Source organism: Neoarius graeffei, chromosome 25 (genome assembly GCF_027579695.1).
Source record: "Neoarius graeffei isolate fNeoGra1 chromosome 25, fNeoGra1.pri, whole genome shotgun sequence".
NCBI lineage: Eukaryota > Metazoa > Chordata > Actinopteri > Siluriformes > Ariidae > Neoarius > Neoarius graeffei.
Window position 1 is genome coordinate 18821242 of NC_083593.1, and position 576716 is coordinate 19397957.

A 576716-nucleotide genomic window follows, 5' to 3' on the forward strand; every position below is an offset into this window, starting at 1 on the left:
TGCCAATTTTAGTTTTAATCAGCATAAAAATCTAACTCAACAGAAATTTTTTTTCAAATTGTTCCCCAGTGATTAAATCTAGATATTCCAAACTTTAACATATCATGGTGAAGAAAAAACTGTGATTTCCTGGCAACAAAATTGTGGCTAGTGAAAAGGCTGAATAGCTAGTGACTCGGGAAAACCACTAGCCACAGTGGCCGGTGAGCAAAAAAGTTAATGTAAAGCCCTGATGTGGTGATCTCAACTTTGATCTTGATTTGACCTCAGCCTTGCTCTTCACTGACACGATTGTTTCCTTGGCATATTTGCCATGTCTACTAATTCACACAGTCATCTACCACTTTTGACAGGTGAATACCACCTACCACTTTTAGTTCGAAAAAATACCACATTACAAAATAATCAGTGAACTGTCGGATTCACGCTTTTGATCTCACTTCAGTTGTTTTTGGCACAGGGGATACAAATATATGGCATCAAATAGTCATATTTAGTGAAGCCAAGAGCCAATGGAATGACATAATAAATGATGTTGAATCTAAACTGTATTGCTCCATCATGCCATTCCATTGGTTCTCAATATAATTTTAGCCAATCAGCAATGAGCTCACATGCTACAACAAATCACGCCAGTATTTGGAAGAAAAAAATAAATAAGCTCTGGTGATCAGGACTAATGAATTATCCAAAGGAAACAAAAAGGATTCACTATGAAAATCAGTTTAAGGCGACTTGGACATCAGATTATCCATGCATCAAATCCATGCTTCAGCCTGATGGGCACCCTCTTGTCTAGGCTTGGGTGGTCGGACAGGACAAGTAGCAAACAGGTGACCAGGCTCCCTGCAGTAAAAACATAACCCCTCATGACATCTCTTTGAGAATGTGGAGTGCGGGCATGGGAGATCTCCATTGGTGTTGGGGACTGTGGAGGTGGAAAGATGGCTGGAGTGTGCTGAATTGAAGGCCAATTTTGTTGCAGATGACCCAACTTTATAGCCAGATCAATAAGTGAGTTAAGCTTGAGTTGTTCATTGCGACATGCCAGTTCAGTGAGCACTTCGAGGTTTAATCCCTGCCAGAATGTTGCTTTCAGTGCTGGTTCATTCTAGCTATTTCCAGCTACTAGTGTGCAAAATTCTAGGGCATATTCTACTACTCTCCTCTCTCCCTGTCAGATTGTTGACAGTTTCTCCCCAACCTCTACTCCTTCAGGCTGATGGTCAAAGACTTGTTTAAATATTTCCACAAAGTGATCATAGGAGAAAGTGTGCTCACCACCACGTTCCCAGACGGTGCATGCCCATTTCATAGCCTTACCGGTGAGGAGGTTAATAAATTGAGCCAGCTTCTGCTCTTCAGTCGTGCTGGTGAGAGTTGAGAAATACAACGAGCACTGAAGGAGGACACCCTTGGACTCAGAAATCTCCCCAGAATACTTCTCAGGTTGAAGCTGCATTTGTGGAAGAAGCAGGGTGTGTCAGGATGGCCTGTGAGACAACAGTGGTTAGTTGAGATATAAGTATTCTGCTCACTCAACATCTGTTGATGTTCTCCCAACAAACGCCACTGCGCATTGGGAGCTGTTTGCCTTGCCTCCTCTGCTGCATCCATTGAGGCAAAGTATCCTGTTTGGGTGCAGGCACTTACAGATACAGGTGCAGGGGAGAGCAGGTGCATCGCAAACTGTAGTCCTAATCGCAAGGTGGAAGACATGGTCAGGCGAGGGTCGGTCGATTTGCAAACTGGATATCAGAGGGCAGGGGAGTTAGTCATAATCAAGAACTAGACAGGGACACTCTAACGAGTGCAAACCCCGCCTTTTCCCTATTAAAATACATTGGGCGAAAATTTCGAAGTTCTGCCATGACCTTGACCTTTGACCTCCAAAATTTAATGGTTTCCTTCCTGGGTGATTGGCAACACGTACAAAATTTGGTCCAAATCGATCCATTGGTTCTTGAGATATCTTGCAGACACACAGACAGACAGACAGATACACACACACACACAGACTGACGCAGGTGAAAATAATAACCCCTCCGACTACTGTCGGCGGGGTTAATAAACATAAGCAAGAGTCAAAATCACTAAAAGTCAGGCAGAGGAATGATAAGGCTCGGTATGATCAGGGACATAGAATGATACTTCACACAGAGGTGAGTGTTTCCAGAGCTTAAGTAGAGTTGTAATTGGCCTCATGATGCGGAACGGGTGCACTTCTAGAATTCAGGACAGGCGGGGCACTGTGGCATTTTGGAAATGTAGTCTGGAGCAGTCATGTTTGAATGCCGCTCCAAACACTGATTTTCTGCACTGTTACTGACATCAACTTAATTGTATTTTGTAAATATTAAGGAAATTAGAATTTGATACCTGCAGCACACTCAAAAAAAGTTGTGACAGAGGCAAAATAAGACTGTAACTTTATAGGATATTCAAGTAACACCACTTTGGAAGATTCTACAATAAGCAGGTTAATTGGTAACATGATTTGCTATAAAAGGAGCATGCACCAAAGGCTCAGTCTTTGCAAGCAAGGATGGGTCATGGCTCACCCTTTTGTGCCAAAATTTGTGAGAGAATTATTAGTCAATTCAAAAACAACATTTCTCAACACAAGGTTTTAGGTCTTTCAAAATCTATAGTACATACCATAATATTGTGAAAAGATTCAGGGAATTCAGAGGCATCTCAGTGCATAAAGGACAAGGTTGGGAACCACTGTTGAATGTGCATGACCTTCGAGCCCTCAAGCGGCACTGCCTGAGAGACTGTCATGCTAATGTGACAAATATAGCCACATGGGCTCGGGAGTACTTTGGAAAACAATTGTCACGTAACACAGTCTACTGCTGCATCCAGAAATGCAGTCTGAAACTGTATTACGCAAAGAGGAAGCCATTCATCAACTCTATGCAGAAATACCACCAATTTATCTGGGCCCAAACTCATCTCAGATGGACTGAAAGACAGTGGAAATGTGTGCTGTGGTCAGATGAGTCCACATTTCAGCTTGTTTTTGAGAAAACCGGACGTTGAGTTCTCCTTGCCAAAGGGTGAACATGACCATCCAGTTTGCTATCAGAGAAAGGGGCAAAAGCCAGCATCTGTGATGGTATGGGGGGCATCAGTGCCCACAGCATAGGTGAGTTGCATGTGTGTGAAGGTACCATTGACACGGAGGCATATATTGGGATTTTACTGTAGAGAGACATATTCATCAAGGCAACATCTCTTCTTGGGAAGTTCATTCTTATTTCAACAGGACAATGCCAGGCCTCATTCTGCATGGGCTACAGCAGTGTGGCTTTGTAGACATATGGCCCTTTTCCACTACCCTTTTTCAGCTCACTTCAGCCCGACACGGCTCGCGTTTCGACTACCTTAGAGCAGCACGACTCAGCTCGCTTCAGCCCTACTCAGCACCCAAAACTCGCACGGTTTTGAAGTGGGGCTGAAGCGAGCCAAACCGAGCCGAGTGGGGCTAGGGGCATGAGGAGACACTCCCCTGTGCACTGATTGGTGAGGAGGAGTGTCCTCACATGCCCACACACGCCCCGCGAGCACGCTGGGATCTGTAAACACCGTAAACCCGGAAGAAGGAGAATTACGAATTACGAGAATTTCTGAAGCCTTATGCGCCTCGCCTCATCTATACACTCTTGTCAGTATCTGTTGGCATTGTCGGTGACAACAAGCCACAGCACCAAGACCAGCAACACTAACGACTCCATGTCCTCCATGTTTATTGTTTACTATCCGGGTCGTGAGACTACCGCTTAAAAGGTCACTGATGTCACTGTTTGCGCCACCTAACGACGTGACATCCACCCACTTTCGCTAACTCCACCCAATGTGTCCACCCACTTCCAGCCAGCACGGTTCAGCGCGGTTGTAGTCAAAATGCAACTCCAACAGCCCTGCTCAGCTCGACTCAGCCCAACTCGGCACGGCACGGCTCAGCCCAACTCAGCCGTGTTGGTAGTGGAAAAGCAGCAATAGAGTGCATGTGCTTGACTGGCCTGCTGTCAGTGCAGATCTGTCTCCTACTGAGAATGTATGGTGCATCGTTAAGAGGAGAATCAGACAATGGCAACCACTGACTTGAGCAGCTGAAATCTTGTATCAAGCAAGAATAGACAAAAATTCAAATTGCAAATCTGCGACAGTTAGTATCCTCAGTTCCCATACAATTGAAAACTATGATTAAAAGGAAAGGTGATGTCACAAAATGGTGGTAATTCCTCTGTCCCAACTTTTTTTTTTTTTGAGTGTGCTGCAGATATCAAATTCTAAATTCATTTATATTTACAAAATACAATTAAATTGAGGGCGGCACGGTGGTGTAGTGGTTAGCGCTGTCGCCTCACAGCAAGAAGGTCCGGGTTCGAGCCCCGTGGCCAGCGAGGGCCTTTCTGTGTGGAGTTTGCATGTTCTCCCCGTGTCCGCGTGGGTTTCCTCCGGGTGCTCCGGTTTCCCCCACAGTCCAAAGACATGCAGGTTAGGTTAACTGGTGACTCTAAATTGACCGTAGGTGTGAATGTGAGTGTGAATGGTTGTCTGTGTCTATGTGTCAGCCCTGTGATGACCTGGCGACTTGTCCAGGGTGAACCCCGCCTTTCGCCCGTAGTCAGCTGGGATAGGCTCCAGCTTGCCTGCGACCCTGTAGAAGGATAAAGCGGCTAGAGATAATGAGATGAGATGAGACAATTAAATTGGTCAGTAAAACTATTGAAAATCTTTTCTTTGTACTTTTGTCAGTTAAATAAAGGTTCAAATGAATTAACAAATCACAGATTTTTGTTTTTATTGCATTTTGGAAAATATTCCAACTTTTCTGGAACTGGGGTTAGTAGTATTTACAGAATATATTCTGCTGTGTATAACTTCCACAGAGGTGACACATGCATATACATAATGAGCAGGTTCAGGTAATTCCGTATTTATTGATATTTCTTATCTTACCATCTAGGTTGAAAAAAAATTCCTCCAGAAGGAGACAGTTTTGGTCATTGTAACTTTTGTTTATAGTCTCATTCAAATTCTAACCCTTGGTAATCTTTCCCAGAAGGGGATTCTCCAATCAAGTATTGTTTTTAATTTATCCTTTTGTAAAACATGTCAGCTGTAACATCGAGATTTCAAAGTATGCCAGAGCTGGGGCATCTCAACATTAGGGGCTATTGGGGCCCCAACAGATGTTACTGTGACACAGCTAATGACATGATTTAGTATTTCAGTGTAACAAGTAATATATATATTTTTTCTTTGTAATTAACAGTGTTGTGTATTTATTACATATGACAATGGTAGCACTGTCTGATGCATTCCAAATATCTTCTTGTAACTGTTCCATAAAAGTTCATACTTCTTCTAGCAGTCTTCCTTTGGTGATCATGGGGCCGGCCTGTCAGCATTTGTTTAACCAAGTGAGCAGTTGAAAACACTCTGCACATGTTCAGTGCAATAATATTGGCCCCTTGCTGAGAGCAAGCAAAAAATAAATAAATAAAATAATAATAACAATAATAGAATGATGACATAAGTCAAGATATTTAATAAACGTCATTTACGGCATGAGTGTTGCTACGCAGCTAGTCCTTTTTCATCATCACAGTTATGCTAGCCACTAATAGCAAGACAATCTAATGAATCAAGTCAACAATTTAATAAAAGTTAAATTTAATATCTTGAGTTAAGCACACGGTGGTGCAGTGGTTAACAGTGGCGGCTGGTGAAAAAAATTCTTGGTGGGGCTGGTGTGTGCCAGTAGAGTTCCCTGCCTAGTCCAGTATAAGCATTCAAATGAACAGTCAGAAAATGACAAGAATTCCACAATAATAATTTAATTTCATTCTCAAAATCAGCAGTTTCACAGATAAAGTAAATTAACAATTTACAGCTATATTAGGCTCCATTTATGCTTTGGAAAGGAACGGTATCAAATACAATACAAGTTCTTGAGAGAAGTTTACAGCAAGGGTATGATTTCAGCTGAATCTATATATCAACAGTGTGAACAGTGTGTGTGTGTGTGTGTGTGTGTGAGAGAGAGAGAGAGAGAGAGAGAGAGAGTGTGTGTGAGAGAGAGAGAGAGAGTGTGTGAGAGAGAATGAGTGAGTGAGAGAGAGGGAGGAAGGTTTCTAAGGTGAGTGTGGGACTGAGTGAGAGAGAGGTGGTGTGTGTGTGTCTGATTCTAAGGCGAGTGTAAGATTTCTGTGTGAGAGAGTGACTGAAATGAGGGGTGTGTGTGTGTGTTCTGAGCTCGGTGTATTTCTGTGAAACGAGAGAGAGAGGGGGAGTGAAACACAGTGTTGACACTCTTGTTGTGAATACAAACTATGACAAGAAAGATGTGTGATTATTGTCCAATATGAACCAAAAGTCTAATTTTGAACATCAAAGACAGAGAGAGAGACAGAGAGAGAGAGAAAGAGAGAGAGATGCATTTTCTGTAGCAGGGGTGAAATTTCCAGCGCCCCAAAACCATTAAATTCGGCGATGCTGATTGGCCAAATATTTATGATTTTTCCCGAGCAACCATACATGATTGGCTATTTGGCTGCACTTCTGGGGCGCTTTGCCGAGCGCCCAAGAAGAGAAATGATACGAGTCTGTCGGTGGAAATTCACCGTTGAATGAGAGTCAGTTGGTGGAAATGTTGTTTAAATAATTCAGATCGCATGTAGGCACACACTATTAAGTAAAACTGATATTGATAATAAAATTTGTAAAAATATATATCGATATATTTTATATTTTTTTCCCCTCCACATCTGGGAGAGCGGCGCCCGAGCGCCGTCTATGGGCCAGCCGCCACTGGTGGTTAGCACTGTTGTCTCAGAGCAGGAAGATTCTGGGTTTGAACCTTGCAGCCAATGGGGGCATTTCTGTGTGGAGCTTGCATCTTCTCTCCAGCTTCCTTTGGGTCCTCCAGTTTCCTCCCACAGTCCAAAGACACACTGATTAGGTTATCTGGCTATTCTAAATTGCCTGTGAATGGTTCTATGTTCTTTTGTCTTCTTATGTCTCTGTGTTAACCCTGCAATAGATTGGTGATCTGCTCCTGGTATACCCCGCTTCTCTCCCAAATGGCCCTTTTCCACTACCCTTTTTCAGCTCACTTCAGCTTGCTTCAGCTCACTTCAGCCCGACACGGCTCGCGTTTCGACTACCAAAAAACAGCACGACTCCGCTCGCTTCAGCCCTGCTTAGCCCCTAAACCTCGCACGGTTCTGGAGTAGGGCTGAAGCGAGCCAAAGCGAGCCGAGTGAGGTTGGGGGCGTGAGCAGACACTCCCCTGTGCACTGATTGGTGAGGAGGAGTGTCCTCACATGCCCACACACGCCCCGCGAGCACGCTGGGATCTGTAAACACCGCAAACCCGGAAGAAGAATAATTACTTATTACGAGAATTTCTGAAGCCTTATGCGCCTCGCCTCATCTATACGCTCTTGCCAGTATCTGTTGGCGTTGTCGGTGACAACAAGCCACAGCACCAAGACCAGCAACACTAACGACTCCATGTCCTCCATGTTTATTGTTTACTATTCGGGTCGTGAGACTACCGCTTAAAAGCTCACTGATGTCACTGTTTGCGCTGCTTAACGACATCACGTGACGTCCACCCACTTTCACTAACTCCACCCAATGTGTCCACCCACTTCCAGCCAGCACGGTTCAGCGCGGTTGTAGTCGAAATGCAACTCCAACAGCCCCGCTCAGCCCGACTCAGCACGGCACGGCTCAGCCCGACTCAGCCGCGTTTGTAGTGGAAAAGCGGCAAAAGTCAGCTGGAATTAGCTCTAGCCCTGAAGACCCTGATGTATAATGCTGCTTTTCCACTACAAACGCGGCTGAGTCGGGCTGAGCCGTGCCGTGCTGAGTCGGGCTGAGCGGGGCTGTTGGAGTTGCATTTCGACTACAACCGCGTTGAACCGTGCTGGCTGGAAGTGGGTGGACACATTGGGTGGAGTTAGCGAAAGTGGGTGGACGTCACGTGATGTCGTTAAGCAGCGCAAACAGTGACATCAGTGAGCTTTTAAGCGGTAGTCTCACGACCCGGATAGTAAACAATAAACATGGAGGACATGGAGTCGTTAGTGTTGCTGGTCTTGGTGCTGTGGCTTGTTGTCACCGACAACGCCAACAGATACTGGCAAGAGCGTATAGATGAGGCGAGGCGCATAAGGCTTCAGAAATTCTCGTAATAAGTAATTATTCTTCTTCCGGGTTTGCGGTGTTTACAGATCCCAGCGTGCTCGCGGGGCGTGTGTGGGCATGTGAGGACACTCCTCCTCACCAATCAGTGCACAGGGGAGTGTCTGCTCACGCCCCCAACCTCACTCGGCTCGCTTTGGCTCGCTTCAGCCCTACTCCAAAACCGTGCGAGTTTTAGGGGCTAAGCAGGGCTGAAGCGAGCTGAGTCGTGCTGTTTTTTGGTAGTCGAAACGCGAGCCGTGTCGGGCTGAAGTGAGCTGAAGCGAGCTGAAAAAGGGTAGTGGAAAAGGGCCATAAGTGGTATAGATAATGGCTGGATTAATAATAATAATAGGTGCTGTTTTATATCTACTACACTTATAGATGTCAGTATTTATTGATATTTCTTATCTTACCATCTAGGTTGAAAAAAATTCCTCCAGAAGGAGACAGCTTTGGTCATTGTAACTTTTGTTTATAGTCTCATTCAAATTCTAACTCTTGGTAATCTTTCCCAGAAGGGGATTCTCCAATCAGGTATTGTTTTAATTTATCTTTTTGTAAAACATGTCAGCTGTAACATCGAGATTTCAAAGTATGCCAGAGCTGGGGCATCTCAATATTAGGGGCTGGTGGGGCCCCAACAGATGTTACTGTGAAACAGCTAATGACATGATGTCAGTATTATTTAAATGTCCTAACAAGATATTTACAGGTTAGCCTTTACTTTTTGAACAATAACAAACACAAGCTTCTATGTTCTTTTGTTAACCAGCCAAAGGGTCAATATAATACAATAATTGTAGTGGTTGCTAACCATATAGTATATCCTCTTTGTGAACCTGTAAGCAGATTTACTGAACTCATCTGGTTATCAGACTGTTCACAATTTCCAATACTAAAAAAACTTATAATGAAATCTGTGTAATGAAAATTATAGACCCATTACCAAACTTCCCTGTGGGGCTGGATAGTAGTGCAGATACCATGCTCTACCCATACTGTTTATTTAACAAACAGCTCAGAAAAAAAGTGTGGCCTGATTATAACCTGTCTCCTAGCTTTATGCTCCCCCGCAGAATTGCTTTCTTGACATCAGGATGGTAATTAATTTGGCAATTTGGGAAGAGAACCAAACAAAGGAAATGCAGTCCTAGCAGAAGCAAACTGTTTTGCCCTGAAATGAGCGTTAGCTTTTAAGCTGTTGTGCTTTTGTATTTGAAGCGGATACATACTATGTGGCTGTGCATTTTAATTAGAGGATATAAAATGTTTCATAACTGTGTGGATGAGAAACAAACTGTGTGTGTTGGGGGGGGGGGGGATGGAGCACATTAAGCCCTTTCTAGTTGTTCTAGTTGTTGTTTCTAGCATCCTCCTTTTTCACTTATCCATCTCCAAAGTGTAAATGTGTTACATTAATTAAATGCCTCAGTCTCTTTTTTCATGGTCTGATTGCTTCGTCTTAGCACTTCATTTTGAGCAGTCACCTGAAGAGATGAAAGAAATCCTTCAATCTGCCTTCTCGTTTTTCTGTATTCCTGAGATATCCTGACCTGCTTTAAATCCTTCTAGATGAAAGTGCCACAGTAGTGAGCTAAGTGTGCTGATGCTTCTCAAAGCTGCAGGCTAGCTTTAATTTTACACTTCATGCCACAGTATTGAGGCCTCTGCTGCAGTAAAATGCAGATCTGAGGTTGGATGTGGGCTTTATCTTAATAAATAATGATTGGAGTTTGGGGGATGGGATAGAAAGGTTGGTTCTAGATCAGTGAGAGTACGGGGCAAGGGCTTCATTTGGAGACGACTGGAGAATCTGTGAAAGTGTAGGTGATAATGAGCCACCTGGGTGACGTGTGTGTGTGTGAGAGAGAGACAAAATTTATTCATCACCAGTATTATTTAGTCTCAATCTACACAACAAAGTCCATGCAGATATTGTATTGTTTCCTGGATACTGATTTCGTACCAAATCATGATTACAATCACCTGTTGGCATCACCTGTTTCTAATCACATCATTATTTAATAGTTTTACCTCAAACCAGAAGCTTGTGTTTGTTATTGTTCCAAAGGTTATCATTGCCGGGGGTGGTTGTGGGGATAAGCTCCCACTTCCTACAAAATATTCCCATATGGCGTGCGTCTCAAATAGCTTCTGACAACTAAAGTCCAACTCCTGGCCTGCTTGTGTGGCTTGGAAATTAAGCCTAGCGGAACTGCTTTTACTGACAGAAGAAGGGGCGAAGGCGGGTCTCTGGAGCCTCAAAACCAGCTGCTTTCGGGTAGATGGAGCTCATCAGCCTAGGAAGGCAGTCCATCTAGGAGAAGAAAAACTCTAATTCCAAACCTCCACTGCCTTGTAGCCATACCCGGTCCTGGGAAAGGCTTTAGGACTTAGGTACCATAACACCTGGAGCGGAAGGGCCTTGGCGTGCTTGTCACCCACCCCCACCAGGACAGATGTTCAACAGTCAGCTATGGAGTTCTGCTGGTATACCACAATTGGCGGATGAGGGGAGACTCCTAGGGCTTGGTTTGGCCCCCAACGGAGTATACCAAAGTCAGTCCCAGTTTTGGGTCGACTTCAATCACCTGATCACCTTATGTGTAGAAGCGTGGTGATTTGTGTCTCATCCGAGACCACTCCAAGCAACTCAACACATGAGGGACGCAAGCATGGAAGTGGGTCTCCTACTTGCCCACAGCTTGAGGCCAGCACCCTCCTGCTGTGGAATTCACACCCGCTTCAGACTCTCAGAGACCTCATTACTAGCCTTAAATTGCCCCCGTCGCAACACTTTTGGAATGTGTTGCAGGTCTGAAACGCAGGAACGAATGCATGTTAACAAATGAAATGAAGTTGACCAGACAAAACATGAAAAATCTTTGGTTCATACTCTCTGCAATGAAATACAAGTCAAAGTAAATTTAGAAATCACTACTTTTATTTTTTTTATGCATTTTCTATACTATCACAACTTTTTTTCTGATTTGGGGCTGTAAAAAGGGGTGCATAGACTTTTTTTAATATCCCTACTGTATATCTGCAAGATATCATAAGACAGATTGACACTCATAATTCTTCCCTCTCTTCTATTATGAAGAAGGAGCAATGTGGTCAATTAAAATGGCTTATTAAATTTTAACAGAAGACATTTGAGCCTTCTGCCTCTTTAAAGCTGTGTCTGTAACCTCCAGAGAGGGAGGTTCATGGGGATGTGGGCAGATGAGCAACTGCTTAACAACCAGAAGGCTCCAATTTCAGCATTAATTACCATTACACTGAAATGGTGGTGTAACACTATACCATTATAAGTGCAGATTGTGATAATGAAAATCTGAAACAGTCAAGCCAATAATATTATGTAGTTATACCAACATCGCAAATGATGTCATGGAAATGTCTTTTGAAATATGCTACAATTTTTTTTTAATGCAGCTTATTCAGAGGAAACAAATGGATTTGTATCCCTATATTAGTTGTTTTTATTGCTTTAAAAAAAAAAAAAAGAGTCTACACCAGTACTTCCACTGGAGTGTCATAAAGTATGTTCCATGACATTGAAGATGTTGACACACAGAAGTATAATATTAAGATACTAATACATGGAAATAAATTGGAATTTTGTGAGACATGCAACAATCTATTGTGATATTGGATTTGTTGTTATCCCCCGCCCAAATAAAGTTTGGCGGGGATATAGAAATGGGTTTCGTCCTTCTAGCTGTCCGTCTGGTCACTTTTCATTTCCGAGCCATATCTTTAAAACTACTGAAGGTATCTTCATGAAACATTGTATACATATCAAGCAACATGTGAACTGGTGCCTTTTGCTATTGTGTATTTTTGGGGAAAAAAAAGTATTTTTTAAAATTTTTACATAAAAAAATAGATTTTGACTTAGTTTCTAAGAGCAATGTTCATTTCTGGAGCATATATCCAAAACTATTCATGATACAGATTTGAAACTTGGTATACAGTGGTGCTTGAAAGTTTGTGAACCCTTTAGAATTTTCTATATTTCTGCATAAATATGACCTAAAACATCATCAGATTTTCACACAAGTCCTAAAAGTAGATAACGAGAACCCAGTTAAACAAATGAGACAAAAATATTATACTTGGTCATTTATTTATTGAGGAAAATGAGCCAATATTACATATCTGTGAGTGGCAAAAGTATGTGAACCTTTGCTTTCAGTATCTGGCGTGACCCCCTTGTGCAGCAATAACTGCAACTAAATGTTTCCGGTAACTGTTGATCAGTCCTGCACACCGGCTTGGAGGAATTTTAACCCATTCCTCCATACAGAACAGCTTCAACTCTGGGATGTTGGTGGGTTTCCTCACATGAGCTGTTCGCTTCAGGTCCTTCCACAACATTCCGATTGGATTAAGGTCAGGACATTGACTTGGCCTTTTCAAAACATGACCTTTATTCTTCTTTAACCATTATTTGGTAGAACGACTTGTGTGCTTAGGGTTGTTGTCTTGCTGCATGACCCACCTTCTCTTGAGATTCAGTTCATGGACAGATGTCCTGACATTTTCCTTTAGAATTCACTAGTATAATTCAGAATTCATTGTTTCATCAATGCTGGCAAGCCGTTCTGGCCCAGATGCAGCAAAACAGGCCCAAACCATGATACTACCACCACCACGTTTCACAGATGGGATAAGGTTCTTATGCTGGAATGCAGTATTTTCCTTTCTCCAAACATAACGCTTCTCATTTAAACCAAAAAGGTTCTACCCAGATAGCAAAAGGGCGTTGATTCGACGGGGAATCATCGGCATGTTCTTCGACCATACGCCGTCAAATCATCGTGGATCACCGGCGTTGATTCAACACCGCTTTGCTCATACGAGTTTGCATTGAAACGACGTTGAAAAGTGGATGGTGGCCGACAGAGAATAGACCCCCTTTCACCCTTTATTCAACTACGGATTTCGTTTTATTTATAGTTTAATTTTCGGCGATGATTCATCCAACTTTACTTCCTGTTTTATGTACAACAGGAAGGCTACAAATTAAGCAAAACAGGCTAAATTAAACTAGCTAACAATAAAGCATCGGGGCTCTTGCCTAGGATGAACACACACATGCATACTTCAACCATGAAAGTGAAACTTAATTTATATCAATGTGCGTAGGCTACGTCCTGTTTAATGTACAACAGGATATAAAAATGCATGCAACAATGCACCTCTCCTAATGTTTGTCAAGCTATCTAATGAGGCATAACTTTTAACATTTATAAGGAACAGAACACACTTGAACAAGTTCTTAGAAACATTTTATGATTTATTTATAATTTATAATTGTGGCCTATTCCTCCTGCGGCGCAGACACCTGTACATGGAAACAGAAAAACATAACCAAAATTAATTTGATGCAGCATTGATAAAGAAAGTCAGCAGTAGCCCCCTCAAGCTGGGTATAGAGCTACCGGTTATAACCATGGCCTATATACTCGATTGAAATGCTTTGTTTTCACTCCATCAAGACCACTACTTTGACTAGTTTTCGACTAAACAATGCATCTGCATGTTTATTGTATTAGTTGAGGGAATATAAGCAATTTCGTTCGTGGTACCTCAAACAAAGTGGTCACTACAGAAGCGTTGGTAGCCTGGATAATCTTTAAAGTTCATGGCCACGAGGCGCGACCCATGGCTACACAAAAGAACAGGTTAGCTCAAAACGACATGTGACCTAGGCCTACATGCTCGATTTAAACGCAAAGTTTTCACACCAACGCTAAGTTTTCACTCCAACAAGACAACTACTTTGACTCGTTTTTCGATTGAATAATGCATCTGCATTGTTGTTGTTTCAAATGGATACTAGTTGAGGGAAATTTCTCCAACGCGTGATATGACTGAAGTTCATCATAACTTCTTAAACTGCTTGAAATTGTATTCGAAATTCCCTTTATTAATAGTGACTGAATAATGGTACGTACCAGATGTCCAGGGATGAATGAAAATGTAGCGTGGTCCAGTGTTTTTCTCAATGTTGTTTCAATGGTCCAAGCGTAACAGCAGGCCGATCCACAAGAGAGTCGCGATCCAACCGAGTGGTGTGGGAGTTTCACGTGCACCCAGGTATATAACGAAAATGACGTCATCCAGTAAACAGCAGTGGTAACCGCACTGCATTATGGGACAGTGTGGGACATCCAACGGCTCATCCTACCAATGTTGAAAACTGGCCGGCAAAAGTGACGATGGTTCAACATCGTATATTCGACCTTCTCTGACGGTCGACAGATCAACCTTTACCCACAGTGATTCAACAGTGATAAATCGACCTTCTCCGACGGCGGAGAAATCGACGTTTCACGGCGCCGTTTCAGCATTGATTTTCTGACTTACGACGGAAACCGACCATTCTGACCAAGAATCGGCGCCGTTTCAACGTCCCTCTGCTATCTGGATATTTTGGTCTCATCCATCCACAAAACATTTTTCCAATAGCCTTCTGGCTTGTCCACGTGATCTTTAGCAAACTGCAGACGAGCAGCAATGTTCTTTTTGGAGAGCAGTGGCTTTCTCCTTGCAACCCTGCCATGCACACCATTGTTGTTCAGTGTTCTCCTGATGGTGGACTTATGAACATTAACATTAGCCAATGTGAGAGAGACCTTCAGTCGCTTAGAAGTTACCCTGGGGTCCTTTGTGACCTCACCGACTATTACACGCCTTGCTCTTGGAGTGATCTTTGTTGGTCGACCACTCCTGGGGAGGGTAACAATGGGCTTGAATTTCCTCCATTTGTACACAGTCTGTCTGACTGTGGATTGGTGGAGTCCGAACTCTTTAGAGATGGTTTTGTAACCTTTTCCAGCCTGATGAGCATCAACAGTGCTTTTTCTGAGGTCCTCAGAAATCTCCTTTGTTCATGCCATGATGCACTTCCACAAACATGTGTTATGAAGATCAGACTTTGATAGATCCTTGTTCTTTCAATAAAACAGGGTGCCCACTCACACCTGATTTTCAATCAATGGGATGACAACACCTGACTCTAATTTCACCTTCAAATTAACTGCTAATCCTAGAGGTTCACATACTTTTGCCACTCACAGATATGTAATATTGGCTCATTTTCCTCAATAAATAAATGACCAAGTATAATATTTTTATCTCATTTGTTTAACTGGGTTCTCTTTATCTACTTTTAGCATTTGTATGAAAATCCGATGATGTTTTAGGTCATATTTATGCAGAAATATAGAAAATTCTAAAGGGTTCACAAACTTCCAAGCACCACTGTAAGTCTGAAATTGTTTCCATTGAAACATGAAAAATTCAAATTTATCACATTTCTTAGTATGAAAAGGCACATCTCCATCACCTTGTTAACATGTACAGTGGTGCTTGAAAGTTATGTTCCTTATGGTAATTATGACCTTCACAGGTTTCTTAACGTAAAATATCAATCGGAAAGCAAGCAAGCAAACAAACAAAAAACCCACAAAAATGGTTTTGAATAAGAACAGGTTTTTGAATTCATATTGATACAATGGATGACCTTTCACTTCCATCTTCGGTATGTTTGCAAAATAATGATTGAAACAGCAACTCACAATTTCATATGTTGCTTTTCTAGGGAATCACTTCATGTTTGTGAAACATTTCTTGGAGAAATACCTTAGAGTGCATATATCATTTGTTATGTTGCTTGGGATTATATGCTCGGTAAGAAGGCAACAGCCAGATGTAAAAGCAGTTAAAGGGTTTATTAAGGCACACAGGCAGACAAAACGTGAGGCAAAAGGCAAAGTCAAAAAACAGGCAATGGTCAGGTGAAGCACAGACAGGATGTCGAATGCATTACCAAAATGTTAAAGCCAAATACACAAAGTCAAAACCAGAATCAGCACGATGACCCAATGAAAACTTGGTAATGTCTGGCAAGGATACGCTGAGCATTACTTCGTAACAATGGTGTAAACTGTGAGTCCTTAAATATGTGAGCTGGGATTGTGAGCCGGTGTGCATAATCAGAGTTCAGGAGACTGTGAATGGTGAGGTGTGTGCTGGGTGCTGTAGTCTTTGGTGGCCATGTTTGTAGGCAGAGGTGAACTGTGGGAAATGGAGTCTTGAGTGCTCGCAGGCGCAGGTGTGACATATTGCATGTGTAGTGATTAGGTGGAAGTAGCCAATTTACACAAGAAGACAGAGTCATCTATATCACCCGCCCTATATACAGTACCAACGATACCAAGTTTCAAGATATTATTTGTCACATTTTTCAAGTTCTGCTGCAGGAAGCCAACCCTACCTCTTTACACTGACCTCAGCAGCCCATGGCATAAGCTCACCGGACCTTTGGTCCAGGTGAGCTAAAAATGAAAATTTCTTACATTTCTTAGTATCAAAAGGCACATATACATGAGTTAATCAACATATATATCAACTTTCAAGACCATACCACTCATAGTTTTCAAATTCTGCTCCGGGAAAAAAAAAACCTACCCCTAAGACTAACTTGAGAGACAGTGGTGCTTGAAAGTTTGTGAACCCTTTAGAATTTTCTATATTTCTGCATAAATATGACCTAAAACATCATCAGATTTTCACACAAGTCCTAAAAGTAGATAAAGAGAACCCAGTTAAACAAATGAGACAAAAATATTATACTTGGTAATTTATTTATTGAGGAAAATGATCCAATATTACATATCTGTGAGTGCCAAAAGTATGTGAACCTCTAGGATTAGCAGTTAATTTGAAGGTGAAATTAGAGTCAGGTGTTTTCAATCAATGGGATGACAATCAGGTGTGAGTGGGCACCCTGTTTTATTTAAAGAACAGGGATCTATCAAAGTCTGATCTTCATAACACATGTTTGTGGAAGTGTATCATGGCATGAACAAAGGAGATTTCTGAGAACCTCAGAAAAAGCGTTGTTGATGCTCATCAGGCTGGAAAAGGTTACAAAACCATCTCTAAAGAGTTTGGACTCCACCAATCCACAGTCAGACAGATTGTGTACAAATGGAGGAAATTCAAGGCCATTGTTACCCTTCCCAGGAGTGGTCGACCAACAAAGATCACTCCAACAGCAATTGAACTTTTTCACAATATTCTAATTTTTTGAGATGCACTAGTATATATATTTCAGTGGTGCTTGAAAGTTTGTGAACCCTTTAAAATTTTCTATATTTCTGCATAAATATGACCTAAAACATCAGATTTTCACACAAGTCCTAAAACTAGGTAAAGAGAACCCAGTTAAACAAATGAGAAAAAAATATTATACTTGGTCATTTATTTATTGAGGAAAATGATCCAATATTACATATCTGTGAGTGGCAAAAGTATGTGAACCTTTGCTTTCAGTATCTGGTGTGACCCCCTTGTGCAGCAATAACTGCAACTAAACGTTTCCAGTAACTGTTGATCAGTCCTGCACACCGGCTTGGAGGAATTTTAGCTCATTCCTCCGTATAGAACAGCTTCAACTCTGGGATGTGGTTTAACTACAGAAATTCCAACTGAGGCAGCACGGTGGTGTAGTGGTTAGCACTGTTGCCTCACAGCAAGAAAGTTCTGGGTTTGAGCCCAGTGGCCAACAGGGCCTTTCTGCGTGGAGTTTGCATGTTCTCCCCATGTCTATGTGGGTTTCCTCTGGGTGCTCCGGTTTCCCCCACAGTCCAAAGACATGCAGGTTAGGTTAACTGGTGACTCTAAATGGACCGTAGGTGTGAATGTGAGTGTGAATGGTTGTGTGTGTCTATGTGTCAGCCCTGCAATGACCTGGCAACTTGTCCAGGGTGTACCCCGCCTCTCGCCCATAGTCACCTGGGATAGGCTCCAACTTGCCTGCGACCCTGCAAAGGATAAGCAGTTACAGATAATGGATGGATGGGTGGAATTCTAACTGAACCCTACATCAGTCACAAAAAGCCTGAAAACAAGTCACTAAAACAATGAAAGATTCAGGCCCAACGCTCATTTTTCATCTGCCAATATCTAAAGAAAGCAACAACATCCACAGCATGATTTATGTGATCAATAGAATCACCCTTAAAATAAAAACTTTTCACTTAAAAGTAGACTAAATTTAAATGTGAAGGTTAACTAATCTTCTAAGGACTATACGTATACACTCGGAACATCTGTACACCTACTCATTCATGCAATTATTTGATCAGCCAATCATAATGCAGCAATGCAATGTATAAATTCATGCACATATGGCCCAGCAGCTTCAGGTAATGTTCACATCAATCATCAGAATGGGGAAAAAAATGTGATCTCAATGATTTTGACTTGTGGCATGATTGTTGGTGCCAGATGGACTAGTTTGACAATTTCTTTAACTGCTAATCTTCTAGGATTTTCATGCAGAACAGTCTATAGAGTTTACTCAGAATGGTGCAGCAAAGAAAACGCACCCAAATGCCATGTAAAACAAATGCGTGAGGTCAACAGGGAATGTCCACACTGGTTCGAGCTGACAGAAAGGCTACAGTAACTCAAGTAACCACTCTGTACAATTGTGGTGAACAGAAAAGTTCACCACAACAGAATGCACAACATGTTAAACTTTGAGGCAAATGGTCATTCCAATCGAGTTCCAGTGACCCTAACCCATAACTACGTCATCGCTTGTTTACCACAATGCATTATGGGCAATACCTGGGGTCAGCGCCACCATATTCTTTACTTTCGCCTTTGTTAAACAGTGCATTGTTCTGTCTAACCGGTTTTAACCATGTCTAAAGTGAATTGCTGTGTGCCTTATTGTGTCTCCGCAACAAAGAGAACACCTAATTTGAGCTTTTATCAGCTGCCAGTCGAGAAGAAGAGAAGGAAGAAATGGATAAGTTCAATCCGCAACGAAAACCTTCAAACTGAATCAAAATGGACAAGTGTTTGTAGCTTACATTTCTCTGGTGGGAAAAAGACATACTTAAACTGTGACACAACAATATTTCCATGGTCTGCGGAATGGCCTTCAGTCATAGAAGATTATAACAAGCCTGTAACACAAAGAAGCATTCTTCGGCCTTTGCCTCTTAACATGCTGAAGCACTCAGCAGCTGAATGAGCCCTGTCAGACCAATAAAACTCCCAAACCACAAAGGATTCTCTTTCGGGTATATATAATATTCAGTGTACCGTACCTCACTAGCGGCATTTACTGAAGAAAATGCATTTATACTGAACGTGACACAGCAGATCAGTGGGTTTCCAAAGTTGTATTTTTTTTTTTGGTAATGTTTCCTGATATCAAGTTTTATATAACTAATCACTCATTTATCACTCGGACCATTATTCGCCCACAGATCCCCCACGAGAGCGCTGCTGCTCTATGCCAATTCCCGATATTCAGATAGATTTGTTTTCTCGACAAAGTTTAGTTGGTGCAATATACGTCCTCAGAAATAAGACCTTCTGAGATTTGATGTTGTTGCTGTACAGTGTGGTAGACTCGGTCTAGACTCTTACCTTCTCACCAAGCTTGATTTGGATTCTGATTTTCCTGCTGTAAACCCTCGACATGTTATCCACCTCTTTACATCACCAATTTCATTGTCTTCCATGACAGAGCATGGAAAAATCATTCCTCTCACATCGCTCTCACGTAAAATTAATCTGACATCTGTCATATTGCTCAACTACCAACCCTGGCTATCCCCCACAATGTATTGCGGTAAACAAGTGATGTAGTTATGCTTGGGGGCTATTCTGTCAGCCAGGAACAGAAACCTGAGGCTGCAGTAGGCACAGGCTCACTAAAACTGGACAGTTGAAGACTGCAAAGACGTAACCTGTTCTGATGAATCTCGAATTCTGCTGACACAAACAGATTGAAGAGTGATCTACCTTGTATCAACAGTCTCTGCTGGTGGTGGTGGTGGTGTAATGGTATGGGGAATGTTTTCTAGGCACACTTTGGGCCTGTTAATACCAGTCAATCATCGCTTGAATGGCACAGCCTATTTGAGTATTGTTGCTGACCATGTGTGTTCCATCATGGCCACAATTTACCATCTTCTAATGGCCACTTCCAGCATGACAATACACCATGTCACAAAGCAAAAGTCATCTGAAACTGGTCTCATGAGCATGACAGTGAGTTCAGTGTTCTTCAATGGCTTTCCCAGTCACTGGATCTTAATCTACAAGAACAGGGATATGTCGCAGAACAGGAGATTTGTAGCATGAAAGTGCACATGGAAAATCGGCAGGAATTGAGTGATGCAATCATGTCAACATGGACTAGAATCTCAAAGGAATGTTTCCAACATTTTGTGGAATCCATGCCACAAAGAATTGAGGCTGTTTTGAGAGCAAAGGGAGGCCCTACCCAACATTAGTATATTGTTCCTAACAAAGTGCTCAGTGAGTGCATACGGTATGCTGTATTTTTTTTCAACCTTCCAAGGCTCTCTGACAGTGCTAGATTTACTAATCAAGATAATCTCTAATAAGGTAATTCAATTATTACATAATACATGCAACTTTGATTAGAATAATTGTACTTTGTTGTTTTAGATAATTGGAGCCCCCCCCCCCCCCCCCCATTTGAAGAATTTGAAGTCATTGAATGCAACACACACACACACACACACACACACACACACACACACACACACACAAAGATGTCAGAAACAAAATGAATTTTACAATCTTTCTATAAGGGATAACAAGAATATACTTTGGGCAGTGGGTCCTGCAGTCTCAAAGCTCCTGGGTCCTTTGTTTATTCCACTGTGGAATTGTACATGTTCTCCCCGTATTTGTGTGGGGTTCTTCCATGTTCTCTGGTTTCCTTCCACAGTCCAAAAACATATAGGTAGGTAGCAGGCTTGTAGTACTCGAGTCTGACTCATGCCCTAATTTTAAGGACTCGTGATTTGACTTGGACTTGAGCACTGATGACTCGGACTCGTGCATTAACTGCATTCGGACTCATAAACTGGAGACAAGGACTCTGATTTTTTCTTTATTTTTTGTAACATACCATAATAATTTGGAATAAGATATTTATATCGACATTAATTTTTGTACTAATCTCGTGCAAGAGTGTCACACCTGCACGCCTTGGCGCGTTCATCAGATAGACTCTCGGGCGCACGCCGTAAATGACTCAAACCTGCACAGAATTAAGGCGCAATTAGCACGCCTATATAAAAACTGTGAAAACACAGTTTGCGAAGTATTGAGTTGCGTTGCTGAAACATTACTGAGCCTTATTTCCTTGTTTGGTTTCCTGATTCCTGATTTCCTGTTTCTCGTCTTTGATTGTGCCGAGTCTACAATAGCCTGTTTGTGCCTCGCTCAACCTATTGCCTGTTTCACTGTTTTGCCTGTCATTCTGGATTGTTTACGTGTCTTCACTTGTATTAATAAGCACACCTTCTGCACTTACATCCATCTCCCAACCATCTCTGACAGAATACCTCACACTCCCTGACAAAGAGAATGCAGAATGAACATGACCTGTTCATACGTCATGTTCAGGAACAAACTACTGATAATGGCGCTAAAACAGCCACCATTAAATGGTGCGGTTGGAGTCTTCTACTCGGACTCGACTCGGATCAATAGTGGATTCGACTTAAATTTTTTTATGACTCGGACTTGAACACTGGGGACTCAAGACTGGACTCAGACTCAAGGTTTAGTGACTCGACTCCAACACTGGTAGGTAGATTGCAGGGGTGACTGGTATAAATTGCAAAAAACATCAATTTTAAGGTTCGATCCACACCATCCACAACAGAATATTTGCTGTCAACAAGTAGACCAAGTTCAACAGCATCACCAATGGAAAAATACACACAATATTATGCTGGAGAGTAAATCTTTCAAGCAGTAGATTCATGCAGCTGTGTCAGATGAAATTTCTTTCCAAGATTTATTGTGCATCTGCAACATCATCAGCAGTGATTGAGAAGCGGATGTGAAATACAGTCAAGTATGTAATGAAAGTGAACAAGGAGCCATCATTTTTATTCCCAAAAATGCATTTGGAGAACACGCCAAATGTTGATGAACTCTGTGTGTGTGTGAAATACTTTGCCCCAATAATCTTATTATGCCATTTCTGAGATCTTTTGATATTTAACAATTATTCGCCGAAGGCGACATGAATGTCAGTGAATAATAACCGAGACAAAGTCGAGGTTATTATTCCCCGATATTCACTGATCCTGAGGCGGATACTTGTTTTAGTATAAATACACAAGTGATTATTTAAAAAATAAATAAATTGTATTTTCAAAAATAATTTATTTCAAACTTCAAAAGCAGCATGCAAATCTAATAAAGGCACAGCGCAGACTTGTGTCACTTCTCTAGTCCGAGTCACATAAAATACTTTGTTTTGAAATGGATAAAATAAATCACAATTCCACCTTACCTTTGAATACTTTTAGACCAAACTTCATAGCATCTTTAGTGCTTTTAGGAACAGCATTTTCTTTCATTTATAATTCTTCATCACTTACAGTGACGAAGCGATTGGCTGTCATTTTGCCGAGTCACCCAAGGTGATAATCAAGAAATAGTTTGAATTTCTCGACCAATCAGCAAACGCGAGCTCCTGTAATCACCTCTGTATTTATACGAAAATGCATTGCTCAACCATGGTAGTTTTGTTACAAGTTATTGATAGAGTTTATGCCTTCCAACAAATATTACCACCAGCTGCCAATGGTGTATTGGCCACGCTAAACTGTCCCTACGTCTGGTGTGACTGTGTGTGTAAATCTGTGCATGTATGGTGCCCTGCACTGGACTGGGTCTTGATGAGTTCATCCTTATTATGTCTAAATTGACCTATGGCTCATAAATCAATGGAACGCTAAATAATGGACAAATGGTGTTTACAGGGAATGCTTCTAATCATGTTATCTAATCTTGTTTACTAGATTCTGAGTATGTTTGAGCTTAAAGATTTGTTGTGTTGCCTGATAGCAGTTTCAAAAATGGAAATATCCAGAATCATGTCAAATAATCAAAAATGCAATCCAGATAAACCTTTAATCTCATAATGAAGAATGGGTTCCTGACATTTTGAATGTTCAGTAAATGTAATTACAGGCAACTGGATTTGTTACATTGTTGAAAACATTTCACCACTCATCTGCTGGGCTTATACTGAATTGGAGAATAGAGAGTATCCTGACCAGCTGTCTCACTGTCTGGTATTGGAACTGCACCATCTCAGACTGCAAGACCGTACAGCAGATTTTGAGAACACCTGACAAGATCATTAGGGTTTTTCTACCCATTGCTAACACCTCCTAAAACAAGCACTGCATCTGCAAGGCTAGCAGCATTGTTCTGGCAGAAGGTACCAGAGCATCTGCACTGCCACTATCAGGCTCCAAAACAGCTTCTCCCCTCAAGCATTCAGACTACTCAACGCACTACTGCATCACCCATTTGGACTAATCAAACCCCTCCCAACACCCACAATTGTACAAACATCACTGCACACTTGCATTTTATAATGATGCTATGGAACACTTTTTGCTGTTATGAGATACTTTATTACTTGCTGCTACATGGTCAACAGTTTACAGACTGTGTGTACTAGTTCCTCCAAACCAACACCTGTCTAGTTAGTAAGCAATGTCCTGCATAATTATTTTTTCTGTGTATTTATTAGCCCAACTGGCTGACAGGCAGCTTATGCCTTCATGTGTTGTCCGTTATCTGGCGTCCACCCAGTGTTGTCTACATTTCACAAAAATCAATTCTTCTCTCTCAATTCTTCACCGATATTTATTCTTTTTGGCAGGAAGGTAGGTCTGCCTGGGGTGCATATAGCTTCTACCCAAATTTGCATAATTGCAATAAATAATGAAGATATGGGGTAATTAATGGGCAGCACAGTTGCATAGTGGTTAGCACTGTTGCCTCACAGCAAGAAGGTTCTGGGTTTGAGGCCAGGGCCCAATGGGGACCTTTCTGTGTGGAGTTTGCATGTTCTCCCCATGTCTACATGGGTTTCCTTCGGGTGCTCTGGTTTACCCCACAGTCCAAAGACATGCAGGTTAGGCTAATTGGTGGCTCTAAATTGACCGTAGGTGTAAATGTGAGCATGAATGGTTGTATCTGTCTATGTGTTGGCCCTGCGATGATCTGGTGACTTGTCCAGGGTGTACCCCGCGTCTCGCCCATAGTCAGCTGGGATAGGCTCCAGCTTGTCTGCGACCCTGTACAGGATAAGCAGTTACAGGTAATGGATGGATTGATGGATATGGAGTAATTAAGACCTAACGAGCAGATTCCACACAAATCACTTCTCCTTCAATTCTTCACCGATTTTGATTCTTTGCGGCATCAAGGTAGAGGTACCTAGGGTGCATTTAACTTCTACCCAGATTTGCTTATCCATTCATCCAGCCATCCATCTATCCATTATCCATAATTGCTTATCCTGTGCAGGGTCGCGGGCAAGCTGGAGCCTATCCCAGCTGACTATGGGCGAGAGGCGGGGTACACCCTGGGCAAGTTGCCAGGTCATCACAGAGCTGACACACAGAGACAAACAACCATTCACACTCACATTCACACCTACGGTCAATTTAGAGCCACCAATTAGCCTAACCTGCATGTCTTTGGACTGTGGGGGGAAACCGGAGCACCTGGCAGAAACCCATGCAGACATGGGGAGAACATGCAAACTCCACAAAGAAAGGCCCCATTGGGCACTGGGCTCGAACCCAGAACCTTCCTGCTGTGAGGCAACAGTGCTAACCACTACACCACCATGCCACCCAAATGTGCTTAATTACAATTATTAAGGAAGTTATTAAGCCTTAATGAGCAGTTCAATAAAAATCGCTTCTTCTCGGTCAATTCCTTGCCATTTTGGATTCTTTCTGGCAAATAGGTAGGTATTCCTAGGGTGTATATAGCTTCTATATATAGCTTGTATATATCTTGCAACATTTATTGCGCAATTTTAGATCGTTCCTTCTGGACTAGACGGGCCAGAGTGAGCTATGCCATCGTTGTTGCACTTGTCTCAAACTGTAGGGTATTTGCACTTGATGCAGGCTACTGCTTGATACTACATCTACTATGAACCATTTTCATTCACACATGCTTTTACCTTAACAAGTTAGACAGAAAACAACCTAAGCATAGACTACAGCAGTTGAGTCATGGTCTCTAACCTGATGACATTTGACTCAAACACAGAACCTTGAATCCTGGGCTACCATGGTCTTCAATGAAGTTAATCATAGGCAGTGTACTTTTAACACTGTCCTGCAGATTACTGAGCCATTAAGCTGACTTCAGGCTTACATGGGTTTATTCAAAAGCCTGGATGCCTTGAACATGCTAGTTTACTGGGGTCAATAATGTAGAGTTGACACATTTGCCACTTTTCTTCTCTCTCTTCTATGGCTTTGTATTTCCCTAGTGAATTTTCTCAGTATGCTTTTCCTTCTGTCGTACAATGTTGTAATAGACAGCCCATCTGCCTTTTTCACTGGAACATAGAACTGATCCCAGGATCACATAATTTTCTCAGTTATGACATGGCTCATGCATTCTTCTCTTGATAAATGGTTAAACAAGAACAGATTTCTCATTGTCTTTCCAATATCAGTGAGCTCACAGGTGGAGTGTCAGTGGGGCTCGTGTGTGCAATAGCTGTATCTGTGCAGCCTCCATGCAGACCCAGTTAGATCTTATTTTAGATAGCTGCAAATGGAAATCTGTGGATCCTCACCATACTGAGTGAGAATTCTGAAAACAGAAGGGAGAAGCTTTTCTTCCACGCTGTGTTGTTGCTATTCTTTTTTCTTTTTCTTTCCACCCCAGTCCCTTTTTATTCTTCTCTTCTAATCAAAAGCTCTTTAAATGCCTCTTGTTCTTGTGGTAGAGCTGTAAGAGAAGTACATTAAAGCCAGCTTGCTTACAGCATGATTACATCTTGGCCTTTCAAGTAATTAAGGATGCACAATAGTGCAACATTGCCATCTCCTGGTTCTTTAGGTACAATTTTGGCGCATTTAGAGCAGATTGGTGATTGCTGCATGTAATGGATTAATTCACAGTACAAACCAATATCAGTTTTTAGACAGTGGGGTAAAATTCTGAGACCATGTTGAAAATCTGATTTTTGTTTTCATTTAAATTTGGAAATAAACAGAAGGTTTTAGAATTCTGAAATATTTAAAACAACGGAAGTAAATGTTCAAGAGGGCGGCAGGGTGGTGTAGTGGTTAGCACTGTTGCCTCACAGCAAGAAGGTTCTGGGTTTGAGGCCAGTGGCCAACGGGGGCCTTTCTGTGTGGAGTTTGCATGTTCTCTCCGTGTCTGTGTGGGTTTCCTCTGGGTGCTCTGGTTTCCCCCACAGTCCAAAGACATGCAGGTTAGGTTAACTGGTGGCTCTAAATTGACCGTAGGTGTGAATGTGAGTGTGAATGGTTGTTTGTCTCTATGTGGCAGCCCTGCAATGATCTGGTGACTTGTCCAGGGTGTACCCCGCCTCTCACCCATAGTCAGCTGGGATAGGCTCCAGCTTGCCCACGACCCTGCACAGGATAAGTGGTTACAGATAATGGATGGAAGTAAATGTTCAATATGTTGACTGTATAAAATTCAAGATTCTGCACTATTTCTAGGTCCCTATTTAAATATAAGTAAATTTGCGATATTGATCATGTGAACTGCTTTGGACAAAACATTGGGTTTTCCTCAGGTCTAATCTAATGGCTTAATGGTTAGAGAAGCAGCTTTGGGACCAAAAGGTTGCTGGTTCAATTCTTTGGGCCAACAAAACTGTCTGAAGTGCCCTTGATCAAAGGCACCTAACCTCCAACTGCTCTGGCAAGAGTGGTGGCGTACCTTGTGTCTGATTAGCCAAAGAAAAGCTGATGATGTGATCATCAGTTTGGGTGGTGCCTGACCGAAGCAAAAGGAAAAACCTAATCTCTTATATTGAAGCATGTGTTCAAATGAGACTGATTGATTCAGTATAAAATGGATTAGAGGATTTTGCACAAACTTGTGGAGTTCATGCCAGCTCAAGCACACACTGTCATTAAAGCAAAAAGGAGATATACCAAATACTAAGACACATATTAGTATTTTCATTCATGGTCTCAGACTTTTGCCACTCTATGGCACAGCCCAGGGTTAAATTGTTATTTACTAGGTGGAGTCCTACTTCTTTCAAGAGTGCCAATAATTCAAGGACACTATGATTCAATTTCTGTATTATATGTAGTGGAAAATTAAAATATTTTTGACAGATATGTTTCCGTCCGGGCGGCACGGTGGTGTAGTGGTTAGCGCTGTCGGCTCACAGCAAGAAGGTCCGGGTTCGAGCCCCGTGGCTGGCGAGGGTCTTTCTGTGTGGAGTTCGCATGTTCTCCCCGTGTCCGCGTGGGTTTCCTCCGGGTGCTCCGGTTTCCCCCACAGTCCAAAGACATGCAGGTTAGGTTAACTGGTGACTCTAAATTGACCGTAGGTGTGAATGTGAGTGTGAATGGTTGTCTGTGTCTATGTGTCAGCCCTGTGATGACCTGGCGACTTGTCCAGGGTGTACCCCGCCTTTCGCCCGTAGTCAGCTGGGATAGGCTCCAGCTTGCCTGCGACCCTGTAGAACAGGATAAAGCGGCTAGAGATAATGAGATGAGATGAGATGTTTCCGTCCTGAAAAGAAGCTTTGTCTATCAGTTTTGAGATCTGTGTTATCTGTATTTTATCATTGTTATTAACACTATTATGCCATGCTAAGATTGACATTTCCATCAAAATGAAGTACCAGACCTCTTCACATAAACCAGAAGTGGATAAGTTAAGCAGGTCTGGAGCTCCCGACCAATTTATGTAACTCTGTATCACATTACTTGCCAACAACGATACACTTTCTTTAAAAAAAAAAAAGCCATTATACCGGTACTTGTTGATGTCTAGTATCCATTTTATCCTGGATCCAGGGCCTATTCTGGAAACATGGGCAAGTTTTTGAGATGTGTGAGCAAATCTCAGAACCTGGAGGTAATCCATGTGGAAATGGAGAGAATGTGAGAAACTCCACAAAGACAGTAAATGGAGCTCAGAACCAAAGCCAGGACCCTGGAGCTATGAAGCACTGGCACTGATTTTTAGGGCTCCAACCCTAGCATAACAGCCATTAAATCCAGGATGGTCAGGAACAACACATGAAGCATTAAATCCACTGCATCTTTTTAAATGCTACTAATACAACACAATTGGAGGAGATCAGTAACTGCTAATCAGTATATTTTTAGAAACATGCATAATTGGCTAGAGTTGCAAAGAAAAAACAAAGCCATCCTTCTCACCCAGAGAACAGGAGCAGTTTTCCTCACTTAGACTCTCAGGCACAGATGGCCATGGCATCATAAGGATTCAACCTTGCAACCTTACAGTCTCTCAATAATAAACAACTTCATGTTTTCAAAGAGGATGACAGTAAATGCGATACATTCAGTGGAATTTCAAGGACAATTGAAAGGTATCTTTGGTGACCAGTATTAGTTTGTAGTTGACTTTGAAATGCACACTGTGGCCCTCTGACTGACATAAATACACACAAGCAGCTGCACTAAAACTAAGCCTAATGAACACCACTGGGACTGTTACTGTGCGTGTTAATGAAAAAAAATTGTAGGTGATGTTTCAGTACTTTGGATTGTCTGAAAGCTGACTAATTAACAAATTCTAGATGACGAGAGAAACAGAATTTATAGACACTTTATTTTCAGAAAAATTAACATGAGATGGTCAAGTGCAGCAGGCAGCATTGACTGGCATGCTCTAAATTGACCCTGTGTGTGTGTGTAGGCATGGTTCCCAGATCCACCTTGTCCCTGCCCAGGATAAAATGTTTACTGAAGAGAGGAATGAATGAATGAATGAATGAATGACGATATAACTATCCATCCATCCATCCATCCATCCATCCATTATCCATAACCGTTTATCTTGTGCAGGGTCGCGGGCAAGCTGGAGCCTATCCCAGCTGGCTATGGGCAAGAGGTGGGGTACATCCTGGACAAGTCACCAGATCATCAAAGGGCTGACACAAAGAGACAAACAACCATTCACACTGTCATTCACACCTACAGTCAATTTAGAGCCACCAATTAGCCTAACCTGCATGTCTTTGGACTGTGGGGGGGAACCCAAGCACCCAGAGGAAACCCAAGCACCCAGAGGAAACCCACGGAGACACGGAAAACATGCAAACTCCACACAGAAAGGCCCCCGTCGGTCGCTTGGCTCGAAGCAACAGTGCTAACCACTACACCACCATGCCACCCCATGATATAACTAATCACAGCTAATAAGCAGACATGGTCCTATTTAACTAATGTGTGCATTATTGTGTAAATTGTTGGTATTATATTGTGCAAGTTGTTTTTACTTTGGGGTATTGCATGGGATTTTTATGCAGCTCAGTCGTTTTCTTTCATTCTCTTCTGTTTTTTACAACTCACGTTTCAATACTTCGCTAAAATGGGATTCACATTTAAAGTCTATAATCACTGCAATTCTCTACTCTTGGAATAGAATGGAAAACCAAAGTCAAGGACACAAGCATACTCAGAAATGCTCAAAAATTTTGTATCATACAGGCAGTTTTACAGAAAGAGAAAGAAAGAATCTCTAGAGAGAGGTAAATGCAGGGGCAATAGACAATGTGATGATGGTTATCTACAGAACTGTATGCATCTCTAAGCAGTCATTATTTTGTCTGTCATTGCTTTGCAGCAAACTGTTCTTGTGATTACATCCAACACCACTCAAGGTCATAGTGAGTTCCCACGTTGTCCATCTGCACAAATCTATTCATTAAATGGGCTTGTTACAAAAAGAATGGATGAACATTTCCTCACCTTATTTTGGAAGAAAAGTAAAATGTCACTTGGCCGTAAGTGACCTAATACATTTGAAAACTCAGTGATGGGCTCTGAAATGTTTTATGCTTTCTTTGGGTGCATTTAATACCTCCTAAGGTAAGAAAGCTCAGTTTAAGAAAAATCCTTTATATATGTGCTTTTATTTGGTCATATTTGAGAAGACTTCTAAAAAAAATCATTACATTAGGATGGAATTTAATTTGACAAAATATGACAGGACTCAGGTGGCATGGTGGTGTAGTGGTTAGCACTGTCACCTCACAGCAAGAAGGTCCTGGGTTTGAGCCCAGTGGCCAATGGGGCCTTTCTGTGTGGAGTTTGCATGTTCTCCCTGTGTCTGCGTGGGTTTCCTCCGGGTGCTCTGGTTTCCTCCACAGTCCAAAGACATGCAGGTTAGGTTAACTGGTGAGTCTAAAATTGACCGTAGGTGTGAATGTGAGTGTGAATGGTTGTCTGTGTCTATGTGTCAGCCCTGTGATGACACGTGCTGGTTCGAGCCCAGTGGCCAATGGGGGCCTTTCTGTGTGGAGTTTGCATGTTCAAACTCGATACAGAAAGGCCCCTATGTGTCAGTCCTGTGATGACTGGCCTGGCAACTTGTCCAGGGTGTACCCCGCCTTTCGCCCGTAGTCAGCTGGGATAGTCTCCAGCTTGCCTGCGACCCAGAAGGATAAAGTGGCTAGAGATAATGAGATGAGATGAGATAATAATAATAATACAACCCAATAATCAGAAAAAAGTTAGGACAGTATGGAAAATGCAAATTAAAAAAAAGAAAGCAGTTTTTCTTGTGTATGAGAAGTCAGCTATATTAGATATAAGAAAGGTGCTGCAGCCAGTACAATGTGGACTGCTTAGGGATCGTGAGGTTGACATCCAAGGGTGGGGCATTAGCTGAGGATGTGCTCTACGTTCTGCTCAGGTGATCCACAGGGGCAGGCTGCAGATGGGCGCAGATGCCATCAGTGCATGTTGGCAGTGAAGGGGCCTACCCTGGTTCGTATCTGGTTCAAGGTGACCCACTCTTTCCTTGGGAGGTCGCCACCTGGGGGTAGTGCTGTATTCGGGATGACACTGATTTGGGCAGGGTGTGCAGTCTGTTGCCAGGTGCATCTCCATGCTTGTAGGGTGTTGAAATGCGTGTCAAGGAGGGTGGCCGCATAAGAAAGCAGTGATTTTCTAATTGTACTTTGACTTGTATTTTCTTGCAGACCGTATGAACCCAAGATATTTAATGTTTTCTCTGGTCAACTTAATTTCACGGCGGCACGGTGGTGTAGTGGTTAGCGCTGTCGCCTCACAGCAAGAAGGTCCGGGTTCGAGCCCCGTGGCCGGCAAGGACCTTTCTGTGCAGAGTTTGCATGTTGTCCGCGTGGGTTTCCTCCAGGTGCTCCGGTTTCCCCCACAGTCCAAAGACATGCAGGTTAGGTTAACTGGTGACTCTAAAATTGACCGTGAGTGTGAATGGTTGTCTGTGTCTATGTGTCAGCCCTGTGATGACCTGGTGACTTGTCCAGGGTGTACCCCGCCTCTCGCCCATAGTCAGCTGGGATAGGCTCCAGCTTGCCTGCGACCCTGTAGAACAGGATAAAGCGGCTACAGATAATGAGATGGGAACTTAATTTCATTTGTTAATACACATCAATTCCTGCGTTTCAGGCCTACAACACATTCCAAAAAAAGTTGGGCTGGGGCAGTTTAGGGCTAGTAATGAGGTAAATCAAGTAAATAATGACATAATTTGAAACAGGTGATTGTAATCATGATTTGGTACAAAATCAGTATCCAGCAAAGGAGGAGTCTTTGAGGAGCCAAAATGAGCGAGAAAATGATTGAAATTTTTAAAAACATTTAATATGTTCTTCAAAGTAAGATATGAACAAATTTGGATATTTCACCCTCTGTGGTGCATAAGTGATTCAAGGAAACTGGAAAAAAGGGCAAGGGTGCAAGCCAAAGCTAAAGACCTGTGATCTCTGATCCCTCAGATGGCACTGCATTGAGAACCACCATTCATCTATAACTGAAGAAGAAGAAGCCTTTATTTGTCACATGCACACTCTAGCACAATGAAATTCATCCTCTGCATTTAATCCATCTGAAGCAGTGAACACACGTATGCACACACACACAGAGAACAGTGGGCAGCTATGCTACAGTGCTCAGGGAGCAGTTGGAGCGTTAAGTGCTTTGCTCAAGGGCACTTCAGCCCAATGCAGCCCCATGTTAACCTAACCACATGTCTTTGGACTGTGGGGAAAACCAGAGCACCCAGACAGACACAGGGAGAACATGCAGACACCACACGGAAAGGCCCCGTCAGCCACTGGGCTCAAACCCAGAACCTTCTTGCTATGAGGCAATAGTTCTAACCACTACACCACCGTGCCACCCCTGATATAACCACATGGGCTTGGGATTACTTTGGCAAACCTTTGTCAAGAACTTCAATATGGAGTTACATCCACAAATGGCAGTTAAAACTTTACTGTACAGTACATAACGGGAGCCTTATGTTATCTGTGTTCAAAAGTGCCATAGACTTCTCTGGACTCTGAGGCATCTGGGATGGACCATCACACAGTGGAAGCATGTACTGTGGTCAGACATTTCAGTATTCCAGGTCTTTTTTTTGTAAGAAATGGACCTCATGTGCTCAAGACCAAAGACAAAAAAGACCATCCAAACTGTTACCAGCAACAAAAAGCCAGGGTCTGTCATGGCATGGGGTTGTGTCAGTGCCCTTGGCAAAGGTAACTTATACTTCTGTGATGGCAGCATTAATTCAGAAAGGCATATTGAGATTTTGGAGCAACATATGCTGCCTTCAAGACAACATCTTTCTGCACACATTACAAAGGCATGGCTGTGGGAGAAGAAGGCGCTTGTTCTCTCTGTCCTCAACAGAGAATGTGTGGCAAATTTTGAAATAAAAAATAGGACAATGACGACCCCATACTGTTGCACACCTTAAGACCTGTCTGCAGGAAGACTGGGACAAAATAACACTTGAAACGGTTCACCACTGGGTGTCTTCAGTCACTAAATATCTGTTAAGCACTGTGAGAAGAAATGGCAATATTATAAAGTCGGAAATGCTTTATCATGCTTTACCAACCTTTTTTTGAAATGTGTTGCAAGAATGAAAATTGTAATGCGTATTCTGAAAAAAAAAAACTAAATTCCTGAGGTAAAACATCAAATAATGTGCTTTTGTATTGTTTTGAGTGTAATACAAGTCAAACCATTGTTTTCAGTTTTAATTTCAATTTCAACACACTGTCCCAACTGTTTCTGATTTGGGGTTGTCTTGTCAGGAATTTGTACCATTTAATTTGCTAATGAAAGGATTTTTCACCAGCCTCTGAAAGCACACAGTTTTACAGTGTTGTAATGAGTTTTGTAATTACAGAGGGCAACTGAAAATACCATAGTTAAGAACAAAGGACTGTGTAGGCAGTTCAGAGGAAGTCTTAACAGCTGGCAACTTTATCACAGTTATTTGTTTTTTTTTTTTTTGCTTACTTGAACCTGACTTCAGAGCACTATAACTATTACCAAACAGTAGCTCAGTTACCATCCATCCATCATCCATAACCGCTTATCCCATGCAGGGTCGCAGGCAAGCTGGAGCCTATCCCAGCTGACTATGGGCGAGAGGCGGGGTACACCCTGGACAAGTCGCCAGGTGATCGCAGGACTTACACATAGAGACAAACAACCATTCACACTCACATTCGCATCTACGGTCAATTTAGAGCCACCAATTAGCCTAACCTGCATGTCTTTGGACTGTGGGGGAAACCAGAGCACCCGGAGGAAACCCACGCAGACACGGGGAGAACATGCAAACTCCACACAGAAGGCCCCTGTTGGCCACTGGGCTCGAACCCAGAACCTTCTTGCTGTGAGGCAACAGTGTTCCACTGTGCCTCCCAGCAGTAACTAATAATACAATAAAAATTCTAACAATATACTCTAATAAGTTATGTGAACGTATTCTCTCTCTCTCTCTCTCTCTCTCTCAAACGGGATTCTGATATTTCCACTTAATATTTTTTTATCATGGTTGAGGGGCAGAGACGGATGCAAGTTCAGAAACCTTTTTATTTACACAAGATATACAAAGCTACAAAAAAAAAACCCACCAGGCATAAAAACGCAAGCGTCAATATAATAAAGTAAAGACAAATACATGACAAACTAACAGAAGCTGGGGTTTAAATAAGGTGAGTAATAAGTGTCTAAAGTGAAAGCGTGTGTGTGTGTGTGTGTGTGTGTGTGTGGTTAATGCTGTCTTAAGCAGAGTGTGTGGGAATTGTTGGGTCATGCTTGTATGCTTGAGCAAGTCAGTGGATATGGAGGTCCCACTGCATAAACAAAAATGTCATAAATAGCCTTTGCTTGAACAACATAAATGCTCAGAGACAGGAAGGCAAGTTTCTCAACAGAGCCGTGATACAACTCGACTGGTGCTATGTTGCTAACTAGCTATACAGTATATGCCTCGGCTTGGGCTTTTCACAACAATGGACTTGCTGCCTCGTGAATTAAACATCATATCTTGTCTAGGATTGGTGGTGCTCTGTGGGATTCCATTAAATACAGTCAGGCGAGAATCCATCCATTATCCGTAACCGCTTATCCTGTGGAGGGTCGTGGGCAAGCTGGAGCCTATCCCAGCTGAATATGGGCAAGAGGCGGGATACACCTTGGAGAAGTTGCCAGATTATTGCAGGGCTGACACACAGAGACAAACAACCATCCACACCAACAGTCAATTTAGAGCCACCAGTTAATCTAACTTGCATGTCTTTGGACTGTGGGGGAAACCAGAGCACCCGGAGGAAACCCATGCAGATACGGGGAGGACATGCAAACTCCACACAGTAAAGCCCCCGTCAGCCACTGGGCTCAAACCCAGAACCTTCTTGCTGCAAGATGACAGTGCTAACCACTACACCACTGTGCCGCCCATGGGACGACATCTCATCTCATCTCATTATCTCTAGCCGCTTTATCCTGTTCTACAGGGTCACAGGCAAGCTGGAGCCTATCCCAGCTGACTACGGGCGAGAGGTGGGGTACACCCTGGACAAGTCACCAGGTCATCACAGGGCTGACACATAGACACAGACAACCATTCACACTCTCATTCACACCTACAGTCAATTTAGAGTCACCAGTTAACCTAACCTGCATGTCTTTGGACTGTGGGGGAAACCAGGGCACCCGGAGGAAATCCATGCAGATACAGGGAGGACATGCAAACTCCACACAGTAAAGCCCCCGTCAGCCACTGGGCTCAAACCCAGAACCTTCTTGCTGAAAGATGACAGTGCTAACCACTACACCACTGTGCCGCCCGTGGGACGACATGATATCTGTAAATTTTCCATTATGGAAGACTGAGTGGGAATGAAAATTGGTTATCTATTCCATGTTGTTTTTACCTCATACATTACCAGCTTTCATATGTGAAAGGAGCTTAGGTTATACACCATGTCAGAAGCATAAAATGTCACCTCACCTCAGCTTTAGGCATGAAAGAAGTAAGACTGCATGGTGACTCATAGGAGCTGCAGGCAATCAGCAGATAGGAACAAATCAAATGGGACTGAGACAGTAAAATAGTCCAATGTTCAACTATACAAGGAAAGTCATTGAAGACTGATGGAGTTTTAGCTTTTCTTTTGAAATTGATGAACTCGTGTTTGTTCTCTAACTGGCTAGAAGGTAGACAACTGATGATAGTTGGCTAGTGATTTAGCGGAGGTGTACGCCTTTGTATTTATGTGTTCTAAACTCAGCTATATCAGGCAAGAGTGAGTCATCCATGGCATCTGCTGATTTTGGGGTTCTATATTTATTGTTTTTTTGGCTAGTGTGGTAAAACTATCCAACTCATATCTCAATTATTTTGAGACTGGAGAAGAAAATACACAGATTAGATAAAATAAATGGAAAACACAGATCATAAAAATGATCTACCAGAGCTGATAGTTTTGTTGTTTATGCTGCATTCTAAGTAGCCATCGAGAGCAAGTGGGTTATCTTGCATCTAATGGCATCTGGGAAATAATCGCATCATGCTAAGAGATTACAGCAAAGCAAGTAAGAGGTTTGCTATTTCACCTTGTACTTCATAACGAGTGGCTCAATTTTGATCTACTTTAAGGGGAAATCAATGATGCAAATTAATAATTAATTATGACTGATCACCTCCAGCTTGCCCACGACCCTGCACAGGATAAATGGTTACGGATAATGGATGGATGGATGATCACCTTTATCCTATGATGGTACATTCTTATCTTGATAGGAGTAGTTTATTCCCAGCTAAAAAAGCCCCCCATCCACAGGACACAAGGGCTCACTGAACGGTCACCAGATCTCAACCCAATTGAACACCTTTTGGGGATTTTGGACCACCACCATCATTAAAACACTAACTGACAGGATATCTTTTGGAAGAATAGTGTTCCCTCCAGTACAGTTCCAGAATCTTGTAGAATCTATGCCAAGACATTTTGAGCAACCTTCTGGAGGTTGGGTCCAGACACATTTCTCTTTATTTTGTCTCCTGTCTGTAATTTGTCAGTACGCCATTGATGGCATTACTATTCAGGCATACCACTTAATGTGCATTATTTCCCCACTGAACCCACTCAACATTCACTAACCTTATTTAAAATCCTGAATAGACTTGGAAGGGTATGGTTATATAGTCTAAATCTGTTAGATGTTATGTTTGTCAATTTGCCTCACTTCCTTATGCAGCAATACCAGAGGACACACAACTATAATGAGCTCTGATAGTTTCCTTTCCAAAATAGATCAGCCAAACTTGCATAGGCACATGTACTGTACAGATAAACATTAATATTCCATTTTGTCTGTGAAGGTTCTCAGTCATCCAGGTCATCGTAAACCATAGGTGCTAAAGAAGGCAACTGGACTTGCTTGAAATTGTTGAAGACGTTTCACCTCTCATCCGAAAGGCTTCTTCAGTTCTGTCTGACTAGTGGGGAGTTCCAGGTATTTATCCTCTAGTGGACCAAAACCAACCCTAAGGAGAGTTGTTGAGGTCACATGGTCATCCTGTAGGTGTTAGGGTCACTGGAGGCCAGGTGTGAACGGTGTTAGCAGCCTCAAGGATCGTTATGGTGAACTGTGGGTCATTGGCTCTCTCTGCCATCATGTGAGTCATTGAAGTCAGCTGGGTCTTGGTGTGGATGTGTATTCAGTTTTCTTGGAAGTGTGCCAAGGACTGCATTGTACAGTAGGTGGCTGATAAGTGGTGTCTCAGACCACCTCCTCTGTTCAGAGATGGTCGTTCCAGGTTGACAAAGATGGCTTCTTTTACTCCTCTTTCAAAGCACCGGTCTTCTCTGGCTAAAATGCATACATTGCAGTCCTGAAATGAGTGTCCTTTGTTCTTGAGATGAAGATAAACTGCAGAGTCCTGGCCTGATGAACTGGCTCTCCTGTGTTGAGCCATGCACCTGTGAAGCAGTTGTTTTCTTTTCCCAATGTACAGGTCCATGCATTCCTCGTGGCATTGATGGAAAACAGAAATGAATATTCCATTTGTGTTATGTTGCTTGTCTTCTGTTTTTTGTCAAAAATGACCCATTCAAAACATAACTTCATTCATTTTCTGATCTTCAATAACCACTTCATCTTGGTCCAAAGCCTCTCTGGTGAACACTGGATGTGAAGTGAGAAATCATGCTGGATGGGACACCAGTCGATTGCAGGGCACCATGCACAAACACATTCACACACAGCTAGGGACAATTTATCCATATTCTGTTATGTTTTTTGGTGGGTGAGAGGAAATACATGTAGACCCACTGCACCATTTCCTCACTAAACCCACTCAGCCCTGGTTTATTAAAGAGAGAGAGAGAGAGAGAGAGAGAGAGAAGAAAAAGCCTAAATTAACCTACTGGATATGTTTTAGATGCATTCTCTGAATCTATTCTAAGCCAATCTGCCTCACTTCATACACAGCACTATAAGAGGCTGCTTATGACAAGCTGTGATAATCTTTTCCAAATACAGTCCTGTGCAAACATCTTAGGCACCCTTTTTCATCATTCAAGCTTTGTTATAGATTTCTATTTTATGACTTCTACATTATCAAGTCAGTACTTCCAAACATTCGTTTTCCAGCACAAAATTAAATATTACAGAAAATGTTTTTGCATCTGAGCAGCATATTACATAAGAGACCACTTTTCGGATTAAAAAAAAGAAAACAAAATTAAGGATTCTGGGGTTTGGTGCAAAATTAAGAAGCAAGTGTGACAGTCAACATGTCCTGAAGAACTGTGGCTGGTTCTGCAAGATGCTCAGTAAAACCTACAGCTCATTTCCTTTATAAAACTACACTAATTATACCTGAGTCTACTATTTTTTTTAAAGCAAAGGGTCGTCTCACAGCAAACGTTGACTTTGCTTCATTTATTTTGACTTACTGCTGTTTATGTTTTTTTTTAAATGTTGAAACATTTAATTTCATTATTTTTAAGCCATTTTTGGTCTACAGCATTTCTTTACATGTGCCTAAGACTTTTGCACAGTACTGCATATGAAACCAAACCTTCATATACTATCACCTTATGAGTAAATATTATTATTATTATTATTACATTTCAAAAACATAACCATGAAAAAAAAACCTATACACAATCCAGAGATCATTTTAAGGTAACTGAAAGTAAGAACATATTGAATAAATGTATACTGTATAAATATACATACATTTATACATACTGTATAAATAAATGTCATAAATGTAAAAATATAATTTTAACATTATTTGCTAATTTATGCAAATTCTCATACCTATGCACACTGGCCTGCCTTCAGAAAGATCCCCAATCATCTGAAGTAGTTTTTTTTCCCTTCCTATACGGATTCATTATATTCAGGGTTCCCCCTGGGTTCTGAAAAAAAATATATTCTCCACTTTTTTACTTGAAAAATAAAGTCAAAGAAATATTCTTCACTTTTTCTTTACTTAGTCTGCATTTTTTTTCTTAGTTACTGACTTATCAAAGTGGACTTAATACAGGTTTATATGGTACCAACCAAACTGGCACAATTCAAATATTTGTCCAGATACAGGCCTCTCCATTCCGTATAAAATTTGGGCTCCACTCCAGCCTCTTATAAGAAAGATTTGATTTTGGGCAGCCTGTGCACCATCAAGCTAAAATAAACCTCTTTAGTTTGAGCTTATTTCAGGTTATTTTAGCAGGGAATTATTCAAAAGAGATATTAGGACTCCCTTTACCATTTACTTCAACACAAAACTTGATTTGCAATTGAACAGACTCGAGAAGAGTCCTGGAACAACCAACAGTGAAGGAATCCAAATTTGCCATTGATTTATGAACCGAACACAATGACACTGCATTTTACATCATACGTCCGCTGCAGGAACTCAACACGCCATGCAGCCTGAAACATAGCTCCCTTCATAGCTCATACCTATGCACACTGGCCTGCCTTCAGAAAGATCCCCAATCATCTGTGCCAGCTGACAGCACTTTCACTTTGGCATTTATTTATTTATTTTTAATTGCATCAACCCCTGTATTAGGGGCGGCACGGTGGTGTAGTGGTTAGCGCTGTTGCCTCACAGCAAGAAGGTCCTGGGTTCGAGCCCCGGGGCCGGCGAGGGCCTTTCTGTGCGGATTTTGCATGTTCTCCCCGTGTCCGCGTGGGTTTCCTCCGGGTGCTCCGGTTTCCCCCACAGTCCAAAGACATGCAGGTTAGGTTAACTGGTGACTCTAAATTGACCGTAGGTGTGAATGTGAGTGTGAATGGTTGTCTGTGTCTATGTGTCAGCCCTGTGATGACCTGGCGACTTGTCCAGGGTGTACCCCACCTTTCGCCCATAGTCAGCTGGGATAGGCTCCAGCTTGCCTGCGACCCTGTAGAACAGGATAAAGCGGCTAGAGATGATGAGAATGTGCTCGGGGACAGTCGGGGCTCTGAGTGTGTCGCCCCCGTTGCTGTTTTGGCCCTTAAATCAGCTTCAGTGCTTGAAGAAGCCCACCCAAAATCTTCATCAGTTTAGACTGTGCCATTATTCAGTTCACGCAGAGATAATTACACCAGCACACCAGGCCGATTAAGACACGCTGCGATTGGTCAAAAGTTTGGCGCTCATTTGGTCATTATGTATAGTCGATTTTTATTGGTCATGAGCATGTGCTCATTGTTTACACTCTGGCTTCCCAAAGTCTCTTCACCGGGGTTGGATTTGTGGAGAAATTTCTCTAAAAGGTGACTTATGATAAATATGACAAATACATTCGTCACTGTGACGACTGCTAGTAATTTTCTCTTCGTCACTGATGGATTATGTTCGTCAGTGACGAGCCTGACGAGCGCCAGCAGGAACCCTGATATTGCTCATAACTGATGTGTCAAAGTTAGCAATGTTTATTAGTTGTAGATATTTGTGTATGTTTCATATTTCCTATTTTGAACTATTTGCTGAAAAGTATTTTCTTCCCCTGGTTTGTCTGAGTCACCAGATGCCTTTTTAACGAGGGCTGGGAGATGATTTGAGGTTTGTTGGAAAGTTCCCAGCACACAGAGGTGACACGGTGCTGGCTGTGGCCTCTCATTCTCTAATGAGGTAGCTGAAAACGGAAGGACAAAGAACAACTTCTCTCCACAAATCCTGACAGCTGGTGAGGTCGACTTGGGATAAGAGAGCAAAAATCATACACTGGACCTAACCACAAAGAGAGCACAGGCATGTGTATACATGTCAACCTATACGGAATGTCTGTATTTTATACGGATTTGATTCAATAAACGTAGTATACGGGCGTATAAATAAAGTTATATGGATTCTTTAAAAAACTTCAATATTTATTTAGAGCTATAATCAATTCCCACGATGATAAAAGAGCGCATAACATTTACAAACGTACTGTACACCACAGACAGCCAGTAAAGAGTCTTATGAAATCGCGCGTTATCTTGTGGTAGCAAGACTTCGTTCCACTTTTGATCATGCGCACACCGCATTGCGAGAATCCCGCCAACCGTGAAGTCATAGACATATAAACATAGACGCCGCCTTCTGCGTAGAATCATACGTCATCCTCGCCGCCATATTGGATGTGGCAAAGTGGAGATTCTTCAATCGTTTCTGGTATAGCGTCTAGACAGTAGCCGAGAATAAAGATCCCTCATTCATGTGCTGCGTTTAACTGTACCAACAGGTTTATCATCCAAACGAGATCACATGGGATTACCTTTCACAGGTGAGACTGGAAAAATACTTTTCATTGTATTTGGTCATTATAACGTAATTTTACGAACAGATTTTCCTGACTTTGTGGCTAATATGAAGTCTCACGCATAATAGCCGCTCGGTGAAACCTGTCTCCAAACAACGAAGTATTTCCTTCGTAACTACGCTGATAACACTTTGTGTTTTTGTCAAACATTGGAGCTTTGTATTCATTCTGAAGGTTTATTGTTATTAATATTGAATAAAAAGTAACTGGGATATATCATTGTTAATTATCATTCAAATTTTAGGTAAATTATTTTAATTTGCATCTTATACGGATTTTATAAGGGAAATACGGATTTTGGAGGTTGGTTATACAGGTTTGATTGACCAAAGGTTGACATGTATGCATGTGATCATGTCATACTGTAAGTCAAAGCCTTGAGTTTTAGACACTGAGCTCTATTTTACCCCCCCAAAAAATCAGAGGTGGCACATGAGGAAATTCATTTCAATTTCATTTAAAGACAGATTCAGGTGTTGTTTTGGGTCTGCTGCTGCAACTGTCCAGTTGTGGTCATGTGTGGGGTCCAAGACAGTCTGATTTCCTTGCTTAGGTGTTCGTGAAGCATAGCCTAGGACTTTATGATTTTTAGTTTTATCTATCTATCTATCTATCTATCTATCTATCTATCTATCTATCTATCTTACAGTGCTGGACATTACAACCCATCATTATCATAATTATTATATTTATTATGGATTATTCATCATTGTTAACTGGTTTGACTGGTCACTTGAATTGAATGGGTTTAATACAAATCTCAATAACCTGAAAACAAGTAAGACTAAACAATATCAACTCATCCCTAATGTATGCTCTCAGTGGAGGAAGTTCTATGGCTCTAATAATTAGACAAATTATTGTGGTACATTATTATATAATGAGCCTAATATTTGAATAGTTTGATTAGTTTGGTGGAGCTTATTTTAAAGTATAAGTCGCTTAAAAGTTTGAGAACCCCTCGTTTCCTGCAATACCAGCAGGTGGAGACAGAAAACACACACAAATTATAACGATTCATAACTTCATTCGCATTCAAATGCATTTGTGTTTTCACTGTTTTATTATTTAAATAAATCTATGTCTTGGTTTGGTTAAAAAAAAGTGTAGAAATGCTTGCTTAAAGGAAAAGCAAACATGTACAGATGGCCTGAAAACTGAAAAATAATACATCCTAACAATATAGGTGTGTGTGTGAGAGAGAGAGAGAGAGAGAGAGAGAGAGAGAGACATTTATAATAATAATAATAATAATAATAATAATAATAATGGAAAAGATAAGTCTTCAATTGAAGTTTGAAATTAGAGGAAGAAGAGTAGAGGATTGAGGAAGAGAATTCCAGAGTTTGGGGGCAATGGTACTGAAGGACCTGTCTTTGTGGGCGTAGCAAGTCAGCAGTTCCTTAAGGTCATGATTTATCTACAGTAAATATACAGTATATATGCAATAAATAAATATATATGTGCTGTATCTAGACCTGATGATCTGATCTCATTTCACCTTATATTTGTGTGTTAAAGGAAGACTGCATTTCAATTTAATAAAATCAATACAATTTGGTTCTCTCTGAAACTTGGTCATAACGATGTATGTTTATTTCTCTAATATCTCACAAAATATCAGGCCATTCTGTGACTGGGAACACATCTAATTTGAGGGGATTCCAGAGCAAATAATGTGCGTGAGATGGCCCGGTCCGTGCAGTCAAGCAAACGGAGGAAGTGCATGTTCACATACGTAAGTTTACCTTTGATCATCCCACTGTCTCTGTTGATCGCTGATATTTATTAGTTTGGTCCTGCGTTTCCTTTCCTTAGCAACATAACGTCTTTTCTTCTCGCTTTCCGTTACTGTAGTCGGTCTTCCACGTTTCATTCGCACACTCATGTCCTCCATCTTTCTCTCCGGTTTCAAATTTGTATCCCATAATGCCTTGCATGAACAGGGAAAGCCCACCACGTGATGCATGACGTAGTATCTTGAGTTGGGTCATGGTGAAGCAGGAAAAAATGGGGGAGAATTTATGGTCACGTGGCCCTAAATTCATTAATTGTTCTATTTAAAAAAAAACTAATAAAATTCGAAGTCTGCGATTCGAATTCAGTAGCTTTCGGTCCAATAAAGAAAAATAACTGGGTGTCAGGAAAAATTCTTTTTATGACCTACACTTGAAAAATCTGAAAGGCTGTCCACCTTTAAAGGAAGATAAGAGTACTTTTTAGTGTTTACCCTGCTCTAACACACTCACTTCAACTCAGCAAGGGCTGTTAATTAGTTGATGAGTTGAGTCAGGAGCAGCCATCCACCCATTATCCGTAACCGCTTATCCTGTGCAGGGTTGCAGGCAAGCTGGAGCCTATCCCAGCTGACTATGGGTCATTGCAGAGCTGACATAGAAACAAACAACCATTCACACTCACAGTCAGTTTAGAGCCACCAGTTAGCCTAACCTGCATGTCTTTGGACTGTGGGGGAAACCAGCACACCCAGAGGAAACCTACGCAGACACAGGGAGAACATGCAAACTCCACACAGAAAGGCCCTCGCCAGCCACTGGGCTCGAACCCAGAACCTTCTTGCTGTGAGGCAACAGTGCTAACCACTACACCACCATGTTGAGAGCATGAAAACATGCAAGGAAAGAGGTATGGCCTGATCAGGTGGGCTTCTTCTTCTTCTTGGTGTTTTATGGTGGTTGGCAAATAATGTTATGGTGCATTACCACCACCAACTAGTATGGAGTGTGGATCCGGATATCTAATTATATCTTGTCTAAAAAAAATTAAAAATCTCTCCTTCAGTTTCACACTTCTGAGATACTGAAACAAAAATAAATCACATTTCTCTCCAGAGCTTCTTCTTAAAGGATCCCGCAAATCCAAATTTAACTTAAGTTTTTCAAGGTTCAGTCTCAGTTCCGTTCTCATCATGCCATATTTTGGACAGTATATGTTCTATTCACAACTCCCTGTATTATGTTTCTTTATTGTAAATAAAGTGCTATTTAATCCTGTTTGACCAAAACGCAGCCTAGGTATGAGTTTCTTCTCTCCGTGTTCTCCTTGTGTTTCTCATCACACCTACTTTTCTTTGAATTCCATAAAACCATCTTCCTGTTCTCTCTTCTTCAAACTGTTTTTGCCACCGCAAATCCAAATTTAACTTAAGTTTTTCAAGGTTTGGTCTCAGTTCCCTTCTCATCGTTTCATCATTTACTGCATCTTCTTGCGATCCCTGAGGAACACTGGGCTCTCACAGAAGCTCCTCACCAACTTCTACCAGTGCAACATACAAAGTGTTCTGAGCTATGGATGCATAGTGTGGTTCTCCAGCTGCACCTCAGAGGAGAGGAAAGATCTGCAGTGGATCATCAGGACTGCATCTAAAATCATTGCTACCCCTCTCCAATCCCTGAAACAGATCTACTCTGTCAGGCTGAGAAACAGAGCCACAAAGATTAAGATTGACTGCACTCACCCCGGACAATGTCTTTTTGACACCCTTCCCTCTGGCAGGCTTAGGGTCATAAAGTCACAAACAGCAAGACACCAAAATAGCTTCTTCCCCAGGGCTGTAAAAGTTCTGCTGGGGGCCTGATCCAGACTTGGACTCACACTCTGCACCTTACTGTGTTTGACTACATTGTATAATTACATACTGCAATTTATACTGCTGATTATATGCCAATATGCTGCTTTTTAAAAGGTAATGTATATTATTTATTTTTTTATTTTTTTATTGATATGCTGCTGTAGGGCGGCACGGTGGTGTAGTGGTTAGCGCTGTCACCTCACAGCAAGAAGGTCCAAGTTCGAGCCCCGTGGCCGGCGAGGGCCTTTCTGTGTGGAGTTTGCGTGTTCTCCCCATGTCCGCGTGGGTTTCCTCCGGGTGCTCCGGTTTCCCCCACAGTCCAAAGACATGCAGGTTAGGTTAACTGGTGACTCTAAATTGACCGTAGGTGTGAATGTGAGTGTGAATGGTTGTCTGTGTCTATGTGTCAGCCCTGTGATGACCTGGCGACTTGTCCAGGGTGTACCCCGCCTTTCGCCCGTAGTCAGCTGGGATAGGCTCCAGCTTGCCTGCGACCCTGTAGAACAGGATAAAGCGGCTAGAGATAATGAGATGAGATGAGATATGCTGCTGTGATCTGAGCCCTCAAACAGTGTTTCATTGTATAGTAATGTGCAATGACAATAAAGAATCTATCTATCTATCTATCTATCTATCTATCTATCTATCTATCTATCTATCTATCTATCTATCTGTCTATCATGTTCTGTTGTTTCTTCTTGACCACAACATTCATAAGTCAAGTATAGCGCTTTTAACAATAGACATTGTCCCAAAGCAGCTTGACAGAATCTGAATGACCCAAGACATGAGCCAATTTTATCCCTAATCTATCCCCAATGAGCAAGCCCGTGGCGACGGTGGCAAGGAAAAACTCCCCCAGACGACACGAGGAAGAAACCTCGAGAGGAACCAGACCCAAAAGGGAACCCATCCTCACCTGGACAACAGACAACATGACTATAACATTAACAGTTTTAACATGAAGTCAGCTTCGTTGATGTTATAACTCTTCATCGATGGAAACTTGAGTGCAAAACTGTTCACGACAGCTGCAGTCCCAAAGTTAGCAAGCCAACTGTAGTCCTCAGCCACAAAAGCATTACTGTAAGTGTCCAGCGTGTCTTCCAAGTATGACCTCCAACTGTCCACACAGGACCGTCCTCTACAGGAGCGATACGATGAGACTCCAACCAGACACAGGGCATCAAGATGGACCAGGCAGGTCTGAGGAGCAGAAGAGGCCAGCACCTCGATCCCACCTAATACTCCCTGTATTATGTTTCCTTGTTGTAAATAAAGTGCAATTTAATCCTGTATGACCAAAATCATACATGTCAACCCCTCACGGCTCTCACCTGTACTCCCTGGTAAAGAAATCCATAATTTCCATACCAAATCCATAGTAATATTTCATGCATAATAAAAATGTATCAGATCTTACCTAATAATATTAGGTAAGATTATGCACTGGTTTATTTCTGTACATCCATATGTACTGTTAACACTCAATTAAACAACAGTCAGTGTTTTCTTAACCCTATATCAGTTCAACAAAATTTAGTGTCTCTTCTCACACAATCCAATAATTTGGGGTTCACTTGGCACATTGTTCAGCAATGTTCCTGATTGTATGAACATGTTGCACTTCTACCCAACTTTACATGTTCATGGGTTATCTCTAATTTGCAGCATAAGTCACTGTTCATCTTGGTCTGCAGGAGTGCAGTTAGAGTATCTGCATTCATGTTCTTTCTGCAGTCAGAAGAAATTAATTGACGGCTGTCTCTTTTTCTGGTTTGCATTCTTCACATGCATTTGAGATTTCATGTGTTCCCTTACGTCGTAAATTCCAGAGGCAAACACTTTCACGTCTCTGCAACAAATTGTGCAGTTGACATACTCAGCACCCATTTTGGAAACGATAATTATTCCATTGAATGTTTCTGTCCATTCGGGAAGAAAGCGACCTCCAGTTTTAGATGTTTTGAGTTTTTTCTTTGGTGGTGTCGACATCTTGACCTCTTGACCTGTCTATTCTTCTTCTTTCGGTTTTATGGTGGTTGGCAACTAGCTTCAATGGTGCATTACCGCCACCAGCTGGACTGGGGTGTGATACTTGAGTTTAAAAAACAAAACAAAACTAAATTCTTTTAATTAGACATGTGTTCCTTAAGAAACTAAATACATATTTGAAGCAGATTTCACCTGTACTTCTTTGCAGAATGTCCTCCAAGTTTAACACTAATTGTTTCCCTTGCAACTGTAAAATTAATCTTTGTCTTTCTTCTTGGTATTTAGGACATTGCAAAATAACATGCTCTGTAGACTCTGGGCTGCCACAGAAATCACATTTTCCATCTGCATGCTTTTTTATTATCACCAAAGAACTATTTAATCTTGTGTGTCCAAACCTCATTCTCGAAAAAGCATCCTCCTCTTCCTTACTTCTGTTGGTGTTTCTACTCTTTCCCACTTTGTTCTGGATATTATAAAACTGTCTCCCAGTCTGGCCATTGTCCAATAATGTTTGCCATTTTCCCTTAACTATGTTTTTAATCATACTTTTAATTTCTGCCTTGCTGTAAGCGACTTCAGTATCTATCTATGCTGGGATTTCCAGCTGCTTGTTTAGCGCACTTATCTGCCATCTCATTCCCTACAACTCCTATATGAGCTGGTACCCATACAAGAGTTATCTTAACTCCTGTCTTTAACAGATTATTTGCAACTTGTAATATTTCATACAAAATGTCCTGCCTTGATTTTGACTGGGACGTTCTAATGCTAATCAAAGCTGAGCTGGAGTCTGAAGCAATTACTGCCTTCCTTGGCCTGTTAACTTCCACCCATAGCAGGGCTAGCCACACAGCAACCAACTCCACTGTATAAACTGCTAGATCTTCATTGATTCTTTTTCCTACTTTGACTTTTAACTTTGGGATAACAAAAGCAACCCCAACTCTTTTACCAGCCATTTTAGAGGCATCTGTATATAGAATTATATCCTCTCTATACGTCTCCATAAGATAGTTCTGAACCCTTAATTTGTCCATGTTACTCTCTTGCATCTCCTCTAATAACCCCAGGACCTGTCTATTGTTACGCTACATGTGCTGTTATTTCCCGCTCGGTGTGCAGGAAAATCACAATTGCGCATGCTCAGACATTCGGAATGGCTTGTTGGTACTAGCAGAAGTACCGGTTGAGTAATTCTAAATGTACACTACCGTTCAAAAGTTTGGGGTCACTTTGAAATTTCCTTATTTTTGAAAGAAAAGCACTGTTCTTTTCAATGAAGATCACTTTAAACTAATCAGAAATACACTCTATACATTGCTAATGTGGTAAATGACTATTCTAGCTAAATTCTACTAAGGCTACATCCACACGACAACGGCAACGAGATTTTATTAAAAAATATATATCGCGTCCACATGGGCAATGGATCAGTAAAATATCAGGTACATATGGCAACGCAACGCTTGCTGAAAACGATGCAATACACATGCCACACCTCTACGTGCGCTGTAAGACGGAGACACCAGAACAATAGAAGAAGTAGGACGCATGCGCATAAACCCCTTCTTCTACCCAGCGTGAAGCACTCACAGGAACAAGCACACAACAACAAGAAGATGGCTGCGACTACATGAGGAAATCGTGCCTTCTGTGTGTACAAATTAGTTTTATTAGTGTGCATAGTTTTATATAACTTAATTTTCTTATTGTGTGTGAACATTTTGAAAAGCATTTTTATATAATTTATATAACTTTTTATATTGTGTGTGAACATTTTGAAAAACAGTCTTATCCAATAAAAAAAGAAATTCAAGAAATGGTTCAGTTACTTGTTTATTTAAAAGAAAAGTTGTATACAAAAGTGAATGCAATGCAGTGGTTCATACAAAACAGCGAGAGTGCTGCTTGTTCTAGTCATGTGGTTGTGACGTCATCATAAACAAATCCGTTCTACTCATCCAGACGACTTTGCAATGGCGCCGTTGCCAGATTTTTCCACTCTGGAACCCGTTCTCAAAAAATATCGTTTTGGGGCACCCAAAACGCCGGTGCCGTGTGGACGCCAGGCCAAAACGATAAACAATTTTATCAGATTCACCTGGATCCGTTGCCGTGTGGACAGCCTCTAAATGTCTGGTTTTTGGTGCAATATCTACATAGGTGTATAGAGGCCCATTTCCAGCAACTATCACTCCAGTGTTCTAATGGTACAATGTGTTTGCTCATTGCCTCAGAAGGCTAATGGATGATTAGAAAACCCTTGTACAATCATGTTAGCACAGCTGAAAACAGTTTAGCTCTTTAGAGAAGCTATAAAACTGACCTTCCTTTGAGCAGATTGAGTTTCTGGAGCATCACATTTGTGGGGTCGATTAAATGCTCAAAATGCATATATGTCAACCTATACGGAATGTCCGTTTTTTATACGGATTTGATTCAATAAACGTAGTATACGGGCGTATAAATAAAGTTATATGGATTCTTTAAAAAACTTCAATATTTATTTAGAGCTATAATCAATTCCCACGATGATAAAAGAGCGCATAACATTTACAAACATACTGTACACTACAGACAGCCAGTAAAGAGTCTTATGAAATCGCGTGTTATCTTGTGGTAGCGAGACTTCGTTCCACTTTTGATCATGCGCACACCGCATTGCGAGAATCCCGCCAACCGTGAAGTCATAGACATATAAACATAGACGCCGCCTTCTGCGTAGAATCATACGTCATCCTCGCCGCCATATTGGATGTGGCAAAGTGGAGATTCTTCAATCGTTTCTGGTATAGCGTCTAGACAGTAGCCGAGAATAAAGATGCCTCATTCATGTGCTGCGTTTAACTGTACCAACAGGTTTACCGTCCAAACGAGATCACATGGGATTACCTTTCACAGGTGAGACTGGAAAAATACTTTTCATTGTATTTGGTCATTATAACGTAATTTTACGAACAGATTTTCCTGACTTTGTGGCTAATATGAAGTCTCGCGCATAATAGCCGCTCGGTGAAACCTGTCTCCAAACAACGAAGTATTTCTTTCGTAACTACGCTGATAACACTTTGTGTTTTTGTCGAACATTGGAGCTTTGTATTCATTCTGAAGGTTTATTGTTATTAATATTGAATAAAAAGTAACTGGGATATATCATTGTTAATTATCATTCAAATTTTAGGTAAATTATTTTAATTTGCATCTTATACGGATTTTATAAGGGAAATACGGATTTTGGAGGTTGGTTATACAGGTTTGATTGACCAAAGGTTGACATGTATGAAAATGGGCAGAAAAATCTCATCTCATCTCATTATCTCAAGCCACTTTATCCTTCTACAGGGTCGCAGGCAAGCTGGAGCCTATCCCAGCTGACTACGGGCAAAAGGCTGGGTACACCCTGGACAAGTCACCAGGTCATCACAGTGCTGACACATAGACACAGACAACCATTCACACTCAATTTAGAGTCACCAGTTAACCTAACCTGCATGTCTTTGGGGGAAACCGGAGCACCCGGAGGAAACCCACACAGACAACATGCAAACTCCACACAGAAAGGCCCTCACCGGCCCCGGGGCTTGAACCCAGGACCTTCTTGCTGTGAGGCGACAGCGCTAACCACTACACCACCGTGCCACCAGGCAGAAAAATGTCTTGACTATATTTTCTATTCATTTTACAACTTATGGTGGTAAATAAAAGTGTGACTTTTCATGGAAAACACTAAATAGTCTGGGTGACCCCAAACTTTTGAACGGTAGTGTAGAAAATGGCGGCTCCCATGCATTTTCGTATTTCATGACGATTTTTTTTTTTTTTTATGGTAATAAATCAAAAATAATGCCGAAATCCGTAGGGGTTGACATGTATGAAAATGGGCAGAAAAATCTCATCTCATCTCATGCCACTTTATCCTTCTACAGGGTCGCAGGCAAGCTGGAGCCTATCCCAGCTGACTACGGGCGAAAGGCGGGGTACACCCTGGACAAGTCGCCAGGTCATCACAGTGCTGACACATAGATACAGACAACCATTCACACTCACGGTCAATTTAGAGTCACCAGTTAACCTAACCTGCATGTCTTTGGGGGAAACCGGAGCACCCGGAGGAAACCCACACGGACAACATGCAAACTCCACACAGAAAGGCCCTCGCCGGCCCCAGGGCTCGAACCCAGGACCTTCTTGCTGTGAGGCGACAGCGCTAACCACTACACCACCGTGCTGCCAGGCAGAAAAATGTCTTGACTATATTTTCTATTCATTTTACAACTTATGGTGGTAAATAAAAGTGTGACTTTTCATGGAAAACACTAAATTGTCTGGGTGACCCCAAACTTTTGAACGGTAGTGTAGAAAATGGCGGCTCCCATGCATTTTCGTATTTCATGACGATTTTTTTTTTTTTATGGTAATAAATCAAAAATAATGCCGAAATCCGTAGGGGTTGACACGTATGTTTTCAAAATGAAGCAACTTTTGCTTAATTACAGTCTTCATTTCTGTTTTACTGAAGGGCGCTGTGATGCCTATCAGGTGAGGAACCTGAACAGGTCAAATCCAAAACGTGTGGGCGTGTCCTTCATGTTTCTGCTCCTCAGTCAGACCGGCTTATCCAATAGAATTGGTCAGTGGGCGTGTCGTGGCTACTCACGCTTCTCTTGCCTTCAGTCGGACAAAGTTAAAACTCAGTGCGCGCGCCGGTGGCGTGAGAATGTGATGAATGATTCGGGTTGTTTACAAACTTTTATTAATCCGCTTTCTTTCCAGATGTGGATTTTTATTCTAGGAGGCATTCGTTTACGTGTGAATTAACCAGGCGTATTTCCTGTGACTGGTCATAGGCTGTAATATGATGGAACTCTATTTGTGGTTTATTCTCTTGTGCACAGTGGCAGGTCGGTGTTCCGGGCGCCACGCCAGCGGTCACGGATTGTCATATGCGCATAGATCAGAGCTCTCAGAGGACTCGATACTTGTAGCGAACAACAGGATACGCGTGCTTTTCGGCAGATCGGTTTTCATTGATCCCATCAATGATCTGGTGATTGAAGTGCAGCCGGGAGACAGGTGCAGCTTAATAGTGTTGGACAATGATCTGCTGTCCCAAAGACCGGGGCATCTTTCTCCCAAAAAGTTCCCGTGTGAATTCGGACCCAATGATGTGAAATACTCGCATTTGGGCTCCAGGAGCCCTGCTGGGGACCGAGTGCGGCTGCAGCTCAGGTACGATACTCAGACTGAAACCATCATCATACCGTTCATGCTGGAGATCGAGATCCTTTTCACACAGTTGGAGATAGTAGTTAAAAACATGCCACTCACTGTAGATCAACTCAACGGCATTAGCAATTCAATTGACAGAAGAATACTGGAATTTATTTATGATCGAAACTCTGAGCAGTGTGAGGTCACATCATTGGCTTCTTGCAATGCCTTGCCTAGATATGGTGAGCTCCCTGATAAGAATAAATTAGAGAAAATGATGGACTGTGATGCTTTTCTCCGAGCAGATATTCGCTACAAGCATACTTCTATTCACAAGTCACCGAACAGAGACTATATTCCAATGGTCGTCGAGCTGAGAAACAAAGAAAATAATTTACTGAAGCAAGAGTTCTTTCATATCATGGTCCGCATACAAGAAGGACGACGAAACAGTCCTCCAAAACCCAGCTTTATGGCGATGATGATGATGGAAATCGATCAGTTTGTCATGACTGCTTTAACTTCAGACATGTTGGCTGCAGAGGACATGGAATCTGATCCTGATGATCTCATTTTCAACATCACCACCCCCTTCTCTTTCGAGGAAGGCTACATTGTGAGTACTGATGATAGAAATTTACCAATAACCTCTTTTTATCAGAGAGATATAAAGGAGCTGAAGATCGCATACAAGCCCCCATCTATGGACTTGGACACGGAGAGAATAGTTCAAATTGATTTTGAAGTGTTGGACGCCGATGGTGGGGTTTCTGAAACATTTGCTTTTATGATCGTTATAAAGCCCATGAACACCCTTGCACCAGTGGTGACTAAAAACACAGGACAGCTTCTGTATGAGGGTCAGTCCAGGCCTCTGTTCACGCAGAACAATTTAGAAATCAGCGATGAAGACAACCTGGATAGTGTAAGGATAACTGTTGTAGATGGTCTCCGTCATGGTGATCTTACTGTTCTGGGCTCCAGCAGTAAGTATTTCACACCAGCTGATCTGCAAATTGGTATTGTTGTCTATCAGCATGATGGCAGTGACACGTACAGTGATAACATCATTTTTAGAATGACAGATGGCAAGAACGAAGTGGAGTTTTTGTTCCCTATTACGATCGTTCCAACTGATGATGAACCCCCCATTGTAAATGCCAACACAGGATTGGTGGTATTTAAAAACCAAATGATTCCCATTTCACCCCTAATGTTGAGTGCAGCAGATATTGACTCTGAAGATTCCACCATCAAGTTCACCATTGAACCTCCACTTTCAACTATTGGTGAAGTGCTGCTAAGGCAGTCTGAGGCTCCAGAAGATCCATCCTCATGGAAATTTAATAAGGAAAATGGATTGTGTGAGAAAGCTGTGACCGAGTGGCTACAGAAAGATATTACAGATGGGAAACTTTTCTACAGACACACAGGGCCCCACATCACTGAGACTGTCACTGATCAGTTTATCTTTAAAGTTCAGGATGATGCTGATCCTCCAAACCAATCAGATGAAAACACATTCTTCATTAGGATTCTGCCTATTGATGATGTTCCACCTGCACTTTTTCCTGGCACGTCTTTACAAATGACAGTCCATGAGTATCAAATGACTCATTTTAACAAGGATGTCCTTCGTTATACTGATTTGGATTCTGATGACCGGGATCTGAAATACACAATAACCCAGCCACCGACTAACAACGATGCAAGTCATCCAGTCAGTTTTGGTTCAATAGTTTTAACAGAGCAGCCTGATATTGAGGTACGAGAGTTCACTCAAGCCCAAGTGAACCATCATAAGATTTCCTACCGTCCACCAGACGTAGAGCTGGGCATCACCGACCATGTTGCACAGTTCCATTTCAAAGTTGAAGATGCTGCTGGAAACAGTGTAAAAGGAGTTTTCACTACATTTGTGCAACCTGTTAATAACAAACCCCCAGAGATAACCAACACTGGTTTCACAGTCTTTGAGGGAGGTATGCATATACTTAGAATTGCTGACCTTAATACTACTGACCCTGATACAGATAGTGAACAGATTTCCTTTACTTTAAGTCAGAGTCCACAACATGGTCAGGTCCAGCTTAGCTTTGCTGATATGACTAAAGGGAATGCTTTCAGCCTATCAGATATTTCAAAGGGCAGAATTTCTTATGTCCACAATGGGGATGAGACAACCAGTGATGCTTTTAAACTGGATATAAGTGATGGTGTGCATATTGTGCCAATTACAGTAAGAATAGTTGTGAAACCAGTTGATGATGAAACACCAATTCTGACCCTCCCAGTGGGTATTCTTGGCTCTCACCTGTCTGTGTTGGAAAATGATGCTACTGAAATCACGGTCAGCGTAATCCAGGGGAAAGATGAAGACACGGATGACCTCAAGTTGACCTTTATTGTTGAGGATGCCCCTGTATATGGAGAGATCTTGGTGAATGGAATCCCATCCAACATGTTCACCCAAGCTGATCTAATCAATGGTTTGGTGACATATACCCATACAAGTGGTGAGATTGGAATTTCCTCAAAACAGGACCATTTTAACTTAACCCTCACTGACATGTCTGATGAGTGGGCTGTAGGAGGAAATAAAATCACTGGACTATTGGTTCATGTTACCATTCTCCCAGTGGATAACCAGGCCCCTCTGGTAACAGTACTTCCTACGTTTAATGTCACTGAGGGAGGCAAAAACATAATTGGAGGTCACCAAATAACCATTGAGGATGCAGACACACTCATTGAAGATATCTTGTGTACTATCATTATCCAGCCAAGTTCAGGTTATTTGGAGAACATCTCTCCAGCACCAGGTTCTGAGAAGTCCAGGTCTGGGACAGCTATTAGGGCTTTCAGCATTAGAGATGTCCTCGAGTGCCATATCTGCTATGTCCAAAGTATACATAAAGGAGTTGAACCAGTAGAGGATAGATTCACGTTCATGTGCTCCGATGGTGTTAACTTCTCTGAGAGAGAAATTTTCCCAATTGTAATTATCCCAACCAATGATGAGAAGCCAGAAATATTAACGAGCAAGATTGTGGTGATGGAGGGCATGAATGTCATCCTTGACACCTCTATTCTGAATGGAGTTGATGCTGATATTCCTGTTGAAGATCTGACTTTTATCGTTTCAAAACCACCCAAACATGGTTTTATTCTTGATCAGCTGATCAGTGGTTCTCTCCCAGTTACTAAGTTTACTTTGGAGCAACTCAACGAAGCTTCTAGCATTCTTTATGAGCATGATGATTCTGAGACCACAGAAGACACATTTAACATCATTCTAACAGATGGAAAACATAGTGTAGAAGGTACTCTTCTGATTATGGTTATTGCTGTTGATGATGAGACTCCAAGGTTGGCCATTAATGATGGTTTGGAGATTGAAATTGGGGAGACAAAAGAAATAAATAATAAGGTTCTGAAGGCAACTGATGTAGACTCCGAAGATAGCACACTTGCATTTATAATTCGGTATGGTCCGGGTCAGGGATTTCTCCAGAGAAAAACAGAACATTGGTCCTTTGAGAACATTACAGTTGGGATGAATTTCACACAGATGGAACTGGACCAGGGTCATGTTTTCTATATTCACAATGGACAGGAAGGTATTCGTGACCTTATAAAGTTTGATGTAACAGATGGTAGTAATCTACTAATCGACAGATATTTCTACATCACTGTGAGCAACATTGATAGGGTGTTTCCTGAAGTTGTTAGCAAAGGAGTATCTCTAAAAGAAGGAGGACGTGCCATGCTTACCACTGACCTACTCAGTACAAGTGATCTCAACAGCCCGGATGAACACCTCGTCTTCACTGTCACCAGAGCCCCTGTGAGGGGACATCTGGAAAGCACTGATGCTCCTGGAATGCCCATCATGTCCTTCACTCAACTTCAGCTGGCTGGAAGTAAAATCTACTACATCCACGCTTCAGATGATGAAATCAAGATGGACAGTTTTGAGTTTGAGGTCACTGATGGATATAACCCTGTTTTTCGCACCTTTTGTGTATCAATAGTTGATGTTGACAACAAAAAACCTGTCCTGACCATACATGAGCTTCTGGTGTCAGAAGGTCAGTCTAAACTTATCACACCATTTGAGTTGACTGTAGAGGATCAGGATACAGCAGATGAATTCCTGAAGTTCACTGTCACTCAGTTGCCTATCCATGGTAAACTGCTCTTCAACAGCAGTCATCCAGTTACTTCCTTCACAAAGCAAGACCTGAATGAAAACCTCATCAGTTACAAACATGATGGCACAGAGTCTTATAAGGACAGCTTCTCGTTTACCATCACTGATGGAACACACACTGATTTCTATGTATTTCCTGACACAGTATTTGAAACTCACAAGCCTCAAGTCATAAAAATCACCATTTCATTGATAGACAATGGTGTACCACAAATTGTGGTGAACAAAGGTGTTCAAACGTTGAAGGTCTTGCCAACGAGCCACCTAGGTTATCCTATCACCAGCAAAGCGCTAAAGGCAGAAGACAGAGACAGCAGCCCAGAGACCCTGGTTTTTCACATCACCACACAACCAGAACATGGTTACCTGATCAACCTTCAGAAGGGGAATGATTCCATCAATAGATTTACTCAAGGTAAAGTGGCATTTTACAATATATTATCCTGCTTGCATTTGCTTGTCTCACAATATTTTTGTAAAATTAGTTTACAAAAGATGTAATGCCTTATGTAAGCTTTGTTTATATTTGATGTGCTGGCAAACTCAAGCCCTAGGTTTGCCCTTTTGTAATATTTATTAAAACTATAACGTGTATATCATAAATGGAGAATCTTGCCAAGGGAAAAAAAAGCTGGTTTGGCTAGAAGACTTGCAGAGAGTTTTCTACCCAGGGATTCTACAACTATTTTTTTTATTCTATCCTCATTCACTGGATATGAGCAATTGCATGCTCTGATAACCTAGTAATAGAGTAGCCAAACAGCTCATATACCATGAGTAGAGAAAAACAAAATGGCAGAGCGTGTTGCTCAACCAACTGAGAGAATGGTAAATCATCATTTTACATTATGCTTTTCCTAGCAAACCAGGTAAAGTATTTAAAAGAAACAGAAATGGCTAAAGGGGCGGCATGGTGGTGTAGTGGTTAGCGCTGTCACCTCACAGCAAGACAGTTCGGGTTCGAGCCCCGTGGCCGACGAGGGCCTTTCTGTGCGGAGTTTGCATGTTCTCCCCGTGTCCGCGTGGGTTTCCTCTGGGTGCTCCAGTTTCCCCCACAGTCCAAAGACATGCAGGTTAGGTTAACTGGTGACTCTAAATTGACCGTAGGTGTGAGTGTGAATGGTTGTGTGTCTATGTGTCAGCCCTGTGATGACCTGGCGACTTGTCCAGGGTGTACCCCGCCTTTCGCCCGTAGTCAGTTGGGATAGGTTCCAGCTTGCCTGCGACCCTGTAGAACAGGATAAAGCGGCTATAGATAATGAGATGAGATGAGAAATGGCTAAAAGCATATAGTGTGGTATTTTAAAACATTTTTTTATTTTTTTTCCCCTCGATATCACCTGTTCCACACTCCAACCCAGTTGGTGGCCAAAAAAATAGCATGTCTGCAAATTTAACGCATGTAGGCATTAAATTAAAGCGTGTCAGCCCTGACACGCAAAAGCACTCTGGGGAGAACAATGTCTCATCTCATCTCATTATCTCTAGCAGCTTTATCCTGTTCTACAGGGTCACAGGCAAGCTGGAGCCTATCCCAGCTGACTACAGGCAAAAGGCGGGGTACACCCTGGACAAGTCGCCAGGTCATCACAGGGCTGACACATAGACACAGACAACCATTCACACTCTCATTCACACCTACGGTCAATTTATGGCCCTTTTCCACTACCCTTTTTCAGCTCACTTCAGCTCGCTTCAGCTCACTTCAGCCCGACACGGCTCGCGTTTCGACTACCAAAAACCAGCACGACTCAGCTCGCTTCAGCCCTGCTTAGCCCCTAAAACTCGCACCGTTTTGGAGTGGGGCTGAAGCGAGCCAAGCCGTGCCGAGTGAGGTTGGGGGCGTGAGCAGACACTCCCCTGTGCACTGATTGGTGAGGAGGAGTGTCCTCACATGCCCACACACGCCCCGCGAGCACGCTGGGATCTGTAAACACCGCAAACCCGGAAGAAGAAGAATTACGAGAATTATGAAGCCTTATGCGCCTCGCCTCATCTATACGCTCTTGCCAGTATCTGTCCGCGTTGTTGGTGACAACAAGCCGCAGCACCAAGACCAGCAACACTAACGACTCCATGTCCTTCATGTTTATTGTTTACTATTCAGGTCGTGAGACTACCGCTTAAAAGCTTACTGATGTCACTGTTTGCGCTGCTTAACGACATCACGTGACATCCACCCACTTTCGCTAACTCCACCCAATGTGTCCACCCACTTCCAGCCAGCACGGTTCAGCGCGGTTGTAGTCGAAATGCAACTCCAACAGCCCCACTCAGCTCGACTCAGCACGGCACGGCTCAGCCCGACTCAGCCGCGTTTGTAGTGGAAAAGCGGCATTAGAGTCACCAGTTAACCTAACCTGCATGTCTTTGGACTGTGGGGGAAACCGGAGCACCCGGAGGAAACCCACGCGGACACAGGGAGAACATGCAAACTCCACACAGAAAGGCCCTCGCCAGCCACGGGGCTCGAACCCGGACCTTCTTGCTGTGAGGCGACAGCGCTAACCACTACACCACCATGCCGCCCGCAACAGAACTCATTTAAACTTTTGATTAGTGGTGTTGTGGCAGTGGTTCAGGTGATTAAACAGCATGATTTATATAATACATTGTTGTCAGATGATGACTTGATTTATTGGTCATGTGAACCCCATGCTGCAAACCACAGCATCACAGACCTCCACTTGTTGTAGCAACCTTTTCAACCTTGTCAACAGTAAAAAGTGACCATGTCAGTACCACCATAAAATGCTCCTAAAATTCACCAGATGCCACCAAATGGGCTCTTTTTTTTTTTTCCCCCAAAAAAAAAATTTTCTGGAGGAGCCAAGCCCCCCCCAAGTACTCTCTTTCCATGCGCCATGTGCGCGCCATGCGGAAAAGTTAGGGCTTTATTTTAATCCTGGGGAGAACACTGAGACTGGATACCCCAGCTAAAATGATTTCTCTGAACTATAAGTGAAAATCTAAACGTTCTCTTGAACTTTTGAGAGAATATTAAAAACTCCCCTACATGTTCTCCAGACATAATACATTTAGCCAATTAATTTTTAATGCAATACTTGTACATGTGTACTTTGTCTGTCTAAATCCTGAATTTATATAAATCACATTTTATATAATTAATGAGATGATGCAAGTTTAGTGTGTATTCTGTAAACACATAAAGGCAAATGACTTTGTGAAAATGGAACATTAACCTTTAACCATTAACCACACTGAAGTGTCTGTGTATTAGCCCGAGGCTTAAGTACTTGATGGGACAATTGGAGCATTTGCTTAGGTTCATCAATTAAGCATATTTTCCCTTGGAACATTTCCACATGGAGTTTGGAGCTTTGACGAGGAATCTTAATATTAATTCTTTTTAGACTATTCATGAAATAAATGGGCAAAAAAAAGAACTATAAATATTTTAAATGTTTGAAATATGTTGCCCACAAGTAGCCTTTTATCATCTCATCATTTTTAGTCTATTTAAGTTCAGTAAGGAATTTCACATTAAGTTCTTACAGAAAATGATCATTTCATAACATCAATACACACACACACACACACACACACAGTGTTGTAGTCAAGTCACTAAACCTTGAGTCCGAGTCCAGTCTCGAGTCCCCAGTGTTCAAGTCCGAGTCAAATCCAAGTCATTTTAAAGAAAATTTCGAGGCAAGTCCACTATTGAACAAGACTCCAATCACACCATTTGATGGTGGCTATTGCTGCCTTTATGTGAACCCATCTCTGCTACTGTGTTGGACTAACGTTACTGCTTGACTGCCCCATTTTAGTTAACAGGCTATGGATAAAAAGCTTAGGCCCTGTCCACACGGCAATGGATTCAGGTGAATCCGATAAAATTGTTTATCGTTTCAGCCTGGCGTCCACACGGCACCGGCGTTTTGGGTGCCCCAAAACGAAATCTTTTGAGAACGGGTTCCAGAGTGGAAAGCTCTGGCAACGGCGCCGTTGCGAAGTCGTCTGGATGAGTAGAACGGATTTGTTTACGATGACGTCACAACCACGTGCTTCACGCCGGGTAGAAGTGTAACGAACTCGATGTGAGTTGTCAACAAATCCTATAACTTGGTTCATGAAACGCGCTTACAAAATATTTTCACTGTGAATATTTATAGTGTAATGGTGCAAAGTGAGAGAGAGAGAGAGAGAGAGAGAATAGCCCTTAGGGCAGAGTCAATCCCGCCAGCAAAAATAGGGAAAAAAAAGGAGCGATCTCACCTCTTCTTCAGATGTTGGTTTAAGTCCTACAATACATTCCTCAAAAAGGGCGTAGAAGAACAAATTAATCCATCAACGTGTAGTATTCAATTTATTCTGGACCATTAAAGACGCCGCCTTCCGCGTAGAATCATACGTCATCCTCGCCGCCATATTGGATGGGTCAAAGCGGAGAATAAAGATGCCTCATTCATGTGCTGCGTTTAACTGTACCAACAGGTTTGCCGTCCAAACGAGATCACATGGGATTACCTTTCACACGTGAGACTGGAAAAATACTTTTCATTGTATTTGGTCATTATAATGTAATTTTACGAACAGATTTTTCTGACTTTGTGGCTAATATGAAGTCTCGCGCATAATAGTTTATGCGCATGCGTCCTTACTTCTTCTATTGTTCTGGTGTCTCCGAAGGGACCGTTTTACAGCGCCCCTAGAGGTGTGGCATGTGTATTGCATCGTTTTCAGCAAGCGTTGCGTTGCCATATGTACCTGATATTTTACTGATCCGTTGCCCATGTGGACGCGATATTTTTTTAATAACATCTCGTTGCCGTTGTCCTGTGGATGTAGCCTTATTCATCGCTCAGCAAGCCCTGCCCACTATCAACAGGGCAAATAACGAGAGAGGGTTAACACTAGCTAGTTCATCGCTCAACAAGCCCTGCTATCAACAGAGCAATGAACATAGCATGTTACTTCCTTCTCTGGGTGGAGCCTTTCCAAATGACAATTGAAGTTCGCAGTTGTCCCCGTCGTCTCCTCGATAGTTCTTCTACATATGGAAAGTATAGCAGTGGCTTTTTTTTCCCTCCCCCACTGCACTGCATTAGTGACATTAATGTTAGTTTGTTCCTGAACATGACGTATGAACAGGTGAATGTGCATTCTCTTGCACGAAATTGGTACAAAATCAATGTAGATAGAAATATCTTGTGCCAAATTATTATGATGTTACAAAAAATAAAGAAAAAAATCCAAGTCCTCATCTCCAATTTAGGAGTCTGAATGCAGTTAATGCACGAGTCCAAGTCATCAGTGCTCAAGTCCTTAAAATTAGGGCACGAGTCGGACTCGAGTCCGAGTCCTGGACTCGAGTACTACAAGCCCACACACACATTCACTTTCTCTCTCTCTCTCTCTCTCTCTTTTCAAATTGCTAAGCATTTCACTGCTGAAGCTTTTGCACATCTTCTCAATAAGCTTCATGGGGGAGTATCACCCACCTTCTACGTAAATTAGAGCTACTTGTTTTCAGTAAAAACGACTTCTTAAAAGTACATTTTGATGGAGAAATTATTTTTTACATGTGCATTAATTTACCTGTTTACATTTTGTTTTAGAAAGTTTACAAAAACCTTTACCAGAATGTATTTTAAGAAAATCACAATGCAGCCAGATCCAAAAGTCTGAGACCACATTGAAAATGTAAGACTTTTAGTTAAAAGTTTTAGAATTTTGAAAATTCTGTCATAAAATAAGGAAGACCATTCAACATTTAAAGCTAGACGGCCTTTCAAGTTCATAAAATCAGTGAAATTTAGTTCCCTCTGAAATTTGGTCATTGTGATATATGTTTATTTCTGTAATATCTAGAAGAACCACCCCAGGCCATTCTGTGGCTGGGAAGTTATTCAATTTGAGGGGATTCCCTAGCAAATAATGTGCATGAAATCACTCGCTTTGCACAGCCCGAGGAAGTCCGTGTGTGCACGCGCAGGTTTACCTTCTTTTTTGGGTTTTACAGCAGCTGGCATCCAGTGTTGCATTACTGCCATCTACAGGTTTACCTTGAAAGTTACATCATCCTATCTCTAAACGAACAGCTGATCACACCGAGGTGCTTGCTGACCGCCGATATTTATTAGTTTGGTCCTGCGTTTCCTTTCCTTCACAACAGAACATCTTTCCTTCTCACTTTGTTACTGTAGTTGGTCTTTCACATTTCATTCACACACTCCCATCCTCCACTGTTCTCTCCTGTTTCAAATTTGTATCCCAAAATGCCTTGCACCAACGGGGAAAGCCCACCACGTGATGCATGACATAGTATCTTGTATGAAGCAGGAGAAATTACGGAGAATTTAGGGCCACATGGCCTTAAATTCATTAATTTATTCTATTAAAAAAAAAACTGGAAGTCTGTGATTCGAATTCAGTAGCTTTCGGTCCACTAAAGAAAAATAACTGGGTGTCTGGTAAAATTGTTTTTATGACCTACGCTTGAAAAATCCGAAAGGCAGTCTACCTTTAAGATGTTGTACACTTTCTTGGTCCCTATTTACATTGAAGCAAATTTGCGATTATTGACCATGTTAACTCATTCCCGGAAAAATCCAAAGATTTTTCTGGGAATCTTTTCCCTTCCATTGAAGCACGTCTTCAGACAATACGCCATTGGATTTGATCTCAAATGGATCATGTTTGACAGTTTGAGTACACACTGTATATATCCTCTAGTATATCCATACTCTTGATTGGAAGTGTCAATCTGTGCTAAATTTTTAAATTTCAGAATCAAATTTAAGCATTATTCAACTGAAGAATAAATACATTTCTCCAAGCATGAGCATGATAGTGTGAGAGTGTGGCACTAACATGGGAGCATGTCTCGTGGGAAAGAGACTTGGCAAACGGTCACATCGGTGCAAACACTGAAACAGAATGGACTGGACACTTCCTTTTTTAATTTGCAGAGCCGTCTACTCTACTTGGCCTAACATGGCACGGTCACAACCGTAGAGACATGAAAATAAATATTTGATGATGAGGGGCTACAACATCACAAGGAGAGTAGACACATTACTTACAATATGAATTGAAGTTGACTGTGTGCATAGGAAATTATGGCTTTATGATTTTATGAAGCTTCTTACTGTGGTATCAATAATGCATGCTATGGGGTGGGAAATGGAGATGCTGCTAGTATGTATTTCCAGGTATCCCCCCCCCCCCCCCCCAGTATTTTATTAATGCTTATACATTTCACTAGCGTAATTTAAGAGACGGAGTGAACCAGATGTCAAAGAAATGCATGCAAGAATACTATCTTTAAAATTCTTGGGCTTGTCGGTCATTAGAAAAGGGTACATCACCAGTCCAAAGAAGGATCACCTTAACTGTCTTTCCGGTTTAACTGTGCAAAAATGGCTACCTCCCTTTATGGTTTCTTAATGTACCAATTTCATTATCTCTGTGTGAGAACAGGCAGAAGGATTAAATATGAAATGGCTTAGTATGCTAAGCCTCTCATTAATAGCAGAATACATTAAACATTTTGTTGTGCTTGTGGAACATAATGGATTTGTTTTATATGATAATTAACCTCTGAAGATTTCTTTTTGTTTTCTCAGCGGACATTGATGACCTGAAGATCTGCTATGTGCTGAAACATAAGAGCAATGCCACCAGCGATGCCTTTTTTTTCTATGTTGAAGACAGTGGTAAGTTTGCTAACTGACTTGAAATTTGTTTAAGTTTTAATGAAACCTCGAATTAAATCTTTATGCAGAACCTCCACAGGCCCACAACTGTAAACCTAATACATATAAATTTGAGATATAATCATACATATATTGTAAAGGCCTTTTTATTTATTTATCCATCCATCCATATTCTACCGCTTATCCGGATCCAGGTCGCAGGGGTAGCAGCATAAGCAGAGCAGCCCAGACTTCCCTCTCCCTGGCCACCTCCACTCTTCCGGGCGAATACCGAGGCATTCCCAGGCCAGCTGAGAGATGTAACCTCTCCAGCATGTCCTGGGTCTGCCTCGGGGTCTCCTTCCAGTGGGGCATGCCCAGAAAACCTCCCTTGGGAGGCGTCCAGGGGGCATCCTAACAAGGTGTCCGAACCACCTCAGCTGACTCCTTTCGATGTGGAAGAGCAGCGGTTCCACTCTGAGTCTCTCCTGAATGACCAAGCTTCTCACCGTGTCTCTAAGGGAGAGCCCAGCCACCCTGCGGAGAAAACTAATTTCTACCACTTGTATCCGCGATCTCATTCTTTTGGTCACTACCCATAGCTCGTGATCATAGGTGAGAGTGGGAATGTAGATGGACCAGTAAATCAGCTCCCTCTTTACCACAACAGACCAGCTTAGCGTCCGCATCACTGCTGACGCTGCCCCCAATCCATTTATTTACAGTCTGAAGCACAGCTATTTATTTTATTTATTTATTTATGCTATAAGATTTGAGCAAGGCTGTTTCCCTTTAGAACCAAATAGCCATGAACTTTCTTGTACTTGAGCTGACAACAAAAATGGCAGTCCATAATATTGGTTTCTGTACACATAATTGTCTGTTTGTATTATCTGCTTCCTCTCGAAATGAGGAGAAACAAATCAGAAAGCCTAATTGGGCTTTACTGAAAGTGGTTTTTCTTCCCCTCTAGCAAGACCAATATTAACCTTTTGTCTGAGTCACAAAGTCAGACAGAGGCATGGTTTGTTAGAACGACCCTCAGTACAAAAGAGCATTTGATATTTAAGACCAGAGGCAAGATGGCAAATAATTGCAGCTTAGGTGTGGGAGAAAAGACTTTTTTTTTTTCTTCTCCTGCTTAGGGTGATAATTACCCTGCATGTTATAGAGCAGCATTTCTCAACCACTGGGCCCTTTTTTTCCAAGTTGAAGTTAATTTTTACTCGCAGTAGGGTACAGTTGCTGGGTTGCATCCAATGTCATATTCGTCTCATTAAGCTACAGTCACACTACAGCTCGCAATGCTTTGCGATGGGTTATCAATGAAAACGAGGTGTTTTAGCAGCGATGCATGGCGATATACATGTGAGCTAAAAGTTGTGGTCACACAGCACACGAACACTTGACTGTCACGCCTTTGCATACTTGAGTCTGGCACAGCTCGAGTGGCCACGCTCACTCACGGAGCATGTTGTGCGTACTCTTGGGACCCAGTCATTATGGGAAACACCTGATACTGATTTGAGCACAATCAGCATGCGCAGATACAGATGCTGTTTTCACAGAGGCTTTGCGAGGTATTATCACCGTCACATTTTTCTCTAGTCATGTTTATAACTCTGTTTAAATACTCTGCTTTACGATTCTGCTTTGCTTTCGTTTTTGTAAATATCACGCCTGCTAATAAACACTTTTCCTGCCCTTGGATCCGTCTACCGCCGTCTATCTTATAGTGTCCTGATCCCCAGATCTTTAACCCAGCCACATATAAAAAGTTGTACTTCTCCATGCTCTTCCAGGTTTCATCTGATTGTCCGTGTAGAACGATGTCTGCAGCGCCAGGTAGTTTGAGATGTTGGGGAACTCAATGGATGGATAGTTTTCCAACTCGTAGGAAAAATCCTTCTTTGTTAGCGTGTAAGGATCTATCCCATTGAGCGGTTTCATACCCACTTCTTTTGAGTGGACTTTTTGGTTTTAGCTTGTTTGCTGAACACAAACATGGCAATAAGTTCTTGTGTTAATGGACCAGACTCCACTTTTGGATCATTAATCCCTTTTGACTGAGAATGCCCTGCATGCAGGATTTGGCTTCTGGCACGTCCATACGGTTTTAAATAAAATGCCTACAATTAAACAGTTGGTTTTTATTGCATTTATTTAATTCCTGGGCTCCCATCTGTAACAGGGAGTGATGTTGCATCCCATTAATACACTTTACAGTAGATTATTAGATTCTGATAGAATAGATGAGCCAAAATAATTGGGGGTCTTTTTTAATGGGCCCCGATTCGTTACAAGTATGAATAGGTGGGCCTTAAAGTAGAAAAGGTTGAGAATCCCTGTTATAAAATGTCTAAGTGTAAACTGCTGGATAAACATATACTTTGGGTATACCAAACCAGATGGCTCAAGTTCTGTGTATATTCCTATCAAAGTACTCTGTTACTCTACTTTCTTATGCCCACACATCAAGTCAAGTCTATTTGTCTAGAGCTTTTAACAATAGACATTGTCGCTAAGCAGCTTTACAGAAAATTAAAGGCTTTAAACATGAGCTAATTTTATCCTCATATTAATTTATCTCAGCGGCACGGTGGTGTAGTGTTTAGCGCTGTCGCCTCACAGCAAGAAGGTCTGAGTTCAAGCCCCATGGCCGGCGAGGGCCTTTCTGTGCGGAGTTTGCATGTTCTCCCCGTGTCTGCATGGGTTTCCTCCGGGTGCTCCGGTTTCCCCCACAATCCAAAGACATGCAGGTTAGGTTAACTGGTGACTCTAAATTGACCGTAGGTGTGAAATGTGAGTGTGAATGGTTGTCTGTGTCTATGTGTCAGCCCTGTGATGACCTGGCGACTTGTCCAGGGTGTACCCCGCCTTTCGCCCGTAGTCAGCTGGGATAGGTTCCAGCTTTCCTGCGACCCTGTAGAACAGGATAAAGCGGCCAGAGATGATGAGAGGAGATTAATTTATCTCCATATCCTCATGGCTTTTATGTGAGAAGTTTTTTTTTTTTTTTGTGGCATACTTGTGAAATTCTCTCCAATTCTCCTGCAGGTCAAGCACAATTAGCTTTGAAAAACACCATGTTGGAAACAGTTTGCTTAAATGTGGCTGAACAACATCAGTTCTTTAGCTGTTTTCTTTCCTCCACCACTTTGCCATCTCTGGAGAAGTTCGTCCTTTCCCAGTAATCCCACCCTGTGGGGAAAGATTTCATTTCTGTGTCTGTCCCCTTCGAGAGACCTACAGGGAGAGAAATAAGAAGGGTTTAACTTTTCGTATGTACTGAAGCTACATACCACTCGAATGTGACCCCGTAGGTTGTTATGAGGTTCACTGCTTTTGCATTTTTAAAGCTAGTGTCTCTTTGCCAGAGCTGAGGGCATTTCTTTTGGCAGAAGGCCCCTAACTGAAGGGAAACTTCTCATCTTTTTATTTCAAAGCATTGAACCAGTACAAAAGTGCACTACTATCTTCTCCAGAGTTATTCTACTAATGTCACAAGGTGCTTTCTGAGAGATACCATACCATTCAGACACCATACTTTAATCTGGAGGTTCTCTTAGTTGTAGCTCAGACACAATTACTTGTAGTATTTTCCTACATGGAGTTACCCAGCTAATTAGAGGGTTTTAAAGATTTTCTGCTGCTTTACAGCAGTTGTCCTGGGAAATGCGTTCTTGACTCTGAAGCTGATTTTCGCATCCAATTTAACAGCTAAAGTGGATTTGAGTGACATTCAAGTGGTATACTTGTGTGCTCGAGTGTGCAGAGTTACACCGAGCACTTTTTGTTTTTTTAATATAAACTACCCACTGTTAGGATATGGCCTTCCTCTGTGTGTCTTATTTTCTCTTCTTTCCCCTTATCTCTGTCTTTATCTCCGTTTGCTTCAGGCCATTGCCCCTAGACACCTCTGTTCCTGTGCAGGTACACGTTCTCAGACAGACTCTCTGAGAGCCAAAACCCAAGAGGCCCTAGTTTGTTCAGAAAGATCAAGCCAGATAATGCTTTTCCTAATCTTTGGTGTGTCATAACATGTCATGTTTCTCTGTATCTGTTAGGCGAGACATTTCATTAAATCTCATAGGAGTGTAATCATTGACTTTTTAACAAATTCTTAGGCATTTTTCCAAACCTGAAAACCAATTGTTCCAGATATTGTCTCCAGCTGAGGTGTTTAGATGTTAAAATAATTAGACTTATTTAAAGTGAATGTTGTAATGCCCTTAAACCCCACTTTTTTCCTTGTACAAAACAACAATCATTAGGTTGATTGACCATGTGTTTTTGAACCGTAGCTGATCCAAAAGGCCATAAATTGATGGAAAATCAATAAGATCAGCTGATTTTCATGGAATCTGCTGAGACTGATCCGGAAGATCCTGAAGGGGTGCGTGACGTCATGCGTGTAACAATCCAGGTATCAATTTTGTTCCCGTGCGCAGAAGTGGTTAGACCAGTCTCGATATGGAATCACATTTTGGAAAGAATTCTGATCATGATTGGGATTCTTGTATGTCAGATGAAGGGGCAGAAGATTATCAAGGATATTCCAGAGTAAATGGTTATCTTTTCGAGCCCCCAAGACGAGAAACGGATGCCAGTTCACTCCATTCACGACAGTCCCGCTCACCACCGATAGCGCACCACCAGCCAGAGAGAATTGGAAATGCAGATTGGTTTGTGGATTTTTATTCGAAGCTGGCCCCTGCAAAATATAGGGGAAATATTTACATGTACCTCAATAAATGCAGAAATATAATCTTTAAAACGTACACTTATGCAGTGTAATTATTGAAGCAAAATATGAAGTGGGTGACAATGGGGGAATCGACAAACTGTCCAAATGTCAGATCAAATGTCATTTATTTAATAAATGGGTTTCTTTTGCTCCAGTAATTCCCATGTGGTCGTTCTGGTGGTGATGAACACTTGATGAATCAGATTTATTATTAGTAGGTGACACGAAGTTTGCCAGCTTCATTTGCACAAATCTCACCCACTGTCGCTTTAGATTTGTCATTTCTCAGAAATTCGTGAACCGAATATCTCCTCTCTCATCTAGTTATCTGTAGCCGCTTGTATATGAATTTGAACATCCAAACACAACGCAGTGCTTTCCCATCGTTATTTATGTTATTTTTTCTTAAGATTCTAACAACAATATCCAATATCAGCGAGTAAACAAGCATGGAGTCAGATGAACCGAAATGACCCAGATAACCGGGCTTCCACGCATGACATCATGCGAGATTAGCCCTGGGGCAAAGCTGCCTTTTTCCAGGATCCAGAAGCCGCGATTTATCGCTAGTTTTATGCTTGATAATAAAATACATTAGTTATATTATTTTTCTCCATGCTTTATTAATTCAGTTTGGTCATTACTAATGATTATATATTCATTTTAAAGAATTACAGTAAGGCATTATGTTGATTTTAAAATGCATATCACTAATTATTGCTGCTATTATTGTTCGTTTAGTAAGAATGATTCCAGGCCTATGCAAAAAATAACGTAATTAATTATTCAGTGAGACTTTCATTTTTCACATATTTCATATACATCTAAACTGTTAATCTTGATTCTGTTTTTGCCTTTCATATCTTAATAAATATTTGATGTTAATAGGCAAAAGGGGTGCCTGGTTTTAGTTTAGTAGTCATTCTCTAAGGTCTTTGATGCACAGGGAAAAATACCTGCAGAGCTCTCTAGTGCCATTGGGGTTTTAAACATTCATATGTGCCATTTAGTAGCAGTCAACTTCAGGTTAAGTGATTTATGAATAATTTAAGTACCTTTTTTTTTTTGGGGGGGGGGGGGTCTGTGAATGGGTGTTTTTCTTGTGCCCGTAACTCTGAGACAACATTTGTGAACCTTCTTGAATGAGAAGAGGATAATGATGTGATGTGTAGAATTCCATCCATTATCCATAACCACTTATTTTCTGCAGGGTCGTGGGCAAGCTGAAGCCTATCCCAGCTGACTATGGGCAAGAGGTGGGGTACACCCTGGACAAGTCACCAGATCATCACAGGGCTGACACATAGAGACAAACAACCATTCATGCTCACATTCATTCACACCTACGGTCAATTTGGAGCCACCAATTAGCCTAACCTGCATGTCTTTGGACTGTGGGGGGAAACTGGAGCACCCAGAGGAAACCCACGCAGGCACGGGGAGAACATGCAAACTCCACACAGAAAGGCCCCCGTCAGCTACTGGGTTTGAACCCAGAACCTTCTTGCTGTGAGGCAACAGTGCTAACCACTACACCAATGTACCACCCTGATGTGTGAAATTGCAGCTTAATGTTGCATCTAGGTGTGGACTGAAAATTGTGACACTTTAGTATACCGAACCCAAAGAGACCCATGCTGTGCCGATGTGGCATTTGTAGCTAATGTTTTTTCGCTTGTTTTATAGTGATATGATCATTTTACTTCAGCTTCAGACAGTGGCAATTCTAGTTGGATGGCACCCTGGGTGAACCTCCCCTTCAGCACTTAACAAAAATATCAAAAGGAAGTAACACGGACAAATAGAAACAAATTGTAGGATATAAATTTAAAAAAAAGAATCAAATTATGTGCTAGTTAGGGTTTTGCTGTAGGCTATACACATTATCATGATGAAACTGTGTGAAATTACGTCCAGTTTTATTTGTTGATTGTTACATCCTCCTTTACCCGTCACCAACACTGTCAGCTGAGAGTCAAAGTTAAAGTAATTCATCTAGGTGGTGTGCAGACTGGTTTTATATTATTCTTAATGATTTCATACAAACCAGAAAAAAGTATGTCTGTGAAAATATACAGTTGCAGTATGATGAATGAATCAGTGTTGTAGTCGAGTCACTAAACCTCAAGTCCAGTCTTGAGTCCCCGGTGTTCAAGTCCAAGTCATGAAGAAAATTTCAAGTCGAGTTCACTATTGGTCCAAGTCTAGTCCAAGAACAAGACTCCAACCGCACCATTTGACGGTGGCTGTTTCAGTACCATTAACATTAGTTTGTTCCTGAACGTGACGTATGAACAGATGAATGTGCGTTCTCTTTGTCAGGGAGTGCAAAGCATTCTGTCAGAGATGGTTGGGAGACGGATGTAAGTGCAGAAGGTGTGTTTATTAATACAAGTAAAGATGGTAAACAATCCAGAACAGCAGGCAAAATCATAAAACGGTGAAACAGGCAACAGGTCAAGTGAGGCACAAACAGGCTATCGTAGACTCGGCAGAATCAAAGATGAGAAACAGGAAATCAGGGATCAGGAAACCAAACAAGGAAATAAGGCTCGGTAATGTGTCAGCAACGCAACTCAATACTTTGCAAAATAAGTGTGTTTTTACATACTGTAGGTACGCTGATTGCACCTTAATCCTGTGCAGGTTTGAGTCGTTTACGGTGTGCGAGAGTCCGCTTGGCATGTGTGCTGACCGGAACACGCCCGAGAGTCTATCTGATGCATGCGCTAAGGCACGCAGGTGTGACAGTCTTGCACAAAATTAGTACAAAAATTAATGCAGATATAAATATCTTCCGTCAAATTATTATGGCATGTTACAAAAAATAAAGAAAAAATCTGAGTCCTCGTCTCCAGTTTATGAGTCCAAATGCAGTTAATGCACGAGTCCAAGTCAAGTCACGAGTCCTTAAAATTAGGGCCCAAGTCAGACTCCAGTCCGAGTCCTGGGCTTGAGTACTACAAGCCTGGAATGAATTGTGGTTTATTTGGTAGAATGTCAGTATGACTGATTTTTACTCTGCATTAATACAGTACTATGTGCACTATTTTTAATAGATCCCCCCTGCTCCCCCTACCTTGGGCTACCAGTGAGAGGACCTGAGGTCATCAGACAACCTCCCCCTGCCCCCCTTCCTCCCCATCTTGTACTGTATGTAGTGCGAGACCAGGAAGTAGCCTGGCTGCCTAGCTCACAAGTTCGAATCAGGGCATCACTCCGGCTGGTTAATTGATCAACATGGTGACATGATATCATTGATGTGACCTGCAGAAGAGTGACACAAAACTGATTGCACAAATCTCAATTTTTTTTATTGCCCATACCTACATCCACCACTGGATTGGGGTGAAGCTTTAGTCTTTTGTCTGGTTGTTTTACCACCCCAGATCTGCTTTTAATTTTTAAATCTTATCAATCCTGTGTCCTTTAGCAAGGCAATAAACTCTACAGTCCTGGCATTATGTACAGATCTCTTCACTGTCTGTCTTCTCATTCATGTCTGTGTCTCCTATAAGGAAAGGAAAACGATCTCTATTTGGTTCCACAGATAGTCATCGCAGAAGTTGTACTTAGAGGGGATTTTCTTTCCATTTTCTAGAGACTGTCACTAACATTACTTACGAAGCAATTTTGAGTCTCCCTAGAGGTTTAGCTTTATTCTTCGTGTGCAGTCATGTGACAAAATAGTGTGATGTATGCATCTGCTGCCATTTTGGATGATTTACAAATCCAAAATGCTGTCTCATGCGAACAATAACCGTGATGCATCTCTGACTTTCTCGAAATATTATGATTCTCTGGAGTCCTCTGCCAAGTCAACATTCAGAGAAAAAGTTTAAATTTGTGACTCTGACCTGTAGATGTTAAAGCTGTCCGAGTATACAGAGGATTTAGCCTCATTACCACCGATTGAACACCCTGATATTGTGAACTGTCTCGTTCTACAAAAAAAGTGCATAAGTAAAACAAAGTTACTGGAACAGCATCGCTAATCTCACCTGGCAAAGTTGACTGATATTGTTCTCCTTGTGTATCCAAATTTGCTAAGGTTTGTGCTGCTTCTAATCTGGCTTTCTTGGCAGATCTTTCATTTATCCTGTTGCTTCTTGATACTGTGAGATGAGTTTTCATCTTGATCTTATTGTGTCCTAATTTGAATGTTGGTGCCCAATCTGGATTTGTTTTATCATATAGGAGCCCCAGCAAACCTGCAAGGTGAGAAGGGTTCGCGCTAAAGCTCAAAAGTTAAATTTAATCAGCAGAAAACGTAGCTTTAATTAACAACTCTTACTAGATATAAAGTGGTAAAAAACACCTGCCAAATATTGTCGGTCCCCCTTGTGTTGCTAAAACACCTTTGACTTGTCGCGGCAAGGACGCCACAAGACCTCTGAAGGTATGCTGTGGTATCTGGCACCAGTGTCTTAGCCTCCATTGATCTGACTTGTTTGTCCAGCATATCCCACAAATGTGCAATTGGATTGAGATCTGGGGAATTTGGAGGCTATGTCAATGCCTTAAACTCTTTGCCACATTCCTCAAACCATTCCTAAACAATTTTTGCGGTGACATGGTACAGTATCCTGCTGAAAGAGACCACTGCCATCAAGGAATAATGTTGCCATGCAGGACTTGGTCTGCAACAATGTTTTTAGATAGGTGGTACGTGTCAAAGTAACATCCACATGAATGCCAGGACCCAAGGTTTCCCAGCAGAACATTGCCCAGAGTATCACATTATCTCTGCAAGTTTGCCTTCTTCCTATAGTGCATCCTTGTGCCATCTCTTCCCCATATAAGTGGCACACATGCACCCGGGCATCCATATGAGGTAAAAGGAGTCCTGATTCATCAGACCAGGCCACCTTCTTCCATTGCTCCATGGTCCAGTTCTGATGCTGGGGGAAGCCATGGTCTAATGGTTAGAGACGCAGCTTTGGGACCAAAAGGTCGCGAGTGTAGGGTGTTCAAGTTCAAGATTACTTTATTTGTCCCATCAATGGGCAATTTAGTTTACAGCTCAGTCTCCATCAGACAACAATAAATTAAAAATAATTAAGAGAACACAAGACATATACACATACATCCAATATACACACATCCAGTCAAACATCACACCCTACCCTGACAGTGATAGCCAGCATTTAATAAATCAAGTTCTCATTGGTGTACTCTATCCCTACCATCTTATTTAATAATCTAATACTTACAGGGATGAAAGAATTTGAGTACCTATTTGTTTTCGCTCTGACCGAGTAATAGCGCCTCCCAGAGGGCATTAAAGAAAACTGACCACTTAACACATGGTCAGGTTGGCTAATGATACTTCTAGCCTTTTGGACTGCCTGTTTGTTAAACAGAGCGCTCAAACCATTAAGGTGTGTTCCAATAATCCTTGATGAGGTGTTAACAATACTACTAAGACTGTTTTTGTCTTTGACTGATAAAGTGTTAAACCAACATAAAAAAGAAAACGTTAAAAGACTTTCAATAAAAGACTGATAAAAATTACACAAAATGGTTTTAGAGACACTGAAGGAGTTAAGCTTCCTCAGTAGATGAATTCTCTGCTGTCCCTTTTTAACAATTGTCTCTGCGTTTAAATGAAAGTTCAGGTCACTATCAAATATTGTGCCTAAGTATTTGTAAGAATCAACTATTTCAACTTCCCCCCCATGTATGACACTTGCCTTTGGGTGACCAGACGTCCCGGTTTTACCGGGACAGTCCCGATTTGGGGTTGTGTGTCCCGAGTCCCGACAAAAGTCTGTCGGGACACGGATATGTCCCAGTTTTCGCCACTCGCGACTGAGCAGCGTGGGAATCATTAGCGGAGAAATGTCTGCATTTACTATTTTGATGAATTGACAGGAATAGCAAACTTTCCTGGTTACTGCCCCCTGGCCCTGTGGCATGGGTGTTTATTTAGCCACGTTATTCCAGACAACAGAACGTGTTGCCATGCAACAATAAAAAAAAAACATTAACTGGCGCGAATGTTCTTTGTCTAGTAGCTAGCAGCAGTAATGCCGCAGCAATTAAGCCGAAAAGAAAATGTACCTTTTCCAAAGATTTACAGGGCACCTACCCCTTCCTCCGAGAGGTGCAGAACAATGCGCATGAAGCCTACTGCACACACTGTAAGTGTTCCTTCTCCGTAGCCCACGGTGGTAACGCCGATATACAGGATCACATTAAAACGGCTAAACACAAGTTGGGTGGATTGACAGTCGCCTTACCTTTGTTCCTGTGCTTTGTTTTTGTACTGAGTTGGGTAGCCTATGTTGCAAATGATGTGCGCTCCTGTGGGGGCTTTCCTCGGGCTGTCGCCCCTCTCCTCCTTTATTGCTGTTTTGTTTGAGTGTATATTCTCAAATCACTTGTCTCTTTTTTTGTTTCTGTTTAACATACCATTCTGACAGTTTGGCTATATTGCTGTGTTGAACAGCTTGTTGCACCTTCCATTAAAGTGTTCACTTTTGTACACATCTTGCTTTATTCATTCAGTTGTGGGGAATGGTTAGTAAGGTTGATTCTGACCTAGGCTATGTTGAGGTCACATATCTACGTTTTAAGTTCATGCTATAGTGCATACAATTTTAGAGATATAGCCTACATGTGCATATGCATTCTTCTTGGTGTTCTCACAAACAGGTGAAATAAATCAGTTTAAATTTGGCCTATGGACATAGCCTGGGCTATTCTCAGCCATTACAAAATCTGTTGTCTGACTATAATTTAACTGATCTGTATACCACTATGCTACTAGATAACAAAATGCCTGTTTGTTTTATTTCATGTGAGATGTTGATAAATGTGAGCTTCAACAAAATGATAAGAGCACCTCTCTGAGTGTCATGTTTACGTAAAAAAAAAAAGTGTGCGTGCACGAGCATGGTCGCGCACAAAAGTGTCCCGGTTTCAGACTAGGGAAATCTGGTCACCCTATGCTAGTGGACCAGCAGGAATGGTTGAAATGACCTTGAGCAAGACACCTAACCCCCAACTGCTCCCCAGGCTGCTCTGGGTATGTTGTACGCCACTCTGGATGTACGTCTGCTAAATGCCTGTAATGTAATGATGCTCATTTCAGAGGTAAAAAAAAAAAACAGGGTTAGCATGGGCACTCTGACTGGTTTGCTGCTATGCAGCCCCATATGCTGCAAGCAAGTGTGCTGACACCTTTCTATCATAGCTAGCATTAACATTTTCAGCATTGTGTGCTACAATAGCTCTTTTGTGGGATCAGATCAGACGGGCTAGTCTTCACTCCCCATGTGCATGGGTGACCATGACCCTGTCACCGGTTCACAAGTTTCCCTTTCTTGGACCATTTTTGGTAGGTACTAACCACTGCAGACCAGGAACACCCCACAAGACCTGCAGTTTTGGAGATGCTCAGACTCCGTCAGCTAGCCATCGCAATTTGGCCCTTGTCAAAGTCACTCTAATTCTTGTGCTTGCCTATTTTATTCCTGCTTCCAACACCTCAACTTTGAGAAGTGACTGTTTTCTTGCTGTCTAATATATCCCACCCTTTGACAGGTGCCATTGTAATGTAAAGTAAGCTGGCCCTTGCTGTACTTCATCTCATTCCCTCACAACCCATTTGGTTGTTGCCAGCTGTTTAAGCTCTCAGAACATGGCACACAGAGGGCACGAATGTACTGAGTCTCTAACTCCCTATTTAACAATTATAAATAGCGCCATTAGTTTCCTTGCTCTTCTTTATGCCCCAAACCTACACATCAGCTTTATTGGTGGAAATCTTGGAGTTCAGACATTTCAGGTGGCTCATTTAAGTCAGGTTACAAAGTGAGGACCATTAGCAGAGTGTGAGGATGGATGTTGTAGTAGTAGTAGTAGTAGTAGCAGAAATTACAAACTGTACATCACGATGGTGCTGTGCTGCTTGGAGTTTCTCTGCACATAAAACTGAACGAAATTAGGAAAAAATATGAACTAAAATATAAGTAAATATTTAATGTTGAACCAGCATCTTTCATGTTTAATTCACTACCCGAAATGAGTAAGAAGGGGTGAGGGTTGGGGAGACGTTACTGAGAAGGATTGTACATATAAATAAAGATTATAAAAAATATATTATATAAAAGACAAACTTTTATAATGTATCTTTTGGGAATGAAAATGTAATTTTGTGACACTTTTTGATGCCTTTGTTCAGCAATAAAACTAGCTGTGACTGGTCTAGTCAATTCCACCTTAGAAAAGGTTCCCTGATGCCCATGATTCTTATTGCTGGACAATAGGTTTTTGTTCACAGTAAGCCTCTTTATGTTTTTTTTTTTTTAACCCAAGTATACCGTTATGCAAAACGTTAATTCAGATACTATAAAAGTATACAGTTGTACAGTATATGAAGTATATAAGTTTCCAGTAAACATAATGATCTACAGTATATACTAACGGCGGCACAGTGGTGTAGTGGTTAGCGCTGTCGCCTCACAGCAAGAAGGTCCGGGTTCGAGCCCCGTGGCCGGCGAGGGCCTTTCTGTGCAGAGTTTGCATGTTCTCCCCGTGTCCGCGTGGGTTTCCTCCGGGTGCTCCGGTTTCCCTCACAGTCCAAAGACATGCAGGTTAGGTTAACTGGTGACTCTAAGTTAACCGTAGGTGTGAATGTGAGTGTGAATGGTTGTGTGTCTATGTGTCAGCCCTGTGATGACCTGGCGACTTGTCCAGGGTGTACCCCGCCTTTCGCCCGTAGTCAGCTGGGATAGGCTCCAGCTTGCCTGCGACCCTGTAGAACAGGATAAAGCGGCTACAGATAATGAGATGAGATGATATATACTAACATATGTGGCATGGCAGGCGCACTTTATAATTTATTTCCTATATGTTAGTGTGACAAAGTACACTGAGGCCCTGATTTATTAAGTCATTTATTTATTTATTTATTTATTTATTAACTGTTTACTTTTGAAAGAGAAAACTGAAATCCTAGTATAACACTGACTAAAGGCAATCAGACAAAAACCCCACATTTATTTATTTTTTTGGGGTAATTAAAAAAAGAAAGAAAAGTGAAATCTCATAAGAGTATAGACATGAGCGTGCATTAATTTTGGGCAGCACGATGGTGTAGTGGTTAACACTGTTGCCTCACAGCAAGAAAGTTCTGGGTTTGAGCCCAGCAGCCCACAGGGGTTTTTCTGTGTGGAGTTTGTATGTATGTTCTCCCCGTGTCTGCTTGGGTGTCCTGTGGGTGCTCTGGTTTCCTGCACAGTCCAAAGACATACGATTAGGTTAACATGGGGCGACCTTAGGCTGAGGTGCCCTTGAGCGAGGGACCTAACTCCCCATTGCTCCCGGGCACTGTTAGCATGGCTGCCCACTGGTGTGTGTGTGTGTTCACTGCTTCAGATGGGTTAAATGCAGAGAGGAATTTCACAAGTATACGTGTGATGAATAAAGTTCTTCTTCTTCTAATAAAAGCCCTGTTAAAATGCTGTTGGCATCAGATATGCAAAATGGGCACATGTGGTCAATATTTAATAAACCACTTGTCCATGGTAATAAATTGTCACGGTAGGAAACATTTTGAAAATTTTACGGAGGCAGAATATAGATATAATGTGGTACAACATTGTTTTCAGCTGCCAGAAAGAGGATTTTAAAAATAAAATTTAATACATGGTCTAGACATCTCATCTCATTATCTCTAGCCGCTTTATCCTGTTCTACAGGGTCGCAGGCAAGCTCAGAAAAAGTTTGGACGGTATGTTGAAATTGAAAACAATGATTTGTAAATAAGCCCTGCGATGACCTGGCGACTTGTCCAGGGTGTACCCCGCCTCTTGCCCATAGTCAGCTGGGATAGGCTCCAGCTTGCCCGCAACCCTGTACAGGATAAGCGGTTACAGATAATGGATGGATGGATTTCTAAATAATCTTTGATCTGTATTGCACTCACAATAATACAACAGTGCTGTATTTGATGCTTTACCTCATGAATTTTGTTTTTCGTTTTGTTTTAAATGAACACACATTTCAATTTTGATTCTTGCATTTCAAGAAAAGGTTGGGACAGTAAAATGTTGCCATTCCTTCTCACAACACTTAAGTGTTTTAAGCACGTTTCCGTTTCTGGTTGAGAGTACGCCGTGCACATTTTGGCTGCCGCGTCTCACCGTAGCTTTTCATTTTTCTTTTTTTTGTTTTTCTTTTTTTTTGTGTGTATTTTGATGTTTGTTTTTTGTTTGTCATTTAAATTTTTATTGAATTTTTCAGACACACAGAAATAAGTACAGGTTCAAGATACACATGTTTTTTCTTTTGGTGTGTTTTGGTGTTGGCATCCTCTCATACACAAAAAGGAGGGATTGTGAAATCCAAACAAACATGACACATAAGGAATCCATAGGAAAAGAAACAAGTCCACCAAATGAATGATGCAGGGTGCTGCATTTAGGCTCTGGTCTGCTTTGTGTAGCTCCAAAAAAGTTCCCAAGAGCTCCTCCCTTCTTCTTCTTTGCCTTTCAGCCTGCAGAGCATAGTTTCATAGGACGCTGTCTCCACCATTGCAGCCAACCACTCCCTCAGATTAGGAGACATGGCTGTCTTCCAATGTCTTAAAGTCACTCTGGAAGCTGTAGTCAGGCCCACCATGATAACAGAAAATGTTCCTTTTGGTAACTGAGACCTGTCCCCTTCCAGTACACCGACACTTTACCAATATGGATGGCAGGATTAAACCATAATGAAGCGTAAGGCTGTACATAGTGTGAAACCTTATACATTTGATGTACTTTGGCCCATACTTCCCTAGAGTGGACTAATACTGGACTTTTTATGCCACTGTGCTGAGAGAGTATCTCCTTTACACTAAATGGTGAACACAACTCATTCTCAATGTCCATCCAGTCAAACCTGTTATCTGTCAGTTTCCAATATTTGGCCAACTTAGCCATTTCAAAAGATATGGCATATAACCTTGGGTCTGGTAACCCTAAACCCCCTTTTTCCTTAGAAGAACAAAGTTTACTTAGTTTGATCCGAGTTTTTTTGCCTTCCCATAGAAACTGTTTGACCACATCATCATATTTCTTAAAAATAGTGGGTGGTATCGTGATTGGCAACATCATTAATAGGTAATTAAATTGAGGAGCTATTATCATTTTGATAATATTAATTTTCCCCCACAACGTAAGTTTAATCCTCACCCACTTCTCCAGATTTGTTTTGATTTTTTTGTAATAGAGGATTAAAATTTAGCCAAGGCAGCTCTCCCAGACCTTGACTGAGTTTAACACCGAGATACTTGATGCCTTTGGATACCCACTTAAATTTAAATTTTTCCACCATGTGAGGGAGGCATAATGAAGTTAATGGCATTGCCTCAGATTTATTCCAATTAACTGTGTAACCTGACAGTTTAGAGTAGGACTGAATAGTTTCCATCAAGTATGGCAGGGATGTCCCAGGATCCGTCACCACAGCTAGAATATCATCCGCAAATAACAATAGTTTGTGTTCTTGGCCACCACACTCAACTCCCTTAACACCTGTATTTTTTCTAATACTGACAGCAAGAGTTTCTAAAAAAATTATAAACAGTAGGGGGCTCAAGGAACACCCTTGACGGGTCCCTCTAGAGATGCAAAAGAAGGGTGATATTAGTCCATTAGTCATTACTGCTGCCTTTGGTTCTTTATATAATATCTTTACCCACTGAGAAAAACAGGGACCAAACCCAAAATGTGACAAAGCAGAAAAGAGAAAGCCCCATTCTACCTTATCAAAAGCCTTCTCGGCATCTAAAGAGATGGCAGCTATGGGAACATCCTTAGAATGGGCAAGCCACATTAAATGTATTAACTTCCTCATGTTATCTGTGGAGGATCTATTCTTCATGAAGCCTGCTTGATTTTCATGTATAATATTGGGTAAGACTTGTTGAAGACGCAGAGCCAATACTTTGGTCAATATTTTACAATCCACGTTAAGCAAGCTGATTGGTCTAAAATTTGCTGGGTCTGTTGCGTCTCTATCTTTTTTTGGAATCAAAGAAATTAAAGCTTCATTAAATGTTGGTGGTACATGGCCTTTCTCAAAAGCCTCCTGATACACCTTAACCAACACTGGGGCCAAAATGTCTATGTATTCTTTATAATACTCTGCAGGAAATCCATCATTACCTGGAGATTTCCCAGTATTCATCAATGATGCAGCCTTCCTTATTTCTCCTTCTGTTATAGGTGACTCTAACTTCCTCGCTTGATCTATGTCAAGTTTGGGCATGTCAATATTAGAGAAAAACAATTCCTGCTCCCTTTGGTTATCATCGCAAGATACTGTTGATGTATATAGTTTCTCATAATACTGTTGGAATGTTTTGTTTATGTCTGTTGTTGAGGTTACCAGTTTTATCCCCTTGTTTAATTGCTGAAATTAGACTTGAGGAGTCTTTACCTTTCACTTGTCTGGCTAATATCTTACCCGTCTTTTCCCCACCCTCATAGAAATTAGTTTTTAATCTATATAAGGAGTATTCTACTTTTTTATTGTAGATTTCCTGCAGCTGAAACTTAAGTTTACATAGTTCCTGATATTTAGATTCTGAAAATTTCAGTGCCAAATCATTTTCCCTTAATTTAATTTCATCTTCCAATTTTCTAATCTTATTTAGGTTTTCCTTTTTCTTCAAAGCTGAGTGCGCTATCAATTTCCCTCTTATGTAGGCTTTTGAGGCTTCCCAAACTGTTGAAACATTCTCTATACTACCTATGTTTAGCTCAAAGAAAGATTTCAAATCTTCACCTAACAATGTCCTAAAGCCTTGATCTTGTAATAAGGAGGTATTCATTCTCCATCTGGTGCTCTTAACCATATCCGATCCAGCCATCATACACATTTCCACCGCTGCATGGTCTGTAATGGCAATAGATCGTATATTACAACTACTTACACTGTTAATTAAGGGGCTTGCAATTAGAAACATATCGATTCTGGAATGTGATTTATGGCAATGGGAAAAAAAAAGTATATTCCCTCTCCCGAGGATTGGTAAGTCTCCAGACATCTACAAGCGCCATGTCTTCTTTTAACATGTGTATTGCTTCCCTATCTTTAGTCATCAGTGGACCTTTAAACTGACTTTTATCTAATATAGGATCCATGACTTGATTAAAGTCTCTTGCCAGTATTATTTGCCCATCCATTTCTCCTAGAACCTTATTCACCTCATGAAAAAAGTGTGGGTTCCCTTTATTTGGCGCATAAATGTTGCACAATATCACCTGTAAACCCTCTATTATCGCCTGCACACATATCATTCGTCCCTCTGTGTCTTTAACCTCTTTAAGCAACACAAAGTGTATGTTTTTACTGACCAAAATCATTATTCCATTGCGTGAACTTGAAAGTGAACTATAAAAAATATGCCTGACCCAGCCTGTTTTAAATTTTTCTGATTCCCCTTCATTTAGGTGGGTTTCCTGTATGAAAACTATGTCTGCCTTATTAGTCTTCAAATATGACAGCACTTTACGCCTTTTGACTGGATTCCCACTCCCATTAATATTCCAAGACATATACTTAATACATCTCCTTGTCATAATTGTTCAAATGTCCCTCCATAATCATGTCTACAACACTGTGTATGATCGAGATGCCCACACCTACTGGTAGCTTTCTTAGAGGACCTGTACTTTGCAAAACATGTACACACAAACTGGAAAAAGAACATTTTCAAAACAAAACAGGTAAAAAGAAAAAAAAAGAACTAAGAAAAACCAAAATTCAAGCCAGACAACGTCTGACAGTCCTGAAGCTGTCATCTGCAGCCTTGAATGTTCAACGAAAAACCTTATCTGGTCCGTGGGCTACCGCTTGTAGCGCGGATAATGTGTGGGTGGAGCACAGAGGACGGCAGGACAACGTTTGGAGGTAGAGACAGCATATTTATTAATCAACTTTTCAGTTATACGATCGTAAGCGCACACGCACACAGACACACAGTCAGGCTCCAATCCCGGGTCGCGCTCCCTCTGCTCTCTCTCAGCCTCCTTAAATAGGGAGCGGTTTACTGGGAAAACACACACAAAACACAGGTTAATTACCGTCAGGTGTAGCAATTCTGCCACTCACCTTCCCTGGCTCCACCCTCCTGTCACAGACCGGCGCTTGACCACGCCCCCGCTGCCACATACCCCCACCGCCCGACTCAGGCCGGGCGCCCATCCGGCCCGCAGCCGACCCCCCCCCCCCCCCCCCCCTTGACGGGAGAGGAAGTCCGCCACGACCATCTGCGCCCCCGGCCTGTGGACCACCTTGAAGTTGAAGGGTTGGAGTGCCAGATACCAACGGGTGATCCGCGCGTTGGCATCCTTCATGCGGTGGAGCCACTGGAGGGGCGCGTGGTCCGAACAGAGGGTGAAAGAGCGCCCCAGCAGGTAGTAACAGAGGGCGAGGACCGCCCACTTGATCGCCAGGCACTCTTTCTCAATGGTGCTGTAGCGCCCCTCACGCACTGACAGCTTGCGGCTGATGTATAGGACCGGGCGGTCCTCCCCCTCCACCTGCTGGGACAAAACGGCCCCCAGCCCTCTGTCCGATGCATCCGTCTGTAACAAAAAAGGGAGAGAGAAGTCAGGGGAGTGTAAGAGTGGCCCCCCACACAGTGCAGCCTTTACCTCAGAGAAAGCCCGCTGGCACTGCTCCGTCCACTGGACCGGATCTGGCGCCCCCTTTTTAGTGAGGTCAGTCAGCGGGCTGGTGACGTCCGAATAATTAGGTTTAAACCTACAATAGTAGCCAGCCAGCCCCAGGAACTGTCTCACCCCCTTTTTGGTCTTGGGCCTCGGGCAGGCCGCAATCGCTGCCGTCTTATTAATTTGGGGACGCACCTGCCCGTTGCCCAAGTGGAAGCCCAGATACCGTACTTCCACCCACCCAATCGCACACTTCTTCGGGTTGGCAGTGAGTCCCGCCTGCCTCAGCGACCTAAGGACGGCCCTCAGGTGTTGCAGGTGCCGCTGCCAGTCATTACTATAAATGATGTCGTCTAGGTACGCGGCCGCATAGGTGGCGTGCGGCCGGAGGACCCGGTCCATCAGCCGCTGAAACGTAGCGGGCGCCCCAAACAGCCCAAACGGAAGTGTGATGAACTGGTGTAAGCCGAACAGTGTGGAAAAGGCCGTTTTCTCTCGGGATAATGGAGTCAAGGGGATCTGCCAATATCCCTTCGTCAAATCCAGTGTCGAGTAAAAGCGAGCCATGCCTAGTCGAATGAGCAGCTCATCAATACGAGGCATTGAGTACGCGTTGAATTTAGACACCGCGTTGACTTTTCTATAGTCCACACAGAACCGGACCGACCCGTCGGCCTTGGGAACCAAGACCACCGGGCTGCTCCAGTCACTGTGGGACTCCTCGACGATGCCCATTTCGAGCATGGCCTGAAGTTCTTCCTGAACCACCTTTTTTTTTGTGTTCGGGTAATCTATAAGGACGGCTACGCACTACCACCCCCGGGGACGTCTCTATGTGGTGTTCTATGAGGTTAGTGCGACCGGGCAGGGGCGAGAACACATCCGAAAACTCGGCCTGCAACTGGGCGACCTCCGTGAGTTGGGTCGGGGAGAGGTGGTCTCCACAGGGGACCGGAGAGGTACATGATGCCAATGACCCTTTATGGACCTCCGGCCCCAGCTCCGCCTTCTCCGGAACTACCGACACCAACACCACGGGGACCTCCTCGTTCCAGAGTTTTAGCAGATTGAGGTGGTAGATCTGTAGTGCCCCCTCCCTGTCCGTTCGCCTAACCTCATAGTCGACGTCCCCGACTCGCCGTGTGACCTCAAAGGGTCCTTGCCACTTGGCGATTAATTTGGAGCTCGACGTGGGCAACAGGACGAGTACCTTATCTCCCGGAGTGAACTCTCTGAGGCGCGTGCCCTTGTTGTACAGGCGGGCTTGCCGTTCCTGGGCCTGCCGCAAATTCTCCTGAGTTAGGTGGGTGAGTGTCTGGAGTTTTGCGTGCAGATCCATAACGTACTGAATTTCGTTTTTGCTCTGTGAAGGTCCCTCCTCCCAATTTTCCCGCAGTACATCTAAGATGCCGCGTGGCTTATGCCCATATAATAATTCAAACGGGGAGAACCCCGTGGAGGCTTGGGGGACCTCTCGCACTGCAAACAACAAGGGTTCGAGCCACTTATCCCAATTACGTGCGTCCTCACTTACGAATTTTTTAATAATATTCTTGAGGGTGCGATTGAACCGTTCAACTAAACCGTCCGTCTGTGGGTGATAAACGCTGGTGCGGATCGGCTTAATACCCAGTAGCCCATACAGTTTGCTCAGTGTTCGTGACATAAACGAGGTGCCTTGGTCAGTCAGAATCTCTTTCGGGATTCCAGCCCGGGAGATGACGTGGAAGAGGGCCTCTGCAATACTGTGTGCTGAGATATTGCGAAGAGGCACCGCTTCCGGGTATCGCGTTGCATAGTCCACCAGAACCAATATAAAGCAGTACCCTCGTGTTGACTGATCTAATGGCCCGACGAGATCCATCCCAATTCTTTCAAACGGGGTCTCGATTAATGGTAGGGGGCGCAAGGGTGCTTTTGGAATGGCAGCTGGATTTACTAACTGGCATTCGCGGCACGCCGTACACCACTTACGGACGTCGCCGCGAATCCCCGGCCAATAGAATCGGGCCATTATACGGGCGAGTGTCTTATCCTGCTCGAGGTGTCCAGCCATGGGATTAAAGTGAGCCGCCTGGAATACCAATTCCCGGCGGCTCTTTGGAATTAACAACTGGGTGACTCGCTCTTTCGTCTGAGTGTCCTGCGTCACTCGGTATAACCTATCCTTCAAAATGGAAAAATAGGGGAAGGACGGGGTGGCGTTCGGCTGGAGTGTTTGACCATCGATTACTCTCACTTGGTCAAACGTGTGTCGCAGAGTCTCGTCTCGCGATTGTTCCAGTGGGAAATCCGCGAGGGATTCTCCAATAGAAAGAGGAGGGGCCGGCGGCTCCTCACTCTGTCGCGGAGATGACGTAGACGGCTCTGCGACCGCCGCTCCAGCCAAAGCGACACCGGGACCTTCCCCCGTCAACCGGCAGGACCCACTCTTTACTAGGCATGCCATTAAACCCCGAAATCCCGGCCAATCAGTCCCCAAGATCAAAGAGTGGGTAAGGCGAGGATTAACCGCCGCCTTCACTATCGATTTTTCCCCTCTAAAATATATGTGGACCGACACCAATGGGTAGCTGTGAATATCCCTGTGCACACACAACACCTTCACCCCTTGTGCTCCCCCCAATGCCTCGTCTTGCACCAGGCTTTGGCGGATCGAGGTCTGATTGCAGCCTGAATCCACCAACGCCTGATATGTAGCCCCTTGTACACTTACCGGTATGCGATACGCTCCGGCCCGATCGAGGGCGGCCTCTGGCGCATCGGGGATCCGCACCACCACCCCCACCTCCATCGCCGCACATTGTTGCTGCAGGTGACCCGGTTCCCCGCAGCGCCAGCAAACCGGCCCGGGCCTTCCCTCTGCAGCTGTGTTCTGGGGCTCACTCACCTGAGGGGGGGGAGAGACAGACACAGAAGGGAGAAACGGGAGGGCACCATGGGTGCGGCGGGCCGGCTGGGCTGGAGCTGGCCCCCGCCTCCGTGGTGGGGGAATGGGGCGAGGACGGGACATGGGAGGAGGGGGGGGAGACAGAGAGAGAGAAGAGGAGAGAGAAGACGATGTCATCCGTTGTCCTGCTGCCGGAACAGCCGCCAGATGATCCTCCGCCAGTCCTACGGCCTGATCCAGCGACGCCGGGTGGTGGCACTGGACCCACTCCGCGGTTCCGGCTGGTAAGCGGGCGACGAACTGTTCCAGCGCCACCTGGTCGATGATTCCCTTGGCGTTGCGATCTTCGGCCCTCAGCCACCGCCAGCAGGCGTCCCGGAGCTGCTGGCCGAACGCGAACGGGCTGCCGACTTCCTCCATCCGCAGCGCGCGGAAGCGCTGGCACTGCTGCTCCGGCGTGCGCCCCACGCACTGGAGGACGGCCCGGCAAAGGTCAGCGTAGGCCAGCCGGCGGTCGGTGGGGAGCTGTAGTGCGGCCAGCTGCGCCTCTCCCGTCAGGAGGGGGAGGAGGCGCGCCACGCGCTGCTCCATCGGCCACCCTGAGGCTTCGGCGACCTGCTCGAACAAGGTGATGAAAGCCTCGGGGTCGTCCTGCGGGCCCATCTTGGTCAAAGTGAGGGGAGACGGGCCTGCGGCCGGGGCGCTGGTGGATCCCGTCGACGCGAGGAGCCGCCGGAACGCCTCTCGGTCTTCCTGCTGGGCCAGCACCAGGGCTTCGAAGCGGCGCTCCTGCTCCTTTCGGAGCGTGACGAGCGCCTGGTGCTGGCTCTGCTGAGCCGTGGCGAGGGCGTGGACCAAGTCCGCGAACGGGGAGGATTCCATGGAGCTGCAGAACTGGTGCTCCACCTTTCCCGGGTTTCAGCACCACTGTAGCGCGGATAATGTGTGGGTGGAGCACAGAGGACGGCAGGACAACGTTTGGAGGTAGAGACAGCGTATTTATTAATCAACTTTTCAGTTATACGATTGTAAGCACACACGCACACAGACACACAGTCAGCCTCCAATCCTGGGTCGCGCTCCCTCTGCTCTCTCTCAGCCTCCTTAAATAGGGAGCGGTTTACTGGGAAAACACACACAAAACACAGGTTAATTACCGACAGGTGTAGCAATTCTGCCACTCACCTTCCCTGGCTCCACCCTCCTGTCACAGACCGGCGCTTGACCACGCCCCCGCTGCCACACCGCTCCTCCCGCCTGTGTCCCCTCGGTGGCAGCTTTGTCTCATGAAACTCCCCCGACGTGATCTTTACAACACGTATGGGCTCTTGAATACAAACATGCGTCAGCTCTCCTCCCTCGTTAGATGCTCAATCTCCATCCTGGTTGTTGTTGTTGATGAACTTGTCCGCCGCCGTCGCTGTAGTGAAGCTCACGTTTTTCCCCTGCCACTTAAAGCGCAGTGTGGCCGGATAGGCCAGTGTGTACTTCACTTCCATCTCCTGAAGTTTGCGCTTCACTGGTGTGAAGGATTTTTCTCTTCTCCGCCAATTCTTTCGTCATGTCGGGGAATACCGACAGCAGACATCCTTCCCACATGAAGCCCCGTTTTTCTTTTACCACATTTATCACTTTATCTCTCGCTGACTGTCTCAGGAACCTAATGAGCACCGGTCTCGGCGGTCGTTCTGGGTCCGGCACAGGTGTGAGCGTGCGATGTGCTCGCTCCATTTCAAACTCGGCAGCATCAGCCCGAATCCCCAGTCCCCCTTCTAAGATTTTCTGAACACAGCTCAACAATGTCCCATTGGTCCCAAATGTCTCCTTCAAACCCACCAGCCTCACGTTATTCTTTTTGCTATTATTTTCCTTTGCTTGAACGCGCTCCCACATTGCCTCCATTAGCTTACTTTTCTTGTCCTTGTCAGCGAGGGTCTGCTCCGTAGTTTCCTCCAGGCGCGTGATGCGTGTTTCGGCCTCCGACAGTCTCTCTTGCATGGCCTGCACTGTTGTTTTCAGCTCAGTTGTCGTCTCCTTAATAGCCGAGACGTCCGTTGCGACACTTGACAGTGTTGTGCTCATTTTAGCAATTTCTGTGAACAAACTGTCTAAGGAGGCAGGTGGCTCACCTGCTGAGCTTTCCTCATGTTGGGGGCTTTTCCGGGTCGCCATGCGGTCTGCGCTTTTAAAATACTTCGACATTTCGCCTATTTTCTGTTGTTTCATTTCAATAAAGCAACACCAACCATCTGTTCTAGAAGGCGGAGGTAGGTCTTTCTCAAATGCGAGCCTATTTTTTGAAATAATTTACAATTTTACACGTCGGGGAGAGGAGAGTCCCTAGACTGCCGCCATCTTGTTCGCCGTACCCACGTGACTCCTCTGTTTTTTGTTTGATTGTTTTGTCTGCCAGTTGTGGTGTAGTTCCAGACCCAGTTTTGGGCGTTGGTTCCCTTCGAGCCTTGGTGCACCATGGGTGATGCCTGTGCACCTCGCTATGGACTGCAGTGAGTTCATTGCTCTTTTTAACATTGGGGTTGTGCGGTGGTGCTTTTGTGCTTGGTGCGGTGCTCCGAGTGATGTTGCCCAGTGACATCGTAGTGGCTTTGCAGGTGGTTTGGAACATGCCGGCGCTCTGTGTGGTGATGCTTGTGTGCTTGCTTTGTGGATCCATGGCACAGTGTTTCGAGTGATGTTTCCTGGTGGTGTCACGGTGGCTGTGTAGGTGGTTTGGGATTTATCTTCGTGCACCTGGTGGGACTGTGTTAGCTATGCCATTGGAATTTTGGAATTACATTTTGACCCTCTTTTGGTGGCCCTTTTTTCCCCTCCCCCCTCTCTCAATTGTAAAACGACCTTGGGTGTAAGAAAGGTGCTATATAAATTGAACTTTATTTTTATTATTATTATTATTATTATTATTATTAAAAGGTGTTTAGGGACTGAAGGCACCAAGTGACGAAGTGTTTCAGGCATTATTTTGTCTCATTCTTTCTGCAAGCAGGTCTTAAGGTGCGCAACAGTGTGCAGTTGTCGTTGTTATATTTTTCATTTCAAAATTTACCACACATTCTCTGTTGAGGACGGAGGGGACAGGCACCCTCTTCTCCCGCAGCCATGCCTTTGTAATGTGTGCAGAATATAGTTTTGCATTATCTTGTTGAGGGGCGGCATGAGGGTGTAGTGGTTAGTGCTGTCGCCTCACAGCAAGAGGGTCCAGGTTCGATCCCCATGGCCGGCGAGAGCCTTTCTGTGCGGAGTTTGCATGTTCTCTCCGTGTCTGCATGGGTTTCCTCCGGGTGCTCCAGTTTCCCTCACAGTCCAAAGACATGCAGGTTAGGTTAACTGGTGATTTCTAAATTGACTGTAGGTGTGAGTGTGAATGGTTGTCTGTGTCTATGTGTCAGCCCTGTGATGACCTGGCGACTTGTCCAGGGTGTACCCCGCCTTTCGCCCGTAGTCAGCTGGGATAGGCTCCAGCTTGCCTGCGACCCTGTAGAACAGGATAAAGTGGCTAGAGATAATGAGATGAGGTAACATAAGGCTTCTTTTTGCACAGTCAAGTTTTAACTGGCGTTTGTGGATGTAATCTCTAGCTCATGTTGTTATCAGCTATAGATGAATAACAGTTCTTCATGCAGTGCCATCTGAGGGATCGGAGATCACGGGCGTTCAGCTTAGGCTTGCGCTTTTGCCCTTTATCCACTGAAACTCCTCCAGGTTCTTTTAATCATTTAATGCTTTAAATGTTATGCACTGTAGAGGGTCAAATATCCAAATCCCTTCCTATATATATATATATATATATATATATATATATATATATATATATATATATATAATTTTTTATTTTTTTTTTTTTTGAGGAACATTGTTTTTAAACATTTCAATAATTTTCTCATGCGTTTGTTGACAAACTGGAGATCCTCGGCCAATCTTTGCTCCTCAAACACTAGGCCTTTCCTGGATACTGATTTTGTACCAAATCATGATTCAAATCGCATCATTTACTTGCTTTACCTCATTACTAGCCCTAAATTGCCCCGTTCCAACATTTTTTGGAATGTGTTGCAGCCCCGAAATGCAGGAATGGATGTATATTAACAAATGAAATTATGTTGACCAGAAAAAGAAAAAAAAAAAGTAAAATCTTGAGTTAATTCTGTCTGCAATGAAATACAAGTCAAAGTACCCCCCCCCCCTTTTGGGCTTGTAACTGTAAGGTAATACTCAATGTTATTCACTTCACCTGTCAGTTTTTAATCTTATGACTAGTCAGTGTATAGGGCCGTATTCAGAATTGAGTTCATCACACACAGTGAGGATTAAATACCGAAATTACACACATCAGTATTCAGACCTCAGCACTAACTCCACACTTTATTCAGCATTATTCAGATGTTTATGTAGCATGTGTGTGTGATTATGTGCAATTCTGAAGTTGGTGAACGATCAGTTAAAAAGAATTATCGAGTTCATCACCAATGTGTGACAGTTTGAGTGTGGAATGAGGGTGTGAGCCATGTCATTATAATATCATAAATCCAAATGTGCAGTGATTTAATGTGATCATTACAATTAGTACTATTCATGCCACAATATACTGGCAACATAATGGACTTGTAATTAATGTTTATTTTAATGCTTTGCCATCTTTTCATTCATTTATCATTTATTCTTATTTATTTATTTTTATATCCTCTCTTGTTTTTTCTTACATTGTATTACATTTGATAGCAAAAAAATGCTGTTTCTTTTTTCCTTCAATCTGAATTTCCTGTCCCTGCTGATTATTTTTATATATATATATATATATATATATATATATATATATATATATATATATATACACACACACACACACACACACACACACACACACACACGCGCACACACACAGTGTCTTGCAAAAGTATTCATCCCCCTTAGTGTTTGTCCTGTTTTGTTGCATTACATGCTGGAATTAAAATGGATTTTTGGGGTGTTTAGTACCATTTGATTTACACAACATGCCTACCACTTTAAAGGTGGAAATTGTTGTTTTATTGTGACACAAAAAAATAATGAAGATGAAAAATCAGAAATCTGGAGTGTGCACAGGTATTTACCCCCCAAAGCCAATACTTTGTTGAGACACTTTTTGCTGCAATTACAGCTGCAAGTCTCTTGGGGTATGTCTCTATTAGCTTAGCACATCTAGCCATGGGGATTTTTGCCCATTCCTCAAGGCAAAACTACTCCAACTCCTTCAAGTTAGATGGGTTGTGTTGGTGTACAGCAATCTTCAAGTTATGCCACAGATTCACAATTGGATTGAGGTCTGGGCTTTGATTAAGCCATTCCAAGACATTTAAATGTTTCCTTTTAAACCACTCCAGTGTAGCTTTAGCAGTATGTTTAGGGTCATTGTCCTGCTGGAATGTGAACCTTCGTCCCAGTCTCAAACTTCTGGCCGACTCAAACAGGTTTTCCTCCAGAATTGCCCTGTATTTAGTGCTATTCATCTTTCCTTCAGCCCTGATCAGCTTTCCTGTTCCTGCAGATGAAAAATATCCCCACAGCATGATGCTGCCACCACCATGCTTCACTGTAGGAATGGTGTTCTCAGGGTGTTGGGTTTGCGCCACATATGGCATTTCCCATGATGACCAAAAAGTTAAATTTTTGTCTCATTTGACCAGAGAATCTTCTTCCATGTGTTTGGGGAGTCTGCCACATGCTGTTAGACAAACTCCAAACGTGTTTTCTTCAGCAATGGCTTTTTTTTTCTGGCCACTCTTCCATCAAGCCCCACTCTGTGGAGTGTACAGCTTAAAGTGGTCCTATGGACAGATACTCCCATATCCGCTGTGGATCTTTGCAGCTCCTTCAGTGTTATCTTTGGTGTCTTTGTTGCATCTCTGATTAATGCCCTCCTTGCCCGGTCTGTGAGTTTTGGTGGGCAGCCTTCTCTTGTCAGGTTTGTAGTAGTGGCATATTCTTTCCATTTTGCTATAATGGATTTAATGGTGCTTCTTGAGACATTCAAAGTTTGGGACTTTTTTTATCACCCAACCCTGATCTATACTTCTTTCTCTCTGACCTGTTTGGAGGCTCCTTGGTTCTCATGTTGCTTGCTTAGTAGTGTTGCAGAGTCAGGGTCCTTCCAGAACAGGTTGGTTTATACAGACATCATGTGACAGATCATGTGACACTTTGTACACAGGTGGATCTTAATCAACTAATTATGTGACTTATGAAGTGAATTGGTTGGACCAGCTCTTATTTTTAGGGGTTTTATACGAAAGGGGGTGAATACTTATGCACACTACAGATTTCTGTTTTTTCATCTTAATTATTGTTTGTGTCACAATAAAACAACAATTTCACGTTTAAAGTGGTAGGCATGTTGTGTCAATCAAATGGTGCTAACCTTCCAAAAATCCATTTTAATTCTATCTTGTAATGCGTGTGTGTGTGTGCCGAAATGCGAGTGCTTGTGTTTAAAAGATGTTGCCAAGGCTCTGCCGAAAAACCCAGTCTCAGATTCATCTGCTCAAAAAAAAGGCAACTTCAGTGTCCTTTGCATTATCTGAGCGAGACTAATATACAGTGGTGCTTGAAAGTTTGTGAACCCTTTAGAATGTTCTATATTTCTGCATAAATATGACCTAAAACATCATCAGATTTTCACACAAGTCCTAAAAGTAGATAAAGAGAACCAAGTTAAATAAATGAGACAAAAATATTATACTTGGTCATTTATTCATTGAGGAAAATGATCCAATATTACACATCTGTGAGTGGCAAAAGTATGTGAACCTTTGCTTTCAGTATCTGGTGTGACCCCCTTGTGCAGCAATAACTGCAACTAAACGTTTCCGGTAACTGTTGATCAGTCCTGCACACTGGCTTGGAGGAATTTTAGCCCGTTCCTCCGTACAGAACAGCTTCAACTCTGGGATGTTGGTGGGTTTCCTCACATGAACTGCTCGCTTCAGGTCCTTCCACAACATTTCCACTGGATTAAGGTCAGGACTTTGACTTGGCCATTCCAAAACATTAACTTTATTCTTCTTTAACCATTCTTTGGTAGAATTATTTGTGTGCTTAGGGTGGTTGTCTTGCTGCATGACCCACCTTCTCTTGAGATTCAGTTCATGGACAGATGTCCTGACATTTTCCTTTAGAATTCGCTGGTATAATTTAGAATTCATTGTTCCATCAATGACAGCAAGCCATCCTGGCCCAGATGCAGCAAAACAGGCCCAAACCATGATATTACCACCACCGTGTTTCACAGATGGGATAAGGTTCTTATGCTGGAATGCAGTGTTTTCCTTTCTCCAAACATAACACTTCTCATTTAAACCAAAAAGTTCTATTTTGGTCTCATCCGTCCACAAAACATTTTTCTAATAGCCTTCTGGCTTGTCCACGTGATCTTTAGCAAAATGCAGATGAGCAGCAATGTTCTTTTTGGAGAGCAGTGGCTTTCTTCTTGCAACCCTGCCATGCACACCATTGTTGTTCAGTGTTCTCCTGATGGTGGACTCATGAACATTAACATTAGCCAATGTGAGAGAGGCCTTCAGTTGCTTAGAAGTTACCCTGGAGTCCTTTTTGACCTCACTGACTATTACACGCCTTGCTCTTGGAGTGATCTTTGTTGGTTGACCACTCCTGGGGAGGGTAACAATAGTCTTGAATTTCCTCCATTTGTACACAACTTTTCTGACTGTGGATTGGTGGAGTCCAAACTCTTTAGAGATGGTTTTGTAACCTTTTCCAGCCTGATGAGCATCAACAACGCTTTTTCTGAGGTCCTCAGAAATCTCCTTTGTTCCTGCCATGATACACTTCCACAAACATGTGTTGTGAAGATCAGACTTTGATAGATCCCTGTTCTTTAAATAAAACAGGGTGCCCACTCACACCTGATTGTCATCCCATTGATTGAAAACACTGGACTCTAATTTCACCTTCAAATTAACTGCTAATCCTAGAGGTTCACATACTTTTGCCACTCACAGATATGTAATATTGGATCATTTTCCTCAATAAATAAATGACCAAATATGATATTTTTGTCTCATTTGTTTAACTGGGTTCTCTTTATCTACTTTTAGGACTTGTGTGAAAATCTGATGATGTTTTAGGTCATATTTATGCAGAAATATAGAAAATTCTAAAGGGTTCACAAACTTTCAAGCACCACTGTAAAATTTATTTTCGCAGATGTATAACCTATCTCTGAACACACAATTTTCCCTGCATATAAATGGATGAACTTTTGAACTGAAGTTGCAAACTCTGAATCTCCCATATAGTATAAATTCTGTATTCAGTAATGCAGCTGTTTGTTGGCGAGTGCAGTGATACTAGAGATGTTTATACGTATGGAGATGTTTGAAGTCTGGGAGGAGCCCTGTAACAATGTTTTGAACAAGACTTGAGAGTGTAAAAATCCAGCCTGCAGCTAAGCCTAGCAAATCACCATGTACAGGATAGGCATGGCGGCTTATCGTTATATGCAAAATTTAAGGCTTGCATGAAACAGAGGGCCAAAGAGAAACGGAGATGTTTTACATGCATGAGGACTCAGCAGGACAGAAGCTTATCTTGACCCACATATGGCTGCTTGGTACATGACATGAATGGCTGTGTGGGTGACTGTGATCACTTCTAGTCATGCATGAGGGAGAGGGAGAGAGGGAGGGCTTTGAGTAGGTAATGTCGGAATGCTAATTTCATGAGCAGGTCTTTACCACTGTTCACCAGGGTGTAATTACATTGGTTAGAATTTAATATAACCAACGTGTAGGAATCTACGTACAGAAATCTCTCGGAACATTACAATATGATTTGCTTTAGTGTCATTTAGGTTTTGGTCTGGATTTAGGGTGCCACAGTGTGATTTTATAAAATGCTTCTTTGTACATCATGTGCATTTTGAATGTTTGTTTTATTTCTGAAACCTGCATGTGATTTTATAGCTGTATGGTATGACCACTCATCGCTTAAAAAAAAAAAAAAAGATTTTCGTCCATTATGAAAAACACTAGACTTAATGTGCCCTAAGTTTATTTTGCATCTGCAATGTTTAGTGGTATTTCTAATAAAAAAAAGTGTGTGTGTGTGTGTGTGTGTGTGTGTGTGTGTGTGTGTGTGTGTGTGTGTGTGTGTGAGAGAGAGAGTCAACATCCATAATTGCACTTTAGCAATACAGAGGCATACATTAATTGATTTCTACTCCTCTCTAATATATCAATAATATTGTAATATACTGAAAGACGTTCTAATTACAATTTTAATTAATTACTATTGACCATTGGCATGTCAATACTAGTTGCATGAGCAGATATAATTTTGATTAAAAGTAAACCATCCATCCATTTTCTTCCACTCATCCAAAGTCGGGTCACGGTGGCAGCAGGCTAAGCAGGGTATTCCAGGCATCTCTCTCCCCAGCAACACTTTCCAGTTCATCCTGGGGGATTCCAAGGCGCTCCCAGGCCAGATGAGATATATAATCTCTCCAGCGTGTTCTGGGTCTACCCCGAGGTCTCCTCCCAGTTGGACATGCTCAGAAAATCTCCAAAGGAAGGCGCCCAGGAGGCATCCTAATCAGATGCCTGAACCATCTCAGCTGACTCCTTTCGACATGAAGGAGCAGTGGCTCTACTCCGAGATCCCTCTGGATGTCTGAGCTTCTCACCCTATCTCTAAGGGTGAGCCCAGCCACCCTACGGAGAAAGCTTATTTCAGCCGCTTGTATCCACGATCTCATCCTTTCGGTCACTACCCAAAGCTCACGACCATAGGTGAGAGTTGGAATGTAGATTGACCTGGTAAATCAAAAGCTTTGCCTTCCAACTCCGCTCCTCCTTCACCATGACGGACTAATACGACGCCCACATTACTGCTGACGCTGCCCCAATCTGCCTGTCCATCTCACGCTCCATTTTATCATCACTCGTGAACAAGACCCCGAGATACTTGAACTCTTTCACTTGGCAGCAACTCAAGTGATCTTTTTGTTTATAAAAATCATGTTTTAAAAGGAGCAAATTATGCCATACAGGGGGAATGCAATACTGGCTATAAAAAGTACAAATAAAACAATGCATAAGGAACTGGTTTATAATCATATTGTAGTATCCTAAAATGGAATCAGGTCACTTCTTGTGGCCTATATAGTATAGATTCCTACCTTAAACAAAACATTTGTTCAATCGAGTATATAAACCCATGACCCATACATTTTAATCAGATTGTGATGTTTTGTGCAACAAATCTTTCCTGATCATTGCAGTGCCTCTAAGAATTAATAATTTGATGGTACCTACTACAGCAAGCTCAGGTACTAAGAAATGATGTTTGATCTCGATTTTGTAGGCCATATTTACATGAACAATTTTGTGTGCCACAGTTATTAACAATGTGAATAAATAAGGAAACGTGTATGATCTGAGGTGAAATTTGTGTCCCTGTTCAGGAGGGAATACACTGAAAGAGCAGCACTTCTGCGTTGACTGGTCCTGGATCTCTCTACGGAAACAGAATTACGAGGTGGACGAACAGGCCGGGGTGCTAGAGGTTGTGCTCCGACGCAGAGGATACTTGGGGGAAACTTCTTTTGTAGGTGAGTCTGTGGTAGATTTTGTGGGCAAGTCCTCTCAAAAAGTATTGGAACAGCAAGGTCACTGATTTTGTTTTTGTTATACACTGAAGACATTTTGGCTTGAGATTCAAAGATGAATGAGACAATGGATCAGAGTTTGTTTGCACTTCCTGATATTTACATCTAGATATAACATCTTGGAACATGGCACCTTTTGTTTGAACCCACACATTTTGCCAGTGGTCAAAAATATTGGAACATCAGCCTGAAAAGTGTTTCTTGTCGCCCAGTTGTGCCCTGTTAAATTGATTATTTAAGCAATTGATAGCTCTGAATGTCTACTCTGGGTTTCACTTGTGAAGACTGCATTTGTTATTAAAAACTAACATGAAGACCAGTAGCTTTTTCTGGGAGAGAAGCAAGCCATTTTGAAGCTGAGAAAGAGAGAACTTTTGATCAGAGCCATTGCACAAGCAATGGGCATAGCCAATATAATAAATTTAGAATGTTCTGAAAAAAAAAAAAAACGCTGGTGTATCAACAACTAGACATTTAACAGGTTGGCTAAGGAAAACAGCGGTTGATGATGAAAACATTGTAAGAGCTGTGAATAAAAACCCCAAAACAACAGCCAGTGACATCACAAACAACCTCCACAGGGCAGGGGTGAAAGTATCAAAGAAGAAGGTTCAAAGAAGACTTTGAGAGCAGAAATATAGAGGCCATAACACATGATGCAAACCACCAGCAGTAAGAATCAGAAGGCCAGATTGGAATTTGCAGGAAAAAAAAAAAAACAGGGACGAGCCACAAAAGGTCTGGAACCAAGAGTAATCTCTAAAACAGTGATGGAAAGGCCAAAGTGTGGAGAAAGTATCTGCTTATGAGTCAAAATGTACAAACTCCTTGGTCAAGCACGGTGGAGTTGGTGTCTTGGACTTGCATGGCTGCATCTGGGACAGGTTCAGTAATCTTTACTGATGTACAGTGGTGCTTGAAAGTTTGCAAACCCTTTAGAATTTTCTATATTTCTGCATAAATATGACCTAAAACATCATCAGATTTTCACACAAGTCCTAAAAGTAGAGAAAGAGAACCCAGTTAAACAAATGAGACAAAAATATTATACTTGGTCATTTATTTATTGAGGAAAATGATCCAATATTACATATACTGTATGTGAGTGGCAAAAGTATGTGAACCTCTAGGATTAGCAGTTAATTTGAAGGTGAAATGAGTCAGGTATTTTCGATAATGGGATGACAATCAGGTGTGAGTGGGCACCCTGTTTTATTTAAAGAACAGGGATCTATCAAAGTCTGATCTTCATAACACATGTTTGTGGAAATGTATCATGGCACGAACAAATTTCTGAGGACCTTAGAAAAAGCATTGCTGATGCTCATCTGGCTAGAAAAGATTACAAAACCATCTCTAAAGAGTTTGGACTCCACCAATTCACAGTCAGACAGAGTATGTACAAATGGAGGAAATTCAAGACCATTGTTACCCTCCCCAGGAATGGGCGACCAACAAAGATCACTCCAAGAGCAAGGCGTTTAATAGTCGGCAAGGTCACAAAGGACCCCAGGGTAACTTCTAAGCAACTGAAGGCCTCTCTCGCATTGGCTAATGTTAATGTTCATGAATCCACCATCAGGAGAACACTGAACAACAATAATGTTCATGGCAGGGCTGCAAGGAGAAAGCCACTGTTCTCCAAAAAGAACATTGCTGCTCATCTGCAGTTTGCTAAAGATCACGTGGACAAGCCAGAAGGCTATTGGAAAAATGTTTTGTGGACGGATGAGACCAAAACAGACCTTTTTGGTTTAAATGAAAAGTGTTATGTTTGGAGAAAGGAAAACACTGCATTCCAGCATTAGAACCTTATCCCATCTGTGAAACATGGTGGTGGTAGTATCATGGTTTGGGCCTGTTTTGCTGCATCTGGGCCAGGACGGCTTGCCATCATTGATGGAACAATGAATTCTGAATTATACCAGCGAATTCTAAAGGAAAATGTCAGGACATCTGTCCATGAACTGAGTCTCAAGAGAAGGTGGGTCATGCAGTAAGACAATGACCCTAAGCACACAAGTCGTTCTACCAAAGAATGGTTAAAGAAGAATAAAGCTAATGGCCAAGTCAAAGTCTTGACCTTAATCCAATCGAAATGTTGTGGAAGGACCTGAAGCGAGCAGTTCATGTGAGGAAACCCACCAACATCCCAGAGTTGAAGCTGTTCTGTATGGAGGAATGGGCTAAAATTCCTCCAAGCTGGTGTGCAGGACTGATCAACAGTTACCGGAAATGTTTAGTTGCAATTATTGCTGCACAAGGGGGTCACACCAGATACTGAAAGCAAAGGTTCACATACTTTTGCCACTCACAGATATGTAATATTGGATCATTTTCCTCAATAAATAAATTACCAAGTATAATATTTTTGTCTCATTTATTTAACTGGGTTCTCTTTATCTACTTTTAGGACTTGTGTGAAAATCTGATGATGTTTTAAGTCATATTTATGCAGAAATATAGAAAATTCTAAAGGGTTCACAAACTTTCAAGCACCACTGTAGCTCATGATGATTGCAGCAGAATAATTGAGAGCAACTTAATCATGCAGCTAGGCAGTGATACAAAGCACACGGCCAACACAACAAAGGACTTAGTCAGACTTTAATCCAACTGAGCATGCATTTCAACTCCTGAAGAGGAGACTGAAGGGAGAAACCTTCAACAACTGAAAGAAGCTGCAGTACAAGCTTGGAAGAGCATCACAAAAGAATGCAACAGTTTGGTGATGGCAGTGGGTTACTGGCTTGATGCAAGGGATATGCAACCAGATATTAAGTGTTTATTTACTTTTGTTACTTTAAAGGTAGACTGCCTTTCAAATTTTTCAAGTTTAGGTCAAAAAAAGAATTTTCCCTGACATCCAATTATTTTTGTTTAGTGGACTGAAAACAACTACTGAATTCAAATCATAGACTTCCAGTTTTATTCTTTTTTTTTTAAATAGATCAATTAATGAATTTAGGGCCACATGGGGGCGGCACAGTGGTGTAGTGGTTAGCACTGTCGCCTCACAGCAAGAAGGTCCTGGTTCGAGCCCCGTGGCCGGCAAGGGCCTTTCTGTGTGGAGTTTGCATGTTCTCCCTGTGTCCGCGTGGGTTTCCTCCGGGTGCTCCGGTTTCCCCCACAGTCCAAAGACATGCAGGTTAGGTTAACTGGTGACTCTAAATTGACCGTAGGTGTGAATGTGAGTGTGAATGGTTGTCTGTGTCTATTGCCGCTTTTCCACTACAAACGCGGCTGAGCCGTGCCGTGCCGAGTCGAGCTGAGTCGGGCTGAGCGGGGCTGTTGGAGTTGCATTTCGACTACAACCACGCTGAACCGTGCTGGCTGGAAGTGGGTGGACACATTGGGTGGAGTTAGCGAAAGTGGGTGGACGTCACGTGATGTCGTTAAGCAGCGCAAACAGTGACATCAGTGACAGTGGCGAAACAAGTCAGAGCCGGGCCGGGGGCGGGGCAAATGACCGGGCCCTTTATTAAAGCTTATCATAACATCATTTTAGGCTACAAAATGTCCGCAACTGCGGTGTTTACCAATTTCAACACTACCGGGTGCAACTATGTTATTTAGTACATCAAGTCCTTCAAACGAACATGTAACTCAGAAACAAAAAACATTAGGATACTGTACATGGCTCATAATAAAACATCAATAGCCTATACTGCGCACATTATTTGAAGGGCATACGAATGAGCGCTCAGAGGTTGCAACGGTGACAGGAAGAGTCAGAAATAAAAGGAGGGCGGTGCAAACCTCACTGAATGCACTGTGTTTACCAATTTCAACACTACGGGGTGCAACTATGTTATTTTGTACATTAAGTCCTTCAAACGAACATGTAACTCAGAAACAAAAAAACATTAGGCGACATACTGTACATGGCTCATAATAAAACATCAATAGCCTACTGCGCGCATTATTTGAAGGGCATACGACGAGCCTTGCGCTCCGCGAACTCGTCCACGATGCTCTGTATGTCACTGATTCAGTGATCTTTTAAGCGGTAGTCTCACGACCCGAATAGTAAACAATAAACATGGAGGACATGGAGTCGTTAGTGTTGCTGGTCTTGGTGCTGTGGCTTGTTGTCACCGACAACGCCAACAGATACTGGCAAGAGCGTATAGATGAGGCGAGGCGCATAAGGCTTCAGAAATTCTCGTAATTCATAATTATTCTTCTTCCGGGTTTACGGTGTTTACAGATCCCAGCGCGCTCGCGGGGTGTGTGTGGGCATGTGAGGACACTCCTCACCAATCAGTGCACAGGGGAGTGTCTGCTCACGCCCCTAGCCTCACTCGGCACGGTTTGGCTCGCTTCAGCCCCACTCCAAAACGGTGCGAGTTTTAGGGGCTAAGCAGGGCTGAAACGAGCTGAGTCGTGCTGGTTTTTGGTAGTCGAAACGCGAGCCGTGTCGGGCTGAAGTGAGCTGAAGCGAGCTGAAGTGAGCTGAAAAAGGGTAGTGGAAAAGGGCCATATGTGTCAGCCCTGTGATGACCTGGCGACTTGTCCAGGGTGTACCCCGCCTTTCGCCCGTAGTCAGCTGGGATAGGCTCCAGCTTGCCTGCGACCCTGTAGAACAGGATAAAGTGGCTAGAGATAATGAAATGAGATGAGGGCCACATGGCCCTAAATTCTTCGCTATTTTTTCCTGCTTCACCATGATGCAATACAAGAAACCTACATCATGCGTTACATGGTGGGCTTTCCCCGTTCATGCAAGGCATTGTAGGATATAAATTTTGAAACAGGAGAGAAAAATGAAGGATGCGAATGAAATGTGAAAGACTGACTATAGTGACGGAAAGCGAGAAGAAAAGATGTTATGTTGCGAAGGAAAGGAAACGCAGGACCAAACTAATAAATATCGGCAGTCAGCAAGCACCTCGGTGTGATCAGCTGTTCGTTTAGCGACAGAATGATGGAACTGTCAGTGCATGGTCAAGGTAAACCTGTAGATGGCAGTAATGCAACGCTGGATGCCAGCTGCTGTAAAACCCAAAAGATGAAGAAGGCAAACGTACGCATGCGCACATGGACTTCCTTTGTCTGCTTGACTGCACTAAGCGAGTGATTTCATGCACATAATTTGCTCAGGAATCCGCTCAAATTAAATAACTTCCCAGCCACCGAATGGCCTTTTTTTTTTTTTTTTGGAGATATTACAGAAATAAACATATATATCACAATAACCAAATTTCAGAGGGAACTAAATTTCACAGATTTTATGAAATCGAAAGGCCATCTCGCTTTAAGACTTTTGTTTCCTATAATTTTGCTCACTTCAAATGGCGTGTTCTGCCCCCAAAGGTATCATGTTCTAAGCTGTTTAACACCTCTAGATGTAAATGTCAGCAAATGAAAGCTGAAATGCGAATCTACTGTCTTGTATTCATCTTTTGATCTCAAACACAAATGTCTTCAGTGTACAGCGAAAACAACCGAATTGGTTTTGCCATACCAATATATTCAGAGGGGATTATAATTGTTACCCTGCTATTTATTCTCTCCTTTACCTGTTCATTTGGATTGCATAATATGCAGCTGGCAGCCTGAGCCAGAACCTTATATATATATATATATATATATATATATATACACACACACACACACACACACACACGTTTACTTTTTTATTATTATTATTATTATTATTATTAAATGTACTGCCCGGAGTTTTTTCCATCATCCGAAATGAAAAGTGATGCAAATGCTGCAATCACTAGACCCTGGCAAAATCTAATATGGATTTCAGTCATTAGCATTGAATAATCTTTTGCATTGAAGTGAGAACAAATTCATGGTGGGAGCTGTTATTGCTCTGGCTTATCAGTGGTGGTTTTATCCTGTGGATGGGATTGTTTTCTCTTTACTGTGTTAGAGCCTGAGATGAAAGCTTGTTGTGTCTGCAGTCTCTAGAGCAGTCAGAATAATTGTGTGTGTGTGTGTGTGTGTGTGTGTGTGTGTGTATACCTGCTTAGTTTGCTTTACCTGCCACCGATCAGAATCACTGTTACCATAATTCTTATTACTGCAGGTTTTGAGGTTGTGTGTGTTAGACAGAAAGGGAGTGTATGAAAGGAAGATTAAAAAAACCCCCACAAACCCAAGCTGACGAAAAATGGAGGATAAGAAGAGACTGTGATTAAAACAGCAACACAGAGAAAGAGGAAAAAGAAAGTGCTAAACTAATGGGGGTTGAACAAAGGAAATGATGTTTCTCTCTCTCACTTTAGGGAGCTGGAGACTAATTTAGCCCTCTGCATACTGGCTTTAATCGATAAGCTCATATTTAAATAAACAGCCCAGTCAGGCATTCAGCAAAGACATCCTTCACTTTCTGCCAATCAAATACAGATGTTTATCCAACACTCCACCAGGAAGTTACACTCTATATGGCCAGAAGTATGTGGACACCTGATCATCACAGAATAATCTCTGATGTATTCACTCTTTAGGAAGGGTGTGTTAAAACGGACACAATGAATTCAATTCTTACACATCAGTGGATGAGTTTTGGGACAGCGCTCGTTGTGATCATTTTGACACATTCACTGTGTAAATGATGTCAGGAAGGTTAACGTGAAGATGTGTAAACGTGTAATATTTACACACACATGCCGTCCTTGGCTACACGCATTGTGTTAACAACATATATGCCTAAAACCCTACGCAAGAAGTGTTATTTGACAATACACTAGTTATGACTTCAACACCTTTTATTATCATGACGTATTAACAGTAAGATTAACAGAAACAACCATTCACACTCACACCCTACAGTCAATTTAGAGCCACCAGTTAGCCTAACCGCATGTCTTTGGACTGTGGGGGAAACCGGAGCACCCGGAGGAAACCCACGCGGACACGGGGAGAACATGCAAACTCCGCACAGAAAGGCCCTCGTCGGCCACTGGGCTCGAACCCAGAGCCTTCTTGCTGTGAGGCGACAGCGCTAACCACTACACCACCATGCCACCCGGACTTGAACGATATTTTTTTAAATGTATTTGTATTAAAAGGATGACTCTCCTGGGAAATAATTGGATTAAACTAGCCATGGCTATATGAGGTACATCGTAAGTTGTACAGCAAATTAAGAAAAAAAATATTCCTGCTGCATGATGCTGAATAATTAGTTGATCTTATATTTCCAGCCAGGCTCTTTTTAATAATACAAATGAAATGCTATTAAATATGACACATAACTACATAAAATACCTCAAGTTAAATTTCTATCTTGCAAGCTGAGCAGCAATATTTCAAAAAAAAAAAACTCCCCACCGTATTTGTGCCATTGTAAATTGTATTTTGACATTTAAAGTTAGCAAATTTGTCTAAATGTCTAAAGTTAATATAGAGTAAAATAAAAGTTTTGTGAAAAACAAAAACAGTATTAAAACTAACAGTGCAGATGATGTCGTTTTGCATGTAAATATGTTAAATGATTTTAAGTACAACTTGGCACAATCATTTTGCTCGCTGTCACTGGTGCAAATCCTCTTTCTGTCAACATGGTGGTTTCAGTGTTACAAATCCCATGATGCTCTCACACACTCCGGCCAAAGTCAGTGGACATTTAGCATGCACAAAACATGCACTTGCCAACCAAAACCAATTAACTACAACATACACTACCGTTCAAAAGTTTGGGGTCACTTTGAAATGTCCTTATTTTTGAAAGAAAAGCACTGTTCTTTTCAATGAAGATCACTTTAAACTAATCAGAAATCCACTCTATACATTGCTAATGTGGTAAATGACTATTCTAGCTGCAAATGTCTGGTTTTTGGTGCAATATCTCCATAGGTGTATAGAGGCCCATTTCCAGCAACTCTCACTCCAGTGTTCTAATGGTACAATGTGTTTGCTCATTGCCTCAGAAGGCTAATGGATGATTAGAAAACCCTTGTACAATCATGTTAGCACAGCTGAAAACAGTTGAGCTCTTTAGAGAAGCTATAAAACTGACCTTCCTTTGAGCAGATTGAGTTTCTGGAGCATCACATTTGTGGGGTCGATTAAATGCTCAAAATGGCCAGAAAAATGTCTTGACTATATTTTCTATTCATTTTACAACTTATGGTGGTAAATAAAAGCATGACTTTTCATGGAAAACACTAAATTGTCTGGGTGACCCCAAACTTTTGAACGGTAGTGTAAACCAGCCTTTACATGCTTAAAAAGCACAATGAATATAGACATTAAAAACAAGTAGCAAGTTAATGTTATTCAAGCTGACGATAGAGAGCTAATGTTAATGTAACAGTACCTTGAGTAACCCCATGAGTTCAAATTCCCCACTAAAATCCCTCACCCGAGGTACTGTCATTCCTCTGAATTCCAGGGGGTTGTAATCAGGGGTCTTCAATCTTCTCAAAGGGCCGGTGTATTATACTGTGAGGAGTCAGTAAGTACTGATTAGCTTCTAAACAGCTGGTATGAGGGTAAGTCCAAGCCAAAAAGACCCAATATATAGAAAATTGGGTTGCAGCAATATTTTTATTTTAATGGTAGAAGTAACTGATGAAAATATATCCATCCATCCATCCATTATCTGTAGCGGCTTATCCTGTCCTACAGGGTCGCAGGCAAGCTGGAGCCTATCCCAGCTGACTATGGGCGAGAGGCGGGGTACACCTTACACCCTGTGATGCTAGGTCATCACAGGGCTATGAAAATATACCTCATCTCATTATCTCTAGCCTCTTTATCCTGTTCTACAGGGTCGCAGGCAAGCTGGAGCCTATCCCAGCTGACTACGGGCGAGAGGCGGGGTACACCCTGGACAAGTCGCCAGGTCATCACAGGGCTGACACATAGACACAGACAACCATTCACACTCACATTCACACCGACGGTCAATTTAGAGTCACCAGTTAACCTAACCTGCATGTCTTTGGACTGTGGGGGAAACCGGAGCACCCGGAGGAAACCCACGCGGACACGGGGAGAACATGCAAACTTCGCACAGAAAGGCCATCGCCGGCCACGGGGCTCAAACCCGGACCTTCTTGCTGTGAGGCGACAGCGCTAACCACTACACCACTGTGCCACCATGAAAATATATGTTAATCTAAATTAGTTTTAAAAAAAATTCAGCTTTCTAGACCCAGAGGTTTTTTTTTTTTTTTTAATTTATGCCATTTTGAAAAATTACTGAAATTAGACTAGAAATGTACCCCCTAAATCCTCGCCAGGGATTTTTGGGGTTTTAAATGCATTTTTCTCAGCTTCTAGGCTACACAGAGGTTTGAAATTTGGTAAATTAACTCTCTACATATTGCTAATCTGGAAGGAAAACATAGAGCCTTCTAGCTTGAAAATCCTGGCCATAGGTACTTCCTAAAAATGCTAAAAAATTTAAGAAAAATGCACTCGCGAGTGGGGTTTCGAGCCCTAAAAATACTAGAAAACAAATGTATTCATCTCCCGTCACTACCTGGTCTTATTATAAACCAGATTGCTTGGTAACATATATAATGGGAGCTCTCTAGATAGAAATATTTACAGAAATATGTCAGATTCAATTACATACCCCACAAAAAGTATCATATCTTTATGACCCTGAATGGAAATGAAGCACAGGTAGCACAGGTCTGCAACTTGGTAAATAGTTTCATTAATTCAATCACTACAAACATGTGAAGTGTCATCTTGCTGTTATTTGTGCATCATTCTCTTTTTTTCAATCTCAAATCATCCATTTTTAATGCCCTTGAATTTGTTGTTTGTGTATTTAGATGAGTCATTTTTAATATAGATTCTAATTAGTGAACAATCAAGGATTTAGTATTTTCTGTATGAGGAAGTCTCAGATGTTATTAAAGGTTATTATCAGTGAATTCTGCAAATGCTTTCACAATTTTTGTTTTACTTTGAGGGCTAAGCTTATACTGTCGTGCCCTTCTATTTGTGCCTGGTGCAGGGACCAAACTCATTTTGTCCAATATTACTCAGGAACTAGCCGTTAGTTCTATTTAGAGTTCCAGCACCAAAAGTTTGTTACAAGTACTATCTATACTCTAGACTACAAGTTTGGATCTTTGAACAGGAGCAATGTTAAAGATCACTCAGATCTGAAAATGAAAAGGAAATATCATCAAATAAAAAGTGATATAAATTATATACATGCAGAGGTGGTCAAAGTATAGATCCCACTGGTTAAATGTTACTCCGATACAAGTGAAAGTTGTGCCGTCAATTTTTTTACTTAAGTTAAAGTACTGAAGTACTTGCTTTTAAAAATACTTAAGTATTAAAAGTACATTTTCTGTCAACGCATTGTTGTATCATTGCCACAACGCCTACAAAACCTAATCCCGTTACCAAAGACAGAAATGTGAGTTCACAAAATGAACGCATGCTGTGCCATCATGGTGGTTGAATGTTAAGCTAGCTAGTCAGTGAAACCCCACCTGACATGCTAGCAAGCTGTTTTCAAACTCAAAATCATATTGGGGAGCTAACGCTACTAGAAAAGAAAGATTTCTACATTGTTTATTTGGCAAGATTACGCTAAAACATATTTCTGAAAGGACTTCGGATAAGTTAACCTTATTCATGTTAGCGTAGCTCTGTTTTTACATGCTAACAGTGTCCACGTTAACTAGCTATGTGTAAACGTTAGCCGTGGACAAATCCATAGAAAGTCATTTGACTAACCAGACTGCAGAGCTATTGCAACGTTATTGCTAGCTCTAAAAGCACAGACAACTTCATTACAAGCTTTCTCTTGGAATAAAGCGTTCACATCCCTCAGTATGCTCCCGCAGGTCGGATGGCGAGTTTTTGTAGGCTGTGATGTGATTTTAATTTTAGGCAAACAAAGAAAACATTTAAAACGAAATTAATCTTTAATCTTTTCAGAAAACTGGAACATGGGTTCATGGGCCATGGGTGCGTGCATTCTCCTGAAGAACCGCCTCCTTCCATTCTGCCATCAACTGATTGTGTTAAATAATGCTGATGAGAAATCACTGAACTTGATTTTATACAGTCTATGGATGTGACGTGACCCTAGTGATTACTGATGGGCTGTCTCAGTGTCACCTGCAAAAAAAAAAAAAAATCAATCATGTTTTAGGGGAAAAAAAACAAAACAGCCACTTCATAGTAATGAGTAACGAGGACCTTGATAGAAATGTAGTGGAGTGAAAAGTATATTTGTCTTTCAAATGTAGTGAAGTTAGTCAGAAGTTAAAAAAAAAATACTCAAAGTACAGATATTCAAAAAGTGTACTTAAGTACAGTACTCAAGTAAATGTACTTTGTTACTGTCCACCTCTGTATACATGTATTTTAAAATACTGGTGTATACATGATCTATGGAAAATTTTAAATACTCCCATATGGAAAAGAAATAGAAGAAACTTTATAAAAAAATAACTTTCCATCACCTTCAGTTTATGTTTCATGTATTGTGCATCATATAAGGAATATGATTTACTCCTGAAAGTGGCCACTTTTGCATTACTGTCATATATTGTTCTGATAAATACGCAAATCATAGAAGTTTCATTTTGTTCAAATTTACTAAGGATCTTATATCTGGTTTCACTGTTGTATGCTTTACATACAAGTTTTAGACAAAGGACATATAAATTTTATAAGATTTATCTACATCTTTTCTGTATGGGCTGATATCTCTGTCAGAAATGCAACTGTAAACAGACAATACACCCAATATCAGTCATGACAAACATATGAATAGGAGAGTGCTGCATCTGTGATCTTAAATTACTCTTTCATGGTCAAGTATATAGTTATTTGTGAACTGTAGAGTACATGTAACAGCAAAAACAACAAATTCGAGGGCATTAAAAATGGATGATTTGAGATTGAAAAAAGAGAATGATGCACAAATAACAAGATGACACTTCACATGTTTGTAGTGGTTGAATTAACGAAACTATTTACCAAGTTGCAGACCTGTGCTACCTGTGCTTCATTTCCATTCAGGGTCTTAAAGATGATACTTTTTGTGGGGTATGTAATTGAATCGGACATCTCTCATCTCATTATCTCTAGCCGCTTTATCCTGTTCTACAGGGTCGCAGGCAAGCTGGAGCCTATCCCAGCTGACTACAGGCGAAAGGCGGGGTACACCCTGGACAAGTCGCCAGGTCATCACAGGGCTGACACATAGACGCAGACAACCATCCACACTCACATTCACACCTACGGCCAATTTAGAGTCACCAGTTAACCTAACCTGCATGTCTTTGGACTGTGGGGGAAACCGGAGCACCCGGAGGAAACTCACACGGACACGGGGAGAACATGCAAACTCCACACAGAAAGGCCCTCGCCGTCCACGGGGCTCGAACCCGGCCCTTCTTGCTGTGAGGCGACAGCGCTAACCACTACACCACCGTGCCGCCTGAATCTGACATATTTCTGTAAATATTTCTATCTAGAGAGCTCCCATTATATAAGTGACCAGGCAATCTGGTTTATAATAAGACCAGGTAGTGACAGGAGATGAATACATTTGTTTTCTAGTATTTTTAGGGCCCGAAACCCCACTCGCGAGTGCATTTTTCTTAATTTTTAGCATTTTTAGGAAGTACCTATGGCCAGGATTTTCTAGATAGAAGGCTCTATGTTTTCCTTCCATATTAGCAACATGTAGAGTTAATTTACCAAATTTCAAACCTCTGTGTAGCCTAGAAGCTGAGAAAAATGCATTTAAAACCCCAAAAATCCCTGGCGAGGATTTAGGGGGTACATTTCTAGTCTAATTTCAGTAATTTTCAAAATGGCCTAGTTCATTAAATACACAGAATAGGGCCCTGAAATTTTTTATCAGTTCATATTTCACCAGCATCTATTACCATAAGCTCTCACAAAGAAAATGAATCTGGTGCTGCCTCTGGAGTGAATTTCTTTGTGGAGTATATTTTGATAGTATGGTAGTATTTATTGTGCCATTTTTAAATTTTGTTTGAAAACTTTCAGTCCAAGTTGCAAATGAGCAAATTCCTTTGATGCATTCCGATAGGATTTTGATAGTATTTCTAGTGCTGTGCAGTATTTATTTAATTGAGTTGATTTATTTAAGACAGTGTAGTATTTATTTAATTGAGTTGTTATTATTTTGGTTAAATCTTATTAAAATTTAATTTATATATGATCTTATAGTTCTCTGTATTTTTACATGAGCTTACAGAAGGAAAACACATTTGATGCAATCCAATCATACTTTCATTCACTGTGACTATTTTAAGAAATTATGAACATTCTTCTAAAGCATCACTTGTGTTATTTTCTGTGGGTCTCTGTATGTATACAATATTCCAAGCATGAGATTTTTCAGCTAAAAATCTGATTTAAGATTTCCCTTTCATTGTTATTATATTAAAATTCAAGACAAGTATTATTTCAGATTTTTCACTCTGAGCTCTCTCAGGCCTGATACATGAATCCCATAACCTATAGTAATTGATAGAACAATATCAACAATTCAAAAACTCTTTAACTGTATAAATTTCAAATGGTTTGCAATTAATTGGGATCCACTGTTTTTATCGTTTCAACCGCGCATCATACCCTCATCCAATTGAAAATGTCGTTCACGCACTTCTCCCCATGAGAATTTTGAAAAGTTGGCAAGTATGGAGGTATGTGTAGTACAGATCAGTCGACACATTGTCTCGAATATTGTGAACTAATTCACAGGTCATGTTCATTTTAAAACTAGACAGCCTTTTGATTTCATAAAATCAGTGAAATTTAGTTCCCTTTGAAATTTGGTCATTGTGATGCATGTTTATTTCCCTAGCAAATAATGTGCATGAAATCGCTCGCTTCGTGCAGTCAAGCAGACACAGGGAGTCCGGTGTGCGCATGCACAGGTTTACCAGCTACTTTTACTACTTCTTTTTTTGGGCTTTACGGCAGCTGGCATCCAGTGTTGCATTACTGCCACCTACAGGTTTACCTTGACCGTGCACTGACGGTTCCATCATTCTGTCGCTAAACGAACAGCTGATCACACTGAGGTGCTCGCTGACCTCCAATATTTATTTATTAGTTTGGCCCTGCGTTTCCTTTCCTTCACAACATAACGTCTTTTCTTTTCACTTTCCTTTACTGTAGTCTGTCTTTCACGTTTCATTCGTGTCCTCCATTTTTCTCTCCTGTTTCAAATTTGTATCCCACAATGCCTTGCACGAACAGGGAAAGCCCACCATATGATACATGACGTAGTATCTTGTATTGCGTCATGGTGAAGTAGGAAAAAATAGCGGAGAATTTAGGGGCACGTGACCTTAAATTAATTAATTGTTCTATTTTTTAAAAAAATTATAATAAAATTGGAAGTTTGTGATTCGAATTCAGTAGCTTTCAGTCCACTAAAGAAAAAATAATTGGGTGTCGGGGAAAATTCTTTTTATGACCTGAACTTGACAAATCTGAAATGCAGTCTACCTTTAAAACTACGCATAACTATATGTAGTAATAAAAAAAAGCATAATTCTTCCAGCATAGAGTAACTTTATTTAATATTAACACAATGTGTAAACTAGAGTGCTGCACATAATTTGTGTAACTTTTTCTACACATTCCTTCGACGAGTGTTTGTGCTGTTGTATTGTTTTGAGTGCAGTACAGGTTAAAGATTATTCAGCAGACATGACAAACGATACTTCTCAGTAATACAACTTTTGGCTTAAACCATGAAAGCTCATCAGAAGAAGGTGATGAAGACAGGATGCCAGTTTTACCAGAAGCACCTTTAACCCTTTGATGCAAAACATATGCACACCCCTTCTAATGTACAACATGGGTCAAAAATGACCTGCATTCATTTTCCAGGTTATTTCATGCTGACTGAGTTTTTCTTTGCTCTATCTTTTGAAATCAATTTATTTTATGATTGAATATTCCAAGTATTCTTTAAATATCTTGTTTTTAATTACCACAAATCATTAATTTAATTTTTTCTTTCCTACTTTATGAACAAAAATACTTTTTATATTACTACACATGGGTCATCCAAGTGTGATTTAAAATTAAATGTCTTAATACTATAATAATAATTTGTTTCAAGTAATTACTTTAGCAGTGAATGGGGCCAGTTATTTATTTATTAACTATGTAGTTAGCTAAGCCAACTACAATAAAATTAGCTAACTAAAGTAGAATATGCCAACAGCTAGGTACAGTGGTGCTTGAAAGTTTGTGAACCCTTTAGAATTCTCTATATTTCTTCATAAATATGACCTAAAACATCATCAGATTTTCACACAAGTCCTAAAAGTAGATAAAGAGAACCCAGTTAAACAAATGAGACAAAAATATTATACTTGGCCATTTATTTATTGAGGAAAATGATCCAATATTACATATCTGTGACTGGCAAAAGTATGTGAACCTCTAGGATTAGCAGTTAATTTGAAGGTGAAATTAGAGTCAGATGTTTTCAATCAATGGAATGACAATCAGGTATGAGTGGGCACCCTGTTTTATTTAAAGAACAGGGATCTATCAAAGTCTGATCTTCACAACACATGTTTGTGGAAGTGTATCATGGCACGAACAAAGGAGATTTCTGAGGACCTCAGAAAAAGCGTTGTTGATGCTCATCAGGCTGGAAAAGGTTACAAAACCATCTCTAAAGAGTTTGGACTCCACCAATCCACAGTCAGATAGATTGTGTACAAATGGAGGAAATTTAAGACCATTGTTACCCTCCCCAGGAGTGGTTGACCAACAAAGATCACTCCAAGAGCAAGGTGTGTAATAGTCGGCAAGGTCACAAAGAACCCCAGGGTAACTTCTAAGCAACTGAAGGCCTCTCTCACATTGGGTAATGTTCACGTTCATGAGTCCACCATCAGGAGAACACTGAACAACAATGGTGTGCATTGCAGGGTTGCAAGGAGAAAGCCACTGCTCTCCAAAAAGAACATTGCTGCTCATCTGCAGTTTGCTAAAGATCATGTGGACAAGCCAGAAGGCTATTGGAAAAATGTTTTGTGGATGGATGAGACCAAAATAGAACTTTTTGGTTTAAATGAGAAGCGTTATGGTTGAAGAAAGGAAAACACTGCATTCTAGCATAAGAACCTTATCCCATCTGTGAAACATAGTGGTGGTAGTATCATGGTTTGAGCCTGTTTTGCTGCATCTGGGCCAGGACAGCTTGCCATCATTGATGGAACAATGAATTCTGAATTATACCAGTGAATTCTAAAGGAAAATGTCATGACATCTGTCCATGAAGTGAATCTCAAGAGAAGGTGGATCATGCAGCAAGACAACAACCCTAAGCACACAAGTCGTTCTACCAAAGAATGGTTAAAGAAGAATAAAGTTAATGTTTTGGAATGGCCAAGTCAAAGTCCTGACCTTAATCCAATGGAAATGCTGTGGGAGGACCTGAAGTGAGCAGTTCATGTGAGGAAACCCACCAACATCCCACAGTTGAAGCTGTTCTGTACAGAGGAATGGACTAAAATTCTTCCAAGCCAGTGTGCAGGACTGATCAACAGTTACCGCAAATGTTTAGTTGCAGTTAATGCTGCACAAGGGGGTCACAACAGATACTGAAAGCAAAGGTTCACATACTTTTGCCACTCACAGATATGTAATATTGGATCATTTTCCTCAATAAATAAATGACCAAGTATAATATTTTTGTCTCATTTGTTTAACTGGGTTCTCTTTATCAACTTTAAGGACTTGTGTGAAAATCTGATGATGTTTTAGGTCATATTTATGCAGAAATATAGAAAATTCTAAGGGGTTCACAAACTTTCAAGCACCACTGTAGCTAATAGTGGGGCAAAAAAGTATTTAGTCAGCCACCAATTGTGCAAGTTCTCACACTTAAAAAGATGAGAGGCCTGTAATTTTCATCATAGGTACACTTCAACTATGAGAGACAGAATGGGGGGAAAGAATCCAGGAAATCACATTGTAGGATTTTTAATGAATTAATTGGTAAATTCTTCAGTAAAATAAGTATTTGGTCACCTACAAACAAGCAAGATTTCTGTCTCTCACAGACCTGTAACTTCTTCTTTAAGAGGCTCCTCTGTCCTCCACTCGTTACCTGTATTAATAGCACCTGTTTGAACTTATCAGTATAAAAGACACCTGTCCACAACCTCAAACAGTCACACTCCAAACTCCACTATGGCCAAGACCAAAGAGCTGTCAAAGGACACCAGAAGCAAAATTGTAGACCTGCACCAGGCTGGGAAGACTGAATCTGCAATAGGTAAGCTGCTTGGTGTGAAGAAATCAACTGTGGGAGCAATTATTAGAAAATGGAAGACATACAAGACCACTGATAATCTCCCTCGATCTGGGGCTCCACGCAAGATCTCACCCCGTGGGGTCAAAATGATCACAAGAACGGTGAGCAAAAATCCCAGAACCACACGGGGGGACCTAGTGAATGACCTGCAGAGAGCTGGGACCAAAGTAACAAAGGCTACCATCAGTAACACACTACGCTGCCAGGGACTCAAATCCTGCAGTGCCAGACGTGTCCCCCTGCTTAAGCCAGTACATGTCCAGGCCCATCTGAAGTTTGCTAGAGAGCATTTGGATGATCCAGAAGAGGATTGGGAGAATGTCATATGGTCAGATGAAACCAAAATGGAACTTTTTTGGTAAAAACTTAACTTGTCGTGTTTGGAGGAGAAAGAATGTGTTAGGACTAGGACTGTTTTGGCCTCTAGTGGCCGCTGTTATTTCCTTTTCATGTCGTGTTTATTTTGGCCTCTAGAGGCCGCCACTGTTCCTGTGTCTTGTGTTTGTGTTAATTGCCTAATTATCTTCACCTGTGTCCTTAATTAGTTTGTCTATTTATACCCCTGAGTTCAGTCCTCTTGTCACGGAGTCTTTGTGCTGTTATGTTTATCTCCAGTTTCCTTTGTACTGTGTTTTTTGATCTTCTTAGCTTTTGTATTTTTGCACTTTGCTTTTCTTTTGGATTATACTCTTTGGTTTTTTTTTGTCTTTTGTTTTGCCCTGTATATAGTGTATATAGTTTAAATAAACCTTTTGATTCTTTTTCTACTTCCGCCTCACGCCTCTGCATTTGAGTCATCCCCCTGGTGGCCTAGTGGGGGTTTGCTGGATTATCACACCAACGAACCAGGTTCGAATCCCAGCAAAACCCTAACAGAAAGACTCCGTCATGACCGACTCAGCAGAGGCTGCTTCAACTGTCTACCCGGCCAACCTTCAGGGAATTATGGCAGCTTTGACACGCTTCGGAGCGACCATGGACGCTCATGGACGTACGCTCACCAGCCAACGTGAGGCCCTCGCTCGCCACGAGGAGCTGCTTCAGCAAATTGGGAAAACCCTGGCACAGCTGACATCTCTGCCTGCATCTCCTGCTCCTGATCCAGTTCCTGCTCCTGATCCAGCTCCCACTCCTGCTCCAGTGCCTCCTGCAATGCTGCCTTCTTCACCTCGCGAACCCAGCCTTCCTGCACCACAGAGGTATGACGGCAAGCACAGTGAGTGCCGAGAGTTCCTTACCCAGTGTCAACTCACCTTTGAGCTTCAGCCTACCACCTACACTACGGATCGCCGCAAGATTGCCTTTGTGATCACCTTATTAGCTGGTAAGGCGCGAGCCTGGGCTACTGCTATCTGGCAAAGACAGGGACCTGAGTGCTTTGATTTCCAGCTGTTTTCTGAAGAGATGCTTCGGGTCTTCGATCAGGCAGACATCAGTACCGACGCAGCCCGAAAGCTCATGTCCATCCGGCAAGGAGGAAGCGTCGCAGATTACGCCATCTCGTTCCGAACACTCGCAGCAGTAAGTGGATGGAACGAGACTGCCCTGGTGTCAGCCTTCCACCATGGTCTGTCTGACCCCATCAAGGACGGTCTGGCCTCTATTGGATGCCCAAGTGACCTCGAAACCCTCATCTCACATGCTATTCGTCTGGACAACAGGATGAGAGAACGCCACCAAGCCTTGAGCCCCCCCAGCCTCCCTACCTCTACCTGGAGACCGTCTACCTCCTTCAGTGACTGTCCAGAACCCATGCAAGTGGGTCGTACTCGCCTCTCCGCATCTGAGAGGGAGCGCAGAAGGAGGGACAAGTGCTGCATCTACTGTGGCAAGCCTGGTCACTTCCGAGCATCATGTCCCGAACTCTTGGGAAAAGGACCGCCCCGTCCAGCCGAGGGAGGGTTGTGACGGGGCCTACCCTCTCTCCCGGACTCCCTGGCCAAGGAATCTACATCCCGGTCTCCATCTCCTGGGGTGAGTCTGTCCACTCTTGTCAAGCTTTGATAGACTCAGGGGCGGCTGGGAACTTTATGGATATTCACTTCGCCCAAAGCATCAATATTCCGACTGCACCTCTTGAAGTCCCACTGTCTGTGTCTGCCCTCGATGGCCAAGCGTTAGGTGATGGAAGAGTCACCCAAGTTACTTCTCCAGTTTTCCTCCAGTCTCAAGGTCACAAGGAAGAAATATCCCTGCACCTGATTCATTCACCTGAGTTCCCAGTTATTCTAGGCCTTCCTTGGCTTACTCGCCACAACCCTCGCATAGACTGGGTAACAAGCCAGGTTGTGGAATGGGGCCCTGCATGCCATGCCTCTTGTCTGCTCTCTAGCTCTCCTGTGTCTCCTGCCGAGCCCCCTGATCTCACCGAGTTATCTCAAGTTCCCACAGAGTACTGGGATCTCAAGGAGGTATTCAGCAAGAGCAGGGCCGCCGTTCTTCCTCCGCACCGGGCCTACGACTGTGCCATCGACTTGCTCCCTGGGACTACCCCTCCTCGTGGCAGACTGTTTTCACTCTCTCAGCCAGAACGCAAGGCCATGGAGGAATACCTCAAAGATGCCCTGGTCTCTGGGTTTATTCGACCCTCCACTTCACCTGCTGGAGCCGGCTTCTTCTTTGTCGGCAAGAAGGATGGGGGGCTCCGACCATGTATTGATTACAGGGGCCTGAATAAGATCACTGTGCGCAACCGATATCCCCTTCCGCTGATGTCCACAGCTTTCGACCTGCTCCAAGGCGCCACCGTCTTCACCAAGTTGGACCTACGGAACGCATACCACCTCATCCGTATCCGACAGGGAGACGAGTGGAAGACTGCCTTTAACACCCCGTCTGGGCACTACGAATACCAGGTGATGCCCTTTGGACTCACCAACGCACCAGCTGTTTTTCAGGCCCTAATCAACGACGTCTTAAGGGACATGATTAACCTATACGTTTTTGTCTACCTCGACGACATCCTTATCTTTTCCAAGACCGTGCAGGAGCACCGCCACCATGTCCGCCAGGTTCTCCAGAGGCTGCTACAGAACAATCTGTTCGCCAAGGCCCAGAAATGCGAATTTCATGTTCCCGAGGTCTCCTTTCTGGGATTTATTGTACGGACAGGCCAACTCCAAATGGACCCTGCCAAGACCCTGGCCGTCCGGGATTGGCCTACTCCCAAGTCCGTTAAGGAGGTTCAGCGGTTCTTAGGATTCGCTAACTTCTACCGCAAGTTCATCAGGAACTTCAGTTCTGTGGCAGCACCCATGTCAGACCTCACCAAAGGGACAGGTGGATCTTATGGCTGGTCTCCTCAGGCAGAAAAAGCGTTCAAAGACCTCAAGGACCGCTTCTGCACGGCACCCATTCTGGTTCTCCCGGACACCTCCCAACCATTCATCGTGGAGGTGGACGCCTCGGACAGTGGCGTCGGCGCGGTGCTCTCTCAACGTTCGGAAGGAAAGCTGCACCCCTGCGCTTACTTCTCCCACCGCCTGAGTCCTGCTGAGTCCCGGTACGATGTGGGGGATCGAGAACTGCTAGCGGTCAAACTGGCCCTTGAGGAGTGGAGGCACTGGCTGGAGGGAGCACAACATCCATTCCTGGTTTGGACTGACCACAAGAACCTGGAGTACCTCCAGCAAGCCAAGAGACTGAACCCTCGACAGGCTAGGTGGGCCCTGTTTTTCAGTCGGTTTGACTTCACCCTCTCATACCGCCCCGGCTCCAAGAACACCAAACCTGACGCACTGTCCAGACTGTTCTCTGCCACTAACAGGGAGAATGAAGTCGGGCCTATTATCCCTGTGTCCCGGATTGTGGCCCCTGTCCGCTGGGGTATTGAGGAGGCTGTCCGACGAGCCCAACGCCAGGACCCCGGTCCTGGGACGGGGCCACCAGGCCTCTTGTACGTCCCACATCAAGCCCGGGCCAAGGTTCTCCAGTGGGGTCACTCTTCCCCTCTCACCGCCCACCCGGGAGCTCGGAGGACCCTGGACTTCCTGAAAAGACGCTTCTGGTGGCCTAACATGGAGAAGGAAGTAAGGTCATTTGTCCTGTCCTGTGAGGTTTGCACCAGAACCAAGAACCCACGACAGCGTCCCCAGGGTCTCCTGCATCCTCTGACCATTCCCCGGCGTCCCTGGTCCCACGTGGCAGTCGACTTTATCACGGGTCTCCCTGAGTCACAAGGTAACACGGTCATTTTGGTCTTAGTTGACAGATTCTCCAAGGCCTGCCGCTTCATACCACTGTGCAAACTCCCCTCTGCTCTTGAAACTGCGAAACTTTTGTTTAATCATGTCTTCCGAGTCTTTGGTCTTCCACAGGACATCGTCTCAGACCGAGGGCCCCAGTTCTCCTCCCGAGTGTGGCACGGGTTCTGCAAGGTCATCGGAGCCACTGCCAGCCTCTCCTCTGGGTTTCACCCACAGTCCAATGGTCAGACGGAGAGGCTCAACCAGGACCTGGAAACCACCCTGCGAGGCCTGGCTATGGATAACCCGACATCGTGGAGCACCTGGCTGCCATGGGCGGAGTACGCCCACAACACCCTGCAGTCATCGGCCACCAAGCTGTCGCCATTCCAGTGCCAATTCGGGTTCCAGCCACCTCTGTTCCCGGACCAGGAGGAGGACGCGGGGGTGCCCTCGGTCAACCAATATGTGAGACGGTGTCGCAAGACCTGGAGCAAGGTCAGGAAGACCCTCATACAGACCTCCAGAACCAACCAGACTCAGGCCAACCGCCATAGAAGACCTGCACACGCTTTCCGCCCTGGGCAGTGTGTTTGGCTGTCCACTAAGGACCTTCCACTGCGGGTGGAGAACCGCAAGCTTGCTCCTCGCTACATTGGCCCCTTCAAGGTGGTGCGCAGGGTGAACCCTGTCTCCTACCGGCTCCAGTTGCCCCGGACTCTGAGGATCAACCCCACTTTCCATGTTTCCCTGTTACGGCCCGTACTGACGTCTACGTATGCCCCTGCCCCTAGGAACCCCCCACCCCCCCGCATCTTCCAGGGGCAGACTGTGTTCACTGTGAATCGCCTGCTTGACTCCCGCCGGGTCCGCGGCGGGTTGCAATATCTGGTGGACTGGGAGGGCTATGGTCCTGAGGAGCGCTGCTGGGTTCCTGCTCGGGATGTCCTTGATAAAGAACTATGTCGGGACTTCCATTCGGCCCATCCGGATCGCCCTGGGAACGTCAGGAGACGCTCCTAGAGGGGGGGGTCCTGTTAGGACTAGGACTGTTTTGGCCTCTAGTGGCCGCTGTTATTTCCTTTTCATGTCGTGTTTATTTTGGCCTCTAGAGGCCGCCACTGTTCCTGTGTCTTGTGTTTGTGTTAATTGCCTAATTATCTTCACCTGTGTCCTTAATTAGTTTGTCTATTTATACCCCTGAGTTCAGTCCTCTTGTCACGGAGTCTTTGTGCTGTTATGTTTATCTCCAGTTTCCTTTGTACTGTGTTTTTTGATCTTCTTAGCTTTTGTATTTTTGCACTTTGCTTTTCTTTTGGATTATACTCTTTGGTTTTTTTTTGTCTTTTGTTTTGCCCTGTATATAGTGTATATAGTTTAAATAAACCTTTTGATTCTTTTTCTACTTCCGCCTCACGCCTCTGCATTTGAGTCATCCCCCTGGTGGCCTAGTGGGGGTTTGCTGGATTATCACACCAACGAACCAGGTTCGAATCCCAGCAAAACCCTAACAGAATGCTGAGTTGCATCCAAAGAACACCATACCTACTGTGAAGCATGGGGGTGGAAGCATCATGCTTTGGGGCTGTTTTTCTGCAAAGGGACCAGGACGACTGATCCGTGTAAAGGAAAGAATGAATGGGGCCATGTATCGTGAGATTTTGAGTGAAAACCTCCTTCCATCAGCAAGGGCATTGAAGATGAAACGTGGCTGGGTCTTTCAGCATGACAATGATCCCAAACACACCGCCTGGGCAACAAAGGAGTGGCTTCATAAGAAGCATTTCAAGGTCCTGGAGTGGCCTAGCCAGTCTCCAGATCTCAACCCCATAGAAAATCTTTGGAGGGAGTTGAAAGTCTGTGTTGCCCAGCGACAGCCCCAAAACATCACTGCTCTAGAGGAGATCTGCATGGAGGAATGGGCCAAAATACCAGCAACAGTGTGTGAAAACCTTGTGAAGACTTACAGAAAACGTTTGACCTCTGTCATTGCCAACAAAGGGTATATAACAAAGTATTGAGATGAACTTTTGTTATTGACCAAATACTTATTTTCCACCATAATTTGCAAATAAATTCTTTAAAAATCCTACAATGTGATTTCCTGGATTCTTTCTCCCCATTTTGTCTCTCAAAGTTGAAGTATACCTATGATGAAAATTGCAGGCCTCTCTCATCTTTTTAAGTGGGAGAACTTGCACAATTGGTGACTGACTAAATACTTTTTTGCCCCACTGTAGTAATTACTTGTAACTTTCTGACAAGTAATCTACTCAATCTCAAGGTAACCTAAACATAATCAATTTTTTTCTAAGGTAATGTTAGAACAATTGAAAAACATTACTTACATGCATTAGATGGGCAAAGGGCGCTGTGCTGAGCTGTGAAATGTCTGACACAAGCACAATTCACAGTTCCCACCAAACGCTGGAGTAAATGCATGCGGGTCGTTTCTGACCCATGTGTGTAAACTTGATGTAGAATTACAAAAGCTGTGCTTGTTCATAACTTAAGAAAGGAAAAATAAAAATGATGATTTGTGCTAAACAAAAACAAGATATTTACTGCATATTTGGAAAAGTAAATGACAAAATGAATTTATTTGAAAAGTATATCATAGAAACACTCAGCCATGCATGAAATAACCTGGAAAATGAATGCAGGTCGTTTTTGACCCATGTTGTGCATTAGAAGGGTAGTGATACAAAAAGGGTTTTTATTCAAAAAGTAAGAAAGGAAAAAATAAAATAAGGATGTATGATGATCAAAAACAAGTTAATTGAGGAATACCTTGAATACTGAATGATGGAATTAATTTATTGCAAAGATATAGAAGATAAAAACTCAGCCGGGTCACTTTTGACCCATGTTTTGCATCAAAGGGTTAATGGCACCTTGAATGGCATTATGGCTTCCTTTTACTGTAGCTAAGGGGTCCAAACCTGTTCCAGCATGACTAGGCCCTGTGCACAAAGGTTTATAAAGACATGCTTTGCCAAGGTTGCTGTGGAAGAACTGGCCTGCACAGAGTTCTGACCTCAAACCCACTCATACAAATGATGATGATCCCCCATCAGATATAGCTGTCTGTCTGTCAACACCTTAGTTTCCGGAGCATAACTCAAAAACTATTAGGATTTTTTTTTTCCACGAAACCTGACATTTATGTTAAGTGCCTTGAAGAGTTGTGCCTTTTGACATTTTGGGATTTCTGTGATTATTTTTTCTGCACTTCAATGGCAACCAGTTCAGCTTAGGAAAATTTGGAGTGGGGTTTCATGTGGGGGCCGGGGGGATACGTCGTCATCTGATGACTCTTATTTTTTGTTTTTTTGCTCCTCTCAAGCATTACAAATTCAGATTCAGTTCTGCTGACACCATAGCACAGCAGATCTGGGATTTTGTTACTCGATTTTACACCGAATGGGGGAGAAACCCCATTGAGAATCAGGCAGAATCATTTTGTTGATGCAAGAGCTCAGATGAGAATGACCATATTGAGTAATTAATTTTTTTTTTATTCTTTTTTTTTTTTTAAATGGGTTGTCTGTGCAGATGAGCTGATTTCGATTTTGGAATTGATCCAGACAGAGTCAAGGTCACAGCAAGGTTGGCTGTCTGAAATACTTTTTCATCATTTGCTTGCTTACTGTTTGAAGTGCATTTTAAAGGTATCTCAGGCATACAAATTAGCTCCAAGAAGGACTAAACTTGTTGTTGGTGCCTTCTTCATCTGGTTACTTAAAGGAAATATGTCTTTGAGAAAGTTGCTACGTGAATCGATATCTTTGCCAAGCGTGTCCGCCTTCAAATTGTTAAAAGCTACTGAAAAACGAATCGGTAGACGAAGGTTCACTTGTGCAGCTCTTCACGCTGTTCTGCTTTCCCCAGCACATATGCCTATTCCCTTCCACTCCTCTCCTGCGGTGTTCCTCTTCTCTGCCTCTTCACTTCTTCTCCACATATTACACTCTTGGTGCACAGAAAAGCCCTCCTGTTGTTCAAAAGAGAGCATTGAAAGTGAAGCTATTCTTTTTTCTTTATATTTGCTTCTCTATCTCACAGCTTCCCTCTGAAGATTCTTTCCATTATGTTTCATCTATTGTTAAGGATGCACAGAGGACGGAGTAGAGGTTGAATATGAAACGAGTCTTATACTGCCTGGAGACAAAATTCAGAACATGGTGCTTATTTATCAAACCACTCAGAAAAAGAATCTTGGAGCAAACTTTTATTTATTTATTTATTTATTTATTTATTTATTTCCTACAGGAATATAATCATATGGTGAGAATGAACTGATCCTAAACCAGCTGTTTTAGTCTCCACTAACACTCTTCTTATCCACGGTATAGAGATCTTGCAGTCACGTGACCGGAAAGTACACAACCGCCATCTTGTCAGTCAAAAACACCGCTGAATACTGCTGCACTCGTGTACAGAATGGATCAATTTCAACCGACGGACTACACGGCTCATTTTTCTAATGAACAGATAACTAGATATATGTCTAAAATAAACGATCTACAGATTAGTGACTCTTATGGCTTACCGGATGGAGTTTTCACGACCGGATTTTGAACTGCCAGCGGAATACCCAGACGTGTATAATTACCTCATTAACTTTCCCTCGCTGTTCAGTGGTGAAGCACTGCGTGCTTATAAATCTCTGGACAGTTATCTCTACAGAAATTCAGGATTTGTCAGCGACTCAGATGTGGCATCTTGTAAACAAGAATCCTCATTGGATGGGTAAGTCACTTAAGGTTTTTTTTTTTTTTTTGTAAGTCACTTAAGTATTGAGTATAGCACTGACCAGCCGATTATAGAATAGAATAAGGTAATTCCAGCTGTAATTCCAAATCGTCCGTCTTGTTTATATGGATCTGGCGTTGGAGAGGTAGAGGCTTGGCAGTGGAGATTTGAGTGGCTGTTTTCTGAGCTTAGTCAACAGGCTGGCTCTGCAGCCTCGCTTTTGCTTCCTCTCCCGACGCCGCCTCCTTCGCTTTGCTTCCGATAACAATCCACGGAGACCCCGCTGGTCTCACTTTCTCGTCCGGAATGTTGTGCATGCGATGGAAATCGCTACAAACCGTCATTTTCTGCTGGAAACCAATGTCCAGTAAGTCCATACGGTTGTAGTGGATCTTGAAGTCCGGTACAGACGAACAACACGCAAAAATACACACAAAAAACATAAAAAACGTGCACAGGTAGGGAGAGCTTGTAGCCGCAGCCATTGTAGTAGAATTGTATATAGTAGGGTTTTCCAGAAGAAAAGGTAGAAGTAAAAGCAGAAGTAGAAGGCGGAATATGGCCTTTGACCTACAAGATGGCGTCTGTCACAATCTGGATCGGCTGTGACGTCACATGCAAGTGCTCCATTGGCGAATCAGACTGTTTATCTTCAGCATTATTTCTAGTTAAAATCTTCTCTCTCTCTCTCTCTCTCTCTCTCTCTCTCTCTCTCTCTCTCTCTTCTCTTTCTAATGGTGTTCTTAAATAATATTTTCAGTGTTTTATATGACCTCTCCTAAAATGGCTTCTCCTTTCAAATTTGCTCGTATTAGACTGGACCTATAAGATTTTAGTTTTAAAAATGACCTATATTAAAGTTAAAGCTAGACTGCCTTTCAGATTTTTCAAGTTTAGGTCATAAAAAGAATTTTCCCCGACACCCAGTTATTTTTCTTTAGTGGACCGAAAGCTACTGAATTCGAATCACAGACTTGTTTTTTTTTTTTCATAGAACAATTAATGAATTTTGAGCCACGTGGCCCTAAATTCGACGCTATTTTTTTCTTGCTTCACCATGGCCCAATTCAAGACACGGCATTCATCACGTGGTGGGTTTTCCCTGTTTGTGTAAGCCATTGTGGGATAGAAATTTGAAACAGGAGAGGAAAATGGAGGACGCGAATGAAACGTGAAAGACTGACTACAGTAACGGAAAGAGAAAAGAAAAGATGTTATGTTGCGAAGGAAAGGAAAAGCAGGACCAAACTAATAAATAAATATTGGAGGTCAGCGAGCAACTCGGTGTGATCAGCTGTTCATTTAGCGACAGAATGATGCAACTGTCAGTGCATGGTCAAGGTAAACCTGTAGATGGCAGTAATGCAACACTGGATGCCAGCTGCCGTAAAACCCAAAAGACGACAAAGGTAAACCTGCGCATGCGCACACCGGACTTCGTCTGTCTGCTTGACTGCACAAAGTGAGCGATTTCATGCACATTATTTGCTAAGGAATTCCCTCAAATTAAATAACTTCCCAGCCACAGAATGGCCTGGCTTTTAGATATTACAGAAATAAACATATCACAATGACCAAATTTCAGAGGGAACTAAATTTCACTGATTTTATGAAATCGAAAGGCCGTCTGGTTTTAAATATAAAGTGGCATGCACTCTAATTTTTAACATTACACTGTCTGACACATTGCACCTAGAGGATTTCTGGGCCATAGGCCTGAATTAAGCTTGTATCCTGAAGAAATTTAATTCCACCCAGCTGTTTGGGAGGCTCTGACAGAAGGGACCCTGCCAGGCCTTGTGCTTGAAGTGATTCTGATCAAACACTTTATGGCAGATTCACCACAGATTGCCCCAATGGGAGGAGCATTCAAGACTTATTCATCACTCCTTGACAAGTCGCAGTTACTATATTGTACATGTTTTATATTCTGTCATTACCAAACCTTCAACTTTCAGCACGTCTTATTGCAGCCAGAATGACTACATATTCTAGAATGACAGCCATCCTTTATTAGGCATCATTTCAGGGTTAGTGGTTAAGGTTTTATGATTGGGACTAGAAAGAAAGTTGTGCGTTTTGTCACGGCTTGGCTCAAACCATGACAAAGAGGAGGACACAGGGGTAAAGTTCAAATAATAATTAATTTATTATAATAACAAAATACAAGAAAAATCAACAAAGTGAAATGCGTGAACAATGAGCTTGTGCGTGTTACATACAAAAAAAAAGAAACACAAAAGGAAAGAAAACAAAAGAAGCTCCCACAGGAAACGGGGAAAAAGTGGTTTTAAGGACGTGGCGACACTGGGCCCAGGTGTCGCCAATTCCCGGGATGGTCTGCAGCCACGCCTACAAGGAACACATACACACACAAAGCAAAACAAACACAGACAAGGCCAGCAGACCATCACAGTTTAAATCTAAGAACTACCAGGTTCCTTATGCAGTGCTCTCCATGATTATTGGCCCCCCCCCCCCCTTACAAAGATTAGTAAAAAGGGTTAGAAAAAATCCACCTTTTGGTGAAGTTGCTTCATCTCTCACTGAATAAATGAGAAACGTCCAACCTTTAATTGAAATAAATCCGTTCAGAGGAAAAACAAATCCCTCATCAAGAAATAATTAATTATTTTCAATGAAAACACATCACTATTATTCACACCGCTGGAAATTATAGTAATCACAATGTAACTGAGGCACATTTCCCATTTAACTTGTACATTGTTGAGTTGATTGGAGTGTGTAGGAACTTTCAAGCTGTAATTCATGATTTCCTGATTAACTGGGTGCAAATATGAGATGACACAGAGGCTAAATTCTCTTAGTCATCCGTCAACATGGAAAAGAGAACCTAAAAACCAAATGAAGAAGTGTATTGACCTTCATAAGTCAGGGAATGGTTACAGGAAAAATAGCTACTCACCTGAAAATGCTCATTTCTACTGTTAGGGCAATAATAAAAAAAGCAAAATGGACACCAACTGGAACTATTATAAACTTGCCTGAAAGAGGATCCAAGTTTATTTTGCCCCAGCATACAGTGTGGTTTCCAAAACCACACCTTCAGACGCCACCAACAGATTATTTGGAAGGTATGCCAGAAAAAAGCCTTTTTTGTCCGTTAACCACAAATTTAAGCACCTGAAGTTTGCAAATCGCTACTACAACTTTGGCTGGAACCATTTTCTATGGTCTGATGTCACAAAAATTGAGCTTTTTGGCAATAAACACTCAGGAATCATGCTTCTGCCATGGCTAGCTCAGTCCCCTGAGCTGAAGATGAGAGAGCACAAGAGAGGGACTCGGACCCTGGATGATCTGGAGAGATTGTGTAAAGAGGAATGGTCTCAGATGCCCTGCTCTGTATCTCCAACCTTATAAAATGTTATAGGAGAAGACTCCGTGCTGTTTTACTGGCAAAGGGAGGTTGTGCAAAGTATTAAGTGTAGGGGTGCCAGTAATAGTAGTGCATGTGTTTTTTGTTGAAAACAATTATTTCTTGATGAGGGATTTGTTTTATCTGTATAAATTTATTTCAAGTAAATGCTTGATTTTTCTAATTATTTTCAGTGCGAGATGAAGCTTCTTCACAAAAAGGTGGATTACCCCCCCCCCCCCCCCCCCCCAAAAAAAAATCTTTACAAAGGGTGCCAGTAAACATTGGGTCACTGTATCTCAGCCAATCCAGCTACAGTGGCTGATCCTATGCTTCAATCTTAAATTTTGTGAAACAGCAATTTCTAAGGAATGGAGATGAAATATAACCTTTATTGATGGTCTTCCATTTTCCCCAAGTCACCATTTAAACATGTTTATAACATCAGAGCTTTGTATAACATGGACAAAAACTCAAGGCGCATTGATATAACCTTACAATAGAGGCTTGTAGAAAGCATGTCAAAATGAAAAGAAAGACCATTGTGGCATTTTAGTCACTTCATCTCTTTTTGAAGGAAAAACAAACTACTGTTGATGGATTTGCATATAAGAATGGTCATCACAGGGCTGACACATAGACAACCACTCACATTCACACCTACGGTCAATTTAGAGTCACCAGTTAACCTAACCTGCATGTCTTTGGACTGTGGGGGAAACCGGAGCACCCGGAGGAAACCCACGCGGACACTGGGAGAACATGCAAACTCCACACAGAAAGGCCCTCACTGGCCACGGGGCTCGAACCCGGACCTTCTTGCTGTGAGGCGACAGCACTAACCACTACACCACCGTGCCGCCCAACAGCTATTATTATTATTATTATTATTATTATTATTATACTACACACATTCGATGGAACAATTATACATTTTACAAAAAGTTAAGAAGGGGGGGGGGGTGTAACTTACCAATATTGAATGCTGATTCTGATCGAAAATAATTCAATGTTCTGTCAATCCAATATACAAAATCAAAGTTCTAACAATAAAAATGGTACAAGTCCAAAAAGTCTGAATAACAACCCAACTTGTATACAAGCTATATACAGTTTTGCAGTTCAAGTTCAAAGTTACTTTTGGTCGAAGTTAATTGTTACATTGCAGTTGTTCAAAACAAAAGGGCTTTGCTGAGTGAAGTCCATGAGTGACGTCCTCTTGTAAAAGTCTCCGTCACGTTTCCTCACCTCCAGATAGAACTTTGACAATATTTCCACTATTGCTCTCTTTTCCAGTTTTTCGATGTCCGTTGGTATGTTTTTCTCTTGTAAATATACATGAAGAATATCCAGTGAAGTTGCATCTTTCTCTTTCAAAATTCTCTCTAAATCTTCCGCTTTTATTGAAGCAAACCTCTCGGCCATGTTTTTGTACAAACTGTCAGTCATTTGCTACCGTGGAAGTTTTACATCTCCGACGTGTCTCTTTTCCAGTTTTTCAGTGTCCGTTGGTATGTTTTTCTTTTGTAAACATGCATGAAGAATATCCAGTGAAAATTTTGGTAGCCTTTTGGGTGTCCAGCACATCTTTCTCTTTAAATCTTCTGCTTTTAATGAAGCGAACCTCGCAGCCATGTTTGTATACAAACTCGTAGTCACTCGCTAGCGTGAAAGTTTTACATCTCTGACATGTCTCTTTTCCAGGTTTTTTTAATGTCTGTTGGTATGTTTTTCTCTTGTAAATATGCGTGAAGAATACCTAATGAAGTTTTGGTAGCCTTTCAAGTGTTCAGTGCATCTTCGGTTTCAGTTTTTTAGTTAATTTTTTTAGTGCTTAATTACATCATAGCTAATCCGATCGGTAGCACTGGATTAGCCTCGTCTTCTCTCTTTCCCGGCCAACAAAGAAATGACTGTGTGTATGCACAGCAGAAAAGTTTTTTGTCATTGGATCTTTGCATGAGCTCTGATGTGTGGCGTTGTGTTGTCTTGACAACGTGCAATATAATAACAATATTGCATGCTCATTCTCCATTGGGGAGAGCGGCGTAATACATGGAGGATAAGCGATATGATAATATTACATGCTATCAGTAAACCCACTAGAAGGGAATAGAGTACATGTTTTTATTCCATGGAAAAAGTGGCTTGTATGTATAATACTCTGTGACCCTGAAACATTTGTCTTATGATTTTACAAGAGAAAATGAGCTAGAAAATGGGTAGATTGTTTCACCTGAAAGTTGCTAAGATGTACAAACACTAATGGGCTTCATGACAGGAATCAAAGATCAATTAGGTGTCTGTCTGTAAAGCCAGGTTTCATAGAGGACTTGTGATTTGACAGTTATTGCTTTTCGTGGCACAAATCAGCACTATTTTGATTTGAAATACAATGAAAATGACCACATTTATTTGAAGGAAGGCAATGACGTATTTAGCATTTTGTAACTTAAAGGAGTGGAATACAATATAGGTGCATATAGTTGATGGTATTTCAAAGTAATGTGCTCATTTCATTCTTTAAATGCATTGTTTTCAAGGAATGTGCATTACATTTGACTTTTTTTTATTTTTGCAATGATTGTCTTTCAGTGTGACATGAATTCTGTTCCATACTGTAACATTTAATTTTGAAGAATCACAAGAAGCGATGTGACCGCTATTGTCATGAAAATTTAACTTGGAGAAGGAGCAGTGCTCTTGTCTACATTAAGGGCGTTTTTTCCACAAGGAAGTATGACCTCACCATTAACCTTATATTTAGTAAGATGTTTATGGCTTGGGTCCTCCTAATGGAAGAAAAATCATTGCCATCTTTTCCTCTGCACAAGCTTCATAAAGCTAAAATATGGGGCAAACCTTCCCTCACGTTCTCCATTTCTCTCCTTTCTTTTGAAGGAATTGGTACTTTGGATGGCAGTGCTGAGAAGGAGAAGGACTTTGGGGGGACATTTCAGAAGCAGGTGCAGTTTAACCCAGGCCAGAGTACAGCTACATGGAGGATCAAGATCCTTTCAGATGGGAAGTATGAGCAGTCTGAGACCTTCAACATCATTCTGTTGGAGCCAGTTATGGGAGTACTGGAGTCACCAGCAGTGGCTACAGTGAAGATCGTGGATCCAGAAGATGGTAAGAAACAGAGAGGGGAATTTAATGAACAGCTTGAGACCTTGGAATTTTTGATTTTAAGATATTAAGGCTTAACATTTTGATGCTCAATAAGGTCAATGTTTTCAACTTTTTTATATTAAAGGTAGACTGCCTTTCAGATTTTTCAAGTGTAGGTTATAAAAATAATTTTCCCTGATGCCCAATTATTTTTGTTTAGTGGACTGAAAGCTACTGAATTTGAATCACAGACTTCCAATTTTATTCGATTTAAAAAAAAAGTAGAACAATTAATGAATTTAGGGCTGTGTGGCCCTAAATTCTCTGCTACTTTTTCCTGCTTTACCATGATGCGATGCAAGATACTACATCATGCATCGCGTGGTGGGCTTTCCCTGTTCGCGCAAGGCATTGTGGGATACAAATTTGAAACAGGAGAGAACAATGGAGGACGCGAATGAAATGTGAAAGACCGACTACAGTAATGGAAAGTGAGAAGAAAAGACGTTATTTTGCGAAGGAAACTCAGGACCAAGCTAATAAATATCGGTGGTCAGCGAGCACCTCAGTGTGATCAGCTGTCCGTTTAGTGACAATGATGTAACTGTCAGTGCATGGTCAAGGTAAACCTGTAGATGGCAGTAATGCAACACTGGATGCCAGCTGCCATAAACCCCAAAAGAAGAAGCAGCCTAAGGTAAGCGTGCACATATGCACACTGGACTTCGTTTGTCTGTATGACTGCGTGAAGTGAGCGGTTTCATGCACAGTAGTTGCTAGGGAATCCCTTCAACTTAAATAACTTCCCAGCCACAGAATGGCCTGTTTTTGAGATATTGCAGAAATAAACATATCACAATGACCAAATTTCAGAGGGAACTAAATTTCACCAATTTTATGAAATCAAATAGCCGTATAGGTTTGCAGTATTTTGACTGAAAACATCTCCTGTATTGTACTGTGCAAAAGTCTTAAGCACCTGGGCGATTTTCCGTCGCTTGGTCGTGCAACTTTTTGACACAAGCGAAAAATTGCTTCGTGTGCGGATATTTGCGACCGCAAATATTTATTTATTTATTTATTTATTTGCTTGCGACAGATTGCAGGTATCAAACAAGCTTGATATTCTGCGACAAAAAATCTCCAGTTGCTGACTTGTTGCAGAGATATCACCATGTGTGCGTGTCTTTGCAATAAAGAAGCGATCATCTCCAAAGGCTAAGCCAATCCCTGCTTGCGAATTAGTCACGTGATTTCCACGTGACTTGCATCCCCCTCCCCAAATCGCCCACTGGTCGCAGATAACGTGCACACGCAGCTACCTGAGAGGGGAAACTTGCGTCCAAAAATCACAATACGCTTGCGACAAGAAGTTGCCCGTGTGCGCTGGGCTTTGGGCACCCTTTTGTTTAACGCAAACTTTTTGTTATAGATTTCTATTTTATGATTTCTACATTATCGAATCATTTCCTTATAAAACTGCACTAATTGTACCTGAGACTGTGTGGGTTGTATTGTGTGTGGGTGGCTTTTTTTGTTTTTTTTTTTTTAAATATAGCAAAGGGTCGTCTCACATCAAATGTTGACTTTGTTTCATTTATTATGGCTTACTGCTGTTTATAGTTTTAAAAAAATGTTCAAACATTTCATTATTTTTAAGCCATTTTTTTTTCTGCAGCTTTCCATTACATGTGCCTAAGACATTTGCACAGTACTGTCTATTGACTGGCATGTAATAACTCATTTTGCAAAGAATCCGAGAACCTTAGAACCTTATAATTGCAATGGCTCAGATTCTTTTCCTCCATGGAATATTTTTTTAAATGACTTAATTAAATAGCTACGGATTATTAATTTTTAGCAAGACAAGTAAGAGGAAAAGCAAATTTAGGGAGAAATAAACCATAGACGCTCAGTGCAAGGGCACTCAACATACGAAATGCGAGACTCATATGTCATGTTTATATGCTGTATAAATAAATGTGGGTGACAAATTAAAGTACAGAGTGTTTTAGTAAGACATGAGGCCACCACATGCCACCAAATCAGCTTAAATGTCCCCGGGCGTAGATTCTACAAGTCACAGGATCTGTACTGAAGGGATGAACACTATTCTTGAGAAAAAGGCTTCCAGTTCTACAAGTTTCTTAGGCTGTCTTGCATGCACTGCTCTTTTAAGATCTAGCCACAGATTTTCAATGATGTTTAGGTCAAGGGACTGTGAGGGCCCGGGCAAAACCTTCAGCTTGTGCCTCTTGAGGTATTCCATTGTAGATTTTGAGGTGTGTTTTGGATCATCGTCTTATTGTAGGACCCATCCTCTTTTTAACTTCAACTTTCAACATTAAAAAAAAAAAAAACCTCTTAGCATTCCACTCCATTTTAACCAAAATGTCAGCATGGATTTCAGTCTTCTCTCCACAGCACAAATACAATAGATGGTGTTTTTCCAAGTAGTCCACAAACTAGAGCGGTGGCTACAATTATCGACATTCCATAATTATCGACATCTTTTCAGATTTACCAATAAAAAACAATTTTGCAAAGGTGAGTTTCAGTTACAACAGTTATTATCGGTTAATTAATCAACCAGAAGACCCTCCTTGCTCTTTGATCTTGTTGTCTAATGACACAGCTTGTTACCTGAGATGGAATATTTTTAGCACGATCAGCAATTTGAGGAAAACCCGGACATTATCATCGCAGGTAAGCATGGTGGAAAGATCATGGACATGTTTTTACTTATCAAATTCACCGATATTTCATGATCTCCTTGTCGAAACCTACTTTGTTTCTTACACTTTCATTTGACAGTCGCCATTTTGTATCTAAATGCGCGTTTGAGAAGCCACGTGAGGTGTCGATAATAGTGATCACTTTCACCGGTGTCCACCATTATCGACACCCTGTGGAATTAAGTGACATTTACAACTGTTATGGATCGATCTTTGTGTAACATTGCTGAAGTTGGTGAAGTACTTTTAAAAAAATAAAATTGCTGTGATTTATAATACTTTTTTTCTGATTCATAACAGAATGAAATGTTTGTAGAGTATTTGGAATCCGATTGCAATAAATGGAATTAGACCAGAATTAAATTCCTAGCATATAAAAAATTACGTTTGAAATATTCAGATTTTTCTATTGTATTCAGAAAATATTTTTTGCCGTTTATTGTAAATATCTACCATCTATTACAATATCAGTAGACATTTTATATTTTTAGATGTAAAAATATAAAGTTTTGGGTCGAAGAATGACATGTGACCTTTGACCTGGATTTTCATGTGGTTACATTGTCAATTGCCTGTTGACATTTTATTGGTAAACTACAAAAATGGAAATTAATACAAACAATAATGAATGATTAACAAAATGTGATGTACGAACATACTTAGAAAGTGGAACAAAGATTTTCTGACGCAGGTTAAACATTATCAGTTCATTTCTTTACAAACATTAGAATTACTTCCTCGTTTACATAAGCATCAATATATTTATATAAAAGATATACTAAGAATTTTTAAAATAAAACCTGTTTTGTTAACTTAATACCACATACTGGTGGCACGGTGGTGTAGTGGTTAGCGCTGTCGCCTCACAGCAAGAAGGTCCGGGTTCGAGCCCCGTGGCCGGCGAGGGCCTTTCTGTGCGGAGTTTGCATGTTCTCCCCGTGTCCGCGTGGGTTTCCTCCGGGTGCTCCGGTTTCCCCCACAGTCCAAAGACATGCAGGTTAGGTTAACTGGTGACTCTAAATTGAGCGTAGGTGTGAATGTGAGTGTGAATGGTTGTCTGTGTCTATGTGTCAGCCCTGTGATGACCTGGCGACTTGTCCAGGGTGTACCCCGCCTTTCGCCCATAGTCAGCTGGGATAGGCTCCAGCTTGCCTGCGACCCTGTAGAACAGGATGAAGCGGCTAGAGATAATGAGATGAGATACCACATACTGATTTTTTTTTTTTTATATAAATAGTCATCTGGATGTCGATAATTGTGGAACGGTGTCACGTGATCTGATACGCTAAGTAATCAGGAATCAACTTATTTTTTTTCCAGTGGATGTTTGAGTAATTATTCATGCAGAATTTAAGTATTGAAAGTGTTTTCTACTTTTGCAATGGCCAAAAGATCGTTAAGATGTCGATAATTAATTGTAGCCGTCACTCTAGTACTAATCTAAGTACCGGTACAATCTAAAGTACTTTATCATTCCTCCTGGCTGTTATTAACTACTTATTAACTGAGCGTAAGATCTTTACAGGAAAATATCAGACCGAGGTCTTGACAAGTCTGATATTTTCCCGTAAAGATCGAGCAAACGAGGTTAATAAGGATTTTATTTTATGGCTTTTTTATTTCAATATTCAAATAGACAGGCGTGACACTACTTTGTCAGGTCGTAATTGTAGCGTAGTTGAATCACGCATGCAGAATAAAGGGCTAGCGGTTTCAGAGCTGAATTTCTGTTAGCAGTTAGTGGTTTCGGAATGCTCTTTGTTGCTCGTTTCTTGAATAAGTCGGTGACTCTTGTTTGTACTGTATCTTGTGTTTCGGCCATTTTTTAATTTCGTTTTGATTTCCAATTTTTTGTTTTTTGCAACATTAAAAGCCGGCACCTTGGAAAGCAAGTCTGTAATCACCCATGGGCATTATGGGAAAATTCTGCCTGCCAAGGAACCAATCAGAGCGCACAATTTTACTGGAATTAGCTTGTACCAAATAATAAGAACATCTATTTTTCTCTCGCAACTAAGCAGACTCATTTTGAAGCATCTGTTAACCACCCGGCAAAAAGGCATAACAGAACATCGAGTCTATTTGCACTTGAGAGTAAATAAGAATATGGCATACGTAGGTAAGAAACCGCCCATTCAAACTCCCGAGTGGGTTGGTTGGTGCCAAGAGTACAGCCTGCATACACAGTAGGCGAAGAAGTCAACTGCCTCCTTGACACAGGCTCACAGGTAACAACCATACCCCAGTCATTCTACAGACAACATCTTTCAGAGCAAGAAATTAAGCCGCTGTTTGACCTCTTAGAAGTAGAGGGAGCAGCGGGGCAGTCTGTCCCCTATTTGGGCTATGTAGAGTTGGCTGTAACTTTCCCAGAAGAGTTTGTTGGGACATCAGTTGATATAAACACACTTGCCCTGGTCGTACCTGACTTTGAAACCAACACAGAGCCCCTTGTGCTTGTAGGCACTAATACCCTTGATGTGCTCTATGACATCTGTTCCAGAGCCGGAATGACACATCAGCCCATCTCTCACGGCTACAGGGCAGTGCTCTATTGTTACATACGACAAAAAGGGTTACATAGGCATTGAGTTTCTCCTAGAACAACACTGACTAAAGATTTTAGAAGAGTCCTTCTGGAAAAACACTTGCTGCATTGAGTACAAACACTATATATACTTCACAGAGGTACAGTGCCTTGCAAAAGTATTCATCCCCCTTGGTGTTTGTCCTGTTTTGTCGCATTCCAAGCTGGAATTAAAATGGATTTTTTGGGGGTTAGCACCATTTGGTTTACACAACATGCCTACCACTTTAAAGGTGCAAAAATTTTATTTATTTTTATTGTGACATAAACAATAATTAAGATGAAAAAAAAACAGAAATCTGGAGTGTGCATAGGTATTCACACACACACCCCACCCCACCCCCAAGTCAATACTTTGTAGAGCCACCTTTTGCTGCAAAGACAGCTGCAAGTCTCTTGAGGTGTGCCTCTATTAGCTTAGCACATCTAGCCACTGGGATTTTTGCCCATTCCTCAAGGCAAAACTGCTCCAACTCCTTCAAGTTAGATGGGTTGTGTGGGTGTACAGCAATCTTCAAGTTGTGCCACAGATTCTCAATTGGATTGAGGTCTGGGTTTTGATTAGGCCATTCCAAGACATTTAAATGTTTCCCTTTAAACCACTCCAGTGTAGCTTTAGCAGTATATTTAGGGTTATTGCCCTGCTGGAACGTGAACCTTCATCCCGGTCTCAAATCTCTGGCTGACTCAAACAGGTTTTCCTCCAGAATTGCCCTGTATTTAGTGCCATCCGTCTTTCCTTCAGTCCTGACCAGCTTTCCTGTTCCTGCAGATGAAAAATATCCCCACAGCATGATGCTGCCGCCACCATGCTCCACTGTAGGGATGGTGTTCTCAGGGTTTGTGCCACACATAGCATTTCCCATGATGGCCTAAAAGATCAATTTTATTCTCATTTGACCAGAGAATCTTCTTCCATGTGTTTGGGGAGTCTGCCACATGCTGTTGGGCAAACTCCAAATGTGTTTTCTTCTTTCTTTCTTTTTTCTGACCACTCATCCATAAATCCCTGCTCTGTGGAGTGTACAGCTTAAAGTGGTCCTATGGACAGATCCTCCCATCTCTGCTGTGGATCTTTGCAGCTTCTTCACTGTTATCTTTGGTGTCTTTGTTGCATCTCTGATTAATGCCCTCTTTGCCCAGTCTGTGAGTTTTGGTGGGTGGCCTTCTCTTGTCAGGTTTGTCGTGGTGCCATATTCTTTCCATTTTGCTGTAATGGATTTAATGGTGCTGCTGGGATATTCAAAGTTTGTTTTTTGTTTTTTTTTCATTAACCCCCCCCCCCCCCCCCCCCCAAAAAAAAAGTGGGGGGAGGGGGTATATAGGAATCACCCTGTCTATCCGTCTGTTTGTCCGTCCGTCCATCTGTCCATGTGTCTTGTAAGCACAACTCCTAAACGGTTTGATAGATTTTGAAGAAACTTTACACAGTTGCAGTATACCACCTGAAGATGTGCATGCAGAAAAATAATCCTGAACCAAGGTCTTAAAGCTACTCAAAAGTAAATCAAAAATCCCTGTCAGAAATACAAAGGATGGAAAAAAGATGCTAAATTCTCACCATCTGTTCCACTGTCATTAGAGAAGTCAGCTACCGGATATTGGAAAGTGAATTTCTTGAATATCAATTCACTCATTCCTCATGTTTGTTCTCTGTTGAAAGATGAAATTGTCCAACAGAGCCATATCACCAGTTTAGCAGAGACCTGGCTAATTTTTTCTGACATCCATCTGGAAATACAAAACTTTTTAACAGCTTGCATCTTGATCATATGGGTTGCCAAAGAAAACGAAGAAATGGTGGATTGCTTCTGTATATTTATCAGGACATGTATTTAGTGAAGCAAATGAATGTGAGAGACGTGCCGATTGATTATCAGATGATTATTGTGTCCCCAGCTGAGGATAGAGCAGTGCGTTTTGTGGTTCTCACACTATACAATCATCCGAAAACCCGTGTTCAGGATTTTCTTCATGGAATGGAGAGACTTTTATCCCAGATTCCAGATAGCGTTAAAGCTGTAGTTATGGGAGACTTCAGCGTAGACGTTTTCACTCAAAACAATAATACAAAGAAACTCTTGGATCTGTGCAAATATTGCAGATTTCGCCAGTTGCGCAAGTTTCCCACACACAGAAAAGGAGGTCTTAGTAACCACTTCTACACAAAATTTCATTTAGAAGATGTCAATCTGTCAACAATACCTGTGTACTACAGTGATCACCAACTTTTGTCTGCAGCCATACCATTCAAGGTTTTGCAGTAAATTGCATTTTTAAAATAGTGAGTGCATATTAGAAATATTCTTGACCACATCAGTTGATTTATTGATTTGTCCATCCATCCGTTATCCATAATCGCTTATCCTGTACAGGGTCGCAGGCAAGCTGGAGCCTATCCCAGCTGACTATGGGTGAGAGGTGGGGTACACCCTGGACAAGTTGCCAGGTCATCGCAGGGCTGACAAAGACAAACAACCACTCACACTCACATTCACACCTACGGTCAATTTAGAGTCACCAGTTAACCTAACCTGCATGTCTTTGGACTGTGGGGGAAACCGGAGCACCCGGAGGAAACCCACACAGACACGGGGAGAACATGCAAACGCCACACAGAAAGGCCCCCGTTGGCCATGGGGCTCAAACCCAGAACCTTCTTGCTGTGAGGCGACAGCGCTAACCACTACACCACCGTGCCGCCTGACTTATAAATTCTTATCCATAAAATACACAACAAATGTGAGAGTTTCTTATTGAATGGTTTTCAAAAAATTAAGAATATTAATATGTATTATTTTCAAAAATCTTTCATCAACCAATTTCGGTTTCCAAAATGGAGATGATGGAGCACAGGATTTATAAATCAATTTGAAATGGTCTTATTCAGTCTTCAAGAAGACACACTGTGTTTGCTCGGTTTCTTAATGTGATTTTCTGGACTTTGCTGTTGCACTCCATGAAATTGTACCAAATGGATTTGGACCCCATGTATTATTGAGATGAATGACTAATAGGATTTTGAATCATGGTGTTGCAGGGATATCGTTTTTTTTTTAAATTCACACACAGTTCCAGTTGAAAAATTGTGTTGCAAGCAGGAGATATTCTATAGTAAGTTTACTCACAGTTCTAGTTATAACCCAACCCTGATCCATACTTCTCCACAACTTTGACCTGTTTGAAATGCTCCTTGGTTCTCATCTTGCTTGCTTAGTAATGTTGCAGAGTCAGGCCCTGTGTCTGAAATCGCTCACTCGTTCACTACTCCCTATATAGGAAATTACTATATAGAGGACTATATAGTGAGCTCATTGGTAAAATTAAAAAATGCTTTCAGACACTAGTCCGTCACGCTGGTATTTACATCATTACTGTCGCACAGTTAAAATGTGCCAGATCAGTCAGCTGGTGAGTTTTCAAAATAATAAATACATGCATTTATTTTTGTAATAAATACATATTATACGGAGCATATTTCCCACATTAATAAATACAAAGTACCTGCATCTTTCAGTTTTTTTTTAAATCATAGCTGAATGCTTTCTTCTTTGCCGCTGCCTTTTATTAAATCAAATTTGAGACTTTTTAATTAGATTTTTCAGCGCGACCGCAATGCATGATGGGATTTATTGCTTTAGTTAGTGACCATCAGTTGTACACTACTTTTCGTGATGCATTGTGGGATACTTTGAGTGCACTATATAGGGTGTAAATAATCCTCACTAAGGTTTCGGACAGCACTACAAAATGGCGTCCCCGCTATACCGTATATAGTGCCCTATGGACCCTTTTCACGTGACGTCACGACAAACGCGGCCGCCATTTTGGACATATACTACCAGTAGTTTACCACAGCCAACATTGAGGAACGGCAGCAAAGAAAGTGTTTATTTTCAGCAAGACTTCCATCATGCCACTATATTGTTGTGCACCTGGATGTAGTAACCATCAACAAACAAGGCAAGGGTTATCATTTTATCGGATCCCAGTAGATGCTGACCGACGGAGAAGATGGATAGCGGCATACCAACGCTTGTGTAGTGACCACTTTGTTGGAGGTAAGACGAATAAAATTAGCCAGAAAAGGCATTACATTGCTGTTAACATTCCATTCTAGTTTACTGTAATTATGATCTGGCAGCTATTTACACCGGATCCAGTGTAAATAGCTGCCGGAGCCAACGTCCGAGGTTCCGGAGCGCGCTAGCTCGCGGCCGGCCAGAGCGCGCTAGCTCGCAGCCGGCCGGAGCGCACTCCGGCAAGCTCGGACATTGGCTCCGGCAGCTGTTTACACTGGATCCGGTGTAAATAGCTGCCAGATCATAATTACAGTAAACTAGTAAATACAGTTTTCTGCATCTCGCTCCTTTTTCTTTTATGTTTGTCACCTTCCTCACATTCAAACCGATTCGAGCCGAAGTCCACTACATGTCCAAAATGGCGGTCATGTTTACGAAGGTCACGTGACTGAAAAGGGTCTATATTAGTAGGGAGTGATTTTCGGACACAGGGAGGGTCCTTCCAGAACAGGTTGAGTTTATCCAGGCATCATGTGACAGATCATGTGACACTTTGATCGCGCACAGGTGGATCTTAATCAGCTGATTATGTGACTTATGAAGTGAATTGGTTGGACCAGCTCTTATTTAGGGGTTTCATACGAAAGGGGGTGAATACCTATGCACACTCCAGATTTCTGTTTTTTTCATCTTAATTACTGTTTGTGTCACAATAAAACAACAATTTTCACCTTTAAAGTGGTAGGCATGTTGCATAAATCAAATGGTACTAACCCTCCAAAAATCCATTTTAATTCCAGCTTGAAATGCGACAAAACAGGACAAAACACCAAGGGGGATGAATACTTTTGCAAGATACTGTATGTTGACTTAACTTTCATTGTTTGCTCGACTGCCGTGGGAGTCTCTCATTCTCACTTTCATAAGCAAACTTGGATTTGTAGGCTATGAATAACTAAAGGCTTATCTTTTATTTCAGTGTGTGTGTGTGTGTGTGTGTGTGTGTGTGTGTGTTTGCGCCTGTGTTTTCCTTTATTGGCTTTGTGGAATCTCTTGGTAATTATAATTTAGATCTCTCACACTGAATGTAGTTGATGCGTTGTTAGAGTGAACTTGTTTCTCCATTTAAAAAAAAAAAAAGGAGAAAAAAAACCTCCACAGCTTCCCCTGTGAGCTAATTACCAGTTTTATGGCTGGGTTTGTTGTTGCTGAGGCCACATTCCCTTGAGAAGCTTAACGTGTTGGAGAGACGTGGCTCTTTCTAATGTCAGGAATGTTGAAGAAGGGAGACACTTCACTAGCCTCCATGCTCCAGGCCTGCTGTTTTGCTCCAGTCTCTCTGCTTGGGATTAATTACCCTTTTAAGTGTTTGGGGTTTTTTTTTGTGGAAGCCTGCAGTGTGGGTCTGTATTCATCTTACCAGATGAACTCCTATCCACATTAATATTGTAACACAGTGCTGAGTTTTTCCATCGATGTATCTGACCCACTTGCCCCGAGTTCTGGCATGGGTATGAAGATTTTTAGTCATGCAGTACAGATGTTTTAACCCTTGTCTCAAGGGTTCATCTGCTCTATAATTATGCCATAAGTCTTCATGATTGTAATGCAGGTTCAGTTGCCTCTACTATATCCAGCGGCCGATGTGAGTCAGAACACACGTCTGAGGTTAAAAGGTTTTTGGTGTAAAATTCATGCTATATTAATACACAGTCCATTTCTTGAAGCTGTGGACCAAAGAAGGGGGGATTGGCTGTTGAAATTGAGGTTGCTTTAGAGTTTGTATGAAGAACAAAAAAGGCTTCCGTTTGTATGAGCAGTGGTGCTAATTAAATTTTTTTCTGTTCAGAATTGAAAACCAAGCCACAAATGGAAAAGAAATACAGATACAGTCCTCCTTTGCAAAAGACTACATGGAGTAGGGCAGTAGCAGTCAGTGTTGTAGTCAAGTCACTAAATCTCGAGGCCGAGTCCAGTCCCCAGTTTTGAAGTCCAGTTCATTAAAGAAAATTTTGAATCGAGTCCGAGAACAAGATTCCAGCTGCACCATTTGATGGTGGCTGTTGCTGCCTTTATGTGAACCCGTCTCTGCTACTGTGTTGGACTAACGTTCCTGCTCGACTGCCCCATTTTAGTTAACAGGCTACAGATAAAAAGCTTGTTCATCGCTCAGCAAGCCCCGCCCACTATCAACAGGGCAAATAACATGAGAGAGGGTTAACACTAGCTAGTTCATCAGTCAGCAAGTCCCACTATCAACAGAGCAATGAACATAGCGTGTCACTTACTTCTCTGGGTGGAGTCTTGCCAAATGATGATTGAAGTTCGAGGTTGTCCCCGTCATCTCCTCAATAGTTCTTCTACATATGGAGCACATCTTGTGCAGTGGGAAAAAATGCACTGCTAAGTCTGTATAAGCAAAGCGGACAATCCTAGGGGCGTTCTCTCCATACATTTTAGCACCATTAATGTTAGTTTGTTCCTGAACATGACATATGAACAGGTGAATGTGCATTCTCTTGCACGAAATTTGTATAAAAATTAATGTAGATATAAACATGCCAAATTAATATAGCATGTTACAAAAATAAAGAAAAAAAAAATCCAAGTCCTCGTCCCCAACTTACGAGTCTGAATGCAGTTAATGCACGAGTCCAAGTCTGAGTCATCAGTGCACAAGTCCAAGTCAAGTCACGAGTCCTTAAAATTAGGGCACGAGTCGGGTTCGAGTACTACAAGTCTGGTAGTAGTAATGCCTAAATCATATGTCTATTTTCAACAATTTTGGCATAAGCATCCATAGTAACAGGAAAATCAAAAAATACAACCCCAAATCAGAAAAAGTTGGGACAGTATGTTGAAACTGAAATTAAAACTGAAAACAGTGATTCAGAAATAATCTTTGCTTCGCGTGCAATACAGGTCAATGCAAGAGCAATTTTTTTTATTTCTTGAATTTTATTTTGTCGGGCGGCACGGTGGTGTAGTGGTTAGCGCTGTTGCCTCACAGCAAGAAGGTCCGGGTTCGAGCCCCGGGGCCGGCGAGGGCCTTTCTGTGCGGAGTTTGCATGTTCTCCCCGTGTCCGCGTGGGTTTCCTCCGGGTGCTCCGGTTTCCCCCACAGTCCAAAGACATGCAGGTTAGGTTAACTGGTGACTCTAAATTGACCGTAGGTGTGAATGTGAGTGTGGATGGTTGTCTGTGTCTATGTGTCAGCCCTGTGATGACCTGGAGACTTGTCCAGGGTGTACCCCGCCTTTCGCCCGTAGTCAGCTGGGATAGGCTCCAGCTTGCCTGCGACCCTGTAGAACAGGATAAAGCAGCTAGAGATAATGAGATGAGATTTTATTTTGTCTCATTTTCCAAAATACTCATTTCAAATTTGATTCTTACAAGACCTTTTTAAAAAAATGGGACGTAAAAGCATTTACCACTTTTATAATGTTGCCATTCCTAATAACACTTAAGATGTTTATGACCTGAAGACACCAAGTGATGAAGCGTTTTGTGTGTTGCTTTTCCCATTCTTCCTTCAAACAGGTCTTAAAGTGTACAGCAATACAGGGTTATTGTCGTATTTTTCATTTCAAAATTCGGCACATGTTCGCTATTTGGGACAGAGGAGGCAGACACCCTCTTCTTCCACAGCCATGCCTTTGTAATGTGTGCAGAATGTGGTTTTGCATTGTTGTGTTGAAATCTCCCTGGAAATGTTGTCATCTTGAAGGCAGGCTATGTTGCTCCAAAATCTCAATGTACTTTTCTGCATTAACGACACCATCACAGAAGTGTAAGTTAACTTTGCCAAGGGCACTGACACAACCCCATACCATAGGAGACCCTGGCTTTCAGACTTAGTGCTGGTAACAGTCTGGATGTTCTTTTTCCTCTTTGGTCCAAAAAAAGACCTGGAATACTGATTTGTCTGACCACAGTACATGCTTCCACTGTATGATGGACCATCTCAGATGCTTCTGAGCCCAGAGAAGTCGACAACATTTCTGGACACCGTTAACCTAAGGCTTCCTTTTTGAACAGTACAGTATTAACTGGCGTTTGTGGATGTAACTCATTGATGTACAACATATTGTAGTGCTTGACAAAAGGTTTGTGAAAGTAATGCTGAACCCATGTGGTCATCAGCTATAATGACTGTTCTTGATGCAGTGCTGTCTGAGGGATCGGACATCATGAGTGTTCAGCTTAGGCTTGTGCCCTTACCCTTTACACACCAAAATTCCTCCAGATTCCTTGAGTTGTTTAATGATATTATGCACAGTAGAGGGTGAAATATCCAAATCCTTTCCTATCTTTCTTTGAGGAACATTGGTTTTAAACATTTCAATAATTTTTGCATGCATTTAACAACAAACTGGAGACCCTCAGCCCATCTTTCTCCTCAAAGACTAGGCCTTTCATGGATACTGATTTTGTATCATGATTTCAGTCACCTATTTAAAATCACCTCATTACGAGCCCTAAATTGTTCCCATCCTAACTTTATTGGAATGTATTGCAGGCCTGAAACACAGGAATGGATGTATATTAACAAATGAAATGATGTTGGCTAGACAAAACATGAATTATTCTATCCACATTCACTGGATATGAGCAGTCGCTCGCTCTGATTAGCTACTTTACTACTAGGCTATCAGTTCATATACTGTGAGTAGAGAAAAACAGAATGGCAGAACGTGTTACTGAACCAATGGAGGAAGAAATAAAAACTCAAAAACAAAACCGCAAAAAATACCAAAAAAAACCCCCAACAAAATATTAAGTTTAAGTTAAAGTCCTTCCCACGCCATATGGCGCATCGGGCAGCGCCGATCTCCGTTTCCACAGCCCTCGGCCTCTCGCCTATTACATAGCTAGGGTTACAGCGGGGGGCTAGTCCTCTGGTAACCACGATATAATGGAATGAAATATAGAATGAAAGTATTTGATGGTAAGAACGTACAGTATCTTTTTTCTTTTTTTTTCCGAGAATTATCGCATTTTTCACAAATTGCTACTGTCATTTCGCCGGTTTGTTTACATTCTAAGCAGAAATGATTTTGTTGGGTGTTTTGTACAAAGTTTTTATTTATCAAATTTGCAAAAAATAAAAATGCTCTGTTTCTCAAAATCCAGTGAATGTGGATAGAATAAAACTGTTATTCCATTCAATCTCATCATACATGGCTTATAGCCAACTCGGTGTTATGTGCCTCATCGGATATCAGCTCATGTACGACTTGATTTCATGGAATAACTGTTAAATATCTTGGGTTCATACTGTCCACAATGAAATAAGTCAAAGTAAATTTAGAACTCACTGCTTTCTTTTTCTTTTTATTTGCCCTTTCTATACCACCCCAAATTTTTCTGATTTGGGAGTGTAATTAGCAAAATGTATCTTGGTATCTGCGAAATTAACTCTTTCTCACACTAAGGGTGTGTGTGTGTGTGTGTGTGTGTGTGTAAAAAAGCATGATACAGTTAATAATCCCTGCGATGTTCAAGACAATTTAATAATGCATTTCAAAACAGCTTGTTTGTCTAAATGAATATGTAATATTGGCAGTTTACACCTAACTGTTTAAAATGCAGGGAGGTTTGTATGCAAATAAATTAATTTAGCACCCACAGTGTGATTTTACCAAATATGAAACTCACTTCAAGGACGTGACCGAAGTGCAGTCTTTTACATTTACAGGATGTTAGCTCATGCTTTTTATCCAGAGAAGTGCATTGAAGTCTCTGGTGAAAAGCATGTCCACATTATTACAGTTAAACAATGACCTAACAATACCATAAAGCCATACAAACAGTGTCTTGCAAAAGTATTCATCCCCCTTGGTGTTTGTCCTGTTTTGTCGCATTACAAGCTGGAATTAAAATGGATTTTTGGAGGGTTAGCGCCATTTGATTTACACAGCATGCCTACCACTTTAAAGGTGAACATTGCTGTTTTATTGTGACACAAACAGTAATTAAGATGAAAAAACAGAAATCTGGAGTGTGCATAGGTATTCACCCCCTTTCGTATGAAACCCCTAAATAAGAGCTGGTCCAACCAATTCATTTCATAAGTCACATCATTAGTTGATTAAGATCCACCTGTGTGCAATCAAAGTGTCACATGATCTGTCACATGATGTCTGTATAAATCAACCTGTTCTGGAAGGACCCTGACTCTGCAACACTACTAAGCAAGCAACATGAAAACCAAGGAGCACTCCAAACAGGTCAGAGACAAAGTTGTGGAGAAGTATAGCTCAGGGTTGGGTTATAAAAAATATATATCTCAAACTTTGAATATCCCAGAGAACACCATTAAATCCATTATAGCAAAATGGAAAGAATATGTCATCGCTGCAAACCTGACAAGAGAAGGCCGCCCACCAAAACTCATAGACCAGGGAAGGAGAGCATTAGTCAGAGATGCAACAAAGACACCAAAGATAACACTGAAGGAGCTGCAAAGATCCACAGTGGAGATGGGAGTATCTGTCCATAGGACCTTTTAAAGCCATACACTCCACAGAGCAGGGCTTTATGGAAGATTGGCCATGCTTAAAAATAAAAAAAATAAGAAAACACATTTGGAGTTTGCCCAACAGCATGTGGCAGACTCCCCAAATACATGGGAGAAGATTCTCTGGCCAAATGAGACTAAAACTGATCTTTTCGGCCATCATGGGAAATGCCATGTGTGGTGCAAACCCAACACCCTGAGAACACCATTCCTACAGTGAAGCATGGTGGTGGCAGCATCATGCTGTGGGGATATTTTTCATCTGCAGGAACAGGAAAGCTGGTCAGGACTGAAGGAAAGATGGATGGCACTAAATACAGGGCAATTCTGGAGGAAAACCTGTTTGAGTCGGCGAGAGGTTTGAGACTGGGACGAAGGTTCACATTCCAGCAGGACAATGACCCTAAACATACTGCTAAAGCTACACTGGAGTGGTTTAAAGAGAAACATTTAAATGTCTTGGAATGGCCTAGTCAAAGCTCAGACCTCAATCCAGTTGAGAATCTGTAGCATAACTTGAAGATTGCTGTACACCAACGCAACCCATCTAACTTGAAGGAGTTGGAGCAGTTTTACCTTGAAGAATGGGCAAAAAATCCCAGTGACTTGATGCGCTAAGCTAATAGAGACATACAGTGGCATGCAAAAGTTTGGGCACCCTTACTGAAAATGTCTGTTACTGTGAATAGTTAAGTGAGCAGAAGATGAACTGATCACCAAAAGGCATAAAGGTAAAGTTGACACATTTCTTTTCAGCGTTTTCTGCAAGATTTGTGTATTATTTTTGTTTTGTACAATTGGAGAGCGGAAAAAAGAAAAGGAACACCATGCGAAAGTTTGGGCACCCAAATACATTTGAGTTCTCAGGTAACTTTTATCAAGGTTCCAGACCTTAATTAGTTTATTGAGCTGTGGCTTGTTCAAGTTCTTTGTTAGGAAAGGTCAGATGATGCAGATTTCAAAGCTGTATAAATTCTCTGACTCCTCAAACTTGTTCCTAAAATCAACAGCCATGGGCTCCTCTAAGCAATTCCCTCGCATTCTGAATAATAAAATAATTGACGCTCACAAAGCAGGAGAAGGCTACAAGAATGTAGCAAAGTGTTTTCAGGTAGCTGTTTCCTCAGATTGTAATGTTATTAAGAAATGGCAGTTAACAGAAACAGTGGAGATCAAGGTGAGGTCTGGAAGATGAAGAAAACTTTCTGAAAGAACTGCTCATTGGATTGCTAGAAAGGCAAATAAAAACCCATGTTTGAGTGCAAAAGACCTTCAGAAAGATTTAGCAGACCCTGGAGTGGTGGTGCACTGTTCTACTTTGCAGCGACACCTGAACAAATATGACCTTCATGGAAGAGTCATCAGAAGAAAACCGTTCCTGCGTCCTAGCCACAAAATTCAGTGTCTGAAATTTGCAAATGAACATCTAAATAAGCCTGATGCATTTTGGAAACTAGTCCTGTGGACTGATGAAATCAAAATAGAACTTTTTGGCCACAATGTGCAAAGGTATGTTTGGAGAGAAAAAAGGGTGCCAAATTCCAGGAAAAGAACACCTCTCCAACTCTGAAGCATGGGTGTGGATCGATCATGCTTTGGGGTTGTGTTGCAGCCAGTGGCACAGGGCACATTCTACTGGTCGAGGGAAGCATGGATTCGAATAAATACCAGCAAATTCTGGAAGTAAACATCACACCATCTGTAAAAAAGTTGAAGTTAAAAAGAGGATGGGTCCTACAATAAGACGATGATCCAAAGCATACCTTAAAATCTACAATGGAATACCTCAAAAGGCACAAGCTGAAGGTTTTGCCCGGGCCCTCACAGTCCCCTGACCTAAACATCATTGAAAATCTGTGGCTAGATCTTAAAAGAGCAGTGCATGCAAGACAGCCCAAGAAACTTGTAGAACTGGAAGCCTTTTGCAAGGACGAATGCGCAAAAATCCCCCAGGTAAGAACTGAAAGATTATTAGCTGGCTACAAAATGTGTTTACAGGCTGTGATACTTGCCAAAGGGGGTGTTACTAGATACTAACCATGCAGGGTGTCCAAACTTTTGCTTCGGGCCCTTTTCCTTTTTTGTCATTTTAGAAAATGTAAAAGATGAAAATTAAAAAATAGTCTTTGCTTAAAGTATAAAGGGAATGAGTCATCTTTAACTGTATGCCTTTTGGAGATCATTTCATCTTCAACTTGCTTAACTGTTCACAGTAACAGCAATTTTGACCAGGGGTGCCCAAACTTTTGCATACTACTATACCCCAAGAGACTTGCAGCTGTAATTGCAGCAAAAGGTGGCTCTACAAAGTATTGACTTTGGGGGGTGAATACCTGTGCACACTCCAGATTTCTATGTTTTCATCTTAATTATTGTTTGTCACAATAAAACAACAATTTTCACCTTTAAAGTGGTAAGCATGTTGTGTAAATCAAATGGTGCTAACCCCCCAAAAAATCCACTTTAATTCCAGCTTGTAATGCGACAAAACAGGACAAACACAAAGGGGATGAATACTTTCGCATAACACTGTACGTATGGTATGTACCCCGTCTGCATTGTGTGCCCTGTTACACATGAGTTATTGTGAGAGGGAAAGTCGACCAGCTTTTGCTCCATCAAGTGTTTGGTGAAGAGATGAGTCTTTTTAGTTTTCATTTGAAGACAGCGAGTGACTCAGTTGTTCAGACTGTCAGGGTCAGTGCATTCCACTTGGGTGCCAGTACAGAGATGAGTTTTGATTGGCGAATTCCTTTCTGACATTTGAGAACAGAACAAAACAAACCATCCCATGCATGTCACTGCTTTTAATTAGTGCTATACTTGCCACATAATTCCAGTATGTACATAAGAGGTAACTTGCAATTTCACTCTTCTAGGACATGCAAATTTTCTAAGCGTGCATGAACCAAATATTTTCATTTGTTTCTATTCCCAATGTTGCATGTGGCATCACTTATCCGGTTATTCTTTGTAAATGATTACAACATACCCACTAACTAAACACATGCATTTATCAGAGTGTCTCAGTACTGTAAGTGACAGTTTATACTCTTTTTATTTGAGATCTTAGTAAATCAGGAGCTTTATGTTTATTTGTATTAAGGATATTCAGATTCTGAGTACTTTATTGTCCATTAAACTTAGATAAAATGGAAAATTGTCTTTGGCACTGGCATGGAAGACAAAAAGACAAATACATCATATAAAACAATAGACATTAAGAAGAATACATTGCAATAAAATACTGTAAAATAAGCAAATGGCTCTAGTCTAAGAAGCTATATATATATATATATATATATATATATATATATATATATATATATATATAAAAAAAATCTGTGTCAGGTTTCCGAGCTGAATATGTTTACTTGCTAGAGCGGCGGCTACAATTATCAACAGTCCATAATTATCGACGCCTTTTCAGATTTACCAATAAAAAAACAATCTTACAAAGGTGAGTTTCAGTTACAATAGTTATTATTGGTTAATTAATCAACCGGAAGACACCCCCCCCCCCCGTCTGATGACACAGCTCGTTACCTGAGACGGAATTTTTTTTAGCATGATCAGCAATTCAAGTAAAACCCTGACATTATGATCACAGGTAAGCATGGTGGAAAGAGCATGGACATGTTTTTACTTATCGAATTCACCGATATTTCATGATCTCCTTGTCGAAACCTACTTTGTTTCTTACTCTTTCATTTGACAGTCGCCATTTTGTATCTCAACACATGTTTGAGAAGTCACGTGAGGTGTCGATAATAGTGATCACTTTCACCAGTGTCAACCATTATCGACACCCTGTGGAATTAAGTGACATTTACAACTGTTATGGATTGATCTTTGTGTAACATTTGTTGAAGTCAATGAAGTACTTAAAAAAAAAAAAGTGCTGTGATTTATTATAATGTTTTTTTTCTGATTCATAACAGAATAGAATGCTTATAGAGTATTTGGAATCTGATTGCAATAAATAGAATTAGACCAGAATTAAATTCCTAGCAAATAAAAAAAGCTTGAAATATTCAGATTTTTCTTTTCCATTCAGAATTTTTTTTTGTTTGTTTGTTTTTGCAGTTTATTGTAAATATCTACCACGTATTACAATATCAGTAGACATTTTATATTTTGGTTCAAGGAATGACATGCAAACTTTGACCTGGATTTTCATGTGGTTACAATGTCAATTACCTGTTGACATTTATTGGTAAACTACAAAACGAGAAATTAATAACAATGACGAATGATTAACAAAATGTGATCTATGGAAATACTTCGAAAGTAGGTAGAAAGTGGAACAAAAAGATTTTCTGACAGGTTAAACATAGCCCTGTGATGACCTGGCGACTTGTCCAGGGTGTACCCCGCCTTTCGCCCGTAGTCAGCTGAGATAGGCTCCAGCTTGCCTGCGACCCTGTAGAACAGGATAAAGCGGCTAGAGATAATGAGATGAGATGAGGTTAAACATTCAGTTCATTTGTTTACAAACAGAATTACTTCCTCATTTACGTAAGCATCGATATATTTAGTACAAAATATCTTTTGTATGAATATAAGTCTATGTAAAACAACTTTTAAATAAAAACTATGTTTTGTTAACTTAATACCACATACAGATATTTATTTATTTTTAAATAAATAATCATCTTGATGTCAATAATTGTGAAATGGTGTCGATAATTGTGGACAAAGGTGCCAATACTTGTGGAACGGTGTCATGTGATCTGATGCACTAAATAATCGTTAAGGTGTCGATAATTGTAGCCGCCGCTCTACATCTAGTTTGAAGAATTTGAAAAATTGTTCTCATTCATGATGTCACTGTGATCGTTTGAAAAAGGGAATTGGAAATGAACAGCAAGACTAAAATAAGCACAGTTAGTATTGCTGTGGCCTTGTAACTGCTGGAGGGAATATCTCATCGTTGCAGTGAGTCTTTGTGGCTCGGGCTTTAGCTTTTCAGAGAAAGTTGTGACAGTTCAGATGTAGTTTTTCTTCTCTCTCTCACACTGGAGAATTAATGTCTAGGGAACTTGTGATCTCGAAAACAGGATCTCTGGCTCATTAAGACCTGGCGGTATTGTGCCACTACTTTTTGAAACTAACAAGCCTGATCTCCAGTCTATACTTAGTGTTTCCCCCTGTATTTCTCTGTACCTCCACCTCTGGCCTCTGTCTGCTGTGAAGAAAGGCCAGATATTGTGTGATGAACAGTCTTGGAGATGTGAGTGACAGATTAGGATTAATGAATACAAGTGTGAAGATCTAGGACAAGAGCAGAGTTTGAGATTTTGTTGTGGGTGGGGTTTTTTTTTATTATTTTTAATTTTTTTTATTGGTCCCACTGTGGATGATAGAAAATAGTTGCATATCACTTTGCTAATTTTACAGCATTGTCAAAAACATCCTTCTTTTGACTGGTTGACCTTCCCTCCCTCAATAAGTTTGATGCACTATAAAAATCTATTTCAATGTTCACTTGTTCCTGGCATTTGAAAATAGAAACGCTCGAGTGCACACCTATTCAGCGAGACAATTTCATCCACTGTGGCCAATAATAATTGTGGAATGCACAAAGCCTTTGAAGAATTGTGTTTTCCTAAAGGCCTCTAAAATCTCTCTTTTTTCTTTTTCTTTCTTTCTTTTTTTTAATGGAACAGACTGGGCTTTGCAGCAATGAATTTTGTGTTGAATGCAAATTGCTTAACTCACAAACTGAGGCATTTCCTCAACCCAAGCTCAGTAATAATGTTTTGAATAATCAGTCCATCTTCAGTGGTTCTTTAAATTTGCTTCTTCTTAGCTGCAAATATTTACCGTTGCTGACATTTTAGTATGCCAGTAGAAGAATAACACTTTTTTTTTTCTTTTCCCCCTGTTTTTGGCAGAGTCTACAGTCTTTATTCCCCAGGCAAGACTTGTTGTCGAGGAAGACATTGGAGAGCTGCTGGTCCCATTACACAGAAGAGGAGATGTCAGTGAGGAGCTGATGGTGCTCTGCTACACGCTGCAAGGTATGTTCAACCATCTGTGCCACTGTAGCAAGTATAGATTGATGCAGGAGATGAGAAGTCACAGTAATATCCAATATTTAGTACTGAGATCAATGTGTAGTTTTCTTTTCTTTTGGGGCATTTTATGACTTCTGACTTAAAAAAATAAAATAAAATAAAACTGCTGTGGACACACTGATGGTAGTTGGAGGCTAACTGCTGATTTAGTAATGCAAGGAATAAAACGTGACAGGTGGGATGTGCTGTTCTAGAAAAACAATCCGTCACAATGTGGCATGGCACTAACCCAAGGTTTTATTTCTCTTATACCGCAGCAATTTGACAATTAAAATTTTACAATTTTTAATGAACCAACACTTCATTCTTTTTAACTGGTTGTACTTGGACTTAACCCTCTGGGGTCGAGAGGTTTGCCGGCGAAGCTCGGCAGGTTTAGAATGAGTAGGTCATGTATTTAGATAAATATTTTCGAGTTATCATTATACAAGCATGATAAAAATATTGACTTTCCTATGTGCCCACTGCCAAATAATTATTATATTTTTTAAATTACCTAAATTATATGAAACATAAAACTTAACACCTTAGTCAGTCACACTGGAGTCGGAGCGCTGAGTGTGCACTTACGCATTCATAAAAGACTATTCACATGGCAATGGCATGATAATCACTTTCACGCTTTCATTTTCAATTGGTTTCTCTTTCGTGGTGGGAATGCCCACCATAAACAGGAGAAAATCTGTCCGCCATAGTTTAGGCTATTTGGAGGTAAAACTTGTTGCGAGATGGCATGCACATTTTATGCGCTTCGGATGATTTCAGGTCAGCGATTCAATTCATGATTCAGGACAGCGATTCAATGCAATATTGAGAACTTTTCCAGAGTTAAAAGTATTTTCCTCAGAAATAGTTAATTTTGCTCAATTTTGAGATTGGAGAGTAAAAGTTGGAGTGGGAGCAAAATTACAGAAGAATTGTGTAATAGAGTTGGTTGCGGCTCTGAACTGAGTAAAATAGTACAAGAGTTAATTTCAAGACACACTGAATAGAGTAAAACTTAAATTATATACACACCAAACAAATGAAGCTGTTGTAAAAAGCAGTTTTAGAACTGGTGTTGGAATGTGTGAAAAAACATGACCTTACGCAGTGGGACAAATAATTTTGTTCACTTGACCTGATGGGATTAAGAGGTGGGAGGGAGGGGTTTTCACTCTTCTCATTGAATGGAATGGAAATTTGTACCCTTCTCATTGAATACCCCCTACTACCAACCCTTTATCCCAAAACAATAGGATATAATTTTTTTTTTTTTTGTCCAAATCAATGGAGAAGATTTAAGTTTTTGTGCTTGATGCATTCCTAAGACTGAACAGAATCACCTCAAGTGACCAAAACTGTTCGTCACAATGGGTAAGGTCATGTTTTTTCACACATTCCAACACAGTTCTAAAACCGTTTTTTACAACATCTTCATTTATCTGTTTTTTTTAAAGTACAATCATAACATGCATACTACATAGATATTATTGTAGCAGAACTTGTGCTGAATGCAAAAAAATCGTAGGACTTTGAAAATACTGCTTAGATTTGTTGAAATTGACAACAAAATCAGAGCATGCCAAAATCATTAGAGTGCCAGAAAATACCCTCAGACCCCAGAGGGTTAATAACCGTTAACAACAGGTCACAGCGGTGATACTGGAGACTTCTTAGAAATGATAAATATTGAGAGTAAGTTTCACCATATCGTGTTATGTTGGTTAGATAGCAACACTTTTTTTTTTTTTAACCCTTTGATGCAAAACATATGCACACCCCTTCTAATGCACAGCATGGGTCAAAAATGACCCGCATTCATTTTCCAGGTTATTTCATGCTGACTGAGTTTTTCTTTGCTCTATCTTTTGAAATCAATTTATTTTATGATTGAATATTCCAAGTATTCTTTAAATATCTTGTTTTTAATTACCACAAATCAATAATTTAATTTTTTCTTTCCTACTTTATGAACAAAAATACTTTTTATATTACTACACATGGGTCATTCAAGTGTGATTTAAAATTAAATGTCTTAATACTATAATAATAATTTGTTTCAAGTAATTACTTTAGCAGTGAATGGGGCCAGTTATTTATTTATTAACTATGTAGTTAGCTAAGCCAACTACAATAAAATTAGCTAACTAAAGTAGAATATGTCAACAGCTAGGTAGCTAAGGGATTAAACAGGAAGATGTTAATACCTGCAGGGCATTGCTGCCTGTCGCACCTCCTCCGGTGCCCATGGGTCAGGTGCAGGGTCATCAGCCAGAAACGACCATTCACCAACGTTTCGCTCCTTTAATTCTGGTACGTCTCCTGGTGGCGGAGCAGTGACAGGGACGTCTCCCTGTCACCCCCTGCAGCTGATGGGTGTTGTCCCCTGCGGCTGTTGTCTGGGGTTAGATGTTCTTCCCCCAAGTTTTGTCCTTCCTCCTGAGCCAGAGCCAAAAGCTCCCTTTTTCAGCCTCCTCTGCCAGGTCCTTTGTTGCCTTCCTGAGTCTTCCTCCGGTGAGTCCCACATCCCTCAGGAGGCATGTGGTTGACAATCCCATGAAACCTCGGCATCCGACCTCCACTGGGTAGATGATAGTCTTCCAGCCAGCCTCCCGGCACTCAGCAGCCAGCTCTGAGTACTTGGCCTTCTTACGTTCGAAGGCAGCCTCAATCCCCTCCTCCATCGGTACTGTGAGCTCGATGAGGATCACCGCTCTTGCCTTGGCTGACCACATGACTATGTCTGGCCGGAGAGATGTGATGGTGATCTCCGTGGGGAACTGAAGCTTCCTGTCATGGTTGACCCTCATGCTCCATTCCTGGTCAGGGGAGAAGGGCCTTGATGTTTCTCTTGGCCTGATGCTTCTGCTGACCCCTCCTTCTGCAACAAAGATGGTGGGGTCCTCTGCAGATGGTGGTGTTTTCTTTCCCTGTCAGCACTCCTCCAGCACTTCAGCTAGCTTCCTCAGGACTTGGTCATGGTGCCATCTGTAGCGGCCCTGTGAGAGCGCAATCTTACATCCTGTCAAGATGTGCTGGAGGCTTACGTTGGGAGCATTGCAGAGCGCACAACATTCCTCACTCCCGAACCACTGGTGGAGGTTCTGAGGGCAGGGAAGCGTGTCGTAGGTTGAGCGGATGAGGAAGCTGAGTCTTGCCTGTGGGATCTTCCACACGTCTGACCAACTGACGTTTCTGTTTGTAATTCCCTCCCAGGTAGTCCAGTTTCCTTGCCGACCCTGCGACATGGCTTTGATCTTGTAGCGGTCTTCCTCCATCCTTGTCACCTCCGCCACCACCATCTCCTTCCTTTCCTTGCGGTTGGCCTTGGACCAGAAGCGCGGTGCATCTCCCCATCCTAGGCCTGCTCTTCCTACCTGGACTCTGCCCGTGATGTTGCAGCCGGCTGATAGCTTGGTCGACCTCGGTCTGGGCATTCCACTTGCAGCCAGTCAGAACCTTGGCGTTAGTGTTCCTTACTGACTTGTCTGTGGACTCCCTAAGCTCGAGGACCAACCTGGCCTTCTCTGGCATGTAGCCCAGCTGTAGTGACTTCAGTGGTAGCTGCAGCATGTTTTTTCCAAAGAGGCCGGCTTCAGATAGGCACCGTGGAAGCCCCAACCACTTTCGGATGAATGAGTTGGCTTTCCCATCCATCTTACTCACGGTCGATGAGGGGATCTCACTCATTTTCAGGGGCCACATTACCCTCTGGTAGAGTGTGAATTGGTAGCACCAGACCTTGTACTTCCCAGGGAGTTGACTTTGATCGATCCTTGCCAGGCCATTACAGAGCTGTTTCATGACTGTTTTCCCCATCTGCTTGTTGGACAGCTCTGCGGTGTACTGCCTCCCCAGGCTTTTGATGGACTGCTCTGCAAGGAGTGGTATCTTCTCCCCTCCGACAACAAAGGTGATGCTGTCGTTCCTGACTCCTTTCCTGAGTGACAGACTGCGAGACTTGGAGGGCTTGATCTTCATTCTTGCCCATGACATCAGCTCATCCATCCTCTTCAGCAGTCTTGATGTGCATGCTGCTGTCTGAAGGAGGGTGGTGACGTCATCCATGTAGCTCCTTAGTGGGGGAAGCCTCTGGCCAGTTGGGAGTTTGATCCCTCCTACCATTTTGTCTTGCACCGATGAGAATAATCTCAAACGCTGCTACAAACAGTATCGGAGAAATGGCACATCCCATCGCAATTCCGACTTCAAGCCGCTGCCACCCAGTAATAAAGTCCTGCACGGAGAAGCACATCTGCAGGTTGTTAAAATCCTGTGCTACGATGTTCTTGACGCAGGTGGGCATGTGGAAGAAGTCCATGGCGTAGTTGATCAGCTGGTGCGGGACTGATCCATACGCATTGGCAAGGTCAAGCCAGATGACATGCAGGTCGGTCTTCTCCCGCTTAGCCTTCTGGATCTGGTCCCAGATCATTGTGGAGTGCTCTACGCATCTGGGGAATCCTGGCACTCCTGCTTTCTGGCAGTTGGTGTCGATGTAGCCATTTTCAAGCAGGTAGTTGGTCATCCTTCTGGCTAATACTGAGAAGAAGATCTTTCCTTCTACGTTCAGTAGAGCGATGTTACGGAACTGGCCAATGTCTTTGGAGTTTGTTTCTTTGGGAATGAAAACTGCTACCGCTCTTTGCCACTCAGATGGAATGAGTTGCTTTTTCCAGGCAGTTCTCATTAAGTACCATAGCAGCTCTAGTACCTTGGGGCAGTTCTTATAGAGCTTGTAGGAGACTCCATTGGGGCCTGGTACAGAAGAGGACCTTGCCTTCTCCACAACTTGCCTGACCTCACTGAGCTTGGGAGGCATGGTGTTAAACTCAACTGTCGGCTGTGCAGGCTGAGGTATGTATCCTGGTGTTCCCAAAGGGATGTTCCTTTGCGGATCACTGTACTGTCCTCTGACCTGCTGTTCCAACTACTCCCTGGTGGTTTCGAGCTTGCCAGTCTTCTTTTCCTCCAGCAGCTGTCTGGCATGCTTAAAGGGATCCTTGAAGAAGCTGGCTCGCTCTTTTTGCTTCCGCCTGTTGCGTTTTCGAATGCGTTCAGCTCTGCGAAGCCCAGCTAGTCTTTTCCTGACCTCCTCCCACAGGGCTTTCAGCCCCTCTTTCTCTGCGTGGGTTGCCTTCCTCCAATTCTTACGGAGTTGCCGACGCCTTTGCAACAGCTGGAGGATTTCCTTTTCTCTCCTTCCCATCACTCTTAGGGTGGTCCTCTGTCTGGGGACAAACTCGCCAAACGTGGCCTTACAGGTTTGGTTTATGATGTCCCCAATCAGATTAAGCTTAGCCTCCACCCCTCCATGCAGTGATTCCTCTAGGGTCTTGATCAGGTCTGCGTCCAGTGCACGCCATGCCTCTGTTTTGCTTGACTTTGGCCACTTGATCTTACTTCTTCTGGCTGGTTTCTTGGTCTCTGCATTTGGCTCTATTCTGTCTGAGGTGGTGAGGACTGGGTCTTCATGCTCACGTGAGGGCTCGTTCTCCACCAGTGGACCTTCTTCCTCTGTCGCTCTCATGCCTCCAGCAACGTTGGGTCCATTGGCTCTGTGGTTTTTGCCCTGGCTTTTGGTCCCTCTTGTCTCACCTGCTGTCGCAGTGCAAGGTTGCTGCTGGCCATTCTGGCCACACTTTGCTTTCCCCTGGTGGATTCGAACACCTCTGAACGTGGTCACTTTCTCCCATCCACATGCACACTTTCGGAGGATCTTCTCATTTCCTGGAGTTCTGGTGTTCTCGTAGTCCGTTTCCATTGCTGTCGTCACCGTGTAGTCCGTCCTGTTGGGCCCATCTTTCATCCCGCCTCTCAGAGGGCCCACGGGTTGTTGCTTCTTGTGGTTCTTCGTAGTTAGGGTTGGGTGTCTCTCTAATGAGAGACCCGTGAGTTGGGTAACTAGCCGCCCACGCCCAGTGCGGTCTTTCCCTGCTGTCATCCAGTCTCTCCTGGACGTCCTCCAGTCTTCCCTGGACTCCAACTGCCCTATTCACAGTAGTCACTGGGTTTACCAGAACTTCAGGATTAAACAGGAAGATGTTGTTAAATTAAATGTCTTAATATTATAATAATAATTTGTTTCAAGTAATTACTTTAGCAGTGAATGGGGCCATTTATTTATTTATTAACTATGTAGTTAGCTAAGCCAACTACAATAAAATTAGCTAACTAAAGTAGAATATGTCAACAGCTAGGTAGCTAATAGTAATTACTTGTAACTTTCTGACAAGTAATCTGCTCACTCTCAAGGTAACCTAAACATAATTTTTTTCTAAGGTAATGTTAGAACAATTGAAAAACATTACTTCCATGTATTAGATGGGCAAAGGGTGCTGTGCTGAGCTGTGAAATGTCTGACACAAGCACAATTCACAGTTCCCACCAAACACTGTAGTAAATGCATGCGGGTCGTTTCTGACCCATGTGTGTAAATAATAATAAATAATAATAATAATTTCAATTTATATAGCGCCTTTCACAAACCCAAGGATGCTTTACAACAGAGTTACCACCAAAAAAAAAAAAACTAGGAAGAATAGTGTGAGGTAAAGAGAAGTTTTCAAGTTAGCTTTGAAGGAAGAGAGAGTGGAACAGTCATGAAGTGATTGTGGTAACGAGTTCCAAAGTTTAGGAGCAGCAACACTAAATGATCTGCCACCCATAGATGCCAGTTTAAAACGTGGAACAGTCAGAAGTCCACAGACAGAAGATCTGAGGGAGTGGGAGGGACAGTACAAATGAATTAGCTCACAGAGATAGGAAGGAGCGAAACCATGAAGAGCTTTATAGGTTAAAAGCAAGATTTTGTATTTAATCCGAGAGATAACTGGCAACCAATGCAGTTGCTGTAAAACAGGAGTGATGTGAGCACTGCACTTGGCGAGTGTGAGGACTCTTGCTGCTGAGTTTTGGATGTACTGCAGGCGATTGAGCAATGTGGCAGGGAGACCATAAAAGAGAGAATTGCAACAGTCAAGACGAGAAAAAATAAATGCATTGACCAACATATTGGCATCAGTTTCCAAGAGAAAAGGGCGGAGACGTGCAATATTGCGGAGGTGAAAGAAAGCATTCTTAGTAATTAGTTTAAGATGGGGTTCAAACGTAAGGGTGGAGTCAAAGGTAACTCCAAGGTTTTTTATAACTTGGGAAGGATGAATAGACACACCATCAACATCAATAGTAAAACTGGAGAAATTCTGAACCTGTCTTTCTTGGTACCTACTAATAGAACCTCCGTTTTGCCAGCATTAAGTTTAAGGCCGTTCTTATGCAGCCATTGCTTAAGGTCAGTGATGCAAGTCCTTCGCAGCTGAACAGAGGCTATGGAAGGGGTGATAGTGATGTAGATTTGAATATCATCAGCATAACAATGAAAGTTAAGGCCATGGTTACGAATAATCTGGCCTATAGGAGAAACATATATAATATAAAAAGAAGGGGACCAAGGACAGAACCCTGAGGCACACCTTGAGCAACAGTAGCAGTGGATGATTTATGAACACCAATAGAAATAAACTGTTGCCTGTTTGCTAGATAAGACTGAAACCAGGATAAAACTAAGCCAGTAATACCAAAAGAAGATAATCTGGAAATGAGTCTCTCATGATGTACGGTGTCAAAGGCAGCTGTGAGGTCCAAGAGAACAAGGACACTGAGATGACCAGCATCGGTTGAGAGCAGGAGGTCATTAACAACTCCTTAAGAGAGCAGATTCAGTGCTATGCATATTGCGAAAGCCTGACTGAAAGGGTTCATAGAGATCATTATGAGCAAGGAAAGTATGAAGCTGAGAGGCTACAACTCTCTCCATTACTTTAGCTTGGAAAGGGAGATTTGAAATGGGTCTGTAATTGGACAGTGAAGGAGAATCTAGACCAGGTTTCTTTAGTATTGGTGTAACTGAAGCAATTTTGAGGGAGATGGGAACAGTGCTAAAGCAAAACACTGATTAATCAAATGAGCAATATAAGGGGAGATAGCAGATACACAAGATTTAAAGGATATGGGACATGGATTTTTACCTGGGCATAATTATGTATAAAGGACATAAGAAATGCCATCTAAATCACTGCAGGGCGTCAAAAATGTGAAAATCATCACATTATTCAAGTTTTTCTATACATCAGCGTAAAACAAGGATTCGTTAATGAGCTAGGTGGTCACGTGACCCGTGACGTCACAAAAACTTTCCAAGGAGCCAGCGCTTGGGAATCTAATGTAAACAGGTTACCGAAATGGACACCATCGACAGTGATATTCCCGAAGTTTCACAGAGATGTGAAGTTAGACCCTATCAATTCGAACCGATAGCTGGAAATTCACATGAACATGGATCTTGTCTTTACTCTGACGGGTCAGATGATTCTGAGAGTGAGAGTTCATTCAGCCGTCATGAAACTGAAAGCGGTCGGCTCGATAACACTTCCTGGTAAGTTAAAAACAATTCTGCTCAATAATGATCTGTTGAAAGAAGTATTATTTTTGTATCATACATTGAAAGTTCATCATAGATCTAGCTAAAGTCCGTTGCAAGCTAGTTTTTTTTGCTGATATTTTTCAAGATTGATTGAGATACAATGCTTCCAGAGTCCGAGATGAAAACATTCAAAATGGCGAAACGAGTCAGAATTATGATAATCAATAACTGATACACCCAAAATTATAATACTAATCCTTACCTCGGCTTTCAGTCGCTTAGCGCAGAGGTCTTCAACAGGGGGGTCGCGAAATCGCACCGGATCACTCATATCAACAAAAATATTCCTGCCCTGTCCCCTGTTCGAATGAGACGTCGCCGCCGTGGGGGGCGCGCGATCGGCCCGAGGTTATCTAGAGTCACCAAAGCGGCCGGGGCGGGGGGAGCCCCAAGGACCCCCCCGCACCCGCGGATGGGTTTTGGGTCTGATAAATGCACGCATCCCTGGCACCCCCTCAGGGATGCAAACAGCGCGCCTTTCGGCGGATGCCGCCTTTTTCACGGCTGAATCGCGCAGATCCGATTTTTTAAAAAAAAATAGCGATGTTGGTTCATGGAGCATGAGGCATGAAGTGTAAGGATGAGAGAGAGGCGGTTTGGGTTGGGAAACTGAAAGTGTTGGTAAATACTGGCAATTTTATAATTGAAAAAATCCAAAAAAAGCCTGACACTGAGCAGGGGAACTGGGAGTGGTTGAGGAAGGAGGCTGAAGAAGTTTATTTATTGTATTAAACAGAGTTTTAAAACTTGATGTAGAATTACAAAAGCTGTGCTTGTTCATAACTTAAGAAAGGAAAAATAAAAATTATGATTTGTGCTAAACAAAAACAAGATATTTACTGCATATTTGGCAAAGTAAATGACAAAATGAATTTATTTCAAAAGTATATCATAGAAACACTCAGCCATACATGAAATAACCTGGAAAATGAATGCAGGTCGTTTTTGACCCATGTTGTGCATTAGAAGGGTAGTGATACAAAAAGGGTTTTTATTCAAAAAATAAGAAAGGAAAAAATAAATTAAGGATGTATGATGATCAAAAACAAGTTAATTGAGGAATACCTTGAATACTGAATGATGGAATTAATTTATTGCAAAGATATAGAAGATAAAAACTCAGCCGGGTCACTTTTGACCCATGTTTTGCAGCAAAGGGTTAAATCCCTTTATTATCAGCCTTAGGTTATGTGGAGCATCTGCCATACAGCTGCCAGCTCCCTGTGTTGTTCTTACAGAAAGAATAACAATATTATGATGAATGCATTAATATAAACCTGTAATTTAAATTATAGCTGAAATACTGCCAGAACTACTGTTATAGAAATGTAATCAACACCTTCTGACTAAGTAGATTTTGAGGTGTGGGATAAATTGACCTTCTTTATTTATTTATTTATTTATTTATTGTTAAAGATGAACAAATCATAACTTCTCTGAGTTTGGAGTTACTGTTCCTGAGTTCTCAAAGACTTTTCTTGTGTTGTGCATAAAAGAACAATGTTTTCATCTGACTGTGACAGAGCTCAACCCCTTCTGACCCAGCAGAATAGAGAAATCAGCGAATGCTCTACTCCAAGATCCTCCAAGATTAGTCATCTTTCATTAATGCTACTTTAATATTTAAAGGCACCTTTAAAGATGAATTATAAAAAAAAATGGCATTGTGTATTTTTCAGAACACGTACAGCTAGGCTCGACAGCACGCCGCTGCGCTGATTAACCTCCCGTATGTTTGTATGGGAGAACAGCATGTTTTCGTTTGGCCTTTAAAGACATTTAAAAGTGTTTACATAAAACTAGTGTCGAGTCAAGAATAAATAACATCTCATCTCATTATCTCTAGCCGCTTTATCCTTCTACAGGGTCGCAGGCAAGCTGGAGCCTATCCCAGCTGACTACGGGCGAAAGGCGGGGTACACCCTGGACAAGTCGCCAGGTCATCACAGGGCTGACACATAGACACAGACAACCATTCACATTCACATTCACACCTACGGTCAATTTAGAGCCACCAGTTAACCTAACCTTCATGTCTTTGGACTGTGGGGGAAACCGGAGCACCCGGAGGAAACCCACGCGGACACGGGGAGAACATGCAAACTCCACACAGAAAGGCCCTCGCCGGCCCCGGGGCTCGAACCCAGGACCTTCTTGCTGTGAGGCGACAGCGCTAACCACTACACCACCGTGCCGCCCCGAATAAATAACATTTATAGAATATATTAATTTTGTGCGGCATTGTGATGAGCTTTTACTTTAAGTGTTTTTTAAAGTTGTGTAATGCAATACACCAAATTCACAGGTGCCGCCATCTTAGGTTTTTTAGTGATATTCGTCACCAGTCTGTGTGTTTTGTTGTTGCTTCCAGCTCACTCACTGTTGGTTCAATCAGCTTGAAACTCATGATTCCCACCGAGTGGTCGAATCTCTCATGTTGACTTACTTTTCCAAGAAAATCGGCTGAACACTTTGCTGTCTGGTGCCCGCGAAAGATCAGATCACTGAGGAAAATTGTGTATCCTTCCTAAAAAATCAATGATTTTCTTAATTTTTTTTCATAGAGAAAAAATGAGGTGGTGTTTAAATATCAGTAATACTGTTTTTGAAGATAAATAACAAAAGTTTGACCCTCTTTTATACAGCGCATTCGAGCACCACTGTCATTAGTCATGCTTGGTGTCCACAGTTTAAAGTGAACATACCCGCTCAATTCTGGCTTTTATGTTTAAACACAAAGGATGGACCGATTTCATTGATGGATTACTTTTAAGCCTTCTAGGCGCATAATTGTGATCTACAAGAAGCCTTTCTCTGTAATTCTTACCCTGATACTCAACATTCGAAATCTCTATTTTTGGCTTTTTGGTCAATTCATTTCTAATTGAGGGTTGGTGGTTTATTTTTTGTTTTTCCCCCTCATGAATGGAAAATTAAACCAATGGAAAATGATTACTGGTTTGTGACTGGGGCAACAGGCAGAAATGGAAATTTTATACAACACTGGATTTTCAAATGTTCACAACTTTTTTTTTTTTTAAAGACATAAAATTAAACAAGTTTTCAATTCAGATCTTCACACACTTTAATTTGATACATTACACAACACTATGACAACTACTTAAAAAATGGCCCGTCATTGCAAATACAACCATTTTTTTTCTTCTTTCTCTATTTTATTTATTGATGCTTTACTCAGTCTTTTGTAACTCTTTCTGTGCTGTGTCCGGCATTCTCTACAGGCTCGGCTACAGGTACAGTCCCCAGCACTGTTCTTTCTTTCTCGGACTACATCTCCCGACAGGAGGTACAGGGCAGTATTCTGCGTTTTGAAAAAGGACAGATGGAGAACGTTTGCCGTGTGGTTATCATCGACGACTCGCTGTATGAGCCTGAGGAAAGCTTTAACGTCTCCCTCAGTGTGGTGTTCGGTGGCCGTCTCGGCTCCGAATACCCCAGCACATGCATCAGCATCCTGCCAGACCTGGACGATGGTAAGAGACTGCACACAAATGCAGAATATTTCTCGGCGATATCGCAGGGAATAGTATTTTATCAGCAGCTGAAGGCAAAAATGGTAAATAAACAAAAATATGATTATGCCATACTTGACAGTAAGAAGGGTCAACAAATGAACTAGATCAACCAAAGATAATTAAGTTAAATAAATAGGCACTTCAGTACCACTTACCGTAAGTATCTAATTCTCAATATATTCGAACAAAACTGAATTCTTAATACACAGAGAACACTTGACATCAGTGTTGAGAAGAACACTCTCTGAAAAGAAAGCATTAGAATAATATGTTTTTTGGGTTTTCTTTTTAAATAGTGGATGGTCTATATAATCTCACATTTCTGATCAATCAAGTGTATGGACATCATCTACTTTTTGGACAACACCTACATTTTGTTTTAACGTACAGTTTGCCAGGTGCATATGAGTCTTAGCTCTGGAAGCTTTGTTTTCCTTTACATACCTGCAAGAATGCATAATGACAAGGTTGTTCAAACCTGCTTGCTTCTTTAGTCTAAGGGGAATCATTGTTTTCCCGTGATAAACATGGGATATTTGTGCTTTCGGCTCTTTTGTGTTCCAGGTTTTTGTGCTCCTGTTCCAATAGAATAATAGCAGCTCATGGATTAAAGCAGGTCTGAGCTATTTCGAGGAGAAAAATGAAGTTCCCCGAATGATATATGTTCACCCTATGTATCTAGAGACAGTACTGTGTGCATGCACACAACTATCCAATTATAGCCTGCATCCACAATATAGCCTGAACATGGATTACCCAAAGAACTTCAGTGTGCTTTAGCTTTAGGCCAAATAGGTGCAGTTTAGATAGATAGATAGATAGATAGATAGATAGATAGATAGATAGATAGATAGATAGATAGATAGATAGATAGATACATACAAACAAACAAAAGTTTGGGCACCCTGGTCAAAATTGCTGTTACTGTGAACAGTTAAGCAAGTTGAAGATGAAATGATCTCCAAAAGGCATAAAGTTAAAGATGACTCATTCCCTTTTATATTTTAAGCAAAAAATATTTTTTATTTTCATCTTTTACATTTTCAAAATGACAAAAAAGGAAAAGGGCCCGAAACAAAAGTTTAGGCACCCTGCATGTATAGTACCTAGTAACACCCCCTTTGGCAAGTATCACAGCTTGTAAACACTTTTTGTAGCCAGCTAATAATCTTTCGGTTCATACCTGGGGGATTTTCACACATTCGTCCTTGCAAAAGGCTTCCAGTTCTACAAGTTTCTTAGGCTGTCTTGCATGCACTGCTCTTTTGAGATCTATCCACAGATTTTCAATGATGTTTAGGTTAGGGGACTGTGAGGGCCACGGCAAAACCTTCAGCTTGTGCCTCTTGAGGTATTCCATTGTAGATTTTGAGGTGTGTTTTGGATCATCATCTTATTGTAGGACCCATCCTCTTTTTAACTTCAACTTTTTTACAGATGATGTGATGTTTGCTTCCAGAATTTGCTGGTATTTATTCGAATCCATGCTTCCCTTGACCAGTGAAATGTGCCCTGTGCCACTGGCTGCAACACAACCCCAAAGCATGATCGATCCACACCCATGCTTCAGAGTTGGAGAGGTGTTCTTTTCCTGGAATTTGGCACCCATTTTTCTCCAAACATACCTTTGCACATTGTGGCCAAAAAGTTCTACTTTTTTTCATCAGTCTACAGGACTTGTTTCCAAAATGCATCAGGCTTATTTAGATGTTCATTTGCAAACTTCAGACACTGAATTTTGTGGCTAGGATGCAGGAACAGTTTTCTTCTGATGACTTTTCCATGAAGGTCATGTTTGTTCAGGTGTTGCTGCATAGTAGAACAGTGCATCACCACTCCAGGGTCTGCTAAATCTTTCTGAAGGTCTTTTGCAGTCAAACAGGGTTTTTATTTGCCTTTCTAGCAATCCAACGAGCAGTTTTTTCAGAAAGTTTTCTTCATCTTCCAGACCTCACCTTGATCTCCACTGTTTCTGTTAACTGCCATTTCTTAATAACATTACAATCTGAGGAAACAGCTACCTGAAAACACTTTACTACATTCTTGTAGCCTTCTCCTGCTTTGTGGGCATCAATTATTTTATTATTCAGAATGTGAGAGAGTTGCTTAGAGGAGCCCATGGCTGTTGATTTTAGGGACAAGTTTGAGGAGTCAGAGAATTTATACAGCTTTGAAATTTGCATCATCTGACCTTTCCTAACAAAGAACTTGAACAAGCCACAGCTCAATAAGTTAATTAAGGTCTGGAAGCTTGGTAAAAGTTATCTGAGAACTCAAATGTATTGGGGTGCCCAAACTTTCGCATGGTGTTCCTTTTCTTTTTTCACTCTTCAATTGTACAAAATAAAAATAATTCACAAATCTTGCAGAAAACGCTGAAAAGAAATGTCATCTTTACCTTTATGCCTTTTGGTGATCAGTTCATCTTCTGCTCACTTAACTATTCACAGTAACAGACATTTTCAGTAAGGGTGCCCAAACTTTTGCATGCCACTCTGTGTGTGTGTGTGTGTGTGTGTGTGTGTATATATATATATATATATATATATATATATATATATATATATACACACACACACATATACATATATATATATATATATATGTGTGTGTGTGTGTGTGTGTATGTGTGTGTATGTGTATATATATATATATATACATATATATATATATATATATGTATGTGTGTGTGTATATACAACCCCGATTCCAAAAAAGTTGGGACAAAGTACAAATTGTAAATAAAAACGGAATACAATAATTTACAAATCTCAAAAACTGATATTGTATTCACAATAGAACATAGACAACATATCAAATGTCGAAAGTGAGACATTTTGAAATTTCATGCTAAATATTGGCTCATTTGAAATTTCATGACAGCAACACATCTCACAAAAGTTGGGACAGGGGCAATAAGAGGCTGGAAAAGTTAAAGGTACAAAAAAGGAACAGCTGGAGGACCAAATTGCAACTCATTAGGTCAATTGGCAATAGGTCATTAACATGACTGGGTATAAAAAGAGCATCTTGGAGTGGCAGCGGCTCTCAGAAGTAAAGATGGGAAGAGGATCACCAATCCCCCTAATTCTGCGCCGACAAATAGTGGAGCAATATCAGAAAGGAGTTCGACAGTGTAAAATTGCAAAGGGTTTGAACATATCATCATCTACAGTGCATAATATCATCAAAAGATTCAGAGAATCTGGAAGAATCTCTGTGCGTAAGGGTCAAGGCCGGAAAACCATACTTGGTGCCCGTGATCTTCGGGCCCTTAGACGGCACTGCATCACATACAGGCATGCTTCTGTATTGGAAATCACAAAATGGGCTCAGGAATATTTCCAGAGAACATTATCTGTGAACACAATTCACCGTGCCATCCGCCGTTGCCAGCTAAAACTCTATAGTTCAAAGAAGAAGCCGTATCTAAACATGATCCAGAAGCGCAGACGTCTTCTCTGGGCCAAGGCTCATTTAAAATGGATTGTGGCAAAGTGGAAAACTGTTCTGTGGTCAGACGAATCAATTTGAAGTTCCGTATGGAAATCAGGGACTCCATGTCATTCGCACTAAAGAGGAGAAGGACGACCCAAGTTGTTATCAGCGCTCAGTTCAGAAGCCTGCATCTCTGATGGTATGGGGTTGCATTAGTGCGTGTGGCATGGGCAGCTTACACGTCTGGAAAGACACCAATGCTGAAAGGTATATCCAGATTCTAGAGCAACATGTGCTCCCATCCAGACGACGTCTCTTTCAGGGAAGACCTTGCATTTTCCAACATGACAATGCCAAACCACATACTGCATCAATTACAGCATCATGGCTGCGTAGAAGAAGGGTCTGGGTACTGAACTGGCCAGCCTGCAGTCCAGATCTTTCACCCATAGAAAACATTTGGCGCATCATAAAACGGAAGATACGACAAAAAAGACCCAAGACAGTTGAGCAACTAGAATCCTACATTAGACAAGAATGGGTTAACATTCCTATCCCTAAACTTGAGCAACTTGTCTCCTCAGTCCCCAGACGTTTACAGACTGTTGTAAAGAGAAAAGGGGGTGTCTCACAGTGGTAAACATGGCCTTGTCCCAACTTTTTTGAGATGTGTTGCTGTCATGAAATTTAAAATCACCTAATTTTTCTCTTTAAATGATACATTTTCTCAGTTTAAACATTTGATATGTCATCTATGTTCTATTCTGAATAAAATGTGGAATTTTGAAACTTCCACATCATTGCATTCCGTTTTTATTTACAATTTGTACTTTGTCCCAACTTTTTTGGAATCGGGGTTGTATATAAATACTATAATACAGAAAGATACACACAGCATTTTTATGGGCTCAGTAGTATTCTCTGAAGTGTTACCTCTCCTAAGTTGATCTAATATATGGGCCTTGGGGTGTGAAAGGAGGGTTTGAGGTGCGAGTGATGGAGGTTGGTGTGTCCAGGTCACCATACTCTCAGGACCTCTCGGGCCTTGCTGGCATGGTTATTTTTGTGTGCATTAGACAGTAGGAGTGTGATGGGAATAAAGAGTTCAATCTTGTTATCTTGACCTGCTGCTCTTGCCAAACTCAATTTCATGCCAATCTACTTCTACATCTGCTACTGATGTGTGTATTTGTGTGCACATGTACTTGTATACAGTGGGGTCCAAAAGTCTGAGACAACACTGAAAATCTGGGATTTTCTTTTTTTTTTATTTAATTTAAACTGGGATATAAACAAAAGGTTTGAGAATTTTGAAATGTTTAAAACAAAGAAAGCAATGTTCAATATCTTGAATATATAATGTTGGCTGGATTTTTTTTTCGTGATCTATCCGATATACAGTATTTCATTCGGCTAGCACAATATTGAACGAGTTGAAGATGAGTAGCTGAATGGAATATATCTGATAGACCATGAAAAAAGCCATTATTATTATTATTATTATTATTATTATTAATACAGATTTGATGGAACAATTATACATTTTACAAAAAGTTAAGAACAGGGGGGTAACTTGCCAATAAACCAATATTGAATGCTGATTCTGATCGAATGTAATTCAATGTTGTCAATCCAATGTACATGTTCAAAGTCAAAGTTCTAACAATAAAAATGGTACAAGTCCAAAAAGCCTGAACAACAACCCAACTTGTATACAAGCTACATACAGGTAGACAGTTCAAGTTCAAAGTTACTTTTGGTCGTAGTTAATTGTTGCATTGCAGTTGTTCAAAACAAAAGGGCTTTGCTGAGTGAAGTCCACTTGTAAAAGTCTGTCACTTTTCCTCACCTCCAAGTAGAACTTTATATTTCCGCTATTGCTCTCTTTTCCAGTTTTTCGATGTCCGTTGGTATGTTTTTTTCTCTTGTAAATATGTGTGAAGAATATCCAGTGAAATGTTGGTAGCCTTTCAGGTGTTCAGCGCATCTTTCACTTTAAATCTTCCACTTTGAATGAAGCAAACCTCGCCACCATTTTTGCTTCCAAACTGTTAGTTCCAAGCGAGTGCAGAATTTTTACGTCTCCGACGTGTGTGTCTTCCAGTTTTTCCATATATTTAATGCGGAAAATTAAATATGTGAAGAATATTTGGTAGCCTTTTGGGTGTTCAGTGCGTCTTTCTCTTTAAATCTTCGGCTTTTAATGAAGCAAACCTTGCGGTCATGTTTGTGAACAAACTGTCACATTCACTCACTAGGGCGGAAGTTTTTTGTCTCCGACGTGTCTCTTTTCCAGTTTTTTGATGTCTGTTGGTATGTTTTTCTCTTGTAAATATGCATGAAGTATAATGAAGTTTTGGTAGCCTTGCAGGTGTTCAGCTCGTCTTTAGTTCCAGTTTACTTATTTAGTGCTTAAACCGAGCACTGAATTAATCCCGTCTTCTCTCTCTCCCAGAGGGCAAAGCAATGATTGAGTGCATGCGCAACAGAAAAATTTTGTCATTGGAGCTTCGCATGTGATGTCATGTTGTCTTGACGACGTGCAATATTATAACAATATTGCATGCTCATTCTCCATTGGGGTGAGTGGCGTAACACATGGAGGATAAGCGATATGATAACAATATTGCATACCATCAGTAAACCCACTAGAAGGGAATAGAATACATTTTTATTTGTAGGTACAGTCCGTCTAAGAACTACAACAGTCCCTTTAAGGACTACAACTCCCATCACCAGCTTCCGCGTTGACCTGCGTCATGCAGGGGCGGGATCACCAATGTCACATCCTCCATGAAAGCATAAGAAACCCGGAAACTCCTAGCTCCTCCTCTTTTGGCACCGTGATTTCAACATGGACACAAGGAGGACTTCTCTCTCTCTCTCTTTCCGTCTGGACTCCAAGCCGTCCGGATACAAAGAGGATTTGCTCCGCCAAGCACCCAAGATAAGACGTCTTTTCTTCTCTTTCTTGCAAGATCCACGACTTAACGCGATTTCTTTGTTTACCTTTGGCCACGGTAGACTCTAAGATCACGCGATTTTTAAACTCCAATAGAATTACAACCGGTTTTGTTTGTCTATCAGTAACGTTACCAAACTGCTGCTCAAAGCAGTTTTAATTTAAAGTTAGGAGCGATCAAATTCCTCCTAATTAAAGCGCTGTGCACATTATTCTGATCAGAGACTCTCTTTTCATCACGAGCGACCACGCGTCGGACCAAGAGATCCTCTTGTTTCTACAGAAGCAACTCACGTGCTCCACAACGGTGAAACTCCAAAAATCTCGGAACATGTCTCCATAATCTTGCTATAAACAAGGTACTGGAGTAGATTGGCATTTGGGCAAAACCTAGTCTTAGGAATTAGCTTTTATGAAGAAGTGTGAATTTAAACTCAGCAACGGTTTAAATGTGTACACTGTAAACACGCAGCGTATTGAATTGATTGTTCCATTTTGTTTTAATCTCTCAATTGTTAAATAGGTTTTGCATGCTCTCTCTTTCTTTCTAATACTTTAATTTCATTATTTACACACATCTTGACCTCATCAAGATTTCAGCGGATTCAGTACTGTTATAAGCTAGTGAAATTAGCCTACGGCTAATTCTTTTGTCCCATTAGCATCCAGAGATAACTGTATTGTCTCCAAAGGACTGTTAGGCCTTACCACGTGGTCAACCACACCTCAGATAGCATCCCACGCTAGCCTTTCTTTTGCTAGGCCATAGGCCTTACCATGTGGTCACCAGGCTTTACACAAACACATGCTAGCTAGCATCCCTTTGTCTTAGCTAGCGACACAAGGCTAATCTGTGTCTCCACACGTGGCCAACACATCTTAGCTAGCAACCAGAGCTAAATCCTTTGTTCTCAAACCCCACGTGGTGACACACCCTCCTTAGCTAGCCACACAAAGCTAATTCTTTTGTCTTAGCAACCAAAGCTAATTCCCTTGTTACTTAGAAACACGTGGTCACCAGGCCTCTTACACACACACACACACACACACACACACACACACACACACACGTTAGCTAGCCTTCCTTTGCCTTAGCTAGCACACAAAGCTAATCTTTTGTCTTCACCACAACACACACACACACACACACCTCACTGTTTGTATATATTTCAACTGCAATTATTCAATTTTATCTTTGTTATAATAAATTCATTTATTATTGAAACTGTGTGTTTATTTGTGTTCCATATTCCTTGAAGTCACACAATCTCAAAGAATTCAAAGGTGCATATAAGTTATGTAATATGGTAAGTGATCATAATAATTTGGAATATACCATAATTTAGCTGTTTGGTAATTTATTATTAAGCACCAAAATTAATGGTATTAATTAATGAGACTGATCCAATGAGACTGATTCCATGAGTGATTTAATGATAATATGAGACTGATTCAATGAAAACGATTCAATGGTATGATTCAAATTAGAGTGATTCAATTTTAATTATTAACCTTCAGATTTAATGAGATTGATCACTCAATTAAACTAATTGCGCCTATATATTCCATGGCAAAAGTGGCCCGTATGTATAATAACATTCAGAATTTCACACTATTTCTAGGTCCCTGTTTAAATATAACCAAATTTGTGATAGTGACCCTGTTAACTGCTTTGTACAAAGGGGCAAATTTTCCTCATGTCTAATCTCTTCTATTGAAGCACGTGTTCAAACAGCACTGATGGATTTGATCTAAAATGGATCAAATATATTTGTTCTCTTACATTTTTTTTCTCCATTTTCTTCTCTTGTTCCTGTATAGCTCTATAATTAAGTTATTCTACAAAATCGAGTCATACATGAGCTGATAGTCGACCAGGCGCGTAGTGCTGAGTTGGCTATAAGCTATGTACGACGAGATTGAGTGAAATAACTGTTTTATTCTATCCATATTCACTGGATTTTAAGAAACAACATTTTTATTTTTTGCAAATTTGATCAATAAAACTTTATACAAAACGTCCAACAAAATCATTTCCGCTTAGAATGTCAACAAACCGGCGAAATGACAGTAGCAATTTGTGAAAAATGCTATAATAATAATTCTTGAAAAATTAAAAAAGAGGTTCTTACCATCAAATACTTTTATCCCATATTTTGTTGCTTTTTGTATTTTTCTGGAGTTTTGTTTTTGAGTAGAGTTTTTATTTCATTCTCGGTTGGCTCAGCAACATGCTTCGCCATTTTGTTTTTCTTTACTCACGGTGTATGAGCTGATAGCCTAGTAGTAGAATAGCCAGTCAGAGCAAGCGATTGCTCATATCCAGTGAATGTGGATAGAATAATACTGTATATATAGTAGAGAGAGCTGCAAGGCTTTTCTTGATTGACTCTAACACAGATACACCTACCTCCTGGAAGGGTTCTTAATTTGACCAACTGTTGTGAAGGGATTTTTTTTTCTTTCCTCCACTCCAGTTGTTTTCTCGGATCCTTCAGGTCTTTTGTTGTTCCAGAGATCACCAGGGCATTCTTTCTTATTAAGAATGTATAATTTTGTTGATTTGACTACATCTAATGTTTTTGCCCTTTTATAAGTTTGCTTTTCTCTCAGCCTAATGATGGCTTGTTTCACTGGCAGTGATCGTTCTAGACCTCTTACCGTAGTTGTTTACTTGTAAGGGAAATTATGAATAAAATAGCACATACCTGGCCAAGGAACAGCTGAGTAATTGTCTCAGACCAATTACTTTTGGTCCCTTAAAAGGAGGTCCAAATATTTATAGACCTGGCTGTATATGAAGCGCATACTAATCTAATGCAATTTTTTTTTTCTGGAAAGTCCCTGGAAAACGGTCTGAAACAATGTGCGCGCACACACACACACACACACACACACACACACACACACACACACACACACACACAACCAAAAAAAAAAAACACCCAATGGGCATTGTTACTGCAGTTGTTATTGATGGAGGTCAGGTGAATGGCCAGATCAGTTAGAGTTGACAGGAAGGCTATGGTAACTCAAATAACCACACTTTACACCTGTGGACGTCAGGGGGGAATCTTGGAACATGTCAAACTTTGTGGTGAATCTTCAACTGTTCAGTTTCTGTGTGCTTATATTTGGGTTGGGCGACTGGAACAAACCACTGACTACAGCCAAAAATAGTGTACATATTATTTCTATGATGATGTTAATGAACTTTACTGAAAGAAAGAAAGAAAGAAAGAAAGAAAGAAAGAAAGAAAGAACAACTTTATTCATCACACACTTGTTAAATTTCCTGTCTGCATTTAACCCATCTGAAGCAGTGAACACACACATGCGCGCGCACACATGTGAGCAATGAGCACACACAGATACCCAGAGCAGTGGGCAGCCATGCTAACAGCGCCCGGGGAGCAGTTGGGAGTTAGGTGCCTCACTCAAGGGTGCCTCAGCCCAAGGCCGTCCCATATTAACCTAACTGCATGTCTTCGGACTGTGGGGGAAACCGGAGCACCCGGAGGAAACATGCAAACTCCACACAGAAAGGCCTTCACTGGCCGCTGGGTTCGAACCCAGAACCTTCTTGCTGTGAGGCGACAGTGCTAACCACTACACCACCATGCCACCCAAATCGCATAAATTACATGCCCCAGTTGGCACATGTGGGTTAAAATATATATATATATATATATATATATATATATATATATATATATATATATATAAAATGTGTGTGTGTGTGTTACATTCCTAGGAGCTAAAAAAAAAATGGCAGCATGTCTGTCTGCATGGTTGGTGAATTCTGGTTACTTCATTTCAGGTCATAATTGGTCTCTCAAGATGCACGCAGGATTATTTTTGTTTGTACTTTCCTGGATTATTTTCTAACAATATTAGTTGGTACTATTTCCCAAAATATAAATGTATTCAGCCACATCCATAAGTATTTGGAAAGTGGCAGTTTTTGTAATTTTGCCTCCGTACGATTTTTTTGAAATGAAGCCATCAAGATCTGATTGAAATGTAGACTTTCAGATTTGATTCCAAGGGTTTAATAAAAGTGCTGCATTTACCATTTAGGAATTGCGGTCTTTTTTTCAAATACAGCATTCCTCCATTTTTACAGGCTCAAAACTAATTGGACACTTGGCTAATGAGCTGTTTCCTGGCCAGTTATGGTCTGTTTCCTCATTATTTCATAACAAATTAAGGAGATAAAAGGTCTAGAGCTGATTCCGTGAGTTGAATTTGCATTTGGTAGCTGTTCATGTGTGTCAACCACTGAGCTCGATATAAAATCTGGAGAGCTCATCGGCTCGTCAGAGTGAAGCCATCTGGCTGCCATCTTATAGCTCGCATCGCATGTATTTGGCTTATGTGTTAAACTGTTGTATCCGATCAAATTTGCCCCAAGAAAAGTATCTCCTGACTTATTTTCCTTTCATTACCTCCTCTTATTTTCTCAACTTTACCCCATCCCTTACATATCTTTATAGCGCGCCCCTCCACAGTTATTTTTTGTTTGTTTGTTTTGTTTTTTTAAATCCGTTATATAGAAACGGGTTCTGTCTGTCCGTCCGCCCATCTGGTCATGTTTTCATTTCCGGGCCATAAAACTACTGAAGATATCTTAATGAAACTTTGTATACATATGGTGCCTTTTGCTATTTTGGATTTTTTGAAAAAAAAAAAAAAAAAAGGATTTTTCAAATTTTTACATAAAAAATAAATTTTTACGTAGTTTCTAAGAACAATGTTCGTTTCCGAAGCATATATCCAAAACTATTCATGATACGGATTTGAAACTTGGTATACATGCTAACAAGGTGATGTAGATGTGCCTTTTCATGCTAAGAAATTTTGAGAAATTTAAATTTTTCATGTTTCCATGGAAACAATTTCAGACTTAGTCTCTCAGGTTAGTCTTAACAACAAAACAGGACCCAAACAAAGGGGTATGAATACTTTTTGCAAGACACTGTATGTTCCTGTTAATTCGGCCAATTACGCGTGAGCCTGTGAAAATGGAAGGGCTAAGTAAAAAATGACCTAATTCATAACTAGTTATAGCATTATTTATTAAACACCTTGATTTAAAGCTGAAAGTCTACACTTCAGTAATTTCTTGATGGCTTCATTTCAAATCCATCGTGGCACATGCAGTTATTTATCTTTATACCTATCTGTCTGACTAAACCCAGGGAAAAATGAAATGTCATACATCACTTGTGCATGGGACAGGATTTATTTATGTATGCGTAGCCACGTGTGCTCTTCATAACTTCACAGTAAATATAACTCCATAGGTTTAACAGTTCTCAATTCTTGTATAGAGAATATATGTGTCGAAGCACTCTGCATGCCAACAGCGGAATATTTTTAGAAAGCAGAATTTGACCCGTCTTATATTCTGTGTGAAGGCACGCATTAATATACTATATGGATACACAGAGAATAAAGACAACATGATAAAATTGGTTGACAAAACTTACATCTATGAAGAATGAGATGCACTGCAGCATCATATATTTATTATAATGTACTTTAAAATATTTAAATACATTAGGGAAAATATACATACTATATTAACATCTTGGAAAATGTATTGTATAGTTGTCAGATTCTCGTCTCCTCTCCCTCAGCTTTTCTCTTGCTTGTGTCTCTTTCTTCTTTCTCCTTCTTCCTTCTCTTTGTAAACGCTAATGGGGTCCCCCCCCCAAAAAAAAAAAACAAGGACAGTCCAAAACCCGTAACTTGAAGTTGTTTATCCATTACCACTGAAGCACTCCTAAGATTAAAAGCTGGTGTTGCGTTTCTGCAGAATCAGGCAGTGGTTCTTTGTGCAGCGATACATTCACTGCTGCCAAATTGAGACTGCTTTTTTTCTGGCTTTCTTTTCTTATCCATCTCTTAGTGTGCGTTCGAAGACCACACACTAAGACAATGCAGAAGGTGTGCCTGAGGCGTCGTTAAGTGAGGACAAGAATGTTTGTTTATTTCCTGAGGTCCGATGGAGTCGCTATTAGTCACTCTGCACTAGCAGCAACAGAAACACAGCTGCAGGAAGAAATGCTTTTGGTGCTGTTTCCTGAACTGAGAAACATACACGTTTTACGTAAACGTGTCTGTCTGGGTGGCACAGTGGTGTAGTGGTTAGCACTGTCGCCTCACAGCAAGAAGGTTCTGGGTTCGAGCCTAGTGGCTGATGGGGGGCCTTTCTGTGCGGAGTTTGCATGTTGTCCGCGTGGGTTTCCTCCGGGTGCTCTGGTTTCCCCCACAGTCCAAAGACATGCAGGTTAGGCTCATTGGTGGCTCTAAATTGACTGTGAGTGTGCATTTGAATGGTTGTTTGTCCCTGCGATGATCTGGTGACTTGTCCAGGGTGTACCCCGCTTCTCGCCCATAGTCGGCTGGGATAGGCTCCAGCTTGCCCTGCACCGGATAAGCAGTTACTGTATGGTTAATGGATGGATGTATCTGTCCTCCATAAGTCTGTTGAATGTCTTTGGAGAGTTTTTGACACTTTTATGCCAAAGCACAAGGAGAAACACTGTCATTGCACTGGAGGCTGAATTATTGGTTGTGTCTTGAGTACTTCGATACAGTCTCTCAGAATCAAGGTATTTCATCAAGTGTGAAGTATTTAAATGAACTTTCAAAGGAATGTGATCTTGTACATTAAACTGAGAGCTTTGATATGTAGCCTTAGCATTTTCAAGGCTGTAACATTTCGGAGGTTTTTTGAAGTGCCTTTGTTCAGAATCACTAGCTGAGTCACAGTCCTTCGCCCTTTGTTGAAAATGGTAAAGGTTGTTCTAAGAGTAGAAATTACTACCTAGATAAATAATGTTATTCATTTCTTAATTTTTCTTGTTTTTTTTTTTTTGGGGGGGGGTCATCTTTTAAAGAAATATTGTCAAGCTCAAACCTGACATTTTTTTTCAGCAGTAGAATTTATTTCTACTCTATTCAGTAGAGCAATGGCTTTTTTCTTTTTTTTTCCTCTCAGAAGTGCACCTCATGCTGGTGTTGTAGTCGAGTCACTAAACCTAGAGTCCGAGTCCAGTCTTGAGTCCCCAGTGTTCAAGTCCAAGTCAAGCCCGAGTCTCATCTCATCTCATTATCTCTAGCCACTTTATCCTGTTCTACAGGGTTGCAGGCAAGCTGGAGCCTATCCCAGCTGACTACGGGCGAAAGGCGGGGTACAACCTGGACAAGTCGCCAGGTCATCACAGGGCTGACACATAGACACAGACAACCATTCACACCTACGGTCAATTTAGAGTCACCAGTTAACCTAACTTGCATGTCTTTGGACTGTGGGGGAAACCGGAGCACCCGGAGGAAACCCACGCGGACACAGGGAGAACATGCAAACTCCGCACAGAAAGGCCCTCGCCGGCCACGGGGCTCGAACCCGGAACTTATTGCTGTGAGGCGGCAGCGCTAACCACTACACCACCGTGCCGCCCCAAGCCCGAGTCATTAAAGAAAATTTTAAGTCGAGTCCGAGTCGAATCCTCTATTGATCCGAGTCAAGTCCAAGAACAAGACTCCAAGTGCACCATTTGATGGTGGCTGTTGCTGCCTTTATGTGACACCGTCTCTGCTACTGTGTTGGACTAACGTTACTGCTTGACTGCCTCGTTTTAGTTAACGGGCTACAGATAAAATGTTTGTTCATCGCTCAGCAAGCCCCGCCCACTATCAACAGGGCAAATAACATGAGAGAGGGTTAACACAAGCTAGTTCATCGGTCAGCAAGCAAGTCCCGCTATCAACAGAGCAATGAACATACTGTAGCATGTCACTTCCTTCTCTGGGTGGAGTCTTGCCAAATGACGATTGAAGTTCGAGGTTGTCCCCATCGTCTCCTTGATAGTTCTTCTACATATGGAACACATAGCAGTGCATTTTTTTCCCACTGCACGAGAAGTCTGTATAAGCAAAGCGGACAATCCTAGAGGTTTCTCTCCAGGCATTTTAGCGCCATTAACGTTAGTTTGTTCCTGAACATGATGTATGAACAGGTGAATGTGCATTCTCTTGCATGAAATTAGTACAAAAATTAATGTAGATATAATTATCTTATGCCAAATTATTATGGCATGTTACAAAAAATAAAGAAAAAAATCAGAGTCCTCATCTCCAATTTACGAGTCTGAATGCAGTTAATACATGAATCCAAGTCCGAGTCATCAGTGCTCAAGTCCAAGTCAAGTCACGAGTCCTTAAAATTAGGGCACGAGTCGGACTCGAGTCCAAGTCCTGGACTCGAGTACTACAAGCCTGCCTCATGCTTTATAATATCTTATGTCAGTGCTTGGATATTATAAAGCATGGCAAGCTTGTTTCTGGGAGGGTCTCACTTGGGTTATTCTAAGTAAGCTTTTTTGCACTGTATGAACATATTGTATTTGTCTTACTGGGAAGCAGCTCAGTTGTAGGCAGATAGTGCACGTTTGTACACCTTCTGCCCACTTTATAAACGTTTATAATGATTTGGTATAAAATATATTTATTAAAATGCTGAATTCAGACTTTTCAGAATTAATTCTAACCCGACACTAATTTATTATTAATTCTAATGCTACAAGTTTAGATGTTTCATTGCAACTACCTTGGGTCAGTGGAAGTCATTAAGCTAGCTCTGTATCTGTTTGTGATGGCAAAGCTGTCTGGGTAGATCTTGGTAATATTTGCCTGAGCTTTTCTGAGATCTCAGCCTCTTACTGTACCTACAAACATTAAACAGGTGAGAATTTAAATGGGGGGGGGAACCCAGCATAATATGACTTGGGCTATGTTCACATTACAAGTATCATTGTTGAGTTCTGTATTGTTTTTTTTTTTCTTCTCAGATTGGATTTGCCCGTCTTGATGGTTAACATTCATAATTACATGTGACCCTAATCTAACTGTAATGTGAACACATCTGTCCTCCGAAATGGCGTACACTGATACATTTTTGCATGAGTCATCTATGTCACCAACAACAAAAGTCATATTTGCGAGACAGTGCATGCTAATGGGCAGTATGGTGGTGTAGTGTTTAGCATGTCGCCTCACAGCAAGAAGGTTCTGGGTTTGAGCCCAGTAGCTGACAGGGGCCTTTCTGTGTGGAGTTTGCATGTTCTCCCTGTGCCTGCGTGGGTTTCCTCCGGGTGCTCCGGTTTCCCCCACAGTCCAAAGGCATGCAGGTTAGGCTAACTGGTGGCTCTAAATTGACTGTAGGTGTGAATGTGAGTGTGAATGGTTGTCTGTGTCAGCCCTGCGGTGATCTGGCAACTTGTCCAGGGTGTACCCTGCCTCTCGCCCATAGTCAGCTGGGAGAGGCTCCAGCTTGCCCGCAACCCTGCACAGGACAAGAGGTTACAGATAATGGATGGATGGAATGCATGCTAATGTATGCATCACATTTTGCTCTGGAGAATAGCAAACAGTTCATCAGGTGTACATGATCAGTTTGAGAAGGTGAAAAAAGCCTAGCTTTTGCTGTTTTCGCAGCTGTTGTAGCTCTCCTCCATTGTTGTTTTGCTGCACTGCTGGTGCTGGCTGATGAAGCACACAGGCTAAAAGCATCTGAACGTTTTCATTCATGTGTGAGCCACAAATCTGATGCATATCCAATTTAGGACCACATATGAAAGTTACTCAAATTTGATTTCAAAAGATTAGATTGGGACTATGGTGCCATAGTCCATTCACTTCAGCCTGGTAATGTGAATGTAGCCTTTTATAAGATGTTCTGCCATGGTGAGCCACCAGAACAGCTTCAATCTGCCTTAGTATCCATTCCCCGAGTCCCTAAAACTGTCTTCAGGAATGGACATGAATCTGCTAAAAGATATTTCTTTAGTTGGCGCTTTGATGCGGGTGGTGGAGATCTGGAGCCATAGTCCATCGTATGATTTTCACCATTTCTTACCTGTAATATTTTCAGAAATATGTACAGAAGAAGGTTGTCATTGATAGTGAAAATGGTAGCCCTACAAATTACCATTCTGATGGAAGAGGAAACATAGCAAGAGTTGATGGGGAATACTGGCTTTTCTAGTTAATACTGGCTTTTAAAATTCGTTGTGTGTGTGTGTGTGTGTGTGTGTGTGTGTGTGTGTGTGTGTGTGTGTGTGTGTGTGTGTGTGTGTGTGTGTGTTCAGCTGTCTTTCACTGTTTAAGTGGATTTAAAAACCATGAAATGCATCATGCCACAGAATTAGGGACATGTACAGTGTCTTGCAAAAGTATTTATCCCCCTTGGTTTTTGTCCTGTTTTGTCGTATTACAAGCTGGAATTAAAATTGATTTTTTTTTTTTTGGGGGGGGGGGGGGGGGTAGCACCATTTGATTTACAGAACATGCCTACAGATTTAAAGGTAAAAAAAAAAATTATTTTGACATGAACAATAATTAAGATGAAAAAACAGACATCTGGAGTGTGCATAGGTATTCACCCCCCCAAAGTCAATACTTTGTAGAGCCACCTTTTGCTGCAATTACAGCTGCAAGTCTCTTGGGGTATGTCTCTATTAGCTTAGCTTAGCAGATCCAGCTGCTGGGATTTTTGCCCATTCCTCAAGGCAAAACTGCTCCAACTCCTTCAAGTTAGATGGGTTGCGTTGGTGTACAGCAATCTTCAAGTTATGCCACAGATTCTCAACTGAATTGAGGTCTTGGAATGGCCTAATCAAAGCCAAGACATTTAAATGTTTCCCTTTAAACCACTCCAGTGTAGCTTTAACAGTATGTTTAGGGTCATTGTCTTGCTGGAATGTGAACCTTCATCCCAGTCTCAAACCTCTGGCTGACTCAAACAGGTTTTCCTCCAGAATTGTCCTGTATTTAGTGCTATCCATCTTTCCTTCAGTCCTGACCAGCTTTCCTGTCCCTGCAGATGAAAAATATCCCCACAGTATGATGCTGCCACCACCATGCTTCACTGTAGGAATGGTGTTCTCAGGGTGTTTGGTTTGTGCCATTTCCCTTGATGGCCAAAAAGATCAGTTTTAGTCTCATTTGACCATGGAATCTTCTTCCATGTGTTTGGGGAGTCTGCCACATGCTGTTGGGCAAACTCCAAACGTGTTTTCTTAAGCAATTACTTTTTTTTTTTTCTGGCCACTCTTCCATAAAGCCCCACTCTGTGGAGTGTACAGCTTAAAATGGCCCTATGGACAGATACTCCCATCTCCGCTGTGGATCTTTGCAACTCCTTCAGTGTTATCTTTGGTGTCTTTGTTGCATCTCTGATTAATGCCCTCCTTGCCCGGTCTGTGAGTTTTGGTGGGCGGCCTTCTCTTGTCAGGTTTGTAGTGGTGCCATATTCTTTCCATTTTGCTATAATAGATTTAATGGTCATCTCATCTCATTATCTCTAGCCGCTTTATCCTTCTACAGGGTCGCAGGCAAGCTGGAGCCTATGACTATGGGTGAAAGGCGGGGTACACCCTGGACAAGTCGCCAGGTCATCACAGGGCTGACACATAGACACAGACAACCATTCACACTCACATTCACACCTACGGTCAATTTAGAGTCACCAGTTAACCTAACCTGCATGTCTTTGGACTGTGGGGGAAACCGGAGCACCCGGAGGAAACCCACGCGGACACGGGGAGAACATGCAAACTCCGCACAGAAAGGCCCTCGCCGGCCACGGGGCTCGAACCCGGACCTTCTTGCTGTGAGGCGACAGCGCTAACCACTACACCACCGTGCCGCCTGGATTTAATGGTGCTCCCTGGGATATTCAAAGTTTTGGATATTTTTTTATAACCCAACCCTGATCTATACTTCTTCACAACTTTGTCTCTGACCTGTTTGGAGGCTCCTTGGTTTTCATGTTGTTTGCTTAGTAGTGTTGCAGAGTCAAGGTCCTTCCAGAACAGGTTGATTTATACAGACATCATGTGAAAGATCATGTGACACTTTGATTGCACACAGGTGGATCTTAATCAACTAATTATGTGACTTATGAAGTGAATTGGTTGGACCAGCTCTTATTTAGGGGTTTCATTCGAAAGGGGGTGAATACCTATGCACACTCCAGATTTCTGGGGGGGGGGGTTTGTTTTTTTTTTTCATCTTAATTATTGTTTGTGTCACAATAAAATAATAGTTTTACCTTTAAAGTCATAGGCATGTTGTGTAAATCAAATGGTGCTAACCCTCCAAAAATCCATTTTAATTCTAGCTTGTAATGCAACAAAACAGGACAAACACCAAGGGGGATGAATACTTTTGCAAGACACTATATATGTTGCACCTGTTCCTGCATGAATTTGGTGTTTTTTTTTTTACATCTTATCAACCATTTACCTTTCTTTAATTAAAGTGAAATTGACTGACTGCAAAAATGAATTCTTTTGCACTAATTTGATGACTGATGCCACCAAAATATATTTCTTTCTTCCAGCTCCCATGTTCTACTTCAGTGATGCAGAATACCATGTAGATGAGAGCCAAGGTCACATTGATGTGCGAGTGTGGAGGACAGGAACAGACCTCTCCACAGCAGCGACAGTCACTGTCAGATCCCGTAAAATGGATCCAGTGTCAGCTGAAGGTACAGCTCTGCACCACGTTTACAAGTAGTTGGAATGAAAGTGTTCCCAATGCCTGGTGTTTCTGAATGTGAACCTAAATTCATGAGTTTATTCCCTTTCTAGTGCTTATTGAAAACCATAAAGGCTTTTGTGTGTGTTTTTCTATAACTATTTTGACTCACAGCTGCTGGTGATATTGAATGAGAGGACTACAAATATTTTACTACTAAGTCGTTATTACTAGTGAGCAATATGCCATGGGGTTCATTCTTGGCATAAAACTATTATGCTTGCACACAGGAATACAGACCTACTCATTGAAAGGTACATAGGCAGCACTATCCGAGTCAAGTCTTTAATCATGCCATGTCTCTTCCAAATATAAAAATATGGAATAAAGCTGCTCTCACTATTATCCAACTCTGTCATTCAAATTGAGGAACAAAACCAAACGGGTGGGCTTCCCAAAAGCCTCTTAACGCTAAGAACATCTTAACTAGGAGAGAGAGTGAGCATTACAATGAACACTCTATCATTTAATGATGATCTTTGTGCTACAATGCTTTTGGGAAACCCACCCCCAGTTCTGCCATTGGTCCATTTGTGAGTAACTTGTATTTTGAGTGGACAATAAGTCAGTTTACTCCTAGTTTCTCCTTCAAAGGTATTTATGAAGATAGTAATCTAACTACTTTTCATCCTCACACAGGCAGTACAGATGATGATGTGTTTGATGTGTTATGGCTCTCTCAACAAAGTGAGCTTGGAATAAATGAGCCCTAATGGCCACCAAATCTAAATCCATATGTTACTCTTGGTTCCACAAAAGGGGGGGGGGAATCCGGTTCAAGTCATTTATTAAAAGTCCAGTTTATTTTTATAGCGCTTTTAGTAATAGGCATTGTCACAAAGCAGCTTTACAGAATTTTAATGACTTGAAAAATGAGCTACTTTTATCCCTAATGAGCAAGCCTGTGGCGACAGTGGCAAGGAAAAACTCCCTCAGACAACTTGAGGAAGAAACCTTGAGAGGACCCAGACTCAAACAGGAACCCATCCTCATTTGGGTGATAACAGACAATGTGATTTATAACATTTTTAACAGTTTTAACATGAAGTCTGTTTCGTTGATGTTATAAACTGTTCATTGATGGAAACTTGAGTGCAAAACTGTTCATGACAACTGCAGTCCTAAAGTTAGCAAGTCAACTGTAGTCCTCAGCCATAAAAGCATTACTGTAAGTGTCCAGAGCATTCTCCAAGCGCGACTTTCAACTGTCCATATGGGGCCATCCTCCACAGAAGCGATGTGATGAGACTCCAGCCAGACGTACAGTAGGGCATCAGGATGGATCAGGCAGGTCCGAGGAGCAGAAGAGGTCAGCTTCTCGATCTCAGGATTATATGTAGCTCAGAGAGGGACAGACGGGGTGGGAGAGAAAACACAGGTTGTTAGGTCACCTGAGGAGTAGGAACAGTATACATTTTGTGCTGAGCGCAAGCAGGGACTCTGGCAAAACTAACTATGACAGCATAACTAAAAGGGGAGAGCCAGAAGGTAACACAGGCATGAGGGAGCCCCGGGACATAAAGCAGCCACCCACTACACGGTCAACAAACTGGAGTGAGCAAGTGAGTGAGGGACTGACAGCATCCATACATCCCAGTTTACCAAAACCTCTCTATGCCTGAGGACCCTCCAGATCTACTCCTTTACCTCGTAAACACTATTAACAAAAGGCTTGACTAAACAAATATGTTTTCAGCTGAGACTGCATCTGAGTCCCGAACACTACTTGGAAGGCTGTTCCATAACTGTGGGGCTTTGTAAGAAAAGGCTCTGCCCCCTGATGTAGCCTTCACTATACAAGGTACCAGTAGATAGCCTGCACCTTTTTTGATCTAAGTAGACTTGGCGGGTCATAGAGGACCAGAAGTTCGCTCAGGTACTGTGGCGCGAGACCATTCAGTGCCTTAAAGGTCAATAGTAGAATTTTATAATCAATACGAAATTTGATTGGGAGCCAGTGCAGTGTGGATAAGACAGGGGTGATGTGGTCATATTTTATAGTTCTAGTAAGGACTCTTACTGCTGCATTTTGAACTAACTGGAGCTTGTTTATGCACTTATTGGAACATCCAGACAGAAAGGCATTACAATAATCAAATAAGTTACAAAAAGCAAATAAGACAGTGTGGACAGCTAAGATGCGACACCCCCCCCCCCCCCCCCCCCCCCCGAAAGAACACAAATGCTTAGTTCTTGGCTTGACTTTGTTCAAATCAAAATGCATAAATAGTTCATTCATTATTAAACAGCAAGCAGAACTATAGGCTTTTAGTCTAAAGCTACAGATCTACATTTTAAACTACATGTATACTTTTTTTCTTTATGATGACAGCGAGTGCATTCTGGTTAATCCTGTTTTACATATCAAGGAACCTGCTTCATTATTTATGCAACAATTTAGCATGAATTCAATATACACAAGTCTCCGTCCCAACTGTAGTATGGTACCATGGGGAAAGTCATGGCTTAATGGTTAGCGAAACAGCTTTGGGACTAAAAGGTCACCGGTTTGAGTCCCTGGACCAGCAGGAATGGCTGAAGTGCCCTTGAGTACCCTGCTCCCCAGGCTCCTCTGGGTAGGCTGTGCATTGCTCTGGATAAGAGCGTCTGCTAAATGCCATTAATGTAATGTAATGGAAGTGAAGAATTTGAATTTGTGGCTTTAGACAATTTATCAGCACATGACTGAAACTCATGTATGGGTTAAATAGTCAGTCACTGACTAAAGAATTACGTGAACATTTTTTTTTCATTAGTTATTCTGCAAGAAATGAAAATGTTATCCATATAAAATTTCTTTGAGGAAAAAGATGATAAATAGCGTATAGTTATGCGTACAACCTGAAAAACCTGGAAGAAAAACTTGCATTTCGTCATTTAGCAGATGCTATTTTGTCTCCTAAAGGATGTAAATCCAAAGCGTCTAGTGAATCTACAAGGAATTGCAGCAAAGAGACAAATTGTTTGTGATTGAATGGCCTAGGTGGTGATGAAAAGACCAAACGATAATACAACCCCGATTCCAAAAAAGTTGGGACAAAGTACAAATTGTAAATAAAAACGGAATGCAATAATTTACAAATCTCAAAAGCTGATATTGTATTCACAATAGACCATAGACAACATATCAAATGTCAAAAGTGAGACATTTTGAAATTTCATGCCAAATATTGGCTCATTTGAAATTTCATGACAGCAACACATCTCAAAAAAGTTGGGACAGGGGCAATAAGAGGCTGGAAAAGTTAAAGGTACAAAAAAGGAACAGCTGGAGGACCAAATTGCAACTCATTAGGTCAATTGGCAATAGGTCATTAACATGATTGGGTATAAAAAGAGCATCTTGGAGTGGCAGCGGCTCTCAGAAGTAAAGATGGGAATAGGATCACCAATCCCCCTAATTCTGCGCCGACAAATAGTGGAGCAATATCAGAAAGGAGTTCGACAGTGTAAAATTGCAAAGAATTTGAACATATCATCATCTACAGTGCATAATATCATAAAAAGATTCAGAGAATCTGGAAGAATCTCTGTGCGTAAGGGTCAAGGCCGGAAAACCATACTGGGTGCCCGTGATCTTCGGGCCCTTAGACGGCACTGCATCACATACAGGCATGCTTCTGTATTGGAAATCACAAAATGGGCTCAGGAATATTTCCAGAGAACATTATCTGTGAACACAATTCACCGTGCCATCTGCCGTTGCCAGCTAAAACTCTATAGTTCAAAGAAGAAGCCGTATCTAAACATGATCCAGAAGCGCAGACGTCTTCTCTGGGCCAAGGCTCATTTAAAATGGATTGTGGCAAAGTGGAAAACTGTTCTGTGGTCAGATGAATCAAAATTTGAAGTTCTTTATGGAAATCAGGGACGCCGTGTCATTCGAACTAAAGAGGAGAAGGACGACCCAAGTTGTTATCAGCGCTCAGTTCAGAAGCCTGCATCTCTGATGGTATGGGGTTGCATTAGTGCGTGTGGCATGGGCAGCTTACACATCTGGAAAGACACCATCAATGCTGAAAGGTATATCCAGGTTCTAGAGCAACATATGCTCCCATCCAGACGACGTCTCTTTCAGGGAAGACCTTGCATTTTCCAACATGACAATGCCAAACCACACACTGCATCAATTACAGCATCATGGCTGCGTAGAAGAAGGGTCCGGGTACTGAACTGGCCAGCCTGCAGTCCAGATCTTTCACCCATAGAAAACATTTGGCGCATCATAAAACGGAAGATACGACAAAAAAGACCTAAGACAGTTGAGCAACTAGAATCCTACATTAGACAAGAATGGGTTAACATTCCTATCCCTAAACTTGAGCAACTTGTCTCCTCAGTCCCCAGACATTTACAGACTGTTGTAAAGAGAAAAGGGGATGTCTCACAGTGGTAAACATGGCCTTGTCCCAACTTTTTTGAGATGTGTTGTTGTCATGAAATTTAAAATCACCTAGTTTTTCTCTTTAAATGCTACATTTTCTCAGTTTAAGCATTTGATATGCCATCTATGTTCTATTCTGAATAAAATATGGAATTTTGAAACTTCCACATCATTGCATTCCATTTTTATTTACAATTTGTACTTTGTCCCAACTTTTTTGGAATCGGGGTTGTATAAAAGTTCATAAAGAGTAATGCAAGGTTCAGTAAATGAATTCAAAAGACGTACAATAGCAAAAAGAAGTGCAAGGCCAACTAGAGAAACACTCGTTTTAGTAGTATTAGTAGTAAGAGGAAATGAAAGTACCAATATGTAATAGAAGAAAAATAAATGCAAGGTAAGTACAGAGAAAATAAAGGTGGCATCAAAAATACCGTCTGAATACAAAGGTCTTTAGGCTTCTATGGAAATGATTAAGACAGCATTGTGTAGAGTAGATAGACATCCTTGTATTTTTTTCCCCCCCTTTGGTGAAGATTTTTTTTTTTATTCCTATACTTTTTGGACAGCTTAGAAGTGCTGAGCACTTTTCACAGCACCTTTTGGAAAATTGAACATGACTCATTCTGAAAGGAGATTATAGTGCATCAGAGAGCTAAGGATAACGTGTTAATTTGACCAATGAAGTGTTTTATATAATCTTCTGTCTCTCATTTCACGTTTTGTCTCCTAGCTGGAGTGGACTACATGGGCATCAGTAAGAATTTGGACTTTGCCCCAGGGGTGAACATGCAAACCATCCGGGTCACAATTCTGGATGATCTCGGGCAGCCACTGCTTGAAGGCAGTGAGAAATTCGAGCTTGTCCTGCACATGCCCTCAAATGCAGTTCTGGGAGAGCCAGCAAAAGCCACCGTCTTCATTAACGATTCCATCTCAGACCGTTAGTGTACTATTCCATGAATCCACTGTAGACACCATTGTATCTGACCAATTTCTACTCAGTCATACATAAACTTTTTATAACATATAACATTTGGTTTATAGGTTGCATTGCTTATCAATCTCTAATATAACAGGGCCAAAGATGCAGTTTAAACATCCTCTTCTGACTGGAGAAGAGAGCAATAGATATCTCACTGCTGTGGTCCAGCGCAGTGGAGATATCACACACCGATCCACTGTGCGCTGTTACACACGCCAGGGATCTGCTCAGGTGGCCAGTGACTTTGAAGAGAGACCCAACACTGACGCGTCGGTCATCACCTTCTTACCAGGTAAAGTGTGTTGATGGGACGAAGCAGCATGTGTGAGGAGATGGACTTGGACGACCTGGTCAGTTGTTTTTATTTCCTGTTACACATGACCGAATATAACAACTGGAAGTAATACTTTTACTGTGCTGGTTGTGCTGTATTACACTTGTCTGAATCCATGATGAAAAAGTGATTTAAATTAAAAAATATATATTATTGAAAAAAAAACATACAAAATATAACACTTTGTTTAGTTAGTTCATTAAAATAGAAATTATTTTTACTTTTTTAGAAATACATTGTATGGAAATATCCCGTCATAATATTTGCTTAATAACACCCCCCCCCCCCCCCCCCCCCCCCCCCCCCGGCATATAATGTGTGTGTGTGTGTGTGTGGGGGGGGGGTTATAGCTATCGCTCTGTCTGTCCGTCTGTAAACATTTTAGTTTCCGGACCAGAATTCAAGGATTTTTTTTACTTTTTCCGTATTTCCATGGCAACCAATTCAACTTAGGAAAATTTGGATTGGGGTTTCATGTGGGGGCCAGGGGAGATACGTTATCTCCTGATGACTCTTGTTTTTGAAATGGTGATTGCTATTTTATTCAAATGCGCTGCTATCACAGAGGCTCTTGCTTCCTCATAATAAACAACGACAGATATTGATCTAGTGTGTACAGTACTCAATCAAACCCCACTCTGCACCACAGTCCCATCGACCCACTATCCCTCAGGCTACAGGGAATACAATGAATCCATCGAGACTTTTTTTTCTCTGTCTTGGCACCAGGTGGTGGAGTGAACTTGCCCTTGGTGTCCAAACAGCTGAATCACTGTCTGTCTTCAAACAAACACTGAAGAGCTTCCTCTTCACTTAACATTTAAAGCAAGACAGCCTTTCAGATTTTTCAGGTGTAGGTCATAAAAATTATTTTCCCTGACACCCAGTTATTTTTGTTTAGTGGACCGGAAGCTACTGAATTCGAATCACAGACTCCCACCAATTTTATGAGGTTTTTTTTTTTTTTTAAATAGAACAATTAATGAATTTAGGCCATGTGGTCCTAAATTCTCCGCTATTTTTTTTCTTGCTTCACCATGATGCAATTCAAGATACTACGTCATGCATCAGGTGGTGGGCTTTCCCCGTTCACTCAAGGCATTGTGGGATACAAATTTGAAACCAGAGAGAACAATGGCGGACATGAGTGTGCGAATGAAACGTGAAAGACCGACTACAGTAATGGAAAGCGAGAAGAAAAGACTTTATATTGCAAAGGAAAGGAAACGCAGGACCAAGCCAATAAATATCGGCTGTCAGCGAGCACCTCGGTGTGATCAGCTGTTCGTTTAGCGACAGAATGATGGAACTGTCAGCATACGGTCAAAGGTAAACCTGTAGATGGCAGTAATGCAACACTGTGGATGCCAGCTGCTGTAGAACCCAAAAGATGAAGATGATGAAGGTAAGCGTGCTCTTGCGCACACTGACTTCCTCGGTCTGCTTGACTGCACGAAGCGAGTGATTTCATGCACATTATTTACCAGGGAATCCCCTCAAATTAAATAACTTCCCAGCCACAGAATGGCCTGATTTTTTTTATAAAGATATAACAAGAATAAACATGTATCACAATGACCAAATTTCAGAGGGAACTAAATTTCACCGATTTGATGAAATCGAAAGGCCACCCTACTTTTAAATGAGCACTAATTTAAAAATGTTTGGTAGAAAAACAATTTGTACTGTTTCTATTGCTGTACAAACTTGTTTTAACTCCTCTTTCACAGGCCTTCACTTGGTAGTATTCTTAGGTCTTGCATGAGCATATAGTTCCAGTCGAAGGTTTAGACACAGCTTCTAATTAATTTTTTTTCTTCATTTTTATTAATTAAGACACTTCTTGTCTTAATGATGGCCTATCCTTTCTCTTTACTTAGTTGAGCGGTTTTTGACATACTATGGATTACTACAGTTGTGGAATAGGGCTTTTTACTGTATTTTTTTATTGTTTACTGTTTGATCTCAAACTCATTAAGAAAGCAAGAAATTGCACTAATTAACTTTTGATGACAGCTGTTAATTGAAAAGGGCTCCAGGTGACTACCTCATGAAGCTGGTTAAGATAATGCCAATAGTGTGCAAAGCATCATCAAGGTAAATGGTGGCTACATTTTATAATATATATAATTTTTTTTTTTACCATATAATTCCATGTATGTTCCAAATGTTATTTCATAGCTTTGATGTCTTCAGTATCGTTCTACAATGTACAGTGTAGAAAAGCCTATGTATGAGTAGGTGTGTCCAAAATTTTGAACGGACACTATGTTTTTCCTGGACGCTGTAAAGCACTTTTGTAAACTATTTGGAAGGGAGTCTGGGTCCGTTTTTTCAAAACATGGTTATCTTTTAACCAATGGTTAAATCACTATTTAACATTATGTTAAATATAACCTACCGTTAAACTGTTGTTCAGAACTCCATTAAAGTCAACCAAGTGGTTAAAGTTAACACACCTCCCAGCCTCTGTTATATTTTAACCAAGTGGTTATGTAAACATCAAAATGGTGTTCATCTTGCAGGCGAATGCTGCTGGCGTGTTTCCGATTGTTAATGCACACCGTCCAAAACAATTCAGACAAGGACCAAATGAGTTACTTCGATATGATGACACAGAACTTCGACATCGGTACCGATTTTAATTGGCGGCACGGTGGTGTAGTGGTTAGCACTGTCGCCTCACAGCAAGAAGGTTCTGGGTTCGAGCCCAGCAGCCAGCGGGGGCCTTTCTGTGTGGAGTTTGCATGTTCTCCCCGTGTCCGCGTGGGTTTCCTCCGGGTGCTCCGGTTTCCCCCACAGTCCAAAGACATGCAGTTAGGTTAACATGGGGTGGCCTTGGGCTGAAGTGCCCTTGAGCAAGGTACCTGACCCCTGACTGCTCCCTGGGCACTGTAGTATGGCTGTCCACTGCTCTGGGTGTGCGCGCATGTGTGTTACTGCTTCAGACGGATTAAATGCAGAGGATGAATCTCACTGTGCTTGAAGTGTGCATGTGACAAATAAAGGTTTCTTTCTTTTCTAAAAGATTTGGTAGAGAATCTCTCCATTATATATTTGATTTGTTGCAAGAAGATTTGGAATGCCCAACGCACAGAAGCCATGCATTGTCCGTTGAGGAGCAGATGCTCATTGCCCTTAAATTTTAAGCAGCAGTTTTTTCCAAGTCATCGGCGATGACTGTGAACATAGAGAAAGGAACTGTTAGTAGAGTGGTCAATGAAGTAACAAATGCCCTTGTGTCCAAGTCCAATCAGTACATTACATGGCATGGTCTTGTGACGACATACAGGTGTGGCAAATTAAGGAAGGGTTTTACACGGTGTGACGTCATAACCAACTGGTTAGGGCTAAACCAATTGGTTTGCTAATGGTATTAGCTTCAAAAAACAATTTTTTAATGGCTGGTTAACTACCAGCAGGTTAAAATTTTAACGGATGGTTACAGGTTAACCTGCTGTTAAAATAACTATGTTTTGAACAACCGGACCCAGGCCAATACAATCTGTCTCCCAGCCAACTGATACCATGGATTGACAAATCCAAGATTAGGGGGTTCAATTTGGAACACCTCTGGCAAAGTAGAAGTCAATCTGTTTGTGAATACAAAGACAGCTTGATGTCCAGTGTGGTTCACGGACAGGGCAGAGACAGAGGAGATGGACCTTGCTGCCTTGGCGCATAATTGGCCAAATCAAAAGCTGTACGTTTTTATCCCCCTCTGGCCAAAAAGCCCGAACGGGGATTATGTCATGGCGATGTCCATCTATCCGTCCGCCCATCCTGGGAAGGGTACTCACCTTCTGAAAGCAACTCCTCTCACAATTTTTGGAAGAATTTCATGAAACTTGGCAGGATTATTTGTTGTATGTCAGTAATACGCTTATTGTAATTTCGTTCAATTGGGTCACATTTTACCAGTTACAGCCCTTGATGAACAAAATTATACTTTGACAATTTCATGAGAGTGTGTTTTCCTTCTGAAATCAACTCCTCTCTCAACTTTTTGGAGGAATTTCACCAAACTTGACAAAAGGCAGTGTTATGTGTCAGTAGTACGCATATTGTTATTTTGTTCAATTCGGTCGCATTTTGCCAGAGTTGTGGCCATTGATTAACAAAATTATACTTTGACAATTTCATGAAGGTGTGCTTGCCTTCTGACATCAAGTCCTCTCACAATTTTTTGGATGAATTTCTCGAAGCTTGACAAAAGGCCTTGTTATATGACAGTAATACGCATATTGCAATTTAATTTTATTTGTGAAAATTTTACCAGCGTTTTGACCCTTGATTAAATAACTTGTACTTCGACAGTTTCATAAGGGTGTACATTCTTCTGAAATCAACTCCTCTCACAATTTGTGGAGGAATTTCACCAAACTTGGCAAAAGGCTTTGTTATGACAGTTATACGCAGACTGAAATTTCGTTTACTTTGGGCAAATTTTACCAGAGTTCTGCCCTTGATTATTAACAAACTTGTACTTTGGCAATTTCATCAAGGTGTGCTTGCTTTCTGAAATCAACTTCCCTCACAATTTTTATTATCCCCCACTGGCCTAAAGGCCCGAAGGGGGATTACATCGTGGCGATGTCCGTCCGTCTGTCCCAGGAAGGGTACTCACCTTCTGAAATCAACTCCTCTCACAATTTTTGGAGGAATTTCATGAAAATTGACAGCACTTTGTTATATGTCAGTAATACACATATTGCAATTTCGTTCAATTCAGTCGCATTTTACCAGAGTTATGGCATAGTTGCCAACGGGGGATATTGTGCTCTCCGAGCCCTCTTGTTACTGTGAGACGCTGTAACTTTATTATGGATGACACTGCACATTGCATTCAACAGACAATGCAACCAGTGATGCATAGTGTATGCAGTGAGTGCCTTTCTGTGTGTCCTACATGACCGCTGTCCATCAGACCAGACCTACTGTCCCAAATGATCAGGTCACTGTGGCACAGCAGACCACACACCTTGAAATTAGGGGTATGGCCCCTGAGAGTAGCCCATGCTTACTGCCATTTTCAGAAAATGTCACACACATTATACAAACCGGTTGTATGAAGGCAAATGGAAAGTTTTCTCACAGTGGTGTGACACAATAAACATAAACCTGTTATCTTGCAGTGTATGTTTTTGGAATGGTAAGCACTATGTATTAGTGTTGTCTGTTATCTGGTGAGGTGCATCATCAGGGCATATTATGAACCCTTGTGACTTTGATACACAGCCTCTGCTGGCTCTAAAGGAAACCACCCTGACATTCCTGAATGAAAGTATGTAAAATGAAATGGATGTTATGTATGTAGCCTGGGTTCTATGATTAAGAAAAGGGCTGATTCGTCCACCCAGAGGAAGACCTTTTTTTTCCCAACTCAGATTGACAAGAATAAGCTTGCCGGAGGATAAGCTTGGCATAGCGGGAACCTTTGAGATCACAGTTACATACTGTATAACCTTCCAAACTTTGTTTTAGGAAGGTAATTTGGAAAAACTGGTGTTTATTTTTCATACTGAAATTACAAAAAATTAAAGCTGTAACTTTGTAAAAGCCTGCTGTCATATGTACATACATACTGAACATTGTATTAGGAATAACTGTATATTTCCTCATTCAAGCAGTTATCTAATCACCCAGTCATGTGGCAGCAGTGCAGTGTATAAAATTATGCAGTTATGGGCTAGAAGCTTCACGTAATGTTCTCATCAACCATTAGAATTGAGGGATGTTATCTCGGTGATTTTGACCGTGGCATGATTGTTGGTGCCAGATCGGCTCCATCCATTATCTGTAACCGCTTATCCTATGCAGGGTTGTGCAAGCTGGAGCCTATCCCAGCTGACTATGGGTAAGAGGTGGGGTACACCCTGGATAAGTGGCCAAATCATCACAGGACTGACACATAGGTGGGGTTTACATTAGACCGTATCAGCGGATCATCAGATTAACGTTTTTAAAAACGATTAGCGTGCACACAGCAACGCCAATACACGATTCGCGTGCACACAGCAACGCCAATACACGGATACGCTAATCACATGACTAATTCGGCACGTAAGTTGAAATGTGTCAGTGCGGCTCATCGCTTCCTCCTCAGCGGCTGCGCTCCAAATCACTCCGCCCTGAACAGTGAGTGCCCTCTGGAGGGTGCGCACTCCAGCCCTGCGCAGCTCACAGAGCGCGCGAGTGAAGCGCACGAGCAGTGATTCGGGACTGAGCCGCTGTGCGCAAGTCACTTACCACTTGCAAGTGGAAGGATGGCAAGCCTAAAGACCATCATAACTACACAATGGGCAGTATTTGCAGTATTTTCATACTTTTATACTCTTTAATGAAAGGTGATACAAGGCGGAAGTCCGCGCCGTTTTTCAGCAGTCGCGTCACATGACCAACGCCAGCGAATCAGGAAGGTGGATGTCACAGTGACGTTGTCCAATGACGACGCCAGCTAGAGCTCAGCACAGCGTATCTGCGTATTCTCAATGTTTGCACAGCACCGGACCAGACACGATCTGGATTGAATACGTGGACCCTGGCGGATTCCCGTTTCCCAGCGTTTCCAGGCGTTTTAATGTAAACGGACAGTGCATCCGCGAAGAAAACGAGACAGATACGGTCTAATGTAAACTTGGCCATAGAGACAAACAACCATTCACATTCACACCTACAGTCAATTTAGAGCCACCAATTAGCCTAATCTGCATGTCTTTGGACTGTGGGGGAAACCGGAGCACCCGGAGGAAACCCACACAGACACGGGGAGAACATGCAAACTCCACACAGAAAGGTCCCTGTCGGCCACTGGGCTCAAACCCAGAACCTTCTTGCTGTGAGGCGACAGTGCTAACCACTATACCACCGTGCTTCTCTGCTAGATTGGTTGATTTGAGTATTTCCAGAGCTGCTGATTTCCTGGGATTTTCACGCATAACAATCTCTAGAATTTACTCAGAATGCTGCAGTAAAGAAAATGCATCCAGTCAGTGGAAGTTCTGCTGATGGAAACACGTTGTTGAGAGTTCAATGGAAAATGGCCAGACTGGTTCACGCTGACAGAAAGGCTACAGTAACTCTGATAAGCACTCTGTACAATTGTGGTGAGCAGAAAAGCATCTCAGGATTCACAACGTGTCGATGCTTGAGGCAGATATGTTACAACAGCAGAAGATTGTATCGGGTTTCACTTCTGGATAAAAATGGATAGTTGAATACTGGCAAAACTTAACCTGGTTTGAAGAATCTTCATTTCAGCTGAGGTACACAGATGGTAGGGTCAGAATTTGGTGGCAACAGCATGAATCCATGGACCCAACCTGCTTTTTGTCAACAGTCCAGGCTGGTGGTGGTGGTGGTGTAATGATGTGAGGAAGTTTTTTTTTTCTCTCTTTTTTTTTTCTTTTTACTTTGGGGTCATTTAATATGGCTCAATCATTGCTTGAATGCCACAGCCTATTTGAGTATTGTTGCTGACCACGTGCATGCCTTGCCCATCTTCTAATGACTATTTCCAGCATGACAATGCACCATGTCATAAAGCAAAAGTTGTCACAAACTGGTGTCATGAACATGACAATGACTTCAGTGGCTTTCCCAGTCACTGGATCTGAATCCAAACCTTTGGGATGTTGTAGAACAAGAGATTCACAGCATGAAAATGCACCTGAAAAATCTGCAAGAAATCATTTCAAGAATCTCAAAGGAATGTTTCTGAGATCTTGTGAAATCCATGCCACAAAGAATTGGGGCTGTTTTGAAAGCAAAACAGAGGGGAGGGGGGCCCTACCCTACCCAGTATTAGTATGGTGTTCCTAATAAAGTGTTCCGTGATTGTATGTATGTTTCACTTAGCCAAAAAGCAGATAATTAGAAGACATTTTCAGCAGATGTTAAAATTAAGTATATCTTTAATTTGAGATTAAATATACAATTAGAGATCAAGAAAAGAGACCTTCATAGATGTATTTCATGGCCTTCTAGTGTATTTTGATGTCGGCTATATACATATGAAAGGGGTTGAGCCCTCTGATCTTGCTGTCTCTAGGTGATGTGGAGAAGCCATGCGTATTAACTTTGGTGGACGACTCCGTGTATGAAGAGGAGGAGGAGATGAGGCTTGTGCTCGGGATTGCTACGAGTGACTCCCCGTATGGAGCATCCATAGGCACAAAGAATGAAACACTTGTCAAGATTAAAGATAGTGCTGACAGTAAGAGCGAAAGAAAACGCTTCTATTTTTATTATTTCTATTTTGTATTCTATGAAAGACAATTGGCATGGGTCTTGCAAATTATTTCACTTACCTGGAAGGAGCATTATTTTCCACCTTTAATGCATCAAACCATAATGATCATGACATTTATAAATGACACAAGTAAAACACTACAAATGTAAAAAAAAAAAAAAAAAGTATTAAAATCATATCACATGGATGTCTTTTTATGGTAAAATGTGTTGTTATGAACACTTACAAGAAGAAGTAAAAGGAGAAAAAGAAGAAAAGTAGAGGATTACAATAATATATAACAAGCTATATAGTTAGATAATTAACTAGCAGGGTAAAGGAATGAAATTGCATTAGCGATCAGGTATTTATCCAGTTTATTAGTGTCATATTGTCCTGTTTCCTCAACATTTCATCTACACTTGCATGCACAATTATTAGGCAAATTGTATTACTCAGGATTCATTTCATTGTTGAATAAATACAATGCTCTAAATCAATTCCAAATGTTATTGAACCTCAAACCTTAATGCTTGGTTCACACATTGGCGTTTCAGCCTTGTGTATGTATGGCATATCAGGATAGATGGCAGTAAGAAAGGAATCTCACAGCATCGACAGCTTATGTAGCTAATACTCTTAAGATGCGTAACACGATCTCCTTGTACACCAGGGTGTGGCATATTTTTTAAGTCCACACTTAAAAATCCTTAGTACATACATTGATATGCCACATGTACACCGTAAAACTGAAAGCTATTCAGCAGTCATGCCGTGGGAATGTTGCTTGAACACTTATTACACCGTGCGAACACTTTAGTTGACGTGTCTGATGAAGGTGGCTCCAGGGTTGGCTGGGTGGATGCGGCTGATGTCTTCCCTTGCCCTTCTTGGGTCCTGACTTCTTCGCTGGCACGATGCTTTCTTGACTGTGACGAATGACCGCAAACGCAGCGTGGGGCCCCCTTTTATACCCACCTGTGAACGCCACAGGTACACAGCAGCAATGTCACGTGTAAGAACGAAACGCCATGCTAACAAAAGCAATGAAATGGTTACACCGCAGCAACACATCATGCGCCATGCAGACGCCTCAGTACGCCATAACTTTGCGTCCCTTGAACCCCATACAAACCCCAGATGCGCCACAGAAACATCACATATACACCATGTACGTCACAGGACTTTAATTTTGGACAAAATACACCTCATTTCTTGGCATTTCACCCACACGCTGCTTACATGGCAAGATACGAGACAGTGTGGTAGTAGCCTAAGGTTTAACAAAGGAAAAGTGAGTTTTCTCAGGGGACTATACAACAGTGTACAATTATTAGGCAAATATTATAGTGCATAATTATCAGGCAACTAAATCATTAAAATAATTTTTCCCAAAACACTTGTTTATTCTCAATTTTTAGAGTAAGTCTAACAAATAAGCTACACAAAATGACAATTATGTGACATTTTTGGCCTTTCAAAAATATTCAGTGACCAACATAACCACCCTTCTTTTCAATAACTGCCATGAGCCTTCCATCCATGGAGTCTGTCAGTTTCTTGATCTGTTCATGATCAACTTTTGCTGAAGCAGCAACCACAGCCTCACAAATGCTGTTTTAAAGACGTGTCTTCCTTCACTGTCTTCCTTCACTGTAAATGTCACATTTGAGAAGGGCCCACAAGTTCTCAAGAGGATTTAAGTTGGATGAGGAAAGGGGCCATGTCATTATTCTGTCATTTTTGAGGCCTTTGCTGGCTCGCCAAACAATGGAGTGCTTGGATGCTTTTGATGGCGCACTGTCCTGCATAAAGATCATAGCCTTCTTGAATGCTGCAGACTTCTTTCTGTACCACTGCTTGAATAAAGGATCTTCCAGAAACTGGCAGTAGGTTTGGGAGTTGATTTTTAGTCCATCTTCAACCCCAAAAGGTCCAACTAGCTCATCCTGAATGATAGCAGCCCATACCAGTACTCCTCCTCCACCTTGCTGACACCTTACTCGAAGGTGCCCCGTGTCCATTAGTGATCCAGCCCTGGGCCCATCTATCTGGTCTATCAAGTGTCACTCTCATTTCATCTGTCCATAAAACCTTTGAAAAATCTGTCTTCAGGCACTTCTTGGCCCAATCTTGACATTTCAACTTATGAGTCTTATTAAGTGGTGGTTGTTTTTCCAGCCTTCATTATCTTGGCCATGTCTCTCAGCACTTTACACCTTGTACTTCTGGGCACTCCTGATAGGTCGCAGTTCTGGAATATGGTTGCGCTGGAGGCTAATGGGTTCCTGGTAGCTTCATGTTTAATTCTTCTCAAGCTTTTTGCAGTCAATTTGTGCCTTTTCTTCTCTGTCCATTTTTTGTGACCCTTTTGACTATTCACAACGCAACATTTCTGTTATCCATTTTGCCAGCATCCGAAGGAATCACCTGGTTCTCAAACTCGTGGAGAAATCCCGTATCCCGGGCAGCCTGGTGCCAAACTTCAGCGAAGTTAATACTCAACCGTGCCTTAACTGCAAGCACTTTGCTGTATGTGCTGTAGAGCTTGAGAACAGCACCCCCCTCATCCCCAGTTGGGTCATGGATCAGTAGCACAAGGAATGGGAGGGTGCTAATTCCACCTTGCACAATTGCACACCTGAGCCCTCCACTAAACTTGCTGGGCACTCCCTCCCACACCCCGCTTGGGTCAGGCTGAACTGTCTTCACACTGGTTGGGGGAAAAGTCAGGCCTTCCTCCACACCATTGCCACGGCAGCTTCTGAGAACTACTCCTGTGGGCCCCCCCCCCCAAACTGTGAGCCACCTACTCAAATGCTGTCTGGTCTTCGGTGCCCCCAACGGAATCCTGGGGCTAAAGACTCTTGGTGGTCCCACTGTCAACTGGCTCTCTCGCCCCGACCTCCCACTGTGACTCTTGGTTGGTTCATATGAACAACAATGACAAACAAAACATTTGATTGTCTGGTGGTCATGCCTTAATAGTTTAGCTATTTCAAGTGTATTGCATACATCCAAAAGGTATTTTACAATTTTTGACTTTCCAGTATCAGTTAAATCTTTTTTTTTTAAAGCCCATTTTACCTGAGGTAATGAAGTTGGTTAATAATCATGCACACCTTATATGAACTCTTAATCACTTCAGGTCACACTTTTCCTCATTACACAAATACATACCACCTGAAAATGATTAAATCCAGTAAGTATTCAAGTGTATATGGTTTGGAGTTGAAAATGTGTGTAGAAATAGTGACAAAGTCAGAATATTCACTGGCCTAATAATTGTGCACGCAGTGTAGTGGTCAATAAAATGTAAATTCCCCAAGGTGAAATGTCAGGTTTAACTCAACAAGAGTGTTTAAAAACAGCACTGCACATGTAATAGATAATAAAAATAATTGTTGACATATATATATAGTCTCGTCTGTAGATTTAAGTTATAGTTCTTAAAAAAATGAGATGTTTGTTATATTAGTTTATTGATATAAGCAATGAATTGTTAAGTAAAATGTCACTCTTCTTCTCAGAGCCAATTATCAAGTTTGCTGAGACAAAGTTGAGTGTGAACGAGCCACAAGAGTCAGGGAAGATGAGCGTTGTGCGGATCCCCGTGCGTCGAATGGGAGATTCCTCCAAAGTGTCCGTGGTGAGAGTACACACTAAAGATGGTTCAGCTGTGTCGGGAGAAGACTATCACCCCATCTCTCAGGGTGAGGAATCTCTCCGTACTCTGCATTTCTCTCTTTTCAGTCTGTGTTTGGACAATATCTGGGTCTGGATAAGTAGCTGCATTAAAATGGCTGATGAATTCCTTGTGCTTAAAGCTTTAGGATGTTGTTTCTAGTTAGGGTTGCTGAATAGGTTTATTTATACCAAATCACTATTTTATACAAATAATGTCAGATTGTGGTTAAATAACATCTAAATGAAATTTTATGCATCAGCCCAACGTTAATTGTTTCTAGACAATTGTCAACCCTTGTAGAGTTCCAAGGATGTATTCCAAGTAGAGCTTGGAGTACAGAAGTAAGCAGGGGTTAAATTGGGATTGGTTATGTGGGGGGGCTCTGCCTCGTACCCGCCCCTGCCCCCGCCGCCCTGCCCCAATATACTTTTTGGAAAATAACCCTCTAATTTGATAACCATATCATATTGCACAGAGATATACACCTTATCTGTGTGTTGTAGGCCTATGTGTGTCTTGTAGTGCCCCCCTACACATTATGGCAGTTTGAATGTAGATTGGTTGGCCAATGTAACAGATTGTACAGGTTGTTGTACATTGGTTTGAAGGAAATGATTAGTGGGGGGTCTGGGGGTCCTCCCCCAGAAGTTTTTTATTATCATACATGTTATTTGCTGAATTCTGGTGCATTTTAATAAGTTGTTAGCTGACTTTACAGAGGTAGGTTGAGCAATATCATGTTAAATCTTGTCACATGCCTACAGGTGAAAAATGTGAAGGAGAAATGTTCAGTGAGAAAATTTGAAGGCTTGCACAATCTTAAACCAAAACAGTTGATTTATTTTGGAGGATAAATGTTAAATATGCCAAAACACTGTCAGTCAAATTGTCAATCAAATATATTCATGCAGTGAATGCAACCAAATACAAACAACACTATAACATTGGAAGCATTTATTATTATTGTTATTATTATGTATTCAATTATTTATTTGGCATGTGGTGCTTTTTGTATTGTCTAGAACATACATAAGATGAGCATATTATAGCAGCAAAATAGAAGCACAATCATTTGAATGCAGCAAAAGTTTTGCTGCATTCAAATGATTGTGCTTCTATTTTGCTGCTATAATATGCTCATCTTATGTATGTTTAGGCTCAACTTTTGGTCAATCTCAGTAGCTAACTTTAACTGACATCTCCCCCTTCCCCCTGGCTAATTTCTGTCGATAACTGGGGACTATGGAAATTGAACTCGCCAAATGCACAGACAGTTCGTTCAAGCACCTCTGATGGATTAGGATCGTATGCAGGTAAAAGGGGAGACGGTGTACGGAGAAAATTATAAACAAGTCACAACGCTGAAACACAAGCCCAAAAACCCGCAAACCACGACTTCTGATTTTTTTTTAAAGCGAGCTCACAAAAAAAGAAACCCCAAAGTCGCTTATAAAAAGCGGAATTGGCAACCCACGCAGTGTTCCAGAAACCAGAATCTCTGATCGCAAGTTCTGTTCTAAATAGCTTTGACAGGTCGTCTTGTTATCAGGAAAACTATGATCTATCTCATAAAAGTCATGGGTTTATTGATTAATAAAACGATATTTAATTATTCAGAACTGAAAATCGTGAAAAGGGTTTGTTGCTTTTGATGTGTGCGTGATCATATGCCATCCGCTCCGAGCTTATGTGCCGGGGCTCAGCCCCGGACAGCCCCGGCCCAATTTAACCCCTGGAAGTAAGCATGTTTGTAAGTCATTCTGGTTAAAAACAGATGGCATACATGTACAGGAGAAGTTTAGTGAGAATCTCCATGTTTCTTTACCATAAATGTCAACCTTTAGTTACCCATGCCCTTACAAAATCTGTACTTTTCCCTTACATACACCCATAAGCCCTTATACACAAGAAAAAAATCGAATATACTGTATAATCCAAAGCACCGATTGTTTTATTCCACATTATACACTCCTATTCAGTGTTTCCCACAGAAATTTTGGAGACTATGGGGGCAGCCCGTTGGGGGCGTGGCGTGCGTGGCGCGTGTGTCCAGTTGAATTGCAGGGGTGCGCGGGGGGTTGTTTAGCGCATGGCGCGCGTGTCCGGTTGAATTGCAGGGGTGCGCGGGGGTTGTTTAGCCTACTAATACTACTAAACTAAGACTAACAAAGAACAAATTCGTTGGTATTGGTTATGCACCTTGTATTTTATTTTAGCATGTTGCTACAGAGGGCAGTACGGAAGCCGAGAGAGGCCCTTCATATAATCCTTTTTTTTATTCACCTTGTTATCCCGAGATAACGACATAATTAATTCAGGATCTCGAGAAAACAACACAACTAATTCGAGATCTCGAGAAAAAAACATTATTCCAAGATCTCGAGAAAACAAAACCGTTATTTCGAGATCTTGAGAAAACAAAACAATTATTCCGTGATCTCGAGAAAACAAAACAACAATTATTTCATGATCTCGAGTAAACAGCTGAGAAATGGTTCATTCAGGTACGCCAAGAGACTTGTGATATGCTGACTTTGGGGCTATTTCTCATTCTGTATAGACGCAACTTTGGTCATTAGAATGTCTGGAATAATCGATCACCTAATAAGGCAATATTTTGATCAGGGGTTGACACAGGGAGAGATTGCATTAAGTCTTTTAATAAGGGATCATTTCAAAATTATTAATAATTAAATATGTCTGCCAATTTCTAAGTCTTCGTTGTCTGACCCACAGGGGGGCACAGCTCTACTAGAAATCTCAGCTGTTTTCTCGAGATCATGAAATAATTGTTTTTGTTTTTTCGAGATCATGGAATAATTGTTTTGTTTTCTTGAGATCTCGAATTAGTTGTGGTGTTTTCTCGACATCCTGAATTAATTATGTCGTTATCTCAGGATAACAAGGTGAATAAAAAAAGTTTATATGAAGAGCCTCTTGCGGCTTCCATAGGGCAGTCCTACAAGAAGAACATATTACAGATAGTAACCAAACCAAACCAAAAATCCTACAATACTTCACACCCTGAACTCCTACAAAAAGTCCTACAAAACAAGGACTTCTAGCTCTGCTGTATGTCAAAAGTGACCCTGACAAATGCCTGCCCTATTTACAAAGACCACACCCTGCACTTGTGCATTTGATTTTTCTTGGCTTTGAGAAAGAGTTCGAGTGCCCTTTCATAATTTATATCTTCTGGTTGTGGCCCGTTAATGGAAATCCTCAAGCAGGCGGCCAGGTGCTCTCCTTGCAGTCTGTTCCGAAGGTCTGTTTTGACCTAAAATGGCAAACAACTTGTTACTACAATGAGTCATGTGATTGTAGAGCTCACTCTGAAATATTTAATTAAGTGAAAGTGAGATTGAATTTAGGTGGGATTTGAGCATAAAAACAATGGGTAAATGTAAATTGAAATTCACATCACTGGTTTGCCTGCAGATGTCCTTACCCTGTTCATTGTGGAAAAGTCTCTTTCACAATTCACGCTCGACACTAGCACAACAAGGGCAATCGCTGCTAAGTGGCTGAGTAATGGGTATATCTGCCCCCATTCATCGCACTCACTTGCTAGGAGTGTTACCGGTATACCAATTTGACATCCTGACAAAGACAGCAAGCAGTTGATGTTAGGCCTACCTCAGGTGGTGTTTACATTAGACCGTATCAGCGGATCATCAGATTAACGTTTTTAAAACGATTCGCGTGCACACAGCAACGCCAATACACGATTCGCGTGCACACAGCAACGCCAATACACGGATACGCTAATCACATGACTAATTAGACGGCACGTAAGTTGAAATGTGTCAGTGCGGCTCAGCGCTTCCTCCTCAGCGGCTGCACTCCAAATCACTCCGCCCTGAACAGCGAGTACCCTCTGGAGGGTGCGCACTCCGGCCCTGCGCAGCTCACAGAGCACGCGAGTGAATCGCACGAGCAGTGATTTGGGACTGAGCTGCTGTGTGTGTGATCCCAGTGCATATCGGGCATGCGCAAGTCACTCACCACTTGCAAGTGGAAGGATGGCAAGCCTAAAGACAATCATAACTACACAATGGGCAGTATTTGCATCTTACCATGAACAACATTAAGAATGACAAAGCAAAGCATTATATTCATACTTTTATACTCTTTAATGAAAAACAAAAAGGTGATACAAGGCGGAAACAATAGCAAGAAGTGAAGTCCGCGCCGTTTTTCAGCAGTCGCGTCACATGACCAACGTGGCATGAACAACGCCAGCGAATCAGGAAGGTGGATGTCACAGTGACGTTGTCCAATGACGACGTCAGCTAGAGCTCAGCACTGCGTTTCCTCGTATCTCAATGTTTACACAGCACCGGATCAGATACGAACTGGGTTGAATACGTGGGCCCTGGCGGATTCAAGTTGTTCTGCCTGTGGAGTCGTTTCCCGGCGTTTTAATGTGAACGGACAGTGCATCCGCGACGAAAACGAGACGGATACGGTCTAATGTAAACACCACCTCAGTCACTACCTCTTCATCCTGAGGTGAATTTCGATCCCTCTTTTTGAAATAATTCAAAATGCTCATGATCTGAATTAACAAAACAAATTTAGCATCAGTTTAATAAGGATTGGAGATTTTCTGTTACAGCTGTAGCGTCTACAATAAGGCTGACATCGTCACCTGACATTCAACGCGTTGCATTAAGGCAGACCTGGGCATTTCCCGGCCCCCGGGCCGCATCCGGCCCTTTGGTTCATTCTGACCGGCCCGCGTAAGGTTAATTAGAAATTACAAAATAAATGTATTTTCTAATTTTACCTCATGCATTGACTGAATGTGCATTGCTTTTATTTTGAAGTTGTGTTCAACAAAAACGCAATGCGCGCGACATGAACATGACATGAAATCCCACGAAACCTAATCCGCGATAACTACTTCCGTAATTTGTCCAGACCAACCACAAACTTTTACGTCATCCTTCAAACGGTCCAGCCAATCATGTAGTGTGACGTCACCAGCAGGCACCGAAGCCCGAGCTGATCTGTAGATCTGATTCCTACACCGAATGGACTGATGATCATCTGTCGACTGTGCTTCGCATCTCCACCTCAGACATTCAACCTGACTCTGATGCACTCATTAAAGACCAACAGAGACTAGATTTCTCTCACTGAACAAATAAAAAACTGAAAAACACAAAATGAGGTGATTAGACTACAAATGTGGGCATCATTATTATAATATAATGTATCTTGCTTGATTTGGAGTAGAAAGACAATATTGTGATGTCTTTATTGTGTTTTGGGGTGAATGTGACTGAAAAAAAATTGGTACAAACGTTCACATTTTGTTAACCATTGTTTTGGGAAATTTGATTGAATAAATGACATTTTTTGTAAGGCAACCTCGTTTTTTCCATACTCTTAGCAGCTTGTAAAAACGATGTTATTTACTGCTTTATATAAAGAAATACAATTAATATTATGCAGAATTTAGTTCAGCCTTTTGGTCCGGCCCTCTACAAAATTTTCTGTTTCTCATGTGGCCCCATGGAAAAAATAATTGCCCACCCCTGCATTAAGGCCTAAGTTAGTGGAGAAACACTCATCAGTAAATTTGAAAACGATCAAATTCGAGTCAAGAAGTTAATTTAATTAAGTAGGTAGCTAACATTACATTCCCTTAATTATGTGGCCTAATAGCTTCACCTTTAGAAGGTAGCCTATTAGAAAAGGCTAAAAATAATTGAACGTCTTCCGTCTCACCAGTAACAAATCGCGTTAAGGCTACTAGCACTAATTCTCAAAAGTGGCATCGAAGTTCGCTCTCTGTTAGAATAGACTACTTTTCCCTTTTAACATGTACATGCAGACCTAGATTAGTTTATCACTGCTGTCACTTCACGTCTCCATCACTTGGATAGACTGCGCACATGCAACGTCAAGCGGGAAGCACTTCACCGGTGAATTTGGAAACGACCTGATCCTGGTAGGATGATGAAGTTAATTTGACGAATTAGATAACTACGTAGGGCTAACTAATATTGCCTCAAAATAGCCTACTGTTGCCTTACAGAAAAGGTAGGTTTGCCAGTACGAAATGGACAAAGTAATTTTACTGAAACAGTACACTTGACGTCATCCATCAGTGCGCTCTCCATACACCTATAAAGCACAATAGCGTAGCCTAAATGTCACCTTCTCAATCGTGTCAAAGGCTACATAAAGTTGTATAAACTTACCTTAACATGTAGATGCAGACAGGATGTAGCTTATCAGAGTTGTCTCCTCATGCTGTCTCAGATAGGCAACGCACGCAATGTCAGGCCGGGTGTGTCAGTGTCGCCGGGCGGGCGCGGACTGAGACTATGGCAGCCCAAATTAGACTATGGCGGGCCGCCATAGTCTCGTCAATGTATGGGAAACAATGCTATTGCAATAGACATATTTATCACACTCTATCAAGTTAAAGGGAACAAATAAGCATGTACTGAATAAAAAGAAATTTTAGATCCCAGAGAAATCAACTGAATTAAAAAGGACTATATGTACAGTCAAGTAATAAATTATACATGTAATGAATTATATATAAATCATGTCAAACAGTAAATGACGGTTGGTAAAAGTTCCATTGGAGAAAAAGTGTTGACACCACAAGCAGTGTTAGATCCAACTAAAGATGACTGAACCACATCAAATATATTATGCAAACAAAGGTAAGTGAAAATATTAATAAATTATGACATTAAATTGAAAATCTTCCCAGTAATTTATAACAAGAATTTAAATCTTATTCCTTTTTGGAGTGTTTTTTGTTGTACAAAGATGTTACAGATTTGGCACTACACTGTAAAAAAAAGAATAGTTGAGAATACTTGAAATTTCAAGGCAACCGTCTGCATTAAGAATTTTATGTTTTGCCAACGATGTGCCCATGATAATCCAAACTATGATAACACTGTTATCTTTATTAAGAATTCTTAATTAAGTCAATTTTTAATTCCTCATTCTGCCAACATAGATTTCTCTTTTTGCTGAACAGTGGCATTCACAGTTAGCCTGGGAAATCCCATGCTGCTTTGCACAATCGTTCCGATCTGAAAAGACAGCATGGAAACTATGGTCTAAAGCAGGGGTCACCAAACTTTTTTCTCTGGGGGCCACATTGTTGTTCCTGACTGTGATGGGGGCCGGGGTCGGGTCAGCTATATCACATAGAATTGTATGACCCAGACAAATATGACCACCAGCAGGCCTCATTGTGTAGTAGAGATTACTAGCCTGGCATGGCCATCCCCACTACTATATCCACACTACTATACCAACACTTGATTCCTGGCACATATTTGTTTATCTTTACTAGTGGTTTGCAAAAGTAGTAATCAAGTCTTCACACTTTGTTTTAATTTGAAATACCACAGATATTCCATTTATTTATTTTCTAATAAAAATAATATCAAAGCTGTCAAGGTAAGAAACATCTGCCTATTTGAGGTGATTGACACTGGCAAAGGTGAGTGGAAAATTATAAATTGTAGGTAGGCCTGTTGATATTATTAATAATATAAATAATAATTGTATGCAGCACTTAATAAAGGTCAAATAAATAGGCCTATAAAATAAATACATTTTAAAAAACAGTGAAATTATAATAATATGAGCAATAGATCAATAGATCACAGCAGTTGTGCTGTGTCCTGCACGTCATTGCTCTCATCCATGGCCAAAGCAAAAAACTCGAATTCTGACGCTTTCTCATTCAGCTGGTCATACACGTTGTCCCCCAAATCTTCGGTTCACCTGGTCATAGTAGGTGCGGAGAGACTCACCGCATTGAGCGCATCCTTCTTGTCGGGACACATCTCCTCAGCCACAGCAAGCATGCATACTTTAACAAAGTCCCCATCAGTAAACGGCTTTCCATGGGTAGCTAGTAGGTGAGCTACCTTATAGCTAGCTCGGACAGCAGCCTGGTTGATCTGGGTTTGGTGAAGGAATACATTCTGTTGTGCAGCCAGTCCGCATTTCATCCTCCGAATCCTGTCTTCTCTTGTTTGCCCTCGCAAACTAGCATACTCTTTGTGGCGGGTTTCATAGTGACGACGCAGATTATATTCTTTGAAAACCGGCACACTTTCTTTACATACAAGATAAACTGCACGGTCCTTACACTGAACGAAAAAATAATCGGTGGTCCACTGTTCTGTAAAAACTCTGCACTCTCTGTCAGCTTTTCGCTTACCGCTAGCCATTTTGCTGTCCTGAACACTGACAGTTCTCTGCGCATGCGCTGCCTGTCACTGCTTGATCGCGAGCATATGACAAATTCGGAAAATATGAATAGTTCATTTTATAACTAAATATCAATTTTAATTGATAAAATCAACAAAATACAAGATGCAGACATGTTATTATTTGCCAAAAAGCAATTTTAAAAAAATAGGCCATGACCACTTTTGGGGATTGCCTCATAGGGCCGGTTCAAGTGATGGGGGGGCAGAGGGGCTGGGGGGGCCGGTCAAAGGGGGGTGGCGGGCCGGATCTGGCCCGCGGGCCGTAGTTTGGTGACCCCTGGTCTAAAGGCTCGCCTGAGTTAGGGAGCCAATCAGAGAGTGGGGAGGGGTGGAAAGACAGTGACGCGTCATACTCGACAAACGAAAGCTTGTAGTTTATTTGGGACTGTTTATGGATCACATTTAACATGGTGGCGAGCGATACGAACCAAACTTTCGATCAAGCTTTAGACACTGTTCTGAATTGTTTAGAGCGAAAGTTTGTTTTAAAACGACAGTAATCGTTCGGTGCCATTGTTTTCCTATTTTTGTTTTGCCTTCTCTTTCCTTCTCTTCTTCGTCTTCTTCGTCGCTCTAACTACGTCACCGGGTACAACTGCCATGATTGGCCATACGCTAAATGATAGACATTCGCAACGTCCAATAAACGGCCGTTGACAATCGTAAACCACACCTCCCCTACGAGAAATTCAGTAGGCGGATTCCAGACCATATTTCACTTGTGATATGGTCTGGTGTTAACCAGACTAATTCACAGTAGTACAAAAAGGCAATTGAGGTTATCACAATTTATCATTAAACTATACATGCCTTTTTTCATTGTTCTACACAATTACAAAACTTCAATAGTGTACAATAAACTTCACACTTTTTTAAAAACTTTATTTCAATAAGCACTTTTAAACAAAATCAAGTATTTGTATAATTGCAGCGCATGCCCCCTGAGTTCAATCTATTTTCTGTCTTTTTAAGCATGAATAGGCTACATGGGGTTTCATTTCTTTAATCAAAACATGGCCCTTCAGTACTTGAACTTGGTTTCACAGGCCAAGCTACAGTGCAATAATAAGTGCACTTGTAATTGGGGCGTCTTGTCATTCTAATCTAGCTGCTCTGAAACACAAGCTACATCCATGTCAAAACATTCATGTTTAAGGGGGGGACATGGCCCTTCTAAGGGCCTCTGCATGCTCTTGCGACAAGGCTTTCGCAGATAGCTTTTCGCAGACAGTTGTAATTTATCGTTGAGCAGGGAGTAATAGGCGTGCGCGATGTTATTCACCGCCACAACGCAAGGGGGCGCGAAGTCGCAAAATCACTAGGAGTAGTTGGTGGGTGTGGTTAGTGGAGTGTTTATCCTCCGGTTACTTATAATGACTAGAACTGGAGTCGTATAGATGTACGTACTTCCTCACTTCCTCGATCAACCGCTCTTCGTGCTGCTCCATCTTCGCTCGTGTTTTTAAAAATGGCGGTTGTGAAAACAAAAACCGGGAAAGTAGGGAAGCGGAAGTGCATGTACAGCGGATGTAGAGTGGACCAATCAGAGCCCTCTTGTCTGCGACGCTGTCTGTGCAGACGCTGTCTGTGCAGACGCTGTCTGTGCAGACGCTGTCTGTGCAGACGCTGTCTGTGCAGACGCTGTCTGTGCAGACGCTGTCTGCGGTGGTCACAATTTTTGGGAGGTGCGCGCAGAGCGTCTGTGAAGTGGGGGGGGCTTCGCAGACGCCATCTGCGAGGACTGGGTTGTCAGCATAAATTGGCCTTAACTGTTAAGATGCAGATTGACTTAGAACATGACCCTGCACAGCCTAAATACACACTGGCTGGTTCAGAACATGGGCCTGCACAACTTCAACCGGAGAGAGAACCACATTGCCCAGCCCTTGCATTTGGGAGAGGAAACCCCGTGTCTTGGTCATTAAGAGCATGTGCTGAATAAACACCTGTGGCAATTATGTATTTTCAATTCAGATTATTCACTATTGTATATTTACACATCACTGAGGTGCACCCTATCAGCTTGATGTGGATTTTTCTGTTCGTTAATAATTATTCATATTTTCTTGTCCATTCAATTGTGAATATGGAATTACTTGAACAAAGCGTAATTCTATTTTTTACAGTGTAGCTACCGGTATAATATCACTGCTTGAGTAGCAGTTGTAGCTCCTCATCACAGTTCATTTTAATTTGCAGATATGCAGTTAATGTGTCTGCAGCCATATTTTTTCTGTACTCTGTATGAATTTTCCTAACCAGTGAAAAAGCCCTCTCACTATCTGCATTGCTATGTGGGAGGCACAGCAAAGCAGTAAAAAGTTGTTTCAGCATTGGAAACCTGGCAACACCCAGAGCAGTTTTTACATCAAAGACCTTTCCCCAATATACATCTATTATTTTCCTGGTCAATGAAAGAAAATCAGAGCACGGCAAACATGTAGATGGTGTTAAATTGCTTCCATCCCCTACTACACATTTTAGGCTACATCCACACGACAACGGCAACGAGATGTTATTTAAAAAAATATCGCGTCCACATGGGCAACGATCAGTAAAATATCAGGTCCATATGGCAACGCAACGCTTGCTGAAAACGATGCAATACACATGCCACACCTCTAGGGGCGCTGTAAGACGGTCCCTTCGGAGACACCAGAACAATAGAAGAAGTAAGGACGCATGCGCATAAACTATTATGCGCGAGACTTCATGTTAGCCACAAATTCAGAAAAATCTGTTCGTAAAATTACATTATAATGACCAAATACAATGAAAAGTATTTTTCCAGTCTCACCCGTGAAAGGTAATCCCATGTGATCTCGTTTGGACGGCAAACCTGTTGGTACAGTTCAACGCAGCACATGAATGAGGCATCTTTATTCTCCGCTTTGACCCATCCAATATGGCGGCGAGGATGACGTATGATTCTACGCGGAAGGCGGCGTCTTTAATGGTCCGGAATAAATTGAATGCTACACGTTGATGGATTAATTTGTTCTTCTACGCCCTTTTTGAGGAATGCATTGTAGGACTTAAACCAACATCTGAAGAGGTGAGATCGCTCCTTTTTTTCCCTATTTTTGCTGGTGGGATTGACTCTGCCCTAAGGGCTATTCTCTCTCTCTCTCTCTCTCTCTCTCTCTCTCTCTCTCACTTTGCACCATTACATAATAAATATTCACAGTGAAAATATTTTGTAAGCGCGTTTCATGAACCAAGTTATAGGATTTGTTGACAACTCGCATCGAGTTCGTTACACTTCTACCCGGCGTGAAGCACTGACAGTCATGTAGTTGTGACGTCATCATAAACAAATCCGTTCTACTCATCCAGACGACTTCGCAACGGCAACGTTGCCAGATCTTTCCACTCTGGAACCCGTTCTCAAAAGATTGCGTTTTGGAGCACCCAAAACACCGGTGCTGTGTGGACGCCAGGCCTAAACGATAAACAATTGTATCGGATTCACCTGAATCCGTTGCCGTGTGGACAGGGCCTTAGAGACAGGTTACCAACGGTCATTACCACCATTACTCTTCATTCAATACTTTTCCAGTTTACTGATGACTGATGGTAGTAACGAGTGTTGGTCATCTGTGTCTACATATAATGTCTATCAGCAATTAAAATGTTTAGGGAAGCGAAACCAGAAATCGTCGGGTAACTACAGTTGCCGTTGTATAAACGGCGAATCCCAGTATCGCCTCCCTAAATTATCATCATAATGGAGGAAGCTTTCCTACATGCAAACAGTAAAAACTTAAATAAATAAAACAAATGCTTACCTGTGCAGTCTTTGAATCAAGAAACTTTTTTTTTTTGCTAGCTGCAAAAAATGGTCTGGCACTGTCAGGGGGATGTTGTGTTCCATGAAAAATTGGCAGAACATAACTTCTGCAGCCGTCACAGAAGTCTGGGCAGTCCGAGACGATGTACTTAAATGACCGAGAAAACCACGTGCAGCTATAAAACCAAATAAATCGAAAATAGTTCTGTTTCATTGGGCATGCGTGTTTTGAAAAAATAAATGGTGGATGCTAAGAAAATTTTCTCAGAGTAACGGAAAAAATCTCTGATACAAAACGTAATTTTCCCGTATGAAAATCAGTGTACGCCGTATTAGCCAAAAAATTGTATTTTCCCGTACAAAATACGGGGAAACCGTATAACTTGACATGTATGCTTTACATTTCTGCACACTCTGAGGAAGCTGACATTTGTGTGTGTTCATATGCAGATGTTGAATTTAAGGAAGGTGAAACAGAACACTTTGTGGAGGTGGAGGTCCTGTTTGATGGGGCCAGAGAAATGAGAGAAGCCTTCACTGTCCACCTCAAACCTGATGAGAACATGGTGGCTGAGATCCAGGTATAGCGATCGTCCTCTTTAATGTTACACTCTGGAGTATCTGTATTAGACATCTCTATGTATAAAATGTTTCAACTCTCAGTACAAGCTTATATGATTGTTGCTGCTTGTGTAATGTTTGTAGACAACCTTGCTTTTTTATTTATTGTGACTTGTTGAATTACCGTACACACTTTCAAAGCTGAGATGTTTGAAGAGGAAGGAGAAGGTGCTGTTTGTAATGCAATGGCCTGCCTACTCACCAGACCTTTAACAGGGGCAGATCCAGGAAAATGGGAAAGGGAGTGTCAATCCAGTAAGGCTGGGGGGGGCTAGGGGTGGAAATTCTACGGTTTTTAAATGCCTGGAGATGCATTTTGAGCTGTCAGGGACATGCTGTAAATGAAATCTCTTCAAGAAAATTACCATATCAAAAATGTTTTAAAAGTAGGAACTTTCAAAACCATTTTATTAGTCACTGAAAATGATATTGTCAGAGTTGCAGGTATATGCGTAGAACATAATTACAACTGATATATGGTAATATTTATGAATGTTGCTTTGCATTACCACATGACACACTACAGTGTAGTACACTGACCACCAAACACCTTGTATCAATAAATTTACTATTTTAGCAACTGCAATCTGAGCTCCTGCTCAGGACATTCAATGTACATCTAAGGGTGTATTCAGACCAGGATAGTTCGATAGTTCACTTGCTTTGGTCCGAACCAAATGTTTTTTTTATTTTTTCATTTTGGTGCGGTTCGCTTTCACACTCTACATTTTAGTAAGCGGACCAAAATCTGTCAACAAAGCCACACGCCCTGAGGTCGTTCAGCTATTGGTCAGAGACGACACGCGCACAAAGCGTTAAGTTCAAAAGTAGTCATGGAGGCTTTCCGTGCTGTTATTCTTTTTAATGTCATCAAAACTATATGTTTTTTCCAGTTTTTGCTGTTTTCACAATTGTGCGATTACTATGCTGTTGTACAAGTAATTTATCAACGACGACGACAAAGGGCAAGGCGGCTACGGAGGATAGCGCTGATGAGCGCACATCATGTTGTGACAGTTCTGGCTCTTCGCGCAATAGATGAATTTCTTTTTTGCGTCGCTAGTACTGCAACTTTTTGAAAGAATGTCCCTGATTTTAATGTAGGTCTGATGGAGTTTCTTCACTTTTAGCCGACATTGTTCTGGGGAGCGCGTGAACCCCTTCTCCTTCATTTTCTCACTGAATACAGCAAACACGTCGGCATTTTTGTGTGTTCTCTCCAAAAGCTCAGATATGTGGACATCTGCCCATATATCCACAAGGGTGCGCGTTTCTTCCTCGGCCCACGTTTGCCCGCTACTCATTTTTTGTACTCGCCTACCACTGGTGACTGAACGACCCTTGACAACCGAAACAGTGTTTGCACTTTGCGGTGGAGTGTCAAGACTCTGTTTCCCATAATGCTCGACAAACGACGGAAGCTCCCGAGGTACAAAAAAGCAAAACTGTCAGATTAGGTCCGGTCTGTTTTCACACCTCCAAAAGATCCGCAACAGGGTTCCTTTGGTCCAGACCAGAGTTCGACCTTGCAGCTCGGTCTCGGTCCGCTTGTTTGGTCCGGACCAGAGTTCGGTGGTTTGTATTCAGACCAACCCAAAAGGTCTGGACCAAGGGAAATTTGGTTCGTTTGGTCGTTTGATCTGGACCAAACAACGTAGGTGTGAATATGCCCTAAGACAGTGAATATACCCAGGTAAACTGAGGTAAGACAGAACTTGGTACCAAGATAACTATAAACAAAGACTGCAAGAGTTGCATGTCTCTAATACAAAGTCAGTAACTGCAATCTGAGCTCCTGAGTCTAATGGACTGAGAACTATATACGGTAATGATTGTGTGAGTTGCATATGAACAAGTCCTATAAATAAGCCTTAGTTCCCAAGACTCAGGGGATTTTAAGCAGATTTTCTTCAGAGCTGTTGCAAAAATCAACATCTCTCACAGACCAATCTAGCTGCTGTCGTAAAAATCAAAGTGAGACTCATCCCAAAATGGCACGTGTACTATGTACATACACCGGGTATAGTGAGTACAGGGATACCCTATTAATGAATACGAGCAGTAGCCGGACAGCCGACACGTGTGTGCATCTTTATCATTTTGGCTTGTGAACATGCGTGTCAACAATACCATAAACATAAAAGGATGGCGCACACCCTTTACATGGAGTCTACAGTGCAGTCCGGGAATACAGGATGTTATTATGTCGATGCACGAAGTTCCCGCGCCCTGTTAAAATCCAACAGGACTTACCCAGCTTGCTTTTCACTGCATTCGTGTCACAAGCAGGGAAAAAACTTAAGCAAGGACCTACTGTTACATATAAATTTATACCATAAACTTTTCAGCTCAGTCCCACATAACGATTTCTTTCTTTCTCTTTTTTAAACTTTATTAATTAAATAAAAATGGCGGGCATATCTCGGTATCTGCAATACTAAACCTTTTTTTTTTTTGGACAGGGGTGTGTGCTGGGTGCCTCCCCCCCAAAAAAAAAATCTGCGCCAATTTAACCCTAGTCAGGCTACTCTGGAAGAAAGGATCAAAGGGTTTGAAAGAGAAATGTGGCTAGGAACTCAACAAACCTCTAGGAAGTGTTGCAATAGGCCTGGCAGAACAACATCAGGGAAAAATCACCTGTGGCACAGCAGATAATGTATCTGTTGAGAGAGAATTTTCTGAAAGTACAGTTTAATTGTTGTCTAGTTGATGTCACAAATATGTCCATCCAATATTGTTTTCTTCAAAATTAATCTGGTTAGTCTTTAATATGTTATTGCAAACTGACACAGAATGATTCAAAAGCATTTTGAAAAGCGAGCAGTCCTCAAATTTCAGTGGGCAGTGTGTTCTTACTGATTTATAAAAATAAATAGCACTGGATATTTTTTTAAGCCATAAATTTAACATCTTATTTTGTTGTAGGCTCTGTATCTCATCACACAGTTCCATATCAAAAATTATTGTTGCTTTTTTAATGATGTATACGAGGTACGATCAAAAAGTTCCTGTTGCGAACAAACCGAGCATGGCACGGCCATGTGCATGCACCAGAAGTGAACAGTAACGCTCGTGAGTCAGTATGCTGCATGGTGTTGTGCTGTCAACATGGAGACCTGTGTTACATGCATTTATGTGACAACACGCATGGGCACACAAGACCAAACATTGAATTCTGTGTCAAATTCAGGACATTGGCAACAAAGACCCTTGAAATACTTCAGCAAGCCTATGGCAATGAAGCAATGAGCCGGGCAAGGTGATTTTGAGTGACGTTCACACTTCAAGAGAGGGAGAGGTCAGGGTGATCTGATGATCCTGATGCACAATGCTCCCAATTTCCTGGACGTTTTTGAGGGCTGTGCTTGCGAAGTATTTCCAGGGTCTCCATTTCTGATTTCCTGAGTTTGACACAGAATGTGATGCTTGCACTGTGCTCAAGTTTGAGGGCCATAGTGAAATTGCAAACACACACGTACATGTCACAAAAATGCAGGTCCCGGTGTTGACGGTGCAACGTCACATGGAAACTGACTCACACATCAGGCAGGCTCACTCCTGCTGCAAGCACATGACAGTGCCTCTCTCCATTCATTCACAACAGGAACAGTTTCGGAACATTTTGATCGCACCTCATATATTCTCTGGTACCTGTGAAATAAGGTTAAACCTAGGTATTTGTTTATTTATTTAGATGTCTTTAGAATGATGACTAACGGAGGATCAGACTACAATGTTTTCTTGATTCTTTCTTTTATTGGCAGATGTCCAAGGCCATAGTGTATATTGAAGAGACCAACAGTATGGCCGACGTCACATTCCCCTCACCGCCGCATGTTGTGTCTCTGCTGCACTATGATGATGTCAAAAGGACTATACACAATGCTCACCCACCAGCCGGCTATCCAGTGGTCTGTGTGACGGTATGTCTGTCAGTGGTATCAATAACAGCCTATAATATGTGAAAATATGCTCATTATTGCTGTAGTGTTTAGCTCATAATTAAAATAATATGAATTGTTTCCAGAATACGCCTGAATCCAAAGCTAGGCGTAGTTTAAGCACAATCTGTTTTAATATAATATGAAAAAATCGTGAGGGTGCAGTGTGTTTTTATTAAAAAATGTCAAAGACCAACAATCAAGGTTATGAAAAATTATGCTGTGTTCTTGAAAGTAGACAGCCTTTCGAGTTCATAAAACCGGTGAAATTTAGTTCCCTCTGAAATTTGGTCATTGTGACATGTTTATTTTTGTAATATCTTTAAAAAAAAAAAACAGGCCATTCTATGGCTGGGAAGTTGTTTAATTTGAGGGGACTCCCTAGCAAATAATGAGCATGAAATCACTCACTTCACGCAGTCAAGCAGACAGAGGAAGTCCGGTGTGCGCATGTGCACGCTTACCTTAGCCATCGTCATCATCATCTTTTGGATTCTACAGCAGCAGGCATCCAGTGTTGCATTACAGTCATCTACAGGTTTACCTTGACCGTGCACTGACAGTTCCATCATTCTGTCGCTAAATGAACAGCTAATCACACCGAGGTGCTCGCTGACCGCCGATATTTATTAGTTTGGTCCTGCGTTTCCTTTCCTTCACAGCATAACGTCTTTTCTTCTTGCTTTCCATTACTGTACTCGGTCTTTTACATTTCATTCGCGTCCTCCATTGTTCTCTCCTGTTTCAAATTTGTATCCCACAATGCCTTGCGCGAACAGGGAAAGCCCACCAAGTGATGCGTGACGTACTGTAATATCTTGAATTGCGTCATAGTGAAGCAGGAAAAAAAGAGCAGAGAATTTAGGGCCATGTGGCCCTAAATTCATTAATTTGTTCTACACTACCGTTCAAAAGTTTGGGGTCACTTTGAAATGTCCTTATTTTTGAAAGAAAAGCACTGTTCTTTTCAATGAAGATCACTTTAAACTAATCAGAAATCCACTCTATACATTGCTAATGTGGTAAATGACTATTCTAGCTGCAAATGTCTGGTTTTTGGTGCAATATCTCCATAGGTGTATAGAGGCCCATTTCCAGCAACTCTCACTCCAGTGTTCTAATGGTACAATGTGTTTGCTCATTGCCTCAGAAGGCTAATGGATGATTAGAAAACCCTTGTACAATCATGTTAGCACAGCTGAAAACAGTTGAGCTCTTTAGAGAAGCTATAAAACTGACCTTCCTTTGAGCAGATTGAGTTTCTGGAGCATCACATTTGTGGGGTCGATTAAATGCTCAAAATGGCCAGAAAAATGTCTTGACTATATTTTCTATTCATTTTACAACTTATGGTGGTAAATAAAAGTGTGACTTTTTTCATGGAAAACACAGAATTGTCTGGGTGACCCCAAACTTTTGAACGGTAGTGTATTTATTTAAAAAATTTAATAAAAATAAAAAACCCTAATAAAATTGGAAGTCTGTGATTCGAATTAAGTAGCTTTCGGTCCACTAAACAAAAATAGTTGCGTGTCATGGAAAATTCTTTTTACGACCTAAACTTGAAAAATCTGAAAGGCTGTCTATCTTTAAACGTGCTGTATTATATCCCTTTTCCACAAGTTGGAACAGTGAGGTCTTAATGAGAATGTCTATGACATGCTTGGGGCAAAATAGCACAAGTATAAAACAGCACAGCACTCTTCTCATCCTGTCTAAACAGCCCTGTTCAGAACAGCTGGATTGAGTGCCTTTTCCTTTAACCGTTCCCCACTTCTCTCTTCCACCAACCGATCAGGTAGCACTATCCTCATTCAGTATATCGAATGATATTGAATTAATTGAAATATTCATTCACAAAGGCAGTTCTCATGCCATGAATGGAGATACTCAGATTTGGGGTTGGCATAATTCTAATAAGCTCCCATTGTGACATAGAAAGCCAACTCTGAACAGCTTCTTAAAGCACGTTTTCTGAAATAGGCAGCCCAGAAGAAACTGGGTTATCTTATTTCGGAGTTTGTGGTTTGGTAGGCACTCCAGATACCCAAACATAGGTGCACAAGCACTGAGAAAGTGAGATTTTCATAATATGCTCCCTTTAACTACAAAGGAAGAAGTAAATTCTTCCCCTTCTTAACAAAAGTTGAGAAACTGTAAAAGGGCTTGTAGCACTCTCATGGCTCTTGGGAAATGAGAAAATGGGAGATAGGCTTGACAATTCAAGGTGCATTTTATTTTCAATTTAAACTTCACTTTTCAACAACTTTATTTCGTTCTCACACTTTAGGTGCACACATACATGCACATACACTTGGTGCTGGGTTGCTCAGCTCCCTCTCTCTCTAGTTACCAGCTTCTCTCTGCAAGAACATAAGACAAACACATAATTAAACTGTCAGCAATCGGACATAAGTGAAACTCATCACGTGTTACCTGCAGATTCTACAGCCCCAAATTAGAAAAAGTTAGGATGGTATGTCTCATCTCATCTCATTATCTCTAGCTGCTTTATCCTGTTCTACAGGGTCGCAGGCAAGCTGGAGCCTATCCCAGCTGACTACGGGCGAAAGGCGGGGTACACCCTGGACAAGTCGCCAGGTCATCACAGGGCTGACACATAGACACAGACAACCATTCACACTCACATTCACACCTACACCTACAATTTAGAGTCACCAGTTAACCTAACCTGCATGTCTTTGGACTGTGGGGGAAACCGGAGCACCCGGAGGAAACCCATGCGGACACGGGGAGAACATGCAAACTCCACACAGAAAGGCCCTCGCCGGCGACAGGGCTCGAACCCGGACCTTCTTGCTGTGAGGCGACAGCGCTAACCACTACACCACCGCGCCGCCCAGGATGGTATGTTGAAATTAAAACTGAAAGCAATGATTATTTACAAATCTTTGACCTGTATTGCACTCAAAACAATACAACAGCACTTTTTTTAAACCTCAAGAATTGTATTGTTTTTCCAAAATAAACACTCATTTCAATTTTGATTCTCGCAACACATTTTTTAAAAAAAGTTGGGACAGTAAAACATTTACCACTTTATAATGTTGCCATTCCTTCTCACAGCATTAAAAAAATGTTTAGAAACTGAAGACACCCAATTGATGAAGCATTTCAAATGTTATTTTGTCCCATTCTTCCTGCAAACAGGTCTTACGGTGTGCAACAGTACAGGGCCATCATTATCGTCATATTTTTCACTTCAAAATTCACCATACATTCTCTATTGGGGACAGAGGAGATGGGCACCCTCTTCTTCCATAGCCATGCCTTTGTAATATGTGCAGAATGTGGTTTTGCATTGTCTTGTTGAAATATCCTTGGCAAAGATATCATCTTGAAGGCAGCAAATGCTGCTCCAAAATTTCAATTCTCTTTTCTACATTAATACTGCCATAATAGAAGTGTAAGTTATGGTTGCTAAATGCACTGACAAAACACCATACTATGACAGACCCTGGCTTTTGGATTAGTTGCTGGTAACAGTCTGGATGCTCCTTTGCATCTTTGGTCTGGAGCACACGAAAGTCCTGGAATACCAATTCGTCGAACCACAGTACACATTTCCACTGTGTGATGGTCCATCCCAGATGCCTCCGAGTCAACAGCGCTTCTGGACACAATTAACATAACACTTCCTTTTTGCACAGTAAAGTTTTAACTGCCATTTATGGAAGGAACTCTGTATTGTAGTGCTTGACAAAGGTTTGCCAAAGTAATCATGAACCCATGTGGTTATATCAGCTATAGATGAGTAGCCTGGGCCCGCCCATCCTAAGCGTGACGCAACACGAGGGCCTGTTCCGAGCTTAGTCTGGCCAGGCAGGCTATCTACAGCATTTCCAAGCTCCCGAAAAATCGGGAACCAATCAACTTTGAGCATCTCCAACGGCCCTGGGTAGAGGCGTGTTCAAGGCAGTGACGTAGTAGAACTGCGACCAGAAGCCATAGATTGTTTACAGAATCTATGCCGGAAGCGCTTCATTCACATCACGAACATGGAGCAGCGGCAAGCCTTTAACACAGCGGTAGATGCTGTATTGAAAGCATTCAACGGGAAGTTCTCATTGAAAACGGAGCAAAGAGCAGCCCTGGAGGTATTTACTGAAAGGAAGGACGTTTTCGCCTTGCTCCCGACCGGCTTCGGTAAGAGTTTAATCTACCAGTTAGCCCTGTCGCGTCGCATACGTCAGAGGAAAGAATGATGTGATTGGTTTAAGCTTCGTCACAGCCTTTTCTGGCTTCGACCAGTAGCAAACTGAGGCATTTCAGGGAGGCGGGTCAACCACGGGCTCTGGGAAACGGTTTGGCTTAATAGCTTGGCCAGACCAAATGCTCGGAGAGCTTTGAAGTCGCGTTAGCCAGGCTAATTGTTAGGACTAGGACTGTTTTGGCCTCTAGAGGCTGCTGTTATTTCCTTTTCATGTCGTGTTTATTTTGGCCTCTAGAGGCCGCCACTGTTCCTGTGTCTTGTGTTTGTGTTAATTGCCTAATTATCTTCACCTGTGTCCTTAATTAGTTTGTCTATTTATACCCCTGAGTTCAGTCCTCTTGTCACGGAGTCTTTGTGCTGTTATGTTTATCTCCAGTTTCCTTTGTACTGTGTTTTTTGATCTTCTTAGCTTTTGTATTTTTGCACTTTGCTTTTCTTTTGGATTATACTCTTTGGTTTTTTTTTTGTCTTTTGTTTTGCCCTGTATATAGTGTATATAGTTTAAATAAACCTTTTGATTCTTTTTCTACTTCCGCCTCACGCCTCTGCATTTGAGTCATCCCCCTGGTGACCTAGTGGGGGTTTGCTGGATTATCACACCAACGAACCAGGTTCGAATCCCAGCAAAACCCTAACAGAAAGACTCCGTCATGACCGACTCAGCAGAGGCTGCTTCAACTGTCTACCCGGCCAACCTTCAGGGAATTATGGCAGCTTTGACACGCTTCGGAGCAACCATGGACGCTCATGGACGTACGCTCACCAGCCAACGTGAGGCCCTCGCTCGCCACGAGGAACTGCTTCAGCAAATTGGGAAAACCCTGGCACAGCTGACATCTCTGCCTGCATCTCCTGCTCCTGATCCAGTTCCTGCTCCTGATCCAGCTCCCACTCCTGCTCCAGTGCCTCCTGCAATGCTGCCTTCTTCACCTCGCGAACCCAGCCTTCCTGCACCACAGAGGTATGACGGCAAGCACAGTGAGTGCCGAGAGTTCCTTACCCAGTGTCAACTCACCTTTGAGCTTCAGCCTACCACCTACACTACGGATCGCCGCAAGATTGCCTTTGTGATCACCTTATTAGCTGGTAAGGCGCGAGCCTGGGCTACTGCTATCTGGCAAAGACAGGGACCTGAGTGCTTTGATTTCCAGCTGTTTTCTGAAGAGATGCTTCGGGTCTTCGATCAGGTAGACATCAGTACCGACGCAGCCCGAAAGCTCATGTCCATCCGGCAAGGAGGAAGCGTCGCAGATTACGCCATCTCGTTCCGAACACTCGCAGCAGTAAGTGGATGGAACGAGACTGCCCTGGTGTCAGCCTTCCACCATGGTCTGTCTGACCCCATCAAGGACGGTCTGGCCTCTATTGGATGCCCAAGTGACCTCGAAACCCTCATCTCACATGCTATTCGTCTGGACAACAGGATGAGAGAACGCCACCAAGCCTTGAGCCCCCCCAGCCTCCCTACCTCTACCTGGAGACCATCTACCTCCTTCAGTGACTGTCCAGAACCCATGCAAGTGGGTCGTACTCGCCTCTCCGCATCTGAGAGGGAGCGCAGAAGGAGGGACAAGTGCTGCATCTACTGTGGCAAACCTGGTCACTTCCGAGCATCATGTCCCGAACTCTTGGGAAAAGGACCGCCCCGTCCAGCCGAGGGAGGGTTGTGACGGGGCCTACCCTCTCTCCCGGACTCCCTGGCCAAGGAATCTACATCCCGGTCTCCATCTCCTGGGGTGAGTCTGTCCACTCTTGTCAAGCTTTGATAGACTCAGGGGCGGCTGGGAACTTTATGGATATTCACTTCGCCCAAAGCATCAATATTCCGACTGCACCTCTTGAAGTCCCACTGTCTGTGTCTGCCCTCGATGGCCAAGCGTTAGGTGATGGAAGAGTCACCCAAGTTACTTCTCCAGTTTTCCTCCAGTCTCAAGGTCACAAGGAAGAAATATCCCTGCACCTGATTCCTTCACCTGAGTTCCCAGTTATTCTAGGCCTTCCTTGGCTTACTCGCCACAACCCTCGCATAGACTGGGTAACAAGCCAGGTTGTGGAATGGGGCCCTGCATGCCATGCCTCTTGTCTGCTCTCTAGCTCTCCTGTGTCTCCTGCCGAGCCCCCTGATCTCACCGAGTTATCTCAAGTTCCCACAGAGTACTGGGATCTCAAGGAGGTATTCAGCAAGAGCAGGGCCGCCGTTCTTCCTCCGCACCGGGCCTACGACTGTGCCATCGACTTGCTCCCTGGGACTACCCCTCCTCGTGGCAGACTGTTTTCACTCTCTCAGCCAGAACGCAAGGCCATGGAGGAATACCTCAAAGATGCCCTGGTCTCTGGGTTTATTCGACCCTCCACTTCACCTGCTGGAGCCGGCTTCTTCTTTGTCGGCAAGAAGGATGGGGGGCTCCGACCATGTATTGATTACAGGGGCCTGAATAAGATCACTGTGCGCAACCGATATCCCCTTCCGCTGATGTCCACAGCTTTCGACCTGCTCCAAGGCGCCACCGTCTTCACCAAGTTGGACCTACGGAACGCATACCACCTCATCCGTATCCGACAGGGAGACGAGTGGAAGACTGCCTTTAACACCCCGTCTGGGCACTACGAATACCAGGTGATGCCCTTCGGACTCACCAACGCACCAGCTGTTTTTCAGGCCCTAATCAACGACGTCTTAAGGGACATGATTAACCTATACGTTTTTGTCTACCTCGATGACATCCTTATCTTTTCCAAGACCGTGCAGGAGCACCGCCACCATGTCCGCCAGGTTCTCCAGAGGCTGCTACAGAACAATCTGTTCGCCAAGGCCCAGAAATGCGAATTTCATGTTCCCGAGGTCTCCTTTCTGGGATTTATTGTACGGACAGGCCAACTCCAAATGGACCCTGCCAAGACCCTGGCCGTCCGGGATTGGCCTACTCCCAAGTCCGTTAAGGAGGTTCAGCGGTTCTTAGGATTCGCTAACTTCTACCGCAAGTTCATCAGGAACTTCAGTTCTGTGGCAGCACCCATGTCAGACCTCACCAAAGGGACAGGTGGATCTTATGGCTGGTCTCCTCAGGCAGAAAAGGCGTTCAAAGACCTCAAGGACCGCTTCTGCACGGCACCCATTCTGGTTCTCCCGGACACCTCCCAACCATTCATCGTGGAGGTGGACGCCTCGGACAGTGGTGTCGGCGCGGTGCTCTCTCAACGTTCGGAAGGAAAGCTGCACCCCTGCGCTTACTTCTCCCACCGCCTGAGTCCTGCTGAGTCCCGGTACGATGTGGGGGATCGAGAACTGCTAGCGGTCAAACTGGCCCTTGAGGAGTGGAGGCACTGGCTGGAGGGAGCACAACATCCATTCCTGGTTTGGACTGACCACAAGAACCTGGAGTACCTCCAGCAAGCCAAGAGACTGAACCCTCGACAGGCTAGGTGGGCCCTGTTTTTCAGTCGATTTGACTTCACCCTCTCATACCGCCCCGGCTCCAAGAACACCAAACCTGACGCACTGTCCAGACTGTTCTCTGCCACTAACAGGGAGAATGAAGTCGGGCCTATTATCCCTGTGTCCCGGATTGTGGCCCCTGTCCGCTGGGGTATTGAGGAGGCTGTCCGACGAGCCCAACGCCAGGACCCCGGTCCTGGGACGGGGCCACCAGGCCTCTTGTACGTCCCACATCAAGCCCGGGCCAAGGTTCTCCAGTGGGGTCACTCTTCCCCTCTCACCGCCCACCCGGGAGCTCGGAGGACCCTGGACTTCCTGAAAAGACGCTTCTGGTGGCCTAACATGGAGCAGGAAGTAAGGTCATTTGTCCTGTCCTGTGAGGTTTGCACCAGAACCAAGAACCCACGACAGCGTCCCCAGGGTCTCCTGCATCCTCTGACCATTCCCCGGCGTCCCTGGTCCCACGTGGCAGTCGACTTTATCACGGGTCTCCCTGAGTCACAAGGTAACACGGTCATTTTGGTCTTAGTTGACAGATTCTCCAAGGCCTGCCGCTTCATACCACTGTGCAAACTCCCCTCTGCTCTTGAAACTGCGAAACTTTTGTTTAATCATGTCTTCCGAGTCTTTGGTCTTCCACAGGACATCGTCTCAGACCGAGGGCCCCAGTTCTCCTCCCGAGTGTGGCACGGGTTCTGCAAGGTCATCGGAGCCACTGCCAGCCTCTCCTCTGGGTTTCACCCACAGTCCAATGGTCAGACGGAGAGGCTCAACCAGGACCTGGAAACCACCCTGCGAGGCCTGGCTATGGATAACCCGACATCGTGGAGCACCTGGCTGCCATGGGCGGAGTACGCCCACAACACCCTGCAGTCATCGGCCACCAAGCTGTCGCCATTCCAGTGCCAATTCGGGTTCCAGCCACCTCTGTTCCCGGACCAGGAGGAGGACGCGGGGGTGCCCTCGGTCAACCAATATGTGAGACGGTGTCGCAAGACCTGGAGCAAGGTCAGGAAGACCCTCATACAGACCTCCAGAACCAACCAGACTCAGGCCAACCGCCATAGAAGACCTGCACACGCTTTCCGCCCTGGGCAGCGTGTTTGGCTGTCCACTAAGGACCTTCCACTGCGGGTGGAGAACCGCAAGCTTGCTCCTCGCTACATTGGCCCCTTCAAGGTGGTGCGCAGGGTGAACCCTGTCTCCTACCGGCTCCAGTTGCCCCGGACTCTGAGGATCAACCCCACTTTCCATGTTTCCCTGTTACGGCCCGTACTGACGTCTACGTATGCCCCTGCCCCTAGGAACCCCCCACCCCCCCGCATCTTCCAGGGGCAGACTGTGTTCACTGTGAATCGCCTGCTTGACTCCCGCCGGGTCCGCGGCGGGTTGCAATATCTGGTGGACTGGGAGGGCTATGGTCCTGAGGAGCGCTGCTGGGTTCCTGCTCGGGATGTCCTTGATAAAGAACTATGTCGGGACTTCCATTCGGCCCATCCGGATCGCCCTGGGAACGTCAGGAGACGCTCCTAGAGGGGGGGGTCCTGTTAGGACTAGGACTGTTTTGGCCTCTAGAGGCTGCTGTTATTTCCTTTTCATGTCGTGTTTATTTTGGCCTCTAGAGGCCGCCACTGTTCCTGTGTCTTGTGTTTGTGTTAATTGCCTAATTATCTTCACCTGTGTCCTTAATTAGTTTGTCTATTTATACCCCTGAGTTCAGTCCTCTTGTCACGGAGTCTTTGTGCTGTTATGTTTATCTCCAGTTTCCTTTGTACTGTGTTTTTTGATCTTCTTAGCTTTTGTATTTTTGCACTTTGCTTTTCTTTTGGATTATACTCTTTGGTTTTTTTTTTGTCTTTTGTTTTGCCCTGTATATAGTGTATATAGTTTAAATAAACCTTTTGATTCTTTTTCTACTTCCGCCTCACGCCTCTGCATTTGAGTCATCCCCCTGGTGACCTAGTGGGGGTTTGCTGGATTATCACACCAACGAACCAGGTTCGAATCCCAGCAAAACCCTAACACTAATAGATGAGTGACGGTTCTTGATGCAGTGCCGTCTGAGGAATCACAGGTGGTCAGCTTAGGCTTTCACCTTTGCCCTTTTGCACCAAAAGTTCTCCAGGTTTCTTGAATCGTTTATTGATGTTATGCACAATATAGGGTGAAATATATCCAAATCCCTTCCTATCTTTCTTTGAGGAACATGGTTTTTAAACTTTCAATGATTTTTGCCTGCATTTGTTGACAAACTGGAAATCCTCAGCCTACGTTTGCTCCTCAATGACTAGGCCTTTCCTGGATATGGATTTTGTCCCTAGTCATGATTATGATCACCTGTTGACATCGCCTGCTTCCAGGCTTGTAGTACTCGAGTCTAGGACTCGAGTCCGACTCGTGCCCTAATTTTAAGGACTTATGACTTGACTTGGGCTCTGACTCATGCATTAACTGCATTTGGACTCGTAAATTGGAGATGACTCAGATTTTTTTTCTTTATTTTTTGTAACATGCCATAATAATTTGGCATAAGATATTTATATCGACTTTAATTTTGTATTAATTTCGTGCAACAGTGTCACACCTGTGTGCCTTGGTGCATGGATCACATAGACTCTCAAGTGTGCTCTGGACAACGCACACGCCAAGCTGACTCTCGCAGGTGTCGTAAATGACTCACACCTGCACAGGATTAAGGCACAATCAGCGCTCCTATATAAAGACTGTGAAAACACACTTACTTTGCGAAGTATTGAGTTGTATTGCTGACATATTACCGAGCCGTATTTCCTTATTTGGTTTCGTGATCCTTGATTTCCTTTTTCTCATCTTTGATTCTGCCGAGTCTACGATAGCCTGTTTGTGCCTCGCTCGACCTATTGCCTGTTTCACTGTTTTACAATTTTCCCTGCCGTTCTGGATTGTTTACCTGTCTTCACTTGTATTAATAAACACACCTTCTGCACTTACATCCGTCTCCCAACCATCTCTGACAGAATACTTTGCACTCCCTGACAAAGAGAACGCACATTCACCTGTTCATATGTCATGTTCAGGAACAAACTAATGTTAATGGTGCTAAAACAGCCACCGTCAAATGGTGCGGTTGGACTCTTGTTCTCGGGCTCGACTCGGATCAATAGTGGACTCAACTCAGACGTGACTCAATTTTTTTTAATGACTTGACTTGGACTTGAACACTGGGGACTCAAGACTGGACTCAGACTCGAGGTTTAGTGACTCGACTACAACACTGCCCGTTTCAAATCACATCGTTTGTTAATTGTTTTACCTCATTACTCATTCTAAATTGCCCCCATCCCAGCTTTTTTTTTTTTTTTTGGAATGTGTTGCAGGCCTGAAATGCAGGAATGGATGCATGTTAACAAATTAAATAAAGTTGACTTGAGAAAACATGAAATATCTTGGGTTCATACTGTCTGCAATGAAATACAAGTCAAAGTAAATTTAGAAATTACTGCTTTCTTTTTTTGTTTGCATTTTCCATACATTCCCAACATTTTTCTGATTTGGGATTGTACCCAATTCCTTGCCGCCCACAGCCAATGTTCAATCATGCCCCCAGTGCCAAATACCCCCACTGCCTGACTCAGGTTGGGGAGCCGTCCTGCCTCCAGCTGACTCCCTCCTGATTGGAGAGGTAATCCACCACCATCTGCACCCCTGACTTGTGGACCATCTCACACTTAAAGAGCTGAAGAAGATACTAGATACCAATGATACCAGAAGCTAGATACCAATGAATGATCTGTGTGTTGGCATTGTTCATGCAATGGAACCATTGCAGTGGGGCATGGTCAGAACAGAGAGTGAAGGGGCACCCCAGCAGGTAGTATCAGAGAGTGAGGACCGCCCAACACTCCTTTTCTACCGTACTTCCTCCCACCCAGTTGCACACTTCTTTGGGTTTGCTTTGATTCCCATGCATCTCAACAATCTCAGGACAGTCCTCAGATGTTGTAAATGCCACTGCCCATCACTGTAAATAATGCTATCTATATAGGTAGCAACATATGCACTGTGTGGGTAGAGGATTCTGTTCATGAGCCAGTGAAACATCACTGGGGCTCCAAACAACCCAAATGGATGTATGACAAACAAGTGTAACCCAAATGGAGTGGAAAAGGCCAATTTTTCATCAGGACATTGGAGTCAAGGGTATTTGCCAATATCCCTTAGTCAAATCCAGCATTGAATAAAAGTGAGCTGTGCCTAAATGATCAAGCAATTAATCAATGTGAGGTATCACAGCTGAGCAACACTATTATACAGCCAGGATTCCCATTCTTTTGCCTGTAGCAAATTATCCTGAGTGAGGTGACCACATACTGAGAGTTTTGCTCTCGAGTGAAGAATGTACACTGCATGCAGCAGTGTTGTGTAGAGGCACTGCTTTCAGGGATCACATTGCATAATCCACTAAGACTAACATGGAAATACCCTTGTGCAGATTAATCTAATGGCCTGAATGAGATCCAGATGAATTCTTTTGAAGGGGATCTCTATCAAAAGTAAAGGGTGCTTTTGGGGTGGCTGGTGGATTCACCAGCTGACATTCATGACATGTTGTGCACCACCTGCAAATATCACCATGAGTGCCTGGCCAGTAGAAACAGGCCATGAGTCAGTTCAGTGTTTTATCCTGACCTAAATGCACCTCTATGGGATTTGATGAGTCACATGGAATAAAAGTTCCCTTTGGCTCATTTCCACTCCTGTTTGAGTGTCCCACATCACTTGATATAACCTGTCTTTAATAGATAAAAATGTGGGTTGAAGAGTGCAGTGTTAGACTGGAGGTTTTGACCATTAATTAACCTCACTTGGTCAAAAGTGTGCCTTAGGGTTTTGTATCACAAGTGCTCCAATGGCAAATCCCAAAAGGAAATCCCTGAGGTGAGTGGAGAGGCGGAGCCCTCCCCACCCTCTGCATCCCCCCTGACACGGAGCTGATGCAGTCAAGCCTGGGACTGCCTCCCCAGATAATGCCACTAGAATCCCTCCCAAATTTTCACTTAAGCAGGACCCACCCACAAATAAATGCTTTGCTAATGCTTTCAACCCCTGTGAATTTGTCCCCAGAATTAGTGGAAGGGTAAGGCGATTAGTCCTCGCCACCTCTCAACTATGCTTTTCACATTAGACTGTGCTTTTTGGATAGTGATGGGCACCAGTGGATATTCATGAACATCCCCATGTACACCTCACCTTCACCAATTGTGCATTTCTCAGTGCCCTGCATTGAATCAGGCTTTGATGAATTGTGGTTTGATTACAACCAGAGTCCAGCAAGGCCTATGCACTGCCTTGAATACTCACTATCACATTCCTGCTTAATCAGGGGAGGCCTGAGGCACAGAAGGAATGTGGATCAGAATCCCCACTTCCTTAAGGGTTTGCTGATCCTGGCTTTCCCATTGCACCTGGAGACCTGCCTGTGCTTTGTCCTGGTCCTGAAAAAGCATGGACAGTTCCACCTGTGGACCGTATCTGTGAGTGGCAGCATTGACATAGAGGCACAAGGGGATGAGGGAAAACAGGGGAGGCACCTGGGTTTGGGGAGCAGACTTTGGGGGAATTGGCCCCTTCTTCTGTGGTGCAGATATAGGGGAGATGCAGGGAGAGGGCGAAAGAAGGGGCAGGATCACTTTGTCCTGGAAATGTCACCAGATGGTCTTCTACCACCTCCTCCAGTGATGCCACACAGTGGCACGGAACCCAGGCCTCTACTCCTTTCAGAAGCTGAATGATGAACCGGACAAACAGAGTGTTTTAATGATATGTACTGTAGATGACATGATCCACAAATTCAATGCAATTTTATTCTTAAATTGTTGCACTATTTGCAAAAGCAGTCTTTTAAAGAGCAGTGAACCCCTCCCTATTTTTACTTCTGAGAGATTCGGCCTCTCTGGGATGCTCTTTTTATACCCAATCATGTTACCGACCTTTTGCCAATTGACTTACTTACGTTTGTTTGTTTGTTTGTTTGTTTGTTTGTTTGTTTGTTTGTTTGTTTGTTTTACTTACTTACACAACTTTTCCAGTCTTTTGTTGCCCCGTCCCAACTTTTTTGAAACATGTTGCTGGCACTAAATTCAAAATAAGCATATATGTTTCAAAAAACAAGAAGATTTCTTAGTTTCAACATTTCGCATGTTGTCTTTGTGCTATTTTCAATGAAATATAAGGTTTACATGATTAGCAAATCAATGCGTTCTGTTTTTATGTTTTGCACAGTGTCCCAACTTTTGTTGGAATTGGGGTTGCACATTGTAGTGAATTAGTATTTACAGCACCCTAAAAATTTCTTTGTGTGTGCACGTGCTGTATTACCATCTGCTTGGTGTATCTTCTGTCTAAACGTCTGTGAAGATTTTTACCAAGAGTTTGTCATTTTGAATATGGCTGGCAAGCAGAGCATTTTTTAACATAGTTACTGGGAGACCAAATGGTCTCCCAGTGGCCAGATTTGGTCTCCTATTCAATGCCAAACCAGCTTCACTGGGAGACCAAATTTTAAGCCAAGTTATGTCTTATCATTTGGTTCAATCAGTTGCAATTAATTAACCAAGTACCATGTAAGTATACATTTAACAAGGAAAACGACGATCTATGTTATAAGATATACACACAAGATCATGTTGGTTAAGAAAAACAAAACTAAAATTTGGTTACTGAGATGGCTGATGTCAGAATCCGATGTCATTACTGTGTAACTTTTGCCGCTTTTCCACTACAAACGCGGCTGAGTCGGGCTGAGCCGTGCCGTGCTGAGTCGGGCTGAGCGGGGCTGTTGGAGTTGCATTTCGACTATAACCGCGCTGAACCGTGCTGGCTGGAAGTGGGTGGACACATTGGGTGGAGTTAGCGAAAGTGGATGGACGTCACGTGATGTCGTTAAGCAGCGCAAACAGTGACATCAGTGATCTTTTAAGCGGTAGTCTCACGACCCGAATAGTAAACAATAAACATGGACATGGAGTCGTTAGTGTTGCTGGTCTTGGTTCTGTGGCTTGTTGTCACCGACAACGCCAACAGATACTGGCAAGAGCGTATAGATGAGGCGAGGCGCATAAGGCTTCAGAAATTCTAGTAATTCTTCTTCTTCTGGGTTTACGGTGTTTACAGATCCCAGCGTGCTCGCGGGGCGTGTGTGGGCATGTGAGGACACTCCTCCTCACCAATCAGTGCACAGGGGAGTGTCTGCTCACGCCCCCAGCCTCACTCGGCTCGCTTTGGCTCGCTTCAGCCCCACTCCAAAACGGTGCGAGTTTTAGGGGCTAAGCAGGGCTGAAGCGAGCTGAGTCGTGCTGTTTTTTGGTAGTCGAAACGCGAGCCGTGTCGGGCTGAAGTGACCTGAAGCGAGCTGAAGTGAGCTGAAAAAGGGTAGTGGAAAAGGGCCATTTGAGTGTCTTTGACATAACATTTGTGCTTGGTAATTGCTCTTGATAGCTGTGTAGTCACTGTAGTGTGTTTGCCTGTATGGTGATTGGTGAACCATTTTGCATCACAGAATATGCCGGAGCAGTGCAGCCGCATGGACTCTGGGGCCTGTGATTGTATTGCCCAGACCAGTTGGTCTCCTAGTGGAAAATCCTTAAAAAATGCTCTGCTGGCAAGTCAAGAGAAGGACTTTTGTTATGTTGAAATGTTTCAACTGTATTGTAATTCAAATGTAATGCAACTAAATAACTAACTCAGACATAACTAATTAACACTATATTAATTTTTCATTGCAAATCCAATTTAATCAAAGGTTTAATATTGAGTGAGGACACAGTGTGTTTTTGATTAGAACTGGTTAAGCCCTTTGGATATGAGGCAAACCATCTTCAAAACTCCCAGGACTTCGTATTCATTCAGAGGAAGCATAATTTGCTGGTTAATGCTGGCTTTATTCCTATTTTGATTGGGGGAAAGCCAGGGTTTTTTTTTTTCTCCCTCCACATGCATTCGCTCAGTGTTGCTTTTTTGTGGTCATAAATGCCCTGTGCTGACGTAGGTGGAGAGGGTGCAAAAAGAGGTGTGACATTCAAAATCTGTCAGTGTATAACCGCCTCTTAGCACAGACATGAGATAAAATGGTATTTTCTTAAGTAAAAGCACACCTTGATCATCCCTGTTAATTTCTTACAAGACTGTTTTGTGCATATTCACTCTTTAAATCACCCCAACGCAAATATGCAACTTCTCTCAAATACTAAACTAAATACAACGGAGTGATTTATTTTATCTGTAACAATCAACTCAATTGTCGCTAATAAAGGCCAATTCACAAAGAACATTTTTATATCATTTGGTTATACTACTATTTTAACAAGCATTTTAAATCCACCTGCTCTGAGATACATTGTAAAACTCACACCCATCTGTCCTGCTGCATTTGTGTTACATGGAAAAGCAGTGGCGGCTCCTGAATTTTTTTTCAGGGGGGGCAATTTTCCCCCGTTATGTCTACACGGACCATAAATGTCCACAGGACTGAAGTAAATTGACCTAGGTAGCAAGTCAATAGTCAACCAAACCCAGAAAAACACCACGGTGACTGGAGCCCTCAGTTTCGTCTTTGCTTCGTAGAGCTAACTCGAACACTCCACAAAATTTCACGCATTGGGTGAGCCGGTTTAATATGTGCCTGTTCTTGCTCACCTCATCGTTGTGGCGGTGAACTGCTAGCCTGTAGCCCTCATCCAACTGTGTAGCGATGTTCAATCTCCCAAAAGCCGAAAATTTCAGGCAGCTGCCCATGTGAATCTTTGATGACTCATGTTTTTTTATTTTCTCCGACAAATGATGCATGTCCGAAACTCCAGTGACCGTCCAAGCAGTGTTGTCCGTGGAGCCACCTCCAGGGTGGAAAAGTAAGCAGGGGGAGCAGAAAACCGCTGAGGCGTCCTCGCAGCCAGCTCGCCAGGATTTGCGCTGGGACCATGTTGAAGTAAAACCTCGAGTATATGATTCCCCCCCCTGTCGAAATTTGTTTTATGTTTAGATTTGGTCGAGGGGGGTCCAGCTTGTTTTGTTGCCAATTTAGCTCGATTTGATCGCTGACTAAATGGAACTTCTTTTAAGGACCGCACTGAATTGCTTTCCGCATCCATAGACATATAAACATAGACGCCGCATTGAGCTGGTGGCCCCGTTGCTGGGATATGTCAGAGTGTCTGCCATATTTGATGTGGCAAATCTTCCCCGTAAGCCAATGCAAGTAAATGGACTGAACTTCATAAAGCCCCTTTCCACAATAATATTTAACTCGATGCCTTTTGTTCACCCATTAAGACACACACGTATATATCTGGGAAACAAACAGGCATCAAAACAACATATATAACTTTTAATGTGATGGTTATAAATAGTGTGCGAAATACCCTGTACACTGCAAACTAGCGACAGATACGCGATAGATAGCTCAGGTAAGCTAATCAGTCAGCATACCGTAGCAAGCTACCAAAACCTGAGGCCACAATAACCAACCTACGAGACTGAATATGATAAATGATGGAAATAGTGGAAAAACTGGAAATAGTGAATGAAAATAAAAATTTACTGTTTTATTTATTGAGTCACCACACAGACCTACTCTCGTTGAATAAAGTGAGCTGAATGACCGCCAAACTGAGTTCGGCCAGGTTCTAACGTCATACCAAAACAAAATACATCACTGATTCCTTCACATTCAGAAAGGTTAAAAACATTCATCATACGTTCAAAAACGTTCATCATAGTGTGGCACTGTATTTATCTAATTCTCACTGCTTATAACTCTACACCTACCCGGTGGAGATGAGCTGGGAAACTGAAGACTGAAGGAACAGTATTGAAAAGTATTTTTCCAGTCTCACCTGTGAAAGGTAATCCCATGTGATCTCGTTCGGACGGTAAACCTGTTGGTACAGTTAAACGCAGCACATGAATGAGGCATCTTTATTCTCGGCTAATCTCCACTTTGCCACATCCAATATGGCGGCGAGGATGACGTATGATTCTACGCAGAATGCGGCGTCTATGTTTATATGTCTATGTCCGCATCCATCTCACCTCAGAAACTGAGCGGATCGAACGCAACTTTGCCGCGCTTCGCAGTGACTTAAGCACGTTAGGGCAAGCCCCCCCGGAACCCATAGAGATTGCACTGAAGTGTCAGTCAGGAGAAAAAAAATATATTAACATGGGACTCTATCAGTGAACTCTTGGGCGATTTTCAGCATGACTGAAATCGCCCCAAAAGGGGTGGTACTCTAGAAGCAAGACCACCCTGATTGGACAATGATACCCAGAGACAGATTAAAACGGCCTCGAGCAGCGCTGGTGAAAGTTTGTTTTAAAAAAAAAGAAAAAAAAAGTTTTTTTCATTTTGGCAGTGCGTCGCCCAATCGCCCTTATGCACCAGCCGCCCTTGTGGAAAAGTGAAACTAAACCACATAGCTCTCCATCTAAATCCATTAAAAATAATACTACGTCAACAACAGATGCTGTTAGGATACCAATAGCACTCTCAAATTCACACTTGACACAAGTTTATAATGCTTCCCCTGCTCTACTTTTTCTATCTCTAATGACCTTCCTTTGAAATATTGCCCTTTGCAATTCCCTGAAAATATCAAAATACCCAAGAATTGTACACTCTACATAACTGCTCTTGCGAAGCATATCTATAAATCTCTGCCATAGTCGTGTTAATTAATTCCTCTTCAGTCACTTTATGCTGTTCAGGGTTATGGGGGGGATAAGGTGCCTATCCAGATAACACTATGTGTAAAGTGGGAAAATTCACCCCAGATGGGATGCTATTCCTTTTTAGAGCACCTGCATGCATACACACACTCATACACTCATTCACACATAGGGACAATTTAGCATAGCCAATCCACCTACATGCATGTTTTGGGACAGAGGGAGAAAAATGGAGAACCTGGAGGAAGCCCACATGAACATGGGGTGGGGGGGTGGCATGCAAAATTCTATGCAGAGAGTAACCCAAGCTCAGGATTAAAACCTGGAGCTGTGAGGCAGTAATACTATCCACTGTGCCACAATGTTGTCTGATACACACACACACACACACACACACACACACACACACAGAGAGAGAGAGAGAGAGAGAGAGAGACACACACAGACAGACAGACAGACAGACAGACAGACAGACAGACAGACAGAGTGTCTTGCAAATGTGTTCATCCCCCTGGGTTGTTTGTCCTGTTTTGTCGCATTACAAGCTGGAATTAAAATAGATTTTTGGGGGGTTAGCACCATTTGATTTACACAATATGCCTACCACTTTAAAGGTGAAAATTGTTGTTTTATTGTGATGCAAACAATAATTAAGATGAAAAAACAGAAATCTGGAGTGTGCATAGGTATTCACCCCCCCAAGTCAATGAGCCACCTTTTGCTGCAATTACAGCTACAAGTCTCTTGGGATATGTCTCTATTAGCTTAGCACATCTAGCCACTGGGATTTTTGCCCATTCCTCAAGGCAAAACTGCTCCAACTCCTTCAAGTTAGATGGGTTGCGTTGGTGTACAGCAATCTTCAAGTTATGCCACAGATTCTCAATTAGATTGAGGTCTGGGCTTTGACTAGGCCATTCCAAGACATTTAAATGTTTCCCTTTAAACCAGTCCAGTGTAGCTTTAACAGTATGTTTAGGGTCATTGTCCTGCTGGAATGTGAACCTTTGTCCCAGTCTCAAACCTCTGGCCGGCTCAAACCTGTTTTCCTCCAGAAAACCTGTATTTTCTGTTTTCCTCCAGAAAACCCTGTATTTAGTGCCATTCATCCTTCCTTCAGTCCTGACCAGCTTTCCTGTCTCTACAGATGAAAAATATCCCCACAGCATGATGCTGCCACCACCGTGCTTCACTGTAGGAATGGTGTTTTCAGGGTGTTGGGTTTGCGCCACACATGGCATTTACCATGATGGCCAAAAAGATCAATTTTAGTCTCACTGGACCAGAGAATCATCTTCCATGTGTTTGGGGAGTCTGCCACATGCTGTTGGGCAAACTCCAAACATGTTTTCTTAAGCAATGACTTTTTTTTTTTTCTGGCCACTCTTCCATAAAGCCCCACTCTGTGGCGTGTACAGCTTAAAGTGATCCTATGGACAGATTCTCCCATCTCTGCTGTGGATTTTTGCAGCTCCTTCAGTGTTATCTTTGGGGTCTTTGTTGCATCTCTGATTAATGCCCTCGTTGCCCGGTCTGTGAGTTTTGGTGGGCGGCCTTCTCTTGTCAGGTTTGGAGTGGTGACATATTCTTTCCATTTTGCTATAATGGATTTAATGGTGTTCCGTGGGATATTCAAAAGTTTGGGATATTTTTTTTAAAACCCAACCCTGATCTATACTTCTCCACAACTTTGTCTCTGACCTGTTTGGAGGCTCCTTGGTTGTCATGTTGCAGGGTCAGGGTCCTTCCAGAACAGGTTGATTTATACAGACATCATGTGACAGATCATGTGACACTTTGATTGCACGCAGGTGGATCTTAATCAACTAATTATGTGACTTATGAAGTGAATTGGTTGGACCAGCTCTTATTTAGGGGTTTTGTATGAAAGTGGGTGAATACCTATACACACTCCAGATTTCTGTTTTTTCATCTTAATTATTGTTTGTGTCACAATAAAACAAAAAATTTGCAACTGTAAAGTTGTAGGCATGTTGTGTAAATCTCATAGTGCTAAGCCCCCCCAAAATCCATTTTAATTCCAGCTTGTAATGCGATAAAACAGGACAAACACCAAGGGGGATGAATACTTTTGCAAGGCACTGTATATAGTGATTTGTTAAACAGAGAAAACCCTTTCGATAACAGGTGTACATACAGTACATGTTATGACTCGTTCCAGTGATGAAGACAAAGTAAGAATTTGACAGGATATAAAGAGTTATAGCTCATATACAGTTTTTAATGACTCGTATGTAGATTATTCATGTACACAAAAGCATGAGTCGTGTATTCTTAGTGTTTAATGTTATATTGGGAAACTTTTTATCTTGTTGAAAAATGTGTTTTGACTCGTGCATGTCTTGTGTAGGAGTGTGGGACACTCTGTGTAGGCGTGTGGGACACACCGTCATTCTTTCTGTCTATGTTCATCATTGACCTTCTGCACTTTTGCTCATAATGCCTTTTGATCTCTGTATTAACTCGGTAAACTAGATGGCCAAAGATTTGTGGACACATGACAATCACAGCTATATGATGGTCTTTCCCAAACTGTTGCCACAAAGTTGGAAGCACACAATTGTGTGCTGGAACATTAAAATTTCCCTTCACTGGAACTAAGGTTGCTCAAACATGTTCCAGTATGGACCAGTGTGGCAGCAGGGGGCGTGGTTAAACACCAGTTTGTGAATGGAGAGCGAGGCCGGGGAAGGTGTGTGGCAAAATGATCATGTGTTTAATTGATTGTGTGTGTGTGTGTGTGTGTGTGTGTGTGTGTGCGCCTTGCAGTGACGGCCAAGGCCTGATAAGGGCCCTCAGCCGTCAATGGAAGGCATACACGCACAAAATCAATTAGACACAGGCATGATAATTTTGCCACTCACCTTCCCCAGCTTCACTCGCCATTCACAAACTGGCGCTTGATCATGACCTTGCTGCCACAACCACAAATCGAGGTCCATAAAAACCTGTCCTGTGTCCGAAATCGCTCACTTGTTCACTACTCTCTACTCCCTATATAGGGAATTACTATATAGAGGACTATATAGTGAGCTCATTGGTAAAATGAAAAAACGCTTTTGGACACTAGTCCGTTGCGCTGGTATTTACGTCATTACTGTCACACAATTAAATCGCGCCAGATCAGGTGGCTGGTGGGTTTTCAAAATAATAAATACATGCATGTATTTTTGTGATAAGTACATATTATACTGAGCGTATTTCCCACATTAATAAATACAAAGTACCTGCATCTTTCATTTCTTCTTTGCCGCTGCCTTTTATTAAATCAAATTTGAGACTTTTAATGTGATTTCTTTCAATGCGACCACAATGCAATTGCTTTGGTTAGTGACCATCGGTTGTACACTACTTTTCGTGATGCATTGTGGGATACTTTGAGTGCACCATATAGGGTGTAAATAATCCTCACTAAGGTTTACAGCACTACAAAATGGCATCCTCACTATATAGTGAGTAGGGAGTGATTTCGGACACAGGGATGGTTTGCCAAGGTTGGAGGAGAGGCCTCCTCAGTGCCTGACCTCACTAAATCTAGTGGGAACATGTTCTCGAAGAGTGGAAGTTATTTTAATAGCAAAGAGGGACTAAATCTAGAATGGGATGTTCAGCAAGCTCATATGAATGTGATGGTCATGTCTCCACAAACCTTTCGCCATATAGTGTAACTGTATATTCGTAACTTGGTGCAACTCAACATTTGTATTCTTTTTCATCTTCTCCAGGCATGTAACCCCAATCACCCTGAATATGAGAAAACAGGCTCAATATGTGCAAGTGAGCACATCAATGACACGCTAACACACTATCGTTGGCTTGTCAGTGCCCCCACTGGGCCAAATGGTGTCACCAGCCCTATGAGGGAAGTGGATATCGACACCTTTTTCACCTCCTCCAAGATAATCACGCTGGACTCCATCTACTTCCAAGCTGGCTCATGGGTTCAATGCGCCGCCCGTGCCGTTAACTGCAATGGGGACAAAGGCCTGGAGCTCAGCAGCCCCATCATCTCCATCAGCATGGAAGAGGGTCAGGCAACTCGTACACTTCATGATCATTTCAATACCGTGTTAGTGGAATTAGAGGTGGCGCTATATCCAGCTTCACATTTTCAAAGTAGTTATGTTTGCATATTTCACAGGAAATATATCCACTGCCATCCATAATTATTGGCACCCTTCTTAAAAATAAGCAAAATTATTGCATAAACTAAATTTTGCACACAATAATTAACAAATTTCACTTAAACAAGAGGTGAAACTATCTTTAAAACAGAGTTGTTGACCTGGACAAATCAATTAATGTATAATATAAAAATACACTCACCATTCACTTTATTGGAACACCTGTACACCTGCTCATTTGTGCAATTATCCATTCAGTCAGTCATGTGGCGGCAGCAGCACAATGCATCAAATCATGCAGATACAGGTCAAGCACTTCAGTTAAAATTCATAAAATGTGTCATCTCTGTGACTTTAACCATGGTACCAGATGGGCTGGTTTTTGTATTTCAGAAAGCTGCTGTCCTGGGATTTTCACACAAAACATTCTCTCGAGTTTACACAGAAGGATGCGAAAAACAAAAAACGCTGAGTTTTGGCAATTGTGCGGGTGGAAATACCTCGTTGGTCAGAGGAAAATGGCCAGATTGGCTCGAGCTGTCAGGAAGGATCACACTTTACAAGTGCAGCGGACAGAAAAGCATCTCTGCATGCACAAAACATGGAACCTTGAGGTGGATGGACTACAACAGCACATCAGGTTTCACTCCTGTCAGCCAAGAAGAATCAGGGGCTATCATGGGTGCAGACTCATCAAAACTAGATGATTGATTTTATTTATGCATTGATATTAAAGTGTATGTAATGCCTTTTTGTAATGCTTGAAAATCAGTATACATCATTAGTAGCAACCAAAATGAATAAAGCAGGGGGGAAAATAATAGAAATTATTTGTTATTTTATTATCAAGCACAAAACTATAGATAAATCGTGGCTTCCGGATCCTGGAAGAAGGCAGCTTTGCCCCAGGGCTAATCTCACATGACATCACGTGTGGAACCCCGGTTATCTAGGTCATTTCTGTTCATCTGATTTCGTGCTTGTTTACTCACCGAGATTGGATATTGTTGTAGGAATCTTACAAAAATAACGATGGGAAAGCACTGCGTTGTGTTTGGATGTTCAAATTTCTATACAACAGGACATTCGGTTCATGAATTTCCAAGAAAAAACACAAATCTAAAGTGACAGTGGGTGAAGTTTGTGCAAACGAAGCGGGCAGATTCCATGTTGCCTATTAATAATAAATCTGATTCAAGTGTTCATTACTACCAGAACGACCACATGGGGATTATTGGAGCAAAAAGAAACCCATTTATTTAATAAATAACATTTGATCTGACATTTGGACAGTTCGTTGAGTCCCCTATTATCTCTCTCTCTCTCTCTCTCACACACACACACACACACACACACACACACAGAGTGCACCAGACGCAGGATTATGAGCAACATTTACATGCTCGCAACATCCACATGCTCGCAACATCCACTCTGATCATATCTGATGCACTTTAACAGGAAGAAAAATGCGCACACGGAATCATCATTAATTAATAACTGAAACAATGTTAAATGCTCTCAGATTGCAATATTGTAAGACTCGATTTGTTTTTAGTTTTGTTCAGGAAAACCTGATGAAAGGTAACCACCACGTTCTGCACATCTCTCTCTCCATCTCATGCACTCTACAGAGGAAGACTGTCATGAACTGAGTGAGCTGGCAGTTTCTCGTCTTGGGAGCTCGAAAAGATAATCATTTACTCCGGAATATCCTTGATAATCTTCTGCCCCTTCATCCGGCATATAAGAATCCCAACCACTATCAGAATTCTCTCCAAAACATGATGCCATATTGAGACTGGTCTAACCACTGCTGCGCACATGAACGAAATTGATACCTGGATTTTTACACGTGACATCATGCACCTCTTCAGGATCTTCCGGTTCAGTCTGGTCAGATTCCGTGAAAATCGGCTAATCTTATTGATTTTCCATTAATTTATGGCCTTTTGGTCAGCTATGGTTCGAAAACACATGGTCAAGCAACATAATGATTGTTGTTTTGTACAAGGAAAAAAGTGGGGTTTAGAGGCATTGCATTCACTTTAAGGTGGGTGGTGAGTGTACAGACACAGTTAAAAATGTCATCAAGCACAAATGGGACCACAAAATAAAAATAAATGTCACATATTTGACACCGTTGGAAATTAGTCAATATTTGGACCCATGAGCAGAAATGTCATGACCATATATTTTTGTAGGGGTAGGACAACATTAATAATCACATAGCCCTTAAATTAAGTTGAAAGACTCGCACTTGACTCAACAACCTCCAGCAAACAGTCTAGCAATTTTTTAAACAGTTTTAGACATGCCTTTGTTCAACTCTCTTCACAATAGCAGGGTTGTTTGCCAGGTTTCAGCAAAACTGCCATCCATCTATATCTGAAAAACCACACAAAAGTCCTGAAACTACCCCAAAAATATGGCACTGGAAAAGAGAGACATTTTTCTTCTTTATTTTTTCCAGTCTTTGTGTGGGGAAACAAATTTTTCACACATACTTCTGATGTATGGATATTATCTGCTTGTTCCCTCTCCCAATCACTGCAATTTATCTTCCAGTAGAAATGGTTCTGGCTGCCTCATGATTGTGCAACATCTAGAAAGCGGAGCGAATCAATGGAACAACAGCTTGTATCTGCTAAATAGCAACATGGTTTTCAAATCGTTGCTCACTCAAAAGAGGTTATTAGTATTTCCATGAAGTTGAAAAGGTATGAAGTTGTGAATGAGGACTTGAAGATTAACATTGTTGAATGGCTGATGTACAGTTGAACTGTATATGGATGGACGAGCCACCCCTGCCCATGAGGAAGATGGTGAAGGAGGCAAAAATGTTATTCAGTTACACAGTTTAGTTCATTCTTGTGGTTGTCAAGTTTCAAAGTCAAGTTTATTTTTATAGCACTTTTAACAATAGACATTGTCGCAACACTGCAAAAAATTGAAAACTGAATTTAAAGAGAAAATTACTTAATACTAGTGAAATTACACTACCGTTCAAAAGTTTGAGGTCACTTTGAAATGTCCTTATTTTTGAAAGAAAAGCACTGTTCTTTTCAATGAAGATCACTTTAAACTAATCAGAAATCCACTCTATACATTGCTAATGTGGTAAATGACTATTCTAGCTGCAAATGTCTGGTTTTTGGTGCAATATCTACATAGGTGTATAGAGATCTTGCAGTCACGTGACCGGAAAGTACACAACCGCCATCTTGTCGGTCAAAAACACCGCTGAATACTGCTGCACTCGTGTACAGAATGGATCAATTTCAACCGACGGACTACATGGCTCATTTTTCTAATGAACAGATAACTAGATATATGTCTAAAATAAACGATCTACAGATTTGTGACCCTTATGGCTTACTGGACGGAGTTTTCATGACCGGATTTTGAACTGCCAGCGGAATACCCGGATGTGTATAATTACCTCGTTAACCTTCCCTCGCTGTTCAGTGGTGAAGCACTGCGTGCTTATAAATCTCTGGACAGTTATCTCTACAGAAATTCAGGATTTGTCAGCGACTCAGATGTGGCATCTTGTAAACAAGAATCCTCATTGGATGGGTAAGTCACTTAAGTATTGAGTATAGCACTGACCAGCCGATTATAGAATAGAATAAGGTAATTCCAAATCGTCCGTGTTGTTTACATGGATCTGGCGTTGGAGAGGTAGAGGCTTGGCAGTGGAGATTTGAGTGGCTGTTTTCTGAGCTTAGTCAACAGGCCGGCTCTGCCTGCAGCCTCGCTTTTGCTTCCGCTCCCGGCGCCGCCTCCTTCGCTTTGCTTCCGATAACAATCCACGGAGACCCCGCTGGTCTCGCTATCTTGTCCGGAATGTTTTTTTTTTCTCGTCCGGAATGTTGTGCATGCGATGGAAATCGCTACAAACCGTCATTTTCTGCTGGAAACCAATGTCCAGTAAGTCCATACGGTTGTAGTGGATATTGAAGTCCGGTACAGACGAACAACATGCAAAAATACACACAAAAAACATAAAAAACTTGCACAGGTAGGGAGAGCTTGTAGCCGCAGCCATTGTAGTAGAATTGTATATAGTAGGGTTTTCCAGAAGAAAAGGTAGAAGTAAAAGCAGAAGTAGAACCAGAAGTAGAAGTAGAAGGCGGAATATGGCGTTTGACCGACAAGATGGCGTCTGTCACAATCTGGATCGGCTGTGACGTCACATGCAAGTGCTCCATAGAGGCCCATTTCCAGCAACTATCACTCCAGTGCTCTAATGGTACAATGTGTTTGCTCATTGCCTCAGAAGGCTAATGGATGATTAGAAAACCCTTGTACAATCATGTTAGCACAGCTGAAAACAGTTGAGCTCTTTAGAGAAGCTATAAAACTGACCTTCCTTTGAGCAGATTGAGTTTCTGGAGCATCACATTTGTGGGGTCGATTAAATGCGCAAAATGGCCAGAAAAATGTCTTGACTGTATTTTCTATTCATTTTACAACTTATGGTGGGAAATAAAAGTGTGACTTTTCATGGAAAACACAAAATTGTCTGGGTGACCCCAAACTTTTGAACGGTAGTGTATCTTGCTGCATTGGCAGATATTTTTACTTGATAAGACATCTTAGAATAAGTTGGTTGCAATCTAGAACTAAGTTTAATAATCTCGGAATTGGTGTCTTGTATTCTTCTAATAGGAAATGTTAGATAGTTTCAACTATTTTCAAGATATTTTCACTTGCTAAGATAGCATTTTTTGCAGTGAAAGCAGCTTTACAGAATTTTAGTGACTTTAAACATGAGCTAATTTTATCCCTAATCTATCCCTAATGAGCAAGCCTGTGGCGACAGTGGCAAGGAAAAACTCCCTCAGACGCCATGAGGAAGAAACCTCAAGAGGAACCAGACTCAAAAGGGAACCCATCCTCATTTGGGTGATAACAGACACCATGATTATAACGTTTTTAACCGTTTTAACATGAAGTCTGTTTTGCTAAAGTTACAAACTGTTCATTGATGGAAACTTGAGTGCAAAACTGTTCATGACAACTGCAGTCCTAAAGTTAGCAAGTCAACTGTAGTCCTTAGCGAGCATCTTCCAAGTGCGACTGTCCGTATGGGACCGTCCTCCACAGGAACAATGTGATGAGACTCCAGCCAGACATAGGGCATCAGGATGGATCAGGCAGGTCTGAGGAGCAGAAGAGGTCAGCATCTCGATCTCAGGATTGACATGTAACTCAGAGGGACAGACAGAGTGGAGTGGGGTGGGGTGGGGGGGAAGAGAGCAAAAGAGAGAAAACACAGGTTGTTAACTATGTTCCCAATGTCACCTGATGAGTAAGACAGTATACATTTTTGCGCTGAGTGCAAGCAGGGACTCCAGCAAAACTAACTATGACCGCATAGTTAGTTTTGCTGGAGTCCCTGCTTGCACTCAACTATATAATAAATCAACTATTAAATACCAATCCCATATCAAGAAGTTGTTGGGACACATTGCAAGAAAGATGCACTTGCTGAGATCATCTCACAAAACGCAGCACCTAAACTTCAGGAGGTCTCCAGGCTGGTGGTTCAGGGGATATTGTGCGGATTGGTAGCATTTACGAATTCTGTTGGGTACCAGGATATTTCAGCCCAAAACCTAATTGCCTCTATCAAGAGGTTAGGACTGAACCCATGAACCCTACTGAAAATTTCTGGTCTGAACTACAAGAATGAAATTTACATGCACAAACCGAAGAATATCTAGGAGCATAAACTGTCGAATGTACCTGCTTTGATGTACAAAACGTGACATGATTAAAGGAGTCCTAGTTATACCAATTAGACCGGAAGTTGGCCCGGTGGTTAGCATGTCCACCTCTTGACCAGGAGATCATGAGTTCTACTTGTGGTCGGATCATACCAAAGACCATCATAAAAATGGTACCTACTGCCATCTGGCAAGGCATGCTGTGATACAGATGTGGGTAGGGAGTCAAACTCTTGTGGTTACCAGAGGACCAGCCCCCCCACTGTAACTCTAGCTATATAATAGGCGAGAAGCCGAGGGCTACTGAAACGGAGATCGGCACCACATCTATGCACCTCAAAGGGTGGTTAGTACTGGGACAGGAGACTGCCTGGGAAGACCAGATCTTGGCGTGGGAGGAACTTTGACTTGAGTTATACCAATTTATTTATATATAAAATGTGCAAAAGTCTTAGGCACATGTAAAGAAATGCTTTAGACCAAAAATGGCTTCAAAATAATGAAATAAAATGTTTCAACATTTAAAAAAATACTATAAACAGTAATCAGTAAGCTGTAATAAATGAAACAAAGTCAATACTTGGTGTGAGGCGACCCTTCGCATTAAAAAAAAAATAGTAGTCTCAGGTATAATGAGTGCAGTTTGATAAGGAAATGAGCTGTAGGTTTTTACTGAGCATCTTACAGAACCAGCCACAGTTTTTCTGGACACTTTGACTGCCACACACTCTTCTTAATTTTGCAGCAAAACCCAGTAGCCTTCATTATGTTTTCTTTTTTAATCTGAAAAGTGGTCTCCTATGTAATATGCTGGGAAAACGAACGTTTGGAACTCTAAAATGTTTTTTGTACTGGCTTGATAATGTAGAAGTCATAAAATAGAAATCTATAACAAAGTTTGTATGGAAAAAAAGAAAAATGTATATAGGAACATACAGTATATTGTTGCTACTTTGAGAAATGTAAATCTGTACCAAGCAAGGGGTGTAAAGGGGTAAAAGGCTGTATATTATTTGTCTGTATATAACATTTACGTGAATGCCTTGATTATCTTGATTGGTGTTCTGATAATCAAGAAGACATGTTAAAGTGCCATTCCACCATTGGATGTATTCTTTGGCATAAAATACAATATATTTTATGACAACATGACTAGACAGAGAAATCTTTTCGCTTCAAAATGATATATCAAACATAATTTTTTGACAACGACAAGTATATTAATTTTGCGACCAAAGTCACCTACCCTTTTAATTTCCGCGCGGTAGTGAAACGTGATGTCATCGGCAGGTTCCCCTTCTTGTGTACCATGTATCGGTCTATTTTTAGACCAGGAAACCCCCAAAGTGAGAGAGTCATTTCTCCTCGTATATGGGGGCCAAAAAAACTGCGAAAATTTTTGAGTTAATCTTTCAGTTAGCTAGATTTATTGGTATTAGCTAGATTTATTGGTATTATTTTTATCGCGTTCTATCCGCCATTGCTGATAATATGTGCCATGTCACACGTCACGTGGTACACAAGAAGGGGAACCTGCCGATGACATCACGCGCGGAAATTAAAAGGGTAGGTGACTTTGGTCGCAAAATTAATATACTTGTCGTTGTCAAAAAATTATGTTTGATGTATCATTTTGAAGCTAAAAGATTTCTCTATCTAGTGATACCATTTATATATGTTGTCAAAATATATTGTATTTTATGCCAAAGAATACATCCAATGGTGGAATGGCACTTTAAGATGCTTTGAGCCTGAAAAAAAAAATTGGTCGATCAGTAGAATCATTAGCATTTTGTCAGTCTATTGACATATCAGTACTATTTTAAAGATTAATAGACCATATAATGTGTAGTCTTGTTTTGTAATCTGACTTCTTAAAGAAGACATTATCTCGAGAGAGACTGTTCTCCTGTTTTTTTTTTTTATTTAATGTGTTAAAAAAAAAAAAGATTAGCCCCATACCCAAACTTACTCTAAGATTTTCATGCACTGCACACTGTAGCGAATTTGATAGACTCTCAAATAATATTGCTGGGTTTCAGTCATGTGACTTTTCTTAGCGGTTTTACCGGAAGTGAAATAGCTGGTGGTCTAAACAGCTGCCATAGTGCAAACAACTAGTGATAATTTATCAGAGTACGCTCGTAATCTAGAAGCCGCTGATCACTTTAGATCTATTCAGAAGATTGCTATGTGCAATGGAATCGACCCCTACAGTCTGGGAAAGAAGGATTTGGCATACGATCTCAAAAACTACCCTTCAGTCGAGTTCCCCGACATGTCGAACTATCTGGTGTTGCAGACGTCCTTCTACACCGCAAAACAGATGAAAGTGTGGAAGAGTATGGAGGCTTACGACTTTTTTGCACGTGGCTGAGTAATGGACCTCGGTATCAAGTAGCTGCCGAATGAATCCTGTATTGTTTTTGCCCGTGTAAGTATGTTTTTTAAGCTTTTCATTCACGTCTTTACAACGAAGCGCTGCAAGTTGAAGTGTAAACAAACAACAGTTCACTTGATTCTCACTTGTGCTGGCTCCTATCTCTCAGATAAATCATTCACAAAGCTCATCAGAAACCCCTTTAAAGACCTGGATCTTAGTTAAACAAGACGGAGAAGTGATCACGGCGCATTGTAACTGTATGGCTGGGGAAGAATTTTGCCGCTACCTTCATGCATATGGACTTTTGTGAGGTGTGAAGAGAAAACAAAGAAACAGCTGGGGACCTTAACGCTTCGTGACTAAAAAAAAAAAAGTACCGTAAAATTACGGCACATAGCAAGAAAAGTACTTGGAAACACTAAGGACATAGCTGAGAGGGAGACACAAACCTTTCACGGAGTGATCACTGCAAACTCGAGCGTGCTTCAACTCGGCTCCCTTCGATTTCAGTGAGAGGTTCAAAAGCCACCTTTCTCGACGTCTTTTTGTGAAATCCTGTGTTCGTTCACCCTTTTTTTTTTATTAGTTCATGGGGAACCCTGAAGAAACTTTTCAGTTTCCCGGTTTGATCGATTTGAACAACGCAAGTGGTAAAGCATTTTTCATGCGAGCAGTGCACCTTCTTTGTACAAACACTTTGTCAACTGAGCTTTGGTAGACCACCAGCTAAAGTTTTGAATAACTAATGAGGTGGATGTGACATCACGTGAAACCCAGCAATACAATTACAGCAAACCAAGGAATGGGGATCTTGAAATTACAGCATCGTGATGCTTTGAGTTCAACTGATTACTTCACAGCTGTAGGCTCCACAGAAGACTTCAGTATGACTTGACTATGCAAATCACTTTGTTTGATATTCCTCAGCAGGAATGTGTCACCCTCGTAAAGTGGGCACAGTAGGCACTGAGCCTTTCTCTGCCAAGCTCCACTACACCAGCGCTGAGGACCCAGAACATGCCAACCTCATCAAACTTAGTGTCACCATGCCCCACACAGATGGTGAGCAGTTGTCTTGCTGATACTCTTGAAGAAAGCTTTGTTTACCAAGCTGCACATCAGTTTGTTCTTTTTACATATCCCAAAGGAATAGCCAGGTGTTAATATTGGATTTACATTTCATTGCTTGGGAAGGTAAACATACCATAATTCTCAGTAAATCCCTTTACTTGTTGTTTTAATGGTTATTCGGAGACATCAGAGAAATTCAGAGGCTGCATGATCATAATTAAGAAACATCAACACAACATCTGTTACTTTTTTGCACATTTCAAGGCTGTAATGTAGGCCACAGGAGAAATTGCACCTATAAATAGCGGGTATAATTCTACTTTATTATACCTTTCTACTTTACAGCTGTTTAGCACTTTATAATGCCATGGCAACCAGCAATGCTTGCAGTTTGTATGTAAGTTCTGCATAAAAGTGACTATAAATCTACCTGGGGAGAGATTTTAAGAGACTGTTAGATTATTATTCTCTGGCAGCATTTTTACATCCTTTTATGAAACAGCTGACCTACAGTGTCTTGAAAAGTATTCATCCCCCTTGGTGTTTTTCCTGTTTTGTTGCATTACAAGCTGGAATTAAAATGTATTTTGGAGTGTTAGCACTATTTGATTTACACAACATGCCTACAACTTTACAGGTGTAAATTATTGTTTTATTGTGACACAAACAATAATTAAGATGAATAAGCAGAAATCTGGAGTGTGCACAGGTATTCATCCCCTTTTATATGAAACCCCTAAATAATGGCCCTTTTCCACTACCCTTTTTCAGCTCACTTCAGCTCGCTTCAGCTCACTTCAGCCCGACACGGCTCGCGTTTCGACTACCAAAAACCAGCACGACTCAGCTCGTTTCAGCCCTGCTTAGCCCCTAAAACTCGCACCGTTTTGGAGTGGGGCTGAAGCGAGCCAAACCGTGCCGAGTGAGGCTGGGGGCGTGAGCAGACACTCCCCTGTGCACTGATTGGTGAGGAGGCGTGTCCTCACATGCCCACACACGCCCCGCGAGCGCGCTGGGATCTGTAAACACCGCAAACCCGGAAGAAGAATAATTACGAATTACGAGAATTTCTGAAGCCTTATGCGCCTCGCCTCATCTATACGCTCTTGCCAGTATCTGTTGGCGTTGTCGGTGACAACAAGCCACAGCACCAAGACCAGCAACACTAACGACTCCATGTCCTCCATGTTTATTGTTTACTATCCGGGTCGTGAGACTACCGCTTAAAAGATCACTGAATCAGTGACATACAGAGCATCGTGGACGAGTTCGCGGAGCGCAAGGCTATGAAGGATTTGAAGTATGCCCTTCAAATAATGCGCGCAGTAGGCTATTGATGTTTTATTATGAGCCATGTACAGTATGTCGCCTAATGTTTTTTTGTTTCTGAGTTACATGTTCGTTTGAAGGACTTAATGTACAAAATAACATAGTTGCACCCCGTAGTGTTGAAATTGGTAAACACAGTGCATTCAGTGAGGTTTGCACCGCCCTCCTTTTATTTCTGACTCTTCCTGTCACCGTTGCAACCTCTGAGCGCTCATTCGTATGCCCTTCAAATAATGTGCGCAGTATAGGCTATTGATGTTTTATTATGAGCCATGTACAGTATCCTAATGTTTTTTGTTTCTGAGTTACATGTTCGTTTGAAGGACTTGATGTACTAAATAACATAGTTGCACCCGGTAGTGTTGAAATTGGTAAACACCGCAGTTGCGGATATTTTGTAGCCTAAAATGATGTTATGATAAGCTTTAATAAAGGGCCCGGTCATTTGCCCCGCCCCCGGCCCGGCTCTGACTTGTTCCGCCACTGTCACTGATGTCACTGTTTGCGCTGCTTAACAACATCACGTGACGTCCACCCACTTTCGCTAACTCCACCCAATGTGTCCACCCACTTCCAGCCAGCACGGTTCAGCGCGGTTGTAGTCGAAATGCAACTCCAACAGCCCCGCTCAGCCCGACTCAGCTCGACTCGGCACGGCACGGCTCAGCCGCGTTTGTAGTGGAAAAGCGGCATAAAACTCGCACGGTTTTGGAGTGGGGCTGAAGCGAGCCAAACCGTGCCGAGTGAGGCTAGGGGCGTGAGCAGACACTCCCCTGTGCACTGATTGGTGAGGAGGAGTGTCCTCACATGCCCACACATGCCCCGCGAGCGCGCTGGGATCTGTAAACACCGCAAACCCGGAAGAAGAAGAATTACGAGAATTTCTGAAGCCTTATGCGCCTCGCCTCATCTATACGCTCTTGCCAGTATCTGTTGGCGTTGTCGGTGACAACAAGCCACAGCACCAAGACCAGCAACACTAACGACTCCATGTCCTCCATGTTTATTGTTTACTATCCGGGTCGTGAGACTACCGCTTAAAAGATCACTGAATCAGTGACATACAGAGCATCGTGGACGAGTTCGCGGAGCGCAAGGCTCGTCGTATGCCCTTCAAATAATGCGCGCAGTAGGCTATTGATGTTTTATTATGAGCCATGTACAGTATGTCACCTGTTTTTTTGTTTCTGAGTTACATGTTCGTTTGAAGGACTTAATGTACAAAATAACATAGTTGCACCCCGTAGTGTTGAAATTGGTAAACACAGTGCATTCAGTGAGGTTTGCACCGCCCTCCTTTTATTTCTGACTCTTCCTGTCACCGTTGCAACCTCTGAGCGCTCATTCGTATGCCCTTCAAATAATTTGCGCAGTATAGGCTATTGATGTTTTATTATGAGCCATGTACAGTATCCTAATGTTTTTTGTTTCTGAGTTACATGTTCGTTTGAAGGACTTGATGTACTAAATAACATAGTTGCACCCGGTAGTGTTGAAATTGGTAAACACCGCAGTTACGGACATTTTGTAGCCTAAAATGATGTTATGATAAGCTTTAATAAAGGGCCCGGTCATTTGCCCCGCCCCCGGCCCGGCTCTGACTTGTTCCGCCACTGTCACTGATGTCACTGTTTGCGCTGCTTAACGACATCACGTGACGTCCACCCACTTTCGCTAACTCCACCCAATGTGTCCACCCACTTCCAGCCAGCACGGTTCAGCGCGGTTGTAGTCGAAATGCAACTCCAACAGCCCCGCTCAGCCCGACTCAGCTCGACTCAGCTCGACTCAGCACGGCACGGCTCAGCCGTGTTTGTAGTGGAAAAGCGGCATAAGAGCTCGTCCAACCGATTCACTTCATAAGTCACATCATTAGTTGATTAAGATCCACCTGTGTGCAATCAAAGTGTCACATGATGTCTGTATAAATCAACCTGTTCTGGAAGGACCCTGACTCTGCAACACTACTAAGCAAGCAATGTGAAAACCAAGGAGCCTCCAAACAGGTCAGAGACAAACCTGTGGAGAAGTATAGATCAGGGTTGGGTTATAAAAAATATCCCAAACTTTGAATATCCCAGAGAGCACCATTAAATCCATTGTATCAAAATGGAAAGAATATGGCACCACTACAAACCTGACAAGAGAAGGCCACCCACCAAAACTCACTGACCAGGCAAGGAGGGCATTAATCAGAGATGCAACAAAAACACCAAAGATAACACTGAAGGAGCTGCAAAAATCCACAGCGGAGATGGGAGTATCTGTCCATAGGACTGCTTTAAGCTGTACATGCCACAGATTGGGGTTTTATGGAAGAGTGGCCAGAAAAAAGTCATTGCTTAAGAAAACACGTTTGGAGTTTGCCCAACAGCATGTGGCAGACTCCCCAAACACATGGAAGGAGATTCTCTGGTCAAATGAGACTAAAATTGATCTTTTTGGCCATCATGAGAAATGCCACGTGTGGCACAAACCCAACACCCTGAGAACATCATTCTTACAGTGAAGCATGGTGGTGGCAGCATCATGCTGTGGGGATGTTTTTCATCTGCAGGGACAGGAAAGCTGGTCAGGACTGAAGGAAAGATGGATGGCACTAAATACAGGACAATTCTGGAGGAAAACCTGTTTGAGTCAGCCAGAGGTTTGAGACTGGGACGAAGGTTCATATTCCAGCAGGACAACGATCCTAAACATACTGCTAAAGCTACACTGGAGTGGTTTAAAGGGAAACATTTAAAGGTCTTGGCTTTGATTAGGCCATTCCAAGACCTCAATTCAGTTGAGAATCTGTGACATAACTTGAAGATTGCTGTACACCAATGCAACCCATCTAATTTGAAGGAGTTGGAGCAGTTTTGCCTTGAGGAATGGGCAAAAATCCCAGTGGCTAGATGTGCTAAGCTAATAGAGACATTCCCCAAGAGACTTGCAGCTGTAATTGCAACAAAAGGTGGTTCTACAAAATATTGACTTTGGGGGGTGAATACCTATGCACACTCCAGATTTCTGTTTTTTTTCCCATCTTAATTATTGTTTGTGTCACAATAAAACAACAATTTGCACCTTTAAAGTTGTAGGCATGTTGTGTAATTCAAATGGTGCTAACCTTACAAAAATTCATTTTAATTCCAGCTTGTAATGCAGCAAAACAGGACAAACACCAAGGGGGATGAATACTTTTGCGAGACAGTGTATATGGATCATACAGCAAAAATTACCCTAAAGCTTTGTTTTCCATCCTGGGGATCTAATGCACTGCATTTTATGTGATTTCCCTGTTCTAACATTCCTGATTTGACTCATCAGGAAATAATCAAGCCCACATGGGCCAAATAAAGTGCGTTGAGTAACTCTGACATGGCCTTCAATGATTGAGGAGTGAGAACAAGAAGATTTTATGTTGTAAGACACTGGATTCATTATTGAATGTAGGAATGTTGTCTCTTTATTAAGAAATTTCCATGCAACATGAGGGCCATAGCAGGGGTCCAAACATGGCTGGGTAATCAAAAATAAATTCATACTCTGAAGTAATGAAACAAGGGACTAAGAAAACTAGGGAACTGCTAACACATGTCTAGGAAAAGTAAAGAACAATGTGCCAGACATGAGACCGGCACAAATTTATAATCTCAAAAATAACCGTGAACACTTGGCGTGAAGAGTGAATACACTCTGGGAGGGACACCATTCCTGAGACACACACGCACAGGGGACCTTGTGAACTATGAACCCTGGAACTGGGAAGGAGGTTTAGAATGAGGTTAAAAATACCAGTTAGTGAAACTTAACTAATGATGAAAGAGGTGAAATTACTGATCATGGGGTGTGTATAAATAGAGATGGAGCAGGAGAGACGTAGAAAGCAAAAGGGAATATAAATGGAAAAAAAAGATTTTAAAAATAGGATAAACAGTGGGTGGTGTGGTGGTGCCACGGTTAGGACTGTCATCTCACAGCAAGCAGGTTTTAGGTTCAAACCTCATGGCTGACTTGCAAACTCCTTTGTGCGGAGTTGCATGTTCTCCTGTGCCTGCATGGGTTTCCTCCGGGTGCTCCAGTTTCTTCGCACGGTCCAAAGACATGCAGATTAGGTCAACTGGCTACTCTAAATTGCCCATAGGTGTGAATTTGAGTGTGAATGGTTGTTTGTCTCTGTGTTAACCACTGATGACCTGCCCAGGGTGTACCCCACCCCTCAGGCTCCAGCTTCCTCTGCAACCCTGAGGGTTAAGCAGTATAAATGATGGAGATATATATAAAATTAGTGGCGAACCATTACTATTAGAGCTGGGACTTCAGCTCAGCCAAAACTTAGCCAGACACACCAAAAAAGCAACAGGGCAAAGGATTTTGCAAGGGATTAGCGGCAGGCTGCCAGGTCGCTCCATTGTGTGTAGTTGTTGATGTTGATTTTAAAAGTCTCATCTCATTATCTCTAGCCGCTTTATCCTGTTTTACAGGGTCGCAGGCAAGCTGGAGCCTATCCCAGCTGACTACGGGCGAAAGGCGGGGTACACCCTGGACAAGTCGCCAGGCCATCACAGGGCTGACACATAGACACAGACAACCATTCACACTCACATTCACACCTACGGTCAATTTAGAGTCACCAGTTAGCCTAACCTGCATGTCTTTGGACTGTGGGGGAAACCGGAGCACCCGGAGGAAACCCACACGGACACGGGGAGAACATGCAAACTCCGCACAGAAAGGCCCTCGCCGGCCACGGGGCTCGAACCCGGACCTTCTTGCTGTGAGGCGACAGCGCTAACCACTACACCACTGTGCCACCCTGATTTTAAAAGTAACTGAGTAAATTACACAGGGAAATGAAGAATATATAAATCGAAGTGAAAAATACTGTGGCAAGCGAGTGTGCATGGAAAAAAAAGAATCTGGAGACAGAAATCTTACTGTAGTTTCTCAGTTGTTAGTCTGTGCTATTTGCTCTCGATAGCACTGGCTTGATTGCTTTATTAACATTCGTTAACACTACTGATGAACGCTACACCGGCTGGAATGTTACTTCACTGCTGCGCTGACTGCGCTGACTCGTGGTTAAGCTCGTGTTGGCCTTTGAGGAGGCCTAGGGCAATAAAATTTTAGTCCCTCCCACTATAAATCAAAATCTGATTGGTTAATACATCTGTCACTTCCTACATAAACATACACTACAATGTCCTTCTGTCCCGGCAATGAAGTCCTAACCAATGAGTGAGCCAGCTCTAAACTCTTCTCAGCCTACAGACAACAAACAAAAAAACTCACTTGATCACTCTATTTTAATGCTTTCAGGACAGTAACCCTTTAATTTCTGAAGCAAATTTGCTAGAAAATGAGGCCAAGTTAGAAGATGATAATTTATAATTAAATTATGAACGCAAAAGAATGAAAGAAATTAAATATAACATTTGAAATTCTGATGTGTTTGGGCCTTCCCTGAAGGCCTAGAAGGCCCTGGCGGATCCCCTCTGAGACACACACAGAGTCCACTTTATTAGGAAAACCTGCACATTCATGCAGTTATCTAATCAGCCAATTATGTGGAAGCAGTGCAATACAAAAAAAAAATCATGCAGATACAGGTCAAGAATTTAAGTTAATCTTCACATCTAACATCAGAATGAAAAAAACAAAACAAAAACAAATCTCTGACTTTGACTGTGGTATGGTTGTTGGTACCAGCTAGGTTGGTTTGAAGATTTCATAAATTGCTGATCTCCTGGGATTTTTCCCCACACAACAGTCTCTGGAGTTTAAACAGAATGGTGTGGAAAACAAAAAACATCCAGGGCCTGCAGGCTGAAACACCTTGTTGATGAGCAAGATCAGAGGATACTGACCAGAATGGTCTGAGCTGACAGGAGGTCAATAGTAACTCAAATGATCATTCTTTACAACGGTAGTGAGCAGAAAAGCATCTCAGAAGGCACAGCATATCAAACTTTGAGTTGAATGGGCTACAACGACAAAAGGCTACACTGGGTTTCACTCCTGTCAGCCAGTAACAAGAATCTGACGCGATCATGGACACAGGCTCACTGTACATAGGCTGAAACTGGGCATTTGAAAACTGGAAAAAGACCAGGCAATTTCTTTCTAATCTTCAGCTGTCTACTTTCAATGAGAGCATCAGATTCCTGTTCTTGACTGACAGGAGTGGAACACAATGTGGTGTTCTGCTCTTGTAGTGCATCCAGCTCACAGTTCGATGTTTTGTGCATGCTGAGATGCTTTTCTGCTCACCACAGTTGTAAAGAGTGATTGAGTTACTCCTTCCTGCCTGGCAACTCGAACCAATCTGGCCATTTTCTTCTGATCTCTTAGGCTACATCCACACGACAACGGCAACGAGATTTTTTTTTTTTTAAATATCGCGTCCACATGAGCAACGGATCAGTAAAATTTCAGGTTCATATGGCAACGCAACGCTTGCTGAAAACGATACAATACACATGCCACACCACTACGTGCGCTGTAAGACGGTCCCATCGGAGACACCAGAACAATAGAAGAAGTAGACACATGCGCATAAACCCCTTCTTCTGTAGCATCAGCCACATAAAGTTTTGATTATTAATCAGTAGCGTAAAACGAAAGAGACGGAAAGAGGAATGAATGGGAGTAGATGGAAGCCGGTACGCCAACATTCTGATATCCTCCAATGGTCCGGAATAAACTGAATGCTACACGTTGATGGATTACTTTGTTCTTCTACGCCCTTTTTGAGGAATGTATTGTTGGACTTAAACCAACATCTGAAGAGGTGAGATCGCTCCTTTTTTTTTTTCCTATGTTTGCTGGCGGGATTGTTTTTGTTTTTGGAAAGCGCATGGGCGGTGCGCGGTTTGGTACTGCTTCCGCAGTGTTTGGACTAAAGACTCTGCCCTAAGGGCTATTCTCTCTCTCTCTCTCACTTTGCACCATTACACAATAAATATTCACAGTGAAAATATTTTGTAAGCGCGTTTCATGAACCAAGTTATAGGATTTGTTGACAACTCGCATCAAGTTCGTTACACTTCTACCTGGCGTGAAGCACTGACAGTCATGTGGTTGTGACGTCATCATAAACAAATCCGTTCTACTCATCCAGACGACTTCGCAACGGCGCCGTTGCCAGATTTTTTCACTCTAGAACCCGTTCTCAAAAGATTTCATTTTGGGGCACCCAAAACGCCAGTGCTGTGTGGACGCCAGGCCGAAACGATAAACAATTTTATCAGATTCACCTGAATCCGTTGCCGTGTGGACAGGGCCTTATGCCGCTTTTCCACTACAAACGCAGCTGAGTCGGGCTGAGCCGTGCCATGCTGAGTCGAGCTGAGCAGGGCTGTTGGAGTTGCATTTCGACTACAACCGCGCTGAACCGTGCTGGCTGGAAGTGGGTGGACACATTGGGTGGAGTTAGCGAAAGTGGGTGGACGTCACGTGATGTCGTTAAGCAGCGCAAACAGTGACATCAGTGAGCTTTTAAGCGGTAGTCTCACGACCCGAATAGTAAACAATAAACATGGAGGACATGGAGTCGTTAGTGTTGCTGGTCTTGGTGCTGTGGCTTGTTGTCACCGATAACGCCAACAGACACTGGCAAGAGCGTATAGATGAGGCGAGGCGCATAAGGCTTCAGAAATTCTCATAATTCTTCTTCTTCCAGGTTTACGGTGTTTACAGATCCCAGCGTGCTCGCGGGGCGTGTGTGGGCGTGTGAGGACACTCCTCCTCACCAATCAGTGCACAGGGGAGTGTCTGCTCACGCCCCCAGCCTCACTCGGCTCGGTTTGGCTCGCTTCAGCCCCACTCCAAAACGATGCGAGTTTTAGGGGCTAAGCAGGGCTGAAGCGAGCTGAGTCGTGCTGTTCTTTGGTAGTCGAAACGCGAGCCGTGTCGGGCTGAAGTGAGCTGAAGCGAGCTGAAGTGAGCTGAAAAAGGGTAGTGGAAAAGGGCCATTAGTTTCCACCCACAGAACTGTCACTCGTTTTTCTGAACCATTCTATGTAAACTCTAGAAATGCACAAATCCCAGGAGATCAGCAGTTTGTAAACTACTCAACCATCCAATGGTACCAACATCCATGCGACGGTCAAAGTCCCAGAGATCACGCTTCCTTCATTCTGATATTTGATGTGAACATTAACTGAAACTCTTGATCTAAATCTGCATGATTTTATGCATTGTGATGCTGCTAAATGATTGATTGGCTGATTAGATAACTGCAGGAATGTGAAGGTGTGCAGGTGTTCCTAACAAAGTGGGCGGCGAATGTCTAATATTGTACATGGTGTATTTATTGGATAGGATGAAAATAAAGTTGACCGAGTTACATGTGTTACATTAATTTTGGGTATGTTCACTCGGCATTAGGCATGCTCCCTGTGATCTCTACTCGTGCTCTGTCCAACTTTGAGTTGACCCTGAGTCCAGATGGCAGCCGTGTAGGGAATCACCGCTGCTCCAACCTCCTGGACTTTGACGAGGTTCCAACACGGCACGGTTTCCTGACAAAGGCTACTAAGAGTGTGGAACAAGTAGGAGAGAGTGCTCCCTACCAATACAGCTCTACCATGAGGGGCTTGAAGACACTACACTTCTACAGGAACCTCAACCTGGAGGCCTGTCTGTGGGAGTTTGTGAGTTATTATGACATGTCTGAGCTGCTCACAGACTGCGGCGGGAGCATTGGGACTAACGGGCAGGTCAGCACTTTTTAGACTACTTTTATGCCCAATCTGTCTCAATTAAAATCATTCTGTAGTTGCTCTCAAGCAGCAGTGGTTTTCTGTGGAGTGTGATTGAAGAAAAAAGGAACAATGACTGGTAATCAATATACATATCCATTTCAATATACATAAATAAGACAGCGCCATTATTCCTACAGACCACAGTTCTTCTAGTACTTGAAACTGGCTTTGATGAGTGACTATATTGTACATTTAAACTGTAAAAAAAAAAAACTCATGATTTATAATCTGTTTATATGGAGCTGCTGGATGCAGAACCAAGCAAGCAATTTTTATCTGCTGTTTTTGTTTCACAAATCCATTTACATGCAGCTCTTAAACAGCACTTCCATTATCTTACATTTTCAGCTGATAAATGGCTGGTATAACTTACTACTTGATGCTGAGCTCAGTTAATAAAATCTTGCCTTGCTGGCAAGACTGGAAAAAGGGTGAAACTTTTTATAAATCAACCATTTATTTGCAAATTGCTGGAAAAAATCGTATAGGTGTAATAGTCACTGGGATGGGCAAATCATAAATTCATTACTAGGCAAGTGAAGGCTTCAGTGTGCTTGCCCAGTCCCATGTTACATCATTTAACTCAAATTTATGACAAGCTAATTATGTGCATTAATACAGTGTTTCTCAACCACTGGGCTGCGATGCACCATCTAGTGGGCTGTGAATTTTTACCTCATCCATGACTGAGTAAGCGGGGTGAGGTATTGTAATCAGTGCAGTTTGTGTGTCTGTCTGTTAACAATCTAGCGTCTAGACAGTTGTACCAGTTGGCTTCAAATTTTCAGGGTAGGTGGCCAATGGTCCGTAGATTACCTGATTATATTTTGGGGGTAATCAGGTCAAGGTCACCGGAAAGGTCAACCTTTCGGTCAACATAACTTTTCCATTATAACCCAAAAACGGTTGCCGATAAACAAATGTTTACTATTATGAGCATATAGGAACTCCCATATGGCCTTTCAGCCCATTTGGCACCATGATCTTTGACTGACTTTGAAATGTCAAACTCAAGGTCATGGATTTTCATAGAACTATAACCTGACAGCTGATGATTGAGAAATATTTCCCATTATCAACATATAGGTATAAAATAAGTGCTGCTGGGTGAGATTTGTTTTGCCTGGCAACACTTGTTTTCAAGTTTGAAGCCAAATACTAAAAAGTTCAGGATGTTGTAGTGTCCCAAATCTGGTAGCTGGTTTGCCGTACACTTTTCAAGTGGAATAAAAATATTTGTGGGTAAATTAAGAAGAACAAGCCTTTTATTTTTGTCACATTCCTCCTCTGTATTTAACCCATGCATGCACGCACACACAGAGAGAGAGCGCACAGTGGGCAGAATAAATAAATATGTTTGTGGGTAAATTATATGGATTTGTGACGCCTGCTGGAAGAGAAAAGCAGGGAGGATTGCAAATCGAGTGGCTGTGGTTTGTTTACACCCAGTACTAAAACTTGTAGCGTCCTAACAACCATCTGAAAGACATGTACAAAGCCCAATAATTCCTCCTTACATGGGCAAAAACAATACAGGATTTATCTTGGAGTGTCCTGATCCCCAGATCTTCAACTCAGCCCCATATAAAAAGTTATATGCCTCTATGCTCTTCCAGATTTTCATCTGTTTGGCCGTGTAGAACAGTAGTTTGAGATGTCAGGGAACTCAACAGATGGATCATTTTCCAACTCATAATGAATGAATGAATTACTTTATTTAAACACGATAAGTTGATCAGCAGAGCTGGTGTGTACAGATGCAAATGATTACAAATACAAGAGACTAAAAATATACACAATCTTTAAAAAAAAAAAACTTTAAAATCATTAATCCCTTCTGACTGAGAATGCCCTGCATGCAGGGTTTGGCTTCTGGCATATCCATACAGTTTTAAATACAATACCTACCATACAATTAAAAACAAACAGTTGGTTTTTATTGTATTTATTTAATTCCTGGGCTCCCATCTGTAACAGGGAGTGATGTTGCATCCCATTAATACACTTTACAATAGATTATTAGATTCTAATAGAATAGATGAGCCAAAATAATTGGGGATCTTTTTTAATGGGCCCCGACTCGTTACAAGTATGAATATGTAGGCCTTAAAGTAGAAAAGGTTGAGAACCCCTGCATTAATACACACTTTGAATCCCTGTGAGAGGTGATTTTATGCAGATGATATCTCTGGTGATGAAGCATATTGTATTTTCACCCTCAACAAAAAGACAAAGTCTTTGGCGAGTATGAACTCTAGTGTTTTGTTGCTTGTTATTTGTCGTGTTATTTGAGTTTGATTAGCATCTTCATTTTCACTCAAACAAGTGCTTAAATGCCTGAGTTAGCATAAGTGTTATGCTGTAAGAGTTGTACTGTGTTGCACTATGCTTATTTTCTCCCCACTGTTTTCACATCCCTTTATATTTCTGATACAAGAAAGATTGTCAGCAAATTAATCAAACTAATTATTTTTGCTGCACTCCTACCACACAGTATCCTTGGTCTGTGTGCATCATCCAGCAGAATTCTAAAGAGTAACGCATGCCACAGCATCCAGGTGCTTTGTGCCACCAAATAATATCTAAACCAGTTGGAGTGTCCTTGCATTTAAACAATCAAATGAAAAGTTTTCTTTTGCAAAATAGAATAATGGGGAGTAGAGGGTTTTTTCTTTCTTTTGTTGGACAAGTAACGTTAACAAAAAAAAAAAGTCAACTGCAGGCTTGTAGTACTCGAGTCCAGGATTCGTGCCCTAATTTTAAGGACTCGTGACTTGACTTGGACTTGAGCGTTGATGACTCTGACTTGTGCATTAACTGCATTCGGATTCATAAATTGGAGACGAGGACTCTGATTTTTTCTTTATTTTTTTGTAACATGCCATAATAATTTGGCCTAAGATATTTATATCTACATTAATTTTTGTACTAATTTTGTGCAAGAGTGTCACTCCTGCACGCCTTGGCGCGTGCATCAGATAGACTCTTGGGCGTGCTCCGGACAGCATGCGCGCCAAGTGGACTCTCGTGCACGCGCCATAAACGACTCGCACCTGCACAGGATTAAGGTGCAATCAGGGTACCTGTATTAAAAACTGTGAAAACACACTTACTTTGCGAAGTATTGAGTTGCATTGCTGACACATTACCGAGCTTTATTTCCTTGTTTGGTTTCCTGATCCCTGATTTCCTGTTTCTCATCTTTGATCTGCCGAGTCTACGATAGCCTGTTTGTGCCTCGCTCGACCTATTGTCTGTTCCACCATTTTACGATTTTGCTTGCTGTTCTGGATTGTTTATATAAACAATAACTTTTACACTTCTACAGTTACATCCGTCTCCCAACCATCTCTGATGTTTATCTGATGCGTGCGCCAAGGTGCGCAGGTGTGACACTCCTGCACAAAATTAGCATAAAAATGAATGTAGATATAAATATCTTATGCCAAATTGTTATGGCATGTTACAAAAAATAAAGAAAAAAAATCACAGTCCTCGTCTCTAATTTACAAGTCCGAATGCAGTTAATGCACAAGTCCGAGTCATCAGTGCTCAAGTCCAAGTCAAGTTACGAGTCCTTAAAATTAGGGCACGAGTCAGACTCGAGTCTGAGTCCTGGACTTGATTACTACAAGCCTGCCATTTTATTATTATTAATAATAATAATAATAATAATAATAATAACATTTGCACTTTGTTACTGTACTATCTCCCCAACAGAGTGAACCAGTATCAGGATGAATTTATTGATAGAGGCTTCAAAGCACTTTTGTACGTCACTAAGGTGTCTGTCAAATGCTGTAAATGTAAATTCATGTTTATTGCATCTTGTGTGCCATCTTTCAGTCACTGAAAAATGCTATATAATCCATATATACCTAGTTTCTAAGAATATTGTGCCATATTGCTGGATTTTAGTGCACTGTGCCATGTTCATGTTCCCTTGCAATGGGAAGTGCAGACGTGTTTCATGGAGATTTTACTTCCTTTCTTGAATAATTCTATGCTTCCAGGTGTTTGGGCCATCCTCATTAGCATCAGGCCAACTTTCACTGCATGGTCCTTTGATTATAATTGACTATGTAAATGAGGAAAAAAAATCTTTCTTCCAATCAAGCCTAGATTATGTCTTGAGGCAGAAATCTTTTTTTTTTTTTGATGACAGGGAGGCCGTGAAAGAATTTTTTTTTTTTTTTACCCCCCCGTTGGTAAGCCACCGAAGTTGGTAGATGGCAAAATGCTGATTACTAGAGCACTCTACTGGCGGATCAGAGTAGCTGTTAAGTGGTTATGAATTGATATCAGAATTTTGTCTTAGTGTTATAAAAGTCACTATAGAGGCTTTGCACTGTCACATGACCCCATAGCAACTGTAACTAGGGTGCTATGACAGGGGGCATGCTTTTAGTGCTCCATTCAGCCGAGTTGGTTGTTATTGATCGTGTGCGTTTTTGGATGTGCAGATCATTTTGAACGAAACAAAGACAACAGATTTTTTAATTTCCCAAAAGTAATTCATTATCAGGGGGGAAAAACTAGAGAGATTTCTAGAAGTAGAAGGGAAAAATGGGGGGACGATGACATTCAGCAGGATTCGGTGTCGAAAGGAAAGGTCAAAAACCCTATGGTCTGCTTACTGTACTTCATTTCCACCTAGGTAAGAATTTAAACATATTTCACAACTGCAGCTCAGTGCTCATTTCTATACAGTGAAGTGAAGTGAACATGAGCATCAACACAGCGGCTCTGCAGAGCCTAAACTTCACCGGGACTTAAACTGCATTTACAGTCAGGGATCCTTCGGAGAACGTTGTGCATGCACTTGGGACCCAGTCATTATCAGACGCGCAGCTTGTGAACAGGCAAGGCAGGCCCAAGACACCGAGAGTCGGGGTCTGAGGGCTTATTTATTTTGTTTTTTATTGTTCTTTACCATTTGTATTTTCACATTTGGAATTTAAAAAACCTTGGTTTCATACATTTTTCGTTGGTGTCAGATTATTTATAACATATTGGTGATGAACACTGGTCAGAAGGGCCCCCTGGAAATTTTTGCTTGGGGCCACAACAGACTCTAGAATCGCCTCTGGTCATTATGGGAAACAGCTGATGCTGATTTGAGTGCAATCAGCACACTGTTTTCACTGAGACTTTAAGTATTCTGTCAGATATGCGGCGGTAGACGGCTCTAAGTGCAGGAAGAATGTTTATTAGCAGGTGTGATATTTACAAAAACAAAACCGAAAGCAGAGTCATAAACATGGCTAGACACAAACGTAACCACGAGAATGACAATACTTCGCAAAGCCTCTGTGTCCTTATACGCACGTGCTGATTCCACTTAAATCATCATCAGGTGTTTCCCATAATAACTGGCTCCCAAGCGCACGCACAGTGTGCGCCGAAGGATCCCCGACTGTAAATGCAGTTTAAGTCCCGGTGATGTTTAGGCTCTGCAGAGTTGCTGTGTTGATGCTCATGTTCACGTCACTGTATAAGAATGAGCACCACGCTGCAGTTGTGAAATATACATTTTATTCTTACCTTTGTGGAAATAAAGTGAGCATTCCATAGGGTATTTGATCTTTCCTTTCAACACCGGCTCCTGAAGAATGTTTTTCCCCCATTTTTTCATTCTACGTTTAGAAATCTCTCTAGTTTTCCCCCCGATGATAAATTACTTTCGGTAAATTAAAAAATCTCATGTCTTTGTTTCGTTCAAAACGAATTGCACATCCAAAAACACAGCAAAACCTTCCCATACTGATCAAAAACAATTCGGCTGAATGAAGCACTATAGCATGCCCCCTGTCATGGCGCCCTACTGTTGCTATGGGGTCATGTGACCATGCAACGCCTCTATAGTGACCACAGACATTTATTTATGTTTATTTATGCAGTATATAAATCTCCTAATCTTGGCTAAATAATACAAGTTTGAAATTAATCTATTCTGTACACACATTCCTGGATGATGACTGTCTTCACTGTAAAATTTATGATCCAGTTTACCAAATATCATGAAGTGTGTCTTTTCTTTATGCTATAGTGTTAATTTTGGATTCCTGCTGTTTCTGTTTGGTAGGTGCTAAATCTGGTGCAGTCCTATGTGACTCTGCGCGTCCCTCTCCATGTTTCCTATGTATTTCACTCACCTGTGGCCACAAGCGGCTGGCAGCACTTTGACCTCCAGTCCGAGCTGCGGCTTACTTTTGTTTACGACACTGCCATCTTGTGGAAGGACGGCATCAGCAGCCCTCCTCAAGCTGAACTGCAAGGTAAGTCTCGATGCATGTATATACACTGCCAGGCCTAAAGAAAGTCACACGCTCTAATATTTCTTTGGGTCACCTTTGATTACAGTGTGCATCCGCGATGGCATGGTTTCAACAACCTTATGCAATGTCACAACATTTATTTCTGTCTAGAGTTGCATTATTTTTTTCACTCAGATCTTGTTGACACCAAGAGAGTCGAACCGCTCTTTAAAGGAGAACTGAAGTCATTTTTAAACTTGCTTTTCTTAATTAACATGTTATTCAATTACGTTTTCGGTTTTAGTAACCTTATATCGTGACTCGTATTGGCAACGAATTGCAATTAAATATTACACTTTGGGGGTGCTGTGGCTCAGTCGACTAATGCCGCTTTTCCACTACAAACGCGGCTGAGTTGGGCTGAGCCGTGCCGTGCTGAGTTGGGCTGAGTCGAGCTGAGCGGGGCTGTTGGAGTTGCATTTCGACTACAACCGCGCTGAACTGTGCTGGCTGGAAGTGGGTGGACACATTGGGTGGAGTTAGCGAAAGTGGGTGGACGTCACGTGATGTCGTTAGGCGGCGCAAACAGTGACATCAGTGATCTTTTAAGCAGTAGTCTCACGACCCGGATAGTAAACAATAAACATGGAGGACATGGAGTCGTTAGTGTTGCTGGTCTTGGTGCTGTGGCTTGTTGTCACCGACAACGCGGACAGATACTGGCAAGAGCGTATAGATGAGGCGAGGCGCATAAGGCTTCAGAAATTCTCGTAATTCTTCTTCTTCCGGGTTTACGGTGTTTACAGATCCCAGCGTGCTCGCGGGGCGTGTGTGGGCATGTGAGGACACTCCTCCTCACCAATCAGTGCACAGGGGAGTGTCTGCTCACGCCCCTAGCCCCACTCGGCTTGGTTTGGCTCGCTTCAGCCCCACTCCAAAACCGTGCGAGTTTTGGGTGCTAAGCAGGGCTGAAGCGAGCTGAGTCGCGCTGCTCTGAGGTAGTCGAAACGCGAGCCGTGTCGGGCTGAAGTGAGCTGAAGTGAGCTGAAAAAGGGTAGTGGAAAAGGGCCATAAGGCGCCATACCATAAATCCGGGGACCCGGGTTCAATTCCGACCCGAGGTCATTTCCCGATCCCTCCCCATCTCTCTCTCCAGCTCATTTCCTGTCTCTACACTGTCCTATCCAATAAAGGTGAAAAAAGCCCCAAAAAATCTAATCTCATCTCATTATCTCTAGCCGCTTTATCCTTCTATAGGGTCGCAGGCAAGCTGGAGCCTATCCCAGCTGACTACGGGCGAGAGGCGGGGTACACCCTGGACAAGTCGCCAGGTCATCACAGGGCTCCAAAAAAATCTTTAAAAATATATATATATATTACACTTATCGGCCTATTCGGTTTTTAGGCGTGTTGAATTTAATTCGTTTGGTCCGTGGCAGGCGTCACTTATCCACGTGATCTTCACGAGACTTGTGCAAGACTTCGAAACGTGAAGCGTCAGTCAGGTGTCAGTGCCGCCATTTTGAAAACTGTTTTCCAAATGAAATATTGCACAAAAGCGAGTTTAAATGACGATTACTGCCTACTTTTTTCAAACTTTCCTGATTGCTATCAGAACAAACAAAACTTCCGGCTTGATTACATCAGCATTCGAAAGAGGGCGCGCGCGTCTTTTGATGACGTTGGCAGATGTCGGTCACTTTGATTTCTGCTGTACGTTTTACTTCCGTCGTACGATGTCTCGCACAGGTCTCAACGAATCTCGTTTACGGCCATTGCTTTGACATATGGACTGACATATTACAGAGCATATTAAAAAACACTCATAACTTGCTATAGCAGTGACAAAATAGCGATCAAAGATTAATTCCTATATTTAATAAAATGAGAGAAATAGAATTTTGATAATAAAAAATTTGCCTTCAGTTCTCCTTTAAGTCTTCTACAGCACATGCCAAAGACTTTCAAAGTAGTGTGTAAATACTCTCACTATAGCCGTGAATTCTACAATCAATTTTTTTTTCGACTTCACCAAGCATTTAAGTGATCTCCAGTCACAGTCAGGATTTTTTTCTGACCACATTTCCACTGTGAAGTTGATGGTTCACCATTATCCTTCCAGGTTTTAATAATGCATTGGACAGTTATTAACCCAATTCTAGTAATTTCAGCAATCTCTTCAATTGTTTTCTTTGCTTGATGAAGGTCAATAATTTGATCCTTTGGAAATACAGGAATAACTTTCCCATGACCACGGGATACGTCTTCCAACATGGTTGTTGACACATTAATCACTGCAGTAATTATCCAATCAAAGGCTCTTAAGTATTTGCTTATTTAAAGCCAAACAGCGACTTTGTTTTTGGCCAGGTAGTGTATAATATCAAATATATAAAGGACATTTTTGGCTGGGAGTCATGCTTTATAGGTTGTGTTCAGTCACATGACTTTTGCTTGCGAGTTTACTTCGGGTGAATGAAGTGGTGGTCACACAAACCAATTTGGCTGCTGTTATGCAACGAGCTAGTGAAACAGTCTCCGACTGTTTTTGCAGTTTAGAGGCCAAGGCATGGTCAAGATACCTTCAGAAAGTTGCTCTTTGCAATGGGATAGATCCTTACACATTAACAAAGAAGAATTTTTCCTATGAGTTGGAAAATTTCCATCTGTTGCGTTCCCTGACATCTTGAATTACCTGGTGCTGCAGATATCGTTCTACACTGGGTGGCTAGGTTAAAGATCTGGGAATCAAGACACTACAAGATAAATCCTGTATTGTTTATGCCTGGGTAAGTTGGCATTTTTGGGCTCTTTGTACGCGTCTTGGCAACATTTGCTAGGATGCTACAAGTTTTAGTATCGGGTGTAAACGAATCACAGCCACTTGATTCTCAATCCTCCCTGTTCTTCTCTCCAGGTAAATAATTCACAAAGATCCACAGAAACACCTTTAAACACATGGGTACAATGTCTTGCAAAAGTATTCATCCCCCTTTGTGTTTGTCCTGTTTTGTCGCATTACAAGCTGGAATTAAAATGGATTTTGGGGGGTTAGCACCATTTGATTTACACAACATGCCTACCACTTTAAAGGTGCATATTTTTAATTGTAACACAAACAATAATTAAGATGAAAAATCAGAAATCTGGAGTGTGCATAGGTATTCACCCCTCCCAAAGTCAATACTTTGTAGAGCCACCTTTTGCTGCAATTACAACTGCAAGTCTCTTGGGGAATGTCTCTATTAGCTTAGTACATCCAGCCACTGGGATTTTTGCCCATTCCTCAAGGCAAAACTGCTCCAACTCCTTCAAGTTAGATGGGTTACGTTGGTATACAGCAATCTTCAAGTTATGCCACAGATTCTCGATTGGATTGAGGTCTGGGCTTTGATTAGGCCATTCCAAGACATTTAAATGTTGCATTGTCCTGCTGGAATGTGAACCTTCATCCCATATCTGTGAAGATACTCAGTCGTCCAGGTACATAGTAATCTGTGGTTGGTAGAAGAGAGCAACTGGACTTGCTTGAAAAGTCTTGAAGACGTTTCGCCTCTCGTCCGAAAGGCATCATCAGTTCTGTCTGTCTAATAGGGAGTATCAAGTATTTATCCTCTCATGGATCATAATAGAATCCAAATCAGAATGCTGATACTTGATATACTTGAAATACTTGATACTCCCTATTAGACAGACAGAACTGATGATGCCTTTCAGACGAGAGGCGAAACGTCTTCAAGACTTTTCAAGCAAGTCCAGTTGCTCTCTTCTACCAACCACAGATTACTATGTACCTGGACGACTGAGTATCTTCACAGATATGTTTCTACACACTTTGGGATGAGTTCCCTTCGACTAGTGCGGGAGTATGAGAGGACTTCCAGAAAACTGGCAGACATCTTAGCCAGAGAGGATCGTTCAATTTTGTCAGCCTGGAACGACCATCACTGAACAGAGGTGGGTGTCTATGACATCTATCAGCCACCTTCAATGCAGCCATCAGCATTCTGATTTGGATTCTATTATGATCCATGAGAGGATAAATACTTGATACTCCCTATTAGACAGACAGAACTGATGATGCCTTTCGGACGAGAGGCGAAACGTCTTCAAGACTTTTCAAGCAAGTCCAGTTGCTCTCTTCTACCAACCACAAACCTTCATCCCAGTTTCAAATCTCTGGCTGACTCAAACAGGTTTTCCTCCAGAATTGCCCTGTATTTAGTCCCATCCATCTTTCCTTCAATCCTGACCAGCTTTCCTGTACCTGCCTCCTGATCATGCCACCACCATATTTCACTGTAGGAATGGTGTTCTCAGGGTGTTGGGTTTGCGCCACACATGGCATTTCTCATGATGGCCAAAAAGTTAAATTTTAGTCTCATCTGACCAGAGAATCTTCTTCCATGTGTTTGGGCAGTCTGCCACATGATGTTGGCCACTCTTCCATAAAGCCCTGCTCTGTGGCTTAAAGTGGTCCTATGGACAGATCCTCCCATCTCCGCTGTGGATCTTTGCAGCTCCTTCAGTGTTATCCTTGGTGTCTTTGTTGAATCTCTGATTAATGCCCTCCTTGCCTGGTCTGTGAGTTTTGGTGGGTGGCCTTCTCTTGTCAGGTTTGTAGTGGTGCCATATTCTTTCCATTTTGCTATAATGGATTTAATGGTGGGATATTCAAAAGTTTGGGATATTTTTTTATAACCCAACCCTGATCTATACTTCTCCACAACTTTGTCTCTGACCTGTTTGGAGGCTCCTTGGTTTTCATGTTGCTTGCTTAGTAGTGTTGCAGAGTCAGGGTCCTTCCAGAACAGGTTGATTTATACAGACATCATGTGACAGATCATGTGACACTTTGATTGCACGCAGGTGGATCTTAATCAACTAATGATGTGACTTATGAAGTGAATTGGTTGGACCAGCTCTTATTTAGGGGTTTCATACAAAAGGGGGTGAATACCTATGCACCCTCCAGATTTCTGGAGGGTTTTTTTTCATCTTAATTATTGTTTGTGTCACAATAAAACAATAATTTTCACCTTTAAAGCTGTAGACATGTTGTATAAATCAAATGGTGCTAACCCTCCAAAAATCCATATTAATTCCAGCTTGTAATGCAACAAAACAGGGCAAACACCAAGGGGGATGAATACTTTTGCAAGACACTGTATGGGTGAAACAGGACTGAGAAGTTATCACAGCTCACTGTAACTGCATGGCCGGGGAAGCAGTTTCGTGCTGTTAACTCTTGAGCTCTGCTTGTGTGTTTATGTGGATTGTCTGGATTATCTTATCTCTCTAGTTCAGTGTAGGAGCCCAGTGTACATCATTGTCCTTGTAAAGATTGCAAGGACATCCTGATAAATAAAGTGAAAACATGTGTGTTAGTTTACAATATGGCAACCATGATCAAACAGTAAACAAAAACACAGCTGAGGACTTGAGCGTCTCCTGAACTTAAGAACATCACAAAATAAAGGAAAATAATTTGCAAATCCAAACAAAATACAGTTAGGTCCATAAATATTTGGACAGAGGCAACATTTTTCTATTTTTGGTTCTGTACATTACCACAATGAATTTTGAACAAAACAATTCAGATGCAGTTGAAGTTCAGACTTTCAGCTTTAATTCAGTGGGTTGAACAAAATGATTGCATAAAAATGTGAGGAACTAAAGCATTTTTTAAACACAATCCCTTCATTTCAGGGGCTCAAAAGTAATTGGACAAATTAAATAATTGTAAATAAAATGTTCATTTCTAATACTTGGTTGAAAACCCTTTGTTGGCAATGACTGCCTGAAGTCTTGAACTCATGGACATCACCAGACACTCTGGTTCCTCCTTTTTAATGCTCTGCCAGGCCTTTACTGCACCGGTTTTCAGTTGCTGTTTGTTTGTGGGCCTTTCTGTCTGAAGTTTAGTCTTTAACAAGTGAAATGCATGCTCAATTGGGTTGAGATCAGGTGACTGACTTGGCCATTCAAGAATATTCCACTTCTTTGCTTTAATAAACTCCTGGGTTGCTTTGGCTTTATGTTTTGGGTCATTGTCCATCTGTATTATGAAACGCCAACCAATCAGTTTGGCTGGATTTGAGCACACAGTATGTCTCTGAATACCTCAGAATTCATCCGGCTGCTTCTGTCCTGTGTCACATCATCAATAAACACTAGTGACCCAGTGCCACTGGCAGCCACGCATGCCCAAGCCATCACACTGCCTCCGCCGTGTTTTACAGATGATGTGGTATGCTTTGGATCATGAGCTGTACCACGCCTTCGCCATACTTTTTTCTTTCCATCATTCTGGTAGAGGTTGATCTTGGTTTCATCTGTCCAAAGAATATTCTTCCAGAACTGTGCTGGCTTTTTTAGATGTATTTTAGCAAAGTCCAATATAGACTTTTTATTCTTGAGGCTTATGAGTGGCTCGCACCGTGCAGTGAACCCTCTGTATTTACTTTCATGCAGTCTTCTCTTGATGGTAGATTTGGATATTGATACGCCTACCTCCTGGAGAGTGTTGTTCGCTTGGTTGGCTGTTGTGAAGGGGTTTCTCTTCACCATGGAAATTATTCTGCGATCATCCACCACTGTTGTCTTCTGTGGGCGTCCAGGTCTTTTTGCATTGATGAGTTCACCAGTGCTTTCTTTCTTTCTCAGGATGTACCAAACTGTAGATTTTGCCACTCCTAATATTGTAGCAATTTCTCAGATGGGTTTTTTCTGTTTTCGCAGCTTAAGGATGGCTTGTTTCACCTGCATGGAGAGCTCCTTTGACCACATGTTTTCTTCACAGCAAAATCTTCCAAATGCAAGCACCACACCTCAAATCAACTCCAGGCCTTTTATCTGCTTAATTGAGAATGACATAACGAAGGAATTTCCCACACCTGCCTATGAAATAGCCTTTGAGTCAATTGTCCAATTACTTTTGGTCCCTTTAAAAACAGGGTGGCGCATGTTAAGGAGCTGAAACTCCTAAACCCTTCATCCAATTTTATTTTGGATACCCTCAAATGAAAGCTGAAAGTCTGGACTTTATGTCCATGTCCATTATATAACTATAACGAATATGTTTCAGTAAACAGGTAAAAAAACAAAATTTGTGTCAGTGTCCAAATATATATGGACCTTACTGTAAATTGGAGGAATTTACAAATTTTCATGAAGTGATCACTGCAAACTCGAGTGTTGTTCGACTCTGCTTCGTTCAATCACAGTGAAAGGTTTAAGAGTTGCCTTTCTTGTCGCCTTTTGGTAAAATCCTTTGCTCTTTCACCCTTTATCACTTCACAGGGAACCTGGAAGAAACTTTTATCAGTTTTACGGTTTGATCGATTCGAACAGCGCAAAATAATGATAGTAACGCTTTGTGACCAGTCAGCTGAGCTGACCACCACTTCACGTCTTGCATATCTAATGAGGCGGATGTGACGTTGGACGCAATTCAGTATTTATCTCATTATTGACATTATTTAAAGCATATGAACGACTTCTAAATGGAAATATTACAGATATGATGGCAGTGGTGGCTCAGTGGCCAGGTTTCTGTGCTACAGACCAAAAGGTTGATGGATCAAATCCCAAGTCCATCAAAGAGCCACAGTTGGGTCTTGGAGCAAACAGTTAGCCATTCAGATGTATGCTGAGACTGTGTTAGCAAATGTGTTTCAGTTGTTTAAAGAATTTAAGTGAATCTGGACTAAATCATGTTACATAGATTTGGTGCTGACCTGCTCATGATGTGTTTATGTAGGAGCTTTTTACCCAGCCAGCATGAGGATTAACGATCTGGGCCGTCTGGTAGTCAACTTCCACACCAAAGCTCACTTTCGGGGGTTGTTTGTGGCCTCGCATCATGGTGAGATTTTTTTTTTTAGAAGAATTAATAATTTAATAAACTGTTACTTCTTGCAATTAAGTATATTTTACATATGAGAAAAAGTAACACATAGAGAAATTAACCAGGTTGAAAAATATACTATATCATTATTTGAGACTGTCTCAAAGTCATGATTACATTTATTTATTCTTTTACGAAGTGGAACAACACTAAAATATTTACTTGAAGCTTGGTGATCGGTCAGAATATCTCAGATAAACGGAGAAAATTATTTCCATTGTTAATGAATGAACAGAACAGGAGGTTCGTTGTTGTTATCAGCAAGTCTAAAGCCCTTTTTACACAGAAATTCTGTAATATTGGCATAAAGAAGGCACCTCAATATTCTGGCTTTCATGATTTTACACTGAAACAAATACTGGTGCGGCTTCGTGCCGGCTTTGTGTTTTGACATAATGAGCCAGTGTTCCGCAACCAGAGGTGTCACAACAGAGCATCAGCATCAACATCTGTTGTGACAGATGTCACAACAGAGCATCAGCATCAAGCATGATGTATCTACGTGTCAGAAATATGAATACCCCAGTCATCTTGGCATTGTGTTTAAACAGTGGTGAGTGAACCGAGCGAGGTGCTTTTGGTCCATTACCCGAGCTGGCTTTTCGGGGGGAAAAAGGTATGCTACAGAAAACCGTGCTCTCAAACAGATAGGAAAGAGACAGAGAGAACAAAGAAGACAGGAGTTGAGAGACTCATGCAAGCAACATGTTTGTGAATCATGTTTGTAACTACCAAACTAATGTCTCTGTTAATGGACAAATGCTTGAAAGTATTACCGCAACTCATCTCCTTGGAACTGAAATCCATCAAAATTTGAAGTGGAACGGTGATCTCAGCTCAAAGATCTCTAGTTGCTATGGGACGTTAGCTGTTCTTTCGAAAAATTAAAAACTTCTCTCCATTTCACGTAAGGAAACAGTGAGCCGAATCTCTTATTTTGTCTAAAATAGATTTGAATGATTCAATATCGTATCCCATGCCTGATGAACTTGTTGAGCGTTTACAGCTGACTGCTGCAAGCTTCATAACGAAGCATGATGTTTTACAGACATCTGATATTCTTAAACTAGGCTGGCTCCCCATTGTGGAGCATAGAGAGTTTAATTTGTGCAAGTTAGTACACAAATAGTATGTTAGTAGTTGTAGTTATTGGCCTTCTTATCTTAAAGGTACAACCCCGATTCCAAAAAAGTTGGGACAAAGTACAAATTGTAAATAAAAATGGAATGCAATGATGTGGAAGTTTCAAAATTCCATATTTTATTCAGAATAGAACATAGATGACATATCAAATGTTTAAACTGAGAAAATGTATCATTTAAAGAGAAAAATTAGGTGATTTTAAATTTCATGACAACACATCTCAAAAAACTTGGGACAAGGCCATGTTTACCACTGTGAGACACCCCCTTTTCTCTTTACAACAGTCTGTAAACGTCTGGGGACTGAGGAGACAAGTTGCTCAAGTTTAGGGATAGGAATGTTAACCCATTCTTGTCTAATGTAGGATTCTAGTTGCTCAACTGTCTTAGGTCTTTTTTGTCGTATCTTCCGTTTTATGATGCGCCAAATGTTTTCTATGGGTGAAAGATCTGGACTGCAGGCTGGCCAGTTCAGTACCCGGACCCTTCTTCTACGCAGCCATGATGCTGTAATTGATGCAGTATGTGGTTTGGCATTGTCATGTTGGAAAATGCAAGGTCTTCCCTGAAAGAGACGTCGTCTGGATGGGAGCATATGTTGCTCTAGAACCTGGATATACCTTTCAGCATTGATGGTGTCTTTCCAGATGTGTAAGCTGCTCATGCCACACGCACTAATGCAACCCCATACCATCAGAGATGCAGGCTTCTGAACTGAGCGCTGATAACAACTTGGGTCGTCATTCTCCTCTTTAGTCCGAATGACACGGCGTCCCTGATTTCCATAAAGAACTTCAAATTTTGATTCGTCTGACCACAGAACAGTTTTCCACTTTGCCACAGTCCATTTTAAATGAGCCTTGGCCCAGAGAAGACGTCTGCGCTTCTGGATCATGTTTAGATACGGCTTCTTCTTTGAACTATAGAGTTTTAGCTGGCAACGGCGGGTGGCACGGTGAATTGCGTTCACAGATAATGTTCTCTGGAAATATTCCTGAGCCCATTTTGGGATTTCCAATACAGAAGCATGCCTGTATGTGATGCAGTGCTGTCTAAGGGCCCGAAGATCACGGGCACCCAGTATGGTTTTCCGGCCTTGACCCTTACGCACAGAGATTCTTCCAGATTCTCTGAATCTTTTGATGATATGCACTGTAGATGATGATATGTTGAAACTCTTTGCAATTTTACACTGTCGAACTCCTTTCTGATATTGCTCCACTATTTGTCGGCGCAGAATTAGGGGGATTGGTGATCCTCTTCCCATCTTTACTTCTGAGAGCCGCTGCCACTCCAAGATGCTCTTTTTATACCCAGTCATGTTAATGACCTATTGCCAATTGAGCTAATGAGTTGCAATTTGGTCCTCCAGCTGTTCCTTTTTTGTACCTTTAACTTTTCCAGCCTCTTATTGCCCCTGTCCCAACTTTTTTGAGATGTGTTGCTGTCATGAAATTTCAAATGAGCCAATATTTGGCATGAAATTTCAAAATGTCTCACTTTTGACATGTGATATGTTGTCTATGTTCTATTGTAAATACAATATCAGTTTTTGAGATTTGTAAATTATTGCATTGCGTTTTTATTTACAATTTGTACTTTGTCCCAACTTTTTTGGAATCGGGGTTGTAGACCGTCTTTCAGATTTTTCAAGTGTAGGTCATAAAAAGAATTTTCCCGACACCCAGTTATTTTTGTTTAGTGGACTGAAAGCTACTGAATTCGAATCACAGACTTCCAATTTTATGATTTTTTTTTTTTTAACAGAACAATTAATGAATTTAGGGCCACCTGGCCCAAAATTCTCCGCTATTTTTTTCTTGCTTCACCATGACACAATACAAGATCCTACGTCATGCATCACGTGGTGGGCTTTCCCTGTTCACGCAAGGCATTGTGGGATACAAATTTGAAACAGGAGAGAAAAATGGAGGATGCAAATGAAACTGGAAAGACCAACTACAGTAACAGAAAGCGAGAAGAAAAGGTGTTATGTTGCAAAGGAAAGGAAACGCAGGACCAAACTAAAAAATATTGGCATTCAGCAAGCACCTCAGTGTGATCAGCTGTTCGTTTAGCGACAGAATGATGTAACTTTCCGTGCACGGTCAAGGTAAACCTGTAGATGGCAGGAATGCAAGACTGGATGCCAACTGCCGTAAAACCCAAAAGAAGAAGAAGCCGAAGGTAAGCGTGTGCATGCGCACACCGGACTTCCTCTGTCTGCTCGACTGCATGAAGCGAGTGATTTCATGCTCATTATTTGCTAGGGAATCCCCTCAAATTAAATAACTTCCCAGCCACAGAATGGCCTGGTTTTTAAAGATATTACAGAAATAAACATAATCACAATGACCAAATTTCAGAGGGAACTAAACTTCACAGATTTTATGAAATCGAAAGGCCATGTAGTTTTAAGTTAAAATAACACACACCAGCATGGTCTCTCTGCTAAACTAGGCACCTTAAGCTTAGGTGCACATTGATATCAGGTACTTTTCAAGATAGTGCATCTAAGATATTTAGTTCTCTTCCTAAAGACCTGAGTAACTGTACCAATTTAAATGAACAACGTAACTTCAGGAAAAAGGTGGGGGTTTTTTTTGTTTTGTTTTTTTACTTGCGCACATAACAGATGTTAGTTTTGCGCTGTATTTATATACTCCATCCATTATCTGTAGCCACTTTATCCTGTTCTACAGGGTTGCAGGCAAGCTGGAGCCTATCCCAGCTGACTACGGGCGAAAGGCGGGGTACACCCTGGACAAGTCGCCAGATCATCGCAGGGCTGACACAGAGACACGGACAACCATTCACACTCACATTCACACCTACGGTCAATTTAGAGCCACCAGTTAGCCTAACCTGCATGTCTTTGGACTGTGGGGGAAACCGGAGCACCCGGAGGAAACCCACGGGGAGAACATGCAAACTCCACACAGAAAGGCCCTCGTCGGTCACTGGGCTTGAACCCGGAACCTTCTTGCTGTGAGGCGACAGTGCTAACCACTACACCACTGTACACAATGAATATCATTAATTAGATTTCTTTTAGATTGTATACATCTATTTTATTTTATTTATTTTATTTTTATTTTTTTCTCAGGATTTTAAAAAATTATATCCTTAGTCTGTTTAAGTGTGTTTTGATCTTAGTTTTTAGCATTGTAAAAACCAGATTTTGTTTTGGATAATTCTAATAAACCATTATTATTATTATTATTATTATTATTATTATTATTGGAACTATATTGAGGAGAAAGTGAAGAGAAGTAGGCAGTGATTTGAGGCAGAAAGGCATGTGAACCTTAGGCCCCGGTCACACCGCCCGAACTTTGCTGGAGCGTTCCTTGAACGGTAGGGAGGGGGGGCCGAATTTCGACAACGCTCGTCACCGCGCACAAAATGGGAAAAAAAATCGAAAACATGGGCGTTGGCTTAGCGGTGCACCGCTGAAGCCGGCGTTGCTTTAGCGTTGGTTTAGCGGTAGCGAGCGTTGGTATAGCGGCGTTCTGCGCATGTGGGCTTTGGCTCGGCGGGGGTATAAAGTTGGTTTAGCACCAATCATAGCAAGTCTCTCAGCATCCATGGTGATACAGTTTTACTGTAACTTTGAGCAAATTCGATATAGATGAGGTCTGAACTCAACGGCAGCTCGATTCCAAATGAGCTCCTGGTCCATTTCTCCCCATATTCACGGGCGCAGATAGAGGGGGGGACGGGTGGGATTCGTCCCACCCAGATTTAAATTCACTTCGTTCGGTCCCCCCCACTTATAGGGAGGAAAAAACGTCTATGCTGTCTTTCTTTGCATAAGGCAAACCTCACGGAAAAATCAAAAGACTAATTACCATTCGGTTTATTGAGGTGCACAGCAGTGTATACATAGTTGCAACAACTCACATAAAACAAAACAAAGACTGATATTCGGTTGGTTGAGCTGCGCAGACTGCACAGGTTGCGAGCTCGAGCTTGGTTGCTATGGTAACCCACAACAAGCTTGACAGGCATATCGGGGTTGGGGTTGGTTTGCTGGCAGCTTTGTCCCCCCCAGTTCAAAAAACGTATCTGCGCCCCTGCCCGTATTTATAGCCAAATTCTGGTCCCACTCCGACACCTCTATACCAACGCCAAACCAAAGTTCATCGCCGCCATGGATAGCTGCTTCAACGCCCGACACCGTTCCAGTAACCCCGTGTCCGCTCGTAAAACACTTACAACCGCTCCACCGAAGTTTGTGCAACGTTTAATCGCCGCCCGGGCAACGCTGGCGAAGCAGCGGTGGTCCAGCGTTCAAAATTTCTGCGTTGGCCTAGCGGACCCAAGCGTCCACGAACTTGCGTCTAGCGGTGCCAAACTTTGACTGGGCGTTGGTGGAGCGGGGGTGAACTTTGCCGGGGCGGAAAATTGCCCCCTCCTCACTGCTCGCAATATTTTGTGCAGCTCAAAACTTTCGGAGCGGTAGGAGGGCCCCTCGAGAAACATCAGCGGTGGCCGAGCATATACGGCGTTGCTTTAACGGAGGCCAACTTTTGTTAAACGGTGGTGAACGGTTACGAGCGGTGATGAATTTTTTTCACCGCTCCAGGAACGCTCCAGCAAAGTTCGGGCGGTGTGACCGGGGCCTTAGATGGTGGAGATGGAGACATTTTAATGTCTGCTGGTCTCTGAAAGAAGAATGTCAGTGTCAAAAGCATTACACCCTGTCCCGCCGTACCAGCTGTCCCTTTTACACAGATGTTGATTTTGGCTTTGTTACTACTGATCATTATGACTGAGAGGCGGAACAACATAGACCCCCGTTCCGCATTTGGACGTTTTGTATGGAACACAAGGTGGAATAGGGGCGGCATGGTGGCGTAGTGGTTAATACTGTCACTTCACAGCAAGAAGGTTCTGGGTTCGAGCCCAGTGGCTGACAGGAGCCTCTCTGTGTGGAGTTTGCATGTTCTCTCCGTGTCTGCGTGGGTTTCCTCTGGGTGCTCCGGTTTCCCCCACAGTCCAAAGACATGCAGGTTAGGCTAATTAGAGGCTAATTAGCCCAAGCTCCAGCTTGCCCGCAACCCTGCACAGGATACGCGGTTACAGATAACGGATGGCTGGATGGACAAGGTGGAATAAAGGCGTACGATTTCCGCCTTGAACAGGCTGTGTAAAAGGGGCCCAAGAGTGTCTGTGAATAAGAGTCTTCGTCTCGTCATAAGTACTTGTAGCTACTTGCATCTTTTGTGCCCCACTTCAAAGCTTTTCTTTGCCTAAGGCTATGGTTTTATCTTTGTCTCTTTCATCCAGCGTCTCCTTTGACCTCAGTGGTCATAAGTGCAGCCCATCCAGGGTTAACCTTTAACCTTTCCTTGGTCAGAACGGAACCCACCTACAACCAGCCCATGCAACAGTGGGAATTCACTTCAGACTTGGCTGTGAGTGTTGGAGCAAACTGGATAAAACCTAAGAACTCGTAATATGCAAAGCTTCATCACTGCTTAACTTGATAATTCAACAAGCTTCCATTTCACTTTGTAAGATCCACTTTAAAGGATGTTTTAATGGCTTTCAAGCATATCATGATTTGTTCCTACAAGCAAGGCGTCTTTAAACATAGTCATTAGAAATGGATTGAATATGGGTCATCCATATGATAATATAATCATATAATATAATAATCTCTATTTTCCTGGCTGTATCTTGGTTATGTATCGTACAGGTACGTGATTATTCTGGCACCTACACAGTGAAGCTAATCCCCTGCACCACGACCTTAAACGTCGAGTACTCCGTTTCTGCAGTGTGTGACCCCAGAGAGCCAGTCACTTTTGACCTGGACATCAGATTCCAGCAGGTAAAAAAAAAAAGGAAATGCATTGTCCAAATGTTTGTGGACACCTGACCACCACATACATATATGTGCTTGTTGACCTTTCCATTCCAGATTCAGTCCCCCTTAGCTGTTCTAATAACCCCCACTCTCTTCTGGGAAGGCATTTTAGAACACGGCTGTGGGGATTTATCCATTCAGCCACAAGAGTGTTAGTGAGGTCAGTGAAGTGCAGTCAGCATTTCAGTTCATGCCAAAGCTGTTCAGTGGTGTTGAGGTCAGGGCTATGAGGTCAGTTCTTCTACTCCAACCTTGTTTTCATGGATCTCACTTTGTGTACAGTGGCATTGACCTGCTCTGGGTTAGTGTTGTAGTCAATTCACTAAACCTCGAGTCCGAGTCCAGTCTTGAGTCCCTAGTGTTCAAGTCCGAGCCATTTAAAGAAAATTTCAAGTCGAGTTGCTGCCTTTATATGAACCCGTCTCTCCTACTGTGTTGGACTAACGTTACTGCTTGACTGCCCCATTTTAGTTAACAGGCTACAGATAAAAAGCTTGTTCATCTCTCAGCAAGCCCCGCCCACTATCAACAGGGCAAATAACATGAGAGAGGGTTAACACTAGCTAGTTCATCGGTCAGCAAGCAAGTCCTGCTATCAACAGAGCAATGAACATAGTGTGTCACTTCCTTCTCTGGGTGGAGTCTTGCCAAATGACGATTGAAGTTTGAGGCTGTCCCTGTCGTCTCCTCGATAGTTCTTCTACATATGGAACACATAGCAGTGTATTTTTTTCCCACTACACGAGAAGTCTGTATAAGCAAAGTGGACAATTCTACGGACTTCTCTCCAGGCATTTTAGCGCCATTAACGTTAGTTTGTTCCTGAACAGGTGAATGTGCATTCTCTTGCACGAAGTGAGTATAAAAATTAACGTGGATATAAATATCTTATGCCAAATTATTACAAATGTTACAAAAAAAAAAATCAGAGTCCTCATCTCCAATTTATGAGTCCGAATGCAGTTAATGCACGAGTCCAAGTTCAAGTCCAAGTCATCAGTGCTCAAGTCCAAGTCAAGTCACAAGTCCTTAATATGAGGGCACGAGTTGGACTCGAGTACTACAAGCCTGGTTTTAGCAAATATGACAAAGTTATTTTTATACAGGTTACCAACTGCAGCTTTAACAAAACATTATTGTTGAAATGTATTTTGCTTTCCTTAACTGATAAACCTCTTTTTGGACATACTGCATATTTATGTAAAGTATAATTTTGTCATGGTTGTTATTATTACCCTTTGCTATCTGTAGGTTAGTGATCCTGTTGCTGTCGAATTCAATCTGAATACACGGATGTTCCTGCTGTCAGAGAGATCTGTGTGGCTCTCTGATGGATCTATGGGCTTTGGACAGGAGAGCGATGCAGCTTTTTCAGAGGGTATGTCCACAGGAACACACACACCACGCACAAAACATACCTATTTTTAGGAAGTTTCCAAATGCTTATTCATGGGTAATTAACACGTACAGTGCAGCTGATTATACAGTCCCTTCCGAAAGTATTGGAGCAGCAAGGCCAATTCATTCACTTTTGCTCCACACTGAAGTCATTTGAGTTGGGGATCAAATGATGGGTGAGATAATAGATTCTGAAGTCATTTGAGTTGGGGATCAAATGATGGGTGAGATAATAGATTCAGATTTCACATTGCGTTTCCTGATATTTATATTTGGATGTGTTAAACAACTTAGAACATGGCACCTTTTTTGTGAAATCAAACAAAAGCAAAATATAGCGGCCATACCACATGATGCAATCCACTCATCAGCAGAGGTGGACAAAGTATCCAACTTCATTACTGTAAGTCAAAGTACAGATCGCACTGGTCAAATGTTACTCCGATACAAGTGAAAGTTGTACAGTCAAATTTTTACTTAGGTTAAAGTACTGAAGTACTTGCTTTTAAAAATACTTAAGTATTAAAAGTACATTTTCTGTCAATGCATCGTTGTATTATTGCTACAACGCCTACAAAACCTAATGCCGTTACCAAAGACAGAAATGCGAATTCACAAAATGAATGCACGCTGTGCCATCATGGTGGTTTAACGTTAAGCTAGCTAGTCAGTGAAACCCCACCTGACATGCCAGCAAACCCTTTTCAAACTCGAAATCATATTGGGTAGCTAACGCTACTAGAAAAGAAAGATTTCTACATTCTGTTTATTTGGCAAGATTATGGTAAAACATAGTGTTTCTGACAGGACTTTCAGATAAGTTAACATTAGTCATGTTAGCGTGACTCCATTTTTACATGCTAACTAACAGTGTCCAAGTTAACTAGCTATGTGTTAATGTTAGCCATGGAGAAGTCTATGGCAACTTGGCGGGCAAATCCATAGAAAGTCATTTGACTAACCAGACTGCATAGCTACGTTTGCAATGTTATCGCTAGCTCTAAAAGCACAGACAACTTCGTTGCAAGCTTTCTCTTGGAATAAAACATTTACATACCTCAATATGCTCCCACAGGTTGAATGGCAAGTTTTTGTAGGCCGTGATGTGGTTCGTTTTCAGCAAACAAAGCAAACATTTAAAACTAACCAAATCTTTAATCCTTTCAGAAAACTGAAACATGGGTTCTAGGTATAGCCGTGGGTGCATGCATTCCCCCGAAGAACTGCCTCCTTTCATTCTACCATCAACTGATTGTGTTCAAATAATGCTGTTGAGAAATAAATGAACTTGATTTTATACAGTCTGCATATATGCATATATATTCTGCATATATGCAATATGTATATATATTATGCATATATATTATATATGCAGTCTGCATACATGCATATATATATATATATATATATATATATATATATCATCTCATCTCATCATCTCTAGCCGCTTTATCCTTCTACAGGGTCGCAGGCAAGCTGGAGCCTATCCCAGCTGACTACGGGCGAAAGGCGGGGTACACCCTGGACAAGTCGCCAGGTCATCACAGGGCTTGCATATATATATATATATATATATATATATATATATATATATATATATATATATATTATGCATATATGCAATATGCATACTATTAATTTAATGTGAAGATAATCAACAGATTTGGGGGGGGGGTTAATAAAGATTTTGTATATTTTTAGTTTTTTGTATTTGTAATTATTTGTATCTCTACATGCACGACCCCGCCAGCTTTGCTGATCAACTTATTGTGTTTAAATAAAGTTATTCATTCATTCATTCATTCATTCCTTATGAGTTGGAAAATGATCCATCCGTTGAGTTCCCCAACATCTCAAACTACCTGGTGCTGCAGACATTGTTCTACACGGACAAATGGATGAAAACCTGGAAGAGCATGGAGGTGTACAACTTTTTATATGTGGCTGGGTTAAAGATCTGGGGATCAGGACACTCCAATATAAATCCTGTATTGTTTTTGCCCGGGTAAGGAGGAATTTCTGGGCTTTTTGTACACATCTTTGCGATGGTTGCTAGGACGCTACAAGTTTTAGTATCGGATGTAAACAAACCACAGCTGCTTAATTAGCAATCCTCCCTGCTCTTCTCTTCCAGCAAGCAGCATGCAGGCATCACAGATTCACCCACAAATTTGTTTATTTATTCTGTGTTTCTCTCTCTCTCTCTCTCTCTCTCTCTCTCTCTCTGTTCATGTGCGGGTTAAATGTGAAGGAGGAACATGACAAAGTAAAGGCTTGTTCTTCTTAATTTACCCACAAATGTATTTATTCCACTTGAGAAGTGTATGGCAAACCAGCTACCAGATTTGGGACACTACAACATCCTGAACTATTTAATATTTGGCTTCAAACTTGGAAAAAAAATTGCGGCCCACTAGATGGTGCTTCACGGCCCACTAATGGTTGAGAAACACTGTTCTAAGCTATTTAACATATCTAGATGTAAATATGAGGAAATGAAAGCTGAAATTCTGATCCATCATCTCATAATAACCCAAACGTCAAAATGCACACACATAATTTCATTTATAGAAACTGACCCAAGTTTCCATTTTCAGGTGATACAATCTACGGGCGAGTGATGGTGGATCTGGTGCAGAACCTGGGGGACTCGTTTCACTGTCATATTGAGAAGGTTTTTTTGTGTACTGGAGCAGATGGATATGTGCCAAAGTACAACCCCACCAAGTTTGAGTTTGGCTGCTTGGCAGATTCTCCTTCCCTGTTATACAGATTCAAAATAATTGTATGTATATAAAGTAGCGATCTACTATTTTATTTATTTATTTAATTTCATTTCATTTCAGTATATTGCCATATATTATTACTTGTCATACTTCTTGGTGGTGATTTTTAAAAAGTTCAATATTTTATAAATATTTAATTCTTAGTGATGAATATACAGTACCTATACCTTCAGGTGTGCATATCACAGAGTATAAATAGAGGATATTACACGGTGGCATGAAGATATGAAGTTTATATTTGAGTGGTGAACATATTCCCAAGTGAGCAACACGAACGAGTGAAATATTTTTCAACACAGTAAGATAAACGGCATATCTTTGCACCGTCAGGCAATATTCTTTTTATTATATGAACACATCCATAAAAAATACACGAGTTAATCAAGAGTTTTAATTTTGAACCTTAACTGTTCCCCAGGCTGATCTGGGTATGTTGTATGTCGTTCTGGATAAGAACGTCTGCTAAATGCCATTAATTTAATGTAATACAATTTTGACAACTCGCATCCAGTCAGTGGGAAAACACAGAGTGATGTCATCAGAGTGAAATATCAGGGAAATATGTAGCTCAGATCCGTGATATAGTCCATATGAAAAATGTGAGTTTTTCAACACGAGAAGATAAACTTTATATCTTCATCAATGGATAATTTTCTTTTTATTATATACAGTAGACACATTCACAAACAAACTATGCAAGTTAATCAAATCAATTCATCAATTTCCTTACGAGTGAGAATATTGGAAAATGTTACTCAATGTCCTGGATGTAGTTTGTATGAAAAATATGAGTGGCGCATTTCCCAGTAAAACACTTGTGTTCATATAATAATTAAATAATATTGGCTGGCGTTGAGTGGTATATCAGATATATTCCACTCAGCTAGCATGATCTTGAACAAGTTGAAGATGAGTAGCTGAATGGAATATATCTGATATACCACGAAAAAAAAACAGCCAATATTATTATTATACATACACAGTCGATGGAACAATTATAGAATTTACAAAAATTACAGGGCGGTAATTTACCAATACTGAATGCTGATTCTGATCGAATGTAATTCAATGTTCTGTCAATTCAATGTACTGTACAAAGTCAAAGTTCTAACAATAAAAATGGTACAAGTCCAAAAAGTCTGAACAACAACCCAACTTATATACAAGCTATATACAGGTAGACAGTTCAGGTTCAAAGTTACTTTTGGTCGTAGTTAATTGTTACATTGCAGTTGTTCAGAACAAAAGGGCTTTGCTGAGTGAAGTCCACAAGTGAAGTTGTCTTGTAAAAGTCTCCGTCACTTTTCCTCACCTCCAAGTAGAACTTTGACAATATTTCCGCTATTGCTGTTTCTTCCAGTTTTTCAATGTCCGTTGGTATGTTTTTCTCTTGTAAATATGCATGAAGAATATCCAGTGAAGTTTTTGTAGCCTTTCGGGTGTTCAGCGCGTCTTTCTCTTTCAAAATTCTCTCTAAATCTTCCGCTTTTAACGACGCAAACCTCGCGGCCATGTTTGTGTATAAATGGTCACAGTCATTCGCTAGTGCGGAAGTTTTATGTCTCCGACGTGTCTCTTTTCCAGTTTTTCGATGTCTGTTGGTCTGTTTTTCTCTTGTAAATACGCGTGAAGAATATATAATGAAGTTTTGGGTGTTCAGCACGTCTTTAGTTTCAGTTTTCAGTTTATTTATTTAGTGCTTAAACCTAGCACTGGATTAACCCCATCCCCTCTCCTTTCCTGGCCGACAAAGAAATAATTGTGCGCATGCGCAGCAGAAAAGTTTTGTGCTCTGATGTGTGACATCGTGTTGTCTTGACAACATGCAATATTGTAACAATATTGCACGCTCGTTCTCTATTGGTGAGAGTGGCGTAATACATGGAGGATAAACGATAATATTGCATGCCATCAATAAACCTGCTAGAAGGGAGTAGAATACATGTTTTTATTCCATGGAAAAAGTGGCCCGTCTGTATATGGCATATTGTCAGGGCTAATATAATAGACAATGGTTTATTGTTATAATGTAAAATGAAGTCTGTAGCTTAGTATGTGCCCTGCAAAATAAAGTAAAACATCACGGGGCTCCCAAATAGGGCAACAGAAGAACATCCACCATTTCTTCAGGAGATCGTGAATTTGAATCTTGATGGTTTCACAGCCATCTGTGTCTGGAATTGCCAAGGATGCAAAATTTTCCATGCCCTCTGGGTAGGAGAGATGGCATACTCTCGCTCTCTCTCCCCTGTCAGTTACAGCAACGTTAGCCAGTTGTGGGTCTCAGTAAGCTCATGTATGCGGAAGAGGGTAGATAGCGCTTTCATCGAAAACTTGCACCTGGCTGGCTTCACGTGCCTTTGAGGAAGCACGTTAGCCTTTACCCTCAATGGTCCGTAGCTGTCGTGTGAGACCTGGCTAGTGCTTAGGAATTGGCATGTGTCCAGATTAGAGATAAAATGGGGAAAAAATAAAAATTGATATCAGACAATGGTTTAGGATTTCTGTGACTCATCATCTTTGTTTACAGGACAAAGCGCAGCCGGAGACTCAGGTGCTGAGTTTTGGTGATATGAACTTCAACGCTGTGCTGGCGGTAGACGACCCGTCAGCCCTTTCTCTAGTGAAGCAGCCTGGATCAGATGGGTTCAGACTGGATTCAGCTCCCTTATTCCAGGTCTCTGCTCAGATCACTAAATGTTTAGTGCAAGACAATGAAATGCTTACAGAATCATTATACTACAGCAACAATAATCAAAAATGTGCTTGGAGTTGACTTGTACTGTAAAATAAGAAGTGCATACAGTGGTGCTTGAAAGTTTGTGAACACTTTTGAATTTTCTATATTTCTGCATATGACCTAAAACAGGGGTCTTCAACGTTTTTCAGGCCAAGGACCCCCAAACTGATGGAGAGATGGAGCAGGGACCCCCTATTATATATATATATTGTATAAAATTGTGTTTTATATCAAACTGGGCCTAGTGCCATGTATAAACATAGCTACCCTGTTACTGTGCATTCAATTCTAAGCTATTCAAATAATACACAGGTTCATATATTCATGTTTTTATTTTAAAAATGTGCAAGGTACAGGGTGGCCGTGCCACTGCCATTTATAAACATACATCTTGCATACAACTCTGAGCTATTAAAATCATTCACAGATTCATGTAGAAGGGACAGTGAATCCTCAAGCCATCTTTGGATGGCATACATACTCCTATATTAGTGAGATGTCTGACCCTGATGAGTAGCACACAACTTATCTAACCTCAGCTGCTACATCAGCAGCAGATGCAGCCTCGCCACTTGCATTTTCATCAGTGGTTTCTGAGGTGGAGAGTATCTCTCTTAAGCTTGTGGAGTTTTTTTGGTCAAGCTACAAAACAATCCATTTTCGCTCATAACAATGTCCATACACTTGGCATAATAATATACTGGCCTCAGTACTGGCTGTTGTGGATAGGAGCTGCAGTGTTTTAGACCAGGAATATCTTGCAAAAAAGATTTCAAAAGGGTTTGTTGGGGAACTAAATGTCGTCGTTTTTTAATTTTATTTAATCTATTTTTTTTTACAAACGTATCTTCTTTTCAATAATATTGCAGCTTGCATCTTGTGTCTGGGATCTTAGTCAGCTGGGGACTGAATAGGTTCGGCCAATCACGGGAAACCTGACAGAGCCAGCCTGTAACATGCGGCCTCGTGATTGGCACAGCAGCAATAGGGGCTGGTCCTCCTCTTTGTGTACAAGAGGCTTGGAGGGACAGGTCTAGGCTAGTCTGGTGCTGTGAGTGAACCTGTGCACAGCCTGAGAGAGCTCCTGTGTGTCCTGAATGTGTGCATTGCTGACTGAAAGATAACATCTTCTGCCTCCATTTATCTGTTCACTACAGTATTTTGGATTCATGTTAATGTGTATTTAAAGACATTTAAATTTGTGGGGAAAAAAATTGGTTTGACGGGCGGCACGGTGGCGTAGTGGTTAGCGCTGTCGCCTCACAGCAAGAAGGTCATCCCAAAGACAGAATACATCCGGACAACAGATGCAACACCATATATGAGATTCCATGTCAATTATGCAATAAAACTTACATTGGGGAGACAGGAAGGAGTTTCAACACAAGAAAAAATGAACATAAGAAAGAGTGCGAAAAGGAGACAGCTATAAGACAAACCCGAACAATAAAAGAAAAGGCACAACAGGAAAATTATAAGTCAGCCATAACAGATCATTGCAAAAGGGAAAATCATATTATGGACTGGGGGAATGCCAGAGTCATCCGCACAGAAGATAATAAACATCAGCGCTGGATCAGGGAGGCCATAGAGATCCGTAAGCGAAGCCCGAGGACCATCAACCAAGATGAGGGAGCATACATGCTCTCCCATACCTGGAGTGCCATCTTGCAGGGGACGAACTGACAGTAGAAGGCGTGACCGACCTGTCAATCCAGACAGGAAGGCCATGCCTTCGGAAACATCAGCTGATAAAAGATGCGTCACCAATAACATCCGGTGACACTCTGAGGAAGACGACAGTCGTACGTCGAAACATGTCAGGTAAACAAACCCAAAAACTAGATGTCTGATAAAAAAGAAACAAAAAACTAACTATATTTAATATAAGACATAATGAACATAATCGAAAGAAGAAGGTCCGGGTTCGAGCCCCGTGGCCGGCGAGGGCCTTTCTGTGCGGAGTTTGCATGTTCTCCCCGTGTCCGCATGGGTTTCCTCTGGGTGCTCCGGTTTCCCCCACAGTCCAAAGACATGCAGGTTAACTGGTGACTCTAAATTGACCGTAGGTGTGAATGTGAGTGTGAATGGTTGTCTGTGTATGTGTCAGCCCTGTGATGACCTGGTGACTTGTCCAGGGTGTACCCCACCTTTCGCCCGTAGTCAGCTGGGATAGGCTCCAGCTTGCCTGCAACCCTGTAGAACAGGATAAAGCGGCTAGAGATAATGAGATGAGATGAAAAATTGGTTTGAAAAAAATGTTTAAAAATATAAAAATTTGTGTAATCAACCACAAATTTCGTGACCCCCCGCAGTACCTCCGCGGACCCCCCTGTTGAAGACCTCTGACCTAAAACAACATCAGATTTTCACACAAGTCCTCAAAGTAGATAAAGAGAACCCAGTTAAACAAATGAGACAAAAATATTATACTTGGTCATTTATTTATTGAGGAAAACGATCCAATATTACATATCTGTGAGTGGCAAAAGTACGTGAACCTTTGCTTTCAGTATCTGGTGTGACCCCCTTGTGCAGCAATAACTGCAACTAAACGTTTCCGGTAACTGTTGATCAGTCCTGCACACCGGCTTGGAGGAATTTTAGCCCATTCCTCCATACAGAACAGCTTCAACTCTGGGATGTTGGTGGGTTTCCTCACATCAACTGCTCGCTTCAGGTCCTTCCACAACATTTCAATTGGATTAAGGTCAGGACTTTGACTTGGCCATTCCAAAACATTAACTTTATTCTTCTTTAACCATTCTTTGGTAGAACGACTTGTGTGCTGCATGACTTGAGATTGAGTTCATGGACAGATGTCCTGACATTTTCCTTTAGAATTCACTGGTATAATTCAGAATTCATTGTTCCATCAATGATGGCAAGCCATCCTGGCCCAGATGAAGCAAAACAGGCCCAAACCATGATACTACCACCACCATGTTTCACAGATGGAATAAGGTTATTATGCTGGAATGCAGTGTTTTCCTTTCTCCAAACATAACACTTTTCATTTAAACCAAAAAGTTCTATTTTGGTCTCATCCGTCCACAAAACATTTTTTCAATAGCCTTCTGGCTTCTCCACGTGATCTTTAGCAAACTGCAGACAAGCAACAATCTTCTTTTTGGAGAGCAGTGGCTTTCTCCTTGCAACCCTGCCATGCACACCATTGTTGTTCGATGTTCTCCTGATGGTGGACTCATAAACATTGGCTAATGTGAGAGAGGCCTTCAGTTGCTTAGAAGTTACCCTGGGGTCCTTTGTGACCTCACCGACTATTACACGCCTTGCTCTTGGAGTGATCTTTGTTGGTCGACCACTCTTGGGGAGGGTAACAGTGGTCTTGAATTTCCTCCATTTGTACACAATCTGTCTGACTGTGGATTGGTGGAGTCCAAACTCTTTAGAGATGGTTTTGTAACCTTTTCCAGCCTGATGAGCATCAACAACGCTTTTTCTGAGGTCCTCAGAAATCTCCTTTGTTCGTACCATCATACACTTCCACAAACATGTGTTGTGAAGATCAGACTTTGATAGATCCCTGTTCTTTAAATAAAACAGGGTGCCCACTCACACCTGATTGCCATCCCATTGATTGAAAACACCTGAATCTAATTTCACCTTCAAATTAACTGCTAATCCTAGAGGTTCACATACTTTTGCCACTTACAGATATGTAATATTGGATTATTTTCCTCAATAAATAAATGGCCAAGTATAATATTTTTGTCTCATTTGTTTAACTGGGTTTTATTTATCTACTTTTAGGACTTGTGTGAAAATCTGATGATGATTAGGTCATATTTATGCAAAAATATAGAAAATTCTAAAGGGTTCACAAACTTTCAAGCACCACTGTACATGATGATGATGATGATGATAATATCACATTGATTCCAGCTTTAATCTCCTCATTGCTGTGGCAGGTGGCGGCAGGCCGTGAATGGTACATCCATACCATTTACACTGTACGCTCCAGAGACAATGCAAACCGTGGCATCAGAAAAAGAAGCGTGGAGTACCATTCCTTCATGGCACACAACACTCGTGCCAGGCGCTCAAACCAGGATGTGCCTGTTATTGCTGAAATGATCAGTGCTGAGCACAATCTAGGCACCAACATCATGCACATCACTCTGGAGCGCCAGCAGGAAGTGCAGGCTGGTGAGGTTCCTGCTGAAGGTCTGGTACAGCATGATATGGCCAAACCGGGCACTGAGGAAGAGGCAGCAATGGCAGCGGGAGTTTCATTTGGGCTGCTGCTCTTCAGCCTTACTGTGGCTGTGCTTTTTCTAATGCTGCGATTACAGAGGAGGCCAGAAAAGGAGGTGAGAAAGTGCTCCGAGAAGGAGGGACTAACAGTCTCTGGCAGCATGCAGCTAGTTATATTGAGGAGTGGTTTTGAAGGCAGCGACGGCTCCGAGGTGTGACGGTTTCCTGATTATCATGTGCCATCTTGGACGAATCACAGTGCTCTATATTTCAAGTTTAACAAGTGCCTCAGAAAGATTTGGTCCTGTAGAAGGCCTGGCAAATCCAGCTGCATTCTAAACATCTGGCTGAGTGATTTCAATTAAATTGTGCTCTTCGAGTATGAGAGCCAAGAACTGTGCTGCACTGTTTTAGAACAGGCCACAACTGCGTGGTGTGGTCATTGTTATTGTGGTTTTGAAGATGTATATCCTGATTTGAAAGGACCAAGGATTACAGTGTAGTTTGCTTTTATATCACAATTGTTAAATATTGGCAAATTATATTCAGTTTCGTGGATATGTAACAGGGTTACTTATTTAGAACAACACAAAATGGACACACTAAGGATAAGGAAGGTAGGAACTGCTATCGAATTGATGATCAGAACAAGATTGAAAAGGATATAGAGGGGGATAAAAAGTAACGGGATCAAATCAGATCACCAAAATCATATGGTCATTTAAGTGAAATTTCCAGCTACAGTTTCAACGATCAATAATCGGTAACAGAATACACCTTTAAAATGTGGTTATGTTATCCTAGTAGAGAGTTCTATTATATTTTATTAATTCACTGTCGAGGCAGATAAACTGCTGATTGTGCACAAATATCAAATGGTCACAAACACTGAATGCCTGCTCCGAGTTGTTTACATAGCTTGGTGTAATGAGCCATACACACACGTGTTTACATGAAGTGTACCGCATTTTACGTCTTGTCTTTTTTTTTTTTTTACATCACTGTTCATTATCATTACTTGTTATGTATTATAAGCAGATACAACTGAATCTGGCATGATAGTATCTATTTGTATGTATTAAATATCTGATTAATTGTCAAGTGTTTATCCAGGTTTATTTATTTCCTGCTGTGTATTCCTAAATACAACTGGGTCAAATGTAATGAAAGGTTCCTAGTAAAATAAACGATGTAATCATAACATCTCCTTTACATTATGATGCAGAACAAGTAATTAATGATTTGGTTAGAGATTTGGTTGCTGTGTCAACATTTTATAAATATGGAAGCTGTTTAGTGAATTGTGCTGTGCCCACTGAGCTCAAAATAAAATCTGGAGAGGTCATAGCTTATTCCCCGCTGTAGAGATGAGTGAAGTCATCTGGCCACCATCTTAACACTCGCATCGCGTGTATTTGGCTTGTGTTAAACTGTTGTATCCGATCAAATTTGCCCCAAGAAAAGTATCTCCTGACTTTTTTCCCTTTCATTACCTCCTCTTATTTTCTCAACTTTACCCCCATCCCTTACATATCTTTATAGTGCTCCCGTTCACTGTTGTTCTTTTTCCCTTTTCCAGTTCAGTCTCTGATCTTTTTTTTTTTGAACGGCTCTTTTACTACTATCATTATTTAAATGGAGATTATTTCACTTTTTCTCTTATACAGTGCATCTTTCTCTTTCATATAGTTCTTGTTCCTATCTATCTATCTATCTATCTATCTATCTATCTATCTATCTATCTATCTATCTATCTATCTATTATACCAACACAAAGGCTGTACAGTACTTCCTTTCTATTTAGGACAGTTATTGAAACAATTATTTTCTCATGTTATTTGGCATTTTCACTTCATTCTCACGGTCATGTCTTAATGGTATTTATTGGTCGCGAGCTGCATGAATATTGTGACAGTGAATTATTCAAAGTCCTTCCCACACCATGTGGTGCATTGGGTGGCGCCGATCTCCGTTTCTGTAGCCCTCGGCCTCTCACCTATTACATAGCTCGGGTTACAGTGGGGGGCTAGTCCTCTGGTAACTGCAAGAGTTTGACTTCCCACTTGCATCTGCATTGCAGCATGCCTTGCCAGACAGCAGTAGGTACCATTTTTATGATGGTCTTTGGTATGACCCAACCGTGAGCAGAACTCATGATCTCCCGATCGAGAGGCCACCATGCTAACCACTAGGCCAACTTGCAGTGACAGGGAATTATGTGAACAATAAATACTGTTAAGACATGAGTGTGAGAATGAAGTGAAAATGCCAAATAACATGAGAAAATAATCGTGTTTCAACAACTGTCCTAAACAGAAAGGAAGTATTGTACAGCCTTTGTGTTGGTATAATAAATAAATAAATGGATAGTCAGCTGGGATAGGCTCCAGCTTGCCTGCGATCCTGCACAGGATAAGCGGTTACAGATGATGGATGGATGGATGGATGGACTTATAAGGCCATGCAGTTCCTCCATCAAACACTAGGTGGCAACACGTACACAGCTTTCAGACCTGGAGGAGACGTAAACCCAGTCAGCTTTCCCTCCAAAGACTTGAGAAACAGTTAATTTTTCTCTGTAAATTCTTTTAGATGTTGTTTGTCAACATCAAAAGTCAAAGTTTTCCAAGCTGATAGATGGCTACAAGGATAACATTTGGTGTAACAAGCCAGTGCTAGGAAACTAATATTTAAAGGTTCTGACTGCAGAGTTGAATTCTGGGCAAAATGTTCTATTTCTATTGCTGTTGGAGTTCTGAGATGTTTCACTGCTGCATACACTGTGTATCCTGTGTGTCATTGTTTTGCCGAGATGACAAGCGTCCCGCATTTTACGATTCTGGAAATTGCTCAAGCAAGTGAGCAACAATATCATATGACCACCATAGGACGTGTTTAACCTACTTTTAACCAAAACAAATCGGTATGGGCAAACATGGTGGACTCTGCTCTCCTGCCCTAAAAGCCAGCGGAAAATAAAAGGAAAGCCTGGCTAGTGAGTGCACCTGCAAGATAGAGCAAGGTTGGGCTACTATCACACTGTCTCGTATCTTGCCATGTAAGCGGCATGAGGGTCAAACACCAAGAAATGAGGCATATTTTGTCAAAAAGTAAAGTCCTGTGACATACACGGCGTATGTCTGGCGTTCCTGTGGCGTATCTGGGGTTTGTATGGGGTTCAAGGGACGTAAAGTTATGGCGTACTGAGGCGTATGCGTGCCGTATGATGTGTTGCTGCGGCGTAACCGTTTCGTTGGCCTGGCGTTTTGTTCTTATGTGTGACATTGCTGCTGCCAAACCCAAACCTACGACAGCTACTTGCACTTCAGGTTCCTCCAGGTCCATGACTGTGAAATGAATGAGAACAAGCAGAGAATGTTGGTCTTTTATAGGTACACATCATGTGACCTGTCACGGAACACCACAAATACCAAAAAACGCCGTGTAGACGTTGTAGGTACTCTTGCAATGCCACAAATACTTTGACAACGCAACACCTACGCAGTGGCAATGACACAGCAGTGAAAGGTACGCCAAAGAAACAAAAAATACGCCATTCATACGCAGCTGATACGGATAAGAAAAGAACACTGTGGGTAAACAGTGGCAATTCTTTGTAGGCCACATGTCAACTAAAGCATTTGCATGATGTAATAGGTGTTCGAGCAGCATTCCAGCTGTGTCACTGCTGCATAGCTTTTGTTTTTATGGCGTACACGTAAATGTATGTGTGATGTATCAAAGCTGCTACATATGTGCTACGGATTTTTAAGTGCGGACTTAAAAATACGCTGTACCCTGGCGTACAAGGAGATTGTGTTACGCATCCTAGAGTATTAGCTACATAAGCTGGCGATGCTGTGACGTTCCTTTCTTACTGCCACGTATCCTGATACGCCATACATACGCAAGGCTGAAACACCAACATGTGAACCAAGCATTAAATGATGTCATTTTTCTGGACAGAAATCTAAATCATTCTAGCTAGTGCTTAGCTACCGGTATGTTAGCCTGAGAATACGTGGACTCGATTCCACGGTAGAGAGTATGGAGTTATACACCTAATGTTTTGAACTTACAGAGAAAGAAATAACACAAAAGCAGTAACAGAGAAAAGATATATCCATATTTTGTTTCACAGATCTATTTGGACAGTGTCGACCACAAATTATATCCCTGCGACTCAAAACTCTCTGAGGTCGATGCAGAGTCACGATGTTTTCCGCACATCGCCATCTCGGTGTGATGCAGTTCCACAGTTATGCTAATTAGTTCAAGCTCCTCACATTCGGCTGTTTAGAGGTAGGATATTCAGTCCCAAAACGGAGAAAAGCGATCCTCAGCACATCAAAATGATCGCATCGCATCTCATCCATATGATATTGTTCTTGCGAGATGTAGGAAAATGCCATGCACAATTAAAAAAAAAAAAGAAATTTGAAAATTTCTGATGACTTTGCAGTCGGCGGCACGGTGGTGTAGTGGTTAGCGCTGTCGCCTCACAGCAAGAAGGTCCTGGGTTCGAGCCCCGGGGCCGGCGAGGGCCTTTCTGTGCGGAGTTTGCATGTTCTCCCTGTGTCCGCGTGGGTTTCCTCCGGGTGCTCCGGTTTCCCCCACAGTCCAAAGACATGCAGGTTAGGTTAACTGGTGACTCTAAATTGACCGTAGGTGTGAATGTGAGTGTGAATGGTTGTCTGTGTCTATGTGTCAGCCCTGTGATGACCTGGCGACTTGTCCAGGGTGTACCCCGCCTTTCGCCCGTAGTCAGCTGGGATAGGCTCCAGCTTGCCTGCGACCCTGTAGAAGGATAAAGCGGCTAGAGATAATGAGATGAGATGAGACTTTGCAGTCAGCACCTTGAATCAGTTTGTTTTTGTTTTTTGCTCAGAAAGCCATTGTTACTCCTTGCGTGCTGAGTATTTTGTTGTGCTTCCTTTAATACTTTGTGCAGAAAGTGTTCATCTAGTATAAATACCAGTAATGCTTGCTTTACTTTAACATTTCTAATTGATTTATTTTTTTTTTAAGAAACTTGAATATTGTTTGGTTTGGGCTAAAAATAAGTGTGGCCGAATGTGAATTTAATACAGAAAGTAATTGTTTTCTCCCAGCAATCTTCCAAAACAACAAGACTGATGAAAAGATAAAGATCTCCATCTCTGCTTATAAGAAGAGGCAGGACCTGAGCTCATTTTAGAGACACGTTTTCCTTGTTTGGTTGGGAGCTCAGTTAATTTCTTCAAATAACAGCGTTTACAGGACAGCCACATGATTAGGAACACTTGTACACCTGCTCATTCATTCATATGATTTTTTTTTAACCACTTCTTATTATGAATGCAGAAGTGCAAGCAGTAAAGTTTGGAAACTTCTGAAGCTGCATTTCAAAATGTTCAGTCTCATCATAGTAATGAAGTAGAACAAAACCAGCTTCCCACCACAAGTTCTGAAATGCTAGTACTTCTGTTTTTGTATTTGTAACACAATAACGTGAAAAAAGGTCTGTTATCCGTTGAACCAATCATGTGGTGGCAGCACAGTGCATAAAAGCATACAGACCAAGACCAAGATCTCAGTGAATTTGACGATAGCAGGGTTGTTGATGTGAGGATTTTTAGAAGAGGCATCTCCAGACAGGCTCACTGAAGGGCCAAGCCTCATTAAAGACTTTCATATCAAAACTGCTCCAAGATGTCTAATAAAAGTATATCAAGACTTTCATTATTTATACCCTCCTCCTTCGGAGGGGAGGTGATACTGTTTTTTTTAAAACTTCTGTCCATCCATCTGTCTGTATCTCCGTCAATCCGAAACACCCTTTTTCTCATCAACCACAAATCATAGCCACTTGGTACAAAACTTCAGCTTGGGGTTCTATACTGTGTATACCGTTTTCAGGTCTGTCGCACATCGACTTCCTGTTTACCAACTGAATGTATTTACAAAATTTTCCTAACATTTTTCTCAGCAACTACAAATCACAACTGCTTGATATTTGGTACCGAGCTTCAGCTTGGGGTTCTATACTATGTATACCATTTTCAGGTCTGTCGCACATCAACTTCCTGTTTACTGACTGAATGTATTTACGAAACATATAATGTGAATTTACAAAATTTTCCTAACATTTTTCTCAGCAACTACAAATCACAACTGCTTGATATTTGGTACCGAGCTTCAGCTTGGGGTTCTATACCATGTATAGAACCCCAAGCTGTACATGGTCTCTCTGAGTCCAGTCTCGGATCTGCTTGACCTGCAGCGGTGTACCATTCATGTGTTCCATCAGCAGCACCACCTCTCCCTCTCTTGGTGTGGCCATGGGTGTGCTTGGTAGCGGAAGTCTGCTCAGCGCATCTGCATTCCCATGTTTTGAGCCCACCTTGTACTCCAAGGTGTATTCATAGGCTGTGAGTGTCAATGCCCATCTTTGCATTCTGGCAGCCGCCAGTTGTGGTATGCCCTTATGCTCACCCAAAAGACCCAGTAGAGGCTTGTGGTCTGTGACTATGGTGCAGTGTTTTCCAAATAGATACTGGTGGAATTTCTTTAGGCCGAACATGATTGCTAGAGCCTCCTTTTCCAGCTGAGAATACCCCCGTTCTGCTGATGACAGAGACTGTGACATGTATCCTATAGGTCTGTCAGTGCCGTCGGGAAGCTGGTGGGATAACACCACTCCCACACCATACAGGGATGCATCACAGGACAGATAGATGGGTTTCATGTCATCAAAATGCACCAACAGTTGCTCTGACTGGAGGCACTTTTTCGCCACCTCGAATGCCTGACTTTGTCGTTTTTCCCATTTCCATGGTGTTCCTTTTCTTAAGAGTTCATGTAGAGGCTCTAGTATGGTGGACACGTTAGGTAAGAACTGATGATAATAATAATTAAGCATACCCAAGAAGGACTTCAGCTGTGTTGGGTTTTCCGGTCTAGGGGCATTTGCAATAGCTTCAACTTTGTCAGCCACTGGTTGAATCCCTTTGTGATTAATTCTGTAACCCAGATACACTACTTCTGGTGCCATGAAAATACATTTCTCTCTTTTGAGACGAAGTACCGCTGCAGTCAGTCTAGCCAGTACTGTCCCTAAGTTCTGCAGGTGGCTAGCATCATTGTCCCTAGTCACCAGGATGTCATCTACTCTCACTACTACCTGAGGAAGTCCTTGTAGTAAGTTATCCATGGTGCGCTGAAAAATGCCTGGGGCTGATGACACCCCATAGGGGAGCCTGGTGTACTGGTACAGTCCACGATGTGTATTTATTGTTGTGAATGTTTTGAAATTTTCATCCAATGGGAGCTGCTGGTAAGCCTGAGGCATGTCCAGTTTTGTGAACCTCTGCCCACCTCCCAGCACTGCCAGTAAGTCTTCAGTCTTTGGAATTAGGTAGTTGTCTAACTTTGACACCGGATTCACTGTGACTTTGTAGTCTCCGCATATTCTTATAGTTTTGTCTGGTTTGACTATGGGGACTATTGGGGCTGCCCACTCCGAAAAGCTAACAGGCTCTATGATGCCTTCATTCTGTAGCCTGGTAAGCTCTGTTTCAACTCTCTCCTTTAGTGCATATGGCAAGGGCCTAGCTTTAAAGTAACGAGGCTTGGCCTCTGATACCCCTTTTCCACCAAATCAGTTCCAGGGCTGGTTCGGGGCTGGTGCTGGTTCACAACTCGTTCAACATTGCGAGCCAGCTGAGAACCAGTTTGCTTTTCCATAGCTCGCGGTGCTAAGGGAAGCCACGTCATTACATCACTGTATACGTCAGTTACGTCGCTGTATACGTCAGTTACGTCGCTACGTTTGCATAAACCTTGGCGCGAATATAGAAGTAAAAACAACACGGAAGAAGCAGCAGCAGCAGCAACAATAATAATAATAATGGATTACTTCGCGTTTGTACAGCTGCTGCTTCTCATGGCTTAAAAATGGAGATCTTTCGCGGTCTTGTTATTGTTGTTGGTCTTAACAACTCTGCCCCCCCCCGCTGACGTAAGCGGTTCTTTCCTCTGGCCCAACAAAGAGTTGGTGCTAGCCTGGAACCAGTTTTTCTGGCCCCAGAGCCAGTTCTTTGTCAGTGGAAACAGAAAACCCAGTTCCAAACTAAGCACTGGCCCCGAACCAGCCCTGGAACTGCTTTGGTGGAAAAGGGGCACATGGATTTTAGCTGTAGCCCCAACTAAAGTGCCTAGCTTAAACACCTCCTGGTGTTGTAAGAGTAGAGCATTTAACTCTTGCTGATGACCTACTTGGAGTTTGAAAATGGCTGTCCAGTCTAGTCTAATTGCCTTGAGCCAATCTCTTCCCATCAAGTTAGGGCCCACCCCTTTTACCACCAGCAATGGTAACTGATGCATCTGTCCCTTGTAGTTGACCTGTACATACATCTTGCCTAACACATTTACTCTGTCCCTGGTGTAAGTGTGTAGTTTTATTTTAGCAGGATCAAGTTTTCCACCCCCCATCTGCCTGTATGTTTTCTCATTCAATATTGTCAACCCTGCACCTGTGTCAATTTCCAATGTGATGTTGTGTCCATTCACTGACAGTTGTTCTCTGTATGGCTCCACTCTATGGCTCTCTATCTCTCAGGTTGTACAGCATGTGAGTGTATTCCTCCTCCTCTTTGTTTTCCTCTAGCATGTGTGCCTCGCCTCGTGTGTTTTCCCCTGTTCTGTCTGGGCTGCCTAGCACTGTGGCATTTTCTGGCCAAATGTCCTTTCTTGCGACAATTATGACAAACTGCATCTACAAAACGGCACTCAGCAGGTTCGTGGGTTCCGCCACATCTAAAACATGTGACATACGGCTTCTGGTTCGAGGCCACTGGCTGCAGTTTGTGAACAGTCCCCTCTACTCCCTTCTGCTGCAACTCCACTACATCTTTTTCCGTGGTTTCCATGGCCATCGCTAATTCCATTGCCCTCGCTAAAGTCATTTTATCATCCAGTTCCGATAGCAACTGGCGTTGGATATGATCGTTGTTAATGCCACACACCAGCCTATCCCTCAGCATGTCATCCAGGGATGTCCCGAATGCACAGTGTTCAGAAAGTCTCCTCAGTTCAGCTACAAATGCTGCAACTGACTGGCCTTGCTGTATCACTTTTGAATGAAACTTAAATCGTTCAACTATATTGTTGCGTTTTGGTGCAAAGTGAGAACTCAAAAGTGTCTGTAAGTCTGTTAGGGAGCTGTCTCCTGGCTTACCCAGTAGACACAAATCTCGTAGTATGGCATAGCTTTTTCCTCCACATGCACTCAGGAAGATAGCACGCTTTTGTCCCGTGTCTGTAATTTTATTTGCGGTGAAGTAGAAATCCAGCCGTTCGACATACTGCTGCCAGTCATCTGCCTCTGGGTCAAACTCTCCAATTTTGCCGTAGGTCGCCATCGTACTCCTAAACTGTAGTTAACCTCGTCGCCAATGTAGTAAAGTGTCAAGTAAAGAAAGCTTGCAGTGGACTAAATCTAACTCGGAGCATTTATTGCATGTAACGTCTGTCATATGGTCACTCATCTCACTCCCAGCATCCTGTGCTCTCCAATATATATATGTGACCCACAGGACCCCTTAGTGGTTCTAACTGCCTGAATGAAAACAACATTCATGTTACAACAGTTTTTTTTTTTGTTTGTTTGTTTGTTTGTTTGTTTGTTTTTTTAATAGAACTATTAATGAAGTTAGGGCCCTAAATTCTCCGCTATTTTTTTCCTGCTTCACCATGACCCAATACAAGATACTACATCATACATTCCGTGTTTGCACAAGGCATTGTGGGATACAAATTTGAAACAGGAGAGGAAAATGGAGGACGTGAATGAAATGTGAAAGACCGACTGCAGTAACAGAAAGCGAGAAGAAAAGACGTTATGTTGCAAAGGAAAGGAAACGCAGGACCAAACTAATAAATATCGGCGGTCAGCGAGCACCTCGGTGTGATCAGCTGTTCGTTTAGCGACAGAATGATGTAACTGTCAGTGCATGGTCAAGGTAAACCTGTAGATGGGAGTAATGCAATACTGGATGCCAGCTGCCGTAAACCCCAAAAGAAGAAGAAGCAGGTAAACCTGCGCATGCGCACACGGACTTCCTCTGTCTGCTTGACTGTGTGAAGGGAGCGATTTCATGCACATTATTTGTTAGGGAATCCCCTCAAATTAACTAACTTCCCAGCCACAGAATGGCCTGTGTTTTTTAAAGATATTAAATGTATATCACAATGACTTTGGTAATTGTGTCTTTGGTACTTTCCCTTTTTGCTTTAATGACAGCGTGCACTCGAGCTGGCATGGACACTGCAAGTTTGTGCAAAACCTTATGATCCATTTTAGAACAAATCAATCAGAATGTCACATGCTTCAGTAGAAGAGATTCCAGTCAAGTCAAGTTTATTTGTACAGTACTTTTAACAATAGACATTGTCGCAAAGCAGCTTTACGGAAAATTAAAGACTTTAAACATGAGCTAATTTTATCCCTAATCTATCCCCAATGAGCAAGCCTGTGGTGACGGTGGCAAGGAAAAACTCCTTCAGATGACATGAGGAAGAAACCTCAAGAGGAACCAGACTGAAAAGGGAACCCATCCTCATTTGGGTGATAACAAATAACGTGATTATGAATAACTGGCTTCTATAACAGTGTCCTACATAGTCACAAAGTATAACTGTGAAACCAGGAAATTCATTATAGTTTTTGCATGAAGTCTGTTTTTTTGAAGTTATAAACTCTTCATTGATGGAAACTTGAGTGCAAAACTGTTCCTGACAACTGCAGTCCTAAAGTTAGCAAGTCAACTGTAGTCCTCAGCCATAAAAGCATTACTGTAAGTGTCCAGAGCGTCTGCCAAGTGCGACTTTCGACTGTCCGTATGGGGCCGTCCTCCACAGGAGCAATGTGATGAGACTCCAGCCAGACGTAGGGCATCAGGATGGATCAAATGAGTCTGAGGAGCAGAAGAGGGTAGCATCACTGGTGTCTCAGGATCAACATGTAACTCAGAGGGGGGACAGACAGAGGGAAGAGACACGGGGGGTTGGGACAACACAGATTGTTAGGTATGCCCAATGTCACCTAAAGGGTAAGAACAGGATACATTTTGCACTGAGTGAGATTAGTCACTCAGTGACTAATGACTAATACGTTTTGCACTCAGTGAGATTAGATAACATTTGCTTTTGGTGTTTTAAATATTTAAAAATATTCTCAAAACACATTCTGTTTATTTCCAATATTGCATGAAAAAAAAGTCCCAGATGTTCAGTGTAGTCTCAGGCTTTTGAGCCCCACTGTATCTTCGTCTCGATAATTAAGTCCGATTGCTCATGGCAGTTAATTAGCCGATGTAATTTATTTCCTATTTTGACTACTTGGTACGGGTTATACTGAATAATATTTCCCATCAGCCCAAGTATGTCTTCAAGTATGCAAATTGTGGTGGAAAAACATAAGACTTGAGGCTGTTAGGAAAAAGCAGACAGAAATATAAATGTATTAATACCCTTGCAAAAGGGCTTCTCCGGAATAAAAACCCACACAGCGTTTCACCCAGAGAAGTGCCCTCTGAGTTCATATACCCTGTTTTATTTAGATTAGATTAGATTAGATTAGATTAGATTAGATTAGATTAGATTAGATTAGAACTTTATTGATCCCTTTGGGCAGGTTCCCTCAGGGAAATTAAAATTCCAGCAGCATCATTACAGGATAAACAGAGAATAGAAAATAGAGAAAAACTTCTAGATAAATTAAATTAAGTATTTACATATACAAGTATAAAAAAGAACAAGATATTGGGGGGGGGAGAAAAAAAAGCCAGCAGGAGACGTATTGCACATTTATATTGCACATTGTCCAGTATTGCTTATTGTCAGGCTAGGCTACTGCTACATGAATTTGCATATCAGATGTTCCCCTGTTTAGCTCCTCTCACGGTCAGGGGCATCTCCTCTGCTGTCTTTATCTCTGCTACATACGCAAGCTTACGATAACCTTGTAAAATAGAACAGTGTAACACAAAACAACATTCTTCATCTTATATAGACATGAGACAGTATCTGAAGCTTACTTTTCTAAAGATCATGAAAGTAATAAGAATTGGCTAAAATTATATTTTCTGCTACACAAATACAAAACAATTTCAAATGTGTGAGTTGAAATGTGCCCCAGACTGACTGCCAGTGTGAGGAGTTGGAAAGGCAGCCATAAAGTTGGACAAATGTGTATTCATTTAAATTAACAATCATGTCCATGTACATCAATAGTATATAACTGATTGAAAGTCAGTAACTATAATAAGAGGAGCAGTAAATAAATTAAAGAAATTATTTCCTTCTGCTTTTCCTTATCCAGACTGACCTCAACAACACATCCTTATGCTAATTCACTAGGTCAAGGACTAAGAGTACCATCAGTCTAAAAACTATTTCTCCTAGGCCTGCCATATGATATATCCATCCATCCATTATCTGTAGCCTCTTATCCTGTTCTACAGGGTCGCAGGCAAGCTGGAGCCTATCCCAGTTGACTACGGGTGAAAGGCGGGGTACACCCTGGACAAGTCGCCAGGTCATCGCAGGGCTGACACATAGACACAGACAACCATTCACACTCACATTCACACCTACGGTCAATTTAGAGTCACCAGTTAACCTAATCTGCATGTCTTTGGACTGTGGGGGAAACCGGAACACCTGGAGGAAACTCACATGGACACGGGGAGAACGTGCAAACTCCGCACAGAAAGGCCCTCACCGGCCACGGGGCTCGAACCCAGGACCTTCTTGCTGTGAGGCGACCGTGCTAACCACTACACCACCGTGCCGCCCCATCTGGTATAATAATAATAATAATAATGAAGTCAGTTTATTTGTATATTAGTTTATTTATTTGACACACATTGTCGCAAAGCAGCTTTACAGAAAATTATAGACTTTAAACATCTCATTATCTCTAGCCGCTTTATCCTGCTCTACAGGGTCACAGGCAAGCTGGAGCCTATCCCAGCTGACTACAGGCAAAAGGCGGGGTACACCCTGGACAAGTCACCAGGTCATCACAGGGCTCAGACACAGACAACCATTCACACCTACGGTCAATTTAGAGTCGCCAGTTAACCTAACCTGCCTGTCTTTGGACTGTGGGGGAAACCGGAGCACCCGGAGGAAACCCACGCGGACACGGGGAGAACATGCAAACTCTACACAGAAAGGCCCTCGCCGGCCCCGGGGCTCGAACCCGGACCTTCTTGCTGTGAGGCGACAGCGCTAACCACTACACCACCGTGCCGCCCGACTTTAAACATATGAGTGAAATTTATCCCAAATACATTTATTTATCTTCACATAATAAGAGCATAAAGAAGTGGACAATGATGTTGGGTGGCACAGTGGTGTAACCGTTACCACTGTCTCCTCACAGCAACAAGGTTCTGAGTTCGAGCCCAGCAGCTGACGGTGGGCTTTCTGTGTGGAGTTTGCATGTGTCTGTGTGGGTTTCCCCGGCAGTCCAAAGACGTGTGGTTAGGTTAACATGGAGTGGCCTTGGGCTGAAGTGATCTTGAGCAGGGCACCTAACCCGCAACTGCTCCCCGGGCGCTGTAGCCTATCTGCTCACTGCTCTGGGTATGTATGCGTGCTCATTGCTCACTTGGTTAAATGCAGAGGAGAAATTTCACTGTGCTTGAGTGTACGTGTAACAAATAAAGGCTTCTTGGCTTAAAATTACAGGATGCAAAGACTATGCCATAAAGTTATTACCACTTCTAAGGAACTGTTATATTTACATTTAACGATGCGTTTTAAAAATGACTTCATCTCTGTATGAGTGCCCTTCGGGTTTTTTTTTTAATATAGTTTTATTGAACAATAATAATAATAATAATAATAATAATAATAATAATAATAATAATCTGGGTGCGATTTGCTGGTGGGGATCATCCCCCCCTCTGGTTTTTATCTCTGCTGAAAAAAAAATCCTCGGGGACAACCTCGTCAATAAAACAAACAAACCAAAAAAAAAGTTGACATGACAGGCATGTTGTGACACAGTTTTCTCTGGTCTACATTGCACTCACTTTCAAAATGACCCGAAGTGGCAGCTTTGATGTTCACGAACATCCCCAGCAAATAGATACATTGTAGCAGGGGCGTGGGCAGAAATCTGTAATACTGTTGACTTCTATGAAATAGAGTGGACCCCATTGTAAGCGGGGGGTCTGGGGGTCCTCCCCCAGAAAAAATTGTATTTCTTAGATGAAATTTCCTGCATTCTAACCAATTTTAGGGTGAATATATTAGCAAATCCCATCTGATTCACAACCCTCTGATTAATGGCAAGATTAAGAATTGTGTCAAGTTTTAGCTCAGAGCAGGTCAGATCTTTTGTTTTGAAATACAGGACGATTCCGTATTGTAAGGGACAGTTGACAACCCTACCCTTTCACCCCCCTATTTTGCTTACTTTAAAAAAAAAAACAAAAAACAAACCTACATTATAGACAACGGGTCTTTATTCGCTATTGTTTTGTAACGGCATTATCATCATTGTCCACATCTGTTTCTTCTGATTTCGATCTTTTTGGCTTATTAAAGAAAGAGGACAGCGATGTCTGTTTAGACATTTTCTGTTTAAGTTAGCGCAGCTAAACTAGCATTCTAGGTCAGCGATGACTTCCGTTTTTTGGCATAGCAACGGATGTTTGCTTCTTGCCGCTTATCAAAAACGCGGGCATTAGCCAATCAAAATGATTATAGAGAAAAAAAAACACTGACAAAAATATAATTTCTGTAAATAGTTGTAACATTATACTTAATTCAAAGTGTTTTGTTTCGTGTTACATTATTGTTATCCTGCTGTTCATTGAATTTCACGTTAAAAACACCTCCTCTATGGTGGGCGAGCCAGCTGTCAATCAAGTTGGACACCTCCGATAGGATGGGCCAGCCGTCAATCATAGTGGCACCGGCCCACTGTTGCCCTTATGTGCCTACGCCACTGCATTGTAGATAATAACAATATCCAGTGTGAACGTGGATTTAGCGCCATGAACACATCCTTACTGATGAGCGCAACAGAATGACTGTATCCACACTGACAGCCTTCTTTTCCTCGCTGTCAATGGGCCAGACGTGCGTTCCTTCCCTGCTGAGAAATTCGCAGAAATGTGGATTAAAGAAGGGCGAAACGCGGCGGATAGCGCACCGACGGGAAAGCAGAAAAGGCCACATGAACTGCGCCATCAGAGCAAACTGTTCATTTAGTATTCATGTATTTTAGTGATTTTCGAGTCACTGTCCATTTAATCCGGAGGGAGAGAAACATCACAGCAACACGACAAGCAATGCGAACTTTGTTGTGTGTTCGTGTATTTAGTCAGAGAGATAGGAAGATGAATTTACTATCTCTGGTTTAGTGTTCGTTTTCATTTAGTGTTTGTGGCAGCGGGGGCGTGGTCAAGCATCGGTCTGTGACAGAAGGACGGCAGGACAGAACTGATTTCACACAACTCGCTTTTATTCAGCTTTTCAGCTTCTATCTGCAGTCGCGCACACATATCAGTCGTCTAGTTGTGGAGAGAGCTCCCGCTGCTCTCGCTCTGTCTCCTTAAATAGGGCGCGGTCACTGGGAAAACACACAAACACATGAATTAACGACAGGTGTAGTGATTCTGCCACTTACCTTCCCTGACTCCGCCCTCTTGTCACAGACCGATGCTTAACCACGCCCCCGCTGCCACAGTGTTATTCATTTGATATCATCGGATGTTATTGAGCTGTTAGCCTATTGTTACCTTAGTTTTGTGACGTTTCATGATTAAAAAAAACATCCCCCCTTCTGGTTTTTTGACAAATCGCACCCTAATAATAATAATAATAATAATTTCCAACCTGACTATATTGTTTTAGTTTGTCCTTTTCTGTGCACTACGTACGTCCTTTTCTGTGCACCACGTTGGTCCTTTTCTGTGCACTACGTCATCAGTTCGTGTGTACTGCCCTCGTGCGTGTGTGTATGCTCCGTTATCCTGTCGCACTCTACAGGAAGCTGCTTGTTTTGTGATGACATGGCTGCCGCTGCAGATAAAAAGGGGGAATTACAGAAGGAATTGATTTGTGCTATTTGTCTGGATTATTTTGACGATCCGGTTATTTTAAAATGCGGTCACAACTTTTGCCGGATGTGTATTTTAATGCACTGGGAGGAGAACGGAGGAGACGATATCGGGTACCAGTGTCCAGAGTGTCGGATGGTGGGTTTGTTTTCATGTCTTTTGCTCTGTAGCGGAAGTTCAGTTTGTTTTTACGCTAATTCTCCAAGTGGCTAAGTTCACTACGCTAACTGTAATGATAAACGAGCTTAAACTGTAACTTCAACCGTGTACTTTCCGAACAGTTCACCTCATTAACTGTCGTTTTTAGAGCTTTGTTACCCCTAAAGCTGTATTTCTGCCACATAAACAACAACAACAACAAATCGATAAATAGCTAGTACTTTAGCTAACAAACTGGCTAATTAAAGCACCTCACAGCTGTTGCTAACTGTATTAGGAATGTGATATTTTCACACAATAATAACTTGACCTAAAAGCATTTAGTATGTGATTCAGCACCTAAATATCTCGAATCTCACGAGAAAACAACCCAATTCAGTGTTATTTTAGCAACTTTTTTTTAAAAAAAATAAACATTGGCATAGAGCAGCTTTACAGCAACGGTTTCTCCTGAAGAAGCCAAAGATGGCAGCTGGTGAGGGAAAAAACTCCCTGAAACAACGTGAGGAAGAAATTTTGAGAAGATTCTACATGAAACCCATCCTCTTCTGGGTTAATCATAAATCAGTTTATTTTTTTATTTCTCTCCAACTGAATACAATAAAGACAAGCAGCAGTGAGTGTTCTGGAAGGGATGAGCATCAGCAAGTCTTCATGATTACAGCAGGTCAGAAGATTCACTTGGGTATAATAAGCTGGTTTTGGGAAGGACAAATCTATTTCGTTTCTATGCGAGGCCACTTACAGGAGCAGATAGTGAGTCATGAGGACAGGAGCTCCAAGAAGAAATAGGGATTAGAGCTGCATCAGGCCAGTCCAGAGGGCGAGAGGAGATGTGTCAGGATCAGGCATCGCTGTTTTGTCAAGCAAAAAAAGCATTCGCCTGTCAAATCCTGGAGATCGTGAGTTCTACTTGCGGTCGGGTCGTACCAAAGACCATCAAAAAAATGGCACTGCCATCTGGCAAGGCATGCTGTGATACAGATGTGAGTGGGGTCCTCAAACTCTCGTGGTTACCAGGGGGTTAGTCTTCCCACTGTAACCCTAGCTATATAATAGACGAGAGGCCAAGGGCTAACAAATCGGAGATCAGCGCCACACCCATGCGCCTTAAAGGGGAACTGAAGGCAAATTTTTTATTATCAAAATTCTATTTCTCTCATTTTATAAAATATAGGAATGCATTTGCAGTGTCACTGCTATAACAAGTTATGAGCGTTTGAAATATGCTATGTAATATCAGTCCACATGTCAAAGCAATGGCCGTAAACAAGATTCGCTGAGACCTGTGCGAGACTTCGTAGGACGGAAGTAAAACGTACAGCGGAAATCAAAGTGACCAACATCTGCCAATGTTGTCAAAAGACGCGCGCGCCCTCCTTCGAATGCTGATGTAATCAAGCCGGAAGTTTTCCCTGTGTCCGAAATCACTCCCTACTCACTATATAGGGCACTATATAGTAGGGACGCCATTTTGTAGTGCTGTCCGAAACCTAAAGGCCTCTGCATGCTCTTGCGACAAGGCTTTCGCAGATAGCTTTTCGCAGACAGTTGTAATTTATCGTTGAGCGGGGAGTAATAGGCGTGCGCGATGTTATTCACTGCCACAACGCAAGGGGGCGCAAAGTCACGAAATCGCTAGGAGTAGTTGGTGGGTGTGGTTAGTGGAGTGTTTATCCTCCGGTTACTTATAATGACTAGAACTGGAGTCGTATAGATGTACGTACTTCCTCGATCAACCGCTCTTCGTGCTGCTCCATCTTCGCTCGTGTTTTTAAAAATGCCGATCGTGAAAACAAAACAAACCGGGACAGTAGGGAAGCGGAAGTGCATGTACAGCGGATGTAGAGTGGACCAATCAGAGCCCTCTTGTCTGCGACGCTGTCTGCGAGGCTTCTGCGGTGGTCACAATCTTTGGGAGGTGCGCGCAGAGCGTCTGCAAAGGTGGGGGGGCTACGCAGACACTGTCTGCGACGCTATCTGCGAGGACTGGGTTGTCAGCATAAATTGGCCTTTAGTTAGGATTATGTGGGAAATGCGCTCAGTATAATATGTATTCATCACAAAAATACATGTATGTGTTTTTATTATTTTGAAAACCCACCAGCTGCCTGATCTGGCACGTTTTAATTGTGCGACAGCAGGGGGTTTTCTAGAAAAATTTAGTATGAGGGTGCTCACCATGGCGAGGGAGCGAAGCGACCGGGGGGGGGGATGGTGCCGGTTGTCCCCTCCGCCGTGCGAAGCCTTTGAAAAATTGAGGCTACAATGGGACATTCTGTGGCTATCTGACAGGGAAATTGTTAACATTGAAAAAGAAAAGTAATCATCTTCTGTCCTGGACAGTCTTTGGCTTTCTTCCGTTTCGTGCTGTGGGATGACATCTTTAAATGCCCAAGTGTCAACAAAAACAACTCGCGAACTACTTCTGTCAAAAACTCCCACGCCGGTGGGTGAAAGGTCATTCAGTCTCGAGAAATCTCGCTCTACAAGTCAGCTGACCTTGTATGTAACCCATGTCAAATCTCGCGAGAGCAGCCATGGCAAGTAAACAACGTGGCGCCTCAGTCTGGAAAACGCCAATTTGGATTGTTTTTGCACCGTCTGGCGGTGTATCTACTACTGTTGGAATATTTTTGGAGTAATTATAACGTATTTGATGATCAGACACATTGTCACGTGGTGTTGCTGGGATGTTTTCACGGAGAAAAGATTGTTTTGAGAAAGATTGCATGTTGTGCAGTAGCATATAAGTGCATGGCCTAAGTGTGACTTGGGGTTCAATCAGCATTTCGGTAAGAGGGCACAGCGCCCCTGTTCCCCGGTTTAGATGAAAGCCTGGACAGTAATGACGTAAATACCAGCACGATGGATGCGTCCTTATCCTGTCGTCTTTCCAACTCTTCTTTACTCCACGTTGGTTTGAAGTCGTATGGAATAATCTCCAGGTCACGTATGCGAAGGAGGCGGATGGATGTGCAGAAGTATACGGTTTAATAAAGTGCAGAATATATAAAACGTACATACGCAGGCAAACAATCCAAAACGGCAGGCTAGATCAAAAACGAGAATGCAGGCAAAAGGGTCGGTCGAGGTGCAAACAGTATATCAAAGGCTAAGCGAGGACAAGAACGAGAAACAGGAAATCAAGACAACGGGTAGAAAGGCTCGGTAATGCGTACATGTGTATCGTAATACTTCGTGATGCAAATGCATCAGCACAGTCCCTTAAATAGGCAAACACAGTTCCTTAATTGAGCTTAGGTGCACCTTATTCACGGCGTGCCTTCAGGTGCACGTGCCACAGCGTGCAGGACTGACACTCCATCACTGATGAAGCTGGCAAATCTCAAAATTAACCTAAATTGGAATGATACGGTAATCTGGCCGCTGTGTAAACAGTTTTCAAAATGGCGGCGCTGACAGTTCACCTTTGAAGTCTCGCGCAAGTCTCGTGAAGATCGCGTGGATAAGCGATGCCTGCCGTGGACCAGACAAACTACATTCGACATGGCTAAAAACCGAAAAGGCTGATAAGTGTAATATAATATACAAATACGAGTCACGATATAGGGTTAATAAAACCGAAAACGTAATTGAACAACACGTTAATTAAGAAATAAAGCAAGTTTAAAAATGATTTCAGTTCCCCTTTAAGGAACTGGGTAGTACTGGGACAGGAGAGTGCCTGGGAAGACCAGATCAGATCCTGATGCAGAAGGGACTAACCCCCCCCCCCCCCCCCCCCCCAAAAAAAAAAAAAACCTAACCATGCAACAGCCAAATATGGCTGGGAGCCAAGAGAGCAAAATCGGCTGTGGCTTCTGGGTAGGAGGGAAGGTATGCTCTCCCGCTCTCTCTCCCCTGTCAATCAGAGTGAGACTAGCCAATCATGGGCATCTCTGAGGTCATGAATGCAGAAGCGGACGGATAGGTGTAATTTTAAAAAGTATGCTAGATTTGACATCTTTCTGTCCGTAAATATCAAAATGCCTCAAGCAGAAGATATTAGAATTGTCCAGTCATGTATATAAAAAGCTATTAATGCTTGTTTCACAGGTGTTTGGCAAAATGAGCTTCACAAAGAATTATTTGGTGAAGAACCTGGTGGATAAACTGAGCGAGTTTGAGTGTCTGAAGACGTGCAGGCCTTCTGCACCGGCCAAACCAGCCAAAACGGATGGTAAATGTGAGCGACACCATGAGGAGCTAAAACTCTACTGCCACACAGACCGAAAGCCCATCTGTGTGGTGTGCAGAGAGTCGAGAGATCACAGGTAAGGAGCACGAAGATCTGGTTCTGGAAGGCCAGAGTGCAGCAGAATGTAATCATTTTCCTAATCGTATACCTGCTGAGCGTAGTAATGAGCTAAGGATACAGACGTGAAATTTATCTTTCCCTCCGCCGACTTTGTTGTAGCAGGTTATGTTTCACCTCCGTTTGTTTGCCTGTTCTCAGCACTTTGTTTACCTGACTTTTGCACTCGTCGTACGTCGCTCTGGATAAGAGTGTCTGCTAAGTGTCCTGTAAGGGTGTTCAACGTTTGAATATGTTAGAGAATAAAATGCGTTGCTTTTTGCTGTACTCAGTCTGGGAATCACCATCTGCTGTACATATTAGTTCATTCAGTGTTTATCACACAGATGTTACTTCAGCGCTGCTCCAAGCTAATTTGATTATTGCTCCAGGATATTTTTTCCCATTAAAATGAGGAGTGTTTTGTTTTTCCTAAAAATTCAAAGAAAAATTTTCATCGTTTCCAATTTGGCTGCAACATGAACGGAGGGAGGGAGGGAGAGAGAAAGGGAGAACAGTGATACTAGAAGCAGTGCAGTGTCTGGGATTCTGCGACGGCTCGCGATTTTCTTTACACAAGGTACGGCTTGTGCGCATCAAGTAAACGGGGAGTGGAGCCTGGTTAATATAATAAATTATCATACATACAGGCCACTTTTTCAAAGGAATAAAAACACATACTCTATTCCCTCGTGGCCGGTTTCATTCATTCGGGTTGAGGTTTGATAGCATGCAATATTGTTAGCGTATCACTTATCCTATGTCTATTACGTCACCCTACCCAATGGAGAATGAGCGTTGAATATGGTTTACGATACTGCATGGTCGTCAAGACATGACGTCACGCTTCAGAGATGTAGAACTTCCACGCTAGCGAGCGACTGTGACAGTTTGTAAACAAACATGGCCGCCAGGTTTGCTTTGTTAAAGTGCATATCCTGGACCAATTTTTTTTTTTTTTTTAATATGAAAGTATGTCCCGTTACACACTCATCCAGAAGGGTAATTTTGCACAAGGCCATCTGTCTACAGCAGAAAAAAATAAAATAACAAAACGCATCTGGAAAAATCCCAAGCGAGTCTGGAGCCAGATTCGTGACGTTACCTGCGGAAGCGCCAGCAGGCTGCGAGAGCTTTGCACGGTTTCAGTGCACAGCCTGTGTAGACCAAGCGCTCCCATTTCTCTCTCATTGTCCGGTCTTTTGGGAAACGATGAGTGCTAATCCCATCAAGATTGGTGTTGCTACACCCTCCTACGATACATCTGTTAACCATTTTAATAATTACGCGATAACGTTGAAGAAATTTGCAGAAAACCACCAGGTCGTTTCTTCATAAACAAACCAGCGCTGACGTAGGATTCAGAAGGAGGCGTCCCGCACGCGACGTCACGAAAATCAACGTTTGCTGGGAAATCCAAATGCCAAGTTTTTTTCAGAGGCGGACCAATTCGCCTCAAATGGCTAGATTTCAACTGAATTTTTCTGGTATTGCGCAAGGTAAAAAAAAAAATTGCACAAAATGTGACAGATATTTGACCAAAGTTTCATATAAAATAGGAGAATTACATTGATCTTGCGCCTGAATTTACCCGTGATATGCACTTTAAATACGAAAGCTTTTGGGAGAATTTTGAAAGAGAAAGGCCCAATCCCAATTCTAATTTCTACCCCTCCCCCTTCCCCTCCGCCTTCCCCTTGGCCCTTCCCCTTGAAACTGAGCTACAAGGGATAGGGCTTGAAATTCAACCCTTACGTACTGGGATAGCCCTTCAACGATCGCATACGTCATCGCGTACCTCCGTCAGCGTTTACGTTAGCAAAACGCGACCAAATGCGTCATTGGCTGCGACCAGCTGCTACAGTCAGAGCCAGAAATCTCTGCTGGCAGGGTGTGATTTGTTAACTAACACCACTGAATGGGATATCTTTGGTGCTTCGTGCACCACATCCGACAGAATGAGGTGTCAGAACACTCATGTAAACAATAAAAGCGAGAATAACAGAACAAAACGTACGCAGTAAAGCAACCGAAAACAATACTCACTCCCAAAGCTTTTTAGCAGCAGCTTGGATTTCAGAAATCGCTGCTCATTCTCAGCTCGAAAGCGAATCAAGCGGCGTGTTTCCTCTGGATAACAACTTAAAACACGTAAATAATGGAGAAAATACATTTATGACAATCTTTCGCCGCGGGAACCGCCATCTTTATGAAATCCGCATGAAATCTCGCTGAAATCCGCATGGCATTGTGGGAAATCACTCAAACCCCTTCGTTCGGAGTCAGCTCCAGGAAAATCTCCGTTTGGAGGGGTACAGAAGCCCTCCCCCTTCCCCTACCCCTCCGCGTTAACTGGGATTGGGATACCCCTACCCCTTCACGTGAACGCGCAAAATGGAGGGGAAGGGCCAAGGGGTTGGGCCAAGGGGTGAAATGGGATTCGGCCAATGAGATGTTCAATACCCGAAAAGAACGTGTATAATAATCATATTGGCTGGCTTTTTTCATGGTGTATCAGATATCAGCTACTCATCTTCCATTCATTCAATATCATGCTAGCTGAATGGAATATATCTGATAGACCATGAAAAGAAGCCAGCCAGCATTATTTAAATATGGAAATATCTCCTCTACTGAAGGTCAGATTATTATTATTATTATTATTTTTTTTTTTTGTGTAAATTTTACTATTATAAATGATAACATTAATTACCTCTGCCAACTTTGTTGGAGGAGGTTATGTTTTCACCTCCGTTTGTTATTTTATCTGTTCCCACCGTAACTGAAAAAGTAGTGACGGGATTTTGAGGGATGGTGGGCCATGAGCCACATGATTATATTTTGATGCAAATCTGAATACGTGGCTTGGCGGAGTTATGCGCTGTACCGAATGCCCTTCTAGTTAATAATTGGAGCCAGAGTACACCGCTACAATCGGACTACAGTTCCCCCGTTATTATGCTCTATGAAATAAAGCTCTTGTAGTAAAGCAAGGCATTCTCAAGCAGCAGAATGTGACCGATCGATCAAGCTAGTTTCCATCTACCGTATTTTCTGGACTATAAGCCGCTACTTTTTTCCTAGGTTTTGAACCATGCGGCTTATACAAAGGTGCGGCTATTCTGTGGATTTTTCTTCCACCGCTAGGGGCGCTCTAACCGGAAGTAGAATCAAAAATAAGAGAGACGAAAAATCAATGCAAAGAAGAATTAGCAGATCTTTAGCAGATAGAACACGCACGACAAATTACTAACTGGTAATTATTTTCAAATCCAGCGAAGATGATTAAAGTGACTTGTGGTTTCAAACACAGGAGAAATGAAGGTAAATAAATACCGGTTATTTTCTCTTGGTTCTGTTCCGTTTTAATCAGCAAAGTTGCTGCCGTGTTAAAAGGCACTGTTCGGAAAGAATCTGTTCAGGTACATACATGTACATTTACAGTACAAAATCGTTCTGTACATGCAGTAAATATCTAATTTTTCAACATAGATATCTGCGGCTTATAGCCCGGTGCGGCTTGTATATCTTTTTTTTAATTTTTTTTTTAAAAATAGAGCGGATGCGGCTTATATACAGGTGCGCTCTATAGTCCAGAGAATACGGTACATGTAAAATGCTATTCCGATAAAATTCCCACAGCTTTGGGTCATACACAATGCCTACTAATGTATTTAATGGCTTTCAGGCTCCATGATGTTGCTCCTGTTCCAGAGGTTGTTGAGGACATGAAGGTGAGCTGTAACACTCACCAGACATCGTGTGTCAGTTTTTAATACACTAATAAGAAGTAGTGATCATGGGCTGTGTCTGAAATCACTCGCTCATTCACTACTCACTATCTAGGGAATTGCTGTATAGTGAGCTCATTGGTAAAATGAAAAAACGCTTTCGGACACTACTCCGCCGCGCCATTATTTACGTCATTACTGTCGCACAATTAAATCGCGCCAGATCAGTCAGCTGGTGGGCTTTCAAAATAATAAATACATGCATGTATTTTTGTGATAAATCCATATTATAGCTACTGAGCGCATTTCCCACATTAATCAATACAAAGTACCTGCATCTTTCAGTTCTTTTAAATCAAGGCTGAATACTTTCTTCTTTGCTGCTGCCTTTTGATTAATTCCTCGCTCTGCACTCTTGTATTTTATGTCCTCTTCTGTTTTAGCTTTTTTTCTATTCTCTATTTTTAATTTTACTTGAATGTCCGTTTATAATGCGTTTCTTCCTCCGTCCATTCACCCCAACACACTTTTTTTTTTTTTTTCTTTCAGTGCGACTGCAGTGCGTGATGGTTTATATTGCTTGGTTAGTGACCATCGGTTGTGCACTACTCTTCACAGTGTATTGTGGGAGACAATGAGCCCACTATATAGGGTGTAATAATTCTCACTATACATTGACAGCACTACAAAATGGTGAACTCACTATACAGTGAGTGATTTCGGACACAGGGATGGTCGTACTTCTGAGTGGTCTATAATACCGGGACATTTCCGTGAGGATCTGGTAATGTTGCTGAACTTCCTTTCTTTAATACTCAGGGAGGCCTAAAGCTGAGGCTCATCAAACTGAACTGGCAGAAGTCCATGTGTGCCCGAGTCAAAGCCACAGATGAGCAAGCCAAAGCAGACGTCAAAGTATGATAAGTTTGATCTTTCTTTTCGTTGACTTCAATGGGCATGTGAATAAGCAATATGTACTGTGCAACCAAAATGAAATAACTCCATTATGGTACAATTTAAGTGTATCGTTTTTACAAGGTTTGCAAATGCATGTACACTTCTTTTTTTTTTTTAATCAGGAAATTGTAGATTTCCAATATATGTTGATTTTATACAAGTTATCAAACAGCAGACTGTTGTAATATTTTATTGCAGATCAGCCACTACTTGCGTTTCAAGGCCTCTGCATGCTCTTGCGACAAGGCTTTTGCAGATAGCTTTTCGCAGACAGTTGTAATTTATCGTTGAGCGGGGAGTAATAGGCGTGCGCGATGTTATTCACCGCCACAACGCAAGGGGGCGCGAAGTCGCGAAATCGCTAGGAGTAGTTGGTGGGTGTGGTTAGTGGTGTGTTTATCCTCCGGTTACTTATAATGACTAGAACTGGAGTCGTATAGATGTACGTACTTCCTCGATCAACCGCTCTTCGTGCTGCTCCATCTTCGCTCGTGTTTTTAAAAATGGCGGTCGTGAAAACAAAACAAACCGGGAAAGTAGGGAAGCGGAAGTGCGTGTACAGCGGATGTAGAGTGGACCAATCAGAGCCCTCTTGTCTGCGATGCTGTCTGCGAGGCTTCTGCGGTGGTCACAATTTTTGGGAGGTGCGCGCAGAGCGTCTGCGAAGGTGGGGGGGGCTACGCAGACGCTATCTGCGATGCCGTCTGCGAGGACTGGGTTGTCAGCATAAATTGGCCTTAACTCCCCAAGCGCTCTGGACAGTTTGGGGAACTTTTTGCAAGCAGTTGTTTTTACAGCTATGCAGATTGGGGTCTTGCTTGCATTAATTTTGATTATTTGGAAGAACATACAGCAGAAGCAACTGTTTTTACACAGAACAGTATTCAGCAGCATGTTGGCTCCTGAGTCCGCGCTAAATGGCTGCGTAAAATTTAATCCAGCTCAACTTTTTTTCACCACCTCCTGAGTTAGGGTCCCATTACATGCCATCCCACAATCCCTTGGACTCTTCCTAATGCTTGCTGTCTTACCAAATACGGTAACTGGACTGAAAGAGTCTTGGGAGGGAGGTGACCAGGAACCCAATGGCCATGAGCTTCAATGCAATTCATTTCAGTTTTTTTTTTTTTTTTATCCCCCCGCTGGCCGAAAGGCCTCAAGAGGGATTATGTCGTGGCGATTTCCGTCCATCCTGGGAAAGGGTGCTCACCTTCTGAAATCAACTCCTCTCTCAATTTTTGGAGGAATTTCATGAAACTTGGTCGGATTCTTTGTTATGACGGTAATACGCGTATTGCGATTTTAATTTTTTTTTGTGTGTGTGAAAATTTTACCAGAGTTTTGACCCTTGATTAAATAACTTTGACAATTTCATGAGGGTGTACGTTCTTCTGAAATCAACTGCTCTCACAATTTGTGGAGGAATTTCACCAAACTTTGCAAAAGGCTTTGTTATATGACAGTTATATACACATTGAAATTTCGTTTAGTTTGGGCAAATTTTCCCAGAGTTCTGCCCTTGATTATTAACAAACTTGTACTTTGGCAATTTCATCAAGGTGTGCTTGCTTTCTGAAATCAACTTCCCTTGCGATTTTTATCCCCCACTGGCTGAAAGGCCCGAAGGGGAATTATGTCGCGGCGATGTCTGTCCGTCCGGGGAAGGGTACTCACCTTCTGAAATCAACTCCTTTCACAATTTTTGGAGGAATTCCACGAAAGTTGACAGGATTCTTTATGTCGGTAATACACATATTGCAATTTTGTTCAATTCAGTTGCGTTTTACCAGAATTATGGCAGAGTTGCCAGCGGGGGATATTGTGCTCTCAGAGCACTCTTGGTTGTATAGTACTTTTAACAGTGGACATTGTCTCAAGCTTCAGAAGGCCTCTGGAGAGAACCAGAAGAACAGCAGAAATCCTCAGTCAGGCCTTTATGATAGCGTGGCTAGACTAAAGCCACCCCTGAGTAAATGGTATATGGGAGGCATGTAATGGATTCTGAGAGCATGAAGAAAAAGATTCTGTGGTCTGATGAGAAAAAAATTAGAAATGTATGGCCTTGCGAAAGCCAGGTCCTGCTCATCAGTTGGCTAATGCTATCCTGACAGTGAAGCGTGGTGGTGGCGGCAGCATCACGCCATATGGGCTGCTTCTCAGCAGCAGGGATAGACAGCCAAAGCAGTTAATTTTAATCCTTGCTTTCCGAACCCACTGGATATCATCCTGCACTACATTAAAGAGATAATTTGGATGTCAGACTTACTGTCGCACCATAATCCAAGCCAAATCAGCAGATGCACTCTGTTCCCATGCTCACAGCTAAAGAAGCAGGCTCTGAAGGAAAAGATCGAGGACGATGTTGGAGCACTGGTGCAGTTCCTGCTGGATGAGAAGGACAGACTGTTGGAGAGGCTGGAGGCCGAGGAGGCAGCTACTATAGCACTGATCGATGAGAATCTTAAGCTGGTGGAAAGTGAGGCAGCTAAAGTGGACAAGGCCATTGCTGAAATTCAGAACCAGCTCAGCGAGGTCGCAAACTTCGAGGTATGTCTCACTTCCCTTGGTTTTATATGTACACACGCATGATGTAGGTTTTTTTTTAATCCCTTATGTTCAGTTATCTTATGGATATCTCTTTCAGAGTATCAGCAAAGCATATTCAAGGTATGTTGAATTATATTTAGAATTTAATTTATTTATTATAAACAGTCTTGCCCAGGAATGTACTGGGTGCGTAAATGCTGTTGTCTTGATTTTAGCCCAAGTCACGTTTACCTGACGGTACAAGCGGTGAACTGTCCACCTGATTTCACCGAGTTCACTGGACCCTTTCAGCTCATCTTATGGAAGAAGATGATGCATGTGCTGCATACGAGTAAGTAAAGAGCGCTGGCCGCAAGTGAGTGCCTGCATCCCAGTATTGGTTTAATAAATTACTTCAGAACCACACACACACACGCGCCTATTCAGATTTATTATAAAAACTGTCCAGCAAAGGCACTTTACGCTGTGTGCTTTTCGCGGTAGATCATAAAAATGCACACACTGCCAGAGATACAGAACAACCTGCAACTAGATAGAACTCGACGCCAATAGCATCGATGGGGAGGCCTCTGCCCGGTAGACTACACGCCTTATTAAGTTGTGATTTGGGGATGGACATTTGACCTCACAGTAATCTTGACCTGGTGAAATTCCTTTCATTCGCCTTGGAGATATTGTGTTCACAAGGTTTTCGGACAGACACTTGACCTCACAATGACCTTGACCTTAGACCTTTTGATCTCAAAATCTGATCAGTTCATGTTTGTCCCAAAGCGCACAAATGGTGAAAGTTTGGTGAAATTCCTTTCATTAGCCTTTGAGAGATCGCGTTCACAAGGTTTCGGGACGGATGGACAACCCGAAAACATAACGCCTCCTGCACCTTAAGGTGGCGGAGGCATAAAAAGATTAAACTGGTCACTGGCGATTTTCGATTTCATTCAGAAATGTTCACTGTACTAGATTTAGCCTCTCAGGCCTGTAACTGTAAAATAACGTAGCTTATGAGGTTGAGCGTTACATGCTCCGATAGAACGGACAAAAATGCACCCCTTCGTTGAGGCATCCGTTTGTTCTTGTTTTTTTTTCTTCCCCCACGTCAGACGTGCCGAGGTGGGAAATTACATTATTACAACTTGCAAATTACCACTTAGACAGCACCACGAACGCAGCACTACTCTCATCTCTCTACTCCTGAGGGGAAAAAAAAAAAAAACAGCTCGTATGTTCTTTCTCCAAGCCCTGCATCTGTGTAGGAGAATAATCAGGGACGGGTGGAATAATACTGTAGTGGGTTTGAGGTAAAATGTAAAGTCAAACACGTTCTGTCTGAGAAACATGCGGTCTTCTGGAACATGCTGTATAACGGATAAAACCCCAGAGTGAACGAAATAATATTTCAGTTTATATCACAGCATGGATGAATTCTCGAATCAGAATGCGTGTAGTGTGGTGTTTGTGTGGGTTTTTTTTTTATTTTAAATATTTATTAAATATTCCCCCTTGACAGTTCTCCCAATCACACAGCACTAACCAACGAGTTAAGGTGAAAGCTACCCCCACACATAAGAGCTCATAGGTGGTGTTTACATTAGACCGTATCAGCGGATCATCAGATTAACGTTTTTAAAACGATTCGCGTGCACACAGCAACGCCAATACAAGGATACGCTCGGCTCCGCAGGCATCCTGCGCTCCAAATCACTCCGCCCTGAACAGCGAGTGCCCTCTGGAGGGTGCGCACTCCGGCCCTGCGCAGCTCACAGAGCGCGCGAGTGAAGCGCACGAGCAGTGATTCGAGACAAATAGCAGGAAGTGAAAGTCCGCGCCGTTTTTCAGCAGTCGCGTCACATGACCAACGTGGCATGACCAACGCCAGCAAATCAGGAAGGTGGATGTCACAGTGACGTTGTCCAATGACGACGTCAGCTAGAGCTCAGCACAGCGTATCCTCGTTCCTCAATGTTTACACAGCACTGGATCAGATACGTAATGGATTGAATACGTGGGCCCTGGCGGATTCAAGTTGTTCCGCCTGTGGAGTCGTTTCCCGGCGTTTTAATGTGAACGGACAGTGCATCCGCGACGAAAACGAGACGGATACGGTCTAATGTAAACACCACCATAGACACTGATGGTTGTCTCCTGTCGCTGTAATTGACTGGGGAGAGTGAGTATGCTGCCACTCCACCCTCCCTGAGAGCGTAGGCCAGTTTTGCTGGCTTGAGCTTCTGGCCATGGATGGCTGTGGCATCACTGGGACTTGAACAAGTGATGGGATATCGGTCTATATAATAATAACAATGATCATTATTTATATACAATATACATATAGGTTTATAGTCATTTGCCAGTTCTAATGCATGTCATTCCTATACTAACAGCCAGGCTTGTAGTACCCAAGTCCGACTCGTGACTCGACTTGAGCACTGATGACCCGGACTCGTGCATTAACTGCATTCGGACTCATAAATTGGAGACGAGGACTCTGATTTTTTCTTTTTTTTTTTTTTTGTAACATGCCATAATAATTTGGCATAAGATATTTAGAGCTACATTAATTTTCATACTAATTTCGTGCAAGAGTGTCACACCTGCAGATAGACTCTCGGGCGCGCTCCGGACTCTCTCGCGCGCCATAAACGACTCGCACCTGCACAGGATTAAGGTGCAATCAGTGCGCCGATATAAAAACTGCGAAAACACACTTATTTTGCGAAGTATTGAGTTGTGTTGCTGACACATTACCGAGCCTTGTTTGATTTCCTGTTTCTCGTCTTTGATTCTGCCGAGTCTACGATAGCCTGTTTGTGCCTCGCTTGACCTGTTGCCTGTTTCACTGTTTTATGATTTTGCCCGCCGTTCTGGATTGTTTACCGTCTTCACTCGTATTAATAAACACACCTTCTGCACTTCCATCCATCTCCCAACCATCTCTGAAAGAATACTTCGCACTCCCTGATAAAGGAGAAGCACATTCACCTGTTCATACGTCACGTTCAGGAAGAAACTAATGGTGCTAAACCGCCACCGTCAAATAGTGCGGTTGGAGTCTTGGACTCCGACTTGACTCGGATCAATAGTGGACTCGACTTGAAATTTTCTTTAATGACTTGACTTGGACTTGAACACTAGGGACTTGAGACTGGACTCTGACTCGAGGTTTAGTGACTCGACTGCACTGCTAACAGCCCAGTATACTTTTATAGCAGAGGCTCCATCATAATCTAGCGGTTAGAATGTTAAGCATCGACACACTGGCTTTTGCTTTTTCTATTCCCCTTATGTAACTTGCAGTATTTCTATTGTTGTTCTCTTAGGCACTGTTTTTAGGCATTTATTTCTTGCACAGTTCTTATGTACTTTTTCCCCCCTCCCCTCCAGCTTGTATTGTTGTATTTTAACTTGTACTGTATTGTTATGGAGCGACTTCTGGTACAAGGATTTCCCTCAGGATTAATAAAGTTTTTTTTATCTTAATTGTATTTTTTTTTTTCTTTTAAAGAGCTGTTTAAGGGGCGTCGTGGCTCAGGTGGATGGGGCGCCGTGCCATGGGTCCGGGGACCCGGGTTCGGCTCCGGCCCGGGGTCATTTCCCGGTCCCTCCCCATCTCTCTCTCCCGCTCATTTCCTGTCTCTGCACTGTCCTAGCCAATAAAGGTGCAAAAAGCCCAAAAAAATATCTTTAAAAAAAAAAAAAGAGCTGTTTAACATCACAAACAAAACATACAACATATAATTGATATGGTGAAGTTTTCTTTTTGGAAAAGTTGATGTAAGTCTTTTGGAAGAAATCTGTTTCAGTGCTTTGTAAGACTTAAGTTTCCTAGTGGGGAAGAATCCTCAGGAGAGACATGATTGCACTTTACAGTTTTTCAGTCACATGACCAGGTGCATTTTGGCCTTATAAACAAAAAGAAAAGGGAGGCTGGTGAGGAACTGTAACATAATCAGTAACCGTACCTAACTTGTCTTACAGACAATTCATACCATTTAATTATAAACGGTTACCAAGTGTGACGTTTTGCTTATTCCTAAATTACAAACTGAGTAACTCACATTGAGCCTTGCTGATATTTGAACAGTATCGCACAAGAGGGAGTGCTGTTGTATTGAATATCTGTGATTTGGTCGTATCTACTCAGCCTATAGCCTCATGCCGTAGCTAATTACAGCCGCACTGGAGTGAGTGACATTATGGACACAATAGGGACAAATTTTTCCATTTAGTTTTGCTCCGTGAGATCCGAAAGAAGCCACACTCACTTTATAGCACGTCAGGTACCTGGCTCGTTAGCTCTCACTGATTTTGTACATTCCTGTCAAAGTGCCTTGACGTCCTTTCTTCCTTTTCATCTGATGAGCATTCATATTTTTAGGAAAAAGTTCTATTCCTGAAAATGAAAATTATCATTTGCCATATCCACTGATGTTGCCAACACTACCATGGTAACTGGGTAGAAATAGGACTGTGTGTTTTACATGACAAGCGGAGTGATGCACAGAGTAAAACAGCCCAGTGCTGCCGTTATTGGAAAATATAAACACTCTTGGAGCGCTGCTCATCCAGTCAAATTAGCCAAGGCCTCAAAAGTAGCCAGTCGACGGCAGCAGCAAAACGCAGTCTGTTTTTCACTGAGTAACAAAAAATGTTTGTTACGTATCTGTACAAAACTGAGCAGTGTGCGATGTGAAACTAAGTTTTATTCAACTAAATAATGGCCAAACACTAAACGTCCGTAGGAACCCGAGGCAGCCATTATGCTGCCGTGTGCTGTAACTAAGCTGTAATCTGATTGGCTGACAAGGTGTTGACAATGTTTCATGTGCTGCGATTGAGCCGCGCTACCACATGGGTAGAAACGGCCACTAAGAAGTTAGATAGCTGGTTTTCAAAAAGGCCTCGAACCACGGGCAAGCCTGTAATTTTAGCCATCACTATGATTACCGAGTGAAATACGTCTGTGTACGGCTCCATGGATAAATGCTGGTCGGCTAAATATTACATTATAAATAATCGATCGCTATCCCGTTATTGTATACGGCCTGTTTTTTGGGTCAAACTCGGCACGCTTGGCGCATTGACATTGTTTACATTTTGACTTGCGACGGAATGCAGCGCATCGTCATAGGGGAGTCACATATCGAGACTTGACATCTGTCATGCAGTTAATGTTAACAGTAATCGTTAAAATTATAAATATATACACGAGTTTATACGCATTTGTTTTTGTACAGTTGCTGTTGCAAGAACTGTCACTCGTTGTCAGGTGAATATAGATTCATGAGCTCTAAATAATGTTATTTACCAGCTGGGAGGTTCGTATCGTGAAATACCGTGACCGAGGTCTTGAAAGAATTTTTTTTTCTTTACCAAATTCTAACAGAAAACGAGAGCGCCCGAAAGGGGAAACCGAGCCGAGCCGCAATTTTGAATCCTCATTCATGGCTGTAATGCAAATGGCTTCCTCCTCGGTATACAAGTGCACTTCCATGGCAGGGGAAAAACTACATTTTGCCGCCTATGTAGTCCCCTATTTATACAAAACTGAGTCATTCAGGATTCAGCCATGTTTTTGCTCGGCGTTAGCAAATTACAGGTTTTTAGCTTTCTCCTGAAATGTTTTCATTTATTTCTTCTTCCTCAGGGTAGTAAAACTCGCTTTCGCTGTGAACACTGTCGTTATTGCTATCCATGCTGTAAAATTAATGCTATTCTCCTGAGAAATGCGAAAATAAATGTTGACAAAAATTGCTACTATGTTTGTTGTTGTGAACGAGCAAGTCGCCAGGGGTCCGTAACCGGGGTCCGTACTGTAGGATACAGACCCGCTCGCCAGCCAATCAGAACGCAGGATTTGATGGAAACCACACCGCGAAAAAAAGGAGAGATCACATGCTTTATTTATATCCCTAATTTGAATTCATCTGAAGTGAACAGACTTGTGCAAAAGGCAGCAGAGTGGTTCCTTTCAAACAAAAGGAGGATAAAGGGGAAGATCGAACATGTAAACAACCTGAATCAAGTTCAGTACCTGATATCACTACAGACACGCTTATAGAAGCTTTAGGATTCGATCAATACTCCGACTGTTCAGAAATTGAATAATGAATCGAAAATAATGTTTTGTATAGTCAAATTTCTATATATTTGATGTTTACAAAATCAAGTTATTGTAAAGGCCTCTGCATGCTCTTGCGACAAGGCTTTCGCAGATAGCTTTTCGCAGACAGTTGTAATTTATCGTTGAGCGGGGAGTAATAGGCGTGCGCGATGTTATTCACCGCCACAACGCAAGGGGGCGCGAAGTCGCGAAATCGCTAGGAGTAGTCGGTGGGTGTGGTTAGTGGAGTGTTTATCCTCTGGTTACTTATAATGACTAGAACTGGAGTCGTATAGATGTCTGTACTTCCTCACTTCCTCGATCAACTGCTCTTTGTGCTGCTCCATCTTCGCTCGTGTTTTTAAAAATGGCAGTCGTGAAAACAAACCAAACCGGGAAAGTAGGGAAGCGGAAGTGCGTGTACAGCGGATGTAGAGTGGACCAATCAGAGCCCTCTTGTCTGCGACGCTGTCTTCTGCGGTGGTCACAATTTTTGGGAGGTGCGCGCAGAGCGTCTGCGAAGGTGGGGGGGGCTACGCAGACGCCATCTGCGACGCCATCTGCGAGGCCATCTGCGAGGACTGGGTTGTCAGCATAAATTGGCCTTAACTGTTACTTGATTTTGTAAACATCAAAAATATCTAAAAGTTTTGTATTGTCGAATTTCTCTTCGATTCATTACTATCTGGCAGTTCTATTAAAATGTTTAGCATTGATTCCCGTCACTTCAGACTCCATTTTGCTGTTTACAATAAATTTGAAATTCCTCCCCAAATCCAGCCTTGAAACTGTCTCAGATAAACCCAGTTTTCTCGCCCTGTGGTTCACGGTGAAGGGCTTCAGCCTTTTCAATTCCGCCTCGTACCCTTTGATTCCGCTCAACTTTAAGACCGCTGAATTGTGCACTGGAACTAACCATTGTATAAATGAAAATGATCCACTTCACACTATGTTGTATAACAGCATGGCTCTACATAATAAATAATCAAAAATACTCCGATCATCCCCCAAAAAATTTGAATTATAATATCAAGTCTCGCACCGTTGTTGGCTGGCTTCCCCCTGTTTAAAGAGGTCTGTTCTGTCATATAAATAGAAAGGTGAGTTAATGTACATCATCCATCCTCTGCCCTTCAGTGCCGCAGAACCTGACGCTGGATCTGGACACAGCGCACCCGTCTCTAGCCATCAGCGACTTCGACACAAAGGTGGAGGAAGGCCGGGCACGCTCGCACGAACCTGACCTGCCACGCCGCTTCACGCGCTTCTTTGGCGTGTTGGCTACTGCTCAGTACTCCAACGGCCAGCACTACTGGGAGGTAGACGTGAGGGACAAAGGAGTGTGGTATCTGGGTGTGACGACAGCACGCAGCAACCGAAAGGGCTTCGTTAGCCTGTCTCCGTCAGCTGGTTATTGGAGCCTGAGCCTCCACGACCGCCTCTACGCCAACGAAGAGGACGCACGCGTGCCTGTGGCCGATTACTGGAGCTCTCCACGTGTCGGTGTCTTCCTTGACTACGAGCGTGGCCACGTGGCTTTTTACGACGCCGTCACCATGAAGCGTGTCTACAGCTTTGCAGCGTACTTTGACGAGCCCGTCTCGCCCTTCTTCAGCCCTGGCAAGAACGACCCAGGCAGCCGCCTGCAGATCTGCCACTATTACTAAGGAGAGACGGTTGGCGCATTTTGAAAAGGAGAAGTCCACTGCAGGGGAAGCTGCCAGCAGACATCCCCTTACTACTGATAAGGCCGTGAGGGGGGAAAATGAGCTTGGCGCTTTGTTTTGTGAGAATGAAGCTCCTGTAATAGAAAACTTTCACTGAGAGGAAAACAAAGAAAACAGCATCCATTGTATCTGCAATCAGAAGTTCTCGTTCCTAGGCGTTCTTCTATCAGGAGGTCAGACTCGGGGCTTCATCACGATCCGTTCATGTGAATTAGGGCAAGTAAAACTTCACTACAAGCGTGTTGTTCTTCCCGTTGGATTACGATGTAGCCCGGTTGACATTCAGGTCACGATGCGCTGCAGGTTTTAAGCAAATATTAACTTGAGCTGCTTTTAACATCTCATCTCACCTCTGTGTGCTGTTCATTTGTTTACGGAGTTAAGTGTTCAAATCTACCTTGTTTAATCCGAAATAAAAATGAATGACACTGTAAATTTTTTTTTTTTTAAGATACATTTTTACTGTGCATGTGCTGTACAAACCCGAGCAGCTCATCAAGCAAAATGGCCACTTCGAAGCAGATATATAATATGGAAATCCTTATTTCTGTCCCAGCTGAGAGTTGGGTTTGTTTTTTCCTGCAGTAGGGTCTTATTAGTCGCTTCATGTCTGAATATTTCAACCCCATCAGGCCTATATTTAAAAAAAAAAAAAAGAGTAGATGAAAAAGATCCTGTTAACCAGGTTTCACATCCAGGTCAGCTTCAGCTAGGTTTATTATTACATTAGTACAAATCTTATCTTCCTGTTTTCCATTCTTAATCATTACAATACGAAATGATCCACAAAATGTGGCTATTCGAATAGGTGGTTTAAAATGCCCAGCCTTAGTTTTACTACAGAAGTGTTGGATTATTTATTCATTCTCGCATTAAAAGACTTGAAACAGCAGTCTGATCCGTTTTTTTTTTTTGTACGTTTTCTAATTTTTCTTTTGAATCTTTTTTGTGAATGTATTTCAGGCTCAGCAGCCTAGCAAGTGTAAATAAGTGTTTATTAATAGCTATTACATTTTAAAAACTGTTTTTGTCTAACTGCTTGTTCGTCTGGATGTTTCCCTTCTGTTACGTATATGTAATAAATGTGTAATTATCCATTTTTTTCCAACCTTGACGTTAACATGTTTTGGTTTGTTACTGTAGCACTTGTTGCAGATCACAGTATTTCTTTTCTGTAACGTAACACGAGAGTACAGGGAAATGAGGAGGTTCTCTCTCTCTCGTGTGTGTTTAAGTGGTGCGGGTTTTTTTTTTTAACTGTACAAAAATATCCACAGATCCCCTCAGTTATTTTATAAACATAATCCAATTATTTAAATATTAGGCTTTATTAAAAATTAATATTTTAGCTATTTATTGAAGCTGTAGAATAATTAAATTGGCAGTAGCTTTACATGGATGCTTGTTTATAAATAACAGACTATTTTTTTTTTTGTGTAAGTGAGCTTTGGATTAATAAGTTTACTTCACAGACCAGTGAAACAAGCAAATAATTATCAATAAATCATGATTTTGATAAGGTGGGTTGTGATTTTCACCACTGTAACAAAATAAACAGCATCATTCACGGACCATAGTCTTCTCAGACTAAAGCTTGATTGGTTTAAAAGTTTTTGTCGAATAAATGTGTGCGAGAGCTGTTCTGAGCCACAGAGAGACAAGTAGCTTTATATTTACAATTATACACGAGTAAAGAAAGACATTGAAAATTTCATGTGCTATACAAGATATTTTATTACTGAATGAGTTGTAATTCACGATGAGTTCTGGAAGGAGTTAGTGATGATTCAGTGTGTGCGGCGTCTCAGAGATGAGGTTCAGCTAGTTTGCTCTCTTTTATAGCGAACACAGAATTATGGAAGACGGAAACGGACTCGATCCCGATGCTCAGAAACTAGTTACGATGTCCCGAATGCTAGAACTTGCGCTATAGTTTAGTTAGAACACTAAGCATATCAGATATTTTTAAGAATGCACAGAAGCCATTCCCATAATGCACTGCAGGCATACATCAGCTTTAGCACTGAGAAATAACGTGTGAAAACGAGCAGCGTCTGTCTGGGTGCTGGGTCAAACCCAACCAAGTATGACGTGATTGATTGATGTGTTTTAACGTTCCAAGATTTTTAAAAACCTATGAATGAACCTAAGGAATCGAATACCTTGTGTTTAGGATGCACACAAGTTTGGGGACCAAGTAGCTACTTGTAGCCTGACTAACATAGAAAGCACACAAACGTGAAGAGCGCCACGTCCCCACTACTGAACCACTGCTCCGAGACGTCTTTCTTTATGACATGTGACGTAAATACTCGGATTCATTTAGTTACTAGATGGCAACAGGACTTTTTTTTTTTAAATGTCCAACATGCACAACTTTCCTGAAACAGATAAATAAACCTGGTCATAAAGTAACACCTACACACAAAAAGCTCTCACGTGACATTACCTTCAACTCACACACACTTGATATGACTGACTGATAAAAATAATGACCTTCCATTATTCAAAACAGCACCTTATACCTCAAGACAAATGGATGAGGCTGTCAAAAGTGAACAGAAAAAAATATTAGTGAAGCTTTGGCTGGTGAGAATTATGCACAGCTCCTCTAAAAACACCAAAGTCTGTACAACACTTCAAATAAATAAAAACAATTAAATACTGGTTAAAAAAAATAATAATAATAACAGACTTTCCACTGCCACAATGATGCACCGGCTGTATAAACGGAAACGATTATTTACAGATTATTGTGTACTCGATGTGCAAACACATTGCAATGCATTGTTTAACAAAACATTTCTCCGAACCCTGATTTTCTCCCTCAGGTTCTTTAAAAAAAAAAAAAACTCTAAAGAAGCATGATGAAATGAAATAGAAAAATAAATCGGGTTCATTTGACCACTGCACGTAGTCGCTTATGGAGCTATTTCGAGCACTATATGTCTGTCCAGCTGAAGCAGAACACCAGCTCGGTGACGTTATTCAGGGGACGATGCGAAGCCAAAAATGTGGGACATTTACATATTACATCTATATTCTCATATATATATTTATATATATATATATTTATTTACAGACACTTGTTTACGCGCATAGATACAAATCCACGACAGGTGTTTGTTTGCACTCGACAAACAGTATGAATGTGTTTTCAGGGAGACATGACGAAAACTCAGAGGTTTCAGTTCCGATGTCATTTCCGACCAAAGAAACTAGCAAATCCTCTGGAAGGTTAAGACACTGGGTTTAAAAACGGCTCACCTGTGCCGTCTGTGAATCCTGGATTCATGACATTACACGTGGATCGTAACCACATCAGATCATTCTTTGTAATTCGGTAATCGTGTTAACGATTATAGACCTCAGTGCACCAGGATAATTAATTCCTTAATGACATGTAACTTAAGCGTCCTTATTTATCACAAGTGTCTTAATTGCTGTATTTGGGAAAAAATCCCTCAAAAAATAGAATTCATGAATTTGAATTGCAGAATTTTCTATGCATGTGTTTATGTACAAATTCTGGTATTAGGTTGATTACATGTTACCATGGAATTAATTAGCGCATTTGTAGTTTTAGGAGTCATTATAAAGTTTACAAAAAAATTACAACACCAGCTTTGTGAATGCAGGCTTCAGAAAAAGTGCTGTACACAAATTCTTCTCAACTTCACCAATATCTTATCAACCTAGACGTGACTTACTGTACAATGTGTGCTTATTACGTATATCCCTCTCCCACATCCACTCGAAACAATCGTAAGGTCTAGTTCATCGTTATAAATAATAAAAAAAAAACGAGTAATTTTTGGAAAGAAAAATGCTCTGGTGCTTTCCGCTCACCCTCTATAGTTTGGTTCAGGGGTTTGACCTCAGCTGAATGTGCAAAACAGTAAGAGAGAGAGAGAGAAAGCAGGAGAGCTGGAGCACTACTGCAGGTAGCGATACACTTTAAAGCAGTGGTTCCCCGAATCAGCAACAACCACGTGACCTTCAGACGTGAGCGCCAAACCCTGCGGCCCATACAGCGGGTCTGCGCTCGTGTTGATGTAGGACAGGAAGGAGCCTGAGCTGTCAAACACCTGAGAAAAGAAAGAAAGTGCACCTTGAGGTTGGAGTGAGGAACATCACAACTGCCTGTACAGTACTTTCATCACCATTTTTGCGAAAACATTTAGGGGAAAAAAAAAATTTTGCCCTGCAAAAGTATTCATCCCCCTTGGTCTATGTCCTGTTTTGTCGCATTACAAGCTAAAATGGATTTTTGGAGGGTTAGCACCATTTGATTTACACAACATGCCGACCACTTTAAAGGTGAAAATTGTTGTTTTATTGTGACACAAGCTAATTCTTATTTAGCTTGGTTGGACCAGCTAAATAAGAGCTGGTCCAACCAATTCACTTCATAAATCACATTATTAGTTGATTAAGATCCACCTGCGTGCAATCAAAGTGTCACATGATCTGTCACATGATGTCTGTATAAATCAACCTGTTCTGGAAGGACCCTGACTCTGCAACACTACTAAGCAAGCAACATGAAAACCAAGGAGCCTCCAAACAGGTCAGAGACAAAGTTGTGGAGAAGTATAGATCAGGGTTGGGGTATTAAAAATATCCCAAACTTTTGAATATTCCACGGAGCACCATTATAGCAAAATGGAAAGAATATGGCACCACTACAAACCTGACAAGAGAAGGCCGCCCACCAAAACTCACAGACCGGGCAAGGAGGGCATTAATCAGAGGTGCAACAAAGACACCAAAGATAACACTGAAGGAGCTGCAGAGATCCACAGTGGAGATGGGAGTATCTGTCCATAGGACCTTTTTAAGCCGTACACTCCACAGAGCGGGGCTTTATGGAAGAGTGGCCAGAAAAGAGTCATTGCTTAAGAAAACACATTTGGAGTTTGCCCAACAGCATGTGGCAGACTCCCCAAACACATGGAAGAAGATTCTCTGGTCAAATGAGACTAAAATTGATCTTTTTGGCCATCATGGGAAATGCCATGTGTGGCGCAAACCCAACACCCTGAGAACACCATTCCTACAGTGAAGCATGGTGGTGGCAGCATCATACTATGGGGATATTTTTCATCTGCAGGGACAGGAAAGCTGGTCAGGATTGAAGGAAAGATGGATGACACTAAATACAGGGTAATTCTGGAGGAAAACCTGTTTGAATCAGCCAGAGGTTTGAGACTGGGATGAAGGTTCACATTCCAGCAGGACAATGACCCTAAACATATTGCTAAAGCTACACTGGAGTGGTTTAAAGGGAAACATTTAAAGGTCTTGGAATGGCCTAGTCAAAACCCAGACCTCAGAATCTGTGGCATAACTTGAAGATTGCTGTACACCAATGCAACCCATCTAACTTGAAGGAGTTGGAGCAGTTTTGCCTTGAGGAATGGGCAAAAATCCCAGTGGCTAGATGTGCTAAGCTAATAGAGACATACCCCAAGAGACTTGCAGCTATAATTGCAGCAAAAGGTGGCCCTATAAAGTATTGACTTTGGGGGGGTGAATACCTATGCACACTCCAGATTTCTGATTTTTCATCTTAATTATTGTTTGTGTCACAATAAAACAACAATTTTCACCTTTAAAGCGGTAGGCATGTTGTGTAAATCAAATGGTACTAAACACCCCAAAAATCCATTTTAATTCCAGCTTGTAATGCGACAAAACAGGACAGACACCAAGGGGGATGAATACTTTTGCAAGACACTGTATATCTCCATACATTATGGCTGGGAAACCACAACAGCTTGTGCCAATTACAGAACAAAGATTGTACCTAATCTGCATGTCTTTGAACTGTGGGGGGAAACCAGAGCGCCCAGAGGAAAACCACATGGACACGGGGAGAACATACAAACTCCACACAGAAAGGCTCCCGTCGACCGTGAGGTTGGTATTTTTGGACTCATTCCAAAAATACCAAATAAACCTCACCTTCCAGAAAAGTTCACTACGTCAAGTCAATTTATCTGTACAGCGCTTTTAACAACAGACGTTGTCACAAAGCAGCTTTAGATGAAAAAAATAAAGATTTTAAACATTCAAACTTATAAATGTATCCTTAATGAGCAAGTTGGGTGCGACAATGGCTAGAAAAAACTCCCTCAGGTGACATGAGGAACAAGCCAGATTCAAAACGGAACCCATCTTCATTTGGATAATAACGGATAGCGTGATTATAGCTTGACTTCTGTAAGTGAGTGTGTCCTTGATGGTCAAAAAGTGCAATTGTGTAACCAGGAAATTCGTTACAGTTTTCGCATGAAGTAGTCTATTTTGTTGATGGAGACTTGGGTGCAAAACTGTTCATGACAACTGAAGTCCTAAAGTTATCATGGCAACCGTACAGTAGTTCTCAGCCACCACGGCAAAACTAAGTGTCCCGAGCCAGCTTCTATTGCCGCTTTTCCACTACAAACACGGCTGAGTCGGGCTGAGTCGAGCTGAGCGGGGCTGTTGGAGTTGCATTTCGACTACAACCGCGCTGAACCGTGCTGGCTGGAAGTGGGTGGACACATTGGGTGGAGTTAGCGAAAGTGGGTGGACGTCACGTGATGTCGTTAAGCAGCGCAAACAGTGACATCAGTGAGCTTTTAAGCGGTAGTCTCACGACCCGAATAGTAAACAATAAACATGGAGGACATGGAGTCGTTAGTGTTGCTGGTCTTGGTGCTGTGGCTTGTTGTCACCGACAACGCCAACAGATACTGGCAAGAGCGTATAGATGAGGCGAGGCGCATAAGGCTTCAGAAATTCTCGTAATTCGTAATTATTATTCTTCCGGGTTTACGGTGTTTACAGATCCCAGCGTGCTCGCGGGGCGTGTGTGGGCATGTGAGGACACTCCTCCTCACCAATCAGTGCACAGGGGAGTGTCTGCTCACGCCCCCAGCCTCACTCGGCTCGCTTTGACTCGCTTCAGCCCCACTCCAAAACCGTGCGAGTTTTAGGGGCTAAGCAGGGCTGAAGCGAGCTGAGTCGTGCTGTTTTTTGGTAGTCGAAACGCGAGCCGTGTCGGGCTGAAGTGAGCTGAAGCGAGCTGAAGTGAGCTGAAAAAGGGTAGTGGAAAAGGGCCAAAAGTGTCTTTCGACTGTCCATGTAGAGCCGTCCTGCACAGGAGTGAAGCAATAACACAACTATACTTAAAAAAAAAAATCCATTTATGAGCTTCGGGTGGCACGGTGGTGTAGTGGTTAGCGCTGTCGCCTCACAGCAAGAAGGTCCGGGTTCGAGCCCCGTGGCCGACGAGGGCTTTTCTGTGCGGAGTTTGCATGTTCTCCCCGTGTCCGCGTGGGTTTCCTCCGGGTGCTCCGGTTTCCCCCACAGTCCAAAGACATGCAGGTTAGGCTAACTGGTGACTCTAAAGTGCTGTTTACACATACCCGGGTATTTTTAAAAACGCATATTTTCTAAACTCCGTTTTCCAAAATAACTTTGTGCACACAGCTGCATTTTTTAAAAAAATTACGTTTATATTGATCCGCATAAATATGCTGTCAAGAGCTGTTAAACTACGCCAGAGTGTGCAGGCAACTTTTTTGACGACATCGACAGAAGCCCGCATGTGAGTACACTCACCCTGTACGTACGGACGTACCAACTCTGCGAGTGACAGGAGTGAGGATCGCGACATTCTGAAATTTTCCTGCCATTCCTCCGGGACGACAACGCCATTCTCGAAATTCTCCCACCAGATAGCAGTCCATCCAGGTCGAACCCAAAATTGCCGACGCTGGCAGTGGTACGGTCGGGCTCTTTTGGTCACCAGAAGCTCCGCAATTGCTGCCCTCCGAGCCCTAATGCGTCTCTGCTGGTCAATGAGCTTTATGAGCTTTATTCTCAAAAGCAAACAGGCGAATATAGCTCTTAATAACAGAAATGCTGCTACTCTGAGTGTTTCCATGCTTGTCATATGTACAATGGTCGCTCTTTTGTGGCGCGAAGATTGCCTAAAACTCCGTTTTGGTCTCTTTACACACAAACGCAAAACAGAGTTTTCAAAAAATCTCCACTTTTGCCGGGGTTTTTAGAAAGAATCGTTTTCAGAGGAAAAAACTCCGTTTGTGTATAAACAAAAGGCACAAACGAAGGCAAAGGTCTGCGTTTTTAAAAATACCCGGGTATGTGTAAACGGCACCTAAATTGACCGTAGGTGTGAATGTGAGTGTGAGTGGTTGTCTGTGTCTATGTGTCAGCCCTGTGATGACCTGGCGACTTGTCCAGGGTGTACCCCGCCTTTCGCCCGTAGTCAGCTGGGATAGGCTCCAGCTTGCCTGCGACCCTGTAGAACAGGATAAAGCGGCTAGAGATAATGAGATGAGATGAGATTTATATATATGAATTTGCATAAAAATAAAGAAAATCTGCATTTAAATGTCACTACGCCAGAATTATGGCTGTGTGTCGCTTACACCACCAGGAAGCCCAGGTTTGTCAGTGTGGCCAACTTACAGAATTAAGAATAACACAATGGGCTTGATTACACTGTCAAACTGGAGACAATGAGACACTATTACATGTGTTGAAAATACACTGTTTGGGGTTTGAATCTATGCTTTTAGCCTTGAACTAACTTCCATTCCATACTTGTTTATTCAGCGCTCCATTTTTAGACACCACATTTTGAAGCCAGTATACAGTGTGTGAGTGCTGAATGTTATTACCTGTATCCTGCTGTTACCCCAGTCTGCTACAATGATGTTCCCATTTGCATCAACAGCCACTCCTGTTGGGGCATTAAACTGCCCATTTCCTTCACCGTGTGAGCCAAATTTAAAGAGGAACTCACCATCTGCACTGAACACCTGAGCGAAGAGCAGAAATCTAACTACCACTTCAAAGCACATTCACCAATTGCTGGGTTTCAGTCATGTGACTTTTCTTAGCGGGTTTTACCGGAAGTGAAATAGCTGGTGGTCTCGAGCTGCCGTAGTCCAAACAACTAGTGATAATTTATCAGAGTACGCTCGTAATCTAGAAGCCACTGCTCGCTATAGACCCTTTTCACGTGACGTCACGACAAACGCGGCCGCCATTTTGGACATGTACTACCAGTAGTTTACCACAGCCAACATTGAGGAACGGCAGCAAAGAAAGTTTTTACTTTCAGCAAGACTTCCATCATGCCACTATATTGTTGTGCATCTGGATGTAGTAACCATCAACAAACAAGGCAAGGGTTATCATTTTATCGGATCCCGACCGATGGAGAAGATGGATAGCGGCCATTAACAGGAAAGATTGGCAGCCCTCGGCATACCAACGCTTGTGTAGTGACCACTTTGTTGGAGGTAAGACAAATAAAATTAGCCAGAAAAGGCATTACATTGCTGTTAACATTCTGTGGCGGCGAGTGTGTAACCAAATAGGTTAAAATAACCCATTGTAACCTCTTTGTTCTTCTGTAGTAGCTATTAGCTGACGACATTAGCTAACGTTGTGTTCCTTTGCTGTTGGTAGACTGTAGGACAGATCAGAGGCAGTGTTGCCAGATATTGCTGACGTTTTCCAGCCCAAAATATGTTCAAAACCCGCCAAAATGCACTTAAAACCGCCCAATCTGGCAACACTGATCAGAGGTAATGTCCTACAAACAGGGCTTAATTTGAGGGGGAGCAAGCCGGAGCGCGCTCCGGAACCTCAGACGTTGGCTCCGGCAGCTATTTACACTGGATCCGGTGTAAATAGCTGCCGGATCATAATTACAGTAAACTAGTAAATACAGTAAAGGAAAAACTTGAGACTGAAAGGTTTTAACAGTCATCCAAATGACTGAACGTAAACACTGCTACAGTAACATACTAGCTACTATGTTGTTGACATTAGCAAGTGCTAACAGCTAGCTGCTAGTACACTGCTACAACACAGACACCGACCCTAATAATACAGTTCTTGGTCATTGCCTGGTAACAGCAAATTTATAACGGGCCATGTCTCAACAGACTAAGAAGTTATTTCAATGACATTTAATAACATTTTGTTTATCCTGAGGACCGAAAGTAAATGAAAATGTGAACAAACCTTAGCTGTAATAAGATGGCGACCACCGGCTCCAGGGACGACCCGCTGATGTAGGCATGTTACCCAGCCTGACACAAAATATTTGTAGGCATCCAAACTCTTCTACGCTTTCAGATCAATACCTGTGTATGGCGATGGGTTTTTAACGACATAGGTATACAGATCATGTGGGCCGAAGTCAGGTAAAGACGAGGGCTTCGTGTACTTCCGTACGTCAGTGAACAATCCTGGTGGAAGCAGGTAAACGTCGTTCTCTAAGCCTGCTAACCTCAATTTTTGCAAATACCTCTCCCTCTGCTCGCCCTGTAAATGCCCTACGTCGCTGGATAGTGAAGGTGTTTTCTGCATCTCGCTCCTTTTTCTTTTATGTTTTTCGTTTGTCGCCTTCCTCGCATTCAAACTGATTCGAGCCGAAGTCCACTTCATGTCCAAAATGGTGGTCGCGTTTACGAAGGTCACCTGACTTTGAAAAGGGTCTTTAGATCTATTCAGAAGATTGCTATATGCAATGGAATCGACCCGTACAGTCTGGGAAAGAAGGATTTGTCATACAATCTTGAAAACTACCCTTCAGTCGAGTTCCACAACATCTCGAACTATCTGGTGTTGCAGACGTCCTTCTACACTGCAAAACAGATGAAAGCGTGGAAGAGTATGGAGGCTTACGACTTTTTTGTATGTGTATAGGTAAAGGACCTCGGTATCAAGTCGCTGCTGAATGAATCCTGTATTGTTTTTGCCCGTGTATGTTTGTTTAAGCTTTTTGTTCGCGTCTTTACAACGAAGTGCTGCAAGTTGAAGTGTAAACAAACAGTTGGTTTGATTCTCACTTGTGTCCGCTCTTATCTCTCAGGTAAATCATTCACAAAGATCATCAGAAACCCCTTTAAAGACCTGGATCTTAGTTAAACAAGACGGAGAAGTGATCACGGCGCATTGTAACTGTACGGCTGGGGAAGAATTTTGTCGCGACCTTCATGCATATGGACCTCGTGAGGAGTAAACAAAGAAACAGCTGGGGACTTTAGCGCTTCGTGACTAAAAAAAGTACCATAAAATAACGACACATAGCAAGAACAGTACTTGGAAAACGCTAACGCCATAGCCGAGAGGGAGATACAAACCTTTCATCAAGTGATCACTGAAAACTCGAGCATGCTTCGAGTCAGCTCCCTTCGATTTCAGTGAGAGGTTCAAAAGCCACCTTTCTCGACGTCTTTTTGTGAAATCCTGTGTTCGTTCACTCTTTTTTATTAGTTCATGGAGAACCCTGAAGAAATGTATCAGTTTCACGGTTTGATCGATTCAAACACCACAAGCGTAAGGCATTTTTCATGCGAGCAACGCACCTTCTTCGTACAAACGCTTTGTCAACTGAGCTTCGGTAGACCACCAGCTAAAGTTTTGAATAACTAATGAAGCGGATATGACGTCACGTGAAACCCAGCAATCCACCCAGGAGCTCATTAACAAGCATGCTGGTGGTGAGAGTGTGCATGTTCATACTTATGAATGAACACATTAATAAAAAAATAAAGTAAAATTACACTCATAAGCATAGCCTTACCTTAACCGAGTGGTTATGGAAGTCTGTTACGATGATTTCGTTTTTGTTGTTGACGGCCACAAAGTGTGGACCTGAAAAGACACATGGGGTAAGATAAGACACGAGACATGAGGTCATGTGATCTGACAGGAACAGTGTCCACCAAGTGATCGAGAATAAGACATTTCCTAAATCAGAAGCGTTCATCAGTGCAAGCACAACCATTATGATCATTTCAGTTGCTAACGAAATTATTCCACATTGTAGGGTACCAGTCAAAAGTTTGGACACACCGACTCATTCATAAGGATTTCTGTATCTTGAATCTTTTCTATATCAAACAGTAAATAATAAAAATGCAGTAAACAGCCCTGTTCCACAACTGTAATAATCCAAATTGCCAATAACCGCTCAAGTACGTAAAGAGAAACGACGTCCATCATTACTTTAAGACATGAAGTGTCTTAATTAATAAAAACAAAACGTTTAATTAGAAGGCATGTCTAAACTTTCGAATGGTACTGTACATACTAAATAACATACAAGAACGCACTACATTTGCCTTGATTTGGATATTTATGATTTAATTCAAATTAAAGCCAAATACAAAAACATGATGAGTATATTCTGATCATAATTTCAATTCAGATTTCAGTAGTTGGAGATGAATGTTAGACACAACACAACACTTTACACTGTGCTCCATACTTACTGAACCCAGGGCCAGATTTACTAAGCTTTTGCTCCTGTGCAAAGTTTGAACCACTTTTTTCTAAAAGGAATAAGGGACAAAACACAAAGGGTCAGAAAAAAAAAGACACAAAAAAAAAACAAGCAAGCAGAAGGGCGTCTGCCAAAACACGAGCGAACAAAGTGAGCAAAGTCCATAAAGCAGCTGAATGTTCGCAAACTAAAGGGAGCAGCGTGATACGTCCACATGCGCTTTTAGTTCGGGTTAGAAAACTGAATAATAAGTGATGACACAAAGAAGCACAATGAAAAGGGGATAGTGGAGTAAACTAAAAGTGGGAGCAAACACTTTAGCTTTACACATCCTCTCCATTAAATGGTTTGGCAGTCGAAGCAATTCGAAGACGGTCTGACTGCACTTAGTAATATTTCTGAATAACAGAGAGGAGGGCAGGACACAGGCACTTCTACATTCCTTTACACACTGGAACTGAAGCCTGGGTAAATCTGGCCATTAAAATGTTTCCTATATACGGCATTAAATCAATTAAACTCATTCTGCAACATTGTCCTAAAATGCCCTGGTGCCTTGTTACTTTTTGACATAAAGCATTGTGTATTTGTTTAGACACACCCTTAAACTTTCCCACATTTTGTAACGTTATAACCTGGAACTGAAATGTACTTTTTTGGGGCGGGATTTACACAATTTGTCTAATATTTGAAGGTTTTATTATTACCATTATTAGGGGCGGCACGGTGGTGTAGTGGTTAGCACTGTCGCCTCACAGCAAGAAGGTTCTGGGATGGAGCCGAGTGGCCGATAGGGGCCTTTCTGTGTGGAGTTTGCATGTTCTCCCCGTGTCTGCATGGGTTTCCTCCAGGTGCTCCGGTTTCCCCGACAATCCAAAGATATGCAGGTTAGGTTAACTGGTGGCTCTAAATTGACCGTGAGTATCAATGGTTGTTTGTCTCTATCACTACGTTCAGACTGCAACCTGAAACGACCCATATCCGATTTGTTGTGAAATCCGATTTTTTTGTGAGGCCGTTCACATTACCAATTATATAAGACTTGTATGCGATCTCCAATATGAACGGAAAACGACCCAAAAGTGTCCCGCATGCGCAAATTGACACGTAATAAGCACATCTACGTAATACGTAAAAAAAAAAAGCGCACTCTTCAAGTTTGCAAGTAAAGCATGGAGATGAGGCGAGACCTGGCGATGTGGTTTTTGTGGCGGCGGCGGAACTCACACAATAATCTGATTAATGTGAGCAGCAGACTAATGAGACCGAAGGTGTCAAATTACTGGAAATTTCCAGAACAATCTTATAATCTTGTAATACAGGATGATTTAACATCCAGGTCCCTACCAAATCCACCATTCGCTTGATCAATTCTATAAAAGTCTATTTAAATTCTGAAAACTGTACAAATGTTGTTGTTTTCCACCAAAGAGGCGGGATTAGCCAACGCAGAATAGTGACGTTTGTCTCTTGCTGATGACGTGTAGGTCGCATGAATGCGACCTGTCCGGTCAGACTGCAGTCGCATGTGAAAATAATGGATATGCATCGGAATTAGGACCACATATCCAAGCGGCCTGGGTCGCATGTGAAAAAATCGGATCTGTGTCGTTCAGATTGTCAATAACAAATCGGATACAGGTCGCATATGGGCAAAAAAATCGGGTATGGGTCGTTTCAGGGTGCAGTCTGAACGTAGTCTAAGTGTTAGCCCTGTGATGACCTGGTGACTTGCCCAGGGTGTACCCCGCCTCTCGCCCATAGTCAGCTGGGATAGGCTCCAGCTTGCCCGCAACCCTACACAGGATAAGCGGTTATGGATAATGGATGGATGGATGGATGGATTATTATTATTGCTGCTCTTGTTGAAACAAAAGGTCAGCTCAAATACAAAAGCACACAATTACTGGCCACTCAAAAACATTCAGGTTCTTGGTTTTGAACAACTCCAGTGTTGATTTGGTGGTATGCTTAGGCTTGCTGTCTTGTTGGAAAGTGAATCTCCACCACAGGCTCATGTATTTTGCAGACTGGAATTGCCCTGTATAATTATGAAAAGCACCCTATAACATGGTGCTGCCACCACCATGCTTCACTGTCGGGATGATGTTCTGTCGATCCTCAGTTACATGTCAATCCTGAGACCGAGATGCTGACCTCTTGTGCTCATCGGACCTGCCTGATCCATCCTGATGCCCTACGTCTGGCTGAAGTCTCATCACATCGCTCCTGTGGAAGACGGCCCCATACGGACAGTCGAAAGTCGCACTTGGAAGATGCTCTGGATACTTACAGTAATGCTTTTATGGCTGAGGACTGCAGTTGTCATGAACAGTTTTGCACTCAAGTTTCCATCAATGAAGAGTTTATAACTTCAACAAAACAGATTTCATGTTAAAACTATAACGAATTTCCTGGTTGCACAGTTATACTTTGTAACTATACAGGACACTGTTGTAGAAGCCAGTTATTTATAATCACATTGTCTGTTATCACCCAAATGAGGATGGGTTCCCTTTTCAGTCTGGTTCCTCTTGAGGTTTCTTCCTCATGTCGTCTGAAGGAGTTTTTGCTTACCACCGTCGCCACAGGTTTGCTCATTGGGGATAGATTAGGGATAAAATTAGCTCATGTTTAAAGTCTTTAATTTTCCGTAAAGCTGCTTTGCAGTAGTGTCTCTTGTTAAAAGCGCTATAAAAATAAACTTGACTTCTCAGGGTGATGAGTAGCGTTAGATTTCCACCAAATGTAGCACTTTTTTAACCAAGGTCAATTTTTTTTTTTAAGTCCAGACAGGATTTCATAAGGCTGTTTTCACTGACTTTCTTTTCAAACTTCTTTGAAAAAAGTCCAGCTTTGTGGCTCATCCAGGCTATGCTTGTCCTTTGAATAGCTTCTTCTATCAGCGCTTTGGATCTCTCCAGTTACCCTCGGCCTCTTGATTTTTTTCTGGTTGCTTTTAACTGCCTCTTTACCTGGTCATTGATTTTTGGTGGACAGCCTCCTGTAGGCACAATCATAGTCGTGCCATATTCTATAAAACCTTTAATAACGGTTTTATTAATGATGCTCAGCAGGATGTTCAAATGTTTGGGATATTTCTTTTTATAACCGAATCACCCTATATATGTTTTTTTTTCTGAACTTCTCCCAGACCTATTTCGATAGCTCATTGGTCTTTTTGCTGTATTTAACAAACTCTGGGGCCTTCCAGGGACAGATATATTTATATCGAGATGTGACGCTTTAGCTGCACACAGGACGACTCCATTCAATGATTTATGTGACTCCTGATAGCAACTGATTGCACCAGAAGTAATTTGGGGATTTGACAGCAAATTAAATTTATATATATATATATATATATATATATATATATATATATATATATATATATATATATATTATGCTGTCAAAAATGTCGCGTTATTAACGCGTTAACTTGACTCAATTTTAACGGTGTAAGATTGTGTGTGTTCTCGTGCATAGCTGTCCTGAGCTTTATGACCCTTTCACACCCTGGTAAACGTGCATAATCGCGAGAACATACTCTTTTATTTTCTCTGTACCTTCTAGTTTCGCTGAAACCACATTCCTGGTTCCTCCTGTTCTAGGGGGTGTATGGTCTGCTCTTTCATGTATAATAAAAACGACTCCTTATCTGGCGAGTTGACCTTGTGCCCCCGAGCCCCTTACTTATCTTGTCACGCAAGCTTCTGATGTATATAAACCCTGCTCTTTCTGTGTATCGTTGAGCAGTGCTTGAATAAACCAGATTGATTTAACTCGTGTGGTTTGTTTTAACCCTGCTCCAGAGCGCTCTTACGTCAACGCATCTGAACTGAGACAGACACAGGTTCTAACAATTTGGTGACCCCGACGTGATACTCTCAATCAGGTAAGACATGTTTGATTGACTACCTGGTTGGCAGTAGTTTCGTAGTGTCCTACGGAGGACAGTTTTCCCTGGTTCGAGTCCAGGAAGAGCGCGCTATACAAATTTGTACTATATTTGTTGTCTGTTCCTCTTCAGATCCGTTTGTTGTCATTGTACGATGGGAAGCTCGTTCCCTAAGCCTGCGCCAGGGGAAACCCCGGCCGAATGGATGACTAGGTGCGGTTTCGCTTATTATGTTTCTCCTTGGCTCAATAATTTGGCAGGTTGGACCGAGGCCAACCCTCAAATTCCTTCATATCCTCGCCGAGGTACTTTCGATCCTGGTTATCTTGCATCGGCCCATCGCATGATTTATGAGGGATTAGGGGACCCCGGATGGGATCGCCCGTATATGCGGGAAGGATATGCCAAATGGTATGATATGAAGAAGATTTGGGATAATTTTAAACAGGCTTATACTCCCCGTTCAGTCCTGAAATCCATCCCGAAGCCTCGGGCTGCACCCGTCACCAAGGAAACGGAGGAGGCGGCGCTAGGAAAATCCAAATCTCATTCTGCTCCTCCAGCCTCGTTAGATAGTAAACCTCCACCTTATAGTAAGGCTGGAAAAATTACTGGTAAATCGCCGTCAGCTGCAAAAACGATTCCTAAAATTTATCCGTCCCTGGCTGCTGTGTCTGCGTGCCCCCCCCCCACGGTTGACAGAGGGCAGCGTCCCGGAGGGATAAAGGGTGCGCCTGCATCAGCCAAGAACGGCAAAGACGAAGAAAGTAGTGACGATACCGATGATGACACTGATGATGACGATTGGGATAATCCCGACGATGTGGGACCAGACGCCGGCTCGCGTCCTTATCCGCCACAAAACGCTGCTTGTGTATGGGTTGCAAAGCGCAGTGGTATTGATATAACTCCTCCGTCCCCGTCGGCTCTTAAGGACATCATCTCACTTCTTCCGTCACCCGACAAGCCGCTGCTCTTCGTTGATCAGTTAATTAATGTTTCTCGTAACTGTCAGCTAACGGGAGCCGACTACCGGTTTATTCTGCAAAATAAATTAGGAGGCGCATATGATGAGACAGCCCTGTTAGAAAACGTACAGGTCCTCCGCCCCGTCAATGATCAAGCTGAAAATATTAAGGAAGAGTATGAAGGGGATGACGGTCGCCCGCGTCGGCGCACCGTGACTACCTTCTTTTGGAAGGACACGCCGAACGCACTGCAGCAGCTTCGTGAGCAATTGACGCGATACCTGCTCGCCTTAAAACAAGCAAATAGAGACCTGTCACAGGTCACTAATTGCAAACAGGAGCGTTCTGAGCTGACGTCGGCTTTCTGGAAGCGCTTTGGGGAAGTTTGGCAACATTTGGGAGGTCTTGAACTTGATTTGGCAAACCCGAACCCAATGTTCTTGTCCACCTTTCTGTCTAATTGTCGCCCCGAAATACAGAGCGTTTTAAAACATCACTGGAGTGACCGGAATAATCTGGTCCTCCGTCAGGCCGGGGAGCGGGTGCGCACGTTGGAGAGCGATGGTCTTTTAGACTGTAAAACGAATAAAGCATGTTTATCCGTCGTGCCGGGCGGACGAGTGGAGGGACGACAGGAGAGGGGTCGCCGAACGGGACCGCGCGGCGGGGGAGGGAGGAGAAATGGAAAGTGCCACTATTGTGGAAAAGAGGGGCACTGGATAAGAGAATGTCATGCGAAACAGCGAGATGAGCAGGAACGCGAGAAACCCGTCATGCGCGCCGGTTCAAGCCCCACAGGGCAGAGAGATCCTGCCCGCCCATAGGGCTGCCCTCAGAGCGATGAAACCCCGACCGTTGCTATGTTAAATCTTTTATTCAGCTCCCCTCTTAACGAAGATCTTCCCACTATTGTTTTATGCCTGGCAGGGACTGAATATCCTTTTTTACTCGACACCGGGGCTACCATGTCCTCAGTGGGGAGGGAATATGCGGGTCCTTTATCTACACGGTCTGTAAGCTCTGTGGGAATAGAAGGGGTTCCTTTCCATTCCAGTTGCACGCCCCCCCTTTCTGTTACTTGTGCCCTTGATCCTTTACTGAAGTTTTCTCACTCCTTTGTTTGCATGCCTGATTGCCCTTTTAACCTGCTTGGACGGGACCTCATGAGCCTCCTAGGGCTCTCTATTTCTTTTAGTGGCTCACACATGGTTGTTGACATACCAGACGACACTTCGTCGGCTGCTCTTGCCCTCACCTCCCTTTCTCTTCCCCATAACCTTCTCAATGCTGCTTGTGCCGTTACCCACCTCACACCCTCTCTTTCTGACCTTCCAGCTTCTCTTTGGGCGGAACATAAGGACGAGGTGGGCTTTGTTAACTGTACCCCTTACGAGGCGGTCATTAAACACTCTTCGCCAGTATATGTAAAACAGTACCCCCTTTCCCCAGCTAAACTGTCTGGCATTGATGATGTTCTGTGTTCTCTCCTAGAGCAAGGTGTGGTTGTTCCCTGTGTCAGCCCTTATAACACCCCAGTGAATCCGGTGCAGAAGCCCAACGGCACGTGGCGTTTCACCCAGGACTTGCGTAAGATTAATGAGTTAATTATCCCAGTCGCCCCATTAGTTCCAGACGTTCCCTCTCTTATGGCCTCGATTCCGTGTGAACATGCGTTTTTCTCTGTGATTGACCTCTGTTCTGCCTTTTTCAGCGTCCCTGTGGGCCACGACACGCAGCCCCTGTTCGCTTTTACGCACAGGGGAAAGCAGTACACATGGACCAGGTTACCCCAAGGATATGTCGATTCCCCCGCGGTTTTTACAGCCGTAGTGAGGGACGCCTTGGCCGGTTTGTGCCTCCCCTCGGGCTCCTCCGTGCTCCAATACGCGGATGATCTTCTGGTAACGGCGGAGGACGAGGACCTTTGCGCTAAAGCCACACTCGCTCTCCTCTCTCTTCTGGCGCAAGAAGGTTTCAAGGTCTCACGAACTAAGCTTCAGTTCTGCCTCCCCACTGTTCGATATCTGGGTCACGATCTCTCCCAGGGCTCCCGCAGGCTCAGCCCCGAGCGTGTGCAGGTCATCCTAGACACTCAGGTGCCTGCCACCAAACACGCCCTCATGGCTTTTCTGGGACTTATCAATTACTGCCGCCAGTGGATTCCTGACTGTTCCACCTATGACAAGTGTCTGCGCTCTGCAATTCTGCACTCGGACCCTTTGACTCAGCCCCTGGTGTGGTCTGATGAGATGCTGACGGCCTTCAGGGCCTTGAAACAGGCTTTATGCTCGGCCCCTGCTCTCGGACTTCCGAATTACCGTTTGCCGTTTCATTTATATGTGTGCAACCAGCAGGGAACTGCGTCTGGGGTTTTGGCGCAGGAGCACGGGGGGGGTATGCGGCCTTGTGCGTTCCTCTCTAAAACTCTTGATTCTGTGGCACAGGGTCTCCCTGCTTGCCTCAGGGCGGTGGCTGCATGTGCTGTCATGGTCACGGACGCTGAACGGCTGGTTTTGTCTCACCCGCTCGTTCTCCACACCTCACATGATGTAGTGCACGTTTTAAAGAACCTCAGTACCCAGCATTTATCTGCGCAGCGTCGCTCTGGATACGAGTCTATTCTTTTGGCCACCGAAAACCTTACTGTTAAGCCCTCCTCCTCCTTTGATTCTCTCGCGCACGCGCTTCAGCGCCTCCTCAATTCACAGGATGATTTTCTTCCTTCTGAAACACACGACTGCATTTCTAGCATTCTTTTCGAGACAAGTATCCGCCCCGACTTACGTTCCACCCCCTTACTTTCAGGTGATTCGCTGTTCGTGGATGGCTCGTGTTCACGCCCCTCTGACGGCGTCTTTGTGTGTGGTTATTCTGTGTGCCGCCTTCCTGATGAAACTGTTGAAGCTTTTTCTCTTCCTTTCTCCTCGGCTCAGGCTGCCGAACTATACGCTCTAACCCGTGCATGTGTTATTGCTCAGGACACCGACGTCACTATCTACACTGACTCACGTTACGCTTTCGGCGTTGCTCACGACTTTGGTCGGATTTGGGCTTCGCGTGGGTTCACCACTGCAGACGGTAAGCCCATTTCTCATTCTTCGCTTGTTACTGATCTTATTACAGCGTGTCTTCTCCCGCGCTCTTTAGCCATTGTTAAGACTCGTGCTCATTGTATTGGGGACTCTTTTGAGATCAGGGGAAACTCTCTCGCCGATCGCATTGCCAAAACCGCGGCTGCCTCCGGTGTTTTTTCCGCCTTCGCTTACTCTCTCCCTGGTCTCATCCAGCCGTATGATTAGTGCCGTTCTTCCGGACATTGACTTGATCTCCCTCCAGGCCTCCGCTTCGGCCTCAGACAACCATTTCTGGGACTCATGCGGCGCGCAGCCGTCTGACGGCGTTCGGATCGATGCTCAGGGCCGCCTTTGTTTGCCTAGACATTGCACTCCTTTCCTCGTCCGCGAGTTTCATGGTCCCACTCACCGCGGACGAAGGGGGGTAGTGGAGGATTTATCCAAAATATTTTGCATCGACAAAATACACACCGATGTACATCACATTCTAGACAGATGTTTAACGTGCGCACAGAATAATCCATCTAAACCAGGCGCGGTACATCAGCACCTTCCCATACCTGACACGCCGTTCCAGGAATGGCAGATTGACTTTACTCACATGCCAAAACAGGGCCCCTTTAAGTATCTCTTGGTCATGGTCGACAAATTTTCACGATGGGTGGAGGCTTTCCCTTGCGGGAAAGAAGACGCTCGCACGGCGGTAAACAAATTGACGCAAGAAATCATTCCGCGTTATGGTCTCCCGGTAGGGATAGACTCTGACAAAGGTACGCCGTTCACCTCTAAGGTGACACAGGAACTGTGTAAAGACTTAAAGATCCATTGGCGATTCCACATCCCGTACCATCCACAATCCTCCGGCATTGTGGAGCGCGCAAATAGAACAATCAAGGGTAAGCTGCGCAAGGCAATGCAAGAAACCGGCACTAAAAACTGGGTACAAATTTTACCCTTAGTCCTCGCTGACATGCGAATGACCGCTCAAGTGGCCCTCGACAACCTGTCTCCGTATGAGCTCGTGATGGGCCGGCCTTTTCCTACACCCTGGCGCAGAGGTATGCAGGCTATAGGAACGAGTGATCTTGATGTACATCTCAGTGAGTACGCCGTGGGTCTCATGCGGGTGTTGGATGAGTACTGGACGAGACTAAATTCCAAAAAGCCTCCCATTCCTGAGGCACCCACTCACCCCTTTGAGGTAGGGGATAAAGTGTTGGTAAAGAAATTTGCGAAATTAGGCGCTCCTTTGGAGGAACCGCCCTACAGTGAACCCACGGATGTGCTCGCTGTAACTCGAACGGCTGTACTAACTGACCTTTTTCCACAGTGGATTCATGCCAGTCGAATAAAGAAGGCTCCAATGTAATAGAAATCTATATTGTTGATGCTTAACAGGTTTTTGTGTTTCAGAAAGTTGCTGTGACAATAGCTGACGGCCTTTTCAGGGATCCCCTTTCCAGCATCCGGAGTGATCCGGTTTCGGCTGATCTACAAAGAGGGGATGGTCGGTGCGTCCCGCAGACTTCTGAACTGAGGAATCTGGAAGACACGTGAGCCTGGGCTACCTTCAACTATCTACATCCTGTGGACACAGAAAGAACAAAGTCAGTGACCAGTATGACTTTCCTTCTGGTATTGGTCTTAGCGCTTGGAGCAGGGAATCCCGCTCAAGCCAGCCACGAGGACAACGTTTTTTGGCGATTTGCCAATTGGACTGCTAAACAACATACTAATCAGTCTTGTTATGTCTGTCAATACGTTAGAGTCTAAACTGTAGTTATACTCTGTAAACAAAGTATAAAAGAGGGGATTGTAAGATTGTGTGTGTTCTCGTGCATAGCTGTCCTGAGCTTTATGACCCTTTCACACCCTGGTAAACGTGCATAATCGCGAGAACATACTCTTTTATTTTCTCTGTACCTTCTAGTTTCGCTGAAACCACATTCCTGGTTCCTCCTGTTCTAGGGGGTGTATGGTCTGCTCTTTCATGTATAATAAAAACGACTCCTTATCTGGCGAGTTGACCTTGTGCCCCCGAGCCCCTTACTTATCTTGTCACGCAAGCTTCTGATGTATATAAACCCTGCTCTTTCTGTGTATCGTTGAGCAGTGCTTGAATAAACCAGATTGATTTAACTCGTGTGGTTTGTTTTAACCCTGCTCCAGAGCGCTCTTACGTCAACGCATCTGAACTGAGACAGACACAGGTTCTAACAAACGGCGATAATTTTTTTATCGCGAGATTAACGCTCTGTGACATGCCGCCACACCCCGCACAGCCAGAGTCCTCTGCCCTCCCCCGAAGAGCCACGGTGCTCGGCTTAGGTTTCGTTTTCCCATCGGCGGCTCCAGCCCCACTTTGCAGTGGCTGTGACAAGACGTGTTATGCTCTGCAATAAAAAAAAAAAAAACATTGGTACAACCAGTGTTCGAACTATGCCGATATTTTCGGGGGGTCCCTTTATTCCCTTGGGGGGGTGCTTGCGCTTGTCTTAGAGCGCGGCTCTCCATCGCGCGCTCACTTCGGATATGCAAATGCTTCCCGTTACACACGATTGCTGTCAATAAACATAATTTTGACAATATTTTAGAGACCCCCCAACATTTCCCAAATCATGTTTTCAAGGGATCTCATGTCTGTTTCAGGGGATCTCGGATCCCCCGAGTACCCCCGTAGTTCGAACGGTGAGCAAGCCCATTCACTTTTTTATGCTGATAAGAGAATTACAATGGTTTTTCATGTGACAAAAATGTGCGATTAAATTGCGATTAATCGTGAGTTAACTATGACAGTCGCGACATTAATCGCGATTAAATATTTTAATCACTTGACAGCACTAATATATATACTGTATATAGACACACCGGTATATATAAATTTTTTTTTTTAAACCAAACTGTTTTGCCCCATTTCAACACAGTGGGATATTTTGTGTACATTCATGACATATAATTGATTTAATGTCCAAGTTGAACAATACAAAATGTGTTCAAAAGGGGTTTTTTTTTCTTGAAGCAAATTATACGATAATAATATGTGAGGATTTATGAGCACAACAATGCCAAACTTGTGTTTAAAAAAAAAATAAAAAATCTCTACCATTTTCTGACAAACACTGATGCATACTAGAGAATATTTATTAAATTATTGCAAATGTTTTATTTATTTCCTGCATGTATGTATGTTTGTTTTTTATAACTGAAGGATTTTCGTTCTTATAGAAATCTGGTTTGATTATATACACCCACTGGCCACTTTATTAGGAACACCCATTCACCTGCTGGTTTATGCAGTTCTCCAATCAGTTGATCCCTTGACAGCAGCACAGTGCATAACATCATGCAGATACAAATCAAGAGCTTCGGTTAATGTTCACGTCAAACATCAGAATGGGAAAAATTGTGATCTCAAAGTGTGACTTTCACTGTGGCCAGATGGACTGGTTTGAGTATTTCAGAAACGGCTGATCTCCTGGGGTTCACACACACAACAGTCTCTTACACAGAACGGTGCAAAAAACACTGAATGAGCGACAGTTCTGTGGGTAGAAACGTCTGACTGATCAGAGTTCAGAGGAAAATGGCCAGATTGGTTCGAGCTGCTAGGAAGGATATAGCAATTCTTAGTAACTCTTTACAACCGCCGTGAGCTGAAAAGCATCTCAGCATGCAACAGCAGAAGACCACATTGGGTTCCAGTCCTGCAGCCAAGAATAGGAATCTTAGAATCAAGAACAAGTTCCTATTGGCGGCACGGTGGTGTAGTGGTTAGCACTGTCGCCTCACAGCAAGAAGGTTCCGGGTTCGAACCCAGCGGCCGGCGAGGGCCTTTCTGTGTGGAGTTTGCATGTTCTCCCCATGTCTGCATGGGTTTCCTCCGGGTGCTCCGGTTTCCCCCACAGTCCAAAGACATGCAGTTAGGTTGACGTGGGGCGGCCTTGGGCTGAGGTGCCCTTGAGCAAGGTACCTGACCCCTGACTGCTCCCCGATCGCTCTGGTGTGGCTGCCCACTGCTCTGGCTGTGTGTGCTCACTGCTTCAGATGGGTTAAATGCAGAGGATGAATTTCACTGTGCTTGAAGTGTGCATGTGACGAATAAAAAAAGGTTTCTTCTTTCTTTTTAAAGTGGCCGGTGAGTGTATACCGAATATACTTATTTGTTCTATGTGGAATTTCCAGCTAGGTTTTAAAGAACATTTGCAATATGCGTAATGCTGGTGTTCAAAGCCAAACCACTAATTGAAAACAGTGAATTAGGTTGGTTATTAGAAAACAGTCATCACGGCACACATCATTAAAAAGCTGGTGAAAAACACCTAATGCCATATTTCACCATGCTGAGAACTGCAACCACAAACCTTGTGTTAGACTCTAAAAATGCACAGAACCTGCTCTCTGTAAAGATCTGGAGCTGCTCCTGAATGTTTTATATCAGTACCTGCAAACTGTCTGTCCAACGAGCCCCTTGCCCCAAACCTGGTGACCAGCTTCCCGTTGGACTGGAAGATGAAGACGCAGCATGCCTTGTTATCGACAGCGATGATGTGACCGTTACGATCCACCGCGATGCCTTTCGGCCCCATCAGTCTCCCAGCACCGATTTTATTCTGAGCAGAAAAGCAGGAGGAGGAAAGTCATGCAATGAGATGAAATTATACAGGAAACTGTCCTTCTCAGCCATGGTCACTGTCTTTCTGGCAACTGTTTCAGTCAGGAAGGAGGTCTGATATGGTGTGTGCTCCCGTTCTGCATATAATAAAAGATCTGTAATTAGTTGCAGCAAGGACATTTTAGCATTCAAGAGGAACAGAGCCTGTACTTGAGGTTGGAGAGGATCAGACAAATCCAGCTCTTCCCACAACCAGCTGGACTGAGTAAACCTTTTAGCTCTGTAAAATAACCCACACACAGGGTTCAGTGTCCTATTTTTGCTATCATTGTTTACTCCCTGGCTATGTTTAGACGTGTGATATGTTTAGTCATTTGTGGATTTTTTTTATTTTTATTTTTTAAATGACAGGTTAGGTAAGACATGTATTTTAATTTTTAGTTTATTTTTAAGCACACAGCTCACACCCAGACTTATTCCTCTCCATTGTAAATCACATGTATAGATTGTTCCTTGTTGATTTAAAAAAAAAGGAAATAAACCAACAATACCCCTGCCTACTGTTTGGGCGTTGGCTACTCCATTTATGCACCGTGTCACGTTTATGCCTTTCGAGGTCTGGATAAGCTTAAATAACTATTTAAAATCAAATCTGTTTCAATCCAACTGGACTACAGCTCAAATCAGCTGGAAATCTGACCTGGTCGTTTCAGCAGTTCTGACAGCAGTGACCGCTTTAATTCAATTCACAGATTGTTTCATATAAATAAATATTGTTTATATTAATGCACTAAATTATCGTTTGTACAGTAGCAGCTCACACAACTTGTACAGTGGATGCTTGAGAGAATCTAAGGATAATAATAAGCTTGTTATTTAACAAAGAAAAATGTATAACAGTTGATACTGTGAAGCTTTCTTTAAGGAGGTGTTTATTTAATATTTATCGAAAGAATTTCAAGTGTAAGCCATTTGTAATATTGGAAATATTGATTATTTTCCTAAAACAGTGTACCCCCAAACGTTTTATTCTTTACACAATATTAAAGTGTGTTAAAAAAAAAAAAAGTGGGCATACAGTACATAAACTCCTGCAAATGATGAGTCTTAAAGCTAGACTGCCTTTCAGATTTTTCAAGTTTAGGTCATAAAAAGAATTTTCCCTGACACCCAATTATTTTTGTTAAGTAGACTGAAAGCTGGGCGGCACGGTGGTGTAGTGGTTAGCGCTGTCGCCTCACAGCAAGAAGGTCCTGGGTTCGAGCCCCGGGGCCGGCGAGGGCCTTTCTGTGTGGAGTTTGCATGTTCTCCCTGTGTCCGCGTGGGTTTCCTCCGGGTGCTCCGGTTTCCCCCACAGTCCAAAGACATGCAGGTTAGGTTAACTGGTGACTCTAAATTGACCGTAGGTGTGAATGAGAGTGTGAATGGTTGTCTGTGTCTATGTGTCAGCCCTGTGATGACCTGGCGACTTGTCCAGGGTGTACCCCGCCTTTCGCCCGTAGTCAGCTGGGATAGGCTCCAGCTTGCCTGCGACCCTGTAGAAGGATAAAGCGGCTAGAGATAATGAGATGAGACTGAAAGCTACTGAATTCGAATCACAGACTTCCAATTTTATTTAGATATTTTTTTAAATAGAACAATTAATGAATTTAAGGCCACGTGGACCTAAATTCTCCGCTATTTTTTCCTGCTTCACCATGACCTAATACAAGATACTACAACCCTGATTCCAAAAAAGTTGGGACAAAGTACAAATTGTAAATAAAAATGGAATGCAATAATTTACAAATCTCAAAAACTGATATTGTATTCACAATATAACATAGACAACATATCAAATGTCGAAAGTGAGACATTTTGAAATTTCATGCCAAATATTGGCTCCTTTGAAATTTCATGACAGCAACACATCTCAAAAAAGTTGGGACGGGGCAATAAGAGGCTGGAAAAGTTAAAGGTACAAAAAAGGAACAGCTGGAGGACCAAATTGCAACTCATTAGGTCAATTGGCAATAGGTCATTAACATGACTGGGTATAAAAAGAGCATCTTGGAGTGGCAGCAGCTCTCAGAAGTAAAGATGGGAAGAGGATCACCAATCCCCCTAATTCTGCGCCGACAAATAGTGGAGCAATATCAGAAAGGAGTTCGACAGTGTAAAATTGCAAAGAGTTTGAACATATCATCATCTACAGTGCATAATATCATCAAAAGATTCAGAGAATCTGGAAGAATCTCTGTGCGCAAGGGTCAAGGCCGGAAAACCATACTGGGTGCCCATGATCTTCGGGCCCTTAGACGGCACTGCATCACATACAGGCATGCTTCTGTATTGGAAATCACAAAATGGGCTCAGGAATATTTCCAGAGAACATTATCTGTGAACACAATTCACCGTGCCATCCGCCGTTGCCAGCTAAAACTCTATAGTTCAAAGAAGAAGCCGTATCTAAACATGATCCAGAAGCGCAGACGTCTTCTCTGGGCCAAGGCTCATTTAAAATGGACTGTGGCAAAGTGGAAAACTGTTCTGTGGTCAGACGAATCAAAATTTGAAGTTCTTTATGGAAACCAGGGACGCCGTGTCATTCGGACTAAAGAGGAGAAGGACGACCCAAGTTGTTATCAGCGCTCAGTTCAGAAGCCTGCATCTCTGATGGTATGGGGTTGCATTAGTGCGTGTGGCATGGGCAGCTTACACATCTGGAAAGACGCCATCAATGCTGAAAGGTATATCCAGGTTCTAGAGCAACATATGCTCCCATCCAGACGACGTCTCTTTCAGGGAAGACCTTGCATTTTCCAACATGACAATGCCAAACCACATACTGCATCAATTACAGCATCATGGCTGCGTAGAAGAAGGGTCCGGGTACTGAACTGGCCAGACTGCAGTCCAGATCTTTCACCCATAGAAAACATTTGGCGCATCGTAAAACGGAAGATACAACAAAAAAGACCTAAGACAGTTGAGCAACTAGAATCCTACATTAGACAAGAATGGGTTAACATTCCTATCCCTAAACTTGAGCAACTTGTCTCCTCAGTCCCCAGACGTTTACAGACTGTTGTAAAGAGAAAAGGGGATGTCTCACAGTGGGAAACATGGCCTTGTCCCAACTTTTTTGAGATGTGTTGTTGTCATGAAATTTAAAATCACCTAATTTTTCTCTTTAAATGATACATTTTCTCAGTTTAAACATTTGATATGTCATCTATGTTCTATTCTGAATAAAATATGGAATTTTGAAACTTCCACATCATTGCATTCCATTTTTATTTACAATTTGTTCTTTGTCCCAACTTTTTTTGGAATCGGGGTTGTACGTCATGCATCATGTGGTGGGCTTTCCCCATTCACGCAAGGCATTGTGGGATACAAATTTGAAACAGGAGAGGAAAATTGAGGACGCGAATGAAGCGTGAAAGACTGACTACAGTAACGGAACGCGAGAATAAAAGACGTTATGTTGCGAAGGAAAGGAAACGCAGGACCAAACTAATAAATATCGGCGGTCAGTGAGCACCTCGGTGTGATCAGCTGTTCGTTTAGCGACAGAATGATGGAACTGTCAGTGAACAGTCAAGGTAAACCTGTAGATGGCAGTAATGCAACACTGGATGCCGGCTGCTGTAGAACCCAAAAGAAGGAGGAGGTAAACCTGCGCATGTGCACACAGATTTCCTCTGTCTGCTTGACTGCGCGAAGCAAGCAATTTCATGCATATTATCTGCTCGGGAATCCCTTCAAATTAAATAACTTCCCAGCCACCGAATGGCCTGTTTTTTTGTTTTTTTTGAGATATTGCAGAAATAAACATACATCACAATGACCAAATTTCAGAGGGAACTAAATCTCACTGATTTTATTGGTGAAATCGGAAGGCCGTATAGCTTTAATCAGTATACATTTAAAAAACGAGCACGGTTTCTCAGACTCCCTCTCAATGGCCGAGTCTGGGGGAGGTGGAACTACCAATTCTGGTTACAAGGCATTAATATTCTTTTTTTTTAATGACAATTTCGTAAAGTAGAGATGTACCAAACAGGTAACTCTACTGTACATCAGCATGAGCCTTGCAAGGTTCAGGATGATTTTAACCAGTAGATGGCGTTTTGAGCCATTTTCAGCCTATAAAATGTTGATTTTTTAAAAATGGTAATTTTGTTAACATTAACACAGGCATTGATGTGTTTCGTTACAGTACAGTCATATCACTTAGTTCCTACCTTAAACTTCCCTTCTGAGGAGAAGATGCTTATCCATCGATTATCATAATCAGCTACTATGATGTCCCCATTCATGTCGACTGTCACTCCTGTGGGTCGCTGCAGCTGCCCTGGTGAGCGACCTCGCACTCCGAACCTCAGCTTAAACTGTCCATCATTAGTAAACACCTACACACAGGAAACATGGTGAAATTAAGACCAGATGACCAACTTGTTTTCAAAATACACAGTGTGTAAAGCACCGGGCTTTCCTTGACATCTCTTTGCGCTCTGTGTATTATGTTGATATTTAGGGCCCGAGCACCATTCGGTGCAAAGACCCTATTGTTTTTCAAAGGATTATTATTATTATTATTATTATTATTTTTCTGTCACGCTTGGCCTTTTTTGAGGCATTTCCCATGCACGAAAACTCATGAAATTTGATACACACATCAGTCATTTTAACCGCTTCTCAGCCACAGACGTATGGCCCAGGGACTTCATAGCGCCCCCTAATTGAAACAAAACCCTTTAGAACTTCTCATCTCATCTCATTATCTCTAGCCACTTTATCCTGTTCTACAGCTGGAGCCTATCCCAGCTGACTACGGGCGAAAGGCGGGGTACACCCTGGACAAGTCGCCAGGTCATCACAGGGCTGACACACAGACAACCATTCACACTCACATTCACACCTACGGTCAATTTAGAGTCACCAGTTAACCTAACCTGCATGTCTTTGGACTGTGGGGGAAACCGGAGCACCCGGAGGAAACCCACGCAGACACGGGGAGAACATGCAAACTCCGCACAGAAAGGCCCTCACCAGCCACGGGGCTCGAACCCAGGACCTTCTTGCTGTGAGGCGACAGCGCTAACCACTACACCACCGTGCCACCCCCTTTAGAACTTATGGCTAGAATCTTACTCAGAACCCATAGATCAGTACAAAAATGACATGAATCATGATAGTTGTCCTAGCAACCTCATAAGATCTTAAGAAGGGATTGGGCAACATGCACATCACCCTTGAGCATTTGATGAATATATGACGTGACCGTTTTGTTGGGTGGCGGAATGTCCTGGGTTGCAGAGCCACACACGCGAGGGCCCGTCAAGGCCGCTAGCGGCTTTAATTAGAATTGAATTTAGAATAGATTAAAAAATTATTTAAAAATACCTAATCATTGAACTTTTCTTTGCTTCATGTACTAACAAAATGAAGATCATTTGCAGAAAGAAACTGCACGTCATTGAAACTCAAACTAAAATGAAATACAATAGACATGAATTATTTTTTGTTTTTGTTCTTGAGTGACTTATTAGAGTTACTTCAGGTCTAGTGTGGAAAATTTCAAGTAGCAGAACCCACTCCAAAGATGTGGCAGATGTTTATAAAACATTATCAATCCATTCCTCTCTAAAAATAAAATACATTTAAAAAAGCCACTATGAATGAATATTTTCACCCTTTGATTTCTTCTTTTCATTTGTTTTTATTTTCATTTAAACTGATTGGTGTTCATGTGGCACCTTTTGTTTCAGATTTACAAAGACAATTTTGTTATTTTCATGTAAAAAGTTACTTTTTCAGAAACTCTATCCTACAGCAATTGCGATTTTTAAAACTGAGTTAATGTTTATTAAAGAAAGCACAAGCTTTAATGTGAAAAATGTTTTTAGTATTTACTTTTGTTCCAGTTATTGACCCAAACAAAATATACAGTACCAGTTAAAAGTTTGGACACCCCTACTCATTCAGAGGGTTTTCTGTATTTTGACCATTTTTCACATTATAGAATGATACTGAAGACATCAAAACTATGAAATGGCATATGGAACATATATGGAATATTGTGGTAAACAAAAACAAAAAAAAGTGTTAAAAAACAAAAATATATGTTTCGTATTTTAGATTCTTCAAAGTAGCCAGGGTTTACCTTGATGACGCTGTGCACACTATCGGCATTATCTTAACCAGCTTCATAAGGGGGCGGCACGGTGGTGTAGTGGTTAGCGCTGTCGCCTCACAGCAAGAAGGTCCGGGTTCGAGCCCCGTGGCCGGCGAGGGCCTTTCTGTGCGGAGTTTGCATGTTCTCCCCGTGGGTTTCCTCCGGGTGCTCCGGTTTCCCCCACAGTCCAAAGACATGCAGGTTAGGTTAACTGGTGACTCTAAATTGACTGTAGGCGTGAATGTGAATGGTTGTCTGTGTCTATGTGTCAGCCCTGTGATGACCTGGCGACTTGTCCAGGGTGTACCCCGCCTTTCACCCGTAGTCAGCTGGGATAGGCTCCAGCTTGCCTGCGACCCTGTAGAACAGGATAAAGCGGCTAGAGATAATGAGATGAGATGAGCTTCATAAGGTAGCCACTTGGAATGCTTTTGTGCCTCGTCAAAAGTTAATTAGTACAATTTCTTGACTTCTTGATCAAACAGTAAATAGTAAATAATAAAAATACAGTAAAGAGCCCTATTCCACAGCTGTAATAATTCATATTATGTCAAGAACCGAACAACTAAGTAAAGAGAAACGACATCCATCATTACTTTAAGACATGAAGTGTCTTAATTCATAAAAATAAAGAAAAACTACTGAATTAGAAGGTGCGTCCAAACTTTTGACTGGTACTGAAGGTTAGCTAATAAACTGGACTCACTTGGATACACTGGTTGTTGCTGTCTGCCACTACAACTTTGCCACTGCAGGTGGAGATGCCTTGAAGATTAGTGAACTCACCCTTCTCTCTGCCTCTGGTGCCTGTTCCACAAAGTAAAAGTTTCCACATCATTTAAAAGTACAACAAGATCCAAACATCTCAGTCCACTGCTGACCAATGATGCATCGTTTTTTTCACTAACAGAAGATGAAGTAAAGGCAATGTATACAAATGTACTTATTACTATATGGCATAAAGACAGACTGAAACAAGTGTTGCCAGGCAAAATAAACCTCGTCCGGCAGCAATTATTTTATATGTTGATAATGGTAATATTTCTTAATTGTCAGCTGTCAGGTTATAGTCGTATGAAAATCCATGACCTTGAGTTTGACATTTCAAAGTCATAGGTCATGGCAGCAACTGAAAGCCCATATGGGACTTCTTATGTGTTGATAATGGTAAACATCCGGTTATCATGAACCATTTTAAAAAGTTATAGCCCTTTGAAAACCCATGACCTTGAGTTCGACCTTTCAGGGTCCCTCAAGGTCAAAGATCATGGTGCCAAATGAAAGCCCATATGGCACTTCCTATAAGTTGATAGGGGTAAATATCTGTCTACCATCAACCGTTTTCAAGTTACAGCCCTCTGAAAATCCGTGAGTTTGACCTTTCAAGGTCACTCAAGGTCAAAGATCATGGTGCCAAATGAAAGGCCATATGGGAGTTCCTATATGATCATAATAGTAAACATCTGTCTATCGGCAACCGTTTTTGAGTTATAATGAAAAATGTTATTTTGACCAATGACCTTGACCCCCCCTACTTTTAACCCCCAACCACTACGGAGACTGTCCAAGCGACCCCATCATGCAGCATATGGTTGGAAGCAGAATTGGAAGATGCACATTTTGGTTTGAAGTCAAAAGGATGAATTTGAAGAAAGTTATTGCCAAAAAAAGATTTTTGACCCGATTACCCCCAAAATTTAGTCAGGTAATCGACGGACCACTGCCCACCTACCCTGAAAATCTGAAGTCAACCGTCTAGATGCTAGATTGTTAACAGACAGACACACAAACCGCACTGATTACAATACCTCGCCCCACTTACTCCGTCGCGGATGAGGTAATAAAATGAAGCAATCTCCTATAGACTATCCACTGGATCTCCGTGGTCTTACCTACTCTGTAGATAAGCTCATCCTCAATAGGATTCTCCTTCTTCTTAGTTGTGCTGTACATGCTGGAGGGTCTTCGCACAGCTTTCTGCCTGATGTGTCCTCCACTTCCGCTGGGCGACTTCACCCTCCGCTTCACGTCTTCAGGAGACTGAGGCATGTCGCTGGGCTTCACGGCACGCAGTCTGAATGGACTCCCTCTCACAGGTTGGCCATAGAGCATCAGTGAGAAAGAATACTCTCCCTCACTCCTCAGCGTGTAGCCCACTTCGTATGTTCCGTTTTTATTGTCCACTACCTCCACCTCGACTGCTTTGCTTCCTTCCGGCCCCGTGATCTCTGCTTTTAGAAGTGCATTTCCACTTCGCACCAGTTCTCCGTCCTTGTCCTTGGTGGTGACGGTGATGGTGCTGTGCTGGCCGATAACAGCGTGCCTCAAGCCCTCTCCGGTGGCCACGCTGGTGTGTCCGACAGCACTAGTGGTGATTAGGACGCCCAGGTTCTGGATGGAGCGCCGCAGGCCCTCTGTCTCCAGGCGGCACTGCAGGTGTCCGTTCTCATGCGGCCGTTCAGGGAAGGTGTGACACGCTAGAGCACCTGCACGCTCCCCCATCTGCTTCTGCACAAGCAGCACCTCGGCAGCACCCCCATGGCTCAGCGCCTGTTCTGTGAAGCTGCAGCTGCTCTCGATATGTTCTTTTGCCTGCTGCAGGGACGACAACTGGGACTGCAGCACCTATTACACACATCCAAGAGGCAAGAGGGGGGGATATGATCCATTTCTCAGTCTGGAACAGTCCAGAAGGCGGCAATTTCATATTCATTCAAGTTTTTTTTTTTTATTTACATTTTTAAAATGGTATTATCTAATTGATACAAACACAAACAAATATTGCCATTTGTTTTATGCAGAACATGTTCCTCCAGCCCATTCCCACATCTGATCTTAACCATACATCCTCTGAATAAACAGACAGTGATGAAGTTATGTTAGAAGTTACTAAAAATATATATATATATATATAAATATTATATATATATATATATATATATATATATATATATATATATATATATATATATATATATATTAGCTCAGCTTCATTATAAAAGTTATATCCAGTACCGGTCAAAAGTTTGGACACACCTATTCATCCATAGGTTTTTCTGTATTTTGACCATTTTCTACATTTGTAGAACAATACTGAAGACATCAAAACTATGAAATAATGTATGGAATTATGTGGTAAACAAAAAAAGTATTAAAAATGTTTCATATTTTAGATTCTTCAAAGTAGCCACTGTTTACCTTGATGACGCTTTGTACACTATCAACGTTATCTTAACCAGCTTCATGAGGTAGTCACCTGGAATGCTTTTGTGCCTCATCAAAAGTTAAGTAGCATGATTTCTTGTCTTCTTAATGCATGAGATCAAACAGTAAATAATAAAAATACAGTAAATAGTCCTATTCCATAACCGTAGTAATCCATATTGTGTCAAGTGCCACTCAAGTAAGTGAATAGAAATGACAGTCCATGATTATTTTAAGACATGAAGTGTCTTTTAATTAATAAAAATAAAGAAAAACCATTGAATTACAAGGCGTGTCCAAACTCTATCTGGAAAAAGTTGCATGAGTACACTGAAGTGTTTGCCATCACCAAAAATTATTCAGTATTTTTCCTCTGACCTTGCACATCTACCAACCTCATTTCCAGAAAAGTTGGAATATTTTTGGGACATATTTGGGATCTAAAAATCTGTGATTTGTTCATTCATGTGAACCTTTATTTAACGGACAAGAATACAAAGAAAAGATTTTCAATAGTTTTACTGACCAACTTAATTGTATTTTGTAAATAAAAACAAAGTGAGAATATGAAGCCTGTAATACATTCCAAAAAAAAAAAAAAGTTGGGACAGACGCAAAATAAGACTGAAAAGTTTATAGGATATTCAAGTAACACCATTTTGGAAGATTCCACAATAAGCAGGTTAATTGGGTATAAAAGGAGCAGCACCAAAGGCTCAGTGTTTGCAAGCAAGGATGGGTCGTGACTCACTCCTTTGTGCCAAAATTCCTGAGAGAATGGCTAGTCAATTCAAAAAGGACATTTCTCAACACAAAATTTTAGGCATTTCAAAATCTACAGTACATCATATTGTGAATAGATTCAGGGAATTCGGAAACATCTCGGTGCATAAAAGGCAAGGTCGGAAACTACTGCTGAACGTGTATGACCTTCAAGCCCTCAGGCGGCACTGCCTGAGAAACCGTCATACTAATGTGACAAGTATAGCAACATGGGCTTGGGAGTACTTTGGAAAACCGTTGTCACTTAACACAGCCCACTACTGCATCCAGAAATGCAAACTGAAACTGTATTACACAAAGAGGAAGCCATTCATCAATTCTAGGCAGAAATGCCGTCGCTTTCTTTGAGCCCGAACTCATTTCTGATGGACTGAAAGACTGGAAACATGCGCTGTAGTAAGATAAGTCCACATTTCAGCTTGTTTTCAAGAAAACTGGACATTGGGTTCTCCGTGCCAAAGGTGAACATGACCATCCAGTTTATCATCAGAGAAAGGTGCAAAAGCCAGCATCTGTGATAGTATGTGGGTGCATCAATACCCATGGCATGTGAAGGTACCATTGATATATTGGGGCATACATTGGGATTTTAGAGAGACATTCATCAAGGTAACGTCTGTTCTTGGGAAGTCCATGCTTATTTCAGCAGGACAATGCCAGGCCTCATTCTGCACAGGCTACAACAGTGTGGCTTCATAGACACGGAGTGTGCGCGCTTGACTGGCCTGCTGCCAGTCCAGATCTGTCTCCTATTGAGACTGTATGGCACATCATGAAGAGGAGAACCAGACGACGACCACTGACTGCTGAGCAGAATGGAAAAAAAAGTCATGTATCAGGCAAGAATGGACAAAAATTCCAACTGCAACTCTGCAACAGTTAGTGTCCTCAGTTTAAAAAGTGTTATTAAAAGGAAACGTGATGTAATACAATGATAATAACGCCTCTGTCCCAACTTTTTTGAGTGTGTTGTAGGCATCAAATTCTAACTTTGTATATTTACAAAATACAATTAAGTTGGTCAGTAAAACTATTGAAAATCTTTTATTTGTACTTTTGAAAGTTAAATAAAGGTTCACGTGAATTAACAAATCATAGACTTTTATTTTTATTGCATTTTGGAAAATATCCTAATTATTCTGGAAATGGGGTTAGTAGCCTATGTGTGGCCGGTTTTGTTTATCAGGGGAAAAAGCACAAAACCACAGCATCAAATGCATATTGCAACATTGCATTATTTTAACACTCAAATAAAAACATATTACATGCTATGAAAGATAAATGAAGGTGCAGGTTCATTTGCAATCCTTACACATGAACCAGAAAAAAAAATCTAATTAAAAGTCCACATTTCCTCTTCCCCACAGGTCACTACCCGAGCACGGATTCATTAGTAGCCAGTAACCATGAGGCAAATTACATTATGCTGACAAGACGAAATACATGACAAATCTATACATACCTGTATATAACATTATACATTAAGAGACTTAAATAATTAAACACTGTCAGCTCTACTTGGTCAATAAAATTAACTGCTTGCATGATGTGATGTAATAAAAAACTTGTGCACCAAATTCTAGTGCTTTTTTTTTAAATTAAAGATGTATGCTGTACATTCTGCCACAGAAAAAGAACAGTTCAAAGAAATGACTGAAAGCCCAAATATTGCCATGACATTCATATCCAAGATGGCATTCATGTCACTGTATGTAAACTTCTGACCACAACCGTACACACAGGTGCACTTAGGACATACAGTTACTGACTGTAGCCGTCTGCTGCTGTGCAAAATTTGTCAGCCCTACTTTTCCCTGTCCATCACTGGAAAAGGACGATCGCACAACCAATGCTGACCAGATATTATACAGACAATAGCTCATTTTCAGCAGTGGCATTGACATGTTGGTTGGTGTCCTGCTTGTACAAGTATGTCAGATGCAGCAGCATTGCTGGGCGTTTTAAATAGTGTGCACTTTTATTCAATGACATCTCAGGGGTTTTCAAAGTGTGGGAGAGTCAGCCCCCCCTAAGAAAGCAAATAAACAACAGCCCCCCCCCCCCCCCCTTAAAATTTTTATTATTGCTATACTTAATGTTCCATTCGTATTTAAAAAAAAATGGTTGTTGTACACATTTTTATTTTTTATTTTAAACATATGAGCTTTTTTAAAACCTCTTTTTTTACACATTTTAAACATCTGTGCTTTTTTAAAACCTCTTTTTTTACACATTTTAAACATCTGTGCTTTTTAAAACATCTTTTTTACACATTTTAAAACATCTGTGCTTTTTAAAACCTCTTTTTTACACATTTTAAACATCTGTGCTTTTTAAAACCTCTTTTTAACACATTTTAAACATCTGTGCTTTTTTAAAACCTCTTTTTTACACATTTTAAACATCTGTGCTTTTTTAAACCCTCTTTTTTACACATTTTAAACATCTGTGCTTTTTTAAAACCTCTTTTTTACACATTTTAAAACATCTGTGCTTTTTAAAACCTCTTTTTTTTACACATTTTAAACATCTGTGCTTTTTAAAACCTCTTTTTTACACATTTTAAAACATCTGTGCTTTTTTAAAACATCTCATAGCATCGTTAACTAACACCTCTTGGCAGACAACACACTGTGGCAGTGGAGCATCTTCAGATCCAGTCCATGAAAATCCAAACTTTAAATAATCGTGGTCATACTTCCTTCTTTTTTTGCTTGGCCCAGACTCTGTCTCCTCATTCACTGTAGCTTTAGGTACTAAAAATCGATCCATTTTGTCTCTGGCAAAGGCTAGCTGAAGTTCGCTAAATGCCCACAATAGTAACTTATTCTGGTTTATTTTTCCTCACGTTGCGCCCCCCCCCCCGAAGAACTCTGGCGCCCCCTATGGAAGGCGCACCCCACACTTTGAAAAGCCCTGGACCATCTTGTTCGGCTTCATTAGTATGCAAAACAGAAGAAAGCCATAGATTCTGGTTATTTAAAAAAAAATCGAGATGTTTACAGAGGAAAAACTCCATTCCTTACCTTCTGCTTGGAGCTGTAGATGTTCTCTAGGTCGGTGATGAGGGCAGTCTTACGTTGGTGCAGAACCCGCTCTAGCTCCTCAAACGTACAGCTGATCTCGTTCACTGCTTCAGTCTTTCGCTCCATCAGCTGCCTGGAGATCTCATTCACCAGTTCAATTGCAACTGTGAGCTGAGGCAACCTAAAGAGATTTAGGACATTATGTTTAGCATAGCAGTAGCAGACAAACTTTATTAAGACATTATTATTATTATTATTATTATTATTATGAGGAAACCTAAGAGCTGTCATTTAAATCTGACAAACTATCGAAAACTTTGAGCATGACACTATTAAATCCTTTCTGTTTAAATACTGTACTTGTGAAGATTTGTATATGCTTTTAATACCACACAGATCTCTACTGGTTGCAAGTCCTTGATTTGATCATGAGAGCGTGTGCTACCTGTTGCGAATGGCATCCAGCTGATTCTTCAGTGCTGCTTTGTGCTGTTCCAGAACGTCCCTCAGCGGAACAGTGATATGTTCTCGGTGTTCCCCCTCTGTGCAGTCTAAACACATGGCAGTTTCACACGACTCACAGTAAAACTCCATCACCTGCAGAGGAAATCAATGAACATCCATGCTGCATACTGTCATAGCAAAGCAATCCAAAACCAAGGAAACTAAGCCTAGCATGGTTTATCATCAGAAGTTGATATTTCAGCAAAACATGTGTTTCAGATCTACAACAGAGCCATACTGGCTGAAGAAAACAGGAGGTTCGTCTCAGCTGTGGTAAGAGGTTCTCGGTTTCTCTACTAACATGCTTTTTTGGTGTTCAAGTCTTCCTCTCTCCTAATATTTCACCCTATCAGGTAAACTGGTCCTATGGCTCTGGCCATCAACTGTTTAAAAAAAAAAAGGGGGATGGCGTCTTACTGTTCATTCTATATAATTGAAGCCAAAATATCTCTCCATGTTGTCAAATTTGCAGCCAACGTCTGCGCAGTAGGCACTTCATCACATGAACTCGAAATTCGTGAACAGATGGAGGTGACTAATGTGGAATGAGGAGGCAGTGAACTCACCTGGGTGAGATAAAAACTCATTATTTGGGATGTATGGCTAATCTGAGTGCACTGTAAACTGACTACTTATAAAATTCATCCTAATGTTATTGACTGTGTGTGTATTCACTGACAAAAAATGGCTTTTGTGTAAATTGTGATCACCGGTTGGCTAGATGTAGGCTATACAGCTAGGCTATACAGGCAAGTTTGTGAACCCTTTAGAATTTTCTGCATAAATATGACCTAACAACAACATCAGATTTTCACACAAGTCCTAAAAGTAGATAAAGAGAACCCAGTTAAACAAATGAGACAAAAATATTATACTTGGTCATTTATTTATTGAGGAAAACGATCCAATATTACATATCTGTGAGTGGCAAAAGTATGTGAACCTTTGCTTTCAGTATCTGGTGTGACCCCCTTGTGCAGCAATAACTGCAACTAAACGTTTCCGGTAACTGTTGATCAGTCCTGCACACCGGCTTGGAGGAATTTTAGCCCATTCCTCCGTACAGAACAGCTTCAACTCTGGGATGTTGGTGGGTTTCCTCACATGAACTGCTCGCTTCAGGTCCTTCCACAACAACATTTCGATTGGATTAAGGTCAGGACTTTGACTTGACCATTCCAAAACATTCACTTTATTCTTCTTTAACCATTCTTTGGTAGAACGACTTGTGTGCTTAGGGTCGTTGTCTTGCTGCATGACCCACCTTCTCTTGAGATTGAGTTCATGGACAGATGTCCTGGCATTTTCCTTTAGAATTCGCTGGTATAATTCAGAATTCATTGTTCCATCAATGATGACAAGCCGTCCTGGCCCAGATGCAGCAAAATGGGCCAAAACCATGATACCACCACCACCATGTTTCACGGATGGGATAAAGTTCTTATGCTGGAATGCAGTATTTTCCTTTCTCCAAACATAATGCTTCTCATTTAAACCAAAAAGTTCTATTTTGGTCTCATCCGTCCACAAAACATTTTTCCAATAGCCTTCTGGCTTGTCCACGTGATCTTTAACAAACTGCAGACAAGCAGCAATGTTCTTTTTGGAGAGCAGTGGCTTTCTCCTTGCAACCCTGCCATGCACACCATTGTTGTTCAGTGTTCTCCTGATGGTGGACTCATGAACATTAGCCAATGTGAGAGAGGCCTTCAGTTGCTTAGAAGTTACCCTGGGGTCCTTTGTGACCTCGCCAACTATTACATGCCTTGCTCTCGGAGTAATGTTTGTTGGTCGACCACTCCTGGGGAGGGTAACAATGGTCTTGAATTTCCTCCATTTGTACACAATCTGTCTGACTGTGGATTGGTGGAGTCCAAACTCTTTTGAGATGGTTTTGTAACCTTTTCCAGCCTGATGAGCATCAACAACACTTTTTCTGAGGTCCTCAGAAATCTCCTTTGTTCGTGCCATGATACACTTCCACAAACATATGTTGTGAAGATCAGACTTTGATAGATCCCTGTTCTTTAAATAAAACAGGGTGCCCACTCACACCTGATTGTCATCCCATTGATTGAAAACACCTGACTCTAATTTCACCTTCAAATTAACTGCTAATCCTAGAGGTTCACATACTTTTGCCACTCACAGATATGTAATATTGGATCATTTCCCTCAATAAATAAATGACCAAGTATAATATTTTTGTCTCATTTGTTTAACTGGGTTCTCTTTATCTACTTTTAGGACTTGTGTGAAAATCTGATGATGTTTTAGGTCATATTTATGCAGAAATATAGAAAATTCTAAAGGGTTCACAAACTTTCAAGCACCACTGTATGTATATATATAAAATGATCATAAATCGTGTGGTGAATTTAACTGGTCTCTTCCAGGAAGGCTGCCAAGTGTATCCACGTCTGCCTACTTTATAGTACAATAACATTTTGAAAACTAATTTATGGGGGAAAATAAAAATGTACAGATACCAGAATAGGGAAAACTAACTTGTCACCTTAGACACTGCAGTTTAGATGAGAGAAACACTGTTTTGTCAGTGACACTCATGGGAATGGGCGGAGCTAAAATTGTCCTGCAGCAGGGATTTTGGACCTGAGATGGCGTCGCTTTTTAGAGATGATATGCTGTCCATGTTTTCTACAGTCAGTGCCTTTGGCATTTACTAATCTAATGTTGGGGTACTCGTTTATTAATCAGCCCTAGAATCTCCCAAATACCTACTGAAATAAATCAACCTTGTTGTATGAACTTTCCATGGCATCCACCAGAAATACTTTTAAGCAAATGCATAATCTTCCATATAGATTGGTAGCCAGCAGTGTCATTTGTTATGTAAGCTTGCTAAGTATTAGTCTAGCTATATCCTATAATAAGTGTTAAGTGGGGAAAAAAATAAAATAAAATGCCCCCACATACACCACTGCCAAACTTTCAGTTTTCTGGAGGTGCCTAAATTTCTTTCATATCGGTTCTTGCTTGGTAAGAAGCTTACCTTGCCCTCGTGATTTGGGCAGGAAAGAGGCTTCCCAGCAGCTGCTGCACTCACAGACTCCAGCACGTTGCAGGCCTCAGGACGGGAACATTCTGGATCCCTCTGCAGTACCTCCATCAGATTGGTGATAAAGAAGTTATTCTGCAGCGCTGCTACTCCTTTTTCAGGCAGGATGGAGGTCTGTCGGCACACCGGACACGACAGGGTCAGTGACTGGGGTGGGATGTAGTTCTGTAAGCACCTGTGGGGAAGAAAAGGACAGAAGACTTTCATGTGTGACATATACATTACAGCACAGTGAAATTATTCTCTTCTATGCATATCCCAGCTGGTTAGTAAACAATGCAGGGTCAGCCATGATCTAGAGCCCCAGGAGCAGATAGGGTTAAGGGCCTTGCTTAACAAGGGCCCAACAGAGACAGCTTGGCAATGCTGGGGCTTGAACCCCTGACATTCTGATCAATAACCCACAGTGTTAATCATTGTTTGTTTCCACCACTGCCTCAACAGACGAAGAGTGATATCAGTTGGAAAATAGATAAATGTGTGAACGATGTAAAAGAAAAGACAGGAGTCAGTAAGTAAGGAAGGATGTGTGAGACGGAAGATGTGGGCAAAGGTTAAACGAGGGACTATTTTTCCATAGCTCTGAATTTTTTGGTTTGTCAAATCCTAGAGGCACAGGCGCTAAACACTGATCAAGGACACACCACTAGAGAGTATACTGACTTTCTGTCAAAGCAAGGAGAAAGGAGAAGCCATTTAGCAATCGTGAGGGAATCCCAAGAACTAGTCATGAATGTAACTGGAATTACTTTATTTTAGAAGAACAGGAAATGATTTCAAATACACCTGTGGAATGTCTGTCCACAGGCATGACTCAAAATACAACCTACAGACAATGGAATAAAGAACAAACATGATTATATAAAGGCTGACTGACTCCAATTAGGTGCCGTGCAGCAAAATCAACGTTTATTCCAGTTGGATTAGACAAATCTATACCACAGTACATGTCCAAAAGTATGTGAACACCTGATCATCATACCTACTCCCACTATGTGCTTGTTGAACATTCTATTCCAAAGTAACACTATTATGGGAAGGCTTTCCAATAGATCAGAGTCTAGCTGTGGGGATTTGCCCATTCAGTCACAAAAGCATTAGTGAGGTCAGGTACTGATGTCACTGAGGAGGGTTGGTGCACAGTCAGGGTTCCAAGTCATCCCTAAGGTGTTCAGTGGGGTTGATATAAGGACTCTGTGCAGGCTACTCGAGTTCTTCTACTCCAGCATTGGCAAACCATGGACCTTGCTTTGTGCACAGGGGCATTGTCATGCTGGAACAGGTTTAGGCCCCTTAGTTCCAGTGAAGGGAAAATATTAATGCTACAGCATACAAAGACATTCTAGATGATTCTGTGCTTCCAACTTCATGGCAACAGTTTGGGGAAGAACCACATATGGGTCTGATGAGCAGGTGTTTGCATACTTTTGGCCATGTAGTGTACAACCCCGATTCCCAAAAAGTTGGGACAAAGTACAAATTGTAAATAAAAACGGAATGCAATGATGTGGAAGTTTCAAAATTCCATATTTTATTCAGAATAGAACATAGATGACATATCAAATGTTTAAACTGAGAAAATGTATCATTTAAAGAGAAAAATTAGGTGATTTTAAATTTCATGACAACAACACATCTCAAAAAAGTTGGGACAAGGCCATGTTTACCACTGTGAGACATGCCCTTTTCTCTTTACAACAGTCTGTAAACATCTGGGGACTGAGGAGACAAGTAGCTCAAGTTTAGGAATAGGAATGTTAACCCATTCTTGTCTAATGTAGGATACTAGTTGCTCAACTGTCTTAGGTCTTTTTTGTCGTATCTTCCATTTTATGATGTGCCAAATGTTTTCTATGGGTGAAAGATCTGGACTGCACGCTGGCCAGTTCAGTACCCGGACCCTTCTTCTACACAGCCATGATGCTGTAATTGATGCAGTATGTGGTTTGGCATTGTCATGTTGGAAAATGCAAGGTCTTCCCTGAAAGAGACGTCATCTGGATGGGAGCATATGTTGCTCTAGAACCTGGATATACCTTTCAGCATTGATGGTGTCTTTCCAGATGTGTAAGCTGCCCATGCCACATGCACTAATGCAACCCCATACCATCAGAGATGCAGGCTTCTGAACTGAGCGCTGATAACAACTTGGGTCGTCCTTCTCCTCTTTAGTCCGAATGACACGGCGTCCCTGATTTCCATAAAGAACTTCAAATTTTGATTCGTCTGACCACAGAACAGTTTTCCACTTTGCCACAGTCCATTTTAAATGAGCCTTGGCCCAGAGAAGACGTCTGCGCTTCTGGATCATGTTTAGATACAGCTTCTTCTTTGAACTATAGAGTTTTAGCTGGCAACGGTGGATGGCACGGTGAATTGTGTTCACAGATAATGTTCTCTGGAAATATTCCTGAGCCCATTTTGTGATTTCCAATACAGAAGCATGCCTGTATGTGATGCAGTGCCGTCTAAGGGCCCGAAGATCACGGGCACCCAGTATGGTTTTCCGGCCTTGACCCTTACGCACAGAGATTCTTCCAGATTCTCTGAATCTTTTGATGATATTATGCACTGTAGATGATGATATGTTGAAACTCTTTGCAATTTTACACTGTCGAACTCCTTTCTGATATTGCTCCACTATTTGTCGGCGCAGAATTAGGGGGATTGGTGATCCTCTTCCCATCTTTACTTCTGAGAGCCGCTGCCACTCCAAGATGCTCTTTTTATACCCAGTCATGTTAATGACCTATTGCCAATTGACCTAATGAGTTGCAATTTGGTCCTCCAGCTGTTCCTTTTTTGTACCTTTAACTTTTCCAGCCTCTTATTGCCCCTGTCCCAACTTTTTTGAGATGTGTTGCTGTCATGAAATTTCAAATGAGCCAATATTTGGCATGAAATTTCAAAAAGTCTCACTTTCGACATTTGATATGTTGTCTATGTTCTATTGTGAATACAATGTCAGTTTTTGAGATTTGTAAATTATTGCATTCCGTTTTTATTTACAATTTGTAATTTGTCCCAACTTTTTTGGAATCGGGGTTGTATATGGAGTGGATATATTTCTCAACTGCAAACGGTAGTTGCCTAATTTTTAGGGAAGATGTTCTTGTTCTGAAACAATAGTTCCCTCGCTCATTCATTCGGTCACATTAGATAGAAAGCTTGCTTGAAAGTTCCACAGGGCATCTGGTTTCGACCAGTTATGAACTTCAGTGATGTAGCTGAGGAACTGGAGAGCACTGGTAGCACTTTCCTTCCACTGCCTTGTAATGCAACATGAACAGCAGTTCGAAAAAATGCAGTTGGCTGGCTTTACATCTCTCAGAGAAAGCAATTGGCAGCTTTCATATGATAGGGGGAAAGCTGGTAGACGGGAATTGGCAGGTGATTAAATTAGGGACAAACGGGGGAGGAATAAATAAAATAAAAACAAACAGGACTAGCGGTGGCCTTGGCTGCGCTCAAAGAAATATGAATTTACCAAAACTTTGCACAATTTCAATAAAATAGTTATACGTTTTGCTTACTTTGGAAAAAGCAAAAAGCATTATAAGTAATACTGTTAAAATAGGTCAGCAGCATCATTTTCCCTTTTGGAAACTTGCTCAGTAATCAAGCTTCAAGTGTTACTTAATTTTAAATAGAAAACACTGCCGTAGGCTGCATCAGGAAATACTGAGCTATTGTGGTATCTACACCAGAGGTGGACGGTAAAGAAGTACATTTACTTGAGTACTTTACTTAAGTACGCTTTTTGAGTATCTGTACTTCTCATCTCATTATCTCTAGCCGCTTTATCCTGTTCTACAGGGTCGCAGGCAAGCTGGAGCCTATCCCAGCTGACTACGGGTGAAAGGCAGGGTACACCCTGGATAAGTCGCCAGGTCATCACAGGGCTGACACATAGACACAGACAACCATTCACACTCACATTCACACCTACGGTCAATTTAGAGTCACCAGTTAACCTAACCTGCATGTCTTTGGACTGTGGGGGAAACCGGAGCACCCGGAGGAAACCCACGCAGACACGGGGAGAACATGCAAACTCTACACAGAAAGGCCCTCGCCGGCCACGGGGATCAAACCCGGACCTTCTTGCTGTGAGGCGACATCGCTAACCACTACACCACCATGCCGCCCCTATCTGTACTTTACTTGAGTATTATTATTTTTGGAAACTTATGACTAACTTCACTACATTTGAAAGGCAAATATTGTACTTTTCACTCCACTACATTTCTATCAAGGTCCTCGTTACTATGAAGCAGCTTTGAAAGTGGATGTTTTTTCTTTTCATTTCTAAAACGTGATAGTTTTTTCGCAGGTGACACTGAGAGCTGATCAGTAATCACTAGGGTCACGTCATGTCCATAGACTGGATAAAATCAGGTTCAATTATTTCTCTGCAGCATTATTTAACAAGATCAGTTGATGGCAGAATGAAAGGAAGCAGTTCTTCTGGGCTACACACACTCATGGCCCAACCCATATTTCAGTTTTCTGAAATAATTAAAGATTAATTTTGTTTTAAATGTTTGCTTCGTTTGCCAAAAACGAACCACATCACGGCCTACAAAAACTCGCCATCCAACCAGCTGAAGCATATTGAGGTATATAAACGTTTTATTCCAAGAGAAAGTTTGTAATGAAGTTGTCTGTGCTTTTAGAGCTAGCGATAGCATTGCAATAGCTATGCAGTCTGATTAGTCAAAGGACTTTCTGTGGATTTTCCTGCCAAGTTGCCATAGTCTTGTCCACGGCTAACGTTTACACATAGCTAGTTAACTTGGACACTGTTAGTTAGCATGTAAAATCAGAGTTACGCTAACATGAATATCATTAACTTATCTGAAATCCTTTCAGAAATATGTTTTAGCGTAATCTCGCCAAATAAACAGAATATAGAAATCTTTCTTTTCTAGTAGCGTTAGCTACCCAATATAATTTCGAGTTTGAAAAGAGCATGTCAGGTGGAGTTTCACTGACTAGCTAGCTTAACGTTAAACCACCATGATGGCACAGCATGCGTTCATTTTGTGAATTCACATTTCTGTCTTTGGTAACGGCATTAGGTTTTGTAAGCGTTGTGGCAATAATACAACAATGCATTGACAGAAAATGCACTTTTAATACTTAAGTATTTTTAAAAGCAAGTACTTCAACTTAAGTAAAAATTTGACTGGACAACTTTCACTTGTATCGGAGTAACATTTGACCAGTGGGATCTGTACTTAAGTAATGAAGTTGGGTACTTTGTCCACCTCTGATCTACACCATGTATTTATGTACAGTATTTACAAAGTTCAGCCACAGGGGACTGGTATAATCAAATACTGGTAACATCAAAATATCCTTTTACAGACTGGTACAGAATTGTGTGGAGTGTGTGTGAAATTGTACCGTTCACAGAAGGTGTGTAAGCAGGGCAGCACTTTGGGGTTGTGAAAGTGATCGAGGCAGATGCTGCAGACCAGGAACTGCTTGTCTATTTGCCGCACCACTGGACTTGTGCTGCCAGTCTCACGCTTAGCCATGGTGACAGACATTCACAGACACAGCTGGGGGCCAGGACACACCTTAACCTGTTATATACACACACAGGCATGGTTATTCATCCATAAAAGCCACTATAATTACAGTATTAAATGATCTATGAGCCTTGAAGGCAGTCTTCTTATTTGAATAGTGTCAATAGCCACTCTAACGGCTCTAAATCAGAGTTTGGAGCCTTTATTTTCAGATTCTATATTCAGCAAGACCCAAAAAAACCCAAAACACTTGATTAAAACAATTAAATCAGTGGTGTTGACAACATCTGAAGTAACAATAACCCCAATGCACTTCGTTCCTAATTTCTTCAATAATACATCACTTGTCCCTTGCTCTGTTCCCTAGACCATATATTAGAGCTCTAATTATTCACCTTCCTTCAATCACACATTACTTTTCTTTTTGGCGTCAGTTTATCTTTCAACAAACACAAAATAACACCATGCACTAAATGGAGAGAATGAGAATCAGCAGAACGCAGAGCTCTTGACAAAGATGGAACAAAAACACACTCAATACACACATCTTTACAAGGTTACACTCATGTGCTGAAATACAGTGACCATAGTCATACTGAACAATGTTACCTAAATCATGTACTGTACTCCATTTAGAGATTTTGGCAACACTTTCAAAAGGTTACATAGGAGCTACACATGTCAAAAACCTACATAAACTTTAAATGTTCAAGTCTTATTCTAAAAAAGACTGATGATAATTTTGAATTCAAGATATACTTTACATTCAAGATAGTGTTATGTTGCTACTTGACTTTCAGTGGCACACAGTTTAACCTTTCGTGGACATACTGTAAATACCGGTTATAAGAACATGTACTAGACTCTGGAAAAGTTACAGTTAATATACTCTTAAGAAACCAAAAAGTTAGATCAGTGACCTTTTGGAAGAAATGTTATATGCTCTATGTAAACTTCAACAGGTTTATTCTTTATAGCATCAGGAGGATCTGGACATTTCTATCCACAGAGGCCACACAAGTGCTTATTCAGTACGTTGGCATCTCGAGACTGGACTAGTGTACAGTGGTGCTTGAAAGTTTGTGAACCCCTCAGAAGTTTCTATATTTCTGCATAAATATGACCTAAATCATCATCAGATTTTCACACAAGTCCTAAAAGTAAAGAGAACCCAGTTAAACAAATGAGACAAAAATATTATACTTGGTCGTTTATTTACTGAGGAAAATAACCATGATGGGAATGAAGGGACTGATCTGGTGCTCCAGGACTGCTTCAGTTCTACAAACTGGGATGTGTTTAAGACTGCTGCTTTGAGAGAAGACTGTTCTGTGGATTTAGAGGAATATGCATCTGTGGTCACCAGCTACATCAGCACGTGCATTAATGACATTGTCCCCACCAAGCGCTGCAAAATATATCCAAACCAAAAACCTTGGATTAACAGTGAAGTACGCTCCATGCTACATGCACGCTCCACCGCTTTTGCCTCTGGTGATGCAGATGGATATAAAAAGGCCAGATATGGCCTATGCAGATCCATCAGGGAAGCCAAGAGGCAGTACAGACTGAAGCTGGAAGGATATTACAACACCTCAGACTCCAGATGCATGTGGCAGGGCCTGCAACATATCACCAATTTCCAGCAGAAAAACAGCAGGGTCACAGCCAACCACAACACATCACCAGATGAGCTGAACGAGTTCTATGCTCGCTTCAACACCCTCAACACCAACCAACGCAGAGGGATTCTACCAGCAGAGGCAGCACAGAGCTCTTCACCCACTGTGACCATAACCGAGGTGAGCAAGGTCTTCAGGAGGACTGACCCCCAAAAGGCAGCCGGCCCTGTCAACATCCCCGGCCATGCTTTGAGGGCTTGCTCCACAGTTAGCAGAGGGCTTCACAGACATTTTCAACCTGTCCCTCTCCATGTCGTCTGTGCCCACATGTTTCAAGGCCACCACCATAGTGCCCTTCCCAAAGAAAAATAACATAACATGCCTGAATGACTATCGCCCAATTGCACTCACTTCAGTTGTAATGAAGTGTTTTGAGAGGATAGTCATGTCACACATCAAAAAGGACATCCCAGACACAATAGACCCCCTTCGATTTGCATATTGTCAGAACCGTTCAACTGACGATGCAGTCAATGCAGCCATCCACACAGCCCTGTCACACCTGGAACACAAGGACACCCATGTTCGAATGCTGTTTGTGGACTACAGTTCAGCCTTCAACACTGTCATCCCCAGCAGACTGACTGAGGCTACATCCACACGACAACGGCAATGAGATGTTATTTAAAAAAATATCGCGTCCAAATGGGCAACGATCAGTAAAATATCAGGTCCATATGGCAACGCAACGCTTGCTGAAAACGATGCAATACACATGCCACACCTCTAGGGGCGCTGTAAGACGGTCCCTTCAGAGACACCAGAACAATAGAAGAAGTAAGGACGCATGCGAATGAACTATTATGCGCGAGACTTCATATTAGCCACAAAGTCAGAAAAATCTGTTCGTAAAATTACATTATAATGACCAAATACAATGAAAAGTATTTTTCCAGTTTCACCTGTGGATTAATTTGTTCTTCTACGCCCTTTTTGAGGAATGTATTGTAGGACTTAAACCAACATCTGAAGAGGTGAGATCGCTCCTTTTTTTTCCCTATTTTTGCTGGCGGGATTGACTCTGCCCTAAGGGCTATTCTCTCTCTCTCTCTCTCTCTCTCTCTCACTTTGCACCATTACACAATAAATATTCACAGTGAAAATATTTTGTAAGCGCGTTTCATGAACCAAGTTATAGGATTTATTGACAACTCGCATCGAGTTCGTTACACTTCTACCCGGCGTAAAGCACTGACAGTCATGTGGTTGTGACGTCATCGTAAACAAATCCGTTCTACTCATCCAGATGACTTCGCAATGGTAACATTGCCAGATCTTTCCACTCTGGAACCCGTTCTCAAAAGATTGTGTTTTGGGGCACCCAAAACGCCGGTGCCGTGTGGACGCCAGGCCGAAATGATAAACAATTGTATCGGATTCACCTGAATCCGTTGCCGCGTGGACAGGGCCTGAGAAGCTCTCCATCCTTGGACTGACATCCTCCCTCTGCTGCTGGGTCCTGGACTTTCTCACAAACAGACCCCAGGCTGTCAGAGTCGGTACCAGAACATCCAGCACCAAGATAGTGAGCACAGGGACCCCCCCCCAAGGCTGTGTGCTCAGTCCACTCCTGTACACCCTCTTCACCTACGACTGCACCCCCTCCCAGAGTAACACTTCCATCATCAAGTTCGCTGACGACACCACTGTCATTGGGCTGATCACCGGCGGAGATGAGAGGGCCTATAGGGAGGAGGTGGCTCGGCTGGTCTCCTGGTGCTGGGAAAATAACCTCTCCTTGAATGCTGAGAAGACCAAGGAGATGATTATTGACCCGAGGAAGAGGAGGAGAGACCAGCACGCCTCACTGCACATCGACGGGACACAAGTGGAGAGAGTGAAAACATTTAAATTCCTCGGAACGCACATCAGTGAGGATCTCACCTGGACACACAACACACAGCAGACCATCAAGAAGGCTCAACAGAGACTCTTCTTCCTGAGGAAATTTGGACTGCCAACAAACTTCTACAGGTGCACAGTGGAGAGTGTCCTGACAAATTCCATCACTGTGTGGTACGGGAACTGCACAATTCAGGACAGAAAGGCTCTCCAGCGTGTCATTAAAATGGCACAGTTCATCTGTGGAGCTGTCACCCCCCCCTCACTACAGGACATTTACAACACCTGGGTCACAAAAAGGGCACAGAGCATCATCAGGGACCAAACACACCCACAACACAGATTATTCACACTCCTACCATCTGGCAGATGCTACAGGAGTGTGAAAGCAAGGACTAGTAGACTGAGGCTAAGTTTACATTAGACCGTATCTGTCTCGTTTTCTTCGCGGATGCACTGTCCGTTTACATTAAAACGCCTGGAAACGCCGGGAAACGGGAATCCGTCAGCGTCCACGTATTCAATCTAGATCGTGTCTGGTCCGGTGCTGTGTAAACATTGAGGATACGCGGATACGCTGTGCTGAGCTCTAGCTGGCATCGTCATTGGACAACGTCACTGTGACATCCACCTTCCTGATTCTCTGGCGTTGGTCATGTGACGCGACTGCTGAAAAACGGCGCGGACTTCCGCCTTGTATCACCTTTCATTAAAGAGTATAAAAGTATGAAAATACTGCAAATACTGATGCAAATACTGATCATTGTGTAGTTATGATTGTCTTTAGGCTTGCCATCCTTCCACTTGCAAGTGGTAAGTGATGTGCGCTGGGATCACACACACAGCGGCTCAGTCCCGAATCACTGCTTGTGCACTTCACTCGCGCGCTCTGTGAGCTGCGCAGGGCCGGAGTGCGCACCCTCCAGAGGGCACTTGCTGTTCAGGGCGGAGTGATTTGGAGCGCAAGATGCCTGCGGAGCCGAGCGTATCCGTGTATTGGTGTTGCTGTGTGCACGCGAATCGTGTATTGGTGTTGCTGTGTGCACACTAATCGTTTTAAAAACGTTAATCTGATGATCCGCTGATACGGTCTAATGTAAACCCCACCTGAGAAACAGTTTTTACCCCCAGGCCATCAGGCTTTTGAACCACAGATTATAATCACCATCTACCTCTATATTTGCAATTTTGCACAAGACATTGCACATTATATCTACCTCCATGTTTGCATATTGTTTGATTTTTTTAATTGCTTATTTTCATTTATTTTCATTCTACCTTTATATTTTGCATTCCATATGCACTTTATATTTTATATTTTGTATTTTATATACATTTCTTTTTATATTAGTAAGCATAGTTTTGGTCGGGTAGTTGCAAAATAAGAATTTCATTATCCAATAATAAACCGCTGTGTCTGCTATTGTGTATATGACAAATAAACATCTTGAATCTTGAAAATGACCCAATATTACATATCTGTGAGTGGTAAAAGTATGTGAACCTCTAGGATTAGCAGTTAATTTGAAGGTGAAATTAGAGTCAGGACCCCAGGGTAACTTCTAAGCAACTGAAGGCCTCTCTCACATTGGCTAATGTTAATGTTCATGAGTCCACCATCAGGAGAACACTGAACAACAATGGTGTGCATGGCAGGGTTGCAAAGAGAAAGCCACTGCTCTCCAAAAAGAACATTGCTGATCATCTGCAGTTTGCCAAAGATCACGTGGACAAGCCAGAAGGCTATTGGAAAAATGTTTTGTGGACAGATGAGACCAAAATAGAACTTTTTGGTTTAAATGAGAAGCATTATGTTTGGAGAAAGGAAAACACTGCATTCCAGCACAAGAACCTTATCCCATCTGTGAAACATGGTGGTGGTAGTATCATGGATTTCGCCTGTTTTGCTGCATCTGGGCCAGGACGGCTTACCATCATTGATGGAACAATGAATTCTGAATTATACCAGCGAATTCTAAAGGAAAATGCCAGGACATCTGTCCATGAACTGAATCTCAAGAGAAGGTGGGTCATGCAAGCAAGACAACGACCCTAAGCACACAAGTCGTTCTACCAAAGAATGGTTAAAGAAGAATAAAGTGAATGTTTTGGAATGGCCAAGTCAAAGTCCTGACCTTAATCCAATCGAAATGTTGTGGAAGGACCTGAAGCGAGCAGTTCATGTGAGGACACCAACATCCCAGAGTTGAAGCTGTTCTGTATGGAAGAATGGGCTAAAATTCCTCCAAGCTGGTGTACAGGACTGATCAACAGTTACCGGAAATGTTTAGTTGCAGTTATTGCTGCACAAGGGGGTCACACCAGATACTGAAAGCAAAGGTTCACATACTTTTGCCACTCACAGATATGTAATATTGGCTCATTTTCCTCAATAAATAAATGAGCAAGTATAATATTTTTGTTTCATTTGTTTAACTGGGTTCTTTTTATCTACTTTTAGGACTTGTGTGAAAATCTGATGATGTTTTAGGTCATATTTATGCAGAAATATAGAAAATTCTAAAGGGTTCACAAACTTTCAAGCACCATTGTAACTTACTCATGGTAGGTCTGCCCCTGTATGGCATTCAACCCTTGCAATTGATCAGAATATAGCTGCAAGGCTTTTCATTTTCTCCACACTACCACATTGCTGCATTCCCTTCACTGGCATTCTGTAGCTACCTGCATTAGATTTACAAAACACTCTTGCTTTTCTACAAAGCCAAAAAAAAAAAAAGACTAGCATCTATTTTCCACCTACGTTAAGGCACAATTAACACACCCCATCTAGCATGGCTCAAATGGACCCACCATCTCCCAAAGTGCATGGAAGGCATGCATCAAGACTCTTCTCTATATTGGCATCCAACTAGTGAACTGAACTTCCTCCGACTGTCCGAGCAACTGAGTCACTGCACTGCCTGTCTTCAAGCAAAGACTAAAGGCTTGCCCTCTTCGCCAAGCACTTGAACAGAGGTGATTCTAGAGTCTGTTGTGACCCCAAGCAAAAATTTCCAGGGGGCCCTTCTGACCAGCGTTCATCACCAATATGTTATAAATAATCTGTCACCAACAAAAAATGTATGAAACCAAAGTTTTTTTAAATTCCAAATGTGAAAATACAATGGTAAAGAACAATAAAAACAATAAAAAACAAAATAAATAAGCCCTTGGGCCTCGACTCTCGGGGGGCCCCTGGGCCAGGGGGCCCCAAGCAGTTGCCTGCCTTGCCTGTTCACAAGCTGCGCATCTGCACTTGAATTAGCACTTCTTTTTAAAAATATCCCAACTTCTTTTCTTTAATGCTGGACTATCCTCCCCTTAACAAGGTTTAAGCGTAATGACATTCAAAAATCGCGGATACAAGCGGCCGAAATGAGTTTCCTTCGCAGGGTGGCTGGGCGCTCCCTTAGAGATAGGGTGAGAAGCACAGTCACTCGGGAGGAGCTCGGAGTAGAGCCGCTGCTGCTCCACATCGAGAGGAATCAGCTGAGGTGGCTCGGGCATCTTTTTCGGATGCCTCCTGGACGCCTCCCTGGGGAGGTGTTCCAGGCATGTCCCCCCGGGAGGAGGCCCCGGGGAAGACCCAGGACACGCTGGAGGGACTATGTCTCTCGGCTGGCCTGGGAACGCCTCGGTGTTCTTCCCGAGGAGCTGGCCGAGGTGTCTGGGGAAAGGGAAGTTTGGGCTTCCCTGCTTAGACTGCTGCCTCCGCGACCCGGTCCCGGATAAAGCGGAAGAAGACGAGACGAGACATTCAAATATCTGACCTAGTGTACTAGCATAAGGATATATTATATATAATTATTATTTTTTTTTAGAGAGAGAGCACAAAGCGCATCTGTAAGTTGTTTTGGATAAAGGCATCCCCTAAATGGATAAGATTATCCTTTTCACAAAAGGCTCCAAGTAGAACTCAATTAATCAAATCTAAAGCTAGTAACCATCCAAGGAACACATGAGAAACCCCTGCTTTCCTCCTTTAGACTGTGTGCAGAAACACCTCCAGCAGGTGAGATATGTTCCCTGCTCGTAGATGGCAAGGAACGAAAGCATCAAAAGATAAAAGAATATACACCCTTTTAAGAAAAAAAAAAAGCTCTGTCTGGTACCCTACAGGCTGGTGGCAGGGGGTTTACTGGGGACCCTTGCAAATCGGTAGAACTGGACAACTGAGGGTATTTTCACTTTAGAAAAGCTTTCAATTAGGGTCTGTGCATCCTAGGACCACTAACTGTCCATATAATCTTTAAAGAATCGTGCCAAAAAAGTGAAGGACCCACTCTGACAGCAGCGTCATAACCCCATAAGACCTGTTACAAGCTTAGCATTTCTATCTAAATCCAGATGTGCAGGTCGAATGTAAGCATTAGCATGAGCTGCTGTTTGGGCCATTACAATATTTCTCAGTGGGTCATGGGCAGATTTATTACTTATATACTTACATAGTCTTTCAATCATACTCATAAACCTCTGTCAGCACATCTGTCACAGTGTCCAAAACGTGCAACAGGAATTACGCCCTTATATTTTTACACACAAATAGTAATGTAAGATGTACAGTGCCTTGAAAAAGTATTCATACCCCTTGAACTTTTTCACATTTTTCCACCTTACAACCACGAACTTAAAAGTTTTTTATTGAGATTTTATGTGATAGACCAACACAGACTAGCACATAATTGTGAAGTGAAACGAAAAATGATAAATGGTCTTCAAAGTTTTAAACAAATAAAAATCTGAAAAATGTGGTGTGCATTAGTATTCAGCCCCCCTGCGTCAATACTTTGTAGAGCCACCTTTTGCTGCAATTACAGCTGCAAGTCTTTTGTGGTATGTCTCTACCAGCTTTGCACATCTAGACACTGAAATTTTTGCCCATTCTTCTTTGCAAAATAGCTCAAGCTCAGCCAGATTGGATGGAGAGCGTCTGTGAACAGCAATTTTCAAGTCTTGCCACAGATGCTCAATGGGATTTAGGTCTGGACTTTGACTGAGCCATTCTAACACATGAATATTCTTTGATCTAAACCATTCCATTGTAGCTCTGGCTGTATGTTTAGGGTCATTGTCTTGCTGGAAGGTGAATCTCCTTCCCAGTCTCAAGTCTTTTGCAGCCTCCAACAGGTTTTCTTCCAGGATTGCCCTGTATTTAGCGCCATCCATCTTCCCATCAACTCTGACCAGCTTCCCTGTCCCTGCTGAAGAAAAGCATCCCCATAGCATGATGCTGCCACCACCATGTTTCACAGTGGGGATGGTGTGTGCAGGGTGATGAGCAGTGTTAGTTTTCCGCCACACATAGTGCTTTGCATTTAGGCCAAAAAGTTCAACTTTGGTCTCATCTGACCAAAGCACCTTCTTCCACATGTTTGCTGTGTCCCCTACATAGCTTCTTATGCCTGTCTTTCAACAATGGCTTTCTTCTTGCCACTCTTCCAAAAAGGCCAGATTTGTGGAGTGCACGACTTATAGTTGTCCTGTGCACAGATTCTCCCACCTGAGCTGTGGATTTCTGCAGCTCCTCCAGAGTGATTATGGGCCTCTTGGCTGCTTCTCTGACCAGTGCTCTCCTTGCTCGCTCTGTCAGTTTAGGTGGACGGCCATGTCTTGGAAGGTTTGCAGTTGTGTCATACTTTTTCCATTTTTGAATGATGGATTGAACAGTGCTTCTTGAGATGTTCAGAGCTTGGGATATTTTTTTTATAACCTAACCCTGCTTTAAACTTCTCCAGAACTTTATCCCTGACCTGTCTGGTGAGTTCTTTGGTCTTGAGTTCTTTGGTCTTCATGATGCTGTTTGTTCTTCAGTGTTCTCTAACAAACCACTGAGGCCTTCACAGAACAAGTGTATTTATGTTGAGAGTAAATTACACACAGTAGGACTCTATTAACTAATTAGATGACTTCTGAAGGCAATTGATTGCACTGGATTGTATTTAGAGATATCAGAGTATAGGGGGCTGAATACTAATGCACACCACATTTTTCAGATTTTTATTTGTTTAAAATTTTGAAGACCATTTATCATTTTCGTTTTGCTTCACAATTATGTGCTACTCTGTGTTGGTCTATCACATAAAATCTCAATAAAAAACTTAAGTTCATGTTGTAAGGTGGAAAAATGTGAAAAAGTTCAAGGGGTTTGAATACTTTTTCAAGGCACTGTAGATTGCCTCAAGAACAGGACAGACATGTGATTAAGGGTCTCAAATGATACAGCTGATATCCCCATTACACCCCCTCTTCTTCTCCATCATTCTGTTTTGATGGGATGATGTAGTGAGGCTAAAATAAGACTGGGATCTCACTCGAGAGGACTTATACAGGATCAGACACTCCAGTAGATGGCTGGGATTCACAAGATACCAAGTCGAGAGAGAGAGAGAGAGAGAGAGAGAGAGAGAGAGAGAGAGAGAGGCCATGTATACTTTGATGACTTTTCTAGAATAGGCACTAGGAAAAAGAAATGAGAGAACTGAAAGTTAAGTCTAAATACACTTATTTCATGGTTTTTATACAACTACTTACAACTCCAACATTTAAGGGTTTTGTATTTACGGAACTAAAACGCATGCTATTAGCATCATTCTCAAGAACAGGATGTTAATTGCTTTCTGAAACAGAACTGCTTTCTTGTTGGGGACAGAATTAGGACTGGCTTGGTGCATAAGGAGGATCGGTTAGTCTGAAACCAAAGAGAACCCACTCTTTGCTGAAATAAAATAAAACCATTGTGTGAAGAGTAAAGGCATTGTTCTGGTCATGCTGGCTGCGACACAGTACTTTTGGCATGAAATGAAACTACCGTCAATGTTTATGAACCAAAAACAGCAACAATCACCACCGGACTCATTATTCTGGCATGTAATGTCACATGCAAGCACAGAGCATTGAATTTGTTTGAGATTAAGGACGCCCGGATAATCTGCCCATAAAGCCCACTTAAAGCCAAATCATAACTCATGTGTGAGCTGACTTGACATTTTCAAGTCAAACAGGATATTCAAGCAGGAAATAATGTTCGGCTGGACTTTTTTCCCCATCCAGATTTACTAGGCGAAGAAAAGTAGGTGTACTAAAACAAACATGGAGTCAAGCACTGATGTGATGAGATCACATACTCAAAACAAGGTAAAGTTCATGTCCCTGAAAAACATGCATGTCCAAACACACAGGATTATTTACACTAGAGAAACCTAATCCTGGATGGTCCAGTGGATGAATTGTTGTTAGCATCTGACATGCCTCAGAACATACACAGACTCCCAAGAGCCTCGGAAAGTGCGTTAGAGTCAGAGAGGACATTTTGAAGGAGGGTCTCAATGACCATGAAGAAAATGTTTTCAAAATACTTGCCATTAGTATCTACAGTTGCAATGAAGAGTGAGACTGGGTATAAAGCAGCAGCTGGCTCAATGAAAGACCTGCAACGATTGTATTCTTCAGAGCCTCAGTCCTGCACTCTGCCCATAATTGCGCGTACACACACACACTTACTTCCACAGAAGAGTTATAGAAATCTCAGGCAGGCTTCATTCCTGTTTCCTGTGTTCCAGCTGAGCGCAGTAACAGAACAACAAAATGAGATCCTGTATCACTGTCCCTGCCTACGCCCCCTAAGTTCAACTCTAAACTCTTTACCCTCCCTCTGCTTCTCTCCTTCATTTCATCCCTCCCTCCCTTTCTCAGTCTCTCCAACCCACGCCTGAGTGCACACAGGCTTTCTCCAGCCACCTCGCACTGACTGAATCACAGCTCTGACGTGAGGCTGGATTTTAAGCCACGACCCACACAGGCTATTCCATTGGCTGACACCAAACACACACTGGGCGCTCTTCCCATGGACTCTTCCCTTATTGGTTGGTCAGCAGAAGCCTGCTGAAGGCATGGATTGCCTCACAGGCTAACAATGCCTGACAAACTGGGTGGGGTGAGACAGCATAAGGGGAAAAGGATAGAGATAGGCCATAAAAAAAAGTCTGATCGGACAAACATTTCATAACAAGCAGAGCAGTTTATTAGCTGATAAACAAGAAACGTATACTGTAAAGTCCAGTGCAGCATTTAAACTGGAAAGATAAGGGAAGCGAGAAAGAAATGGCACGGTGAACAGGTCACTGTGCCAGGAAAATAAACATTGCTCCATGACATCATTGTAAAGCATCTCAGGGCAAACCACTGAGGCTAAATATGTCCCGCTGCACTGAAGTTCAAGGAAGTGCACTAAGTTTTCGTCCTTTCTGCAGAGTTCCTGCACCATCATCCTCAGCTTCTCCAATTGCTCTGAGCTGATTATGGGACAAATAATGGCATCTTCATGGTTTTTAACAATACATTCCCATAACATTTATGAACTTCATGGTAATGTATTATAATAATAATAATAATAATAATAATAAACCTGAAAAGATTATACCACCAGATACACACACACACACACACACACACACACACACACACACACACAATACCAAACTACCAAGTCATACCTTCTACAATGTCCAGTAACAGGTGAAATTATTAAATGCACTTAAAAAAAAAAGAATTTAGGAATTCTGTCTTGTTTGAGCTCAAACGGCCATGACTGCACTGGTGATAAAACTTACATAACCAAAGTCACTACCAGAAATTATTGGGTGGTGCCGGATCTGGGGACAAAACAGTGATACAGTATGAAAACCTAGGGATTATAGAGTACAATAAATGCAGTATCGTGCAAAAGTATTCATCCCCCTTGGTGTTTGTCCTGTTTTGCCGCATTCCAAGCTGGAATTAAAATAGATTTTTGGGGGGTTAGCACCATTTGATTTACACAACATGCCTACCACTTTAAAGGTGCAAATTGTTGTTTTATTGTGACACAAACAATAATTAAGATGAAAAAACAGAAATCTGGAGTGTTCATAGGTATTCACTCCCCAAAAATCAATACTTTGTAGAGCCACCTTTTGCTGCAATTACAGCTGCAAGTCTCTTGGGGTATGTCTCTATTAGCTTAGCACATCTAGCCACTGGGATTTTTGCCCATTCCTCAAGGCAAAACTGCTCCAACTCCTTCAAGTTAGATGGGTTGCGTTGGTGTACAGCAATCTTCAAGTTATGCCACAGATTCTCAATTGGATTGAGGTCTGGGCTTTGATTAGGCCATTCCAAGACATTTAAATGTTTCCCTTTAAACTACTCCAGTGTAGCTTTAGCAGTATGTTTAGGGTCATTGTCCTGCTGGAACGTGAACCTTCATCCCAGTCTCAAACCTCTGGCCAACTCAAACAGGTTTTCCTCCAGAATTGCCCTGTATCTCATGCCATCCATCTTTCCTTCAGTCCTGACCAGCGTTCCTGTCCCTGCAGATGAAAAATATCCCCACAGCATGATGCTGCCACCACCATGCTCCACTGTAGGAATGGTGTTCTCAGGGTGTTGGGTTTGTGCCACACATGGCATTTCACATGATGGCCAAAAAGATAAATTTTAGTCTCATTTGACCAGAGAATCTTCTTCCATGTGTTTGGGGAGTCTGCCACATACTGTTGGGCAAACTCCAAACGCGTTTAAGTAATAACTTTTTTCTGGCCACTTTTCCATAAAGCCCTGCTCTGTGGAGTGTACGGCTTAAAGTGGTCCTATGGACAGATACTCCCATCTCCACTGTGGATTTCTGCAGCTCCCTCAGTGTTATCTTTGGTGTCTTTGTTGCAGCTCTGATTAATGCCCTCCTTGCCCAGTCAGCGAGTTTTGGTGGGCAGCCTTCTCTTGTCAGGTTTGTAGTGGTGACCTATTCTATCCATTTTGCTATAATAGATTTAATGGCAGGGGCGGCACGGTGGTGTAGTGGTTAGCACTGTCGCCTCACAGCAAGAAGGTCCAGATTCGAGCCCCGTGGCCGGCGAGGGCCTTTCTGTGCAGAGTTTGCATGTTCTCCCTGTGTCCGCGTGGGTTTCCTCCGGGTGCTCCGGTTTCCCCCACAGTCCAAAGACATGCAGGTTAGGTTAACTGGTGACTCTAAATTGACCGTAGGTGTGAATGTGAGTGTGAATGGTTGTCTGTGTCTATGTGTCAGCCCTGTGATGACCTGGCGACTTGTCCAGGGTGTACCCCGCCTTTCGCCCGTAGTCAGCTGGGATAGGCTCCAGCTTGCCTGTGACCCTGTACAGGATAAAGCGGCTAGAGATAATGAGATGAATGAGATGAGATTTAATGGTGCTCCTTGGGATATTCAAAATTTGGGATATTTTTTTATAATCCAACCCTGATCTATACTTCTCCACAACTTTGTCTCTGACCTGTTTGGAGGCTCCTTGGTTTTCATGTTGCTTGCTTAGTAGTGTTGCAGAGTCAGGATCCTTCCAGAACAGGTTGATTTATACAGACATCATGTGACAGGTCATGTGACACTGATTGCACACAGGTGGATCTTAATCAACTAATTATGTGACTTATGAAGTGAATTGGTTGGACCAGCTCTTATTTAGGGGTTTCATATGAAAGGGGGTGAATACCTCTGCACACTCCAGATTTCTGTTTTTTATCTTCATTATTGTTTGTGTCACAATAAAACAAAAAATTTGCAACTTTAAAGTTGTAGGCATGTTGTGTAAATCAAATGGTGCTAAGCCCCCCAAAATCCATTTTAATTCCAGCTTGTAATGCGATAAAACAGGACAAACACCAAGGGGGATGAATACTTTTGCAAGACGCTGTATATCGACTCAGATTCATGTAAAAAATAAATAAATTAATTAATTAAAAAATAAAACCGTGCACACACACAAGGGAAAATGTGTGAACAATCTCTGCTTCAGCTGCGAGATCTCTGTTGTTGCATGTAATCCTTAGACTAAAAGTCACAACTCCGTTAATACATCAACCTCAAGCAAGGACACACCATCAGACAACTACAGGTCATTTTATCATGGACAGAATGCATAAACAGCCTCGGCATGGGCTTTTGTAATGATCACAGATGATGAGGATTTGGTCTATTTGGAAACTTGACAGTTCTTGCGAAGACTAAAAAAAGATTTTGCAGTCAGTGCCATGTCACATAAGATCCAAGTCCATTCCTCTTTGCACAGGGCAGAGCCTGTAGGCTTATGATTTTATGTAAACCTGTCAAGAAGACGTGAAGTGCAAAGGAAAAGTGACTCAACATGAGTGTCTCAGGACAGAAAAAGTGGAGAGAAAGCAGGCTGACCTTGGTGGAATGTTAACCTAAAACATCTGTGATTGTTTTCATGATTCATATTCCTTACTCGTTACAGGTCACTAAAAGGATGTTGGGTGTTTTATAGCTTTGCACCAGGTGGGCAAATAAGTGAAACATTGTTTACATTTAGTTAGTGTACAATGAGATGTTTATGAGATGTTTCTGTAAGGAACAGGTACAGAATACCTTCCGAGATGTAGGAATTTGTTTACAGGAATTTGACTAATACCTCTTTAGCATTTCTTCACACCAGACCAGTGAAGATTGCACATGCCATTTGGCAAATGCACACGTGATGCACAGGCTTTAGCTGTGTACACACATGTCTTCCAAATATGCTAACCACACATAAGATGACTTTAAAAAGACTCTGAGAAGACAGAAGTCCGATATCCTCTCATATCTAAAGACAAGCGTGTTGTTAGTCGCAGAGTTTTCGGTCACAAACTGGGATTTTGCAAATCCTTGGGATCTTGCAGGGTCATTATTTGCAAGACTGCAACTCGATTACTTTTCAGAGATGTTCCTGTAACCTGCTTTGCTACTGCATCCTGTTTGGTACTGACGAGAGCCCACCTACTGGTAGACCCACTGTCTACATCACTACTTGCATGAGCCAAGACTAAGAACGTCTGATTAATATGAAACGTGGTCAATTTTATTGAAATGGCAAGACGAGACAAAGACCAAGTTAAGAGCTATCCTGGCCACCTTACAGCAAGCGATTGAAGGGACAGGAGCATGCTGCAAGTCTGTCAAAGCCCTCTTGATTTTATTCAGACACTGGAAATTTTTCCGTGACAGTAAAATCGATTGAAAACTCAGTGCAAGAACAGCATTAGTTGCATAGTATATGACTATGCTTTTGCTTTTTCTCCCCCTCTGCTGTGGGAATACTCCTGGATGATATGAGCCAGAAATAATCTGATTCTTTAAATAACTGTGTGTACATGTGTGTACTGTATGTACAGCACCATGGACAATAAATGAACCCACGGCATGGCCCTTGGCTCACTTGTGATCATGTGCACCCTGAACTCAATGGCAGCTTGCACGTCCATGAAAAAAATATATATATATTTTTCCACCTCATAAAAATAATCCATGTGAGCTGGCTGGCTTTACCAGTGGGCATGTTGAGTCACCATGCAGATGGCAGGCCAGATGATGGTGGTGTTCTGGGACAAAGTCACTCATATGCAGCAAAGCTGCCAGGTTAGAACATGAATTATGCATGGCGGTCCTCATTCTACAATTCAGGAGTGGGTGATTAGGAAATGTGTTTTATGCACATGTTAGTAGACATGGAGGAGGAGAAGAGGAGAGTGCCCATGGGGGCAGACAGTCTGAGCTCAAGAAGAAAGAGGAGATATGACATCCAGCTTCGGCAGAAAGTGCAGCATTATATTATTCGCTAAAAACAGAAGAGGAGGAGGTGGCAGGAGGCAGGACGAGAATGAAATATGAAAAATGAAAAGCAGAAATGCAGTGTGAGCTTTGCAAGTAGCACAGACTGCCATATAGTACTGGGATATTAATGAATTAATGAAGTATGTGGGTGGGGTGGAAAATTATTTGGGCTTTGGAAATAAATTAGCTGTGGAAAATAATCGTGCTCCATCAGCCAAGTATACATCGAAGCCGTATGCTGTACTTGGAGCGCTCATGACCTTTCTTCTGCTCTTATCTGCTGAAGCACATCAATCATTGAGCAATAACTGGCAGTGAAGTCTGCAAATCTGCAAAAACCCCTTGGAAAGGCCAACGTTTGCAGTGTGAATTTTGTAACACGCGAGACAAAATGACATAAGTGCACAGCAACAGAATGAATGAACAAGCCACTCGTATCTTAAGGGACCACAAAGACTGGCCTCTGATTAAAAAAAGCCCTTAGAAATGTCATTTAGCTAAGGTGCTGCATCATCATATTCTTGCAGGGTTATATTTAGTACACTTGAATTGATACCATGTGACGAAGCAAAATAGACACTACTGACTACATACGGTACATAGTGCACAACATGGTCACTTTGAAAAACACCTTGTTCGGCTGTGGGAATGTGAAAGCGACAGTAGAGACAGGTGGGGAAAAAAATTAACCAAGTAATGCCAATTAAAATCCCTCAATAATGAATGCAGAACTGACATCTAATACAATTCTGTACATCTGTCTGTCGCCATCCACATAGTCAAGGGTCGGCGATCCAGGAAGCTATCAACTAGCTTCCCTGAAATCTCTTAGGTGATTATAGCACACCCGAGGGACCCATCTGGTAACAGGTACATATACACACACATGGGCAATTTAGAGTAGACAATCAACATAATCCACGTCTTTGGACTGTGTGGGAAACCCATGCAGACTCCACACAGAAAGGCCCTCGTCAGCCACTGGGCTCAAACCCAGAACCTTCTTGCTGTGCGGAGACAGTGCTAACCACTACACCGCCGTGCCGCCCTATCTGTACATCTCATCTCATTATCTCTAGCCGCTTTATCCTGTTCTACAGGCAAGCTGGAGCCTATCCCAGCCGACTACGGGCGAGAGGCGGGGTACACCCTGGACAAGTCACCAGGTCATCACAGGGCTGACACATAGACACAGACAACCATTCACACTCACATTCACACCTACGGTCAATTTAGAGTCACCAGTTAACCTAACCTGCATGTCTTTGGACTGTGGGGGAAACCGGAGCACCCGGAGGAAACCCACGGGGAGAACATTCAAACTCCGCACAGAAAGGCCCTCACTGGCCACTGGGCTCGAACCCGGACCTTCTTACTATGAGGTGACAGTGCTAACCACTACACCACCGTGCCGCCCCCATCTGTACATACATGTGCTAAATAGACGAGAGTACACTCATGTGTAATTTCCACACATTTGTTATATGCACATTCAGGCAGCTGAAATTTTCATAACTACTCCACCCAACTAATTTTGGCTGTGGAATTTCTTCACCATCAGTACAAGTGAGGTTCAGCTGCAGTAATGTAGAAAAAAAAAGTAAGAAAAATATCGTGCATTTTTACAATTTAAACAAATAGGCCTTCTGCGACAAATTAGTATGTCATATACTACACAGTTTACAAGCCACTGTAGTCATTCCCACGCAGTCTTATACTGATCTGATATTTAACAGTTATTCCACCAAATCGAGTCGTATATGAGCTGATAGCCAACGAGACGCATAGCGCTGACTTGACTATAAGCCGTGTACGAGGAGATTGAGTGGAATAACTTTTATTCTATCCACATTCACTGGATTTTGAGAGAGCATTTTTTTTTTTTGCAAATTTGATAAATAAAATCTTTATACAAAACATCCGACAAAATCATTTCCGCTTAGAATGTAAACAAACCGGCGAAATTACAGTAGCAATTTGTGAAAAATGCTATAATAATAATTGTTGAAAAAAAAACCCCATATACTACTTACCATCAAATACTTTCATTCCATTTTTTGTTGCTTTTTTTTTTTGCACGTTTTGGGGTTTTGTTCTTGAGTAGAGTTTTTATTTCATCCACAGTTGATTCAGCAACACGCACCAGCATTTTGTTTTTCTCTACTCACGGTATATGAGCTGATAGCCTAGTAGTACAGTCGCCAATCAGAGCGCGCGATTGCTCATATCCAGTGAATGTGGACAGAATAATTATTGTCATCGCACAAAACTAGCACGCAATACTGAATGGCTCAGTATTATACATGCACAGGATTGAGTGTATATAATATAACGCAGTGCCATCGTCTGTATCTGTACCTGTTAATGCTACAGATATTCATATATCTATTTAGATTCAGTTTTAAACAAGATGTTTTATTGAGACCACAGCAGAGATATGATGCCCTGTGCACAGTGAATGGGCTATATGGAGTGGCAGGTCTATAAATGCAAGCATATTTCTCTTTTTTTTTAATGGTTTTATTTGGAGCTTAGTGTTTAGGTCCAGTGACTGGAGCAACCCACTGATAATAGCAACAGCAGCACCAACAGAAAATACTGCATCTCCTATTTGTATAATGGTAATCAGAATCAGAAACACTTTTAATTGCCAGGTATGTGGACACACACGAGGAATTTGACTCCAGTTTCACTTAGCTCTCATAGTACAAAAACAGATAAAAAGCTTATACACAAAACAAACAACAAACAAACAACCAAAAAAAAAAGGTGCAATAGGTGCATTGTGCAAACTAATCCAGGTAAGTCAAGTATGAAATAGATAAATAAATATAAAGTATACAGTGTGCACAGAATGACGGTATGAGTGTGCAGATATTTTACAAGTGATATTACTGATATATGAATCTGGATTTTAGCTGTTCATCACAGAAAGGATTTTCCCTTTTGGTGCAATATGGTGCATAGTGCAAAGATGAAATAGTAAATATAAATAAGTATAAATATAAGTAACAGTGAGCACAGAATGACAGTATGAGTGTGCAGATATTTTGCAAGTGATATTACTGATATATGAATCTGGATTTTAGCTGTTCATCACAGAGACAGCCTGAGGGAAGAAACTATTTTTGTGTCTGGTTGTTTTTGCATACAGTGATCTATATCGCCTCCCTGAGGGGAGAAGTTTAAACAGATTGTGACCAGGGTGTGATGGGTCCGCAGAGATGTTACCTGCCCGTTTCCTGACTCTGGACAGGTACAGATCTTGGATGGAGGGCAGGTTGACACCAATAATTTTCTCTGCTGACCTTATTGTCCGTTGCAGTCTGTTCTTCTCCTGTTTGGTGACCGATCCAAACCAAACAGTGATGGAAGAGCAAAGAACAGACTGAATGATGGCAGAGTAGAATTGTGTCAGCAGCTCCTTAGGCAGGTTGAGCTTCCTGAGCTGGTGCAGAAAGTACAACCTCTGCTGAGTCTTTTTGATGATAGTGACTGTGTTGGTCTCCCACTTCAAGTCCCGAGAAATTGTGGAACCCAGAAACCTGAAGCTTTCAACAGCAGTCACAATGTTGTTGGTGATGGTGATGGGCAGCAGAGTGGGGGGGGGCTCCTCCTAAAGTCCAGTCATCTCCACAGTTTTGAGCGTGTTCGGCTCCAGATTGTTCTGACTGCACCAACAGACCAGCCGTTCAACCTCCCGTCTGTATGCAGACTCGTCACCGTCTCGGATGAGGCTGATGACCATTGTATCGTCCACAAATTTCAGGAGTTTAACAAACGGGTCTCTTGAGCTGCAGTCATTGGTATAAAGGGAGAAGAGCAGTGGGGAGAGCACACACCCTTGGGGGGCGCCAGTGCTGATAGTCCGAGTGCTGGATATGATGCTCCCCATCCTCACCTGCTGCTTCTTGTCAGTCAGGAAGTTTGTAATCCACTGACAGGTGGAGGAGGGCACAGTGAGCTGGGTGAGCTTGGTGTGGAGGATGTCTGGAACAATGGTGTTGAATGCCGAACTGAAGTCCACGAACAGGATCCTGGTGTACGTCCCTACAGTGTCAAGGTGTTGCAGGATGTAGTGTAGACCCATATTTATTGCATCATCCACTGACCTGTTTGCCCGGTAGGCAAACTGCAGGGGGTCCAGCAGGGGGTCTGTGATGTCCTTCAGGTGTGACAACACCAGTCTCTCGAAGGACTTCATGACTACAGATGTGAGGGCAACAGGCCTGTAGTCATTCAGTCCTGTGATATTGGTTTTCTTAGGAACCGGGATTATTGTGGAGCGTTTGAAGCATGAGGGGACTTCACACAGCTCCAGGGATCTATTAAAGATCTGGGTGAAGATGGGAGCCAGCTGGTCAGCACAGACCGTCAGACAAGAGGGTGACACAATGAACATGAACATGATTTGTCCCTCCAGCAGGGTTGCCAGGGTCATGGTTTTTACACTACATTGGACTTATTTTGAATCAAAGTAGCTGGTAGAAAAACTATTTCTAAAAATATAAGCAATTGCAAACAAAGGGGAAGTCTTGGTACTGATACTGTATCTACAACGTATAGAACAATTTCTCTTAAGATATATTGCAAAGATTGGGAGAGGAGAGGGATTTACAGAGGGGATAATGTCCACATACTGCAGATACTACAAATTAGGAGTGTGTGCGTGCACCACTGTGAACTTGCTTCCCATGCAAACACTGAGGAAAAAATGTATCTCCCTTATCCAAAGCCTGAACCTTTGGGGCTAATTTGAGGTGTTTTTGTGCATGAGCTTTATACTTGTGTCATTTACGCTCCACTTGAAGGTAAAGCTTTTTTTCATTTCATCCAGTGGAGATCCCTGTCCCAATACAAACATCTAGTCTCATCATGGGGCTTAAAAAAAAAAAAAAAAAAAGATAAACTGTGAACTACTGCTCACTTACGTATCCCCCCCGCTCTCGCTTATATCAGAATGCAAGCAATTGAACGAATAGGACACTTATTATGAATGTGGACTTCAACAAATAATTAACCCTGAAACAAGTAAGTAAAAAGCAGTGTCTCTCCCCAGGGATTTCAAATAGCATCCTGGTAAACTGTCATTTTGAAATAGCATTTTGCTTCTTGAAATAACGTCAAAATCCATGCTATATGTTTTGTAAATACATTCAGTCGGTAAACAGGAAGTCGATGTGTGACAGACCTGAAAACGGTAAACACGGTATAGAACCCCAAACTGAAGTTAGGTACCAAGTAGCTATAATTTGTGGTTGCTGAGAAAAATGTTACGAAATTTTTTTTAAATCCACGCTATGTGGTTCGTAAATACATTCAGTCGGTAAACAGGAAGTCGATGTGCGACAGACCTGAAAATGGTATACATGGTATAGAACCCCAAGCTGAAGTTTGGTACCAAATATCAAGCAAGTGTGATTTGTAGTTGCTGAGAAAAATGCAACGAATTTTTTTTAAATCCATGCTATATATTTCGTAAATACATTCAGTTGGTAAACAGGAAGTCGATGTGCGACAGACCTGAAAACGGTATACACAGTATAGAACCCCAAGCTGAAGTTTGGTACCAAGTGACTATGATTTGTGGTTGATGAGAAAAAGGGTGTTTCAGATGGATAGAAATACAGAGATACAGTGGTGCTTGAAAGTTTGTGAACCCTTTAGAATTTTCTATATTTCTGCATAAATATGACCTAAAACATCATCAGATTTTCACACAAGTCAGAAAAGTAGATAAAGAGAACCCAGTTAAACAAATGAGACACAAATATTATACTTGGTCATTTATTTATTGAGGAAAATGATCCAATATTGCATATCTGTGAATGGCAAAAGTATGTGAACCTTTGCTTTCAGTATCTGGTGTGACCCCCTTGTGCAGCAATAACTGCAACTAAACATTTCCGGTAACTGTTGATCAGTCCTGCACACCAGCTTGGAGGAATTTTAGCCCATTCCTCCGTACAGAACAGCTTCAACTCTGGGATGTTGGTGGGTTTCCTCACATGAACTGCTCGTTTCAGGTCCTTCCACAACATTTTGATTGGATTAAGGTCAGGACTTTGACTTGGCCATTCCAAAACATTAACTTTATTCTTCTTTAACCATTCTTTGGTAGAACAACTTGTGTGCTTAGGGTCATTGTCTTGCTGCATGACCCACCTTCTCTTGAGATTCAGGTCATGGACAGATGTCCTGACATTTTCCTTTAGAATTTGCTGGTATAATTCAGAATTCATTGTTCCATCAATGATGGCAAGCTGTCCTGGCCCAGATGCAGCAAAACAGGCCCAAACCATGATACTACCACCACCATGTTTCACAGATGGGATAAGGTTCTTATGCTGGAATGCAATGTTTTCCTTTCTCCAAACATAACGCTTCTCATTTAAACCAAAAAGTTCTATTCAGGTCTCATCCATCCATGAAACATTTTTTCCAATAGCCTTCTCGCTTGTCCACATCATCTTTAGCAAACTGCAGACAAGCAGCAATGTTCTTTTTGGAGAGCAGTGGCTTTCTCCTTGCAACCCTGCCATGCACACCACTGTTGTTCAGTGTTCTCCTGATGGTGAACTCATGAACATTAACATTAGCCAATGTGAGAGAGGCCTTCAGTTGCTTAGAAGTTACCCTGGGGTCCTTTGTGACCTCACTGACGATTATATGCCTTGCTCTTGGAGTGATCTTTGTTGGTTGACCACTCCTGGGGAGGATAACAATGGTCTTGAATTTCCTCCATTTGTACACCATCTGTCTGACTATGGATTGGTGGAGTTCAAACTCTTGAGAGACGGTTTTGTAACCTTTTCCAGCCTGATGAGCATCAACAACGCTTTTTCTGAGGTCCTCAAAAATATCCTTTGTTCGTGCCAAGATACACTTCTACAAACACGCGTTGTGAAGATCAGACTTTGATAGATCCCTGTTCTTTAAATAAAACAGGGTGCCCACTCACACCTGATTGTCATCCCATTGATTGAAAACACCTGACTCTAATTTCACCTTCAAATTAACTGCTAATCCTAGAGGTTCACATACTTTTGCGACTCACAGATATGTAATATTGGATCATTTTCCTCAATAAATAAATGACCAAGTATAATATTTTTGTCTCATTTGTTTAACTGGGTTCTCTTTATCTACTTTTAGGACTTGTGTGAAAATCTAATGATGTTTTAGGTCATATTTATGCAGAAATATAGAAAATTCTAAAGGTTTCACAAACTTTCAAGCACCACTGTATGGACGGATGGACAGAGGTAAACCTCTCCTTCGGTGCAAAGGTATAATAAAAACACTTGCTATTCATATCTATTTTTGTATATTCAAGCATAAAATCCACGTGCCAATATATTGTAAATGTCAACACTTAGTGCATTTGACACAAGACCATCAGTTCTCACTGTTAATAACCTCCTCAACCACATCTTCATAAATATGATCCATAAAGTATTTATTGTAGGAAACGATATCAGGAGCTAATGAATCTGAAGGGACCTCACAGAATACAGTTGCTGAAAAACCTGACTGGATATTTAACTTGCTTTGGTAGTCTGATTTGCATCCTACTGCTTCATGTGTACGTCCAGGGTTAAAATTTTACTGCAGGCAGCAGCAAGAGGGCACCAGAGACAATTTGGTTTCACTTTTTAACTGCCACCTTGTATAGAGTTTCAGGTCAGTAACAGATATCTTCCTGAATGTAATGTGCACACTAAACAGGGTAGTGCATGAGCATATCGTTACATAGTGCTGCATGAATTTAAATTTTGAAAACAGCATTTTGCAGGAAAAAATAACTAGTTGTGAAGTAAAATCGTGTACTAGAATAAAACAATACACGGTTACCATGTGCTTAAATGCCAAATATCAGGCATTTCAATATTTACACAATGGCAGTTTGGTAAAGGGTGGAGGCTTCACCATGAACATCGACACCCTGCAGGATAAACCTGTGAAAATCCAGTTCAAATGATTAGAATAGAAATTCAATAAGTAAATTAACAGCTCATGCTCCAGGGTTCATACAAGGTTCAAGGCAGCTGGAGAGAATTTAAATGTCATTTGGGTTTTCAAATAGACTCGACAGGCTTGAATTGTGTGGATTTGACCATCAGCAACTGACACACACACACACACACACACACACACACACACACACACACACACACACACACACACACAGGTGAAAACGTGAAGAAATAAGCCATGCCATTTAAATATTCAGTCTCCTATGGGGTGCCAAGTGTCACTGGGCCCATTTCGTGGACGAAATGCATTTCATCCATCACGAAATGCATTTCGTCATCACAAAATGCATTTCTTCGGACGAAATGCATTTCGTCCATCACGAAATGCATTTCGTCCGACAAAATGCATTTCATCCATCATGAAATGCATTTTGTCCGACGAAATGCATTTCATCCATCATGAAATGCATTTCGTCCAACGAAATGCATTTTGTGATGGACGAAATGCATTTTGTCGGACGAAATGCATTTTGTCGGACAAAATGCATTTTGTCGGACGAAATGCATTTTGTGACGACGAAATGCATTCTGTGATGGACGAAATGCATTTCGTCCACGAAATGGGCCCGGTGACACTTGGCACCCCATAGTCTCCAGGCTTTCGTAATGGACTACTCATGTCAATAAATCAGTGGTCAGGAGTTTGTGAGCTCTGCACACACACACACACACACTCGATGACTCAGAATAATGCAGCCCCTGCTCATTAGGCATCATATTAAAGCCATTTATCTCCTAATGTTCTCCTCATGACAATATCACAATGCCTAATCATCAAAATCCTCAGCTCCAGTTATTATAGGGCATTGAATTGATTGTACTGGGTCAAAGGCCATTACACATGAAATGGGATTTATTTAAAAACTTTTAAACTGCTTTTGCTGTCCATGTGCTTTAACATTTCCTACTGCCTTATCACTTGACTTTCTGAGCCACAGCTACACACATTAACAGCTAGAACTAATCACCTCAGCAACCACATCCTGATAAACTCCTCTATATACACGCTAAGTGCTATACGGTTCGGAATCTGACATTTACACACACACACACACACACACACACCCTATATGTCTCTTCTCCTAAGTGTTGGCACCAGAACTCCTTATAGGACACACATTCAGAGGCTGCACTACACAACAGTTCATATGCACAGATTTATCAAACGTGTTGAGCAAGTTTTTCTGCAAATAGAGTTAGTATGTGCCAGTTTCCTATCATTCAGAGGAACTGGACAGTACACACCTCTTTAGCACTGGAACACCAGTTACTTAAATTCAAGAAAGACGGATTATGAGTCAGTCAACTCTGTTAAGTGAGAGTTTTAGGAAAGTCACAAACCTCAGAAGACTGGATGATCTGTTTCAAGTCAACGGACGATTTAGGATCATTACTGAAGGTGCATTTTATTCTCAAAAATTAAATGACCAACAATACTCTTTCAGAGGGCAAATCAGGAAATCAGCTGGGGGTTTTTTTGTGTGCGTGTTTTTGCTCTTAGCAAAATAAATATATAAATAAATAAATGAATTTCATGGCTGTCAAACCACTGATCTGATCCTATTCTTGAACAGAAGCCATGACAAGAGACAGACACTTCCCTCTGCCCTATGCTGTGTTAGACAGCGCTGAATCTCTCTCACACACACACAAATCATACACACACATCAGACAGAAACAGAGCGCAATACAAAATACAACAACCCTCATCCATGGAAATTGAAGCAAATGCACAACCAGTGATGAAACTATTTTGCAGAGGAGTGATGAATGGCAGGTTTTTTGGGCTCAGAGAAAATACTGCCTAAATAAACGATGACATGGCATCATCCACAGACAGCGTTTCAAAACACACCCTCCATACATGATCGAAAAGCAGGAGCCAGAAGAGTGTAGTACATTTTCCAAGAGGAACGCTGCATCATACACGCACCCTACTGTTCTACCTCCTCTCCCTCTGTTGTCTTACATAAGTAGATTTTGGGCTTTTGTGTTACGCCTGTGCGTGAGTGAAACATACTGACTGTAAGCTTAGAAGCTACATGCTTGTGTAAATCATTCATCTCGATCCAATACAAGCAAAATAAAGGACTAGGTTGACTCCTCTTCCTCGAGAGACAAGCGACGAAATTGATAACTGCATAGTGGTACAATATATGAGAAATCAGGGGAGCTCCCCAAGTGCAGGACTCACGTGAGCGTTTGCAGAAAGACAGCAAGGAAGGAGGGGGGGGAAGAAAAGGGATCAGTGCAGCATCAGCACAGACTTCCAAACATGAATGGAGTTCCGTCCATCCTTACACATCCACATTTCAGGAAGCATTCAAAAAGCCCAACAAAAATAGTAAGAAAAAAAGCAGAGCGTAAAAGAGCTGCAAGCACAGGAAGAGAAGCAAGCAGAAGGGTGTGAGCCAGCGTGAGCATGTACGAGCAAGCAAAGAGAGAAAGGGAGGGAGGGAGGAAGCATGAGTGGTGTTGGGAGCATACTGGCTCTGAGAAAGCGAGGAGGGGTGTGGAAAGCAGACGCAAGGTGCAGAGAAACCATAATGGCAAAGAGAGATACTAAAAGACTAGTGGGGGGGGGGCTCATCACCTAGTAGCAAACATTACTGCACTATAAAGAGTGCTCTTTCAGTGTGCTACTGAAACACGAACAAGCAAGCCAAATCTTTACAAATAAGAGATAAAGAAAAGCCAGGTATGAGAGATTAGAACTTCTACTGAGGTCCAAGAGAGTCACGCTTGCGTCCCTTGATGAATCAATCAATGACTCTCCTTGTATAATGAAGGCTGGTGGCATTGAAGATCATGTGAGCCACAATGTGAAAGACTCTTTTGTTTACAGCAGGCCTTGAAGGGGGTGGCTCGCTCATTAGCATGCATACTCGGACTCTAACGGATGGATTTGGGGTAGATGGAAAAAAAATGTCTGGATCGCAGGAAGATAAGGAGGTCTGACTGTGTGAGAATTGTAAGAGATAGTCAAGACAAGCTAAACATAAAATCGCCTGTATCTAGCATGGAAAGATTTGAGCAGTGCTGCATGGATGAGTATCTGGGAATAAGCAGAGAGGAACCAAACGGTACGAGGGCAGAGTGCAAGGCTTTGCTAACGAAGAGAAGAGAAGAGAAGAGAAGAGAAGAGAAGAGAAGAGAAGAGAAGAGAAGAGAAGAGAAGAGAAGAGAAGAGAAGAGAAGAGAAGATGGTGTGGAGATAGAAGAAAGTGGGCGGAGCAGAGACTCATGCCTGGATTTGATTGCATGAGCAAAGTATGTTGCCATAGAGACTGCATCCAGTGCAGCAGAGCTGGGTGTCTCATGTCCCTCCTCTTTCACCCCTCCCTCCCAGTTTCTCTCATTTACCTCCACTGTCTCTCTGCAGTCATGAGCGATCTCATGCTAGAACTTAAGAGCACAGATCTGCTACACTCCTGGAATGTTATACAGTAAGTGCCACATGGAGAAGGAATCTCTTCACACAAAAGCAACCCAACGTTACCTCCTGGAGACCTTTCTAGGACTCAAAACGCCACGGAACAGACGAGCCATGGATGGTTTTAATATACACATCATCATCACTATATCATGCTATTTTTGTTAATTCTATGACCGTTCCAGTCTATGAGGCATGCACATTGATGGGCAAGATGGGGTCCATCAAGAGTCCTGAAAGAAATGAAGTCAATAACTACATTCTGGTGGCTTTCATAGTTTCATAGAGTAATGTACAAGTTCTCAAACACCAAGTAACAGCATCATCACCAGGGTTTACTCAAAACAAAAGTCAGGTCAATGGTACTGCGTTCCAAATTTACATTTGCTACTCCATTAATCAACACTAACAATCCATGAACTTCAATAATGCGAACAAAGTCATGGATTAATGCTTGTTTAAACATTAGTTAATGCAGGAATATTTAGTTAATGTTTGTTTAATCTGCAGTGGTGCTTGAAAGTTTGTGAACCTTTTAGAATTTTCTATATTTCTGCATAAATATGACCCAAAACATCATCAGATTCACAAAAGTAGATAAAAAGAACCCAGTTAAACAAATGAGAAAAATATTATACTTGCTCATTTATTTATTGAGGAAAATGATCCAGTATTACACGTCTGTGAGTGGTAAAAGTATGTGAACCTTTGCTTTCAGTATCTGGTGTGACCCCCTTGTGCAGCAATAACTGCAACTAAACGTTTGCCCTAACTGTTGATCAGTCCTGCACACAGAATTGGAGGAATTTTAGCCCATTCCTCCGTACAGAACAGCTTCAACTCTGGGACGTTGGTGGGTTTCCTCACATGAACTGCTCGCTTCAGGTCCTTCCACAACATTTCGATTGGATTAAGGTCAGGACTTTGACTTGGCCATTCCAAAACATTAACTTTATTCTTCTTTAACCATTCTTTGGTAGAATGACTTGTGTGCTAAGGGTCGTTGTCTTGCTGCATGACCCACCTTTGCTTGAGATTCAGTTCATGGACAGATGTCCTGACATTTTCCTTTAGAATTCGCTGGTATAATTCAGAATTCATTGTTCCATCAATGAGGACAAGCCGTCCTGGCTCAGATGCAGAAAAATGGTCCAAAACCATGATATTACCACCACCATGTTTCACAGATGGGATAAGGTTCTTATGCTGGAATGCAGTGTCTTCCTTTCTCCAAACGTATTGCTTCTCATTTAAACCAAAAAGTTCTATTTTGGGCTCATCCATCCACAAAACATTTTTCCAATAGCCTTCTCGCTTGTCCACGTGATCTTTAGCAAACTGCAGACGAGCAGCAATATTCTTTTTGGAGAGCAGCGGCTTTCTCCTTGCAACCCTGCCATGCACACCATTGTTGTTCAGTGTTCTGATAGTGGACTCATGAACATTAGCCAATGTGAGAGAGGCCTTCAGTTGCTTAGAAGTTAACCTGGGGGTCCTTTGTGACCTCACCAACTATTACATGCCTTGCTCTTGGAGTGATCTTTGTTGGTCGACCACTCCTGGGGAGGGTGACAATGGTCTTGAATTTCCTCCATTTGTACAGAATCTGTCTGACTGTGGATTGGTGGAGTCCAAACTCTTTAGAGATGGTTTTGTAACCTTTTCCAGCCTGATGAGCATCATCAAGGCTTTTTCTGAGGTCCTCAGAAATCTCCTTTATTCGTGCCATGATACACTTCCACAAACGTGTTGTGAAGATCAGACTTTGATAGATCCCTGTTCTTTAAATAAAACAGGGTGCCCACTCACACCTGATTGCCATCCCATTGATTGAAAACACCTGACTCTAATTTCACCTTCAAATTAACTGCTAATCCTAGAGGTTCACATACTTTTGCCACTCACAGATATGTAATATTGGATCATTTTCCTCAATAAATAAATGACCAAGTATAATATTTTTGTCTCATTTGTTTAACTGGGTTCTCTTTATCTACTTTTAGGACTTGTGTGAAAATCTGATTATGTTTTAGGTCATATTTAAGCAGAAATATAGAAAATTCTAAAGGGTTCACAAACTTTCAAGCACCACTGTATATCTGAAAATAAGTGGACATAAATTAGCACATATTCAATTACAGCACGTTACTAAATGTTGAGAATACTGGATGTAAATACTGGCAACCACAACCTAGCTACATGGTTTAATTAATTATTTAAGAATTATTTTGCCAGTGAATTATAACAGTCAGTCATTCATACTGTTCACTGATGACTGATTTTTACTTCTGGCTGGAATAAACACTGGATAGTGCACATGATTAATTTATTTGGTTTACTATTTTGAAAAACACGTGTTAATGACCTTGTTTAATATTGCCAAAGCTCAAAATAAATACAGTAAATTCCACCACGGTTTATGGCTCGTTTATATTAACTAATGTAGCCGACAAGTAACAAATAAAACGCGACAAAGCATGCTTTTATCAGAAAATATTTGTAGAGGGTCATTACCACAGCAAAAGTTTATTTGTTGTTAATGTTATTTTCCCATACCAGCATGTCAACAAGGTGTTTTATTCGCCTCCTACCACAGCAATTTGTCAACAATATAAAAGGTTTTATTTATTAAAGAAAGATTGGTGCATATGTTTTTATCCTTTGCGTTTACATCCACCTGCTGTTTTATGCAGTTATCTCATCAGCCCGGGGCGGCACGGTGGTGTAGTGGTTAGCGCTGTCGCCTCACAGCAAGAAGGTCCTGGGTTCGAGCCCCGGGGCTGGCGAGGGCCTTTCTGTGTGGAGTTTGCATGTTCTCCCCGTGTCCGCGTGGGTTTCCTCCAGGTGCTCCGGTTTCCCCCACAGTCCAAAGACATGCAGGTTAGGTTAACTGGTGGCTCTAAATTGACCGTAGGTGTGAATGTGAGTGTGAATGGTTGTCTGTGTCTATGTGTCAGCCCTGTGATGGCCTGGTGACTTGTCCAGGGTGTACCCCGCCTTTCGCCCGTAGTCAGCTGGGATAGGCTCCAGCTTGCCTGCGACCCTGTAGAACAGGATAAAGCGGCTAGAGATAATGAGATGAGATGAGATCTCATCAGCCGATCCCTTGACAGCAGCACAATGCATCAAACCATACAGATACAAATCAAGAGCTTCAGTTAATGTTCACTTCAAACATCAGAATGGTGAGACTTTCACTGTGGCATAGGTGTTGGTTTGAGCCAGATGGACTGGTTTGAGTATTTCAGAAACGGCTGATCTCCTGGGGTTCACACACAACAGTCTCTAGAGTTTACACAGAATGGTGCGAAAAACAAAAAACACTGAATGAGTGAGCGACAGTTCTGTAGGTGGAAACAAACACCTTGTTGATAAGAGAGGTCAGAGGAAAATGGCCAGATTGGTTCGAGCTGCCAGGAAGGCTACAGCAACTCATAATCACTCTTTACAATAGTGGTGAGCAGAAAAGCATCTCAGCATGCAACAGCAGAAGACCACATTGGGTTCCACTCCTGCCAGCCAAGAACAGGAAGCTTATAATCAAGAACAAGTTCCTTTTAAAGTGGCCAGCGAGTGTACATTTAAATGTTGTGGGATGTTCATGAAGAAAGGGAAAAAAAAGTTCCTGTTATCACTTAAAAAGCACTATAAACAGTTTTTCACCAGTCTCTCTTTTTCTTTTGCAGACAAACCAGACATCCCTTCATCTTGAAGCGTTTCCTGTGAGAAAACCTAACAACATTACCTCTGACTGTTAAAGGGCTGACACCGGCACTAAACAAAAAGACATTAATCATGGTACCGTAAATGCAAATGCTTTTAGGAAAAGTTTTCACAGAGCCACTATCTGAAGGAAGTTTCCTACCAAACATGATGTCCTCCATCCAAGACTGCATGAACTTAAGCTCTTGCTTGCACTTCATTCTCTATCGGTTCGAGATTCATTTCAGCTTTGTCTAACTCATTTTGCCTAGCTATAAATCATACTGTGAAAGGAAGATAATTATGGAAAATGATCTGCAGAAATCCTCACCCCTTAATCATTTTGTCGGGCTCCATTGAAAATTCAGACATTGTTTCTTTAGAGCTAAATGGTAATTCAAATTTAATTAGGTTAGTGCTATTAGTCCACATCTTGAGACATGTATAAAGCTAAATGAACAGATCATTATTCTCTCATTCGTCTTCAGTAATTGTCTTATCCTGATCAGGGTCTCCGTGGATCCAAGGCCTTTGCTAGGAACACAGGGTGCAATGCAGGAATACAACCTGGAAGTGATGCAGAGCACATCTCACACACACGTACACACAGCAGTGCACCTACCAGGAAGTGGATTTGGATAGTGAGAAGAACCAGAGAACATGGATAGAAAATAACCGGAGCCGAGGATCAAACACTGGACCTTGGAGCTATGGCAATACTATTCACCAACTATCTACCATCCACATTATTTTAAATGGAAATACCTCCAAAAGATTTTTTTAAGCCACAACTTACCGAAGCATTATGCCTCTGTCAAGGTTCATGTCTTGAATATAAAATTTGGTAAGCTCTTCCAGTGACCTGTGCACAAAAGATACACAAAAGAGAATTGGCCATGTGATAGAAATCTCTGTTTGGCATGCTTGAAACTGGTACAGGCTGGTCTGATTGCTACTTATTCTTGAAACTGGAACAGACAAGCTGTTCTGATTGCTAGTTGTTTTGCTAAAGTTGAATCCTTGAGATTTATCTTCACTCACACATTCTGCTTAATGAAGGTGGTGTTGACCAGTAATGTCTTCTTTTTATAAGACTACGATCCTGACGGGTGATGTAATGGTACATAACGTCTCTCTTCTTTCATAAAGTAGCATAGTCTAAACCAGTGATGTAATGCTTCATCACCCATTTATGTTAAACACAGATAACTTGGGTTCATCAATTAAAATCAATGATATACCTACAAACACACACTTGAATGTGAAGTTATATACAACCCCGATTCCCAAAAAGTTGGGACAAAGTACAAATTGTAAATAAAAACGGAATGCAATGATGTGGAAGTTTCAAAATTCCATATTTTATTCAGAATAGAACATACAGTGGTGCTTGAAAGTTTGTGAACCCTTTAGAATTTTCTATATTTCTGCATAAATATGACCTAAAACATCATCAGATTTTCACACAAGTCCTAAAAGTAGATAAAGAGAACCCAGTTAAACAAATGAGACAAACATTTTATACTTGGTCATTTATTTATTGAGGAAAATGATCCAATATTGCATATCTGTGAGTGGCAAAAGTATGTGAACCTTTGCTTTCAGTATCTGGTGTGACCCCCTTGTGCAGCAATAACTGCAACTAAACGTTTCCGGTAACTGTTGATCAGTCCTGCACACCGGCTTGGAGGAATTTTAGCCCGTTCGTCCGTACAGAACAGCTTCAACTCTGGGATGTTGGTGGGTTTCCTCACATGAACTGCTCACTTCAGGTCCTTCCACAACATTTTGATTGGATTAAAGTCAGGACTTTGACTTGGCCATTCCAAAACATTAACTTTATTCTTCTTTAACCATTCTTTGGTAGAACGACTTGTATGCTTAGGGTCATTGTCTTGCTGCATGACCCACCTTCTCTTGAGATTCAGTTCATGGACAGATGTCCTGACATTTTCCTGTAGAATTCGCTGGCATAATTCAGACTTCATTGTTCCATCAGTGATGGCAAGCCGTCCTGGCCCAGATGCAGCAAAACAGGCCCAAACCATGATACTACCACCACCATGTTTCACAGATGGGATAAGGTTCTTATGCTGGAATGCAGTGTTTTCCTTTCTCCAAACATAACACTTCTCATTTAAACCAAAAAGTTCTATTTTGGTCTCATCCGTCCACAAACATTTTTCCAATAGACTTCTGGCTTGTCCACATGATCTTTAGCAAACTGCAGATTAGCAGCAATGTTCTTTTTGGAGAGCAGTGGCTTTCTACTTGCAACCCTGCCGTGCACACCATTGTTGTTCAGTGTCCTCCTGATGGTGGACTCATGAACATTAACATGTGAGAGAGGCCTTCAGTTGCTTAGAAGTTACCCTGGGGTCCTTTGTGACCTCGCCGACTATTACACGCCTTGCTCTTGGAGTGATCTTTGTTGGTTGACCACTCCTTGGGAGGGTAACAATGGCCTTGAATTTCCTCCATTTGTACACAATCTGTCTGACTGTGGATTGGTGGAGTCCAAACTCTTTAGAGATGGTTTTGTAAACTTTTCCAGCCTGATGAGCATCAACAACGCTTTTTCTGAGGTCCTCAGGAATCTCCTTTGTTCGTGCCATGATACACTTCCACAAACATGTGTTGTGAAGATCAGACTTTGATAGATCCCTGTTCTTTAAATAAAACAGGGTGCCCACTCACACCTGATTGTCATCCCATTGACTGAAAACACCTGACTCTAATTTCACCTTCAAATTGACTGACAATCCTAGAGGTTCACATACTTTTGCCACTCACAGATATGCAATATTGGATCATTTTCCTCAATAAATAAATGACTAAATATAATATTTTTGTCTCATTTGTTTAACTGGGTTCTCTTTATCTACTTTTAGGCCTTGTGTGAAAATCTGATGATGTTTTAGGTCATATTTATGCAGAAATATAGAAAATTCCAAAGGGTTCACAAACTTTCAAGCACCACTGTAGATGACATATCAAATGTTTAAACTGAGAAAATGTATCATTTAAAGAGAAAAATTAGGTGATTTTAAATTTCATGACAACAACACATCTCAAAAAAGTTGGGACAAGGCCATGTTTACCACTGTGAGACATCCCCTTTTCTCTTTACAACAGTCTGTAAACGTCTGGGGACTGAGGAGACAAGTTGCTCAAGTTTAGGGATAGGAATGTTAACCCATTCTTGTCTAATGTAGGATTCTAGTTGCTCAACTATCTTAGGTCTTTTTTGTCGTATCTTCCGTTTTATGATGCGCCAAATGTGTTCTATGGGTGAAAGATCTGGACTGCAGGCTGGCCAGTTCAGTACCCGGACCCTTCTTCTACGCAGCTATGATGCTGTAATTGATGCAGTATGTGGTTTGGCATTATCATGTTGGAAAATGCAAGGTCTTCCCTGAAAGAGACGTCATCTGGATGGGAGCATATGTTGCTCTAGAACCTGGATATACCTTTCAGCATTGATGGTGTCTTTCCAGATGTGTAAGCTGCCCATGCCACATGCACTAATGCAACCCCATACCATCAGAGATGCAGGCTTCTGAACTGAGCGCTGATAACAACTCGGGTCGTCCTTCTCCTCTTTAGTCCAAATGACACGGCGTCCCTGATTTCCATAAAGAACTTCAAATTTTGATTCGTCTGACCACAGAACAGTTTTCCACTTTGCTACAGTCCATTTTAAATGAGCCTTGGCCCAGAGAAGACGTCTGCGCTTCTGGATCATGTTTAGATACGGCTTCTTCTTTGAACTATAGAGTTTTAGCTGGCAACGGTGGATGGCACGGTGAATTGTGTTCACAGATAATGTTCTCTGGAAATATTCCTGAGCCCATTTTGTGATTTCCAATACAGAAGCATGCCTGTATGTGATGCAGTGCCGTCTAAGGGCCCGAAGATCACGGGCACCCAGTATGGTTTTCTGGCCTTGACTCTTACGCACGGATTCTTCCAGATTCTCTGAATCTTTTGATGATATTATGCACTGTAGATGATGATATGCTTAAAGTCTTTGCAATTTTACACTGTCGAACTCCTTTCTGATATTGCTCCACTATTTGTTTGCGCAGAATTAGGGGGATTGGTGATCCTCTTCCCATCTTTACTTCTGAGAGCCGCTGCCACTCCAAGATTCTCTTTTTATACCCAGTCATGTTAATGACCTATTGCCAATTGACCTAATGAGTTGCAATTTGGTCCTCCAGCTGTTCCTTTTTTGTACCTTTAACTTTTCCAGCCTCTTATTGCCCCTGTCCCAACTTTTTTGAGATGTGTTGCTGTCATGAAATTTCAAATGAGCCAATATTTGGCATGAAATTTCAAAATATCTCACTTTCAACATTTGATATGTTATCTATGTTCTATTGTGAATACAATATCAGTTTTTGAGATTTGTAAATTATTGCATTCTGTTTTTATTGACAATTTGTACTTTGTCCCAACTTTTTTGGAATCGGGGTTGTATTTAAAAAAAAATAATAATAATAAAATAAAAATCACACATACACTCGTATTTGTCCTACAATAAACTGAGAAACATCTCTGAGCAGCTGTCTGTCAGTTACTATTTGCTTGATCCTGGATATCCATGAGGCAGAACCTCTTAGGTGGCAGAGGTCTACATTCCTAGATCATACTTTGTCAGTTCAACCTCTTTCGCTACAGAGAGATCAAAACCTAACACCATGATAAACAGCAATACCAAGACAAGCCAAGTAACCTGGTTCATTGTTGCTTTTCTTTCACAAAAACTGGGTCAGTGTACTACAATAATTTTTATTATACAAACCCGATTCCAAGGAAGTTGGGACGTGAGGGAACATATAAATAAAAATAGAATGCAATATCTGCACATCCTTTTCAACCTATATTTGACTGAATGCAATACAAAAGATAAGATATTTAATGTTCAAACGGAAAAACTTTTTTTTTTGTGAACATTCGCTCATTCTGAATTTGATGCCTGCAACACATTCCGAAAAAATTGGGCCTGCGATGGTCTGACACAAAGCGGAAAAGCATACTATGGCCTGATGAGTCCTCATTTCAAATAGCTTTTTTTTTTTTAAGAAATCATGGATATTGTGCTGGTAACAATCTGGATGGTCCTTTTCCTCTTTAGCCTGAAGAACACAAAGTTCAAAAGCCAGCACTTGTGATGGTCTGGGGGCATGTTCATGCTCATGGCATGGGAAACTTGCACAGGTTTACCTTCTTTTGGGTTTTATGGCAGCTGGCATCCAGTGTTGCATTACTGCCATCTACAGGTTTACCTTGACCACGCACTGACAGTTATATCATTCTGTCGCTAAACGAACAGCTGAACACACCGAATCACTTGCTGACCGTCGATTTTTATTAGCTTGGTCCTGTGTTTTCTTTCTTTTCTTCTCGCTTTCTGTTACTGTAGTCGGTCTTTCACATTTCATTCGCGTCCTCCATTTTCCTCTCCTGTTTCAAATTTGTATCCCACAATGCCTTGTGCAAACAGGGAAAGCCCATCATGTGATGCATGATGTAGTATCTTGAATTGGGTCATGGTGAAGCAAGAATAAAATAGCAGATAATTTAGGGCTATGTGGCACTAAATTCATTAATTGTTCTATTTAAAAAAAAAAACAACTAATAAAATTGGAAGTCTGCAATTTGAATTCAGTAGCTTCCGGTCCACTAAACAGAAATAATTGGGTGTCAGGGAAAATTCTTTTTATGACCTTAACTTGAAAAATCTGAAAGGCAATCTACCTTTAATACTGAAAGGTGCATACAGGTTCTGGGGCAACATATGCTGCCCTCCAAAACATCTTTTTCAGAGCTGTCCCCCCCCCAGCAAGATAATGCCAAGCCACATTCTGCATGTGTTACAACAGTGTGGCTTTGTAGTAAAAGAGTGCAGGCGCTAAACTGGCCCGCCTGCCTCCCATTGAAAATGTGCGGTGCGTTATGAAGTGCAAAATGGGACAATGTCAACACTGGACTATTGAGCAACTCAAGTTGAATATCAAGTAAGAATGAGAAAGAATTTCATGTATGGAACTTCTAAAATGAGTGTCTGCAGTTCCCATATTCTGAGTGTTGTTAAAAGAAAAGGTGATATGCAGCAGTGAAAAACTTGCCCATGTACCATGTTTTTGGAATGTGTTGACATTAAATTTAGAATGAGTGAATATTTACAAAAAACAAACATCTCAGTTTGAACATTTAATATCTTGCATTTGCGTTTTATTCAATTGAATATAGGTTGAAAAAGATTTGCAAACTGTTGTATTCTGTTTCTATTCACATTTTACACAGCATCTTAATGTTTTTTGAAATTGGGGTTGTAGTATTTGCTGTAAACAAGTTTCACTGTTAAACGTGCTGCTCTGTAAAGTGAAAATAACTCATTAACAAGCATAAAGTCTGTAATGGGTAGCATATTAAAAAAAAAAAAAAAAAAAGGTGCACCAGGCTGAGAATATCATTGTATTAAAATAAATAAAAACAACCCATGACTACATTTCCCCAAAAAAATATAAGGAAGTGTTTTGTTTCTTTTTAAATTTGCCTAGTTTTTCAAGTGAAGGTCATGTTGGGTAATTAGCCAGTTTAACAAATCTGGTTAAAACAAAACAAACAAACAAAGTCTATTTAAAGATGTGTAAAACCTTACTAGTCAAGTGTGATTTCCTGAAACATTGAATATCATGCTTTGATTAAGTTGTCGGAAAATTATGGCCATAACAAAAGAGACATACACCTAATTAATTCCATTTGCAGTCAGATAGCGGTTGTCAAAATGTCTGATGCTCCTGTACCAGTCTCTTTATGAATGATATTTTCTTATTTCATACATTTGATGATTTACAAACTTCAAAATTTCATAACTTTTAACTAACTGAGAAATGCATTAAGTTTTCAAAATGTTCGTAAAAGAAAACGTCAAAATTTCACCATGTGCTGAGCCATAATTCAACTGTTAAATGCAATAGGAATAACAATCAAATATCACGCTGAAACTAGGATTCCAGTTAGATGTTCATTAGTTGTTCAGTCAGGTTAAGTTTGGCTAAAGTAGTCAAATTTTTCCTAGAAGAAAACTGCCTTTGTGAGACCGTGCATAAATAGTAAATGAAGTGACCCTGTGATCTGCCTTTGAAAAAGGAATACAATGGATATAAAAAGTCTACACACCCCTGCTGAAATTGCAGGGTTAAAAATGAAGCCAAGATAAGTCATGCCACATTTTCCCCACCTTTATTATGATCTAACAACCAACAAAATTCAAGTAAAAGACCAATAGAAATGTTTTCGGATTCTTTTAAAATTACAATAACCTTGTTGCACAAGTGCGCAAACCCTAATACGGCCTGTGACTATTCAAAGAATTAACCATTCTCATGGTCAAAAGTAAATTTCATACAATTGTCAACAATGACATGATTCTCATGAGCCACAAATAAAGAGCAGTTGTTTCTGTAGGATTTTCTTGAGAACATCTTTGTTTCATCTGACTGCTGAAGCCATGGCTTCAGCAAACAAAACATAGCGTCGTGGCTCAGGTGGATAAGGTGCCATACCATAAATCCAGGGACCTGGGTTCAATTCCAACCTGAGGTCATTTCCCGATCCCTCCCCGTCTCTCTCCCGCTCATTTCCTGTCTCGACACTGTCCTATCCAATAAAGGTGGAAAAAGCCCCCCCAAAAAAATCTTTAAAAAAATACATTGATCGAGAGAGAACTACAAAATAATTTCCAAAACCCTTCTTTTCAGCTGGGACCAGAATGCTAGTCAAGAAGGAAGGAAATCATGGATAGCTCCAAACAATAATCTGTTCTGGCACAAAACCTACACCTCCATTAATCCTGTTCCACTAATGGGGAATGGGTTCCGTTCTGGGCCATGCACCAAATTATGAACCCATCAGAATGTGTCAACCAGAAATAAACTGGTTCAGAATCTGAGAACTGTAATGACCTCCGTGGGCGTCGTTAGTTTGGAAAGGAAACAAAGCACAGCAATGGAGAATGCAAAGGAAGGAGTACAAATCTTCAAAAATAGTTACAGTGAAAACAAACATCTGCAATAAAAGAACAAAAGCTTGCAGATAATCAATGCGATCCACCATCTTGCTTCTACTGTTTATTCCCGTTGCGTATTGTGCAAAGCCGGCCGTTCATGACGCATCCTCGATTACAACAGTTCTGCTCAAAACTGGTGAAAACACGGGCTGCATCACTCGCTGGCACCAAGGTTCAAAGAAGGTTTGACGAAGTATGCACAGGAGAAGGAGATCTGCTCACACAATTTGATCAATACGGAACTTTTTTTGCAAGGAAAAGTGAAATTAAACTGCCAAATTTAGATGTGCAACAACACTGGTAGACACTTAGTCAAAAAGACAGAGTACTGCATTACAAGCTAAAGATGATTTAACCAAATATTAGTTAATGGAAATGCACACTTGTGCAAATCAGGTTATTCTAAAGTTCCCCCCTTTCCCTGATTTTTTATTTTTACATCACAAAAACCTATCATTTTAACTGGATGTATAGACCTTATACAGTGTCTTGTGAAAGTATTCATCCCCCTTTGTGTTTGTCCTGTTTTGTCGCATTAACAAGCTGGAACAAAAGTGGATTTTGGGGGGGTTAGCACCATTTGATTTACACAACATGCCTACCACTTTAAAGGTGAAAAAAACTTTTATTGTGGCACAAACAATAATTAAGATGAAAACACAAAAGTCTGGAGTGTGCATAGGTATTCACTGCCCAAAGTCAATACTTTGTAGAGCCAGCTTTTACTGCAATTACAGCTGCAAGTCTCTTGGGGTATGTCTGTATTAGCTAAGCACATCCAGCCACTGGGATTTTTGCCCATTCCTCAAGGCAAAACTGCTCCAACTCCTTCAAGTTAGATGGGTTGCGTTGGTGTACAACAATCTTCAAGTTATGCTACAGATTTGCAATTGGACTGAGGTCTGAGCTTTGATTAAGCCATTCCAAGACATTTAAAATGTTTCCCTTTAAACCACTCCAGTGTAGCTTTAGCAGGATGTTTAGGCTCATTGTCCTGCTGGACCGTGAACCTTCATCCCAGTCTCAAACAGGTTTTCCTCCAGATTTGCCCTTTATTTAGTGCCATCCAGGTTTCCTTCAGTCCTGACCAGCTTTCCTGTCCCTGCAGATGAAAAATATCCCCACCACCATGCTTCACTGTAGGAATGGTGTTCTCAGGGCGTTGGGTTTGAGCCAGACATGGCATTTCCCATGATGGGCAAAAAGATCAATTTTAGTCTCATTTGACCATGGAATCATCTTTCATGTGTTTGGGAAGTCTGCTACATGTTGTCGGGCAAACTCCAAATGTGTTTTCTTAAGCAATGGCTTTTTTCTGGCCACTCGTCCATCAAGCCCCGCTCTGTGGAGTGTATAGTTAAAGTGATCCTATGGACCAATACTCCCATCTCTGCAGCTACTTCAGTGTTGCCTTCTGATTAATGCCCTCCTTGCCCAGTCTGTGAGTTTTGGTGGGCGGCCTTCTCTTGTCAGGTTTGGAGTGGTGCCATATTCTTTCCATTTTGCTATAATGGATTTAATGGTGCTCCATAGGATATTCAAAGTTTGGAATATTTTTTTATAACCCAACCCTGATTTATACTTCTCCACAACTTTCTCTCGGACCTGTTTGGAGGCTCCTTGGTTTTCATGTTGCAGAGTCAGGGTCCTTCCAGAACAGGTTGATTTATACAGACATCATGTGACAGATCATGTGACACACAGGTGGATCTGAACCAATTATGTGACTTATGAAGTGAAGTGGTTGGACCAGCTCTTATTTAGGGGTTTTATATGAAAGGAGGTGAATACCTATGCACGCTCCAGGTTTCTGTTTTCATCTTATTGTAATCACAATAAAATAATTTGCAGCTTTAAAGTGGTAGGCATGTTGTGTAAATCAAATTGTGCCAACACCCCAAAAATCCATTTTAATTCCATCTTGTAATGCAACAAAACAGGGCAAACACCAAAGAGCATGAATACTTTTGCAAGACATTGTATATCAACTGTACATCAATCCAAATGTTAGAATTCACTTACATGAAGCAACATTTGGACCAAGGATGAGCAATTCCCTTCAGTGAAAGAAAAAGTGGAAAGCAGCCTAGGAGTGCAAGATTATCTCCAAGTTACGTTTTAATTTAGACGCAGTCATTTAAAGCCGAGGTAGTGCTATTTAAAGCGGAGTACTTTTTGAAATACTTGGATTATTTCTCCTGACATTCTAATAGCTTTCTGGCCTCCAAGCTCTGTGGCACCCCAGCCTCTTTAAATGAAGGAAACAAATGCTGCAGCGTACCAACACAAACTAAACAGCAGCATCTCAGCTTGTTAAGTGGGTCAGTCATGGTTCAGTCAGTCAGTGCGTTTACATGCACAGAGAAAATTGAATTTCTGCCATTGCTCGACTGAAATCGAAGTTCTAAATGCCATGGAAACATCTTAGCTCAGCTGAAATTGAACTGAACTTGATTTCTCGTAATTGAGCTACACGACCTAGATTATGCGATTTTTGCCGAGCTACTTGGTGCATGTAAACCCTATCGAGCTACGTATTCGAGCTACTTACTTCAGCACTGCCCCTTCCGGAAGTGACGAGTCCACAAGTGGGAAACACGACAGCCTCGGTTGGCATGACAACAGTAGTAGCGAGCAGCAGAAGAGGTCAGGAGGAACAAACGAAGAAGAGAAAATGGCAAGCAGAAACGTGCACTTCTGGAGCAATGAGGAGACAGAGTTCATGCTCATTCAGCTTAAGGAGTTGAATATATTAAAATTCGTGGACGGGAGAAAAATGCGCAATGGAGAACACGGAACTGATAACTTTGTTTACACTCTTGAATAGCTCTTCTTCATGACGACAACCGGAAGTGTACCAGTGTGGTACACTGTGTGGCTCGGGTGCACAATGTACCTCACACAATAGCTTGATTTCCTTGTGTGCATGTAGGATTGGATTTCTCTGGCACCCCTGCTGGGACCCTTTGCTCAATTACCGACAGCAGCTTGATTCGGATGTGCATGTAAACGTACTGATTCATAGCACTCCTTCCATAGACTAATAGGCAGGTGCTGTAGTCTTGATAGTGTACGTACGTGTGTTTTTTGTGGCTTTGGAGGTACTGCATTGTTTGGATTTTGAGTTTCAAAAGCACAAACTGAAGCTTATCTTTTCAAAAAAATTGCAGATTTTAAATGTTTATTAAATTTTAACAGCAGCAAAATTTAAGTATTCCATCACCATTACAAGAATAAAAGAACAGCTTTAAACCATTTCTTTGGCAATATTTTTCAAATAAATCTCATTTTATCTTAAGCATATATTTTAATAGGTAGACATGAGTGATTTAGTAAACCCTGTCAACCCGTTACAGTTGTGAAGTTGACCTCTTTCTCTAGGACTGAAGTTATTAGCTGTGCATTTAGTTATTTCCTCCAACACCCTTCTACTCACTTTCTCACGCTCAACACATCTACCTCAACTTTGCAGAAGAATTACAATCTATCCATTTCAGGATAAATTTAAATAAAAAAAAAAAAATCTAAAACGTAAAAAAAATAAATAATTCACTCACCTTGAGTTATAGCAGGGAATACACTGAGAATTTATCTATCTTAAGCAAAGAGGCTCTTGTAGTTCTTCCCTAAAAAGTCCTCCAAGTCACCTTTTCGAGTTATTCCTCTGTCTCAAGTTTCTTCCTCTCTGATGTAGCTCAAGTTACTCATGTCTGCCTCCTCCCCCTGACACATGCACACACATGGTGATCTAGTTCACTTTCTCAAAGTCCAAGCATTGTGATCAGTTGAACTTTGAAATGTCTTTTCACTAAAAGCTGGACAACACCAAAGAGACATACATTTAACTGCACATAACAGCCATGAACTTGCTTTTCAAGACAATAGTCATCAAATCAAAATGGCTTTTACACACAGTACTTGAACAGTTTCCAAACAAACAAATCTCCCTATGGCGAAGTGTTAAACATGAGCTCCATCTCCAGCTCCTAAACCTCTTCAGTGGAAGTGCACTAGTTTGTGGCTGCGTCATGAAAAAACAGGCACTGAACTCTAACGAAAGAAAAGACTGTGTGCGGCCACTTTTTTCTAAGCGGGTATTATTTCACTGTACTTCTAGCCAAATGAGATCATGCTGTAAACATCTCCATCACCAAGGCAACAGGAACAAGTGCACCTTGTTTCAATCTCAAAAAAGAAAAACTAGAAAAAAAAGGAAGCCTGTTATATATTAAGCTCTATTGAGAGACACAGCAAGGACCAGACAGCAGGCCAGCAATCACTTCCTGTGTGGAATTAAAAAAATAAAAAATAAAAAGGGAAAAAAAACCCCCACACCTATTAAGCTGTACAAAGACCCGAGTACGAGACAGCCACTGTATTTTGAGGACAAAACCCAAGATGTTGAGTTGAGAGGTCATCATCTCATGTACAACAATATTTAAGGGGGGGGGGGGGGGGGACAAAAACACCACCACTTAATACCTACCCGTACACAACATTCCAAAAAGTGATGTGTACGTAGGATGTTGCGTAAAATATATACTTTCAAATATGAAGGTGGAATGCCACACTTTATTATATAAAAACGTACACAAGCAGATCACACAAGCAAACGTAAGTGTTTATGAACTCAGCAGGAACCTTAAAGTACATTAAATCCACATGACATGGGGGAGAGAGGGGAAAAAGTTTAGATTAAGAAAAACAATGGAATACAAATAAATAATCCACCACTTTTGAGGACACGATTCATTTAAAGACAGTGATCACACTCCAAAACAAGTCCATATTTGTCTTGGGTTACAGTGTTCATTGTGCAATGCATGCAAGCACACAACACTAATGAGTCTATTTAAAAAAAAAAAAAAAAAAAAAAAAAAAAAAAGGGGAGGGGGGCAGGGAGGAGGAACAGAGTACAAAAAATTCAAGTATCCCCTCTGCATGAACCTCCTACTGAAGCAGGCCTTCCTCTCTCCCCAAATCGCTGGAAGAAGGACATCAGTGCAGACGGCTCTTTCCTGGTTTCTTTTCCATGGCGCCTTGGGAAGAAAGCACCGAAACGAAAGCTGGGTATGGATTCAGGTTTTTCGCCTACCGATGCAGACCTTAACAGAGTTCCTTGCTTTAATGGAGAACTTCCAACACCCACATGACTAATCACAGAGGTAGACACACTGTGCTCATAGAACCGGCACATGGGTGCCAGAAGAGGGCCCTTTGAGGGCGTATCAGGCAGTGCCCACAGTCCATCGTCTAATTCTTCATCTTGAGCGGAACTGAAGGAATACCTGCGGTGCCGCATGTATGAGGGCGAAACATGAGGACTGAGAACAGTCCAAGGTGATCCAAAACTATCCTGAAGAGCAAAATCCACTGGTTGTATTCCTCTGGGATGAGGAGAGGAGATGCCTGGAACATCTATAGCATCTGAAGCAGGGTACCCAACCTGACAGGGCGTCTTCTGGCAACCCTCCAGTGTTTGATGGGCCTTTTCATTCTTCTGTCCACCATTTAGTCTTAAGAATACACTCCTGCGACGGCTTGTTCTGCTGATCTTTGGAGTTGCTTTGTCTTCTATGCATGGTGTTCTTTTTGGGCCGGCTGATGAGCAGTGTACATTCATACCACAGCATCTTTCTGCGTTGAAGCATTTCTCCTCTGGGCTGTCCTGGCTCATCAGACAGCTCTTGTTCTGCTCCTCAGTGTGTGAAATCTCATTTTGATCTGTTTGGGGAGGAATTTCAAAGGTTACCTGGAAGCTCTGGTCCTGCTCTTGACATAAAAGGCTTGTATCGTTTTTGTCTATACAAGCAGAACTATCCAGAGCTATGCCAATGTGAGAGCTCTCTGCTAGTGGGTGTTTTTCACCCAGCGTCTCTGCTGGACTTCTGCTGGATGAGGGTTGTCTTCTGCGTGAAGAACGAGTGCTAAGGAAGCTGGTGAGGACGGTTTCTAGGGCTTCATGTTCAGAGCTTGGCCTAGAGCAGGTGGCGACTGTACGCCGCTTGACTACTCGGCTCAGTGTCCCTCTCTCCCTCTGCTGCATTCGGCGCCTCTCTGCTGCCTCTCGTTCTGCATTTTCCTGTTCAAAACACCCAAGTCTTAATTCAAGTTGTAACTATTTTAACACGTGTAGTGTAAAACTTATTCCTGACGTGCAATACAAAACTATAAAATGCACCCCATTCTTTGTTATAGATTTTTATTTTATGACCTTGACATCGAGTCAGTACAAAAACTTTTGACTTCCTAACACTGGTTTTCCAGCACAAACCTAAATACTACAGAAAAATTTTGTATATCAGTAAGGAAAAACAGCCCATTACACATGAAAGCACTTTCAGACAATAAACATAATAAAGGCTGCTGGGGTTCGCCGCAAAAATAAGTGAGTCAGTCTCCAGAAGAATTGTGAATAATCACAGCAAATACTGACCTTCATTCATTTCTGCTCTTTATAGTATTTAAGAGGGCAGAAACATTTAAATTTCATATTTTTTTAAAATTAATCTTCTCTACAGCATTTCTTCGCACGTGCCCAAGACTTTTACACAGTACTGCACTTCATAGAACACTTAATGAGACTAAAACACAGCAAGACTAGACCAGATGAATTGTCCACCAATATTATTCCATACATGGGTTAAAAACAATCCCTAAATTCCTTATATTTTAATTTTTTTTAATATAAAATGACATTTAAGATAGGCAGACACCCCCTAATTTCATCATTCTATCCATTCATTTCTTCCTTTACAAAATTCTATTCTTACTTTCCAAAACCGAATTTCCCATTTGTTTTTTTGTCTAGAACATTTGAGATTGAACCCTTCCCTGATAAAATGCATAAATAGCTTCACATCTTAACATTTGCAACAGCCATGCAATATGTAGGACAGGTTAAGTTTCGTGACCTGCTAGTAACCCTTTTTTTTTTTTTTAAATAAATAAACGTGAAGCTGCAGACAAATACCAATATTGCTAAGCAAACTTTTATACAGCCCTGTGATAACCTGGCGACTTGTCCAGGGTGTGTCCTGCCTCTCGCCCATAGTCAGCTGGGATAGGCTCCAGCTTGCCTGCGACCCTGTAGGACAGGATGGGCGGCTACGGATAGTGGATGGATGAACTTTTATCCAAAAGTACAAAGGTCAAACTATGCTATTCATATTTACAGAATAAACAAGTAGGACAATGCATTTGGTCAACTGTATTAACTTTGCCCAGATACGGCGAGCTTTAAAAAAGTAGACAATCTAATTTTTTTTAAAAAGCAAGCTAGTTAAGTGCATTAAAAACAGGCACAAATGAGGTGCCGTGCTGTGTTAGCAGGAGCATGACATGACAGCTTTATAGTGCACATAATTTTGCTCAATTTCCTGAGTGTTTCCACAAGTCTGTTCCTGAGTCAATCAAGTGAATTAATCCTATTAGTAAAATCCAGTGTGTGGTGGGATTCAGAATGTATAGTGCATTTATAGTTACAGCATCGAGGTGCACCACATTCCATGCTTAATTTCAGAGAGCTAACAAAATTGTTTCTCCTTTGTCTGGGTTTTGAATGAGAAAAGAAACCCTCTGGTGACTGCTCGCCTATTTGTCTGCTCCTCTGCCAAGCAACTATGAATAATAAATAAAACAAACCTACTCTTGTCCAAGATGCCCAGACTACACACAGTAGTGCTTGAACATTTGTGAATCCTTTAGAACTACGTTTGTACCAAAAACATCAGATTTTTTTTCCAGTCCTAAAACTAGACAGAGAACCTAATTAAACAAATGAGAAAGATATTATACTTGGTCATTTATTAATTGAGGAAAATGATCCAAATGTTACACATCAATGAATGGCAAAAGCATGTGAACCTCTAGGATTAGCAGTTGATTTGAAAGTGAAATTAGAGTCTGGTATTTTATACTCAATGGGGTGACGATCCGGTGCGAGTGGATGCTGCATTAGATTTCAAAAACAGATCCATCAATGTCGGAGCTTCAAAACATGTTTGTGGAAACATCACTGCACAAAACAAAGGAGATTTCTGAGAACCTCAAAGTGTTTTGATGCTCATTAGGCTGGAAAAGGTTACAAAATCTGAGTTTGGACTCCACCAACACACAGTGAGACAGGTGGAGGAGAAATTGACCATTACCCTCCCCAGGAGTGGACAACTAACCAAGATCACGGTATGTAATAGTCTGCAAGGTCACAAAGGAACCCCAGGGTAACTACGCAACTAAAGAACTCCCTCAGTGGCCAATATTAACTTCATGAGTCCACTGATCATTAACGGTGTGCATGGCAGCATTGCAAGGTGAAAGCCAGTGCTCTTCAAAAAGACTATTTAGCAAACTGTGGTCAGCAAAGATCATGTGGACAAACCAGAAGGATACTGCAAAAATATTCTGTGGACGGATGAGACCAAAATAGAACATTGGTTTTCATGAGAAGCATTATATTTAAAGAAAGGAAAAAACACACTGCATCCCAGCATAAAAACCTGATCCCATCTGTGAAACATGGAGTTGGTAGTACCATGGTATGGGCCCATTTTGCTGCACCTGGGCCAGGACAGATTACCACCATTGATGGAACAATTAATTCTGAATTATTCCAGAGAATTTGAAAGGAAAAATGTCAGGACATCTGTCTGCGAGATGACAGACTTTCAAGAGAAAGTGGGTCAAGCAGCAAGACAATGACCCTAATCACAGAAGTCGTTCTACCAATGAACAGTGAAAGAATAATAAAATGTAGATAATGAATAAATAAAAACAAATGAATGTTTTTTTTTGGAATGGCCAAGTCAAATTACTGACATTAACCCAATAGAAATGTGTGAGCAGTTCATGTGAAGAAACCCATCAACATCGGAGATTTGAAACTGTTCTGTACAGAGGAACGGGCTAAAATTCCTCCAAACCGATGTGCAGGACTGATCTATAGTTACAGGAAAAAGTTTAGGTGCAGTTATTACTGCACAGGAGGGTCAGACCAGATACTGAATGCAAAGGTTCACATACTTTTGTTGCTCACTGATGCACAATCCTGGATCATTTTGCTTAATAAATAAATGACCAAGTATAATATTTGTGATTTGCTTAATTAGGTTCTCTATCTACTTTTAGGACTTGCACAAATCCGATCATGTTCGAAATCATATTTATGCAGAAATATACAACATTCTAAAAGGGTTCAAAAACTCAAGCACCACTGTACTTGTCCACCCATGCCTTCTTTTTCACCAACTGTGAACCAAGAATCGCAATTCTGGCTGTGTTAATTAGATCAACTTACAGAGTTGTAAGTGTTCCAAGACTTACCAGTACAGCTCTCTCAAACTTCTCGCAAAACGAGTGGAAGATTGAGCAGCATTCCTCCAGCTTAAAGGTAGCAGGGTCTTCACAGAAATACTCAGCCACGGTGTGACTGACTGAATCCAGCTCCCTTAGAGAGGCCTCCATGTCTGCTAACTGACTTGTGGCCATCTAGATGAAAGAAGAAAGCCGATCACCACGTCGATCTAAGATTTTAGATCGCACTACAAAAAGTGACCACTGTACAGACTCACTTGAAGAAACTCCTCCATTTGATGTTGCAGATCAGGCTGCTTGCTGGCAAAGGCCTTTGCTTCTTTAGTTTTATCTATTTCTGTCTTAAAGTCTGTTTCTACTTCCTGTTTTTGAATTCTAAGAAGGGGGAAAGGGGGGGGGAAAAAAAAAAAATCATGCAAAGCCTGTTGAGCATTCCAGCTTATTTTAAATGTATAAATTACTCCTCCCATCACAGTTACCTTGATGCGTCCCTGATGTGTTGAAGCTGTTCTGTAAAACTTAATAAGGCACAGTCAATCTGCTGAGCTTGCTGAGGTAGAGAGAGGATTCAGGATAAGTAGTAAAACATACAAACACACTAAAATTAAGAAGCATGTCCATTTCAGTGTAGCTAGCAGAGCGCACCATACCATAGCCACGTAGTGCATAAGGTTCATGCCAGGTTTGTTCGCTTTGGTGTCCACAAGCTTCAGGAGAGAAGTCATTCTGAAAGCTATCGCACGACCAGCATAGCCATCCTGAACAAATCCAGACAGAAACAGTGTCACGTTAAAGAAAAATTCGTCACCACCTTTCGTAGCATCCAAAATGTATAGAATTGTAAAATGTAATTTGTTTTGCAAACATGGGTCTAGTTTCACTTTGATTAATGGTTTCCTGCATTACCCACAATGCTGTCTGACTACCAGCTGATAGCTGCATTAGTAGGATTTAGCTCTTGCTTCATCTCCACTTAATGAGACCGAAGTCAGCAGCATTTTAGTATCTCCCTCTGTACAACTCTTTCAAATCCTCATCAGGGTAGAGATTTCATCTATGCCACATCTCTTCACAGGGCTGCCAGTTTATCATCCTACAGCCTCACACAAGCTGTACATTCCAACATTATCAGTTAGTGCTCAACACAGATGACCTTACAGATGTGAGGAGATTAGTTACAAGGAGGCATGCAGGTTACGCAGACAGATGATGACCTGGGCTTTTCACTCACAGTTCATCAAGAATGGAACATAAAGCATAAAACCACCAGACCTCAGCAACCTTTCAGATAAAACGGCTTGCGGATCAGAAAAGTCGCTTCTGCAAGCAAAAGTGAGGAAACTGCATCCAACACTAGTGTGGTCATCTCAGAATGCACCACTCATCTCGTATGAACAGTATAGACCAGTGGTGATGGTCACCATGTTTACATGCTCAAAATATTCTGGTTTGTGCCCTCATTCTGAAAAAGACAATATTCCTTACAAGTTGTTTACATGGCAAATGAAAAGGAATATCCCACCAACATTCCATATTTACATGCAACCGCTTCTCTACCCCAGCCTTGCAAACTTCTCTAGTTGGTGTATAAAATGTGCTGTATATGTCCAAAGAAATGCACCTAATACCCAAATAATAGACATACCCCACATCTTTACTCAGAATAACATTTTCTGATCAAGATGCACTCTGAATTTATGACCCGTATCAAATTCCGAATATCGTCATATTTGGAACAGTAGCTTGCATGTACAATGCACCAAGTGTGAGGGTGTGGGGAATGTTTTCCTGGCACAAATTACAGCCCATGATATAGCCACTGAAATATCCCTGAAAGGCATAACCTACCTAAACACAATTCCTAACCAAGATTATTCCCTTTAGAACCCAGGCCTGGGCTATAGGTACAAGTTATCAGATTGGTGTGAGCACCAACCACAAACTGCAGGGGACCGATTTACAGTTAGTTATCGCTATAGTTGTAGGTATAAGTGTTGTGGGACCAGGCCTTTATTTTGCAATGTGTAACATGACAGATCCAGCATCTTGCTGCTCAGATGAATTCATGCTGTTCTAAAGACCAAAATAGACTCAACATTCATCGATGTAGCAACTGAGTGCAACTGAAATGTAAAGCAAGCTTAAAAAAAAAAAAGCCTACAGCGTTCATGTAGTTTCCAGCTTTGAGCACCAGTCTGATTATAGAATGTAGATCGTCACACGCCAGCAGCTCTGGGGGGGGTGGGGGGGGAGGGTGTTAAAAAAAAAAAGTGTCAGGCATCAATAAGCTGATAAGAAAAATAATCAATAAATCATGTAATATCAATGAAAAATATATGGTGAGTAATGAAAAACTCTTGCACCATGCACTTAAAAAAAAACTCAGAATTTCAAAGTTGTAAAGCAGGATGAGAGGAAAAATGAACAAAACAACAAAAAACGGATGATGCACAATACCATTAGCTGCCGCAGTCATGATGGAAATGGATTTTTTCATCTCCTCTATAAAGGGTATGAACTCCTCTCTGAGGAGCAGGCTTTTCAGTCTTTCTTCATATCTGCAAACACAGAATCCATCAACAATTCAAGCTGAGCCACATCTCTGGACGGCTGCCGTGAAGGCCATTTAAACCCTAATAACTGCAGGAAGGAAACCAGGTCAGCGAACCAGATTCTGACTAACAATTTCCAAAAACACAACAATTAATTACTTTAACAATAATTGTTAGTCCTTTAGAACCATTAAACTCACGCAGGAACTTTAACCAGCATCAGGGAGAAGCGATCTGCCTCTGCAAGTTGAGATGCATCACCATGGAACGACAACAGCTTCTTTACCTGCAAAATTGAGTTCAATTCTTAGCAACGATGGTGCCAGGGAAATTCCCAGAGCATCCCTTTTGAATGTATCGCAATTCAACTGTACAAGTTAAGAAAAGGGAAAAAAAAAAAACGTGTTCCACTTTTTGTAGGTCAAATCTACCCAAAAAGTAATAATAGCAGTGACAATTTTCCCTGAACACATAACCTTGGGGGGGGGGGATTCTCCATTCTGTCCAGCATTAATCTCTGCCTCTGCAATTGTCTGATCATTCCATGAGGGGAAGAGAATACTGCTCATTTCATGCTACAAAGTTCTACAAGCTGGCCAGTGTACCTCCACATCATCAGGCAGCAGCTTGCTCAGTTCTCTCAGACTGCCAGGAGCAAATCGCATGTTTCCCTCCATGATGTCTTCAACAATGTCCTGAATTGGCCTGCAGAGTGAGCCAAAGCACAAACATCTCTATGAATGGAAATACTCTTCTGTAGGTCTGAATAGACAGGAGGTGCTCGAGTGTCAAATGCCATAACCACATATCCACCTCCACGCTGTGAACTTACTGATTCATCATTTTCCTCATCTCGAACAGAAACAGTGGAAGAAAAACTGGCAGTGTGTCATTTTGGAATAAATGCCTACACATGAGAGGCAGTTACATCATGCAGTTTCATAATGAATTTGCCGCTCATGAGAAAATACTTATTTCATATTCTTAAGAGCATTTGCGGCTATGCCACCATGATAATTATGATCATAAAAGGTCCATATTTATAATATAAAATGTTCATACAGCAAAGTTAATATTTCAGCTCAAGATTACATGATGTTCCAGTATAATTTGGACACCTGGATATTAAAAAAAATAATTTGATGGCATTAGTTGCTCTTAGTGCCCAGCAACTTTCAGAACTATTAACACAAAAAAGTGAAGAAAACTTTGAGAAGCATGAAAAAAAAAGGAAATATCAGATGGTGTATTTATTAGTTTATTAACCCTGTCTGTTAAGACCATTTAATTTTATTCAGTTGTCTTAATAACTAACTCATTAAGTCAATTATACATCAAACTATAGTCGCTCACATGAGAAATGTTTGCGCATGCACAACTGGATTTCCATTTTCTTATTAGCATTTGAAGTTAAATAAAGTCCAAATTGTGCTGCTGTAGCAGTGGTGTAGACTGGGATGACTCTTCAGAACATATTCACTACTTCAGTATTCAAAGTAATTATTCCAAATTATATACACTTTTTTTTACACATGGACAAATACCACCACTTTAATATAAATACATTTACTTCTTGTAACTTGAGTGCAAAATAATAGTATCTACAGGGGGGTGGGGGTGGAAATTACTCATTCACCCATCTGAAGAAATGCTTGAGGGCTTATGTGATGCATGACTGAATTGTACTCATTCAGTAAATTATATTTAAGCAAGCATAATCATCTTCCATCTGAAACCTCACCTTTTAAACTGCTTCAGTAGAATCCCAATATTCATACTTTTCTTTGAGTTAAGGATTGAGACCTGTCAAAGAGAACGCAAACAAATAACTAATCAAAAATCAATAAAAGACGAGACAACTCTCATTTGAGTATCCATAAAGGCTTGTACAAAAACAGGAAATTTAACACCACTTTCAGCAGGTGAATACAATAAAATAGGAACAGAGCAAAAACCTCTCATTGTATCATGGCATTACTGCACTTCCCATTGTTATAAATACTAAATCCTGAGCCACTTCTGCCTTACAGTAAGAACTGTTCCCTATACAGTGAAACAACTAACCGTTTTGTCAACCATTTCAAGGGTAATCCCTGAACTGTGCATACTGTAAGAAATATCGTGTGTGTCACTCGCACGCACACTTTCCATCACTTATGAATAAGTTCACCTGAAAGGAGCAACATCTACTTTTCCAGCACAAAACCATGGGCTTGGACATTATGGATGCCAGAGCATGCTCAGATGCTGTTACTATAGTTTGATTATTTTCCAATCACTTCAGGTCCTGAAGTGTTTTATTCCACTTATACGAGAGCAATCTGCCAAAGCCATTTTTTAAAAAGTTTATTAAATAACATAGCACAGGTTGTATCCGTTTACAGTTACATTTTATGCCATGGAGCATCTGTGAAACAAGTCTGTTCTTGTCATCACTTCCTCTAAATGGTTATTTCCTCATGAGCCTGAGCCCTCATTTTTCCTCTTGCTTGACCAAGGAAAGCAATTTGCCTTGTTACAGAGAAACTGCTAAGCTCAAAGTCCTCCATCCTGAAGACTCTCCCCGGTCATAAAACTTAAATGAACACCTTTATCAATATGAATTTAGTCAGAGTTAATTACACCAGCAGCATCTGATGTACGGTAGCAAGTCCCTGTGAAGTGGTTGTTACTACAGAAATAACATTAGATCAAGCACATTAACATAAAACTTCTGATTAAGCAGAACAGTAAAACCAGCAGTGTGATTGTATAGAACCTTCAAGTTCTACAAACTTGTGAGCAACAAGAGGATTAACTCATTGAGGGGGGGGGGGGGGAATCCCCCATCAAAATAATTAAACCAAAACTCCAAAAATATGCATTAGTTGGGTTAAAACAGACCAAAATGCTCAAGTTCATTCCAATTAACCTCAATCCAATTAATCATATGATAATCAGTTCTATGACATATTGCAATATTTAACATGCATGGTCTTTGTGATTAGGGCTGCTTAAAAACACAATTAGCACATACTGATATGCTTTGCAATGCAAACTTGTGAAACTATAATACATTACAGTTAAAGAACACCATGTGTTCATTTAAACTAGTAGTACTATTTATTATTTTAAACAAGCTTATTAGTACTCGAGTCCGACTCGTGCCCTAATTTTAAGGCCTTGTGACTCGACTTGAGCACTGACTACTGACTTGGGCATTAACTACATTCAGACTCGTAAATTGGAAATGAAGACTCGGATTTTTCTTTTATTTTTGTAACATGCCAATAGTTTGGCATAAGCTATTTAAATCTACATTAATTTTTATACTAATTTTGTGCAACAGAATGCACATTCGCCTGTTCATACGTCATGTTCAGGAACAAACTAACATTAAAACACCTGGAAAGAAGCCCCTAGGATTGTCCACTTGGCTTATACAGACTTCTCATGCAGTTGGGGGGGACCAAATGCACCACTATGTGTTCTATAAGTAGAAGAACTATTGAGGAGATGACGGGGACAACCTTGAACTTCAAATTGTCATTTGGCAAGACTCCACCCAGAGAAGGAAGACACACACCATCAACAAAGCAATGAACATAGCAGGGTTTGCTTGCTGACCGATGAACTAACTGGTGTTAACCCTCATGTCATTTGCCCTGTTGATAGCAGGGCTTGTGTTGGACTCGACTCAGAATTTTCTTTAATGACTTGGACTTGACTCAGACTTGAACACTGGGGACTCGAGGCTGGACTCAGACTCGAGGTTTAGTGACTCGACTACAACACTGATTTTAAATCACAAGGTTTTGATCGCTCAAACTTCCCACAGGAGAAAAAAAAAAAAAAAAAACCAACCTGAACACAGAACACAATAAACGCATGCTCTGCTGCCTTCTAAATTCTGATTGATCAGAAGGTGTTTAGGGGATTAATTTTCTAGAACAGCAGCTCTGATAGTATATCCACCTGCCATTTAAAAATTAACTTTTCAGGACAGATGGGTTTTGTGGGCTCTTGGTAACATGACAGTCTTGTTAAAAGAAAGGCAGGCTGATGAGGGAAGGGCTATTACTTCAAGTATTGACTTGTTTTACTGATCTTAATTATACCAGCTTTAATAAAACAACCAGTTACTGGTAAAGCAAAATAAATGGTAATTGTTAGAAAATCATTTTGATACAAGAATAAAAAAATAAAAAAAAAAGGCAAGTTACAGGGGACTAAATTGATCATTTTCCTACAACAGCACCCAATTCGCATATCACACATCAGTATCTGTTACACTAATGCTTCAAAGGCCAATATTGTGCTAATCAATAAACAATGTATTGCACAGACCTAATGTGGAAGCAGTCATACAGAAACAAAGCTTGCATTAACGCAACTGTTGTGCTTATGTTCCCGTTGAGAAGCTAGCAAGGAAGTACACCGAGAAAGCTCCATCTTTCAGCTGCAGAAACGATCATGACTGCGTCCTCTGTAGGGGTTGAAATAGCCACCATTTCGAAAGAATTTAATTATAATTTTAAGCCAAACCCGATATTTTATTTTTGCATCACTAAGACAAGCGCCAGTAACTTTAATTGAAAAAAAAAAAAATAATTACTAACTTCATTTCCAGAAAAGTTGGGACATTTTCCAAAATGCAATAAAAACAAAAATCTGATTTGTTAATTCTCAAACCGTTATTTAACCAACAAGGAATTGACTATTGTATTTTGTAAATATGAATGAAGTTAGAATTTGATGCCTGCAACACACTCAAAAGTTGGGACAGAAACAAAATAAGACTGAGTTTTATAGAATATTCAAGCAATACCATTTTGGAAGACTCCACAATAAGCAGGTTAATTGGTAACATGATTGGGCATAAAAGGAGCAGCACCAAAGGCTCAATCTTTGCAAGCAAGGATGGGTTGTGGCTCACTCCTTTGTGCCAAAATTTCTGAAAGGATTGTTCAATTCAAAGAGAACATCTCAATGCAAGATTTTAGGCCTTTCAAAATCTACAGTAGATCATATTGCGAAAAGCTTCAAGGAAATTTAGAGACATCTCAGTGCGTAAAGGGCAAGGTCGGAAACCACTGTTGAATGTGTGATCTTCAAGCCCTCAGGTGGCACTGCTTGAGAAACTGTCATGCTAATGACAAACAGCCACGTGGGCTTGGGAGTACTTTGGAAAACTGTTCTCACTTAACACAGTCTGCCACTGCATCCAGAAATGCAACCTGATCTGTATTACACAAGGAGGAAGCCATTCATCAATTCTATGCAGAAACACTACAGACTTCTCTAGGCCTGAACTTGTCGCCGATGGACTGAAAGACAGTGGAAACGTGCTGTGGTTAGAGGAGTCCACGTTTCAGCTTGTTTTCAGAAAAACTGGACTTGGAGTTCTCCATGCCAAAGTTGAACATGACCATCCAGTTTATCATCAGAGAAAGGTGCAAAAGCCAGCATCTGTGACTGTATGGGAGGCATCAGTGCCCATGGCATGAGGGAGTTGTGCATGTGTGAAGGTACCATTGATATGTTGAGTCAAATATATAGGGATTTTAGAAAGACCTATTCATAAGGGTGACATCTGTTCCCGGGACATCCATGCTTATCTCAGCCGGACAATGCCAGGCCTCATTCTACACGGGCTACAACAGCATGGCTTTGCAGACAGAGCGAGTGTGCTTGACTGGCCTGCTGCCAGTCCAGATCTGTCTCCTATTGAGAATACGTGGCGCATCACAAAGAGGCGAAATCAGTCAACGGCGACCATGGACCATTGAGCAGCTGAAGTCTTGCATCAAGCAAGAATGGACCCAAAAAAAAAAAAAATCCATTTGCAAAATTGCAACAATTAGTATTCTCAGATCTCATATGATTAAAGTGATATTAAAAGGAAAGGTGATGCAACGCAAAGGTCCCAACTTTGTGTTGCAGGCATCAAATTCTAACTTCATTTATATTTACAGAATACATTAAAGTTGGTCAGTAAAACTATTAGGTCTTTTCTTTGTACTTTTGTCTGTTAAAAGGTTCATATGAATTCACAAAATCACAGAATTTTGTTTTTATTGCATTTTGGAAAATATCCCAACTCTTACGGAAACGTGGTTAGGATAAGCAAAGAGAACGTCACCATGATCCCATTCATTAACTTCATTTTGCAGTTTGTTTAACTTGATCGAAACATGAAACCATCAAAGAGCTGACTTGCCAGAGGCAAGAGGATTCAGGACTTTTGGCTTGCTTTCCAGGTGAATGGACTGGCTTTCACAGTTTGTGCTGCTCCCTTCAAAAATAACTTTTGATGTCTCCTTTAAAATGAATGCTTTTCATCACATCCCTGAGATTTAAAATTAGACACTGGATGCAAGCCAAGATCCCTACAATCATGATGCATCTTCCACAGAATACTGAAAGTCTCGGAACCTCGAGTTGTGCAAGATCTGATAAAAATAGAGTAAATGCAAGACTCCGTGTCCATAAAAACAAGAAGTGCGCTCTTCAATTTCACCCATCACCTGGGATGTAGCATTTCCTTCAATATTCACTGAAAACGAGAAATGTACCGCATCTGGTCAAAACAGCACCACAATACCCTTAGACCTGTCTGACCGCAGCAATCTCCAGCCGACATCCTTCCACCTGCATGAGAAAACTAGACCACCACAAACTACTCACAATCTCTGACTCGGGACAAGTGGACTGCAGGCCCCACACACTCTTCTTAACAGTGCCATGCCTGAGCGGCATCTGCTGACGTTCACTGTGGCTAAACAGTTCCTCAATGCGCTTGGTGTCCAGGGGAATGTCCTCTAGCTTCGTGTGTGACGTCCAGACGTTGAGCTTCCCGACCACGCTATGTGTTGGAATGGTGTCCCAGTTGAAGTTGCGCATCTTAGAGCGCCGGTGAACACTGCGAGAGAACGGTCCACTTCCTGCGATGGAGGGAGGAGGAGGAGGAGGTGGTGGTGGAGGAGGAGGAGGAGGAGGGTGAGAAGGTCCAATGGGCATGGCAACACCAGTCATTACAAATTGCAGGATGGATGCCAAGAGTGGTCAATTGGGCTCCAAATGAGTGGATGATTCACAGGATCCAGGATAGCGGATTCTATAGTAAAGAACATTTAAAGAAGGATCAGCCAGTTTACATTAGAACAAAATATCCTGCCTTCAAGACTATAGTGGAACATATCAAATGAAACCGAGATGACAGGATGAAATAAAATGCAGTGTTTCAGTGGGTTTGGTTTCCTCACTTATTAATCAAGCCAGTTTAATATTCAAAATATAGGTTATATTAGAGGCACTAACAAAAACAAACAAAAACCCTGATAAAACTGGCTGGATAGAGCAAATTTTGAAAGTGGCAAGATATAACAAAAGCAAAAAACATTTGAGATATATATCTTACACACTAAAACAAACAAACAAGCACTACTGCTTTAATAACTCAGGCCTTTTTAACTATCCCCAAACATTACACTATGGGTTTCTAGAATTTTCCACAGCTTACAAATATAAAAGGGTAAAAAAACAAACAAACTCATACAGATATAGAAAGAACTGAAGTATAAGGTAAATTAACTTACTACTATATTACTATATAGGAGGTTTAAAGGTTCAAAAGTCAATGAAATAAACAGTTCAGATAAAGTTTGATATTAATTTCTTTTTCATGCTCTAACTGGAAGCTAAAGTCCATTAGCATCCACCAAACAAGCAGAATCAAACACTATCTGAAGACTGAACAGAGCAGAACAGAACAGGCCAAACACACACATAACTAAAAATTGCACAATAAACTCAATTAATAATAATAAAAAAAAAATCATATATACCACAACAGGAACACTCCAACTCAATATAAGAACCGAAAATAAACGTTTTAAATGACAAGAATGGCAGCAGAAACACAGCGAGCAAACACACCACCAGCTCGCACATAAAAGAGCACTTTATTAATTCGCGAAGGCACGCCCCCTTTGAGCCGGTAGTCACTCACCTGTGCCGAAAGCTCCGCCCACTATCTGTGTGAAAGCGAGAGTTATACACTCACAGCTTCTTCACTCTGCCCAGGGTGTGTGTGTGTGTGTGTGTGAGAGAGAGTGAAAGATATATTTCCGAACATTAGGCCTGCATGAATTTATAAGTGTTATGCAAAATATAAATGCACTTCGTTTTGCATTATACGGCTACTAACACACACTTTATATTGCACCTACTGTACATGTGTATACAGTATATACAACCCCGATTCCAAAAAAGTTGGGACAAAATACAAATTGTAAATAAAAACGGAATGCAATAATGTACAAATCTCAAAAACTGATATTGTATTCACAATAGAACATAGACAACATATCAAATGTCGAAAGTGAGACATTTTGAAATGTCATGCCAAATATTGGCTCATTTGAAATTTCATGACAGCAACACATCTCAAAAAAGTTGGGACAGGGGCAATAAGAGGCTGGAAAAGTTAAAGGTACAAAAAAGGAACAGCTGGAGGACCAAATTGCAACTCATTAGGTCAATTGGCAATAGGTCATTAACATGACTGGGTATAAAAAGAGCATCTTGGAGTGGCAGCGGCTCTCAGAAGTAAAGATGGGAAGAGGATCACCAATCCCCCTAATTCTGCACCGACAAATAGTGGAGCAATATCAGAAAGGAGTTCGACAGTGTAAAATTGCAAAGAGTTTGAACACATCATCATCTACAGTGCATAATATCATCAAAAGATTCAGAGAATCTGGAAGAATCTCTGTGCATAAGGGTCAAGGCTGGAAAACCATACTGGGTGCCCGTGATCTTCGGGCCCTTAGACGGCACTGCATCACATACAGGCGTGCTTCTGTATTGGAAATCACAAAATGGGCTCAGGAATATTTCCAGAGAACATTATCTGTGAACACAATTCACCGTGCCATCCGCCATTGCCAGCTAAAACTTTATAGTTCAAAGAAGAAGCCGTATCTAAACATGATCCAGAAGCGCAGGTGTCTTCTCTGGGCCAAGGCTCATTTAAAATGGACTGTGGCAAAGTGGAAAACTGTTCTGTGGTCAGACGAATCAAAATTTCAAGTTCTTTATGGAAATCAGAGACGCCATGTCATTCGGACTAAAGAGGAGAAGGACGACCCAAGTTGTTATCAGCGCTCAGTTCAGAAGCCTGCATCTCTGATGGTATGGGGTTGCATTAGTGCGTGTGGCATGGGCAGCTTACACATCTGGAAAGACACCATCAATGCTGAAAGGTATATCCAGGTTCTAGAGCAACATATGCTCCCATCCAGACGACGTCTCTTTCAGAGAAGACCTTGCATTTTCCAACATGACGATGCCAAACCACATACTGCATCAATTACAGCATCATGGCTGCGTAGAAGAAGGGTCCGGGTACAGAACTGGCCAGCCTGCAGTCCAGATCTTTCACCCATAGAACACATTTGGCACATCGTAAAATGGAAGATACGACAAAAAAGACCCAAGATACTTGAGCAACTAGAATCCTACATTAGACAAGAATGGGTTAACATTCCTATCCCTAAACTTGAGCAACTTGTCTCCTCAGTCCCCAGACGTTTACAGACTGTTGTAAAGAGAAAAGGGGATGTCTCACAGTGGTAAACATGGCCTTGTCCCAACTTTTTTGAGATGTGGTGGTGTCATGAAATTTAAAATCACTTAATTTTTCTCTTTAAATGATACATTTTCTCAATTTAAACATTTGATGTGTCATCTATGTTCTATTCTGAATAAAATATGGAATTTTGAAACTTCCACATCATTGCATTCCGTTTTTATTTACAATTTGTACTTTGTCCCAACTTTTTTGGAATTGGGGTTGTACTCCCTCCATTATGTTATTTCATTCATTCTTCAGTCACTTCTTGATCATGGCTGTGGGGCATCCAGAATCTATCCTGGGACCAATTGGGGGCAAGGTAGGAACGCACGCTGGCTGGGGCACAAGTCCACATCATTGTCGTCAGACCCAGGGCTGTTTACAGTAGCCAAGCCACTTACTGGCAAGTTGTTTGGGAGATTGAGATAAGATGCACAGAAACTCCACAGACAGCAGCCCAAGCATTGTGCAACCAGGCTGCCCAGGTTACAGCTATACATTTTTACCTGTTACCTAACGTCTCGTTATCTCTAGCCGCTTTATCCTTCTACAGGGTTGCAGGCAAGCTGGAGCCTATCCCAGCTGACTACGGGAGAAAGGCGGGGTACACCCTGGACAAGTTGCCAGGTCATCACAGGGCTGACACATAGACACAGACAACCATTCACACTCACACCTACGGTCAATTTAGAGTCACCAGTTAACCTAACCTGCATGTCTTTGGACTGTGGGGGAAACCGGAGCACCCGGAGGAAACCCACGCGGACACGGGGAGAACATGCAAACTCCACACAGAAAGGCCCTCGCTGGCCACGGGGCTCGAACCCAGGACCTTCTTGCTGTGAGGCGACAGCGCTAACCACTACACCACCGTGCCGCCGTTACCTAACGTATGTTTGTTTATTTTGTCGTCTTAAGAATAAGCTCAGCTTAAAGTGGAAATTTGTCCTCAGTATGTCTTCCATACAAATGAAAACATTTTAAGCTGGACGGTATTTGTTTTGGAAAATGCTTTATCAATCAATCAGTGTGGCACGGGGTCTTTATTAACTTCATTAAAACCAAATCACAGACTACTGCAACTGGAAACTTTGTTTTTTGCAACCATGATATTCACGCTACAAAATCCTCAGCACACACTGTACTGTGTATATGATGTGTGATTACTGAAAACTCTCAGAAAACAGTGCAATAAATTTGCTTTTTAGACTTAACTTTGAAGGTCATGCAAGGGAAAAAAATACACAAGGCAGGGTTTTTTTTTTTTTGCAAACATTTCATATTTTATCTTGTGGGCTTTAGTATAATCATGTTCATATTCCAGAGGGTTTGGTCAGAGTTAGGAATAAAAGGCAAACATCATTCATACGTTAGTGTATCACAGAGCAGCCTAAAATATCAATTTCACACAATAATGTACTTTGAATAAATCTCTCAGGATGAGAAGAGGCTCTCATTTTCGTAACAAACCCTTCCGATAGCATTAACCATAAATAAAAAGGACATCCTATCATTTCCTTTAAAAAAAAAAAAAATTAGAGCAGAACATAATTTGGATTTGGTCTGGTTCATAATTTTAGTGCTACTTTTCAATGACTGTCCTTCATGGGTTATTTTCTTGCTATACCTCGATCCTGACACTTGTCGAAGGACGAAGAAATAAAGATGCACAAAACAAACACTTCTGCCACATACACAAAAACATTGCACTCCTTATACCAGCAAAAGAAAAGGGAAGAAAGTGTAGGCAAGGAGGGAACAGGAAGTTTAGAAAACAATAACACGTGACTGATTAACATGATTGATACAGAATCTCTTACATTAGATTATCACTGGTATGCGGCGCTTCTCGCACATAGACGTATCACGATAAACAGAAACGTATAACCGAGGTTATTGGAAAAGCCATGCAAAATATCCAACGAGGCACAAACTATCAAAATACAATATATTTTTAGAAACATCTTTAGTATTGCTTCTCTGGAGGCTCAACCTCACAAAGTAGTATTCAAAAGTTTGGCCATGATTCCCCTTCCCCAGGATTTACTTCATATGTATAATCTGTCACTGGTTTTAACAAACAAAGATTTCAAATGACTGGACCAGACACGGGCTGACGAACCGTGTGAAAATTCAGTTTCACCATTCAGGCGTCAATAAATAAATGAATCCCTCGGCGTGTGTGTTATTTTACAGTGTCACATTCTAGGAGGCATATAATTAACAATTGGTGACAAAACACAATTTCGTGGGTTCTTCTTGGCCAGAAACTGATGCATCATAGATAAGACAAGTGGGGAAATATGTGGATTTCAAACACAACGTTCCCTCCATTTTTAGGCGAGATAAAACTTAAAATCATAATTTAAACAAAAACCAACAATGAATGACCACTGAAAACTTGGACACTATAGTTATGTAAAGATTAACATTAATAATAAACCACTGGCAGCTCTAATCAAAACTAAAAACATAAAAGAAATCTTCAATACTACACTATACTATTTCCTGGATTAAACATTGATTTAACTTAAAGCAACAGATATACAAACAGGAAAAAAAAAAAAACATACATAAATTTGTACATAAATCACAATATTTAAATCACAACTGTCTTGTATAATACACCTACAGACTGGCAAGTGTCCTGGTAGTTTATTTTTGACATGCTGAGACTGAACAATGCTGCAAATAGTCTAAACACACCTGAACACCCTTTTTTAAACTTTAATTTGACAAAGTAATATTTTAACAAAACGGAATTACTATTTACTGTATTTTAGAGCAGGGTAGTGTTTCTTAATCCTGCTCGAGAAGGACTGGAGTTTTCCCTGCTCGAGTTCACCCAATTAAACCTAGTTCAGACTTGTTAGTCCTGATGAGTCAAATCACGTATCTTCGGAGTGAGAAAAGACCAAACGTGGAAGGGAGTGCTACTCCAAGACCAGAATTGAAAAACCTTGAAGTAAGGGAATGAATGAGAACCGTATGAGCCAATATCACAGATATCAGTGCATCACTGCGTCTGCTTACAGCCTCTAGTTTTCACTGCTGATGAAATTAAAGACACTCAACTCTTTGCCTTTGACGAGACCTGAAAATAACCCTTGCGACATTGAAACTCGTATAGTATAAATGTCAGCATTCCCGTATCACAGTATACAGTCGTGCTGGTTTACCGTTATACGCCCGTTTTACAGTATACAACACTCCTAACGTGTCCAATTTGGATCAACAGGAGTTCGTATGAATTGTTGGAGAGCAAATCAGCAGCGATTACAAACATCCGCAGATTCCTTTTCAACCGACTGACAGGAAGAGCACATTCATGTACATTCCTTGAAATAAAAAAAAAAAAAAAAAAAAAATACGTGTGGCCCTTACTATTAGACATGCGGTGTCTAATTTAAAATAAAATAAAAACAATTATAAATGACTCATTTTCAACGACAGACACACAGCTCAATCAGGAATCCAATCACATAAAAGCACAAGTGGTTCTGTAACAACTGGATCAATTTTGACAAGTTTTTCCCCTCCGCATCATGGAATCGTACTGATCTTTGCCCTGTCCCAAACTTCCCAGGACATTCACAAAAACTAGACATCATTTACAACTTAGAGTAACTCATTCTTAAAAAAAATAATAATAAAATAATAAATGACCAAGTGTGTTTATCTACAAGTCCACATCCAGAAGCCAAATGTTGCATGTGGAGAAGGGGGGAGGGGAAGAAAGTAGGAGGGGGAGGGAGTCTGTTTTAGCAGAGAGAAAAGCTGAAAGTCGACTCGACTTCTGATTGACAATATTCCCTGGAGGATTTGGTCAGACGTTACTAAGCTTTTGTTCAAACAAAAACTAACAGGCTTTAGGGTGAAGTAGACACAAGTAGTGCGTATTCTCGGGGGTCAAACACAATTTCAGCAAAGAGACAGTCAGGCGGAGGAAGAAGAGGAGGAAAGGATGGAGGGGGGGGAAAGGCAGTTTGGTCCCCGGACTCCTACAACAGCTACAGGATGGTAAGCCTTTCACTACCCTGCTGCCGTACTGGCTAGCTGTGTCCGTCTGTCTCTACTCTATTGCCCGCTCTGTCTGGAGAACCTGCAGAAGGACCGAGGGCGTGATGAGCGCTTTCACTGCTCCTCTAACCAGGAAGGCTTGTCGGCTCCAGGAGGTTTAAGCTTTATGTTGAACTGCTTGAGGGTTTGTTCCAACTGCTGCTGGTTGCCAGCAAAGTAGGCAGAGATTGCATTGTGGAAAAGGAGAAGCTGTTTGTGCATCACTTTCACCTGCGAGAGGAAGAGGACAAAACACACAAAAAGAAGGGGGGAAAAAAAAAACACAAAGAAAAGCAGAAATAAGGTGAATATTAAAGTAGGGTTCTAATGTCTGAGTACCAAGTACTAAAAGCATTGCAGGACAAGGATCCTGTTAAATGGCAGCAGTGTCGTGCCATGCCCCCCCCCAGTTTATGTATGTATTTATTTTTTTTTAATTAATTTATTTTTTGGGGTGGAGGGGACACGACTGCCCCCCCAATATAACAGTAGGGGAAACACTGCAGCATGAGCATCCCACTAAACAAATCTCTATACTAGCCTAGGTTGTCTGAACTCTCCAAAGCTTCAGAAATACTGGCCATTTTTTTTTGTTTTTTTTTCCCCCCTTCATATTTTTTTATGATTATAAAAAAAGAAATGCGGCTTCAGGAATGCCACGTCATCTGCCACGCTGTTCACAAAGCAACATGTGATCTTGCGAGATTGCTATAGCAACCACAAACATGACTGCACCCACGTACAGCTCCGGATATCGAATCGAATTTTTAATATCAAAATTATGCCGCCTGTCGAAATTTGTTATGCATCTAGGGTAATCGGGATGAAACTGGGTATTGTTAGTGAACAGTCAGCGAATCTTGATTCATTAAATTTTAAGTGATTTTTGAATTGCAGATTGAAACGGGGGTTGGGGGGGGAGGCACGGTGGTGTAGTGGTTAGCGCTGTCGCCTCACAGCAAGAAGGTCCGGGTTCGAGCCCCGTGGCCGGCGAGGGCCTTTCTGTGCGGAGTTTGCATGTTCTCCCCATGTCCGCGTGGGTTTCCTCCAGGTACTCCGGTTTCCCCCACAGTCCAAAGACATGCAGGTTAGGTTAACTGGTGACTCTAAGCCCATGTTTACATTAGACCGTATCAGCGGATCATCAGATTAATGTTTTTAAAACGATTAGTGTGCACACAGCAACACCAATACACGATTCGCCTGCACACAGCAACGCCAATACACGGATACGCTCTGCTCTGCAGGCATCCTGCGCTCCAAATCACTCCGCCCTGAACAGCGAGTGCCCTCTGGAGGGTGCGCACTCCGGCCCTGCGCAGCTCACACAGCGCGCGAGTGAAGTGCACGAGCCACGATTCGGGACTGAGCCGCTGTGTGTGTGACCCCAGCGCACATCACTTACCACTTGCAAGTGGAAGGATGGCAAGCCTAAAGACAATCATAACTACACAATGGGCAGTATTTGCATCAGTATTTGCAGTATTTTCATACTTTTATACTCTTTAATGAAAGGTGATACAAGGCGGAAGTCTGCGCCGTTTTTCAGCAGTCGCGTCACATGACCAACGCCAGCGAATCAGGAAGGTGGATGTCACAGTGACGTTGTCCAATGACGACGCCAGCTAGAGCTCAGCACAGCGTATCCGCGTATTCTCAATGTTTACACAGCACCGGAGCTGACACGATCTGGATTGAATACGTGGACCCTGGCGGATTCCCGTTTCCCGGCGTTTCCAGGCGGTTTAATGTAAACGGACAGTGCATCCGCGAAGAAAACGAGACAGATACGGTCTAATGTAAACTTGGCCTAAATTGACCGTAGGTGTGAATGGTTGTCTGTGTCTATGTGTCAGCCCTGTGATGACCTGGCGACTTGTCCAGGGTGTACCCCGCCTTTCGCCCGTAGTCAGCTGGGATAGGCTCCAGCTTGCCTGCGACCCTGTAGAAGGATAAAGCGGCTAGAGATAATGAGATGAAACTGAAACGGATCGATAGATTGGGGATCGATTAATCGTCACACCTCTTAATTTCGCTGATTTTATTTGAAGGCTTTTTAAGGAACCCCATTATGTGAAACTATCGCAAAGTATTTAGCTGTTTGGAAAATCCTTGGAGAAAACTGAAACGCAAGTGAATATTCAGTACACGCATGGGCACGCGCGCACACACCATTTGCTTCATAAATTTCCACCTCATGTAGAAAACTTAGTTTGATACTGTTCCTGGAAAACCAGTTATTACATCAGTAAAATATTATGGAAACACAACACTACATTTTTTTTTTCTTCTCCCCCCTTCATAATTGCTGAAAAGTACAGTTCTTGGTAACAGACTGGTGTTCTGATCTCAGTAAGTAGCATGCAGTTCAGTATTTGGAGAATATTATGAGCAGTTTTAAACACCTTGTTTTCCTCCAGGAACTTGAGCTTGATGGAAACGTCACTGCGCAGTCGCTCATATTTGTCCTTGTGGATCTGATACTGCTGCTGCGCTGCATCAATACGTGATATGGTCACAGCGTCCCGTGGTCCCATGTTCAGTTCTTCCAGATCAGCTCTGTAAGCGTCAAACTCCAACCTGCATTTTTTTTTGGGGGGGGGGGTGGGTGGGGGGAGTTATACACAAAAGGAAAGCAGAGGAGAGAAAAAGAATTGCAGTCACCGACGTATTATTCATTAAAGAATGACCGTTATTGTAATCCAGAGTAGGGGTGTTATGGCTTGAAATTTTCACGGTGTTGCACGGTACGATAACGGTGCAGCCCGTTGAGACGACGATGACCGTTCCATGTTAGTATCTAGGCCCTGAGCAGACGCCTCCATTTGAGCCTATCATTTGCATATTGTTTCCAAGTGTTTGGTTCGATGCCTCTCCATTTCATGTTTCTCTTTGCTGTATCTTTGAATCTAAGCCACGGCCTTCTGTGGTTTCTCCTTCCTTCACACAACTGAGAATACAGCATTTGCCTAGGTAGGCGTTCACGTTCCGTTCTCTCCACACGGCCTAACTGTCTGAGATTCATCAGCATTAGTAGATCTGCCGTAGACGGGAGGCCTGCCCTCTGAAGGATTTCCTTGTTGGAAATCTTATGCTGCCAGGATGTATTCATTACCTGCTTCAGGGCCCGTTTACACGAGGACGCTGTCGGGTAAAAACGACTAAATATTTTATCGGAAGTGCCTTTCGTCTACACGGGGACGGCGTTTCCGAGGCTGAAAAACGGAAAAAATTGAAAATGCCTTCCAGAGTGGATAAGTTAAAAACAGCCCCCGTTGCATATCCGTCTAAACTACCCAATACGCCAAACTCTGCTCGGATCTGCTCACGTCGGGTACGCGTTTACATCATATACTGTACATGCCAGCCCGGGAAGTAAGAAAGTAAGTAAAAAAGTAAGAGCATGTCTGATTACATCGATCCAACGGACCTTCAAGCTGCTCTGGCAGCTTTAATAAACGTCCAGGAGTCCTTCGAACATCTATACCGAATCTGCACATATACCGTTAATGAACAGAGGCGGGTATAGCATGCTCTTACTTTTTTACTTACTTTTTTACTTACCATAGCCAGAGTAGTCAAAGTTTTCGCGGCGCAGATGTGCAGATCAGACAAGACGGAAGACGTTGTGCATGCGTGCAGACATAGCGGAGGTCTTTCACAGCACCGCCTAGCCGCCTGGCATGCACATCCAATTGAATTCCGCACATTTATGCGTCACCGTATAGACGCAGATTTCCTCCTTGAAAACGGTCGTGTAGACGCGGAAAAAAGTGAGAACGAAAACGGACTTTTGCGTTTTTGTTTCAGACCGTCCCCGTGTAAAGTGGGCCTCAGATAAGCATGGAGTTTCTTCACTTCCGTCCTGTAGATCTTTCTGCACCGTACAGGAGGGAAGAGAGTACCACAGCCCTGTAGATTTTACATTTTGCCCGGATACTGACGGAACTGTTTTTCCACAGTCTCTCCTGAAGTTTCCCAGAGGCTGTACTGGCCCTTCCCATTCTAAATGTCAGCTCCTGGTCCAATCTGGCATTTACGGTGTGATAAGCGAGTCTAAAAAATCCTCGTTTCAAATCAACCACTTAGAAAAACACAAGTGCATTGTGTGTGTGTGTGTGTGGGGGGGGGGGGGATTATTACGAAATCTTTGTACAAACACGTCTTTGCACATCCTTGTGGGCATAACAGAAAAACAAAAACAAATCCCTAAATTATTCTTTAGAAATTCTTCTTTAGAAAAAGATACTTGCAAGAACAATCACACCATTCTATTCCTCATCTTGACAGCCCTCATCTTGTCTTCATAAGCTGAAAGAGAGCGGTTGTGAGGAAAGGTGCCACAAAGCTTCAAAAAAAAAAAAGCCGCAGCACTGTGTTTAGCCAAAAACAGTCAGGTCAACAATGCCATGTTCTTCAGTGTGCCTGATAACTGTTGTAGTCACGAGATAGTCTGGTAACAAATTTACAAAGCCATAGCAGTTTAATTACTTGCACTGATTTACCAAAAAAAAGGGTTTCACAGATTCACCTTCTACATTTATTTATACTTTAGCCCAGCAGTACTGTATAGGGCTGCGTACCGGTACTGTACCATGAAAATCGATTCGGTACAGGTCCAAAATACCGGATCATGAAGTACCGGTACTGTACCGATATAAATTTACACCAAGTATCTGCTTATTTTGTGACTGAAGATGCGTAAATCCTACCACAAAGACGAAAGTTTAGCACTGGAAAAGACGTAAAATGCCGCGCTGAAACTTGAAATCAGAGCCATCTTTGATTTGAGATCCTCTCGCCACAGTCTCACGAGACACTGCGAGAGCTTGGCTGATCCAGCGTTCTGATTGGTCAAAAAGACTCAAAATCAGGTCAGCCATTTTTCCTTTGCTGGCATTGGCAGTCTTTGCTGCTTTGTGTAATTTTGCCGCGCAAGTTAAAGACCGCGGACTGCGCGGAGTCTATAGTACTCTAGTGTAGTCACTTCTCGCTGTGAGACAACTTATGACTTTTTGTCCCAAGTTAACCAAGTGTGAGACTGAGAGGGTGACTGAGAAGTGAGGTAGGAAACTTAGTTATGTTCGGTTTTCTTTGAATAAAGATACTGACAAGTTGTCAACAGTTGATTAATGTTTCTGTCATTATTGAAGAAGTTCAGAAGAATTTGTCAAATTGTTCAGGTACGGACCTGTACCTAAACCTCTGTACCGGTACCTGATGTTACTTTTAGGTACGTAGCCCTAGTACTGTACCTTGCGTTCTCATACATCTTGATGGTCATGAGTGTGTCCTCCATGGTCTTGTTGATGAGTGTGTTAATGCTGGATACGAAAAAGTTGATGGCGCCCAGCAGGGTCTCTCCATTCTTACACAACAACTTTTGAGTTTCTGCATTATAGCCAAATTCATCCTAGAAGCAGAAAAAAAAAAGCCATCAAACACCGATTTCCCCAAATAACCTCCATAACAACATATGTTAATATATTATGTGGACACGAGTGTGTTACTGGGAAATGCACCACTCGTGTTTTTTTTTTTTTTATACGAGCTACATCTGGGACCTGGAGAACCAAAACTATGACAAACTGTGAGGAAATCAAGGAGTTGTTTTGATAAATGTGTACATTTTGTTAGTAAATGTGTCTATATAATGAAAAGAAATCACACATTGGCTTGAAGATATGAAGTTTAAAAAAAAAAAAAAATAAGTTTTTCTTCATGCAAAATACATCATTGACCTGAGTGACACATTTAAATAATATTGGCTGGCTTTTTTCATGGTCTATCAGATATATTTCATTCAGCTAGCATGATATTGAACTTGCCTTCGACTTGTGCAGTATCATGCTCGCTGAATGGAATATATCTGATAGACCACGAAAAAAAAAAGTCAGCCAATATTATTATTAATCATACACACTTCATATCAGCATTCTCAAAAGCCAGTGCTAGCTTACCCGCGAATCAGTGCTGTTACCTTCCAGCCAGTGTAGCGTTAACGAACGCCAATGCTAGTACAGTCAAGCCAAATATTATTTTCCCTGTGGAATTTACTTCGTTACTTTTAAAATCAACATCGACAACTATACAACTGTGTGACCTGGCAGCCAAAATTCTCTCAAAATTTTCCGTTTTTAACGAAGCAAACCTCGCAGCCATGTTTGTTTACAGTCACGGTCACTCACTAGTACGGAAGTTTTACATCTCCGACATGTCTCGCTTCCAGTTCTTTTTTTTTTTTTTTTTTTATGTCCGTTGGTATGTTTTTTTCCCCCTCTTGTAAATATGCATGAAGAATACCTAATGAAGTTTTGGTAGCCTTTGGGGTGTTCAGCGCGTCTTTAATTTCCAGCTTATTTATGTCGTGCTTAATTATAGCAGTAGTACTGGATTAGCCTCGTCTTCTCTCTTTCCCGGCTGACAAAGAAATGATTGTGTCAGGGATCCCAGCAGTAATTGAAAAAAATAGAGGAATGTAAGAAACTATCAGCAGGGGTCAAGGGCGCTGCAAGCCCCCTGAAGCTGTTGAGATTTTAACATTTAAAGATGCTATAGAACACATTTTTTACATAGATTTAACATAGAAAAGCAACAGAATTTAACAATAATGTGTATCTATTTGATGCCATATTTTGTAATCAATGACATAAGTGGCAAAAAAAATTTGTTATTTATAAAAATTAGATGAAAATGTAGCTTTGAAGAATATACTTCTAACCCGGACACTGTTCCGCTATCTCTTTTATGGACGATATCTTTTTTCCAAGACATATTCAGGGCTGTGAAATTGTAAATAAGAAATCCGAGGAAAAGGGGGGAGGGGGGGGGGTCTGGGGGGCACAGACCCCCAGCATAAGCCGGACACCAAGCCATTTTAGGTGTTATATGGTGTATTCTGAGCATTTCCTGCAAGTAAAAAATTGATCTCAACAAGTAAATATTTGTCTTGGTCTTCATTTTGATATATAAAATACCGATCAACAGTTTTCTCTTTTAAAATGAAAGATCCATGTAAAATACCTTGAAATATCTAATAAGTGCCGATGTATTTTATCTCTTAATCAAAATAAAAGTAAAAAAAAATGTGTAAATAATTTAAAGAAATGTTAATAAAAGAAAACTTTGATAGGCCTTTCAAAATGACTTTGTGAAAAATCATGCTCAATATTTCAGTGAGAGATACCTGTTGTCTTCCAAATTACACTTAATTCTTGCATTATGTCCTGGCTTTTTCCAAGAATCTGTCACAATGTCTCTTGTCTACAGAGCAAAAGTTTAAAAAAAAAAAAACCCCTAATGTTTCTATTATTTACATCTTTTCTTTTACTTCTGGCTCCTTCTATTCCTCTTTGCATCACTCCCAGCTATTTCTTTCAATTCATCTTTCAGTAAGGCTATTAGTTATTAGTTCTATAGTGTTTGCATTCCTCTATTAAAGCTATTTACAAAATGTTCATAGTCTGTCAAACAGCATCTAATGAAAGTCTTTTAATTTTCTTTTCTTTAACACCATCTCTTTCAGTTTTGCAAACTTGTTCTTTTTCATCTTTTCCTTCAGTCTGTCTGTGTGTTCTTTTCTAGCCCTCTTTGCATCTCTCTCAAACACCTCCTTAGCTTTCCTTTTTGATGGCATCTTAACTATGTCTGATCTTGCAGCCCAAAATATGTTCAAAACCCACCAAAATGCACTTGAAACCGCCCAATCTGGCAACACTGCTCCTGAGTCGCAGTCAAGACGTGTTCCATGCTCAGCTGGCATAAAACTCCGCGAGTCCGGCTGAGCCGCCGGTCTCGTGCAAGGCGATTAAAACCTATGATTAAAACCGACTAGACCCCCCCAATGATTTTAATGCAAAAATAGACGTTTTGTGAAGATGATATTTTTCGCGACAGAATCCGCGGAAATTTCACAGCCCTGCATATTGAATTAAGTTCAACGCATTAGAAACAAAAGCACGAACGGAGTTAAAACACATTTTCTAGCAAATGGGTGCAGCCATATTGTTTTCTCGTTCTATCGCGTACAGTCTCGCGGTATTTACATCAATTTAACTTCCGAGTGTTCCCGAATGTCAACGAGAACAAACGAAGCTGACAAAAACATCGCTAAACAAGCAAACCAAATCAGAACGTATTCTGCTGGTCATTTTACTTAAACATATTTTTAACGGATATACAAGAGATTTAAAAAAAAAAAAAAAAAACCACCCACCACCACTTTGGCTAGAAAAATGGCGGAATTCCGCTAAATAGCGGACGTCTGGGATCCCTGTTGTGTGCATGCGCAGCAGAAAAGTTGTCTCGTTGGATATTTGCATGAGCTCTGACGTGTGACGTCGTGCTGTCTTGACAACGTGCAATATTGTAACAATATTGCACGCTCATTCTCCATTGGGGAGAGCGGCGTAATACATGGACGATATAAACGATAGAACATTGCATGCTATCAATAAACACACTAGAAGGGAATAGAATACATACATGTTATTTACCAGCTGGGAGGTCCGTATCGTGAAATACCGTGACCGAAGTCTTGAAAGTACTGAGCGTGGCCCTCTGGGCCGAGGTCACGGTATTTCACCATACGGACCGACCTTAAGCTGGTAAATATTTGTTTTTTTTCTTTACCAAATTCTAACAGAAAATGAAAGCACCCGAAAGGGAAAACTGAGGTGAGCCGCCATTTTGAATCCTCATTCACGGCTATAATGCAAATTGCTTCCTCCTCGGTATACAAGTGCACTTCCATGGCAGGGGAAAAACAAAAAAACCCTACATTTTGCCGCCTATGTAGTCCCCTATTTATACAAATAGGAGTCATTCAGGATTCAGCAATGTTTTTGCCTGGCGTTAGCAAGTTAGAGGTTTTTAGTAGGGCTGTCGAAGTTAATGCATTATTAGTGCGTTAACGCAATTTAATTTGATCGCGATTAAAAAAAATGACTGCGTTATCGCAGGGTATTTAAACAACAGTGAATTGGGCTCATCTTGGTAAGGAACAATGCAGATTTTCGCGGGTGACTAGCATGCAAAATAAAGCTAGTTATAACATTAACTTTGGTAAAACGTAGCTCTACAACTTGTCAAATAAACCCGCAACATGGTCAGTTAAATTGTAGTCTGCATATGCGATGCGAGTTCCGTTTACTTTCACTTTACTGGGTGAAATGTGTTGATATCTGATGGGCTACGATCGGGAATGCGCACATTCCCTTATCTCCACCTGTAGATTGTAGGTAGCCTAGCGATTTCCAAATAGCCTGCTGCTTCACTTGAATGAACTTGCAGGAGTCAAACTACCTCCTCTTTGCTCTTCGAAGTGTAGCTTGCAGCCATTACAGTTGAGAAAAAAAATATATATATGTGACCGCTCACCGAATCCAGGGACACATGTCGGCCGAAACGAATCCGAGATAATCGCAAAAGAAGCATTTTTTTTTCGAAATTTGTGATTTTTGTTTTTTCCATCATGTGCAAGTTGAGATCTTGAAGAATGCAATCAGTATTTCAGATAATAGATTGTTTTGTTGGAAAAGCATACATTTTTTGTTGCAAATTGTCTCGTTTTTGTCAGGACTGTAGCCTGCTGGGGGGTGTGGGTAAATTACCATATGGGCCATTCACATGAAGATTTAAAGTCATTTGTTTTTTTTTCCGCGAATCAGCTGTATGATCCGAGTTGAGCGCATGGCTACTTAACCTGCATACAGGCGTGTGATTTCACTATGGAATGAGTTACTCAACAGAGCGCAGAGGAGCAAACACCGTGAAGCAAACAGACACTCGGTATTTACATCGGAGATCACCATTTCTAGCAAAAAAAAAAAAACCCACAACCTCGTTTTCCAGATTGAATGGAATACTTGAATGATCGGATGATACACGGACCGTTCTAGGATTACATTCCATCGGAGGCATTGGTGTGTGCAAGGCGCCGTTTCTCTTTCTGATGGGGTAAGTTTATTAATCTAAGGCTGTGTGGTTATTTTTGCATGTAACGGAGAGTGTTGTGGTTTGGTTAAGCCTAGGTCACAACCGGACATACGATTTTTTGGCCGTGTGATTTTTGGCGTTTCCCAAATCGCTGCGGTTTTTTTTTTTTGTTCACGGAGAAAGACGCGCGTTGGCTGCAAGTTTGTCTTGCAACCTGAAAAAAACATAAGCGCCCGTAGAGTTTGTTTGACATGACAAAGAACCTCTGCGGCTCGAAAATCATCACATCGCACGCGTGCTCTCGTGCTTTTCACACGCGCGCTCTCGTGCGTTTCATGCGCGCTCTCTGTGCGTTTCTTGCATTTTTTTGCATGTAGACCGGCCGTACGAGCACGGTACAGCCGGTTGTGACCGAGGCTTTACATGAAACTAGTGTTGTGTTAGTTGTGTCATCATCGTGCTATCTTTCTTTCTTACAGTGTGAGTAATTTTTCAACCACAAAGCGTTAAAGTATACTTTAGGACTTATTTTTGTACTTCATAATTGTTTTGGGGCGGCACGGTGGTGTAGTGGTTAGCGCTGTCGCCTCACAGCAAGAAGGTCCTGGGTTCGAGCCCCGGGGCCGGCGAGGGCCTTTCTGTGCGGAGTTTGCATGTTCTCCCCGTGTCCGCGTGGGTTTCCTCCGGGTGCTCCGGTTTCCCCCACAGTCCAAAGACATGCAGGTTAGGTTAACTGGTGACTCTAAATTGACCGTAGGTGTGAATGTGAGTGTGAATGGTTGTCTGTGTCTATGTGTCAGCCCTGTGATGAGCTGGCGACTTGTCCAGGGTGTACCCCGCCTTTCGCCCGTAGTCAGCTGGGATAGGCTCCAGCTTGCCTGCGACCCTGTAGAAGGATAAAGCGGCTAGAGATAATGAGATGAGATAATTGTTTTGGGCATACTTTGCATGGAAGGAAAATTGACGTGGTGATCTTTGTTTACATGAAAGTAGTATCGTGCTAGCTCGTAGGGGGTAGGGCTTTCCTTAATGTCATGCAAATGAGCACCATTATGTGCCCGCCCTACACCCAGAGTAGCTGAGATGGAAAACTTTGAGGGCGATTTTCTCCCTTTTCTGTTTTAAGAAGTATACACTTTCAAAAGGCCACACATTCTTCAAATATTGTCAGATCTCCACATGGAAGGCATCACTGGAAAGCTTAGAAACTGTACTTTCTGAATCTGTCAATAACTCAAAATGCCCCCGGGCCGACATGTGTCCCTGGATTCTGTGATCTGCCACATATATAGTCTTATTTCTCCAAATCGTATTTTGCACATAGCCTACAGTATGCCCAACAGATGTCTGACAGGCTACACTGGAAAGAATATGCTGCATGCACAGATCTAATATCAAAACCCGAATGCCAAGTATTTGTGCATTAGGCCTATATATTGTCTATCATAGAGAAGATGAGCCTTATAATTGACATGGAGCATCAGAGCATATATTCAAATGTTTGCTCTGATGTAGAAATGTATTTGAGTACAATTTAAACAAATGTTTAAAGATTTTTTGTGCGATTAACTACATAATTTTATGAGATTAATTGCGATTAAAAATTTTAATCGTTTGACAGCCCTAGTTTTTAGCTTTCTCTTGAAATGTTTTATTTTATTTCTTCTTCCTCAGGGTAGTAAAACTCACTTTCACTGTGAACACTGTCGTTATCACTATCCATGATGTAAAATTAATGCTATTATACTGAGAAATGCTGGCAAAAATTTATAAGATTTTTGATAATCTTATAAATAAATCTTATAAAAAAAAAGATAAATGTTGACAAAAAAAATGCTACCATGTTGTTGTTTGTTGTGAACGAGCGAGTCGCCAGAGGTCCGTAACCAGGGTCTGTATCGTAGGACACGGACCCGCTGGCCAGCCAATCAGAGCGCAGGATTTGATGGAAACCGCACCGCGAAAAAAAAAATGTTTTTGTTCCATGGAAAAGTGGCCCGTATGTATCATATTTAAATAATATTGGCTGGCTTTTTTTCATGGTACATCAGATATATTCCATTCAGCTAGTATGATATTCAACAAGTCGAAGACAAGTTCATTATCATGCTAGCTGAATGGGAATACATCTGATATACCATGAAAAAAAATTATTATTATACACGGGCGGCACGGTGGTGTAGTGGTTAGCGCTGTCGCCTCACAGCAAGAAGGTCCGGGTTCGAGCCTCGTGGCCAGCGAGGGCCTTTCTGTGTGGAGTTTGCATGTTCTCCCCGTGTCCGCGTGGGTTTCCTCCGGGTGCTCCGGTTTCCCCCACAGTCCAAAGACATGCAGGTTAGGTTAACTGGTGACTCTAAATTGACCGTAGGTGTGAATGTGAGTTTGAATGGTTGTCTGTGTCTATGTGTCAGCCCTGTGATGACCTGGCGACTTGTCCAGGGTGTACCCCGCCTTTCGCCCATAGTCAGCTGGGATAGGCTCCAGCTTGCCTGCGACCCTGTAGAACAGGATAAAGCGGCTAGAGATAATGAGATGAGCTTATTATACACATTCACTGGTGCCACTGGTGAACAAAGCAATGCTTCTGTGCATGCGCAGCAAAAAACTCGCTGAATATTTGCATCAGCTCTGATGTCATGTTGTCTTGACAACCATGTAATATCGTAAACCATATTCAACGCTCATTCTCCATTGGGTAGAGTGGCGTAATACTCGCAAGATAAGCGATATGCTAATAATATTGCATGCTATCGAACCAAATAAATGAAACCCGCTAAAAAGGAATAGAATACATATTTTTATTCCATGAAAAGAGTGTCCTGTATGTATAAATCACCAGGATTTCACTCCGATGACGTCACTCCCAGTGTTTTCCCGCTGACTAGACGCGCGCTGTCAAAATGGCGAACTAGTTCAAATTAAAATTGATTCATTTCATGGATGCAAACGGCGCGCCTTTTGGCGGATGCCGCCTTTTTCACGGCTGCCTGGGGGACTTGTGTGAATCGTGCAGATCCAATGAGTATTTTTTACTTTTTTTTTTTTTTTGGGGGGGGGGTTGGAGTGTCTGATTATAATTTCATCAAAGTAAATTCTGTATTAAAATTACTAAATAAGCAAATGCTGTTACAGTCCATGAAACAGGAAGTATGAGAAGAAAACAGTAAATCAGAAAGCTGCGCACGTAAAGCCAATTGGCTGCGCGCCATTATCTGCTGCACGCACAAGGATTTCCATCAGTAACTTACTTAACTTGTGTAACTTGCGTTGGACTGATGGAAATCCTTGCGCGTGCAGTGAAGTGCAGCCAGCAGCAGATAATGGCGCGCAGCCAACTGGCTTTACGTGCACAGCTTTCTGATTTACTGTTTTCTTCTCATACTTCCTATGTTTCATGGACTGTAACGGCATTTGCTTATTTAGTAATTTTAATACAGAATTTACTTTGATGAAATTATAATCAGACACTCCAACGCCCCCTCCCCCAAAAAAAAAAAAAAACCTCATTGGATCTGCACGATTCACACAAGTCCCCCAGACAGCCGTGAAAAAGGCGGCATCCGCCAAAAGGCACGCCGTTTGCATCCATGTCATTTGCATATTTTTCGTGGATGCGTCCATATAATGTAAAAGAACATCACACAGAGGTGCAAAGATATGAAGTTTATCTTCGTGTTGAAAAATATATCATTCGTGTCGCTCACTCGTGAATATGTTCACCACTCGAAGATAAACTTCATATCTTTGCACAACCGTGCAATATCCTCGGTCATCCCTTTTTCACTATCTATACAGAGAACAGAATCATCAGGAAAAACTGATACTGTAATTCTAAATCAGAACTCCGTTCTAAAGTGACTGATCAAACAGCACTCCAAAACACCACACATTACTGCATGTCTAAACAAGTGATGAGTCAGTAGTGCTCTAGCCTGCTAGTAGTGAGTGCAGCTCACCCGCAGCTCCGGAGATTTTTGGCTGAGGTCAGCGAACGTGTCTCCGAGTGCGTGCTGTGTCTGCACCATGCTGTAGAAGTGATTGGTGAGTGCGCGGGCCAGGCGCAGCACGTTCTCATACTTGCGCTTGGTGTCTCGCAGAACCTCAATCTGAGCCTCCAGTTCCAGATCGACAGTGCGACAGCCACGGCCAAATCGCTCCGAAAGCATCTGTTTAGTGCACTAGAAAGGGACAGAAATGAGGATCAAGAGTCAATTGCACGTCTCAAGTAAAAGCAGACAAAATAAGAAAGATACTGGAATATTCCAGATACTAAAACCTTGATTTCTGCAAAACAGCCTTTACTTCAGAGAGACTCGGCTGCTCTGGGATGCTCCTTTTATACCCAATTTGACCGGTTGCCAGTTCACCTAACTACAACCCCGAGTCCAAAAAAGTTGGGACAAAGTACAAATTGTAAATAAAAACGGAATGCAATGATGTGGAAGTTTCAAAATTCCATATTTTATTCAGAATAGAACATAGATGACATATCAAATGTTTAAACTGAGAAAATGTATCATTTAAAAGAGAAAAATTAGGTGATTTTAAATTTCATGACAACAACACATCTCAAAAAAGTTGGGACAAGGCCATGTTTACCACTGTGAGACATCCCCTTTTCTCTTTACAACAGTCTGTAAACGTCTGGGGACTGAGGAGACAAGTTGCTCAAGTTTAGGGATAGGAATGTTAACCCATTCTTGTCTAATCTAGGATTCTAGCTGCTCAACTGTCTTAGGTCTTTGTCGTATCTTCCGTTTTATGATGCGCCAAATGTTTTCTATGGGTGAAAGATCTGGACTGCAGGCTGGCCAGTTCAGTACCCGGACCCTTCTTCTACGCAGCCATGATGCTGTAATTGATGCAGTATGTGGTTTGGCATTGTCATGTTGGAAAATGCAAGGTCTTCCCTGAAAGAGACGTCGTCTGGATGGGAGCATATGTTGCTCTAGAACCCGGATATACCTTTCAGCATTGATGGTGTCTTTCCAGATGTGTAAGCTGCCCATGCCACACGCACTAATGCAACCCCATACCCTCAGAGATGCAGGCTTCTGAACTGAGCGCTGATAACAACTTGGGTCATCCTTCTCCTCTTTAGTCCGAATGACACGGCGTCTCTGATTTCCATAAAGAACTTCAAATTTTGATTCGTCTGACCACAGAGCAGTTTTCCACTTTGCCACAGTCCATTTTAAATGAGCCTTGGCCCAGAGAAGACGTCTGCGCTTCTGGATCATGTTTAGATACGGCTTCTTCTTTGAACTATAGAGTTTTAGCTGGCAACGGCGGATGGCACGGTGAATCGTGTTCACAGATAAATGTTCTCTGGAAATATTCCTGAGCCCATTTTGTGATTTCCAATACAGAAGCATGCCTGTATGTGATGCAGTGCCGTCTAAGGGCCCGAAGATCACGGGCACCCATTATGGTTTTCTGGCCTTGACCCTTACGCACAGAGATTCTTCCAGATTCTCTGAATCTTTTGATGATATTATGCACTGTAAATGATGATGATGATGATATGTTCAAACTCTTTGCAATTTTACACTGTCGAACTCCTTTCTGATATTGCTCCACTATTTGTCGGCGCAGAATTAGGGGGATTGGTGATCCTCTTCCCATCTTTACTTCTGAGAGCCGCTGCCACTCCAAGATGCTCTTTTTATACCCAGTCATGTTAATGACCTATTGCCAATTGAGCTAATGAGTTGCAATTTGGTCCTCCAGCTGTTCCTTTTTTGTACTTTTAACTTTTCCAGCCTCTTATTGCCCCTGTCCCAACTTTTTTGAGATGTGTTCCTGTCATGAAATTTCAAATGAGCCAATATTTGGCATGAAATTTCAAAATGTCTCACTTTCGACATTTGATATGTTGTCTATGTTCTATTGTGAATACAATATCAGTTTTTGAGATTCGTAAATTATTGCAATCTGTTTTTATTTACAATTTGTACTTTGTCCCAACTTTTTTGGAATCGGGGTTGTACTTGTGAAATGTTCAGATAGACAGATAGGGTCGTATTACACTGCAATCCCACGATAAACTCCTTGGGGGACGTCCAAGTAGTTTGTTATACTGAAAAGTTCGTAATACTGAAATGGACCCACTTGTCACACCACTCACTCTTACGTTAAACACGACCAACTGTGTTTAATTTATACTGGCACTTAATTCACTTGCATATTTACAAAAAAGTCAGTCATTCTTTTCTGTGTCATAAAAATAATACGAATATTGTACATTTTTCACTTGGTAAAAGTACGTGTGGCAGCAAGGATGTGAATGGTCAGGAGTCAGATTGAACCAGCAGGTATCGTGAGGAGTTGCACCCGTGTCCAATTACTGGCTGTCTATCAGGCTTGTAGTACTCGAGTCCGACTCGTGCCCTAATTTTAAGGACTTGTGACTTGACTTGGACCTGAGCACTGATGACTCGGACTCCTGCATTAATTGCATTAGGACTTATAAATTGGAGACGAGGGAGGACTTGGATTTTTTCCTTTATTTTTTGTAACATGACCTAATAATTTGGCATAAAAGTTAATTTTTGTACTAATTTCATGCAAGTGTGTCACACCTGCGGGCCTTGGCATGTGCATGAGGTAGACTCGCACGTGTGCCGTAAACGACTTGTACCTGCACAGGATTATGGCGCAATCAGCGTGCCTATATACAAACTGTGAAAAAACACTTTGCGAAGTATTGAGTTGCTTTGCTGACATTACTGAGCCTTATTTCCTTGTTTGGTTTCCTGATCCCTGATTTCCTGTTTCTCGTCTTTGATTCTGCCGAGTCTACGATAGACTGTTTATGCCTCGCTCGACCTATTGTGTGTTTCACTGTTTTACGATTTTGCCTGCCATTCTGGATTGTTTACCATCTTCACTTGTATTTATATATTAAAACAAAACAAAAAAAAACCCTTCTGCACTTACATCCGTCTCCCAACCATCTCTGACAGAATACTTTGCATTCCCTGACAAACAGAATGCACATTCACCTGTTCATACGTCATGTTCAGGAACAAACCAATGTTAATGGTGCTAAAACAGCCTCCATCAAATGGTGCGGTTGGAGTCTTGTTCTTGGACTCAACTCAATTTTTTTTTAATGACTTGGACTTGAGGTTTAGTGACTCGACTACAGCACTGCTGTCCATTAATGTGCCTGTGTTTTTCAGACAGCCAGTATATATATATATATATATATATATATATATATATATATATATATATATATATATAAATAAAAAAAAGAGAGAGAATGAAGATGTGCTCCCCAACATGTGGTGCGCGCACAAAACCAAAAGTCACTGAAAAGTGAAAGATAACTAATAAAATGTACCTTGACCTGTCACACCTGCCTCCCAGTTCCTCATTGCCCCAGCATACAAGCTGTTACAGTATGATCCTCATGTCCCATCAGGTTTTACTAGCCAAATAAACTTGTAATCCTGGACTGTTTTAATTTAGGCACATTCTCATCACAAATTCCTCCTTCGGAGTCACTATTGCAGTCAATTAAGGCCCTGTCCACATGGCAACGGGTTCAGGTGAATCTGATAAAACTGTTTATCGTTTCGGCCTGGCGTCCACACAGCACCGGCGTTTTGGGTGCCCCAAAATGAAATCTTTTGAGAACGGGTTCCAGAGTGAAAAAATCTGGCAACGGAGCCGTTGCGAAGTCGTCTGGATGGGTAGAACGGATTTGTTTATGATGACGTCACAACCACGTGCTTCATGCCGGGTAGAAGTGTAACAAACTCGATGCGAGTTGTCAACAAATCCTATAACTTGGTTCATGAAACGCGCTTACAAAATATTTTCAGTGAATATTTATTGTGTAATGGTGCAAAGTGAGAGAGAGAGAGAGAGAGAGAGAGAGAGAGAGAGAGAGAGAGAGAGAGAATAGCCCTTAGGGCAGAGTCAATCCCGCCAGCAAAAATAGGGGAAAAAAAAAAAAAAAAAAGGAGCGATCTCACCTCTTCAGATGTTTATTCCGGACCATTAAAGAATTCTGGAGGATATCAGAATGTTGGCGTACCAGCTTCCATCTACCCCCGTTCATTCCTCTTTCCGCATCTCCATTAAATCACGTTCTCGTTGTTTGAAAGGGACTATATCCATAAGATAGGGAGTGAGAAAGTGTGTGCGTGTGACAGGGATAGTCACTGTGCGCATACGCAGTTATGCGCATGCGTCTACTTCTATTGTTCTGGTGTCTCCGATGGGACCGTCTTTGTTTTCAGCAAGCGTTGCGTTGCCATATGAACCTGATATTTTACTGATCCGTTGCCCATGTGGACGCGATATTTAAAAAAAAAAAAATCTCGTTGCCGTTGTCGTGTGGATGTAGCCTTACTGAGTTAAAGGATCACAAACGAAGGTGATTTCTTTGTTATGGAAATGACCGAGGTTACTGGTGTATTGTTGTCAATGGCCACCCACTGACTCACTGGGTTTTCTAAATTTTCACCATTCAGTTCATTCACATGTTGAAAATCACTGATGTCATTTATGTCGCACCACAGGGCTGAGCAGAGGGTATAAAAACGCCACCAGTATGCTTTAACTAGGTGGCAAGTTTAGCAGTATCAGCAGTCAGGTCATCTTTATAGCGATCCTTTGATCACCTTTCGACAATTGTTAGTGATCGACACTTAAGCGAGGTTCGTTAAGCTTTTATGATGTTAACATGGATTGTTAACTTGACTTCGGACTTGATTACTCCGTCGGTCTCTGGTGGGAAGAGCAGCACAAGGCTAGTTCATAGGAGTTCATTATTGCGCGGTTGCAGTGGATTTTCCATTTCATCGTGTACTGCACTGTCATCAGTGTCGAGTTTCACAATAACTATGTGTAACCAGATACATACATAATACCAGTCAAAAGTTCGGACACACGAAATTCAATGGTTTTTTTCCCTTTATTTTTATTAATTAAAAAAAAGTTAATTATGCGTTGAAGTAATGTCATACTCAAACTATGAGTTCTCAAATAATCATCTCATCCCCTTCAGACACAAAGAAAAATGCTATTGTACACGTTATGTCCGAAGGGGTAAGTTAAAGCAAGACAGCCTTTCACATTTTTCAAGTTTTTTTTTCATAAAAAGAATTTTCCCCGACACCCAATTATTTTTGTTTAATGGACCGAAAGCTACCGAATTCGAATCACAGACTTCCAATTTTATTCTTTTTTAAAAATAGAACAATTAATGAATTTAAGGCCACGTGGCCCTAAATTCTCCACCACTTCTTCCTGCTTCACCTTGACGCAATATAAGATACTACGTCATGCATCACGAGGTGGGCTTTCCCCGTTCGCACAAGGCACTGTGGGATACAAATTTGAAACAGTAGAGAAAAATGGAGGATGCGAATGAAACGCAAAAAAGACCGACTACAGTAACGGAAAGCGAGAAGAAAAAGACGTTATACCGCGAAGGAAACCCAAACTAATAAATATTGGTGCTCAGCGAGCACCTCGGTGTGATCAGCCGTTCGTTTAGCGACAGAACGATGGAACTGTCAGCGCGCGGTCAAGGCAAATCTGTAGATGGCAGTAACACAACTGGATTGCCAGCTGCCGTAAAACCCAAAAGATGAAGATAAACCTGCGCATGCACACACATGGACTTCCTCCGTCTGCTTGACTGCGCAAAGCAAGCGATTTCATGCACAGTATTTGCTAGGGAATCTGCTCAAATTAAATAACTTCCCAGCCACAGATTGGCCTGGATTTTTTTTTTAAAAGATATTACAGAAATAAAAACATACATCACAATGACCAAATTTCAGAGGGAACTAAATTTCACTGATTTTATGAAATCGAAAGGCCGTCTAGCTCTGACTACAATTTCTCGGTACGTTTTCCACCATCGCACTTATTGAGCAACGGTTATGAACTCGTCAGATGTCGGAAGAGTTCATTCCCTTTATCTAGCAACAAACTTGGTGAGGACAGCTGAGAAGATCATCGGAGTCTCTCTTCCCTCTATCATTGACATTTACACCACACGCTGCATCCGGAAAGCCACCAGCACCGTGGCTGACCCCACACACAGTCTTCACCCTACTGCCATCTGGAAAAAGGTACCGAAGCATTCGGGCCTTCACAGCCAGACTAATGCTGCATTCATGTGCTATGGGAAGATGATATTTTCCAATTGGGAAGTGGTATTTACCAGTGTGTTGTGTTCACATGCTTTTGTTGTTGTTGACAAATTAAAGATGGTGGACCAGATTCAAGTTAGCAATAGTTAGTTAGCTATCGTTAGCAATAGCATCTGCTCTGGATAGGTAAAAACAAACCATAACAACACTTTTTAAAGGAAACGGATTTCTAACGTATTATATTACACTTGTTAATGACGCAACATTGCATAGACACAAAAAACTACCCACTAGTACTAGTAAAAAAAACTTTAGTAGCGTACAATGCTTAACATTCAAGTGTCTTGTACCGCTCGCCGCCATGTTGAAAAGGTTAAAGTTCATCTCATCTCGGCAACTCGTGTATCAAAATTTTCTACGAGTTGCCCAGTGGAAAATACCACAAGAGGGGGCGTTCATGTGTGCTTTCCATGTCGGCGTTTGGTATTTACCATAATTCCCATAGCACATGAACGCAGCATAACAGTTTCTTCCCACATGCTGTCAGACTCCTCAACTCTGAGGGACTGGACTGATTCTCCTCATGGACTGCTGATCACGCCACTCACACTGCAGTATCTGCACAGTGGACAATATTGCACTATTGCTTACAGTGGTTACAATGTCTCACACACGGTTTACATTTATTTATTCCATTTTCATACACTACAATTCCTCATGCCATCAGACTCCTCAACTCACGGACTGCTGAACACACCACTCACACTGCAATCTTTGCACAGTGGACAATAATGCACCATTACCTTACAACGTTTACAATGTCTCTCGTGCACACAAAGTTGACATTTATTTATTTCCCTTCATACACTACCTCAATTACTGGGTTTCAGTCACGAGACTTTTCTTAGCAGTTTTACTGGAAGTGAAATAGCTGGTGGTCTAAAACTGCTGCTGTAGTGCAAACAACTAGCGATAACTTAGAGTACGCTCGTAATCTAGAAGCCACTGCTCGCTTTAGATCTATTCAGAAGATTGCTATGTGCAATGGAATCGACCCCTACAGTCTGGGAAAGAAGGATGTGTCATACGATCTCGAAAACTACCCTTCAGTCGAGTTCCCCGACATCTGGTGTTGCAGACGTCCTTCTACACTGCAAAACAGATGAAAGCGTGGAAGAGTATAGAGGCTTATGACTTTTTTGTATGTGGCTGGGTAAAGGACCTTGGTATCAAGTCGCTGCTGAATGAATCCTGTATTGTTTTTGCCCGTGTATGTTTGTTTAAGGTTTTTGTTCGCGTCTTTACAACGAAGTGCTGCAAGTTGAAGTGTAAACAAACAGTCGGCTTGATTCTCACTTGTGTCGGCTCTTATCTCTCAGGTAAATCATTCACAAAGATCATCAGAAACCCTCTGAAAAAAAAAAGTGCCGTTAAATAATGACACATAAGAAAAGTACTTGGAAAAACACCAACACCATAGCCGAGAGGGAGATACAAACCTTTCACCAAGTGATCACTGCAAACTCGAACACGCTTCGACTCGGCTCCTTTCGATTTCAGTGAGAGGTTTAAAAGCCACCTTTCTCTACGTCTTTTTGTGAAATCCTGTGTTCGTTCACTCTTTTTTTTTTTTTTAGTTCATGGAGAACCCTGAAGAAACTTATCAGTTTCACGGTTTGATCGATTCGAACACCCTAAAACGCAAGCGTAAGGCATTTTTCATGCGAACAGTGCACCTTCTCCGTACAAACACTGTCAACTGAGCTTTGGTAGACCACCAGCTGAAGTTTTGAAGAACTAATGAGGTCTAATGATGTGACGTCGCGTGAAACCCAGCACACTCAACTCTGCACCTTATGTTGCTTGTGTGTACATTTTACACTACCGTTCAAAAGTTTGGGGTCACTTTGAAATGTCCTTATTTTTGAAAGAAAAGCACTGTTCTTTTCAATGAAGATCACTTTAAACTAATCAGAAATCCACTCTATACATTGCTAATGTGGTAAATGACTATTCTAGCTGCAAATGTCTGGTTTTTGGTGCAATATCTCCATAGGTGTATAGAGGCCCATTTCCAGCAACTCTCACTCCAGTGTTCTAATGGTACAATGTGTTTGCTCATTGCCTCAGAAGGCTAATGGATGATTAGAAAACCCTTGTACAATCATGTTAGCACAGCTGAAAACAGTTGAGCTCTTTAGAGAAGCTATAAAACTGACCTTCCTTTGAGCAGATTGAGTTTCTGGAGCATCACATTTGTGGGGTCGATTAAATGCTCAAAATGGCCAGAAAAATGTCTTGACTGTATTTTCTATTCATTTTACAACTTATGGTGGGAAATAAAAGTGTGACTTTTCATGGAAAACACTAAATTGTCTGGGTGACCCCAAACTTTTGAACAGTAGTGTATATTGTTTGTCCATTGTGTCATTTAATGTCTGCAGTGTTGCACTCTTGCACTTTGTCATTAGATGTAGGCTTGTAGTCCTGCGAGGTTTAATGTAGCACCGTGGTCCTGGAGAAGCGTAGTTTCATTTTAACTCTATATGGTTGAAATGACAAATTTATTTAAAAAAATAAATAAAAATTAAAAGGGGGGGGGGGGGGAGAGACCTTGACCTTCCACGCACAGCACCGGTGTCATTCAAAAGGAGTCAGACTGCGGTCATGTGGCACAAAAGGCACATCTCACTTTAAACACACTTTTACAAATACTAACATGACACGTCTCCCAGAACTATTAAACATGGCACGAATTAAAAAAAATAATAATAATAAATTTTAAAAAAATTAAAAAAAAAAAATTACCTTGTAATATCTTAAACATATGATGTAATTCTAAGTACGGATCGAACCGATGTTTTGTAACAACCTGTATAAATGACATTGCACAGTAATGGCCATCCATCAGGGATCCCAGCAGTAATTGAAAAAAATAGAGGAATGTAAGAAACTATCAGCAGGGGTCAAGGGCGCTGCAAGCCCCCTGAAGCTGTTGAGATTTTAACATTTAAAGATGCTATAGAACACATTTTTTACATAGATTTAACATAGAAAAGCAACAGAATTTAACAATAATGTGTATCTATTTGATGCCATATTTTGTAATCAATGACATAAGTGGCAAAAAAAAAAAAAAAAATTTATAAAAATGAGATGAAAATGTGGCTTTGAAGAACATACTTCTAACCCCGGACACTGTTCCGCTATCTCTTTTATGGACGATATCTTTTTTTTCCACGACATATTCAGGGCTGTGAAATTGTAAATAAGAAATCTGAGGAAAAGGGGGGGGGGGGGGGGGGGTCTGGGGGCACAGCCCCCCAGCATAAGCCCGGGGTCTGGGGCCCACAGGGCCCCAAACACCAAGCCATTTTAGGTGTTATATGGTGTATTCTGAGCATTTCCTGCAAGTAAAAAATTGATCTCAACAAGTAAATATTTGACTAGTCTTGGTCTTCATTTTGCCATATAAAATACCGATCAACAGTTTTCTCTTTTAAAATGAAAGATCCATGTAAAATACCTTGAAATATCTAATAAGTGCCTATGTATTTTATCTCTTAATCAAAATAAAAGTAAAAAAAAAAATGTGTAAATAATTTAAAGAAATGTTGATAAAAGAAAACTTTGATAGGCCTTTCAAAATGACTTTGTGAAAAATCATGCTCAGTATTTAAGTGAGAGATACCTGTTGTCTTCCAAATTACACTTAATTCTTGTATTATGTCCTGGCTTTTTCCAAGAATCTGTCACAATGTCTCTTGTCTACAGAGCAAAAGTTTAAAAAAAAAACACTAATGTTTCTTATCTAATATATTATTTACATCTTTTCTTTTACTTCTGGCTCCTTCTATTCCTCTTTGCATCACTCCCAGCTATTTCTTTCAATTCATCTTTCAGTAAGGCTGTTAGTTATTAGTTCTATAGTGTTTGCATTCCTCTATTAAAGCTATTTACAAAATGTTCATAGTCTGTCAAACAGCATCTAATGAAAGTCTTTTAATTTTCTTTTCTTTAACACCATCTCTTTCAGTTTTGCAAACTTGTTCTTTTTCATCTTTTCCTTCAGTCTGTCTGTGTGTTCTTTTCTAGCCCTCTTTGCATCTCTCTCAAACACCTCCTTAGCTTTCCTTTTTGATGGCATCTTAACTATGTCTGATCTTGCACCCTGTAAGTACAAAATTCACGTATGCGGTGCCAGGTCACGCAATAGCTATTTTTAGCTCTGTCATTCGCAGTCAAGACGTGTTCCACGCTCAGCTGGCATAAAACTCCGCGAGTCCAGCTGTATTGAGCTGCCGGTCTCGTGCAAGGCGATTAAAACCGACTAGACCCCCCCCAATGATTTTAATGCAAAAATAGACGTTTTGTGAAGATGATATTTTTCGCGACAGAATCTGCGGAAATTTCACAGCCCTGCATATTGAATTAAGTTCAACGCATTAGAAACAAAAGCACGAACGGAGTTAAAACACATTTTCTAGCAAATGGGTGCAGCCATATTGTTTTCTCGTTCTATCGCGTACAGTCTCGCGGTATTTACATCAATTTAACTTCCGAGTGTTCCCGAATGTCAACGAGAACAAACAAAGCTGACAAAAACATCGCTAAACAAGCAAACCAAATCAGAACATATTCTGCTGGTCATTTTACTTAAACATTTTTAATGGATATACAAGAGATTTAAAAAAAAAACACCACCACTTTGGCTAGAAAAATAGCGGAATTCCGCTAAATAGCGGACGTCTGGGATCCCTGATCCATAAACATCTAATCATGGTACACAGTCAGACAGCATTCGACCACACAAATAACAGCAACATGATTAATTTTATCGTTGATATGGTTTTGATTAGCATTAGAATAAACAGCCCCCTAAAAAGCTTAATTATCTTTACTATAGTTGAACAAAGACACCAGAAATCTGATTTCTAATTTAAATTGCAATAGCTTTAATAAACAAGCAGTTTTACTTTTAAGCCCTTTGTTGCAATACACATTCGTATACATGTTTCTTGACACTTTCATAAGTGTCTGCTATAACTCTGCCCACATCTAACCTACTCACACCCAGTACTTCTATGGGAACGGCAAAAATGAAAAGATAAACTGGGCTGATTACCAGAATTGTTTGGGCAACAATCACTTCTAGAGAAATTTATCACAGGCGTGAGTAATTGTTGTTCTTCCCCAGCATACTGCCAAATCCCATTCAAGTTTAAAGTCTATAAAAATGAAACAAACCTGTGATAAAACACTTGAGAACTAGTAGTCGTCCCCCACCCCCACATGCGCTTAAAGTGCATATCACAGGTAAATTCAGGAGCAAGATCCATGTAATTCTCCTATTTTATATTAAACTTTGGTCAAATATCTGTCACATTTTGCACAATTTTTTTTTTACCTTGCGCAATACCAGAAAAATTCAGTTGAAATCAACCCATTTGAGGCGAATTGGTCCGCCTCTAAAAAAAAACTTGGCATTTGGATTCCCCGGCAAACATTGATTTTTGTCACGTCGCGTGCGGGACGCCTCCCTCTGAATCCTACGCCAGCGCTGGTTTGTTTATAAGGAAACGACCTGGTGGTTTTCTGCAAATTTCTTCAACGTTATCGCGTAATTATTAAAATGGTTAACAGATGTATCGTAGGAGGGTGTAGCAACACCAATCTTGATGGGATTAGCACTCATCGTTTCCCAAAAGACCGGACAATGAGAGAGAAATGGGAGCGCTTGGTCTACACAGGCTGTGCACTGAAACCGTGCAAAGCTCGCGCAGCCTGCTCACGCTTCCGCAGGTAACGTCACGAATCTGGCTCCAGACTCGCTTGGGATTTTTCCAGACGCGTTTTGGTATTTTATTTTTTTCTGCTGTAGACAGATGGCCTTGTGCAAAATTACCCTTCTGGATGAGTGTGTAAAGGGACATACTTTCATATATTTAAAAAATTTTTTTTAAATAAATAAATTATATATATATATATATATATATATATATATATATATATATATATATATATATATATATATATAAAAACTAAATTGGTCCAGAACATGCACTTTAAAGCTAGACCGCCTTTCCGATTTTTCAAGTGTAGGTCATAAAAAGAATTTGACACCCAATTATATTTCTTTAGTGAACTGAAAGCTAGTGAATTCGAAATCACAGACTTCCAATTGTATTAGGTTTTTTTTTAAATAGAACAATTAATGAATTTAAGGCCATGTGGCCCTAAATTCTCCGCTATTTTTTCCTGCTTCACCGTGAGACAACTCAAGATACTATGTCATGCATCACGTGGTGGGCTTTCCCTGTTCGTACAAGGCATTGTGGGACACAAACTTGAAACAGGAGAGGAAAATGGAGAACGTGAATGAAACATGAAAGACCGACTACAGTAACGCAAAGCGAGAAGAAAGACGTTATACTGCGGGGGAAACCCAAACTAATAAATATCGGCGCTCAGCGAGCACCTCGGTGTGATCAGCTGTTCGTTTAGCGACAGAATGATGGAACTGTCAGTGCACGCTCAAGGCAAACCTATAGATGGCAGTAATGCAACACTGGATGCCGGCTGCTGTAGAACCCAAAAAGGCAGCAGCGACGACGATGACTAAAGCAAACCTGCGCGTGCGCACACGGACTTCCTGTCTGCTTGACTGTGCAAAGCGAGCGATTTCATGCACGCTGTTTGCGAAGGAGTCCCCTCAAATTAAATAACTTCCTAGCCACAGAATGGCCTGGTGTTGTTTTTTTTTTTTTCCAAGATATTACAGAAATAAATATACATCACAATGCCCAAATTTCAGAGGGAGCAAAATTTCACTGGTTTTACGGTATGAAATCAAAAGACGCAAGTAAGAGGCTGTCCGCTTTGTGTGCATGAACTAGTCGCAGAGTGATCCATCAGTCAGCTTATCCCAGAAATTACACCACACGATAGATAAACTTTGCAAAGTCACCAAAATAAAGTTTATTCTTACCTGCTCCTAGTATTGGTCGTTTCCTTTTTTTTTTTTTACGAATATCCAGTCCTGAAGTCAGGTACAAAGAGATTAACAAACCATTAACTTTATCGTTTTGAGGTTTTGTTTTCTATGAAATGCTTGTTTTCTCAAATGATGAGTCCACGTACAGTTTAAAAAAAAAAAAAAAAAAACTATATTACTCTCACTCTGAAATGAACTTGTAAGAGCCTCATGTTTCAGGCTTTCGCACTGCAATGGAATGTGCCACCGTCATTGAAAAGGGAAAGTTTTGGCAGGCGTCGCTAAACCAAAAATCACAGATTCAGTTACGGTACTTTCCGGAACTGTACCACTTCCAGTCTCTAACTCATCACCATGACAAAGGATTGAGACCAAGCCAAAATAAACAAACATGATTATGGATAAGGAAATCAAAAATCACACTGTAGGAGTGAGAACGAGATGATTATTTAGTCATAAGTTAGTGCCCCCTGCAGGTCACAATCCTTTTTATTGCCACTCTGATGCACTTTGTTCACCTTGTACTGAACAGTGGGTCAGACGACATACAGTACCAGTCAAAAGTTTGGACACCCCTTTTAATCCAATGGTTTCTTTATTTTTATTAATTTAAATGCATGTCTTAAAGTAATAATCTCTTTACTTAGTTGAGCGGTTCATGAAATAATGTTGTGAAGTAGAGCTATTGACTGTATTTGTTTCCTTCTTATTCGGTCATCCAGGAGGCCGGTGACTTGATTTGATATCTTCTGTCAGACCGGCCGGTCGAGCATGGCTGCCTGAAGGTGATCCCCGGTAGGTCGGGGTCTCTGAGGGTTGTCTGAGGCTGACCAAACTCGCGTTGCATTTCAGGGGTCCCAGAGTAGAACTCTGACAGCAGGTGGCCACTCGGAGCTAGATGCCTCTTCCTTATCATGCGCAAGAGTCGGGGTAGGTTTCTGTACAGTCCGTCATTTGACCGATGATCGCACCATGAGACATTTAGAATTCTACACAGCATAGACGTGCCATCGAGGGACATTTCCTGGGTTTTAGTCAACGACCGGGATTCCGAGCTGTGCAGCAGTATAGATTCCACTGATGCTTCGAAGATTTTAATCTTGGTTTCTCTGGACAGTTGGGCAGCCTGGATTTTTTTTTTTATTATTTACCGTTGGCTTTGCGCACTGGAGTCTACATATATGTCAACCTATACGGAATGTCCGTATTTTATACGGATTTGATTCAATAAACGTAGTATACGGGCGTACAAATAAAGTTATACGGATTCTTTAAAAAAACTTCAATATTTATTTAGAGCTATAATCAATTCCCACGATGATAAAAGAGCACATAACATTTACAAACGTACTGTACACCACAGAAAGCACAGACAGCCAGTAAAGAGTCTTATGAAATCACGCTTTATCTTGTGGTAGCGAGACTTCGTTCCACTTCTGATCATGCGCACACCACATTGCGAGAATCCCGCCAACCGGGAAGTAACATTTTGTTTGAAAAGCGTCTTTCCACCTGAGCGACTTTCACTAGCGACTGAAAAGATTCTGAATGGGCACTCCGGCAAGATCAACACAGACACTTGCTGTGACATGCAGCCTAGTGAGGTATTGGTGCAGACTGCTAAAAAAGCTGTCATGGAGTACAATTCAGAACATTAGAGTGACACTTTGGCTACGTTCACACTGCAGGCTGAAGTGACTCAAATCCAATCTTTTCGCCCATATGTGACCTGTATCCGATCTTTTATTGACAATATGAATGACACAGATCCGATTTTTTTCAAATCCGACCCAGGCCGTTTGGATATGTGGTCCTAATTCCGATTCCTATCCGCTCTTTTCATATGCGACTTCAGTCTGAACCGCCAGGTCGCATTCATCCGACTTACACGTCATCAACAAGCCACAAACGTCACTATTCTGCGCTGAAGTAGGCGGCGGGTCTCTCAAAAAAAGTTACAACAACATGGCGCATAATCACAGGCGCAGATAGAGGGTGGGATTCGTCCCACCCAGATTTAAATTCACTTCGTTCGGTCCCCCCCACTTTGCATAAGGCAAACCTCACGGAAAAATCAAAAGACTAATTACCATTCGGTTTATTGAGGTGCACGGCAGTGTATACATAGTTGCAACAACTCACATAAAACAAAACAAAGACTGATATTCGGTTGGTTGAGCTGCGCAGACTGCACAGGTTGCGAGCTCGAGCTTGGTTGCTATGGTAACCCACAACAAGTTTGACAGGCATATCGGGGTTGGGGTTGGTTTGCTGGCAGCTTTGTCCCCTCCAGTTCAAAAAACGTATCTGCACCCCTGCGCATGACATCAATGCGAGGGACGCTTCGGGCTGTGAAGGTTCTGAATCTTCTCAATGGAAGGACGCAGAGGTTAGGGAGCTGATTTCCATTTGGGGGCGATACAGCTATTCAAGCTAGATTGGATGGGTCATACCGCAACCGGGCGGTAGGGTTGGGCGGTATTACGGTAAGAAGGTATCCCGAGGTATCCAAAAGTACCAACGGTATCGGTCTCATTACCGTCATTTTAAAAAAATATATAATATCTAAATAAATATGGAGTACATGAGGTCATAATATAAAATAATAAATTGAAGATCATCCCGAATAACTGTGATCGTATTTTCACTAATTCTATCAATTTCCTAAAGAAGTTCTCATCGCATGCAGGGTTGTTTATGTCGTTACCATGGCAACCCTGCGTGACATTTGGAGTCTGACAGAAAGCTTCGCAAGAGACTGAGACCCGGGGTGTCATGGCTCAGATGGCTAAGGCACCGTACCATAAATCCGGGAACCCGGGTTCGATTCCGACCCGAGGTTATTTCCCGATCCCGTCTCTCTCTCCCCCGCTCATTTCCTGTCTCTCTATACTGTCCTATCTTAAAAAAAAAAAAAAAAAAAAAAAAGACTGAGACCGCGGTTGAAAGATGGCAAGTCAAGATAACGAGTTAGTGGCAAAAAAAAAAAAAAAAAATACAACATCAGCAGTGTGGCAGTATTTTGGTTTCAAACCAAACGAAAAATCTAATATGTCCCCTAAGGCACACCATAGCCTGGGGTACTCCACTTCCACGAGATCTCTCCAATGAGTTGTGTTTTGAGTAGGTTACATGAGTAACAACAAGGTAAAATAATATAACGTATGACATTTGGGATGTGGGTAATAAACGTTTGAAATGTCATCTACTGAAGAAACGGAAGAAAACATTGTAGCGTAAACTGTTAGGTTTCTGGTGGGAATTAGCAATGCGCTTGCTATCTTTGTTGGGTGTGTTAAACCGTATGGATTTAAGTGGAATAATTGTAAGGAGTTATGTGATCAAGACAACGTTTTAAGCAAGGTAAGGCCATTTGATTATTAATTTCCCCGCCATGGCATGACGTGGGCCCATATGATTTTGCCTTGTGCAGCTATCACGCATTTGAATTAGGTTCGCCTCATTTGCGCTGAAGAATATGGTTTATCGCGCAGTCTAAACGGACTTGGGTGTTGGTTGATTCTTTCATTTTTTTATTTCCCATGCTTGAAAGGGTATGATCCTGCTCATCGTGTACTTTTTTTTTGATGGAGTAGGTGAAATAGTGCTGCAAATGGCGTTTCAACGCAGACATGTGTAAACGACAGTTGAATGCTATTTTCAAGATGAAGGAAGAGTTGCGTGATGCTTTGAAATATCTCTTAATCCATTCAGCAATGCACAAAATTCGCTTTGCTGCTTAATCCATACCACAATGCACACAATTCGCTATGCTGCTTTTAAATAGTACATTTGAGGCATAGGCGCACGTTACACAGTAGGCCGAAACAAAATATTTTTTTCTCGGTAATACCGTATACCCCGGGAAAACACAGACAGTTTAAAGGTATCAAAATTTGGATACCGCCCAACCCTACCGGGCGGTTTTACTTCCGTAAAAACACTGGCCATGCTCACTGCGTGTGACGTCGTCGTATCCTGCAATGCGCATGCGGAACACTTTTAGGTCGCTTTTCGTTCATACTGAGGATCACATACAAGCCGCATATATTTGTTAATGTGAACGACCTCACAAAAAAATCGGATTTCACAAAAAAATCGGAATTGAGCATTAAGCCTTGCAGTGTGAACGTAGCATTAGAAGAGTGTTTGTAGTTTGTATGTACGAACAGAAGTGTTCCTAATAAAGTGGGCGGCTAAGGTGAAGTGTCATGCCGACTGAGGCTGTTGTGTTTCCCGCTTGTGGTCTCGTCATTCGTCACTTCCAGAAGGGGCAGTGCTGAAGCAAGTAGCTGGACTACGTAGCTCGATAGGGTATACATGCACTAAGTAGCTCGGCAAAAATCGCATAATCTAGGTCGTGTAGCTCGATTGCGAGAAATCAAGTTCGGTTCGATTTCAGCCGAGCTAAGGTGTTTACATGCCATTTAGAGCTTCGATTTCAGACGAGCTACGGCAGAAATTCCATTTTCTCTATGTGCATGTAAACGCACTGACTGTTTCTGAGAGTGTGTTCCCTGGTCTAACCAAAGTAGCACTGCACACCTTGACTATGTTTGGATCGACTTACAGCTGTGAGTCAGCTTTTTCCACTATGAACACTGTCAAAACCAAGTACCGTTCTAGGCTCAACAATGAACACCTACATATCTGCATGAGAATGGCACTAACTCCATTCCAACCAAGATTTAAATTACTGGCAGGTCAGCCACATACCCGTTTTTCTCATTAAGAAAAGTAAAAGAAGAAGAATTAAAAGAGAAAAGTTCAAAGAAAAATGTTCGGTTTGCATTTCCCCCCCAAAAAGCCACTTGTTTTCTGAAAATGTGGACTTTTTTTTCTTGAAAAGTAGGCCCTCGTTTTTTTAGGCTGGGACCTCCTTATTTTAAGAACAAAGAGGAGAAAATGTGAAGTCAATGCTCTGTTTGCACTTTTTAGTTAATGTTTTCTGAGTTGACTTTTTTACTTGAAGTGTCGGCCTTCAATTCTTCAGGTTGGGACCTCCTTAATTTAAGAGAAAAAGGAGTTATTCCACTCTGTTTGCACTTTATTTTATTCTGAGGTTTCTGTTTTCTTTACTCTGAAATGAAGGCCTTTAATTTATTTTCCTGGGACGACTTTTATTTATGGTAAAAGAGATTAGTTGTGCACTCAGTTCATTTCCTGCATTGGAAATTGACAAATACTGTTGAAACCATATGAAAATGTGGACATAGGGGAAGGCTATAAGACACAAGCTGGACTTCGGTTCGGACCTTCTACTTGGACAAAATTTAATAACTGGACCTCAGTGACTTTTAATTGAATACCCCTGGCTTAGATCAATGTTTCTCAACCACAAAGCGCCATCTAGTGGGCTGCAATTCCCCCCCCCCATCCCCCATGTTGAAGCTCATTTTTACTCGTAGTAGGGTACAATTCCTGGGTCGCATCCGATGCCACAGCTGCCTCATTCAGCTACGGTCACACTACAGCTCATGATGCTTTGCGATGGGTTATTGATGAAAACGAGGCGTTTTGGCAGCAACACATGGCGATATACAAGTTGTGGTCACACAGCACGCGAACACTTGACGGTCACGCCTTCGTGCACTTTAGTTTGGCGCAGCCCGAGCTGCTGCGCTCGCTCACAGAGATCATTGTGCACACTCTTGGGACTCTGTCATTATGGGAAACACCCGATACTGGTTTGAGCGCAATCAGCACACATGGATACGGAAGCTATTTTTCACAGAGGCTTTGCGAAGTATGATCACGTTTGTTTCTAGCAGTGTTTATAACGCTGTTTAAAATACTCTGCTTTATGATTCTGCTTTCTGCTTCGCTTTTGTAAAATATCACGCCTGCTAATAAACACTTCCTGCACTTAGATCGGTCCATCTTGGAGTGTCCTGATCCCCAGATCTTTAATCCAGCCACATATAAAAAGTTGTACGCCTCCATGCTCTTCCAGCTTTTCATCGGTGTATCCGTGTAGAACGATGTCTGCAGCACCAGGTAGGTTGAGATGTCGGGGAACTCAACGGATGGACTCGTAAGAAAAATCCTTTTGTTAATGTGTAAGGATCTAATCCCACGGAGTGGTTTCTATATCCACTTCTTTTGAGTGGACTTCTTGGTTGTAATAACTTGCTTGTTTGCTGAACACAAACATGGCAATAAAGTTCTTGTGTTAATGGACCAGACTCCACTTTTGGATCATTAATCCTTTTTGACTGAGAACGCCCTGCATGCATGGTTTGGCTTCTGGTCCATCCATTAGAGATGAAAGTGGAGCAAAGAAAAAAAATCCTGAACTTTTGAAAGTCAAACCAAGATTGGGGGGGGCAACGTCCCCCGGAACTATTTTAATAACACGCAAAACCCTGCATTCTAGTACTTATTTTCACTAAAACAAGTTATAACTTTTAAGCATTTTTCTTTCATGTACATTAATGATTAACATGTCAAAAATATCAAATTTAATTCCCCTAGTTAATGAGTAATTTTCAGGAGTGCATTTAGAAAACGCGGTGATTTTCCTGCTACACGGTTCATTACTTTGAAAAAAATCAGACAGTTGAAGGTAAACTCAGCAAAATCCCAAAACAGTCCTGTTAAAAAGTAAAGGTCTGTTAGAGTTTCTAAAGCTTTCAGGTTTCGATGTTGGGGACGTTGAGCCTCATTTATCAATCTTTTAGTAGAGTTGTGCATTTGCATAAGCTAAAGTGAACTAAAAATTTCCAATTCAGATTTATGCGAGTTGAAGCCAATTGTTTACATTAGTTCGTATTGTCTGTAAATTTAAACACATCAATGAATACCAAATTTCTCATATAAATCGGGGCGTAGCTAGGATTTTTCAGGGTGCGTGCGCACATTGACTGGCAGCCTGAGTACATTATGCAAAAAAAATAAAAAATATCACCATTGCTAGTTTTAGGCAGCTTAGAAACCGGTTCTTCCATTATTGCTGTTTCTTCCACGTTTTCTTGATGTCGTGTTCTAGAAACAGCACTAAAACTTAGCTTCGAAGCCACAAAATGCAACTTTGATGGAAAAAAATATATAATAAATTGCTTTCCTCTCTTCACATCGAAAGAAAGAGGAAAGTTTCGCTTGTTTTGACATGGCGAATTATTAACACAAGAGGAAACACTCGTAATTCACAACTAAAGACTGCAGCTACACTGGCAGCTTGACCACGCTTTCTAGTGCGATCGTGTTGCGCTTGCGCAGAACGGTGTCAGTCTTGCGCGCCTTAGCTCGTGCACCTGAAGGCGCGCGCGCACCTAACAAGCTCCGGCACACACGCCGTTAACAAAGAACACCTGTCTTTAATCAATGAACTATGTTTGGGCTGTTTAAGGACCGCTCCCATGCAAGGACGATGCGAAGTATTACGCCGCGTCTAGGAATGCGAAAAATCCGAAAAATAAATCTCTCCATTCGGAAAACTGGAGATTTTCAAGAGTTTTGTCAAATATCCGGATTTCCGGGTAAATCCGGAAGACTTTCATCTATAATCCATACAGTTTTAAATACAATACCTACAATTAAAAAAAACAGTTTGCTTTTATTGCATTTATTTAACTCCTGGGCTCCTATCTGTAACGGAGTGATGCTGTGTTCCATTAATACACTTTACAATAGATTATTAGTTTCGAACAGAATAGATGAGCCAAAATAATTGAGGATCTTTTTTAATGGTCCCCGACTTGTAACAAGTATGAATAGGTGGGCCTTAAAGTAGAAAAGGTTGAGAACTCCTGGCTTAGGCCATGTACACACGTAGCCGGGTATTTTTAAAACCGAACATTTTCCCCCCTCCATTTATAAAAATTAGTGCTGTCAAAAATGTCACGTTATTAACGCGTTAACTTGACTCAATTTTAACGGCGATAATTTTTTTTATCGCGAGATTAACGCTCTGTGACATGATGCCACGCCCCGCACAGCCAGAGTCCTCTGCCCTCCCCCGAAGAGCCACGGTGCTCGGCTTAGGTTTCGTTTTCCCATCGGCAGCTCCAGCCCCACTTTGCAGTGGCTGTGACAAGACGTGTTATGCTCTGCAATTAAAAAAAAAAAAAACATTGGTACAACCAGTGTTCGAACTATGCCGATATTTTCGGGGGGTCCCTTTTTTCCCTTGGGGGGGGGGGGGGGGGGGGGGGGGGTGCTTGCGCTTGTCTCAGAGCGCGGATCTCCATTGCGCGCTCACTTCGGATATGCAAATGCTTCCCGTTACACACGATTGCTATGTCAATAAACATCATTTTGCCAATATTTTAGAGACCCCCCAACATTTCCCAAATCATGTTTTCAAGGGATCTCATGTCTGTTTCAGGGGATCTCGGATCCCCCGAGTACCCCCGTAGTTCGAACGGTGAGCAAGCCCATTCACTTTTTTATGCTGATAAGAGAATTACAATGTTTTTTCATGTGACAAAAATATGCGATTAAATTGTGATTAATCGCGAGTTAACTATGACAGTCGCGACATTAATCGCGATTAAATATTTTAATCGCTTGACAGCACTAATAAAAAATGTTTTATCCACACCACCTCGTCTTCGAAAAAAAATCCCTTCCACACATAACCGAACATCTGCGTTTTCAAATCACATTCATAAGCATTCCAAACCTGTAGATGGCATTATTTCCCCAAATCCAACCCCCTAATCAAATCAGAATAGCCCTCTGTTGGCGTCACTTCCGCCTAAACATAAAACATGACGCCAAGCTCGTTCATCTGGACAGACTCGGAGACAGAATTGCTTCTAAACACAATTTTGGAGTATAAACTTAATCTGGCTTCTGCAGTAAACAAAGGTCGCACGTTTGACGTCAGGGCAGATTTGTTGTCATTTTTTTGGCGCAGATTGTGACGTTCTAAAACGCAAAACTCCGGTTATCTCTGTCTACACGAAAAGGCATACATGGAGTTTTCAAAAATCTTCACTTTGCCTGGAGTTTTTTTAAATATTCGTTTTTGATGTGTTTATGTGGATGACAGGCCAAAACGTAGAAAAATATCTTCGATTTAGCAGATACCCGGCTACGTGTGGACGGGGTCTTAGAGAATGTGAGAAATTAGAGGGTCTTTGGATTAACACACTTCTAAGAAGCATTCATTATTATTGACCGTCTTAAGAAACGTCTTACTGTATACCTTATAAGTGTTCAGGCCCCATTTCTTCATCATGTCAAACTTCTCCACAGCGACCCCTCTCGTGGCTTCCTCTGCCATCGCAGATGAACTGTTGCTGTGGTGCATGCTGGATCCTGTTATACAAAGAAGCAAAGCAATGATCAAGCTGAATCTCTAGTTGTGCCTTACAACTTACCTCTAAGTACAGATCAGTCTCACAAACCTTTCACCCGATCTTAAACCCGACAAAAAGGCAGAAGATTAAGTGGTCCTACTGAAATGTGGTCATTTAAAAGCGCTGATAAGTGTGCTACAGAATGTCGGTAGGTAGATGAAAGAAGAGAAGGGAAGGAGTGAGTGAGTGAGTGAGTGAGTGAGTGCGTATGACAGTGTGATGGCTTGCCAGAGATCACAATGATGGAAAAGTCCCGGGGTACCTGGGATACCGGGGAAGTCGTCTGATTGGCTGGCTATCCGGATGGCAGCAGAGTGGCTTGGGCCAACGCTGACACCCCTGCACTTCATTCGCAGGTCTGGAGCGGGCCGGGGCGAGGGGGTAGGTAGGGGATATGGATGGGCATTTAGGGGTCATAACAGGGCAGCAAGGAAGTGAGGTCATGGTTTGGGTGATGAAAGGGGAGGATTCGGTTACATTTATACATATGTAACATGGTTCCATGAAGGATGTGAAGGGCATGGGAGGGCGATGGACGTGTGAGAGGATAATAGAAAAGAAAAAAAAAGACAGAACAGGAAGGATAAAAAAAAAAAAAAAATCAGATCATGAAGAGAAGAAAAAGATGTACGGCTATGAAAACATGAATGCAGGTTTAAGTTAAACAGGTAAACCTGAAGATTTCTCTGATCACGCAGTAATACTTCAACACTTCTCTCAGAGTTTAATGATGTTGTAGGCACTAATACACACACAGCTGTCACTATCTAGATATGTTCCTTGGAGTTCCTCATATGATACTGAAAATAGTATTACTGTACATTATTGTGTCTTAAAGTAACATTTATACATTTACTGAAAACTCGGCCTCGGCAATACAACTGCCACGTTAAAGCGCTGATGACACGAACATGACTCTATGCAATTTCTTAAATAAACTATACAACATGGCAAACATGTTAGATTTCTGTTATAATTACGTGAAAAGAAGCTGTTGTTGCGCGAATATCCAACTTTTAATTGCACAGCGCAAGAAAACTGGGTCCGTGGCTCGCGGCCCTGTTGTGACGTCAGCGGAAGAACACGCTGCGGTTCACTGGCTGTTCTACTCTGGTTCTACTCAATGGAAATGGCGCATGAAAACGCCGGTGAACTCTCTAGTGCTAGCTCTTCCTCTTCTGGGAGTCTAAAATTGTGTTGATCTCTTCCGAATAGAATCTATGATAGCCTACCCTCTTTACCCTTTGCCTCTCGTTGCTAGGCGGCAGTTACATGAAAGCCGCAAGCTTTCACAAGCAAATACATGACTGATATCACGCCGACTTTATGATTACATTTATGATTATCATGTAGAATCTAGGGGCGGCACGGTGGTGTAGTGGTTAGCGCTGTCGCCTCACAGCAAGAAGGTCCTGGGTTCGAGCCCCGGGGCCGGCGAGGGCCTTTCTGTGCGGAGTTTGCATGTTCTCCCCGTGTCCGCGTGGGTTTCCTCCGGGTGCTCCGGTTTCCCCCACAGTCCAAAGACATGCAGGTTAGGTTAACTGGTGACTCTAAATTGACCGTAGGTGTGAATGTGAGTGTGAATGGTTGTCTGTGTCTATGTGTCAGCCCTGTGATGACCTGGCGACTTGTCCAGGGTGTACCCCGCCTTTCGCCCGTAGTCAGCTGGGATAGGCTCCAGCTTGCCTGCGACCCTGTAGAAGGATAAAGCGGCTAGAGATAATGTGATGTGTGATGTGATGTAGAATCTATAGCTCTATGTACCTTTATCTTATGTCGTTTCACAACACATGTTCTGACAGGAGGACTGTCTTTGGATCCGGCATAGCTACTAGTAGACCCCCTCCGGAATACTGGCAGTGTTGCCAGATTGGGAGGTTTCCCGCCCAGTTGGGCGGTTTCAAGTGCATTTTGATGGGTTTTGAACATATTTTGGGCTGGAAAACGTCAGCAGTATCTGTTGCCAGATACTGCTGACGTTTTCCAGCCCAAAATATGTTCAAAACCCACCAAAATGCACTTGAAACCGCCCAACTGGGCAGGAAACCTCCCAATCTGGCAACACTGTGTAGGCACTGCTGATGGTAGTAACACACGTTTGTGCTGAACTGCACACCCAAGAGATTCTTTTAAGCTGGGAAGGGTGTCAAAACAATCCAAATCGAAGTGTTCAGAGCACAGGACGGATGTTGGTGAGGGCTCCCACTTGTCACGAGTGCGCCTGACTTGCTTCACCCACTTCGCATGCAGCTCGGGATCTCTGGGAAACTTGAATAAACTTACCCCATCCTTGTGGGTTTTGGAGCAAAAGCCGGCAACACAACGCGAAGGCATAATAACATATATATATATATATATATATATATATATATATATATATATATATGTCTAATAAAAATACTAATAATGATAAACTGAACACCTGTCGCATCAACAACAAACTGGTAAGTTAGGAGGAAGGTTCTTTCGCTGACGTCATATAGCTCCTCCTCCTCCTTCGTCTCCTGGGTGCTGCAGCCCCGTCAAATTTGCCCAAATAGCCGCGTTTATCATAACTTGTAAAATAGGCGCCTTCGTGAATTAATATATGGATCATCGGGAATTACTTTTTATGTTATAAAACATCGCCAAAGATGTCAAAAACGTGTCATCAGCACTTTAATGTAACCCTGAACAGCATTGGTTCTCACAGTACTTGCTTGAACTTTAATCATTAAATGTCAGAAATGCCTTGCAGTTAGGACTTTTGCTTGAACACTTTATAACACTCATGAGAGGAGCTTTCTAAACACAGAAATCAAGCGCATATTTAAACAGACCACTTAAGAATTACATTAAAAGATAGGCCGCCTTTCAGATTTTTCAGGTGTAGGTCATAAAAAGAATTTTCCCCCCGACACCCAATTATTTTTATTTAGTGGATCAAAACCTACTGAATTCAAATCCCAGGCTTCCAACTGGGCCCTGAACTCTCCGCTATTTTTTCCTGCCTCATACAAGATACTACGTCATGCATCATGTGGTGGGCTTTCCCCGTTTGTGCAAGGCATTGTGGGATACAAATTTAAAACAGGACAGAAAAACGGAGGACGCGAATGAAATGTGAAAGCCCGACTATGGTAACAGAAAGCGAGATGACAGACATTATGTTGCGAAGGAAACCCAAGCTAATAAATATCGGCGCTCAGCGAGCACCTCGGTGTGATCAGCTGTTCGTTTAGCGACAGAATGATGGAACTATAATGCCGCTTTTCCACTACAAACGCGGCTGAGCCGTGCCGTGCCGAGTCGAGCTGAGCGGGGCTGTTGGAGTTGCATTTCGACTACAACCGCGCTGAACCGTGCTGGCTGGAAGTGGGTGGACACATTGGGTGGAGTTAACGAAAGTGGGTGGACGTCACGTGATGTCGTTAAGCAGCGCAAACAGTGACATCAGTGACAGTGGCGGAACAAGTCAGAGCCGGGCCGGGGGCGGGGCAAATGACCGGGCCCTTTATTAAAGCTTATCATAACATCATTTTAGGCTACAAAATGTCCGCAACTGCGGTGTTTACCAATTTCAACACTACCGGGTGCAACTATGTTATTTAGTACATCAAGTCCTTCAAACGAACATGTAACTCAGAAACAAAAAACATTAGGATACTGTACATGGCTCATAATAAAACATCAATAGCTTATACTGCGCACATTATTTGAAGGGCGTACAAATGAGCGCTCAGAGTGGTGACAGGAAGAGTCAGAAATAAAAGGAGGGCGGTGCAAACCTCACTGAATGCACTGTGTTTACCAATTTCAACACTCCGGGGTGCAACTATGTTATTTTGTACATTAAGTCCTTCAAACGAACATGTAACTCAGAAACAAAAAAACATTAGGCGACATACTGTACATGGCTCATAATAAAACATCAATAGCCTACTGCGCGCATTATTTGAAGGGCATACGACGAGCCTTGCGCTCCGCGAACTCGTCCACGATGCTCTGTATGTCACTGATTCAGTGATCTTTTAAGCAGCAGTCTCACGACCCGAATAGTAAACAATAAACATGGAGGACATGGAGTCGTTAGTGTTGCTGGTCTTGGTGCTGTGGCTTGTTGTCACCGACAACGCCAACAGATACTGGCAAGAGCGTATAGATGAGGCGAGGCGCATAAGGCTTCAGAAATTCTCGTAATTCGTAATTATTATTCTTCCGGGTTTGCGGTGTTTACAGATCCCAGCGCGCTCGCGGGGCGTGTGTGGGCATGTGAGGACACGCCTCCTCACCAATCAGTGCGCAGGGGAGTGTCTGCTCACGCCCCCAGCCTCAGTCGGCACGGCTTGGCTCGCTTCAGCCCCACTCCAAAACGGTGCGAGTTTTAGGGGCTAAGCAGGGCTGAAGCGAGCTGAGTCGTGCCGGTTTTTGGTAGTCGAAACGCGAGCCGTGTCGGGCTGAAGCGAGCTGAAGTGAGCTGAAAAAGGGTAGTGGAAAAGGGCCATATGTGCACGGTCAAGGCAAACCTGTAGATGGCAGTAATGCAACACTGGATGCCATAAACCCAAAAGAAGAAGGTAAACCTGCGCATGCGAACACAGACTTCCTCTGTCTGCTTGACTGCGCGAAGCGAGCGATTTCATGCATATTATTTGCTCAGGAATCCCCTGAAATTAAATAACTTCCCAGCCACAGAACGGCCTGATATTTTGAGAGATATTACAGAAATAAACATATCACAATGACCAAATTTCAGAGGGAACTAAATTTCACCGATTTTATGAAATCGAAAGGCCATCTAGCTTTAAGCTGAAAATACATTTCAGAAATTAATCTGGAAAAAGAACTTGTATCCAATATAAAATGCTAGAATTCTTGGTTCGGACAATTACGATTTCATATTAGGGCTGTTGTAGGTATATTAAAAAATAAATAAATAAATAAATAAATAAAAAGAAAAAAGATCCCTATGGGTACATGTGGCTACTGCTTATAAATAAAATTGTTTTCTGATACCATGTCCATACAGTAAATACAGCATATATTTTTACTCTAAGGCAGTAGCTACAAAAATGAAGTGTAATCCAAAAAAATTAATTAAAAAAAAAAAATACACCAAGTGTCTGTACTTTATATTATTCTACTCTTACCGCTTACAGCTTTCGAAACTGAAACCTCTGAACATACACACGCTGTCGCCATGACCCAAACTCTTATTTCCCGGAGAAGGCCCGGCGCTAGAGCTCAGTGGTCTCAATACTCTTTTCGACAACTTCCCATAACTCGGAAGTGCGTCGCATCTACATCACACATGGGACCACTGGCCGAAGAAAGCGAGGAAAGGGGGACAACCTGGAGTATATTTTAAAATAGGAACGCACTTTCCCTCACTAATAAGCATAAATATGTCTGAAAGCGATTTCTTTAGTCTAGTCCATTTATTTTGAATGGTGAACCGAATTGTATACACTCACCGGCCATTTTAATAGGAAAACCTGTATGCGCATGCGTAGTGCACGATAGACCCTTTTCACATGACGTCACCGCGCTGCGAGATTTTGTTAGGCGCCATATTGGAAGACCAAGTACATGCACTCACAATATAAAACAAAGTACGAGCGAGAGTGAAGTGACACGATGGATGATAATTCTGGTTATGTGAGTACATTACCAGCTGCAGAAAGGGCACGGTATGTGGAGAAACTGGCTGTGATTGATGGGTTTGACCCATATGATAAGACTCGCGGCAAGGGAGAATGGAAACATAAGGAGGACCGGACACCAATTCTGCCATCTGTTTGCTACCCAGACATTGTAAACTATTTGTTGTTTACACCCAGTGCCTACACTCAGTGTTCGAACTATGCCGATATTTTCGGGGGGCCCCTTTTTTTCCCTTGGGGGTGTATGTGCTTGCGCTTGTCTCGGAGCGCGGATCTCCAAACACATGAGAAGCCTATCTTGCGTACATATCACGCGGACTCCACACCTCCACACACGCATCGCGTCTGAAGTCATAACTCATCAGGGGAAATCGTGTCCGCATTGGCATGTTCAAAAAACAACCTCGCGTCAACAATGATACCACACGCAAGAAAAAAAAAAAAAAAAAAAAACCAGTCAGGCTACTCAACAACCAACCTGGCAGCAGCAAGCAAGCCCCAAACCATCCTAAATTATTATTATTAAATTGTAGAAGTCTGGGAGGCTTGCTCCTCATACAGTTATCAACTTGAGGCCAATTTAGCATGTTTTAAATCTGAATTTCTTGCGTTTGCTTACCTCAAAGTGTCCGCAGATCATGCACAGACTTATCCATTATATCCACAGTTTTTTGCCAAGTCTCACACAGGTTTCTTTCAAGTCTACTGTTGGGCCAGTAAATCATAAATAAAACGGCTCAGATTTGTTTGTTTAAGTCATTTGCCACTCCACTTTATTCTCGTGGGTTCACATACCGCTGCCGTTATTATCCCCTTATCACAAGTTTGTTGGTCTTCCAAAATGGCGCAGGGTCTGTTTACTTCCGGTTTCGGGTGACGTCAGTGAAAGGGGTCTATTGCTACACTCATTCTTACAACACGATGGCAGCTACAGCCTCTTTGACGCAGTAGCCACAAAAAATAAAAAATAAAAAAGCTGGGGGAGGGGGTAATATTCCAAGACACACACACACACACACACACACACACACACACACACAAAAACCCCTTCAATTTCTGAAATTAAAGTCGTAAATTTACAATAAAAAAAAAACCCAAATACCGTAAAGTCATAAACTTTGGGGGGGCCAAACAAAACTTTTTCTTTCTCAAGACCACACGGCTGAGCTGAGAGTTTTAGGAAATGCAGCCTTTCCTCCTTAATCGTTCAATATACAACCCCGATTCCAAAAAAGTTGGGACAAAGTACAAATTGTAAATAAAAACGGAATGCAATAATGTACAAATCTCAAAAACTGATATTGTATTCACAATAGAACACAGACAACATATTAAATGTCAAAAGTGAGACATTTTGAAATTTCATGCCAAATATTGGCTCATTTGAAATTTCATGACAGCAACACATCTCAAAAAAGTTGGGACAGGGGCAATAAGAGGCTGGAAAAGTTAAAGGTACAAAAAAGGAACAGCTGGAGGACCAAATTGCAACTCATTAGGTCAATTGGCAATAGGTCATTAACATGACTGGGTATAAAAAGAGCATCTTGGAGTGGCAGCGGCTCTCAGAAGTAAAGATGGGAAGAGGATCACCAATCCCCCTAATTCTGCACCAACAAAGAGTGGAGCAATATCAGAAAGGAGTTCGACAGTGTAAAATTGCAACGAGTTTGAACATATCATCTACAGTGCATAATATCGTCAAAAGATTCAGAGAATCTGGAAGAATCTCTGTGCGTAAGGGTCAAGGCCGGAAAACCATACTGGGTGCCCGTGATCTTCGGGCCCTTAGACGGCACTGCATCACATACAGGCATGCTTCTGTATTGGAAATCACAAAATGGGCTCAGGAATATTTCCAGAGAACATTATCTGTGAACACGATTCACCGTGCCATCCGCCGCTGCCAGCTAAAACTCTATAGTTCAAAGAAGAAGCCGTATCTAAACATGATCCAGAAGCGCAGACGTCTTCTCTGGGCCAAGGCTCATTTAAAATGGACTGTGGCAAAGTGGAAAACTGTTCTGTGGTCAGACGAATCAAAATTTGAAGTTCTTTATGGAAATCAGGGATGCCGTGTCATTCGGACTAAAGAGGAGAAGGACGACCCAAGTTGTTATCAGCGCTCAGTTCAGAAGCCTGCATCTCTGATGGTATGGGGTTGCATTAGTGCGTGTGGCATGGGCAGCTTACACATCTGGAAAGACACCATCAATGCTGAAAGATATATCCAGGTTCTAGAGCAACATATGCTCCCATCCAGACGACGTCTCTTTCAGGGAAGACCTTGCATTTTCCAGCATGACAATGCCAAACCACATACTGCATCAATTACAGCATCATGGCTGCGTAGAAGAAGGGTCCGGGTACTGAACTGGCCAGCCTGCAGTCCAGATCTTTCACCCATAGAAAACATTTGGTGCATCATAAAATGGAAGATACGACAAAAAAGACCTAAGACAGTTGAGCAACTAGAATCCTACATTAGACAAGAATGGGTTAACGTTCCTATCCCTAAACTTGAGCAACTTGTCTCCTCAGTCCCCAGACGTTTACAGACTGTTGTAAAGAGAAAAGGGGATGTCTCACAGTGGTAAACATGGCCTTGTCCCAACTTTTTTGAGATGTGTTGTTGTCATGAAATTTAAAATCACCTAATTTTTCTCTTTAAATGATACATTTTCTCAGTTTAAACATTTGATATGTCATCTATGTTCTATTCTGAATAAAATATGGAATTTTGAAACTTCCACATCATTGCATTCCGTTTTTATTTACAATTTGTACTTTGTCCCAACTTTTTTGGAATCGGGGTTGTATAAGAAAAAAAAAAAAGCTCCAAGAGATTTTCAACTCCATTTCCCAGAATGCACTGCAGTCAGGAAGCATGCGATCACTGTGCTTCCTGGATGCAATGGGAATTGAACACACAAATCAGTTTTTTTGTTTTTTTTTAACCCGTCCTTTTTTTTTGTCTGAGCTGTTCACATACAGTATGTATAATTATTATGCAAGAGCAGCTTCCTGTCACTTTCAGTGCGTGGCTTCTTCTCATTTACCAAAATCTTAATTTGAAAAGGCTGAGCCAAGGAGTTATACGAAATGCAGTCTCTGTATCAGAACCAATTTTGAGTTTTGCTGCTCACAAATGTGACTTATTCTCATAAATCTGTGACTTTTTCCTCCCACGTTTACGAATATCCAAAAGTTTTTCCTCAAATTTAATCTTGTAAAGTTTGAGTTTATTTCTCAGAATATTAACCATCTCCCCCCAATGTATTATTATCATGATCATCATCCTACAATGTCCCTAATACAGACTCATAGACAATGTTCTTTTAAGAAACTGGGGGAAGCAAAGACAACCATACAGTTCTAAGGTCACAAATTATCATCCTATTTTCCCAGAGCCTAGTAGAAAGAGCTAGGGATAATAAAGTTAGTGTCAACTACTGACCGACACATGCAACACAACATCTGTGCCACAAATCACATCTTCAAATATTTTAGATATGAAATGCTTAAGGTCCATTAAGATTGATGGGATGATTAATAGTGCTTTCTTGTACGATTGTCCTGAAAGTTAATCTGAACCCTGGCAAAGAAAAGGTTGATTCGAAACAGACTCTCAATCCTAGAGGAGAGAATAAAAAGAAGTGAATCAACAGGTCCAGAATGCCCAACCTTTGGAGAAGTGAATAATCATAATAAAACACCCACACCCCTCAGGCCTTGAACCCCAACTCCAGATTGCACAAGCATGTGTGTGTGAGAGAGAGAGAGAGAGAGAGAGAGAGAAGATAACCTTGTCCATCGACTGGGATGCGTCTGTTTCCCATAAAGTTAGTGTTGATTTGAACAGCAGGGCCTGAGAGAGGACACACAGACAGAATGCGCTGACAAAAATCAGCCACCAGAGGGAGCCAGGATGTGCATTCTTGTTATCTGCCAGACATTTAATATCATATCCATATGAGAGGTGTAACAACACCTGCACCTGTTTAGTGCTCCAAATATTCAGAAGTGTATCTGTATTCAGATTTGAACCAGAAGTGGGCGTAGTCTAAACTGAACTTCTTTTTTTTTGGAGTTAAACGTGAACCCCACCACTACGCTCCGAGAAACACTGGCAAACATTGAATTAGTGCTCTGAGAGCACAATATCCCCTGCTGGCAACTATGCCATAACTCTAGTAAAATGCGACCGAATTGAACGAAATTGCAATGTGTGTATTACCAACATATACCAAAGAATCCTGCCAAGTTTCGTGAAATTCCTCCAAACATTGTGAAAACACTCATGAAATTGTCAAATTATAAATTGTTAAAATCAAGGGCTGTAACTCTGGTAAAATGCAACCGAATCGAATGAAATTACAATATGCGCATTACTGACCTATAACAAAGAATCCTGCCAAGTTTCGTGAAATTCCCCAAAAAACTGTGAGAGGAGTTGATTTCAGAAGGTGAACACCCTTCCCAGGACAGACGGATGGACGAACATCGACACGACGTAATCCCCCTTCGGGCCTTTCGGCCAGCGGGGAATAAAAACAACTTTCAAAAGGTCACTGGCAAATAATAAATCTTCATTCACAAACTAACAATAATAGCAATCTGAGGAACACATTTCCTGAATGTTTCCAGTTCCTCAGCTACAGTGCCTTGAAAAAGTATTCATACCCCTTGAATTTTTCACATTTTTCCACCTTACAACCACGAACTTAAAAGTTTTTTATTGAGATTTTATGTGAGAGACCAACAGAGTAGCACATAATTGTGAAGTGAAACGAAAAACGATAAATGGTCTTCAAAATTTTAAACAAATAAAAATCTGAAAAATGTGGTGTGCATTAGTATTCAGCCCCCTGCGTCAATACTTTGTAGAGCCACCTTTTGCTGCAATTACAGCTGCAAGTCTTTTGTGGTATGTCTCTACCAGCTTTGCACCTCTAGACACTGAAATTTTTGCCCACTCTTCTTTGCAAAATAACTCAAGCTCAGCCAGATCGGATGGAGAGCGTCTGTGAACAGCAATTTTCAAGTCTTGCCACAGATGCTCAATGGGATTTAGGTCTGGACTTTGACTGGTCCATTCTAACACATGAATATTCTTTGATCTAAACCATTCCGTTGTAGCTCTGGCTGTATGTTTAGGGTCATTGTCTTGCTGGAAGGTGAATCTCCTTCCCAGTCTCAAGTCTTTTGCAGCCTCCAACAGGTTTTCTTCCAGGATTGCCCTGTATTTAGCGCCATCCATCTTCCCATCAACTCTGACCAGCTTCCCTGTCCCTGCTGAAGAAAAGCATCCCCATAGCATGATGCTGCCACCACCATGTTTCACAGTGGGGATGGTGTGTGCAGGGTGATGAGCAGTGTTAGTTTTCCGCCACACATAGTGCTTTGCATTTAGGCCAAAAAGTTCAACTTGGGTCTCATCTGACCAAAGCACCTTCTTCCACATGTTTGCTGTGTCCCCTACATGGCTTCTTATGCCTGTCTTTCAACAATGGCTTTCTTCTTGCCACTCTTCCAAAAAGGCCAGATTTGTGGAGTGTACAACTTGCACTACGTTCACACTGCAGGCTGAAGTGACTCAAATCCGATTTTTTCGCCCATATGTGACCTGTATCCGATCTTTTATTGACAATATGAACGACACAGATCCGATTTTTTCAAATCCGACCCAGGCCGTTTGGATATGTGGTCCTAATTCCGATTCCTATCCGATCTTTTCATATGCGACTTCAGTCTGAACCGCCAGGTCGCATTCATCCGACTTACACGTCATCAACAAGCCACAAACATCACTATTCTGCGCTGAAGTAGGCGGCGGGTCTCTCAAAAAAAAGTTACAACAACATGGCTTTGATGTTCCTTTGAACGGAGGTTGCAGTCACTACCCCGCAGAACGCCTGAGCCAAAACCCTTGCCCTCTTCCTTCTCAACCTCCTCCTTAACACCAGGCTATTGTGCATGTTCTGGCTCCGTCGCAACAACAACTGCATCATCGCCAGGTACTCCATGCTGGCTACTGTCATACACAGGAAACTTTAGGTTACTTCCATAAACACTGGCCATGCTCACTGCGTGTGACGTCGTCGTATCCTGCAGTGCGCATGCGGAACACTTTTAGGTCGCTTTTCGTTCATACTGAGGATCACATACAAGTCGCATATATTTGTTAATGTGAACGACCTCACAAAAAAAATCGGATTTCACAAAAAAATCGGAATTGAGCATTAAGCCTTGCAGTGTGAACGTAGTGTTATAGTTGTCCTGTGCACAGATTCTCCCACCTGAGCTGTGGATTTCTGCAGCTCCTCCAGAGTGATCATGGGCCTCTTGGCTGCTTCTCTGACCAGTGCTCTCCTTGCTCGCTTTGTCAGTTTAGGTGGACAGCCATATCTTGGTAGGTTTGCAGTTGTGTCATACTTTTTCCATTTTTGAATGATGGATTGAACAGTGCTTCTTGAGATGTTCAGAGCTTGGGATATTTTTTTATAACCCAACCCTGCTTTAAACTTCTCCAGAACTTTATCCCTGACCTGTCTGGTGAGTTCTTTGGTCTTCATGATGCTGTTTGTTCTTCAGTGTTCTCTAACAAACCACTGAGGCCTTCAGAGAACAAGTGTATTTATGCTGAGAGTAAATTACACACAGTAGGACTCTATTAACTAATTAGATGACTTCTGAAGGCAATTGATTGCACTGGATTGTATTTAGAGGTATCAGAGGACAGGGGGGCTGAATACTAATGCACACCACATTTTTCAAATTTTTATTTGTTTAAAATTTTGAAGACCATTTATCATTTTTCATTTCACTTCACAATTATGTGCTACTCTGTGTTGGTCTATCACATAAAATCTCAATAAAAAACTTTTAAGTTTGTGGTTGTAAGGTGGAAAAATGTGAAAAAGTTCAAGGGGTATGAATACTTTTTCAAGGCACTGTACATCACTAAAGTTCATAACTGGTCGAAACCAGATGCCCTGTGAAAGCTTGCTTGAAAGTTTCAATATAAATGTGACTGAATAAGCTCAGAAACTATCATTCAAAACAACATCTTACCCCCCCCCAAAACAGGCAACTACTGTTCGCGACTGAGAACAATATCAACCTCATACATTATGAGTATGTGGACACCTGATCTTCACACCCAAATGTAAACAAATCACCAAACCGGTGCCACAAAGTTGGAAGCACAGGACCATCCAGAATGTCTGTACACTGTAGCATTACAATCTCCCTTCACTGGAACTAAGGAGCCCAAACCAGGTCCTGCACGACAATGTCCCTGTGCACAAAGCAAGCTCCATTAATACATTTGCCAATATTGGCACAGAAGAACTTGAGTGGCCTGCACACAGCCCTGACCTCCACACAGCCCTGACCTCAACATGTTTGTGATGAAACAACAAGGCCAACTCCTCACCCATTGTCAGCGCTTGACTTCATTAATGCTCTTGCAGTTGAATGAGCACAACCCCCCCGCCAAAGTCATGCTCCAAAACTGAGTGGAAAGCCTTCGCAGAAGAGAGACTGTTACAACTGTAATAAGAGCAGAGGTCTTAAAAGTAGCCGGCTGGAGGCAGCAAATCGCCGTCTGTAGTAGGATTTGCCACCGTGCATTTTTCACTGAACCTGGCGACTTGTCCAGGGTGTACCCTGCCTCTTGCCCATAGTTAGCTGGGATAGGCTCCAGCTTGCTTGCGACCCTGTAGGACAGGATAAGCAGCTACAGATAACGGATGAATGGATTTTTCACTGAGTAACAAAAAATATTTTTTGTTACGTATCTGTACAAAACTGAGCAGCGTGCGATGTGAAACTAAGTTTTATTCAACTAAATAATGGCCAAACACTAAACGTCCGTAGGAACCCGAGGCAGCCATTATGCTGCCGTGTGCTGTAACTAAGCTGTAATCTGATTGGCTGACAAGGTGTTGACAATGTTTCGTGTGCTGTGATTGAGCCACGCTACCACATGGCTAGAAACGGCGACTAACAAGTTAGATACCTGGTTTTCAAAAAGGCTTCGAAACACGCGCAAGTCTGTAATTTTAGCCATCACTATGATTACCGAGTGAAATACGTCTGTGTACGGGTCCATGGATAAATGCTGGTTGGCTAAATATTACATTATAAATATCGATCGCTATCCTGTTATTGTATACGGCCTATTTTGGGTCAAACCCGCCCACTCGGCACACTTGGCGCATTGACATCGTTTACATTTTGACTTGCGACGGAATGCAGCGTATGCTGGTAGGGGAGTCACATATTGAGACTTGACATCTGTCATGCAGTTAATGTTAACGGTAATCGTTAAAGTTATAAATATATACAAGTTTATACGCATTTGTTTTTGTACAGTTGCTGTTGCAAGAACTGTCACTCGTTGTCAGGTGAATATAGATTCACTTATTATAACTTGTATAGTGCAATGCCAAATGAAAATACTGTGACTTTTTTTTTTCCAAAAATATCTGAAAAATCTTTTGAACTCTGAACCTCCTTAATATAAAGGAGAGATCACATGCTTTATTTATATCCCTAATTTGAATTCATCTGAAGTGAACAGACTTGTGCAAAAGGCAGCAGAGCGGTTCCTTTCAAAGAAGAGGATAAAGGGGAAGATCGAACATGTAAACAACCTGAATCAAGTTCAGTACCTGATATCACTACAGACACGCTTATAGAAGCTTTAGGATTCGATCAATACTCCGACTGTTCAGAAATTGAATAATGAATCAAAAAGAAATCTGACTATAGAGATCTTGGATGTGACGTCACAGCCGATCCAGATTGTGACAGACGCCATCGTGTCGGTCAAACGCCATATTCTGCCTTCTACTTCTACCTTTTCTTCTGGAAAACCCTACTATATACAATTCTACTACAACGGCTGCGGCTACAAGCTCTCCCTACCTATGCACGGTTTTTATGTTTTTTGTGTGTATTTTTGCATGTTGTTCGTCTGTACCGGACTTCAATATCCACTACAACTGTATGGACTTACTGGACATTGGTTTCCAGAAGAAAATGACGGTTTGTAGCGATTTCCATCGCATGCACAACATTCCGGACGAGAGCGAGAGGGAAAAAAAAAAAAAACCCACACATTCCGGACGAGACCAGATTGCGAGACCAGCGGGGTCTCCGTGGATTGTTATCGGAAGCAAAGGGAAGGAGGCGGCGCCGGGAGCCGAAGCAAAAGCGAGGCTACAGGCAGAGCCGGCCTGTTGACTAAGCTCAGAAAACAGCTACTCAAACCTCCACTGCCAAGCCTCTACCTCTCCAACGCCAGATCCATGTAAACAACACGGACGATTTGGAATTACCTTATTCTATAATCGGCTGGTCAGTGCTATACTCAATACTTAAGTAACTTACCCATCCAGTGAGGATCATTTTCTTGTTTACAAGATGCCACATCTGAGTCGCTGACAAATCCTGAATTTCTGTAAAGATAACTGTCCAGAGATTTATAAGCACGCAGTGCTTCACCACTGAACAGCGAGGGAAAGTTGATGAGGTAATCATACACGTCCGGGTATTCCGCTGGCAGTTCAAAATCCGGTCGTGAAAACTCCGTCCGGAAAGCCATAAGGGTCACAAATCTGTAGATCGTTTATTTTAGACATATATCTAGTTATCTGTTCATTAGAAAAATGAGCCGTGTAGTCCGTCGGTTGAAATTGATCCATTCTGTACACGAGTGCAGCAGTATTCAGCGGTGTTTTTGACCGACACGATGGCGGTTGTGTACTTTCCGGTCACGTGACTACAAGATCTCTATACAAAACATTATATAGTTAACTGTTACTTGATTTTGTAAACATCAAAAATATATAAAATGTTTCATATTGTCAAACTTCTTCGAGTCATTACTATCTGGCAGGTCTATTAAAATTTTTAGCATTGATTCCCGTCACTTCAGACTCCATTTTGGTGTTTCCTCCCCAAATCCAGCCTTGAAACTGTCTCCGATAAACCCAGTTTTCTCGCCCTATGGTTCACGGTGAAGGGCTTCAGCCTTTTCAATTCCGCCTCGTACCCTTTGATTCCGCTCAACTTTGAGACCGCTGTAAGAGGGACTAAATCTGGAATGGGATGTTTCGGTTGGACGATTCGAGCACTGAGGAGAGAGAACCAAACAAAATGAAACAGGACAAAAATCTACTTAGAGCACACCGTCTGTTCATTCTGAATAACAATCATATTTGGCTACATCCCTAATCTTAATGCATTGATGAGCAGGGGTATAAGAATGCCAGTAGAACCCACACAAAGACATGCTGCTCTAAGAACCCGGTGACTTGCACTTTCGTGAAAAATGATTTAAAAAAAAAAAAATTCTGCTGAAAAAAATTATTCAAATGAGGTGCGAAATAGTGCACTATAATTTCCTGGGACAGATCGGTTCTTTGCATACACCGGCCAATCTTTAATTAACGAATGACTAGTAAAGTGAGTTATATAAAGGACAGTCCTGCCTGGTAATTTATGATACTGACATATAGATCAAGTGAGAGTGAGAGCGCGAGCAAGCGAGAAGTATAGATGGACCTTCTGGAGAAAATCCAGCCTTGGAATGCCTTCAGGGCTAGCTGATGAGCTGGAAAATAAGCATTTTGGAACACATAATGTAAGACATGATTCATGTTCAGAGCAGCAGCACGTCCAGAAAACAGACTCGCTTCGAATCCAAGGCTCCACAAACAAAACAAGGCACTGAGAACAACAGAGAGAGAGAGAGAGAGAGAGAGAGAGAGAGAGAGAGAGAGAGAGAGAGAGAGAGAGATAGAGATACCTTTGATAGAGCTAGTAGGAATGATGCCTTCTGCTGTGCCGCCGTAGCCACCTGATACAATGCTGGTCTCATTGAGATTAGGCCCAGATACCATAACCTGCTGCAAATCCTACACACAAAAATAAAAAATAAAAATAAGGAGAGAAAGAGACAAAGATTACCTTGTCTACACCATTCAAGCCTGACAATGCTGCTAAAAGGAAATCTTGACCCATATTAGCCTACAGTGCACAGGGACAGTAAGTTTGTGTTAGGTGGGTGTTAGGAAGCCATTTATAAAGTAAATCATTTCCTTTGCACTGCAGTTTGACTTCTAAACAGCCTGCCATTAAATTAAAAAATACTCTACACTAAAAGCATCTTATTTGTGACGCAAAACAGTGACAAACAAGATGTGATTTGTGCTCAGATTACATCAGCAGTCCAGTAATGTGCATGTGATGCGTCCAAAAAAAAAAAAGAAGCCTTAAAATGTTCCCCTCCTACAGAGCAGGCCAATTATTTCCGCCAACCAAACACAAGCGTGTGAACATCGCTGCTGGGGCACGCAGCAGTAACGTACAGCATGCCGATACTTCACTTCCTCTACAGAGGAAAGCATGTTGTACATCACTGCTGGATTGAGCCCAACAATCCATCTGGAACAAAATATCAAAATGTACACTCACTGCATGATCAAAATGTCAGACTGACAGTGGATTAGTAAGGTGGATTAGTTGTACACCCCCCCACACACACACATACGGTTAGACGGACCAAAAATCCACTGGAACCATCGGTATGTCCAAGACATACCAGAACAGATCCAAAAAGATTTTTTTTCTTTTAATGTTAACAGAAGTATCGTTTTCTAAGGTTTAGCTGTTGATTAAAGCTGCTGTAAGCAATTTCTTTAACCATCTAAATGTATCATTATATACAGATATGGCCTTTAATAAACACCCAAAATTGTCTGGGTGATTATTCTGGGCTTGAGCTAAATTTAAACCTTTAACTCTTTATAATAAACCCACCCACACAGCAAGTGTGCTTTGCTTCTGGATAACAATTATTTGTTTAACTTGCCAGACATTAGTGAGGGCAGACTTAAAAGGTAGACTGCCTTTCAGATTTTTCAATTTTAGGTCATAAAAGATTTTCCCAGACACCCAGTTATTTTTGTTTAGTGGACCGAAAGCGACCGAATTCGAATCACAGACTTCCAATTTTATTAATGTTTTTTTTTTAACTCTTTACCCCTTAAAGCAGTTGCTACAGCCACCCTTGTATATGTACAGTTAGGTCCATATATATATTTGGACACTGACACAAATTGTTTTTTTACCTGTTTACTGAAACATATTCAAGTTATAGTTATATAATGGACATGGACATAAAGTCCAGACTTTCAGCTTTCATTTGAGGGTATCCACATTAAAATTGGATGAAGGGTTTAGGAGTTTCAGCTCCTTAACATGTGCCACCCTGTTTTTAAAGGGACCAAAAGTAATTGGACAACTGACTCAAAGGCTATTTCATGGGCTGGTGTGGGCAATTCCTTCGTTATGTCATTCTCAATTAAGCAGATAAAAGGCCTGGAGTTGATTTGAGGTGTGGTGCTTGCATTTGGAAGATTTTGCTGTGAAGAAAACATGCGGTCAAAGGAGCTCTCCATGCAGGTGAAACAAGCCATCCTTAAGCTGCGAAAGCAGAAAAAACCCATCCGAGAAATTGCTACAATATTAGGAGTAGCAAAATCTACAGTTTGGTACATCCTGAGAAAGAAAGAAAGCACTGGTGAACTCAATGCAAAAAGACCTGGACGCCCACAGAAGACAACAGTGGTGGATGATCGCAGAATAATTTCCATGGTGAAGAGAAACCTCTTCACAACAGCCAACCAAGTGAACAACACTCTCCAGGAGGTAGGCGTATCAATATCCAAATCTACCATAAAGAGAAGACTGCCTGAAAGTAAATACAGAGGGTTCACTGCACGGTGCAAGCCACTCATAAGCCTCAAGAATAAAAAGGCTAGATTGGGCTTTGCTTAAAAAAAAAAACCACATCTAAAAAAGGGGCGGCACGGTGGTGTAGTGATTAGCGCTGTCGCCTCACAGCAAGAAGGTCCTGGGCTCGAGCCCCGGGGCCAGCGAGGGCCTTTCTGTGCGGAGTTTGCATGTTCTCCCCGTGTCCGCGTGGGTTTCCTCCGGGTGCTCCGGTTTCCCCCACAGTCCAAAGACATGCAGGTTAGGTTAACTGGTGACTCTAAATTGACTGTAGGTGTGAATGTGAGTGTGAATGGTTGTCTGTGTCTATGTGTCAGCCCTGTGATGACCTGGCGACTTGTCCAGGGTGTACCCCACCTTTCGCCCATAGTCAGCTGGGATAGGCTCCAGCTTGCCTGCGACCCTGTAGAAGGATAAAGCGGCTAGAGATAATGAGATGAGAGACATCTAAAAAAGCCAGCACAGTTCTGGAAGAACATTCTTTGGACAGATGAAACCAAGATCAACCTCTACCAGAATGATGGAAAGAAAAAAGTATGGTGAAGGCGTGGTACAGCTCATGATCCAAAGCATACCACATCATCTGTAAAACACGGCGGAGGCAGTGTGATGGCTTGGGCATGCATGGCTGCCAGTGGCACTGGGTCACTAGTGTTTACTGATGTGACACAGGACAGAAGCAGCCGGATGAATTCTGAGGTATTCAGAGACATACTGTGTGCTCAAATCCAGCCAAATGCAGCCAAACTGATTGGTCGGTGTTTCATAATGCAGATGGACAATGACCCAAAATATAAAGCCAAAGCAACCCAGGAGTTTATTAAAGCAAAGAAGTGGAATATTCTTGAATGGCCAAGTCAGTCACCTGATCTCAACCCAATTGAGCATGCATTTCACTTGTTAAAGACTAAACTTCAGACAGAAAGGCCCACAAACAAACAGCAACTGAAAACCGCTGCAGTAAAGGCCTGGCAGAGCATTAAAAAGGAGGAAACACAGCGTCTGGTGATGTCCATGAGTTCAAGACTTCAGGCAGTCATTGCCAACAAAAGGTTTTCAACCAAGTATTAGAAATGAACATTTTATTTACAATTATTTAATCTGTCCAATTACTTTTGAGCCCCTGAAATGAAGGGATTGTGTTTAAAAAATGCTTTAGTTCCTCACATTTTTATGCAATCATTTTGTTCAACCCACTGAATTAAAGCTGAAAGTCTGAACTTCAACTGCATCTGAATTGTTTTGTTCAAAATTCATTGTGGTAATGTACAGAACCAAAAATAGAAAAATGTCTCTGTCCAAATATTTATGGACCTAACTGTATATACTGTTCACCCTGAGAACACATTTACAAGAAAAAAAGTCTAAAGACAAGGTTTTGACAAGGTTTTAGGCAAGGCATCATATGTCGTCATTATGGGATATACACCGGGTCGTCATATGTCGTCATTAAGGGGTAAAGAGTTAAAATAGAACGATTAATGAATTTAAGGCCACGTGGCCCTAAATTCTCCACTATTTTTTCCTGCTTCACCATGACACAATACAAGATACTACATCATGCATCACGTGGTGGGCTTTCCTCGTTCACACAAGGCATTGTGGGATACAAGTTTGAAACAGGAGAGGAAATGGAGGACGTGAATGAAACGTGAAAGACCGACGACAGTAACGGAAAGCGAGAAGAAAAGACGTTATGTTGCGAAGGAAAGGAAACGCAGGACCAAACTAATAAATATCGGCAGTCAGCGAGCACCTCAGCATGATCAGCTGTTTGTTTAGCGACAGAATGATGGAACTGTGTAGATGGCAGTAACAAAAGACTGGATGCCAGCTGCCGTAAAACCCAAAAGAAGGTGGTAAACCTGCGCGTGCGCACACGGACTTCCTCGGTCTGCTTGACTGCGCGAAGCGAGCGATTTCATGCACATTATTTGCTAGAGAATCCCATCAAATTAAATAACTTCCCAGCCACAGAATAGCCCGTTTTTTTATTTTGGCAATATCAAAAAAAAAAACAAAAAAACCTCATCTCACAATTTTGTGAAATTGAAAGGCCGTCTGCTTTGAACATTAGCTTGTGACGTTCTTCCATCTTTTCTTCCCCATGGCATGTGTTTGGAGGAAGGGGTTTTGCATGCAGGCTGTACAAACTCCTTCACGAGATAATTCTAATGTTATTAGTTTCATCTGCAACAATTGCTTACAGCAGCTTTAACAGCAGGATGCTTTTCAAAACTGATGTATGGAATACTTTTTATTTAATTGACCATTTTTCAGAAAAGATTCCATGACCACACTGAATTGCTACCAATTTTTATTTATACCATTTTAAAAAAAAAAGTAGGTAGGAATTTTTGTTCCTGATGAAGGCGTTAACTTTTTGTCCAAAGATATGAATTCAAATCAAGTGCTTGTTATCGCTGCCTGTGATTAAAGTACTCCATTCTGATTAAAGGAGTGACGGGTTAAACAACAAAACAAGGCATTTCCTGACTCAAAACCATCAGCCAGGACAAACAGCACGTGTCCAGCTACAGCTCAATTCCAGTCGCTGCCTGTGCATTTCTTTCGAAGACTTGACTCATGCCGCTTCTGTTCTCTACGTGACACAATTTACCTCAAGTTACACTTTCTTCCTTTTGGTTCGAAAAGGACTCGCACTTTGTCCTGAGTAGGTGTTAAAGTGCATTACTCTTCGCAGGACATTCCAGCATGAATGATCGAGGAAATTATTCACCGCTGAGAATTCAGAGTTTCTCAGTAACCTGAAAAACCATTTCTTGTCTTATTAACTTTGAGACAGACTAGAACATGTGGTGATGAACATGACTAATTTGTTTCGCAGACATTCCGAAAACATTAACGTTATATGGATAAATACAGGGTGGGTCAAAAGTACGTATTCAGTTTTTAAACATTACAGCCTTTTATTTTACAGGGATTGAGTAGATATTGAGTCATGTATACAACACTGATCGGTCATGTTTGATCTCTTAGATGCTTGAAATGTTCCGTCAATGTTGCAACACTCCTGGAACCTGTCCCCGACACTGGCGCACAGTAACGTACAAATTCTGGTTCGCATCAAGGTCCATAAATGCTTGCGAGATGAACTTCAATTTGTCCACTGTGCAGGGTCTCTTCTCAAAAACCTTTTTTTTTTTTTTTTTGAGGTGTAGTAAAATAAAAAGTGTAAGGTCGGGTGAATGTGGCAGCCTGTCAGTGCTGTGGGAAGGTGATGTCAAAATACCGATCAAAAGTTTGTACACCCCTACTCATTCATAGGTTTTTCTGTATTTTGACCATTTTCTACATTGTAGACCAAGACTGAAGACATCAAAACTATGAAATAACATTTGGAATATATATATATTATATGGAATTATGTGGTAACCAAAACACGTTTCAGATTTTAGTTTCTTCAAAGTAGCCAGCATTTACCATGATGACACTTTGCAGACTATTGGCATTATCTTAACCAGCTTCATGAGGTAGTCACCTGGAACGCTTTTCAATTAACAGGTGTGCCTCGTCTAAAGTTAGTGCACTTTCTTGCCGCCTTAATGCGTTTGAGATCAAATAGTAAATGATAAAAATACAGTAAATAACCCTGTTCTACAACTGCAGTAATCTATATTATGTCAAGAACCAAACTAAGTAAAGAGAAACGACATCCATCATTACTTTAAGACATGACGTGTCAATGAATAAAAAAGAAAAAACATTGAATTATGCCGCTTTTCCACTACCAACGCGGCTGAGTTGGGCTGAGTCGAGCTGAGCGGGGCTGTTGGAGTTGCATTTCGACTACAACCGCGCTGAACCGTGCTGGCTGGAAGTGGGTGGACACATTGGGTGGAGTTAGCGAAAGTGGGTGGACGTCAGGTGATGTCGTTAGGCGGCGCAAACAGTGACATCAGTGACCTTTTAAGCGATAGTCTCACAACACGGAGAGTAAACAATAAACATGGAGTCGTTAGTGTTGCTGGTTTTGGTGCTGTGGCTTGTTGTCACCGACAACGCTAACAGATACTGGCAAGAGCGTATAGATGAGGCGAGGTGCATAAGGCTTCATAATTCTCGTAATTCGTCTTCTTCCGGGTTTACGGTGTTTACAGATCCCAGCGCGCTCGCGGGGCGTGTGGACACTCCTCCTCACCAATCAGTGCACAGGGGAGTGTCTGCTCATGCCCCTAGCCTCACTCAGCTCGGTTTGGCTCGCTTCAGCCCCACTCCAAAACCGTGCGAGTTTTGGGGGCTGAGCAGGGCTGAAGCGAGCTGAGTCGTGCTGTTCTTAGATAGTCGAAACGCGAGCCGTGTCGGGCTGAAGTGAGCTGAAGTGAGCTGAAAAAGGGTAGTGGAAAAGGGCCATTAGAGGGTGTCTAAACTTTTGACTGATATTCTGGCTCCATACTGTCAAAGCAAACTGAAGGAATCCCATTTTGCTGAATGAATATTTATTGACTTTGCCAAACCAAACAGGAAAGAAAAGAAAGAAAAAAAAAAAACAAAAAAAAACTGTATACCTACTTTTGGCCCACCCTGAATGGACTGAAAAAAAATTCTTTAAAAAAAAAAAAAACTAAATTGGCAAAGAGCTGTAGTATAAGAGGAATAAAATACTGAGACATGATATTCATCATCAAGAAGGAGGAAGAGAAGGAGAAGAAAAAAAAGAAAAAAAAACCCACCACCACACAGTCATTAACGGCGTTCCTAGAACTAAAGTTGGGGGAGGGAATGACTTCTTTTGTAGCACAGCAATAAAGACAGCAATCATGTCATCTTTTCTGTATCTCACTGGGTTTTTCTCCAGATTCGGTCTTCTGTTATACAACCCCGATTCCAAAAAAGTTGGGACAAAGTACAAATTGTAAATAAAAACGGAATGCAATAATTTACAAATCTCAAAAACTGATATTGTATTCACAATAGAACATAGACAACATATCAAATGTCGAAAGTGAGATATTTTGAAATTTCATGCCAAATATTGGCTCATTTGAAATTTCATGACAGCAACACATCTCAAAAAAGTTGGGACAGGGGCAATAAGAGGCTGGAAAAGTTAAAGGTACAAAAAAGGAACAGCTGGAGGACCAAATTGCAACTCATTAGGTCAATTGGCAATAGGTCATTAACATGACTGGGTATAAAAAGAGCATCTTGGAGTGGCAGCAGCTCTCAGAAGTAAAGATGGGAAGAGGATCATCAATCCCCCTAATTCTGCGCCGACAAATAGTGGAGCAATATCAGAAAGGAGTTCGACAGTGTAAAATTGCAAAGGGTTTGAACATATCATCATCTACAGTGCATAATATCATCAAAAGATTCAGAGAATCTGGAAGAATCTCTGTGCGTAAGGGTCAAGGCCGGAAAACCATACTGGGTGCCCGTGATCTTCGGGCCCTTAGATGGCACTGCATCACATACAGGCATGCTTCTGTATTGGAAATCACAAAATGGGCTCAGGAATATTTCCAGAGAACATTATCTGTGAACACAATTCACCGTGCCATCCACCGTTGCCAGCTAAAACTCTATAGTTCAAAGAAGAAGCCGTATCTAAACATGATCCAGAAGTGCAGACGTCTTCTCTGGGCCAAGGCTCATTTAAAATGGACTGTGGCAAAGTGGAAAACTGTTCTGTGGTCAGACGAATCAAAATTTGAAGTTCTTTATGGAAATCAGGGACGCCGTGTCATTTGGACTAAAGAGGAGAAGAACGACCCAAGTTGTTATCAGCGCTCAGTTCAGAAGCCTGCGTCTCTGATGGTATGGGGTTGCATTAGTGCGTGTGGCATGGGCAGCTTACACATCTGGAAAGACACCATCAATGCTGAAAGGTATATCCAGGTTCTAGAGCAACATATGCTCCCATCCAGACGACGTCTCTTTCAGGGAAGACCTTGCATTTTCCAACATGACAATGCCAAACCACATACTGCATCAATTACAGCATCATGGCTGCGTAGAAGAAGGGTCCGGGTACTGAACTGGCCAGCCTGCAGTCCAGATCTTTCACCCATAGGAAACATTTGGCGCATCATAAAACGGAAGATACGACAAAAAAGACCTAAGACAGTTGAGCAACTAGAATCCTACATTAGACAAGAATGGGTTAACATTCCTATCCCTAAACTTGAGCAACTTGTCTCCTCAGTCCCCAGACGTTTACAGACTGTTGTAAAGAGAAAAGGGGATGTCTCACAGTGGGAAACATGGCCTTGTCCCAACTTTTTTGAGATGTGGTGTTGTCATGAAATTTAAAATCATCTAATTTTTCTCTTTAAATGATACATTTTCTCAGTTTAAACATTTGATATGTCATCTATGTTCTATTCTGAATAAAATATGGAATTTTGAAACTTCCACATAATTGCATGCCGTTTTTATTTACAATTTGTACTTTGTCCCAACTTTTTTGGAATCGGGGTTGTAGATGACTTGCGATCAAAGTGTGATCAAATGTGCTACGTCATGAGCGTCCACCATGATGGTGGATATACAAAGCAACTAGGATGACAGCCGCTGAACGCGTGTCTGTAAACAATGCTGAATTTTCTCAGTATTACCACGATTTGAACAATCGAGCGAAGATTCGACACAAAGAGAAGACAGATGTGTGTGGTTTTGACTCCTATTATTTAAAAAAAAAAAAGTCAGACTTTTCTGAAGATGCTACTACCGACCATTGAGTATGAATACAGGTCATTTCATCTAATGCCTTTTTGTCCAACAGGTAAAACATTTTGTCCAGAGCGTTTTTCATACGCACTACTGATTATTTTATATTTCGGGTATTTGTTTGTTCGAAAAAAAGGAGGAATTCTCAGTGGAATTTGACCGAAGCAAAACACATTTTTGTAAAGCAAATGAGTGCCATAGTACGTGCGCTTCGACACTAAAGAGCGTACAAAGGGGGGGGACCACGTCAGCCCGTACCACTTGCTGACCCTGGGATGAGTTAACGCCCTCGTCATTGCAGGCTGCTCGCTTGCATGTCTGTGTTTCCGGTTGGATCATGTTAAATCTTTAGGCGCCAAGCAGCACTCTCGTGGGGGCTTCATTCACGAATACCGGGCCGAGGCACAGTCCTACCGTCCTGAGACTGCGCTCTTTTGAAGGGGGAGGCTTAGAGGGAGGTGCCTGTCAAATCTGGCTTAGCTGCGAGCTCCCCTGGCCAAGTTATTAATTTTTAAAGCCGGCTGGATCATGTTAAATCTTTAGGTGCGAAGCAGTGCGCTCACGGGGCTTTCGTTCACAAACACCAGAATACCTGAAATATAAAATAAATCGATAGTGCATATGAAAAAGGCTTTGGACGGACGAAGTGTCCTGATCCCCTCGTCTCCTCTCTGCACTAAGCCTTAGAGTTTCCTCGCCCTCTTTCAGAATTGCGGACGGAATTCTAAAAAAAAAAAAAATCGGAATGTGCCATGGTCACGAGTACTGTTGTGACCACAACCATATACAGCACAAAAAGGTATGGCATAGCTAAACTAGATAGAACTCGACGCCAACGGTGTCGATGGGGAGGCCTCCGCCCGGTAGACTACACGCCTTAAGTTGTGATTTGGGGATGGACATTTGACCTCACAGTAATCTTGACCTGGTGAAATCCCTTTCATTCGCCTTGGAGATATTGTGTTCACAAGGTTTTCGGACAGACATTTGACCTCACAGTGACCTTGACCTTAGACCTTTTGATCTCAAAATCTAATCAGTTCATGTTTGTCCCAAAGCACACAAATGGTGAAAGTTTGGTGAAATTCCTTTCATTAGCCTTTGAGATATCGCGTTCACAAGGTTTCGGGACGGACGCACGCACAGACAACCCGAAAACATAACGCCTCCTGCACCTTACGATGGCGGAGGCATAAAGAACGCTTAAAGCAGTAGAAAAACAAAGGAGTTGTGCACGTGTGACTATGTTTTGTATAGAACGTCGCTTGACCCCACATTTGTATATCCACCAACATGGCCAACATCTGGGTTTCTACAACCCCGATTCCAAAAAAGTTGGGACAAAGTACAAATTGTAAATAAAAACAGAACGCAATGATGTGGAAGTTTCAAAATTCCATATTTTATTCAGAATAGAACATAGATGACATATCAAATGTTTAAACTGAGAAAATGTATCATTTAAAGAGAAAAATTAGGCCATTTTAAATTTCATGACAACACATCTCAAAAAAGTTGGGACAAGGCCATGTTTCCCACTGTGAGACATCCCCTTTTCTCTTTACAACAGTCTGTAAACGTCTGGGGACTGAGGAGACAAGTTGCTCAAGTTTAGGGATAGGAATGTTAACCCATTCTTGTCTAATGTAGGATTCTAGTTGCTCAACTGTCTTAGGTCTTTTTTGTCGTATCTTCCGTTTTATGATGCGCCAAATGTTTTCTGTGGGTGAAAGATCTGGACTGCAGGCTGGCCAGTTCAGTACCCGGACCCTTCTTCTACGCAGCCATGGTGCTGTAATTGATGCAGTATGTGGTTTGGCATTGTCATGTTGGAAAATGCAAGGTCTTCCCTGAAAGAGACGTCGTCTGGATGGGAGCATATGTTGCACTAGAACCTGGATATACCTTTCAGCATTGATGGTGTCTTTCCAGATGTGTAAGCTGCCCATGCCACACGCACTAATGCAACCCCATACCATCAGAGACGCAGGCTTCTGAACTGAGCGCTGATAACAACTTGGGTCGTCCTTCTCCTCTTTAGTCCAAATGACACGGCGTCCCTGATTTCCATAAAGAACTTCAAATTTTGATTCGTCTGACCACAGAACAGTTTTCCACTTTGCCACAGTCCATTTTAAATGAGCCTTGGCCCAGAGAAGACGTCTGCACTTCTGGATCATGTTTAGATACGGCTTCTTCTTTGAACTATAGAGTTTTAGCTGGCAACGGTGGATGGCACGGTGAATTGTGTTCACAGATAATGTTCTCTGGAAATATTCCTGAGCCCATTTTGTGATTTCCAATACAGAAGCATGCCTGTATGTGATGCAGTGCCGTCTAAGGGCTCGAAGATCACGGGCACCCAGTATGGTTTTCCGGCCTTGACCCTTACGCACAGAGATTCTTCCAGATTCTCTGAATCTTTTGATGATATTATGCACTGTAGATGAGATGTTCAAACTCTTTGCAATTTTACACTGTCGAACTCCTTTCTGATATTGCTCCACTATTTGTCGGCGCAGAATTAGGGGGATTGGTGATCCTCTTCCCATCTTTACTTCTGAGAGCCGCTGCCACTCCAAGATGCTCTTTTTATACCCAGTCATGTTAATGACCTATTGCCAATTGACCTAATGAGTTGCAATTTGGTCCTCCAGCTGTTCCTTTTTTGTACCTTTAACTTTTCCAGCCTCTTATTGCCCCTGTCCCAACTTTTTTGAGATGTGTTGCTGTCATGAAATTTCAAATGAGCCAATATTTGGCATGAAATTTCAAAATGTCTCACTTTTGACATTTGATATGTTGTCTATGTTCTATTGTGAATACAAAATCAGTTTTTGAGATTTGTAAATCATTGCATTCCGTTTTTATTTACAATTTGTACTTTGTCCCAACTTTTTTGGAATTGGGGTTGTATTTTGCTTTGACGTCACTTGCAAGTCAAGGGCTGGCTGGAGTGAACGCCAGAATTAAATGATTCAAGGAACGTGCTCACAAGGAGCTCTTTAGAATTTTGAAAGGCATCCTGTGACTTCAGTTGAAAGTAAGGACCAAACAGCAATACAAGGCCGCACACACACACACACACACACACACACACACACAGCCTCTGTGGGCTCAGACCCCTCCACCAATGTGCTCCTCACCCTTTGGCCTGGGGGACGCCCTACCTTCTCATTCAGGCCCCACTGTACCTTTGGAGTCTGCAGACATGAGTGGATGACAAAAGACATACAGAAAAGAAAAATGAACAATGCAGAAACAAAAACATGTGCCCATAAAAATAAATTAAATAAATAAAAACTTAAAATAAACAGTGGCATGAAATAGGATTAAATAATCTCAGCTTCAATGAACAGAATCCTGAGAGAGAAAAGATTTAGAACTGATTCATAAATTCCACAAATGCAGGGCTGTGTGCTACGGATTTTATATGATCAATATCAGCAACTGCAAAGAAGGTCATTTTACAGACTAGTATTTATAAGCAGAAGAATAAACAGTACAGTTTGATTTGGAATAGCAAACATAAGCAAAGATCACAGCACTGATCTGGGAATCTAAAGCAACACGGATTTTCAGCGGAACTGGGAGACAAAAGACAATAACAGAACAGCGTCCTGCTGATGATAATGGAGAATCTCACAGGGCTCTACGTTAACTTTGAGACATGGTTGCCCATTCGGACAACCATTTGTAGAAATCTGGTTGCCCGAACTCAGAACATGGTTGCCTAAATATTACATATTTTTTTATTTATTATTCAACCTTCTCAGACGCTGTCTGTATCAACAAGCATTGACACTAGCGCCCCGTGCGAGTAATGCGGTAATTAGTCATGTGGTGAAGGACATTCCAATATCCAGTCCCCCCAGGATTTCGCGGGCTAAAATGTCTGATGTTGCGGGGGGGGGTGTCTCCAAAAAAATTGCGATGAAAGTTGGTGTTTTTTAGGTTTTTGTTACGATTACATTGCAGGAGGAAGTGAAAGTTGCGATTTTCTCTTTTTGTGATTAAAATTGAGTGATATGTTAAATATTAAGTTATTATTGAAAAACTATTGTTTAAAAAAACAGACACTGAGAAATGGTCCTATAAACAACTTTACCAATATAAAAGATTACCAGGACTACAAAAATGCAGAAAAATAGGCTTTACTTATCCAAATGCTCCTGCTGGTTCAAAAGTTAAAGTGCAGAGAACCTCACAGCACAACATGAAGTTACCTTAAAATATAATATAAATGCCTCAGCTTTCATGTAAGAAAAAAAAAAAACTATTAATACTAGTACTGTGTGCAGGCAGTCTCTCCTGAAGACTAAATTAAACAATAATTATAAACTAATAAAAGAAATGGCTCAGGCTTCATAGAAGAAAAAAAACAATTTGAACAGAATCTCACAGTATGATGCTGAAGCTGCCTAAACAATGGAAAATAAAATACCATTTTGGCAAAAATGTTGGCATCCATTAATTTCTTGTATTAAGTTAAAAAAAATAAAGTGCACACAGTCCTTCACTGTAAACATCACACACTTTCAGTAACAGAATTTAAGCCTATATAAACACTGACTTGCACGCACATGCTGCTTCTCTTGAACGTATACACGGAAGTAAGGCGGAAGGTAGTTTGTCGACGTCACCTCAAGACGACGCCAACGATTGGTCAAATTTGCGGGAAAGTTGTGGTGATTGGATATAATTGCAACACCGCCCTGAATTCACGGGGATTGGTTGAATTTGCTTTGAAGTTGCAAATCGCAACATCGCAAAATCCTGGAGGGTCTGAATAGAACACTGAACATGCACTATGCGATAATTATTAGCAATGGGAAACTGCATTGCGAGCCCGCGATGTGCAAATGTGAATTCCGCTAGTTGTTGAACATCCCGTAATGATAACATGGTCTTTCCGAGTCAAACAATTGCAAATCGTGATGGAATTTCATCATAATATGAATGAATAAACATTTTTCACACAAGTTGACATATTTGGGTAGTTGCCCGATCGGGCAAGCATTTGTGAGAGTCTGGTTGTCCGAATCTATTGAATGGTTGCCCCGGGCAATCGGGCTACTGTTAATGTCGAGCCCTGTCTCATGGACGTTCTAACTTGTGGAAGTCAACCATTTTAATCTGAATTAAAAATCATTTTAATACACTGATGTCACCCAACCCCAATCAACCCAACCCATAATATTTCCCTGGCTATGGAAATTATTTCACATCAGATTTCAATCAAAGTGAAATTCCACACTACAACAGAAATTAAGCAGTTAACTGATTTGTTTTCCCTTTTTACACCTAAAGAAATGCTGCTGTCTTAATACTGCTTTAATAAACGTTTTAATAATATTACGATATTCATCTTCAGTAAGAGCTTTATCCTGATCAGCTTCACAGTGGATTTTGGAGGTCTTTCCCAGGGGCACTTTGCGCGCGCGTGCACACACACACACACCACCTCACTCGCACCTAGGGACACTTCAGTGTAACCAATCCACTACATGCTTTGCACTGGTGGGAGGAAACAAACATATGAAACTCTACACAGTAACCTGAGCTCAGGATCAAACCAGGGATCAAACCAGGGATCCAGGAGCTGTGAGGTGGCAGCACTACTCACACCATACAACTCTTATTTATTTTTTCACACCTGAAGAAAAAATTCAGACCTTCTAGAGTATTAGGGTGATCTGCAATCCCTAATGCAACAGATGACTGAGCTGTATTTGTGTGTGCGTGAGTGGAAACAGCACATAAATAGTACCCTGGCGTCACATCTCCACAACCAATCGTGCTGTAATGCACAGAAAACATGTCGAGTGTCTCACTTCTTCGTTCTGATCTGGAAGAAATATCATGGATGCAAACGGCGCGCCTTTTGACGGATGCCGCCTTTTTCACGGCTTCCTGGGGGACTTGTGTGAACCGTGCAGATCCATCAAAGTAAATTCTGTATTAAAATTACTAAATAAGCAAATGCCATTACAGTCCATGAAACATAGGAAGTGTAAGTATGAGAAGAAAACAGTAAAATCAGAAAGCTGCGCACGTAAAGCCAATTACGTAACTTACGTTGGACTGATGGAAATCCTTGTGCGTGCAGGGAAGTGCAGCAGATAATGGCGCGCAGCCAATTGGCTTTACGTGCGCAGCTTTCTGATTTACTGTTTTCTTCTCATACTTATATTTCCTATGTTTCATGGACTGTAACGGCATTTGCTTATTTAGTAATTTTAACACAGAATTTACTTTGATGAAATTATAAAATCAGACACTCCAACGCCGCCGCCCCCCCCCCCCCCAAAAAAAAAAAAAAAAAAAACAAACTCATCGGATCGGCACGATTCACACAAGTCCCCCAGACAGCCGTGAAAAAGGCGGCATCCGCCAAAAGGCGCGCCGTTTGCATCCATGGAAATATGATAAAGATGTTTTCCCTCAATGATCAAATAATCCGAGAGCCCATAATTGACACACTGGTTTAATTTCCCTGTTCTTTCAAAACGACACAGAAGTGGCGCCATCTGTCTGGGTCTAAACCAGCCAAGCATCTTTAGCACGCGGCTTTACAGCCAACAATGCAACACTTATTTCCTCAAAGCCTCCCATGGTGATTAATGATTAGTGTTTGTTCAACAATTAAGCTGACTGACTTCTTACGTGTCATTTGCGTACTGCAAACTGTGAAAACATGCAGATATAAATGCACAGGACAACTCCGTCACCATAAAACTGCCCAAACTGGAGCTAAAGGAGGAATAAGTGATTAAAACCAATAAACTGGTCTGAAGAGCATCTGTGTAGAAAGGGGAAGAAAAAAAAAAAAAAAGTTCAAGGAACATGAGAACTTTGGCACTAAGCGAAACATTAAATTCAGAAGCAAGCCTCAACGCCAGGCATTGCCCGAATGCCCGATTTGCCCAACCAAGACACTCGGGCAGAAATATTTTAGCAAGTTAGCCCCATTCGGGCACACCTATGGTTGGCTTCTTTTCATCTCATTATCTCTAGCTGCTTTATCCTGTTCTACAGGGTCGCAGGCAAGCTGGAGCCTATCCCAGCTGACTACGGGCGAAAGGCGGGGTACACCCTGGACAAGTCACCAGGTCATCACAGGGCTGACACATAGACACAGACAACCATTCACACTCACATTCACACCTACGGTCAATTTAGAGTCACCAGTTAACCTAACCTGCATGTCTTTGGACTGTGGGGGAAACCGGAGCACCCGGAGGAAACCCACGCAGACACGGGGAGAACATGCAAACTCCACACAGAAAGGCCCTCGCCGGCCCCGGGGCTCGAACCCGGACCTTCTTGCTGTGAGGCGACAGCGCTAACCACTACACCACCGTGCCGCCCTGGTTGGCTTCTTTAAGCACAAAAGTTACAAAAAATCAAGACGCAGCATCAAAAAAATCAACCAGCATCCTCGCCTCCTCTGTGATCGGCATTTTGGTTTTTTTCTTCCCCATTTCTAACGGTGATTCTGATTGGCTCGCTTCAGGTACGCGTGCGCGTTTGTGCTTTTCATTACTACGAGTGGTCGCTGGTGCCCTCTACGTTTTTCCGGGTTGACTTCAGGACGTCCACATATACATATTTTTTTTTTATATATACACATGAGTGATTCCACACTTATGGGTACTGAAATGGGGACATGAACTTATTTTTAAAAATTCACCTAAAACCATTTCTTTTTTTACCATCAGGTCACAAAACATGTAATCTTTAATGAATGACATGTTAAAAGATAACTTTAATTTTCTGAGATGTAATAAAAACATTTATATGCCAAAGTCAGAACGTAACAGAAGTGTTGTGGACATATATATTCTCAATTTTAACAATGTAGAATTACTTTTTGAAACATAGGAAGGTGATGTTTTAGCAAATATAATTAATAAACATGTGTAGTAGAATAAACATACACATTCTTTCAATAAGATTAACATGGTATAGAGCTAGATTGTAATTAATTTGTAACAGACGCGAGATGGACAATCGTAACAGAAGTAATGTAACAGACATCATTTTGGAACTCATAGGCTTGACTTTGGCATATAAATATGTTTTTATTACATCTCAGAAAATTAAAGTTATCTTTTAACATATCATTCATTAAAGATTACATGTTTTGTGACCTGATGGTAAAAAAAGAAATGGTTTTAGGTGAATTTTTAAAAATAAGTTCATGTCCCCATTTCAGTACCCATAAGCGTGGAATCACTCATACACACGTTAAAAAAGCTAGTAGTAAGTACATTCAATGAATGAAAAGACCTGGTTTTATCTCAAATAGTCAATCACACTATAGAGGTCGTTTAATTTCCTCCTAAATGCAATGGAAAACTGAATGATAAGACAGTACTGCAGTCCAGACTCCGGTTTTATAACATTTTTAGTTTTATAATTCATCGTTGCGATATTGCTAGTCATTGTTAGGCAAAACAAAGTGTTTTGTGTCCTAAACACGCTATAAAAAGACATTACTGTACATACAGTACTAGTACGGTACGGAAAGTCTTACATATAAAAGATACTGATTTATGTTTCATGTTTTCAGGGCTTGTCTTGTTCTTCTGCTGCAGAAATCTTTTTTTTTTTTTTTAAACATGCACTTTTGTCTAAATAACTCAATTATAACCCTAGAAAACATATCAGTATTGCCTTGAACCGTGTACTTAAACTCGCCAAAATACCACAAAATTTTAGGGCAAAAATTTGAGGCCATTTAAGGTGTCAAAAGTTAACGGTGAGTCCTGAGAAGTATTCTTCGTTTGCATGTGACGTCATAGCTAATTACGTATGAACCGGAAGTGTGCCCTGTTGGAGGATATACACCAATTTACTATAGAAGATATGCTCGAGAGGTTGCTGAGCTCAAGAATTCCTTTTGTTTCTTCGCTATGCCTACTCTTGGTGCCTGCATCCAATTACAGCACAACTCTATTCAAGAAAAGGCGACTAATGGCCCTTTTCCACTACCCTTTTTCAGCTCGCTTCAGCTCACTTCAGCCCGACACGGCTCGCGTTTCGACTACCAAAAACCAGCACGACTCAGCTCGCTTCAGCCCTGCTTAGCCCCTAAAACTCGCACCGTTTTGGAGTGGGGCTGAAGCGAGCCAAACCGAGCCGAGTGAGGTTGGGGGCGTGAGCAGACACTCCCCTGTGCACTGATTGGTGAGGAGGAGTGTCCTCACATGCCCACACACGCCCCGCGAGCGCGCTGGGATCTGTAAACACCGCAAACCCGGAAGGAGAAGAATTACGAATTACGAGAATTTCTGAAGCCTTATGCGCCTCGCCTCATCTATACGCTCTTGCCAGTATCTGTTGGCGTTGTCGGTGACAACAAGCCACAGAACCAAGACCAGCAACACTAACGACTCCATGTCCTCCATGTTTATTGTTTACTATTCGGGTCGTGAGACTACCGCTTAAAAGCTCACTGATGTCACTGTTTGCGCTGCTTAACGACATCACGTGACGTCCACCCACTTTTGCTAACTCCACTTCCAGCCAGCACGGTTCAGCGCGGTTGTAGTCGAAATGCAACTCCAACAGCCCCGCTCAGCACGGCACAGCTCAGCCCGACTCAGCCGCGTTTGTAGTGGAAAAGCGGCATAAGGGTGTTTTCACACCTGGTCCCCTTTAAAGGAACCAGACTCAGTCCTCTTTAAGTGGACCAAAAGAAAAAGAACTCGGTTCTTTTTGTGTTCACACTGTGAATTTATTACAAAGAGGACTGGGTTCTCTTTCTGGTCCAGTTAAGCTTTGATGGGGCCTCAGTCCTCTTTCTGTTCACACCAGGTCCTCTAGAGCCCTCAGACCCCCAGTGCACAGAATTCTGGGTAATTTTCTCTTGAATCAAAATGTCTGCTGCCATGCTTGCCCTGCTGTATTCTTTGATCAAAATAGTGCGGATTAAGGAAAATAAATTTATTCCAGCGGCTGTGGTAAGTTCCAAAAGGAAGTTGAGTTTCCCTGCTACAGTCACGTGACCAACTACGGCAAACGAAGAAGGTTAAACTACAGTGAAAAAGGCGAAGTGAACCCGGTGCGCTTTTTGTTCACAATGCGCAGATTAGGCGAACCGTACCGTTGATTTTTAGCGAACTGTACTGAGACCACCTCCTGAGGTGGTCTCAGTTCGGTTCGCTTTAAAGGGGTCTGGGTACGGTTGGAGTGTTCACATATGCGCAAAAAATGCTGAGTCATCGATCCGAGTTCGGTTAGATGGCTGAAAGGGACCAAGTGTGAAAACACCCTTAAGTTCTTTAGAATTTCAGTAATTACAAATAAATCAAGGAGAAAAAACAAGAGAGTTGTCCACGGAGCATAGATGTCAATGGCTGTCCGACATAAACCGGGCTGATCTAAGCAATGAGAAAGCAAACACCACATGAGTCTGCAGTGAACATTTTATCAGCGGTAAGTGCTACGAACTAGTTATTAATGAAAGATCACAGTATATAAGAAATATTGGATCGTTTAATAGCCTGGTCGTGCAGAAACTCGCTGTGGTCTGACAATCAAAGGCTTCTACAATTGTTTCATTTAAAGAGCTGTATATAATTTCTACTGATCTTTAGCTTTTTCTTTCCGTGAGGGAAACCAGCCGATCTCTACAATTTTACAGATCCAAACTGGGCTCCAACGCCAAATACGGGCCGCAACAAAATCAAAGATGGTACTAAAGCGGTAGGCTTACAGAGCGCAGAAAGAAACTCAATTATTGAACGAATCTTCCTAAAATGATCACAGAGTCAGTCGAACAAGACTCGTGTCAATCCACCACCTCAAATACTGCTGCCTCGTTGCCCGGTGAGTGCTCTCATCACTAAGGCCATTATTAAAAAATGTTCTGTTTCCGGTCCACTGGCCGGGTGAGTGCCGTTTGTGTGGTTGAAATTTTTTTTTTAACGCCGGTTTTTCAAAATTTTTTTCGGGTTCGTAAATCTAAATTCGAACTTGACATTTACGCATTCCGCGCAGAATACAGAATCGAATCAGCTCTGCGCATGCGCTGTGCGGCACAAAAAAATGGCAGCCACCATGAAGGAAGGAGATCCGGAGTTTTCAAACATTTGCTTAAGTGTGAAATCGCAAAATGGTATTCTAGCGAACAACAAAATAGTAAAGATTCAGAAAAACAAATCATTCAGTCATCATTTTAATAGACCCCTTCGCAGTAAACGTCATTCATACGTAAGCGGAAATTGCGCGCGCAGCCTGGACCCAAAAAAAGACTCAGCGATGCCTAGTTGTTGTGTTGTCGGGTGTCAGAATCGTAGCAGTGATGGGGTTAAAATGTTCAGAATTCCAGCAGGATCTCACCCATTCCAAAAAAAAAAATAATAATAATAATCGCCGACGTCTATGGCTACAAGCCATCAAACGTGTAGACTGGGATGAAAGCACTATCAAAAATGCGTGGGTTTGCAGCGCCCACTTCATCACAGGTAAGATCAGGCTATTTATTAAATCTTTCTTTTTTATTCTTTCTAGTCTTCGTTTATTGATGTAGCAAAATACTTTGGTAACGTTTGTCTGATTAGCTGGGTCATAGTTACACAATTGTGTGCCCTCGCTCTAAATGCCAACTTACGTTGACTGCTCTAACCTAGCTCCCGCCCCGTTCACTTTCATTTCTGCTCTCTGCCTCTCGCTTTTTACGCAGCTCTGATTTCTCTTAGCTGCACTCTTTACACTATCATTCCTTTCATGCCATTCCCTCCTGCAAATTGCTGTTTAGTGTTGGTATTTGCTGTTGTAGCTAAAGCCACATTGCCGTCACATCACTGGCATAATTTGATTAAAACAAAATGAATATGAATGTCCCATTGTTAATCAAGTTGTACATGCCCGCACATAACAATCATATGCGTCTAAAGACTTGTAGGCATGAAGTTTTTCGTGTGTGTACACTGAAGTCTTGTCAGTAAGGTACGAGTATATATCTGGCCATTGTATACCAGGGAACTTACTAACATCGTCCGTCCACTCTTTAATTAAATACGGATCCGGTAGGCGATGTCCACTTGTTAGAGTTAACTTATTTATGTAGCATTCTCGATCTTGTAACGACAATTGTTTGGCATAATCTGACAGCTCATAATGCCGGTCTATGGGCAGCGCCATTGTTTCTGGGTCCAGGCTGCGCGCGCATCCTGGCAACGGTCGGTTTGTTTACAAACATGCGAAGGGGTCTATAGTGTAATTTCATCCAAACTAGGCCTAACGGTCGATTTAGAACTACAGAAAGTCTTTTTGTGTACAAGTTTCAGTTGATTAATCGGTCATATTTTATTAAATGTGTCTGCTTTTGTAATAAAGTACTGAAAGAAAAAGCAAACAGCATTGCGATTTCTTAGCCATCCATCCATCCATATATATGAGTGATTCCATGCTTATCGGTACTGAAATGGGGACATGAACTTATTCACCTAAAACCATTTCTTTTTTTACCATCAGGTCACAAAACATGTAATCTTTAATGAATGATATGTTAAAAGATAACTTTAATTTTCTGAGATGTAATAAAAACATATTTATATGCCAAAGTCAAGCCTATGAGTTCCAAAATGATGTCTGTTACATTACTTCTGTTACGATTGTCCATCTCGCGTCTGTTACAAATTAATTACAATCTAGCTATATACCATGTTAATCTTATTGAAAGAATGTGTATGTTTATTCTACTACACATGTTTATTAATTATATTTGCTAAAACATCACCTTCCTATGTTTCAAAAAGTAATTCTACATTGTTAAAATTGAGAATATATATGTCCACAACACTTCTGTTACGTTCTGACTTTGGCATATAAATATGTTTTTATTACATCTCAGAAAATTAAAGTTATCTTTTAACATATCATTCATTAAAGATTACATGTTTTGTGACCTGATGGTAAAAAAAGAAATGGTTTTAGGTGAATTTTTAAAAATAAGTTCATGTCCCCATTTCAGTACCCATAAGCGTGGAATCACTCATATATATATATAATTATCTCAAGCCGCTTTATCCTGTTCTACAGGGTCGCAGGCAAGCTGGAGCCTATCCCAGCTGACTACGGGCGAAAGGCGGGATACACCCTGGACAAGTCGCCAGGTCATCACAGGGCTGACACATAGACACAGACAACCATTCACACTCACATTCACACCTACGGTCAATTTAGAGTCACCAGTTAACCTAACCTGCATGTCTTTGGACTGTGGGGGAAACCGGAGCACCCGGAGGAAACCCACGCGGACACGGGGAGAACATGCAAACTCCGCACAGAAAGGCCCTCGCCGGCCCCGGGGCTCGAACCCGGACCTTCTTGCTGTGAGGCGACAGCGCTAACCACTACACCACCGTGCCGCCTATGTGTATATATATATATAAAAAATAATTAAAAAAAAAATCCCTCCCTCCTGAAAATTTTTTTTGCTCACCCGGTGGACAGGAAACGGATTTTTTTTTAAGGATGGCCTAAATATGTTCTATAACACTCTTTGAAGCGGTCAAACGTGATCCTTTTTAAAGTAGATTTGAGAAATGACTACAAGCTTCTAAATGTAACTCCTCTTCACCTTCCAGTCTGTACTCTTACCACTGTGTATATTGTTTATCCTCCAACATGACGACGGTCAGTGACGCAAGCAGTTTTGGTTCACGTGGCTGCAAACGACGTATAAGGCTGAGCATGAAACTCGGGCTACTCGAGTAAATATGCTTGTTCTTTAAGCAAACACAGCGCTGTTTACCCAGGGTTCCTCTCCCGGATCTTACACAGTCAGGCGTGACTTTAGACAATGCAGCCACTTCGCCCTTGTTTACGAAGGAACATTTCTCCTGTCGCTCTTATCAGCAGAAGGGACTAGTTATTCACTAAAGCCGAGGAGGGTGGGGGAGGACAACTTCAATATCTCCTACTATTCGATACTAAATATCTAAATCTATTTGATGCGTTTACAGACATACTGTGGTTCATATCAGTGGATAGAAACTTGCCCGATACTAGCATTCCAAAAAGTCTCTCTTGTGCAAACTCACACACACACGGTGTGAGTAAATGTTTGATCCACCTGCTCGCTGGAGATTTTCTCTCGGGCTTTAAGGCGAACTTGTACAAGGACACGTGGCCTCGCTCTCACCTTCAACACACATTTTCAAACACCACAAACCGATAACCGTCACATGCCCTTTGCAGATGTGTTGCATCATCAAAGACGTCGCAATTTAAAGGATGAGGTGAATAGGAGAGAGAACGGGAGTTTCTCTCACCTGTTCGAGGCCATCATCCTCGCCCAGAGTCCTGCTGTCACCGTTGCTGTTGATGGGGATCTCCATCGTGGCCGCTTTGCTCATGATACTGTCTGTCATGCTGGAGCGTCTCTGCATGACAGCATAGGATGGAGAGAAAGACAAGTTAGGAAACAAGGAATGAATGAATGAATGAATAAATAAATAAATAAATAAATAAATGAGGAGGAAGAAAGACAAGGGAAAGGGGATGGAGGAAGACCTCGGGCTATGCTATAAAATGATGCAGTTACGCAAAGTAATGGCTAGAGGTTAGCACTCGGCGAGTGACGCACTCGCCGGCCTTGAACGTCGCCTGCTCCTTTAATCCCCTAAGAAACTAAATACAGCTAATCCGATACCATTTCACCCACGTCGCTGTTCATCTTAGCGGTCATCAACCCACACCACTCCTTATTCTGCTAACAAACGCTCGAGCTGCTTTACCGACACCCGCTTTAGATCAGCATTCACCTCAAACCAATGTTAAAGGAAGGAGTTCATAAGAAAACGGGAGAAAAAAATAAATTATATATATATTCTCCTCACACCAAAAGCCTTCCCAGACACCCACCAATGACTGAGAAGAATCAGGAAAAAAAAAAGAAAAGAAATGCACACGCCTCAGCACCATTGCAAGATGTCACATGCTTGAACATCTGGATGAATGGAACTTACCAGAAAACTGTCAGGTGTTGATCAGATCCCGAGCTTACCTTCTGCACGTTACACTCACCACCACGATCCAGGGTGACAATCACAGGAAGCATAAGATCCAACCGGTACGTGCCTTGCTCTCATCAGCAAGAAGAGCATTCAAGGTGAAGGAAAGAGTCCGATTTAAAAAGGAGAAACGGACAGGAAGTTTACCTGAAACCTCCATGAAGACATGACAGCTAAGAAGGAAGGTATAGAGCTTCGTAATGCAGCTTGACATGACCAATCATTTCGTGAGGCTGTCATGAAGCCCTCACTTCTGAGCTGAGCGTCATGGGATGTCCTCATCCCCTCAGAGTTTTCAGCATTTCAGCCCAAAATAAAATCGCATGCACGCGGCAGCACAGGACTAGATATGAGGCAAAGAGCTCGAGTGTGCATCAATAATGCGCTGGCCAGATTAAATGACCTTTAATGAATTCGTACTTGCTGAGAAACGATGAGGGCCGAACAAAGGAAAGAGCTCTCAAGTGGCTGTAGAATGTAGGGAAGGCTCGCAGCAAACGTGGAGCTTGCGTAGGCCATATTCACATTTTTTACGGTTACTGTTTGCTCAGCGTAGCTAAATGTGATGAGGTGCTGGATGTAAAGTTCTCACTGAGTTCTCAGCAGACATCTTAAACTCATTACAGCTGCGTAGCTCATCTGGGGGCAGTGGTGCTCAATGGTTCTCGTTCTTGAACCGGTTCTGTTCAGGATTCTTTGAACCTTGGTGCCAGCTAGTGAACTGTCTCACGTTTTCACCAGTTTTGAGTGGAACCGTTGGCATCAGGGATGCGTCATGAACAGAGGGTGTTGCACGACGAACAATGGGAGTCAATGGTTGCAGCAAGATGGCAGATCGCACCGATTACCTGCGAGCTTCTGTTCTGTTATTGCAGGTTTGGTTTTGGTCCATTTTTTTTTCTGAATATGTATCCTTTTCCTTTGCGTTCTCCATTACTGTGCTCTGCTTCCTCTCCAAACTAATGCCATCGCAGTTCACATTTGGGGAGGGAAGCACCTCCCCCCGTTACAGCTGAGAACCAACGGGACCACTGCACTTTAGAGGGCGCTAACCCTAACCCCAGTTTTGATGACTTCGACATAATAGAACAAGGTAAGCTTTTCTTTATTTATTATTAATAATACAGGGACTGCCGCCCCCGAATCCCCACTTAAATTCCCTCAAACGCCTTGGTAAAGTACAGCGAAAGTGAAAATCAATATGACGGATTTCTAAACACTTGCACAGCAACGGTCACGCACCTGCATCGGAAAGGCGGAGCATGTGCAGTAAATGTAAACAATATGGCGGAATTGTGCCCGCTAAAGTTCAAACTATCCGAACCAACTTTTCCGGTTCCGAGCCAATTTATTTTTGTCGAAATGCTGCGAATGGTTCAAAACCTGCAGAGAACAGAACCCGTTCCCTGTTAGTCGAAAAGGGACATCCATGAGGCTCGGAGTCACTATGATCAGACGATCAAGCCCCAGCACTGCTCAGCTGCCACTGTTGGGCCCTTGAGCAAGGCCCTTAACCCTCTACTCCAAGGGCACGGTCATATCTGATGCTGTGCCCGGACTCTGGATATGTGAAGAAGAGAATTTCGCTGTGCTGTAATCAATCGTGATAAATAAAGAATTCTTGGGTGACACTGTCACCTCACAGCCGACGGGGGCCTTTCTGTGTAGAGTTTGCATGTCTGCATGGGTTTCTCCGGCAGTCCAAAGACATGCAGGTAAGGTAAAATATCCAACTACTGCGGCTGGACAAGCCAGTGCATATTTAGTGCCAGTCCCAAGCCTGGATAGAGTTGCAGCAGGAAGGACATCCGGTGTAAAACCTACGCCAAATCAAAGCCCTGCAGCAACACAATCCACTTTTGGTTCTGGTGTTGACATTTGGAAAGAATTGAGATTTGGTTTAGTTCACAAACAGGATTTCGGTTTACGGCTAGAGAGATTAAGAAGGGATGAACTACTGGAAAGGCCAAAGAGCTGCCCGTGTCGTTTACACAAGGCCCCAACGATGGCTGCAGGTTCACCTCCCTTTGGGCAAACAGCATCAGGATCAGGAAGCAACATTCAGTAAAGCTTTAAACAGGAGTGTATCTGGAGCTCGGTTAAAGTTGTTCAGTCATGAAAAATGTAGACGGTATATTAAAAGAGAGGGAAAAACACTGAGATGGGGAGCAGGTGAGACAGGTACACACACACACACACACACACTGATTTCGCCCTAGACACCGAATTAACCTGCATTAACTACTGTTTCCAGGGTTACACGGGCTCCGTCCTAAACCGCACTCAACAAGACTACGTAGTGCCCTACTGGTTTAATAGAAAACATCCTAGAACGATACTGACTCCTGAGGAAGGTGGTAGGAGTTGTGTGTGGACAGAGCCAAAATAACACCTGGTCTGTTTTACAGATTCTAATGAAGCGTTTATCCAAAGAACGCCGTCAACTCGAGTGTGTGAGAAGATTTACGACATTGAGGAAAACATTTGCTAACAAATGCACAAGACATCATGTCCAACTATGTCTTTATCCCGCTTTGGGCCCTGTGTGTGTGTGTGTGTGTGTGTGTAATCACCAGGAGTCCATCAGTAAAAACTAGGAAACACGTAGCAAGCTGGAAAGTACCACCACCATGGCTTTTTCTTCAGCCCAGTGCAAAATTAAAGCTGCAATTCGTTCTCGAATACCCCCTGAGCGAAAACTCGCTCATAAAATAAATAATAAACAGCCCTCTTACCTGAGCCTTTCCAGTTTTGAGCTTTTTGCTATCGAACGAGGCAGCGAACGAGTTTAAAGCAAATCATACGCGAGCTGAAACTAACAGCCCAAACTAAACAGACCTGAACTGCTGCATTAGAAGCCGTTAAGCGTGTAGTTGTATTTCTAACAGTAACGTCTCATTCCCAGCAGCTCCTCCGGTCCCTAACGGCTTGTTTGGAGCTCTCATTCGGAAACGCAAGCCCCGCCTCCTCCAGCCACCCACAATGCATTTCGGAGTGACGACCACGTTAGGGCTCGGTCCCAAGTACTGACCTCCTCCCTTTACAAGTTCACTACATAGCGCGTGAAGTAATAGCCTCTACAGTGTCTGCTATGGAAGAGCGAGATAGGATTCAACCTTTTCCTTTGACAGCGTGGAAGGAATTTGCTCAAGGAGTCAATCCGCGGCCATGTTGAGAAGGTCATTTTTAAGTCGTGTCCATGGAAATGAATTTCCATCTGACGTCAGCTGATACGCGACGTGGCCTCACTCTGCTCTGCTCTGATGACTGAGAACACATTGACAGAACTTTTATCTGATCTCATCTGATCTCATTATCTCTAGCCGCTTTATCCTGTCCTACAGGGTCGCAGGCAAGCTGGAGCCTATCCCACCTGACTACGGGTGAAAGGCAGGGTACACCCTGGACAAGTCACCAGGTCATCACAGGGCTGACACAGAGACAAGCAACCATTCACACCTACGGTCAATTTAGAGCCACCATCCATCCATCCATCCATTATCTGTAGCCACTTTATCCTGTCCTACAGGGTCGCAGGCAAGCTGGAGCCTATCCCACCTGACTACGGGTGAAAGGCAGGGTACACCCTGGACAAGTCACCAGGTCATCACAGGGCTGACACAGAGACAAGCAACCATTCACACCTACGGTCAATTTAGAGCCACCATCCATCCATCCATCCATCCATTATCTGTAGCCACTTTATCCTGTCCTACAGGGTCGCAGGCAAGCTGGAGCCTATCCCAGCTGACTATGGGCGAAAGGCAGGGTACACCCTGGACAAGTCGCCAGGTCATCACAGGGCTGACACATACCGGTAGACACAAACAACCATTCACACTCACGGTCAATTTAGAGTCACCAGTTAACCTAACCTGCATGTCTTTGGAATGTGGGGGAAACCGGAGCACCCGAAGGAAACCCACGAAGACACAGGGAGAACATGCAAACTCCACACAGAAAGGCCCTCATCGGCCACTCGGCTTGATCCCAGAACCTTCTTGCTGTGAGGCGACAGTGCCAACCACCGTGCCACCCATCGTTACTCCAATATCTCCTTTTTACCCCATTTCTCAAGTTCAATCACAGTCATTAGGTAGATGGTATCCACTATGTAACTCTCAGAGACAGAGAGAGAGACTTATAGTCTATCACACCTCTGCCGGCAAGACTACAGCATCTTTGTATTTAGTCTGTTCCTGCACCAGTATCATCTGCCCATCCTTCTTCTTCTGCTTCTTCTTCTTCTTTCGGCTGTTCTTGTTTGGGGTCACCACAGCGGATAATGTCCTTTCATCTCCTCCTGTCCTCTGTATCTTTTTCTATTGCACCAACCGTCCTCATGTCATCCTTCACACATCCATAAATTTCGTCTTTGGGCTTCCCTCTTTTCCTTCTACCTGGGATCTCCATTTCCAGCATTCTTTTCCCAATATACCCTGGATCTGTCCTTTGTACATGTCCAAACCTTCTCAATCTCGCCTCTTTCACTTTGTCTCCAAGCCGTCCTACATGTGCTGTCCCGGTAATATTCTCGTTTCTAATCCTGTCCAACTTTGTAACTCCCAATAAGAATATCAACTCTGAATCTTCAACTCTGGTACCTCCAGTTCAGCCCCCTGTCTTTTTGTCAGTGCCACTGTCTCCAAACCAAACCACTGTTACCCTAATATATTCTCAGTTTTGTTCCTTGTTTTTTTTTTACCCCATTTCTCAAGGTTTATCACAGTCAGTAGGTAGGTGGTATCCACTATGTAACTCTCAGAGAGAGAGAGAGAGATTCCATCTGCTGGCAAGACTACAGCATCTTTGTATTTAGTCTGTTCCTGCACTAGTACAATCTGCCCATTCTTCTTCTTCTTCTTTCGGCTGTTCCCATTAGGGGTTGCCACAGCGGATAATGTCCCTCTATCTCCTCCTGTCCTCTGTATCTTTTTCTATTGCACCCACCGTCCTCATGTTCTCCTTCACACATCCATAAATCTCATCCTTGGGCTTCCTCTTTTCCTTCTACCTGGCAACTCCATTGAGTTGAGGGCAAGGTGGCTGAGAGGTTAAGGTGATGGACTGCTAATCCATTGTGCTCTGAATGCGTGGGTTAGAATCCCACCCTTATCATGTGTTACATTACGTTACATTACATTACATGGCATTTAGCAGATGTTCTTATCCAGAGCAGCATAGAACGAGTGCAAAAGTTAGGTACACAAAGTGCTGAACTTCTAGACAAGAAAGTTCTAGTGCCAAGTGAAAAAGTGGCAGCAATACCTACTGTAATTATGCTGTTGAAATCCCAATACTCAAAACAGCCAAGGAAACCAACCAACCATATAAAGTATAATTAAAGAACTCAAAACAGCTCACCCCAGGCTAGACTGTACACAGCCTGGGTTGGTCAAGACCAAAATGCAGTTACACAGTGGGCAGGGAAGAAGGGGAGAGGTGCAGCCTGAAGAGGTGAGTCTTCAGTTTGAGCTTGAAGGTGGTCAGGGAGTCTGCAGTTCTGACCTCAATGGGAAGGTCATTCCACCAACAGGGAACCAGGACAGATAGCAGTCTTCAGTGGGCTGGGCAGGAGCAGAGAGAAGGAGGGGCCAGGCGACCAGTAGTAGCAGAGCGTAGGGATCTAGCTAGTGTGTAGAGGCGGAACAGACTTTGGACGTTTGCTGGCATTAACCCCTTAACCCCTTGAGAGCCTGGTAAGTTAGCACCAATGTCTTAAATTTGATGCAAGCTGCAATAGGTAGCCGGTGCAGGTCAGCAAGCAGAAGGGTGATATGGGAAGAATGAGGGAGGTTGTAGACCAGGTGAGCTTCAGAATTCTGGATGAGCTGCAGGGGTCTGATGGCAGAACCTGGAAGGCCAGCAAGGAGAGAGTTGCAGTAGTCCAAGCAGAAGAGAATCAGTGCTTGGACCAGGAGCTGAGTAGAGTAGGTGATAAGAAAAAGGCAGATCCTTCGGATGTTGTAGAGGAGGAATCTACACGTCTGGGTCACTGCAGCGATGTTCTCTGAGGAGGAGAGTTTGTCATTGTGCAGGGGCGGAGCTAAAGGGGGGCAGGTGGGGCCATTGCCCCTGGGCCTTGGGCCCTCCCCCTAGTCATACAGGGCCCCACCCTTTGACATTCAGGCCCTCCCAATAAATGTGCCTTATGCAATTTCATTGGAAATTCCTTGAAACCTACAAGTTTTCACATGATTACAGACTAGTTTACCTATATATCTCTCATTTTTGCTACACATTCTTATCATGGTTAAAAAATAAAATAATTAAAAAACCCCTGTGAAATCAGGATAGTTGAGGCTTTTCTTGGATTCGAAATACTGTAACTGTGAACGCATCCACTTCTGAACTGGAGGGCCGAATTATTAGCTGCATTGAAGGGAATGGCTTAGATCTCTCCAGATGCTGTGGACAGGGTTATGACGGTGCAGCGAACATGAGTGGAATTTATTCTGGTGTTCAAGCGAGAATACCGGAGCGGGAGCCCCTTGCTTTGTACATGCACTGTGTGGCTCATTGTCTGAATTTGGTACTGAATGATTCTGTCAAAACTATCCCAGAGATTAGACAGTTTTATGATGTGGTTGGGCGGCACGGTGGTGTAGCGGTTAGTGCCTCACAGCAAGACGGTCCGGGTTCGAGCCCCGTGGCCGGCGAGGGCCTTTCTGTGCAGAGTTTGCATGTTCTCCCCGTGTCCGCGTGGGTTTCCTCCAGGTGCTCCGGTTTCCCCCACAGTCCAAAGACATGCAGGTTAGGTTAACTGGTGACTCTAAATTGACCGTAGGTGTGAACGTGAGTGTGAATGGTTGTCTGTGTCTATGTGTCAGCCCTGTGATGACCTGGCGACTTGTCCAGGGTGTACCCCGCCTTTCGCCCGTAGTCAGCTGGGATAGGCTCCAGCTTGCCTGCGACCCTGTAGAACAGGATAAAGCGACTAGAGATAATGAGATGAGATGAGATGATGTGGTTGCCAACAGTGTTAAGAGATGGGCATTACTTGGCGACTTATTGAGCCCAGAGAGCAGGGACATAACCTTGAAACGCCTCTGCCCAACCCGCTGGTCCTCCCGCTATGATGCGCTTGTTGCATTAAAGTACAGATATGGAGACGTCATTAAAGCTCTCACTTACAAGCGAGAAAACGAATGAACGAGATGAGGCAGATGCACTTAAAAAGGCTATTACTAAATTTTAGTTCATATTTTTAATCAGCCTTCAGACAAAGATTTTGGAGTGCACTAATGCCATCTCAAAGTTACTGCAGGAGAAGACCACTGATCTCCTCAAAGTGTCTGCATTATTGCAGAATGCTGTACGAACTCTACAGGAGTACAGGGAGCAGTTTGATGAGGCAAAGGCTTCCACTCTGGCATTGGCTGTGAAATGGGGCAGTCAAACACAATTTGTAGCCAGCAGGTTGAAAAAAGTGAAGCGCCACTTTGATCACCTTAGCGAATACAGTCGGCTTTCCAATGCAAAACATTATTTTCAGGTGAATGTGTTCTATGCATGCCTTGATGTAATCATTCACCAGCTGTCACAAAGGTTTGTCAGTTTAAATCAGACTGCTCATTTGTTTGAAGCTATTCATCCAAATACGCTCCAGCATGCCAAGGACGAGGAGCTATACGAAGTGGCCCGTCGACTGTGTGATCACTATAGTCGGGATATTGACTCCAGCTTTCCTGGTCAACTAGTGTCATTTAGGGCTTGTTTCAAGGAGCAGATAGCAAGACACACATCTGTGCTTAGCCTGGCCAGGTTGCTGGTAGTAGATCATCCAGCAGTAACTTCTACATTTAGTGAGGTGTGCATGGCCTTCTTGCTTTTTTTCACTCTCCCCGTCTCAGTTGCGACAGCAGAGCGCTCTTTCTCCAAATTAAAATTGATAAAAAATTATCTCAGGAGCGCAATGGGTCAAGAGAGACTCTGTGCATTGGCCATTTTATCAAGTGAGAATGAGCGAGCAAGAGCGCTTAAAGTGCCATTCCACCATTGGATGTATTCTTTGGCATAAAATACAATATATTTTATGACAACATGACTAGACAGAGAAATCTTTTAGCTTCAAAATGATATATCAAACATAATTTTTTGACAACGACAAGTATATTAATTTTGCGACCAAAGTCACCTACCCTTTTAATTTCCGCACGGTAGTGAAACGTGATGTCATCGGCAGGTTCCCCTTCTTGTGTACCACGTGTCGGTCTATTTTTAGACCAGGAAACCCCCAAAGTGAGAGAGTCATTTCTCCTCGTATATGGGGGCCAAAAAAATTGCAAAAAATTTTGAGTTAATCTTTCAGTTAGCTAGGTTTATTGGTATTAGCTAGATTTATTGGTATTATTTTTATCGCGTTCTATCCGCCATTGCTGATAATATGTGCCACGTCACACGTCACGTGGTACACAAGAAGGGGAACCTGCCGATGACATCACACGCGGAAATTAAAAGGGTAGGTGACTTTGGTCGCAAAATTAATATACTTGTCGTTGTCAAAAAATTATGTTTGATATATCATTTTGAAGCTAAAAGATTTCTCTGTCTAGTGATAGCATTTATATATGTTGTCAAAATATATTGTATTTTATGCCAAAGAATACATCCAATGGTGAAATGGCACTTTAACATCCCTCAAATAGTCGTCGAATGCCTTTTTAATGACGAATGCAGGTTTCCGTGCCAGCTTTGTAGTTGAAGACGTGCTTACACAATGAGGGTGTATCGTTCATGATTGCTGGATTTTTTTGTTGTTGTTGTTTAGTGTCTATTTGGAACATAATAAAAAATGAATGGAAAATACAGGCTATGTAGGCCTATAAAAATAAAATAATAATATGGTTAGTTTTTTTTCGTTTTTACCAGACATCTAGTTTTGGGTTTGTTTACCTGACATGTTTCGACGTACGTAACTGTCGTCTTCCTCAGAGTGTCACCAGATCTTATCAGCTGATGTTTCCGAAGGCGTGACCTTCCTGTCTGGTTTGACAGGTCAGTCACGTCTTCTGCTGTCCGTTTGTCCCCTGCAAGATGGTACTGCAGGTATGGGAGAGCATGTATGCTCCCTCATCCCGGTTGATGGTCCTCGGGCTTCGCTTTCAGATCTCCATGGCCTCCCTGATCCAGCACTGATGTTTGTTATCTTCTGTGTGGATGACTCTGGCATTCCCCCAGTCCATAATGTGATTTTCTCTTTTGCAGTGGTCTGTTATGGCTGACTTGTAATTTTCCTATTGTGCCTTTTCTTTTATTGTTCGGGTTTGTCTTGTAGCTGTCTCCTTTTTGCACTCTTTCTTATGTTCATTTTTCCTTGTGGTGAAGCTCTAAATTATAAGCTTTAAATTATTATTATTATTATTATTATAAAATAATAATAATAATTAAAAAAACTTTGAGCAAGTTCTGTTTTAATATAGCCTGATTATATGCCACAGGCCTTCTCTTTTCATTCTGCATATTAAATTGATGAACCACACCATGAAGCTATGGGAAAGGGTATTGGAGGCAAGACTGAGAAGAGAGGTAGCAATCTGTGAACAGCAGTACGGGTTTATGCCAAAGAAGAGCATGTCGGATGCAATTTTTGCTTTAAGAATGTTAATGGAGAAGTACAGGGAAGGCCAGAGAAAGCTACATTGTGTGTTTGTAGACCTGGAGAAGGCATACGATAGAGTGCCGAGAGATGAGTTATGGTATTGTATGAGAAAGAGTGGAGTGAATGAGAAGTATATTAGAGTGGTGCAAGACATGTATGAGAACAGTGAAACAGCAGTGAGGTGTGCAGTTGGAACAACTGAATGGTTCAAGGTGAAGGTGGGACTCCATCAAGGATCTGCTTTGAGTCCTTTCTTGTTTGCCATAGTGATGGATAGCTTGACGGATGAAGTGAGGCAGGAGTCGCCATGGAACATGATGTTTGCGGATGATATTGTGATATGTGGTGAAAGTAGAAAGGAGGTTGAGCTGGGTTTGGAGAGATGGAGGGATGCATTGGAATGAAGAGGAATGAAGGTGAGCAGGAGCAAAACAGAATACATGTGCATCAATGAGAATGGGCATGAGAGTGTAGTGAAGATGCAAGGAGTAGACGTAAAGAAAGTTGGTGAATTCAAGTACCTGGGCTCAACTGTGCAGGAAAATGGGGGCTGTGATAGTGAGGTGAGAAAGAGAGTGCAGGCAGGGTGGAGCAGTTGGAGAAGGATTTCGGGAGTCATTTGTGATAGGAAAGTCCCAGCAAAAGTGAAAGGTAAGATGTATAAGACAGTAGTGAGACCAGCTGTGATGTATGGATTGGAGACCGTACCCTTAACGAAGAGACAGGAGGCAAAGTTGGAGGTGGCGGAGTTGAGGATGTTAAGGTTTGCGATGGGAGTGACAAAGTTGGACAGGATAAGGAACGAGCACATCAGAGGGACAGCACATGTGGAGAGCTTGGGAATGAAGCGAAGAGAGATGAGACTGAGATGGTATGGGCACATCCTGAGAAGAGATGCAGAGCATGTGGGAAGGAGAATGTTGAGGATGGAGCTGCCAGGCAAACGAAAACGAGGAAGGCTAAAGAGGAGATACATGGATGTGGTGAGAGAGGACATGAAAGTGGCAGGTGTGGTAGAGAAGGATGCTGAAGACAGGGAGCAATGGAGATGAAAGATCCGCTGTGGTGACCTCTAATCGGGAGCAGCCAAAAGAAGAAGAATGTCGCAGGCCTTCTGTTTGTTTGCAATTTCACCATGGCTAGGTCCAAAGGCTACATCCTTAAAAACTGCTTTTTGTTAGATATAGCCTGAGTAGGCCTATATGCCACAAGCCTTCTAATTTGTTTGTTTGCAATTTCGCCATGTGTGTGTGTGGGGCCCTGATTGGTGTTTTGCCCCGGGGCCTTGTGTGCAGTTGTTCTGCCACTGTCATTGTGTGTGTTGTTTAGTCGCATCTTGACCACAATGGGTGTGTCTCCATGTCAAGTCAAGGTTGTTGAGAAATATTACCTCAGTCAGGGTTTCTCAATGCCCAGGGTGCTTCATTGGTTGGACCAGTCTTTCCAAGTCAGATCCTGAAGAGGCTATGCAAGACTCCTAGCCTTTCATAATGGAACAGTATAATCTGGCCATCCATTTACAACCCCGATTCCAAAAAAGTTGGGACAAAGTACAAATTGTAAATAAAAATGGAATGCAATAATTTACAAATCTCAAAAACTGATATTCTATTCACAATAGAACATAGACAACATATCAAACGTCGAAAGTGAGACATTTTGAAATTTCATGCCAAATATTGGCTCATTTGAAATTTCATGACAGCAACACATCTCAAAAAAGTTGGGACAGGGGCAATAAGAGGCTGGAAAAGTTAAAGGTACAAAAAAGGAACAGCTGGAGGACCAAATTGCAACTCATTAGGTCAATTGGCAATAGGTCATTAACATGACTGGGTATAAAAAGAGCATCTTGGGGTGGCAGCGGCTCTCAGAAGTAAAGATGGGAAGAGGATCACCAATCCCCCTAATTCTGCACCAACAAATAGTGGAGCAATATCAGAAAGGAGTTCAACAGTGTAAAATTGCAAAGAGTTTGAACATATCATCATCTACAGTGCATAATATCATCAAAAGATTCAGAGAATCTGGAAGAATCTCTGTGCATAAGGGTCAAGGCCGTAAAACCATACTGGGTGCCCGTGATCTTCAGGCCCTTAGACGGCACTGCATCACATACAGGCATGCTTCTGTATTGGAAATCACAAAATGGGCTCAGGAATATTTCCAGAGAACATTATCTGTGAACACAATTCACCGTGCCATCCACCGTTGCCAGCTAAAACTCTATAGTTCAAAGAAGAAGCCATATCTAAACATGATCCAGAAGCGCAAACGTCTTCTCTGGGCCAAGGCTCATTTAAAATGGACTGTGGCAAAGTGGAAAACTGTTCTGTGGTCAGATGAATCAAAATTTGAAGTTCTTTATGGAAATCATGGACGCCGTGTCATTCGGACTAAAGAGGATAAGGACGACCCAAGTTGTTATCAGCGCTCAGTTCAGAAGCCTGCATCTCTGATGGTATGGGGTTGCATTAGTGCATGTGGCATGGGCAGCTTACACATCTGGAAATACACCATCAATGCTGAAAGGTATATCCAGGTTCTAGAGGAACATATGCTCCCATCCAGATGACGTCTCTTTCAGGGAAGACCTTGCATTTTCCAACATGACAATGCCAAACCACATACTGCATCAATTACAACATCATGGCTGCGTAGAAGAAGGGTCCGGGTACTGAACTGGCCAGCCTGCAGTCCAGATCTTTCACCCATCGAAAACATTTGGTGCATCATAAAATGGAAGATACGACAAAAAAGACCGAAGGCAGTTGAGCAACTAGAATCCTACATTAGACAAGAATGAGTTAACATTCCTATCTTTAAACTTGAGCAACTTGTCTCCTCAGTCCCCAGATGTTTACAGACTGTTGTAAAGAGAAAAGGGGATGTCTCACAGTGGTAAACATGGCCTTGTCCCAACTTTTTTGAGATGTGTTGTTGTCACGAAATTTAAAATCACCTAATTTTTCTCTTTAAATGATACATTTTCTCAGTTTAAACATTTGATATGTCATCTATGTTCTATTCTGAATAAAATATGGAATTTTGAAACTTCCACATTATTGCATTCCATTTTTATTTACAATTTGTACTTTGTCCCAACTTTTTTGGAATCAGGGTTGTATTATAAATTCAGACTTGTTTTTCTTTAGCTCATACAAAGTGTGATGAACAGTTTCTGCCCAAGTCTCACCCCTTTTCCAGCTGGTTACTGTAGACTTTGTCCCAAGAACTGCTGCTGTAACCATAAACCCTGTCCTGTGCTCATCCCAGGACTCCTATTCAGAATATTTTCATACTGGAGTGTATCCCTTCAATACACTCACTACTGTTTAACATGATATTATACAGTTGGAGAGAATGATTTTGTCATGACGCCAATATAATGCCTGTATCTGATGTCACCTAGAAGAGGATATGTTCCATTTTGAGTTTGTTTCCTTTCAAGGTTTCTTCCTCAATGCTTTCTCAGGGAGGTTTTCCTTTCTACTGTCACTGTCATTAGGGATCTAAATCTACATACAGCCTTCTCCTTTGCATAAATGTCTGTTGTTAAAAGTAACATGCAAATAAAATTCAACTGAATGGAATCAGAGATGGCACGATGGTGTAGTGATTAGCACAGTCACCTTCTTGCTGTCACCTCACAGCAAGAAGGTTCTGGGTTCAAGCCCAGTGGCCGATGGGGGCCTTTCTGTGTGGAGTTTGCATGTTCTCCCCGTGTCTTCATAGGTTTCCTCCGGGTGTTCTGGTTTCCCCCATAGACATGCAGGTTAGGTTAATTGGTGACTCTAAATTGACCATAGGTGTGAACGTGAGTGTGATTGGTTGTTTGTCTCTATGTGTCAGCCCTGCAATGACCTGGCGACTTGTCCAGGGTGTACCCCACCTGTCACCCATAGTCAGCTAGGATAGGCTCCAGCTTGCCTGTGATCCTGTACAGGATAAGTGGTTACAGATAGTGGATGGACAGATGGATGTTTAGGGGACCACTAGCTAGGGGATTTGAAAAGTGTCAACATTTTATCCAGGGCAGAAAGTACAGTATTGGTATTGACTCCAGGTCCACCTTCATGAGATGCTTGCAAATTTATTGACATTACATTTACATTTCATCCAAATCAACATAGAAGTGAGGTATACTATCCAATCATATAGCTGAGGATCACTGGGAAACACAACCTTATTAGCCTTGAATGTATATTTGTGTCATTAATATTTTCCTTGAGCTCCAAAGTTTTAACCTTGTAGTTTTCTGATCAGCAGATGGCAGTACAAAGTAATGAGTAAAGATAAAACTGTGAATGTGGACATCTTTTTCTGTGTGTGTGTGTTTCAGAACTTTTACAAATTCAAGAAGATTATTTGCTTGAAGTACTCTGTGTAATTTAACTCACTTTTTTTTCAACCGGAAAACTTCCCATCACAAATAGGAAAGATTATAACCTATTATGTCCCCAACTGGTGACATGGTAAAATTCCTGTCTTGAACTCTAACAAGAACATAAGCAGAATTTGGGGGTTTGAAACTTTGCACTTTTCCTTTTAAACATGATGATGAGTTTAACTTTAATTCATTTAGTCATAAATCTCAGTGGTCATTCGAATTGACTGTAAAAAAAATCACATGTTACATATTTATTACTGATATACATCTCTCCTGAACTTAAGCTAAAATGCATATTTTATGAGATATATAATATTTCCATATACTCATATTGTTTTATGGATGCAATATTTCCAGAGTAGCACTTTATTGAGTATTTCATTGTAATTGAGAAAGCATTATCAAAAGATATGTGATGTACAACCCAGCCTGGATCTACCATACACTGTCTGGTACTGGGTGAGCACACAATGGCACCAACCACTAGGGGGCACCAATGCATCTAAACTTAATGTATATAAACACCGACCAGTGAATAACATTGATTATCTCATTACAGTGGCACCTGTCAGGGGGTGGGATATATTAGGCAGCAAGAGAATAGTCAGTTCTTGAAGTTGATGTGTTGGAAGCAGGAAAAATGGGCAAGTGTCTGAGTGACTTTGACAAGGACCAAATTGTGATGGCAAGATGACTGGGTCTGAGCATCTCCAAAATGGCACATCTTGTGGGGTGTTCCTGGTATGCAGTGGTTAGTACCTACCAAAAGTAGTCCAAGGAAGGACAACCAGTGAACCAGTGACAGGGTCACGGGTGCTGAAGGCTCATTGATTCGCATGCTGACGCCTTTCTGTTTTAGCCAGCATTAACTTTTTTCAGCAGTTTGTGCTACAGGAGCTCTTCTGTGCGATCAGACCATATGGGCTAGCCTTTGTGCCCCATGCAAATCTATTAGCCTTTGACACCCATGACCCTGTTGCCAGTCCACCGATTGTCCTTTCTTGGACCACTTTTGGTAGGTACTAACCACTGCATACCGGGAACACCCCACAAGATGTGCCATTTTGGAGTTGTTCGGACCCAGTCATCTTGCCATCACAATTTGGTCCTTGTCAAAGTTGCTCAGATCCTTACGCTTCCCCATTTTTCCTGCTTCCAACACATCAACTTCAAGAACTGATTGTTTTCTTGCTGCCTAATATATCCTACCCCTTGACAGGTGCCATTGTAATGAGATAATCAGTGTTATTCACTTCACCTGTCAGTGGTCATCATTTTATGGCTGATGAGTGTAAATTTATATTTTTAAAAAATCAGGTTGTTTATAATGCAGAAGACTGAACATACCGTCAATATGTTTGGTGTAAAATATTGTCATATCTTGTGTGCTTTGATTATATTACAACGTAACAAAGGGCTGTCCCGTAGGGGTTATATCATAAGGTGTGAAAATCGTTGATTTTGCTAGTTACACTACAAGGCGGGCGGCACAGTGGTGTAGTGGTTAGCGCTGTCGCCTCACAGCAAGAAGGTCCAGGTTTGAGCCCCGTGCCCAGCAAGGGCCTTTCTGTGCGGAGTTTGCATGTTCTCCCCGTGGGTTTCCTCCGGGTGCTCCGGTTTCCCCCACAGTCCAAAGACATGCAGGTTAGGTTAACTGGTGACTCTAAATTGACCGTAGGTGTGAATGAGAGTGTGAATGGTTGTCTGTGTCTATGTGTCAGCCCTGTGATGACCTGGCGACTTGTCCAGGGTGTACCCCGCCTTTCGCCCGTAGTCAGCTAGGATAGGCTCCAGCTTGCCTGTGACCCTGTAGAACAGGATAAAGTGGCTAGAGATAATGAGATGAGACGAGACACTACAAGGCATGAACCAAACTGTCAGTACTTAGAAGAAGGACTTTCAAAACACCACCTAAAGCTCAATATGGAAAGACACAAACTTATCACATTAGCAAAAAGTCAACTGAAAATCTAATGGCTGGATCGTTCTGAAAAAACAAATAAAAGTCACCAAAAAATGGTGATTTGCACACACTATCGTATCATTTATGTCAAAAACCTGTAGGATGTTTCTACAGCCTGGTAGCCTGGCACTAAACCAATGAATGTGCAATTTCTCACAACTCACCTAATACTTGACCAACCAAAGTCTACCAAGAAGTTAGAGCTACAGTCAAGCCGGAAAGTCTGTACACCCCTTTCATCTTCTCCACATTTTATTACATTACAGACATTCTACAATTGACTGAGTTCCTTTTTTGCCACAAAATTCTACACAAAATAGCCCATAATGACAAAGTGAAAGCAGGTTTTTAGAAAATATGCAATGTTATTTTACTGACAAAAATAGGTTCTATCTGTACACACCCTTAGCCTAATACTTGGTTGATGCACCTTTGGCAGCAATTACAGCTTCAAGGTGTCTTGGAAAAGAAGCTACAAGCTTGGCACACTTGTTTCTGGACATTTTTGCCCATTCCTCTTGGCATATCCTTGCAAGCTCTGTCAGGTTAGATGTGGAGCATCGGTACACAGCCATTTTCAGCTCCTTCCACAGATGTTCAATTGGATTCAGGTCTGGGCTCTGGCTGGGCCACTCAAGGACATTCACAGACTTTCTCTGAAGTCACTCCTTTGTTCTCTTGGCTGTGTGCTTCAGGTCATTGTTATGTTGGAAGGTAAACCTTTACCCCAGTCTGAGGTCCAGAGTGCTCTGGAGTAGGTTTTCTTCAAGGATCTTGGTGTACTTAGCTGCATTCATCTTTCCCTCTATCAGGACTAGTCATCCCATTCCCGCTGCTGAAAAACTTCCCACATCATGATGCTGCCACTGCCATGTTTCACTGTAGGGATGGCATTAGCCAGGTGATGAGCAGTGCCTGGTTTCCTCCAGATGTGATGCTTGGTATTCAGGCCAAAAAGTTCAATTTTGGTTTCATCAGACCAGAGAATCTTGTTTCTCATGGTTTGAGAGTCCTCTAGGTGCCTTTTGACAAACTCCAAGCGGGCTGTCATGTGCCTTTTACTAAGGAGTGGCTTCCGTCTGGCCACTCTACCATAAAGGCCTGATTTGTGGAGTGCTGCCTGGATGGTTGATCTTCTGAAAGGTTCTCCCATCTCCACAAGGATATGCTGGAGCTCTGTCAGAGTGACCCTTGGGTTCCTGCTCACCTCCTTGGCCAAGGCCCATCTTCCCTGATCGCTCAGTTTGGCTGGGCGGCCAGGTCTAGGAAGAGTCTTGGTGGTTCCAAACTTCTTCCATTTATGAATGATGGTGGCCACTGTGCTCTTTGGGACCTGTAAAGTTGCAGCAATTTTTCTGTACCCTTCTCCAGATCTATGGCTTGACAGAATCCTGTTTTTGAGGTCTGCAGATAATTCCTCTGACCCCATGGCTTGGAGTTTGCTCTGACATGCACTGTCAACTGTGGGACCTTATATAGGCAGGTGTTGGCAATCCCCAATCATGTCCAATCAATTGAGTTTACCACAGGTGGACTCCAATTAAGTTGTAGAAACATCACAAGCAGTATCAGTGGAAACAAAATGCACCTCATCTCACTTTTGAGTGTCATATCAAAGGGTGTGCACACTTATGTCCATACGATATTTTACATTTTGATTTTTAATAAATTAGCACAAATGTCTAAAAACTTGCTTTCACTTTGTCATTATGGGATATTTTGTGTAAAATTTTGTGACAAAAAGTGAACTCAATCTATTGTAGAATAAGTCTGTAACGTAATAAAATGTGCAGAAGGTGAAAGGGGTGTGCAGACCCTCCGGCTTGACTCTATGGCCGGTGATTATTTGTAAGCTTATTCAGTTTATAATGGTTTGGCATTTTTATTTATTGTAGACCTATGTAAATCTATTGTCTTGCCATAGTATTATTTCATACACAGTACTGTGAAAAAGTCTTAGTAACCCAATTTTTTTTCATACAAACTTTGTTATAGATTTCTATTTCATGACTTCTACCCCTGGTGAAAAATAAATGTGCTAAGTGTACTAAAATTTAGCATACTTTTGTGTACTTGAAGCCACACTAATCATCATGTCATGGTCCTACCTGTGGGCTTCTCTCTTCAGGTAACATCTCCACTCAGCATTACCGGCCATGCCCGCACTCACTTCCTCTTATTAACTTTCAGTGACTGTCATTGGCTGTTGCCGATCACCTGCTTCCCCCTGGGTGTATTTAAGCTGCAGTTCTCCCTAGCCTCAGTGTCAGATCGTCTGCAACTCTCAGCCTGATAACCTGCTCTGTGTTCCTACTACTCTGACTCCTGAAATTGTTCTGTTCCATTTGACTCTGTCTGCTCTCCAGCCCCGGTACCCTGACCTGCCTTCTGTTCCGTTTGACTCTGTCTGCTCTCCAGCCCCGGTAACCTGATCTGCCTTCTGTCCCCTATCTTGCTACCTGATTTGTGACTCTGTGTTCCAGTTTGCTCTCTAACTCCTGCCTGCTGAGGGACTGCACACTTGGAGACTGCCTGAAACCCAAGTTCTGTCAGCCTACAGCCACAGCTCTCTGACTATGCCAGATCATGCCAGATCCTGTCAGATCTCAGAAGCTAAGCAGCGTTGGGCCTGGTCAGTACTTGAATGGGAGACCTCAGACATCACCACCAGCCATCCCTGCCTCTCAGTTCTCCTGCCTCTGGACTTCACCCACACGCATTCTCCCTTTTCCCCTATTATTAATAAACTGTGGTTTGAGCGCATTTGATCTCCTCTCCTGTCTGTTCCGTGACACATCAATATACTTCAAGTGTGTTTATGATTAGTTAACTTGAGGCATGCTATTTTGGAACAACTAATTTTGTACTAAATATATTTTAATTGTAATTAAATTGTAGAAAAGTGCAACTTGAAGTGTATTTAGTGTACTTTTATGTGCTAAATTACACATAACTTTCACTTAAAGTATATTTTAGTATAATATTTCTATAAAGTGTTTATAATTATAATTAACACACTTTATAATTATTTTAAAGTGTGTTAAAAGTGTTCGTGTGAAAGCATGCTGTTAGTATACTTTTTATATATTTACAAAAAGTACAATTTGTGTAAGTACATTTTCAATATACTATTGAAAATATGAATATACTTTAAATACAATAAAGTACATTTATTTTTCACCAGGGACATTATTGAGTCAGTACAAAAAATAAAAATTAAAGTTCCAAACGTTCATTTTTCAGCACAAAATTAAATGTTACAGAAAAAAAGTTTGTATCTGAGCAGCATATTACATAAAAGACCACTTCCATCCATCCATTTTCTTCCACTTATCTGAAGTCGGGTCACAGTGGCAGCAGACTAAGCAGGGTATTCCAAGCGTCTCTCTCCCCAGCAATGCTTTCCAGTTCCTCCTGGGGGATCCCAAGGCGCTTCCAGGCCAGATGAGATATATAATCTCTCCAGCATGTTCTGGGTCTACCCCGAGGTCTCCCCCCAGTTGGACGTGTCCTGAAAACCTCCAAAAAAAGGCACCCAGGAGGCATCCTAATCAGATACCCGAAGACTCCTTTCGACATGAAGGAGCAGCGGCTCTACTCCGAGATCCTTTCGGATGTCTGAGCCCCTCACCCTATCTCTAAGGGTGAGAGCAGCCACCCTACAGAGGAAGCTCATTTCAGCCACTTGTATTCATGATCTCATCCTTTCGGTCACTACCCAAAGCTCATGACCATAGGTGAGGGTTGGAACATAGATTGACTGGTAAATCGAAAGCTTTGCCTTCCGTCTCAGCTCCCTCTTCACCACAACGGACCGGTACAACACCCGCATTACTGCCGATGCTGCCCCAATCCGCCTGAGACCACTAAGAGACCACTTTTCAGATAAAAAACAGAAAACATAATGAATGCTCCTGGGTTTTGCTGTAAAATTAAAAAGCAAGTGTGAGAGTCAAAGTCTCCAGAAGAACTGTGGCTGGTTTTGCAAGATGCTCAGTAAAACCTACAGCTTATTTCCTTATAAAACTGCACTAACTGTACCTGAGACTACTATTATTATTTTTAAATCAAAGGGTCGTCTCACACCAAGTATTGACTTTGTTTCATTTATTATGGCTTACTGCTGTTTATAGTATTTTTTTCATGTTGAAACATTTCATTATTTTGAAGCCATTTTTGGTTTACAGCATTTCTTTACATGTGCCTAAGACTTTTGCACAGTACTGTCTGTAGGATGTATCCAGAGTCTGGTAGCTTGGCATTTAATACAGGTCTCTGTGCATCTGTGGTCTTCACTGCTGCAGTATATGGCCTCACTTTTTGTTGTATAATTGTGTGAAGGGGGCACTTGAGGTGTGGTCACCCTGGGGCACCACACGATACTAATCTGGGCCTGTGTACAATGTAGACTTTTTGTTGTCCACAATCCTTGTGTGTGTGTGTATTTTGTATATGCTGTGCATGTATGTGATTGCCTAACACTGCACAAGACTGAGAACAGCATGTGTCTGGAGAAAGATCTGGCAATATCATGTAGCCTTGACTTCCAGTGAGTAAGCTGGAAAAGTGCTGATGAAGTGAAATTTCATCTATAATCTGTCTTGACGAGTTTCCTTTTTCTGACTTTGGATTAAGGAAAGTGACAAACCAAACAAAATTGCACCTTTGTCTTTGTCATCGACCACAAACGATTTTCTTAATGCACAAGAATGAGGATACAGCCATTTGTCTATTTCTCACCATCACTAACTCTTACTGACTCATGCATTTCCAGTAACTTGCTCAAACTTTGGTTTATACTCACGACTAGGAAGAACAAAACATCATCTCGGGTCTAAAATGCATGTTTTGTTACCGTTTAAAGCTTAGAGTCATTATATTAAAGCAAGAGGCATTGGGTTAAACATAGACAAATATTGGGTGATGGCAGAAAAAATAATAAAGAAAGAAAATAATAAAAAAACCTAATAATAATTTTAAAACTTGAAATAAACTTTATTTATGTAGCACATTCCATATACAATACTTAAAATGCAGATAAACTGCTTTACAGTCCAAAGTAAAAACAGAAATAATTAAGCAAAAAGTAAATAAATAAAATAGTAAAATAGGCAAATAATAATAATGTAATAAATACTAGCAATAAAAGACAGAAGATAACAATAGTTAAAAAATATATAAAAGTAATATTAAGGTAAAGGTAGCATGTTTCTACTGTTTTTCTTTTCTTTTTGTTTAAACAATGTTCGTTGGATTACAGCAAACGTTTAATGGTAATGTGTTTCAGATTTTTGGTGCATTAAAACAAAAGGCTTCACCACTCTTTCCCCACAGGTTTCACATGTGGAATATGGAGAAGGCAAGGACTATGATGATCTTTAAGCACAATGTGGAACGTAATTTATAATCAGACATGTATAAAGGTGCTGCACCATTAAGAGATTTAAAAAAATATGAAATAATTATTCCAATAATTTGAAAGGAAAGAGGCAGCTAGTGGAGTGAGTGAAGTGCTAAAACTGGTCTTATATTATATTATCTTGTTTTTGTGTACATGTTAATTTGCTACATTTTGCACAAGTTGTAGTTTGTTTGTGGTCGTGTGAGAAGTGCTTCTGAAAAGTGCTTTACCGTAGTCGAGATGATAAAAAAGAAAAAAAAAAGCATGGATCAGTTCCTTTCAGAATAACACTGGATAAGGCTTTGGTTTCCTTTTATGTACTCTGAATTTCAGAAGTGTGTGTGTGTGTGTGTGTGTGTGTGTGTGTGTGTGTGTGTGTGTGTGTGTGTGTGTGTGTGCATGCAATTATTATTCAGGTGCTCTGCTGCCATTATATCTGTAATAAATGGACATGTTTTGAATATCAAAGGGATGAAAAACAACACACATGGCAATAAAAGAGGTCTGTTTTCCATTCATCTTGACCAAATTATGTGCAACAATTGTCAATTTACATGGATTTTGGCAATAGATGTAATTATTTCTTTACATTTAAGTGCGCCCTGTGTTCTTGCAGGGGAAGAATATTAATCAAATAGACCAGGGGTTCTCAACCTTTTCTACTTTAAGGCCCACCTATTCGTACTTGTAACAAGTCGGGGCCCATTAAAAAAGCTCCCTTGTCAAAATGTTTTTTTAGAATTCTATAGAAACTCTATAGAAAATCCTATAGAAACCCCTCTTTCTATACAATCTCTATAGAACGCTATAGAACTAATACTCTATAGAAAATAGTTTCTATAGAAGTTGTATAGAAATAGTATAAATTCTATAGAAGTTGTACTCTATAGAAAACAGCTTCTGTAGAATCTCAACAGAATTGATACAGAGTTCTATAGAAGCTCTACTTTATTAGGGCCAACATAATTTTATAAATTTCATAATGGTTATTTCCATAAAAACACAATTTGGTGGATTTTAAAGACCCTACAGAAATTCCAGTCTGAGACAAAAGGCCTTGCATCCAAAGCACAACTTTAGTACTTATCTCCAATAAAAATGTTCTTTATTTCATTTACTTTATCTCACATAATAACACTTCTGATCAACAACTCAATTGATCCAAATGTAAATTACAGTTTAAGACATAATTTAATAAATGTACTTCCAAAATAAATGCTGATATACGCTATACATTAATTTTCAGTCAAGCTCGATGGCATTTGGAAGAAGTGAAACAAACGTCTTTCTTTGTATTTTCATGTAAATATACTTTTTTGCTATATCAGATAAATTACATGCTATCAATTCATTAGTGATTTCAACTTCTCTAATTTGATGCCCCTTAACTTTATATATACCTGTATTTAATTGAAACATTATTCGAGTAGATGTTAAACGTCGAAATATACAGTACAATTCTTTTTTACAGTTACATATATCATCTTCACATTCATTTTTACACACTGCAACCACTAACTGCCTTTGATAGCTTTTTCTCAAGATGAATGTGGAGATGAATCTGTCCAATTTTTATAATTTGGTATTCTCTCATGTTACTGTTATGATTATTTGTTATACGATCCAGTATTCAGGTGGTGGACACAGTTTTAGTTGCTCACTGTATTTTCATGGGTAGGTCTTCGAGTATCTATTATGCAGGTGACTTCAATAACTAGTCTCTATAGAAATTGCTGTAGAGATTTTCACAGTACTCTATAAAGAATTCTATAGAAACTTCGTTAAATTCTGTTGACTTTCTATAGGAATTCTATAAGATGTGCCAGAAGCCAAACCATGCATGCAGGGCATTATCAGTCAAAAGGGATTAACGATCCAAAAGTGGAGTCTGGTCCATTAACAAAATAACTTATTGCCATGTTTGTGTACAGCAAACAAGCAAGTTATTAAAACCAATAAGTACACTCAAAAGAAATGGATATAGAAACCACTCAATGGGATAGATCCTTACACACTAACAAAGAAGGATTTTTCTTATGAAAGCGGCGAGAGATAATGAGATGAGATGAATATACGAGCTAAATTTGACATTAGTAGAAAGAATTTTGGTCCTATTGTAGATGTAACTAAATCCAAAGATAATAGTCATGCCTACTATTAATTAACTTAATGTGAAGATAATTAACAGATAATCAACAGATTTTAAGTTTTTTTTAAAAAAAGATTGTGTATATTTTTAGTCTTTTGCATTTGTAATTACTGTATTTGTATCTGTACATGCACGACCTGACCAGCTCTGCTGATCAACTTATCACATTTAAATTCATTCATTCATTCATTCATTCATTATGAGTTGGAAAATTATCCATCCTTTGAGTTCCCCAACATCTCAAACTACCTGGTGCTGCAGACATCATTCTACACAGACAAACAGATGAAAACCTGGAAGACCATGGAGGTGTACAACTTTTTATATGGGGCTGGGTTAAAGATCTGGGGATCAGAACACTACAAGATAAATCCTGCATCATTTTTGCCTGGGTAAGGAGGAATTTCTGGGCTTTTTGTACATGTCTTTGCGATGGTTGTTAGGACGCTACAAGTTTTAGTGTCAGGTGTAAACAAACCATAGCCGCTCGATTCTCAATCCTCCCTGCTCTTCTCTTCCAGCAGGCATCACAGATTCATATCATTTACCCACAAGCATATTTATTTATTCTGCCCACTGCACACACGTATTATCTCTCTCTCTGTGTCTGGGTTAAATACAGAGGAGGAATGTGACAAATATAAAGGCTTGTTATTCTTAATTTACCTACAAATTTATTTATTCCAAACAAAATCGTACCTTTGTCTTTGTCATCGACCACAAACGATTTTCTTAATGTACAAGAATGAGGATGCAGCCGTTTGTCTATTTCTCACCATCACTAACTCTCACTGACTCATGCATTTCCAGTAACTCGCTCAAACTTTGGCTCATACTCACGACTGAGAAGAACAAAACAACATCTCGGGTCATATCTGATCTGAAATGCATGTTTTGTTTCTGTTTAAAGCTTAGAGTCATTATATTAAAGCAAAAGGCATTGGGTTAAACATATACAAATATTGGGGTGATGGCAGAAAAATAATAAAGAAAATTTAAAAAAACCTAATAATAATTTTAAAACTTGAAATAAACTTCAGACATCATTCTACACAGACAAACAGATGAAAACCTGGAAGACCATGGAGGTGTACAACTTTTTATATGTGGCTGGGTTAAAGATCTGGGGATCAGGACACTACAAGATGAATCCTGCATCATTTTTGCCTGGGTAAGGAGGAATTTCTGGGCTTTTTGTACAAGTCTTTGCAATGGTTGCTAGGACACTACAAGTTTTAGTATCAGGTGTAAACAAACCACAGCCGCTCGATTCTCAATCCTCGCTGCTCTACTCTTCCAGCAGGCATCACAGATTCATATAATTTACCCACAAATGTATTTATTTATTCTGCTCACTGCATGTGTGTGTTCTCTCTCTCTCTCTCTCTCTCTCTCTCTCTCTCTGTGCGCACGTGTGGGTTAAATATAGAGGAGGAATGTGACTAAAATAAAAGCTTGTTCTTCTTAATTTACCCACAAATGTATTTATTCCACTTGAAAAGTGTTCGGGGGCTTCAAGCTTGAAAAAAATTCACAGCCCACTAGATGCCACTTCATGACCCACTAATGGGCCTTGGCCCAGTGGTTGAGAAACACTGAAATAGACCATGCACTGAGAGACTCTGGTTGAAATTATGGATTCTGAGGTGACTGGCATAGTACTATTTTCTGAGGGGTGCAGCCAGTCACCAAAGAGAATCCATAATAACCGGTGACTCTCAGTGCATGGTATATTTGATTTATATCCCTCATCAAAAAATTCAAAACTAAAAGTGTTAAGATTGAATGTTGGCATAAACTCACTGGAGGCAGCCATGTTTGTTGTTTACATCGGTGTTACCTTCAACCTGTGCACATGTAATGTACCATGCTATCGCCTGCTTCATTAGGCATGATCAGGATACATAGATCTACAACCCCAATTCCAAAAAAGTTGGGACAAAGTACAAAATGTAAATAAAAACGGAATGCAATGATGTGGAAGTTTCAAAATTCCATATTTTATTCAGAATAGAACATAGATGACATATCAAATGTTTAAACTGAGAAAATGTATCATTTAAAGAGAAAAATTAGGTGATTTTAAATTTCATGACAACAACACATCTCAAAAAAGTTGGGACAAGGCCATGTTTACCACTGTGAGACATCCCCTTTTCTCTTTACAACAGTCTGTAAATGTCTCGGGACTGAGGAGACAAGTTGCTCAAGTTTAGGGATAGGAATGTTAACCCATTCTTGTCTAATGTAGGATTCTAGTTGCTCAACTGTCTTAGGTCTTTTTTGTCGTATCTTCTGTTTTATGATGCGCCAAATGTTTTCTATGGGTGAAAGATCTGGACTGCAGGCTGGCCAGTTCAGTACCCGGACCCTTCTTCTACGCAGCCATGATGTTGTAATTGATGCAGTATGTGGTTTGGCATTGTCATGTTGGAAAATGCAAGGTCTTCCCTGAAAGAGATGTCATCTGGATGGGAGCATACGGTATGTTGCTCTAGAACCTGGATATACCTTTCAGCATTGATGGTGTCTTTCCAGATGTGTAAGCTGCCCATGCCACACGCACTAATGCAACCCCATACCATCAGAGATGCAGGCTTCTGAACTGAGTGCTGATAACAACTTGGGTCGTCCTTCTCCTCTTTAGTCTGAATGACATGGCGTCCCTGATTTCCATAAAGAACTTCAAATTTTGATTCGTCTGACCACAGAACAGTTTTCCACTTTGCCACAGTCCATTTTAAATGAGCCTTGGCCCAGAGAAGACGTCTGCACTTCTGGATCATGTTTAGATACGGCTTCTTCTTTGAACTATAGAGTTTTAGCTGGCAACGGTGGATGGCATGGTGAATTGTGTTCACAGATATCTGGAAATATTCCTGAGCCCATTTTGTGATTTCCAATACAGAAGCATGCCTATATGTGATGCAGTGCCGTCTAAGGGCCCGAAGATCACGGGCACCCAGTATGGTTTTCCGGCCTTGACCCTTATGCACAGAGATTCTTCCAGATTCTCTGAGTCTTTAGATGATATTATGCACTGTAGATGGTAATATGTTCAAACTCTTTGCAATTTTACACTGTCGAACTCCTTTCTGATATTGCTCCACTATTTGTCGGTGCAGAATTAGGGGGATTGGTGATCCTCTTCCCATCTTTACTTCTGAGAGCTGCTGCCACTCCAAGATGCTCTTTTTATACCCAGTCATGTTAATGACCCATTGCCAATTGACCTAATGAGTTGCAATTTGGTCCTCCAGCTGTTCCTTTTTTGTACCTTTAACTTTTCCAGCCTCTTATTGCCCCTGTCCCAACTTTTTTGAGATGTGTTGCTGTCATGAAATTTCAAATGAGCCAATATTTGGCATGAAATTTCAAAATGTCTCACTTTTGACATTTGATATGTTGTCTATGTTCTATTGTGAATACAATATCAGTTTTTGAGATTTGTAAATTATTGCATTCCGTTTTTATTTACAATTTGTACTTTGTCCCAACTTTTTTGGAATCGGGGTTGTACACACAGAAATGCTCACGGAGCCACAGCTGTGACTCGAGTCAGCCGTATAGCTTGAAATTGTGATGTCAGTTCATGGTATATCCAGGATATACCATGACTGACTCACACCATATCCTTTTTTTTTTTAAATTTTTGATGTCACGAGATACATTGCTGAATCAATGGTGGAACTATTTTATGTCACGTGAGTCACCCTTGGCCAATCCCTGCACAGGAATTTTTTGATGAGGGATATAATGCAGAATATTGCAGTTATATCCAAAGTAACTGTGAAACAGTGACAGCTTCCTAATGAACTTCATGAAATATGTTCGAGTTGAAGGATTCATTCATTCATCTTCAGCCATCTCAGTAACCTCAGGGTTGCAGTGGATCCAGATCCTTTGCCGTGGATCCTTCCATATCCTTGTGGATGGGAGGATGATCAACCTCAGGGCATCTCACACACACACACACACACAACACCAGAGTTGGAAAATATATGAGTAATTGTATTTTGTTACTATACTTAGTTTCATACAAGCATTATTTTTGTATTTAAATTTTAGTTGATTACATTTCCAAGAAAAAAAACCCATACTTATTAGTCTTTGCATTTTTATTCAAACTTTCAAAGCACTAGTCTGTCTGTCTGTCTGTAAACATTTTAGTTTCCGGAGCATAAAAAGCACACATGGTTTCAAACACACATGGTTAGCTATAGCGTTAACTACAATGTGAAGGATCAGAAGGTTATGTAACTGTGGCAGCGGGGGCGTGGCCAAGCGTCAGTTTGTGAATGGAGGGTGGGGTCGGGGAAGGTGAGTGGCCAAGTCATTACACCTGTTGTCAATTAATGTGTGTGTGTGTGTGTGTGTGTGTGTTTATTGCAGGGATGGCGGATCATAAAAGAAGGGGGAGAGCAGAGAAGGGGAGATCTCTTGACCAGAACACGTGTGTGTGTTGCGTGTGTGACTGTTTGAGATTAAAGCTGAAAAGCAAAGAAAATAGGAAAAATAGTGTGCATGAACATCAACTCCCGCCTGCCGTGCTTCTGTGCTTCACCCACATCAGGGACTATTACAGTGGTGCCAAAACCCGGGAGTATGGAAGGGAACCACCACATGGAGTCCTCCCCATTCAAGAAGCTCATCCATGCCCTTGCTACTGCCCAGCAGAACCAGCATCAAGCGCTAAATGCCCTCTGGAAGGAGCAAGAGCAACGCTTTGAAGCCTTGATGCTGGCCCAGCAGGAAGATCACCAGGCGTTCTGGCATCTGCTCATGTCGGCAGAGGCTTCGACCATCACCACAGCAGGCCCTCCTCACGTCACCCTCGTGAAGATGGGGCTGCATGATGATCCGGAAGCTTTCATCGCTGTCTTTGAGCAAGTGGCCGAAACGTGGGGGTGGCTGCTCAAGCAGCGCGCGGCGTGCCTCCTCCCACTTCTGACTGGTGAGGCACAGCTTGCAGCGCAATAGCTCCCTGCTGACAGCCGGCTAATGTATGCCAATCTGAAGAAAGCCATCCTGCAGCGTGTCAGCTGCTCCCTGGAACAACATCACCAGTGCTTCTGGACGCTGACGTTGGAGGAGATCAGCCGGCCGTTTGTATTTGGCCAGTAACTCCGGGACACCTGCTGGTGGTGGCTGAGGGTGGAAGACCGTGATGCTGATGGGACCTGTTGGCACTGGAACAATTAATTTCGTGACTTCCGGAAGGAATGGCGGAATGGGTCCAGTGTCATCGTCCGGCGTTGCTAGGACAAGCCATCAAGTTGGCGGAGGACTATCTGGAGGCGGTTGTGATGGCAGGCGGACAAGGCGCCTCTCCTCGCTTCCTTTCTCTCTCTCCTTTTTCTCCCTCTCTCTTTCTTTCCCTTCCCCACTCCGTTCCCCCACCGCAGAGGCGGTGGCGGCTGACTCCTCCCCAGCCAGCCTGTCACACCCGTGGTGTCTTCCCATCTCCCTCTTCCATGTCTGTGTAATCTCCCCCTCAGGTGAGTGACGCCCATAACGCCAGTGCAGAGAGAAAGCCTGGGCCGGTGTACTGGCGTGGTGGGGAGCTGGAACATCTCCAGAGTCAGGGCTCTGCAATGGAGGTGGGAGCTGTGATCTGGATCCCCAACACACCAGAGACTGCCCCCAATCAGACCGGAATGTATTGCATACCGGTAAGTGTTCAAAGGGATACATATCATGCGTTGGTGGATTCTGGTTGTAATCAGACCTCAATTCACCAAAGCCTGGTACAAGGTGAGGCATTGGGGAGAGCACAAGTCGTGAAGGTGTTGTGTGTACACGGAGATGTTCACAATTACCCTCTAGTGCAGGGGTGGCCAACCAGTTGGAGACCAAGAGCCACATTTTTTACTGTATTACCGCAAAGAGCCACATCATACACATGGGCACACGAACATCACCCATCCCTTCCTCTCTCTCTCTCTCTCTCTCTCTCACACACACACACACACACACACACACACACACACACACACACACACACACCTCTGCTCAGCCAGATTAATAGTAAATGTCACACACCAACATATTTACTCCTACAGTACTAAGACCACAGGCTGAGGCCAGTCATTTTTAACAATGAACATTGTGTGCACTTACTATGCATGCTGCTTAGTGGGACTCATGGCATTACCAAAAAAAAGCCACACCATGCACATGAACATTGCCCCCCGCTCTCTCTCCCTCACAGACACACACGCTCATGCACCTCTGCTCAGCCAGATTAATAGTAAATGTCACACGCCAACATGAGAGAAATTTACTCCTTCAGTCAGTACTAATACCACAGGCCAGTCATTTACAGCAATCAATATTGTGTGCACTTACTATGCATGTTGCTTAGTGGGACTTCTGACATTCCTTGCCTTGAACAATCCTCTTCAAATCTACCTTGTATTCCGTCGTTGCCACTCGAAGCAGTTCTTTCACATGGGTTTCAGTCAGAACAGAACGATGCTTTGACTTCACATGCTTCATGGTAGAGAACACAGACTCGCAGACGTATGTTGACCCAAACATTGACAGTATCTTAAGCGCAGCCCGTTTCACATTCGGGTATTTTTCCAATGGCACACTTTTCCAAAACTCAATGGTGCCTTCCCTCAAAACAGGTTTCAGTTGGTCTTCCTCACGAAGATCGATCATCTCCAACTCAGCCGCAGCCTCATCTGTGACAAGCAGGGCTTTCAAACAGTCCATCTCCGGATTGAATGGGTCGACGAGGAACGTAACCTGTGGCCTTTTCAGTTGTACAGTATATCACGGAACCGGGTTACAAAGCTTTCGTGCAGGTTTTCAATTAGTGTTGCGTATCTGGCTCCTTGCTTATTCAGGGAGGCGGGAAGCTTTGAAATGAGCTAATGACAACTGACATATAAGGCAGAATGGCTTGCCATTACGTTCAACAAAAAAGTATAAACTCTCCCACTCTGTTAAAAATGTCCTATGTTTGTCTTCATATTTTCGTTTTGCTGTGCATTTTTTCATTGCCATTTTGAGAGGCTACTTGACACAAGATACACCTTGCCCAAAAACTTAGCGATTATCTCAAGCACATGCGCATTTGACATGACCTGAAAATACCGTAATATACCCAAGCAAAGCGAAGATGCATTTGACGAAAATACCATACTGAACTCAAGCAAAGCGCACACGCACATAAAAAAACAAAACAAAACACAAACTTCGATATGAACGTAAGAGCCGCATGACACCGGGCAAAGAGCCGCATGCGGCTCGCGAGCCGCGGGTTGGCCACCCAAGCGCTAGTGTCTGTTCATATTCTATTCCGGGGCCAAAAGCATAGAATTAAAGCAGTGGTTAATCCTTGTCTCACCCACTTGCCGATTTTGGGAACTGATTGGTCGGGGTTTCGAACCTTAATGGAATACAAAGTAGGAAGTGGGTCCTGCAGTAAAATGTCACGGGGGGATCCCAGTGTGGCATTGACTGGAGAAACAGTCACAGAGCCGTCCACGTCATCACTGCGTCAGGGCAATATGAGGAGTGAGGAACAGCCCTCCCCTCCTCCCGCTCTCGGGGATTCCCTTGACGATTTCCCTTTAGAGCAGTCACAAGATGAGACTCTGTGGGATGCATTTGACCAAGTGAGTAATTGATGGTCAAACTCTCCAGCCAAATGTGGCACCTGTCTTCCCGTACTTCGCGATGATTAAAGATAGGCTGTATCGAGTGACGAAGGACACTCAAACCAGTGAACAAATAACCCAGGTGTTAATCTCTAAGAGCTGTAGGGAACTCGTGTTCCATGCGGCTCACTTTAATCCCACTGCCGGACACTTAGGACAGGATAAAACACGAGCTTGAATAATGGCCTGGTTCTATTGGTCAGGGATTTGCAGGGACGTTCATCGGTGGTGTGCGGCGTGCTGTGAATGCCAACTAGTAAATCCCACAGCCACTCTGAAAGCGCCTTTGCGCCCTCTCCCTCTAATTGAGACCCCCTTCGAGAGAATTGGTATGGATCTCGTCAGGCCATTAGATCAGTCAGCACGAGGGTATTGTTTTATTTTAGTCCTGGTGGACTATGCAACATGATATCTGGAAGCGGTGCCGCTCCGCAATATCTCAACACGCAGTATTGCAGAAGCACTCTTCCGTATTATCTCCCGGGTCGGGATTCCGAAAGAAATCCTGACAGACCAAGGCACTTTGGCTATATCATGCACACTGCGCGAGCTGTATGAGTTGTTGGGAATTAAATCTATCCGCACTAGCGTTTATCACCTGTAAACGGATGGTTTGGTAGAGACGTTTAATCAAACACTTAAAAATTTAATTTAGAAGTTTGTAAGTGAAGATGCTCTAATTGGGACAGATGGCTCAAGCCCCTGTTATTTGCAGGTCCCGCAAGCCTCCACGGGATTTTCCCCATTTTAATTATTATATGGGCAGAAGCCGCGTGGCATCTTGGACGTGCTGAAAGAAAATTGGGAGCAGGGACCTTCGCCTAGTAAGAATGAAATTCAATACATTCTCAATCTGCACGCAAAGCTCCACACCCTCACGCACTTAACTCAGGAGAATTTGCAGTAGGCACAAGAACGTCAAGCCCATCTGTATGACAGGGGCATGGGCATGTGCCTTAGAGAGTTCACTCCAGGAGACAAAGTGCTCATATTATCGCCCACGTCAAGCTCCAAATTAATCGCCAAGTGGCAAGGGTCCTTTGAGGTCAAACGGCAAGTCGGGGATGTAGACTATGAGGTGAGGCGAATGGATGGGGGCAGGGCATTGCAAATCTACCACCTCAACCTGTTAAAACATTGGAATGAGGGGGTCCCCATGGCATTGGCATCAGTAGTTCCAGAGAAGGTGGAGCTGGGGCTGGAGGTAAAAAAAAAGTAACATCTCAAACCACTCCGGTCCCTTGTGGAGACCACCTCTCACCGGCACAACTCACAGAGGTGGCCAAGTTGCAGAAAGAATTTTCCGATGCATTCTCACCCCTGGGCGGCACGGTGGTGTAACGGTTAGCGCTGTCGGCTCACAGCAAGAAGGTCCTGGGTTCGAGCCCCGTGGCCGGTGAGGGCCTTTCTGTGCGGAGTTTGCATGTTCTCCCCACGTCCACGTGGGTTTCCTCCGGGTGCTCCGGTTTCCCCCACAGTCCAAAGACATGCAGGTTAGGTTAACTGGTGACTCTAAATTGACCGTAGGTGTGAATGTGAGTGTGAATGGTTGTCTGTGTCTATGTGTCAGCCCTGTGATGACCTGGTGACTTGTCCAGGGTGTACCCCGCCTTTCGCCCATAGTCAGCTGGGATAGGCTCCAGCTTGCCTGCAACCCTGCAGAACAGGATAAAGCGGCTAGAGATAATGAGATGAGATTCTCACCCCTTCCCAGCTGCACCCACCTCATAGAGCACCACATTGAGATGCCCCCTGTGGCAGTGGTGCATAGCCGCCCTTACCGCTTGCCCGAACACACAAAAAAAAGGTGCTTCAGGATGAACTGAAGGCCATGCTTGAAATGGGCATAATCGAGGAGTCCCACAGTGACTACAGCAGCCCAGTGGTCCTAGTTCCCAAGACCGATGGGTCAGTCCAGTTCTGTGTGGACTACAGAAAAGTTAATGCAGTGTCTAAATTTTATGCATACCCAATGCCTCGCATTGATGAGTTGCTCGATTGGTTAGGTACTGCTTGCTTTAATTTGACACTGGATCTAATGAAAGGATATTGGCAGATCCCCTTGACTCCTCTATCCTGAGAGAAAATGGCCTTTTCCACACCGTTTGGGTTACACCAATTTGTCACGCTTCCTTTTGAGTTATTTGAGGCTCCAGCTATGTTCCAGCAGCTCATGGACAAGATCCTCTGCCCTCATGCTGCCTATGCAGCCGTATACCTGGATGACATAATCATTTATAGCAATGATTGGCCGCGGCACCTGGAACACCTGAGGGCTGTCCTAGAGTTGCTGAGGTGTGCAGGTCTCACAGCTAACCTGAAAAAGTGTGCAGTTGGGCAGGTGGAAGTATAGTATCTGGGTTTCCACTTGGGTCATGGGCAGGCGTGTCCCCAAATTAACAAGACTGCAGCAATTGCGGCCTGCCCAAGGCCTAAGACCAAAAAGGGGTGAGACAGTTCCTGGGGGCTGGCTACTATCGTAGGTTCATACTTAATTATTCGGACATCACCAGCCCGCTGACTGAGCTCACTAAAAAGGGAGCACCAGATCCGGTCCAGTGGACGGAGCAGTGACAACAGACTTTCACTAAGGTAAAAGCTGCACTGTGTAGGGGGACACTTTTACACTCCCCTGATTTCTCTCTCCCCTTTATTTTACAGACAGATGCACTGGACAGGGGGCTGGGGGCCGTTTTTCCCCAGAAGGTGGAGGGCAAGGAACGTCCCGTGCTGTACATCAGCCGCAAGCTCTCGATGCGTGAAAGCAAGTACAGCACCATTGAAAAGGAATGCCTGGCCATCAAGTGGGCAGTCCTCACCCTCCGATACTAGCTGCTGGGGTGTCATTTCACCCTCTGTTCTGACCACGCACCCCTCCAGGGGCTCCACCACATGAAGGATGCCAATGCGTGGATCACCCACTGGTATCTCGTCCTCCAGCCATTTAAGTTCGAGGTGGTCCACAGGCCAGGGGTACAGATGGTGGTGGCGGACTTCCTGTCCCATTAGGGGGAAAGACGCTGCTGCAGGCTGAACGGCTCCCCGGCCTGAGTCGGGTGGTGGCAGTATGTGGCAGCAGGGGCGTGGCCAAGTGTCAGTTTGTGAATGGAGTGCGGGGTCAGGGAAGGTGAGTGGCCAAGCCATTACACCTGTTGTCAATTAACGTGCGTGTGTGTTTGTTGCAGGGATGGTGGAGCATAAAAGGAGGGGGGAGAGCAGAGAAGGGAAGCTCTCCAGACCAGAACACGTGTGTGTGTTTTGCATGTGTGACTGTGTGAGATTAAAACTGAAAAGCAAAGAAAATAGGAAAAATAGTGTGTGTGAACATCAACTCCTGTCTGCTGTGCTTCTGTGCTCCATCCACATCAGGGACTGTTACAGTAAACCATCTGTAATTTCAGCCAGCTTATGCTGCCATATTATTAGCAATGCTAGCAGCGCTTGCCATACAGTAAGCATAGTAAATTACAAATTTTCGATCACCATGTACCAATGTAAAAAATACATTCTGCTTCGCAAGAGTTGGGTATTTTATAGAAAAAAACCCTGAATTTTTAGAATATGCACTCAGATTTGCACGATATTGCTTAATTTTTACACAGCGATCATTCTTCTGAACGTTGACGGTGCAACTGCTGGGCGTGGCCATGTTGGATTCTGGTCGAAAGTCAATGACATGCTGCCCCTGTGATTCTAGACTCCAGCTTGCTTTCTATTGGTTGAAACTGGCCAAAACTGATATCAGAGGTAGAGAACAATGATGACCCCTGGTGGGCCTTTTTGCGGTAATTTTGGTCAAACGGGAAGCCGGCCAGAGCCCGCGGAAGTTCTAGTGACAGTCAATAGATGTCCATCCATCCATCTATCCATGCATTTGTTATCAGTAACTGCTTATCCTGTGCAGGGTTGCAGGCAAGCTGAAGCCTATCCCAGCTGACTATGGGCGAGAGGCAGGGTACACCCTGGACAATTTGCCAGATCATTGCAGGGCTGACACATAGAGACAAACAACCATTCACACTCACACCTACAGTCAGTTTAGAGCCACCAATTAGCCTAACCTGCATGTCTTTGGATTGTGGGGAAAACCGGAGCACCCGGAGGAAACCCGCACAGACACAGGGAGAACATGCAAACTCCACACAGAAAGGCCCCCGTTGGTGGGCTTGAATCCAGAACCTTCTTTCTGTGAGGCAACAGTGCTAACCACTACACCATCGTGCCCCCTAGATGTGTATCCGTCTCTGGAAAACAATTAAAATAGTGGTTTCTGGGGGATAGGGGGAAAAAAAAGAAGGTTCAGGGATGTTAATAATATTGTTTTGAAGAAGATACATTGGATTAGAAACATGTAATACATAGCACTTTTGAGTGCCACTCTCTGTATAGTAACATCTAGAACTGTGTTACCACCTGTTGCCTTGTTGTCCCAACAGTATGGAATAAGGGGTGTTTGCATGCCAATTAGGCAAGCTGAAATTGATTTAAAGTGCTGATGACACGTTTTTGACATCTTTGGCGATGTTTTATAACATAAAAAGTAATTCCCGATGATCCATATATTAATTCACGAAGGCGCCTATTTTACAAGTTATGATAAAAAACGCGGCTATTTGGGCAAATTTGACAGGGCTGCAGCACCCAGGAGACGAAAGAGGAGGAGGAGGAGCTATATGACGTCAGCGAAAGAACCTTCCTCCTAACTTACCAGTTTGTTGTTGATGCGAGAGGTGTTCAGTTTATCATTATGAGTATTTTTATTATACATTATTATACATTATATATATATATATATATATATATATATATATATATATATATATATATATAGTTATAGTTATTATGCCTTCGCGTTCTGTTGCCGGCTTTTGCTCCAAAACCCACAAGGATGGGGTAAGTTTATTCAAGTTTCCCAGAGATCCCGAGCTGCATGCGAAGTGGGTGAGACAAGTCAGGCGCACTCGTGACAAGTGGGAGCCCTCACCAACATCCGTCCTGTGCTCTGAACACTTCGATTTGGATTGTTTTGACACCCTTCCCAGCTTAAAAGAATCTCTTGGGTGTGCAGTTCAGCACAAACGTGTGTTACTACCATCAGCAGTGCCTACACAGTGTTGCCAGATTGGGAGGCTTCCCACCCAGTTGGACGGTTTCAAGTGCATTTTGGTGGGTTTTGAACATATTTTGGGCTGGAAAACGTCAGCAGTATCTGTTGCCAGATACTGCTGAAGTTTTCCAGCCCAAAATATGTTCAAAACCCACCAAAATGCACTTGAAACCGCCCAGCTGGGCGGGAAACCTCCCAATCTGGCAATGCTGCCAGTATTCCGGAGGGGGTCTACTAGTAGCTATGCCGGATCCAAAGACAGTCCTCCTGTCAGAACGTGTTGTGAAACGACATAAGATAAAGGTACGTAGAGCTATAGATTCTACATGATAATCATAAATGTAATCATAAAGTCGGCGTGATATCAGTCATGTATTTGCTTGTGAAAGCTTGCGGCTTTCATCTAACTGCCGCCTAGCAATGAGAGGCAAAGGGTAAAAAGGGTAGGCTATCATAGATTCTATTCGGAAGAGATCAACACAATTCTAGACTCCCAGAAGAGGAAGAGCTAGCACTAGAGAGTTCACCGGCGTTTTCATGCGCCATTTCCATTGAGTAGAACAGCCAGTGAACCGCAGCGTGTTCTTCCGCTGACGTCACAACAGGGCCGCGAGCCACGGACCCAGTTTTCTTGCGCTGTGCAATTAAAAGTTGGATATTCGCGTAACAACAGCTTCTTTTCACGTAATTATAACAGAAATCTAACATGATTGCCATGTTGTATAGTTTATTTAAGAAATTGCATAGAGTCATGTTCGTGTCATCAGCCCTTTAAGTAGTTTACACCATCTCACTATGCAAATAATGCAATTAAATTTCAAAATAATTAAAAAGTACTGGAGCAAAAGGTTATTTTTAAACTCTGAGCATTTGATAAGAAGAAGAAGCCTTTATTTGTCACAGGCACACTCAAGCACAGTGAAATTCATCCTCTGCACTTAATCCATCTGTTCTGTTGGTTCAGAATTTCAGTGGTGATTTGAAGTGTGTTGAGGTTGGATGTACTTCAGTCCAGCAATTTGTTAATAAAACTGGATCAGTAGTAAACTGCTCTCCTAGCCCTGAATAGACCCTGCTTATTGGTTACAGTTACAGCAGATGACTAATTGGCACCGTTTTCTTGCAAATGGAAGGGTAAACAAGCATCGATCCCAGTAACTAACACTGTTGCAGCGGGGGCGTGGTCAAGCGTCGGTCTGTGACCAGAGGGCGGAGTCAGGGAAGGTAAGTGGCAGAATCACTGCACCTGATGTCAGTTAACCTGTGTTTGTGTGTCTTCCCCAGTGACCGTGCCCTATATAAGGAGAGAGAGAGCAGAGGAAGGGAGCTCTCTCCCCAACCAGATGACTGATGTGTGTGCACATGTCTGTGTGGCTGGGAGATTGTGATAGCACTGAAAAGTGTAAAAATAAAGAGTTTTTGGAACTCAGTTCTGGCCTGCCGTACTTCTGTGCTCCACCCACCCGCTCAAGGTTTTACAAACACATTTAAACTGATGACTACGTAGCAAGTCAAATACTTATTGTACTTCTAATGAATTCATTTGCAAACTATGTAGCACTCGTCATACAAACACTCGAAAAACTTACAGAGACTGAATCATGTTTTCAGGCAAAATGGCATAGTTGCTTTAAAATATAACAGCTATGAAAATAATTAAGAGACCACTTGTAATGGTGACTACCAATTAGTCTTTTAATTTTGTCCATCGCTGTATACACTCACTGGCCACTTTATTAGGAACACCCATCCACCTGCTGTTTTATGCAGTTCTCTATTCAGCCGATCCCTTGACAGCAGCACAGTGCATAAAATCATGCAGATACAAATCAAGAGCTTCAGTTAATGTTCTCTTCAAACATCAGAATAGGAAAAATTGTGATCTCAAAGAGTGACTTTCACTGTGGCCAGATGGACTGGTTTGAGTATTTCAGAAAGTGCTGATCTCCTAGGGGATTTCACACACAGCAGTCTCTACAGTTTACACAGAATGGTGTGAAAAACAAAAAACACTGAGTGAGTGAGTGAGTGAGTGACAGTTCTGTGGGTGGAAACAAACGCCTTGATAATGAGAGAGGTCAGAGGAAAATGGCCAGATTGGTTTGAGCTGCCAGGAAGGATATAGTAATTCATAGCAACTTTTTACAACCATGGTGAGCAGAAAAGCATTTCAGCATGCAACAGCAGGACCATATTGGGTTCCCCTTCTGCCAGCCAAGAATGGGAATCTTAGAATCAAGAACAAGTTCCTATTAAAGTGGCCCGTGAGTGTATAATATAATAAATATTTATCTCAACAGTTTTAGATAAAAAATAAATAAAAGCTACTTTTCACATAACTTAATTTCATTAAAAATTTTTTACTTTTTAATACTCAAGCAGAAACTTGGGCAGCACGGTGGTGTAGTGGTTAGCGCTGTCGCCTCACAGCAAGAAGGTCGATATCGGAGTCGATTGATGCTCTGGGTGGGTTCCCGGGTTCCCCAGTGTATTGTGGTAACGGTGTGAGGGGCGGGAAGCCAGACAGGTAGTCACAACGGCAAGCTTGTGGTGGCTCTCTGTGCTGTGATATCAGTTCTAAATCTCTACAGTGTATGCCTATACGTCTCTATTGTGTTACTACTAGTGTGTACAGTTGATCATGTTTGTGTCACTTTTCTTGTAGCTCATGATGTGGATAAACCCATTATTTGATGTACACAATTCTTAGTGGCTCAGCCAAATTTTATTAGATAGCGGCTCAAATTGGCTTACAAAATTATTGGCTGGCGGCGGCTCAAATTCTAAATGGCGGTTTTAGCGGCGCCTGGCGGCGGCTTCGGGGTCTGGTGTGAATGGGTGTCTATGTGTCAGCCCTGTGATGACCTGGTGACTTGTCCAGGGTGTACCCTGCCTTTCACCTGTAGTCAGCTAGGATAGGCTCCAGCTTGCCTGTGACCCTGTAGAACAGGATAAAGTGGCTAGAGATGATGAGAAGCAGAAACTTTTTTCATTTCAGTTAACTACTTTTAACTCAGTAAGAGTTTGACACATTATCTTTACATTCATTGAAGCATAATTTCTCAGTACATTTTCCACCACTGCAAGTCACTGGCACTCCTAGTGGCATGTTTTAAGAGGCAGGAAACTCTGACCAGACAGTAACCTGAGCTTAAGATCGAGGACCATGGAGCTGTGAGGTGGTAACGCAATGCTGTGTCACAATGTCACCCAGGTCAAAACATATAAGTTCAGGTCCAGGATGATGCATTCTTTTACATGTGCATATACTTTAACCCTCCGACACCAAAATCAGTCCCACCCGAGGTTAACCTCAGTGAATGTGGATCAAGTGCGACCATGTGTGATCCATGCAGGATGTTGATGAATGTTCCAGGCAGTATTTTCTTACAGGAAAAAGCACAATCATAGGATGTAATGGTTTAATCTTGCTTAGATGTGGTTCCAGATTATCCATTGACCAAAATATGACTTTAACCAAAAGACATCATGTCATTACACATTGCACATTGGGCGGCACGGTCAGGGGTGCCGTTGGAGGAGAGTTAGGATGATTCTAAGGGCCCAGCATTGACAGAGGGCCCTCAGAGGACAATATTAATATGATTACCATGTGTAAGTTAATTTATAAAAAAAATTATAATAATTTTGTCTCTTAAAATGAGCAAATACAACAATCTTCTGGATTGGTTTTCAATTTTCCGCAAAATCATTAGAATAGATAGTCTTTATATTTCACCCCGTCCCTATTTATTACATGGTACAGTCTTGCATAGGTGGAGCCAGAACATGACACCGCGTTAGGTTTGCTGGCCAAGTTTACATTAGACCGTATCTGTCTCGTTTTCTTCGCGGATGCACTGTCCGTTTACATTAAACCGCCTGGAAACGCCGGGAAACGGGAATCCGCCAGGGTCCACGTATTCAATCCAGATCGTGTCAGTTCCGGTGCTGTGTAAACATTGAGGATACGCGGATACGCTGTGCTGAGCTCTAGCTGGCGTCTCATTGGACAACGTCACTGTGACATCCACCTTCCTGATTCGCTGGCGTTGGTCATGTGACGCGACTGCTGAAAAACGGCGCGGACTTCCGCCTTGTATCACCTTTCATTAAAGAGTATAAAAGTATGAAAATACTGCAAATACTGATGCAAATACTGCCCATTGTGTAGTTATGATTGTCTTTAGGCTTGCCATCCTTCCACTTGCAAGTGGTAAGTGATATGCGCTGGGATCACACACACAGCGGCTCAGTCCCGAATCACAGCTCGTGCACTTCACTCGCGCGCTCTGTGAGCTGCGCAGGGCCGGAGTGCGCACCCTCCAGAGGGCACTCGCTGTTCAGGGCGGAGTGATTTGGAGCGCAGGATGCCTGCGGAGCCAAGCGTATCCGTGTATTGGTGTTGCTGTGTGCACGCAAATCGTGTATTGGTGTTGCTGTGTGCACACTAATCATTTTAAAAACGTTAATCTGATGATCCGCTGATACGGTCTAATGTAAACATGGGCTAATCCAGCACTAATGTTAGCTGCGCATGGTAGAAACAGAATTGATGGTGGACCATCAGTAGTTTGACACCATCATGAAGAAATCGGGTTACCAGCATAGGCGGTCCTTCCATTGGGCAAAGTCAGGCAATTGCCCTGAGCCTCGTCCAATCAGGGGCCTCGTCGTTGCGTTACGGTATTCCTGTTTTCCTGCATGCTATACATCATCATTTACTATGTAATAATTCATTGTGATTATACATATTTTCCACTCGACATGAACCACATTGCTACGAAAATAATAAAAGCAATAAAGCATGATTCACGTGTAATCCTACAGCTAGATTCACAAGCAAAACCACCAGTATGTGACGTGATGTCCCGCACAGCTATCTGGCTTCGCTCTTTCTCAGAGCCGTAGTGTCTGAAGTAACCTAGGCAACGACGCGAGCGGGCTGAATACATGCACCACCATCTAGCTCTAGCTGCAGAGCCCTCGTAAAATGTTTTGTTAAAGTAAAATCAGAATGAAACGATTTCTAAGTGGCAGTGAGAAAAGGAAGAGGAAAAAGGATAGCGAGCAGTTTGTTGAAAAGCTACCGAAATTAACAACCTTCTTCCACACAAGTTCTTCCACCGAAGAAGAACCCAGGGCCAGCACATCTAATGAGCTGGGTTTTGCCAACAGCAATGCTAGCTGCAGTGGTAGTCGTAGAGATATCGATATTATACCACCAGCATCACAAATTAACTCGTCTCGCAACGAGCATGAACCAGACTGATAGATGGGCACACCGACAGCAGCGCACATAGACAGACAGGCACACACACACACACTCTCCTCTACTCACACACACACACACACACACAGCTTATATTCAGATATTCAGTTATCTTTATTGGGTTTTTTTCAATCATTTCCATGTGTTCACAATAAATATTGTTCGTCAGTACGTATGATTCATCATCTCATTATTATTACAGATGTATGGGTTGGGGTGGGGGGCCTCCAAATTGTCCTTTGCCCAGAGCCTCAGATTTCCTAAAACCGCCCCTGGTTACCAGAAACGTAAAGAGAGGCAGCAGAAAGCTGAAAGAGAGAAAAAGGGCCGACAGTTAGTCACCCAGTTTTTTCTGAAGAAAGGTAGCCTATACATTTATTCACTGACCTATTTGGGTTGAATCATGGCGCCCCTTGAAGCAGATGTGTTTGCTCGCTCTGCTCTTGAATGCCGGCTTTTTCTTCTATCTATTTATTGTTATAATTGGCATTCGTGGTGGACGGCAAACTAAGAATTTCATTGTGCAAGAGGACATGTTCCTTACTGTGCGTATGACAATAAACACTTTGAAACTTGAAACTATTTTGGTGGCTATTAACCTAACATGCTAATGTTAATGCTACAGAAGATTATTATTGTGGCTTAACCACTGCTTGGATGATCAAGCTAACAACTTAATGTACAACGCAGTGTCGTTTTACTTAAATGTGTCCATATATGTCAACCTTTGGTCAATCAAACCTGTATAACCAACCTCCAAAATCCGTATTTCCCTTATAAAATCCGTATAAGATGCAAATTAAAATAATTTACCGAAAATTTGAATGATAATTAACAATGATATATCCCAGTTACTTTTTATTCAATATTAATAACAATAAACATTGAGAATGAATACAAAGCTCCAATGTTTGACAAAAACACAAAGTGTTATCAGCATAGTTACGAAGGAAATACTTCGTTGTTTGGAGACAGGTTTCACCGAGCGGCTATTATGCACGAGACTTCATATTAGGGCTGTGCGATGTCCCCTTAATTGGCATCGACGATGTTTACAGTGCAAACATCGTGATGGACGATCATATCGTGGGCGGGGGGGATTTTAATACCACATTATTATTATTATTATTATTATTATTATTATTATTAAAAGTATTAGATACTCATCTGAGGCTTTGGCACGTAAAGAAAAAAAAGCGCTAGGTGATGTGGAATATTTGGCCTTGATAACGGATATGTGGTCCAGCTGCAACATGATGCCCTATATGTCAGCTACCGTACATTATGTGGACCGAGAGTGGGCAATGCAGTCCAAATGCCTGCAGACGAGTTTCATGCCAGAGACACATTCAGCGGACAATTTAGAAGACGCATTGCGCGAGACACTTGCCGAATGGAAAATAGAGGAGAAAAAGATCGCCTGCATAACAACGGGGCGAATATTGTCACAGCCATCAGGCAATTGAAATGGCCGTGGTTAAGTTGTTTTGGGCACAATTTGAATCTGGCCATAACCAACTCGCTTGCGCAACAGAGGGCCAGTACAGACCGAGCGTTTGGAGTTTGCCGAGCAGTCAACACTGCGTTTGTGCACAGCTGGCTTCGGAGAAATGAGCTGCGCAAAGCGCAGGTGGAAATGAACCTCCCCGAGCACTCACTGATCACGGTAAGATATTAATCTGCTCTAACAATGAAAGACTAGTATTCAAACTATGAGAAGAAACTACACTTAAGCTATTACTCATTGTTTATTTGCACCATATCAATTGAAGATGCGTTTCGGCCTTTAGTGCGCACTTGAACGCGCTAATTTTTCCAATTTATTAGTGTTTGAATTATTGCACCAGCTTTTAAAATCATGATTTAATATTGTTTTTTTTTTTTTTAACTGTCTTTACATTTGTCAGAATCACCTTCATTCTTCCATTTGGTTTGACATTATGGCTTAGAGTGGACCATTTTGTGTCTGAAAGTAGGCCTATTTACCAGATTAAAGTTATTTGACTTCTGCCGAAGTCTGCGCTTCACTGCCGTTTGGGGTGCAATATTTCCCGACTGAAGTCATTAATAGCGGCTATTTGTTTGAACAACATGACAAATTTTACATTAAAAGTATAGTGTAGGCTAAAAAATGAAGTCAAAATTTATTATTAGTAGCATACTGTATTTGTGTAACCACATGTTATGTTCACTAGCACGTCCCTGCACCATAGCCTACGTGAACAAGCGGTAATAGAATATTACTTTATAATGATTTATATAATTATATATTTATAATTATATGTTATATAATATATTTATATATTAAACAAAACTAACTAACTAAACTAACAAAAAACTAACTTTTTAGGTTAAATAGGCCCAGATGATACCGTATGACAGGAGGGGGCGTGGTATCACGATGGTGGCTCTCCATCGTGATGGATGACCACCATCGTCGATGGACGATGGCATCGTCTATCGGCACAGCCCTACTTCATATTAGCCACAAAGTCAGGAAAATCTGTTCGTAAAATTCCAGCAGCAACAACAACAGCATTAATAATAATAATAATAATAATAATAATAATGGATGACTTCACGTTTGTACAGCTGCTGCTTCTCGTTGCTTAAAAATGGCGATCTTTCGCGGTCTTGTTATTGTTGTTGGTCTTAACAACTCCGCCCCCCTGCTGACGTAAGCGGTTCTTTCCTCTGGCCCAGCAGAGAGTTGGTGCTAGCCTGGAACCGGTTTTTCTAGCCCCAGAGCCAGTTCTTTGTCAGTGGAAACAGAAAACCCGGTTCCAAACTAAGCACTGGCCCCGAACCAGCCCTGGAACTGCTTTGGTGGAAAAGGGGCAAATGGAGGATGCTTGGACTGATAAAAGAAACAGACTCTCTGTTGCAATGGTGAAGGCTGAGCTTCAAGTCAGGCTAAACTTTCAGTTGTCCTGTACTGAGTTCAAGACATTCACTGAAAATCAGCCAGGACTCATAGCAGCAGCAAAGAAAAACACCAAATATAAATGGAAGATTAGGTAAGGTTTTGGTGAATTAAATGAAATAGTGTAGTACATACTCCTGTATGTACTGTATGTGCCCAGTTATATCAGTTACATGTCCTCCTATGTATTTGTTTAGCCAAGAGCAGCAAGCAGCAGAGGCACAGGCAAGCACAAGCAAAGCACACACCACACTCTAAGCAATCAGGTAAGCTGTTTGACACTACACCTTACATTGTTACATTCAGGTATTCTTAGATACAATGAAAAATTAGATTATTTATTTTTATTCCACATAAGCAAACAAACAGAACTTAATTATGTATTCCCCTTTTACCTGTGCCCACTACTGCCCCCAGGTGTCCACAACCAAAAACTGTTGGAAATAAACCAAAATAATGAAGACCTGCTATATTATGTAAAGCAATTAACTAAACAAATAACTAGCAAAAGCGTCATTTTTACTAATTAGAGCAATACAGTTTCAGCGTAGAAGGGCGATTTTTGTCTTGGGTTAGATGTGCGAAGGGCGCCGTTGCTTACAAGCAAAAAGGTCGATTGGATGGTCGAAATGTCCAGGATTTTTGTCAGACACAGGTGGCAACCCTACTGGTGGACAGTAATGAACCCATGCTTTCACTTTACATCATTACTATATCGTTACCATCCAATATTATCTGACATAAGAACTAACTGATATTGATCCATGGTGGCTTTAGATTATCTAAAACTAAGGAAAGATGCTCATAATTGCTATTGAACTATACAATAATTATGAATGATACAATAATTATTAAACGATAAAATAATTACTGGAAAACATCCTGGAATACTCCTTGACTGAATGCAACATATGAGCTCCGAGGGTTCGAGCTGCAATTGTGATATTTCAAACTTGATGTCAAACAGTTGTTTGGTTACAACTGGCAATTGTCCAACAAGCTAGTGGACTAATAAAACTGTTTTAACTAGTTTTATATGAAATGATCATGAATATTTACCATAAAATGTATTACAAATAAACCCCATATTATTTTTTTAAAAACATTAAAAATAAGTGCTGGATAAAACCCCATCTGTCTTATGGAAATAAAGATACAAATTTTATTCTCTGATGGTCAAGTGTTTATGAGATATGTTAACTTGCACTTATGATCGGGTTCCCTGTGATGGTACTCATTCATCACTCGTACGTATGTACAGACATCGTACGATTGCAAAAGCCATCAAAAATCAGGTCGATATATGACCATATTGTCTTAAAGCTATACAACCTTTTGATTTCATAAAGTCAGCGAATTTTAGTTCCTGCTGAAATTTGGTCATTGTGATATATGTTTATTTCTGCAATATCTTAAAAAAAAACACAACCCCCCCCCCCCCCCCCAAAAAAAAAAAAAAACCAGGCCATTCTGTGGCAGGGAAGTTATTTAATTTGAGGGGATTTCCTAGCAAATAAAATTGAAAATGAAATTGCTCACTTCACGCAGTCAAGCAGACAGAGAAAGTCTGTGTGCGGATGCGCAGGTTTACCTTCTTCTTCTTCTGCTTCTTTTTCTTCTTCCTTTGGGTTTTACGGCAGCTGGCATCCACAGTGTTGCATTACTCCCATCTACAGGTTTACCTTGACCGTGCACTGACAGTTCCATCATTTTGTCGCTAAACGAACAGCTGATCACACAGAGGTGCTTGCTGACCGCCAATATTTATTAGTTTGGTTATGAGTTTCCTTTTCTTCGCAACATAACGTCTTTTCTTCTCACTTTCCATTACTGTTATCGGTCTTTCATGTTTCATTCACACACTCACGTCTTCCAGTTTTCTCTCCTGTTTCAAATTTGTATCCCACAATGCCTTGCGCGAATGGGGAAAGCCCACCACATGATAGATGATGTAGTATCTTGAATTGCGTCATGGTGAAGCAAGAAAAAATAGAGGAGAACTTAGGGCCACGTGGCCCTAAATTCATTAATTGTTCTATTAAAAAAATTAATTGGAAGTCTGTGATTTGAATTCAGTAGCTTTCAGTCCACGAAACAAAAATAATTGGGTGTCAGGGAAAATTGTTTTTATGACGTAAACTTAAAATCTGAAAGGCAGTCTACCTTTAATAACTACATATTTGCAGATGAAATACTAAGTCCTTACCATACTGTAAATAAAATGATAAAATTACATGAATGAAAATTCTCAAGAAAATTGAAAGCATGCGGTTATTATTAAAGCACTAATCCTCTGAACAATATGGTCTGCTTAAAATCTGCTTATGTACCTTGTCTCTATGTGCAGCTGATAATGAAATAAATATGTGAATACGTATGTTCAGAGAGTAAGAGGAGAAGGTTCTCTCTCTCTCTCTCTCTCTCCCTCTGCATGCTATTGCAAACACCAAACACTCTCATTTCGTCCATTACACACACTCTGTCTTACATGCCCATGTTCTTTAGTACATCTCTCCACTGTGCAAAGCCTGGGAAAGTTGAGTAATGCTGAAAAGTAATGGTCTGAGACAGACTTCAGATAGAATTTGCCTGTCCAATAGTTTGCTCATACAAATAAATAAATAATTGCAGATAGAGTGCATGTTGTGTGATGCTATGAAAAAAGGAATTAATCTTTGACGCCATTATAACATGCTGAAAGCTAAAAGTAATGAAAAGTAACCACAAGCTGTTTTTATATTGCTGTCTTGTATATTGGATAAGAAATTGCTTGACCTAGTGGTTTCTAAAAAAATGTTATTAGACATGCAAAAATGTATATGTTTATATCCTAATTAAACATTCACATTCTATGAAAACTATTCAGAATAATTTCACTTTCACTTTGCTGTCTTGAAGCCGTTTTGGTACAGCTTTGACTCATGTATGCTTAGAATCACTGTCCTGCTGGAAGACTCAAGTTTTCACTTTCTGGCTGATGCCTTGAGGCTTTTCTTCAGTACTGTATTTCGAGATAATCCTCCTTCTTCATCTGTTTTCTGAAGTGCACCAGTCCCTTTTTCCAGCAAAATACTCTCACAACACGATGCTGCCACTCCCATGCTTCATAGTAGAGATAGTGATCTTCAAAATAAATCACTCCTCCATACAGTGTCTTGCAAAAGTATTCATCCCTCTCGGTTTTTGTCCTGTTTTGTCGCATTCCAAGCTGGAATTAAAATGGATTTTTGGGGGGTTAGCGCCATTTGATTTACACAACATGCCTACCACTTTAAAGATTTTTGCCCATTCCTCAAGGCTAAACTGCTCCAACTCCTTCAAGTTAGATGGGTTGCATTGGTGTACAGCAATCTTCAAGTTATGCCACAGATTCTCAATTGGATTGAGGTCTGGGCTTTGATTAGGCCATTCCAAGACATTTAAATGTTGCCCTTTAAACCACTCCAGTGTAGCTTTAACAGTATGTTTAGGGTCATTGTCCTGCTGGAACATGAACCTTCATCCCAGTCTCAAACCTCTGGCTGACTCAAACAGGTTTTCCTTCAGAATTGCCCTGTATTTCATGCCATCCATCTTTCCTTCAGTCCCAACCAACTTTCCTGTCCCTGCAGATGAAAAATATTCCCACAGCATGATGCTGCCACCATCATGCTTCACTGTAAGAATGGTGTTCTCAGGGTGTTGGGTTTGTGCCACACATGGCGTTTCCCATGATGGCCAAAAAGATCAATTTTAGTCTCATTTGGCCAGAGAATCTTCTTCCATGTGTCTGGAGAGTCTGCCACATGCTGATGGGCAAACTCCAAATGTGTTTTCTTAAGCAGTGGCTTTTTTCTGGTCATTCTTCCAATATAGCCCCACCCTGTGGAGTGTATGGCTTAAAGTGGTCCTATGGACAGATACTCCCATCTCCGCTGTGGATCTTTGCAGCTCCTTCAGTGTTATCTTTGGTGTCTTTGTTACATCTCTGATTAATGCCCTCCTTGCCTGGTTTGTGAGTTTTGGTGGGCGGCCTTCTCTTGTCAGGTTTGTAGTGGTGCCATATTCTTTCCATTTTGCTATAATGGATTTAATGGTGCTCCCTGAGATATTCAAAGTTTGGGATATTTTTTATGACCCAACCCTGATCTATACTTCTCCACAACTTTGTCTCTGACCTGTTTGGAGTGCTCCTTGGTTTTCATGTTGCTTGCTTAGGAGTGTTGCAGAGTCAGGGTCCTTCCAGAACAGGTTGATTTATATGACACCACTAGACATCATGTGACAGATCATGTGACACTTTGATTGCACACAAGTGAATCTTAATCAGCTAATTTTGTGACTTATGAAGTGAATTGGTTGGAGCAGCTCTTATTTAGGGGCTTCATACAAAAGAGGGTGAATATTTATGCACACTCCAGATTTCTGTTATTTTTTTCATCTTAATTATTGTTTGTGTCACAATAAAAAACAATTTACACCTTTAAAGTGGTAGGCATGTTGTGTAAATCAAATGGTGCCAACCCTCCAAAAATCCATTTAAATTCCAGCTTGTAATGCGACAATACAGGACAAACACCAAGGAAGATGAATACTTTTGCAAGACACTGTGCCTAGCACTGATTATTATAGCCAGTGAGTTCAGTTTTTGTCCTCTTCATCCTGGTGATCATCTGCAGACTTCAGTCTGGCTTTTTAATGCCAGTCTTAGACTCGAGGCTTCTCCCTTTCATGAGAGCCTTTCAGGCCATGGTGGTGGAAAACTCTCTTTATGGTGGATTTACATATTTTGTACCTGATGTTTCCAACTCACCAGTCACTTTGTTATTGTCATGGGGTTCAGTTGAACTTTTATCAGACCATTTCTGTTGTTCATCTCTGAGAGTTCATTTGTGCCTTCTGCATATTACAGCATTTCTGTGGTCCCAAGAGTTTTATATTTGCATACAATTGTTTGTACACATGCTTGTGGTACCTTCAGGTGTTTGGAAAAGAGGAACTGGGCTTGTGCAGGTTCACTTTTTTTTTTCCAAGCTCTTGACTGAGTTGCTTAGATTTTCTCATGGTATCAAGGGAAAAAAAAATAGCACTGGTTCTAAAGGTAAGCCATTAAATGCAGCCACAGGTGCACTAATAATTAACTCCTCATTATGCCATTAGTGAGTCAGCAGCTTGTAAAAGTCATTGCATCCATTTCTGTAATCTTCCAGACTATTTAAAGAGGAAGTCAACTTGGTGTATGTAAACATTCATCCATCCATTATCCATAACCGCTTATCTTGTGCAGGGTCGCAGGCAAGCTGGAGCCTATCCCAGCTGACTATGGGCGAGAGGTGGGGTACACCCTGGACAAGTTGCCAGATCATTGCAGGGCTGACACATAGAGACAAACAACCATTCACACCTACAGTTACTTTAGAGCTGCCAATTAGCCTAACCTGCATATCTTTGGAATGTGGAGGAAACCGGAGCACCCAGAGGAAACCCATGCAGACACGGGGAGAACATGCAAACTCCACACAGAAAGGCCCCCGTCAGCCACTGGGCTCAAACCCAGAACCTTTTTACTGTGAGGCAACAGTGCTAACCACTACACCACCATGCCACCTGGTGTATGTAAACATTCAGCCCTCTAATCTCATCTAAAATGCAATAATTGGCTTACCAACATAAAATAAGTGAAGTTGTGAAAAACTGAAATTGCATATCTTTACTTGAGGTAGTTTAAGTAGTATACTTTAGTATACATTTTAAATAATCAAACTAATTGATTGATAAAAAATTAAACAGATTGTTTAATCAATTAAGGTATAGAGCTAACTGGAAGCATCCCCAATTAAGTGCCCGAACTCTTCCTCTGGTATGTCTGTGAAGGTTCTCAGTCATCCAGGTCATCATAACCATAGAAGTGCGGGTATCCCAACTGAGCTTTCATCAAGACCAGAAAAAGAAACATAACAGACAGGGAAGAAAACAGCAACAAATGCAAGAACTTTGCCATTCCCTACATTTCTGGACTATCTGAGAATCTCTGGAGGATCTTCAACAAACACAACATCCCTGTACAGTTCAGACCCAGTAACATTCTGAGGCAGAAATTGGTCCACTCTAAGGACAGAATACCCAGATACAAACAGGACAACATAGTGTATGCAATTCAATGCAGTGAGGAATGGACGGACCTGCACATTGGGGAAATGAAACAACCACTTCACAGGCGCATGGCTCAACACAGGAGAGCCAGTTCCTCAGGCCAGGACTCTGCAGTCTATCTTCATCTCAATAACAATGGACACTCATTTCAGGACTGCAATGTACGCATTTTAGCCAGAGAAGACCAATGGCTTGAAAGAGGAGTAAAAGAAGCCATCTTCCTTAACCTGGAACGTCTATCACTGAACAGAGGAGGTGGTCTGAGGCTACATCCACACGACAACGGCAACGAGATGTTATTTAAAAATATATCGCGTCCAAATGGGCAACGATCAGTAAAATATCAGGTCCATATGGCAACGCAACGCTTGCTGAAAACGATGCAATACACATGCCACACCTCTAGGGGCGCTGTAAGACGGTCCCTTCGGAGACACCAGAACAATAGAAGAAGTAAGGACGCATGCGCATAAACTATTATGTGCGAGACTTCATATTAGCCACAAAGTCAGGAAAATCTGTTCGTAAAATTACATTATAATGACCAAATACAATGAAAAGTATTTTTCCAGTCTCACCTGTGAAAGGTAATCCCATGTGATCTTGTTTGGACGGTAAACCTGTTGGTACAGTTAAACGCAGCACATGAATGAGGCATCTTTATTCTCCGCTTTGACCTATCCAATATGGCGGCGAGGATGACACCACTTAAAAGCCACCTACAATGCAGTCCTTGGCACACTTCTCAGAAAACTGAATATACATCCACACCAAGACTCAGCTGACTTCAATCACTCACATGATGGCAGAGAAAGCCAACAACCCACAGATCACCCTAACAACCCTTTAGGCTGCTAATACCATTCACACCTGGCCTTCAGTGACCCTAACACCTACAGGATAACTGAGAGGGTCAACGGCCCATGTGACTTCAATGACTCTCCTTAGGGTTGCTTTTGGTCCACTAAAGCAGAGGTTCTCAACATTTTCTGCTTTGAGGCCCACCTGTTCATACTTGTAACGAGTTGGGGGCCCATTAAAAAAGAGCCCCAATTATTTTGGTTCATCTATTCTATTAGAATCTAATAAGCTATTGTAAAGTTTATTAATGGGATGCAACATCACTCTCTGTTACAGATGGGAGCCCAGGAATTAAATAAATGCAATAAAAACAAACTTAATTGTAGGTATTGTATTTAAAACTCTATGGATGTGCCAGAAGCCAACATAAAACCATGCATGCAGGGCATTCTCAGTCAGAAGGGATTAATGATCCAAAAAGTAGAGTCTGGTCCATTAACACAAGAACTTATTGCCATGTTTGTGTACAGCAAACAAGCAAGTTATTAAAACCAAGAAGTCCACTCAAAAGAAGTGGATATAGAAACCACTCAATTGGATAGATCCTTACACGCTAACATAGAAGGATGTGAGGGAAATTTAGTGAATGAACATTCCTATCCTCTGTGTTTCTGTGTGTTGAGCTCAATTGGCCTAGTGTACTGAGAAAGTTGTTTTTCCAATGCTGTAACTGCCTTTCTGTGGCCTTGGTGGTGATAAGCAGGGTGCCTGAGTTCTCCCTAACTATGCCTCCGCCTGCACATATCAGAGCATTCCAGGTGCACGCTTTAACAAAGCTTCATAGAAAATCTTGAGCCAATCACGTACAGATGCGAGCAATAGGTAAATATCTTCAGAGTATAATAGATAACATTTCTAAGACACAACTCGGAGTGCACTCTCAACATCACCGGAGGTGGTGTCTTCTTCTTCTCCTTCTTCTTCTTCTTCCCTTTCCTATTTTATATATATCTGGTTTATATGATCTACTATAATAAATAACCGAAAAGACAACTGCTAAGCGTTCTGAAGTGTTTATTAGAAGTTTCCATTACAATTTGGTGTCCCTGGGTGGGGTCTGCACGTCTGATCCTCAGACGACGGGACACTCCCAAGGCCACGGTGCGGAGCTGAGAACTCGGACGAGAGACCAGACCATCAGGGCTGACCGAACCGGTAAGTGATATCTTTGCATTCTTGTGTAAAGAAATTAGTGGAAACAGTATTTAAAGACTGATACAAGAGACGGACAGAAGTTTGTCCTAGTCGATGAAGAGCGATATAAGAGATGGACAGAAATTGTCCCAGTCAAGGAAGGCTGATATAAGAGACGGACAGAAGTTTGTCCAAGCCCAGGAGGACTGCTAAGCTGTGGTACCATCAATATGTTTGCAGAAACGGATAAAACACAATTTTGAGACAATAAACCGTGAGTAGTTTATTGGGTTGTGCAAGAGAAAATCCGCCTAAGTGACGACTGGGTAACAGCTCACCTACTTGAGCGAGGGACGTACGGGTGCATGTTTCGACGGATTCACATTCAGCGATTCCTAACTGGGAGAGAACTGAATCTTGCTCCCTTTGTTCTGTGTTAACAACTAGTTTGATCACGAAGTCGCCAAGACATACCGGTATGCATGCAAAATCTTGATGAATTAACAGAGTACTGTCCTCCTCCAAATTCTGAAACAGAGAAATAGATCTTGTACACATGCGTGAGTTGTCTTTGAGGTTGTTGTGCTACAACCCCGATTCCAAAAAAGTTGGGACAAAGCACAAATTGTAAATAAAAACGGAATGCAATGATGTGGAAGTTTCAAAATTCCATATTTTATTCAGAATAGAACATAGATGACATATCAAATGTTTAAACTGAGAAAATGTATCATTTAAAGAGAAAAATTAGGTGGTTTTAAATTTCATGACAACAACACATCTCAAAAAAGTTGGGACAAGGCCATGTTTACCACTGTGAGACATCCCCTTTTCTCTTTACAACAGTCTGTAAACGTCTGGGGACTGAGGAGACAAGTTGCTCAAGTTTAGGGATAGGAATGTTAACCCATTCTTGTCTAATGTAGGATTCTAGTTGCTCAACTGTCTTAGGTCTTTTTTGTCGTATCTTCCGTTTTATGATGCACCAAATGTTTCCTGTGGGTGAAAGATCTGGACTGCAGGCTGGCCAGTTCAGTACCCGGACCCTTCTTCTACGCAGCCATGATGCTGTAATTGATGCAGTATGTGGTTTGGCATTGTCATGTTGGAAAATGCAAGCTCTTCCCTGAAAGAGACATCGTCTGGATGGGAGCATATGTTGCTCTAGGACCTGGATATACCTTTCAGCATTGATGGTGTCTTTCCAGATGTGTAAGCTGCCCATGCCACATGCACTAATGTAACCCCATACCATCAGAGATGCAGGCTTCTGAACTGAGCGCTGATAACAACTTGGGTTCTCCTCTTTAGTCCGAATGACACGGCTTCCCTGATTTCCATAAAGAACTTCAAATTTTTATTCGTCTGACCACAGAACAGTTTTCCACTTTGCCACAGTCCATTTTAAATGAGCCTTGGCCCAGAGAAGACTTCTGTGCTTCTGGATCATGTTTAGATACGGCTTCTTCTTTGAACTATAGAGTTTTAGCTGGCAACAGCGGATGGCACGGTGAATTGTGTTCACAGATAATGTTCTCTGGAAATGTTCCTGAGCCCATTTTGTGATTTCCAATACAGAAGCACGCCTGTATGTGATGCAGTGCCGTCTAAGGGCCCGAAGATCACGGGCACCCAGTATGGTTTTCCGGCCTTGACCCTTATGCACAGAGATTCTTCCAGATTCTCTGAATCTTTTGATGATATTATGCACTGTAGATGATGATATGTTCAAACTCTTTGCAATTTTACACTGTCGAACTCCTTTCTGATATTGCTCCACTATTTGTCGGCGCAGAATTCGGGGGATTGGTGATTCTCTTCCCATCTTTACTTCTGAGAGCCGCTGCCACTCCAAGATGCTCTTTTTATACCCAGTCATGTTAATGACCTATTGCCAATTGACCTAATGAGTTGCAATTTGGTCCTCCAGCTGTTCCTTTTTTGTACCTTTAACTTTCCCAGCCTTTTATTGCCCCTGTCCCAACTTTTTTGAGATGTGTTGCTGTCATGAAATTTCAAATGAGCCAATATTTGGCATGAAATTTCAAAATGTCTCACTTTTGACATTTGATATGTTGTCTGTGTTCTATTGTGAATACAATATCAGTTTTTGAGATTTGTAAATTATTGCATTCCGTTTTTATTTACAATTTGTACTTTGTCCCAACTTTTTTGGAATCGGGGTTGTAAATGATACCTACTTTAGCTTAAAGTAAATGTCAGATAAATTGTTTACTAATAAGAACATACCTAAAGGATTATTGTTTCACATTTTTGGACATAGTCCAACTTGTTCTTCTTGTGATCCTGATAAAGAAACTCAGCCATTGTTGTCACAACCTATTGATATAACAGTGTACAATGGGGAATAGAAACAGCAAGTTAGGGAAAGAAAAGGAAGAAGCAAGTAAGCCTGAGGCTACATGTGCTATAATAAGAGTTGGGTGTTCCTATGACAGCCCAAACATCCAGTTTATGAAAACCTCGTATGGCGAGGATTGCTTAGCACAGTTTGATATATGGATAAAGGACTTAGGATTCCCTGAGAAGGGCAGTTTTAGTCCCAGGCAGATAGAACAGTTAGAAAAAAAGTTGAAACAGAAGGAAAAAGAAGAGTCTGCAGATAATGTTAAGTTCTTAGGAGACTGGAGGGCGTTTTCTGCATGGAAAGAAGAAACACTTAAGAGAGAGTACAAAAGAGAGAGACAACAGGCAAGGCTCTCACCCTCTTCTCAGTGTTTGAAATTTCAGATGGACCCTGACCTGGAGTCTGCCCCACCACCCCAACACACACTGCCTCCTTAGCAAGGCGCAACCTTAGCAAGACCCGTCCTGGATAAAAGGCGCAACCTGCTACAACTGCAATCAGAAGGGACACATTGCTCGAAATTGTCTCCACAGTAGCAGCCAGAGGCCCCGTGAGGAGTACAGCAAAGCAGACTGATGGGCGGACTTCGGGAACGGGCCCCGCACAGAGAACAGGGGAGGTGACACACACACACCTGATGATATACTGGTACATACACATAGACAGGAACATTCACATAATGTTAAACACATTAGTAGCAGCACCTGCATGCCACAGCAAGACTACACAGAAACGCCTGATATACCAGTCCAAACCGATACACCTGAAGCTGCATTAAGTTTGTTAAAATACACAACTACTCCCTTCTCTAAACTCCCTTGTATGCCCCTCACTGTGTGTGGGCATGTGTTAACCTTTTTAGTAGATTCTGGAGCAGGACACTCAGTCATACAACATGGGGTACTTCCAGTAGATCCACCGCTCAGCTCAAATTCTATTCAGACAATGGGCATCACAGGACAACCTGTAACCGAAACTTTCTCAGTCAACTTCCCGTGTAAAAGCGAGGGAGGAATAGTTACGTCCCACTCATTCCTCATCTCACATACATGTCCAGTAAATTTGTTAGCACGCGATTTAATGCACAAATTAGGAGTAAATCTCACGTCCACTCCAGATGGACTAACTATTGAAGTAACTGAAATGTGCGGTGTGCAGTATGGTTTTGGAAGCGCCCTGTATGTGTATGTCTGGCAGCTCTGCTCAGATCAACTCACACAAACTCCAAAACACCTTGTACAGCTCGCACACTTGAACACCTCATCAGTTGACACAGATTATGAAACAGGAAGATTTGCATTGTACAGCACATGTTCACCAAGGGCAAGATGTAGAGTTTGAAAAGACTTGGTTTGCAGACCCCATGCACGTGAAAGATTGACCCTCAAAACTACGTATTGGTCTGAACATTACTGCGCTGTGCAGGTCCATTTTACTCGTTGTCCGAACAGCTGCATCAGTGTTCATCGCAGTGTTCTCAAACATGTTATACGCGGCCTCATGTCAGAGGACTCTGAGGTCGGCTGCTGCCAGCATGATTTCTTTGACATCGTTAATTCTATACCCCATGTCTCATTAGCAAAGCCATGAGCCGCCCACTGGAAAGACGTGGGGAAATGGGTCAAGAAGTGTGCAGTCAATGGCAATGAATGGTCCCAAATGGAGGACCCTAGTGTGTTGTTTTGCCAAAAGCTTGGGGTCTACAAACAAAGTCATGCTATGTGTGTGCATGTTAAGCACAGCGTAATATTAGCCACTGATGACCGGGGTCCTGGGGACCCCGGCCATAGTGGCCTGTTTGTCTCTGTTTCCACAGGCATAACTCCAGCAGAGGTGCACCCCAAATTGGCAGGAGTTCCAAATTCCTTTTGGGTGAAGGGTAAACATGATGTAGGCCTAATAAAGAATGCTGAACCAGTGGTGATCACCCCCAAATCAGATTTCAGGCCTAAACAGACCCAGTACCCACTCAAACCAGAAACAATCGCAGGTATAAGACCGGTCTTTGATTCGCTGCTGAAGGCAGGTGTAATTGTCCCTTGCCCGGACTCTCCAGTGCGCACTCCTATTTTTCCAGTTAAGAAGGCAAGAAAACCATCCCAGCCCAATGAGTGGAGGTTTGTCCAAAATCTGCAAGCAGTCAATGCTGCGGTTGTTCCGCGCGCGCCTGACGTCCCTAACCCATACACCATTTTGAGCCAGTTGCCTGCTGACAGTAAGTGGTTTTCAGTGGTGGACCTAGCAAATGTGTTCTTTTCTATTCCTCTACATAAAAATAGCCAGTACTGGTTTGCCTTTATGTATGATGGTCGTCCATGCACTTTCACTCATTTGTGCCAGGGTTACTGCTAGTCCCCAACCATATACAACCAGTGCCTCAGAGACAGCCTTGCTTCGTTAACTTTGTCACCAAGATCAGCTTTGCTGCAGTATGTTGACGATTTAATGATTTGTGCCCCAACTAAAGCTCAATGTTTAGATGACACCGTAACGCTACTGCAACACCTCGCTAAGGAGGGTCATAAGGCTAGCCTCACAAAATTACAGTTTGCAAAACAGAAGGTGCATTTCTTAGGGCATGACATCACAGGGGAGGGGAAAACGCTGTCTGCAGACAGAGTCTCAGCTATTCAAAAAATTCCCAAGCCGATCACTGTGAAACAAGTTTTGTCATTCTTGGGTATGTGTTCCTATTGCAGAGCATTCATTCCGAATTATTCCATTCTGGAAAGCCCAGTGAGAGAGCTCGTGCACGATTCATCCCTCACCGCTTCGTCACCTGTCGTATGGACACCAGAGGCTGAAGAAGCATTCCTGGCCCTAAAGGGCGCCCTGCAGACCACACCCACGCTGGGATTGCCTGACCCCAATAAACCATTTGTTCAAACTGTCGATGAAAAGAAGGGTTTTATGACCTCTGTTCTTTTGCAGAAGCACGGGGATAGATTGAGACCTGTAGCCTACTTCTCCAGCAAGCTGGATCCAGTGGCGGCTGGACTTCCTGTTTGCCTGCGTGCAGTTGCTGCAGCTGAAAAGGCGGTAACTGCTTCCAGAAATATTGTGGGGTATTCTAACCTCACCCTTTTGGTCCCACATGCTGTCTCCCTGCTTCTGTTGGAGAAAAAGACATCACATTTGTCAGCACAGAGATGGTTGAAGTATAACACTGTCATACTTGATATGCCTAACATCATTGTGAAATGTTGTACTGTTCTGAATCCTGCCTCTCTTCTCCCTACAGAGGACGATGGAGAGCCACATGACTGTGTTGCTCTCACTAACGATTTTTGTTCCCCCAGGGCAGACTTAAAGAGCGACCCTTTAAGAAATCCAGACATGGTCCTCTATGTGGATGGTTCAGCCTCCAGAGACTCAGAGACAGGAAAGAACAAAGTAGGTTTTGCCGTAGTCTCAGATCACGAGGTCCTCAAGGCGTTGTGTCTGCCCTCAAACCTGTCAGTGCAGGCCGCAGAGCTCTGTGCCCTTATCAAGGCATGCAAATTGGCTGCAGGGCAATCTGTCAATATTTTTATGGACAGTAGGTATGCATTTGGCATTGTGCACAATTTTGGCACCATTTGGAAACACAGAAATTTTCTCACTAGCACAGAATCTCCCATTGCACATCATAAACTGGTCTCTGAGTTGTTGGATGCTATTCTACTCCCTAGAGCCATTGCTGTGTGTAAGTGTGCTGCCCATACTAACAATACTGATCTTGTGTCTCAAGGGAATGCCAGGGCGGACGCGGCAGCTAAGTGTGCAGCCTCAGCTTCCAGTTCACCCTCTAACCTTGCTTTTCCTCAGGTTTCTACCCCCTGTTTACAGCTAGTGGACCTTCAGAGCACTGCCACCCAGGACGAGAGACAAGTCTGGAAACAGGCTGGCTGTATCTTTGCAAACTCGGTCTGGGTTTGTCCCTCAGGCCGTCCCTGTCTACCAAAACACATGTTCCCTTTCTATGCAAAATTGGCACATGGGCTCACCCATGTGTCAAAAGGGGGGATGGTAGCAGAAGTAACAAAGAGATGGTTCACAAAGGGGTTTTCAAATTATGCTGTGAAATTTTGCAAGCAATACTTGATATGTGCACAACATAATGCAGGTCAAGGTATCAAACTAACTCAAGCAGCACACCCAATACCAGATAAACCATTTGATCATCTCCAAATGGACTTCATTGAACTGACACCTAGTGAAGGGAAAAGGTATTGCCTGGTAATAGTTGACATTTTCAAAATGGGTTGAAGTATTCCCCACAGCTAAACAAGACTCAGAGCCAGTAGTCAAAGCACTCCTGAGTGATATAATTCCTAGGTGGGGTATACCTAGCAAAATCTCAAGTGACAATGGAACACCCTTTGTTAATGTAGCCCTAAAGAAAATAGGAGCATTCCTAGGGATAGACCTGAAACAACATTGTGCCTGCCATCCTGCCAGTGACTAACTAAGCAAAGCTTGTGCAGAAACAGGGCTAGGATGGACAAAGGTCCTCCCTGTAGTACTCACACAAATGAGGATGCACACTAGGCCTAAACATGGGTTAAGCCCATTTGAAATTCTGTTTGGATGAGTACCCAACACAGGGATAGGGCCAGCTCAAGGAACACTGCCGGACACCACACTGTGTGATGATGCAATGTTGAATTACTGTGCAATGTTGTCCTCTGCTTTTAAATCTATCCACAAACAGGTAAAAGAAGCACTTCCCAAGCCCGCTGAGGGACCTCTTCATGATCTACAACCAGGGGATTGGATAGTGGTGAAGGACTTCCGACGAACCAATTGGAACAAGCCACAGTAGAATGGCCCATTCCAGGTCCTGCTCGCAACCCCAATGGCAGTGAAGGTCACGGGCAGAGTGACATGGATCCACGCTAGCCACTGCAGGAGGGTTCCTGAACTGGCTGAGCAGGAAGAAAAGGAAGGCTTAAGTGACCCAGGCGCTGACTAAAGCTCGTGAGGAAGAAAGGCATCACTACATGTAACAGTGCGAGTATCACATTAATCACGCATGCACCCGAGAATTAGTGGACACTGGAAGGTGTAACCCATTAGGAGACAGGCTGTGGCTCCTTATCATGGATGAAAAGGTCAGGGTGACAGCTCCGGGAGGACAATCCCAGCGGACAAATCTGAATGACACCAACGAGGAGAAAGAAGTGTTAATTGAGTACATCTTAGCACAGAACCCCAACCATAAGGTGAGACAAGCGGTAACCCGAGACTCAGGAGGAGAGGTAAGCGATTATCATTTAGAAGGTGCCCCACATGTCCGCTTTCCCACCTTGATCCAAACCACGTGGCGAGCAAGTTCCGTGGAACTGAGCGTGGCAGCACAGTTACGCTGTTGCACCCTCAATAGAGAAGAGTATTTCAGTATCTAGTCAGTAAACTGGTTTCAGAAGTCCCGAGTTTCTCCAAACTCCAGTGAGGTGGGACGAGGGCTGATAGGGCATGCCCGCCCTCTGAGCACCAATACACACCAAGAAGGGCAAGGGTTAACTCAGAGACCTAGTTAACATAAAATGAAGGAGATAAATCATTATAAACTAGGTCCAGTCATGGGCCTGAGCATCCTGATCCTGCTGGGGCTCATGAGAGGATTCGTGTGGTGGTCGATACAGGGAACCCAGACTGACACAGAGTCGAGACAAGGGAGACATCCAACTCATAATTTGTATTGGCAGTATGCTAATTTTACAGCTAAACAGGCTAACAGGTCAAATTGTCTAGTTTGCTCCACCCTGCCACCAGAGGTGGAAAAACTGGATTGACAAAGTAAAAGTCCTGCTTAGGTTTTCCTTCTGCCTGTGCTCTCAACACAGGTGATTTCACCAATTAGCTCATCAACCTGGCTTAGGGGATGTGGTAATTAGGATCAGCTGGTTCATTGAATTGGCTGGAGCAAAAATGTGGCAGGGTTTTTACTTTCTGCACCTGGGTTTTTCCACCTCTGCTTGCCACACACCGTTACACAACCATTTGTGTTTGAGACCGCCAACACAACTGATGAGGATACTGCGCAAGCATGGCGAGCAGTGGTGGTGTAAAAAAAAGACTGTAATGTCACATATCGAGGTGGGGGAGACAACCCAAAAGTAAAAATTAGCGTAAATGAACCAGGAAAGGGGATAAATTATACCTTATGCGCAGGCCGAAAGGGCGATCCAAATTCTACCCCCGTGGGGAAGGTCAAGGAAGCTAGGTGTTGAACCCTGCACTGTGTAAACGGTTGAGTCCCAAATCCAAACATGACGAAATGGCACTCTGTACAAGCAAGGCAGAAAAGTGACAATAGGAGGTAACTTAGGGCCAAGAGGGAATCTAACTCAGTTAGCGGGTCCAACCTTTTATTACCCAGGCTGG

The 576716-nt window shown here is 42.1% G+C and overlaps 5 protein-coding genes across 16 annotated transcripts; 2 read left to right on the plus strand and 3 right to left on the minus strand.

The window, feature by feature from the left end:
• Window positions 1-51873: 51873 nt before the first annotated feature.
• frem2a (FRAS1 related extracellular matrix 2a) lies at window positions 51874-291322 on the plus strand. Its single transcript, XM_060909268.1, has 24 exons — window positions 51874-56857; window positions 64035-64124; window positions 96890-97036; window positions 129588-129818; window positions 151558-151683; window positions 163450-163701; window positions 182559-182708; window positions 187876-188085; window positions 188222-188419; window positions 196512-196676; window positions 200222-200404; window positions 212884-213014; window positions 216819-216977; window positions 239113-239416; window positions 248560-248691; window positions 258403-258734; window positions 264865-265057; window positions 272799-272903; window positions 279380-279507; window positions 279792-279926; window positions 281214-281340; window positions 283958-284145; window positions 286677-286823; window positions 290819-291322. The coding sequence occupies exons 1-24, from the start codon at window positions 51874-51876 to the stop codon at window positions 291320-291322; spliced, it is 9321 nt and encodes a 3106-aa protein (XP_060765251.1).
• A 10282-nt stretch (window positions 291323-301604) lies between these two features.
• On the minus strand, window positions 301605-406098 carry trim3b (tripartite motif containing 3b). 9 transcript variants are annotated; one of them, XR_009651585.1, is made up of 14 exons: window positions 400296-400493; window positions 373792-373973; window positions 368317-368557; window positions 365245-365396; window positions 364800-364980; window positions 359679-360411; window positions 358493-358593; window positions 355853-356020; window positions 351453-351621; window positions 339058-339117; window positions 338367-338437; window positions 335443-335583; window positions 330596-330834; window positions 301605-302059 (listed from the first exon to the last, which is right to left on the minus strand). XR_009651585.1 is itself a non-coding variant. In XM_060909426.1 (13 exons), the coding sequence occupies exons 2-13, from the start codon at window positions 373935-373937 to the stop codon at window positions 330682-330684; spliced, it is 2316 nt and encodes a 771-aa protein (XP_060765409.1). In that variant the 5' UTR covers window positions 373938-373973; window positions 406033-406098; the 3' UTR covers window positions 328456-330681. The 9 variants fall into 9 exon arrangements, 8 of the variants coding, with proteins under 8 accessions (XP_060765409.1, XP_060765406.1, XP_060765410.1 ...); XM_060909426.1 differs by lacking the exons at window positions 301605-302059; window positions 400296-400493 and adding an exon at window positions 406033-406098 and having other exon boundaries at window positions 328456-330834; XM_060909423.1 differs by lacking the exon at window positions 301605-302059 and having other exon boundaries at window positions 328456-330834.
• Window positions 307126-328440, plus strand: trim47 (tripartite motif containing 47). 2 transcript variants are annotated; one of them, XM_060909431.1, is made up of 8 exons: window positions 307126-307363; window positions 311444-311661; window positions 315370-315415; window positions 316232-316327; window positions 318692-318916; window positions 318990-319036; window positions 319132-319247; window positions 326157-328440. In XM_060909431.1, the coding sequence occupies exons 1-8, from the start codon at window positions 307178-307180 to the stop codon at window positions 326684-326686; spliced, it is 1464 nt and encodes a 487-aa protein (XP_060765414.1). In that variant the 5' UTR covers window positions 307126-307177; the 3' UTR covers window positions 326687-328440. The 2 variants fall into 2 exon arrangements, with proteins under 2 accessions (XP_060765414.1, XP_060765415.1); XM_060909432.1 differs by having other exon boundaries at window positions 319014-319036.
• Window positions 406099-417512: 11414 nt separating the features above from the next.
• fhdc3 (FH2 domain containing 3) lies at window positions 417513-433116 on the minus strand. The gene is made up of 12 exons (XM_060909422.1): window positions 433007-433116; window positions 431847-432276; window positions 426922-426983; window positions 425786-425885; window positions 425381-425466; window positions 425086-425186; window positions 424790-424860; window positions 423279-423386; window positions 423108-423178; window positions 422886-423003; window positions 422638-422802; window positions 417513-419398 (listed from the first exon to the last, which is right to left on the minus strand). The coding sequence occupies exons 2-12, from the start codon at window positions 432192-432194 to the stop codon at window positions 418241-418243; spliced, it is 2388 nt and encodes a 795-aa protein (XP_060765405.1). The 5' UTR covers window positions 432195-432276; window positions 433007-433116; the 3' UTR covers window positions 417513-418240.
• Window positions 433117-436069: 2953 nt separating this feature from the next.
• arfip2b (ADP-ribosylation factor interacting protein 2b) lies at window positions 436070-518316 on the minus strand. Of its 3 annotated transcripts, none has more exons than XM_060909325.1 (9): window positions 518112-518316; window positions 514636-514746; window positions 503518-503550; window positions 491670-491778; window positions 475055-475167; window positions 452748-452969; window positions 444111-444268; window positions 441261-441435; window positions 436070-439086 (listed from the first exon to the last, which is right to left on the minus strand). In XM_060909325.1, exons 2-9 carry the CDS (start codon window positions 514732-514734, stop codon window positions 438931-438933), a joined length of 1065 nt encoding a protein of 354 aa, XP_060765308.1. In that variant the 5' UTR covers window positions 514735-514746; window positions 518112-518316; the 3' UTR covers window positions 436070-438930. The 3 variants fall into 3 exon arrangements, with proteins under 3 accessions (XP_060765308.1, XP_060765307.1, XP_060765309.1); XM_060909324.1 differs by having other exon boundaries at window positions 503494-503550; XM_060909326.1 differs by lacking the exon at window positions 503518-503550.
• Window positions 518317-576716: the final 58400 nt, after the last annotated feature.

Excerpts from the sequence above, each read along its gene's own strand:
- arfip2b (XM_060909324.1), bottom strand. The coding sequence starts at position 514,734 with ATGACAGACAGTATCATGAGCAAAGCGGCCACGATGGAGATCCCCATC. Across the intron at positions 503,551-514,635 it reads AGGATGATGGCCTCGAACAG|ACTCCAAAGGTACAGTGGGG; the intron begins GTGAGAGAAACT and ends TCATGTCTGCAG. Across the intron at positions 452,970-475,054 it reads GGGGCCTGAACACTTATAAG|TGCACTAAACAGATGCTTTC; the intron begins GTATACAGTAAG and ends GTCCCTTTCTAG.
- trim47 (XM_060909431.1), top strand. The coding sequence starts at position 307,178 with ATGGCTGCCGCTGCAGATAAAAAGGGGGAATTACAGAAGGAATTGATT. Across the intron at positions 307,364-311,443 it reads AGTGTCCAGAGTGTCGGATG|GTGTTTGGCAAAATGAGCTT; the intron begins GTGGGTTTGTTT and ends CTTGTTTCACAG. Across the intron at positions 319,037-319,131 it reads ATCAGCAAAGCATATTCAAG|CCCAAGTCACGTTTACCTGA; the intron begins GTATGTTGAATT and ends TCTTGATTTTAG.
- fhdc3 (XM_060909422.1), bottom strand. The coding sequence starts at position 432,194 with ATGACTGGTGTTGCCATGCCCATTGGACCTTCTCACCCTCCTCCTCCT. Across the intron at positions 424,861-425,085 it reads CATGACTGCGGCAGCTAATG|AGCTGCTGGCGTGTGACGAT; the intron begins GTATTGTGCATC and ends CACCCCCCCCAG. Across the intron at positions 422,803-422,885 it reads AAATGGAGGAGTTTCTTCAA|ATGGCCACAAGTCAGTTAGC; the intron begins GTGAGTCTGTAC and ends TCTTTCATCTAG.
- trim3b (XM_060909426.1), bottom strand. The coding sequence starts at position 373,937 with ATGTCTGTCACCATGGCTAAGCGTGAGACTGGCAGCACAAGTCCAGTG. Across the intron at positions 365,397-368,316 it reads GCCCAAATCACGAGGGCAAG|GTGATGGAGTTTTACTGTGA; the intron begins GTAAGCTTCTTA and ends TTTCCTCTGCAG. Across the intron at positions 360,412-364,799 it reads TCTACAGCTCCAAGCAGAAG|GTGCTGCAGTCCCAGTTGTC; the intron begins GTAAGGAATGGA and ends TGTGTGTAATAG.
- frem2a (XM_060909268.1), top strand. The coding sequence starts at position 51,874 with ATGATGGAACTCTATTTGTGGTTTATTCTCTTGTGCACAGTGGCAGGT. Across the intron at positions 272,904-279,379 it reads GTTTGTGGCCTCGCATCATG|CGTCTCCTTTGACCTCAGTG; the intron begins GTGAGATTTTTT and ends TCTTTCATCCAG. Across the intron at positions 279,927-281,213 it reads TGGACATCAGATTCCAGCAG|GTTAGTGATCCTGTTGCTGT; the intron begins GTAAAAAAAAAA and ends TGCTATCTGTAG.